The 576,716-nt window shown below is 37.3% G+C and overlaps 2 protein-coding genes across 2 annotated transcripts; both read right to left on the reverse strand.

Moving 5' to 3' along the window:
• Positions 1-6,502: 6,502 nt before the first annotated feature.
• On the reverse strand, positions 6,503-34,070 carry LOC150097053 (protein C10). The gene is made up of 3 exons (XM_090407846.1): positions 34,011-34,070; positions 24,962-25,138; positions 6,503-11,078 (listed from the first exon to the last, which is right to left on the reverse strand). Exons 1-3 carry the CDS (start codon positions 34,060-34,062, stop codon positions 10,948-10,950), a joined length of 360 nt encoding a protein of 119 aa, XP_090263972.1. The 5' UTR covers positions 34,063-34,070; the 3' UTR covers positions 6,503-10,947.
• Positions 34,071-110,122: 76,052 nt separating this feature from the next.
• On the reverse strand, positions 110,123-463,146 carry LOC150097054 (uncharacterized). Its single transcript, XM_090408116.1, has 18 exons — positions 463,016-463,146; positions 438,706-438,916; positions 410,462-410,599; positions 398,246-398,502; positions 333,600-333,841; positions 305,221-305,503; positions 289,208-289,372; positions 272,923-273,076; positions 238,832-239,105; positions 212,770-213,018; positions 193,056-193,183; positions 181,658-181,875; positions 174,533-174,662; positions 162,527-162,761; positions 152,023-152,143; positions 138,227-138,493; positions 126,060-126,267; positions 110,123-110,793 (listed from the first exon to the last, which is right to left on the reverse strand). The coding sequence occupies exons 1-18, from the start codon at positions 463,110-463,112 to the stop codon at positions 110,328-110,330; spliced, it is 3,843 nt and encodes a 1,280-aa protein (XP_090264242.1). The 5' UTR covers positions 463,113-463,146; the 3' UTR covers positions 110,123-110,327.
• Positions 463,147-576,716: the final 113,570 nt, after the last annotated feature.

The following is a 576,716-nucleotide window of genomic DNA, read 5'->3' on the forward strand; positions in this document are numbered from 1 at the left end:
ATGTCTGATATGACCTTACTTATTCCTCTTCTTCTTTTCATCATAAATTTGTTTATAGCAAGCAAATGCATTATGTACTTCTCTTTCTACTGATAAGTAGCATTCACCATTATTGCTCAATGTCTTAAGCCATTTTAAGAACATCGCAACTGCAGAGAACATTTTTGCAAAACCCTTCACTGTGAATTGTTTAACTACCTCTGTTTGTTTCTCTTTGCCCTCTTCCTTTTCTCATTCTTCCTCTTCTGCAACACGTTCTTCCTCCAGTTCGACCAATTCTTCGTTGGTCAGCTGTTCAGGGATACTTCCTATGAGTTGAATTATGTCGTCATTATTCACTTCGAGATTCAGGTTGTTTGCTAGGCCCACTATTTCTTACTTAATTTACAAAGGTCTTCATTTTTTTCAAAACTTCCAAAATTGTGCACAAACCTTTTTAATGTCTTTTTGCATATGCCACTCATACATTGAGAGATCACTTCATCCCAAACTACAGTAATATTTTTAATAGCATGATAAATAATGAATGCTTTCCAGAATTGCATGAGAGTCTGGTCATTTCCTTCATTAGCAGAAATGGCTTGTGATAAAGTTCTCCATAGATAATAAACCTTAAACACTACTAGAACTCTCTGAACTATCGGTTGGATCAATGAAGTAGTGTTTGGAGGGAGAAGCATGAAATTGAAGATCACCAATATAAGACATGACCTGGAACATTATCTAGAATTAATAAAATATTAAATTCTACATTTTCTTTCATACAATATCTTTCCATTTCACTCGCATAACAGTTGATTAAGGCATCCGCAAACAATTTTTAAGTCATCCACGATTTCTTATATCTCCGCTAAGGCAATTTCTTCTTATATCTCCGCTAAGGCAATCTTTTTTTACAATTTTCATTTTTGAAAATAGTTATTCATACAGATAAGTACTACCAACATTATTGGCAGTGAAATCTGGGCAATAAACAAAGAATAAAAAAACAAGTGAAATGAGATTTATGAGAAGAACTGCAAAATACACATTATTAGATCAAAAAAGGAATGAAGGCATTTTAAAAGAACTAAAAACAAAATCAATAGAAGAAAAACTAAACAATTATAAACAAAAATGGATTGAACATGTAAACCAAATGGCCAACACCCGACAGCCTAGACAAATGCTAAAATATAAGCCAATTGGAAAGAGAAGGCAGGATAGACCTTAAAAAAGGATATTAGATGGATAATGAGACTGGAACAGACCAATATGGTCTTATACCCGTAATTAGTGTTATGATGATGATAAGTACTACCAAATAAACTCATTATTTGTCTGGAATGGGTAGCCAACAATGGAAATTTATCAGTTGGAAAGTAAATCTTATAAAAGTCAAACATTTTGAAACTTATTTCTTAGTTTAGTGTTTGCTTTGCAAATCAATATGAAATTCTTTGGGAACCTTTTCAATGCCTATATTAAAGGATGATGAGAAAATATCAAAATTAGTTTCATTTTTGCATAAGCTTTTGAACAGTGAACTGAATTCTTGTAGTCTGTATTTCCTCTGCATGTTTTTTCATTTCAGATGGATTTTTTCTCAAAATTGAAAAATGAGCCATATTATTAGATTCCAATTGTCAATTCCAAATTTTTAGTTTATTTTCAAAGGCTTTTATTTTATCAAATAAAAGCCTTTGAAAATAAACTCTTTCATTTCATTAACAAGTTTGTTCTGTCCTTACATTTAATTCATTCAAATGTTGAGTAATGTCAATGCAAAATTGCATATCCAATTCTTGTCATTAAATTCTGGAAATGGGTTATGTTTCATCTCCAAGAATAACTGAATTTTGCTCTTCAAATCATATGCACACTTACGGATTGTGCCACGACTTAATCATCGAACCTCTGTGTTAAAAAGAATATTGCCATATTTGCTTTCCATATCTCTCAAAAATTCCTGATGATTCGGTCCTCAAAATCTAATAAAATTTACAATTTTAATGATCGGTGGAACAACATTGGACATTTTCAAAATTTTTACACTCAAATTTTTAGAATTTCTCTCTGCATTTTGGTGCAAAATGTAGTGAGAAATAATTATTTTGCAGTCTGTCAATCTTTTTATGTCTGGATAATAATCCTGACAGACCAACATTCATACTAGACATGGCTTGAGCTCCATCTGTTGTTATCCTAATAGAAAAGATCATTGGTATATTTAATTGATTAAGAAGTTTTCAATTCCCTGTATATATCCTTTACAGTAGTAGTATCTTTCAATGGAACTAAAGCTGCAAATTCTTCAGTGATGTTAAAACTAGAATTTGTTCCTCTCAAAAAGACAGGCAAGTTGTGCTGTATCACTAATATCACAACTTTCATCCAAAGCCCAATGAAATCTGTTTTAACTTAAAAATATGTACCTGCAAAATTTCATCAATTCTTCTTGTGATTGTAAACAAGCTGATTTTTGAAATTATATTTTCATCAGGGAAAGCGACATCTGCTACCACTAGTAAGCATTCTTTTACTATTTCTCCATCAGAGAATGATTTCATTCATTTTTGTCAAAATTTCACTAACAGTGTAGCTTGCATGAATTGCTGTTAATGAAGTAGCTCTAAATACATTTTGCAGTTGATTCACTTTGTTTTTGCAGAACTGTCCTTGCAAAGTGTCAGATTTTGAAGAATCTTTAGTTTTATAACGTCCTTTGATGTTATATTCCTTGAGAACAGATATCTTTTCACAACATATCAAGCATTGTACTTTATGCAAGTAAAAAAAAAAGTTGCATATCAGTCTTTCGTTCATCTGATGATTTTCATTCTCAACTTTGCATTTTCTAGATTTTGAACTCATTGATTTAACACAGGGTTCTCTTCGTAAAGACCCAATTTTTTAAAATAAAAAATTATATTACTGTTATAAATTTATAATTTGCTTAGGTTTTGAAAGAACTTGTATCAGTAAGTTCATTCAAGAATAATGCAACTACTTTCATATATCGTATAAAGTATACGACTGCTCATGCGGTACTGAAAATGTGAATGGCATAATCTTGGAAACTATGTGAGCAAATGTTTTTCACATGACCTCTTAATGCATGCTTTACATTGATACCACATTGTGCCTTTTGCTAAAATTTTTACACTGCAGCTAAATGAAGTGCAATGTTTCGGTGGCCCGCAGGTTAGTAGTTGGAGTGCTGCCTGTGGGCTGCTCATCATTGCATTATGGGATACTAAGGCAAGTAATGTGAAGTCATTAGCCTCTATGTTTCGGTGGCCCGCAGGTTAGTAGTTGGAGTGCTGCCTGTGGGCTGCTCATCGTTGCATTATGGGATACTAAGGCAAGTAATGTGAAGTCATTAGCCTCTATATACTAGATGCCCTGTCCTGAAAATTCTTCAGGTGTTTACACTTGGATAAAGGATTAAACCAAGAATATAATTTCTTGGCATCTTTAATCCTTTAAACCAAAAATCTATATTTTTGGTTTAAAGGATTAAACCAAAAATATAATTTCTTGGCATCTTTAAACTTGTCACCGACCTCTATGGAGAGGTCGGTGACAAGTTTTCTTTTCTTCAATTCCTTCCTTTTTAAATTATGGTCCAGTTAAATGACTGCAATCAGAAAATGGCTATACCAGCTCTCAAATACTAATTCTTGTAGAAAGTTTTTTTTTTTTTTTACTCTGTTATAAATTAAACTTGCTCTGGATCTAGCTCCAACTGGTAAGACCTCAAAAAAATTTAAAATAGTCTGGGCAGTGGCCCTTCTCGTAATGCATAACATTACATATGCCTGACAGGATGTATGCTTTGCAATATGGGATGATGATCAGCCTGTTTTCTACCCACTACAGGAGGGTTGAGTCTGCTTCTCCCATGGTGACTCAGTCCATCTTGGGAGAGTGTATATATACTTGGATGAATGGTATGAAGGTAGAAGACAAACATCCATGCCTAGGTGGGATTCGAACCTGCAGCCTCTTGGCTGGAGAGCAAATACACTAACCACTCGGCCAACCAGGCCGGCAATATGGGATACCAAGGCAATTAATGTGAATCATTAGCTTCCATATACGTGCAAGTAGCCTCTTCGCAAAGATATTTTGCATGCAAACTTTGTTTGCTTACACTTGAATAAAGGATTAAACAAGAATGTTTTTTTGGCAAGTTTAATTTACTCCTCCTCTTCCCATCTATGCTATTTATTTTCAAATTTAAAATATTAATATTTCAATAGAGTGCTAGTTCCTCATCATTAATACTAGTAGTGTAGTGCTAGTATTAATGATTGTAGTTGCTAGGAAATATTGATTGTGGAAGAAACATCCATTATATAATAAATTATGGAGACAGTTACTGCATTAGGGTAATAACTTCAATTTAATGCAAACCAAAATAATTACCTGACATTTCGACTTTTATACCTAGGTCATCTGGAATATACATATGTAGATCTACACACAGTTGGCCAAGTGTTAACACTACTGTCAGGGCAGGGAAAAACTTACAAAGCTAGAGTCCTGTTTTGCTAAAAAATGGTATTAATCATAGAGGTGAAATTATTGCAGGTTTGCTGAAGAACTTGAAACAGAAGTTAGTGGGCTGAATGTGAACCATTCATTTTCTTATAATTTTTAAGCCATCATTATTGCTTAGATTAGGATGGTTGATCAAAATTTCACAGGCTTCCTTAAATTTATGCTTATACCAAGTTTTTGTACAATGTAAGGAACTGGTTCTTTTCCAATCGGTTCAGTGTCATGTTAAGAGCATCACGATTATAAAGTCCAATTTGCTAAAATCAGTAAATCTGATGTGGTGGTTGTGTTATTTTTTACGGACTGGAATTGTGCATCCCTTTTCACTAATATAGGATGTTACAGGTGTAATGGATTCAGTATATCCCTTGGGCCTTGGTAGAGTTGAATATGTTTTTCAATTTTGTAAATGGTTTAAATGTAGCATTAAGGTTGTAATGGTATCTTTTTTTATTTAAATCTGATGTCCTTTGAATGTATGGATTGGCTATGGTTTTACTATTTCCTACTATTTAGGTGTAACTTTGTGAAGATAATTATTAGTTTTACTAAAATTAATAGTACATCTTCAGTAACAGTAATGGGAATGGAATATAAGCAAAACGTTCGGTGGATCACCTATTAAAATACAATTGTTACCGCATGCTAGGAAATAATAGAAATAACAAATTTAATCTATTAAGATAAATGGTTTTTTTTTTACATAAGATAAAAAGTCTCCCAGATCTTTGAGAGAGACATACAGTCATTTCTATTTAAATTCTGTCAGTATAAGAGTTTCACAACTTTCTTTGAATAAGTGTTCATATTTGAATCTGCATCTATGGAGGACAACTCCATTCATCCTCAACCATCTCTTTGGTACCGTTACATCGATGATGTTTTTGCTGTTTGGCCACACACTGAAGATGAACTATCCACTTTTCTGCAATGGATAAATAACCTTCACTGCATCCAATTCACTATGGAAAAAGAAAACTCTGGTACTTTACCATTTTTGGACATCCTCCTTACTAGAACGTTTTCTGGTACTTATCTACAAGCATCTTTCAAAAACCCACATTTACTGGCAGATACATTCACATAAAGTCTGTGCACCACATGTCTCAAAAATTTGGTATTCTTAAATCTCTAATTCATAGAGCACAAAGTTTGCTCTTCCCCAATAATCTTACAACAAGAACTTTTCATCATTAAAAAGTTAATGGAATCAAATGATTACAACTCCAATAATCCAACAGATACTTGACTTATGTTCCAAAACCTACAGTTTCTTCAACAGTTCTCAGAGTTCCTATTCTGTACGTTGCAGGAATCTCAGAACCTATAGGTAGAATTCTGAAAAAGTAACAATTGATTCCAACATATATTCCTATCAACAAAACTTCTTCATTACCACAAAGGATAAACTGTCTTCTCTATCTTTGGCTGGTGTTTACCAAATACCTTGCGAATGCGACTTCTCTTATTCTGGACAAACTTGCCGTTCTTTGGAAAAAAGAACATCAATATTATATTGATTATAACAAACCTCTGAAGTCTGGTCTGGTGCAGCACAGTATTGCCTCTACTCATAGTATCCAGTGGGATAAAGCAGTTCTCCATAGATGCAGATTCAAATATGAACGCTTATTCAAAGAAAGTTGTGAAACTATCTTACACTGACCAAATTTAAATAGAAATGACTGTCTCTCTCAAAGATCTGGTAGACTTATCTTATGTAAAAACCATCTATCTTAATAGATGGAATTTATTTCTATTATTTCCTAGCACGCAGTAACAATTGTATTTTAACAGGTGATCCACCGAAAGTTTTGATTATATTCCATTCCTATTACAGACACTGAAGATGTACTATTAATTTTAGTACGAAATATCTGTCAGTTTACTAATTAAAGATATCACTGTGATTTTTACGTGTTGATTTATTATTTAATAAGATAAAGAAACAGACCAATTAACAGCAAAATAGTTTTATTTCTCCAGTTACATATACATACCAGTTGGTTTATTTTCAAAACAGTACAGTTGATTTGTTATAATAAGCTTAAAATTCCTAACCAAAATAGACAAGATGCTTCATGTTGGAAGTTTAATGGAATATTTACAGCACTAGGAAAGGATTAAAACTTATTTTAATGCTTCCAATATTTCATCTCAGTCACTGAGACATCTTCAGGGATTACAAAAAAAATATTCAGATACGACTTTAGTCACCCATAAGTTTCACTTAGTATTGTGTTGTATTTGAGTGTGTTACAATAGTTTTTTTTTTTTTTTTTGTAATCCCTGAAGATGACTCAGTGACAGACAAAATATTGGAAGCATTAAAATTTTTTTAATCCTTTCCTAGTGTTATAAACATTCCATTAAACTTCTAACATGATGTCCTCACAGCACTTAAGCCTCAACACATGGATAGGCAAGATGCTATTGTAAAAGATTCACTATGGCAAACCATTCATATAGTCTTTAAAAGTCTGCTATAGCAGTCACCAATTGAAATTTCACTGTAACGGTAAAAAGGTTAAAGCAAGCATTGGTGGTGTTGTTTGCAATGTGCACTCTTATAGCAATCGAACAAACTTAAGACTGGCAAATATAAATATGTTATTACATATTCATGTAAAGCAAATCTAAAATGAAATTTTCATTTATACTTTTTTTTTTTAATGTCTAATATACACAACATTGCAAAGCCTTATTTAGCAAGCTAGGAAAACTAAGTCTATCTGGTGGACAATAAGTTGAATTTAATTTTGTTAACCTGCTAAAACAAGGTTTTAGCAGGTTAACAAAATTTTCCATCACCTAACCTCTCAGATCTGATTTCTGCTATGGAACATTCTGTTAATGGTAAATGCAAAGCCTAGTGTTACAGTGATGTCAATGTAGACAACTGGGACATTGTCTAAAATATTAAGAGTGCATAGCCATTAGAACACAAGATTATGACTTAGTTCTGCCCACACCATACAAAGCATTTTAAGGGCAGGGTTAACTCCATTATCAGGACTGAACAAATTATGAATATTATTTGCTGCAAATAAAATGTACTCACCCAAGACATATCTCAATTTTTTAATGATATGTTCGAATAAGTTAAGAGTTCCAAAAAGTAATTAATGGTGCTGTACATTGTTTGGAGAATATTTCCTTTGTATAGGAGCAATTCTTATTACTTGACTTGTCTTTAATGAAAGAGTTTAAAAAAAAATGTTTAAAAAGTTATTGAAAAATACTCTGTGTATGTCCAGTCTGCAGCCACTAGCCTACTGGCAATTGGACAAGCATATTTACCAAGCCCTCTCCATTATTACTGATGTTTTGAATGTATAGCATGTTAAGATAGATAATCTGAGCTATATAAGTCAAATTATGAAAAATGAAAACTTTTAAATAGCAAACTTCTTGCAATAACATTATGGGTAATTTAAACACCACCTCACTACAAAGGTAGACTAAAGCAAAGAACTGTTAAGTTGAAAATTTTAAAGATAATTGACTTTAGTAAATAAGAACTCAAACAAAAAAGCGATGTTCCAAATTCTTGATGCCTATTTTTAAACAGTGAAAGTTCAAACAATGTGCATAAGATTTAAACAGAATGTGGCTGAATATGTATTCATATGAGGCAGGTAAAAAAGAATCTTGTGTGTGGTAAAGTAGGAACTACACTCTGAAGTATTCTATATGTGAGGTATGGAATTCTATTTCTACTTTGTTGACTGTGCAAGTACACCAATAGCCAAACATTTTGAAAAAAAGATAACGTTAATTAGAAAAGTAATGAAGTTTAAGGTCTTAAATGTAGACAAATCAAAATATTCGGATGAGTTATGTATAAGAGAAAAAAAAAGTGTGTGTTTGAGGGACACCAGCATATAATTAAATTATTCAAAAAAGTTTTTTTTTTTTTTCTATAATTCTGATTTAACTAAATTGCTCAAGATACTGCAAAATTTGCAAAGGGTTTTTCTTCCATTGTAGTAATTAAACCTGACATATGCATACTCTGAAAATTCTGCATTTTTACAATGAAAGGCAAGATTTTTCTATACTCATAAATGATTAACATTTTTGCACTTGTTTCCTGAACAGTTTAGCAGCCTCCACAGCTCAGTCAGCTTTGACAATGTCCTTTAGTTGAAAATGACCAGGTTCAAATTCCATTTAGGATGTAGCTTTTCAAGTGAAGTTAAGTTAGCCAGTCTCATATGGGGAAATGGCAGGATTTCCTCCCTCCTGAAAACTTTCACCCCACAAACCTGCCAGAAGAACATATGCCAGTGACAGCAGTAATGCATTATGCAGATAGAATTAACTACACTACTAGAGCATTCATTAGATTTCAATAGATGAGTTACTTGGCTGTGACAAGCCGGTTAGCCTAACACAAGGGAAAATAGGATCTCTGTCATTCCAGATTTATGTACACTGTTAGAAAAAGTCTGGTTTCACTTTTTTTTTTAAAAAAAAAAGAAGTGTGTAACAGTCATTTTATATTAAATTAAATTTTCGTAAGTCTCACACAGTCTCATTTTAGATACTTGAAAACAATTGTGTGTCCAATGAGCAAATATGACTAGAGATAAAAACCTGATTGAGCAAGGGGAAAAAAATTAAAGTTTTAAGATTTCTTTCTCAAACATTTCTGATAAATTAATAGGATTTAAAGTCTGGCACAACCACAGAAGTTACAATTTTGTCACAACTGACAGAAGTATATGAACACTGGTACAGTTGGTACAGTATAGCTTTGGGTCCCTCTTTCACCTTTAGTTAATTTCTAAGTACATTTTGAAAAACATGATCTTCACACTGCAGTTTTTAAACCTTTTATCTAACTAAGACATGATATTTTCTTCATTTGGCCACATGGCTCTGATGTGTTAGATGCATTCTTTCTCCATTCAATGACTATGCTTTGGCCTTTCCAGGACTTTAACTTCCTAATGGTACTTTTTTTTTTTTTTTTTGTTCCTTTCTTATATTTTTCATGTATCTGTCTCTAAAATAATGCTTTAAAAAATTGAGTAAAAAGCCCATGACATTATACAAGAGTTACTCCTAAAGAAAAATACGCAAAATAGCCATAAAAATTAATATTAATTTAAAGTAGGATGGAAAATTTTCCAGAAATAATATTTATAGTATTCCTCTCCCTACAGTTCAGAGAAAACCAACTGGCATGGATATCTATCTATCTATCTATCTATATATATATATATATATATATGTTTACGAATTTTCTCATCATCCATTCTTCTAACAATATGTTATTATAAAGTGGTTAACAGCGCTTTAGAAAAAACAGCCAGGAACTAATTTATTTTTATTTTTTAAACCTTCAATGATTTAAAATCACACATCAAGCTGGCTGGCTGTCATATGGGCCAGCTTATTATGAGCAAACTAGAACGTCTGCCAGTATCACCTCTATCAGCAATTATGTTCTGATATCATTAAGGTCAAGCAGACCATGCACAGAATCATATGGGAAAGGGGGGGGGACTTAATGTGGTAAAGGTCTTGTGTGAAACATTCTTAGACCTCCTTCCCAACAATTAAGGCTGACTACTACTGCCTACACCCCTTCTAGAACTTTGTCTAATCACTTCCACTGTTTTTGTGTGTATGTCGCAATTTTTATATTTCATCACTGATGTCTTTTTGACAATGTCATCATTGTCAAAAAGACATTTAATTCATTCCTGGTGCTGTCTTCACTCCCTGAAACCAAAACAATTTCAACCAACAGTTAAGATAATTACGAAAGAATTAAATCTAAGTGGCATTTCAAATCTCTAACCTGTCCCTGGTTTTAATGTCACATGATTATCCTATTAGCATGCACACAATATAAATGAAAATTTTTCTGGAACACTAATCCCATGTAACTTAGAGGATGTAACTATTAACAGCTAACTCAACAAGCAATTCAGTTAACATGTTAACTGAATTGCTTGTTGAATTCACTTACCTGCACAATAACATAAAACACTACAATAAAATAGTCCATATATATTATACTAATGTAAGGTTAACATTAAACTGCCTGTACTAAACTTAACCAGTGAACAACTATTCATTATTTATGGAAATGAAGGTTTCAGATAATACAAACCATTTGGCACTAACACCAAATACTAAAAACTGCACATATATATTTTATAACTTGACCACACTTATCTAAGAAGTAATAAAGATACTAATGAACCAATGTTATAAATATACACAAGGCAATGAAAATAAATATTAAATGTACTACATGGGTCCCAGCATTTTACCTTAACAGGAATACACAACATAACTGTATATAGAGGATATTATGTTTCAAACATTGTACATGAGGCTATATATACAAAACATTTTGAAATACGTAGTACAGCAAAATGGTGTTCACGAGTTCTGAGGAGCAGAGGGAGGAATAACAGGTGGTATAAGGAAATCACGGACCTCACGTGACAGCTGGGCAATTTCTGGATTATCTCGTTCTAATGCCTTGACTGCCTTGGCAAACTGAATTAAGCCTATAATAATATTCATATTAAAATTAATGAGCTTAGAGCAAACAAAATTCATCTTATAGTGAAGAATGTTAATGTCTCAATGGTTTCCACTGAGGAATGTCAACATATATATAAGATACAGATACTAAAATTTTTCAATGAATCTAATATTAGTAATTTGAGTGTGTGTGTGTGTGTGTGCATGTGTGTGTTAAGTCTTGAATTTTTATTTTACATGCTGAAAACTTAAATGATTGGTACAAGGATCGACTATCAAGAATGGTTTCTGTTCGCAAAAGGAAAAAAAAAAAATTTTTTTTTGTGTGTGGAGTATTTTAATACAAAGCTAGGATTTATTAGTTGATAACGTTAATGGGACTAAAAGGGGGTCTGGAAAATACCAAGTAGATTACATTATCATAGTGTCTAGAAGTAATTTCAATAAGTGTAAACAACTGATGGAACTGATATTCTGTCCACTACTATTCAGAGCATGCTGAACTTTGCTGAAGTTAGTAATTGTTTGTTCACACTATGTTGGTGGAAAATATCTGCCTATCTGTGAGGTTTAAATGCCTGATGTAATGCCACTGTGATTACTTGGTGCTTTTGAGTATTCCAAAGCCTGGTAGCCTTGGCTGCACACCTTTTGGTCTGAGGCACCAGACAAGTGCAGAAATGAGTAGCTTCCTTGTGGCATAATCTGGACACCTTAAAAGGTGACTAACTGGCTCATTATGCTATTCCTCCCATCTCAGGCTAGCACCCCAGAATTTGTACGTTTCCTCGCTTGCAATAATCATGAAAATAACAGGTCTTACTCTGATTGGTTAGATCCAGGAAACCTGAAGATTGATTCTGATGTTCAGGACTTGTTTGACAAAGTGCCTGTCTCCCGTCCCTTCAACGTTTCTAAACACTGTAAATGTGCCTGCAAAAATTGTAATCAACTATTTTCTACTGGTATAAGTCAATGTTCCATCAGGTCGGCAATTTCGGACATTCATCATTTTATCTGCCCTGAATGTAATCGTGCCTTTACTTCTGCTGTTGGACTTGGAGTGCATCGAGGTGAACGCTGCTATCTGTGCTAAGTGCATTAAAGCATGCTGGAGTTCAGAGGAGGAGCGTATTCTTGCTGCGTATAAAGTTCATTTGGTGGCAGCAGGTGTTAGGAACTTAAATGAGGCTTTGACTGATGTGCTGCCTCATCGTACTTTTCATGCTATTAAAAGTCATCGAAGACTAGCAGGTTACAAACAGCTTGTTAATGACTTACAGAACTTTCTAGGAATGACGAGATGGGTAATATCTCCATACCTCCCACCCTGCCCTCTGTTCCTACTCAACATCAAGTTGATTTTCAACAACTAGATTTAGCAACAGAGGCTCTGATTTCCAAGTTAGCATCAGCTTTAGACCAACCTCTAGCAGAATATAATCATAAAACTTTAAAGCCATTATTTGTGCTCATCTTAATGGGCATGATATCACCAGAAAACTTCAGGATTATCTCCAAAATGTATTTTCTGAGCAGTAGGCATTGGCCACAACCACCAAGACATCCCCAGCCTTGAAGTCCACCTTCATGTGGGTGATTGAGGAAGACGGCTTATGCAGAAATGCAAGCCTTATATAAGAAGAATCGCGGGATGTGTGCAAAGACTATACTAGATGGGGCATCTTCACCTCTCTCTGAAGAGCAGCACAAAGATTTTGTAGTTTTGGAGTACTGTCTTCTCCACTCCACCACTGCATTTATCTGATCAAGACCCGCCTTGTGTGTTGGATCTGCTGAATCAGCCATTTATTCTCCCATATCACATGAAGAAATTGTATCAGCTTTACCCCCTCACCTAGTAATTCAGCTTCTGATCCTGATGGCTTTCCAGTGTCACATTTAGGGAAAGGTTCCCATTCAGATCCTTCAAGATATTCTGAACATTTTCCTATCAACTAACGTTATTCCACCTTCTTTACAGAACTCAAGAACTTTATTTATCGCAAAGAAGGATACCACTAGTAGAGCTGCAGATTTCAGGCCTATTACAGTTTCTTCTTCGATCTTATCATAAAGTGCTAGTCAAAAAAGACTGCAAAAGTATATCCAACATGATGTTCAGCAGAGAGCCTTTTTCCCTCAGGTGGAAATAATAGATATTCTCAGCACAGCCACCAGCAGGTGGCTGTGCTGAGAATATCTATTATTTCCACCCTACTTTCCGATTCCTGCCGATGTCTTAAGCCTTTTTTATGGCTTTCCTGGATCTTCAAAAAGCCTGATAGTGTTTCTTTTCCTGCTATTTTAAAAGCACTATCTATTGCAGGCTGTTCAGATTCTTTTCTTTCATATGTTTTAGGGTTATACTCTAATAATTCTCTAACTATTAATAGAGGGTTAGTGTGACCCTCTATCCCCTCTGTTGTTCAACTGCATCATTGACGAGTTTCTTCATTCTCTACCTAACCATATTGGTTACTCTCTTGATGCTTCTTTTAATGCTATGGCCTTAGTGGATGACTTTATTCTTGTGGCCTCCAGTAAGGTAAGCCTGCAGGAACTCCTTGACCAGACAAGTAGACTTCTTTCATGTTAGATCCTTTAGATACTACTGTTGCCTATTTTCATGCCAAGGTGAAGGACGGCAGACTTGTTATCCCTATGCTGGCTTATATCCCACGCCTACATTATAATAGAATTAAGAAATGTCCACTTCTCAAATCTGCATTTCATTGTCCCATTATCCAGGAAGACTTTCGCTGTACTACAGGGCGGACCAAGTATCAAGGTCAACTGATAAAGACCATTGGCAGAGCCTAAGAAATGGGCTACACAGCTATATAATATAATATAATACGACATTGGATATCTAATCACACCAAATAAGTTACATTTACTAACATTGAATTGACATTTATTTTCCTGTGTGCCCACAGTTCCAGCCTATTCAAATCGTTCTTCAAGCACTGCATATCACCCTCATTCCCGATTAACCTGCCTATCTTTGCATCATCAGCAAACATGTCGCTTGTCAAATCCTTCCAAATGCCATTAAAGTACAGATTGGTCCACTGTTGTTCAATCTGTACATTAATGTACAGATTGAACAACAGTGGACCAAAGATTAATCCTTGTGGTACACCACCGATAACTTCAATCTTGCAGACTCACATCCTCCCCACATACCACTTTTTGATATCTCTCAGTCAGCCATTTCCTTATTCATGCTAATATTTTATAATCCAATCCCATATTCCCCAATTAATGCAAGTCTTCTATGATGTATTCTATGACTTCTATTCTGTGTCAAAAGTCTTAGCAAATTCCAAAAGTATCATGGTGTTTCCATTCCAATTGTCCAACTCAATGGTAACATTATTATAGCAAGAATGTAAGCAAGTTGCTAAAACATGACCTTCCCTTAGTTAACTTGCAAAGTAGAGATTCTGTCAATCCATTTCTGAATGAGAGCCCTAAACAATTTTTTCAAAATCTTCACCATCACCACTAACAAGATACTGATTGGTCAATAGTTGGATACATCAGTCTTTGCACCACCCTTGTGCAATGGGATTACCATACATTCTTTCTACTACTGCAGAATCTTCTGTTCTGAGACTCAAATTATATACACTGCTCAAAGGAATAGCCAGTTCAGCTGAACACTCTTTTAGCCCATGCTGATATCTCATCAGTTCCTATTGCTGAATTCTTATTTAGTTTGTGAATGACTCATTTACTCACATGTAAACTGACACCCATTTTCCCATGCCCACATTCAGTATATACCTTCTCTTCATACACCAGTTTCTTCATCCAGTGAGGAGGTAGCAGCGAACTCAATGTTGCATACACAAGGTTGATAGCTTTTAGCAAAAAGAGCACTCATTAGTTGAACAACTCTTCTGCATCTGTTGCCCTCATACCATTTGCTTTCAGTAGAGCTGAAATATAATATAATATAATACGACATTGGATATCTAATCACACCAAATAAGTTACATTTACTAACATTGAATTGACATTTATTTTCCTGTGTGCCCACAGTTCCAGCCTATTCAAATCGTTCTTCAAGCACTGCATATCACCCTCATTCCCGATTAACCTGCCTATCTTTGCATCATCAGCAAACATGTCGCTTGTCAAATCCTTCCAAATGCCATTAAAGTACAGATTGGTCCACTGTTGTTCAATCTGTACATTAATGTACAGATTGAACAACAGTGGACCAAAGATTAATCCTTGTGGTACACCACCGATAACTTCAATCTTGCAGACTCACATCCTCCCCACATACCACTTTTTGATATCTCTCAGTCAGCCATTTCCTTATTCATGCTAATATTTTATAATCCAATCCCATATTCCCCAATTAATGCAAGTCTTCTATGATGTATTCTATGACTTCTATTCTGTGTCAAAAGTCTTAGCAAATTCCAAAAGTATCATGGTGTTTCCATTCCAATTGTCCAACTCAATGGTAACATTATTATAGCAAGAATGTAAGCAAGTTGCTAAAACATGACCTTCCCTTAGTTAACTTGCAAAGTAGAGATTCTGTCAATCCATTTCTGAATGAGAGCCCTAAACAATTTTTTCAAAATCTTCACCATCACCACTAACAAGATACTGATTGGTCAATAGTTGGATACATCAGTCTTTGCACCACCCTTGTGCAATGGGATTACCATACATTCTTTCTACTACTGCAGAATCTTCTGTTCTGAGACTCAAATTATATACACTGCTCAAAGGAATAGCCAGTTCAGCTGAACACTCTTTTAGCCCATGCTGATATCTCATCAGTTCCTATTGCTGAATTCTTATTTAGTTTGTGAATGACTCATTTACTCACATGTAAACTGACACCCATTTTCCCATGCCCACATTCAGTATATACCTTCTCTTCATACACCAGTTTCTTCATCCAGTGAGGAGGTAGCAGCGAACTCAATGTTGCATACACAAGGTTGATAGCTTTTAGCAAAAAGAGCACTCATTAGTTGAACAACTCTTCTGCATCTGTTGCCCTCATACCATTTGCTTTCAGTAGAGCTATTCTTTTACTTGAAACATAATGACAGATTTCTTTGCAGTTGTCTTTAGCTTGTATTTTCATACAACAGTTGTGACCCTTCTGGCCTGCTGCTTATAATTTTCATAACTGAAAATTACTATGCACATGGTATGCCTTTCACATCATCCTTTTCTTCTGAATATCTTGCTTGATAAGATCACGCATCCATTTCACTCCTACCCTATTTATTCTTCGAACTCTTGGGACACGTTCTGATATTGCATCATTTAAGTATCCTTTGCAAAATCCAAAAATATTGCAGAATATGCCTTTCCCTCATCAACCGCTCTTGTCACTTTATTATAAAAGGCAATCATATTACTAAAGAAAGAGCACCGCTTAACAAATCCATGTTGACTCTCACAGATAACAGTACTCTCATCTGCTCAATGCTGTATATGGTCTCTCAATTTCTCCAAGATCTTAACAACTACTGATGGAACACAAACTGGTCTATGATTTGACACTTCCAGTCTACTATTGCCCATATGCAATGGCACTTCAATCTTACCTTCCTTCCATTCCTTGGGTACCAGTCCTGTAGCAAAACTTTTATTGAAAAGCCAGATCAACAGAGCTGTCAGTTCTTTAGCACATTCTCTCAAAACCCATGGCAAAATTCCATCCAGAGTACTCAGTATTTGAAACACCCTCCTCTTGCACCTTTTTATCTCAAACCTGTTCTATCACTGAACAACTCTACTATGTCCTCTGCATCACTCTATTCCCATTTTTATCCCACAATGTCATTCTTCTACAATCAATTCTCCTCCTACTGGTCACATAGCTAAAAATTTCCCTAGGATTTTTTTTGGATCTTATTACTTTAAGAGATGTTATGCTCCTAAATAAATGCAGTACAAATCTTTAGGATTCCCTGACTAAATGGAATAACTGCTGTAATAAATTTAATATGAAAATCAGCAATAAAAAGACAATGTCAATGAAAATAAACATTCAAAACGAATTGCATTTTGAGTGGAGAACCTACAGAACAAGTAAAAATTTCAGCTACATAAGCACAATTTTTAGTGAAGATGGCAAATTAAATATGGAAATAGACAAAATTAATGAATTTTATTGATGAATCCCCCTCTGCCTCCATATGGGAGAGAGAGGTTTTTTTTTTTTTTATTCAATTGAAAACCACAATAAAGGTTCTTAATTTAAGTGACCATACTATCTTGAGATCACCTCTGCTCATCTCAGGTGGTATGGTTACTTAAACAGAATAGAAGAGGAAAAGTTAGCAAAACAAGCCCCTCCCCCCCCCCCACACACACAGGATGGCAGGAAAAAGGCCCATGGGAGTTCCAAGATCTAGGTGGATTGATACAGTAAGAAGTATCCTAAAAGAAAGAAATATAGGATATGAGATATTGGCGTCTTGATAAATAATGGGTTAATTTGGAGTAAAAAATTGTTCATATCCTGAACACCCTCAAATGGTACATATCAGGAATCTGATGAACATAGATTTCTCACACACTCATGCACTTATAAATGTGAGACTGGGCATCTCAAATTAAAGGGAGAGGCTGATGTTTAAATATGAAAGTGAATGACACCTTCCATTTAGTCTCAATTTAAACAATCAATTTTGGAAATTTTTATAAAATAGTTTGTTTGGTGTTGTTAATACTGTTAAAATAAGTTAAGAGTAACGTTCAACACCTAAGCTTGACTTGTCTATTAGAATTTTGGAAATTGTATTTACTTTTCTAGAAAGGTTGTTTTAAGAGACTGGTTTCTACTTGTACTTAGATTTGAGTTGTTTGATATTATAACCAAAGCAACTAAAACTGAGACATTGTATGATATTTGTTAATTGCGTGTGTTCTTCTGGTTTGTTTGCCTGTTTTATAAGGTGAAAAGCCAAAGTTACTGAAGAATGAAACCCTTCCACTCTGTATTAGACCATATCATGTTTCTACTTCTGCAATCAGGATGAATTGCATTAAATACCAGCTAGCATCTCTTCTTTCCAAGAAAGATGCTATAACTTCCATATTAGACTGACTAACGTAGCAAGTTTATTTTGCACTTGGTTAGACTATAATAAATTTAGTTTAATCTTTTCTCCAAGTGTAAGCAAATAAAGTTTGCACCTGAAAATGTCTTCAGGACTGAGGCAAGGTGGTACATCTGTTGACAACTCGTAGCAAAGGTGGACCAAGCTCTCATCACTCCTTGTCTCAGCATCTCCCATAATGCAAAGCACATCTCTCTGCGAACATGTATAATGCTATGCATTAAGCAACGGGCCACTACCCAGACCGCTTTTGACCTTTATTGAGGTCTCATCAGTGGGAGGCTGACCCAGAAGTGGTGATACTAAGGCAGAAGCAATGGAGAGGTCATATCTACCTATACGAGTTGCCAACCGGTGTACCACCTTATTATTAAATTACTCTGGATTTAGACAAAGATGTTGGAAGTTTATTTTACACTTGGATAAAGGATTAAACTAAATTTATTATAGACTGACTAATGTTTTACATCACTTTAGGCTGAATGCCTGCCAAACAGTGTTGAATGGCATTTTTTGTTCCCCAACTATCAGATTGTGGATTTTAGTCACATCATGATGTAGATGAATGTCACTGCAAACTATGAAACCCAACAGTCTTCCTTCTGCCAAGACCAGATGCTACTGTTTTTTTTTTGTTTTTTTTTGCAACATAACACAATATGTTGTGATTATTAGAACATATAGAAGGCTGCAGAAAAAACAGCAAGAATAACTTATAAGACATTCTTAAAATAAAGAATGAGCAAAAACTGATTTCAGATTGTGAAAGGGGTTGGGTGCAAGAAGAACACGTGTTAGTATTATAGTTGGCTGAGTGGTTAAGTGCATCTGTTCTCCAACCCAAATGGTTGTGGATTCCCATCCTACTGCAGGTATGAATGATTTTATGAATGTCATAAGGTGATAAATTTCATCACCCAATGTGAAACCACTACCCTGCTTATTAAAGGTCTGAAATGGCTTGAAAAACTTATGTTTACTCTCCATAGCAGGGCTTGCATATTATCTAATCCTCAGGGCTGTTCCTAGGAATTTTGTGCCCCATGCAATAGCATATTTTGCTACCTCTTCCCCCTAAAAAAAAAAACTGTTAATGACGTCTTAAAAGTCATGACGTTAAGATAAGATAAGCTTCAACATGTCTGATCATAAATTCTAAATAGTAGAATTAGCATGAAAAATGATCATAAACTATATATATTTTAACAGAGAGAGACAATTAACCCTTTAATGGTGGAAATTTATTCTGAAAATGTGCATCTGCATGGGTAATTAAAATCAAGCAAAGATGAGTATATACTCGTCAAATACAGAGTAAATGCACCTGCTGTAAATTTTAATTAAATTATAACAAAGTGGCAATTATTAAAAGTTAGTTTATTTCAAAAATCAATAATTTTATTGCTCCAAAATTCATCATCATCAAATTCCTACCATGTATCCTCAAGGGGTGTACAGGATATGATAGTACTACATGAAAAATTCACATCATTACTAACTTCCTATCTACAATTTTCCTCCAGATCAGTATGTTACTTGTCAAGACATGAATATTATCAGATCTTATATTTCTGTCGTCTAAGGCACTTTGTACCCTATCAAACCACCTATATCTTGGTCTTCCTGTGGGTCGTTTTCCTGCCAATCTGGGAGAGAACACTTGTTTTGCCAATCTTTCCTCATCCATTCTGTTTAAAGGACCATACCACCAGAGATTAGCTCTGCTAATGCATTCCTGGATGCTGACAATATCAAGTTCTTTCCTAATATCCTCATTTTTAATATGATATTGCCATTGATGCCATCTGTTCATGCCTCTAATCTTTCTCAGGACTCTCATATCTGCAGTCTCTAGTCTTTGGTCAAGTGTTTTACTTCCGACGCAGCTCTCAGATCCATAAGATAAAACTGGTTTGAAAACTGTCTTGTATACAGCTAATTCAGTGTTCCAACTAATTTCTCTCTTATTCCATCTGAATTTATTCAACTGACTGTCTTTCTCGATTCTGTTGTCGATATCCATATTTAATTTACCATCTTCACTAAAAATCGTGCCTAAGTAGCTGAAATGTTTTACTTGTTCCACGGGTTCTCCATTCACAATACAGTTGACATTTTCAACGATTCTGCCTATTTTCATTGTCTTTTTATTGCTGACCTTCATACCATATCTATTGCAACAGTTATTCAATTTAGTCAAGGAATCTTGCAGATTCGTAGTGGATTTATTTAGAAGTATAACATTGTCCGCATAAAGCAGAGAGCTGACATTAACATCTCCAATTTTGATATCATGTTTAATACCACTTTCCTTCATAATGTGATCCATATAGATAATGAATAACAGAAGGGATAATGTACATCCCTGTCTCACACCAGATTTAACATTAAACTATCTTCCTATACTTCCTTCAATTTTAACTGCTGACTTACAACTCAAATAAAGACTAAATATTGCTTGATATAATGCTCCATTGACACCATATAACTGTAGCATATTGAATAGCTTCTCTCTTGGCACCTTATCATATGCCTTTTCCAGATCTACAAAACTCAAATAGAGATCTTTGTTATATTCCCATGATTTTTCCACTATTTGTCATAAAGTGAAGATCTCATCCTGACAGCCTCTATTTGGCCTGAATCCAGCTTGTTCTTCACCAAGCTTTTCTTCTACAATTCTTCTCAACCGTTTCTCAAGTATACTTGCATAGATCTTGCCAGGAACACTCAGTAGGGAAATACCTCTGTAATTCTCACATTCAGTTTTATTTCCCTTTTTATACATGGGTATTATGAGAGCCCTACTCCAATCATCGGGAATAAGTCCCTTTGTCCAGGCCTTCTGAACTATGCAGTGCAGCCATGCAAGACTTTTATACCACCATACTTCAGCATTTCTGGTCGAATATCATCTACTCCTGCTGCCTTTCCACATTTTAAGCCTCTGATGGCTTTTTCTACTTCAAGTATGGATACGTATTCCTGACTGAATGCCTGTTGAGTGCTTTTTACCACTGTGCTATCACTGCTTGTTTCATTTAGCAATTTCTCGAAGCAATTACTCCATACTTCAAGGATATCTTTTTCTCCCATTTTCATGTCACCTTTATCATCTCTAACTCCTTTTACAGTACTCTTTCCTCCATTTCTAAGCTTCTTCCATAACCTCCAAAATATTTTGCCACCTTCTTGATATTTATTTTCTATGTTCTTGCCAAAGTCCTCCTATGACTTTTGTTTAGCTAGTTTTACATAGTGTTTAGCTTTCTTACATTTGTCTCTGTATTCTCTAAGAGCACAAGCTGCCTTATTTGCCAGGAACTTATATGCTTCCTTCTTTTCTTTCCTACAGGCTTGCCAGTGAATCTCCAATGTTTGGTTCCTGTTCTCAAACTCTTTAATTTTTTCTTCAATAATCTTTGTGTATTTTAGTCTACAGTTCACATCTGAGAGCTGCTCAATTGTTATTCGTTTTAAAACTTTCTTACATGTTATTCTTTTCAATATGAAGTTCAATTTTATCCTGCTCAAGTCTAAATAGTGATCACTTCCAATTTAAAATCCTCTGTACACTCTGGTGTCCTGCACTAGGGAGAAAACATCACTATCAACAATAACATAGTCAATGACACTATTCTTATTTCTTGCCTCTTCTCTCCATGTGAATTTGTGCACATTTTATGTTGGAACATGGTGTTAGTAACAACCAGTCCATGTCCTGAGCAGAAATCCAACAAATATTTGCCATTATTATTAGCTTTGCTCTTTTTTTCCAATTTTCCCAATATATTTTTGTATGTCTGACAATCATTTCCTACTCTGCTATTTAGATCAACACCTACCAACTATTGCTTTTTCATTGTGTCAGTTGCTTTCTCTAAAGCCTCAAAAAATTCTTCCACTTCTACCTTAGCAGAACCTTCTGTGGGACTATAGGCACAAATAAATCTCATTGTCCAGTTCCCCATTTTGATATTTGCCCACATCTCTCCACTTGGGACTGCCTGCCATTCAAGAAGATTAGCCTTGTATTTAGTATCTAATACTATGGCTACCCCTTCCTTTCCTTGATTGTTATTGCCTGAATATAACATTTTGTATTTATTGCTCAGAAAGATCTCACCAGTTTTTGTCTTTTTTGTTTCAGTCACCCCTATTATGTCGATCTGGTACTTATCTAATTCCTCAGCTAGCTCCATTTCTTTGCCATTCCTTCTTCTTATGTTGATAGTACCGATCTTTAACTCTGGTGATGTTGAGTTGGGGTGTGCTTTCAGATCTGTTCCAGTAGCTGACTTTTTGCTGTTCACCCTGGTTCCCTGGTAAAAACAACGGGGGCCTTGTTTAACCTGGTGACGCCCCAGCCGTCATAAAATTTTGTCATGTTGTACCATCATTTTATAATGTGGTTTAAGCCAATAAGGATTACAATTTGGTCGGCTAAATTCCAAATTGCCAGCCCATCCTCGTTCGTTCAGTATCCAGGTAGATACCGAACAGGGTGCACCACGAGAAGGTGAGGATTGGACATTAGGTCAGAAGCCCTGGTCGGTTCTCCGCATTCCTTTAAAAATGGAACTATTTTTTAGAAAATATCATTAGTTATCCTATCTTCTCTAAACAACAAATAAGATGGATATCATTTTTTTAAAAAATTATTTTAAAAATTGTCTTCTTATGTTGATAGTACCGATCTTTAACTCTGGTGATGTTGAGTTGGGGTGTTTTTTCAGATTTGTTCCAGTAGCTGACTTTTCGCTGTTCACCCTGGTTCCCTGGTGAAAACAACGGGGACGTTGTTTAACCAGGCGACGCCCCAGCCGGCATGAAATTTTGTCATGTTGTATCATCATTTTATAATTTGGTTTAAGCCAATAAGGATTACAATTTGGTCGGCTAAATTCTAAATTGCCAGCCCTATCTTCTCTAAACAACAAATAAGATCGGTATCATTTTTTTAAAAAAATTATAGAAATGAATATATACACACACAAAATAATGAAGAAAAAAAAAGCAATTATTCATTATGCAAAAATTCGTTGATCATTAGATTCCTTTATAATGATAAATATATTTTTTAATTTTTACTAAAATTTTAATTTTTGTCACAAAGGGTAATTTATTTTTTCACATGATGAGTATACTCATTATTTAACGAGAACGCCATTAAAGGGTTGAAAGAAAGAAAAAATAACGTATTACTATTAACTTACATGTAAGTAATGCTCATCACATCATATAGAATGAACTGCTAAATCACAAACAAGTAACTATGGTAAATATAATTTTTTTAGATTTTAGAACACGTGTCATGTCTTAACATAAGTTAAGTTACATTTTCACTGTTAAAATATTAACCTACTGTTTAAAACGAAACTTTTCTTGCTTTCATATTTGCAAAATCACAAATAAGGCCAGTGTAGTCTAATTTCTGACCTATTTAATGTTCAATTGAAATCATGGCAAGACCTTTAAATCGAGTTTCAGCCACTGTAGAATGTAAATAAATTTTAATAAGCTTTAGTTTTGAAAGACTGTGCTTGCCGCTTGGGAAAACATAATGTCAGCATTTAAAATATCATTGAAGATTACTTCAGGACCAGCTGCATTCCCTGTGCTCACCCTCAATGTAAAACACAAAAGGACAGTCATCACACTAATGTTAACACTGCACTGTGGACTGGTCAGATTCTCGCTTACAAATAAGAAACAATGGAAATCACACATGGAAGACAGAATAATGAACATTGTCATGTCATACAAAACTTCAAATTAATTCAATCATTCTGTATTCAATCATTTTATATATAATCTAATCTTGTAATTTTATATGGTTTTCATTAAGAATAAGTTACTGTACTTTCATTAAGCACTTCTGATAAATATGCATGTATTTTAACCTCAGGTCAAGGTCAATTCATGGCCAACAATGGAAGCAGAAATAAATGCAAGATAGGTGTTCTGCTATTATCATGTCATTTGATATTAACACTGACAGTGCAATATTAAATGTAACATAATACTACATTATTTTAAATTATGATTTAAAATAATGATTATGATTTAAAAATATACAGTACAATGAAGTTTTATTATGTAAAAATTTAACTAATGACATCCTGAAGTCTGGTTTCAACAGAGAAGGAACAAATGACTATTATTTATTTTTCATATAGTTTAGGCCAATTTTGCTGCCCTGTGCAAATACACGTGTTGCACCATTGGTAGAGCCGGCCCTGCTAATCCGCAGCCCTTTCATGGTACCTATAGGCACACAGCCTTTCATAGGTTCGATTCACATACATAAAAAAGCAAATCTGCAACAGCGTTTAAAAGTCCAGCAAGCACACTTGGCTTAGAAATAAATTAATTGCTGCTTGTGGTTAACAAAACCTAAGTAACCTCTCTTCTTCCTCCCCAATGCAACGATCATAATAAGCAAAGATGTTATCTTTTAAATTTTTACTAAAACCAAATTAGAATAATTTGGTCATTATGCCATATCAGACCCTATTTAACCCTGATCATAACTGTGATAAGAAATTCATTGTCTGTGAGCTACTATTACTACAGGCTTCTTCTACCATGCTGTGCAATTAATGTGAAAGTGAAATGCATATTTTGAAAAGGTATAAATATACCTACATAATATTAAGAACGTATTTATAATAAAGCAGCCAACAGGTGGCTAATTCTTAATTTTGTTATATCCTTCTTTCTTTCTCTCGATCTATGCAAAAATAATTTTATATTTTCAAAAAATTTTGACTAAGCACATACATATCACCTACCTTCCCCATCTCCTGGAAATCCGTGATTTTGAACTACCTCCATTTGAATCTGTGTTGCCACTGGAAATACTATCTGCATGTGCTTCAGCATGTCATTTCCAGCATTGTCTTTTGCTTCTTCTAATCGAGTGACATTTTCTTGTTGGGTATATGCAGCCAGTATATCCTTTAATATCACTGAAAAAGGAAATATATATAATTATCAATTACTGTATTCTGCAAGAAAGTACATTCATTTAAAATGTTTATTCAGTGAAATTACTAAATCAGGAAAACAATCAACAGCAAAACTTTTCTAAAAAAATACTGAATTCTAAATAAAATAAAGTTTCATATATCCATCACCCAAAGCAATTTGTAACATCAAGGCAAATAAGATGGGCAATGCTTCCTGAACTTTTACTCAAAGTGGAATAAAAAAGTTACCAAAGCCTTAATTACATCAGTACTCTTAAATATGAATGCCAGTCTGGTTGGCCAACTGGCGTTCATATTTAAGTTTTGGTTGTTGGTTGGAGCATATGAATGCCATATGAAGTCTGTAAATATAAAACTCAAAATATTTCATTTAGCAAGGAAAATTCTACAAATAAATAGAGAGAACAGCCATGGGTTCTTGATTTTTCCCTCTGGCTAATTTCTTCATGGAAATGTTTGAAGAGAAAGCTCTAAACTCTGAGCCATATGCTCCAACCAACAGGTTGTTGGTTGGAGCATATGAACGCCATATGAAGCATATTCAAATTGCAGGTTCAAATCCTACCATGGGTATGGATGTTTGCGATTGTATTTAGGTGGAAGATGAATTTCATCACCCGGTGTGAGACCACCATCCCGCTTATTGAAGGTCTGAAGTCCTCACACTCCCACATACTGACATTATGGTCCATAGTTTTGATGTCTTCTTTCTGTTCACCAATGTCCCACTCAAAGACACTTTTGACCTTATTCAAGCTGAATTCCCTCCTGATATTTCAGCATTGTTTAAGTTCACTATAAAACTCAAAATATTTCATTTAGCAAGGAAAATTCTACAAATAAATAGAGAGAACAGCCATGGGTTCTTGATTTTTCCCTCTGGCTAATTTCTTCATGGAAATGTTTGAAGAGAAAGCTCTAAACTCTGAGCCATATAGACCCACTGTTTGACTACCTTGCTGATGATGTGCTTTCAATTCAGCCACGTGGCTCAGATGCTCTCAACATACATATTTTTAACACATCTAAACAATCAACAGGATCTAACAATCCCAGGATCCAGTTCATATTAGAAAAGGAAATTAACAGTTTCCTCTTCGGAGATACTATAATTACACATTAACCTGATGGATCCCTTGTATTCTGTTTACAGAAAACCCACCCACATCAGTAGATACATTCACAAACAATCATTCCCCCTCTAACAATGAGATTATTAAAACTTTATATTAACAGAGCTAAATTAATTAGTTCAGATAACGGTGCACTCATTTTGTTCCCTGTTGACTATATTCACAAAACCTTCTTACCCAATGGCAAGAATTCCCATCATAACCAAAAAATATATAAGCTCCACATTCACACCTCCTCTCCCAAGAAAAGAGACCACAAGCTATAGTTATTCCATATATCGAAGACACATCTGAAAAACTAACAAAAATTCTAAAAACATACAACCTTTGAGCGACTTATACCAAATAAAAATTAACCATATAAAACGTTAACATTCGTTATCCACTCCAAAGACCAGCCACAGTCCATAGACCTGCCAAGTGTTTACCAGGTCCCTTGTAGTTGTAAACCATCCTATTATGGCCATAGCTAGGACAGCCAACATAAGAATTCTTGAACATAAGGACTATATAAATTTCCACCACTACAGCCATTCAGGATTTGCTGACCATGCTTTGGATGCCTGCCATAGAATGCACTGGAAGAAGGCCATTCTACTCCATTGCAGCAAATATAAATACTAAACTTTTCCTTGAATCTTCTTCTGCCTTAAGAAAGTAACAAATTTGGTTGCATGAAACTGTCCCAAATTTGGAAACTCTCATATGTACTTTAGCAAACAGCCAAGAATGCCCAATTTAGCCCCTAGGGGTGCTATTTAGGATTTTAGGCCTCTCTCAGTTGAGATGCTTCGGTGCCTGCATGCACATATCTTATATTTTGTTCCCTGATGATGGCAATTTGACTTTACTAAAATATTGAAAGTATTAATTAAATTTTAGTTAATATTAGTCTACATTGTAACTGTCTTAAAATATACAGTTATTAGTAAATTGCAATTTGATTATCAACATTAGATACAATGTACTGCCAAGGAATGCAATGTGAAACTGGACACTTCAAGTGTTATTTACCCTGGAATTAGTTCTAAAAACAATAAAAAAGCATGAAATCAGTCATGTTTTAAAAAACAGTAGTTGCTGTAATGTATTGTAAAATCTATCTGATTGAGAGTGTCCAATTACTACATCATTCTTTGAATGAGAAAACAAGAGCATTAAATTAATGATGCCCAGAAATTATATACTTGGTTTAATCCTTTATCCAAATGTAAGCAAATAAGTTTGCACTGGAAGTATCTTAAGGACTGGGGAAACTCGGGTAAAGGTGGTAGGACTTTACATCTCCTTGCAGACATGTATAATGTCTATGCATTAAAGGAAGGGTCACTACCCAGACCGGTTTCAACCTTTATTGAGATCTCATCAGTGGGAGCCAGATGCAGAGGGGATACCAAGGTTGAAGTAATGCAGAAGGCATATTTTTCCTATATGAGGTGCCGAAAGGTATCACACCTATTATTAAAATACTCTGGATTAGAGATAGTTGTTGAAAGTTTTATCCACTTGGCTATACTGTAAATTAAAGATGCCTAAAAATTATATACTTGGTTAAATCCTTTATCCAAGTGTAAGCAAACAAGTTTGTGCCTGAAGTATCTTCAGGACTGGGGCAACTTGTAGTAAAGGTAGCATGACTTCATACTTCAATTTCTTGGCATCTTTAATTTATAGTATAACCAAGTGGAAAAAACTTTCAAGAGCATCATTAGTGTCTCTACAGAAACAAAAAAAAAAGCTCATTTAGTAAGAAAAGACTGCTGTACTGCATGAAATGATTTTCAGTAAATTATTTTAAAAAGATCCTAAGAAAAGCTAAGCTAAAATTTTTCTTCCTGTTTTCATTACTATAGCAACTGAAAAAAAGGAAGAAAGGAATCATGTCAGTAGGTAAAATAATATTTGCTATCTGTTAGTTTATTTTCATTACAACAGATTATAACAGAATGTAAGAAAATAATTAATATTTATTAACTGATATGTTGCTGGTATTATATCCAGTATCTTCAGAGCACAAAAAACAGTGTCACAGTATATGAAGCAGTTTGGAATAACAGTGGGACTAGTTTAAAAAAAGAATTGTAACAAACAACACAAGGAACTAAAGTCCTTCCTTCCTGGAAAAAAAAGAGAAAACAAGTATTAATTAGATCTTAAAATTACTGTCTCCCAGACTTTTGGTCAATTTATACAGCCATACTTGAGATTTGGAGGAAGTTTTTGGAATCAACAGCAGCTTTAAAACAATCTCTCTCTCTAACTTATGGCTTCTGTGTAACACCATTTTTTTTTTACCATGTTTTTTACCATTTGATCCTGTGTGAAGGGAAATCCAAGGCATGGTGTGCTAGACCCGACTTGATAACGATAGTGCCAGATGTATTTTTTATGTTCATCAAGGCAGATGTCAACAGTTCTTCCTGTCTGTCTATATTGAAAGTTTAAAGTTGCATTATAGGAGATACTGAGACAGTAGTGTTGGTATCTTGCTCCACCTTTGCAATGAGTTGCCCTGATGTTGTACCACCTTACCCCAGTCCTGAAGATACTTTCAGGCACAAACTTTGTTTGCTCACACTTGGATAAATGATTAAACTAAATTTATTATGTCTGTCTATAGTATGCCAGGTCACAAGAACAAGGCACTTCATAAACTCCTGGATGTGATAAAGAAGAAAGTTTGTCCTTAAGTGAGCAGATTAGAGTTGCCAATTTGATATATGATTTAATTATGGTGCATAGCTGATATTTATTAAGTACCGTATTTGCCAGCATATAAGACACATCTCCTTTTTTGTACACATTTTTTTTAGGAAGAAAACTTTATCGCTGAATATAATAATGAATTTACAGTATTTGAAATATAAAGTAATAAATAAGTCTACTTTCAACAAATAAAATACCTAATCTAACTAAGAAAAGAGTACCCACCTTTTAATCTTCTTTGTCAAAACCCAGAAATTCATCTTAAGGGCTAAATGAATAGACACTTGAAACCGCTTCAAAATCAGAATCTGAGTCCTCATACAACAAATTGCCCTCTGTACCATCCAGTGCATTACTAATGCCACACGTCTTAAATGATTTAACGACTGTCTCAGTTTTCACAGCAACCCATGAAGCTTTGACCCACTCACAAACTTACAAAATGCTAGGCCTCTTCTTCCTGATGGCGTAACCTCAAAATCTGAAGACTGCATCCAGCTGTTCCACTTCTCCTTCAAAAATCCCTTAAATGGTCTATTAATACAGACATCTAAAGGTTGAAGCTAACTAATTAGACTTCCTGGAATTTCAGCTGAGTTTTCAATTCCTTGAGTTTATTTTTAACATCTTCTGTTCTGTGAGAATGAAACTGATCCCATACTAGCAGGGCACCTAGACCAAATTTTATCTATCCATAACTTCATTCCTCCTCCATCCATCGAGCTTTTTGCATACATATATACAAACATATAACGCAACTCCTTTAAGCAGTGTTTCTTTAGGTAGTGTCTTCCTTTAAAAATCAATAGTGGCAGCAATTTTGTCCAATCAGCACAGCAGGATAAACAACCATGTAGTGAGTTTTTTCATGTCCCAAAGTTTTAACAGTAACACCTTTTGTGCCCTTGGAATCTACAGTTTTGTTTGAGGGCACATCAAAAGTCAGCAGAACGTCATCCATGTTTCCTATTTGCGCAAGTTCAAAATTTTCTCGTTTCCTTGCGTTAATGATGAAATTCAATAATTTTTCCTACATATTCATCCGGCATCTTTTGTGATATTTTTATGTTAGTCCGCATATATAGCTGGTTTCTCTTCATGAATCTTGAACACCATGATGCTGATCCAGTAAAGTTGGCGATCCCTCTGTCAGTGGCTATCGCTTTCGCTTGATGAATAATCATTTTTGTAGATATTGAAAGTCCCGCTTTTCTGTGGTCTAAAATCCAAGTATTTGGTTCTGCCTCAAGTTCTGGCCATTTTGCAGTTCCACTTCATAGGTTATGTTTACTGTGAGTTGCTTTTTTTAGATCTTCTTCCTGATTCCACCAAGTTCTTAACATTTTTTCAGTTGAGGTGGCCCGAAATGCCTCTCTGCAGCCCTGTTTCCATGTTCTTTAGCATACGCAATCACACGTAGGTTGTATGTAATATTGCAAATTCTGACGTTTTTCAGCCATAATTTGCCAAGAAATTTAAAGAAAATTTAACGGAAGAAATTTATCACTGCTCACGACAACCACGATAACATGCACATCCACTGAACTCTGTGTAACTGGAATACTCTCACACACTGCAAGGAAGCAAGAAAGAAATCGCATAACTCAGAACAGAGAAAATTTCCAGAAATGAAAGTAATAAAAAAGTGAGTATCGGCATATAAGATGCACCCTGTTTTTCAGACCTATCGTCAAAGAAAAAAAGTGCGTCTTATACACTGACAAATACGGTACTCTAGATATCTCTTCAGATGTGCCTTCATTATATGGGATGATAAGGGTGTCATCCTTACAAGGACATCAGTAAACGTAAAGTCATGCACTTTGGTGTAATTAGATATCCAATGTCTTATTATATTGGTGGGACTATGCTCGAAGAAACTGATCAGGCTAGGGATCTTGTTGGAGTGTTACAAGATGGCAAGTTGAAGTTTAGGTGCCATGTATCAGAGATTGCAAATACAACTCAAAAGATAATTGCAATACTGAAATGAACTTTGATGAGAAAGGATAAGGATGTCATTTTGCATCTTTTTTACAAGGCCTTGATAAGACCTCATTTGAACTGTTGTGAGCAGGTCTGGTCTCCTGGTTTCTATTGCGATTCTGATACAGTGGAGATTGTTAAAAATGATATCAGGATTGTGGAATACTGATTAGGAAGACAGATTGAGAATTTGTAGACTGCAGACACTAGCAAACAGGAGATGGAGGAGTGATATGATTGAGACATACAAACTTCTGAAAGGGTCATACAGGATTTCAATTGATGGAAATTTCATTTTATGGAGGGTGGGAAAAGGACAAGAGAACATCATTGGAGGCTGAGAATGAATGCTGCTAATAAGGGGGGGGGGGAGAGCTAGACTTTTCTCTCATAATGTGGCAAGTTATTAGAATGAATTGCCATTGGATGTTGTGTGAATGTGTGCAAGCAGTGTGAATGAATTCAAGAACAAGTATGATAGCTGGCATGTGTAGTATGTGGCCTCTCTCGATGAGTCCCTGACTCCCTGGAAGTCTCTCTCTTAATAACAGTTTGTACAGGATGGTAACAGAAATCCCCTCCATTGCCTATCACACAAGACTACAGCACATACAAGACTACATTACCATCCCATACATTCAAGGCACATCTGAAAAGATATCTAGAGTGCTTGATAAATATCAGCTACGCACCATATTTAAACCATATGTCAAATTGGCAACTCTCATTCATTCACCCAAGAACAAAACTCTTCTTTATCATATCCAGCAGTTTACGAAGTGTCTTGTTCTTATGACATGGCTTACTATGGACAGACAGGAAGAATTGTTGACATATGCCTTGGTGAACATCATCATCAAATTCCTGCCATGTACCCACAAGGGGTGTACAGGTGAACTCGGTGAACATAAAAAATATATCCAGCACTATCATTATAGCAAGTCACATCTAGCAGGCCATGCTGTGGATACCCCTTCACACCGGATCAAATGGAAGAAAACAAAAGTGCTACACTGAAGTCATTATAAGTCAGAGAATCAAGCAGCTTTAAAACGCTCAAAATCTCAACAAGTATGAATGTATAAATTTACCAAAAATCTGGGAGGCAGTAATTTTAAGATCTAATTAATACTAGTTCTCTTTTTTCCCCAACATAGAAGGCATCAAATTAGGACTTTAGTTCCTTGTGTTGTCTGTTACAATTTCTTTAAACTAGTCCCACTGTCATGCCAAATTGTTTTGTGTACCGTGACCAGCTGTTCTTGTGCTCTGAAGATGCTGGGTATAATACCAGTGAAATATCAGCCAATAAGTGAATACATATTTTCTTATCATTCTGTGTTTTAATCAACACTGAAAACAAACTAACATTTACTGCCTTTCCATGCAATTAATTACTGCTTAAATGCCACATGCCTTATCGTAAACTAAGCTTCACAGCAACTCTAAAAATAAAATACATATAGTTGCAACACGAAATGGATATACAGACTGATGTCACCAGAATGAACCTGTGGTCTTGCTACTACCCTTCTAGTATCCCATTCAAGAAATGAGTATTGTAATGTTCTATGGAGAGACCATTATTTTAATATAGTTTTTCTTACTATAAAGAATTACTAAATAAAGTTTACTTAATTTTATGCTATAAAACCAAGATATTAAAATAATTCTTGTTTTTTTTAATTTTTTTTTTTAAGACACTTGTAGCTATGAGAAAGAAGTGATTATGTGTGATGAGAGCAGTGGACAGAAGGGACTGGAGAATATGTGGGGCAACAATATACTTGGTATTATCATTCATTCCACTTTTAGTCTGCTAGTTAACGATTTTCATTATTGCTGTTCAGGTAGCTTCATAGATTCTTAACTTATTATGAAAGGCCCACACTAAGCATTATTCAATATAATGCATACCACTTCTTAAAAGCATTCACTGCCTCTGCACTCACAACAAATCTAGCAATCCATATATATTTGTTCACCACACACACACACACCAGAGACAAACAAATATGTTATTTGCAATCTTAATAACCACACTTTTCCTCAGGATCCAGGGTTGATGTATCATTCTCCCTTCTATCACATTCTGAATTTTTTCTTTTTTCAGTATCTATCTTTATAAGAAAGATTCGCCAGGAAACTATGGCACAATCTGTATTTAAGAAAGATTTCCCAGGAAACTATGGCACAATCTGTATTAGGAAATATTCCATATTTTGTCATCTGTCTTCAGATCTTCTCTACTGCTTTTTTTTTTTTTAATTTCCCAAGAGCCCACGGTTATCAAATTTGTAAATATACAGATAGTCTAGATAGATAGGACCACAGAAGTCTTAAAAACAGAATAATACAATAAATCACTTTGAATGATAGGAGAAGCCACGGTTCTTAAGCCGATTTCGACTAATATCCTCTCGTAGTCACATTCCAGTTTCTCACACAGAGTGAATTGATTATTTAATTTGTACAGTAAAAAAAAAAAAAAAGGTTCAATGTTCACCTACAACTTCAAATTCTATCTTATCCATGCTTGTCTGTTTTTGACATCCAAGAGATCCTATGTACTATTTCGACCCCTTTCTCCAATTGGCAGATTTTAAATATTCTGTAATTAAAATTCTTTTATTTACCAACCCCATAAGCTTAAGCATATATAAAAGTTAGCTTATAACACTACTATGATACTAACACTTAAGTTACTGCGTGATATTGTTTTCCATATATTTACTGCAGTTCTACAGTTCCTAACAGAATTCAACTTATTTCATTTCCAAATTTATTTTTCAAGCATCGGCCATCCAATACGTATTATGGTTTCTGTCATTCTCAGTTTCACCCACAACCTAGGAAAGATTTTTTTCCCTGCTTCGGTCATTCATTATATATATTCATAAGAGCTTTCATCCTTTTTAATATGAACTCATTTCCTTGAAATATACCAATATGTAACACCATAAGGTCTACCTTAAAAAAATACATAACATACAGCTATATAATTCACTACAACAAACTATCCCAACCTTTCGCTTGATCAGCTGTCAAATTTCCACTTTGAGTGACAGGAGAAGCCATGGCTCTTAAGCCGATTTCGACTAGTGTCCTCTCGTAGTCACATTCCAGTTTCTCATATAGAGTGAATTGGTTATTTAATTTGTTAAATTAAAAAAAATAATAATAAAATAAATCTTCACCTACAACTTCAAATTCTATCGTAGTGTGTGGGGGGAAAATTATATATATAATTTTATATAATATATATTATTATTATTATTATTATTATTATTATTATTATTATTATTATTATTATTATTATTATTATCATTCGTGACACCTCCAAGGAGTCCGAAGACTCATCGCGGGAGGAGCGCATAGCCACTAGGCTAACCGTGGGGACTATATATATATATATATGTGTGTGTGTGTGTGTGTGTGTGTGTGTGTGTGTGTGTGTGTGTGTGTGTGTGTGTGTGTGTGTGTGTGTGTGTGGATAGATACACACAGACACACACACACACGCGCGCGTGCGCGCGCATACATGGTGGTTCAAAATTCCACGTACAAAAACTTTGAGGGGAGGTAGAGAACATTAAAATCAACCATATTCACATAGGAAGGCATTACCCGAGACGCCACCGGAAGGTACTAACAGGGACACAAAGATACAGAAATAACACAAGGCAGTAAGTAGTGTAAAAAACTTCATTAGGCGTAACTGAACAGTTCAATAGTAGTTGAATACATAATATGGTTTCACATCAGGCGCTCAAAGTTACGACCATTAGCAGTGATGCATGCCTGACACCGACGACGCATTTTCGAACATTCGAAGATTGCCGTACATGTTCGAAAATACCTGGAGTTTCCCAGATATTAGCAGCGGCGATGGCGATTCTAGCCACGAAGTCCATGTCAGAGGCAACAGGTGTTTCGTACACCATGGCTTTAAGGATCCCCCACAGAAAGAAATCAATGCTCGATAAATCAGGTGAGCGTGGGGGCCATGCGACGGGTCCCCACACCCAATCCATCGAGCCCCAAAGGACCTGTCCAAATACTGATGCACAGAAATGCCAAAATGGGCTGGAGCACCGTCGTGTTGGAACCGGTAGAACTTCTTCCAGAAAGGTCCGATACTTCTGGGAGTCCAGTCGTGGTGTGAACAGGTATGGGCTGACTAAACAGTCTGCGACGATACCTGCCCATATAATAATGGCGAAGCGTTGTTGTGCAGCATGTGATCGCACAGCGTGGGGTTCTCATGGGCCCACACATGAGCATTGTGGTGATTGAAGACCCCTTCTCGGGTAAATGAAGCTTTATCATTGAACAAAACACAAGTTGAAAAATCCGGATCTACAGCGCTTTTCTGCAGAAACAACTGCGCGAATTCCACACATCGAGGATAATCCTCAGCTATCAGTAACTGGACCCATTGCAGATGAAATGGATGTAAGGACTCAGAGTGCAAAACGCGCAATACACTGGATCGAGATACTCCTATAGCAGAGGCAATGGCATGTGTGCTTGTCTCTAGATTATTTTCCATCGCATGCAACACTTCTTCCATAAAGGGATTTCACGTCGATCGTGGCACCCACTATAATGCCTGCGATCCCTGAATGATCCATAGTCACAGAAATTCTGATGCAAATGCGCAAAAATTTGGTGATACGGTACACGTCTGTTTGGGTACCTTTCCGATACATTCGTACAGCGGCTCGTCCATTACCGTCAGCTAACCCGTAAACGAGGTGCATGTCTGCCATCTCAGCGTTCGTAAAACGACGCATGTTCTTTGTGCAACGTCGAAAGCTTGAATGAAGAAGCCCGAATTGCTCACCTGGAGCGCTGGCGAACAGCACCACCTATCACTTTTGGGTGACGTTTCCGATCATGCTTTCCTATGTGAATATGGTTGATTTTGATGTTCCCTACCTTCCCTCAAAATTTGTACATGGAATTTTGAACCACCCTATGTATTTGAGCCCTCATAATCAGGTCTCCCCCTAAACGGATGGAGGAGAAATGGGGGAGGGAAACCCCATGCGAATAAATTCCTTAAAGGAAGTTAGGCCATTAGCCCTAACTTTGGAGACCAGTGGGCAGTGAAGCTCTATCCTAAACCATCACAGAAAGTTGGCTCGACACTATCAGTGGTTTTTATTGGCATACGATAGGAGAGTATAGCAGAGAATTTATTTTTCAATTTCATGTTTATGGTTAGAGACCATGAAACTGTTGCCATTTCATGGTCTCTAACCATAATTTGACACTGTTTATTGTCTGAAATAATGTAAGTTCTATAGTCGATTTTGAGTTTATAAGATGAAAAACCCGAGTTTCCTGGACAAAATGACTCTTCCCCATGCCTACACAGGAACAGGTAGAAGAAAAAAATTGAAAGTCTTTCCAGTTGAGACTAGGATTAAAATGTATAAGTATTTCTTCAGGTTGCCTAGTGTATGGATGCGCACGTCATTTCCATAGATGGATACAAGCCATCCTCAAGGAGTTTGCATTACCAAATTCACTTTTCCTATTTCTGGACATATTTGAGTGTATAAATACGATGGTGGTCTGAAACGTTCTCGGTCTAACAATGAAAAATCGAATTTATAATTTCAAATTATTTTTCTTTTTCAACATAATCTCTCTTAAGACTAATACATTGATTCCAGCGATGTTTCAGCTGTTATCCCTTCCCTGTAGTGGTTTTCAGTAAGATCCGCAAAATACCCCTCTACAGCTGCAATCACCTCTTGATTCGAAGAAAAACGAGGAAGAGTTTTAGTTTTGGGAAGAGATAAAAATCAGAGGGAGCCAAAACTGGAGTGTTCCAACAATTCATAGTGCAGATCCCTTAATTTTCCCATTGCCAAAACACCTTTGTGGGCAGGTGCATTGTCATGATGAAAGATGATTTTTTTCTTCTGCAAAGAGAAAGTCTTGTCTAGTCTGGTTAAAAGATCGTAATAATATTCCCTAGTTATTGTCTTATCCTTTTCAAGATAATTAATAAACAAAATGCCTTAATCGTCCAAAAACACCGATGCCGTGACATTTCCTGATGGAACTGACTTTGTAATTTTTTGGCGCTGAACAACCGGCTTCGGTCCACCGTTTTGACTGCTGTTTGGATTTTGGTGTGTAATGGTGAATCGAAGTCCCATCGATAGTAATAAATCGACGCACAAAATCAGTTTTATTCTTATTAAAACGCTCGAAGCACTGTTCAGAGATTTTCATGCCAGTGCGTTTTTGATCTGCTGTGAGCAAGCGCGGCACCCATCTTTCGCAAAGGTTTGTCATTTGCAATTCTTCATGCAAAATATATCCTACACGTTTTTTTGAAATGCCTATAGTTTCAACACTTTCACGTACTTTGAATGCCATTCATCCAATACCATATCGTGCACTGGATCAGTGATTTCTGGTGTCGTTACACTTTTTTGGACGTCCTTCACGTGGATCATCTTCAAGGCTGGTACGGCCACGTTTAAACTCTGCAGCCCATTTTTTAATTGTCAAAAATGAAGGAAAGGGGGGGCCCATAAACTTTTATTAACTTCGAATGAATTTCGGTGTTGGCATTAAACCTTCTTTTACAAAGAATTTTATAACCGCATGATATTCAGTTTTATCCATTTCAAGGGATATAGACAACATTTTTACTTCAGACTGCTGTATAAAATAAACTACTTCATATAATGATTGTAATTTCACATGGATGGTTATGACAGTTGTACCAACTTCGAAAAAAAATCTTGCCGATATGTTGCCATCTATGGTCGAAGTCGCGAACGTTTCAGACCACCCTCGTATGTGCTGCACAGTAAATAATTTTACACTAAATTGACAATAGTCGAAGAGCGATGCTAGTAACCGCACTTTGCTTTAATGGTAAGTTTCCACTCTGCACCTGTGAAGTGAACCCTCCATAGCGACTCAAAATGACGTTTATTTAAAAAAAAACATGCAATATTTTGTGAGGCAAAGCGCAATCAATGAATATGCCATGCTGACTCACTTATCAGAAATTATACTTAATAATTAAATTGTTTTATACTTGGATGGATGTGTGATCTTAGTCAATGGGCCATCTCAGGTAGAAGAATATGCATCTTGATCGTCTTGGTTCTGTGAGCGCAGAAAGAAATCAAACTGATGAGTGTTACATGCTAGTAGTAAATGACTATGTTGGCCATTATGACTGGCATGCAAGTGAACAAGATGAATCACGTTAACGAATTCGTCTTACCGTATATTTTCATATGCCATTCATTACATGTCGACTGTTGAACCATCTTTTTCGAACGAATGAGTCATTTAAAGATACTGTGTTCTTTAAAAATTTACATAATAAATAAATAAATCATATGATGAATCTGACAACCAGAGTGACCATAATTCCTTTGAAATCAGAAGCCAGTGAACACAAACCCTAAACAACTCAAAATGTAGGAAATGCGAGCAGTCGTGTGGTCTAGTTGAGGCTAAATTCTGAAAATCTTTCCACAGACTTTTGGAGATAACCGAAGCAGGAGTGTCCTGAAGATTATTCAGCATGCATTCCTCTGCAACGTTTCAATTAGCGATTGAAATACTCCCTTTTTTTTTTTGTTATTGTTATTTTCTTTTCATTTTGATGGATTACAATAGAGACGTTTCAGGCTTGGCTTGTTCTGCAGAGCCCTCTGTGCATCCCACTGACGTTCAAATTTCTTTCTTGTGGGTTTTTAGCATCAAGTTAGCAAAGGTTGGTCGATTGGTAGATCCTCTGCTACTAATGACTCGCAAAAAAGTTAAGCAATGTTGAGCACGGTTAGTAGTTGGAAGGGATATTTTTCGATGCTTTTGACAGACTCTCCCTCGATGAGCCTTCGGACTCCCTGGAGGTGTCAATAATAATAATAATAATAATAATAATAAAAGTTCTGATGTATTCGACAAAGAATGTTCTTTCTGGTGTTGGGATAACTGTTACACTTAAGGGTTCCTGGCATATCTTACTGTCCGAGTCTAATGAAGAGGTTTAATGAAAAATCTTTACAAGAGAAAGAGAAGAGAAGAGAAGAGAGAGAGAGAGAGAGAGAGAGAGAGAGAGAGATTCGGGGATGGGAACATTGTCTTGTTGATAGACGAAAAGTTCTTCACCAAACTGTTATCTTAACGTTGGAAGGGCAGAATTGTTTAGAATGTACAGGTAACTCTCGTATAACGCGGATGTTAGATTCCATAGAAATGCCGCGTTATATAAATCGCGTTATGCGAGACTCAGATCACACAGAAAAAGTACGGTTAGGTTCCGAAGATTTTTTTTAAATTATATAAACAATGACATATTGAACAAAAATATAGTTTTATTTAATTCAGGTTATTCATGTAAGTTAAGAAAACATCATTGCACATAATGCATAAATGTTTTAGACAAAATAAAATAAAGCTCATATTTTAATCGTCATCACTGTCTTCAAAAATAACATATCGTAGATGTTCTTTATTTACGAGTGGCCGAACGTCTTCATCACTTGAAATTTCTTGGACATCATTTGTATAATTCTCATTGCATACCTTTAAACCCTTCTGGCATCTGTCGAGATGCATCATATGCAAATTCGACTGGTTTAGTTATCAAGAAGTCAGTATTAAGACCTTGCTTACTACTATGTTGAAATGTTTTATTAAATTCATAATATGGAGCTAAACAAATATCCAATTGTCTCGTGAATTTTCCGGAGTGCGTCACTGAGGGGTCATTATCCAAAAAATAGCTTCCTAAATTTCTTGCCAAGTTCAATCCTTCTGCTAATTTCTTTAAACGGAAACGGATTTATCACAATCAGAATCTTTGGCAGAACTTTCCCCGCCATTTTGTTGGCCGTCATCTATTAATTATACCAGTTCCTTCTCATTTAAATCTGTTTCCTCATCAATTAATTCACTAATTTCATTTCTAACCATATGGCAAAAGCCCTCTCCACCAAAAATATATTCGAGGTTTATTACACGACTTAGCTCGGCATCCACTGCAGGTACGAAATTTTGTTCCAGAACAGCGTCAGGCCATATATTTTTTTCAGTAAGCATTCAGTGTCAGGGGTTGTAATTCCTTAATGGACTGAGAAATAATTTTCACACAATTGAATATTGAAAACTCTTTCCACGCTTGAGGCAATATTAGGTTTGAATTTGATTCCATTTTTTCCTGTGTAGCTCAGTGGATGTGGCGTTTGCACACCACGGCGCTTGGCCGCACGAAGGAAGACTTGGTTTCGAGTCTAGTCGGCGACTAGAGGAAATTTTTCTAAGCCTTTCCTCGACCGGTTCCAGAGTTAGTCGATCTCTGGCACGGGCAAGCGGGTTTTTCCTCCAGAAACTCGGGTTTTTCGTCCCGTAAACTCAAGAAAATCGACCGTAGAACCCACATTATTTCAGACATTAAATATATTGTGTTAGGGTTAGGGACCACGAGATGGCGGCACATTTGAGCCGTCTCTCTTTACTGTGTACCGCTTAATTAGTGATAGCCTTGGGCCATCTATCTCTGATTGGTACCAGTGGAGATTGAACTGCCCACTCAGTCTCCAAAAGTTAGATAGGGCTAAATGGCCTCACGTACTCCCCGTATACGGGAATAAAAAGGCGTTAGCTGATTCCATTTTTTCCAAAATTAATTGTTATGTTCGTCGAATATGATATGACTTAAATGTTGATATTATTCCTCGGTCGAATGGTTGAATAGGTGAACTAGTATTAGGCGCAAAAAAAAAGTCATTTTAATATTCGGATGTCTTAAATTTGTGTGTAAAGTTTTACATCGGGTACAAAACATTTGATTCCTAATTTTCAAACATGCTAGCTGTAACCCATGCCTTTTCGCTGGCCAGCCAATAAACAGGTAGGGTGGACTTGTTGAGTCATTGCATAGGAAAATTTTAATTTTAGCTTCGAGAGAAATGGAGTTTCTTTTCAATGTTTTTTTTTTCTTTCTCCTTTCGTTGCAGTTTTAGTGGCCATAAAAAGAAGAAAAAAAAAGAGTATTTCCCTAGTATAAATTTGCTACTTATAACTACATTCGCGATACGGGCAGACACAAATTTAACGAAGATAAAATTTGATTTTTAAGTCGCGCTGTTAAAAATAAACGAAAAGATAAAGGGTTGCTACAATTTGTAGACTGTGTTATATCGACCGCTTTGTATAAGTACCGCATTATACGAGAGTTGCCTGTAATTATAGGCTTTACCGTTAAGCTTCACCATAATCAGAACTAGAGGATCCAGCCCGAACCATGAAAACTGCTCCCAGACCATATGGCTCCTCCAAACCCCACCGTTGACACAGCACATTCGGGCAAGTAGCGTTCTCCTAGCATCCGCCAGACCCAGACTGGTCCATCGGGCTGCCAGATGATGAGGCATGATTCATCGTTCCAGAGAACGCGTTTCCGTTGCTATTCAATGGCCGTGAGCTTTACACCATTTCACCCGATGTTCGGCATTGCCCTTGCTGATGGTAGGCTTGTGTGTGGCTATGGAAACCCATGTTCTTCAGCGCTCGACGAACCATTTGCTGGCGTTGCTTGTAGAGGCATTTAGAATGGCATATGTGCATAGTGTCTAATTGCATAGATTAACTAATGGCAATATACATGTATTTACTATTACTGTAAAATTCGTCGTCATCATCAATGATTCTAACAGACACTTGAGCGTCCAGGACCTTCCAAGTATCCTTGGATTTCATAATCATAATTCAAGGAAAAGGTGGTTCGACTTATGTCTAAAAGTATTCTTTTGTCTGTATATCGCGTGTGTTCTATTGGCCGGTTTGCCTGGTTGCGGACGGCTCACCTTCAGTTGAAAAGTCCTAATAATTGTTCTTCATGTCCAGGACAGGATTCGAATCCAGGTCTTTTAGCCAAAGGACTGCGTTGTTTTCCGATTGAGCTAAGGAGGCTGTTATTGTCACAAATTGATTAATAGGAAATGTAGCACCTAAATAATATGCAGTTAAATAACTAAATAATAATAAATAAAAAGTCATTTGAGGATTTCTTTATTTTTTTATTGTCAAGTAATCGTAAATATTTAAAAAAAAACAGCTAACGTCTTTTTATTTCCGTATAGGGAGTAGGTGAGGCCGTTTTTAGCTCTATCTAACTTTTTGGAAACTGAGTGGGCAATCTCCATTGGTACCCAATCAGAGATAGCTGGGCCAAGGCTTTTAAGCCTTGGCCCAGCTATCTGTGATTGGGTAAACTGATTAAGCGGCATGCAGTGAAGAGTGACGGCTGAACAAGTGCCGCATCTCGTGGTCCCTAACCCTAACACTCGTATTTAATGTCTGAAATAATTTGGGGTTCTACGGTCGATTTTCTTGCATTTACGGGACAAAAAACCCGAGTTTTCGGGGGAAAAAAACCCCGCTTGCCCGTGCCAGAGATCGACTAACTCGGGAACCGGTCGAAAAAAGGCTTAGAAAAATTTCCTCTAGTCGCCGACTAGACTCAAAATCAAGTCTTCCTTCGTGGGACCAGGCGCCGTGGTGTGCAAACGCCACATCCACTTAAAATTAATTACTATTGTAATTAATTTTAATGATTATATTATATATGTACCAATACGAATTCCTATTGCTACAGTTTATATTCACCTAGTCTTTGATAACTTTCATGGTGCACTTTAATCGTGCTTCAGTAGTCAGGTATAATCTCTCTAGCAATATGTTGGAACCCTTTAGGATGAAAACCGGATTTTTAACAAAGAACATTTTTATACAATATTATCACAGACAGAATTAGGGACACAATGCAATGACAGATGTTTGCCATATTCTCTTTAAAAAACGTTTGTAGAAATGAACTCAAATACCAGCAATAAGAATGAATGGATAACAACTGCCTAATGATTTCCAAAAGTTGGGACAGAATGTTTCGCCTTTAGGAAAGATAAAGGCGTTTGTGAATTTATTTGTTTGTTTATTGCTGTTTGAATTTCCAAAATGACTCTACGCTTTTGGTAATTAAGAAAAAAAAAATCTCTAATACCTTTTATTCTTCCAAGGGGAGTGGACATATTTGCTTCATCGTTTATGAATCTGGTAACTGGTGGGCAACTGGACTTCATCCTTAGTCATCACCAACAGCTGAGTTATCAGTGAAACTAATGGCATCAGGGCGTGAATAGAGTAGACATTTGCTGTGATCTTGCTTTCCTCCACTCTAATTTGTATTATCTGGTAGAATTAGCTCCACAGATCGATTTTTTTTATAAGTTGCAAGTTTAAAACCGGTGTTTCTGAGGAAACCAATTTGTTTACATCAAAAATTAAATAACTCGCGAACGATCTGAAAAAGTTCGACTGGTCGGCGATGGAAACTGAACCCGCAACTGTCTTTCATTTGGAGGTGGAGTTTAATGTAATCAGAAACCTTTCCATAAGGCTATACAAACAGTGCAGTTTTGTTTTATAAAACAATATCATTAAAGCATTATTTGTAAAATAACAATTTTTTTTGCAACAATGGCCAAGCAACAAACAACTTTTAAACCACTACCAATAAGTTGCTGTGGGTGAAGGGCAGAGATGGCTGAGCTACCAGAAGGTAGGCAAGATTTATGTGAAAAAATTCGCTCAGCCATCACCGCTCTTCTGAATCCTCAAAACAGTGAACAGACTCAAAATCATGTGAGACAAAATATCCGGGTCATTCTGGATTTATATTACAGATGGAAAGAGAAGAACAAAACAGACTTTAATGACAGAAAAAGTTCAGATAAATGGACCTTTGGATGGACTGTGGCTTATTCTATAGCTAAAGTATGTTTTTGGAAAAACATTGAAGATCCGAGACTTATAGTTGAAGTAATAGTATGTATGAAGGAAATTGATGGTTGCTCAAGACTCGTATTGCAGGAAAATGTCTATCCTAAAGAAATAACTGGATCTTGGAGGTGGCCTGGAAATGATGTTCCGAATAATAATACAGTGCGAGGGTCTCCGTTAGTCTATTTTCTACAAGTGGCAAAACAAGAAAGGCTGGTGTTTGATAACAGTAAGCGGTTTGTTGATTTTATATGCGACAGTGGTCATGTGTTTCATCCAGTGTGGAATAATCATCCTAACCTGTTTCTCCTAGTCCTAAGATACGGTGCTAAAGTAGTGTCACGTGATCTACGTAACTGGACAAACAACAGTGCACTTCATACTTCGAATTTTATCTTGTTCTGCTTTCAGAAACTGATGTGGAACACACCAGATGGTATTTCTGAAACGGATGAAAGTCTCATCCGAAACTTTCCAGATAAAATCAAGTCTCTTCAGTATATTCTCAGAGTTGTTCCCCAGTTATCATTTAGGTCACTACAACGTGTTATTGTGCATGAGTTGCTGAATTTGGGACACCTCAATATAGGCTTGATGAGTTTCTCTGCCCGACAGTTCCTCGATGCAACTCTGCCTTGGTTTCCCTTGTTAAAACAACGTTATCTGAACCCATCAGAACTCACCCATCTCTGTCGGTGCAAATTCAGAGATTATCTGAATGAAAGCTGGCAACTTCCAGATGCAATTGAAAGACTTAATGTCCCACTAAATCTTCGCAATTATCTGGATCTTCAGTCCGACGTCGTCGAATAGTGATCGGCTTATGAATGAGTAGTTCATTTAATTTTTAACAGCTTGATGTCATGTGTTTTGTCTTGAAATTTAATAATAGATGAATAAAAGGATTGAATCAACTGCTGCATTTTAATGGTAGGCAGATTTTATTTCTACATGATTAGTTCACATTTTCGCCTTGAGCTAAATCGAGACTAACCCTACACACATTTCTTTCTTCCTTATTTGTAACATTTTGAAAATTGGGTGACAGACGATCTCTATTTACCTTCGTCAGTGCCAGTAGAAAATTGCAAGAGAATACTGCAGATAGATGCTGCCATATCATGTTCCTAATACTAACTAATATTAATGTGCGACTACAGTAAATTTTTCTGAAAACTCGAGTTTCTTCTCAGGACAAAAGATCAACTAACTGCTCCTTAATTCCGAGAACAGTGGTATAGAAGAGAAATCTTAATATTAGCTTTTTTTTCATGTAGCTTCAGTAGTGATTATAATTTGAAACCCAGCACAAATCGAAGTTTTTTTTTAAGTGATTTCCACCCACCATAAAAGGTTAAAAAATCTGCTAACATCTTTTAACTCTATAGGAAGTAGGAAAGTTTAGACCTATCTATCTTTGAAAACCGTGGGAAAGGTGCAATCTCCACAATAGCCAAACAGAGATATCTGGTACACCACTATCACTAATTTTAAACGGCAGCCGATGGGATGTGTCGCCATCTTGTGGACTCTTACCCTAATACAATATATTATTCATCTGAAATTGTGTGGGTTCTATGGCCGATTTTCTTGATTTTATGGGACCAAAAATCTGAGTTTCCTGGAGAAAAAATTTAAATTTGCTTGCTAATGCCCGAGATCGACAAAATCTAGGGATCCAAATTAGAAAAAGTTTCTCTAGTCAGCAACTAGATTCAAACTGTTGAAAACGGCTTTCTTTGGGTGGCCTAATGCTATGGACGCAGATGCCACTTCTTTAGGCCTTCCATCATTGAAAACCTATAATACATTAGTACCGTAAGTTGGCTAAGGGGTGTTTATGATATTTATTATTTTTCCAAATAATTTTATTCATTTTTTAGATAATCCAGAAACTCTAGTCCAGAGACTAAACATGAAATTCTTCCAGCATTCTCTCCAGCATAAAAAAAAAATTTAAAAAAAAAGATTGACAGATGCGATTGCAGATTTACTGCTCTAGAAATAAGTGACTGTTATTGTACTTACAACATATTAGGAAGTCAATGTTAGTTGAATAAGTCCTCGTGGCCATAGCTTGGGGAGGATTAAGCCGGCTGGGGACCTCTGACGGTAAAATTTACAGTGCTCCTAAACATTTCTACATTTGGATAAGTTGACATTTCTCTTGCAGCCTGGTATACTTTGTGGTGGTATTGAATTTGTATTTATCTTCTTTTAAAAATAGTAGAAGTCCAGTCCATTATTAAAATGTCTAATATCTATATCGTTCTTATAGTCTCTTTTAAATTTTCTACATCGCTCAGGGTTTCTGGCGGTCGTCAGGTCCAACAGCCGCTTGATCCGCCTCTGGCCATAGCTGTAGCTTAAGTATAAGCCTTCCATCATTTGAAAATTTTCATAGCCTTTTTGTTTTCAGTTGGTTTCCGAGTTAGTCGATCTTTGGAACTGCAAGTGTGGTTTTCAACTCTCAAAAAAATCCATTTCGATTTAACTCAAAACAAGTCACTTTGCGCAATACCATTATTTAGCGTCATTTGATGATGTCATTGTTGACGTCAATGTTTTCGTCAACATTGACGAAAGGTGGAAGCTTGTTGCTTGCCAATGTCCAAAAAAAAAAAAAAAAAGTTAGGGCTAAAATAAAAGAAGTTCTGCAGACGTCTTTTATGGAATGAAAAGGCATGAGAAAATTTATTTTTTTTTTCTGAAATCAAAAGCAGACATGAGCCTGTGTAGCTCAGTGGATGTGGCATTTACACACCACGGCGCTTGGCCGCACGAAGGAAGACTTGGTTTGGAGTCTAGTCGGCGACTAGACGAAATTTTTCTAAGCCTTTTTTCGACCGGTTCCCTAGTTAGTCGATCACGGGCAAGCGGGTTTTTCGTCCTGTAAACTCAAAAAAATCGACCGTAGAACCCACATTATTTCAGACATTAAATATATTGTGTTAGGGTTAGGGACCACGAGATGGCGGCACATTTGAGCCGTCTCTCTCTTCACTGCATACCGCTTTAGCTGATTTTCTTTTTAAAGCAGACATTAAATAAAAATAAACATTCAGTTCTGAACCACAGCATAAACTTTGTTGGTATAGTTTATTTAGTTTTTGACATTTTTGTAATTAACACAGAAAATATGATAATTTTGATAATTATATCATAATATCGAAATATTCCACATTTTTTTGCTTTGTCCAATACATAACCTTTTTTTTTGGTAATGTGGTGTCATTGATTTTTGTTTCAAATGGCTGAGAGGTGGCAAGATAATTGCATCCATCAGTATTACTTTGGATTTAACGAAGACTACATAACAGCTTCCAGCGCATCTGCAGTCGAAACTGGTTTTCACGAAAAATAGGAATAAAACACTGTGGCTAGTGACCAACTTTTCCATACGAAATAAGATTTGACAAAGTGATCACATTTTTCTTTGATTTTCTTAGAGTACCGAAGTTTTTAGTAGGCAATAAATTATAAAGATTTTATGACCTTAATATTTATACCAAAGAAAAGTAATGCAGTGAACTGCACGGATGTTAGAACAATAAGCCTCATTTCCCATACATCAAAAATACTTATGAGAATCTTAACACGAAGAATTGCATCTAAGGTGGAAGAGTTTCTTGGAGAAGATCAGTTTGGTTTCAGGAAGGGTAGGGGAACAAGAGATGCGATTGGATTGTTAAGAATAGAAAGTGAAAGAAGTCTGGAAGTGAATAAAGAAGTTAATATCTCTTATACAGATTTTGAAAAAGCTTTTGACTTTGTAAAATGGAATAAGATGGCGGAAATAATGGAAAAGATTGGTATAGATCGGAAAGACAGAAGAATAATTATTTCACTGTATATGGGGCAAATTGCAATGGAGAGAGATATATATGGTACAACCGAACCAGGTATCATTGCACGAGGAGTATGACAAGGCTGTTCTCTGTCACCAATTTTGTTTAACATGTATTCCGAAGCAATGCTGAAAGAAGCACTGGAGAATTCGGAAGAAGGAATAAAGATTGGATGTAGATAGACAGATATTTGCAATACGATACGCAGATGACAAGGCATTATTATCAAACACTGAAATAGGACTACAATATCTGTTGAACAGATTATTGGAATCCTGTATCAGTTATGGAATGAAAATTAACAGAAGAAAAACAAAGCAATGAAAATAACAAGGAAAGAGGCAAATATGGATATCAGAATAAATGGGGAAAAATTGAATCAAGTTAAGACATTACATTTAAATATCCAAAAGAATAGCAATGGGAAGAGATGCCTTTAATAGAAAATGGAATTTATTCAGAATTAAAATGGACAGAAACCTAAAGAAAAGACTAATAAAATGTTCTGTGTGGAGTGTTGTCCTCTATGCAGCTGAACTTGGACATTGAAGAGAGAAGAAATTAAGATTTTGGAAAGCTTTGAGATGTGGATTTGGAGAAGGATGGAAAAAATCAAATAGACAGATAAAATAACTAATGAAGAGGTCTTAAAAAGAGTAGAAGAAGAAAGAAGCCTGTTAAATGGATAAAAAGAAGAAAGGGAAACTAGATTGGACATATTCTGAGAGGGAAGGGAATCATCAGAGATGCCATCGAAGGAAAAATAAATGGGAAAAGATCCAGAGGAAGAGTAAGGAAAACAATGCTAGATGACATGCTCAATGGAGACAGGTACACAACTTTGAATGAGATGACTCAGAACAGAAGAGAGTGGAAGGAAAGTTTTTGCTACTGAGAGAAGAACCTGCTCATTTGCAAAACACTTAAGAAGAAGAAGAAAGTATAAAATTGCAATTTGACTATATATGCAATTAAAATAAATATAAAATAAACTTCGAACTTCTTTTAGTTTCCCTAAGAAAGAAAGCAATCTTTCACTCCCAGTTTTTTGGAATGAGTAGGCAGTCAGTTCCACATCTCATCATCGCCAAGGCTGAGACCATTTCCATAGTATGATAGAAAATAGAAAAGTTGCAAACCCTAAGTAACTTTTTTGTATGTATATTGTGCATTCTTCTTGTAATTTTTCTAAGCTAAGCTAAGAGATTAAAAATCAGAGTTTCTGTTTCTTCCAGCAATAAAAAAAAACAACTTGCTTATGCTATATATCGAGCAACTTTGGATTTGGCTGAAAAAAAAATGGAAATTTTTGTAGACCTAGCAAAGTAGAAAGGTACCAAGAGATCACATTATCTCTCTAAATAGCCTCTCTTATTCAAAGTGTGAAATCTTCATAAGTTTCTGAAAGTGTTCACAGCGACACTGGATTCTGAGTCGCTTTGCTTGGTATGACTAAACTGGAATTCAGACCAGGGTACGAAGAACCTTTATAAGTTATCTTCCATTAAAGATGATTTTGAGGTGCAAAAGGGTTTCATCAATATCAGTAACCATGGGCTCACTGCCCGTTGGTGTCCGATGCTTCCTTTACTATCTTCTTCCATCTTTCTTTGTCCAGTGCACAATGTCGCAGTTTCTGTACATCCATTCCACACCAGTCCTTTATGTCAATCCATTCTCTGTATGGTATACCTCTTCTGTTTACACTATCCATAATACCAAACATGAATGTCTTTATCTTCCGGTTCTCACTCATTCAGCAGATTTGTCAAATAATTGCAGCTTCCGTTGTATAATCTTCTGCATGAGAGGATTCCAAATTTTTTTGATTATATCTTCCGATAGAGCTCTTCATTTGTAATTTTCTGTACCCATCCTATTAATAGAGTCATTCTGCAACATGTTCTTTCAAATTCTAAAAATTCTCTTTCTTGATTCTTATTTATTACCCATATTTCAAATCCGTACAGTACACCGCTGAAGATGCATGTTTCCAATACGCTTAGTTTTGTTTGCAGACTGATCACTTTACTTTTCCAGATGTTATCCATGGCCTTCAGGTTTGTTCTTCCCTTTGCAATCCTGATCTTTATTTCTTTTTTACAGTCCAAATCATATGTCACTTTACTTCCAAAATATGTGAATTGTTCTACATTTTCTACATCATTTCCATCCACTTATATGTTTTGTTTCATGTTCTTCTCACCAAATACCATTGTCTTTGTTTTTTAAAAACTCATAACAAGTCAAAATCTCTTTCCTTCTTCATTTAACAGTTTCAATGTTGCAGTTCTCCTTCGTCTTCTTCAATAATAGCAATGTCATCTGCAAATCACAGATTGTTAATTCTCATTCCATGTGCTGATATTCCTTTTGCATCTTACTTCTCTTTATCCATTGTTCTTTCTAAATGTGCGATGAAAATGCTTGGTGATATTGGGTCCCCTGTCTAATAGTACATCTGTTTGTTCTAAACCATTTCCCCAAATCATCACCTATTCTAACTGCTTCAACTGCACGCTTGTAAACATATTTTAATATAGCTGTTACTTTTCTATCAATTCCATAGGATTCTAGCACCGAGCACTTGCTCGTCTGCAAGGTATGCTTGCGATGGTGTTCTCAGTATTTCTGTCAATATCATCACCTTACCAAAGTGACTTGCGAAAGCAATTGTTCTATAATATTTACGTTCTAGCTTCTTTCCTTTCTTGTATAATATCGCTAATGTCGATTTCATCCACTCCTCTGGCATTTTTCCTTCTTTCGATACCGTATTACATAGTTGGAGCATTTCTGTAACCATACTTCCAAAACTACAACCACCATATTTAATCATTTCCCCAGTGATGTTATCATTACCAGGACTCTTGCTGTATTTTATCTGTCCTATTGCTTTTTCTAATCTCTTCTTAAAATAACCATATCATATTCATTACGTGGTGGTGATATCTGCTTCAATTCTACAGTCAGTTTCCCAACGATATCTAAATCTAGTTTTTTTCATATAACTGGGTACAGTATCTTGTCCACTTATATCTTTATTCATCAATGCTTTGCCATTTTCATCTTTATTTGTGGTCTGTTTTGGTTTTCACCCGCTATTAATGGTTCTAATCATTTTGTGCACCTCCATAGTTTTATGCTCTCCATAGTGCTGTTCTATATTGTTGCATTGGGCTTCTAACCATTTCATCTTATTCATTCTGACTGCTTTTTTTCACCTCATTACACCACTTTCTTCAATATTGCTCCTCTATTTGTTATGATGTATCCCTTTTTACCTTCAACATTCTTTTCTCACTTAAGTGTTTCTTGTTTAATGCAATTCTTCTTGATATTCTCTTCTTCTGGTACTGTTTCTTCAACTGCGTCTTCTATCGCCTTCATTATTTCTTTCACTCTTAGATTCGAATTTTTTTCTTTGTCCACACTTTTAGGTTTCTCTTCTAACACTGTTCTGCACCTTCTTCCTATTTCTGCTTCACTTATTCTTGCTGTATCTCTTCGTTTCTGATGATGGGGTTTATATTTTCTTTTTAATTTCAACTTGATGTTTACAATCACTAAATTATGATCCGAGTAGTCTATATCCGCTCCTTGAAAAGTTCGACACTACTGTACTGATGTTATCCATCTTCTTCTAATGGTAATCATATCGATCATGTTCTTGGTTTTTCCATCATTTGATCCCCACTTCCATTTTCTACACTCATTTTACTGGAATCTTGTGTTACAGATCATCATCTAGTGGTCCACAGCAAATTCTAACACTCTCTTACCTCGTTCATTTCTTTCTCCAAAACTATATTTTCCCATGACACTTTCCCAACCATTATTATTTATTCTGAATTTGTCATTCCAATCTCCTTCAATAATTAGTACATCTTGCTTTGGTATTGTTTGTATTGTCTCTGTCAGATCTTTGTAAAATAAGTCAATATCCTCATCTGTGCTGTCAGATGTGGGTGCATATATCTGGACTATTGATATGTTGAATGTCATTGCCTGAAATCTTGCTACTATAATTCGTTCATTGACTGGTTTGTAGCCTAACATTGCCTCCTAGTTCTTTTGTTAAGGAAGCCAACTCCTGCTTCGTGCTTGGTGTCATGACCTGACCATATTACTTCGAATCCATTTATCTCTCCTGATGATGTCCGTCGCATCTTCGCCAGTCCTAGTATATCACACCGATAGCTCGTCATTTCCTCGCGAAGTAATTCCAGTTTTCCTGACATCGAAATTGTCCATACATTCCATGTTCCTACTGATAACAATTCCGATTCCTTTCGGTATCACACTTTTCGATCCAACCCCGATCGCTCGATTGTATCGCGGATCTTGTTCATCCGGGCGACGCCCTAGCCGGCATGTTGTATCTGTTGATCGCATAGGCATCAGATAACAGTCGTGTTTTTTCCTTTTAAAAAAATTCACATTTTTAGGATGGCAAAAGGGTTTGCCATCCTAAAAATCTGATTTTTTTTCCATCACATTCAACACCCAAACAGACGTAGGAATGAACTGAGTAACGGTCTGACGGCAAACATCACCTTCACGCTGACACCGGAAACAGAGTAAAGTAGTAGTCTGAATCGGTGAAATTAGTTTGGTTACTCCAGACGTGGGTTGGCGACGGTGTAATTTGGTGAAGAATGTTTCCTTGGAACATATTTTCCCCTGACAAGTGGAGCCGTCTGAATTTCACAGCCAGAAAGAACCAAGTTGCCCATTGAAAGCTTCCTTCATGTAAACAGTTAATCTTTTTTTGGGGGGAGAGGGGAATGATATTACAACAACTGATATAACCAAAAGAAAGACCATATCTTAAAACCCGTTAACCCCATGTTTCATGAAATTGTAATAAATTGTTCTTTTTCTTTTAGGATATATAAGAAGACACGTCAGAAATTTGGAAAAAATTCGAACTTACCACAACTTATCAGCACCCTCATACATGCCACGAAACACAGATAGCCTTCTCAGTCATCAAGTCTGAACCAAATTTCGCAGAAGTAATTTAAGGTGCGGGACGCACAGAGCTAACCATCTTATCCTCGAGGCGGTCGCGGTTTCAAATCGTAACAGGCCGTGCCTAATAGAAGCGTGACGGGCCACTAGGCCTAATATATGCAGGAAGAGTTTAGGTGTAATTAGTAGTTTGTAAATGGCAACCACTAATGTTTCATCTAAAAAAAACTGAGGAACGTGATCGAGTCTGCATAAGTTAGTTTGGTGAAGTTTGATTGATGTTATGGTTGAAACAAGCAAGACTATAGGTGCTTGTGTCTGGAGAGTTGTGTATTCAGATATGCAATTTTGCAAATCACTGTTATACTATGCTAATATTAAACGGATTGTGACTCACCAATCTTCCGTCAATCGCTTACATCACCATTTCTTAAATTTTAAATAACTAGAGAGCAGTTTTTTCAGTATAATCTTTTTTCGACCCATGCATGTCTATACGTGCAGCTAGTGCAGCCATAAATACTGTTACAACTTGAACAGCAATCAGTAAATCATTTACAGCTTTTAGCACATACAAACCATAGGCATGACGTGCATAGCATCACTGTGTTCCAAATGTTGCCCTTTTTACCTTCACGCACGCCCGAAGTTTGTGAGGTCACGTATCAATGGCGGCAAGCACAACATTTAACTAAAATGCTGCCAATGCTCCCTTTAGATTCACCTTCAGGGCGGCGATCAAGGATGTCGTTTCTTCAGGCTACTCCCTCAAGCTCCGCCCAAAATTTGAAGTCGAACGGATTCAGATCGGGATTTCCAGACGGCAGTCATATGGTGATATGTGGTCAGGCACATTCACCTCCAACCACTGTTGTGTGGTCCTCGACTTTTATCCAGGGGCCGAGATTCGTTGCAATGTTCACTGCCTACCGTGAAACAAGGTGTTGTTCAGGCCGTACTACAGGTTCCAGCATGGTGTCTTGATACAACCCGGCAGAGGTTTTGATCCCTTTCTTGCAGAAATGCAACTTTGATCCCGATACGTCACCCCCTCCCCCACCAAATCATCATTAACGTGAAATGATGACTTCTGTGAAACCTGAATGCTATGGCACTTGCTGTGCAACCCTTCGGAGCATATATCCGATTGTTTTGGAGAAAACGATCTTCTCATCTATGAAGAGGATATCTGTGTCTGTTGTTCGCATACCGCTGGAGAAGTGCCTTTGATTTTATTGCCTTCTGTATCGAACTACTTACCGTTATAACGACACAGAAGATTGTGGTGTTAGGAAGTATCTAGTAGAACGACGATAGTTTCTCACCCCTAGCTTATCAGTTAGTACATGTGACATTCTCTGGGAAAAGTTCATATCTCGCGACATCACTTTCTGCTTCCTCGCAAGATTATGGCGGAGGCATGCCTTCATCCATGTTGTGTCCTAAAGCAGCGTGGTCGACCACGCTGCTATAACAACACAGAAGACGTATCCTATCAGATACGTCTTCTGTGTCGTTATAAAGCAGTTAATAGTCCGATCCACAAACATCCTACTGTTTTAAGCATGTTAAAAATAACAGGTGGCTGCATTCCAACCTTGCGAAGTGCTATTACCGCTATGCAGTTCTCATAATCTCCATACTGCATGTTAATCTGCACAGATAGACAACGCTCTATACTGATAAACATGCAAATGTTGGCTGTGCACAGAGCTACTGACGGAACCGGGCTCGCGCAATTCTGTGGGCAGCTTGGGGATATGCGGAAGTTGTAACAGTATTTATGGCAAGACTGTGTAGTTTGTCTATTCCATTTTAGTGACATAGAGCTTCCGTAGCCCAGTCGGCATAGACAAAGAAGCCCTGTGGTCGGAAAAACCTGGGTTCGATTTCCGTCTACGACTCGAGCAACCTTTGTTTGGTCTCTTTCGACTAAAGGTGGGTTAGTCGGTTTCATACAGAAGTAGAAGGTTTTTCACCCTGAAACTCGGGTTTTTTTGTCCCTCAGAACAGGCAAATCTGCCCCGTACAGTCATAAAAAATATTATTATTATTCATGACACCTCCAAGGAGTCTCAAGACTCATCGCGGGAGGACACTTACAATTGTCTCAACCACTACACCGAACCTATACTACGAATCATCTCCATCAATGCCATCTACCGCCCACCACAACTAGTATTTTTTGTCAGTAAATTGCGTGTGTTCCGAAGGGCCGATTTATGTTTATGCGGGATGAAAAACCAGAGTTTCCAAGAGAAAAACCCTGCTACCTTCTATATATACACCTAATCTCTCATTACGAAGGCTCAAACCCGCCCACTCCCAAAAGGGACGGGGAGAAAAGGGGAAAACCATACGAATAAATAAATTAATTAAAATGAAACGATCAGTTGTTAGCATGCCTGTCGTTTCAGCTTTTTATATATAAAGGAGTGTCCGTAGTTCGATTCCCGTCGGTGACGTGAGGAGCTGAAGGATCTTCCTCAGCCAGAGCCAAGTTAGCCAGTCTTGGGCTTGGACAGTAGGGTTTTTTCCCCAGTTTATTTCCTGGGGTTTTTCATCCGCAAAACAAGAAATAAACTTGCCTTGAGAACTCCACACTAAAGGACATAGGTTACACCGGAGCGTAGGGCCGATCAACTTATCCTGTGAACGGCTTGAGGTGAGATGATCAATAAACCCTCGACATCGCAAGGTAAAAGAGCGTGTAAAGAAGATGAGATGATATATATATATGTAGAAAGTTTTTTAACTTGGGTGTACTATGTTAAAGATACCAAGCACTTTTATAAACTTGGTTTTAATTCTTTTTCCCAAGTAAGCAAACAGACAAGTAATTCAAGTTTGCGCCTGCACGTAGTGCAAGTCTGAGGCAACTCGTGGTAAAGGTGGGGTAAGATCCTATCACTTTCCTTAGTATTTTCCCCTAATGCAAAGCACATCTCTCTTGTGGAGATGTATGATACTATGCATTGAAGACCGGTTTCGATCTTTATTGAGGTCTCATCAGTGGGAGCCAGACCATAAAGATGCCAAGGGTGAAGTAATGCAGATCTTATAAATTTTACCTAAACAAGTTGCAACAAGGTGTTTTTGACCTTATTAAATAAAAATCTTCGGATGAGAGTAAAATGTAGAAAGTAAGATGTAGAAAGAACGATATATATATATATATATATCGTTTTTAGCTCGATTTTCTCTATGGACAACTCATAAACCATATTTCAATTATTTTTTTTTTCTTATATAGAAATAGTCGGATCTTTAATATTAATATATTAAAATCCATATAATATTTATTATATTAAAGTTCCAACATTATTTCAAGGCTGAATCTATGTAGAAACTTCGGAAGTTTTGACACGTTGATCAGAGATCTTATGAGAATACAATCCTCGGTATTGGGTTACCTTAAATTGAAGAAGCAGATGTGCTACTTCAATTTACTAAAACAGGGCTGCCAGATTATTTAACTCTCTTAGCTCAGGCACAGTAGTAATGTAATATAGGTTTACATTTCGCATATCTCCCCCCCCACACACACACACATATATAAACACGGTATCTGCTTGTCTGTGCATGGATCATTCGGAAGACACCCTTTGGTTGAAAAGACCTGGGTTCGAGTCCCGTTTAGGACTCGAAGATCTTTTCTAAAAGTTTTTTCGCATGAAGAAGAGTTAGTCACTGCCACAATCTTAGTTGCGGCGTCGTAGTGTCAATCACATGTTAAAGCTCTGCCTGGAGACGGTGAGCAGCCATATTCCTTTCACTGCGTGAGAGTCGTTAGTTTCCTGTAGAAACGAGAGAGGGAGAGAAGAGGTGGGACTCAAGAACGCTTTGCATACATGAATGAGTTCTAATAAGAATAGAATAAGATTAATGTTGTAGCTTTTTTCGAAATATTTTTTATTTCAGCCCGCACGCAAAGAGTGACATCTTTCCCTGGAATATATTGTGTAGGAAGTTCTGCTTTACACTGTCGAATGCTTTTCCCGTATCCGCCGATACAATGGCGAGTGGGATTTCTTTGTTTGTCACGAGCGAATGAAATCTCGGAACAAAAATAAACAGTTCCATCGATCTGCCAGGCATCCCGTATACTTGAATAGCGATAAGCACATTTATGATGCTAGCTTTCATTCGGAAACAAATGGCTTTGGTAAACACGAAAACTTTATCGAAGCTGATAGTCATTGCTCTGTAAATACTGTAACGATTTTTTAAATACAAAAACAGTTCCAACATTATTGTAAGAGATAAATACTATAAACTTGTACATTACATGACATCTTAAGAAAACGCTGATGTTCACAAAGTACCGAACAGTTTCTCTCACATACACTAAATTTGATAGCTATCTTGCAAATAAATATCACCTTAAGATTTTTAAAAACATAATTTTAATACATTGGATTTAAATAAAAAATTTTAAAACACAGGTAAATTTTATAGAAAATAATAAATTTTAATTACCATAAATAAAGATTTAAGCTTAAATTACTATCTTCAAAAAATCAACACATGTACAGTTTTTGTGAACTGTTTGTTTACGACGTCGCCGCTAGTTTTGTGTTTTGATGTTTCGCTGTGAATTATAAATTGCTTATTTTTATTTTATAAATTGCATTCTAAAACTTTAACTTGAATCATAAATAGCTTATTTTTTATTTTATTGTTGCTAATGATGACAGATAATATTCAAAGTGAGGGTGCTGTTGTTTCCAGTGAATTCCCTTAAGCCAAGCTATTTGGAATAACTTTATCGTTTGCGTATCTGACGTAAATAAATGCTTTAAGTCATTTACACACATATGTGACTGCTCAAAAATGCCTTTAGCGTGGTTAAACCATTTATTTATTGATTTGATTGCTGTGCTGGAAGTAGGCTGATGTTTGGGAGGTCAAATGAATGATCTGAAAGGTCCGATCGAAGTGAAATTGCCGGTATATTCTGGTGTTATTGCATCTGCCTTGATGGTTCACATTCATTTTTATTGTGATTTTCTTTTTGGACTAATTAGGAGACTTTTTTTTTTTTTTAACTGTGGCAGCCTATCTATGCCTTCTGAGCTTTTAATTTGTATCGGCTTTGAAGTTTGTGTCTTCCTCAAGAATATCTTGGCATCTCTGATCCACAAAAATTGGTAATTTTTTTTCTGTTTTTGCTTTTCTTGCTTGGTACGACAGATTCTGGTTGAATGGTGTTAAATATTCGGATAGGAAGATTGGTGTCTTGTAATGCGTTCAAGACAACTACTGGTGAAGCAAAATGCAGATTTAGTTAATAGCCAAGACTACCTTTCTACTGTTATTATTGTTGTTGTTGTTGTTGTTGTATGACACCTCCAAGGAGTTCAAAGACTCATCGCAAGAGGGCAGTCTGCCGCCCAATACCACCAACAGCATTTATTGTGTGTAAATTGCGGGTGATTTGCCTGTCGCAGGATGAAAAAACCAGAGTTTGAGGGAGAAAAAACCTTGCTATCTTCACATGACATCGGCTAACTCACCATCAATTGAAAAAGCCCATGTAAAGATTCCTGATCAACACAAGAATCGAACTCAGTTATTTTCCAGTCGATGGGCGCAATTGCGCTACGGGGGAGCTATAATGTGATAAATAAATAAACATGAAATAAATCCGTTAACGTCTTTTGGTCCCTAAAGGGAATAGAAGAGGTGCAATATCCACTGGTAGCCAATCAGATAAGACTGGCCCAAGACTATCAGTAATTATAAACCACACCGATGAAGAGAGATCAAACAAGTGCTGTCATGGCGTGGTTACTATTGTGCAATGACAGTGGTGTCTGATCTAATGTGAGTTTCACGGTCGATTTTCTTGAGTTTTCAGGACGAAAAACAGGAGTTTCTGGAAGAAAAAGTCGCTTGCTATTGACAGAGATCAACTAACTCAGGAACCGATCGAAGAAAAGCTTAGAAAAAGTTCCTTTAGAAGGCGATTAGAATCGAACTTAGAATGATCCGTCTTCCTGCTGCCCAGCGCAATTGATGCAAACTGTCTTCCAATAGGGCCATACAGGTCTTATTGTTTTAATTTTACTAAACACAGTTTGTTTATATTTAAAAGTATCCCATAACGTTTGGCAAGAGCGTGTACATTAATCCAATGAACAGAATTCTGTAATCTCATTCATTTGCACCAATTAGAAATTGTTTAATTTTACTACCAATTTGAAAAAGACATAAGGCATCAAAGGACATCGTACATGTGAGGCAGATCAAAGACTCTGGAGGAAGGGTATTAAGGGGGAATGTGGATATAAGAAACAGATGGAGAATATACTTTGAGGGAGTTTTGAATGAAGAAAATGCAAGGACTCACAGAGAAGATGGGGAGCCTTATGAAGGGATGGTGCAGAACATTAGTAGAGTGGAAGTGAAGGAAGCCATAAAGAAGATGAAGAATGGAAAATTGGTGGGCCCTGACAGGATCCCAGTGGAGGCATGGAAGGCACTGGGGGAAGAAGGAATTGACCTGCAGTGGGACCCGTTAATAAAAATTTGTCATCAGGAAAATATACCCAAGGAATGGAGGAAAAAGTACTCTTTTCCCCACCTACAAGGGTAAAGGGGATGCACAAGACTGAAAGAATTACAGAGGAATAAAGTTGATGTCCCACACAATGAAAATCTTAGAAAGGGTTCTTGATGGAAGAATGAGGAAGGAGGTGGAGATAGCAAAGGAGCAATTTGATTTCATGCCTGGTCGATCGACGACAGATGCTATCTTTGGGGTACGACAGATAACGGAAAAGTTTCGAAAGAAGCAACGGGAGCTACATCTAGTATTTATTGATCTGGAGAAAGCATACGATAGAGTGCCAAGGCAAGAAGTCTGGAGGTGTTTGTGGGAGAAGAAGGTGCTGGAGAAATATGTCAGGTTGGTGCAGGAGATGTACAGAAATGTGAAAACAAGAGTTCAAACCTGCCTGGGAGAGACAGAAAGTTTTCCAATGACAATTGGCTTGCATCAAGGATCAGCATTAAGTCCGTTGCTGTTTAATATTGTGATGGAGGTGGTGACGGAGGAGGTGAGAGAAGACGCGCCTTGGACAATGTTGTATGTAGATGACATCGTGCTGTGTGCAGAATCAAGAGAAGAAGAGACAGCTGAACTGGACAGATGGAGGAAAGTACTGGAAGGGAGAGGTATGAGACTGAGCAGAAGCAAGACAAAGTATGTGTGTTGCAAAGTGGATGGCAGCCAGGAGACAGATCTGGAGCTGGAAGGAAATGTCATCGGGAAGGTCAGTCACTTTAAATACTTAGGTTCACCAATGAAAGAGGATCGTAAGACTGAGAAGGAAGTGGTATGCAGGATACAAGCAGGATGGAGGAACTGGAGAGAGAGAGAGAGAGAGAGATGGCTGGAGTGCTATGCGATAAGAGGGTGCCGATCATTCTAAAAGGCAAAATCTACAGGACAGTAGTGAGACCAGCTATGACGTATGCTTTGGAAACTGTGGCACCGAGGAAAAATAACATCAGCAGGATGGCGGTAGCAGAGATGAAAATGCTTAGGTGGATGTGCGGTGTGACCAGAAAGGATCATTTGAGAAATGACTACGTAAGGTGGAACGGCGAAAGTTATGAACTTAGGAGCAAAGATACAGGAGGCAAGGTTGAGATGGTTTGGTCATGTGATGAGGAGGGAGGAAGAGTATGTGAGAAGAAAGGTCATGCAGATGGATGTGCAGGAGAAGAGGAAGCGCGGGCGGCCAAAGAAGAGATGAAGGGAGATGGTGGAGGAGGACTTGAGGATGAAGAACTTGGATGTGGCTACAGCCCAAGACAGGAAGTTGTGGAGGAGACTCACTACAAACCGCGACTCTACTTAAGTGGGAAAAGCTGCAGAAGAAGAAGAAGAAGATATTTCAGTGTTTATTTTACTTCACTTTCAATTAAGTAACACCCGTTTTTCAAAAACACGTTTTGTATTTGTATGATTATATTAACAAGTAGACAGTTACCATGGCAGCACGCGCTTAGTATTGACAGAAAACAAAAAATTCGTTTGCTGTTGCTACGCACACGACATAAGCGAATGGCGCTGTTTGCAAGTTCAGTGATTACAATATTCACAGCACTTTTAATTAATAAGGTGTGGCTAAATAAGATTTTAAAAATGTTGCGTTCGTTTAAGGTGAGTCGAACAGAATTTTTCAAAACACAAGGATTAAAACATGTACTTTACGTACACATATTTTTATATTATATAGTAAAGCAGGTAACTGTGTACTGCATTTAAGGCTTACCTTAAATGACGTAAGTTCTTTATTATTCGTTATGTATCTGCATATATTAAATTGCAACGTCAATTGAAATCTTTGACACCTTGTACATATAGAATACGCTAAATATATTATTCATATCTTAACTAAACAGAAAAAAAATAGAAACCCAAATTATTTTTAATAACGTATCGTACAATTAACGGAGGGACATTTTGCGTGTGATGTAAAAGTTTCAAAAAGGAAATAAGTCGCTTACCAAGATAGTTGTTAATTTTCAATAAAGTCTGACTGCAGATCAAGATAATTACGAAGATTGGGAGCGAGTGGAAGGCTTTGAATCCCTTGAGGAAGTTGCCAGTTTTTATAGAGGCAACTTCGGATTCCGCATCTGCAGAGATGGGCGAGCTCAGATGGGTTAAGGTATCGTTGTTTCAATAAAGGAAGCCAAGGAACTGTGGCCTTAAGGAACTGGTTCGCAGAGAAATCCCAGATGTAAGTTTGCCACCGTTCGTGATTGATGACGCTCTGAAGAGATCCGAATGACAATTGCCGAAGGACGCGGAGCATGTTTCTCACTATTGCCACTCTTCTAGGGAAATCTACCACCAAATGGCACAACGGGAAATATCCGTTTAACATTTGGATGTCCAAATATGCTACAATAATGTCGGATTGATAGAGGTCCTCGTGGTACAACCATTTAAAGTGTTCCTCTCGACACCGATGCCATGTATATGCAAATCTCGCTCCGTATCTTGACAAAAGCAGCATCTGCTCGGGTGGGGTGTAGAAATACGGATCGTACATGTGAGTTTTTTGAGAGATGACGTCAACAAACCGCACACCGTTGTCAAAGACTAACTTCGTTGCGTTCGCTGCTCTTAGGAAATAGGCCAAGGGGGGTGTTCCTGGCAGCTCTGTTATCGGGATCGTCATGTCCTGGCCAAGCCCACAATTCGTGTATCTGAAATGGATAGACTTTCTCTTGTAAGCAAAGAGACATCAAACCGCATGTGGTTTCCTTCATGCAAGTTATAACTTCGGCTACGAGGTCCACGTCCTCGATGTTCTTCCAGAAACAGACTTTACTGAGAGCAGAAGCCACGTCCATCTTGAAATCCTCACACCTTCTGTTCCTCTCATTTATGAACTCACTCCTGACTGCTCCTTTCCACTTGTAATATAAATCCAATACATTTCGGATTTTGAATTCTGTGGGTTGGTATTCTGAAGTCTCAGTATGTTCTGGAGAAATCAGAAGGGAATTGATAGCTAAACGGACTTCCCCCAGTAAATTCTTTTTGTATGTTGGTAGCTGGGCCATGTGTGCAATGAATATGCATCTAGTGTTGCTCTGTTCGATTGAGCTTTATTTAGTAACGTTGAATTGTTGTAAATGAGAATACATTTCCAACAATAATTTTCTAGTAATAATGCGATTACTGCTATGTTTATCTTTTATAAGGTTTCAGCAGAAAGTGAGGTATAAAAATAGCAAAATATATCAACATATACAGACAAATAAAATCTCTAGAAGAAGATAATAGATATGGTACTGTATGAGTACTTCGAGTATTATATTTTTATGACACTTCTGCCCACACACAAAAAAAAATAAAATAAATAAAATAAAGTTATAAGCGTATAGAGCAGTGTTTCCCAAACTTTCAATACTCGTGTACAATTTCGAAATTTTAGTAAACCGCTATACCCAGGGCTATGCTTATTCACAAGCGCATGAGGCTCTAGCTTGGGCCCCCGAAAAATTAGAGCCGATTTAATGCCTCCAACAATGAGAAGGAGTTCCAACCACTCTAGCGCTTCTAACCCTGCCACCTCGGTAAAAAGTTAGTGTAAGTACGGCCCTGGGCGTACTCCTCCCCCCCCCACCTCTCAGGGAAAGGCAATTTCTTAACTGCACATAAATAAATAAAGTAAAATTTTTATAGATGAAATTTTATTTCTAAAATGTTTATAAATAAAAGGCTTGTGTAGCTCAATGGAAGTGGCTCTTACGTCCTCTGCGCTTGGTCGCTCGAAGTTAGACTTAGGTTCGAGTCTAGTCGCCGACTGGAGGAACATATTCTAAGCTTATCTTCGACCGGTTTCCGAGTTAGTCAATCACTGACAAGCGGGTTTTTTTCTCCCGGAAACTCGGGTTTTTCGTCCCATAAATTCAAGAACATCCACCGTAGTATACAAATTATTTTCAGACAGTAACCTATCCTGTTAGGGTTAGGTATCAAGAGATGGCAGCACTTGCTTGCCAGTCTTTTCGTCAGTGGCCTCCTATAATTAGTGATAGACATCGGCCAGCTGTCGCTGATTGGCTATTGGTGGAGATTGAACTGCCCACTCAGTCTCCAAAAGTTAGATAGGGTATAAAGGCCTCGCCTACTCCCTATAAGGGAATAAAAGACATTAGCTGATTTATTAATTTTATTTATTTATTAATTTATAAATAAAATTTTATTTTTAAAATATTTATAGATAAAACTTCATTTTTCAAATTTTCATAAATAAAATTTTATTTTTGATATTTTTATTAAAATTGACATCATTAATGGCATATATGTTTTAACAGTTTGTTCGATGTTGTCGATAACTGAATTGCATCTCCTATAACTATTTTGTGTTTGTTTGCTTTTAGTTTTCCCAGTTTTAATATATCTTTCTTCATCTTATCCTTCACCGAAATCATCAATCTCAATTCGCAAGCATTAACTAGTATTTTTCATTGTGCAAAATCATGATAATTCCTCAATGATAGTCTCAGTTATCTAAGAAAATCATGGTAGATATATACTTTTTTTTCTTTTATTTTTTTTAAATAGCTTGTATTTGTATCGGAATATCCCGATATTGCCAAAGTTTTAGTTTTCTTTATCTGCACTCTTATTTTATTTTTATCTAAAGAAAAGATGTACAGTCAGTTCACTACTTAGATAGGAGATACATTCTGCAAACGTCTCGTAACTCGAATTTAATTTTCGTATGTGCATGCGGTAGTGAGTCAATGTCTCTTAAAGGTTATTTTCTGTTAGTTTCATTCACAGAATTATTACATGTTCTAACCACGAACAGGATCACCTTCCTTGGAGATCTCAATGTTCAAAATTCAAATCAGTTTACCTTCTCTCTCATTTCAAGGATCGAGCAAGAGAAAATGTCGTGTACACTGGCGTCCAAAAACTAAGGACGAACTACATTTTTACTTATATGAAAAACATTTCATGACTACAACCAAATGTGTACATAAATTTATTGCTAGCATACTAATAAATTATATTTCACAAAAAATGCTTTTAGATTTGCAATTTGTTTAATAATGTTCAATTGTTGCAATTGTTATAAATTGCAAACGTATTGAAATTTAATTTAGATTAAATTGCAATACGTTTTGGCGAAAGTTACATTCCCAAGGACATAGTTAAGGAATTAATATCTATGCGGAGAGACATTTCAGTATGGAATATGTCCACTCCGAACTATTATGCTTCTTTCAGATCGTCGTACCTTGCTTTGCACCAAGTGATTCAGGATTTTTTGAGGCCCACTGGCTCACTTCTCCTTCAGAGCAACAATAAGGCCTTGTTTGTTTTCTGGAGGGGAATTTTGAGCAGCAATACATCTCCCTATTGCGTCCCAAGCGTGTTCTATTGGGATAAGATCTGGGAAGCATGCTGGTCGTTCGAAGAAGTATCTCCACTGCTCACGTACGATGTAGTATGGCATTGTCATCCATAGAAATGAATTCTTCGCCTACAGCACCACGGAACAATCGAACATGATATTAAAGAACTGCGCTGCAATATCATTCACCAGTCAAATCACTTTATCTAGCACTTGTAGCTTGGTGCGCACATTAAGAATAATGCCTCCCCACAGTATGATCCAGCACCACTCTTCTATCCCTTTCAAGAGCATTCTCCCAATGGTAAACAGCACAATTTTCACGCCAGATCAACTGTCGTCTAGAATCGGAGGTAAGTCTAAACGACTGTCATCTGTAAAGAGTACATTAGCCCTTTGGTATCTTGTCCCATTTTTATGGAGAAAACTTGCTCTACGATGAGCTGTAGATAAATGGATGCAGACTACAATCCTTCAGGCTTATTGACCTACTTATCACAGACGTCTTGCCGCAGTTTGTCGAGATATCGGCGTACCTGTGTTTGAATGGAACTGACTTGCAAGCTGACCTACCATAGTGCGTCGATTACGTTTTGCTGTTGTAACCAAAAAATTGTCTTCATGCTCCGTGGAAGAGCAAGGGCTACCTCTTAAGAAACATCTGGAACACATTCCATTGGTTTGAAACGCTGTCCACAGCCTGGATACAACGCTATGTGGGATTCCAAAATTTATGTTAATATCCGTGATTCTGCGACCTTCTTCAAACTTAAATTTTGGAATCCCACATAATCATGATAATTCCTCAATGATTGTCTCAGTTATCTAAGAAAATTATGGTCGATATATACTTTTTTTTTCTTTTATTTTTTTTAAATAGCTTGTATTTTTATCGGAATATCCCGATATTGCGAAAGTTTTAGTTTTCTTTATCTGCACTCTTATTTTATTTTTATCTAAAGAAAAGATGCACTGAAGGAATAATTCTTCCCCGCATGAAATCATCTACATGATGTCTTTACGACATTGCAAGACATCTAAATTTGTAACTTTATTCCTTAACGAAAAGAGATTCTTTCAAACAATTAGCCAAGCGGAGCCTTTTGCCTTTTATCCGTTCAGTGCTACCATATGACCCCTTGCTTGCAATTCGCAATTTTGAATGTGTACCCGCTATCCACACGCAAATCATCAGTTATACCAATTGCTACAAGCTGATTCCTCTGAATTTGCGATTGTAATATTCAAAAATATTATTCGTCCTTTGCTGTTGGACACCAGAGCATTTTCTGTTAGCAATGACCGAACACAGCTCATCTGTCTGCACTCCAAATAATACTCATCATCCTGCTAGCCATGAAAAAATTTGGACTAATTTTCTTTCCAGAGAATCCTGGTAAGATCTCATGTCTTGGTGCCTCAGATAACTTTCTCCACTTTTCCTATTCTACAAAGCGATCTTTATGGACCATCGACTACTGCAATGTTGTATTGGGAATTAACATGATTTCTTCTCTCTTTTTTATGGTCTAATTAGTTTATTTACTCTCCCAGCCCAAATTTGTAAAGAGCCATGAATGGCCTGCTACTTTGCATTTTATGACTGCAGTGAAATTATTAGTCTTCTGTCTTTCCGATCTCTACCGTCTTTTCCATTACTTCCACCATCTTATCCCATTTTACAAAGACAAAAGCTTTTTCAAAATCTATATAACAGATATTAACTTCTTTATTCACTTCCAGACTTCTTTCACTTACTATTCTTAACAGTCCAATCGCATCTCTTGTTCCCCTACCCTTCCTGAAACCAAACTGATCTTCTCCAAGCAATTCATCTACCTTTATACTATTAAAACAATATTGTTAGATTTTTTTATCGCTACAAAAATTCATTATAAAAATTACTGAGTACAGTTTTGATAAATGTGTTTGTTTGTTTGTTTGTTTGTTCGGGTGGAAGCATTTCTGCTGTCTCCTCGAAGCATATCTTGATCTTCTTTGCCGTTTCATGGTTGTGTTCAGTTTCAGCATCCATTGGGAGTCAGTTTACATTTAACTGTTTATATGTATGTGCTAGGAAACATTTATTATTATTATTATTATTATTATTATTATTATTATTATTATTATTATTATTATTATTATTATTATTATTATTATTATTATTATTATTATCTGAGACCTCCAGGGAGTGTCAAAAATTCATTGAGGGAAACTATATATAACTCATCAAAACCAACTGTCATACTTCCTCTTAAATTCATTCACACTACATGCACTCACAATCTCTAAAGGCAAACTATTCCATTCACTCACTGCTCTGTGAGAGAAAAATCTAGCACTCGTCCCTTTCTCGACGGCGAACAAACTTAACTTCCATGAATGCCCCAGTGTTCTCTCCCCACCTTCCATATAACGAAAATGTCATCAGACGATATCCTATATCACCCATTCTAAAGATTATAGACCTCAATCATATCGCTCCTCTTTATCCTGTTAACCAGAGTCTGTATTTCACATACTCACAATCTGTTCTCATAATCTAAATCCCATTATCCCGATATATATTTTGTAACTCTTCTTTGCACCCTTTTCACAGCGTCTCTACTCCCCTTGGAACCTGGGAGACCAAATCTGCGCACAATAATCCAGCTTAGGTCGTATCAAGGCCTTATAAAGAGACAAAATGAATTCTTCATCCTTAAACATCAAGGTTTGCTTCAACATCAGAATTATCATCTGAATTGTATTTGCAACTTTTGTTATGTGATGTCTGAACTTCAAATATCTATTCATCAATATGCCAAGATCCCTAGCTTCATCAGTTTCTTGTAGCATAACTCCGCTAATATAATATGTCGCTGGAAATCTCATGACGCCAAAATGCACAAACATACATTTACTAACATTAAACTAACAGCTATTTTCTTTTACCTAAATTTATGGTTTATTCAATCATTTTGTAAGTTCTGGATATCTGTGACATCCCTTATTGCACTGCCTATCTTCGCATCATCGGCAACCAATTGCACATCTGATGTTAGATCCTTCCAGATGTTATTAATATATAGGTCGAACAATAATGGTCCAAGGACCGAACCCTGAGACACCACTAGTCACTTTAAATCTGGAAGATTCACATCCACTTAGACCACTTTTTCATATCTGTCTGTCAACCATCCCTATCAAATGCCTTAGAAAAATCCAACATTATCATAGTGTATCCAATTCCTTTATCCAACTCGCTTTATCCAATGCTGTAACACTGTTATAAAATATGAGCAAATTGCTAAAACATGACCTTCCTTCAGTAAACCCATGCTGCTCCTTGCACAGTACAGCTTATTTATCTACCGATTTCTGAAGCGACTGCTTACCAACTTCTCTAAAATCTTCACTACCACACCAGAAATACTAATAGGTCGGTAGTTAGACTCATCAGTTTTTGCACCACCATGTATGTACAATGGAACTATTATGCATTTCTTCTATTCCTGTGGGATCATTTCTCAGCCGAGACTCAAGTTATACAAACGTGTGAAAGGCATAACCAATTCGGCTGAGCATTCCTTTAGCAAATGGACTGATATTCCATCTGTTCCTATAGACAAATTGTTATCCAGGTTATGCAATAGCTCTTCAACCTCATTTACATGAACTTCTAACTCTTCATCCAACGTAGCAGTAGCACTATGCACCATGCTACATACACGTGGTTGATATAGCTTAGCAAACTGAGCACTCATTAAATGATTTTTACTGAAGATGGTAAATTAAACATGGAAATGGACAACAGAATCAACAAAGTTGGCATGGTAGGAAGTCAATTGAATATATCTTTATGGAACAAGAGAGAAATTAGTCAAAACACTAAATTAGTTGCATAAAACACTGTGTTCAAGTCAATTTTAACTTATGGATCTGAGAGCTGGGATAGAAATGAAACACTTGACCAAAGACTAGAAACCATAGATATGAGAGTTCTGAGAATGATTAGGGGCGTGAAAAGGTGGTATCAGTGGCAATATCATATTAAAAGGATATTATGAAAAACCTTGACATTGTTAGCATCGAGGAATGCGTTAGGAAAGCTGGTCATAGGTGATATGGTCACTTAAACAGAATGGGCGAAGAATGATTAGCAAAACAAGTGTTCTCTGCCAGGTTGGCAGGAAAAAGACCCAGAGGAAGTCCAAGATATAGGTGGATTGATACAGTTAAACTTGCCTTAGAAGACAGAAATATAAGATCTGACAATGTCAGAATCTTGACAGGTAACAGACTGATTTGGAGGAAAATTGTAGATAGGAAGTTAGTAATGTTGTTAGTCTTTCATTTAGTACTATCATATCCTGTACACCCCTTGAGGGAAATGTCAGCAATTTCATCATGATGATGAAGCCTTAAAACAACACAAAATTTTTTTGTGAGATGATCATTGGAATACACGTGGAATTTTGAAAAGAGGAAAAAATTCGGTGAGGTACTGATTGGCTTACGCTCCTGCAGAAATAACTTTGTCCGATGCTTTAAACGCCATCTGAACATCTTGACCCTCACTGTGACTCGTTTTGCGCATTCAGTTACGCTGATAGAGGTTCTTATCAAATCGGACACAAACAGAAAAATTTTTCTTCGAAATTCTTCATAGACATCGTCTTTTATTTTTTTTATTTCACTTCCTGTTGCTAAACGACGTACAGCACTATCACCGATTATTGAGTTCCTTCTACTCTCTCGAGAGGAAGATTTTGGTGGGGTAGGAATCTTTACCACTCTTTCTTTCTTCTGAGGGGTTGTGCTTTCGTTCTTGTTTGTTTTTGCCATGGTAAAGAGATTGCGTACACTGAGATAAATTCAGCAAAAATTATATCCAGGACACTAGCATCAGTAAACTAAAACACACTAGGTATTGATCGATGGATATCGAAGTTATTCTTGAAATAAATTAGTGAAAGCAGCATTTTTAACTGAAACAATATCAAAAACAGTCCATTTGTTGCATCGAAATGATTCGAATTAAAGGTCATCACTATATTTTATTTCATAACAAGCTTTGTATTTTCCTTTGCATTTCGGTATTCAAACCACAAGTTTCAATACATAAACCTAGTTTATTAAAATAAACAATATAACCAGACAAGTTGTCGTGGGGCTTGCATCATCAGAAGGAAAATCTACAAAAAATTACACACACGCACACACACACACACGTTATCATAAGTTCAATCTTGGTATAAATTCTTATCGATGTTCTTTGTTTACTGTAATTTTTCTAATATCACCGAAATACTCGTGTTAAACTGTATTTTTTGTACTTTTCGTGTTTTTTTTTATTATTATTTTATTTATTTTTATGTGCATTTTACATTTCAATGCAACATTTTGTAATGGCTACTGAATACAATATTATTCACAAATCATTCGTTGGAAAATTTGAGTTTCACAGCAGTGCAGGGAGCAAGAATGCTACAGTTTGAATCTAAGGAGTGGATATGATTATTTCCAAGATTCTCTCGTTGAGTTGCAGAATTAAAACCCCGAGTTTCCCGTAGAAAACCGTACTCGCCTATGCAAGAGCTCAACTAAGTACGGAGCTGATCAAAGACGTTCCTCTTGTTGGGGACTACTATCGAACTTAGAATGGTCTGTCTTCCCCGTGGGAATGCAACTAATATTTCCACTGGGATATTGCCTGATATTGAAAAGGCTGATGAAATAAATGACTGATGAGAACATATTTTGAAAAGATTATATGAAAGATATTATAATATTATATTATATTATAGAAAGATATTATATGAAAAAAAAATATATATATATAATCAAGTACTGTCCGATCAGAGATTCGAGAACCTCGGCTGGCAATGTGCTAAAAAGAGCAATTCATGTTGAAGGAGAGAAAAAGGAATATGGAGATGTACGAATTCGTCACTAACTCGCGAAATCACCTGCTTTATACGTACATTTTTCCTGTTGTAAAAACTGTTGTACAAGCAAAATAGTTACCACTTTAAAAACTAGAATTTTCATAAAAGAAAAGCTAATCTTCCGATATAATAATAAACACTCATCTCACAAAACGCAGTGCATACCCTATTATCGGAATGGATTCGCCTTCTTCTGACATGCGCATAAGTGACGAGGAATCCTGCATGTGGTCGCACAGTAAAGCACACTATTGAGATCTTTAAATAGTTTTTGATAAACAACCACAATCAAGATCTTATTGCGAAATAAATTATAAAACCAATGAATAAAAATAATCCTATTGCGACCACTTAATGAGGAATAAATGAACCAAGCATTTTATAGCAAATTAACGTTACAAATACATGTCTAAGATTCTGAACCCAAGAAAAATCTGCAGCAGGTCAGTGTCAAAATGGCTTATTCATTTTTAAAAATGCTACCAATGTGCTAATGGAAAGAACGTTTTTTTCCTAGAAAATCTTCTAAAAATCAAAATAGATCACTCCTTTAAATAGTTTTATAATTGTAATTCAAAATCGCAGAACAATGAAAACTAAATCTATCAACAACACATTGTCGCATATGTTAATAAAAATTCAAAAACTAGTTGTTTACAGAAGAAGTAGTAGAGTATACAAATATACAACCTCACCCCTCATCAGGCCAAAACAAAAACAGAGCACGCTAGACAGTCTGATTCAAACTAAATAGTGAACTTTAACAGCACTAACTTAGCTGGATGTAGCCTGTGTCCTTTCCAAAGCAGTCCCACCAAACTCCAACATATCCAACAAGGAATATAAAGCTCTATAGGAAATGAAGAATAATAAAGAAATAGTTATCACCAAAGCGGATAAGGGAAACGCAACTGTAGTCCTTAACCAAAAGGACTACACAAGTAAGATGAATCCTCTTCTCTTAGATCGGGCTACTTACTTCCCCATCAATTACAATCCCACCGACTCTCAAATTAGAAAACTTCAAAGGCTCCTTAAGAGAGTCACTTCTTGGCCGGTAGAAGTTACCAACAGATTAAAGCCATTTAACTCTATACCCCCCCGTATTTATGGACTCCCAAAAATACATAAAGAAAATGTGCCATTACGTCCCATAGTGGATGGCATTGATTCCCCCACATACAAATTAGCTAAACATTTGGCCAAAGAGCTCACACACTATACTGGCAACACACCATCACACATAAAAAACTCAGCCCATTTCAAAGCCAGCATAGAAAACCTTACACTCCAACATACTGACATAATTGTCAGCTTTGACGTCTCCTATTTATTCACGAATGTCCCACTCAAGGAAACTCTAGAGCTACTCCAAGCTAAATTTTCTCCCGATATCTCAGCCTTATTTCAGTTCACAATGAACTCAGGCTATTTCGTTTGGCAAGGAAAATTCTACAAACAAATAGAGGGGACAGCCATGGGTTCACCACTCTCCCCACCCTTGGCCAATTTCTTTATGGAGACCTTTGAAGAAAAAGCCTTAGCCTATGCCCCACAAAAACAACCATATGGCTTCGCTACGTTGATGATGTGTTCGCTATTTGGCCACATGGCTCTGAAACACTTCTCTCCTTCTTAACACACTTAAACAACCAACACCCCAGAATCAAATTCACCCTGGAAAAAGAGGAAAAAAAACAGCCTCCCTTTCCTAGACACACTAGTCACCCGCCAGCCTAATGGAACCTTGGTTTTCTCAGTTTACAGAAAACCCACCCATACAGGCAGATACATTCACCAACAATCCCCCCCCCCCCTTACAACAATATGGAGTAGTGAAAACACTATACAACAGGGCTAAACTAATCTGTTCAAACGACTTGGCCCTAAACACTGAACTAAATCACATCCTCAACACTTTCTCAGCCAATGGCTACCCCCCCAAAAAAAGTCCAAAAAATATTAGAACCTACAAACCACAGATCCCCTTCCCCCCTCCACAACAAGGATTACTCTAAATCCATCACCATTCCCTACATCCGAGGCACCTCGGAAAAGATTACCAAAATCTTAAAAAAGCGTGACCTGACCTCCTGTTACAAACCTTACAGAAAATTGGCATCCCTTATCCGCTCCACTAAAGACCATCCACTTCCCCTAGACCTACCTGGTGTATACCAGGTCCCTTGCAGTTGTAATCTGTCTTACTTTGGCCAAACAGGCAGGACAGCGAATATCAGAATTTCTGAACACAAGGACTACATCCGGTTTCACAAGTACAGCCATTCTGGTCTTGTGGATCATGCTCTGGATACACGCCACAGAATAAGGTGGAAGAAAGCTACAGTAATACACCGTAGCAAATACAAATACGAAAGACTATTTATGGAATCAGCCTCAGCCCTAAGAAATTCTCCAAACCTCAACAAATTTGGTTGTATGCGACTGCCCCAAATTTGGGAGGCTTACATCAGTAGACCTTCAGCCCAACGGCCAAGAACACCTACTTAGCCCGCTAGAGGGCACCATCAGGACTTTTAGGAGAACAATAGCTTCATTCCCAGTTACTGTGTTTGTAGTGCCTACGTACACGTGCTTTTATTTTGTAATTTCCTTTAGAAAATGGCAATGTGACATTTCCGAAATATCGGGAAATATTTATTAAAGTATAATTTAATTTATATCCTTAACTACGTTGTTCGATTCCTTAAGTGTTTTAATAATGCAACACCCCCAATTTTTCTCGATCTATAAATATATTTATATTTGCTTGTAATAATTAATTTTAGCATCGACAATCCTATACAATTCACTAATTTTGTACAAAAAGTAATAAACATCCATCTCGTAGCACTTAAGAGGGCGCTATCAGCACTGTGTTTTCCACAGTGTCATATTGGTACGCACGCAAGCATATACACGTCATAGTGAGATGCGAGCTATTAGCGTAATGCAGCACTGTCTGTCACGCAGTTCCACTGTTGTTTATATGCAGTTTGCGCCATTAGTAGAGTGTTCGTAGTGCTTTTCGTGTTTACTCCGTCTCTTTAAAGATTTGGACATTACAATTAAAGACGTAACATTTTTTTTTTATCGTTTTTATTTTAGAACATTATTGGAGTTATGATAATGGATTTTATTTTTAAGTAATTTTGAATTATACCAAACTGTATAATTTTATCGATAATAAACAATATTTTTCATGTTTCATTTTTTTTTTTAATTTTTGATGAGAAGTGTTGAGTTCTAATTCCCGGATATATGTAATTAGTCTTGAAAGATGTTTCTTACTCAGATTTTCTTCTAACATGGCTTTGCATTCCTTACAGATTTCGAGTTGCAGTAAGTCAGTGTCGAACTTTTCTTTGGATTCAATTAAGAATCCATCATCAATAATTCTCATTTTTGTGACTCCGATTTTTATTTTTCTTGGATCGAGTTTAACATTTATATTTTAGTTTCTTCGCTATTTGACAAATAATTTATAGCAAATTTTCGCTTTGCGTTTGTTTTTATCTTGTTTTTAACAGCTAGTGAATACAACAGAGTTGGTTGATCGTAATAAGCCTGTTTCGTTGTGGTTCCTTCAATACTTGAATGCAGATAGTGTCCTTTTTTTTTAAATAATTTCCATAATTACCGCTAACTTTGGCAATGTTATCCAAAAAAATCAATGGTAATTTTCACATATTATCCTTCGTAGCATCCTATGCTGACCTTCCGTGAGTTTGCTGTGTGCTTCACTCCGGGTAGCACTTGCAGTACACTCCGTGGGTTTCCCTCTCAGTATGCCATCACTCCTTTTGACGTGGGATAGTCCAGTTTTTCAAGAAATTGCCGGAAACATAGAATGCAACAACGCCTTCTATGACAATGCCTCTTTCAAAGTCCGTCTGGCAGCCATTTCTTTCAGTCACAATTGTGATGACTTCGGACCATCGTGGTCCTCAACGTAATACTGTCTGCAAACACGTCACTCGTTACATGTGGTCAATGAGGGTGTCCGTTGACTTCCTTCCAAGCAGTTGAAATGGTGTACTTATTCCTTATTCTGGTACACCTTTACTAAGATTCCATTTCCTCCATGAGTGTTCAATGATCCATTTCAATGTTATCTTTTATCCAATGTTATTTAATGCCAGAGAATAGACTGAATGTTTGCTTTTAATGATTTTTACCTCCTAATAGTTTATTACTTGGACCTAAATTATAAATAAAGAAATAGTACTGTTAAATGATCCCACCATCCCGCCACGAATCACTTCATGTGCTGACGATTTCCATCTTCTCTCATCTCACCAACTTTCTCTCCATCCCTCAAATGTGTCGATGATTTACAGTTTGCTGCCACCGTTATCTTGTTAACTTGGTCGTTTCATTAGGACGTGGACCTAAAGTAAAAATATATAAACAATATTAGTATCCAATACTCCACCATCTCACCACCAATCACCTCATATTCTGATTTCCATCTTGTTCTCTCATCTCACCAATCTCCCTCTCCTCTCCTCAAATATAGATGATTCACAGTTTGTTTCCACCGTTGTCCGCCTTCCTGCGAACAAGTCTGAAACCAAACAATACACATATTCCCTACACTACGTGTAACCTCGTGCTTCAGCACAGGAAAATCTGAATATGCTGATGACGGTGACAGTTCAAGGAACCTAATTAGTTCGCTACTATTCCTCAAAACTGCACATTCGTTCGTGAAATATTTACAACGATACCAATGATAAGGGGGTCTTTTTATAGGAAACGAACGCGGCAATCTGATCATGACGTCACAATAAATTATTATATTGCATAATTTATCACTTTAATTATTACATTATGACGACACTGAACGCCTTTTTATTCCCGTATACGGGAGTAGGCGAGACCGTTTTTAGCCCTATCTAACTTTTGGAGACTGAGTGGGCAGTTCAATCTCCACTGGTACCAATCAGAGATAGATGGCCCGAGGCTATCACTAATTAAGCGGTATGCAGTGAAGAGAGACGGCTCAAATGTGCCGCCATCTCGTGGTCCCTATCCCTAACACAATATATTTAATGTCTGAAATAATGTGGGTTCTAAAGCCGATTTTCTTGAGTTTACGGGGCGAAAAATCCGCTTGCCCTTGCCAGAGATCGACTAACTCAGGAACCGGTCGAATAAAGGCTTAGAAAAATTTCTTCTAGTCGCCGACTAGACTGGAATCTAAGTCTTCCTTCGTGCGGCCAAGCGCCGTGGTGTGCAAATATCACATTCACTGAGCTACACAGGCTCCTCATTATATAGCCGGATTCTAATCTGTTTTTGTACTAAGGATGGCTTAAATATATTATTTATTATGCCATTTACTCAAAGTTTGCTATTTTGACAAATCTTGATATTTTGGTGTCTTTTTCTTCTTCGTATGATGAATCACATCCCAAGTATCTGAAAGTGTTTACTTGTCCTAGTCTTTTATTATCTATCACTATTTTACTTCGTACTGGGTTTTCTCCTTTGAACCATTTTTTGTTTTGTTTTTTCTTTAGATATTGTCGATTATATTGTTTCGAGATATCATTTAATGATTTTAATGATCTTTGTAAATCATCTTCTGATGTAGCTAACACTATTTGATGATCTACAAATAAAATAGTAGTGTATCTATCTTCATTTGAGGGGTCATTTTTATATCAAATGGGTTATGCTGCTTCCAGATTGTCATAATTTTATATATATAACTAACGCGCTATTGTTTGTTGCATGCGTGCTTGCAAGTTCTCGTGAACGCCAGAATTGAACAACTGCAGCATGGCTATTAGGGATGTTGTAACTCAAATTGCTGTTCAAATGTTCAGGATTAAGGAGGATTTCCATGGACTCCACGATTTTCCTTTCAAACTCGTCACTACAGCGAAAAATGTTTTCGGATTTATCCCAGCAAACTGAGCGACTCTGTTGATCGTCATGAGGGTTATTATAGAAATGAACATTACTGGATAGCGCAGATGCATGTGATCTTTTATAGGAGATGTCTCTCTTATGCTCCTCTATACTTAGTTCAATAGATTTGTATACACCTGGATATTTCAGATTGTGATGAATAGGCTTCGGTATCTTGAATATGTATTCAAGATACCAAGTAATACCGAAGTTAAAAAACTTTCTACATTATCTCTCATCCTGAGATTTTATTTATAAGGTCAAAGCAGCTTGTGGCCACTTGTTTAGGTAAAATTCATAATGAGCTCTGCATTACTTCAACTTTAGCATTTTCAGGTCTGGTTCCCACTGATGAGACCTCAATAAAGGTGGATAAAAAACCAAGTTAATATATATATATATATATATATATATATATATATATATATATATATATATATATATATATATATATATATATATATATATATATATATATATATATATAATATACAAAGAAAGTTTTTTAACTTGGGTATATTATGTATTCAAGATACCAAGTAATTTTATATAAACTTGGTTTTTAATCCTATTTCCACAAGTGAGCAAACAGACAAGTAAGTCAAGTTTGCGCCAGCATGCCATGGAAGTCTGAGGCAACTCGTGGTAAAGGTGGATTAAGAACCGATCACTTTCCTTAGTATTTTTCCCTTAATGTAAAGCTCATCCCCTAGCAGAGATGTATGATGCTATGCTTTAAAGGCAATGGTCACTACCCATACCGGTTTCCACCTTTATTGAGGTCTCATCAGTGGGAGTTTCGTCTTCGCACTATGGATGCAGTTTTTTTTAGGATTCAGGACGGATTACAAGAAGAGCTGCACATGGTCGACCTTTGGATACGTCAACCAGAATAGATCGGTATCGTTTTAACATGAAAGAATCCTGCAATGTCCTGTCACCAATAGTCGCTTGAGATTGCTTTAGCCAAAGGTGAAAACATTTCTACTAGGACCGTGTTAAGAAGGTTAAGTTCAAGTGGAATCCACGCAAGGAATTGAGTGGTGTGTATTCCGTTAACCACAAACCACCACAGAGATCATCGAAACTAGCGGAATTAACTTTGGAATACTGACAAATGGGGTTCAGTTCTCTTCTGTGATGAGTCCTTTTTTTATAGGAGAAAAACGCCTCCGTGTAAGACCAGCTAATTCACCATTTGATTTAAACACCTGATAAAGTTTCCCACGCCATAGAGGTGATTCGAATCCGGATCTTTCTAACAAAGGGTTCGTCTGTTGTCCACAAAGCATATCATATTCTGTAGTATTTAATTCTCGGTTGACTACACCTTTCTGACATGACTGAAATCGGTCACAGAACTAGGACCAAGAAATCAACATTTTACTATGAAGATTGAGAATAGCGGTGCTACATATAAAACTCTCATTCACTTAGTAACATTAACTTGTATTCAAAATATTAATTACTCTTCAGCAGGGTTTCTCAAAGTCATTAATCGCGTACCTTTGAGGCTGGACCTCACTGATCTCCTATCGTCCTAACGAAGAAATAATTTGGAAAATCATGTTATTAAAAACTGTCATGGTAATTTAATAATGATAATATAAACACTCAAAAAAGAGTAATAAACGAAAGTATAAAAGTAAACAAATATTGGACAAGATAAAGGGAAAGATTATTTACAATATGCATGTGCAGAAAAAAATGAAGATAATGCAACCAAACATAATAACTGTTCATGAAGTGATTTTTGTGCATGAAAGGAGACTTTTGAAGTAAACAAACATTTTAAAAAATAGAAAATCAGTTGGAATAGATAAGAGCAGGGCGAATGCTGGTCTTGAAATTTCCGCTTACTCTTGTTATCATTCAGGGAGTGAGAGGTGTGATTGAATTCTGATTAGCGGAATAATGAATTACTGACCATTTAAAACTATATATTTAGAAATTTATGCACATTTAATCATACAAATACAACATTTATTTTACAAATGATATTCTATCTTTTTCAATTTAGCTACTTGAATACCAATTCTACCTTACGGTTCTTCTTTATGAACTGGCCAATAAGATCGTCATAAAAAGTTGGTTGTAACTTAATTTTCCCATGCAATGCTTGGGAAAATTAAGTTACAACCACACTTGTAAAGGCTGGCTGAATCTCGCTGGCTAGAGCTACTTTGACTGCGTATGATCTGTGTTTAAGTGAAGGGAGCATGGACGTGCATGAAATCACAGTGCTGCAACGAGGACCTGGAAGCTCCTACAACCGAGCAAGCCAAAGTAGCTTTGACTAGACGAGCAGGCATCGATCTTCGATGCAATAATTGAGCTTTGCGTTGTGTATCGAAGGCCGATGCTTGCTCGTCTAGTCAAAGCTACCTTGGCTTGCTCGGTTGTAGGAGTTTCCAGGTCCTCGCTGCAGCACTGTGATTTCATGCGCCCGCATAGCCATTTCCGCTCCCTTCACGTCGTCTTAAACACAGGCCATACGCAGTCAAAGTAACTCTAGCCAGTGAGCTTCAGCCAGCCTTTACAAGTGTGGTTGTAACTTAATTTTCATGACGATGTTATTGACCCTTTCATAAAGAAGAACCGTAAGGTAGAATTCGTGTTCAAGTAGCTAAATTGAAAAAGATAGAATATCATTTGTAAAATAAATGTTGTATTTGTATGATTAAATGTACACAAATTTCTAAATATATAGTTTTAAATGCTCAGTAATTCATTATTTTGTGACGATCAGACTTCAATCACACCTCTCACTCCCTGAATGATAACAAGAACACAAGCTTAAAACGTCTTCGTCTACAAAAATAAAAGCCAAAATGGAATGCTTATAAATGCGTGCATTTATTAACATATAAATATTACTTCTTTCTCAAGTAATGAGCTTGCGCAGCAAGTATATATATAGTCAGCATTGAGAATTCGTCCCTGGATAAGAGATAGAATGAACTATTAAAATACGAAAAGTGACAATTAGGAAATTAATTAATCCGTATTCTAAATACAGTATTCAAGAAACATCAAATGAATGACGAAAGAGCCTTAAAATACCAATTTTTTGAAAAAGAAAAAAGCAAATAGGGAAATCTAGAGAAACTACAGAGGAATAAATTTTCTTTGCACATTAATTTTACGTACAAAATAATTGGAAATTTGATAGAATATAGTTAAATGACACAATAACCATACTATTACAGAATCTCTGTACACCAATATCGCATTGTTCCTTTCTTTCCAGATAAGAAGCAGTTTCTGGAAGAAATGAATTAAGAACTATTAGATATATGAAGAGCCAAAGGCTTCAATTCGGCGACATATGACTTGTTTAAGTTAAGGGATATTACATCCCATCTCATTTCTTAGGCGAATAAGAAACTCAAAAGAGTTTCATGCCAAATATAGAAATTATATAAAGTTCGGCGATTCCAAGCGTAAGCAAATACCCGGATAGTGCAGCAACTGACCCTTAAGGTAGTGCAAGCTGAGGCAACTCATATCAAAGGTGGAGCAAGCTCCGATCACTATTCTGGATATTTACCCATAATGTGAACTTAGCTCCTAGGAGCGGAGCTGTATTTCTGTTCTACATTATGCGAGAAGGTGATAATGTCGAACAGCCTATATTCGGCACGAAACTCTTTGAGTTTCTTATTCGGCTGAGAAACGATATGGGATGTATGTAATATCCCTTAACTTAAACAAATGAATTAAGAACTCTGTCCCTTTATCCGCGGCTCATCGTATTGCAAATGAAAAGACGGTTTCAAAAGTGCCTCATGGAACAAGCTGAAATGGGAAGATTGAACAGGGTTGATTTAGCATTGCACATATGCTAAGCCTAATCACGTCTCGATAAGTAAAGTACACATGAAAGTTCTCACAAACCAGAATCATCCTGTTCGTGCTCCTGCAAAATCCTCACTTTTGCTTCATTGAAGAAAATGTTACAGGACCACAAGTAGTTATTTCGTTTCCATTTCTTTACTCAGATAATGTACAACATTTGCTTGTGCACTTACTTTATACAATGTACCGATCCCTTTTTTATTACTTCCACCATCTTTACCACCAATGTTAAAAGTCAGATAGGGCTAAAAACGGTCTCGCCTACTCCCGTATACGGGAATAAAAAGGCGTTCAGTGTCGTCATAATGCAATAATTAAACTGATAAATTATGCAATATAATAATTTATTGTGACGTCATGATCAGATTGCCGCGTTCGTTTCCTATAAAAAGACCCCCTTATCATTGGTATCGTTGTAAATATTTCACGAACGAATGTGCAGTTTTGAGGAATAGTAGCGAACTAATTAGGTTCCTTGAACTGTCACCGTCATCAGCATATTCAGATTTTCCTGTGCTGAAGCACGAGGTTACACGTAGTGTAGGGAATATGTGTATTGTTTGGTTTCAGACTTGTTCGCAGGAAGGCGGACAACGGTGGAAACAAACTGTGAATCATCTATATTTGAGGAGAGGAGAGGGAGATTGGTGAGATGAGAGAACAAGATGGAAATCAGAATATGAGGTGATTGGTGGTGAGATGGTGGAGTATTGGATACTAATATTGTTTATATATTTTTACTTTAGGTCCACGTCCTAATGAAACGACCAAGTTAACAAGATAACGGTGGCAGCAAACTGTAAATCATCGACACATTTGAGGGATGGAGAGAAAGTTGGTGAGATGAGAGAAGATGGAAATCGTCAGCACATGAAGTGATTCGTGGCGGGATGGTGGGATCATTTAACAGTACTATTTCTTTATTTATAATTTAGGTCCAAGTAATAAACTATTAGGAGGTAAAAATCATTAAAAGCAAACATTCAGTCTATTCTCTGGCATTAAATATCATTGGATAAAAGATAACATTGAAATGGATCATTGAACACTGATGGAGGAAATGGAATCTTAGTAAAGGTGTACCAGAATAAGGAATAAGTACACCATTTCAACTGCTTGGAAGGAAGTCAACGGACACCCTCATCGACCACATGTAACGAGTGACGTGTTTGCAGACAGTATTACGTTGAGGACCACGATGGTCCGAAGTCATCACAATTGTGACTGAAAGAAATGGCTGCCAGACGGACTTTGAAAGAGGCATTGTCATAGAAGGCGTTGTTGCATTCTATGTTTCCGGCAATTTCTTGAAAAACTGGACTATCCCACGTCAAAAGGAGTGATGGCATACTGAGAGGGAAACCCACGGAGTGTACTGCAAGTGCTACCCGGAGTGAAGCACACAGCAAACTCACCGAAGGTCAGCGTAGGATGCTACGAAGGATAATATGTGAAAACTACCATTGATTTTTTTGGATAACATTGCCAAAGTTAGCGGTAATTATGGAAATTATTTAAAAAAAAGGACGCTAACTGCATTCAAGTATTAAAGGAACCACAACGAAACAGGCTTATTACGATCAACCAACTCTGTTGTATTCACTAGCTGTTAAAAACAAGATAAAAACAAACGCAAAGCGAAAATTTGCTATAAATTATTTGTCAAATAGCGAAGAAACTAAAATATAAATGTTAAACTCGATCCAAGAAAAATAAAAATCGGAGTCACAAAAATGAGAATTATTGATGATGGATTCTTAATTGAATCCAAAGAAAAGTTCGACACTGACTTACTGCAACTCGAAATCTGTAAGGAATGTAAAGACATGTTAGAAGAAAATCTGAGTAAGAAACATCTTTCAAGACTAATTACATATCTCCAGGAATTAGGACTCAACACCTCTCATCAAAAATTAAAAAAAAAAAAATTAAACATGAAAAAATATTGTTTATTATCGATAAACTTATACAGTTTAGTATAATTCAAAATTACTTAAAAATAAAATCCATTCCTGTAATTGTAATTAAAGAAATGGATTTACAATTTTCGGACATTACAATTAAATCCTTTAATTGTAATGACGGAGTAAACACGATAAGCACTACGAACACTCTACTACTGGCGCAAACTGCATCTAAACAACAGTGGAACTGCGCGACGGACAGTGCCGCATTACGCTAATAGCTCGCATCTCACTATGACGTGCGCATGCTTGCGCGCGTAGCAATATGGCACTGTGGTAAACACAGTGCTAAAATTAATTATTACAAGCAAATATAAATATATTTATATATCGAGAAAAATTGGGGGTGTTGCAGTTCCTCATTGCTTATGCACGAGCCGCCCCTGATTACTACATAAGACAGTATAAACAAAACTGGATAGAACATTAAAATCGAATGGACAAAAGCAGACTATCAAAAATATTATACAGATGTAAAATAAGCGATAAAAGAAGAATTGAAAGACCAAGAAAGTGATGGTGAGACCGGAACAGGCCACCTCGCCTAAAATCCATGTTAGGAAGAAGAAGATGTACTGAGAATTATAGACAATTATAGGCTTATCAAAATTCCCTGTACTCAATTAACTTTATAAATATACCCAGTGAAATCATATTTCCTGGTATGTTTGTGTTTATTATCTGATTGTATTAAAATATTTAGAAATTTTGAACGTTTGTCTTATATTATTCTTGCCATTATTGTAGCACATCATGCACATACATGTAGACTAATTGATTAATGCCAACCATCATAAATATTTCATACACTTTTGAAGCAAGGATATTTTTATGTATATTATAATCCATAAAAATATTTATAGATACTTATAAGTTCCAAGCAAAGTATGATAAATAAAGCACCAATGTTTGGCATGATGTTCAGCACCTCCCTCGATGACTCCATGGAGTAACCTGCCTGTTGTTAGTTGTTCATTTCATGAAGGCCAGTCTGCAATAATAAGTAAATTATTATATATTTCCTAAAGATCTACGTTCTGTCTCTCTAAGAAATAACATATTTCTGCTAATCTTGAAGTGTTCTTTTGCTAAGTTAGTGCTGTTAAAGTTCACTATTTAGTTTGAATCAGACTGTTTAGCGTGCTCTGTTTATGTTTTGGCCTGATGAGGGGTGAGGTTGTATATTTGTATACTCTACTACTTCTGTAAACTACTAGTTTTTGAATTTTTATTAACATATGCGACAATGTGTTGTTGATAGATTTAGTTTTCATTGTTCTGTGATTTTGAATTACAATTATAAAACTATTTAAAGGAGTGATCTATTTTGATTTTTAGATGATTTTCTAGGAAAAAAACGTTCTTTCCATTAGCACATTGGTAGCATTTTTAAAAATGAATAAGCCATTTTGACACTGACCTACTGCAGATTTTTCTTGGGTTCAGAATCTTAGACATGTATTTGTAACGTTAATTCGCTATAAAATGCTTGGTTCATTTATTCCTCATTAAGTGGTCGCAATAGGATTATTTTAATTCATTGGTTATAATTTATTTCGCAATAAGATCTTGATTGTGGTTGTTTAACAGAAATTATCTAAAGATCTCAATAGTGTGCTTTACTGTGCGACCACATGCAGGATCCCTCGTCACTTCTGCGCATGTCAGAAGAAGGCGAATCCATTCCGATAATAGGGTATGCACTGCGTTTCGTGAGATGAGTGTTTATTATTATATCGGATGATTAGCTTTTCTTTTATGAAAATTCTAGTTTTTAAAGTGGTAACTATTTTGCTTGTACAACAGTTTTTACAACAGGAAAAATGTACGTATAAAGCAGGTGATTTCGCGAGTTAGTGACGAATTCGTACATCTCCATATTCCTTTTTCTCTCCTTCAACATGAATTGCTCTTTTTAGCACATTGCCAGCCGAGGTTCTCGTATCTGTGATCGGACAGTACTTGATTATATATATATTTTTTTCATATAATATCTTTCTATAATATAATATAATATTATAATATCTTTCATATAATCTTTTCAAAATATGTTCTCATCAGTCATTTATTTCATCAGCCTTTTCAATATCAGGCAATATCCCAGTGGAAATATCAGTTGCATTCCCACAGGGAAGACAGACCATTCTAAGTTCGATTGTAGTCCCCAACCAGAGGAACGTCTTTGATCAGCTCCGTACTTAGTTGAGCTCTTGCATAGGCGAGTACGGTTTTCTACGGGAAACTCGGGGTTTTAATTCTGCAACTCAACGAGAGAATCTTGGAAATAATCATATCCGCTCCTTAGATTCAAACTGTAGCATTCTTGCTCCCTGCACTGCTGTGAAACTCAAATTTTCCCACGAATGATTTGTGAATAATATTGTATTCAGTAGCCATTACAAAATGTTGCATTGAAATGTAAAATGCACATAAAATAAATAAAATAATAACAAAAAACGAAAAGTACAAAAAATACAGTTTAACACGAATATTTCGGTGATATTAGAAAAATTACGCAGTAAACAAAGAACATCGATAAGAAATTATATCAAGATTGAATTTTTATATTGTTTATTTTAATAAACGAGCTTTATGTATTGAAACTTGTGGTTTGAATAACGAAATGTAAAGGAAAATACAAAGCTTGTTATGAAATAAAATATAGTGATGACCTTTAATTCGAATCATTTCGATGCAACAAATGGACTGTTCTTGATATTGTTTCAGTTAAAAATGCTGCTTTCATTAATTCATTTCAAGAATAACTTCGATATCCAACAATCAATACCTAGTGTGTTTTAGTTTACTGATGCTAGCGTCCTGGTTATAATTTTTGCTGAATTTATCTCGGTGTACGCACTCTCTTTACCACGGCAAAAACAAACAAGAACGAAAACACAACCTCTCAGAAGAAAGAAAGAGTGGTAAAGATTCCTACCCCACCAAAATCTTCCTCTCGAGAGAGTAGAAGGAACTCAATAATCGGTGATCGTGCTGTACGTCGTTTAGCAACAGGAAGTGAAATAAAAAAAAAAAAAATAATGGAAGACGATCTGTATGATGCATTTCGAAGAAAAATTTTTCTGTTTGTGTCAGATTTGATAAGAACCTCTATCAGCGTAACTGAATGCGCAAAACTAGTCACAATGAGGGTCGAAGTTGTTCAGATGGCGTTTAAAGCATCGGACAAAGTTATTTCTGCAGGAGCGTAAGCCAATCAGTACCTCACCGAATTCTTTCCTCTTTTCAAAATTCCACGTGTATTCCAATGATCATCTCACAAAAAAAATTTCTGTTGTTTTAAGACTTCATCATCATGATGAAATTGCTGACATTTCCCTCCAGGGGTGTACAGGATATGATAGTACTACATGAAAAAAAATTTACATCATTACTAACTTCCTATGTACAGTTTTCCTCCAAACCAGTCTGTTACCTTTCAAGATTCTGACATTGTCAGATCTTATATTTCTGTCTTCTAAGGCAAGTTTAACTGTATCAATCCACCTATATCTTGGACTTCCTCTGGGTCTTTTTCCTGCCAACCTGGCAGAGAACACTTGTTTGGCTAATCATTCTTCGCCCATTCTGTTTAAGTGACCATACCACCTATGACCAGCTTTCCTAACGCATTCCTCGATGCTAACAATGTCAAGGTTTTTCATAATATCCTTTTAATATGATATTGCCACTGATGCCACCTATTAACGCCCCCAATCATTCTCAGGACTCTCATATCGATGGTCTCTGGTCTTTTGTCAAGTGTTTCATTTCTATCCCAGCTCTCAGATCCATAAGTTAAAATTGACTTGAACACAGTGTTGTATGCAACTAATTTAGTGTTTTGACTAATTTCTCTCTTATTACATAAAGATTTATTCAGTTGACTTCCTACCATGCCAACTTTGTTGATTCTGTTGTCCATTTCCATGTTTAATTTACCATCTTCAGTAAAAATCATTTAATGAGTGCTCACTTTGCTAAGCTATATCAACCACGTGTATGTAGCATGGTGCATAGTGCTACTGCTACGTTGGATGAAGAGTTAGAGGTTCATGTAAATGAGACAGCAGAAATGCTTCCACCTGAACAAACAAACAAACACATTTATCAAAACTGTACTCAGTAATTTTTATAACGAATTTTTGTAGCGATAAAAAAATCTAACAATATTGTTTTAATAGTATAAAGGTAGATGAATTGCTTGGAGAAGATCAGTTTGGTTTCAGGAAGGGTAGGGGAACAAGAGATGCAATTGGACTGTTAAGAATAGTAAGTGAAAGAAGTCTGGAAGTGAATAAAGAAGTTAATATCTGTTATATAGATTTTGAAAAAGCTTTTGTCTTTGTAAAATGGGATAAGATGGTGGAAGTAATGGGAAAGACGGTAGAGATCGGAAAGACAGAAGACTAATAATCTCACAGCAGTCATAAAATTCAAAGCAGCAGGCCATTCATGGCTCTTAACATGAATACCAAAGACAAAATCCTTGCAATGCCTCACATCAGAAAAGCAACGCAAAACAAGAATACACGAAAAATACCCAACTGTAATAATAAGGTTATGCCTTTTATTCCCTTATTGGGAGTAAGTGAGGCCTTTTAACCCTATCTTGTTTTTGGAGACTTAGTATGCAGCCCAATCAGATAGCTGGTCCATGACTATCCCTAATTATGAGCGGCAACTGACGAAGAGAAGGGCAAACAAGTGCTGCCATCTCTTGGTACCCGACCATATCAGCATACATTATCAGGGCAAGGGTTTTTTTGGGAGAAAAAAACCTTGCCCCTGCTAATGCTTGACTGACTCTGGAACCCGTCGAAGATAGGCTTAGAAAAAAGTTCCTCCAGTTAGTGACTAGATTTCGACTATTAAGTCTATCTTCTGGCGGTCTAACGCAGAGGAAGAAGCTCCACTTCCACTGAGCTCTACAGGCCTTATAATAGTCATCTAAGAAATAGAAAAATCGACTGGAAACAACATGGCGTCCCCAGATTTGATAGATTGTTATTATTTTTATTATTGTTTTTTTATTATGTAAATTATGTATTACGTAATGTAAATATCACATGTAAACAAATGTAAGTAATGTATATAATAACTGTAAAAAATGTATGCAATGTAAAAAAAAAAAATTCTTTTAAATGTAAATCGTGAGTTTACACTGTATGTTTGTGAGAAGAAGGAAACATAATATTTAGATTGCATATGTGTAAATACTCTTGTATAATCACACCTTTTCAAACTTGAAAAAAAAAATAGTAAACCACAACATGTAATATTATACAACTTATGTAACTCTGAACAATATAATTGTAAATTATTATTATGATTGTTATATAAAAAAACTGTTTTCATCATTACTATTTAAATCTCATTATATGTAGCACAAAGTGCTGAACCTTGTAAAATAATATACTGAATAGATGATCATTGTACATATGTAAATATTTGAAAGAACAATAAAATAAAATATTATGGGACACCTCCAGGGGGTCCAAAGACTCATCAAGGGAGAGTGTGCAACAGCATTGAATGATTAACCCCTCCCAACTACTAACTTGCTTAACTTTTTGTGTGAGCCATTAGTAGCAGAGGCTCAACCAATCGACCAACCTTTGCTATACAACAACAACTCTGGAGGAAATATATAAGAAAGCTTAAAAGAAAATTAAAATTCGTTCAAAAAACATACGAAAAGCCTTGAGTAACACAAAACATAATCAGTATACATAAAAATGATATTTTAAGGAATCGATTAAAGTAATATCCAATTAAAGCAGCTTTAAAAACGAAATTTAGGTTAACAAGGAATCGTCTTATAACTCAGATAAAAAAAAAAAAAACTACTACAGCACAAAATGATATTCATGCGATTAATAATAAACACTAACGATATTATATATTATCTTAACGATATATTAAGATGCGACTCTTTCTAATGGCTAAAAGAATTTCTGATTGCATTTTAAAATTATATAATATGGTGAGCCATTTGTATATAAGTGCGTTCATAATAAATAAATGTAAATAAATAAATAAAACAAAATAAATAAAGAGATTACGAGGTTTGCTATATTTTGAAGCAGTTGTTTGGATGAATTTTTATTAGTGTTGTTGTTGTTATGATTTGCTGGAATTTGAAAGTGAAATTTAATTCTCGAGGCTGAAATTGCAATTAGCCACATAAGCTGCTTCTAAATTGCGGACAACCTCTTGCATTTCTGTATAATGCCCAACACAACCTTCCTACGTACAGGGTGACCATTATTAAAGAGGTGGTGTTCAGATCCCTGTAGTGAAAAATGAATTAGACGAAATTCAGTCACACTTGATGTAAGTATACTCTGGAACATTATTATTATTATTTAAAAAACCTCCATGGAGTCAAAGACTCATCGTGGGAGGTCCACTGTTATCCACACATTTTATCATACCTCACCTTAAATATATTCATTGTCTCTGTGCTCACCACACTCTGAGGCAATGCATTCCAATCACTAACCACTCTGCATGCAAAAAACCTGCTTCTCACTCCCTCCTTATACAGCTTCCAGGGATGACCTCTTGTTCTCTCCCTATCTTCACTCATTCTATGCAAAACCTCTCATTAATCTGGTAATAACCTCTAAACAGCTTATATGTCTAAATCATACCCCCCCCCTCCTCCTTCTATCCACCAATTTCTGCAAATTGCATTTTTCAATCTGTCTTCATACTCTACATTCCAGAGATTCCAGAGACCAGAAACCACCTTTGTCAATCGCCTCAGCACTTTTTCCAACGCATCTTAATGTTTTTGAAAACCAGGTGACCAGGTCTGTGCACAGTAATCCATATGTGGCCTGATCAAAGCCTTATACAATGGAACATCCTTACTTCTACAAGTCAGTGTCCTCCGCATGATTCCCATTATACGTTGTGTTGTCTTCACAAATTTAGTAACATGTCCCCGAAATTTTAGGTCCTCGTCTATAATCGCTCTCATATCTCTCATCTCCTCTACCTCTTCCAAGACCACCGATTGTGTACTTTACACCCCATCACTGCTTCCCAAATTTCAAAACCTTACACTTTGAAACATTGAATTGACATCCCCACTTATATACCCATTCAACCAGTGTATTCAAGTCCTCTTTGAAAGCTAGAGCATCCGCTCTACTCTAGATAGTCCTCCCCAACTTTGCATCTGCAAGCAACTGCATATCACCATTCAGACCTCTCCAAATATCACATATATACAAATTAAACAGCAATGGACCCAAAATTAAACGGCAATGGACCAAAAAAAAGACCCTTGAGGTACACCACTAGTAACTTTCCTCTTCTGGGATATCGCTCCTCCATAGACAACTCGCTGATACCTATCAGACAGCCAATCTCCAATCCAGCGAACTAATCTACTGTTCAGCCCCATCCGTTTCAATTTAATTACCAGCTTGTCGTGTGGCAATTTATCAAACGCATTTGCAAAATCTAAATATACCACTATATATGCAACACCCTTATCCAACGGATTTGTCACTTTATTATAAAAAGTAAGCAGATTGCTAAAGCACGATCTTCCTTTAATAAATCCATGCTGGCCGCCAAAGACTATTTTTCTGTTGTCAACCCAATTCTGAATCTTAGTCCTAACTAACTTCTCTAATACCTTGACCACAACTCCAGGCACACAGACTGGTCTATAATTCAAAGCCTTACTCTTATCACCTCCCTTATGAATTGGAACAATTTGACCCTTTTTCCTCTCTTTTGAAATTTGACCCAGTGGGAGACTCATGTTGAAAAGATATGCAAAAGCTGTTGTTAACTCTCTGGCACATTGCCTCAAAATACGTGGTGAAATAGCACCAAGTCCCACAGCCTTATTCACACCAACTCTATTCAATTCCTCATATACCTCCTGTTCACTTACTAACAATTCCTTCTCCTTCTTCTTTCCCACTGCTTTCAAGTTCTGCATACTTTTATATAAATATAAAAAATAAAATAAAAATATGGAGTTTTTATTTACAAACGATAGAAATAGTACAAAATTATGGCACCAGAGGACGTTTGGCGTTATAAGCGCGAGATATTTCATGATCTCACTGTTTTCATTGACGAGTTGGTGGATATAAGGAAGACTGAAATGGATTTGCATCATTCTCATAAGACTGAAGTGCTATGGATCTTATCTTACGTTGGTAGTCAAGCTTTACTATCAAAAATACTAATGCCACGTTTCGAGATTTCCGGCGTTTAAAGGATAGGAGAAAAGATTAAATGACAACAACAAACCTTAAAAAAATGATTATGAAAATAGCGGATCTTTAGCAGTGAGGTGAGAACGAGGGAGCAAACGGATTATTCCTCATATTGACGGAGTTGCAATTGAAGAGTGTACTTACTCCAAGTTTGGTTGAATTTCAACCAATATATTAATCTACAGGGCTCTGAACACCTCCTCTTTAATTATGGCCACTCTGTATATTGCCATACATTACAGGAACGAAACCCCGCAATTATGGGACCCACAGCAAAGTTGAGAAACCAAGGGTGTAATTAGCCTACTCATGAAGATAGTTCATGTACAAACTTGGATAAGAATTATAATTTTTTGTGAACTACATCAAGCTGAATTCTATTTCAGTAAATTTTGACTTTTATTAAATACTACATCCCCTGTATTTCATAACACAAATGTGAAAGGGAGGGGATTTGGTGTAAATTCTGATGCATTTGTCGAGAATTTCGCAATCTGAGAATTTTTTCATCTGAGCCTTTTCTGGAAGGATAAGATGAGAAAGCAGAAATCATGCCAGCATATAAATGAAAGAGGAATGTATACTATTTTTCAACATAATCTACAAATTTATTGTCTGTTTAGCTCAGTGAAAGCAGCACTTTCATCCTCTGCACTAGGCTGCCTGAAAATAGACTTAAACAATTTCCCATACAGATAGATGTGCAACATGGCATCCTATCACAACGCCAGTTTCAAACTCAGTTCTCTTCTCATATCTATTTCATCTGGACACAGTTGCACTGACTTGGGAGCATCGCATTTCTCTAATTTATACTGACTACAAACACGACTCATTACTGTGATGCAATCCAAGCAGTGTATGTAGATATGTTCTCTATTGGGCCTTGTGGTCCAGACACCTAGATTGTAATCCTTCCTCTGTCATCTCAATAGTCTACATCCAAGAATTTTGTGATGGAAAAGTAAAATAACAATAGTTTACTCTTCCTGGACACCTTAGCGATATGCCTTCTGAATGGTAACCAGATACATACAAAAACTTTCCCACTGCCATCCCTCTCAACATATGGTATTAAAACTCTTACCAATAGAGTCTACAATCTTTGTTCTTGCAGAATCCCTCTTTCAACAGAACTCAACCATATACACAACACCTTCCTATCCAATAGCTGCAGTGTTTACAGAATTAAAAAATAATCAACCCCACCCCTCCCAATCCTTTTAGAAGGATTTCAGAAATGTCATTGCCATTCCCTATGTCTGGGGTACATCAGAAAAAAAATAGCTAATCTTTAAAAAAAAAATACAACCTCTACATGTTTAATCCCCACCAGAAATGTTCTACCTTTATTTGTTCTACCAGAGATCAATACCCTCCTCTTTCAATGCCTGGAGTATATAAAGTATATACTCCAGGCATTGAAGTATATACTTTATATACTCCAGGCATTGAAAGAGGAGTATATATATTTCAATGGCTGGAGTATATAAAGTATTCTGTTCCTGCAAGTTGGCATACTTCAGACAGATACAAAGATCAGCCACCATCCATTTAGATGAACACAAAACTTACATCTGTAATCATGACTATACTCAACCTGGTCTTGTGGACCATGTATTGGATACCACTCACATCATCTTCTGGAAGAAAACTGCTCTGCTCCATCACAGTAAATTTAAACAAAGAGAAAGATTGTTTTTGGAATCTGCAGCAGCACTCAGAAATCAACCAAATTTAAGAAAATATATTTGTAAAATACTTCCCAAAATTTGGGAGACATTAATCATCAGAGATCCCAGTTTACTTCCTAGGTCACCTACAAATTCCCAAAGAAGGTGAACCACCTACAAGGCAGGTTCCAAAAGTTTCTGGCCTGACCAAAAATTCACACCAAATTTAAAATACCATGTGCATGACAGATAGCTCTATCTACGGTGAGATTAGTGTACCAGTTTCAACTCTCTACCTGCATCATTCAGTTGGAGGCACTCATTTCACTAATTTCATGCGTGGCTGTAATGTTAAAGATGGTTGTTATAGAAAGCACCAACCTTGCTGAGATTTCTTTGCACTTCAGCCATCTGTCATTGCACAGTTCCCCCTCAACAAGACAGATATGGAATGAGCTAAACAGTTTCACCTAGCAAAAGAGAGCATCAAAGATGATCCTCGTGATGGATGGTCGGCCTGTGGAAGTGATGACATGTCTGTCTTGTTGAGGAGGAATTGTGCAATGACAGATGGCTGAAGCCCAAAGAAATTTCAGCAAGGTTGGTGCAACCATCTTTCGCATCATTCCTGAGAGGATTCACAAGACAAAGGTCAGTGCAAGGTGTATACCCCAATTTCTCTCTTCAATCCAGAAGGAACATTGTGTGACCTATTCCTGGAAGTTTTTAGAACTTGGCCAAGGGAATCAGAGAGAGAAGTGCTGGAATCCATTGTCATCAGGGATGAAACCATGGTCCTTTATGATGATCCTCTTTCCAAAAAGGGAATCCATGGAGTGGCACAAACCAGAGAAAGCACCAAGAAAAGCCAAGGTAACTCAGTCCACCAAGATCATGGCAACAATCTTTTGGTATTGGCAGGGAATTCTGTTGATTGACTTCAAGGAAAGTAATACCATCGTGAATGCAGAACATTATGCTTCACTCCTGCACAAACTGCATGACACCATAAAGAAGAGATAAGAAACACTGAGTCATGGTGTCTGCTTCACAACAATGCTCCAGTCCATATGGCTATTGTTGCAAAGGCTGCAGCGAAGGACTGTGACTTCCAGGAGATTGAACACCCACCCTACATCACAGATCTAGCACCCAGTGACTACTATCTCTTCTCGATCTCTTCTCGAAACTGAAGGAAGACCTTCGAGGAAGAAAATTTGCAGATGACAGTGAGGTGAAAGATGCAGTTTTATGCCATTTTGCAGACAAAAGTACAGACTTTTCAAGGGCATAGAAATGTTAATTCAAAGATGTGAAAAGTGTTGAAGTAAAGGGAGATTATGGTGAAAAGTGATACAGTTGCTTTCTTTCTATCACTTCAAAAAGTTCCAGAAAGTTATGGAACCATTCTCATAGATGGTGCTTTAGACTCATGGCCACATGTTTCATTGAGTATTGTGTTGTCTTTGTGTGTGTGTTACAAGTGTTATTTGTACTCACAGAAGATGTCTCGGCGACTGAAATAAAAACATTTCAAAGCATTAATAGTTTTTAATCCTTTCTTAGAGTTAATACTCCATGAAACCTCTAATATGATATCATATGCCACCTTGAATTCTTTCAACGTTGTACTCTTTACTATTGACTTAGGCAATACATTTTATCCCGAAATATTTTTGCTCTCATGTTTACAACATTTTTTTCCCCACCACTCGCTGTGCTACACAATAAATGCCCACAGCTACCTATTACCTCCCCCCCCCCTTCCCAGAGTATCACTTTCTTATCCCATTCATGAATACTAGCATTAACCAACTTTTCAGTATCTCTACCCCTTCTGAGATACTGAACTGTTTGTAATTTTCTACTCCTATCATGAGACCTTTATGTTAGGTCCTTCCTAGTGCTGAGATTTAAATTAAACTGCCTGGATAGGATTCATTACCAGTTCTTTTGCACTTTCTTATAAGGACTGCGATATCTTGTCTAATTCCAGAGTTATATTTGCAACACAATTTTATAATATCCTAAGCACTTCCAGTTCATCTATCTGTATTTATTCTGTGTTTGGTCGTTGTGGTATCAGTCACTGCATCTTCATCTGATGCATCCTTGCAAAGTGCTCATTTAATAATCTATTTATTAAATGTTTTTATAAAGTGTCATCAGTAGTTGTTAAGATCTTGGAGAAAGTAGTGAGGGACCGTATACAGCATTGGGCAGATGAGGGTAATGTTATCTGTGAGAATCAACATGGATTTGTTAAAGGACGCGCTTGTTTTAGCAATATGCTAGCCTTTTATAATAAAGTTACAAGAACATTAGATGAGGGAAAGGCATATACTGCAATTTTCTTAGACTTGGCAAAGGCATTTGACAGGGTGCCACATGATAAGCTGATATTTAAGTTGCATCATGGATGTCAGATTGGTCAACTGGATTCAGGATTCGCTGTCTGATAGGTATCAGAGAGTTGTGTATGGTGGAGCAGTTTCCAGGAGGCAGAGGGTTACAAGTGGGGTCGCACAGAGCTCGGTACTAGGGCCTATATTGTTTAACCTTTATATCAATGACATAGCCAGTGGATTGCAGGGGGATATTCAGTTGTTTGCGGATGATGCGAAGCTGGGAAGGATTATTAGTAATAGTGCAGATGTGGTAGCCCTGCAAGAGGATTTAAATAAGCTAGATAGATAGGCAAATGAATGGGGATGTCAGTTTAATGCAGCAAAATGGAAGGTCTTGAGGTTTGGGAAACATCGATGGGATGCTGCATACTCTATGGGAGGAGTTATACTGGAGGAAGTAGGGGAGACAAGAGATCTGGGGTTGATGATTGATAGAAACCTGAAGTTTAGGGGACATATTGCAAAGGTGGTGAAGGTAACACAGAGGATTGCTGCAATTATGAGAAGGACACTGACCTGCAGAGATAAGAGGGTTATCATTCCGTTGTATAAGTCTCTGATCAGACCACACTTGGACTATTGTTCTCAGATTTGGTCCCTAGGATTTGAAGGGGATAAATTAACTGTGGAAAGGATACAAAGATGGATGACAAAGATGGTTTCAGGACTGTACAAGGATAGTTATGAGGATCGGCTGAGAAAATGTGGACTGCAGAGTTTGGTGGATAGAAGAAGGAGAGGTGATATGATTGAGACTTTTAAACTGTTGAGAGGTGGTTAACAGGGTTGACAGTGGGGAGTTCTTTCGCTTGGTTGAACAGCGGGAAGGAGTGATGACAAGAGGCCATCCCTGGAAGTTACGAAAGGAAACTGTGAGCAAGAGGGTAAGGAGTGGTTTCTTTGTGTGGAGGGTGGTTGAGCCATGGAATGCATTGCCTGATGGAGTGGTGGGAGCGAGAACGGTCAGTGAGTTTAAAGAGTGGTATGATAGATTTTGTGTTTCTCAACCACCTTTATCCTCTCGATGAGTCTTGACAGACTTTGTGTCTTAGGAAGGACCTCCCTTGATGAGTCTTTTGACTCCTTGGAGGCCTGAATAATAATAATAATAATAATAATTTCTTCTGCTACCTACAGTCTGCATCCATTCTTCCTTTTACTTTCTACACTGCAAAATAATTCTTTAGGATTTCCTTCAGCCATCTTGGCTAACTTCCTCTTAGGATCTGATTTTATCTTATGTACCATGCCGGCCATTCTTGCTACCTGTGTTTTATATAGGAACTTTGAGTAATCCAGAATACCATTTTGTTTTTGCAAGATAAAATGGAAACTGTTGAAGGAAAACTAAATCTCTGTGCTTTACCACAATGTTTTACCACATTTGCTGTTTACAAATTTTCTTTATCTGCAGTACATTTCTTTTTATTCAAAGATTTTCAAAAATACATTTTTGGTGGTAATATGGAATACTTTTTTTTTTCCCATCCAAAACAATGAGCTATATATGTTTTTATGAAGTAAAACTGACCAAAAAAAGTAAAAGAAAAAATTATTATTATTTGACACCTCCAGGAAGTCCAAAGACTCATCAAGGGAGAGTGTGCCAACAGCATGAAACGATTGGCTCCCTTTGAACTACTAACCACGCTCAAACTTACTTAACTGAGCCATTAGTAGCAGAGGCTCTACTCATTGACCAACCTTTGCCAGCTAACTGAACTCTACTTGAAAACTTTTTGGGTAATATGAAATTTCAATTATTCCATAATACCTGACATTGTGCATTTGGAAATTATGTGCAGTGTGGCCATGAACTAAGAGCCAAGAGAAACAAAAACTAATCGAAAATGAAATTCAGTCTTTGTTCTAAAGCATATGTAGAATACTGTAATGGATATATATATATATAAGGCTGTAAGGCTGTGGCTTCAAATTATAGGCCAATCTGTATATCTGCAGTTGTGGTGAAGATACTGGAGATTGTTGAGAAGTAGGATACAGAATTGGGTTGAAAATAGCAGTATTATTTATGGTTATCAGCATGGGGAGATAATGTTAGGGGAGATAATGTTTTACTAACTTTCTTATGTGCTATAACAAGTTGACAAATACCTTGGACAGGGTAGATGCACATACAGTGGTGTACTAGGATTTTGCAAAAGCTTTTGAGAGGCTCTCGCATGACAAACTATTAAATACATTGAATCACATGGGATTGGATAACAAACTTCTGAGTTGGATCAGTGACTGGCTGTCAGATAGGTATCAGAAAGTTGTATATGGGGATATGGTATTCCATAAGGGGAAGGTCACTAGTGGTATACCCCAGGTCAGTTTTGGGATCATTGTTGTTCAATTTGTATGTTACTGATATTGGAATGGATTTAACACTAGTGATATGCAGCTGTTTGCAGATGATTCAAAATTGGGAAGAACCAATGCAGAGTCAAGCAGATATGACCTTACAGGAGGACTTGAATAGATTGCATGAATGTTAAAGTAAGCGGAACTGTCAATTCAATGTTGCAAAGCATAAGGTTTTGAAATTTGGTAAGCAATAATGAGATGCAGAATATACACTTGGCAGGGAAACTTTAAAGGAGGTAGGGAAATGAGAGATCTGGGAGGTGGTGGACAAGGACCTGAAATTCAGGGGGCGCATTGCACAAGTTGCGAAGACATCACATTGGATAATGGCAATGATGCAGTGGACCCTGACAGAAATAGAGAGGTTATGATGCCATTGCATAAAGCCTTGATCAGGGTTCATATGGATTATTGTGTGCAGATCTGGTTGCCGGTTTTTCATGGTGACAAGGATATGTTGGAAAGGGTCCAGAGAAGATTCACAAAGGTGGTTAGTGGTCTTTGAAATGTGGAGTACGAGGACAGACTGAGAGAATGTAAATTGCAAAGCCTCGTGAATAAGAGGATGGGGGGGGGGTTGGATATGATTGAGACATATAAGCTAGTGAGGGGTTGTTTTTGGTTGACATGCAAGAGATTTTTCATAGAATTTCATAGGAAGGTCTGCAGCCCGATTCATTCCCTCAGTTGATCCTCATAACTGACACTGTACAGTCCTCAAACCATCTTTGTTATCTGCTTCTGTACCCTTTCTACAGTTAATTTATTCCCCTTCAAATCCTGGGAACCAAATTTGAGAACAATAGTCTAAGTATGGTATGATCAGGGTCTTATACAATGGAATGATAACTCTTTTATCTCTGTAGGTCAGCGTCCTTCTCAGTATTGCAGCAATCCTCTGGGTTACCTTTACCACATTTGCAATATGCTCCCTGAATTTCAGTTTTCTATCAATCATCACTCCCAGATTGCTTGTCTCCCCTACTTCCTCCAGTATAGCTCCTCCAATATGCATCCTCCCATCAATGGATCCCAAACTTCAAGACTTTACATTTTGCTGCATTAAACCGATACTCCCATTTATTTGCTCATCTGTCTAGTTTATTCAGATCTTCTTGCAGGTCTGCCATATCTGCACTAGTACCCTTCCCAGCTTCACATCATCTGCAAACAACTGAATATTCCCTTGAAATCCACTGACAATATCATTGATATAAAGGTTGAATAATACAGATCCCAGTACTGAGCCCTGTGGAACCCCCACTTGTAACTTTCTGCTTCCTTGATATTACCCCATCATATACAACTCTCTGATACCTATAAGATAGCCAATCCTGAATCCATTTGTCTAACCCAACATTTAAACCCATGTGCTGCAATTTAAATATCAGCTTATCATATGGCACTCTGTCAAACACCTTTGCAAAATACAAAAAAATGGCAGTATATATGCCTTTTCTTCATCAACTGTTCTTGTCACTTTATTATACATATTACTAAAGCAAGAGTGCCCCTTAACAAATCCATGTTGATTCTCACAGATAACATTACCCTCATCTTCCCAATAGTGTATATTATTATTATTATTATTATTATTATTATTATTATTATTCAGGCCTCCAAGGAGTCAAAAGACTCATCGAGGGAGGTCCTTCCTAAGACATAAAGTCTGTCAAGACTCATCGAGGGGAGGTCCCCCCCTGAGAAACTCAAAGTCTATCATACCACTCTTTAAACTCACTGACCGTTCTCGCTCCCACCACTCCATCAGGCAATGCATTCCACGGCTCAACCACCCCCCCACACAAAGAAACCACTCCTTACCCTCTTGCTCACAGTTTCCTTTCGTAATCTCTCACTAATTTCTCCAAGATCTTAACAACTACTGATGACACACAACCTGGCCTATAATTAGACACTTCCAGTCTGCTACCGCCCTTGTGCAGCGGCATTATCTTACCTTTCTTCCATTCCTTGAGTCAGGTCAATGGAGTTGTCAGTTCCTTAGCACATTCTCTCAAAACCCGTGGTGAAATACCATCTAGCCCTACAGCTTTACTGGTATCCAGAGTACTCAGTATTTGGAACACTCCTATTGCACCTCTAAACCCTGAACCTGCCTTATCCCTCTAGTATTAAAACTTTCTCCAGGACGAAATATTCCAATAAAGTGCTCATTGAACAACTCCGCTATGTCCTTTGCATCATGTGGACACTGACTTGTAGAAGTAAGGAAATTTTTTTTCCATTGTATAAGGCCTTGATTAGGCCACATATGGGTTGCTGTGCACAGATTTGGTTACCTGGTTTTCAAAGGATGAAGGTTTGTTGGAAAGGGTCCAAAGGCGGTCGATTGATTAACGTAGTTTCCGATCTCTGGTATGTTGAATATGAAGAAAGCTTGAGAAGATGCAATTTACAGAGTCTAGTGGATAGGAAGAAGAGGAGGTGATATGATACAGATGTAGAAGACAGTAAGGAGTTGTTGTAGGATCAACATTGAAGAGGTTTTTTATAAAATGGTGGGAGATCAGGGCAGAACAAGAGGTCATCTCTGGAAGCTGTATAAGGAGGGTGTGAGAAGCAGGTTTTTTTGCACGAAGAGTTGTGAATGATTGGAATGCCTTGCCCGAGAGTGTGGTTTCTGCAGAGAATTTGGATGTGTTTAAAGCAATGATGATCAATGATGAGCTGTGTGTATGACAAAGGACTTGCTAGATGCATCTTTGACTCGATGAGGTCTTAGGATAATAATAATAATTCTTTGATCATTCCTATTATCATATTCCTTCACTGCAAGAAAATCTGTACATGGTGACCTGCATTTCCCCCTGCCTAGCCTCCTCTAGTAGATCTAGTTTCCCTGATTCTGCAATTTCCATTAATTCAGTTTTCCTGATTCTGCAATTTCAAATGACACTCAACTTGGAATCCACTGTAAAACAGAATATCATAAATGCTTTCTTCCATCAAACATACACTCTCTACATCAACAAACTGCAGAACATTCCTCTGACTCAACCTATGTACTGATCACTCAATCTGCCAAAATTACCAGCTTTTTTATCTTTCTTTCTTTGCATTCAATTACCATCACTAAGATTTTTAGTCTTTGGTTCAGGAAATTTGATGATTTTATTAGTAACATTCCTTATCATGAGTAATACCATATAATACTGTTTTCTTTCTCTTTTTCACTTTTTTTTTCTCTGCAACATCATTCACCAGATACTTCTCCACTTGCTCAAGCTTGCACTTCATCCTGTAAAAAACTTCATCTAAACAAACTATCCCCTCTATCTTGCCATTCTCTTATCTTCTAGTTATTTTGTTTTTCTTTCTTCCCATTTGCTCTCCCATGATTTTCATTCACTTTTGTTCACTCCTTCAGCTGCATCCTTATCTGCACACTCTCTGACACCCAAATTTTGTGCTTTTTGTCAACATCTACCACTTGCTTTTGAGAGTTAAAGTTAGACCATGCATTATTAATGGATCTGGATTGGAGAAACTTGATGAGACTAAGGATTTAGAGGTGATGGTGAACACAGGTTTGAAGTTTAGAGGACATATTGCAAAAGTTGGCAAATAACTCAGAGGATTATTTGATTATTAAAGAACACATTGACAAATAGTGAGAGGGAGGTTATTATCCCTTTTTATAAGGTTATGATATGGCTGCATATTGACTACTGTGCATGGATATGGTCACCTGTGTATTTTGAGAATGAGGAGGTGGTTAATTAAGATCCAGACATGTGACCAAAGATGGTGACAGGTGTATGAAATGTTCCCTATGAGGATAGATTGAAGATGTGTGGGTTGCAAAGTTTAGATGAGGCAGAAGAGGAAATGTGATAGAAACTTATGTTACTAAAGGATTCTATATGACTGATGCAAAAGAAATTTTTTCAGTCTGTGATGAAGAGGGAGAGAATTAGGAATCAACTTTGGAAATTGTAGATGAGTGTGGAAAGCTAAGGTGATTAAATGTTTTGTCAGGAGAGTGGTAAATGATTGGAATGGATTGCCATAGTTAGCCATGAGCACCCTGACAGTGAATGAGTTTAAGGAAAGTTAAAACCACGCTAACCGTTATTAGGCAAATAACAGTTAGTGTGGGTCTCCATCAATTGAATCTATGGAAATACGTGTAATAATAATAAAAAATTTTGATGCATTCCATGCTTCCACCACTATTATTTTGGACAATTTCACTTTCTATCCGCTGACCTCTCACCCTCATTCAGAAATGCATCTTATTATTCACATCTTATGCACTCTTGCTTGAAAAACTTCTGTACACAATGAATAATACCATAGGGAATATTTTAATCATAATAAATTATATGTATGCAATTTGTAGATATTTAAAAAGATTACCATGAACCCATTTTATGAAACTATAACCTATGCATTTTAAATATTTGGTACATTTTATTTACAAAATATACATTTTTTTTACAAAATCATTTATTTTTGTATAAATATTAAATGGAGACTGACTAGCTTAATTTCATGTACATTTGATTAATAATAATTAAAGTTGAATAAAATATTCTCAAGATATATATATATATATATATATATATATATATATATATATATATATATATATATAGTGCTAATTTTGAACATTTTAAATTATATGTACCAGAATGTTTGAATCACGTATACTGAGTTGAATAGTAATTCTAAAAATTATTACACATACATCAGATATTTTCTCAGTATAGACAATAAGAATTTATTATTATTCAGGCCTCCATGGAGTCAAAAGACTCATCCTGGGAGGTCCTTCCTAAGAACATAAAGTCTGTCAAGATTCATCGAGGGGAGCCCTCCCCCCAAGAAACACAAAGTTTATAATACCGCTCCTTAAACTCATTGACCGTTCTCACTCTCACCACTCCATCAGGCAATGCATTCCACGGTTCAACCACCCTCCATGCAAAGAAACCACTCCTCACTCTCTTCTCACAGTTTCCTTTCGTAACTTCCAGGGATGGCCTCTTGTCATCACTCCTTCCCGCTGTTCAACCAAGCAAAAGAACTCCCCACTGTCAACCCTGTAACCACCTCTCAACAGTTTAAAAGTCTCAATCACATCACCTCTCCTTCTTCTATCCACCAAACTCTGCGGTCCACATTCCCTCAGCCGATTCTCATAACTCTCCTTGTATAGTCCTGAAACCATCTTTGTCATCCGTCTTTGTATCCTTTCCACAGTTAATTTAACCTCTTCAAGAACGTGGCGGTGAATTTGAGCTGTGCAGAAGAAAGTGATTTTTAATCGGTGAATAGTCCCCCCCCCCGTTTTTCTACGTTTTTGAGTGCTAAATTATATCTCTGAATACGAGTGTACTTCAGTAGTTGTTTTTTGGAAGTTAGTTGCTGTCGCGATATAATATATTTTGGTTACCGTCGGAATCAAATGCATAATGGTGGAAGACAAAACGAAGCTAAGTTTCCATTACTGTATTTAGTTATATTTCATTTTCTTTAGTGTACTTAAATGTTTTGCTTGTAATTGTTTGTACTTTTTTCATATTTATTTAACGGAATTTATTAATTGAACAATTAACGATTATGCTACTCGGCAGTAAGGAATGATGGCGGATTCAGCTGCCGTTGCAAGTGGCATATCGCCAAATCATAAGGGACTTTGTGGCATGCAGTACTTGCGGCATGTATGCGTCTCGGGAATTGGATATGTGGCATTTACACACCACCTTTTCTTTTGTTCATCAATAAAGCATTCAATTTTCTTATAGAATTGAGTTATTAATCTAGATCAGTGGTGACAAACCCATTGCACATGCGCCCAAAGTGGTGCCTATAAAATTTTTGGGCATGCAGAGATCATCCCGAAATTTTCAAAGTTTGAAACATCACTCCAGAAATCTAGCTTGAGTTGATCAAGCTAGATTTCTCTGTGCATGTCCATTTTTCTCTGCCAGGCACATAATAACATCCTACTATTTGGTAAACAGCGGTATTCTTACAGTGATCTAAAGTCCGAGTGGTGAGACAATATGAAATTTGTGATTAAATGCTTCAATATCATCTTTCTGAGGGTAAGATTTTGTAATTATATGGATACATATAATACTACTATTTCATTTATTTTGTTGATTCACTAAATAAAATATCCAGACCAGTTTCCATTTCTGTCTAGCCTTGCACAATACCCTGAATTATTACACTTCTCAAGGCATAAAAATGAGAAACAACTTATTGCTACAACTAATTGATTCAGTTTGAGTATTATTCAGTATTCGAATAATGGCATATGGCAATGGAGTTGCACAATTTCTTTTTGCTGTTTTTTTTTCTAATCTGGATTTTAAATAAATACAGGATGTCAGTGATAAATAAATATTTACTCCTTATCTGAATGTTGTGATCATATTTAGTCCTTCGCAAAAATTTAGCTTTATAACTATTCTTATTATTTATTATTATTCCATTTAGATTATCCTTTAATTCCCATAAATTCTCATAAATATTTAATAATAAATAAATAGAGAAAGAAAGAAAAAAAGAAAAATAATGGTATACTGTGCAAAATGGCATAATTTTGAGGATAATTTTTAAAAAGGTTTGGCCAATTTTGGCATGCACCCTTAAAATGGTTTGCCACCTCCAGTAGCATAGCTGGGGGGGGGGGGATATCCGCCCCGGGCTGCACTTTGAACCTTTTTGAACTTTTGCAGTTAATTCTAAAATACAGTCTCGAGAACTCATTTCCAAATATTGTAATACTGCTGCGAATTTCCTCACAATTGCTATAAGTGTTGCTAGTTGTGAGAGGAGTTTTTCTAAATAAAATTTGATTAAGAATTATCTACATTACTATGAAATAGACTTCGACAATGTCATTGATGATTTTGCTAACAGAAAAGCAAGAAAAATAACATTTTAGAATGTTGAAATTATAGTTTAACTTCAAAACTAAATATGGTGTTTTAATTTATTTCCCTATACATCGTTTTGATTTTTTGTAGTATTTTTGGTGTGTATTGAGAGGGGCGGCAACAGCTCTAGCTATGCTACTCGCCACCTCTGATGTAGATGATTGTTACTTGAAATTAATAACTTTATTTTTTACATAAAGTTACAATTAATTTAAGAGTAGAGATCACGATTTATGGATAAATTTAAAATGACAGGCATTCAAATGATAGCTGTCGTTTTCTTTAGGAGATGTTTCTTATTTTGTCAAAAGAACAGAGAAGACCAGGAGTGATTTGTAAGATTTGTAAGAACACGGTGTGTATTTGCCAGCCTAGTTGGCTGAGTGGTTAGCGTATCTTCTCTCCAGCCAAAAGGCTGCAGGTTCGAATCCTGCCGTGGGCATGGATGTCTGTGATTGTCTGTAAAAATAATAGTGGTGGTGGTGGGCAGTAGATAGCGTTGGTGTAGTTGCAGTTCATTGTAGCTGGTGTGTGGAGACAGAAAGTTGCAGAGTAGGTCCCTCCCTCAATGAGTATTTGGACTCCCTGGAGGTGTTACATAATAATAATAATAATAATTATATGACTGGATGATTTGAAGTGTAGGATAAAATTTGGGAATGTTTGTCATGAGTTGAAAAAATGGATGTGATGATAGGGATGTTTGATACAAATGATTCGAGAAACAGTACAAATTCAGAAAAAGATTTGTTAACAATTGTCTCTCCTTCTCAGTTTACCGCAAACCTACACACACACAGGCCAGTACATACACAAAACTTCTTATCACCACCCAACACAAAAACTAGGGGTAATAAGCACCCTTAAACACAGAGCTCAAACCATTTGTTCAAACAAACAAGATCTTAACCATGAATATGAGACCATCAAACATACCTTTATAAAAAATGGATACAGTGTAAAAACCATTCACAAGATCCTCCACAAAGATACCACTAATAACGAAAAAGATTTCAAGAATGCTATTGCTATACCATATGTTAGAGGCATTTCAGAAAAAATAGACAGAACACTACACAAATACAACATCAAAACCACCTTTAAACCCCCGACAAAATTAAGACACCTACTCAGTTCTTCCAAGGATCCCCTGCCACACTTAGCCCACCTAGGGGTTTACAAAATAGATTGCACATGTAACATACCATACATAGGGGAAACAGGGCGAACCATCCCAATCAGAAAGGATGAACACAACCGTCACATAAAATACCTCCATTTTGGAAAAACCGGCCTTTCTGACCATGCACTCCAAACACACCACAGAATTGACTGGAAAGGTACCAAGTCCCTACACCGCACCAAAACCTGGTTCGAGTGGAAATTCAAGGAAGCATGTGAAATGCTCAAACATGATCTGAATATGAATAAAAATGATGGTCTAACAATTCCAAGAATGTGGAGGACCCATCTACAACCTTCATACCAACCACGAAGAAAAATCTCAATACAAGACCTAGTGAAGTGTTTTTTTTTCCCCCCCCTTGAACATTCAATAGCAACTTGCACAAATCCAGAAGATAATCGTAATATAACTGTATAATTCCAGAAGAATCCTAGTACATGAGGACTTTAGCAGAGTTTATTTTATTTAATTTATTTATTTAATATTTTTTTCTCACTAGAGGGCAGGCTAAGAAAAAAGATTAGTTAACAACGTAGATGTAATTTACTTGTATAGAGTGCAACAGCATGTAGCTTGTTCTTATACTTCTGAATGTATCCTTCTGAAGATGACCTCAATACAGGGGTTGAAACGTAAAGTTATTATTTTATTATTAATCAGTAAAATAATCTTTTCAACATGTGTGTTTTGTTTCCCTAATTTAATAAATATGAATTTGTGTATTTTAGTCTACAGTTCACATCTGAGAGCTGTTCAACTTTAATTCGCTTTAAAACTTTCTTACATGTTATTCTTTTCAATATGAAATTCAATTTTATCCTGCTCAAGACTAAATAGTGATCACTTCCAATTTCAAATCCTCTGTATACTCTGGTGTCCTGCACAAGGGAGAAAACATCACTATCAACAATAACATAGTCAATGAGACTTTTCTTATTCCTTGCCTCTTCTCTCCATGTGAATTTATGCATATTTTTATGTTGGAACATGGTGTTAGTAATAACTATTCCATGTCCAGAGCAGAAACCCAACAAATATTTGCCATTATTATTAGCTTTGCTCTTTTCTCAAAATTTTCGCAAAATATTTTTGTATATCTGACAATCATTTCCTACTCTGCTATTTAGATCCCCAACAAGGACCAACTTTTCATTTTTCATTTTGTCAGATGCTTTCTCTAAATCCTCAAAAAATTCCTCCACTTTACTTTAGTAGAACCTTCTGTGGGACCATAGGCACAAATAAGTCTCATTGTCCACTTTCCCATTCTGATATTTGCCCACATCACTCTACTTGAGACTGCCTGCCATTCAAGAAGATTAGCCTCGTATTTAGTGTTGAATACTCTGGCTACTCCTTTTCCTTGATTGTCATTGTCTGAATATAACATTTTGTATTTATTGTTCAGAAAGATCTCACCAGTTTTTGTCTTTTTTTCTTTCAGTCACCCCTATTATGTCGATCTGGTACTTATCTAATTCCTCAGCTAGCTCCATTTCTTTGCCATTCAGGCTTCTTATGTTGATAGTACTGATCTTTAACTCTGGTGATGTTGAGTTGGGGTGTTTTTTCAGATTTATTCCAATAGCTGACTTTTCACCCTGGATCCCTGGTGAAAACAATGGGAGCCTTGTTTAACTGGGCGACACCCCAGCCGGCACGAAATTTTGTCATGTTGTACCATCATTTTGTATATTGGTTTAAGCCAATAAGAATACAATTTGGTCAGCTAAATCCCAAATTGCCAGCCCAACCTCGTTCGTTCAGTATCCAGGTAGATTCCCAACAGGATGCACCACGAGAAGGTGAGGATTGGACATCAGGTCAGAAGCCCTGGTTGGTTCTCCGCATTCCTTTAAAGGCTATGTGGAGGTCTCCTCTCAGTTATACAGCTTTGATCCTTAAGAGAAGGTTACATTTTGCAAGGTTTTAAAATTTTTAAAACAAAGATGGGATGCAGAATTTATGCTTTGTGTGAATATATTGTTGGAGGTAGAGGAAATAAGAGATCTGGGGGTGATAGTGGATAAGGATCTAAAATCGAGGGGAACACATCGCCAAAATTGTGAAGACAACACTAAAGCTTCTGGAATGATGCGGAGGACACTGACGTGTAAAAGTAGGGAGATTCTTGTTTCGTTGTATAAGGCTTTGATTAGGCCACACATGGACTATTATGCCCAGATTTGGTCACCTGGTTTTCAGAAGGATGAAGAGATGTTGGAAAAGGTCCAAAGGCGACTGGCTGAGGTAGTTTCTGACTTCTGGAATGTTGAGTATGAAGACAGATTGAAAAGATGTAATTTGCAGAGTCTGGTGGAGAGGAGGAAGAGGGGAGACCTACAAGTTGGTAAGGGCTTGTTATAAGATCAATGGTGGAGAAGTTCTACAGAGAATAGTGGGAGATCAGGGGAGAACCAGAGGTCATCCCTGGAAACTGTACAAAGAGGGTGTGAGTAGGGGAGTGAGAGGCAGGTTTTTTTCATGCAGAGTTGTGAATGATTGGAATGTCTTGCCTGAGAGTATGGTGTCTGCAAGGAGTTTGAGTGTGTTTAAGGCACGGAATGATGAGATGTGTGTAATAAAGGGACCTCATGGAGTCTTTGACTCCATGAGGCCTTGGGGTAATAATAATAATAATAATATCCAAAGCATTGTCTGTAAGGCCTGATATTGACCATAGTCATTGCTGCAGATGCATTTTTTATATTCTTCATTGCAGATGGTAGTTGATCTTCCTGTCTGTCTATAGCAGGCCAACTTGCAAGAACAGGGAACTCTATATACACCAGGAACAGAGAGAGGAGGGATTTAGTCCTCAGTGGAGTGGATGAACGTAGCTTGTTTCAAGTGGGACTTTTTGAAAGCTGTATAGAGGTTGTAATTTTTTAAGATTCTGGCTTTTTTTTATGAAGTGTCTCAGACATAAGAGATGATGATAGCATTACTAAATTCCTTCTGAAGAGAAGGTCAGGGATTAGGGATGAATTGATTATTTTTCTGGTACTTCAGGAACTGTAGCCATTAGATAAGAAGATGTGGTGTATCCTCATTGGAACAAAGGTTATAGTCTCTATTGGTTAGTGTTTTAATGATACCATACTGTTGAGAGAGTGTGTGGGGAGGGATGGGAAAGTTTGTGGATATATTGGTCTGTGTAAGTGAGTTTCCTATATACTGAAAAGGACAGGTTACTATTAGGTAGGCATATTACCAAGATGTCTAGAAAAGCTAGACTATTATTTATTTCTTTTTCTGTAGTAAATCAGAATCTCATCCCCACCAGATATACAATTTACCATAAACACACAAACCTAATTCTTTTCTAAGACCTAGAGTAGATGCTACGGATTCCCCCATGCCATAAATTAGCAAAACAATTAGCAAGATCTCTTACCCCCTCACTTCTCATGCCATATCCTAGATAAAAAATTATACTTAAATCTTCTGTTGAGAATTTAACATTAAATAACAGAGTTATTTTGGTTAGCATTGACATCACATCACTGTTCTCCAACATTCCCTTAAATAACACCTTATCACTTATACAAAATGTTTTCTCTCATACTGTACTCCCTGATGACGTCTCAATGACTGAGACAAATTATTGAAAGAATTAAATGTCATTTTTACTTCTTTTGCAGTGCTGTTTTACTCTATTAAGTCTCTAACATGACATGAGTTTCTCACAGCACTTAACACATGGAAACTTACTAATATCTATGAGAAAAGGGACTCCCAAGATGAGTCTGTGATACCATGGGTCTTAATAATAATAATAAATAATAATAATCTGAAAACCCTATTCTGGTGACCAAACATGGAACTTTTTCAAGTAACTTCAGGCCTCCATTAAGCAGGCAAAATATCAACTGGGTGATGAAATTTCTCCCACCTAAAATGTAAACTAACATAACCCTGACACGACAGTTATGGATATTGCAGATTAGTGTTAAATGGAAACTGTTTAATTTATCTTGATGTTTTACTATTTTTACATATTGCATGCATAATAAACTATACAGTGCTTTCATATTAAAAATTTAGGTTTGAAACCATTAAGTTACATAAATTGCAGAATTGGATAAAGATTTGGAAAATGATCAAGACTGGAAAATTGAATATGTGCAACACATAACACAATGTATACCAACCAAAGTTTTTCTGGCATTCCTTTTTGTGTGATTAAGAATGTTTACCGAACAACTGATATGTGCCACCAATAATCAGACCAGTGGTATTTTCACAATTAAATTTTCAATAAATAATACCAGCATACAAATAAATACAACAAGGAGATGACCCACTGAAGAAAAAAAAAACTTCAAAAATGTTAGCAAACAATTAGCCCTTCCCATGTGATGTATTTTTATATTTATTGCAGATTATCTCTGAGTGTTTGTAGAGTTGACTTTACCTAGTTGGTTCTTTCCTGTTTTATGCTCAGCACCACTATGGTGTCCTCCCACTCCCATCTTGTTGAATCTCAAAATCTGGCCTGCTTGGCCTAGGTAAAGCTGGATGCAAGTACAATATATTTTGTAAACTGCTAGGTATTTTTCGAATATTAGATAATATAAGCAGGTTTTTCAAGCTTTTGTATGGATTTAGGTGACTTTAATATACGAGTTCTGTAGGAATGATTTTGGATGAACTGCTTACATAAAAGAACGTTCTTTCTTCATTTCTTCACCTTACAGTCTGCACACAGTCGTATTTTAGTGCACTCAGTTTCTAATTTCTAGCTAGGATAGTGACTGGAAGTGGCATGCAGATAATAACATCCTATATGCTAGTGGATTTCCTATAAAGATACTTAATGAGATAAAAAAAAAGGAAGTTCTGCTCTATATCTAGAATAAGCTTTAATAATTTTGTTGTATATATCACTATATATTTGTTTGGTTTGTTCTATATTTTTTGCATCAAGTTTGTTTGCCTTGATACTATATCAGATGCCCCATTACATTACAGTGTAATGGGGCATCTGATATATAGATTATATTTTCTGAGTGAAAATTCTTGATGCATAACTTATTTTGAACGGTCTTACCTTCATGCATTTACAAACTGATATTTCATATCTAAAATGACAGACAAACATAGAAACATCAAAGAATGAATCGACTTTCAGATGTACACAAAATATACAAATATTCCAAAATCATGATAGATGAAACACAAAGAATGCAGGACAGTTGAGCTATAACTCTGGATAGAAACTTGAGTATGTTGAGTCACATTATGACAACAGCTTTTGAACTTGAGCACCATATACATAAGTAATATCCTGTTTTAGATTTAATAAGTGACAGCTCATAGTGATGAAATTTGATGATATAAGTCTTGGGAAGCATCACTACCATAGTCACTATCCCCACGAGCCATCTGAAGTTCAAGAGTCACATATTTCTCTTGCCCATTTTCCTGTAGTTGAACCTTTGATGATATAGGATGATGAGACACTTTCAGTCCACTTTCTATGCTGCTTATTGCACAAATAGTTTCTTTGTGGACTGGAAAAGCACTTATATTACTTTGGTCTACTGAATTATGACGTCGCATTCTAACTGGTGGTGTAGCTGAAGAAATTGATTGCATTCTGGGACGTTCACTAAGTGGTAGCTCAATTGAGTCAGTAGCTTCCACATCTACACTAGACATTGGCGTATCCAGACATGGTGCAATTAGTTCTGGATTTGCTGCAAGGATCTCCAGAATTTCATAGGCACTAGGACGATGCTCAGGATTTTTTGCCCAACATCTTAATAGCAGCGTTCTCCTAGAAAACAAAATGCAGATTATAATTTTCAGATTCAATGTAAAGCTGAGAATGCTAACAAAAATACTGTATCTCAAATATCAAAAGAACTCAATACTGTATCTCAAACATCAAATTATTCAGTTGAGTAAATCTTAATTCTCTATTTCCATATCCTTCATTAAGTAAAATATTAACTAGTAAATATATGATCTCACATCAGCTAACCTTACAGTCTTTTGAGGGCTGCTTAGTTCCAACTTTATTGTTAACCTGACTTTTTTTTCCTTTGATAATCTGCTTAAAGTAGCAGTTATGATGGTTTATAGCTAGGTGTAATTTCTGGCTATTAAAAAAATGGCTATTGCATATAATTTGCTAACATATTAATTTTTATTTATTAGTTGTATGAAAGACTGTTCTTATATTTGTATTTTTAAAAAAGCTAAAATGTTAAATGGTTTTGGATGACTTGAATCCATTTAGAGTTGAGACTATGACTAATACTGGTAACAGTTTTTCAGTGAGTTCAAAGCCATTAGATGTGAGGGAGTCTAAAAAGGATCAAATACATTTTTTCATCATTGCCAGCCAATCTATCCCTCTACCCCCACTGTGTATTTGGTATAATAAATTTAGTTTAATCCTTTATCCAAGTGTAAGCAAACAAGGTTTGCACCTGAAAATATCTTCAGGACTGAGATAAGGTGGTACGACACTGTATATATGACACTTTATAGGTAAATATGACCTCTCCTATTGCTTCTGCCTTGTATCACCACTTCTGTGTCTGCCTCCCACTGACACGACCTCAATAAAGGTTGAAACCGGTTTGGGTAGCCCTTACCTCAATGCATGGCATTATACATGTCTGCAAGGAGATGTGCTTTGCATTATGAGAGATACTGAGACAAGGAGTGATGAGAGCTTGGTCCACCTTTGCTGTGAGTTGCCAAAGTGTTGCACCACCTTACCTCAGCCCTGAAGATATTTTCTGGCATAAACTTTGTTTGCTTACACATGGATAAAGGATTAAACTAAATTTATTATAGTCTAACCAAGTGCAAAATAAACTTCCAACATGTGTATTTGGTGTTGTTATACATCAAATATACAATGGGGTAGAGAGATAGATTGACTGCCAATGATGAAGAAATGCATTGCCAAATAAAGAGCCATTAGATGTGGTGGGTGCCAAATGAGTAATCATAATGAGGGACTTTAATTATCCAAAAATTGATTGGGTAGCAGTAAAATCTCATGAGAAGAATGAAATTGAATGTATTGAGCTGATTGAAACAACCTCCTCAAACAGCATGTGACAGAAGGAACTCAAAGTCAAAAAAGTGTTAGATCTGATTACAGTGTCAGCAGGGGTTTTGGTTAAAGACACAACTATTCTTCCCCCAGTGAGCATGTGGACTCGCTTGGGATGGCTAAGTTTATGAATGTTCCATGGAAATTATGCCCATCTGAAGAGTATGCTAGGTTCTGTGCCATGGTATCGTATCAGTTGGTGAATAAGAAGGATATCGACAGTGCATGAGCGGCATTTAAAAAATACCAAAATGATGCAATATCAGAATGTGTTCCTAGAGTTTGAAGAATAAATAGAGTAGGAGTGAAATGGATGTGTAATTTTATTAAGCAAGAGATTTGTAACAAAAAGATGATGTGGGAGGAATACTCTATACATAAAGATGATGTCATTTATAAAAATTATAAGGAGTAGGCCAGAACAGTTGCAGTTATTGTATGGAAACAAAGTCAGACCATGAAAAGAAACTGGCTCTGCAAATTAATAATAACCCAAAAGAATTCTATCATTATGATGCAAGCAAAAAAAAGAATGAATGTGAAAGAATAATCCTACTGAATGCAGATGGTATGTGGGTGACAGATGTAAAAGAGATTGTTCAACTAATGAGTGCCCATTTTGCTAACGGCTATCACTCTGGTATTGACAACATTTTCATCACTGCTACCTATTCACTGAATGAAGAAACTTAAGTGTATGAGGATGAGGTAATACAGCTATTGCACAAATTAAATAAAAATTTGGTAAATAGACACTGATGGGATATCAGCACAGATGCTAAAAGAGAGTTCATCTGAACTGGTTATGACTTTGACCAAGCTATGCGATTTTTGAGTCTCAGAATGGAAAATTTCATAGGAGTGGAAAGAAAGATGGATAAAGAATTTTTAGACTGCAGACATTAGCAAACAGGAGAAGGAGGAATGATATGATTGGGACTTACAAACTTCTGAAAGGGTCATACAGGATATCAGTAAACGTAATTTTTCATCTCATGGAGTGTTGTGAAAGAAGAGAGGGCATCCTTGGAAGTTGAGAATGAATACTGTTAAGAAGTGTGGGGGGATGGGGGTAGAACTAGATTTTTCTCTCATAGATTGCATACTCGCATGCAAGTAGTGTGAATAAATCTGAGAACAGGTATGACAGCTGGTGCAGGTAATATGTGGCCTTTCTTGATGAGTTCCTGACACCCTAGAGGTCTCTTTTAATAATAATAATAATAATAATAATAATAATAATAATAATAATAATAATAATAATAAAGTAAGAGCATATTGTGGCAGATGAAGTATTATCACTCCCACTCAGCAGAAAGGCCCACAGTTCAAACTGAGGAACCCGAACCAACTCTATGCCATCCTCCCACTCACTAATTTATTATTATTATTATTATTATTAAACAAGACCTCATGGAGTCAAAGACTCATCTAGGAGGTCCTTTTATCTCACACACATCTCATCATACCGGGTCTTAAACACATTCAAACTCCTTGCAGACACCACACTCTCAGGCAAGGCATTCCAATCATTCACAACTCTGCACGAAAAAAACCTGCCTCTCACTCCCCTACTCACACCCTCTTTATACAGTTTCCAGGTATGACCTCTGGTTCTCCCCTGATCTCCCACTATTCTCTGTAGGACTTCTCCACCATTGATCCTATAACAACCCCTTACCAACTTGTAGGTCTCTATCATATCTCCCCTCTTCCTTCTCTCCACTAGACTCTGCAAATTACATCTTTTCAATCTTTCCTCATACTCGACATTCCAGAGGTCAGAAACTACCTTAGTCAGTCGCATTTGGACCCTTTCCAACATCTCTTCATCCTTCTGAAAACCAGGTGACCAAATCTGGGCACAATAGTCCATGTGTGGCCTAATCAAAGCCTTATACAATGGAACAAGAATCTCCCTACTTCTACACGTCAGTGTCCTCCTCATCATTCCCAGAAGTCTTTGTGTTGTCTTCACAATTTTGGCGATGTGTCCCCTAAATTTTAGATCCTTATCCACTATCACTCCCAGATCTCTTATTTCCCCTACCTCCAACAATATATTCTCACCAAGCATAAATTCTGCATCCCATCTTTGTTTTCCAAATTTTAAAACCTTACATTTTGCAACATTGAACTCGCATCCCCATTTGCTTGCCCAATCACTCAATTTATTCAAGTCTTCTTGCAAGGCCACAACATCTTCACTACTCTTTATGGTTCGTCCCAACTTTGCATCATCTGCAAACAACTGAATATCTCCATTCAAATCTTCGCCAATATCATTAATATACAAGTTAAATAGTAATGGCCCTAAAACAGATCCCTGAGGCACTCCACTAGTGACTTTCCTTTTCCTGGATATTGCACCATCATACACAAGTTGTTGATACCTATCAGATAGCCAGTCTCCAATCCAATGCACTAATCTAATATCCAACCCCATCTGCTCTAGTTTGACTGTCAACTTATCATGAGGTACTCTATCAAAAGCTTTTGCGAAATCCAAGTATATTACTGTGTATCCTTCTCCTCTGTCCAAGGAAGCAGTCACTTTATTGTAATAAGTAAGTAGATTACTAAAACACGACCTCCCTTTAGCAAATCCATGCTGTCCATCAAAGATTATACCATTGTTGTCAACCCAACTCTGGATCCTAGTTCTCACAAGCTTCTCCAACAACTTAACCACAACACCTGACACACAGATAGGCCTATAGTTTGATGCTTGAGTTCGATCACCTCCTTTATGAAGTGGCACAATCTTGCCCTCCTTCCACTCTTTAGGGACTTGACCAAGTGCAAGACTCGTATTAAAAAAATACGTCAAGGCAGGTGTCAACTCTCTGGCACATTCCTTCAGAATACGCGGTGATATATTATCAAGTCCCACAGGCTTATTTACATCTAGTTTACTCAACTCCCCAAACACCTCTTGCTCACTTACAGTCAGTCTCTCCTCCCCATCATCAACTGCTCTTAATCTCTACATGAAGTCACATTCACAAGATTGAAAGATCTTTATGAACTGCTCATTAAGTATCTCCACCACACATTCTGCAACAGCTGTCTTTATACCATTTCCTCCAATCAATGTCATCCTTCCATAATCATTCTTTCTTTTGCTGGCTACATATCGAAAGAACTCCCTAGGATTCTTTTTAGCTTCATTAGCTAACTGCTGTTCATACCTCTCTTTAGCTACTCTCACCAACCAAGTCACTCTCCTTGCCTGGTCTTTGTAGAACTCATGAAATTGGTTACTTCCACTTCTCTTATGCTGCCTGCACAATGCCCTTTTTCTCTGTATTGCATGCTTAATCTCTTTATTCATCCATCTCACACCTAACTTATTTAACCTTCTCACCCATGGTATACATTTAGACATTGCATCTACTAAATATTTTTTGAAAATCCCCCAAGCTGCATTGATCTCTTTTCCAGCTAACTCCTCATTCCATGCTACCCTTGCAAGCTGTCTCCTGAGCTCTTCATAATCACCCCCCCCCCCTTGTAGTTCCACATATACCCTTTTTTCACAGGGATCCTTGCACTGCTGGCAACCACCCAAGTAATCACCTCATGGTCACTTTCACCAATTGGTGGATGATTTGATACCTCATTGATAATTACATCCTCCGATGAGATGACCAAATCCAAGACCCTTAATTCTCTTGTGCCCTCTGTTACATACTGTCTGAGGTAGTTATCCCTTAAAAACTCAAGAAACTCATTTTCTTTACTTCCAGTTGCTATCTCTTCATTCCAGTCTATATTGCCATAATTAAAATCACCCATAATGATCACCCTTTTCTTATTTGCTTGGCTTATTTGACTATACATTTCATGGGGGGAGCCAGGGGTTGCACCAATGCTCAAAAGTGATGGAGAAGATCATCATCAACCAGCTTTTTTACTGCCTGGAGACCAATCAGTTAATTAGTGATTGCTAGTATGGATTTTGCCATTATTGTAGAACATTTTCCCTCCTCAAATCCAAAGAACAGGTTAAATACAAAAACTGATCAACAATTATCCAAAGATAAGGCTGACTGACCTCTTGGTATCAGTCTTTTCCTCCAACACTTGTTTAGACAACGAATGCAAATCATCTCCTACAATGCCACAAGCTGCTCACTGCATGCATCTTTCATCAGAAGGACATCAGAAAAATCCTCATCAGTCTTGACACTAATAACTCTCCTGTTCCAAATCATATTCCTCCAGTTATGCTCAAAACTAGTGCTCCAGAATCAACACTCATCCTGTATTACCCACATATCATATCTGGCATCTACTTATAAAAGTAGATGCTGAAAATTGTCATATCCAGCCTGTACCTAAAAAGAAAGATAAGTTAGCCATCCAATTATCATCCCATTGTTCTCACCTCAGCACTCTCAAAAGCAGTGGCGCACTCAGGATTTAATCTTGGAGGGGGCCAGCACTCAAGATTTAATCTTGAGTGGGGGCCTGAGTTGAGTAGACGATTTGAGAATACACATTATGCATTGCATACGAGCTATAATTGAGAATCTGCAGTGATTGCCAATACATGATACCCGTGATCTCCTCTGGCTCGGCTCGGGCAAACGAAGTACTGCTCGAGCACTACTTTGTTCGCCTTGCGTTCACAGCGCCCAGGATTCCCAAGAGCTATAGGGTATTCCCACCTTATGTGACCGCTAATTCATAAGTAGCATAGAAATAGAAGATACAACACAACTAAATTTAAAAAAAAAAAAAAAGAATTTTAATTAGGAAAACAGTTTTGGAATTTTTTCCAGTATTTTTTTCCTTTTTCTTTTGGGGGGAGCCAGGGGTTGCACCAATGCTCAAAAGTGATGGAGAAGATCATCATCAACCAGCTTTTTTACTGCCTGGAGACCAATCAGTTAATTAGTGATTGCTAGTATGGATTTTGCCATTATTGTAGAACAGAAGGACTTCACTAACCTTACCTACCTTTGGGCACAGGCCACAGAAAGAATTGGATGTTGTGAGTGCAAGTAGTGTAAATGAATTCAATTATAATTCAATTCAATTCAATTTAATTACCCAATCTATTGTACATTGCAATTTCCTTAAGCTATTTAGTAAGAATGTATAACCAATGTCTAAGCCTTTCCACAAGAATAAGGGGGTACTTGGTAATAATGAAAATTTAAGGAGGGGTACACAGATATCTGCAGTTTGAGAAACACTGCACTAGACCATAAATCTTTCATTCTTTGAAAGAATACATTTCACACATACTACTGGCCTGATTGGCTGAGTGGTTAGTGTATCCACTCTCTAGCAAAAAGGCTGGGGGTTCGCATGGATGTTTGTGATTGTCTGTGAAAATAGTAGTAGTCGGCAGTAGATAGCGTTGGTGTAAATGATGACAATGTTAGTTGCGGTTCAGTGTAGTTAGTGGATTGAGTGGTGGATACAGAGAGTTGTGGGTGGGTGCCATCCCTCGACAAGTCTTTGGATTCCTTAGAGGTGTCACATAATTTTTTTTTTTTTTAATTTGTTTTATTGTTCTTTCAAATATTTACTTATGTACAATGATCATCTATTCAGTATATTATTTTACAAGGTTCAGCACTTTGTGCTACATAGATTTAAATAGTAACGATGATAACAGTTTTTTTTTTTTATATAGCAATCATAATAATAATTTACAATTATATTGTTCAGAGTTACATAAGTTGTATAATATTACATGTTGTAGTTTACTATTTTTTTTTTTTCAAGTTTGAAAAGGTGTGATTATACAACAGTATTTACACATATACAATCTAAATATTATGTTTCCTTATTCTCACAAACATACAGTGTAAACTCATGATTTATATTTAAAAGAATTTTTTTTTTTTTTTACATTGCATACATTTGTTACAGTTATTATATACATTACATACATTTGTTTACATGTGATATTTACATTACGTACATTAGTTTACATATAATACATACATTACATACATTGGGTTTTCATGTGGTACATACATTACATGCATTTGGTTACATATGATACATCTTGGATGAGAACTAATTTCTTTGCTTTCATCCTCGAAGCTTATCTGAGGATATATGTAGAGATATGAGAATAATAATAATAATAATAATTGCAACTACAAGATCATTTCTACCACCCAAAATAATCATCTCTCTCTCTCTCTCTCTCTCTCTCTCTCTCTCTCTTTCTCTCTTTTTGCACCCTAACATCATCTCTAACATTCTTAGTTATTGCCCCATGGAAAACGAAATTTCTTACACTTTCCTCAAGCACTGCTCTTATAATGAAGTCTGTATACAAAACTCTTTATGCTTTCCCTCTTTCATTATTTATACAGGCATTTTCAACCATTCTATCTCATTTTTTTTTCTGTGAAGGACTCCGTGTAATTGCACCTCTTTCCTTACTAACTCACCATTTTACATCTTGCACCATTTATTTCATGCAGTCACTTATACAGCATTCACTCTCACTCAGTTCCTCCATTTGAATTCCAAAATACTCATTGGAATTTTCCCAGAATTTTTTCATCTCTCTCTCTCTCTCTCTCTATCTCTTCCCCCCCCCCTCCCTTTCCACTGTCATACTTCTATTCCTATTCCTCACATTTCTTGCACTCGTTTTCAAAACACTTTATACACACTTGCTCACTAGTTCATAAATCTTTCATTCTTTAAAAGAATACATCTCACATATACTGTAGTGAACAAAATCCTATATGTTATATTATTATCATACCTCCACGGAGTCTAGAGACTCATTGTGGGTCCCACTCTCTCAGACACATAGCTCATCATGCCATGACTTGAATGCATTCACTGTCTCTGCACTCGCCACACTTTCAGACACTGCATTCCAATCACCCACCATTCTCCATACAAAAAACATACTCCTCACTTCTTTGCTTATACAGCTTACAGGGATGGCCTCTCATTCTTCTGTTTCCAGCCATTCTGTGAAAAATCTCATCCACATTAATTGGGTAATTACCCCTTACCAACTTATATGCCTGCCCATGTCCCCCCCCCCGCACACACCTTCTTCTATCTACTAGGCTCTGCAATTTGCATTCACTTCGATCACACTGATTGAAGAGAATGCAATTCTCTTCAATTGTGTTAGAGTACTTCTTATCATATAGTGTTAGAATGCTTCTTATCATAGCAGCATTATGATGTGCAGTCTTTGTAACACTGTCAACCATCACTCCAAAATCTCGAATCTAATCCCCTTTGTGCAGTACAGCATCATCAATATAGTACACAGCCTTATATTTCTGCACTCCAAACTGCAACACTGTCCACTTATTAATATTAAAACTACGACACCACACCCTTATCCAAGTCTGTTCATATCTTCTTATAGGGATATGATGACATCAGCAGTGCTACTAATGATTTTTCCCAACTTTGCATCATCAGCAAACAAGGAAAAGATCCCCAGTCAGTCCACATGATATATCATTTATACAAGTTAAACAGCAAGGAGTGAAGAACAAAACTCTGAGATGTATCACTGGTTACCCTCCTTTTTTGAGACACTGCTACATCATACACAACTGGTACCATTCAGAGAGTCAATCTCCAATCCATCTAACTAATATACTATCTATTATGCTTTGCAGCTTGTACATCAACTTATGTGGTAATCTATCAAACACTTTTGCAAAGCCCAAGGATATCACTGTATATAATTCTCCCTTATCTAACACACTTGTTATCTTATCATAAAATGCAAGTAAATTGCTCTAACAAGACCTACCTTTACAAATCCATCCCGACCATCATAAAGAATGCTATGTCCATCAACTCAATTCTATCCCTAACTAACCTCCAATTCCTAACCAAATATGTTTGTACATCTTTTGTCTATCTAATCTCTATTCTACAATTCTAATATTTTAAATATTAGAATCTAATATTACAGTGCATGCAGCTATACTGCATATTATTATTGTAATTAACACCTGACCTCCAGTAAGGCAGAAGCTAATCATGGAAGGTATACACAAAATCATCCAAGCATGCCTTCAATTGATTCAATGAGTCTACATTCAGAATACATTCAGGCAATGCATTTCGCTCACCAAACACTCTCCTTGCAAAGAGCCTTCTCCTCAGTCTTCTGCTCACACTCTCCTTATACAGTTTCCAGTGATGGCCTCTTTTTCCATTCCCCCCCCCATTCTCCTATTCTATAAAAAATTTCTTCTATGTTAACCTGATAAAAACCACTGACTAATTTATAAGTCTCAATCATTTTCCAACCTCTCCTCCTATTCATGAGGCTTTGCAATTTACATTCTTCCAATCTGTCTTCATACTCCATATTCCAAAGACTGCTTACCACCTGCATAAATCTTCTCTGGATTGTTTTTAACATATCTTCATCAGTCAGCATGAAAATCAGGAAACCAAATCTGTGCACAATAATCCATACAAGGCCTGATCAAGGCTTTATAAAATGAAATTATAACCTCTTTATTTCTGACATCAAGGTCCTCCTCACCATTGCCATTATCCAATGTGACAACTTCACAAGGTGTACAATGTGGCCACTGAATTTCAGGTCTTTCTCCACCACTACCACCACCACCACTCCAAGATTTCTCATCTACTCTATCTCCTTTAAAGTTGTCCCACAATATGTATACTTTGCATCCCATCATTGCTCACCAAATTTCAAAACCTTACACTATGCAATATTCAGCTGATAGGTCTATTTACCCATTCATATAATCTATTCAATCATCCTATATGACTGTGACATCCTTTACTCTGCACTGATTTCACCAATTCTGCATCATCTGCAAGCAGGTGCATATCATTAATATACAAATTAAACAACAATGGTCCCCAATACACACTCCTGAGGCACACCATGATTTTCCTCTTTTGGGATACTGCACATCCCATATACAACTTTCTGATATCTATCTGACAGTCAGCTGCCAATCCAACTCATTAGTCTGTGATCCAATCCCATCCAATTCGGTTTATATAATAGCATGACATGTAGCAGTCTATCAAAAGCTTTTGCAAAATCTAAGTATACCACTCCTTTATTCATGACATTTGCCACCTTGTATAGTATATTAGTAAAACATGCTGTCTCTTTAACAAACTCATGCTGACATCCACAGAGAATATTTCTGTTATCAACCTCAATTTAAAGATTAAATTATTAAAGCCTATAAATTATCAGTTTATAGGCTAATCAACCAAATTATAGGCTAATCTGTATATCTGGAGTTGTGGTTAAGGTACTGGAGAGATTGGCAAGAACCTTAACCACAATTTAAGGTTCTTGCCAATAGGCTAATCTATATATCTGATGCCTCCAGTTATACAGATTAGACTATAATTTGCAGGCATAACCTTATCATCACCTTTATTCAGTGGTGATTAATTTTTCCTTCTTTCTACTCTGTTGGAACCTGTGCTGTTGTAAGACTCTTATTAAATAGACATGCCAATGCTACTGCCAATTCCTTTGAAAATTTCCTTAAGACATGTGGTAATATGCCATCAAATCCGATCGTCTTATTGACATCGAGCTTATTTATTTCCTTATATACTTCCTGCTCACTCACAATTACGCCATCCTCTCCTATGTCCTCTACACTTCAGTTTCTCATTATTTCACCCTGATGAGGATGAAACACCCTTGTAAATTATTCATCAAATACCTCAACTATTTTTCCACTAAAGACCAACCACTTCCCCTAGACCTAACTGGTGTATAGCAGGTCCCTTGCAGTTGCAAACTGTCTTACTTTGGCCAAACAGACAGGACAGCAAATATCAGAATTTCTGAACACAAGTACTACATCTGTTTTCACAAGTACAGCCATTCTAGTCTTGCAGATCATGCTCTGGATATACGCTACAGAATACGGTGGAAGAAAGCTACAGTAATACACCATAGCAAATACAAATTCGAAAGACTATTTATGGAATCAGTCTCAGCCCTAAGAAACTCTCCAAACTCAACAAATTTGGTTGTATGCGACTGCCCCAAATTTGGGAGGCTTACATCAGCAGACTTTAAGCCCAACGGCCAAGAACACCTACTTAGCCCGCTAGAGGGCACCATCAGGACTTTTAGGAGAACAATAGCTTCATTCTCAATTCTCAGTTACTGTGTTGTATTGCCTACGTGCACGTGCCTTTTTTTTTGTAAGTTCCTTTTGAAGATGGCAACATGACGTTGCCGAAATATTGGAAATATTTATTAAAGTATAATTTAATTTATATTCGTATCTACATTGTTCAATTCCTTAAGTGATTTAGTAACTACCAGGAGGTAATTTATTCCTACATGCTCCATTGCATTACAATGCTTATATTACATGTAGCTTACAAGTACTGATTAACATTTCTATTAATATTTTTGTATCAATTTTCATGTTTACATTTAGATTTTTATATATACATATATTAACCCTATACAGTATAATTCACATAATAAGAGTATTTATGTTAGATCACAGGGACTGGAAGTTGATTTTATTAGCAAATTTAATTAATTCTATGTAATACTTTTCGATAAGTCTCTGTCTTGACGCTGTCCACTTGTCTCCGGAAGTGATGACGTGTTGCATTAGTGGCATCCGGATGGAGTCCAATAGCTGACAGTCGTAAATATGTCAACAGTCTGTTGAAGGTGTGGACTGCAAATGCACAATGGTGATTCCAGGATATAGAATCTGTGTAAGTAGTGTCTTAGTTTTCCATGTCCCGTTAGTAGCGTGGTTAAACCTGGAGAAATGGAGTGTCTTTTCAGCCGGAGTCTGTTTCTGGTGCTAGGAAAAAATTCTTTTGCTGTTTATTCTCTTCTGCAAGTGTTTTTATTGCAGATTGCAAGAATTTCTGGTAACTTGTTTCTAGCTGTTCATTTCTAGCTGCTTCTTTAGCCAGCTGATCCGCTCTCTCGTTTCCTGCTATTCCAGTATGGGCTTTCACCTAGCAGAATTTGATTTCTCATCCCTCTAGAGTGAGATTTCGAACCAGATTTCTTCTCTGTTCTATCAATGCAATATGGTTGTTCTGGTTTTTTATGCCATCTATAGTGCTTCTACTATCACTGTAAACTGTTGCTGTCTTTTGCTGTGAGATGTTGAGTTCTAATTCCTGGAGATATGTGAGTGATTGACCTATGGCAAGTTGTTCTGCTTGGTTGTTGGAACAGAGAGAATGAAGTCTAGAACAGTGTTCTTGTATAATGGACTGTCTGTTGTATACATTGAGCGAACAACCGACGTTCCTTTCAGTTTTGCTTCCATCAGTGTATATTTGGAATTCGTCACTTTCAGAGCTTTCCTTCTCCTTAATATTTGTTTTTGTTGTTGGGTGAGGCCACTTACTGTAGTGAAGCAGACATTCATAACAATTTATGTGTGTGTGTGTGTGTGTGTGTGTGTCAGTTGTCCAATGTTAAAAAGAAGTCAGAAGAGCTAGCTAAAAAGCTGGGTCATGATGATTTTAAAGAACAGATAGTTGGTTGTCTTGATGGAAATGTAGGCATGACATTAAATTCAAGTTATATAAATTAAATGTTTAAATATAAAATATTTTCTTTGCTGTGTATTTTATTTCAATAGGATTACACTGAAGAGCAACAGGTCTCTGTTGATATTGACAAAGAGGAAAATTTAAGTATGCATATTTTGGCCGAGTAGTCAGTGTATCCACTCTCCAGCCAAAAGGCTACTGGTTCAAATCCTGCCGTGGGTATGGATGTTTGTGATTGTCTGTGAAAGTGCTAGTGGTGGTAGTCGGCGGTAGATGGCGTTGGTGTTAGATGATGAAGGTTGGGGTAGTAGTGAGACAAAGTGTTGTAGAGTTGATGCCCTCCCTCAATGAGTCTTTGAACTCTATGGAGGTGTAATGTAATAATAATATTAAAATTAATAATAAAATAATTTCATTGTTGTAATTAATAATCTGAATAAATGATTTATTTTCTCAGTGAAATGTTAGTGTGTCTTTTTATATCTTTTTAGTTATTAACATAGCATAATTGGGGCAACCACTTCGTTGGGTCAAAATGTTCTAGTCCTGATGTGTCCGATTTGACTGGAATTTACTGCACACACACACACACACTATTTGTGAGTGTGTGTACCTGGCTGTAATGCAAAATATATTTTTTGTTGTAGCAGACTGGAAGTGTTTAATTATAGGCCAGTTTGTGTCATCAGTAGTTAGTAAGATCTTGGAGAAAGTAGTGAGGGACCATATACAGCATTTATCAGTGAGAGTCAACATGGATTTGTGAAGGGGCGCTCTTGTTTTAGCAATATGCTAGCCTTTTATGATAAAGTTACAAGAGCATTAGATGAAGGAAAGGCATATACTGCCATTTTCCTAGACTTAGCAAAGGCATTTGACAGGGTGCCACATGATAAACTGATATTCAAGTTGCAGCATGGGTCTGGATGTCAGATTGGTCAACTGGATTCAGGATTGGCTGTCTAATAGTTATCAGAGAGTTGTGTATGGTGGAGCAAAACTAAAGAGGAAGAAGGTTACAGGTGGGGTTACACAGGGCTCAGTACTGGGACCTATATTGTTTAACCTTTATATCAATGACATTGTCCGTGGATTGCAAGTGGATATTCAATTGTTTGCGGATGATGCAAAGCTGGGAAGGGTTATTAGTAATAATGCAGATGTGGTAGCCCTGCAAGAGGATTTGAATAAGCTAGATAGATGGGCAAATGAATGGGGGGTGTCAGTTTAATGCAGCAAAATGTAAGGTATTGAGGTTTGGGACACATCGATGAAACGCTGCATACTCTATGGGAGGAGGTAAACTGGAGGAAGTAGGGAAGACAAGAGATCTGGGGGTTGATGATTAATAGAAACCTGAAATTTAGGGGACATATCGCAAAGGTAGTGAAGGTAACGCAGAGGATTGCTGCAATAATGAGAAGGACATTGACCTGCAGAGATGAAATGGTTATCATTCCATTGTATAAGACTCTGATCAGACCACACTTAGACCATTGTTCTCAGATCTGGTTCCCAGGATTTGAAGGGTATAAATTAAGTGTGGAAAGGGTACAAAGGCGGATAACAAAGATGGTGTCGGGACTGTACAATGTTAGTTATGAGGATCGGCTGAGGGAGTGTGGACTGCAGAGTTTGGTGGATAGAAGAAGGAGGGGTGATATGATTGAGACTTTTAAACTGTTGAGAGGTGGTTACAGGGTTGACAGTGGGGAGTTCTTTTGCTTGGTTGAACAGCGGGAAGGAGTCATGAGAAGGGGCCATCCCTGGAAGTTACGAAAGGAAACTGCGAGAAAGAGGGTGAGGAGTGGTTTCTTTGCATGGAGGGTGGATGAACCATGGAATGCATTGCCTGATGGAGTGGTGAGAGCGAGAGCGGTCAATGCATTTAAGGAGTGGTATGATAGACTTTGTGTTTCCCAGGAGGGACCTCCCTCGATGAGTCTTGATAGACGTGTGTTTCTTAGAAAGGACCTCCCACGATGAGTCTTTTGACTCCATGGAGGCCTGAATAATAATAACAATAATAATTGTAGTTAGCAGTCAGAAAGTTTGCAAAACACTGCTCTAGATTATACCTCTCTAAAAAGGTTTGGCTTAGATATATTGTTAGCATATTGGTAATAATAATAATAATAATAATTATGATTATTAGTAGTAGTATTAATTAATTAATATAATTAATTTGTTTCAATAGAAACCAAATTCTGAACCCTTCCTTCTGTCACCTAAAAAAATGAATACAAATGTGCATATTTCACCAATGAAAGCAAAAATCCATTTCTAGATACAAATTTCATATGCTCTGATTAACTATAATATGCCTTTTAGGCTACAAAGAGCCTAAAAAGCTTTGATTCAAGTTTTTAGGTTCTTTATGGTATATTCTAGACTTCTATGTAATTAGGGATCTGTAACTGAAATCATGATATAATGGATTTCATACTTACAGTTCATCTTTGGAGCCATCTGGCACTTGTAAAGTGTTATTATTTTTTACATATGATAAAACCTGGTTATTAGATAATGCTTGATAGGGATAACTTCCAAAAGTTATTATTTCATACAGTAAAATGCCATAACTCCAAACATCTGTTGCAGGAGTGAAAATTCCATCCCTAAGGCTTTCAGGTGCCATCCATCGCACGGGAAGCATTGCTAAAGAAGAAAGCTTGATTTTTACACACATAAAAGACTAAAGACTGAATTATACATCTTACAATATATTAAACTTACATGAAAATGCAATAAAATTGTTAAAGTGTGTCAATCATCATAATGTAGAGAACTTTTAATTTGCATTTCTGGTTTTTGTAATACTGCGTAATCACCTATTAGGTTCATCTTTGGTCAGTAGCTATCATAAGATCCAGAAAAATGACTTTGAATTACTCTGATGATTCTCATGCATGAATAGTGGTGCAGTATTTTTATTTGGTTTAAATGTGAAAGATGTATGTTTTTCATAATTTATGAAAGTTGGGTGTGTAGAGTTGATTTAGTGCTCCTAAAAGATAAGTAACTTTTTCATATTTTAGGATAACTTTAATATTAGGTTAACTTATTGCAGTTTTTGTTTTAAATGGGTATGTGATTGACTGAGCTATTTAGTTTGTAAGTAAAACTTGTCGGGGGATTTGAATTTGTGGGATTTTGTGCAGTGTAGTGTGTATGAAATGTATTCAGCAAGAAAATTAAAGGATATGTGGAAGGAAATTGAAATTGGAGAGAGAGAATGTGTGTGTATTAAATGGTTTAAAAAATGGTTCCACGCCCCACGTTGGGTGTGGAAATTTTTGGGACTCCCATGTGGTGGTTGGGATAACAATAGCACCAACGCAACTAATGCGAGTCGTAAGAAGCGACTAAAATGAATGCAGAGTTTTGAGAATTTTGCTCTCAGGTTTCCTCTGGAATTTTGCTCCCGGTGAGGGCGGCTTAGATTCCAGGGGGTTTGCCCTGGGAGAGCATTTTGAGTCTCCATTTTGATGTTGGAAAGGGTCCAAAGGAGACTGACTAAGGTGGTTTCTGACATCTGGAATGTCGAGTATGAGGAAAGATTGAGAAGATGTAATTTGCAGAGTCTGGTGGACAGGAGGAAGAAGGAAGATATGATAGAGACCTAGTAAGGGGTAAGGGGTTGTTAGGATCAATGTTGGAGAAGTTTTACAGAGAATAGTTGGGAGATCAGGGGAGAACCAGAGGTCATCCCTGGAAACTGTATAAAGAGGGTGTGAGTAGGGGAATGAGAGGCAGGTTTTTTTTCGTGCAGAGTTGTGAATGCCTTACCTGCGAATGTGGTGGCTGCAAAGAGTTTGAATGTGTTTAAAACACACACGGTAGTATGATGAGCTGTGTGTGATAAAAGGACCTCCCAGATGAGTCTTTGACTCCATGAGGTCTTGGGGTGGTAATAATAATAATAAAAGTGAGTGCCTATTAAATGATAAGAATGCAACAAATGTTAGTAGAGTGGACAGTGCTGACAGGTGGATTGAAAATAATGTTATTAATGTCGAACGTGTGGCCAAGAAAATAGAGGAGAATGAAATGGACATTAATAAAGAAATAGTACACTTGAATGCTATCCTTCACAGGACAAAATGCGAAAATAAAAAAATTGCAGAAGCAGCAAGAGCATGGCTGAAAAGAGAAAAAAAGAAGCAGGCAGTCTGAAGAAGTAATAAAGACCAAGTGAAAAAAAAAAAAAAAAGAAAAACAAGTTAAGGAGAAAATTATTTATGAAGACTCAATGATCAGGGGAGTGCTTCACGAAAGTGTGACAAAATCATGTTTCCATGGTGCTAAAATTCACAATATTAGTCACGCCACCTGGATGCAAAAAAGGTAAGTTGAAGGAAATGATTGTCTTCATTGGCACAAATGATTTGAGGAGACGAGGAGTAATCTATGAGGAAGGATCCTTAATAACCTAAACACAAACAATGCATCTAGTTCTGACAATATCCCAGCTATTTTGTCAAAAATTATAATACAGAACTGACAACTAAATCCTGTATGGCATCTTCAAAATCTATCCTATTCAACTGTTATCTAGTCTGCAATATGAAAACAGGACCACATCCAGTCCATCTCAAATAAAGGTGATAAAAGTCAACCAACAAACTAACATCCAATTGCTCTCACTTTTATCAAATAGTTATCTAATAAAGACATATCAACTAATCACTAGCCAGCATTACGGATTCCACCATTCGCGATCTACAACTGAACTTCTAGCTTTCACTCTCCCCCTCCCACAGCTGGACTCAAAACCATGAAAAAAATTAGAGAAAATCACCTGCTCGCCCTCAACATTTCAAAGGCATTCGATTGGGATTGGCACACAGGCATACTTGGCAAATTGCCATCCTATGGCCTGTTTTCCATACTCTGCAAATGGATCGCAAACTTTCTCACTAGTTGCTTACTTCGTGACATGGTGGACGGTTTCCTCTCCTCAGATTTGCCCACCAATGTAGGAGTTCCTCAGGGTTCCATTTCTTTCACTAACTCTATTCCTCTTGTAAATGACCTGCTCTTATAGACTTTCAATCTTATCAATAGCATTGCTGATGACATTACACTCCATTCCTCCTTTTCTTTTGACAATCCTTATAGTGCTAAGTATTAGAATCCTCAAGATCTACCACGACCAGTGGCCTGAACTCTGATCACCTAGATATATCCCAATGGGAAAAGAATAACATTGTATACTTTGGTGTCACCAACTCAGTCCTGTCTGATGTTTTTCAATAAAGAGCTCTCATCCCTCCACCAAACTTTCAGTAATCCTGAGATTTCAAAACATAATCAGATTTCCCTTCTTGGACTGACCTACACCTTCTATCTTTCCCGGCACATAGACATTTCAACTATGGTTTCTGCAGCAGCCATAAAGCTTGTGTACTATTTTTCACAACACACCACCTCACACCTTGTCAACTGCTAACTCTGTACAAATCCTAAATCTGACTAACCATGGAATAATGCTCCCATATTTGGGGGTGACGGACGAAAATCCTCTCTAAAATTGCACTATTCTATCGAAAAGACAATCCAGCAAATTAATGAGCCCCCCCCCCTCAAACACACAGACTTGCAGTTTCTGCCTTATGCCTCTTCTACAGATACTTTCATGGACAATGCTCTATTGAATTGGCCACTATTATTCCTTCACTTTAATCCCATATAGTCAGAAGAACAGCCTCTGCTAACTAATGTCTTTGTACAGTCACTCTTGAAACTTAACAAACCAACTTTACTGCCTCCTCTTTCATTCTATCTATTTCTGTTCTTTGGAACAGTCTCCCCTCTCTGCTTCCCCAAAGAATATAACTTTCAGATGTTCAATCGAAATGTGAACAGATTCCTCCATTCTTCTTTTCCTCTTGCCTACACAAGGCAAAATGTTATAGTTTTATTTAAATACAAAAGTAAAGTTTGAGACACGTGCGTGCTTCATGAATTTTTATAAATCAAATCTCTTGTGAGGAGATACTCTGTCATTTGTCAGCATACAGTACAGGAGGCCACATTGTGTGATTTTATTTTGTGCTGTAATGGACAAGGTTGGGAAGCACGATATGAATGAATCATTTCATAAATAAACTTCGAATGAAGCTTTTTCGATTGATCACTTTTAAAAGGTATACACAGATTTATTAAGAATTTGGGCATCTATTTTTCCTGCTTAAAAGTTGACCATGTATTGGTAGAATCTCACACATCACAGGGAATGAGAATATACCGGATCTCAATACTTACAGATTTAGAAGAAATCATTTAACTTGCTTAAATTCTTACCCAGTAGGGGTTTTTATGTGATCACTATGTCCCTTTAAGTTTGAAAAATGCTAAAATTACTTGTTATGTAACATACTCTGCTCGGAAAGAAGTCAGTGGATACCACCATGGGCAAGGTGCATTGTGCCATGTAACTTGCTTATATTCAGTATAAATTGAAGGAATGTTATGCTACCTGGTCACTGCAACTATTTCCGTGTGAAATGACTGTGTGAAAGGAACTGACAGAGCTTAAAGAGGCGTTGTGATAGGATGTCATATTGCAGGACTGTCTCTTCTGCAAATTATTGACAAATTGGGCCATCCCAGGTCAACAATCAATGATACCAAACTGAGATGGAAGTGCAGAGAGTCGACTGCAAGTGCTACCACAGTGGATAACCCACCACACTCACCGAACGTGACCGTAGCCTCTTTTTTGCATGCAATTCCTGTTTAATATTGTTTATCATCCACTTTACTACAAATTGTCCTCTTGTTCACTCATGGTATACAACTTACCATTTCTTCTTCTTCTTCTGCAGCTTCTCCCACTTAAGTGGGGTCACTGTTGATAATGAGTCTCCTCCACACGTTCCTGTCTTGGGCTGTCACCACATCCAAGTTCTTCATCCTCAAGTCCTCTTCTACCAGCTCCCTCTATCTCTTCTTTGGCCGCCCACGCTTCCTCATTCCTTGCGCATCCATCTGCATGACCCTTCTTCCCACATATTCGTCCTCCCTCCTCATCACATGACCAAACCATCTCAACCTTACCTCCTGAATTTTCGCTCCTAAGTTCAAACTTTCACTGTTCCCCTGACATAGTCATTTCTCAGACGATCCTTTCTGGTCACACTGCACATCCACCTAAGCATTCTCATCTCTGCTACTTCCATCCTGCTTATGTTATTTTTCCTCAGCGCCACAGTTTCTATAGCATATGTCATAGCTGGCCTCACTACTGTCCTATAGATTTTGCCTTTCAGATTGATCGGCACCCTCTCATTGCATAACACTCCAGCCATCTCCCTCCAGTTCCTCCAAACCACGTGTATCCTGCATCCCACTTCCTTCTCAGCTCCTCCATCTTCTTCCACTGTTGAACCTAAGTATCTAAAGTCTCTCACCTTCCTGATAACATTTCCTTCCAGCTCCAGATCTGTCTCCTGTCTGCCGCCCACTGTGCAACACATATACTCTGTCTTACTTCTGCTCAGTCTCATACCTCTCTCTTCCAGTACTTTTCTCCATCTTTCCAGTTTAGTTCCCGCTTCTTCTCTTGAATCTGCACATAACAAGATGTCATCTGCATACAACATTGTCCAAGGCACATCTTTTCTCACCTCCTCTGTTACCACCTCCATCACAATATTAAACAGAAATGGACTTAATGCTGACCCTTGATGCAAGCCAACTGTTACTTGAAAACTTTCTGTCTGTCCCAGACAGGTCCGAACACTTGTCTTCACATTTCTGTATATTTCCCGCACCAACCTGACATATTTCTCCAGAACCTTCTTCTCCCTCAGACACCTCCAGACTCTTGCTTTGCCACTCTATCATATGCTTTCTCCAGATCAATAAATGCCAGATGTAGCTACCATTGTTTCTCCCGATACTTTTCCGTCATCTGCCGTAACCCAAAGATAGCATCTGTTGTTGATCTACCAGGCATGAAGCCAAATTGTTCCTTTGCAATCTCCACCTCCTTCCACAATCTACCATCACGAACCCTTTCTAGGATTTTCATTGTGTGGGACATCAACTTTATTCCTCTAGGGTATAAAGGGTATATTTTTCTAGTGGCAAACTTTCATGAACAGGTCTTACAGCAGGTCAATTCCCTCTTCCCCCAGTGCCTTCCATGCCTCCACTGGAATTCTGTCAGGGCCCACCGATTTTCCATTCCTCATCCTCTTCATGACCTCTGTCACTTCCACTCTACTGATGTTCTGCACGATCCCCTCAGAAGGCTGCCCATATTCTCTGTGATTCCTTGCATTTTCCTTATTCAAAAGTCCCTCAAAGTATATTTTCCATCTGTTTCTTATGTCCACATCCCTCCATAATACTCTTCCTCCAGCGTCTTTGATCTGCCTCACATGTAAGATGTCCTTTGCTGCTTTATTTCTACATTTCACCAGTTGGTAAATTTTTCTGTTCTTCCTTTGTTTCTAATTGATCACACAGATCTTGATATGCCATGGCCTTCGCCTGTGCCACAACTCTCTTGGCTTCTTGCTTTCTCTCTCTGTACACCTCTCTGTCCTCTTCTTCTCTTGACTCATCCCACTTCTGCTTTGCCTTCCTCTTAGCTGTCACTGCCACTTGTACATTATTATTCCACCACCAACCCTCCTTCTGCTCTCTAATCTTTCCAGATGTCTCACAAAGCACCTCGATTGCACAGCCCAGGATTACTTTTGAATTATGTTTCCACCAATCTTGTACACTTTCCAGTCCATCTGAAATCCTCTCTAACACCTTCTCCCAAAAACGATTCCTCACACTCTTCTCTTTTAAGCGAAACCACTTAATTGTCTTCATCCCATGGCATCCAGAGGTTCTTATCTTCGATCTTATTTTAAAGTCTGCGCACAGCAGTCGGTGTTGCTGTGCTACTTGATCTGTTGGAATCTGTTACAACTTACTATTGCTGCTAACAAATATTATTTCATAATTTCCCATGCACTAATGATATCCCATCCTTCCAATTCCTCACTCCACGAAACTTCCCCAAGTTGACATCTTAGACTATTATAATCACCTGCCTTATAATTCCACATATGTTACCGTCTCTTTGATACTCCTGCATGTCTATTCATTTTTCAAGTCAAAACCATATGGTCAGTCTCTCCAACTGGTGGGAGAGATGTCATCTCAGTTATTATCAACTCTTCTGATGCTATAACCAAATCCAAAACTCTTGAACCTTTTGTTCCCTCTATTACATGTTGCCTAAGACATTTGTCCCTCAAGAACTAGAAATTCCATTCCCTTATTTGCTACATGCACCTTTCTCTCCCCAATTTATACTGCTGTAATTAAAATCTCCCATAACAATCATTCTTCTTGCATTTGCCAAACTCAACTGTCTAAACATTTCCTGGTCCCCACCCTCTGTGCTCCTGGGTCTGTAGCACCTCACTAAATATCCTGTCTTGCCCACCTCTACCTCACACCGTATGCTTTCAAATTCATTAGTGCCACTGCCTTTCAAAGTCTCCACTCTTAGAGGACATAGGTCGTCACTTATCATAAGCAGTACTCCACCACCATGCTTTCCCTTCCTATCCTGCCAAAAAATGCTGTACCCAGCAACTTCTATTCCTGTTATTATATCCTCTTCTGTCAACCGTGTCTCAGTGATCCCAATAATTTTTGGCCAGGCTGATGCTATCTGCGCCACCAAATCCTCTCCCTTATTCCGGATACTCTTGGCATTAGTATAAAGCCTATAAATGCCGTTGTTTCTATACCCAGCATTATCCCTTCTAGACTCCACTGGGCTCATTGTTAGCTGATTGTCCTCCTTCTCCCAAGTCACAAGAGGCTACCCCTGCTACCATCCTTCCTGTAACACATTGACTTGTTCAGAACAGCAATCTCTCTAGATGCCACGTCCTTCCTCTTTCAAATGTAAGCGGTCCTCTCTTGTCACACACATTTTAGCTATTATGTCATTCAATATTACTGCTAAAAAGAACACAAAAACAAAAGGCTGTAAAAAAAAAAACAGTTAAATATAATGATGGAATGAAAGAGTTAATGAAAGATGAGCGAGTGGCATTGTATGCCAACTCCATTATTAAAGGTGTGCTAGAGGATAGAATGCACAAGGTATGTTTCCAGGTGCTAAAATGAGTAGAATGATTGAGGCATTGGATTTGAGGCAGAAGCGAGCAAAAGAGTTAATAGTATTAATAGGTATGAATGATTTGAGAGAGGACAAAGAGTGTGTCAGAATGGATATCAAGAGGCTGCTTAGAAGGATAAAAGAGAATAGTGTGACAGGAAGGGTAGTTAGCATATTGCCTAGGTATGACAGTGGTGAAATGAGGCAGAGAGCAAGGATTATGAATGATATGCTGGCTGAAATGTGTGAGGAGATGGCAGTATAGTTTGTTAATGTGTGGAATGAGTTAGAGGGTCGAAGTGAGCTGTATGGGAGCGATGGACTGCATTTGAGTAGTTATGGTGTGAGTCGCTTGGAGAGACTGCTGCTGGAAAGTAGAGAAGTGAATAGAGAGAATGAATCAGATCGAGTGGGAAGTGATGTGGAAGAGTGGGAGAATAACACAGGAGAAATTGAAGAGGTGGTTATGAATGGGAAAATGAGTGGTATGAGTATAGAAAATGAGAAAATGGGTGTGCAAGAGGAGCAGGGAAACGGGGAGGCTCAGGGTGAACAGGGGGTACACAGCTTGAGAAAGGTGGATGCTCCAAGAGGAGGTGAGCATGTTTAGTGATGAAGAGGAAACAGTTGGAATTGAAAAGGGTTTTAAAATGAAGAAGCAGAAAGGGAAATGGCCCCAGTTGAACATGGAAAGATCACATCGAGGGAGTAGTAGTATCAGTGGAACTAGCTGTAGATCCAGAAATGAGCTATTGTGTTTGTATACAAATGGTAGAAGTATAAGAAACTAGGCAGATGAAATGGTTGCACTAATTGCGTCTGTTCACCCAAAGATTGTTGGAATAAGTGAGACATGGTTGGAAGAGGATGACATCCTTGCAGGAATAGAGATGGAAGGGTATTATGTGTTTTGCGAGGACAGAGGGGGTAAAAAGTGAGGGGGGGGTGCTATTGATGATAGAGAAAGAGTTATGTCCATATAAAGTGGAGATGCAAGAGGGAAATAGTGCCAGTGGTTTTGAGGCAGTGCAGTGTGAGATAGAGGTGAATGGAATCAAATACTTGGTGGGATGTTGTTATAGACCAGGTAATGTGGATGGTAATAATGCAATGTACAATCAAATTAGCCAAGTAAATAAGAAAAGGGTGATCATTATGGGTGATTTTAATTATGGCAATATAGACTGGAATGATGTGATAGCAACTGGAAGTAAAGAAAATGAGTTTCTTGAGTTTTTGAGGGATAATTACCTCAGACAGTATGTAACAGAGGGCACACGAGGATTGAGGGTCTTGGATTTGGTCATCTCATCAGAGGATGTAATTGTAAATGAGGTGTCAAATCATCCACCAATTGGTGAGAGTACCATGAGGTGATTACCTGGGTGGTTGCCAGCAGTGTGAGGACCTCTGTGAGAAAAGGGTATATGTGGAACTACAAGGGGGGGGGTTGATTATGAAGAGCTCAGGAGACAGCTTGCGGGTGTAGCGTGGAATGAGGAGTTGGCTGGAAAAGAGATCAATGCAGCTTGGGGGATTTTCAAAAACTGTTTAGTAGATGCGATGTCTAAATGTATTCCAAGGGTGAGAAGGTAAAATAAGGTGGGTGTGAGATGGATGAATAAACAGATTAAGCATGCGATACAGAGAAAAAGAGCATTATGGAGGCAGCATAAGAGAAGAGGAAATAACCAATTCCATGAGGTCTACAAAGACCAAACAAGGAAGGTGACTTGGTTGGTGAGGGTAGCTAAAGAGAGGTATGAACAGCAGTTGACTAATGAAGCCTAAAAGAATCTTAAGGAATTCTTTCGATATGTAGCCAGCAAAAGAAAGAATAATTATGGAAAGATGACATTGATTGGAGAAAATGGTATAAAGACAGCTGATGCAGAATCTGTGGTGGAGATACTTAATGAGCAGTTCATAAAGATCTTTCAATCTTGTGAATGTAACTTCATGGAGAGATTGAGAGCAGTTGATGATGGGGAGGAGAGATTGACTGTAAGTGAGCAAGAAGTGAGAAGTGTATGGGGATACCGAGCTATTTTAAACCTGGTTTTACTCCATTTCCCAAGTAAGCAAACAGACAAACAAGTCAAGTTTGCGCCTGCAAGTGTTGCAAGTCTAGCTGATTCTGCACATAGTGCAAGCCCAAGGCAACTCATGGTAAAAATAGAATAAGCTCTGATCACTAATCTTAATATTTACCCTTAATGTAAAGCACATCTCCTGGAGGAGATGTATGATGCTTTGTATTAAAAGCAAGGGGCCACTACCAAGACCGGTTTCGACCTTTGAGACCTCAATAAAGTCGAAACCGGTCTTGGTAGTGGCCCCTTGCTTTTAATACAAAGCATCATACATCTCCTCCAGGAGATGTGCTTTGCATTAAGGGTAAATATTAAGATTAGTGATCAGAGCTTATTCTATTTTTACCATGAGTTGCCTTGGTCTTGCACTACGTAAAGGATAAGCTAGACTTGCAACACTTGCAGGTGCAAACTTGACTTGTTTGTCTGTTTGCTTACTTGGGAAATGGAGTAAAACCAGGTTTAAAATAGCTTGGTATCTTTAACATTTATTATACCCAAGGTAAAATACTTTCTACAAGGTGTATGGGAAGTTGAGTAAACTAGATGTTAATAAAGCTGTGGGACCTGAAAATATATCACTACGTATTCTGAAAGAATGTGCCAGGGAGTAGACATCTGCCTTGACATATTTTTTTAATATGAGTCGTGCACTCGGTCAAGTTCCTAAGGAACAGGAAGGAGGACAAGATTGTGCCACTTCATAAAGGAGGTGATCGAACTGAAGCATCAAACTATAGGCCTATCTGTGTGTCAGGTGTTGTGGTTAAGTTGTTGGAGAAGCTTGTGAGAACTAGGATCCAGATTTGGGTTGATAACAATGGTATTATCTATGATGGACAGCATGGCTTTACATTCATAGTCATGTTTTAGTAATCTACTTACTTATTACAATAAAGTGACTGCTTCCTTGGACAGAGAAAAAGGATACACAGTAATATACTCGGATTTCGCAAAAGCTTTTGATAGAGTACCTGATGATAGGTTGACAGTCAAACTAGAGCAGATGGGGTTGGATATTAGATTGGTGCATTGGATTGGAGACTGGTTATCTGAAAGGTATCAACAAGTTGTGTATGGGGGAGTGATATCCAGGAAAAGGAAAGTCACTAGTGGAGTGCCTCAGGGGTCTGTTTTAGGGCCATTACTATTTAACTTGTATATTGATGATGTAGGTGAAGATTTGGATGGAGATAATCAATTGTTTGCATATGATGCAAAGTTGGGACGAACCATGAAGTGTAGTGAAGATGTTGTGGCCTTACAGGAAGACTTGAATAGATTGAGTGATTGGGCATGGAAATGGGGATGTGAGTTCAATGTTGCAAAATGTAAGGTTTTAAAATTTGGAAAACAAAGATGGGATGCAGAATTTATGCTTGGTGAGAATATATTGTTGGAGGTAGGGGAAATAAGAGATTTGGGGGTGATAGTGGATAAGGATCTAAAATTTAGGGGACACCGCCAAAATTGTGAAGACAACACAAAGGCTTCTGGGAATGACACAGAGGACACTGGCGTGTAGAAGTAGGGAGATTCTTGTTCCATTGTATAAGGCTTTGATTAGGCCACACATGGACTATTGTGCCCAGATTTGGTCACCAGGTTTTCAGAAGGATGAAGAGATGTTGGAAAGGGTCCAAAGGCGACTGACTAAGGTAGTTTCTGACCTCTAGAATGTCGAGTATGAGGAAAGATTGAGAAGATGTAATTTGCAGAGTGTGGTGGACAGGAGGAAGAGGGGGGAGATATGATAGAGTCCTACAAGTTGGTAAGGGGTTGTTATAGGATCAGTGCTGGAGACGTTTTACAGAGAATAGTGGGAGATCAGGGGAGAACCAGAGGTCATCCCTGGAAACTGTATAAAGAGGGTGTGAGTAGGGGAGTGAGAGGCAGGTTTTTTTTCGTGCAGAGTTGTGAATGATTGGAATGCCTTGCCTGAGAATGTGGTGTCTGCAAAGAGTTTGAATGTGTTTAAAACACGGTATGATGAGCTGTGTGTGTGATAAAAGGACTTCCCAGATGAGTCTTTGACTCCATGAAGTCTTGGTGTGGTAATAATAATAATAATAATAATAATAATAATCACACTTCTGATAACACAAAATCTGAAGCTTTTATTGAAATTAGAATAACAAATAATGATTTGTGTATTTCTAAAATACTGAAAATTATTTTAGTATTTTAAAATTTAAAAATACTAAATTCTTTAAAAATTTTTTTATAATTCAACAGGAAATAAAAAAAAAGAATTTTTCTAAAATGTTTTCTAGTATTTATGATGGTTGTAAGAGAAGCATTTATTACATACATTATCGATAAAACATACAGTGATATACAATTTAAAAGCTATTATGAACTTGCATATCTGTATTATTACCTTTTTTGTTAAATCTGTAGTAGTCTGAATCAAACATTGATCTGCACATTCCAAAATCAGCAATTTTCACTCTACGGGAAGCATTAACAAGACAATTTCGACATGCAAGATCACGATGAACATATTTTTCTGCTGTTAAATAGCTTAAACCTCGTGCAATATCCATAGCCATGTTTGTTAACTGCTTCTCTGATATCTCATCATAATTTTTACTTTCTGACTTATAGACTAAATCACGACGTCCAAGAAGATATGTCTTTAAGTCACCTGTAAAATGAAACAGGAAACTTTTAATGAGTTAAGAAATTCTTTTGATATTTAATCATTTTCATTTGATATTATAATCATTAATGTAACATTGCAGGAATAAAAGGATATTATAGATCTATCCTTATTTCATAGCCAAATACTGAAATTTGAAACTTAAATTTTCAAAAGCTTTGCCATCAGTGATGACTCTGTACCGTTCTACTTAAGACAGGAACGCTACATAGGAGCCAACATGTTTGCATTTAATTACAGTTGTGATCAAGGTTTCATTTATTATTTAATACAATTATTCATTATTTTAACACTTTGACCCTGTTATTAAGCGATGCCTTTATTTTTACCACCAGTCCTCCATTAAGTCAAGACTCATTGTAGGAGGTACACACTGTTATATACAAAGCCCATCGAACCATGCTTTAAACTCATTCAGTGTGTCTGCATTCACGACAAAGAATATGCTCCTTAAGTTCTTGCTCACATCCTCTTTATGCAGTTCCCAAGGAATGGCCCTTGTTCTACTCCCACTGTATGAAAAATTGCTTCCACATTAACCTATAAATGACCCCTGACTGACTTCACCATCTCCATCATAATCCTTCCTTTTTTCTATTAATGAATCTTTGCACATTGCATTTCCTCAATCTGTCTTCATATCCCACATTCCAAACAGCAGTTACCATCTTAGTCTTCTCTCTGGGCCCTTTTCAAACCCATCCTCATCACCACCAGGAAAAACCAGATGACCAAATCTCTACACAATAATCCATGTGAGGCTTGATCAAGGCCTTTTACAATGGAACCATAAGCTCATTATTTCTTCATGTTAAGGTCCTCTGCATCATTGCCATAATCAGATGTGATGACTTCACAACTTGTGAGATACGAGTTTCAAACGTTTTTCACTAAGTGTATACTTTGCATGACATTGTTGTCTACCAAATTTCAGAAACCTTACACTTTGCAACATTGAATTGAACAGTTCCATACTGTTGCTTACTCATATAATCTCTTCAAGTTGTCCTCCTCTGAGGCCACTTGATTCATCATCATTCTCCTCAGTTTTTATCATCTGCAAAGAGTTGTATGTCTACAGTTAAACCCATCCCAATATCATTAATATATGTTAAATATAAACGGCCCCAAAACAAACTCCTGCAACATACCACTAGTGACTTTCCGTTTTTGGGAAACTGCATTTCCATACACATTTATTGATAACTATCTGAGAGCCATTGCATATTCAACTCACTAATCTATCATCCAATCCCATCTGCTCCAATTTAGTTACTAACTTGTGATATGGCAATCCATCAATATCCTTTTGTAAAATCTAAGTATAGCATGGTATATGCATCTCCCTTGTCCAATATGTTTGCCACCTTGTTACAGTACATAAGTAAATTGGTAAAACATGACCTCCCTTTAACAAACTCATGCTGAAAAGCACTGCTATATCATGATGCTATGTAGTCTGAATCACATGATATCTAGTTTGAATCTTCGTATACCGCTTGCTTGCTCACTAGTGAGTCTTCTCTCATTTCATTCTCTATCCTTGAGCTTCCGATTTTACACGGAGGATGAAAAGCCCTGATGAACTGCTTACCAAATACCCCAACTACGTACTCTGCATCATATACCATCTACCACTTTCATCTACAGGAAGATTATTAAGATAATCTTCCTGTAGGAAGGCTTCTACGCTGGTTAAACATGATAACTAAATAACTTAAGGAATTGACAGCGTACACTAGAAATATAAATTAAATCAACTTTAATATATAGTTTCTGATATTTCGTCAACATCATGTTGCCATCTTCATGGGAACTTAAGATAAAGACACGTGCACGCAAGTACTACATAACAGCAAATGAGAAACAAAGCGAGGAAACTACCGTTTTCCTAAAGTCCTGATGGTGCACCCCTGGTGGGCTATATTAGGTGTTCTTGGCCTTTGGGCTGAAGTTCTTCTGATATATGTTTCCCAAATTTGGGGCAGTCTCATGCATCCAAATTTGTTAAGGTTTGGCATGTTCCTAAGGGCTGAGGCTAATTCCATGAATAGTCTTTCATATTTGAACTTGCTGCGGTGTATTACTGTGGCTTTCTTCCACCTTATTCTGTGGCGAGTATCCAGAGCATGGTCTGCAAGCCCAGAGTGGCTGTACTGGTGAAATCGGATGTAGTCCTTGTATTTTGAGATTCTGATATTTCCTCCAACTGCCTGCATTTTGCGCACATAAACTCTCCGCTCTCATTCACAATCCACATATCTAATTCCCGAGATGCACACATCCCGCATGTACTGCATGCCACAAAGTCCCTTATGATATTGCTTATAATTGAGTTCTTAAATGGTGGAGGACTTGGCGATACGTCACTTGTGACTGCTGCTGAATCCGCCATCATTCCTTACTGCCGAGTAGCGTAATCTTTAATAATTATTCATTTATTAAATTCCATTAAATAAATAAGAAAAAAAAAAGTACAACCAATTACAAGCAAAAAAACATTTAAGTACTAAATATAATTAAATAAAATACTAATGCCAGGAGTATCGGGAATAAGGGAGGGGAATTGGTGGCGCAGATAGCATCAGCCTGCCCAAAAATTATTGGGATCACCTGAGACGCAGTTGACAGAAGAGGATATAATAACAGGAATAGAAGTCACTGGGTACAGCATTTTTCGGCAGGATAGGAGGGGAAAGTGTGGTGGTGGAGTAATACTTATGATAAGTGATGACCTATGTCCTCTAAGAGTGGAGGCTTTGGAAGGAAGTGAGACAAATGATTTTGAGAGCGTATGGTGTGAGGTAGAGGTAGGCAAGACAGGATATTTAGTGGGTTGTTGCTACAGACCCAGGAGCACAGAGGATGGGGACCAAGAGATGTTTAGACAGCTAAGTTTAGCAAGTGCAAGAAGAATGATTGTTATGGGAGATTTTAACTACAGTAGTATAAATTGGAGAGAGAAAGATGCATGTAGCAATAGGGGAATGGAATTTCTAGAATTCTTGAGGGGCAAATGTCTTAGGCAACATGTAAGAGAGGGAACAAGAGGTTCAAGAGTTGGATTTGGTTATAGCATCAGAATAGTTGATAATAACTGAGTTGACATCTCTCCCACCAGTTGGAGAGAGTGACCATATGGTTTTGACTTGGAAAATGAATAGACATGAAGGAGTATCAAAGAGACAGAAACTTATGTGGAATTATAATGCAGGTGATTATAATAGTCTTAGACGTCAACTTTGGGAAGTTTCATGGAGGGAGGAATTGGAATGCCAGGATATCATTAGTGCGTGGGAAATTGTGAAAGAATATTTGTTAGCAGCAATGGTAAGTTGTAAACCACAAGTGAAGAAGAGGACACAATTTGGAGTAAAGTGGATGACAAACAATATTAAACAGGAATTGCATGCGAAAAAGAGGCTATAGAAGAGATATAAGGAGACAGGTGAAGAGAAGATGCGTGAAGAATATAAGACACGGGCCAGAAGAGTTACTAGTGTGGTAAGGAAAGCAAAACTGGAATATGAGAGGAGATTGGCCCTAAGATCCAAAGAAAATCCTAGGGAATTTTTTAGCTATGTGGCCAGTAGGAGGAGAAATGACTGTGGAAGAATGATATTGTGGGATAAAAATGGGAATAGAGTGACTGATGCAGAGGACATAGTGGAATTGTTCAATGAACACTTTATTGGAGTATTTCATCCTAGAGGAGTCAGTTTTAATGCTAGAGGGATAGGGCTGGTTCGAGGTTTAGAGGTACAGGAGGAGAGCGTGTTTCAGATACTGAGTACTCTGGATGTCAGTAAAGCTGTGGGACTGGATGGTAGTTCACCAACGAGTTTTGAGAGAATGTGCTAGGGAACTGACAGTGCCTTTAACCTGGCTTTTCGATGAAAGTCTGGCTTCTGCAAAGGTGCCCAGGGAATGGAAGGAAGGTAAGATAGTGCCATTGCATAAGGGTGGTAACAGACTGGAAGTGTCTAATTATAGGCCAGTCTGTGTGTCATCAGTAGTTGTTAAGATCTTGGAGAAAGTAGTGAGGGACTGTATACAGCATTGGACAGATGAGGGTTATGTTATCTGTGAGAGTCAACATGGATTTGTGAAAGGGTGCTCTTGTTTTAGCAATATGCTAGCCTTTTATAATAAAGTTACAAGAACATTAAATGAGGGAAAGGCATATACTGCAATTTTCTTAGACTTAGCAAAGGCATTTGACAGGGTACCACATGATAAGCTGATATTTAAGTTGCAGCACATGGGTATGGATGTCAGATTGGTCAACTGGATTCAGGATTGGCTGTCTGATAGGTATCAGAGAGTTGTGTATGGTGGAGCAGTTTCAAGGAGGCAGAGGGTTACAAGTGGTGTGTCACAGGGCTCAGTAGTAGGACCTATATTGTTTAACCTTTATATCAATGACATTGCCAGTGGATTGCAAGGGTATATTCAGTTGTTTGCGGATGATGCAAAGCTATGAAAGATTATTAGTAATAGTGCAGATGTGGTAGCCCTGCAAGAGGATTTAAATAAGCTAGATAGATGGGCAAATGAATGGGGGTGTCAATTTAATGCAGCAAAATGTAAGGTCTTGAGGTTTGGGAAACATCGGTGGGATGCTACATACTCTATGGGAGGAGTTATAATTGATGATTGATAGAAACCTGAAGTTTAGAGGCCATATTGCAAAGGTGGTGAAGGTAACACAGAGGATTGATGCAATTATGAGAAGGACACTGACCTGCAGAGATAAGAGGGTTATCATTCCGTTGTATAAGTCTCTGATCAGACCACACTTGGACTATTGTTCTCAGATTTGGTCCCCAGGATTTGAAGGGGATAAATTAACTGTGGAAAGGGTACAAAGGCAGATAACAAAGATGGTTTCAGGACTGTACAAGGATAGTTATGAGGATCGGCTGAGGGAATGTGGACTTCAGAGTTTGGTGAATAGAAGGAGAGGTGATATGATTGAGACTCTTAAACTGTTGAGAGGTGGTTACAGGGTTGACCTGGGGAGTTCTTTCGCTTGGTTGAACAGCGGGAAGGAGTGATGACAAGAGACCATTCCTGGAAGTTACGAAAGGAAACTGTGAGCAAGAGGGTAAGGAGTGGTTTCTTTGCGTGGAGAGTGGTTGAACCGTGGAATGCATTGCCTGATGGAGTGGTGGGAACGAGAACGGTCAATGAGTTTAAAGAGTGGTATGATAGACTTTGTGTGTCTTATGGGGGGTACCTCCCCTCGATGAGTCTTGACAGACTTTATGTTCTTAGGAAGGACCTCCCACGATGAGTCTTTTGACTCCATGGAGGCCTGAATAATAATAATAATAATAATAATAATATTTGTTGTCCTGCCTGTTTGGCCAAAGTAGGACAATTTACATCTGCAAGGGAACTGGTATACACCACCAGGTATATCTAGGGGAAGTGGTTGGTCTTTAGTGGAGTGGATAAGGGATGCCAATTTTCTATATGGTCTGTAACAAGAGATCAAGTCATGTTTTTTTAGGATTTTGTTGATTTTTTCCGAACTGCCTCTGATGTCGGGAATGGTGATGGATTTAGAGTAATTTTTTTTGTGAAGGGGGGGGAAGGGGTCGGTGGGTTGTGGATAACTGGTTTTAGTATTTTTTGGTTCTAGTAGTAAGACTTATACGTTGGTTAGACATAACTGGTAATTAATTTACGGAATTAACAACGCATATAAAGTATATTCATTAAAGATAACTTTAATGAATCACTTCTATATTTCGGCAATGTCACTTTGCCATCTTCAGGAACATAAAGATATGGTATTTGCACTAAGGAACTAACAAAGCAAATGAGGAAGAAAGTAAGAAACTAATTTTGTTCCTAAAGTCCTAATGGTGCCCTCTTGCAGGCTAATTTGGTAGTCTTGGCAGTTGGGATGAAGTTCTCATAATGAAAGTCTCCCAAATTTGGGGCAGTTTCATGCACCCAAATTTGTTGAGGTTAGGAACGTTTTTTAGAGCTGCTGAAGATTCTTTGAATAATCTTTCGTATTTAAACTTGCTGCGATGGATTATTTTTGTTTTCTTCCAACGAATTTTATGGTGGGTATCTGAGGCATGGTCTGCCAGCCCAGAGCGGCTGTACTGGTGAAACCGGATGTAGTCTTGGTGTTCTGAAATCCTGATATTTGTTGTTCTGCCTGTTTGGCCAAAGTAGGACAATTTGCAGCTGCAAGGGACCTGGTATACACCAGGTAGGTCTAGGGGAAGTGGTTGGTCTTTGGTAGAGCGGATAAGGGATGCCAACTTTTTATATGGTCTGTAACAGGAAGTAAGGTCATATTTTTTGAGGAAATTAGTTATTTTTTCAGAGGTGCCCTGGATGTAGGGGATAGTGATAGACTTGGTGTAGTCTTTATTGTGGAGGGGGGAGGGGGGTTGTGGTTTACAGGTTTTAGTATTTTTTGGATTTTTTGGGGGTTATAGCCATTGGCTAAGAAAGTGTTGAGGATGTGGTTTAGTTCCATAGTCAGGGCCTTGTCATCTGAGCAGATTAATTTTGCCCTGTTATATAGTGTTTTTATCACCCCATATTGTTGTGAGGGGGGGGGAATTGCTGGTGAATGTATCTGCCAGTGTGGGTGGGTTTTCTGTAAACAGAAAACCAAAGATCCATCAAGCTGGCAGGTGATTAAAGTGTCTAGGAAGGGGAGGGTGTTGTTTTCCTCTTTTTCTAAGGTGAACTGGACTCTGGGATGTTGGTTGTTTAAGTGTGTTAGGAAGGAGTGGAGTGTGTCTGAGCCGTGTGGCCAAATAGCAAACACATCATCCACATAACGAAGCCAAATAGTGGGTTTTTGTGGGGCGGAGTTTAAGGCTTTCTCTTCAAATGTCTCCATAAAGAAATTGGCCAAGGGTGGGGAAAGTGGTGAACCCATGGCTGTCCCCTCTATCTGTTTGTAGAACTTTCCTTGCCAAACGAAATAGCCTGAGTTCATTGTGAACTGAAATAGGGCTGAGATATCGGGAGGAAACTTGGCTTGGATGAGCTCAAGGGTTTCTTTGAGTGGGACATTAGTGAATAGGGAGGAGACATCAAAACTGACCATTATGTCAGTGTGTTGGAGTGTGAGGTTTTCTATACTGGCTTTAAAGTGGGCCGAGTTTTGTTATGTGTGATGGTGTGTTGCTAGTGTAGTGCGTGAGCGTTTTGGCTAAATGTTTGGCTAATTTTTGGCTAATTAGTGCCAAGACTACCAAATTAGCCCGCAAGAGGGCACCATTAGGACTTTAGGAACAAAATTAGTTTCTTACTTTCTTCCTCACTTGCTTTGTTAGTTCCTTAGTGCACATACCATATCTTTATGTTCCTGAAGATGGCAATGTGGCATTGCCGAAATATAGAAGTGATTCATTAAAGTTATCTTTAATTAATATACTTTATATGCGTTGTTAATTCCATAAATTAATTACCAGTTATGTCTAACCAACAACAAATATCAGGATTTCAGAACACCAAGACTACATCCGGTTTCACCAGTACAGCCGCTCTGGGCTGGCAGACCATGCCTCAGATACCCACCATAAAATTCGTTGGAAGAAAACAAAAATAATCCATCGCAGCAAGTTTAAATACGAAAGATTATTCAAAGAATCTTCAGCAGCTCTAAAAAACGTTCCTAACCTCAACAAATTTGGGTGCATGAAACTGCCCCAAATTTGGGAGACTTTCATTATGAGAACTTCATCCCAACTGCCAAGACTACCAAATTAGCCTGCAAGAGGGCACCATTAGGACTTTAGGAACAAAATTAGTTTCTTACTTTCTTCCTCATTTGCTTTGTTAGTTCCTTAGTGCACATACCATATCTTTATATTCCTGAAGATGGCAATGTGACATTGCTGAAATATAGAAGTGATTCATTAAAGTTATCTTTAATTAATATACTTTATATGCGTTGTTAATTCCGTAAATTAATTACCAGTTAAGTATTTTTTGGATTAGGTTTTTTGGGGGGAGTGGGGATAGCCATTGGCTGAGAAAGTGTTAAGGATGTGATTTAGTTCAGTAGTTAGGGCTTGGTTGTTTTAACAGATTAGTTTTGCCCTGTTGAATAGTGTCTTAATAACTCCATATTGTTGTGAGAAGGGGGGAGGGATTGTTGGTGAATGTATCTGCCTGTATGTGGTGGGTTTTCTATTAACTGAGAAAACCAAGGTTTCATGAGGTTGGCAGGTGACTGGTGTCTCTAGGAAGGGGGAGGCTATTGTTTTTTCTCTTTTTCCAGGGTGAACTTGATTCTAGGGTGTTGGAAGGAAATTTAGCTTGGATTAGCTCTAAGGTTTCTTTGAGGGGGGACATTTGTGAATAAGGAGGAGACATTAAAACTGACCATTATGTCATTATGCTGGAGTGTAAGGTTTTCTATACTGGCTTTGAAGCAGGCTGAGTTTTTTATGTGGGATGGTGTGTTGCCAGTATAGTGTGAGAGTGCTATGGCTAAATATTTAGCTAGTTTGTAAGTGGAGGAATCAATGCCATCCACTATGGGACGTAATGGCACATTTTCTTTATGCATTTTTGGGAGCCCATATATACAGGGGGTCTAGAGTTATATGGTTTTAGTCTGTTAGTAATCTCCACAGGCCAAGAAGTGACCTTCTTAAGGCGCCTATGGAGTTTTCTAATTTGTGAGTTGGTGGGATTGTATTCAATGGGGAGGTAAATAGCTCGATTTAATAGTAAAGCCTTACCTGTGTAGTCATTATGATTGAGTACCACAGTGGCATTCCCCTTATCCGCTTTGGTGATAACTATTTCTTTGTTTTTCTTCAATTCCTGTAGAGACTTGTATTCACTAATGGATATGTTGGTTTTTGGTGGTTTGGTTTTGCTTTTGTGAGAACACAGGCTACATCCAATCTAACATCGTTTGCGATGTGGTTTGGAAGGTGTCAAATCCCGCATTCAATCTGGATCATTAATTCCTCGGTCGGTAATTTCCTAGGAGTAATGGTGAAGTTGTGACTACGTGACAGAGCGTTGAGTGCTTCAGGCTTCAAGATGACTGAAGAAAGGTTAACTATAGTGTTGGTTTGTAGTTTTGGTTTGGACACCGAGTTCTTTAATTTATCAAACTTGTTGATATGTCAACTCCGTATTCATTCGAATTATTTGTTTTTGCTGTGCACGAGACATCATGTGGAATTGAACAAAGTTCGTGATTTAGCATATTTGAAAGCTCATTCTCTAGCACTAAAATAGCTCTGTTTATGTCAGCTAGGGAACCACACGTAGTGTTAATTTGCTCCAAAAGTAAAGCCTGGCTCGCCCAGTTGTAGATACGGAGAGCTTTTTGTAAAACGAAATGGTGCTTAAATTTTTCACAATTTGGGATTACCTGATTATCCCGGCAGCGTTTTAGGAAGACCAGACGATTCAGTTGTCTAGATAGCTTCAGCTTCAGTATAAGATAATCTTGCTTAAGATAATCTGCATCATCTGTTCCTTTCAAACAAATTGATTAAATATGCAGGCTTGTAAATATGTACTCAGATCAGGTAGCATATATTTTGTCAGGATAGGAAGGGAAAGCGTGGTGGTGGAGTACTGCTTATGATAAGTGACGACCTATGTCCTCTAAGAGTGGAGGCTTTGGAAGGAAGTGAGACAAATGATTTTGAGAGCGTATGGTGTGAGGTGGAGGTAGGCAAGACAGGATATTTAGTGGAGTGTTGCTACAGACCAAGGAGCACAGAGAGTGGGGCCCAGGAGATGTTGAGACAGTTAAGTTTGGCAAGTGCAAAAAGAATGATTGTTATGGGAGATTTTAGCTATAGCAGTATAAATTGGAGAGAGGAAGATGCATGCAGCAATAAGGGAATGGAATTTATAGAATTCTTGAGGGACAAATGTCTTAGGCAACATGTAAGAGGGAACAAGAGGTTCAAGAGTTTTGAATTTGGTTATAGAATCAGAAGAGTTGATAATAACTGGGATGACATCTCTCCCACCAGTTGGAGAGAGTGACAATATGGTTTTGACTTGGAAAATGAATAGACATGCAGGAGTATCAAAGAGACGGGAACGTATGTGGAATTATAAAGCAGGTGATTATAATAGTCTAAGACGTCAACGTGGGGAAGTTTCGTGGAGGGAGGAATTGGAAGAACGGGATATTGCTTGGGAAATTGTGAAGGAATATTTGTTAGCAGCAATGGTAAGCTGTATTCCATGAGTGAAGAAGAGGACACAATTTGGAGTAAAGTGGATGACAAAGAATATTAAACAGGAAATGCATGCGAAAAAGAGGCTATGGAAGAGATATAAGGAGACAGGTGAACAGAAGATGCATGAAGAATATAAGACACAGGCCAGGAAAATGATTAGTATGGTAGGGAAGGTGCAATAAATAGGATGCAACATGAAGAGTAGAGAAGATGTGGCCTTACAAGAAGATTTGAATAAAGTCTTCTTGTATAAATTGAGTGATTGGGAATGGGGATGTGAGTTCAATGTTGCAAAATGTAAGGTTTTAAAATGTGGAAAACAAAAATAGGATGTAGAATTTATGCTTGGTGAGGATATACTGTTAGAGGTGGAGGAAATAAGAGATCTGGAGTGATAGTTGATAAGGATCTGAAATTTAGGGGACACATAGCCAAAATTGTGAAGACAACATAAAGGCTTCTGGGAATGATGCAGAGGACACTGATTTGTAGAAGTAGGGAGATTCTTGTTCTGTTGTATAAGGCTTTGATTAGGCCACACATGGACTATTGTGCCCAGATTTGGTCCCCTGGTTTTAAGAAGGATGAAGAGATGTTGGAAAGGGTCCAGAGGCGAATGACAAAGGTAGTTTCTAACTTCTGGAATGTCGAGTATGAGGAAAGATTGAGAAGATGCAACTTGCAGAGTCTGGTGGACTGGAGGAAGAGAGAAGATATGAGAGAGATCTACAAGTTAGTAAAGGGTTGTTATAGGATCAATGCTGGAGAAGTTCTACAGAAAATGGTGGGAGATTGGGGTAGAACCAGAGGTCATCCCTGGAAACTGTATAAAGAGGGTGTGAGTAGGAGAGTGAAAGGAGGTTTTTTTCATGCAGAGTAGTGAATGATTGCAATGCCTTGCCTGAGAGTGTTGTGTCTGCAGAGAATTTGAGTATGTTTAAAGCATGGTATGATGAGCTGTGTGCATGAAAAAAGGACCTCCTAAATGAGTCTTTGACTCCATGAGGTCTCGGGGTAATAATAATAATAATAATCAATAGTTTATATACTTGTGACAGAAAGCTTTTAGGTCTCTAATTTTCTATCTTTTTCTTATTACCTTTTTGAACAAGAGTAAGATAAAATTATATACAGCTAATAAATAAAATTCATGAAAAAGCTAGTATACTTATAAATGAACACAGCAGCCCATTCCAAATAAATAATGGAATATGCTCAGGAGATACTATTTCACCCAAATTATTCCATGTAGTATTAGAATATGCCCCCTAGATTGGAGTAACAAAGGGATTAATATTAATGGTAAAAAACTAAATCATTTATGATATCTTGATGATATTATAGTTAACACAAACAAGAAAAGAAAACTAGAAGAAAATGATGAATGAATTAAACATAGTATGAAATATTGTAGGATTATACATAAACTATCGAAAAAAACTAAAATAATGACATATATCAAAGGAAACTAAATATGAGGAGAACAACTAGACAATAACATAATAGAGCAAGTACAAGAATACAAGAATATGTGTACCTTGGTAAACTTTTACATTAGGAAAAAGAAGCATATAAAGAGAATTCAGCTAGACTGGACAGCTTTTGGAAAACCAAAAAAATTCTTGTGCAGTAAAATTCTTTTTGCCAGTCTGGTTGGCCGAGTTGTTAGTGTATATGCTCTCCAGCCAAAAGGCTGCAGGTTCGAATCCTGCAGTGGGCATGAATGTTTCTGATTGTCTGTGAAAATACTAGTGGTGGTGGTGGTCAGTGGTAAATGGTGAAGGTAGTTGCAGTTGGTGGATTGGTGGAGATGGAGAGTTGTAGAGTAGGTGCCCTCCCTCGATGAGTCTTTGAACTCCCTGGAGGTGTTTATGTAATAATAACAATAATAATTTTCCGATTTTATTAATAATAATAATAAAATCGGAAAATATAGCCAAAGTTTTCAACTAATCCATCATTCCAGTTATGGCATTGGATCAGAGACATGGCCAGTAACCAAAAAAATATTGGATAAAATGAGATAAACTGAGCACAGAATAGAGAGAGCCATGTTAAATATCGAACTGCAAGACAAAATAAGGAATGAAGATAAAGAAAAGAAACAAAAGCATTGGACATACGGGAAGAGATTTTAAAATTAATATGGAGATGGACATGGATGAACAGCGATAGACGGATAAAGACAGAAATCACCCAGTGGCATCCATATGAAACAAGATGAAAATCTGGATGACCAGAAAGAAGAAGGAAGGATGATCTAGTGGAGATGGCTGGAGAATGTGGGCATGGCACCAGGAAGTCTTCAACAGACAAAGATGGAGGCAAATGGAGGAGGCCTTCTTCTTCTTGCGTTTGTCCTGCCTATGCAGGGTCTGCGACTTTTACACTACCCCAACTGGCCTATAACCACAAATGGTTATAAAAAGGGATAGAAGAAGTGCACAAATCTTATCACCTGATTTTAAAGGGATTTAACGAGAAAGTTATAGAAAAGGTACAAAGGCATATAACTATGATAATATCAGCTAGGGACAGATTTTGGAAATTTGTAGATAGGAGGAAGAGGGGAGATATGATAGAGAACTACATGTTAGTAAGGGTTGTTATAGGATCAGTGTTAGAGAGGTTCTACAGAAAACAGTGGGAGATCAGGAGAAAACCAGAGGTCATCCCTGCAAACTGTATAAAGAAGGTGTGAGCAGGGGAGTGAGAAGCAGGGTTTTTTTTGCATGCTGAGTTGCGAATGATTGGAATGCCTTGCCTGAGAGTATGGTGTCTGCAGAGAATTTGAGTGTGTTTAAAATGCAGTATGATGAGCATGTGTATGATACTTTGTATGATACCTAGATGAGTCTTTGACTCATGGAGTATTGGGTAATAATAATCATCATAATAATAATAAATCTAATTTACAAAGTTTGGTAAACGTGAGCTATGGAGAAAGAGTGACATGATTGAGACATAAGTTTTTGTTATGTTTAACCAATAAACTAGGCAGATTTTCTAAAGACCATAACAAAATGAAGAGGTAAGGAGAGGGAAGAACCCTGCAAACTGTGTGTAAGGGAATGAGAAAAAGAAAAAGAAGGATTTTTGGATGGAAAGTGCAAAGCATGAAATTGCTAGAGGATAGTATGCATGTGAATAGTAAATGATTTTAAGGTATAGTATGATTGACTTAGTAGGATATATGGTTAATTTCCAATAGTAAATTTCTTGACTCAATTGGAAGTTATAACCTAACTATAAAAACTTAACTAATGTAATTAAAATGTAAGCACTAACAAATGCGCAGTTACTTACCATATAACATGAATTCCATGATGTTATATATAGGTTCTCCCACTGTGCATACACCTACAAGCTCAACAATATTTTTATGATTAAACCTCTTCATCATTTCTGCTTCACTTAGAAAGTCAAGCTGAAAAAAAAAGAAAGCCCAGTTCAATTTTATATGAGTCATATTAAATATTAAATTAACATTTTGACACAGAATTTATATGTAAGAACTGCTGTAGAAGTTGTATTCTTGCAGTGCTTGTTTGTTTGAGTTTGTTTATAAAATTTTTAAACTTAAAGCAAGATATACTGACCTGCACTGAAATCTAGATAACTGAAGGTTTGTCTATGAATCTATGAATGAGTTAAATTTTTACTTTAGTTGTTTTTGAAATGTAAGGTGTACTACATGTATTAATTGGATTATGTCAATAAATTATGGATTTTTAACATGTTTGCTGCCAACTACGAGTATACTCATAGTTGGTATATGAGCCTCACAAGCCAAGTACGAATATACTCGTATGTCAGTTACCGCTGGCTATGAGATCACTTCTACTGACCTTGAAGAACGAAAGTGCTTGGCATGCATTAACAAACTATGCCCGAGGAGTGTGGCAGCGAACGTGTTAAAGCAGATGGAAGGAGTGTGTGTGTGTGTGTGAGAGAGAGAGAGAGAGAGAGAGACTTGAATGTGGGGGTTAATGGGCAGTAACATATCAGTGACTGATGGTGATAGCAGCGACAATGCAACAAGAAGAATGGGTGTTTGTCTGGTAGCGGGGAGAGAGAGAGAGAGAGAGAGAGGGATACTGTGAAAGAACAGCGGATGAGCAGTAAGAAAATTATGAAAAGCAAATGAGTGATCTGCTGAAAGAAACAATTAATGATGGCTTAAATGACATAAGCAATATGAGTATAGCAAAAGTTAGGAATAATGAATTTAGTACAAATTTGGTGAATGACATGGAAATGGACAGTAAGGCAGAGAAAAATGTGAAAGATGGTGGAATGGCAGAAGAATGAACGAAGAATGTCAAAGCTAGCATGAAAGATATGAACACAGGTGAGGATATTAAAAAAGAACTGGTAAGATTGAGGAATGAATTGAGGAATCTGCAGAGTGAGATAAGACATTTAGAGAAGAGATTGGTAGTTGAAGGTGTAAGAAGGAAGATAACAGCCTCAAGATGAGTAAAAAATGATTGCAGTGGAATAGTGGAAAGTATTATTGTGCTGTTTGAGGACTCTATGGTGAAAGATGTGAAAATGGAGCAGGCTTGAAAAGTATGTCTAAGAGGAGCAATGATAAGAAGAGTGGCCTCAGTCACTCTTCTTATCATTGTTCCTCTTAGACAATATGAGTATAGCATGTAAAAGAGAAGAAATGCAGAGGAGTTGACTGTGCTGGTTAGAACAAAATGATTAGTGAGAAAGTGTGGAGGTAAGACATAATTTGTGAGTGTTGTTAGAGAGACAAAGAGTGAAGCAAAAAAGTGATAGAGAAAGAATAGTGAGTGTGTTACCCAGGTAATAGTAGAGAGTTAAGGAGAAGTGCAATGATCATGAATGGCATGAGAGCTAGAATATGTAGGAAGGGAGAATTTGAGGTGGATGTACGGGATAAATTTGAAGCTAGGAGAGTGCTGTTTGCTGCAGATGGTCTGCAGTTGAGTGGCAGCAATAGTATGAAGCTGGGCAGATTGTTGATGAGAGGAGGAACGCATGCAGCCAGTCAAATAAATGAAACTATATGGTAGAGCTATGACTGTAAGATACCAGAAATGGAGTGAGATAATGCACGAAGTGCAGATAAAGGAAGACAAGATAAAAATGTAGAGATGGCCTAATTGAGACCAACCTAGTCAAATTGTTTGAATGATGAGATAGGGCATTGTGGGAAGGAAAGGGAGCAAGTGGAAAGTTACTGTGGAAAGCTTATACACAAGTGCAAGGAGTATTAGGAATAAAGGCACAGGGTTTTTGTAGCCTTGATACAGTCAGTCAGCCCACAAATAATTAGTGCCAGTGAGACATAGTTAGAGGACGATGTACTCACAGGAATGAATGTGATGATTATAACATTTTTTGAAAAGATAGAAAAGATAAAAGAGGAGGTGGAGTATTACTAATGATTTCAGTTGTGTCCTCTGAATGTGAAAACTGAAGAAAACAATAATGATAATGGCTCTGAGGCCATTTGGTGTGATGATGAGGATTTCACAAATTTTACTTTTTCTCTCTCTAAGGTTTTAATATTATGGCCACGTCTGGACTACTGTGAAGAAACTTGGTCTCACCCTGATTTCTTGTGAATAAAGAGGATAGAGAATTATAGACAGATAGTTGGCGAGGGTAGAGAATTATAGACAGAGGGTAACAGATACCAATGCTGTAGCCAATGAAGTTTTAACTGTGGCTCAGCTATTGCTGTTGTCACACCATGACCAGAGTTTATAGCTCAATAGCACCCCAACCATACATTTTTTTCTACAGATAATGAGGAAAATCAAAAGCATTCTTGCTTCACCTATTTTTTTTTTTTTTTATCGCTTGGTGGAATGTCAGGAAAGAGCAATGACAAGGAGCCAAGCTCTCATGATCATAGGTTAGGATGGGGACATACTGTATTGAAGACAGCTTCCTTTTGGAAGTTATTATTAAACATTATTAAACAAGACCTCATGGAGTCAAAGACTCATACAAAAGGAAGCTGTGAGAAAGAGGATGAGGAGTGGTTTCTTTGCATGGAGGGTGGCTGAATCATGGAATGCATTGCCTGAGAGAGAGTGGTTAGAGAAAGAACAGTCAATGAGTTCAAGGAGTGGTATGATAGACTTTGTGTTTCCTAAGATCCTCTGCCACTAAACTCAGGTGTTCTGGTGGGACTCCCAGACGTGTCTATCCAGCAAGTCCTTGGCCTTTCACGCGGCCTCCCACTCTCTGGCTTGGCAAAGAGGGCCTGCTGGGGGACCTTTCTTGTGGCATTCTGACCAGGTGCCTGTACCATCGTAACTGTGATCTCTCAACATGGAGAAGCAGCGGTTGAGTATTGAGGATTTCCCGAATTGCAGAGCTTCTGACTCTGTCGAGTCTTGTCAGCCCTGCAACCCCTCGAAGGAACCTCATTTCAGCTGCTTGGATTCATGTCTGCATTCTTTCAGTCATTACCCAGCTCTCATGATAGGTTAGGATGGGGACATACTGTATTGAAGACAGCCAGCTTTGCCTTCTGGCTTAACTCCCGCTTCAATACTACCAAATGGCCAAGCTCCCATAATATTGAGTTTGCTGAGCCAATTCGAGTATCTAGCTCTATGTCCCACTTTCCATCACTCGTGAATATGGACCCAAAGTATTAAAACTTATCCACATGCCTCGGTGGGACCCCACTCACATGTAGAGTGCACTGAGGTGGTTGTCTTGAGGCCACAAATGTTTCCATTTTGGTCACACTGATCTTCATCCTGGCTTCTGCATAAACAGCTACACACCTATCCAGGGTCTGCTGTAGGTCATCTGTGGAAGAGCTAAGCAGAACTAGGTCATCTGCAATAAGCAGCCGTCCAATGCTACATCTTCCAATTCTGACACACTCTCTGCCTCAGCTGTGCCTATCAATCCAGTCCATAAATATTATGAAAGGGAAGGGTGACAGAACACACCCTTGGCACAGACCAACAGAGACTGTGAATGGTTCAGACTTTGTGCTGTTTACCCTGACATAAAACTCTGGGAATTAATACAGGGACTTGATGGCAGCTAATAGTTGGCCATCCACTCCATACCCCTGTACTACTTGCCAAGAATGTCGCCCAGATATCCAAGCAGCCTGACACACTTGAGTCAGCCAGAGAACACTGTCTTGATTTAAGGCTTTTAGCATTTCAGGCCAAATTTCATCATCACCAGTAGCCCTGCCCGATTTTATTCTAAATGGACCTTTTCTGCTGTGAGACTACTCATTGTCCAGATCTGCACTTCTTGGATGTCCACAGCTGCTGTGCCACCTGGGTTAAGAAGGCTTTCAAAGTATACCCTCCATCTGTGGAGGATATCTTTCTTGGTTGTTAAAAGTGCACCATCAGAGGCTTTAATTGCCCTTGCTGTGCATGATTTCCTCCCTCAAAGGCAGTGGATGGTCTGCCAGAATACTTTGTTTGCATTTGCATAGGATGAGTCTAATCTTTCTCCAAAGGATTCCCGAGCCTTCTGCTTTACTGTCTTTATTGACTTAGCAGCAGTTTTTCGTGCCTCAGTATACCAGAAACGCATCTCAGGTGACCTGAACCTAAGCCATGTTAGATAGGCCTCCTTTTCTGCCCAGACAGCTTTTTGGACCTCTTGTTTCCACCAAGGGGTCCTTTTTCTCACTGCCCATTGCCATGCCAAGCCACTTTCTGCCACAACATGAGAGTGCATAAGCAGTGACAGCTGTTCTGAACAGCTCCCACTCCTCTTCAACATCTGCAGTATGTTTGGGAATCTCTTTGAACCTGGTGGAGATGTTATCTGCAAAATTTTTCCTCACAGCCTCATTTTCCAATGCTCCCATTTTATGTGGCTTAGGTCTACCAGCCTTGATGGTAGCATTTGGTTTCTGTAGCCGTAGAGTGTAAACAACAAGGTGGTGGTCAGTTGACAGTTCTGCCCCTCTCCTCTCATGAACGTCCAGCACTGAAGAAAAGATGTCTGCTGAAACTATAAAGAAGTCAATCAGAGACCTTTGTCCAAGTGTATCCCGTTCCAGGTATACTTATGGACTTCTCGGAAGAAGGTATCCATTCCTCCCAACCACACCGCCCCATGTCTGTTCATCTGTTCCATGTCTATCACCCTGAAAAAACAGCATCCACTTCCTCCAGGAAGGCAGAGTATTCTGACTCCAGATTAGGTGCATGGGCTTGCACCACAGCCAGGTTGTAATTTTTCATCTAGAGCCTTAACATACCTGTCCCCCCCAATGGGATCCCCCTTAGCAACACAGTATGACAGCCAGGGGCTTGTGAGTATCCCCACACCCACCTGAGCAGACATTGTTGAGTTCACACCAGAATAGTAGATCTTCCACCCCTCATCCAGGTTGACAGTTTCAGAGCCTCTCCTCTTGGTCAAAGGGAGCACGACTAAATCTAGTTGGTAGCACTTGGTCTCCTCGACCAGTTCCTTCTCCTTCCCTGTCAGAGAAAGACGTTCCAGTTGCCTAAAGCCATAGCCTTGTGCCGTTGCCTTACTGTCTTTTTGCAGAACCATTTCTTTGCGCTGCCCCTAAAATACCTCCCCAAACAGGAAGCAGGTCCATTGATGGAGTTTCCTCTAGCAGAGTGTTGAGGAATGGTGTCTAAAGGAGACTGTAACATATTTTTTGAATGAATCCCTCTGCCTAAAACCTGAATGTGTCCCTTGGTAACCCATGTGACGGACGATGCGGTATGACCATTGTATGATGACCTGACCATATTACAGTGTTTGGTAATGCCCTATTAGCACTACCGCCTTGGTTTGGGGATGCTCAGGTGTAATTATCAAAATGGTAATTAGTCTGGGGAGGCCTATGAGGTGGTGCTGAAGGTTTATTAGTTTGAATGTTTAGTTGATGGATTGAATCAGCAGATGTAAGTTACTAAAGAGATTTCATTAAGTAGATGCTGAAAAATATTTTCCAGTACAAGGGGTCTCTCTTGGAATTTGTGATTAAAAAGGGCAGAAGGATCAGACCTTTTTTGTCAGCCCGGAGAGTGATTAACATGGAGAGTGATTAACAAGTGGAATGGGCTGCAAGATGTAGCTGTAAGTGCTTTATCAGTTGATGAGTTTGAATAATGGAGGAATATAATGAATAACGAATGAATGAATATAAGAATATAATGAATAATGTATATAAATAATAGCATTTATACTGGACAAAACATTAGAGATATCTACCTAACAGCATGTTGGTTCTCCTCTAGCATGAATAATATCTTCAGGACTGGGGTAAGGTGTAACAACACCGGGCAACTCGTAGCAGAGGTGGACCAAGCTAACATCACTCCTATCTCAGTATCTCCCATAATGCAAAAAACATCTCCTTGCAAATATGTATGATGTTATGCATTAAGGGAAGGGCCACTATCCAGATTAGTTCTGACCTTTATTGAGGTCTCTTCAGTGGGATCCAGGCCCAGAAGCGGAGATACCAGGCAGAAGCAATGGCAAGGTTATCTTTACCTATAGGAGTTGCCAAAAGGGGTGCCACCTTTTTATTAAATTACTCTGGATTTAGAGAAAGATGTTGAAAGTTTATTTTTCACTAGCATAACATTACACATATCCGCAAGGAGATGTTTTTTTGCATTATGGGAGATACTGAGATAGGAGTGATGTTAGCTTGGTCCACTTTTGCTATGAGTTGCACGGTGTTGTACTACTTTACCCCAGTCCTGAAGATATTTTCAGGCGCAAACTTTGTTTGCTCACACTTGGATAAAGGATTAAACTAAATTTATTATAGTCTAACCAAGTGGGGAAAACCTTCCAACATCTTTCTCTAAATCCAGAGTAATTTAATAAAAAGGTGGCACACCTTTTGGCAACTTCTATAGGTAAAGATGACCTCGCCATTGCTTCTGCCTGGTATCTCCACTTCTGGGCCTGCTCCCACTGAAGAGACCTCAATAAAGGTCGAAATTAGTCTGGATAGTGGCCCTTCCCTTAATGCATAACATTATACATATCTGCAAGGAGATGGTTTTTGCATTATGAGAGATACGGAGATAGGAGTGATGTTAGCTTGGTCCACCTTTGCTACGAGTTGCCCGGTGTTGTACTACCTTACCCCAGTCCTGAAGATATTTTCAGGCACAAACTTTGTTTGCTCACACTTGGATAAAGGATTAAACTAAATTTATTATAGTCAAAAAAAAGCTTGAATGAAATTTGAATTCAACTTTGCATTCAAAATTATTAAAAGAAACAATAATAAGTATATCCATTATTTTATTGTCAGCATGCAAATAATTTGGCGTTTAAAAATTTATAGAAATTTAGAAGTAGTGATAGTAATTGAGAGTTTATAATGATATAACCTTTGGGATGATTGCTTTGATATTACATTACAACTAAAGAAATAATGATATTATGCTCAGAATCTGTATTGTACAGTTGACTCGCAGTATAGCAACATTGTTAAGGGCTGGTCAAAAATAGTTTGCTATAGTGAATTTCCTTCAGAAAGCATTGTGTTATTTGACTTTTTGGTAGGTTGCATGGTGTTTGCTATAAGGAGTCTACTGTATTAATGCTTTTTATTATTTATTATTAGTATTCAGGATCTCCACGGAGTCACAAAACTCATCGTAGGAGACCCATCTTAGATAGTAGCACAGTCTATCATTCCACTCCTCAAACTTATTCACTGTCTGTTCTCACCGCACTATCAGATAATGCATTCCACAGTTCAACCACCCTTCATGCAAAAAAACCCACTCCTCATCCTCTTGCTCACGACTTCCTTTTGCAACTTCTAGGGATGACTCCTGATCCTTGCCCCTTATTCTACCATGCAAAAGAACTCCTCAGAGTCACCTTGGTAACTGCCTCTCAACAGTCTCAATCATATCATCTTTCCTTCTTCTACCAAAATTTTCAGTCCACATTGTCCTTCTATCTATCCTAATAACTAATACTGTACAGTCCTGATATCACTTTTATTATCCAACTCTATACTCCTTCCAAGGTTAATTTATTCCTTGAAATCCTGGGGACCAAATCTGAGTCAAGTAGTACGTGATTTGATTGATCTACAATGGAATCATATTCTGTCTCTGATGGTCAGAATCCTTCTCAGTATTTGCAGAAATCCTCTGGGTTACCTTCATTACCTTTGCAATATGTTCCCTGAAATTCAGGTTTCTATTAATCATCGCCCCAAGATCTCTTGCCTCCTCCACTTCCTCCAGTGCAGTTTCTCCAACAGAATATGCCGCCTCCCATCGATATATCCAAAACTTCAAGACTTTATACATTTAGCTGAACTAAATTGAAATCCCCATTCGTTTTCCCATGTATCTAGCTTATTCAAATCCTCCTGAAAGGGCTACCATATCTACACTTATTAATAATCCTTCCCAACTTCACATCAGCTACAAACAACTGACTATCCTGCTGCAATCCATCGACAATGTCATTGATATAAAAGTTACACAAAACAGGTCCTAGTACTGAGCCCTGTGAGACCCCCCCCCCGTACACATTTGTAATCTTCTGCTTCCATGATGCCATTCACTCATATGCAACTCTCTAATAACTATCAGAAAGCCAATCTCGAATCCAATTCACTAACCTGACATCTAAACCCATGCGCAGTACCTTAAATATCAGATTATTATGTGGTGCCCTGTCAAATGCCTTTGTAAAATCCATAAAAAACAGCAGCATATACCTTTCTCTCATCAACCACTCTTGTTACCTTATTATGAAAGGCAATCAGATTACTAAAACAAGAGCTTTAACAAATCCAAGCTGAATCACTCAAATAACATTAGCCTCATCTATCCAATTCTGTATATGATCTCGCACTAATTTCCCTAAAATCTTAACAACTACTGATGAAATACAAACTAGTCTATAGTTTGACACTTCCATTCAATTACCATCCTTATGCAATGGGACTATCTTACCCTCCTTGCTCACCTTCCCCAAAGCCAGAATCTCACTGAAAAGCCAGCTCAACAGAGTTGCCAGTTCTTTAGTGCATTCCCTCAAAACTGTGGCAATATCGCATGCAGCCTCATTGCTTTATGGATACCCACAGTACTCAGTATTTGAAACAAACTCTCCTCTCACACTTCCAGACCTCAAACCTCCTCTATCCCTCTAGTTTTAAAAACCACTTCCTCAGGATGAAATACCCCAATAAAGTGCTCATTCTTTCTTTGTCTAAGAATGTCAGTCTTTCAGAATCATTCTTCTTCCTAATGGGGGGGGGGGTCAACACATAGAAAGAATTCCTTAGGATTCTTTTTGGATCTCAAGGACAATCTCTTTTAATATTTCAGTTTTGCCTTTGTTACCATATCAGTCACTGTCTGGGTTTGAGTCTTATATTCTTCATGCATCTGCTCTCCATCCCTCTCCTTGCATCTCATCCACACCCTCTTTTTCCACTTGCATTTCTGCTAATAAACATATCTCTAATTCCTATGCGCTGATGATATGTCGGCCCTCCAGTTCTTCCATCCATGGCAGAATTGGAAGGGTGAGATTAACAGCATGGATTCACACTACCTCTAAAGTCATTCATACCCACTATCACAATCATCTTATACACTCTTTCACTTCTCTTAATTGTCATAGTCACACCATCCATCATTACTCCAGCCAAATACTCTTCTCGCATTTTATCTTGCACTCCATGGATCATTGAATCTCCATATATCATACCTCTTACTACTCTGTTCCTTTTTTGCTTACCTGCATCCCTCACTCTCTCTCCTCTGACACTTTCACTTTCTCTTCTCCCTCTTACCTGTCTTCATGTCATGTCTCCATTCCTGGTTTCTGCACTGTCTCACCTTCCTCTCATTTCCTCTTTTTCCTGGGTTCTTCTATTCTCTCTCCTTCTATCATTCCCATAATTCTCTTTCACTCCTACTCTCATTCACTTCACATCCATTGTTTCCAGTCTCCACTTAACTCATTCCTCATATGTTCCACTTCTTTCAGTGCATCTATCTTTCTCTCCAAGAAACATACTCTCACTTGACGTTCATTCTCTTAACCAATATAAAAATTAGGGAGTGTAGTAAGTGTGGAAGATGTTCCACACTTACTACACTCCCTAATTTTTATATTTTTATTCACAATCTGCTCATCTTCCTCACACTTGATCACACTACTAGTTTCTCTTGGTTGGGATTCATTTGTTTCTGACATAATGCTACCTGTTAGTTCTTCCTATTTTCTACATTTTAAGCAGACATGCACTCCCCAGTCTCTCACCTGCCACATTTCTAACTGCTGGAATATAAACATGCTGCAAGCACTCCATACCACAAAATCCCATAGTATGCTGTGTAAAATGTACTCCTTAAATGGACTTGGCAATAATGTATCAGCTAACTGAATAGTGACTGATGCCATTATCCCTACACAAAGAACACTAACAAACTATACTAAAATAGTATGTTAAATTACAAATTCAACAAGTGCAAGCTATTCACAGACTATATGTTCTATCTAGCTTAGACTAAATGAACTATATGTTCTATCTAGCTTAGACTCCCTATAAATTTAAAGAAAAACTATAATAACTTATAATGGAAACTTATCTTTTTTTGCTGCCACCTTGTAACGAGTCCAAATATAACTTCTCCTTCTGACTTTCACTCTTTTGATTAAGGTTATCTTGACAGTTCATTTGATATTGAAGGAACTAGTCATTTCTTTGAAACAACTTTAATTTTTGATGTGTTATAAAAGAGAAAATTCATACATTCACACATGTAAAGATCTGAAAACTAATGCAAATGGAAAACTATCTTACCTTTTCTTCAACTGTAGCTCCAACTTTTAATGTCTTTACTGCTACTGAAATCCAACCAGTGTTTTCAATTAAAGCTTCTCCACCATATACCGTACCAAAAGCACCTTTTCCTAATTTTCGGTTAATCACAACATGATCTCTAGGTATTTCCCATTTATCTAAGTTGGGAATTGCACCAGCCATTAAGCCTAATTCTCTCATTCTTGCTTCAGTCATTTTTACGCGTTTTTCATATCTACAAAAAAAAAAAAAAAAAAAAAGAGAGAGAGTGACAGTCTATGAGATTTACTACATTTCGTTTTTTGTTCTTTACACATATTACATCTATGTACATGCAATTACATTTATTTGTATACATTTAAATGGTATACATTGAAAAATTAGCTCTGTGTTAAGATGAATACTTATAGAGTAATTCAATTACAGAGATACATATCAGAAAGAGTAAAGGATATGTTCTTCAAGTATGATCTTCAACATCCAAGTGATCCACTGATGTATTTTCTTCAATTTTGCAAACTGATCTCCAAACTTTACTTATCTGTCCACCATCACTCAAATAATCAGCCTTCTCCATTCTTGCAGTCCATTTTTATCAACATAATACACAGCTTATAATGGTTTAATCTCAAGGTGCATGCTTTAATGCTTGGCCATATTAAAATGACAACCATTATCCTTTGCCCAAACTGTCAATCTATTTAAATCAGCTTGTAGAATCTTTACAGAAGAATTATTGATTATTGTTCTTCCCAGTCGCAGCAAATATTTGGATATCCCCCCCCCCCTTCCAATCATTCTCTATATCATTAACGCACAAATTAAATAACAAGCACACTTCTGTTACCTGCCCTCTTTTTGATTCTGCTCAGCCATACACTATTCTCTAATGTCTATCCATCAGTCTTCCGTTGATCCATGTCACAAGCTATGCTCATATGATCCAGTTTATGTAATAGAGTTCTGTGTGATATCCTATCAAATGTCTTACAAAAAAAAAAAAAAAAAAAAAAAAGTCCAGGCAACTCTCTTTCCAATTCCTTGAGAATGCAGAGTTGGCATAGTTGAGATTCTAACAGAGCTCCATGCAGTAGAGTTCTAATTATCTTGCACCCTCTCATACAAGGACTGATACTTTATCCAATCACTCGGCAGCATTCATTGTGATCACAGAAGTGTCTAGCAGACCATCATTCATATTTTGAGACCTGAGAAACTTTATTCAGCCTCAGCATTTTTCTTAATCACTTTTCTCAAGCTCACTCACCAGAAGAGTGCTCACATACTTACTTGCTTCCCCCTTTCCCAAAAGCTCTAGTTTCTCTGATTTTGCACCTCCAGTCTTTCAATGAACAACACTTTCTCCAGAAAACAAACTCTAAATCCATTTGAGTGTTCATCCATCTTATATAAGCTCTTTTGTCAATCAAATCTACTCCATAAATGTACATGCTGCACACTGTTCCTTCTGTTCGACACACGACTTATACGTAAGTAGTGCCAATCTCTGAATTTGCTCTTATTGTACATTGGCAATTTCCAATCTGAATACACTCATTCACTCTTGTTTTTTGATTCTTGCAGTAATGCTTACATATCTGCTTGTATTCCATATTCGTTATCATTCAAATCATTCATACCCAATTCTTTTCAAAATTCAACCGTATCGAATCCTTGGAATTGCATATATAAATTAGCAGCAAGCAAGAACAAGACAACACCTATACTATCAACTATCAAGAAAACAGACAGCACCTACACTAAAAACTTAGCAGAAAATGTAGCTATTATGATAGAGAAGTTTATTCCCGATGACGATGAAACAACAGATGAAGAAATCCACAAAACTTGCAGACAAAGAATGGAAATAGATATAGACTCTCCTGATGACGTCTCATTTGCAACTAATGAAATTGAGTCAATATTAAGATCAATGGATCCAAGAAAAACTCCCGGAGCAGACGGAATAAACAGCGGCATACTCTGTACAGCATTTCTCAAATTCCCCGAATTTGTAACAACACTTCACAACAAATGCCTAAAAAGAGGACGATTTCCTTCAATATGGAAACACCCAAAAATTATACCTATAATCAAACGAGGAAAAGAAACATCAGACGAAATTAAAAATACAGACCAATCAGACTCATAAATGTTGCCGGTATGGTACTAGAAAAACTTCTAATAAACTGAATAATGCACCACGTCTACTCAAGAAACTTATTAAGCAGCAATCAATATGCATTCAGACCTCAGTCCAGCACAGTAGACACAATTATGGAAGTGAAACAGTTCACAGAACATAGTCTACAGCTAAAAAAAAAAAGACGTACTACTGATCTCACTCGATGTACAAGGAGCCTTTGATGCTGCTTGGCGGCCAGCCATGATCAATCAATTAATAGATTTAAAATACCCTAAAAAAAACTTACCCCAAAACACACTCCAACTCAACATCACCAGAGTTAAAGATTGGTACTATCAACATAAGAAGCCTGAATGGCAAACAAATGGAGCTAGTGGAGGAATTAGATAAGTACCACATCGACATAATAGGGGTGACTGAAACAAAAAAGACAAAAACTGGTGAGATCTTTCTGAGCAATAAATACAAAATGTTATATTCGGGCAATGACAATGAAGGAAAAGAAGGAGTAGCCTAGCATTCAACACAAAATACGAGGATCGTCTTCTTGAATGGCAGGCAGTGTGATGTGGGCAAATATCAGAATGGGGACCTGGACAATGAGACTTATTTGTGCCTGTTGTCCCACAGAAGGTTCTACAAAGGTAGAAGTGGAGGAATTTTTTGAGGCTCAAGAGAAAGCTACTGACACAATGAAAAAGAAAAAGTTGATCCTTGTTGGGGATCTAAATAGCAGAGTAGGAAGTGATTGTCAGACATACAAAATTGTTTTGGGAAAATTTGGAGAAAAGAGCAAAGCTAATAATAATGGCAAATACCTGTTGGATTTCTGCTCAGGACATAGACTGGTTATTACTAACACCATGTTCCAATATAAAAATGTGCACAAATTCACATGGAGAGAAGAGGCTAGGAATAAGAAAAGTCTCATTGACTATGTTATTGTTGATAGTGATGTTTTCTCCTTGGTGCAGGACACCAGAGTGTACAGAGGATTTGAAATTGGAAGTGATCACTATTTCGTCTTGAGCAGGATAAAATTGAATTTCATATTGAAAACAAGAAAAGAATAACGTAAGAAAGTTTTCATAAAACATTCTCATTTTCATATTACATAAAAGTTCAGCAGCTCTCAGATGTGAACTGTAGACTAAAATACACAAAGATTATTGAAGGAAAAATGAAAGCGTTTGAGAACAGGAACCAAATCTTGGAGATCCAGTGGCAAGCCTTGAAGAAAACCCTGATTGATTCAGCTAGAGAGGTATGTAGTGAAGTTGTTTGCAAGGATAAAAAAATTAGAACTCCATGGTGGACACAGGAAGTTAAAGAAGCAGTGAAGGAAAAGAAGAAAGCATATCAAAAGTTCCTGGCAAATAAGTCAGCTTATGGCAAGGATTGAAAAATTAGAACTCCATGGTGGACACAGGAAGTTAAAGAGGCAGTGAAGGAAAAGAAGAAAGCATATCAAAAGTTCCTGGCAAATAAGTCAGCTTGTGCTCTTAGAGAATACAGAGACAAATGTAAGAAAGCTAAACAGTGTGTAAAACTAGCTAAACAAAAGTTATGGGAGGACTTTGGCCAGAACATAGAAAATAAATATCAAGAAGGTGGCAAAATATTCTGGAGGTTGTTGAAGAAGCTTAGGAATGGAATAAAGAGTTCTGTAAAAGGAGTTAGAGATGATGAGGCATGCAGTCAGGAATACATATCCATACTTGAAGTAGAAAAAACCATCAAAGGCTTGAAATGTGGAAAGGTAGCAGGAGTTGATGATATTCGACCAGAAATGCTGAAGTATGGTGGTATAAAAGTCTTACAGTGGCTGCACTGCATAGTTCAGAATGCCTGGACAGAGGGACGAATTCCAGATGATTGGAGTAGAGCTCTCATAGCACCCATATATAAAAAGAGAAATAAAACGGAATGTGAGAATTACAGAGGTATATCCCTACTGAGTGTTCCTGGTAAGATATATGCAAGTATACTTGAGAAATGGTTGAGAAGAATTGTGAAAGACAAGCTTGGTGAAGAACAAGCTGGATTCAGGTCAAATAGAGACTGTCAGGATCAGATCTTCACTATACGAGAAATAGTAGAGAAATCATGGGAATATAACAAAGATCTGTATTTAAGTTTTGTCGATTTGGAAAAGGGATATGACAAGGTGCCAAGAGAGAAGCTATTCAATATGCTACAGTTATATGTTGTCAATGGGGCATTATATCAAGCAATACTTAGTCTTTATTTGAGTTGTAAGTCAGCAGTTAGAATTGAAGGAAGTACAGGAAGATGGTTTAATGTTAAATCTGGTGTGAGACAAGGATGTACATTATCCCCTCTGTTATTCATTATCTATATGGATCACATTATGAAGAAAAGTGTTATTAAACATGATATCAAAATTGGAGATGTTAATGACAGCTATTTGCTTAATGCGGATGATGTTATACTTCTAAATAAATCTGCTACAAGTCTGCAAGATTCTCTGACTAAATTGAATAACTGTTGTAATAGATATGGCATGAAGATCAGCAATAAAAAGACAAAGATAATGAAATAGGCAGAATCGTTGAAAATGTCAACTGCGTTGTGAATGGAGAACCTGTGAAATAAGTAAAATATTTCAGCTACTTAGCCATGATTTTTTGTGAAGATGGTAAATTAAATATGGAAATAGACAACAGAATCAATAAAGCTGGTATGGTAGGAAGTCAATTGAATAAATTCATGTGGAATAAGAGAGAAATTAGTTGGAACACTAAATTAGCTGTATACAAGACAGTGTTCAAACCAGTTTTAACTTATGGATCTGAGAGCTGGGTCAGAAGTAAAACACTTGACCAAAGACTAGAGACCGCAAATATGAGAGTCCTGAGAAAGATTAGAGGCGTGAACAGATGGCATCAATGGCAATATCATATTAAAAAAGAGAATATTAGGAAAGAACTTGACATTGTCAGCATCCAAGAATGTATTAGCAGAGCTAATCTCTGGTGGTATGGTCACTTAAACAGAATGGACGAGGAAAGATTAGCAAAACAAGTGTTCTCTGCCAAGTTGGCAGGAAAATGACCCAGAAGAAGACCAAGATATAGGTGGATTGATTCAGTACAAAATGCCTCATACAATAGAAATATAAGATCTGTTAACGTTGGAGTCTTGACAAGTAACAGAATGATTTGGAGGAAAATTGTAGATAGGAAGTTAGTAATGACGTAAATTTTTCATGTAATACTATCATATCCTGAACACCCTTGAGGGTACATGGCAGGAATTTGATGATGATGATAAAAACTTACTCAACCTTACAAAAAATTATTTTTCAGACAGAAGAGCAACCATATGTAAATTTTTCATGTAATACTATCATATCCTGAACACCCCTTGAGGGTACATGGCAGGAATTTGATGATGATGATAAAAACTTACTAAACCTTACAAAAAATTATTTTTCAGACAGAAGGGCAACCATGACACTAAAAATCACAACTGTAACGAAAAAAGTCAAACGAGGCTGTCCACAAGGTTCCTGCTATTGACCAGCTTTCTGGAACATCCAGTATGACTCGCTTTTAAGACTGCCTGTCACCACTGAAACAAAAGTCATAGCCTTCGCCGATGATGCGATGATAATGATTCCGGGATTCAACAGCTTACAGTTAGAAGTAACTGTAAGCTGTTGAAAACTGTAAGCGGTCGCTTGGTGTCGCACTGATTAGATCATCGGCTTGTCGAGAGCTCCTGAAAAGATTAGTAGTATTTTGTGTTAACATTAGATATTTTACTAGAATTTTAAGTAGTATTGTTTGCTTTTTGTTTCTTGGTGTGTCTGTGAAATTTTTGCGTGTTTTCTGTTATTTTAATTATTATTTTTAAGATAAGATAGCGTACACATGGCACCGATAAAGAAAAAAAATGGCGGCCAGGTCGCCATGTTTGTTTAAGAGTTTTGATGTAAACGAATTTATGCAATGTGCTGGCTGTGAGATGTATGCCTTGTGAAGAGCGGCGGGAATCTGGTTAGAAATTGATAGTGGAGTTAATATGTGCAGAAAGTGTAAAGAGAATGAGGATTTCAAGCGTGTTTCGTGTGTCGAGAGTGATATCGTTAACGATAGTCAGAATGTAGAAAATGGTGGTGTGCTAGAGAATTGCGTGGTAGTGCCAGATAGGTGAGAGAACGTCGCTGAAAGTGTAAATGAAGGTAGAAATACAGAAAGAATGGATGATTTGATCAATAATGAAAATGGTGAGATAAATGCGAGTAGCGAAATTGCCCGTTTGAATGGTGCGATACACAGAGCTAAAAGACAACTGGAGCGTATGGAAAAATGTGTGTTGAACGTACCGACAAATAACCCGCAGAAGTCTGTGACGGCAAATAATAGAATGTTCGTAAACGTCAATAAAATGAAGGAGCGAGTGCTGTATGGGGATTCGCCATTAAGAGGTGTAATAATTGAGAGTTTAACGAAGTCGTACCAGCCGGGTGCGAACATAAAGGACGTCAGCGAATCTATTCGACTGCAAAAACAGAGGGTGAAAGAGATGATAATCGTGGCAGGAACGAATGATTTGAAAGAGGACAAAATGGAAATGATAGAGGATGTGAGGGAGTTATTTGAGGTAGCAAAAGAGAAGAGTGAGAGAGTTAGGATGGTGAGTATCTTACCGCGGTATGACAGCGAAGTGTTTAGAAGGAGGGCCATAATTGCCAATGACCTTATGTGTGGGTTATGCATGAAGAATGGTGTGGAATTTGTGGATGTGTGGAATGAGTTCGATGGGCGAAAGGACTTGGGTTACATTTGAATGGAGTTGGTGTACGGAGACTTGAAAAAGTGTTGATGTATGATGTGGAAGTGGATGTACAGACTCAGGGAAATTAGATTTATTAAGAGGGGGGGGGGTAGATATGCAGACTTTAGGGAGGCAGTTGAGTGTATGAATGAGTATATTATGCCCGAGCGAGTACGAAAGACAACAAATCAGAATGGGATAGTTAGTATAAGGCATCAAAGTAGGGATAGGACAAATGGGCTTCTGCAATTCATGTACACTAATGGAGTATTAGGAACAAGAAGGGGGAGTTTTTGGCCATGGTTGGCACTTCCAGGCCCCAGGTTGTTGGTATTAGTGAAACATGGCTGACAGAAGATGATAACGCTAGTGGGATTGAATGCGACGGGTATAGCGTGTTCAGGAGTGACAGGGTGAATAAAAAGGGAGGAGGAGTGTTATTGATGATAGCTGATGAGCTGCAGCCAAGGAGTATAGAAGTTGAACTGCAGGATAGAGAAAAGAGCACATTTGAGGCTGTTTGGTGTGAGATAGAATCTAGCAGAACAAAATATACAATTGGGTGCTGCTATAGACCAGGTGATGGAATATATGGTGGGGATAGTATGCATAAGCAAATAGAAGAAATGAGTGGAAGGAGGGTAATTATTATGGGTGATTTCAATTATGGTAACATTGACTGGAAAGAGGAGTGGGCACATGGGAGGAAGGAATTGGATTATATGCGGTTATTAAGGGACAACTATCTATGGCAACATGTAGTGGAAAATACCAGGGGACAGAGAGTGCTGGACCTAGTAATTGCAACTGAGAATGTGGCTGTAACGAACATGACCATGTTGCCACCAATTGGTGAGAGTGACCATAAGGTCATGACTTGGGAGGTGGCTAAAGGAGTCGAATTTACAATTAAGACAGGGTACATGTGGAATTACTGGGCTGGTAAGTATGACAAGCTTAGGTGTGTGCTTGGCTCAATGCCATGGCATGTAAAACTGCAAGGGCTGGATGTTGATAGTGCATGGGAGGTGGTTAAGAACTGTTTGCAGGAGGCAATGGTTGACTGTATACCAAGAGTCCGAATAATAAATCAAGTAGGGGTTAAATGGATGAATAACACTATTAAGCTTGAGCTGCAAAAAAAGAAACAATTGTGGAGGGAATTTAAGGAGAAGGGTGACCATAAGGCCCAGGAACAGTATAAAGCTCAGGCCAGGATGGTAATAAGGGTGGTAAGAAAAGCAAAAGCAGATTCCGAAAGGAAATTGGCCACGCAGGCTAAAGAGAATCCCAAACAGTTTTTTCAATATGTTGCAAGTAAAAGGAAAAATGCTCATGGTAGAATGATCTTAAAAAATGCTGAGGGTAGGGAGGTAACCGAATCAGTCGATATTGTGGAATTACTGAGCGAGCACTTTGCAAGAGTATATCATCCAGGTGGTGACTTTGCAGGAATGGATGAACCAACAGCTTATACTGGAATTGTGATGAATGAAGTAGAGGTAACTAGTCTATTACAGAACCTCAATGTCAATACATCTGTGGGATTGGATGGTATACCAGCTCGTGTCGTACGTGAAGCGGCTAAAGAATTGTCAGTGCCCTTGACCATTTTGTTTAATTTGAGCCTCAGAACTGGGTCAGTCCCAAGGGGGTGGAAAGAGGGGAAAATAGTTCTGCTGCACAAAGGTGGTTCCAAGGCTGCGGTTGAAAATTACTGGCCAATCAGCATAACAGGAATCATTATCAAGGTCTTAGAGAAAATAGCCAAGAGGAAAATACAAGATTGGATAGAAGAAAATGGGATACTGTATCAGGGACAGCATGGTTTTGTGAAGGGTAGGTCATGCCTCAGTAACTTGCTCACGTATTATAACACAGTGACGGCTGAACTGGATAATGGTAATGGGTTTACAGTGATTCTACTGGACCTTGCTAAGGCCTTTGACAGGATACCACATGGAATTCTAATCAGTAAATTGCAGCATATGGGGATGGACATAGGGTTGGTGAGATGGATAGGAGGGTGGTTGATGGAGAGATATCAGAAAGTGGTTTACTCAGGAGTAGAGTTCACAAGACGGCCTGTGACTAGTGGTGTGCCACAAGGATCTGTTCTTGGACCACTGCTGTTTAATTTGTTCATAAATGATATAGGAAAGGATCTGAGAGGAACAGTTCATTTGTTTGCAGATGATGCGAAGTTGGGTAGGGCAATAGTGAATGCAGATGACATCAAAATTTTGCAGGATGATTTGGATAGATTGGAGGTCTGGGCTAAGGAGAATGGATGTCAATTTAATGTGGCAAAATGTAAGGTTATGCATTTTGGGGTGAAAACATTGGCGGCAGTTTACTGCATTGGTGGAACCATGCTCCAGGAAATTGATGAGGCACGAGATTTAGGAGTGTTGGTGGATAAGGAATTGAAATTTAGGGGACACATTGCAAAAGTGGCCAAATCAGCTCATCAAATCACTTGGTTGCTGAAGAATACATTGACAAGCAGGTTATTGTTCCTCTGTATCGAGCCTTGATAAGACCCCATCTCGACTACTGTGCTCAGATTTGGTCACCTAGGTTTCTTCTTGATGGGGAGGAGGTGGAGAGGATCCAGAGGTGAGTGACCAAGATGATAGCAGGTCTGTGGAATGAACCTTATGAGAACAGGTTGAGGATTTGTGGGTTGCAAAAATTGGTTGATAGGCGGAGGAGGGGAGATATGATTGAGACATTCAAATTACTGAAGGGTTTCTATAAAATTAATTCAGAAGATATTTTTGAGAACAGGGCTGGTTGTGGGAGGACTAGGAGACATCCATGGAAACTGGGCAAAAGTGTGGTTAGTAAAGGTGTTAGAGCTGGGTTCTTTACTTTTAGAGTAGTGAATGAGTGGAATGCGCTCCCTGAGTCTGTGGTGGATGCTGTGACAGTGAATGAGTTTAAGGCGAGGTATGATAGATACTGTATGAATGTCGAATAGTTGTGATGAATATGATTTGGGGCCTCCCTCGATGAGTCTAATGACTCCCTGGAGTTGCCCGTAATAATAGTAATAGTAATAATAATAGTAACGTCCAACAAAGAACTCTTTAAAATTGCAGAATGGGCACGTGAGAAAGAAAGTGACCTTCAATAGCACCAAGTCTAAAGTGATCCACATCTCACAAAAAAAATCAAAACAACCTGTAATAGTCTTCCTAAACGGAGAAGTTCTCGTGGTAGCCAGTGAGCTAAAATACCTAGGAGTAACAATAGAGGAAAAATTCACCTTCAATAAGCACATCTCATATGTTGCCAAAAAAAAGCTTACAAATAGTAAACCTTCTAGCTAAGTTGGCCAACAAGCGCTGAAAACGATATATAACGGTGTTATACAACCAATGATATCTTATGCTTCACCTGCCTGGAAACATTCACTAAAATCAAAGATAAACCGACAAAAACTAAACAGAGTTCAACGCCTTATAGCCATATGCATAATCAAAGGATACAGGACAATATCTTTTGAGGCAGCTTGTGTTATTGCAGGAACTGCAATAACACAATCTGCCTGAAAATACAAGAATTATCTCTTACATGTGAAGTCACTTCTGGAAGATATATCGAAAGTTACAAAATCGATCCAAATTAATACGAACGTCCGCTTCACTACAGTAAGTAGTCTCACCCAGCAAAGAAAACAAATATTAAGGAGAAGGAAAGCTCTGAAAGTGACGAATTCCAAATATACACTGACGGAAACAAAACCAGAAGGAACATCGGTTGTTCATTCACTGCATACAACAGACAGTCCATAATACAAAAATGCTGTTTTAGATTGCATACTCTCTGTTCCAACAACCAAGCCGAACGACTTGCCATAGTTCAGTCACTTACATATCTCCAGGAATTAGAACTCAACATCTCTCAGCAAAACACAGCAACAATCTACAGCGATAATAGAAGCACAATAGACTGCATTAAAAACCAGAACAACCATTTTGCATTGATAGAACAGACAAGAAATCTGGTTCGAAATCTCACTCTAGAGGGATGGGAAATCAATTTATGCTGGGTGAAAGCGCATACTGGAATAGCAGGAAACGAGAGAGCAGATCAATTGGCTAAAGAAGAAGCAGCTAGAAACGAACAGATAGAAACAAGTTACCAGAAATTCTCGAAATCTGCAATAAAACATTTACAGAAGAGAAAAGCCTGGACATGAGGGAAGAAGAATGGAAAACATCAAAAAACGAATCAACAACAAAAGAATTCTTTCCTAGCATCAGAAACAGACTCTGGCTGAAAAGAGACGCCATTTCTCCAGGTTTAACCACGCTACTAACGGGACACGGAAAACTAAGACACTACCTTCACAGATTCCATATCCTGGAATCACCATCCTGCATTTGCAGTCCACACCTTCAATAGACTGTTGACCACATACTTTACGACTGTCAGCTATTGGACTCCATGAGGATGTCCCTAATACAACACGTCATCACTTCCGGAGACAAGTGGACAGTGTCAAGACAGAGACTTATCGAAAACTATTACATAGAATTAATTAAATTTGCTAACAAAATCAATTTCCAGTCCCTGTGATCTAACATAAATACTGTTATTATGTGAATTATACTGTATAGTGATATTATATGTATATATAAAAATCTAAATGTAAATATGAAAATTGATACAAAACTATAAATAGAAATGTTAATCAGTGCTTGTAAGCTACATGTAATATAAGCATTGTAATGCAATGGAGCATGTAGGAATAAATTACCTCCTGGTAGGGTTACGGGTTACTATTGGGAGGAAAATGAAAACACACACACACACACACACGCACGCACACACACACACACAGTCAGTTTTGAATTTGTATTGTAATTTTAAAATTTCATAATGTTATCTCATTCCAATTTCTTGAAATGAGAGGAGAGGAGTATTTCCTCTTGTCTCTGGATCATACATTGCTATCAACCTGATTAAGTCATATTCTAGTAATTAATCAATAAAGGACAATTTATTCAAGTAAAAAGTTTATATTTATGCTTTCTGCATTAGCTTACCTTTTTTTGAAAATCAGAAATGTGATTAACATTAGTAAAATAAATACAGAGAAACCTATAAGATTTGAAATGAGTATGGCTGTTTCACAGCGCACACCTAAGGCTGCTCGAAATATCTCCAGCACACAATCTAAAATAAAATAAGAAAACAATTAAGGCATCCAAAAAATAAAATGTTAAAATAATAAAGCAGCATATGAAAATAACAATATTCATAATTATCAGCTGTTAATTAGGTTTCCCCTACAAAATAAGGAAACATTCTAATAAGTTCTGCATTTATCAAAGTTTCTTTTTGTTAACAAAACAATGTACAAAAAGAAGATAAACCTGTGCCTAACTGAATATCCTGCCCATGAAACATAAAAATATCTGTCTTCTTCTTCTTCTTAGCCCAGCAAGAGGATTTGAGTAAACTAGACAGATGGGTACATGAATGGCAATGTCAGTTTAATGCTAACTGTGGTCTGATCAGGATCTTATACAACGGAATGAAAACTGTTTTATCTCTGCAGGTCTGTGTCTTTCTCATTATTGCAGCAATCCTCTGTGTTACCTTCACCACCTTTGCAATATGTCCCCTAAATTTCAGGTTTCTATCAATCATCAACCCTAGATCTCTTGTCTCCTCTACTTCCTCCAGTATAGCTCCTCCAATAGAGGATGCAGCGTCCCATCGATGTTTCCTAAACCTCAAGACCTTACATTTTGCTGCATTAAACTGAAATCCCCATTCATTTGCCCATCTATATAGCTTATTCAAATCCTCTTGCATGGCTGCCGCATCTGCACTATTACTAATAATCCTCCCCAGCTTCACGTCATCTGCAAACAACTGAATATCCCCTTGCAATCCATTGACAATGTGATTGATATAAAGGTTAAACAATATAGGTCCCAGTACTGAGCTCTGTGGGACCCTACTTGTAACCCTCTGCTTCCTTGAAACTGCCCCGCCATACACAACTCTCTGATACCTATCGGACAGCCAATCCTGAATCCAGTTGACCAATCTGACATCCAGACCCATGTGCTGCAACTTAAATATCAGCTTATCATGTGGCATCCTCTCAAATGCCTTTGCTGCATCTAAGAAAATAGCAGTATATGCCTTTCCCTCATCTATTGTTCTTGTATATGCCTTTTCCTCATCTAATGTACTACTTTCTCTAAGATCTTACTAACTACTGATGACACACAAACTGGTCCATCCAGTTTGTGTGTCATCAGTATGTCATCAGTAATACCATCCAGTCCCACAGCTTTACTGACATCCAGAGTACTCAGTATTTGAAACACACTCTCCTCATGTACCTCTAAACCTTGAACCTGCCCTATCTCTCTAGCATTAAAACTGATTCTTCCAGGATGAAATACTCCAATAAAGTGTTCATTGACCAATTCAACTATGTCCTCTGCATCAGTCACTCTATTCCCATTTTTATCCCACAATATCATTCTTCCACAGTCATTTCTCCTTATACTGGCCACATATCTAAAAAATTCATATCAGAACATGCCAGATATTGATTTTTAGAGCAAATTTGAAGTTGCCTGTTAACAATAACAACCCCACTGGTCTTGCTTGAATAGTCTACTTGCATTTTAGGATAAGGTGATAAATGTGCTGGATAAGGAAGAGAAAAACTCATGTACAGTGATATTCTTGGACATCACAAAAAGCATTTGAAATAGTGTAGCACAGCAGATTGTTGACTTGAGATGGCCCAATTTGTCAATAAGTTGCCGACCAGATAGGCCTGCAACATGGCATCCTATCATAGTATCTCTTTCAAACTTTGTCAGTTCCCTTCTCACAGTGATTTCATCCAGACCCAGTTGCACTGACATGAGAGCATCATATGCCACCAATTGATACCAGATAGAAACACGTGATTCGTTACATGGCACAATATATACCTTACCAATGGGTGTGTCTATTGACTTCTTTCCAAACAGTGTATGTGGATGTAGAAACATGGCTTTGGCAAAGTACCAGAAAGCACAACTGCCATTTGGACATGAGGCAAGTTTGCAGGATTTGGGCCTTTTGAAGTCTGATTTGAATTTGTTGATGATTTCTTTACAGCTGTTGTGAACTATGATATAGTAGAGTCAATAGCTAGAATTTTGGTCTTGAGCCATTCATTATTATTATTATTATTATTATTATTATCATTATTATTATTATTACTCCAAGACCTCATGGAGTCAAACACTCATCTGGGATGTCCTTTTATCACACACACACACATCTCATCATACCGAGCCTTAAACACACTCAAACTCCTTGCAGACACCACACTCTCAAGCAAGGCATTCTAATCATTCACAACTCTGCATGAAAAAAACCTGCCTCTCACTCCCCTACTCACACCCTCTTTATACAGTTTCCAGGGATGACCTCTGGTTCTCCCCTGATCTGCCACTATTCTCTGTAGAACTTCTCCACCATTGATCTTATAACAACCCCTTACCAACTTCTAGGTCTCTGTCATATCTCCCCTCTTCTTCCTCTCCACCAGACTCTGCAAATTACATCTTCTCAATCTTTCCTCATACTCAACATTCCAGAGGTCAGAAACTACCTTAGTCAGTCGCCTTTGGACCCTTTCCAACATCTCTTCATCCTTCTGAAAACCAGGCGACCAAATCTGGGCACAATAGTCCATGTGTGGCCTAATCAAAGCCTTATACAACAGAACAAGAATCTCCCTACTTCTACATGTCAGTGTCCTCTGCATCATTCCCAGAAGTCTTTGTGTTGTCTTCACAATTTTGGCGATGTGTCCCCTAAATTTTAGATCCTTATCCACTATCACTCCCAGATCTCTTATTCCCTCTACTTCCAACAATATATTCTCACCAAGCATAAATTCTGCATCCCATCTTTGTTTTCCAAATTTTAAAACCTTACATTTTGCAACATTGAACTCACATCCCCATTTGCTTGCCCAATCACTCAATTTATTCAAGTCTTCTTGCAAGGCCACAACATCTTCATTACTCTTTATGGTTCGTCCCAACTTTGCATCATCTGCAAACAACTGAATATCTCCATCCAAATCTTTGCCAATATCATTAATATACAAGTTAAATAGTAATGGCCCTAAAACAGATCCCTGAGGCACTCCACTAGTGACTTTCCTTTTCCTGGATATTGCACCCCCATACACAACTTGTTGATACCTATCAGATAGCCAGTCTCCAATCCAATGCACTAATCTAATATCCAACCCCATCTGCTCTAGTTTGACTGTCAACTTATCATGAGGTACTCTATCAAAAGCTTTTGCGAAATTCAAGTATATTACTGTGTATCCTTCTCCTCTGTCCAAGGAAGCAGTCACTTGATTGTAATAAATAAGATTATATTCAAATCCATGCTGTCCATCAAAGATTATACCATTGTTGTCTACCCAACTCTGGATCCTAGTTCTCACAAGCTTCTCCAACAACTTAACCACAACACCTGACACACAGATAGGCCTATAGTTTGATGCTTCAGTTCGATCACCTCCTTTATGAAGTGGCACAACAATCTTGCCCTCCTTTCACACCTTAGGAACTTGACCAAGTGCAAGACTCGTATTAAAAAAATATGTCAAGGCAGGTGTCAACTCTCTGGCACTTTCCTTCAGAATACGCGATGATATATTATCAAGTCCCACAGCCTTATTTACATCTAGTTTACTCAACTCCCCAAACACCTCTTGCTCACTTACAGTCAGTCTCTCCTCCTATTCATCAACTGCTCTCAATCTCTCCATAAAGTCACATTCACAAGATTGAAAGATCTTTATGAACTGCTCATTAAGTATCCCCACCACACATTCTGCAACAGCTGTCTTTATACCATTTTCTCCAGTCAATGTCATTCTTCCATAATCATTCTTTCTTTTGCTGGCTACATATCGAAAGAACTCCCTAGGATTCTTTTTGGCTTCATTAGCTAACTGCTGTTCATACCTCTCGTTAGCTACTCTCATCACCCTCCCTGCCTGGTCTTTGTAGACCTCATGAAATTGGTTATTTCCACTTCTCTTATGCTGCCTTTATAATGCCCTTTTTTTCTGTATTGCATGCTTGGAATACATTTAGACATTACATCTACTAGATAGTTTTTGAAAATTCCCCAAGATGCATTGATCTCTTTTCCAGCTAACTTCTCATTCCATGCTACACCCGCAAGCTGTATCCTGAGCTCTTCATAATCCCCCCCCTTGTAATTCCACATATACCCTTTTCTCACAGGGTTGCCTCGCACTGCTGGCAATCACCCAGGTAATCACCTGGGTGATTGCCAGCAGTGCGTCACTCTGAATTCAGCAATTCAGCAATTGGTATTCAGCAATTGGTCACTCTCACCAATTGGTGGATGATTTGACACCTCATTTATAATTACATCTTCTGATGAGATGATCAAATCCAAGACCCTTAAGCCTCGTGTGCCCTCTGTTATATACTGTCTGAGGTAATTATCCCTCAAAAACTCATTTTCTTTACTTCCAGTTGCTATCCCATCATTCCAGTCTATATTGCCATAATTAAAATCACCCATAATGATCACCTTTTTCTTATTTGCTTGGCTAATTTGACTATACATTTCACTATCACCACCATCCACATTATCTGGTCTATAACAACATCCCACCAAGTATTTGATTCCATTCACCTCTATCTCACACCATACTGCCTCAAAACCACTGGCACTATTTCCGTCTTGCATCTCTACTTTGTATGGACATAACTCTTTCTCTATGATCAATAGCATTCCTTCTCCCTTTTTATCCCTTCTATCCTCATGAAACACATCATACCCTTCTATCTCTATTCCTGTCAGGATGTCATCCTCTTCCAACCATGTCTCACTTATTCCGACAATCTTTGGGTGAACAGACGCAATTAGTGCAACCATTTTATCTGCCTTGTTTCTTATACTTCTAGCATTGGTATACAAACACAATAGCTCATTTCTGGATCTACAGCTAGTTCCACTGATTATGCTGAGTTTTTTTCTTGTACTGCACTGGCACACCTTTTTTGAGAACCAAGGCTTGAATGGTAGCTAAAGATTTTGGATGGAATGAAGGATGAAGGCCTTTATTTTAGCTAGGAGATGCATATCATTGCCTGGTGTGAGATAACTGTGCTGCTTACTGGTCTGAACTGAATCCCCACACCATCACACTACCACCAGCAACATAAGTGGCCCCTTTCACATATATTAGAGGGATGATAATGTATCTCTGGATCATATCAGAACATGCCGGATATTGATTTGTAGAGCAAATTTGAAGTTGCCTGTTAACAATAACAACGCCACTGGTCTTGCATCTACTTGATGTGGAGCCTGGCCCATTTCAAGCATTCTCCCTTGTGGTATTAGGGATAGGGCCATACAGATTACTGGTCACCTAATATACAAATCACCATTGTGAAGCTCTCTGTGCACAGTGGAAGCAGATACCAATGTTCCTGTAGCTGATGTGAGGTCAGATCCTAGCTGATTCGGGATAGCACTTTGTTTCAGAAAACAGATAATTAGAGATATTGGTCATCCACTGCAGTCATAGCTCATGGCCTTCCTTCACTGCATCTTCAGGATTCTGTTTGTGACTGCTGAAATTGGTTTCACAGTTTGTGAACAATGGAATGACTCACAACTATCTGCTACATCCACTTGACTTTGGCCAGATTCTAATCTTATGAGAGCTCGCCACCTGAACTCATCAATTAAATGATGTTTTGCAGTCCTTAACAAGAATTCTGATATCACGAAATGTGTTGTTCTCACTCCAGACATGAAATGGAAAAATCACTCCAAACTGTCCACTTTTATGCCATGGCTCATTGGCATATACTGCTGATATATATATATATATATATACAGGGTGTTCGGGATAAATTTGACAGTTTCGTAAGGAAAAAGAAAATCTTCTTTGTATCTATTAAATTTAATGAATTGACAAAAAAACATTACAGGCAGAGTTAATTACAATACTATCAACAAGATTTACTCAAAATAACCACCATTAGCATCGATCACAGCTTCAATTCTGCTTCGGAACCTCGAACAAGCTGATGCTACAGTCTCCCTGGGAAGGGCCGCAACAACTGTTTTAATTTTATCCATTAACTGGGCTTTTGTATTACTGGAAGTGCGATTGGTGTCTTTTTCAACTGCGCCCCATACAAAATAATCCATGGGGTTAAGGTCTGGGGAGTTTGGAGGCCAAACATTTGGACTGGTGAAGTCGTAGAAATTTTCAGACAACCATTTTTGACTTTTCCCAGAGGTGTGGCAAGGGGCCGAATCCTGCTGCCATACATACAGCCTACCATTGGCTACCCTTGTTATCCAGGGCTTGACTACAGTTAGCAACTCCACGAACAAAGCCCGAATTCCAATGCCAGGGTTCTTCAACACCTGTTCCTGCAGATTTGCGAGGAATTCTGCTGTACGAACGCAATCAGATCGTCTGCTAGGGATCTTTCTTCTTGCTACATCCTCGTAGTCACCATTGCAAGTCTCTAGTTCATGCCTGATTGTTTTTACTGTATTCAGGGAGCATTGGGCAGCAGTCGTAATATCCTTATTTTGATGGCGGGCACGAATCATCATGATACAAGTTATTCTCTTCCATGATTCAGGTGGGTTCCAGCTATCCATCCTTTCTGACATCTTGTATATGAATGAAGAAGGGTCCAAACTTTTAAATGAAGAGAAGTGTGTGTTAATACATGTAACTTACGGAAAAATATAATTAATTATAAATATGTCAAATTTATCCCGAACACCCTGTATATATATATATATATATGCCAATAAGCCACAGCATAAAAGGCATATGCTGCTGATGGTGCTTCTCATTTGTATATGATAACCAGATTCAGAGTCAATTTTTACATGTGCAACATATCAAAAAAACATATCTTTCATATGTTTTTTCTTACCTCCCCTCATGCAGTTTGTCTCTTTGTTCTTTAATTTATGGAAACTAGTGTAATAAAGAACCTAAATGCCATGCAAATATGAGCAGATTCATGTGCTATACTGAACCATATTTTTGTATACAGATACAATATTTAATTTTAAACTGTTCCCTTAATAATGTTACTTACTTTTAGTTCCATCATTTGGTTTCTCATTCACCCAGTCAATGACAGATTCATTTAAATCAAGATGATGATTTCCAGAGATTCTGTATTCTCCAATTTTAGTGCTTAGATTATGACGCCAATGCCAAATTTCTACATCTGTCAGTCTGCCACAATCACCAAAATATATATCACCAGATACACCAGTAAAATTTGTGTTTTTTATATATTCTGCAAATTTCCTATAAAATAACAAGAAATGTCATGAAATTAGTAACATTAACTAAGTACTTAAATAAAAGCTTAAAGAAATAACAAAGTAAACATATATAGAAAGTTAATTTTGTGCAAAAAAACATACTTATTTGCATCACAGAAGATATCTTTTATTATTATTATTATTATTATTAAAACAAGACCTCATGGAGTCAAAGACTCATCTAGGAGGTCCTTTTATCTTACACACACATCTCATCATACCGTGTCTTAAACACATTCAAACTACTTGCAGACACCACGCTCTCAGGCAGGGCATTCCAATCACTCACAACTCTGCACGAAAAAAACCTGCCTCTCACTCCCTTACTCACACCCTCCTTATACAGTTTCCAGGGATGACCTCTGGTTCTCCCCTGATCTCCCACTATTCTCTGTAGAACTTCTCCACCATTGATCCTATAACAACCCCTTACCAACTTGTAGGTCTCTATCATATCTCCCCTCTTCCTTCTCTCCACGAGACTCTGCAAATTACATCTTTTCAATCTTTCCTCATACTCAACATTCCAGAGATCAGAAACTACCTTAGTCATTCACCTTTGGACCCTTTCCAACATCTCTTCATCCTTCTGAAAACCCGGTGACCAAATCTGGGCACAATAGTCCAAGTGTGGCCTAATCAAAGCCTTATACATTGGAACAAGTATCTCCCTACTTCTACATGTCAGCGTCCTCCACATCATTCCCAGAAGTCTTTGTGTTGTCTTCACAATTTTGGCAATGTGTCCCCTAAATTTTAGATCCTTATCTACTATCACCCCCAGATCTCTTATTTCCTCTACTTCCAACAATATATTCTCACCAAGCATAAATTCTGCATCCCATCTTTGTTTTCCAAATTTTAAAACCTTACATTTTGCAACATTGAACTCACATCCCCATTTGCTTGCCCAATCACTCAATTTATTCAAGTCTTCTTGCAAGGCCACAACATCTTCACTACTCTTTATGGTTCGTCCCAACTTTGCATCATCTGCAAACAACTGAATATCTCCATCCAAATCTTCACCGATATCATTAATATATAAGTTAAATAGTAATGGCCCTAAAACAGACCCCTGAGGCACTCCACTAGTGACTTTCCTTTTCCTGGATATCGCACCCCCATACACAACTTGTTGATACCTATCAGATAGCCAGCCTCGAATCCAATGCACTAATCTAATATCCAACCCCATCTGCTCTAGTTTGACTGTCAACTTATCATGAGGTACTCTATCAAAAGCTTTTGCGAAATCCAAGTATATTACTGTGTATCCTTCTCCTCTGTCCAAGGAAGCAGTCACTTTATTGTAATAAGTAAGTAGATTACTAAAACATGACCTCCCTTTAGCAAATCCATGCTGTCCATCAAAAATTATACCATTGTTGTCAACCCAACTCTGGATCCTAGTTCTCACAAGCTTCTCCAACAACTTAACCACAACACCTGACACACAGATAGGCCTATAGTTTGATGCTTGAGTTCGATCACCTCCTTTATGAAGTGGCACAATCTTGCCCTCCTTCCACTCTTTAGGAACTTGACCAAGTGCAAGACTCGTATTAAAAAAATATGTCAAGGCAGGTGTCAACTCTCTAGCACACTCCTTCAGAATACGTGGTGATATATTATCAAATCCCACAGCCTTATTTACATCTAGTTTACTCAACTCCCCAAACACCTCTTGCTCACTTACAGTCAGTCTCTCCTCCCCATCATCAACTGCTCTTAATCTCTCCATGAAGTCACATTCACAAGATTGAAAGATCTTTATGAATTGCTCATTAAGTATCTCCACAACACATTCTGCAACAGCTGTCTTTATACCATTTCCTCCAATCAATGTCATCCTTCCATAATCATTCTTTCTTTTGCTGGCTACATATCGAAAGAACTCCCTAGGATTCTTTTTGGCTTCATTAGCTAACTGCTGTTCATACCTCTCTTTAGCTACTCTCACCAACCAAGTCACCCTCCTTGCCTGGTCTTTGTAGACCTCATGAAATTGGTTACTTCCACTTCTCTTATGCTGTCTCCACAATGCCTTTTTTTTCTGTATTGCATGCTTAATCTCTTTATTCATCCATCTCACACCTACCTTATTTAACCTTCTCACCCATGGTATACATTTAGACATTGCATCTACTAAATAGTTTTTGAAAATCCCCCAAGCTGCATTGATCTCTTTTCCAGCTAACTCCTCATTCCATGCTACATCTGCAAGCTGTCTCCTGAGCTCTTCATAATCACCCCCCTTGTAGTTCCACATATACCCTTTTTTCACAGGGGTCCTTGCACTGCTGGCAACCACCCAGGTAATCACCTCATGGTCACTTTCACCAATTGGTGGATGATTTGATACCTCATTGATAATTATATCCTCCGATGAGATGACCAAATCCAAGACCCTTAATCCTCGTGTGCCCTCTGTTACATACTGTCTGAGGTAGTTATCCCTCAAAAACTCAAGAAACTCATTTTCTTTACTTCCAGTTGCTATCTCTTCATTCCAGTCTATATTGCCATAATTAAAATCACCCATAATGATCACCCTTTTCTTATTTGCTTGGCTTATTTGACTATACATTTCACTATCACCACCATCCACATTACCAGGTCTATAACAACATCCCACCAAGTATTTGATTCTATTCACCTCTATCTCACACCATACTGCCTCAAAACCACTGGCCCTATTTCCCTCTTGCATCTCTACCTTGTATGGACATAACTCTTTCTCTATCATCAATAGCACTCCCCCTCCCTTTTTATCCCTTCTATCCTCACGAAACACATCATACCTTTCCATCTCTATTCCTGTCAGGATGTCGTCCTCATCTAACCATGTCTCACTTATTCCGACAATCTCTGGGTGCACAGACGCAATTAGTGCAACAATTTCATCCGCCTTGTTTCTTATGCTTCTAGCATTGGTATACAAACACAACAACTCATTTCTGGATCTACAGCTAGTTCCACTGATACCAATCACTCGATGTGCTCTCTCCATGCTGAACTGGGGCCATTTCTCTTTCTGCTTCTTCATTTTAGAACCCTTTGCAACAACATCTGTTTCCTCTTGATCCCTGGTCCTTCCATTACTTTCCTGCCTACACATGCTCTCACCTCCTCTTGGAGTTTAAAAATATTTTTTCAGATTTTGCCAAATAATCCGAAAAACATGATCATTCACCTAAAATATACACTAGAAACTTGAAGTGGCCAACACTAACTAACATTCATACTCATTTATGTTTAATATCCTTTTTTTAAAAAATTAACCCAATGATATCAATGTGGAATATCTATAATGAATAAGTGTATATGAGTAAGTTTTCTCAGTTCTGTATAAAGTTCTTTATTTGTAGAAAGTTTTTCACCTGACGAGATAACTGATGAGAAGTCAACAGCCTCTATATAGAAGTAGTGTAGTCATGAAAATACTTCACATGCAAACCTTGTTGGCTTACTCTTGGATTGAGGAGTATAAAAGAATAATTTCTTGTCAAATATAATTTACGAGGGTGGTCTGAAAAGTTCTTGGCCTAACAATGAAAAAATGAATTTATAATTTCAAAATTATTTATATTTTTCAACATAATCTCCAATAAGACTAATACATTTATTCCAGCGATGCTCCAGTGTCATTATCCAATCACTGTAGTGGTTCTCAGTAAGAGAACCACTACAGTGATTGGATGCCCCTCTACAGCTGCAATCACCTCTTGATTCAAAGAAAATTGCTGACCAGTGAGAAAGAGTTTTAGTTCTGGGAAGAGATAGAGGTCAGAGAGAGCCATATCTGGGGGATAGGGTCGATGTTCCAACAATTCATAGTGCAGATCCCTTAATTTTCCCATTGCGAAAACATCTTTGTGGGCAGGTGCATTGTCCTGATGAAAGATGATTTTTTTTTCTTCTGCAAACCAGGTCTTTTCTCATGAATTTTTTTATCTAGTCTAGTTAAAAGATCGGAATGATATTTCCCGGTTATTGTTTTACCCTTTTCCAGATAACAAACAAAATGCCTTTAGCATCCCAAAACACTGATGCCATGACCTTTCCTGCTGATGGAACCGATGCTGTCTTCTTTGATGCTTCCGTCCACTGTTTTGACTGCTGTTTGGATTGTGGTGTGTAATGGTAAATCCAAGTCTCATCCATAGTAATAAATCGACATACAAAATCAGTTTTATTCTTTTTAAAATGCTCTAAGCACTGTTCAGAGATTTTTCATCCGAGTGTGTTTTTGATCTGCTGTGAGCAAGCGCTTGCACAAAGCTTTTTCATATGCAATTCTTCATGCAAAATACACGTTCTTTTGAAATGCCTATAGTCTCAGCAATTTCACTGCACTTTGACTCACCCGTCATCCAATACCATATCGTGCACTTGATCAATGATTTCTGGTGTTGTTACACTTTTTGGACGTCCTTTACATGGATCATCTTCAAGGCTGGTATGGCCAAGTTTAAACTTGGCAGCCCATTTCTTAATTGTTGAAAACGAAGGAGAAGAGTGCTCATAAACTTTTATGAACTTCAAATGAATTCTTTTGGTGTTAAACCTTCTTTTACAAAGAATTTTATAACTGAATGATACTCAATTTTATCCATTTCAAGGGATAATTGAATATCGTTCATTATCGATTTGACAACATGTTTGCTTCAGACAGCTGTATAAAACAAACTACTTGATAGAATGACTTGCAATTTCACATGGATGCTTATGACAGATGTACCAACTTAGAAAAAAAATCTCTTACCGATAGTGTTGCCATCTATGGTTGAGATCAAGAACCTTTCAGACCACCCTCGTACTTGTTCTTTAGTTGCACTTATTCCAATATATATCCATGAGTCAGTGTTATTTCTGGTCTTCAATAGTCACAAGATGCACATCAAGACACTCTTTAAAGACCATAATCATACCTTGCTTTGAATCACTCATCACTTACTCCAGCAACACATTCTTCTTTGTTCATTATTCACTAAACAAAAAATTCTACAGTGTCTAAGGATTACCTCTCATTCTGCCAACTATATTTAGTACCAATATTTCTAGTATATCTACCTGATTGGCTCCTCTCACTGTTGTTACATATAACTCTGATTATATCATTTCTTCTCCTCTTGTCTTCCACGCACCACAAATTATATTTCCTCAATTTGTCTTCTTTGTGATAAACATCCCACAATCCTAAGCCAGTCCTAGTTGCTTACATCTAGACTCCATTAATGTTGTTTATATTCAAATGACCAGATTTCTGAGCAGAAATTCCAATGTGGTCATGATGTTATCACCTCCTTATCTCTACTTATCACTATCATTCACATTATGACAACAATTTTCTAAGTGACATTTATAATTTTTGCAACTTCGATTCCCTGTCTTCACTCTCATCTCCTTTGACCAAAGTGCACACTTAAAAACAGTAAATTGGTAACAACAGTGTTGACATTCTCTTGTATAATAGCAACACATCAGAGTGCTCTACAATTGCTCTTCTCAATCTAATATTATATACAAACAACTAAATATCTCTGCTAAAATTGTGAACTATGTGATCAGTATGTAAAATAAACAACAGAATGCCAGAATAAAAATTTATGGTATTCTACTCGTTATCTTTTTCTTTCGAGAGATTACTTCCTTTCCCCGTACATTATGATGACTTCTATCAGCCCACTATCCTTATATCTAAGCTAACAATTTATTATCTATCACATTCACTTTCAACAATAGTTTACCATGTTATAGTGCCTGTATGCATCTCCTCTGTCCTCTGTCACACTATTATAAAATACAACTCATTTATGAAGACTAAGATCAAAGCAGCTGTTAGTCTCACCCTTATGGACTCCCCCTTATTCATTAATAAATGGGAGGAATCCAAATCCCCTTTTCTTGCCTTTCACTCTTCAAGGACTGTTGTTGAACAGCCAAGTTAAGAATGCTATTAGTTTGCACATTATTTTAACATGCATGGTGGTATCCTATCCAGTCCTGCAGTCTTATTAACACCATGCTTACTTAAAATTCCAACCATTTCACATTCATGTCACACCATGATCATCCAGCATGAAATGCATGTACAAAATACTCACGGAAACCAAAGTTTTCTACTATATCATTGGCTATCATCATTCATGTACATTACAGAAGCCAAAGTCGGTCTTTCATACCTATCATTTTAATTGCCAGCCGGCCAGATAACTTTTTTTAAATAATATCATTCCATACATTAGAGGTTTCAAAACCTATAGTAAATTGATGCTTTGTGCATGTGTATGTGTGCATGCACATATTCGGATGGGTAGGTGTGGGCAGTGCAGAATTGTAGACTGTAGGATTCCATAAGATTTTTCCCTGCTATCTCTATCAGTATGTCTATTTCTTCTTCTTCCTTGGTACATGTTGCTTTCTTGATCTACTTGTACTCCTTATGCAGTTGATGTGTCCTCTGCTTCACATCCACTTCATGACATCTGCTTTTTTTCTGCAGCTCCTGCACAATTTCATGACACACATCCATTTCTCCACTACTCTATTTATCCATTTAACTTTAAGAATATAGTCTGACATTGCCATTAGCAAATGACCTTGAACTAAGTTTCTATTCTTCAAACAATGTCAGGTCTTAGTAGGTTACCAATTCATTTCCTGAATATGTCATAGTAAGCAGCATTACACTTTTTTTTTCTTGAAATATTTCTCTACCTTTCATGTCAAAACTAGGTGATCACTCTTCCCAACTAGTCACACCATGATCATCCATTATCACCATATTGGATGTTACTAATAAATCCAATACCCATGTTCTCCATTTTACTTCCACTGCATGTTGTGTAAACTAATCGTCTCCCTAAGCAACTCAAGGAACTCATGCAATTTCCTGTTTCCAATCAATGCTTACAAAACTTTCACACATTATCAACTGCTTATCACTCACTAATCCAATCTACCTACATATTTCAGAACACCTAAATAGCTACACATCCCAGCATATAGCAATATCCTATTAAATAAGTGATGTTCTTGCTCACTACACTCTCACATTAAACCTCAAATCAATCCTCACTACTGTTTTGGTAATCCTCTACTTGAAAGGAATGCAACTCTTCTGAAAGATTCAACTCTTTTAAGATCATAAGTAATATCTCACTAAGACTCTCTATAAAAATGCTGTATATCCATCATATTTTATTCCCATTATTATATCGCCTTCTGTCACCTATCTGATAAAACCAATGCTTTGTAGATCAACTTACTAGATGAAAGCCATAAATTCTCCAAAGGTTCAGTTATATACATAAGAAAGGATTAGCATTCCATTTAAAGATTAAAGAATTACAATTCCATTTAAAAACCTTCATTAGTTTTGTATGCCTGATTTTAATGTAGCAATTTTTGTTGAATTGTATCCATTTCATTCTGTTGTCAGTGATGCTACAAGTTTGCTTTGATGACTTCTTATTTCCATTCCAATTAAAATTGTTTTGGCAAATATCACTATAATTGTCTCTATTCTGAACACACTTCCAATAATTCAGTCTGATTTTTCATTTACATCCAAATCTTGATTTGATGGTATCTACTGAAAAGCCATCACACTGTTGGAATGAATGCTGTTTCGATTTTTCTGTAATATCTATCATTATTTTTTGGGAGCTAAGTAAAATATATTTTCATTTGTGTTAGAAGTGATTAGGAGTTTGTAAAACATACATATTCTTGTGCTATATGTTTTTTAAGATTGCTGTACAATGTCATTTTGATGGCTATGAATTTAGACTTGAAAGACGAGCCCTGTGATTTATTTTACTTCAGTTCTGCTGTTTCCTCGTCATTTTTACTTCATCTTCAGAATTTTTTTTGTTGTTTAGAACTATCATTACAGATTTTTACTGTTTTTATTTATTATATGTATTTAATTTCCTCAGTAGTGATGCTTTTAGAAGTGCAGGATTTTGATAATTTAATGATAATTATTATATAGTTTTCATTTGGAGATTGGCATGATATTTCTGACAATACCAAGTTGGCTGTATAATATGTATCTTGATTGTTTGCTGCTGTTATGCGAGGAGGGTATACATATTTTTTATTCCTTCTTTATTCTTAACACCATGCTTACTTAAAATTCCAACCATTTCACATTAATATTAGATTGGTGCATTGGATTGGAGACTGGTTATCTGATAGGTATCAACAAGTTGGTGTATGGAGGAGCGATATCCAGGAAAAGGAAAGTTAGTAGTGGTGTGCTTCACTGGTCTGTTTTAGGGCTATTGCTGTTTAACTTGTATATTAATGATATTGGTGAAGATTTGGATGGAGATATTCAGTTGTTTGCAGATGATGCAAAGTTGGGACGAACCATGAAGAGTAGAGAAGATGTTATGGCCTTACAAGAAGACTTAAATAAATTGAGTGATTGGGAATGGCGATGTGAGTTCAATGTTGCAAAATGTAAGTTTTTAAAATTTGGAAAACAAAAAGGGGATGCAGAATTTATGCTTGGTGAGGATATATTGTCAGTGGTGGAGGAAATAAGAGATCTTGGGGTGATAGTGGATAAGGATAAGAAATTTAGGGGACACATAGCCAAAATCGTGAAGACAACACAAAGGCTTCTGGGAATGATGCTAGGACATTGACTTGTAGAAGTAGTGAGATTCTTCTTCCGTTGTATAAGGCTTTGATTATGCCACACATGGACTATTGTACCCAGATTTTTCTAACTTGGTTTTCACAAGGATGAAGAGATGTTGGAAAGGATCCCAGAGGTGAACTGACTAAGGTAGTTTCTAACCTCTGGAATGTCGAGTATGAGGAAAGATTGATAAGATGCAACTTGCAGAGTCTGGTGGACAGGAGGAAGAGGGGAGTATGATAGAGATCTACAAGTTAGTAAGGGGCTGTTATAGGATCCCAGAAGTCATTCCTGGAAACTGTATAAGAGGGTGTGAGTAGGGGAGTGAGAAGGAGGTTTTTTCAGGCAGAGTTGTGAATGATTGGAATGCCTTGCCTGTGAGTGTGGTGTCTGCAGAGAATTTGATTGTTTTAAGCATGGTATGATAGCTGTGTGCATCATAAAAGGATCTCCTAGATGAGTCTTTGACTCCATTGGGTCTTGGGTAATAATAATAATAATATCTTTTCCTGTTGTGTGCCCTTCCAATGGGCGACACAAGAGAGTAAGATATATAATTTCTCATATATCCTTCCTTCATAAACATATCTCACATAAAGTAACAACTGTGCCATGTTAGAAATATCAGTTATTTCATTTAAATTAATTGCAAACTTTTAGCTGCCCTTAAGCTTGGTAATAAGATGCTGGAATTGGTCATTAGTATCAGAAATTATTTTGGAAACAGTATCATTTGATAAAGGAATTTTATGAATTTCATCGCCATACTTTTTCTCATGAACTATTTCTGACATTTTAATAGCTGCAAGTAACATGAGATATTCTCCTATCATCTAGGGCTTTTGTAGTTTTTGCAATTAAACAAAAAAAGTAAGATACAAGTAAATACTGGCCTGGTTGGTAAGTGGTTAGCGTATCCACTCTCCAACCAAACGACTGTGGGTTCGAATCCTGCCATGTACATGGATGTTTGTGATTATCTGTGAAAAATACTAGTGGGGTAGATGGTGTTGGTTGTAGATGACGATGATAGTTGCAGTTTGTTGTAGTTGGTGGATTGTGAGATAGAGATAGATAATTGTAGAGTAGGTACCCTCCCTCGATGAATCTTTGGACTCTCTGGAGGTGTCACGTAATAAACAAACATTGTTTTTCTTTATTTGAAAATTTTAAAAGTAGTTAGAAATATTCCTTTAGTTTATTGCAGTATGCTGGATACTTGGTATTAAGATGTCATTTTGGTTTGGCTGGTTTCATGCTCTCTGCAGCCAATACTTCATTACAAATTAAGCAAAGCGGTTTTTCCATACCATCATGATTATTAGATTTAAATCCATATTTTTTTTTTTGTCACGTTAGGTGTACTACAGCCTGGCAGTGAAGACTCTGCCACGTTGTCATCAGTATTTTTACCTCTTCTGTCTAAATTTAGCCACTTATCCATAACCGAAAAATCTTTTTTTTTTTGGTTATGACGGTAGGAAAATATTAAAAGTCTTTATTTTCTGTAATTAAACTATTATGTTTCTGTAAGAGCAGAAAACTTTATTGTATGTTATGAATTTCAGTGTTTTTACTATACATACAGTCTTGAATCTGAGCTGAGGTGTTTCTGGCAGCGTTTGTTGGCATTGCATGGCTTGATGGCAGGCGCAATGCAAAAGTGTGCATGTTGTATGTTCAGAACCAAGACTGCAGTGAAGTTGTGTGATGAAACATGGGCAAGCGCTGCCAGAAACACCTCGAATTCATTACGCGTTTGATTTTGAATTAATTTTTGGTCGTTGTGCATTCAGAAACCTTTTACTGTTGCCAAATTTTTTGCGAACCCCACATTCAGTTATGCGACCCCATATGGGGTCATGACCCACAGATTTGATAAGAAGCTTTGGTGTAGATGATGGTGGTAGTAGCAGTTCAGTGTAGTTGGTGGATTAAGAGGTGGACACAGAGAGTGGTAGAGTAGGTACCATCCCTTAATGAATCTTTGGATTCATTGAAGGTGTCACAAAATAAAAATAATAACAATAATACATTTAACCTGACTCTTCCTTTTTCATTAGCTCTTGCCTAAGCATTTCTATTATAAAACTAATATTTGTGTAGGGCCTTGGAAGAGCTTAACTTTGAGCTAGGTTGTGTTTCAACTACAAATTTTAACTCCTCTATTTGCAATGCAGAGTGAATTGGCCATCATAAGTTCTAGATATCTTATTAGTATCAAGTAATAATAATAATTATGATCACTTAATAATGAAACTAATTCAGGCTCTGCAAAGATAAGAATGAAGATGTAAATTTTTCAAACTTTGATTGTAAATTTAAATGTACATAAAATCTATAGTGTCAAAAACACTAACAATAAATGCTTTTCTCATATATTAATGCACACATTAAAGTAATATTTTACATTATTAACATTGAAGTATTAATTATTTTATTTTATTTTTTTTGTTACTCGTCAAAACATAGTAAGATGTAAGATGGTACTATCAGACACTTACTTGGCTGTTTCTTGTTTATGCAGACTTGCATAATACGAGTAGCTTTCATTCAAAAGAGCATGTAGGGCGAAAGCATATACCCACACAGCATCATACACATAACCGCCGTATCTACTAAAAGTCATATTCTAGAATAAAAAATTCAATAATAAATATTTTATGTTAAACTAAAGAATAAAAAAACAATGTACAAGGTACTTGCAAACTGATTTTTTCCTATTTAATTATTTTTTATTATTAATTTAATTTTACTTATATAACTTTATATTTTATTTATTTAAGTTTAATTTTTGTTTAATGTGTAGTGATGTTTTAGAGATTTATTTTGAATTTCATTTTGTGATAGTTGTGATTTCATTATGATCTGTGATAAAATAGCAGTGAGAGAGAGAGAGATTGTTGTATTGGTCAGTGGCAAAGGCAAATAATGGTATGTTATCAAGAGTATAATATGTAAGTATGTGAGAATGTGGAAGATGTGTATGTGGAGATAATGAACAAAAGAAGTGAGTGAGTGAGTATAGATATGCAGGAAGTATGACATTCTAGTTCTCCGATTTCCTTAAATGACAACAGACAATGCGGGGTAAAAAACATTGAATAAATTTGAATATCCAGCTCACTAGTCTGTTATATGATCCCATTTGTTTTAATTAACTTGACTAGCTTGTCAAGTGGCAGTTTATCAAAGGCCTTTGAAAAATCCAAGTGCACCATCATATATGCATCTCCTTTACTGAGTGAATTTGTCACCTTGTTGTAATACATAAGCAGATTGCTGAAACATGACCTCCCTCTAACAAATTTATGTTGACTATCATAAAGAATACTGCTATTATTATTAATAGTAGTATTGCACAGGCACCTGCATGGAGTCCTAAGACTCATGATGGGAGACCAAAACTATCAACACAATATTTATTGTACCTTCCCTTGAAACCACTAACAGACAAAGCACTCACAACTGACTTCAGATGACCCATTCTATTCATTCACCATTCTCCAAGTGAAAAATCTAGTCCTCACACGTTTGCTAATCACACTCTTACCAAACTTCCAGGAATGACTTCTTGTGTTTCCTGCTAGAGTGGGAAAACTTTTCCTTTGTATTAATACTGTAAAATCCTTTAAGTAACCTAAAGTAAATCTTTAATAAAATCCTTTAATCCTTTAAATTCTATAAGTTACTTTATAGCCCTCCCCTCTGCTTTCCACCTGTCAACCAACTTTTGCAACATCCAGGTGTGGATGTGAATCTATCAAGGCTTTATAAAGAGAAACGATAACTCACTTATCTCTGCTTGTTAGTGATCTCGTGAGTTGACCTGGCTACTTTAGCAATATGCCCTCTAAACCTCAGCTATCTATCTATCTACTACTACTACTACCACCACCCAATCCCTGGCTTCATCAATTTCCAGGAGTACAGTTCCCTCAATGTGATACACAGCTTGTAATCTTTGTATTCCAAAATGCATAACTTCACTTTAAAACATTAAACTGGCATCCATGTTATAACAATGCTGCCATTCTATTAACATCATTCTGCAAGCTCTCTACATCTCCTTAATTAACTATTACCCTACCCAGCTTTACATCATCAACAAACAACTGAATATCTCCCTTCAAATTATTTTCTGTATATCATTTATGTGTGCATTAATAAACAGTAGTGGTTCCAAGCTCAGAGCCCTGTGGCTCACCACTAGTCACCTGCATATTCCCGGATATGCATCATCAACTTTACATCATAGCTTTACATCATCAACAAACAATTGAATATCTCCCTTCAAATTATTTCTTGTATCATTTATGTGCAAATTAAACAGTAGTGGTTCCAAGCTCAGAGCCCTGTCGCTCACCACTAGTCACCTGCATATTCCTGGATTCAGCTCTTCCATTTGGAAGCCCTGCTAGCTCAGTCGGTAGACCACGAGATTCTTAATCTCGGGGCATGGGCTCGAGCCCCACTTTGGGCAATTCCAATTTTTTTCTTGGATTTGATCATCTCATCAGAGGATGTAATTATAAATGAGGTGTCAAATCATCCACCTCATGGTGATTACCTGGGTGGTTACCAGCAGTGTGAGGACCTCTGTGAGAAAAGGGTATGTGTGGAGCTACAAAGGGAGTGATTATGAAGAGCTCAGAAGACAGCTTGTTGATGTAACATGGAATGAGGAGTTAGCTGGAAAAGAGATCAATGCAGCTTGGGGGATTTTCAAAAACTATCTAGTAGATGCAATGTCTAAATATATTCCAAGGGCGAGAAGGTTAAATAAAGTAGGTGTGAATGAATGGATGAAGCATGTAATACAGAGAAAGGGGGGCATTGTGGAGGCAGCATAAGGGAAGAGGAAATAACCAATTCCATGAGGTCTACAAAGACCAAGCAAGGAAGGTGACTTGGTTGGTGAGGGTAGCTAAAGAGAGGTATGAACAGCAGTAGGCTAATGAAGCCTAAAAGAATCCTAAGGAATTCTTTCGATATGTAGCCAGAAAAAGAAAGTATGATTATGGAAGGATGACATTCATTGGAGAAAATGGCATAAAGACAGCTGTTGCGGAATGTGTGGTGGAGATACTTAATGAACAGTTCATACAGGTCTTTCAATCTTGTGAATGTGACTTCATGGAGGGATTGAGAGCAGTTGATGATTGGGAGGAGAGACTAACTATAAGTGAGCAAGAGGTGTATGGGGAGTTGAGTAAACGAGATGTTAATAAGGCTGTGGGACTTGATAATATATCGCCACGTATTCTGAAGGAAAGTGACAAGGAGTTGACACCGGTGTTGACATATTTTTTTAATACAAGTCTTGCATTCGGTCAAGTTCCTAAGGAATGGAAGGAGGACAAGATTGTGTCACTTCATAAAGGAGGTGATTGAACTCAAGCATCAAACTATAGGCCTATATGTGTGTCAGGTGTTCTGGTTAAGTTGTTGGAGAAGTTTGTGAGAACTAGGATCCAGAGTTGGGTTGACAACAATGGTATCATCTTTGATGGACAGCATGGATTTGCTAAAGGGAGGTCATGTTTTAGTAATCTACTTACTTATTACAATCAAGTGACTGCTTCCTTGGACAGAGAAGGATACACAGTGATATACATGGATTTTGCAAAGGCTTTTGATACCTCATGATAAATTGATAGTCAAACTGGAGCGGATGGGGTTGGATATTAGATTGGTGCATTGGATTGGAGATTGGCTGTCTGATAGGTATCAACAAGTTGTGTATGGGGAGCGATGTCGAGGAAAAGGAAAGTCACTAGCGGAGTGCATCAAGGATCTGTTTTAGGGCCATTACTGTTTAACTTGTATGTTAATGATATAGGTGAAGATTTGGATGGAGATATTTAGTTGTTTGCAGATGATGCAAAGTTGGGACGAACCATGAAGAGTAGTGAGAATGTTGTGATCTTGCAGGAAGACTTGCATAAATTGAGTGATTGGGCATGGAAATAGGGATGTGAGTTCAATGTTGCAAAATGCAAGGTTTTAAAATTTGGAAAACAAAGATGGGATGCAGAATTTTTGCTTGGTGAGGATACATTGTTGGAGGTGGAAGAAATAAGAGATCTAGGGGTGATAGTGGATAAGGATCTGAAATTTATTGGACACATAGCCAAAATTGTGAAGACAACACAAAGGCTTCTGGGAAAGATGCGGAGGACACTGACGTGTAGAAGTAGGAAGATTCTTGTTCCGTTTTCCTATTTAGATAATTTCCTATTTTCCTATTTCCTATATAAGGCTTTGATTAGGCCACACATGGACTATTGTGCCCAAATTTGGTCACCTGGTTTTCAGAAGGATGAAGAGATGTTGGAAAGAGTCCAAAGGCGACTGACTAAGACAGTTTCTGACCTCTGGAATATCGAGTATGAGGAAAGATTGAGGAGATACAATTTGCAGAGTCTGGTGGACAGGAGGTAGAGGAGAGATATGATAGAGACTTACAAGTTAGTAAAGGGTTGTTATAGGATCAATGTTGGAGAAGTTCTACAGAAAATAGTGGGAGAACCAGAGGTCATCCTTGGAAACTGTATAAAGAAGGTGTGAGTAGGGGAGTGAGAAGCAGGTTTTTTTCATGCAGAGTTGTAAATGATTGGAATGCCTTGCCTGAGAGTGTGGTTTCTGCAAGGAGTTTGAATGTGTTCAAAGCATGGTATGATGAGCTGTGTGTGTGTGTGATAAAAGGATCTCCCAGATGAGTCTTTGACTCGATGAGGTCTTGGGTAATAATAATAATAATAATAATAATACTTTTTGGCAACTCTCCATTAGCCACTATTTCATCCATATCACCAGTTCCATATCAATTCCCATTTGTTGCAGTTTGCATAAGAAAGTTCCATGTGGTAACCTGTCAAACAACTTTGCAAAATTCAGTAGTATCATCATATAGTCATTCCCTTTATCCAACTCAACTGCTCCCCTATTATAAAAAGTTAGTAGATAACTAAGGCATGATAACCTTTCACAAAGCCACTGCTCCTCATAGAGTATCATATTATTACCCACCCATTCATGAATTCTCTTTCTGACCAACTTTTATCACCTCTCCTGTAATACTAATTAGTCTATAATTTGCTACCTCAGACTTAGATCCTCCTTTATGTAAAGGAATTATTTTCAACATTTATTTATTTATTATTTTTAAGAGCATATGCAGAGAAACTGGCAATGCCTTGTGAAAGGCATTGCCAGTTTCTCTGCACATGCTCTTAAAACGAGAGCTTATATCTCATTCAATCCCACAGCTGTTTTGTATTCAGATTCTGCAATATCTGAAGTACTTCCAATTCATAAACCTTTGTTCTCACATCAGTCCCTATTACTTCTGATAAAACAGTATCTTCACTTGGATGATATACTCTTGCAAAGGGGTCAGTCAGTAGTTCAACAATTTTGTCTGCCTCTGTCTACCTCTCTACCATCTGCACTCATTAAAGTTATCCTTCCCTTCCTCTTATCACTTGCCACATAATGAAAAGACTCTTTGGGATTTCCTTTTGCCTGCACAGCTACTTTCTTCTCATAATCTCATAAAAATTCTGTTCATAAGTTAGCTGGTCACCTTTCTCCTTATATTCATCCATCTAACACTCACCACATTTACCCTCCTCACCTTGGGTATACAGTGTGATATTGCTTCCTCCAGATACACCTTGACTATCCCTCATGCTCCTTGTTCATCCTTCCCGTTCAGATCTTTATGCCATGGTATTGCTTCAAGCTGCATCACAAGTGTATCATAATCACTTTCCTTGTACCTCTTCTTAATGGAATTTCCACATGTTTTGCTACCTTTCAAGTGAAGACCACATGATCACTTCCCCAAATGGAGGCAATGTATTCACCTTACGTGACATATCCAAGGAATCCAAAGACTCATTGAGGGACGGCACCTACTTTACAACTTTCTGTCTCCACCAACTACAACAAACCACATCATCCGCTGCCCATCACCACTAGTTTCCACAGACAATCACAAAAATCCATGCCCATGGCAGGATTCAAACCCGCAGCCTTTTTGGCTGGAGAGTGGATATGCTAACCATTTGGCCAAGTTATGGACTGGCCTACTGTTCTATAACTAAGATCCAACACTTTCATAGTTGTTCTCTCCATCACATTCTGCTTCAAGTAATTATCTCTCAGTAAATGTATAAATTCCATTTCCTTCCTACCATATGATTTTCCTCCTTCTAATATATCTCACCAAAGTTAAAGTATCTCATAATAATTATTCAACTTGCACTCATTGTACTAATTTGCTGATGCATATTGTACCTTCAATATGAATTCCTGGTATCCCCTGGCCTACAGTAGCAACAAATTTTATATTTTGTTGACTCAATTTCACACCAGAAAGACTCAAAAGAACTGTGATCTATATGACTGACTCCTACTCTTGTTGACTGCAGTGCATCTGCTATCATCAGCAGTACACACCTCCTGTTCTGTCTACTTTATCCTCCCTTAAAATACTAAGTCCATCACAGTCTATACTTGTAACTACATCATCTGCTATTAGCCAAGTCTTACTAATGCCCATAATGTTTGGCAAGGTTGCACTAACCAATGCCGAAAACTCGCTTCTAGCGAGTTTTCGGCATTCTATAAACTAGAAGCTTGATGCTTCTAGCTTATAGAAACTCTAGCATCCCCTTAGACCTTGAACCAACTTTGCATACTGAACTGACTACCCCATTCAATACAGTTGCTGGAGAGACCCGATTCTGCATTTTTTGTTCATTCACACACTCATTTTCTTCATGGGTGCCTTTGCACACTCACCTGCATCTTTCCTAATTTCTTTAGTTTTCCTGACGTTGTGCTCCCACATTCTAGTTAACAACGCTTTCTCTCTAGATATCTAACTCCAAAGGCATTTTATTTAGAGTTAGTCAGGAGAAGTGTAGTCCATCAGCATTGTACAAGTCTTTCTGTCCATCAAACTCAGGCCATAGGTCTAAACTCTACATCATTCCTTCTGCATAACCTGCATATTGATTCATTAGCTATCAGTGCCCTCTTTCTCAGTTTACCTCTATCATAGCATGGCAGCAGACTTACAAACTTCACCCTGTCTCTCTCTCTCTCTCTTTTTTTTTTTTTTTTTTGATTCTTCCAATAACTCTTTGACATCTTCCCTCATACAATACTTCTCACCTCTCACATCATTGGTCCCAGCCAAAACAATCAATTCTTTCGCTTTCTCATTCTACATTATTCATTTTTGCACCAAGAAAACAAGATTTTGTAGCACTTTCATGAAGTACTCCCCTCATCATAGAATCACTATAAAAAACTATCTTCTTACTCACTTTCTCATTTATTAAGGTGGTTAAGTCATCACATCAGATAACTGGAATGTTAAAAAGATCACTAACTTGTAAGAATAAGCAATTATTCTCCACTTTACAAGTCCTTGATAAGGCCATGTCCAGACTGCTCTTGCTCTTCTCATGGACTTTATGGAAACAGGAAGATAGTTGAAACGAGTAGAGGGTAAACCATGATGATATCTGGTTTATGGAACTGTGCATATAAGGAGAGATTAATGAAAATCTTCAGAGTTTGAGAAACATACAGAGGAGAGGAGATATTATTATTATTATTATTAACACCTGACCTCCATAGAGTCAAACAGATTCATCATAGAAGGTACACACTATTACACACAAAAGCCTGTTAAACCATGCTTTAAACTTATTTAATGTATCTGCATTCAGTGCAATGTCAGGCAATGCATTCTACTCACCAACAACTCCTCATGCAAAGAACCTACTCTTTACACACCTGTTCACACCTTCCTTATACATCTTCCAGGGAAGTCCCATTATTCTACCTCTTCCCCCATTCTATGAAAAATTTTTTCCACATTAACCTGATAACAACCCTTTACAAACTTAAATGTCTCAATCATATCCGCTTTCTTCCTCATATTCACGAGGCTATGAAAACTGCATTTCCTCAATCCGTCTTCAAAGCCAACATCATATTGATCTGTTACCACCTTAGTCAGTCTTCTCGAGACCATTTCTAATATATCTTCATTACCATGAAAACCAGGAGACCAAATCATTGCCATAATCTGATGTGATGACTTCACAACTTGTGCAATATGACCTCTGAACTTCCATCAGGCTTCAGTAAGTTGTGATCTTTTGTAAGGCCACAACATCTGCTTGATTCCTGATCACTCTCCCTAGTTTTGCATCATCTGCAAACAGTTGTATATCATGAGTTAAACCATAAGATCAGAAGACCTCTCCCAATATTATTAATATACAAATTAATTAACAGTGGTCCCAGGACAGACTCCCCTCCCTGTGGCACACCACTAGTGACTTTCCTCTTCTGGGATATTGCACCACCACCATAAACAACATGTTGATATCTATCTCAGAGCCAGTTGCCTATCCAACTCACTAATCTATCATCCAATCACATCTGCTTCAGTTTAGCTACCAATTTGTGGTGTGGCAATCTATCAAAAGACTTTGCAAAATCTAAGTATACCACTGTATATGCATCTCCCCTGTCCAATACATTCATTACTTTAGTTGGTAAAACATGACCTCCCCTTAACAAACCCATGTTGACAAGCATAAAGAATACCACTGTAATCAATGCATTTTTGTACTCTCATCAACCTCTACAATATATACCTTAACTACAACTCCAGATATTAGATTATAGATCAGCCTATAATTTGTAGTCTTAGTCTTATCACCACCTTTGTGAAGTGGAACAAATTTTACCTTAATTTTCACTCCTTTGAAACTTGTGTTGTTGAAAAACTCTTGTTAAACAGGTAGGCCAAGGCTGATGCTAACTGACTAGAATATTTCCTAAAGATACATGGTGATATTTCATCAAGTCCTATTGCCTTAATGACATCTAGCTTACTTAACTCCTCATATATCTCTTTCTTGCTCATCATTTAGTCTTCTCTCTTTTTATTCTCTACACTAGAGCTTTTGGTTTCACACTGAGGATGAAACAATGAATTATTATTATTATTATTATTATTATTATTCAGGCCTCCATGGAGTCAAAAGACTCATCGTGGGAGGTCCTTCCTAAGAACATAAAGTCTGTCAAGACTCATCGAGGGGAGGTCCCCCTTAAGAAACACAAAGTCTATCAAACCACTCCTTAAACTCATTGACCATTCTCGCCCTCACCACTTCATCAGGCAATGCATTCCACGGCTCTTACTGACATCCAGAGTACTCAGTATCTGAAACACACACTCCTCCTGTACCTCTAAACCTCGAACCAGCCCTATCCCTCTGGCATTAAAACTGACTCCTCTAGGATGAAATATTCCAATAAAGTGTTCATTGAACAATTCCACTATGTCCTCTGCATCAGTCACTCTATTTCCATTTTTATCCCACAATATCATTCTTCCACAGTCATTTCGCCTCCTACTGGCCACATAGCTAAAAAATTCCCTAGGATTTTCTTTGGATCTTAGGGCCAATCTCCTCTCATATTCCAGTTTCGCTTTCCTTACCACACTAGTCACTCTTCTCATTGCTCATTGCATACCTCAACAATATCTTTGAAGCAGTTGCCAATCTCCCACTTTCATCCATTAACATCATCTTGCCATAATCATTCTGCTTTCTACCTGTCCATATAAAAAAAAAATGTATAATAGACACACACAATATAGTAAAGGGATCCTATAGTATAGATACAAGTGAAATTTTTAATTCCTGAGGTGGGGATAGAACTGGAAGAGTCATCACTGGAAGATGAGTAGAAAAAGTTAGGAAGCATGTAAGGGCCAGGTTCTTCTCATGGCATATCATAAATATTATTATTATTATTATTATTATTCCTGATACCTCCAAGGAGTCCGAAGACTCATCGTGGGAGGACATCTACAATTCTCTCTACACCTAACCATGATATACATTCATGATATGTCATGCTGTGGTTGGGTTTTGCAAATGCATTTGCAATGCTCAAGGAAAGATATAACAGGTATTTAGGCTTTGTGTGACCCATAAAGGAGTCCTTCCTCAATGAGCCCTTAGATACTATGGATAAATCTGATGATGATGATGATAATGCAAATTAATAACATTAATTTGGCTACTAATGGGCTGGTAATGTGCAGTATATATCCTCTCCTAGTCAAGTCAACTCTGCCTTCTCAAGATGGACCATTTCACACCAGAGGGTGCTCCAGCATTATTAGCAAGCAGTTTTGATGTCAAAGAATATCATCCAAGTTGGAAGACACACCAATCACCAATTACACTCTTTTAGGTTAAACGAGCTTTAGTACCTGATGAAATCTTGCTTATTGTAGACATCTGGCTGATGCGATGTTTGATCCTCAGAGTAGGAGATCTAGATTCTGGTAAAGGCATGCCTAACATACTGTGGAGATCCAGAGATGTTTCCTTATCTTCTAGGATAGCAGTTAAGCAGTTCTACAGGCTGGCTGCCAGATATTATAAGACTGAACTTGGTGGTAATGCATTTGTATGGCTTCCTGACCAGCTGGCACATAATCCACTGCCATCTACACTGACATATCATGCAGGAAGGCCATGGAATGATATGTGGGGAGGAGGAGCAGCACTCTTGATTGATGCCATAATGGCATGGAGACTGGATGCTCTCTGTATGAATGGCATGTCTAAAGATTTATCTCCTTCTGCTGCATGTTCCTGTTCTTTTTTATTCTCTTCACCTCTAAAATACAATCACGACAATAAAATCAAAAAGATATAGTGTCACTGATGTTAAACAAAAAACATAACAAACCTCTCTTGAAAAATAAAAATAAAAAAAATTTAAAAACTCAGAAAACCTTACAAAAGATTGTTTTCATATTTATTTCACCAACATTCTTAGCATGAATACCAACTTAAATGATGGGCACCACCTACAGACGTCTTAAACCTAATCTGTTTCGACCAAACTTCAGACTACTGCCACAATAACCATAGTCTGTCTTGACTCTTCAAATTATACTTTGCATGATTCATTCTATTTCAAGTACTGTATAGTGCTTGTAATAGAATGATTGGCTGATTATAATTTCTTTGCCTTATTGTGCAACTGCTATCTCTACTCTTCTGAAAATCATTCTAACTTCTTTTAATCCTTAAATCCTAATTTCCTGAAATCCAACTACCTTAACTCTAGTCATCTTCTCTGGTAATTTTAATGTAAACAATTCCAACTGGCTCCCTTTTTTTTCCAGTTCCAATGAACAAACTCAAAGAGATTTTCTGAGCTAATTATGTAAGCAATGAATTAAACTGTTTGGACCAACTAGAATACTTGAAAATCCTATTACTCATTCAACACTTTGGATATTATCTTAAAAGGTATTTTTCTATGTATACTGTTGAAATTACCTGAATTTAGATCATAGCCTCATACAAGTTTCATCTCTGGAATGCCCTTCCTTCAAAAGTTATTCATAACCTCATATCATTTGGCACTACAACATTATTATTATTATTATTCAGGCCTCAATGGAGTCAAAAGACTCATCGCGGGAGGTCCTTTCTAGGAAACACAAAGTCTATCATACCACTCCTTGAAATCATTGACTAATCTCATCAACTCCAGATCTCACCACTCTATCAGGCAATCCATTCCACAGTTCAACTACTCTCCATGCAAAGAAACCACTCTTCACCCTCTTGCTCACAGCTTCCTTTCGTAACTTCCAGGATGGCCCCTTGTCATCACTTCTTCTTGCTGTTAAACCAAGCGATAGAAATCCCCATTTGTTATTTGTTATGTCAACCCTGTACCCGTCTCTCAACAGTTTAAAAGTCTCAATCATATCACCTCTCCTTCTTCTATCTACCAAATGCTGGCAGTCCACATTCCCTCAGTCAATCCTCATAGCTAACACTGTACAATCCTGGAACCATCTTTGTTATCTCTACCATTTCCACAGTTAATTTATCCGCTTCAAATCCTGGGGACCAAATTTATGAACAATAGTGTAACTTTAGTCTGATCACGGTCTTATACAACGGAATGATAACTCTTTTATCTCTGGAAGTCAGCGTCCTTCTCAGTATTGCAGCAATCCTCTGGTGTTACCTTCACTACCTTGGCAATATGTCCCATGAATTTCAGGTTTCTATCAATCATCAACCCCAGATCTCTTGTCTCCCCTACTACCTCCAGTATAGCTCCTCCGATAAAGTATGCAGTGATCCATCGATGTGTCCCAAACCTCAAAACCTTACATTTTGATGCATTAAACCGATAACCCCATTCATTTACCCATCTATCTAGTTTATTCAAATCCTCTTGCAGGGCTATCACATTGCACTATTACTAATAACCTTTCCCAGCTTCACATCCACAAACAACTGAATAATACCCTGCAATCCACTGACAATAACAGTGATATAAAGGTTAAACAATATAGGTCCCAGTATTGAGCCCTGTGGGACCCCACTTGTAACCTTCTGCCTCTTTGATATTGATCCACCATACACAACTCTCTGATGCCTATCGGACAGCCAATCCTGAAGCCAGTTGACCAACCTGACATCCAAATCCATGTGCTGCAAATTAAATATCAGCTTATCATGTGGCACCCTGTCAAATGGCTTTGCTAAATCTAAGAAAATGGCAGTATACAGGGTGTTCGGGATAAATTTGACATATTTATAATTAATTATATTTGTCCGTAAGTTACATGTATTAACACACACTTCTCTTCATTTAAAAGTTTGGACCCTTCTTCATTCATATACAAGATGTCAGAAAGGATGGATAGCTGGAACCCACCTGAATCATGGAAGAGAATAACTTGTATCATGATGATTCGTGCCCGCCATCAAAATAAGGATATTACGACTGCTGCCCAATGCTCCCTGAATACAGTAAAAACAATCAGGCATGAACTAGAGACTTGCAATGGTGACTACGAGGATGTAGCAAGAAGAAAGATCCCTAGCAGACGATCTGATTGCGTTCGTACAGCAGAATTCCTCGCAAATCTGCAGGAACAGGTGTTGAAGAACCCTGGCATTGGAATTCGGGCTTTGTTCGTGGAGTTGCTAACTGTAGTCAAGCCCTGGATAACAAGGGTAGCCAATGGTAGGCCGTATGTATGGCAGCAGGATTCGGCCCCTTGCCACACCTCTGGGAAAAGTCAAAAATGGTTGTCTGAAAATTTCTACGACTTCACCAGTCCAAATGTTTGGCCTCCAAACTCCCCAGACCTTAACCCCATGGATTATTTTGTATGGGGCGCAGTTGAAAAAGACACCAATCGCACTTCCAGTAATACAAAAGCCCAGTTAATGGATAAAATTAAAACAGTTTTTGCGGCCCTTCCCAGGGAGACTGTAGCATCAGCTTGTTCGAGGTTCCGAAGCAGAATTGAAGCTGTGATCGATGCTAATGGTGGTTATTTTGAGTAAATCTTGTTGAAAGTATTGTAATTAACTCTGCCTGTAATGTTTTTTTGTCAATTCATTAAATTTAATAGATACAAAGAAGATTTTCTTTTTCCTTACGAAACTGTCAAATCTATCCCGAACACCCTGTATGCCTTTCCCTCATCAATTGCTCTTGTAACTTTATTAAAAAAAAGCTAGCATATTACTAAAACAAAAGCACCCCATAACAAATCCATGTTGATTCTCAAAGATAAAATTACCCTCATCTGCCCAATGCTGCATACGGTCCTTCATTAATTTCTCCAAGATCTTAACAACTACTGATGACACACAAACTGGCATATAATTAGACACTTTTAATCTACTACAGACCTTATTCAATGGCACTGTCTTACCTTCTATCGATTCCCTGGGCACCTTTCCCGTAGCCAGACTTTCATCGTGAAGCCAGGTCACAGGAGCTGTCAGTTTTTAGCACAGTCTCTCCAAACTCATGGTGAAATACCATCCAGTCCCACAGCTTTAGTGACATCCAGAGTACTCAGTATTTGGAAAACACTCTATCCTCCTGCATCTCTAAATCTCGAACCTGCCCTATTGAACAATTCCACTATGTCTTCTGCATCAGTCACTCTATTCCCATTTTTATCCAACAATGCCATTCTTCCACAATCATTTCTCCTACTACTGGCCACATAACTAAAAAATTCCCTAGGATTTTCTTCAGATCGGCAGACCAATTTCTTCTCATATTCCAGTTTCGCCTTATTACCATGTTAGTCACTCTCCTGGCCTGTGTCTTATATTCTTTTTGCATCTCCTCTTTACCTGTCTCCTTATATCTCTTCCATAGCCTCTTTTTCATATGCAGTTCCTGTTTAATATTGTTTGTCATCCACTTTACACCAAATTGTGTTCTCTTCTTCACTTGTGGAACATAGTAGAAGTTACGAAAGGAAACTGTGAGCAAGAGGGTAAGGAGTGGATTCTTTGCATGGAGGATGGTTGAACCGTGGAATGCATTGCCTGATGGAGTGGTGGGAGTGAGAATGGTCAATGAGTTTAAAGAGTGGTATGATAGACTTTGTGTTTCTTAGTGGGGGGGGGGACCTCCCCTCGATGAGTCTTGACAGATTTTATGTTCTTAGGAAGGACCTCCTACGATGAGTCTTTTGACTCCATTGAGGCCTGAATAATAATAATAATAATAGCTTACTATTGCTGCTAACAAATATTCCTTCACAAATTCCCAAGCACTAATGATATCCTGGCCTTTCAATTCTTCCCTCCATGAAACTTCCTCAAGTTCATTTCGAAGACTATTATAATCACCTGCCTTATAATTCCACATATGTTTCTGTCTCTTTGATATTTTTTAATGTCTATTCATCTTCCAAGTCAAAACCACATGGTCACTCTCTCCAACTGGTGGGAGAGAGTGACCTGCTGATGCTATGACCAAACTCTTATGATGCTATGACCAAATCCAAAACTTGAACCTCTTGTTCCCTCTGTTACATGTTGCCTAAGACAATTGTCCCTCAAGAATTCTAGAAATTCCATTCCCTTATTTCTAAATGCATTTTCCTCTTTCCAACTTATACTGCTGTAGTAAAAATCTCCCATAACAACCATTCTTCTTTCACTTGCTAAGCTCGACTGCCTAAAGGTTCTCCTGTTCCCAATCCTCTGTGCTCCTTGGCTTGTAGCAACACCCCACTAAATATCCTATCTTGCCCACCTCTACCTCACACCATATGCTTTCAAAACCATTAGTGTCACTGCCTTCCAAAGCCTCCACTCTTATAGGACATAAGTCATCACTTATCATAAGCAGTACTCCTCCACCACGCTTTCCCTTTCTATCCTGTTAAAAAATGCTGTACCCTGCTACTTCTATTCCTGTTATTATATCCTCTTCTGTCAACCATGTCTCAGTGATCCCAATAATCTTTGGCCAGGGTGATGATATCAGCACCAACAATTCCTCTGCTTTATTCCAGATACTCTTGGCATTAGTATAAAGCATAAAAATGCTACCGTTTCTATACCTAGCATTATCCCCTCTAGACTGTACTAGGCTCAGTATTTACCTTATGTTGTCCCCCTTTCTCCGAAGCACCCATTCCCACAAGAGGCCACCCCTACTACTAGTATTCTAGTTTCCCTGCATTGACACACCGAGTCATTCAGAAAACAGCAATCTCTCCAGATGCCTACGTCCTTCCTCATTCAAATGCAAGTGGTCTCTTGCATACAATTCCTTTCTGTCCTCAAATGCTCTCCAAGCATCTACATATCTCTTCTGACACATTCTAGCTATTATTCTATTCAATATTACTGTCCTTCTGCTCAGCTCGTCACTATCATACCTAGGCAGCATGCACACTATCTTTCCTCTCTGTGTTTTCTTTCATACAACCTCAAGCAAGAATCTCATATCTCTCGCCACCTGATTTACATTGCCTCTCAAGTTCATTCGTTCCTACTATCACAATCGTCTCATCCACCCTTTCACCCTCTTAATTGCCATGGCCACTCTTTCTATCATTCCTCCAGGCAAACATTCCTTATGCATCCTATTTTGCACACCATGGATCATTGAGTCCCCATACATCACACCTTTTATCACCCTGTTCCTTGATCGCTCACCTGCATCCCTCACTCTCTCTCTCTAACACTTTCTCTCTGTGTTCCCCTACTTACCTGCCTTCTTGACATCACTCTATCCCTGGTTCCTGCGCTCCCTCGCATTTCATTCTCTCCTCTTCTATCATTCCCATAACTCTCTCTCATTTCCTCTCTTCTATTGTTCCTATTCTCTCCTCTTCTATCATTCCCATAACTCTCTCTCACTCCTACTCTGATTTGCCTTGCATTCATCTCTTCCATTCACCTAATCTCATCTCACTCCCGAGAATTCTGCCTGCTCTTTCAGCTCATCTCTCTCTGCAAGTCAGCAACTCTTGTTTGCCATTGATCCTCCCAATTGAGACCATCTCTGACAACTTCACAATCTTTCAACCTTTCCACACTCTCACTCTCGTTTCTTCATTCATATTTCTCTCGTTATTCTCGCCCTCTATCATACCACTCGTCTCTCTACGTGGAGAATCTCCCACCTCTGACTCAACGAGTTTATTTATAGTCTCAATGAGGTCAGTTATAGTCATCTCTAACTCACCAAGTTCTTCCCATTGTCTGCATTTTGGGCATATACATAATTCCCCTTCTCTCACCTGTCACATATACAACCGCCAGGATGCATACATTCCCCAAGTCCCACATGCCACAAAATTCCTTATCATGTCACGCAAAATGGAGTCCTTAAATGGGGGAGGAATTGGTGATACGCCATTTGCAATTGTAGCTGCCACTGCTACCATTATTCAAAATAGTGTCGAGGAACTACTACAACTGAAAGCTAAATAAATCGCCTCCAAGTTTTTTCTCCTCCTTTCCATGACCACACTACTATTTCTGTTCTACAAATGTTAATACTTGTTGTGACTGTGCAGCATAAATTATCCACATTGGAATGGTGGGGGGGGTATTCATTCCCCACTCAAAATTCTTGCCTAGTATCAAAGTAAGAGGCAATATATGCCAGGCTTTCCAAGGGGAGAAAAAATAGCACATTGTAAGTAGTCTGAGACAAAAACTCCATCTTATTATACTTAAGAAATTATACTCTTGTTTTAATCCTTTACCAAAGTTTAAGCAAACATGCAAAGAGGTTTGTATTGCTGCTGTAATAGTTTCACCTTTTCTGAGGTACTTGGTAAGGATCACATCATCCAAATCCTAAAAGACAATGGCAAGAACTTTCCCTGGTGACTTTTGGGTTTGGAACTTCAAAAGTGGGTCCCCAGATGTTTGAATGCTGACCAAAAGAGAGAATGCATGCTGCAATGTCAAGGGATTTGGGGCCATTTTGAGAAATCAAGTGCAAATATTTTGGCTCATATGTGACTGTTGATGAAATGTGGCTTCATCACTATGTCCCAGAGACCATATAACAGTCAATGGACCCACTTTGCTGAGAGGTTCTGCATGTTCACATGTTGGAGGATAATGACAGCAACTCTTTCTCTAGATATCTCCAGAGTCTTTTCAATGTTTTTGGCCGGTATTCATCTATTATCAAGGATCATGGCATGCACTGTATCAACATTTTCAGGTGCTGAGGAAAGTCTTCCTGACCTGGGGGAATCTCTTGTCTTAGGATGTCGAGTTTTAAACTTGATCACCCATCTGGCAACTGTTGGATGTTCTAAGGTATTAGTACCCAAAAGTCTCACACAAAATTTGGTGAATCTCAGCTGCAGACTTTTCTTACAGCATGAAAAATGTGATGATGGCTCACACCTCTGTGTCTTTGAATTTTTTTTCAAACCTCTGACATGGCTTCTTGTATATCCTAAAAGAATCATGAAACATGGGGATTGAAGGATTTTAAGATATGTTTGTTCTTTCTTGTGGTTATATCAGTTGCTTTAATATCATTTTTGTTCTACGTGTTTATCAGAACTTTTTTAGCCATCCCTCATAATATGCTTTGTAATCCAGCAGTAAAACTTTCTACAAAAATTTCAGCATCATAGATTGAAGCCTGAAACCCTTGTCCCTCACCTCTCTTTCACCCAGATGGCAGTATTGTAAGATCACCTAAAGATAAAACTTGATCTTTAGGTTATCTCACAATACTGCCATCTGCTATCCCATTAACTGTGCTAATGAGATAATTGGTTTGGTTTTTGATTTTTTGGATTTATAGCTGAAGCAATTGAGATTGTGAGGTCAGTGTATTGTGTCTGTTAATGCATATGTTAAAATGGCCAGTTTGCCTGTTGTTTTTATTATTATTATTATTAACATCTGATCTCTATGGAGTCAGAGACTCATTGTGGGATGTACACACTATTGTGCACAATGTTCATCCAACTGTGCTTTAAGCTGATTCAATGTGTCTACATTTGCAACACCCAGGAAATGCCTTCCACTAACCAACCACTCTCCATGCAAAGAACCTTCTCCTCACTCCTCTGCTCACACCCTCCTTATACAGTTCCAGCAATGGCATCTTGTTCTATTCCCCCCCTCTCCCATTCTATCAAAAATCTCTTCCATGTCAACCTGATAACAACCCCTGACTAGCTTATATATCTCAATCATATCCCCCCCCTTCCTCCTATTCATGAGGCTTTGTAACTTACATTCTCCCAATCTGTCCTTACACCTCTGTGTAAGGACAGATTGGGAGAATGTACCACTGACCACTGACCACCTTTGCCAACATATCCTCATCACTATGAAAACCCAGTGACCAAATCTGTGCAGAATAATCCATATGAAGCTTGATCAAGGCCTTACAATGGCATCATAACCTCTCTATTTCTGCATGTCAGGGTCCTCCACATCATTGCCATTATCCAATGTGAAGTCTTCACAACTTGTACGATGTGGCCCTTGAATTTCAGATCCTTGTCCACCAACACTCCTAGATCTCTCGTCTCCTCTACTTCCTTTAAAGTTTCCTCCACCAAGTGTATACTTCGCATCCAATAGTTGCTTATCAAATCTCAAACTTTACACTTTGCAACATTGAACTGACAGTGCCACTTATATGCCCATTCATGCAATCTTTCAAATCCTCCTCTAAGGGTATGACATCTGCTTGACTTTGCATTGTTTTCAATTTTGCATCATCTTCAGGCAGCTGTATATCATCAGTCAAACCCATCCTAATATCCTAATTTTAATCCTGTGGCTTCCTCTCTTTTTGAGAGAGTTGCAGCTGATTACTAGGGAAATAATGATGCAAGGTGGTTTCCCGTTGCCTTCCTTGCCGTAAGTATTTATGATACTGTAATACTTGTGTTCAAGGGGCCGGTTTGCCTGTTCTGGGGGACAAAAAACCTGAACTTCTAGGTGAAAAAAAACTCTACCTCTGTATGAGACCAGCTAACTCACCTTTCATTGAAAGAGACCAGATAAAGGTTTCCCCACATCATTGATGGGAATCAAAACCAGGTCTTTCCGATCAAAGGGCTTTGTCTATACTGACTAAGCTACAGAGACTCATCCAAATATCATTAATATTCAAATTGAACAATAGTGGTCCCAAACCTGACCCCTGCAGTACACCACTAGTGACCTTCCTATTTCGGAATATTGCATCCCCATATACAACTTTCTGATACCTATCTGACAGCCAATCACTGATCCAATTCAGAAGTCTGTTATCCAATCCCATCTATTTCAATTTATTTACCAGATAAAACACCCAAGTTTCCAGGAGGAAAAACTCTGCCACCTCTGTATGAGCAACAGCCTTTCACCATGAAATATTCTCTAAAAAAATACAACCTGTAGTTCTTCAAAAAGTAATATCAACATATTACATTTCTTGGCACTAATTTACCATAGGTTTTGTGTATTCTCATGTGTGAGAGTAATATTAACAACTAAGTCTTTCTACACATCTTAATATGTTATACAATTTGGCTGCCCTATAATGTTACAGGACAGCCATTTTTATGTTTTATGTTTATGGTGTTATGTGTTTTGCTTTGATAATGTCATGCTCTTATGGTTAAAAGATGAGCATTAATTATTATCAGAATAACTAATTACTATATTTGCATGTGTGTGTGTGTGTGTGGTTAAACTTAACATAACTAGTCATTTTTAAATCATACTATTTATATAGTTAATTACACTAACTGTTAATACTAATCTTAGATGTAACTAAAATAATAAAAAAATAAAATATGGAAAAATTCATTACCTGTTTCAAAGCCTCATTTTTAAATTTTTCTTTCCATTCCTTAACAGATACATTTTCCTGCATAATAATGTCATCCTTAGCATAAAACTTGGTTGCCAAACTGATATATCCCTCTACAGCATCAATCATTACATCTGTTGTACAATTTACAGTTTCATTTTGATTAGAATTATAATAATCTGTGTCATACCAATTCTCAGGAAACCAGAGTGGTAGAAACCATTGATAGCCTTCCTTTGCAGTCATTTTCTACATTAAAACAATGAATAAAATAAATAACAAATAAATAAAAAGTTGACATAAAAAATATATTTGATAATCTGGCATTTAAACTGCTAATTTCAGAAGTCAGCATTATCATTATTATGATTATTTGGGCCATTAGGTGGTGTAATGTGTGTGTAGACTTGATTTAGTGCTCCTGAAAGATAAATAACTTTTTTTTTGTATTTTAGTTAATAATATTAGGTTAACTTACTATAGCTTTTATTTTAAATGGGTGTGCAATTGTTTAATACAATTTCTTGGCATGGTACCAATTCATGGTAGAACAATGGCGACAATGACCACGTTGTCGAGTGATTTCAATTGCAGCATTTTCTGTAGTGCAGTGTGTGTGTAAAATGTATTCATCAAGAAAATTAAAGCACATGTGGAAGGAAATGGAAACTGGAAAGAGAGTGTGTATTAAATGTTTTAAAAGTGAGTGCTTATTGGGTGACGAGAACTAGCAAATATTAGAGTGGACAATACTGTTGGTAGGATGGAAAATGATGTTATTAATGTTGGATGTGCAGCTGATAAAATAGAGGAGAACGAAACTGACATAAATAAAGAATAGTGCCCTTGAATGTTATCCTTCATAAGACAAAGCATGAAATTGAAAAATTGCAGAAGCAGCAAGAACTTAGCAGGGCTTAGAAGAGAAAGAAAAAGGCATTCTGAAGTAGTAATAAAGACTGAGCAAACAAAAATGAAACTTAATGAAAGTGAAACAAAATTGTGTTTCCCAGGAGCATAAATTCACGATATTAGTCATGTAATCTGGATGCAAAAAGGTAAGTCAAAGGAATTGAATGTCTTGGTTAGCACAGATGATTTGAGAGACAAGAAGTATTCTATGAGGGAAGATGTAAAGGAGTTGCCAGAAGAGACTAAGTCTCCTGCCATGCTATGATAGAGACAAACTGGGAAGGAGGGCATTGCTAGCTAATGAGTCTATACATAGGTTGTGCAGAAAGAATGATGTAGGATTTTTGGATCTGTTGTCTGTGTTTGAGAGAAAGAAGGATTTGTGCAATGCTGATGGATTGCATCTAAATGGTTTTGGTGTTAGGTGTCTAGAGAGAGAGAGAGAGCTTTGATCATCAATCATGCTGAAGCATAAACTCAGGAAAACTTCAGCAATCGGGGTGTAAACAGGTGAGTTTGTGTGGGGGCACCCATCAAACAAGTGAGTGTTAGAATGACTACATGTGGAAAATAGTCTCTCAAGCAAAAATATTGAATATGGTAGTCAATCCATAATAATTCTTTGGGCTATTTTGTCAACTTTTGCTAACTTCTCTTTGAAATTCACTGTCCACCATCACTAGCTTAATCAATTTCCTGCAATCCAGTACCATCAAAGTGATAAAAAGGATTATTGTTATTATTATATTATCTCCATGGAGTCTGAAGAGTCATCATGGAAGACCACATGAATGTCACATGCAAAACTTATCATACCTCCCATTAAACTCATTCAATCTCGGGGCATTCACAAACGATTCTGGCAATTAGATTCGTTTACTACTCTCCAGACAAAAAATGATGTCTACACACTCTTCCACAACACTTCCACAGATGAGCCCTAGTTCTCTGACTATTTGTCATGTATTGAAAAATGATCTTTGCATCAATTTTATAAAACTGTTTAATATAGTTGGTTGTGGTTGGATCAGGAGGGCATCCTGACAGGAATAGAGATGGAAGGATATGATGCGTTTTGTTAAGATAGAAAGGGTAATAATGGAGAGGGTCCACCTAGTTAACCTAGTGCTGTGTGCTTCGTAACCATATGCCTGGGGAAGGAGTGTACTAGGTTTGATTCCTGTCGGAGACATGAGGAGCTGAAGAATTTTCCTCAGCCATAGCCAAGTTAGCCAGTCTTGGGCATGGACAGTAGGGTTTTCCCCCCAGTTTATCCTGTAATTTTTCATCCCGTAAAGCAGGCAAACCAGCCTTGAGAACTCAACACTACAGACATAGCATACACTGGGATGTAGGGCTGACCACCTTATCCTGTGAACGGTTTGAGGTCCGATGAGTCATAAACTCTCAACACCGCAGGGTAAAAGAGGGTAAAAGGAAGATGAGATGAGATAATGGAGAGGAAGTGCTATTGATGATAGATAAAGAGTTATATTTGTATTAGTGAGACAGAGTAGAGTGTCCTCCTGCGATGAGTCCTTTGACTTCCTGTTGGTGTCACATAATAATAATAATAATAATAATTATTATTATTATTATTAAGAGAGACCTTCAGGGAGTCAGAAACTCATTGAGTGAGGCCACATACCACACACACACACACCAGCTATCATACTTATTCTTGAATTCATTCACACTGCTTCCCTCACAACATCCAATGGCAATCCATTCCAATCAGACACCACCCTCTGAGAGAAAAATCTAGCCCTCACACACTTCTTGGCAGCCTTCATTCTCAGCTTCCAAGGATGCCCTCTCATCCTTTCCCCACCCTCCATAAATTGAAAAATTCCATCAATTGAAATCCAGTATGACCCTTTCAGAAGTTTGTAAGTCTCAATCTTATCATCCCTCTTTCTCCTGTTTGCTAGTGTCTGCAGTCTGCAAATTCTCAATCTGTCTTCATATCATAGTCAGCATTCCACAATCCTGATATCATTTTTAACACTTTCCTTTGTACTCTCTCTTCAGTATATCAGAATCACATCGGAAACCAGGAGACCAGACCTGAACACAATAGTCCAAGTGAAGTCTTATCAAGGCCTTGTAAAGAGGCAAAATAACATTCTTATCTTTACATGTGAATGTTCGTTTCAGTATTGCAATTATCTTTTGAGTTGTATTTGTGATTTTTGCCACATGGCCCCTAAACTTCAACTTCCTATCTATTAACACTCCAAGATCCCTAGCCTCATCAGTTTCTTCTAGCCTAATCCCACCAATATAATATGACACTGGATATCTAATCATGCCAAAGTGAATGACTTTATATTTACTGACATTGAACTGACACCCATTTTCCCATGCCCACTATTCCAGCGTATTCAAATCAATCTGCAAAGACTGCATATCAGCAGCATTCTTGATTACCCTATCTATCTTTGCATCATCAGCAAATAACTGTATGTCACTTGTCAAATCCTTCCCAATATCATTAATGTACAGATTGAATAACAGTGGACCAAGCACTGATCCTTGTGGTACACCACTTGTTATTTTTATTTTTATTTATTTTTATTAAAAGAAAAATTTTTTTTTATATTAATCTTTGTACTGGTTATGGGTAGTACTACCCTTACATCATGTCCAGACTTGATATAGGCCTTTACAAGTGTTTTACCCTATGCCTGTTCTAGTTATCGTTGTAGTCATTCTCTGGTGGCAATGCCATGCCACCAGTGTGCCCTGTAGGGGCCTCAAGGAAAGAACTTTTATATCCTTCAGCGTAAGCCCCAGCTGTTTTAAGTCCTTATAACTATCTGCACTCCATACGGCATGTAAAGAGATAGTGGCGCTGGTAAACCTAGGAGTTGCCCCATGCACTTGGTTATTTTTATAATAATTTACTTTATTATTATGGCTATAGGCTAGTGGGCACCCTGTTCCCACCACCTGGGCATCAACTACCCAAATGTCACCATCTCTTTTAATCACTAAGTCTGGCTTATGGAAACCCGCGGAGGTCCTATAATGTGGTTCCACCACAGTTTCCCTAATATTGTATAACCCAAACCCGTTTTCTCCAATTTATGCAGCAGTCTGCCATGCTGTATTCTGTCAAAAGCCTTAGCAAAATCCAAAAGTATCATGATGTATCCATTCCCTTTGTTTAGTTCAATGGTAACATTGTTATAGAATGTGAGCAAGTTGCTAAAACACGACCTTCCATTAGTAAACCCATGTTGTTCATTGCAAAGTAGATATTCACTGTCAACCCATTTCTGAATGCGGGCCCTAACCAATTTTTCCAAAATCTTCACCACCACTCCTGAGATACTAATTGGTCAATAGTTGGACACATCGGTCTTTGTACCACCCTTGTGCAATGGAATTACCATACATTCCTTCCATTCCTGCAGAATCTTCCTTGTTCTGAGACTCATATTAAACATCCTGGTCAAAGGAATGGCCAGTTCAGCTGAACACTATTTTAGTACATGTGCTGATATTCCATCAGTCCCTATTGATGAATTCTTATTCAGTTTGTGCAACAGCTCTAATACATTGGCCTCACACATCTGTGTTTCTTCATCTAGTGAAGAGGTAACAGTGAGCTCAATGTTGCATTCACCAGGTTTATAGCTTTTAATGAAATGGGCACTCATTAACCGAACAACCTTTTCTGCATCTGTAACCCTCATGCCATCTGGATTTAGAAGAGCTTTCATATTTATTCTTTCTTTTACTTGCAGCATATCGATGGAATTCTTGTGGGTTGTCTTTAGCACACAGAGCCAGTTTCTTTTCATAATCACACTTTGCTTTCCATACAACAGTTGTGACTATTCTAGCCTGCTGCTTATAACGTTCATAATGGACTCATCCTTATGCAAACGGTATTCCTTCCACATCATCCTTTTCTTACAAATCTCTTGCTTAATAAGATTACACATCCATTAGACTCCTACTCCAGTGCTTCCCAAACTTCTGGATGTCAGGGCCCCCTTTGCAAAAATTAAAATATTTCAATGCCCCCCTCGAAAAAAAATCGTAATAGAGAGATATATTATTATAATATTTATTGTATTTATATTCAATACAAAACATACACAGCGAATATTGCAAAAATCAAATGCATATATTACATTTTTTGCCTCTTACCGTTTGGTTCCGAAGACGATGCCGGCTTTCTGGTAAAATATGAAATACTGTCCTTTTTATTAGTCTGTTTCTGCTTCTTCTGATTGTTCGCAGGATTTTTTTTATTTTTTTATTTTTTATCAGCCACTTATCCATCTCAGGGTTAAAGTTTTTAATGTAGAATAGATCAAATAATATGGCACACTACAGACTGATAACATGAAATTAGTGAATATTACCTGAATAAGAGAATCCCCAAACCATGAACATTTTTCTCTTTTGTGACTTTTCTCCCTTTACGGTAATTAAGCCTAACGCGAAACAGACAGCAAAGGCAAGTTATTAAAACGTGCATATGATTGGTGCGGTATTAACAAAAGATCGCGCAACTAAAAGATAACAGAATAGCTGACAATTGAGTTGAAATGCTAACTCTCTTCAACCGAATTCCATATGTGAAACTGCCATAACATGCATTATATATATATATATATATATATATATATATTACTTAGTTTAACACTTTTACGAATTTTAACACGTTCGGTTGAATTTTATTGCTGCCTTGGGAAATCGAACTCACACACATCTAATTAATAACAATAGTTTTTAGTTAGATACTGTGTTTGCCCATGCAACATATAGTTTTGTTTCAGTCTATATAGCATAGTTTCTATATGAGGGGATATGTGATGATTCATTAATTAGTGTGTTTTTATCCCGGTTGTCTCTAATTGCACTAGTTGTTGAGAAATATATTACACAGACTGCTCATACCTTATTCACTGGCATAATTGGATTGAAAGTGATAGTGGCGAGAGAACGTGTAGAAAGTGTATGCAAAGTGAGAAGTCGAAGTATGTGTCAGGTTGTGAGACAGTTATGGTTGAAGAAAGCCAGAATGCGAGTGAAAATAGTGGCTCGATAAGGAATTGCGGTATACAAGATGGCAATGTGAGCGGTGATCTAAGAAAGATTGAGAGCAATTATACAGAAAGAGAAAATGGTTTGAATGATAAAAAAAATGAGGAATTATTTGTAGGAAGTGAGATCGCTAGGCTGCGCGCAGTGATACAAAATGCGCAGCGGCAATTAGAGCACCTGCAAAACTCTTTCCAGAGTGATTCGGCTAACGTAAATAAACAGCGTGGGAGAGTTTCCGAAATGAAGGAGAGAGTGTTGTATGGTGGCTCGTTATTAAGAGGAGTAATAGATGGGAGTGTAACTAAATCGTACTTACCGGGTGCGAAATTTAAGGATGTAAGTGAGAGCATTAGAGTGCAAAAACAGAGGGTGAAAGAATTAACAATTGTGGCGGGTACGAATGAATTGAAAGGTGATAAATTTTTTATGAGAGAGGACTTGAAAGTATTGTTAAAGGTAGTGAAAGAAAAGAGTGACAGAGTTAGAATGGTGAGTCTGTTACCGCGGTATGACAGAGAGGAGTTTAGATGGAGGGCCATAATCGCAAATGACATTATGCGCAGGTTATGCGGACGGTGTGGTGTGGAATTCGTGGACGTATGGAATGAGTTTGATGGGCGAAAGGACTTATACAAGATGGATGGCCTGCATTTGAATGGACTTGGTGTGCAGAGACTGGAAAAAGTGTTGCTGAATGAAGTGAAAATGGATGTGCAGAACCAGGGAAACTAGAACTACCAAGGAGGGGGGGAAGTGGATATCCAGACATCAGTGAGACAGTTGAGTGTAAAAATGTATATAATGTACCTGAGCCAGCAATAAGGACAAAAAATGGGAATGGGATATTTAGAATAACGCATCAAGATAGGGATGGGACAAAGGGAACACTGCAATTCATGTATACTAATGCCAGGAGTATTAGGAACAAGAAGGAAGAATTTTTGGCCTTGATTGGCTCTTCCTGGCCACAGGTTATTGGCATTAGTGAAACATGGCTGACGGAAGATGATATAGTTAGTGGGATAGAATGTGTAGGTTATAGTATGTTTAGGAGGGACAGAGAGAATAAAATTGGGGGAGGGGTGTTATTGATGAGAGCTGATGAACTGCAGCCAAGGAGATTTGAAGTATTGCAGGATAGTGAAAGGAGCTCATTTGAGGCTATTTGGTGTGAGATTGACACTGGCAGAATAAAATATACAGTTGGGTGCTGCTATAGACCAGGTGATGGAATAGATGGTGGAGATGGTATGCATAAACAAATTGATGAAATGAGTGGAAGGAGGGTAATTATTATGGGGGATTTCAACTATGGTAACATTGATTGGAAGGAGGAGAGGACACATGTGAGGAAGGAAATGGATTTTATTCAATTATTAAGGGATAACTATCTGAAACAGCATGTAATTGAAAATACTAAGGGTGTGAGAGTGCTTGACCTGGTAATAGTATCTAAGAATTTGACTGTAATGAATATGACCATGTTGCCACCTATTGGTGAGAGTGATCATAAGGTCTTGACCTGGGAGGTGGCTAAAGGTGTGAAATTTGTGATTAAGACAGGGTATATGTGGAATTACCGTGCTGGCAAGTATGACAAGCTTAGGAGATTGCTTGGATCAGTACCATGGCATGTACAACTGCAAGGGCTGGACGTCGATAGAGCATGGGAAGTGATCAAAGAGCATTTACATGGCTGATTGTATACCTAAGGTCCGAATAGTGAAACAAGGAGGGGTTAAATGGATGAATAACACCATTAAGCTTGAGCTGCAAAAAAAGAAACAACTATGGAGGGAATTTAAAGAAAGGGGTGACCTGCAGGCACACGAACGGTATAAAGTGCAGGCCAGAAATGTAACGAGTGTGGTAAAAACAGCAAAAGCCGATTATGAAAGGAAACTAGCTATGCAAGCAAAAGAGAATCCCAAACAGTTCTTTCAATATGCTGCAAACAAGAAAAAAACTGTACATGGCAAAATGATTTTAAGGAATGACGATGGTAAAGAGTTCACTGAACCAGTCGATATAGTGGAGTTACTGAGTGCGCACTTTGCAAAAGTATATCATCCAGGTGGTGACGTTGAAAAAATGAAGGAACCATTAGTTTATATGGGAATTGTGATGAATGAAGTGGAGGTGAATAGTCTATTACAGAACCTTAATTTGAATACATCTGTGGGATTGGATGGTATACCGGCACGGGTCTTGCATGAAGCGGCTAATGAATTATCAGTGCCCTTGACCATGTTGTTTAATCTGAGTCTCGGGTCTGGCTTAGTCCCGAAGGCGTGGAAAGAGGGGAAAATAGTTTCACTGCATAAAGGAGGATCCAAGACTATGGTTGCAAATTACCAACCGATCAGCATATCAGGAGTCGTTGTCAAGGTCTGAAAGAAAGTAGTCAAGGGAAAAATACAGGAATGGATTGATGAAAATGAGATACTGTACAGAGGACAGCATGGCTTTGTGAAGGGTAGATCATGCCTCAGTAACTTGCTCAAGTTTTATAACAAGGTGACGGCTGAACTGGATAAGGGAAATGGGTTTACAGTGATACTGCTGGACCTGGCAAAGGCGTTTGACAGGATACCACATGGAATTCTAATCCGTAAACTACAACATATGGGAATGGATATAGGGTTGGTGAGATGGATAGCTGGGTGGTTGATGGAGAGATATCAAAGAGTAGTTTATTCAGGAGTAGAGTCCAAAAAACGGCCTGTGACTAGTGGTGTGCCACAGGGTTCTGTTCTTGGACCACTGCTGTTTAATCTGTTCATTAACGATATAGGGAAGGGTCTAAGTGGGACAGTTCATTTGTTCGCTGATGATGCAAAGTTGGGTAGGGCGATAGTGAATGCAGAAGATGTCAAAGTCTTGCAAGATGACTTAGATAGATTGGAGTTCTGGACTAAGGAGAATGGATGTCAATTTAATGTGACAAAATGTAAGGTTATGCATTTCGGAGTGAAAAGATTAGCAGCAGTATACCACATTGGTGGAACTGTACTCCAAGAGATTGATGAGGCCAGGGACTTGGGAGTGTTGGTGGATAGGGAGATGAAGTTTAGGGGGCACATTGCGAAAATAGCTAAATCAGCTCATCAACTCACTTGGTTGTTGAAAAATACCTTGACGAGCAGAGAAAAACAAGTTATTGTACCTCTGTACCGAGCCCTGATAAGACTACTGTGCCCAGATTTGGTCACCTCGGTTCCTTCTTGATGGGGAGGAGGTTGAGAGGATCCAGAGGCGAGTGACTAAGATGATAGCAGGTCTATGGAATGAACCATATGAGAACAGGTTGAAGATTTGTGGGTTGCAGAAACTAGTTGATAGGCGGAAAAGGGGAGATATGATTGAGACATTCAAATTGCTAAAAGGATTCTATAGGATTAATTCAGATGATATTTTTGAGATCAGGACTGGTGGTGGGAGAACTAGGGGACACCCATGGAAGCTGGGCAAGAGCGTGGTTAGCAGGGGTGTTAGAGCTGGGTTCTTTACTTTTATAGTGGTAAATGAGTGGAATAAGCTGCCAGAGTCTGTTGTGGGTGCTATGACAGTGAGCGAGTTCAAGGCAAGGTATGATAGATACTGTGAGAATGTTGAACAGCTGTGTGAACATGATGTTTAGGGCCTCCCTCGATGAGTCTAAGGACTCCTGGAGTAGCCCGTAGTAATAATAATAATAATAATAATAATAATAATAAAAGTACTTGTTTTTATTGCCTCTGCAGTATAGTGGCTGTTAGGGAGGGGTGTTGTTTACCACTGCAAGCGATTTACTATTTCCCCACATGAACTTGTTTAAGCTTTTCTTCATGTGTGAAGTATATACGAAACTTTTATTGGTAACAGAAAACTAGCTTGGATGACAGTGATAATATAAAACGAGTTTTGATATGTATATAAAGTCAATATGAACAGTCCCTGATTATGAATGCGTGATGAAAGGGACAGGAAGATTTGGAGCTTCCCTGGAGAGCATTCGAAGTAAATACAATTAACCACTGCTTTGAAATGAAACATATGAATAAGCAATATTTACTAATATTCATTAAGCGCTAAAATATGCAGGAAGCAAAGTTTGTGAACCAACACCAATGTGTGAATTTTTCTATTAAAATATAAAAAATAACAAAAAAGAAATAATAAATAATAAAAGTTAAATACGTTTCTTTTAAAATAAAAAAAATCTACTTAGTCTTAAAACATTTTAAATTTGTTTTCATTATTTCACGGCCCCCCTCAACAAAACCTATGCCCCCCAAGGGGGCCGTGGCCCACAGTTTGGGAAGCGCTGTCCTACTCTATTTATTCTTTGAACTCTCAGAACACATTCTGATATTGCATCATTTAAGTATTGTTTAAATGCTTCCCATGTGCTGTCAATATTCTTTCCATCCAGCAACCGATCCCATTCCAATGAACTCAGTATACTCTTCAGTTGGCCATAATAATATTCATAAGGTAGAGATGCAAGAGGGAAATAGTGGCAGTGGTTATGAGGCAGTATGGTGTGAGACAGAGGTGAATAGAATGAAATACTTCAGATGTTGTCATAGACCTGGTAATATGGATGTAGTGACCATGAAATGTACAATCAACTTAGCCAAGCAAATAAGAAAAGGGTGATCATTATGGGTGATATAGATTGGGATGATGAGAAAGCAACTGGAAGTAAAGAAAATAAGTTTCTTGAGTTTTTGAGGAACAACTACCTCAGGCATTATACAACAGAGGGCATACGAGGATTGAGGGTCTTGGATTCGATTGTCTCATTAGAGGATGCTATTATAAATGAGGTGTCAAATCCCTTCAGTTGGTGAGAGTGACAATACAGTGATTACTTGGGTGGGTGCTAGCAGGGTGAGGACATCTGTGAGGAAGAGCATATATATGTGGAACTACAAAGCTGGTAATTATGAGAGAAGCACAGGAGACAGTTTGCAGGTGTAGCATGGAATCAGAAGTTGGCTGGAAAGGAGATAAATGCTGCTTGGGTGATATTCAAGAACCATTTAGTAGAAGCAATGTCTAAATGTATTCTAAGATTCAGAAGGATAAATAAGGTAGGTGCAAAATGGATGATGAAGATAAACATGTGATACAGAGGAAAACGGCATTATAGCGACAACATAAGAGCTCTGAAGTTATTTTTATATGTAGCGAGCATAAAAAAGAATGATTATGAAAGGATGATATTGATTAGAAAAAATAGTATACGAACATTTGCTGCAGAGGGTATAGTTGAAATATTTAATAAGAAGTTCATAAAGGTCTTTCATTCTTGTGGATGTGGCATCATGGAGAGTTTGAGAGCAGTGGATGATGAGTAGGAGAGACTGACTGTAAGTGAGCAAGAGGCGCATGGAGAATTGAGAAAACTTGATGTTAATACGACTGTGGGACTTGATGATATATCACTATGTATTTTGAATGAATGTAACAAGAAGTTGGCATCTGCCTTGACATATTTGTTTAATATGAGTCTTGTAGGTCAAGTTCCAAAGGAGTGGAAGGAAGGCACGATTGTGCTGCTTCATAAGGGAGATGACAGAACTCAAGCTTCAAGTTAGATTTAGAGGTGTATTAGTGTACCAGTTGTTGTGGTTAAAGTGATGGAGATGCTGGTGAGAACTAGGATCCAGAATTGGGTTGACAACAGTGGTATTATCTTTGATGTACAGCATTTATTTACTAAAGGGAGGTCATGTTTTAGTAATCTACTTATTTATTAGAATAAGATGATGGCTTCATTGGACAATGGAGACAGATACACAGTAGTATACTTAGACTTTGCAAAAGCTTTTGATAGATTCCTTATAATATAAGTTGATACTAGAGAAGTCAAATTAGAGGGAAGGAGTTGGATATTAGACTAGTACATTGTATTGGAGATTGGATATCTGATAAGTATCAGCAAATTGTATATGGGGCAACAATATCCAGGAAGAGGAAATTCAATAGTGATGCCTCAGGAGGCTGTTTTAGGGCCATTGCTGTTTAACCTGTAAGTTAATAATAACCTGAATGCAGATGATGCAAAGTTGGGATGAAGAGTACAGTACTATGTCCAATCTCCAATACAATGTTCTGACCTTACAAGAAGACTTGAATAGACTGTGAATGTCACAGGAGTGGGGATGCAAGTCCAATATTGCAAAATGTAGGGTTTTAAAATTTGGGAAACAAAGATGGGTTGTAGAATTTACACTTGGTGGGGATATATTGTTGGAGGTGGAGGAAATAAGAAATCTTGGGTTGATGGCAGATAAGGATCTAAAATTTAGAGGCCAATTGCCAAAATTGTGAGGACAACACAATGAATTCTGGGAATGATGCAGAGGATACAGATTTATTGAAGTAAGGATATCTTGTTTCATTGCATAAGGACTTCATTGGGCCACATATGTACTGCAGTGCACAGATTTAATCACCTGGTTTTTGAAAGGAAGAAGAGATGTTGGAAAGAGTCTAGAGGTGATTGACTAAGGTAGTTTCTGATTTTTGAAATGTTCAATATGAGAAAAGGTTGGGAAGACACAAATTACAGAGTCTAGTGGATAGGAGGAAAAGGGATAATTGTATGAGACATAGAGGTTGGTATGGGGTTGTTATAGGATCAATGTTAAAGAGGTTTTTCATAAAATGGTGGGAGATCAGGGAAGAATAAGAGGTCATTCATCCCTGGAAGCTATAAGGAGGGTATGAACAAGGGAGTGAGAAGTTTGTTTTTTTAATGCAGAGTTGTGAATGATTGGATTGCCTTGCCTGAGAATGTGGTACCTGCAGAGAATTTGAATTTATTGAAGGCAAGGTATGATGAGCTGTGTGTATGACAAAGGTACATCCTAGAAGAATCTTTCATATCATGAGGTCTTAGGATAATAATAATAATAATAATAATAATGATAATAATAATATCTTATAAGTGTCTATAAGGTTATGCATTTTGGGATGAAAAGATGTGTACGATATTGATGGAACTGTACTCTAAGAAATGAATGAAGCCAGGGATTGAGCAATGCTAGTGGATAGGGAATTAAAGTTTAGAGGACATATTGCAAAAGTGGCTAAAGCATTTCATTGGATTTCATTTCATTGGTTATGAAGAATACCCTGAAAAGCAGAGATAAGTAGGTTATTATTTGCAATTTGCAAATATTACAATATTACATATATTACAATTTGCTAGATGATTTAGATAGTTTGGAGGACTGGGCTAAGGAGAATAGATGTCAATTTAATGTGGCAAAGAGTAAGGTTTAGATACTGCTGCTAATCTTGGGGTGAAAAGATTAGAAGCAGTATATTACATTGGTGGAACCATTGGTGGAGTGTTGGTGGATAGGGAGTTGAAGTTTAGGGGCACATCGCAAAAGTGGCTAAATCAGCTCATCAAATCACTTGGATGCTGAAGAATACTTTGACGAACAGAGATAAGCAAGTTATTGTTCTTCTGTATCGAGCCTTGATAAGACCCATCTTGATTACTGTGCCCAGATCTGGTCACCTAGGTTTCTTCTTAATGGGGAGGAGGTTGAGAGAATCCAGAGGCGAGTGACCAAGATGATAGCAAGTCTATGGAATGAACCTTATGAGAACAGGTCGAAGATTTGTGGGTTGCAGAAATTGGTTGATAGGTGGAAAAGGCGTGATATGATTGAGACTTCAAATTACTGAAGGGTTTTATAAGATTAATTCAGAAGATATTTTTGAGAATAGGACTGGTGGTGGGAGGACTAGGGAGCAATACATGGAAGCTGGGCAAGAGTGTGGTTAGCAAGGATGTTAGAGCTAGGTTTTTTACTTGGAGAGTGGTGAATGAGTAGAATAAGCTGCCAGAGTCTGTTGTGGGTGCCATGACTGTGGATGAGTTCAAGGCGAGGTATGATAGATACTGTGAGAATGTCGAATAGTTGTTCTTGACATGATGTTAGGGCCTCCCTCGATGAATCTATGGACTCCTTGGAGTTGCCCGTAATAATATAATAATAATAATTATACCTTGTAATTAAAATGAAAAGCCAAATGGCTAGTTTTCTGGCAATTTAATAGATATTAAAGGGATAAAAATCCTATGTTGTTATATAGCCAGTAAGTGAAACTCAAGATCGAGAACTACGATCTATGAGTTTCAACGCCGAAAAACTATCGGCGAAGGCAATTCGAAGCAAAGGTGGAGCAAGATCCCTCACTATTCTTGATATTCTCTCATAATGTAAAACACAGCACCTAGGAGATGTAATACTGTCATTACATTATGAGGAGAGGTCACTACTCAGACCGGTTTCAACCTTTTTTGAGGTCTCATCAGTGAGTAGGTAGACCTAGAAAATATCAAAGGACGCAGGACGCAGGACATATGGTGCAGAGGGTGAAGCTTGATGCTTTTCATATTCCCTGTTATCTGTTTCGGGAGCAGTGATGGGAGAGATTTGTGAGCTATTTTAGCTCGCCCTGAGTGGGCAGAAGTGGCTATTCGTCGTTGGGTGTTAGGATGGCTTTCGGTCTTTTATGTTTCCAGTAGTCATTACCATCATAGTTTCCGGCTTGTTGTATCAGTTGGTTTGGATGGGTAGATGTCTTCGTAAAGAATTTTTCTGCTAGGGAGCGTAGTAATGGAGAGATGTAGGGGATATTTATGTCCCGGTGGATCTGGGCATTCCTGATGAACCATGGGGCGTCCAGAATCATTCGCAGGCATTTGTTCTGTAGTCTTTGTAGCTTGAGGATGTTTGTCTTGGAGGTATGGCTCCAGGCTGGGGAGGCGTATATGACTGTGGGACGGATCACTGTCTTGTACAGTAGTATTTTATTTGTTGAGTTTAGTTTGCTGTGTCTGTTGATCAAGGGGTATAGCTAGGCGATAACTTTTGAAGCTTTGGTGCATATGCTCTTGATGTGGCTGTTGAAGCATAATTGCTTATCGAGAAGTATTCCTAGGTATTTTGTTTCAGTTTTCCAGGGAATTTTAGAGTTGAACAAGGTGATGTCTCCTTTGGGGGATGCTCGTCTTCTTGTGAAGAGTATCGTTGTACTTTTCTGGGGGTTTAATTGTAGTCGCCAGTCTTTAAACCATTTTTCTAGATTCAGGATGGCGTCTTGTAGTTTTTTGGTGATGAGAAGTGGTTGACGAGATCTGGCCAGAATAGCCATGTCATCAGCATAAAGGGCGATGGTGGATGTGAGAGGATTTTGAGGGATGTCTGCCATATAGATGTTGAACAGAATCGGGGCTAGCAGTGATCCTTGAGGAACTCCAGCGAGGATTTTCCGTTGGGTTGAGACTGTTTCATTGATTTTGACTTGCATCCTCCTGTTGGAGAGGTATGATTTGATCAGGTGTATCATGTTTAGTGGAAGGTTGGCGATGATAAGTTTGTAGAGGAGGCCTTGGTGCCAGATCTTATCGAAGGCCTTTGAGATGTCTAGGAAGACAGCTCCAGTGTTGATTCCAATTGAATCCTCTGGTGATGTATTCTACCAGTCTATGGATTTGATGGGTGGTGCTGTGATTTTGATGGAAGCCGAATTGTTCTTCTGGAATGATATTTAATTGGTTGACATGATCTTGGAGTCTGATGAGGATGATTTTCTCAGCTATTTTCCCTAAATTGGATAGCAGGCTGATGGGACGATAATTTTCAGGTAGGTGTGGGTCTTTGCCTGGTTTGTGAATTGGGATGATGTCAGCTATTTTCCATGACTGGGGGAAGTGCTGCCATTTGAGGATGGAGTTTATGTTGTTTGCCAGATGTGCTATGGCTTTGCGTGGTAGTGCCTTGATGACTTGGTTAGTGATGCCGTGAGGACCTGGGGCTTTTTTTGATCTTGAGATGGTTGATGATGCCGGTTATTTCGGTAGGTGAGGTAGGCATTATAGGACTTGGATTGACATCGGGACGATTTACTGTGAACCTGACTTTACGATGGATCTTGTATACGTGGCTGATGTTTAGGTTATCATATGCAGGACTGCATTGTTTCTCTATGTTTCTTGCTATGGCTTCGGCTTTGTCAGCATCTGTGTATGCAAGGTGCTGTTCTGCTTGCATTTAGTGAAAAGAACTTACATACCTTCACTATACGAATGCCATAAAGGTGTGCTTATAGTTTTTCAGCATTGAAACTCATAGATCGTAGTTCTCGATCTTGAGTTTCGCTTACTGGCTATATAACAACATAGGATTTTTATCCCTTTAATATCTATTAAATTGCCAGAAAACTAGCCATTTGGCTTTTCATTTTAATTACAAAATATAAGCACACCTTTATGGCATTCATATAGTGAAGGTATGTAAGTTCTTTTCACTAAGCTTTGATATTTTCCAGGTCTACCTACTCACTGATGAGACCTCAAAAAAGGTTGAAACCGGTCTGGGTAGTGACCTCTCCTCATAATGTAATGACAGTATTACATCTCCTAGGAGCTGTGTTTTACATTATGAGAGAATATCAAGAATAGTGAGGGAGCTTGCTCCACCTTTGCTTCGAATTGCCTTCGCCGATAGTTTTTCGGCGTTGAAACTCATAGATCGTAGTTCTCGATCTTGAGTTTCACTTACTGGCTATATAACAACATAGGATTTTTATCCCTTTAATAATTATACCTCTTTATAGAGCCTTGGTAAGATCCCATGTTGACTACTGTGCACAGATCTGATCACCAGGGATTTTTTGGGGATGACGATGAGGAGGAGGTGGTGAATTTCTAGAGCCAAGTGACCAGAATGGTGATGAGTCTATGAAATGAACCTAGTGAGGACAGGTTAATGATTTGTGGGTTACAGAAATTAGTTGATAGAAAGGAAAAGGCACGATATGATTGAGATATACATATTACTGAAGGGCTTTTACAAGATTTATACACAGGAAAATTTTCAGAACTGATATGATTGGAGATAAAGGAGCAATACTTGGAAATCAAGCAAGAGTACAGTTATCAGGGGCAAGATTAGATTTTTTGCTTGAATGAGTGGTGAATGAATGGAAAAGGTGTTGTAAGAGCCTGTTGTGAGTGCCATGGCTGTGAATGAGTACAAAAGCAAAGTATGACAGATACTAGGCAAATGCTGGATAGTGGTTGGCATGATATTCAGGGACTCCCTCGATAAATCTAAAGACACCATGGAATTGCCCATAATAATAACCTTACATTTTAACAACATTAAATTGACAGTCATTATCCTTTGTCCAGAATCCCAGTTTATTTACATCATCCTGTGGAATATCCACATCACCATTATCAACTATTGTCCTCTCAGATTTACATCATCAGCAAGCCACTGATTCCCTCTCCCCAAATCATTCCCTATATTATTGATATACATATTAAAGAGGAGCAGCTTTAATACAGAATTGTTAGTAGCCCACTGGTCATTCTCGGGATTCCACTCCACAATATAATAAAGTGACAAGAGCAGTTGATGAGGGAAAGGCATATACTGCCATTTTCTTGGATTTAGCGAAGGCATTTGACAGGGTGCCACATGATAAGCTGATATTTAAGTTGCAGCACGTGGATTTAAATGTCGGGTTAGTCAAATGGATTCAGGATTGGCTGACTGATAGGTATCAGGGAGTTGTGTATGATGGGGCAATTTCAAGGAAGGAGAAGGTTACAAGTGGGGTTCCACAGGACTCAGTACTGGGACCTGTATTGTTCAATCTTAATATCAATGATATTGTCAATGGATTGCAAGGGGACATTCAGTTGTTTGCAGATGATGTGAAGTTGGGAAGGGTTATCAGTAATAGTGCAGATGTGGTCACCCTGCAAGAGGATTTGAATAAACTAGACAGGTGGGCGAATGAATGGGGGTTTCAGTTCAATGCAGCAAAATGTAAAGTCTTGAGGTTTGGGATTCATCAATGGGAGGATGCTCGATTGGAGGAGCTGTACTGGAGGAGGTAAGGGAGACAAGAGATCTGGGGTGATGATTGATAGAAAACGAAATTCAGGGAGCATATTGCAAAGGTTATGAGGGTAACTCAGAGGATTGCTGCAATACTGAGAAGGATGCTGACCTGCAAAGATAAAAGATTTAGCATTCCATTGTATAAGGCCCTGATCAGACCACACTTAGACTATTCAGATTTGGTCCCCAGGATTTGAAGGGGATAAATTGACTGTGGAAAGGGTACAGAGGCAGATAACAAAGATGGTTTCAGGACTCTGTACAATATGAGTTATGAGGATCGACTGAGGGAATGTGGACTGTAGAGTTTGGTGGATAGAAGAAGGAGAGATGACATGATCGAGATTTTTAAACTGTTGGTGGAACGGCGGGAAGGAGCGATGACAAAGGGCCATCCTTGGAAGTTACGAAAGGAGGCTGTGCGCAAGAGGGTGAAGAGTGGTTGAACCTTGGAATGCATTGCCTGAGAGAGTGGTTGGAGTGGGGACGGTTAATGTGTTCAAGGAGTGGTATGATAGACTTTGTATTTCCTAAAAACGACTTCCCACGATGATTCTTTTGACTCCATGGAGGCGTGGATAATAATAATAATAATGATATACTACTCACTTGTGACTGTCAGCAACCCTCTTCCCCTTATAAATGCTACTAGCTTCATATCCCTTCCCATTTGTTTCAACATTTGTGATAGTTTTTCATGCGGTATTCTCTCAAATGTCATGCCAAAGAACAGCTTTATCATGGTGTAGTCATTTCCTTTATCTAATTTCACTATCACTTTAGTATAAAATAAATAAATTACTAAGACAAGACTTACCCTTCACAAAGTCATGTTGCTGACTATAGAGTATCACATCCCTATCCACCCACTGTTGGATTTTTACCTTTAACCAAGTTTCCAATATTTTAACAACCACTCCTGATATATTACTTGGTCTGTAGTTTGCTACAGGGGTAGAAAGGGGGGTAAGTCTCATCTTACCCCTTTCCACTCCCTTGGACTCTTGGCAAGATGCTACTTCGATTGAGCAATTTCGTCAGAGGCAATGGCAATTCTTTTCAATATGCTGAATTTAGTACATTCAATATGCTGAATGTAGTCCCATTGATATTTTTCAATATGCTGAATACTTCCTATTCATTTATATGAATTTTGACATGCATTGCTATTACATCACCTGGATGTGACAGAGATGACAAAATTACAACCTGCATGCACCTTTGCTAAATGATCAATCAGCGACTCAACTATTTATTATTATTACTATTCCAAGACCCCATGGAGTCACAGATTCATCTAGGCAGTTCCTTTTATGATACACACAGCTCATCATACTGTGCCTTAAACACCTAATTCTCTGCACACACACACACATTAGGCTCTCAGCTCAACTCTCCATGTAAAAAGCCTGATTCTCACTCCATTGCTTACACCCTCCTTATATAACATCTAGAGATGACCAGTTGTTCTCCCCAAGTCTCCTACAATTTTATAAAAAATCTCCTCAACATTAATACTATAACAACTCCTAACATCCCATTTATCATATCACTCCTCTTATCCACTAGATTCTGTGCATTACATCTTTTCGACCTTTCTTAATAGTCAACATTCCAGAGATCAGAAACTATTTGGTCAATCACCTCAGGATTCTCTCCAACATCTCTTCATTTATTTGAAAACCAGGTGGTCAAATCTGTGCTCAGTAGTCCATATGTGGCCTAATCAGACCATTTATTTATTTATTAATAAATCTTCTCCCTTGTCCCTATTGGGGTGAGTTGAGCCCCCTCATGGGAGGTTAAGTATTTATGGCTGAAGATCTGTGTGTTCATGGGGCTGGTTTGCCTGCTTGCGGGATAAAAAACCCTGCTGTCCATGCCCAAGACCGGCTAACTTGGCTATGGCTGAGGAAGATCCTTAAGCTCCTCACGTCGGCGAAGGGAATCGAACCCAGGACACTCCTTCCCGAGGCATATGGTTGCGAAGCGCATAGCCACTAGGCTAGCCACGCGGACAATCAGACCATTATACAATGGAATCTGAATCTTCTTAATTCTACAAGTTGGTGCATCATTGCCAGAATTCATTGTGTTGTCCTTACAATTTTGGCAATATGTCCTCTAAATTTCAGATCCTTAGCCACCATCATCCCAAGATCTCTTATTTCCACTTCCAAAAATATATCCCCACCATTCTACATCCTATCTTTGCTTTTTAAATTTTAAAACCTTATATTTTGCAACATTGAACTGGTATCCCCACTTCTATGCCCATTTATCCAGTCTATTCAAGTCTTTTGTAAGGTGACAACATGTGCTCTACTCCTCATAGTTAGTCCTAACTTTGCATCATCTGAATATCTTTGCAAACAACTGAATATCCACATTCAAATCTTCCCCAATATCACACAGATTAAACAGTAATAACCCTAAAACAGACCCCTGAGGCACACTACTAGTGATTTTCCTTTTCTGGGTTATTGCTCCCTAATACAGCCAAGAGAGTCTAAGACAGAATTAGTGAGTTAAGCCAGTCAATATCTCAGATGTGGTGGTTAAGGTATTGGAGAATTTGGTAAAAGACAGAATTCAGGACTGGATGGAAAAGAATATGATAATTTACACCCTCTGTCCAAAAAGAAACCAAACTTTTGATAGAAAATAAAACACAGGCCAATTATAATTATTTAAATAATTTATTTCAATCAATATACTCTTCCTCAGCTTCAACAGCATTTGGCATGTCAATTAATTCGTTAAATGAGTTTTTTTATATCGGTTTTTGGGATACTGTTAAGGGTCGTGGTTACTGCCACTCGAACGTTTTCAATGTGTCGTATCACTTTCCTTTCATCGGCAAATGAAGTCGGGGGAAAGAGTAAGAAGTCACAGGGTGCTAAATCAGGTGAATACGGCAAGTGATCCAACACACAAACTTGGTTTTTGCTCAAAAACTGTCTCACAATGTTCGAACGATAAGATGGTGCATTATCGTGCAAAGTGACTAGCTGCCTGCGTCATGATATTCATGCCATACGCGACGAATTCTCACTATCAATCGCTTCAAAACTTCGAGATAAAACTCACCATTGACTGTTTAGTCAGGCAGAACGAATTCTTTGTCGATAGTATTCCTCATGGAACTCTGTGGAATAAATTGGAGAAAATGCAGATGGATATGAATCTGTTGGTTTGAATTAGAGGGTGGCTGATGGACAGATATCAAAGAATCGTTTATGTAGGAGTTGAGTTCAGGAGAAAGCAAGTGACTAGTGATGTGCTACAATGCTCAGTACATAGTTGCCTCAGTTCATTTGTACATGAATTATATAGGAAATGATTTGATAAGAAATATTCAGCTCTTTGCTGATGATGCAAAACTGGGAAGAGCAATATTCAGTGAACATGATTTAGAGATCCTGTAGATGACTTAAATAGACTGGCACTATGGACAAAAGTAAATGGCTTTCAGATTAATGTGGCTAAGTGTAAATTGATGCATTTTGGAAAGAAGAGATCATAATCTGTGTAAGAAATTGTGTAAGAGTGTTGTTGATGGAAATGAACTGTGAAAATTATGATTCCAGAAACTTTGGAGTGATTGTGGACAGGAAGTTGAAGTTTAGAGCACATATTGCAAAGGTAGCAAAACAGCACATCTAAATAGGTGGTTGTTGAAAATATACGCTGACAAGCGGGAAGAGGTTTTAATAAGTTCATGAATGGACTACTGTGAGCATGCAGATCTGGTCAACTTGATTCCATTTGGATGAAGAAGTGGTAGTGGAGAGGATCCGGAGGTGAGTGACAAAGATTGTAGTAGGTCTATAGAATGCTCCTTATGAGAATTCTTTGAATGTCTGTGGGCTTCAAAAACTAGCTGATAGACAAAAAAGAGGAGACATGATACATACACCGGCCACTGAATTAGAAACTTTGCAGAAATCAGTGGTTTCTGTATAGGCATGCAATTGCCATTATCAATCTTCTTCAATTCCCTGCTCATAGTTTGGTAAAATATGGGTTGGAAATCATCATTATCATGAACCATGGGCTCACTGCAGTTGATGTTTGATGCCTGTTTCACTATCTTCTTCCATCTTTCTTTGTCCAGTGCACAGTGTCGCAGTTTTTGTACACCCATTCCACACTAGTCTTTTATATCGTCTATCCATTCTCTGTATGGTCTACCTCTTCTGTTTAAACCATCCAAAATACCAAACATAAATGTCTTTATCTTCCAGTCCTCACTCATTCTACAGATGTGTCCAAATAATTGCAGCTTCCGTTTTATAATCTTCTGCATTAGATTCTGTTTTGGTTATATCTTCTGATAGAGCTCTTCATTGGTTATTTTCTGTACCCATCCTATTCTTAGAATCTTCCTCTAACAAGTTCTTTCAAATGCCAAAATTCTTTTTCTTGATTCCTTATTTATTGCCCACGTTTCAGATCTATACAGTACACCACTGAAGATGCATGTTTCCAGTACTCTTAGTTTTGTTTGCAGACTGATCACTTTACTTTTCCAGATGTTATCCATGGCCTTCAGATTTGTTCTTCCCATTGCAATCCTGATTTATTTCTTTTTTATAGTCCAAGTCACATGTCAGTTTACTTCCCAAATATGTGAATTGTTCTACACTTTCTATATCAGTTCCATCCACTTGTATCTTTTGTTATATGTTCTTCTCACCAAATACCATTGTCTTTGTTTTTTTTTTCCAAGTTCATAACAAGTCCAAATCTCTTCCCTTCCTCATTTAACAGTTTCAGTGTTTTTTTGTAGTTCTCTTTCTTCTTCTTCTATAATAACAATGTCATCTGCAAATCTCAGATTGTTAATTCTCATTCCGTGTACAGATATTCCTTTGGCATCTTCCTTTAAGTCCATTGCTCTTTCTAAATGTGCGATGAAAATGCTTGGTGATATTGGGTCTCCCTGTCTAGTAACTCTGCTTGTTTTAAACCATTTCCCCAAATCGTCACCTATTCTAATTGCTACAACTGCATTCTGATAAACATCTTTTAATATAGCTATTAGTTTTTTATCAATTCCATAGGATTCCAGAACTGCTAATGTCACTTTCTGGTCAATACTGCCAAATGTCTGAAAATCAACAAAGCAAGTATATATGTTTTTGTTTTTTCTCCTAGCTTTCTCTACTATTAACCTCATTGTTAAAATCTTTTGAATTGTAGTTCTATCCTTCCTAAATCCTGCTTGCTTGTCTGCGTCTGCAAGGTATGCTTCCAATTTGTGTTCTCAATCTTTCTGTCAATATGATCATCATCACTTTACCAAAGTGACTTATCAAGGCAATTGTTCCATAATTTTTACATTCTAGCTTATTTCCTTTCTTATATAATGTTACTAATATTGATTTCATCCACTCCTCTGGCATTTTTCCTTCTTTCCATACTATATTACATAGTTGGTGCACATTTCTGTAACCATACTTTCACCACCATATTTAATCATTTCTCCAGTAATTTCATCGTTACCAAGACTCTTGTTGTGTTTTAGCCGTCCCATTACTTTTTCTACCTCTCCTCTTAAAATGCCCATATCATGCTCATTACCTAGTGGTGATATCTGCTTCAATTCTTCAGTCAGTTTCCCAATGCTATCTGAATCTAGTTTTTCTTCATATAACTCACTACAGTATCTTGTCCACCGCTGTACAATTTTTTCTTTATTCATCAATAAAGAAAAAATTGTTCATCTTTAATTGAGGTCTGTTTTGGTTGTCACTTTCTATTAATGGTTCTGATCATTTTGTATACCTCCCTTATTTTATGCTCTCCATAGTACTCTTCTATATTGTTGCATTGGGCTTCTAACCATTTCATCTTATCCATTCTGACTGCTTTTTTTTTTCACCTCATTACACTTTCTTCTATATTGCTCTTCTATTTGTTCTGATGTATCCCTTCTTATCTTCAACATTCTTTTCTCCTGTACTAACTTCAGTGTTTCTTGTGTAATCCATTTTTTCTTGATCTTCTCTTCTTCTGGTACTGTTTCTTCAACTGCATCTTCTATCGCCTTCGTTACTCTTTTCACTCTTAAATTCGAGATTTTTCTTTCTCCACACTTTTAAGTTTCTCTTCTAACACTGTTCTGTACCTTCTTTCTATTTCTGCTTCACTTATTCGTGCTGTATCTCTTCTATTCTGATGCTGGGGTTTATATTTCTTTTTTAATTTCAACTTGATGTTTGTAATAACTAAACTATGGTCCGAGTCTATATCCGCTCCTTGAAAAGTTCGACATTGCTGTACTGATGTTATCCATCTTCTTTTAATCATAATCATATCAATCATGTTTTTGGTTTTCCCATCATTTGATTGCCACGTCCATTTTCTACACTCCTTTTGTTGGAATCTTGTGTTACAGATCATCATCTCGTGGTCCACAGTAAATTCTAACAATTTTTCACCTCGTTCATTTCTTTCTCTGAAACCATATTTTCCCATGACTCTTTCCCAACCATCATTATCTATTCCAACTTTGGCATTCCAATCTCCTTCAATAATTAGCACATCTTGCTTTGGTATTGTTTCTATTGTCTCTATCAGATCTTTGTAGAATAAGTCAATATCCTCATCTGTGCTGTCAGATGTGGGTATATATGGGTGTCATATATATGGACTATTGATATGTTGAATGGCTTCGCCTGAAATCTTGCTACTATGATTCGTTCAGTAACTGGTTTGCAGCCTAACAGTGCCTCTCGAGCTCTTTTGCTAAGAAGGAAGCCAACTCCTGCTTCATGCATGGTGTCATGTCCTGACCATATTACTTCGCATCCATTGATCTCTCCAGATGATGTCCATCTCATCTCTGCCAATCCTACTATATCCCACCGATACCTTTTCATTTCCTCATGAAATAGTTCTAATTTTCCTGACATCCAGAGTGTCCGCACATTGGCCTTTGTTAAATGCTTTGGTCAATTTCTACACACACACACACACACACAGGAAGTTCTGTTTGTTCATACAAGCCTTCTTGCATAACAAGATTACCATTATGTAAGAAGGCTCTTGACCTGACAGACCATTTTAGGACCACAATTATGCCTCTAAGACAAGCAATATGGATTATTTTTTGACTGATTAATCACCCGGGATATCTCACCTTTTGAGAAATCAGTCAGCTGTGCTGTTTTCAAAATCGTCGCTCCAGCCAGATGGACACCTATGATGAGCTCATCATCAAACTCTGGAAGGTCACTGTTTTTCATATTGTGATCAACACTATTGATGATTACTGATCAGCAGCATTCTTAAATAGTTGGTTCGAACACGTGGTGATGCACATGAACAAATATTTTGCATATATGCTGAGTAAATGTATACATACATACATCTGCATAATTCAGTAGCTGGTGTGTGTAGAAGCATAAAGTTATCAAAGAGATTTTATAGGATTGATAATGAAGACTTTTTTTTCAGTATGTACGAGGGGAAGGGTCTGAAAATTTCTGATAAACACCTAGAATGAAAATGTTTTTTCATATAAAAATGTTTCATAAAAAATTTTTTTTTTCATATAAAAAATCTTTTTTCAAAAATGTCTTTTCAGCAAATATCTTTTCTTTTAGGATGTATAAGAAGACATGAAATTAATTAATTTTTATTCTAGGTGTTTATTAGAAGTTTTCAGACCCTCTCATAGCAGGAAATGATAGAATGAAGAGTTACTCCCAGAAAGAGTGTTGCTACAAAAGGTGTTAGGACTAGATTTTTGCTTGGAGGGTGGTGGTTGGGTCAAATCAGTTACAAGAGTTGGTTGTCAATGCTTTGCCAGTAAATGAGTTCAAAGAGAGATATGATAATTATTGGGTGAATAATAGTTCATCTATGATAGTGGGTCTCCCACAATGCGCTCATGGACTAATCACAGTAGTATTGAGTGTAATAATAATATTTCACTCAATACTACTGTTTTTTGAAATGTTAAAATAAAAATATCAAAATTAAAGAAATCTTCAGTGTCACTAAAAAAAAAAAAAGAAAGAAAGAAAAAGGGGAACAGACAGTTATAGGTCAGCAAATGTGGCCTGTGATCAGTATGAATTTCTGAATTTTTGTTTAAGCAAATTCATATTCTAATTTGAAAACAAACTTAACAAGCTGATACATACTTTTTCATGTGCTTCACAAAGCAATATCCTTGCAGTAAAATCATAGAATTCTCCTATGATAATATGATAATCTTCTTTTTTTATTTCTTTCAAGTTATGACTCATATTATGCTTTCCCGATTCCCTAGGGAACTTTTGACTTAGAACATCAAAACCAGCATTCTGAAGTTCTCTCTGAAGGAAAGACACATATTCTGGATATTTCTGCCCATCTTCTGTCAAAGTGGCTACCCGTCTCCAATTTAATGCACGAAAAAGTTCCAGATAAACAGTGCTGAAATGATTTCATTGGAACATATAATTTGTTTATTAAAATTTATATAATTATTATTAATAATAAAAAGTTTCCATTACATCAAAATGTTCATCACAGAACATCAGATATATTTTGTATTTCAACTCATGTTTTTAAGTATTTAAAATTTAATTAATATGTTTTTGTTGCTGAAGAAATCTACATAAAGATTTATAGTCTAATGTATGTTTGATATAATATCATCTTATATGACTGAACCTTTTGGAATCACCTTCCTATACATCATTTTGACAGAGTGTAACAGGCAAGCTGGTTGCAATAAAGAGTGACTAATCACAGAAGCACTAACTAGGAAATAATTCATCTGATTATGGAAACAAAGCTGCTTACAGATAAATATCTTTCACAACATATGGTAGAAGCAACATGTAGGATGCAAATGATGGATTTAATCCCATGTGGTGATAACAGAAGATGTTATCATGATGGTACTAGGTTTGAAATCAATTACTGATGCATTGCTAGACTGAACTCCAAGAATTAGGAATGGGGAGAAAAATAGATACATCATGAAATCATGAAGGAGCTGTGGAGAATATACATGTGAGGAATAATAAATAACAGGGTATTCATACAAGGAGCAGGTTAGGAAAGTGATGAGTGTAGTGGAGAAGGAGATTTTGTCACATGAAAAGTCATTAGCATTAGAAAATCACAATCCTAAAGAATTCTACAGTTGTGTCTTGTAGAAGAAACAGTGAATATGGAAACTCATTTGTGTTGATAGTGATGACCAGTGCTTTTTTTCTGGCGGTACGTAACGGTATGCAGTACCGGAACCTTTTTTCTTAAGTTTTTAAAATTTTGCTATTTATTGACAGCAAAATGTATTATAAATATTCTGGTAGATGGTACTGTGTTCATGAATTGAATTTTCAGTTTTGATAAGTTGGTACCCTGCTTTCCTGTTTCATAGGTTGGTAAACAACTGGAAAAACAGGAAGTTGTGTTCATTTCCGATTGCTTCCAATATCAGTTTATCAGTTCTATATTCACTCTGCAACAGGCAGGTGTTCAAGTGAGTTTTGAATTAATCTAAGTTAAATCAGTGCAAATAATTGTTAATAATGAGTTAAATAAGTACTTACTTTATGCCAGTGAGTAAAAAAAGGAAGGCTGAAGAAGCAGAAATTGTTGAATCTACTTGTGATCCTGCAAAACAGAAAACTAGCACCGAAAATACACTTGGTGAAGAGGATCATGAAACCAAGACCAAAGATCCATGTGGTCAAAAGGAAGCAGATTCTGATAATGATTGGCTTGAATGTTGGACATTTTTGTAGAAAAATGACTTCTGCGAGAGAAATGAGTGGCTGTATGTCAAGAATAAAATGTTGGACTGTAAAGTGTGTCGTGATGTCAGAAGTCTTGCCATCAATAAACACATGGGAACAAAAATTTCAGCAGGGTGGGCACATGGTAAAATCAGTTATTTTGGAGAATCTCGCAAACAACAGTTAATGTCATTAAGAAAAAAGATTTACGATCATAAGGAGAGTGCAGCGCCCAAAGCGTGCCAAAAAAATAAAATCCGAAGCAAAAAACAAAACATTAGAGAAAGTTTTCCTAAATACTTTGTCTCATAATAAAGACATAACAGGAAAAGTGTTTCGAACCGCTTACAAAGTTGCGAGGAGAAATCAATCATTTAACAACTTTGAAGATGAAAAAAATTTACATGAACTTAATGGCCTAGACATGGAATATATTCTTCATTCTGCAAATGCTTGCATTAACATTGTGAGCCATATCGCAAATGAAATGAGAAAAACATTAAACACACTACCGGCCAAGATGCCTATAGACATCAAGGTTGTCATGGAAGTGAAGTGCATATTAAAATTGTAATACCATTGATATTACATTGAAATATATGATGGATACAAAGCATATGAGGATGCGTATTTGATCCATAATGGCCGGTAAGGTGGTTAACAGACAACAGAGTGAACTCAAATAACAAAATATCGTACTTATTGATGAATCGACAACTGTAAGTAACACAACAACATTGATTGTTATTGTTTGTGTAGTTATTCCTGAAGTTTTGGCTCCTGTGAGTCTTTTCCTAGATTTAATCGAATTATCAGATGTAACTGCTAGAGGAATTCTAAACTCTTTAATTAATCATCTTGCGTGTTTAGGATTATCTGAAGATTACTTAAAGGAGTATTTATTATCTGTAACCTGTGATGGTGCAGCCGTGTTGTTTGGTGTGCGTAATGATGTAAGGAAGCTAATGAAAGAGAAGTTTGCTAGTATTATTTTCTGGCATTGTGCTAGCCATCGCCTTGAATTGTCTGTTAGTGACACCGTGGGCAATGTGGCAAGAGTGAATCGCTTTAAGAGTTCATGGACAAACTTTATGTGACTTATCATGCTTCACCTAATAATGCTAGGGAACTACAGGAATGTGCAGCAACTCTAGAACTTCAACTTCTTACAATTAGCAGAATTTTAAACACTAGCTTTTGCACTGTTTCTGCAGTGTGGCAAGACTCTGAAGACCTCATCCATCACTTTCTGGAGGCAAAAGAAGACAGCAGAAGAAGCAAAATAGATCACTTTCTTTATGAGGGCCTTTTAAGAAATATAACGTCATGCGAGTTTGTTCTTGATTTGGGCCTTATGTGCAATGCTCCCCAAGAACTTAGTGAACTGTCTAGATTTACAAGAGAGAAATATTGACTTGTACAAAGCAGACAGGAAGATAAAAAAATGCAGTTCAACTTTTTGAAGAAAGAATTGAAAATCCTGGACCATACTACAGTATTTCTCATCAAAGTCAGAAGAACATTAAGTTCAAAGGGATTGAGCTTCACAAAAATGAAAGATGCAGCCTCCTGCAATAAGTTCATCTGCTTTCTATAAAAGTCTGAAAGAAGCTGTTGGGACACATCTGCTTGAAGGAGATGATGCTAATTTGCCTGAATGTGCTAAGATTTTAGATTCCAAGTATTGGCCAGAAAATCCTGGGAAGCATCTGACATTTGGTGAAGCTGAAATTAAAAAGTTAATAGGCAAATTTCGCTTAAATGAAAGCGAAGCAGTTCGTGGTTTCCATGAATATCTTCAAGAAAATCAAGTCCCAGGAATCCTACTTTCTCTAAAGCACACTTTGGGCACAACTGCAATATCATCCAGTGAATGTGAAAGAGGTTTCTTTCAGATGAATCTTATAGTAACTTCATCTAGGTCATCTCAGCTTGTACAGACAACTTCTGCACTCATGTTCATCAGGATAGTAGGACCTACTCTCACTCAGTTCAACCCTGGCAAATATGTGGACTCATGGCTGCTCCAAGGTCATCATTCTGCAGTTGATGCCAAAAGCAAGAAGAGATCTAGAGATGATGAGGGTATATCAGAGGATATGTTAAAAGTGTGGAAGTTGCTGCAATAACATCTTCATGGTGAGTACCGGCACCCTTTTTTTTCCAGAAAAAAGTCAGAAATTAGAGTAGTCAGAAATCTCTCCACCAGTTGGAGAGAGTGACCATATGGTTTTGACATGGAAAAGGAAAAGGAATAGACATGCAGGAGTATCAAAGAGACAGGAGCTTATGTGGAATTATAATGCAGGTGATTATAATAGTCTTAGACGTCAACTTCGGGAAGTCTCATGGAGGGAGGAATTGGAAGGCCGGGATATCACTAGTGCATGGGAAATTGTGAAAGAATATTTGTTAGCAGCAATGGTAAGTTGTATACCAAGAGTGAAGAAGGGAGGACACAATTTGGAGTAAAGTGGATGACAAACAATATTAAACAGGAATTGCATGCGAAAAAGAGGCTATGGAAGAGATATAAGGAGACAGGTGAAGAGAAGATGCATGAAGAATATAAGACACAAGCCAGAAGAGTGACTAGTGTGGTAAGGAAAGCGAAACTGGAATATGAGAGGAGATTGGCCTAAGATCCAAAGAAAATCCTAGGGAATGTTTTAGCTATGTGGCCAGTAGGAGGAGAAATGACTGTGGAAGAATGATATTGTGGGATAAAAATGGGAATAGAGTGACTGATGCAGAGGACAAAGTGGAATTGTTCAATGAATGAACACTTTATTGGAGTATTTCATTCTAGAGGAGTCAAGTTTAATGCTATAGGAATAGGGCTGGTTCGAGGTTTAGAGGTACAGGAGAAGGAGGAGAGTGTGTTTCAGATACTGAGTACTCTGGATGTCAGTAAAGCTGTGGGACTGGATGGTATTTCACCACGAGTTTTGAGAGAATGTGCTAGGGAACTGACAGTGCCTTTAACCTGGCTTTTCAATGAAAGTCTGACTTCAGCAAAGGTGCCCAGGGAATGGAAGGAAGATAAGATAGTGCCAATGCATAAGGATGGTAACAGAGTGGAAGTGTCTAATTATAGGCCAGTCTGTGTGTCATCAGTAGTTGTTAAGATCTTGGAGAAAGTAGTGAGGGACCATATACAGCATTGGGCAGAAGAGGGTAATGTGTTATCTGTAAGAGTCAACATGGATTTGTGAAAGGGCGCTCTTGTTTTAACAATATGCTAGCCTTTTATAATAAAGTTACAAGAACATTAGATGAGGGAAAGGCATATACTGCAATTTTCTTTGACTTAGCGAAGGCATTTGACAGGGTGCCACATGATAAGCTGATATTTAAGTTGCAGCACATGGGTCTGGATGTCAGATTGGTCAACTGGATTCAGGATTGGCTGTCTGACAGGTATCAGAGAGTTGTGTATGGTGGAGCAGTTTCAAGGAGGCAGAGGGTTACAAGTGAGGTCCCACAGGGCTCAGTACTAGGACCTACATTGTTTAACCTTTATATCAATGACATTGCCAGTGGATTGCAAGGGGATATTCAGTTGTTTGCAGATGATGCGAAGCTATGAAAGATTATTAGTAATAGTGCAGATGTGGTAGCCCTGCAAGAGGATTTAAATAAGCTAGATACATGGGCAAATGAATGGGGGGTGTCAGTTTAATGCAGCAAAATGTAAGGTCTTGAGGTTTGGGAAACATCGATGGGATGCTGCACACTCTATGGGAGGAGTTATACTGGAGGAAGTAGGGGGAGACAAGAGATCTGAGGTTGATGATTGATAGAAACCTGAAGTTTAGGGGACATATTGCAAAGGTGGTGAAGGTAACACAGAGGATTGCTGCAATTATGAGAAGGACACTGACTTGCAGAGATAAGAGGGTTATCATTCCGTTGTATAAGTCTCTGATCAGACCACACTTGGACTATTGTTCTCAGATTTGGTCCCCAGGATTTGAAGGGGATAAATTAACTGTGGAAAGGATACAAAGATGCATTTTTGGAAATTATGGAGACAACTACCGTGTTTGAATAAAAACTTTAGTTTACTATTACTAAAATTTTACAATTCGACGTTTCGACCTTTATGTTAAGGTCATCTTCTGGAGCGTACAAATATACACAGGAAACAAGCTATACCACAATCATACTGGTTCGTTAAAGACACTGACTAACCGCTACCACAATTGTTGGCCTGACCTCTGGTGGAAAAAAAAAAAAAAAAAAAAAAAAATTATACATCAGCGCTAAAGTCCTATTATTTGTGTTGTCTACTATATACATATATTAACATTATATTAACATCATTCCAGCCAGTTGGAGTGGAATGGTTTCTAATAATAGCAGATTGGCTAGAGTCCTGACTTGTGTTGAATCTTTCAAATTAGGTTGGCTGAATGTGTGCCATCCAGATCCTTGGAATTTTCATACCATCTTTGTTGTTAAAGGTCGAAACGTCGAATTGTAAAATTTTAGTAATAGTAAACTAAAGTTTTTATTCAAACACGGTAGTTGTCTCCATAATTTCCAAAAATGCATTTGGATCACCGTGCAAGCCTAAAAGAAAGGATACAAAGATGGTTTCAGGACTGCACAAGGATAGTTATGAGGATCGGCTGATTAAATGTGGACTGCAGAGTTTGGTGGATAGAAGAAGGAAAGGTGATATGATTGAAACTTTTAAACTGTTGAGAGGTGGTTACAGGGTTGACACTGGGGAGTTCTTTTGCTTGGTTGAACAGCGGGAAGGAGTGATGACAAGAGGCCATCCCTGGAAGTTACGAAAGGAAACTGTGAGCAAGAGGGTAGGGAGTGGTTTCTTTGCTTGGAGGATGGCTGAACCGTGGAATGCACTGCCTGATGGAGTGGTGGGAGCGAGAATGGTCAATGAGTTTAAAGAGTGGTATGATAAACTTTGTGTTTCTTGGGGGGGGGGGGGACCTACCCTCGATGAGTCTTGACAGACTTTATGTTCTTAGAAAGGACCTCCCACGATGAGTCTTTTGACTCCATGGAGGCCTGAATAATAATAATAATAATAATAATAATAATAATAATAATAATAATAATAATAATAAAGTTAAATTTTACTAAATGCAATATAATTACTATTAACCCCATCAAAATGAGTTTCCTGTATATCCAATTATGTATTTGTATAAATAAATAATCTATTAATTTTAGATTATTTAAATTTAGATTATAAGAACAAATTTTTATTCATATTCAGTGACAAATAAATTAAAGAAATACACGACTTAGATATAATATAATATAATAAAAACATAAATAAGTTCAGCATATTTTATAAATTTTTCTAGCTTTTTTATTTGCAAACACATCTATTATATCATCATAATTTAATGTTTTTGCAATATCTTTTTCAACTGATATTATAGACGTGTTTGTCAATTGCTCTTGTCCAAGAGAAGAATGAAGGTACGATTTTACAATTTTTAATTTGCTAAACGAACATTCACAGGAAGCTGTTGTTAATGGCATTGTTATGAAAATCCTTAATGGTATGTCTAGATTTGGATACGTGTTTTGTAATGAGAGTTCGTAATTTTTTTGCAAGATTTGAAAAGCATCCATATCACCTAAAATTTCAAAAACTTCCATGGCTTGATATTTGAAACTCTCAATTTCACATACAAATTCAGGAGAATCTAAGTCGCTATTATATTTCAATGGCAGGTCAGCTGCACATTGTTTGAGATCATCTAACTGCATAATTTTTAAAGCGTGTCCATTTAAAAAAACTGAAGTGTAAAGCAGTAAATCTATCATAGAGTAGTATGAGTATTAGATCTAAAACCTCACACATTTCTTTTTTTAGTAATACAATTCATTCATGGCAAACGAATCATCAGTAGCTTTCTCAACATGCACATTTTTTATTTTGCACCATCTCTTTTCTGGAATGTAAGTTTCACTATTTATTGTTTCGACTAAACTTTTGCCAAATTGTGAAGCGAATCGAAAAAATCATTTCAGCACTTAGAGCATTTAGAATTTCATTTTTTAGAGCTTTTAGCATTTTCGCAGCATTTTTGACTGTGGTTTTTTTCTTGTAAAAGTAAATTTACTTTATTTATCTTTCCTAATATTGTATCCCAAAATATTAATAGTGGAACAAAATTAAATTTTGTTAATAATTTTAGCAACCTTCAAGCATTTGTTACAGAGTCTACTGTAACTTGTCTTTGTCCATCACACATTTCATTAAGAAGTTATATTATTAAAGGCATTTGATTGGTAAGGCTTTTACCACGTTAGCTTTTGCGAACCACCTCATGTCACTTAAACCTTTAAGAAGAACAGATAATTTTTCCTTTAAAAGATCCCATCTACTACTAGAATTTACAAAAAAGTTAAACAATTGTTGAATTGTTCCAAAACATGATTTCCTATTAAATTAAGGCTGTGAGCAGTGCATGGAACACACCTCGCCATATTGTTTAAACGTAATATCCTAGCTTGTATCCCCTTGTATTTACCTGCCATATTTGCTCCATTATCATATGACAGTCCTCTTATATTTCTAATATTTAATCCATCTGATATAAACTTTTTTTCGATGTCATTTGCAAGTGCTTCACCAGTTTTTGCTTGTGTCGCAATAAAATCTATGAATGAATGCTACATTTATTCATGTTAGGATCACTGTTAACATAGTGCAAAATTTGAGTTATCTGTTCCTGGTGAGAAGTGTCAGGTGTGCTATCAAATAAAATAGAAAAATATTTTGCTTTTTGAATATTTGAAATAATATGCTGTCTAATTTTAGAAGCAACTATATTAATTATAACATTTTGTATTATAGGAGAGAAATAATTAACTTGATATTTCTTATGACTTTCAATATGTTGTGCAGTAATAGGATCGTAATGACTAATTAATTCTATCGTGTTCAAAAATTTTTCCACATTTGGGATGACCAATGTTTTCACACATCATTATGTTTTATGCAATGCAGAATGGCATCCAAAATAACTTTTAAAATATGCCTCCACTTTTCTTTTTCTTTTAAAATTGCTTCTTGTAATTTATGATCTATAAAACCACCTTTCTTAATTTTTGATACGAAAGTTTTCCATTCAACACAATTTTTTTGATGATATAATTGACGTGGCGGTGAATTTGAGCTGTGCAGAAGAAAGTGATTTTTAATCGGTGAATAGTCCGCTTTTCCCCCCGTTTTTCTATGTTTTTGAGTGCTAAATTGTTTCTCTGAATACGAGTGTACTTCAGTGGTTGTTTTTTGGAAGTTAGTTGCTGTCGCGATATAATATATTTTGGTACCGTCGGAATCGAACGCGTAACGGTGGAAGACAAAACGAAGCTAAGTTACTGTATTTAGTTATATTTCATTTTATTTAATTATATTTAGTACTTAAATGTTCTGATGTTTGTACTTTTTTTCCTCTTATTTATTAATTGAATAATTATTAAAGATTATGCTACTCGGCAGTAAGGAATGATGGTGAATTCAGCAGCAGTTGCAAGTGGCGTAACGCCAAGTCCTCTGCCATTTAAGAACTCAATTATTAGCAATATCATAAGGGACTTTGTGGCATGCAGTACTTGCGGCATGTATGCGTCTCGTGAATTACATATGTGGCTTGTTAAAGAGAGTGGAGAGCGTATGTGCGCAAAATGCAGGCAGTTGGAGGAAATAAGTACATTAGATATATCGATATCCGACTTTGTTGCTCCAGGAACGGGGAATGAATGTAGGAAGACAAGTAGTATGATAGCAGAGAATGAGAAAATAATAGTTGATAGTGTGGAAGGTGTGAGTGACTGTGGAAGTTTAGGAGATGGTTTTGTTTGGGAGAGTGAATTTAGATTAAGAGTGACTGACCTGCAGAGGGAGATAGATGAGTTGAAAGAGGAGGTGGAATGTCTTGTGAATGAGAGCAGAAGTATGAAAGATAAGATTAGGAGAATGGAAGAGATAAATGCAAGGCGAATCAGAGTAGGAGAGAGAGAGAATTTAGGGAGTATGAGTGAGAGGTATGGGGGTGCTAGAAGAGGAGAGAATGGAAACAGTAGAAGAGAGGGAATTAGAGAGAGGTATGGGAATGCTAGCAGACGAGCGGATGGAAACAGTAGGAGAGACGGAATGAGAGAGAGATATGGAAGTGCTAGAAGAGGAGAGAATGGAAACGGTAGGAGAGATGGAATGAGAGAGAGGTATGGGAATGCTAGAAGATGAGCGGATGGAAACAGTAGTAGGTGAGACAGAATGAGAGAGGGATATGGAAGTGCTAGAAGTGGAGAAAATGGAAACAGTAGGAGAGAGGGAATGAGAGAGATGTATGGGAGTGCTAGAAGAGGAGAGAATGGAAACAGTAGAAGAGAGAGGTATGGGAATGAAAGAAGAGGAGAGAATGGAAACAATAGGAGCGAGGGAATGGTAAGAGGTATAATGTATGGCGACTCAATGATCCGTGGTGTTCAAGATAGGATGCGTGAAGAGTGTTTGCCAGGAGGAACAATAGAAAGGGTGGCTATGGCAATTAAGAGAGGTGAAAGGGTGGATGAGATGATTGTGATGGTAGGAACGAATGACTTGAGTGGTAATGTAAGTCGGGCAGCGAGAGATATGAGATTTTTGCTTGAGACTGTACGGAAGAAGACAGAGAGAGGAAAAATAGCGTGCGTGTTGCCTAGGTATGATAATGATGAGCTGAGCAGAAGAGCAGTGATATTGAATGGCATAATAGCGAGAATGTGTGACAAGAGAGGACTGGTATATGTGGATGCCTGGAGTGTGTTTGAGGAAAGAGAGGAGTTGTATGCGAGAGACCGTTTACATTTGAATGAGGAAGGACGTAGGCATCTGGAGAGATTGCTGTTCTGAACGAGTCAGTGTGTCCCAGGGAGGATGATAGCAGGGGTGGCCTCTTGTGGGAATGGATACTTGGGAGAAGGGAGACAATGTCATGTAACACTGAGCCCAGTGGAGTCCAGAAGAGATAATGCTGGGTATAGAAACAATGGCATTTATATGCTGTATACTAATGCCAGGAGTATCCAGAATAAGGGAGAGGAATTGGTGGCACAGATAGCATCAGCCTGCCCAAAAATTATTGCGATCACTGAGACGTGGTTGACAGAAGGGGATATAACAACAGGAATAGAAGTCGCTGGGTATAGCATTTTTCGTCAGGATAGGAGGGGAAAGCGTGGTGGTGGGGTACTGCTTATGATAAGTGATGACCTATGTCCTCTAAGAGTGGAGAATTTGGAAGGAAGTGAGACAAATGATTTTGAGAGCGTATGGTGTGAGGTAGAGGTAGGCAAGACAGGATATTTAGTGGGGTGTTGCTACAGACCCAGGAGCACAGAGGATGGGGACCAGGAGATGTTTAGACAGCTAAGTTTGGCAAGTGCAAGAAGAATGATTGTTATGGGAGATTTTAACTACAGTAGTATAAATTGGAGAGAGGAAGATGCATGTAGCAATAGGGGAATGGAATTTCTAGAATTCTTGAGGGACAAATGTCTTAGGCAACATGTAACAGAGGGAACAAGAGGTTCAAAAATTTTGGATTTGGTTATAGCATCAGAAGAGTTGATAATAACTGAGTTGACGTCTCTCCCACCAGTTGGAGAGAGTGACCATATGGTGTTGACTTGAAAAATGAATAGACATGCAGGAGTATCAAAGAGATGGGAACTTATGTGGAATTATAAGGCAGGTGATTATAATAGTCTTAGACGTCAACTTCAGGAAGTTTCATGGAAGGAGGAATTGGAAGGCCAGGATATCACCAGTGCGTGGGAAATTGTGAAAGAATATTTGTTATCAGCAATGGTAAGTTGTATACCACGAGTGAAGAAGAGGACGCAATTTGGAGTAAAGTGGATGACAAACAATATTAAACAGGAATTGCATGCGAAAAAGAGGCTATGGAAGAGATATAAGGAGATAGGTGAAGAGATGCATGAGGAATATAAGACACAGGCCAGAAGAGTGACTAGTGTGGTAAGGAAAGCGAAACTGGAATATGAGAGGAGATTGGCCTAAGATCCAAAGAAAATCCCAGGGAATTTTTTAGCTATGTGGCCAGTAGGAGGAGAAATGACTGTGGAAGAATGATATTGTGGGATAAAAATGGGAATAGAGTGACTGATGCAGAGGACATAGTGGAATTGTTCAATGAACACTTTATTGGAGTATTTCATCCTAGAGGAGTCAGTTTTAATGCTAGAGGGATAGGACTGGTACGAGGTCTGGAGGTACAGGAGGAGAGTGTTTCAGATACTGAGTACTCTGGATGTCAGTAAAGCTGTGGGACTGGATGGTATTTCACCACGAGTTTTGAGAGAATGTGCTAGGGAATTGACAGTACCTTTAACGTGGCTTTTCAATGAAAGTCTGGCTTTGGCAAAGGTGCCCAGGGAATGGAAGGAAGGTGAGATAGTGCCATTGCATAAGGGTGGTAACAGACTGGAAGTGTCTAATTATAGGCCAGTCTGTGTGTCATCAGTAGTTGTTAAGATCTTGGAGAAAGTAGTGAGGGACCATGTACAGCATTGGGCAGATGAGGGTAATGTTATCTGTGAGAATCAACATGGATTTGTGAAAGGACGCTCTTGTTTTAGCAATATGCTAGCCTTTTATAATAAAGTTACAAGAACATTAGATGAGGGAAAGGCATATACTGCAATTTTCTTAGACTTGGCGAAGGCATTTGACAGGGTGCCACATGATAAGCTGATATTTAAGTTGCCGCACATGGGTCTGGATGTCAGATTGGTCAACTGGATTCAGGATTGGCTGACTGATAGGTATCAGAGAGTTGTGTATGGTGGAGCAGTTTCAAGGAGGCAGAGGGTTACAAGTGAGGTCCCACAGGGCTCAGTACTAGGACCTATATTGTATAACCTTTATATCAATGACATAGCCAGTGGATTGCAGGGGGATATTCAGTTGTTTGCAGATGATGCGAAGCTCAGAAGGATTATTAGTAATAGTGCAGATGTGGTAGCCCTGCAAGAGGATTTAAATAAGCTAGATAGATGGGCAAATGAATGGGGGTGTCAGTTTAATGCAGCAAAATGTAAGGTCTTGAGGTTTGGGAAACATCGATGGGATGCTGCACACTCTATGGGAGGAGTTATACTGGAGGAAGTAGGGGGAGACAAGAGATCTGAGGTTGATGATTGATAGAAACCTGAAGTTTAGGGGACATATTGCAAAGGTGGTGAAGGTAACACAGAGGATTGCTGCAATTATGAGAAGGACACTGACTTGCAGAGATAAGAGGGTTATCATTCCGTTGTATAAGTCTCTGATCAGACCACACTTGGACTATTGTTCTCAGATTTGGTCCCCAGGATTTGAAGGGGATAAATTAACTGTGGAAAGGATACAAAGACGGATGACAAAGATGGTTTCAGGACTGTACAAGGATAGTTATGAGGATCGGCTGAGAGAATGTGGACTGCAGAGTTTGGTGGATAGAAGAAGGAGAGGTGATATGATTGAGACTTTTAAACTGTTGAGAGGTGGTTACAGGGTTGACACTGGGGAGTTCTTTCGCTTGGTTGATCAGCGGGAAGGAGTGATGACAAGAGGCCATCCCTGGAAGTTACGAAAGGAAACTGTGAGCAAGAGGGTAAGGAGTGGTTTCTTTGTGTGGAGAGTGGTTGAGCCATGGAATGCATTGCCTGAGGAAGTGGTGGGAGCGAGAACGGTCAGTGAGTTTAAAGAGTGGTATGATGGACTTTGTGTTTCTCAGGGGGGGACCTCCCCTCAGTGAGTCTTGACAGACTTTATGTCTTAGGAAGGACCTCCCTCGATGAGTCTTTTGACTCCTTGGAGGCCTGAATAATAATAATAATAATAATAATAATAATAATAATAATAATAATGAATTTTCATGATGTGGTAACATAGGATTCAAATGCTGCCAGTCTCAAAACCCAACAGTGGTCCATACATTCTGATTTTTAACAAAAAGAATACATGGAAAACAGAATAGTGCATATTTTTGCTTGCAATATATCAACCAATTTCTGAGTACTTGTTCTCCATTTGACATGGTTTTTACAAACCATTTTTATCAAAATACCAATTTTCTGTATCAGAATAAATTGTAGGATCATTAAAATCTATTATTTTTGCATTATCAATATTTTCTAATTTAACATCCACCATATAATTAGCATTATTACATTGCTTCTCGATTTCCTGGTTTTGATGTTCAATTGTACTTTTCTCTTCTGTTTCAATTTCACATGAAACATGACTACTTGTAGAAGGCAGATTTAATTCAGTTGTTAAGCTTGAATGAACCAGAGGTGTAGATGATTTTTTGTTGCTGGCATCATTTACCTCATCATTTTTGGAATCACCACAAATGGTTGTTACGTCAGTATCAGTGGCTGATGCAGGGGAATCGTTGGTATTGGTGGATGAGGATGTAGAAGCTGCTCCACTTTTATAACTTATAACTGGTGCTGAAATTTTTATAACTTTTGGTGCTGGTTCTGTTGAAAATGTATTCTCTTTGGTGTCTTTCATTAAAATTCCAAATCTCCTTATATTGTTTGTTGCTTTCTTTACTTGCTCTTCCTTTTCTCTTTTCCTTTTGAGAAAAGCAGCTCCTGATAACTTTTTCTCTTTCAAATTACTGATCTAAATGACAATAAATTTCGTATTGATAAATTATTCATTTTATATTAATTATTAATTTTGAGTTAATTTATTTATTATTTTTAAGAGTTTTAAAAGTATAAAATCTTATTTAAAAAATCGATTTAAAACAGTTGCCTTCTACAGATTTTTACTATAAATAATTAATTTATACAATAATTTGAAAATTTGATAAAGGTAAACAATAATTATTGAGGGCAATGTAAGACGTAAAGTATGCTGCCCAACGAGCGATTTTGGCATTTCAGCAAAATGCGCCTCTAATTAATATGTTTATAATTTATAAACTACTTAATCTTTACAATTTTATTTGTCTATCAAAAATGCAAAAATAAGTACACAATTAAAATCAAAGTTACTTAAACACAGAATACACAATACACTCAATATGTTTCACATTAAAAATTGAAATGATGCTGAAAAAATGTAAGAAGTGCATATCACGCTGTTTCATCTATCCAAATCGAAAGCAGAATTTAAGAAAACGAACAGCGTAATATACACCTATATTTCAAAATAAATATTTGGATAGATCAGTGTTTCTGAAACTTTAGATATCTGTGTACACCTTCTTTAATTTTCATTATTACCAAGTACCTTATCAAAATAATAATAATAATAATAAATAAATAAAAATATATTTCATTGTAAATGTCTGATTGATTTGAATTTAGATGTACGTTGAAACAAAAAAAATATGATTTATTTTTAATAGAACAAAATTTACAAAGATACTGTACATTTTTACTTAATATAAATAATTTATCATCAATGAGAGGAGTGAAATTGCTTATTTCTATATCTGCTATGATTATATAGAGAAAACCTGTGGAGAATTCATGATGAAATTTAACACGTGTAAACCACAGTAGTAGGTTTTTTTTTATTACGTAAATATTTCGTCCTAGGTATCTTAGGACATCATCAGTACAGTATAACAATACTAGGAATGACACAAAGGATAGGGTGTGTATGCATGATGGAATCCAAATTGCGTGCAGTGGTGCGTTGTGGCCTGAACTTAAATTAAATTAAATTGAATTAAATTAGAATTAAATTACAATTATGTTATTTTTACACAATTTTGTATGACAATTTCCCATATACTTTAGGGATGACAAGAACATCATTGCAGTTTAGATTTGGTCTGTGAAGTAGGACTTCAGCACTTTCTTTATATAAGCATTCATATTTATATAAAGATCTGTAAGAGTTTTGTCTTTTCCCAGTGGATCTTGTGATTTGGGTTTTCAACTCCGTGTTGAGCGAGGCCTGATTTTTGCAGTTTGATGAGACGGATATGGTCTTGATGTTCTGAAATGCATTTAAAAACTGATCTGCCTGTCTGTCCATAATAAGAGAGTTTACAGGAGCATGGAACCACGTATACACCGAGTAGTAATATAGGTGAAAGTTTGTCTTTAGGCGAAGGTAACAAACTGTAGATCTGGTTGATAGGTTTGTAGGTGGCAGCAAGATTGTATTTCTTCATAGATGCCTTTGATATAAGGTATGGGAATCCTATGGGTTCTTGTCTAGGTTGATGTGCGGAGAAGTTGCTGATGATTTTTTGAGTTGTTTTGAGATTATATCCATTTAGAGAGACTGTGTTTTTGATTATTTCCAATTCTTGTTTTAGAGAATCCTCGGAGGAGCAAAATCTGTGTGCTCTGGTTACCAATGATTTAATGATGTCAAATTTTTGAGAGGGATGATGCGCAGAAGTATGGTGAATGTAGCGACAAAAAATGTCGGCTTTTATAAAAGGATGAAATATTTACGTAATAAAAAACCTACTACTGTGGTTCATGTGTGTTAATTTTAGTTATATCTGCTATATTGCTCTCTTTTGTGCGCTTCACAAATTCAGTCTTTAACCAATGATCCATACTTAAGAATTTGAAAGCTAAAAAAATTACCGTATTTACTCGAATATAACTCGCACTTTTTTCACAAAATTAAAGCTAAAAAACATGGCAAGATATATGTGGAGATTTTCGGAAACTAAAGTTTTCAGAAAAAAAAACGAAAATGGGTATGACTTACCAAGAAGCTTCTATTCTCCATCACTTCTGTCCTCGAGAGCAGTTTCCTTGTGTGCAAGTCAAAGTTATCTACCCAAATAGTTATCTTCTTTCCCATTATATCAATCAAAAATTACCAGTAATTTAAGACTTGAGATACGTAATGAACAATCCTTGACAAATTACTAATGAGAAGTGAAAGATATGTGCGATTGTAGGCCAGTAGAGAAAGAGCAGCAATTAAGAAGTGCATATGATTTTAACATGTTCATGATGGGGGTAGTGTCAAGCAAAACCATATGTTGCACCGGCAACATGTGGTTTTGTGGAGATGTGATTCATTAGTTAGTGTTTATATTCCCAGTTGTCTCTAATTGCACTATTTGTTGAGAAATATATTACACAGTCTGCAAATGTCTGTGAACCTTATTCAGTGATATGATAAAACTAATTGTTTTTCGTGTTTCTGCAGTATAGTTGCTGTTGTGGAGAGATTATTGTTTACTGCAGGGAGTGAGTTATCACTCCAATGTGAAAGTCGGGCAATAGTGACTTGCAATTTGAGTAGGAGAATTGATGCATAATATAATTTAACACACACACACACACACATATATATATTGTGATTATTCATTTTTACTCAGTAGAAAATATTATAAATTACTTTAAATGACTGATACCGAAAGATAAAGAGATGACATGGTTTATTTAAAAAGATACTACTAGGTTATTTTGTTGAATGGATCAACTTCTTCAGATATCACAATCAAAGAAATATACAAAAAATAACAGACTTAAAAATTGCATTAACAGTACTAGTACAAAAAGACAGTAGTACATTTTGAAAACAGTAATGGGAGCTTGAGTTCCAACTTGGGATGGGCAGTTCACACATTAGGAGGATAACGGAAGAATGTTTAGATTATCTATGTAAATGTTTAGGATTAGACGGGAATTTGGAGATACAAAATTCTACAAAATCATGAAATGCGAAAATACATTCATTAATAGTTAATGGTGAGATGGAACAATTTACATGAGACAAAAACGAGAACAATTGTAAAGAAATGTTATGTTCAAGTGGCTCAAGTCGTGATATTAGGCGGTGTTGTTGCCATCCAACTCGAGATACATTGGAACTCACTGGTGTTACCAAATGTAGCGGATATATAATAAATTTAGTTTAATCCTTTATCCAAGTGTGAGCAAACAAAGTTTGCGCCTGAAAGTATCTTCAGGACTGGGTTAAGGTGGTACAACACCAGGGCAACTCGTTGCAAAGGTGGAGCAAGTTACCAACACTCCTATCCACCTTTGCAATGAGTTGCCCTGGTATTGTACCACCTTAACCCAGTCTTGAAGATACTTTCAGGTGCAAACTTTGCTTGCTCACACTTGGATAAAGGATTAAACTAAATTTATTATACTCTAACCAAGTGAAAAATAAACTTTCAACAAATGTAGCAGAATTCCGCTGTGTTCCAGAATTTGTATGTCTAAAGCAGTGTATTGCCGAAATTTTTATATCTAGTTATTTATTTTTAATTTTTACATTTTTTAAGTTTTGTGCCCCCAAACCTACTTTTGCCCGTGGCGGGTGCCTCTTTTGCCACACTCTCGTTACGGCACTGCCCACAGGGCTCAGTACTGGGACCTATGATGTTTAACCTTTATATCAATGACAATGTCAGTGGATTGCAGGGGGATATTCAGTTGTTTGTTTGCAGATGATGTGAAGCTGGGAAGGGTTATAAGTAATAGTGCAGCTGTGGTAGTCCTGCAAGAGGATTTGAATAAGCTAGACAGATGGGCAAATGAATGGAGGTTTCGGTTTAATGCAGCAATATGTAAGGTCTTGAGGTTTGGAACATATCGATGGGATGCTGCATACTCTGTTGGAGGAGCTATAACGGAGGAAGTAGGGGAGACAAGAGATCTGGGGTTGATGATTGATAGAAACCTGAAATTCAAGGGACATATTGTAAAGGTGGTGAAGGTAACACAGAGGATTGCTGCAATAATGAGAAGGATGCTGACCTGCAGAGATGAAAGAGTCATCATTTGATATTTTAAGGCAGGGGTGGCCAAACTATGGCACATGCGCCATAAGTGGCACATCGCATGATTAGAAGTGGTGCACTGAACCTCAGAGAAAAATTTTTAAAAAATTTTCTATTTAAATTATTATTTAAATAGATTATTTTCTATTAAAATTTAAGTTCACAGGTCGTTATATTCTTAAAGAATCAGCCCATCATCCTTGTCAAAAAACAGGAATCATAAAATGTCTAATCAGAAGAGCCAAAACTAATTGTTCTACTTCTAATTTTCTACAGAAAGAACGTTCTACTATCCAACAACATGTGAAACTCAATGGTTTTTCCAAAAAGGGTACACAACATCCTCTCAATTCTTATATTCCACCACTAAACAACAAAGATTCAATACATCGAGTTCCAATTCCATACATCTCTGGGATTTCAGAACCGATCTCAAGAATTCTGAAGAAATATGAGTTAACAGCTAAGTATTCACCTATTAACAAATTATCTTCCCATTTTCCTTCTCCTAAAGACAAACACTCAACTATGTCTCTTCCTGGAGTTTAGCAAATTCCCTGCAACTGTGATCTCTCCTATTTTGGACAAACTGGATGCTCTCTTGAAAAAAGAATCCAAGAACATCAATCTTCCATTCATCACAACAAACTTGAAAAATCTGGATTGGCTCAGCACGAGATTGAAACTAACCACAACATCCTTTGGTGAAAAACTCACCTCTTACATAGATCCTGCTCTAAATTTGAACGTTTATTCAAAGAAAGCATAGAAGCATTACTCCATCGTCCTAACCTGAATCAGAATGACTGTATATCTGTATCGAAAATCTGGTAAGGTCTAATCAGGATAACTCATTAATTCATATTAATTTTATGTTATTTAATATTATTAATTAATATCTTTATTTCAATCATGTCTCTGCTTAATAATATTCCCTTTAATACTTAGTGATATAACCTCACGCGGCTTGTTCTATTTTTAATGATCTACTGTTAGTATTCCACGTTGTATTTTTTAAAACTGTTCTTGTAGTGCCACTGAAGATGGTCTGCAATTTTTAGACCGAAATATTTGGCTAATTAAATATCTTTCTGGAGTTTACATGCTTATATTATTCAAAAGAGTTATCATTCTCAGGGGGGGGGGACCTCCCCTCGATGAGTCTTGACAGACTTTATGTCTTAGGAAGGACCTCCCTCGATGAGTCTTTTGACTCCTTGGAGGCCTGAATAATAATAATAATAATAATTCCGTTGTATAAAACCCTGATCAGACCACACTTAGACTACTGTTCTCAGATTTGGTCTCCAGGATTTGAAGGGGATAAATTAACTGTGGAAAGGGTACAAAGGTGGATAATAAAGACAGTTTCAGGACTGTACAATGTTAGTTATGAGGATTGGCTGAGGGAATGTTGATTGCAGAGTTTGGCGGATAGAAGAAGGAGAAGTGATATGAATGAGACTTTTAAAATGTTGAAAGGTGGTTACAGGGTTGACACTGGGGAGTTGTTTCGCTTGGTTGAACAGTGCTGGAAGTTACAAGAGGAACAACTTTCCTCTTGTAACTTCCAGGGATGACAAGGGGCCATCCCTGGAAGTTACAAGAGGAAACTGTGAGCAATAGGATTTGGAGTGGTTTCTTTGCATGGAGGGTGGTTGAATCATGGAATGCATTGCCTGATAGAGTGGTGAGAGTGAGAACGGTCAATGAGTTTAAGGAGTTGTATGATAGAATTTGTGTTTCCTAGGAGGGACCTCCTGCGATGAGTCTTTTGACTCCTTGGAGGTCTAAAGGGAGAATCATATACAGTGATATTCTTAGATTTGCAGAAACGTTTGATAGATTACCAAATGATAAGTTGGTGTACAAGCTGCATTAGATGGGAATAGACAGTATATTAGTTAGATGGATCAGAGATTGGCTCTCTGAATGATACCAGCAGGTTGTGTAAACAGGGCCCCTGCTGTTTAACTTGTTTGTAAATGATACATCATGTGGATTGACTGGGAATCTTCAGTTATTTGCTGACGATGCAAAGTTGGGAAGAATTATAAGTAACACTACCAGTGCTCACTCCCTTCAGGAAAATTTTAATAGACTTTTTACTTAGACAAAAGAGTGGGATTATAGTTTTAATATCAATAATTATGTTGGAGGTTTAATGGATTTTTTACAACACTCAAAAAGAATTAAAATAGAATTTAATACTTCCTATATTTCGTCCTAGTCACTAGGACATCTACGGGTATTACAAAAACAATTAATGTAACATGCACACAAAAACTTACAATACTAAGCCCAACCACGTGGGTGACACTAAAGTCCTATCTAGGTGGAGCGCCCTCTAAAGGCGGTAGTAGGCGGCCTGGAATGTAAGGTGGGACCTCTGGTGATGAGTGTTTCCCAAATCTTTGGAGGCTTAATGCAACTGTATTTGTTAAGATTTGGTTGGTTTCTGAGAGCTGATGTTGCTTCTAAGAAAAGTCTCTCTTTCTTGAATTTGCTGTGGTGGAGCATGGTGGTTTTCTTACATGATACTCTGTGGGTGGTGTCCAAAACATGGTCAACCAAGCCTGAATGGTCATAGTTGTGTTTGAAGATGTAAGACTTGTGTTCCTCTAGACGGATGGATGCTGATCTGCCTGTCTGTCCAGCTTACAGGAACAGGGTACTTTGTAAACTCCAGGCAGAGAGAGAGGAGGGAGCTGATCTTTCGTAGAACGGATAAGGATAGCAAGTTTGCAGTAGGGCTTATATGCTGTGTGTAGGTTATACTTTTTTAGTATCTTGGCTATTTTTTCCAAAGTGCCTCGGATGTAGGGTATGGTGATGGCATTTTTAAAATCTTGTTGACGAGAGGGACGGGGAATGGGGGAGGAATTGATTATTTTTTTGATACTGTGTTCGCTGTAGCCATTGGAGAGGAAAGTTCTGTGTATGTGGTTAAGCTCAGTAGTGAGGGCGGTTCCACTGGAACAAAGATTGTGGGCTCTCTTGGTAAGGGTTTTAATGATGCCATATTGTTGTGAGGGGTGGTGGTGGGAGAGTTTGTGAATGTATCTGCCTGTGTGTGTGTGGGTTTTCTGTATACAGTGAAGGCAAGTGTATCATTAGGCAGGCGCGTGACTAAGGTGTCTAGGAAGGGTAAACAATTGTTCTTTTCCTTTTCCATAGTAAACTGGATTATTGAAAATAGCCTACATCCAAGATAATCACCTGCATTATAATTCCACATAAGTTTCCATCTCTTTGATACTCCTGCATGTCTATTCATTTTCCAAGTCAAAACCATATGGTCACTCTCTCCAACTGGTGGGAGAGATGTCATCTCAGTTATTATCAACTCTTCTGATGCTATAACCAAATCCAAAACTCTTGAACCCCTTGTTCCCTCTATTACATGTTGCCTAAGATATTTGTCCCTCAAGAATTCTAGAAATTCCATTCTCTTATTGCTATATGCATCTTCCTCTCCCCAGTTTATACTATTGTAGTTAAAATCTCCCATAACAATGAGTGTGTTGTTAAAAAGTTATCTGTAATCCCTGAAGATGTCTTAGTAACTGAGACGAAATATTGACAGCATTAAAATTAGTTTTAATTCTTTCCAGATGCTGAAATTATTCCATTAAACCTCCAACATGATGTCCTCACAGCACAGCCTCAACACACATATCCTTTCTTCATGGAAATCCCCACATAGTTGGCAACCACCAGATAATCACTTCATGATCACTCTCACCAACTGGAGGGAGAAGACCGTGACTTTCCCATATTTTTGCTAAACACATACAATCATTTCATTTTAAGATTATACATGAGGCATCAAATTTCCCTCCAGTTGGTGAGAGTGACCATGAAGTGATTATCTGGTGGCTGCCAACTATGTGAGGATTTCCATGAAGAAAGGATATGTGTGTTGAGGCTGTGCTGTGAGAAAATCATGTTGGAGGTTTAATGGAATAATTTCAGCACCTGGAAAGAATTAAAACTAATTTTAATGCTGTCAATATTTCGTCTCAGTTACTAAGACATCTTCAGGGATTACAGATAACTTTTATAACAACACACTCAAATACAATACAATACAGTACTAAGTGAAACACGTGGGTGACTTTAAAGTCTAATCTAGGTAGTGCACCCTGTATGGGTGTTTGTAGGTGGCCTAGGATGTAACGTGTAGCTCTGATAATTAATGTTTCATAAATTTTGGGAAGTTTTATGCAATTGTATTTATTTAAATTCAGTTGATTTCTGGGTGCTGCCGCAGATTCTAAAAACAGTCTTTCTTTTTTTAAATTTACTATGGTGGAGCATGGGGGTTTTACTCTGGAGATCCTGTGGGTTGTATCAAAAACATGGTCTGCAAGGCCAGATCATACCATAGTTGTGATTGCAGATGTATGATTTGTGTTCTTCTAAATGGATATTAAAACTCTAACAAATAGAGCCTACAAGCTTTGTTCCAATGGAACCTCCCGTTCAACCGAACTCAACCATGCACAACACCTTCCTTTCCAATGGCTACAGCGATTACAGAATTAAAAAAAGAATCAGTTCCTCCACCATTCCCTGGCCATCTCTTCAGAAGGACTTCAGAAATGCCATCACCATACCTTACATCCATGGCACATCAGAAAAAATAGTCAGGTCCTTAAAATAGTATAACCTCCACACAGCATCTAAGCTCCACTGTAAACTTACTATCCTTATCCATTCCAACAAAGATCAGTTCCCTCCTCTCTCTCAGTGTCAAGTATACAGAGTACTCTGGTCCTGCAAGCTGGCTTACTTTGGACAGACAGGCAGATCAGCAATCATCCGTTCAGTAAAACACAAATCATATATCTGCAATCATAACTATGGTCAATCTGACCTTGAAGACCATGTATTGGATACAACCCAAAGGATCTCGTGGAGAAAAACCACCATGCTCCACCATAGTAAATTCAAAAAAGAAATACTGCTTTTAAAATCTGCAAGGGCATGCAGAAATCAATCAAATTTAAATAAATGCAGTTGCAGAAAACTTTCCAAAATTTATGAAACAGTAATTAGCAGAGATCTCACATTACATCCTAGGTGACCTGCAAACACCCATAGAGGGCACACCACCTAGATAGGCCTTTAGAGTCACCCATGTGTTTCACTTAGTGTTGTATTGTATTGTATTTCAGTGTTTTGGTTACAAAAGTTATTTGTAATCCCTGAAGAAGTCTGAGTGACTAAGACGAAATATTGGAAACATTAAAATTAGTTTTAATCCTTTCCCAGTGCTGAAAATATTCCATTAAATCTCCAACATAAAGGGTATATGTAAAACTATAGGGCTGGTGATTATGAGAAGCATATGAGACAGCTTGCAGGTGCATTAAAGGAGGAGTTGGCTGGAAAGGAGATCAATGCTGCTTGGGTGATATTCAAGAACTATCTATTAGAAGCAATTTCTAAATGTATTCCAAAGATAAGAAGACTAATAAGGTAGGTGTGAAATAAAATTGAAGAGATTAAGCATGCAATACAGGTAAAAAAGGCATTATAGAGGCAACATAAAAGGAGTGGTAATAATCAGTTCCATGAAGAATATAAAGAATAGGTAAGAAGGCAAACTTGATTTGTAAGGGGTAGCAAAAGTTCAGTATGAGCAGCAGTTAGCTAATGAAAACAAACAAACAAACAAAAAAAAATCCTAAGGAAGTCTTTTGATATGTAGCAGCCAAAACAAGAATGATTATTGAAGTATGACATTGATTGGAGAAGATGGTACATGAACAACTGCTGAAGAGATTATAGTTGAGATATTTAATGAGCAGTTGTTGGATCCTACTTGTTCTTAATATGTTCCTTGGATCCGACATGATTACAATTACGATGTTCTTAACTAATTGATAAGTTGTGAGTTGATTTCTAATTCAAATATAGAAAAAATTTATATTTAAAGACTGCGCCACTCTATATCTGAATTAGTTCAAGAATTGAAGAAAAATCAACCTTCAACTATTTCTCCTTAAAATATATACTGGCCGAGTATATTTAACTTACTTAATTCACCCGCTTTGGTTTGAATATTTGATGAATGGTGCAGTAAAAGAGATTCAGGCAAAATACAACTTTTGATTAACAAAACCAAATATTTAATTCTATAATCACAAATTATACACTTAAGATCAAAATACTAAATAAGTTATTATAAATACTTCAGCCTTTCTGATACTACTGTCATACAAACTCAGACAATGGTGAATCTGTTATCTCTATAATACAGTCTTCTCACATTTCCTTAAGTTCCAAATACAACAAAAATTGCAGTAATACCTCTTCACAAACAAACTTTTAAATTTACATTTTGGAGAATGTGAAATAAGAAAGGGAAAATGGAAACAGTAGGAGAGAGGGAATGAGAGAGATGTATGGGAGTATTAGAAGAGAAGAGAATGGAAACAGTAGAAGAGAGAGGTATGAGAATGAAAGAAGAGGAGAGAATGGAAACATAGGAGCGAGGGAATGGTAAGAGGTATAATGTATGGCGACTCAATGATCCGTGGTGTTCAAGATAGGATGGGTGAGGAGTGTTTGCCAGGAGGAACAATAGAAAGGGTGGCTATGGCAATTAAGAGAGGTGAAAGGGTGGATGAGATGATTGTGATGGTAGGAACGAATGACTTGAGTAGTAATGTAAGTCGGGCAGCGAGATATATGAGATTTTTGCTTGAGACTGTATGGAAGAAGACAGAGAGAGGAAAAATAGTGTGCGTGTTGCCTAGGTATGATAATGATGAGCAGAGCAGAAGAGCGGTGATATTGAATGGCATAATAGCGAAAATGTGTGACAAGAGAGGACTGGTATATGTGGATGCTTGGAGTGCGTTTGAGGAGAGAGAGGAATTGTATGCAAGAGACCGTTTACATTTGAATGAGGAAGGACATAGGCATCTGGAGAGATTGCTGCTCTGAACGAGTCAGTGTGTCCCAGGGAGGATGATAGCAGGGGTGGCCTCTTGTGGGAATGGATACTTGGGAGAAGGGAGACAATGTCAGGTAACACTGAGCCCAGTGGAGTCTAGAAGGGATAATGCTGGGTATGGAAACAATAGCATTTATATGCTTTATACTAATGTCAGGAGTATCCGGAATAAGGGAGAGGAATTGGTGGCGCAGATAGCATCAGCCTGCCCAAAAATTATTGCGATCACTGAGACGTGGTTGACAGAAGGGGATATAACAACAGGAATAGAAGTCGCTGGGTATAGCATTTTTCGTCAGGATAGGAGGGGAAAACGTGGCGTGGGGTACTGCTTATGATAAGTGATGACCTATGTCCTCTAAGAGTGAAGAATTTGGAAGGAAGTGAGACAAATGATTTTGAGAGCATATGGTGTGAGGTAGAGGTAGGCAAGACAGGATATTTAGTGGGGTGTTGCTACAGACCCAGGAGCACAGAGGATGGGGACCAGGAGATGTTTAGACAGCTAAGTTTGGCAAGTGCAAGAAGAATGATTGTTATGGGAGATTTTAACTTCAGTAGTATAAATTGGAGAGAGGAAGATGCATGTAGCAATAGGGGAATGGAATTTCTAGAATTCTTGAGGGACAAATGTCTTAGGCAACATGTAACAGAGGAAACAAGAGGTTCAAAAGTTTTGGATTTGGTTATAGCATCAGAAGAGTTGATAATAACTGAGTTCACATCTCTCCCACCAGTTGGAGAGCATGACCATATGGTGTTGACTTGGAAAATGAATAGACATGCAGGAGTATCAAAGAGACGGGAACTTATGTGGAATTATAAGGCAGATGATTATAATAGTCTTAGACGTCAACTTCGGGAAGTTTCATGGAGGGAGGAATTGGAAGGCCGGGATATCACTAGTGCGTGGGAAATTGTGAAAGAATATTTGTTATCAGCAATGGTGAGTTGTATACCACGAGTGAAGAAGAGGACGCAATTTGGAGTAAAGTGGATGATAAACAATATTAAACAGGAATTGCATGCGAAAAAGAGGCTATGGAAGAGATATAAGGAGACAGGTGAAGAGATGCATGAGGAATATAAGACACAGGCCAGAAGAGTGAATTTTTTAGCTAGGGAATTTTTTAGCTACGTGGCCAGTAGGAGGAGAAATGACTGTGGAAGAATGATATTGTGGGATAAAAATGGGAATAGAGTGACTGATGCAGAGGAGATAGTGGAATTGTTCAATGAACACTTTATTGGAGTATTTCATCCTAGAGGAGTCAGTTTTAATGCTAGAGGGATAGGACTGGTTCGAGGTCTGGAGGTACAGGAGGAGAGTGTGTTTCAGATACTGTGTACCCTGGATGTCAGTAAAGCTGTGGGACTGGATGGTATTTCGCCACGAGTTTTGAGAGAATGTGCTAGGGAATTGACAGTGCCTTTAACGTGGCTTTTCAATGAAAGTCTAGCTTTGGCAAAGGTGCCCAGCGAATGGAAGAAAGGTAAGATAGTGCCATTTCATAAGGGTGGTAACAGACTGGAAGTGTCTAATTATAGGCCAGTCTGTGTGTCATCAGTAGTTGTTAAGATCTTGGAGAAAGTAGTGAGGGACCATATACAGCATTGGGCAGATGAGGGTAATGTTATCTGTGAAAATCAACATGGATTTGTGAAAGGACGCTCTTGTTTTAGCAATATGCTAGCCTTTTATAATAAAGTTACAAGAACATTAGATGAGGGAAAGGCATATACTGCAATTTTCTTTGACTTGGCGAAGGCATTTGACAGGGTGCCACATGATAAGCTGATGTTTAAGTTGCAGTACATGGGTCTGGATGTCAGATTGGTCAACTGGATTCAGGATTGGCTGTCTGATAGGTATCAGAGAGTTGTGTATGGTGGAGCAGTTTCCAGGAGGCAGAGAGTTACAAGTGGGGTCCCACAGGTCTCAGTACTAGGACCTATATTGTTTAACCTTTATATCAATGACATAGCCAGTGGATTGCAGGGGGATATTCAGTTGTTTGCGGATGATGCGAAGCTGGGAAGGATTATTAGTAATAGTGCAGATGTGGTAGCCCTGCAAGAGGATTTAAATAAGCTAGATAGATGAGCAAATGAATGGGGGTGTCAGTTTAATGCAGCAAAATTTAAGGTCTTGAGGATTGGGAAACATCGATGGGATGCTGCATACTCTATGGGAGGAGTTATACTGGAGGAAGTAGGGGAGACAAGAGATCTGGGGTTGATGATTGATAGAAACCTGAAGTTTAGGGGACATATTGCAAAGGTGGTGAAGGTAACACAGAGGTTTGCTGCTATTATGAGAAGGACACTGACCTGCAGGGATAAGAGGGTTATCATTCCATTGTATAAGTCTCTGATCAGACCACACTTGGACTATTGTTCTCAAATTTGGTCCCCAGGATTTGAAGGGGATAAATTAACTGTGGAAGGATACAAAGACGGACGACAAAGATGGTTTCAGGACTGTACAAGGATAGTTATGAGGATCAGCTGAGAGAATGGGGACTGTAGAGTTTAGTGGATAGAAGAAGGATATGTGTTATGATTGAGACTTTTAAACTGTTGAGAGGTGGTTACAGGGTTGACACTGGGGATTTCTTTTGCTTGGTTGAACAGCGGGAAGGAGTGATGACAAGAGGCCATCCCTGGAAGTTACGAAAGGAAACTGTGAGCAAGAGGGTAAGGAGTGGTTTCTTTGTGTGGAGCCGTGGAATGCATTGCCTGATGGAGTGGTGGGAGCAAGAATGGTCAGTGAGTTTAAAGAGTGGTATGATAGACTTTGTGTTTCTCAGGGGGGGGGACCTCCCTCGATGAGTCTTGACAGACTTTATGTCTTAGGACGGACCTCCCTCGATTAATCATTTGACTCCTTGGAGGCCTGAATAATAATAATAATAATAATAATAATAATAATAATAATAATAATTTTAGCTAACTTCCTCAATAGTTACTGTTAATATAAGGAAATTCTAGGATGAAACTCACACACTTCTCTGTATAGAAATATTAATGGTTGGAATAATCTTACCGATAATCATCTATCTTCATCTACTTATACATATACACTTTTTATAACTGTAAACACTTTAAACAGTAAACGGCACTCATTAAAATAATTCTTCTAAGTAATAACTGAATTAATCATCGGTCACAATACACATAAACGTTGTTGCATAAAGTACTACTGATCACTCATGAAATGGGGCAACACAATAATTCCTTAACTTTAGGTTTTATATGCACAGTTGTTCACTCTTCCGGCATTCAATTAATTCTTAAACACTACAATTCTAAACACAGCTATCGGTATACTTCAACTTTACAGCTCTACTATTTTTCAGTAACTTCGTGCTTTGCTTCAAGTTTCTGTGTGTCCTTGAAAGGTCGGCCCTGAAATTAAATCTCAATTCAAGTATTGCTAGTCTATTTAGTAGTCACTCAGCTGTCTTCCGTAGCTATAATTGTTATTCTACAACTGATTAGCTAACCGCCTCTCGACTAGTATACTTTATTAGCTGCTTGAGTGACTTGCCGATTCGCTATTATCGCACTGTGATTCCCGAATGCTCCGATTCCAACCTAATGCTAATTCTCTCTCTGTTTCCTTATTATTCTTATTTTCCACGTTCTTCCCTTTTTATATCCATCCTTCCCGCCTAAATTGTTCTCATGATCTAAAACTCTTTTCAATAAACTTTCTCCTCACGTGGTGGTCCAAAACTCGCACTCGCTTACTTACATGCATCTCCATGACAACAAAACAAAACATAATAAAATTGAGCTATTACATGACGTTAAACTTTCACAAACAGAAATAAATAGACAATATTTACATTTCAATAAATGAGCAGTTAAATTATCAAATACAAGTTCTTATAATATTAACATAATAATAATTAAAATAGCTTAATAATATTTAATACAGTCTTTTCATTATTAATACATATATCTTTGATTAAATAATTAAATATTAGACAAAATTAAGGTAGTTATATGAATATTAAATTGTAAAATAAGTTGTTTACATTAAATAATATTTACACAAGTCTTGCTTGGTATATGGTATATTATGTTAAATGTGAATGAAAAAAAAAAATATATACAAAACAATTTCATTCACAGTTTAACACAGTTCTTGCAGAATGAGCAGTTCATGAAGATCTTTCAACTTATTATTATTATTATTTTTTAATAATAATAAAAAGTTGAAAGATCTTCATGAACTGCTCATTAAATATCGCAACTATATCCTCTTCAGCAGTTGTTCATATACCATCTTCTCTAATCAATGTCATCCTTCAATAACCATTCTTTTTTTGGCTGCTACATATTGAAAGACTTCCCTAGGATTTTTTTTTGTAAATGTAAATTTACAAAAAACGATTTTTGTAAATGTGACATCATGGAGAGTTTGAGAATAGTGGATGATGAGGCTGAGAGGGTGACTGCATGTGCAGAAGAGGAATATGGAAAATTAGCCAAACTTGATATTAACAAGGCTGTGAGATTAATGATACAGGACTGTGTGTTTTAAAGGAATGTGTCAGGAAGTTGACATCTACCTGGATATATTCGTTTAATATGAGTCTAACATTGGGTCAAGATCCAAAGGAGTGGAAGGAAGGAAAGATTGCACTATTTCATAAAACAGGTGATGACAGAATTCAAGCATCAAATTATAGGCCTATCTGTGTGTCAGATGTTGTGATTAAAGTGTTGGAAAGGCAGGTGAGAATCAGGATTCAGAACTGGGTTGACAACAATGGTGTTATCTTTGATGGACAGCATGGACTTGCTCAAGGAAGATCATGTTTTAGTAATCTACTTACTTATCACAATAACGTGATGCTTCATTGGACAAGGGAGATGAATACGCAGTAGCATACTTAGAATTTGCAAAGACTTTTGATAGATTACCACATGATGACTTGACAGTCAAACTAAAGCATAAGGAATTGGATATTAGACTAGTGCATTAAATTGGAGATTGGCTATCTCATAGGTATCAGCAAGTTGCATATGCAGGAGCAATATCCCTGGAAAGTCTCTAGTGGTGTGTCTCAGGTGTCTGTTTTAGGGCTACTGCTGTTTAAACTGTATGTTGATGATATTGGGGAAGGACAAGCTATGAGGAGCAAATCAGATGTTGGCCTTACAAGAAGACTGCAATAGACCGAGTGAATGGGCAGATTAACGGTGATGCCATTTCAGTGTTATGAAATGTAAGATTTTAAAATTTGGGAACAAAGATGGGATGTAGAATTTATGCTTGGTGGGGATGTATTGTTCGAGATGGAGAAAATAATCTTGGAAAAAAGATCTTGGGTTGATGGTGGCTAAGGATCTAAAATTTAGAGGGACATTCCCAAAATTGTGAGGAAAACAATGAATTTTGGGAATGATGCTGAGGCTACTGACGTGTAGAAGTATGGAGATTCTGATTCCATTGTATAAGGCTCTGATTAGGCCAGTTGTGGACTAGTGTGCACAGATTTGGTCACCTGGTTTTCAAAAGGGTAAAGAGAAGTTTGAGAGAATCCAGAGGTGATTGTCCAAAATAGTTTCTGATTTCTGGAATGTTGAATATGAAGAAAGGTTGAGACATTGCAACTTGCAGAGTTTAGTGGATAGGAGGAGGTGGGTTGATATGACAGAAACATAAAGTTAGTAAGGGGTTGCTATAAGATTAATGTTGATAACATTTTCCATAAAATGGTGGAAGACTGAGGAAGAACAAGAGGTCATCCCTGGAAGATGTATAAGGTAGGTGTGAGCAAGTAAGAATCAGGTTTTTTGCATGGAGAGTTGTGAATGATTGGGATGCATTGCCTGAGAAAGTGGTGTCTGCAGAGAATTTGAATGTGTTTAAGCATAGTATGATGAGCTGTGTGTATCACAAAAGGAACCTCCTAGATGAGTCTATGACTCTATGGGCTCTTAGGATAATAATAACAACAATAATATTACATACCTGAATTGATGAGAATGGAAATCTTTCGAGACGAATATCGGTTTGTTAAGGGGAAATCACATAACATGTCTTTAGCAACTTGGTTACATTTTGTAATAGGGTGACTAGTGTATTCAATGGAGAAAATGTTATACAGTGATTTATTTGGATTTTGTTAAAGCATTTGAGTACCAAATGATAAACTAATGTTGAAATTGGGTGGGATGAGTTTGGATTACCATTTGGTAGCTTGATTATTATTATTATTATGTGACACCTCCAAGGAGTCCAAAGACTCATCGAGGGAGAGCACCTACTCTACAGCTCTCCGTCTCCACCACTGAATCCACCAACTACAGCGAATCACATCATCTACACCAATGCTATCTATTGCCCATGGTACAACAGATGGGATTCGAACCCACAGCCAACCAGGCCAGCAAGAAGGCTGGTTGACAAGCAGCATCCAGCAAGTTGCATATGGAGGTGAAGTGTCCCAAAAAAAAAAAGGAACGTGACATGTGGGGTGCCACAGGATTCTGTCCTAGGACCACTGTTGTTCACCTTTTATATCAATGATACAGTTCACAGTGTGAAAGTAGATATTTAGTTATTGTTTGCTGTTGAGGTTGAATTAGGAAGAGCAATCTCAGGAATTTCTGATGTGTTGTTACAAGCTGATTTGAATAGGTTGGTGCTTTGGGCTGATTTCATTCATTTCAATGTTGTTATGTAAAGTTATGCACCATGGCCAGAGAAGATGGAATGAAGTTTGCCAGATTGAAAGAACTTTGCTTCAAGATGTGGAGGAAGCAAGGAATCTGAGGATCTTGGTAAATAGGGAAATGAAGTTTCCCTATTCACCAAGGGGACTCATTGTTAAAGTTGTATGGATTACCCCAAAACATTTCTGCTATAATCTAAAAAATTCTGATATGTATGAATATGGAAGTAATAGTTCCTCTGTAAAAGGCATGTAATTAGCCCTTGTTTGAATTCTGTTCACAGATCTTGTCACCTTGCTATACTCATGTTAAGGAAACATTGGGGAGAGTGCAGAGGCAGATAACTAAGAATGTCTCAGGACTCAAGAATATTAAGCACGAGGGAATGTGGTCTTTAGGGCTTGGCAGATAGGAGGAGGAGGAGGAGGGGTGATATGATGGTGACATATAAGTTGGCTATAGGATGCTATCAAATAGATACAGGGGAGGGAATTATTGCACAGAATAATGGGTAATGCAAGAATGAGAAGTCATCTGGTAAATGGTACAAAAGAGTTTTTTTTTTTTTTATGTGGTTTCCACCCACAAAAGAGTATTAGTAAACCTATAGCACATTTGTACCATGAGTGGACTAAGGATTTTTTTTTCCATTTTTTTCTACAATTTTTTTATTTATTTTTAGATTTTTCCAGATATTCTGCTCTAGAGAGCACTGAACTTTTTCAAGCCACTTCAGGCCCCCCCCCCCCAATAAGAAGGGCAGTGGGTCTCACACTGAGCCAAGAAATGTGAGGAAAGAGGTTAAAAGGAGATTTTGTTTGGAAGGTTATGAAGAAGTGGAATGCATTACCCGAGTAGGTGGTGAGTACTCCAACGTGGAACATGTTCAAGGCAAGGTATGATAGATATTGTCATCTGTGAGTGTTTGACCTCCCACAATGAGTATTTAGACTCTGTGGAGGCTTGAAAGTAATACTGAAGTACTAATATTGGAAGTTTATTTTCCACTTGGTTAGACTATAATAAATTTAGTTTAATCCTTTATCCAAGCGTAAGCAAACAAAGTTTGCACCTGAAGTATCTTCAGGGCTGAGGCAACTGGTAGTAAAGGTGGACCAAGCTCTCGTTACTCCTTGTCTCAGTATCTCCCATAATGCAAAGCATATCTCCTTGCAGACATGTATAATGCTATGCATTATAGGGAAGGGCCACTACCAAAACCGGTTTCGACCTTTATTAGGTCTCGTCAGTAGGAGCCAGACTCAGAAGTGGTGATACTAAGGCAGAAATAATGGAGAGGTCATATTTACTTATAAGAGTTACCAAAAGGTGTACCACCTTATTATTAAATTACTATGGATTTAGAGAAAGATGTTGGAAGTTTATTTTCCACTTGGTTAGACTATAATAAATTTAGTTTACTCCTTTATCCAAGTGTAAGCAAACAAAGTTTGCACCTGAAGTATCTTCAGGACTGAGGCATAGCATTATACATGTCTGCAAGGAGATGTGCTTTGCGTTATGGGAGATACTGAGACAGGAGTGATCAGAGCTTGGGCCACCTTTACTACGAGTTGCCTCAGTCCTGAAGATACTTCAGGCACAAGCTTTGTTTGCTTACACTTGGATAATGGGTTAAACTAAATTTATTAAAGTACTAATACTAAAAATATGTATGCAGAAAATCTTTCGTTTACTATTTTAATTTTAAATTGAAACTGGGAAACTTGGAAAGACCATAGGAATAGAATGCTATACTGATCATTGCTATGTTAAATTTCCTTTAGAATAGTAATGAGACATTGAGGATTTGATGAAGATTTCTCATGGTCTGTTATAGGCTACTGCCTATAACAGACCATGTTATATAATGATATATAGTTATATAATGGTGCTATAATGAGAGATGATTGTGGCCAAGTTTAAAAATTCCTCATTATTTAGCACATGTCTTACTAGATATGTTATTATCATTTGATGAAAATTGCATGATGTGGTTTTAGATTATCTATGAAAAAAAAAAAGTAAACAAACTGATTTTAGGGTGGAAAAAATTTCTTACTTACCTAAAAATTTTGTTTCGTGGAATAGTTCGAAAAAAGTAACTATACTGTGAATGGTCATTCAGAATTGCACCTTCTGCACTATAGCTAATAATAATGGTGTTATAGTGTTTTGCTACTCCAGCAATGGGTTCTACAGTATCTGAACATGCAGGTCCTAAAAAAAAAAAAAAATGCTTGAGACAAAAACTTCTGAATCTTTTATCTTACTAAAAAGAAATACTGTATACTAAAAATTAACTGTGTTTCCCTCAATTAAAAATAAAAGCAGAACAAAGATATGGCCAGAAACAAGAAATGTACAATAAGGATTTGTACTTATGCCTTTGCTTTTTAATTTGTGCATGAGTGATATTGAGAATGACTCGAACAGAATATCTAGTTGTTTGCTGATGATGCTAAACTAGGAAAAGCAATTTTTAATGGAACTTGTGCCATTATATCATTTATTAGACACATATATTCAAAAGAATATAATAATTTTCTTACTACAAATATTTTAACCAGAAACTAATTGGTCATCGTCAGTACATCAGCATAATCACAAGATGAAGCTACAAGAAAGAAAGTTAATCCTATTTACAGAGTCGAGCCATGTGCCAGAAGCCACCTAGTGGGTGGTTACAATAAAATAAGATTACGATTAAAATCAAAGTTTAAAATTAAGTGATTTGAAATAAAATTTAATTAGATAATGAAATGACACAGCATTATATTAAACAAATTAAAGAAAAAAAAATATATATATAATAATTAAAATGGGGGGAGGAACACTATTGTATGCCATTTATGAGGATCAAACGCTCCCAAATCTTGGCAATATTTCTATTTAAATTTCAGTACTGTAGAAGTGCTTCAGCACTCTCTTTAAATAACTACTCAAACCTAAACCTGCATTGGTGATGTAAAAGGACCACAGGATATTGTGATCAGTGTCCACTCCATGTTGAGCAAGGCTAGATTTTTCTGTTTATTGTTGTTAATATATGATTGGTGTTCTTGTAGTCATTTTTCAACAGAACATCCTGTTTGTCCAAAGTATGAGCAGAGGCACTCATTTTGAACCTGTAAACATGAGGGAAAGAGAGAGAGAGAGAGAGAGAGAGAGAGAGATGGGGGGGGGGGGCTGATCTTTTGTGGATGGTAACCAAGAGGAGATTTTGTTAATAGGGGAAAAACTCTGAACCTGTATGGCAAGTTCCTATCCCATATATCACAGGCATCTCTGAGACGATTGCTAAGATTTTGTGAGCAGTGTGAGCAGCAAAAGAATGGAAGTACAAAATCAAGGAAATTATAACTGTTAAGTGAGGGAACCATATTTGAACAAGCAATCATAAGGTAAGAGTATGTGTGAAATAGGAGGGTCAAGAAATGATGAAATGTATTCATTTTGCTAAATTATGGAGACTACTATCATGTTAACGACAATTACTTTAATTTCCGGACATTTTGACCTTCATATTACAGTCATGATCTGAAGAAGTCTCCATAATTTATCCAAATTAATGCTGCTCACTTTGTGCATTAAAATTTATCAGGTCCCAAATCTGAATGAAGCAGTCAGATTTAAGTAATACCCCTGTTCTGTAATATTTTCTCTGTCCTTCCTGAGAACAGATCTGTAGCCAAGTAGTAATTAGCAAGAAGTCAGAAACAGAGTCATGGGAGGTAGTACATTTGACAGTAGGCTGATGTCATAGTCCAGTGTGCAAAGGAAGAGAGCTAGTGTCATGAATAAGAGAGTGGGTAATAGAAAGACATCTAAGATTAGTATATTTGGACAGGAAAAGGCAGGTGACCAATAGTGAGTAGTAAGGCTTTATTCTTGGGCCACTGCTTTTTTTATTTGCATATTAATGACAGTAAGAATGACTTGATGAGAGAGATAATCCATTTGTTTGTAGAAGATAATTGGGTAGGGCAATAGTTAATAAATGTGAAGGAGATCCTGCAGGAGATTAAATAGATTGATACTGTGGTTACTAGTTTAATGTGGCAACATGTAAGGTGAATAGAGTGAAAAAGTTCTTCTTCTTCAACCTTTTGGTTCTGTCCACTGCTGGACGAAGGTCTCCCCCATGATTTTCCAGAGCACTCAGTTTTCTGCCTCTCCCTCCTGCAATTTGTTCCAGTTCATCGCTCCACCTTCTTCTTGGTCTTACTCTTTGTCTTGCTCCATCCATTGGTCTCCACCCTGTTGTTTTTCTAGTCCATCTCCCATCACTGCATCTGGCAATATGGCCAGCCCATCTCCACTTAGCCTGTTTAATGTATTTTATGATATCCATGACACCTGTTTGAGATCTTATCCAGGTATTTGTCTTCCTATCTCTTAATGTTATTTTTAGTATACTTCTCTCCATGCAATGTTGTGTTGTTCTCAGTTTTTTGTTTAGGGCTTCTGTTAGTCCATGTTTCTCCTTCATATGTTAGGACAGGAAGTATGCACTGGTTAAAAGCTTTCCTTTTTAGACTCATAGGGATGTCACTTCTGAATAGGTCTCTCATTTTCCCATAAGCCTTCCCTCCAAGGTGAATTCTTCATTCAATCTCTTTTCTTTGGCAATCCTCAAAGGATAAAAATTGGCCCAAATATACATATAAAGTAACTCGAACTATTTCATGGTTTTCAACTTTGACAGTGCTATGGTTTATGTATATTTTCATCATTATTTTTGTTTTTTCTCTATTTATTTTTAATCCAATTACTCTGGAGGCTTCATTTAGCTGATTTATCATTTCTTCAGATCTTCAAGATTATCTGCTATTAGGACAATATCATCTTCAAATTTCAGATGATGTAGCCTTTCTCCATTTATGTTCATTCCTTTTGTTTCCAAATCAAGGCTTCTAAAGACTTCCTCTAGTGCAGCTGTAAATAATTTGGGAGATACGGTGTTAGCTTGCCAAATGCCTTTTTGAAAGATAGAATTTTAATCCTTTTTCCCAAGTAAGCAAACAGACAAGTAAGTCAAGTTTCACTTTTCACTGTTTTTATATAATTTAATTACAGAAGTTGCATTATTGTAAATATGTTTTAGTGTTTTAATATATGGTTTTTCAGTTCCCTGGGTTTCAACTGCTTTTAGTGTTGCGGATGTTTTAACTGAATCAAATTCTTTTTCATAGTGTATGTAGGCCAGACATAGGAGTTGATTATATTCAATTGATTTTTCGATGTGCTGTCTTAATGTGTGAACATGGTCCAAAGTATTGTAATTCTTTCTAAATCCAGCTTGTTCACAGGATTGCATTCCCTCTAGTTTAGATTTTATTCTATTATTTATAATTTTTGTGAAGACTTTATATATGGTGGGGAGTAGGCTTATAGGTCTGTAGTTTTTAATTTCTTCTTTATTCCCTTTTTAAAAATTAACATTAGAAGTGAATTGTTCCAATTTTTTGGAATTTTTCTCTGTTTTAGGCATTCATTAGAGAGTTTAGTCAGCTGTTTGATGGAATTGTGGATGACAGAAGTCTACCACAATTCCATCTTCTCTTCTGGTGCCTTTCCATCCCTCCCCCTTGCTGGATGAAGGCTTTTCCAAGATTACTCCAAACTGTCTGTTCATGACTCTCCTTTCCCCACGTCACTCCTGCAAAATCTGATGATGTCATCAATCCAATGTGATTTAGGTTAGTGTCATAGTTGTTTTTTTCTCTCATGGAATTCAATTCAGTATTTCTTTTGTCTATCATTGATCTTGTCTTTGAGCAATATGCCCAGTCCATTGCCACTTCAGATGTTTCACTCTTCCTGTGATGTTAGAGACTTTGGTTTAGTTTCTTATCCACATATTCTTTTTGTGATCCAGTCTTGTGATACCAAGCATACTTCTTTCCTAACTAAATTGTGTTGTTCTTAATTTCTGAATTTCCTTTGCCTTTAGTGTCCATGTTTCACAACCATATACCAATATAGGAAAAATACATTGGTTAAAAAAGGGTTTCTCTTCAGGCATAATGGTAATTGGCTTTTGAATATTGAATGTAATTTTCCAAATGCTTCACCCAAGCATCATTATTTCTGGTTTATCATAGCTATTGAACATAATTTGAATCTTCTTTAGGGTTATCCTTAGGCCAGCTGTTTTTGCTAGCAATTTGGATACATGGATACAAGTCTGTAATTCATGTGCAGTTGCAGTAAAGATAACTATGCCATCTGCATAACATAAATGGCTTAAATCCTTCCATTTATCTTCATACCTTTCCCTTCCCAATCAAGAAGTTTGAATATTTCTTCTACGCATGCTGTGAATAATTTTGGAGATTATTATTATTATTATTATTCAGGCCTCCATGGAGTCAAAAGACTCATCATGGGAGGTCCATTCTAAGAAACACAAGTCTATCAAGACTCACGGAAGGAGGTCCCTCCTAGGAAACACAAAGTCTATCATGCCACTCCTTAAACGAATTGACCGTTCTCGCACTCACCCCTCTATCGGGCAATGCATTCCATGGTTCGACCACCCTCCATGCAAAGAAACCACTCATCACCCTCTTTCTCACAGTTTCCTTTCTTAACTTCCAGGGATGGCCCCTTGTCATGACTCCTTCCCGCTATTCAACCAAGCGAAAGAACTTTCGAGTGACAATCCTGTAACCATCTCTCAACAGTTTAAAAGTCTCAATCATATCACCTCTCCTTCTTCTATCCACCAAACTCTGTAGTCCACACTCACTCAGGCGATCCTCATAACTAACATTGTTTATTAACCTTTCCACAGTTAATTTATCCCCTTCAAATCCTGGGGACCAGATCTGAGAACAATAGTCAAAGTGTGGTATGATCAAAGTCTTATACAACAGAATGATAACCCTTTTATTTCTGCAGGTCAGTGTTCTTCTGATTATTGCAGCAATGCTCTGTGTTACCTTCACTACCTTTGCAATATGTCCCCTAAATTTCAGGTTTCTATCAACCATCAACCTCAAATCTCTTGTCTCCCCTACTTCCTCCAGTTTAACTCCTATAGAGTATGCAGTGTCCCATCAATGTGTTCCAAACCTCAAGACCCTACATTTTGCTGCATTAAACTGAAATCCTCATTCATTTGCCCATCTATCTAGCTTATTCAAATCCTCTTGCAGGCTACCACATCTGCACTATTACTAATAATCCTTCCCAGCTTTGTCTCATCCGTAAACAACTGAATATCCCCTTGCAATCCACTGACAATGTCGTTGATATAAAGGTTAAACAATATAGGTCCCAGTACTGAGCTCTGTGGAACCCCACCTGTAACCTTCTGCCTCTTTGATATTGCTCCACCATACACAACTGTCTGATACCTATCGGACAGCCAATCCTGAATCCAGTTGAGTTGCAGCACATGGGTCTGGATGTCAGATAGGTCAACTGGATTCAGGATTGGCTGTCTGATAGGTATCAGAGAGTTGTGTATGGTGGAGCAATATCAGCTTATCACTTGGCACCCTGTCAAATGCGTTCTATGTCTAGGAAAATGGCAGTATATGCCTTTCCCTCATCTAATGCTCTTGTAACTTTATTATAAAAGGCTAGCATATTGCTAAAACTCTCAGAGATAACATTACCCTCATCTGCCCAATGCTGTATACGGTCCCTCACTACTTCCTCCGAGATCTTTCTAACTACTGATGACACACAGACTAGCCTATAATTAGACACTTCCAGTCTGCTACTGCCCTTATGCAATGGCATTATCTTACCTTCCTTCCGTTCCATGGGCACCTTTCCCGCAGTCAGACTTTCATTGAAAAGCCAGGTCAAAGGCACTGTCAGTTCCCTAGCAGATTCTCTCAAAACTCGGGGTGAAATACCATCCAGTCCCACAGCTTTACTGACATCCAGAGTACTCAGTATTTGGAACACACTCTCCTCCTGCACCTCTAAACCTCGAACCTGCCCTATCCCTCTTATGTAAACTCAAATTCAAATTGAGTATTCTCTAGTATCTAGTATCCTCTAGTATTCAAATTCAGATATTGTATCACTTTGTCTTATACCTCTCTGTATTTCCACAGTACAGATGTTTCCATTGAAATAAATCTTCTGGGGCATTGGTGTATGCTGATTTGATGGTCCTGATGTATGGCTCCTCCAGTTGTTGGTTTTGTAATGCTTTAAGTATTGCACAAGTTTTTACTGAATCAAAGGCATAATCAACAAAATCAAGACATAATGGTAGTGATATTTATTACGCAGTTTAATAATCTGCTGTACAACTTAAATATGGTCCAAGTGCACTACAACCACTTCAAAAGCTTGCCTGTTCTTTTGGTTGTGCTAGGTCTAGAATTGTACAAAGCCTATGAGCTAAGACTTTTTGTACACACTTTGTAAACCACTGATTGTAGACTGATTAGTCAGTAGTTCATCATGTCTTCTACCTCACCTTTTTTATGTATCAGAATTAGAGTAGCCTTCTTCATGTTCTTAGTACGTTATTTTTCTTCAGGCATAAAGTAAATATTTTACTAAGAGTTTATAGATCATTTCTCCACTTGCTTTTACAAGTTCAGCTATAACTTTATCCTCAACTGCAGCTTTTTCATTTTGCAAGCTTTGGATGTTCCACATAATTTCTTCTGGAAGAATCTATGGTACTTCATCTATTTCGTAGTTGTCTTCTTCTTCATTTAATTCATCATCCTGATATGACACTGAGTAAAATTCTTCAATTATTTTTTGCTATAGCATATCTATATCTGGTTATGATCCCATCTTGTAGTTTGACTGCAACCATCTGTTTATTGCTGTTCATCCATTGCTGTTTGACTTTTTTGAGATGATGGTTGTTTTCAGTTGTTTGTTGTATGAATTTACAATTGAATTATCATTTCTGATTCTTTAACGATACTTGTGACATAATGATTAGAAATATATACACGTTTACACAAGAATAATGTTTAATTTGCCAAATATTTCGGTCTGAATATTACAGACCATCTTCAGTGGCTACATAGGAATAGTTTTAAAAAACAATGTGGAATATGAACGATTGATCATTCACAAATAGAACGAGCCGCGTGATGTCATATCGCTAAGTATTAGAAGAGTAAACATTTTTAAAGTCATAATTAAAGATATTAATTCAGAAATTCATGTAATAATCTTAAATAACATTAGACTAATATAGGAAATTTACATTTAAAAAAAAATAAAAAAATTATACACTTATACACCTATTAACAAATTATCCATCTATTTTCCTTTATCTAAAGATAAACACTCAACCTTGTCTCTACCTGATGTGTATCAAGTTCCTTGTAACTGTAATCTTTCCTATTTTGGACAAACTGGATGTTCTATAGAAAAAAGAATTCAAGAGTATCAATCATCAATTCAACACAACAAACCCAAGAAATCTGGATTAGCTCAGCATTGATTAGAAACAAGCCACAACATCCTTTGGTCCAAGACTCTCCTCCTACACAGATGTCGCTACAAATTTGAATGTTTATTTAAAGAACGTGTGGAGGCCTTACTTCAATGTCCTAACTTGAATCATAATGACTGTATATCTATATCAAAAATTTGGGAACGTCTAATCAGGATAACACATTACTTTTTTTTATTTTTTTTTTAATTATGTAAATTTCCTATATTAGTCTAATGTTATTTAAGATTATTACATGAATTTCAAGATTAATATCTTTAATTATGACTTTAAAATGTTTACTCTTCTATTACTTAGTGATGTCATATATTGCTAAGTAATAGAAGAGTAAACATTCTTTTATTATTATTATTATTATTATACACCTCCAGGGAGTCCAAAGACTCATCGAGGGAGAGTGTGCCAACAGCATCGAACGATAGGTCCCCTTCTAACTACTAACCGCGCTCAAACTTACTTAACTGAGCCATTAGTAGCAGAGGCTCTACCAATCGACCAACCTTTGCCGGCGAGGTGATGTTATTTAATAATGTTATTTAAGATTATTACATGAATTTCTAAATTAATATCTTTAATTATGACTTTAAAAATGTTTACTTTTCTATTACTTAGCGATATATGACATCACGCGGCTCATTCTATTTGTGAATGATCAATTGTTCGTATTCCACCTTGTTTTTTAAAACTATTCTTATGACCACTGAAGATGGTCTGTAATATTTAGACCGAAATATTTGACAAATTAAACATTATTCTTGTGTAAACGTATATATATTTCTAATTTTATCATTTCTTCTGTCATAATTTTCTGATGGTTTAGCACAATTTGGTGTATTCAATTTCATTCTGTGGAATATTTGATTGTTTCATTTCTCTCTTTGTTTCTTCATAAGCTGTTTTGTTTTTTCAGAAATTTTGTCTTGTTTCTGTTCTATGGTACCAGCTATTTCGAGTGACATTGTAGAAGGTTGTGGATAATAATGTCATTACTTTCTGATGGATCAGAATTATTATTATTATTATTATTATTATTACAAGACCCCATGGATTCAAAGATTCATCTAGGAGGTCTTTTTATCATACACACATCTCATCATACCGTACTTTAAACACATTCAAATTCTCTGCAGACACCACACTCTCAGGCAAGGCATTCCAATCATTTACAACTCTGCATGAGAAAAAAACCTCCTTCTCACTCCCCTACTCACACCCTCTTTATACAGTTTCCAGGGATGACCTCTGTTTCTCCCCTGATCTCCCACTATTTTCTGAAGAACCTCTCCAGTGTTGGATTCTGATTATGTAGAGATTAGAGTAATTATTATTTGCTTCAGAATCCAACATGATCTTCCATCACAAAGGCTATACTTGTAAATAATATTTAATGTAAACAACTTATTTTACAATTTAATATTCACATAACTACTTTAATTTTGTCTAATATCTAATTATTTAATCAAAGATATATGTATTAATAGTGATAAGACTGTATTAAATATTATTAAGCAATTTTAATTATTATTATGTTAATATTATAAGAACTTGTATTTGATAATTTAACTGCGCATTTATTGAAATGTAAATATTGTCTATTTATTCCTGTTTGTAGAAGTTTAACGTTATGCAATAGCTCAATTTTATTATATTTTGTTTTGCTGTCATGGAAACGTATGTAAGTGAGCGAGCACGTTTTGGAACACCACGTGAGGTTTATTGAAAAGAGTTTTAGATAGAAATCACGTGAACAATTTAGGGGGAAAAACAGATATATAAGCGACGAACGCTAGAATTATTAATTAATTAGGAGATTAGAGATTTATTAGAGAGAGGTTGGCATTAGGTTGGAATCGGGCATTCGGCATTTGGGAATCACATTTACATTTTTTTTACATTTTACATTTACATTTTTACATTTTACATTTTAAAAAAAAATAAAAAATTATACACTTATCCACCTATTAACAAATTATCAACCCATTTTCCTTTATCTAAAGATAAACACTCAACCTTGCCTCTACCATTATCATTAATATACAAGTTAAACAGCAATGGCTCTAAAATAGATCCCTGAAACACTCCCCTAATAACTTTCCTTTTCCTGGATATCGCTCCCCCATACACAACTTGTTGATACCTATCAGATAGCCAGTCTCCAATCCAATGCCCCAAAATAATATCCAACTCCATCTGCTCTAGTTTGACTATCCACTTATCATGCAGTAATCTGTCAAAAGCCTTTGCGATTAAGTATATTATTGTGTATTACGGTGCGATTAAGTATATTACAGTAATATACTTAACCCACCAGTTAAGTATATTACTGTGTCTCCTTCTCCTCTGTCCATGGAAGCAGTCACTTTATTGTAATAAGTAAGTAGATTACTAAAACATGACCTTCCTTTAGCAAATCCATGCTGTCCATCAAAGATAATACCATTGTTGTCAACCCAATTCTGGATCTTAGTTCTCATAAGCTTCTCCATCAACTTAACTACAACACCTGACACACAGATAGGCCTACAGTTTGATGCTTGAGTTCTATCACCTCCTTTATGAAGCAGCACAATCTTGCCCTCCTTCCACTCCTTAGGAACTTGACCGAGTGCAGGACTCTTATTAAAAAAATGTGTCAAGGCCGGTGTCAACTCCCTGGCACATTCCTTTAGAATATGTTGTAATCTGTTATCAAGTCCCACAGCTTATTTACATGTAGTTTACTCAACTCCCCATACACCTCTTGCTCACTTACAGTCAGTCTCTCTTTCCCATCATCAACTGCTCTCAATCTTTCCATGAAGTCACATTCACAAGATTGAAAGACTTTTGTCATCTATAATAAGATGTTTAAATCTATTGTTTAGTTCATGTTAGGATACATCATTTTTAATGTTGAGTTTTTGTACATCTATGTTTTGCTTTGATCTTGGAAACATTTTTCTTCTTGGCAGTTTATTTGGATTTTAATACATACCATATAATGGTCACTTCCAATGTTGAGGGTGTTTATAACAGAGCAGTCTTGAAAGATATTTTTCTTATTGCTGAGGATAAAGTCAATTTCACTAGTTTTTCCATTTGGACTTTTCTATGTCAACTTCCTATGTGTTTTTTCATGAAAAAGGAATTCATGATGTACACTTTTTCTTTTTCTGCAAATTCTGTTAACCTTGCTCCTCTGTCATCTATCATGCGATATCCAAAATTTCCCATTGTCAATACCTATCAGATAGCCAGTCTCCAATCCAATGCACCAGTATAATACCAACACCCATCATCTCTAGTTTGACTATAAACTTAGCATTCAGTAATCTATCAAAAGCCTTTGCAATTCATCTGATTTTTATATACCAATTCTAGCATTACAATTCTGAAATGATGTTTGTTTTCCTTTATTGTAGAGTTGGGATACATCATGATAGAAGGCTTCAACTTTAACTGCCTGTTGCTGTAGGTGGTAACAATCTGGCCTCTGAGGAATGAGTGCCATTTTATTTCTATTATTATATATCTTAGAGATGGTGCATCATGATAGAAAGCTTCAATTTCTTTATCAGCATGACTTATTGTTGGTGCATAGACTTGGATGATCATAAGAGTGTATCTTTTTAAAAGATCCAAGGTCTAGTTTCCAATGGCAGCATGATCTGGTTACCTAGGGGATTCATAGCACCCTATGCCTTCATGTCTAACTGCCTGCTGCCTTAGGTGGTGGTAACAATCTGGTCTCTGAGGAATGAGGGGCATTTTATTTCTGTTATATATATGTTATATGTTATATTTTATTTCTGATATATATATATATATATATATATATATATATTTGGTAGTGCCCTGTGGTAAAAGCTATTCACTTGCTTTTTCCTGAATTAATTCTATTTCTTGTATACTACTCTTTCGTATCTGTCCATCATCAATCACCTTCTTATCCATATTACTAGTTTTATATCCAGCTTCATTTGCTCCAATATGTATAACATGCGCACATAACTTACGCAAGTAGTTATTATTATTATTACGGAGTATCTCCATGGAATCAGTAGACTCATTGCGGGAGACCCAAACTATCAAAACAATATCTATTATATCTCTTCTTGAACTCATTTACAGACGAAGAACTCACAATTGAGTCAGGCAATGCATTCCATTCATTCACCACCCTACAGACGAAAAACATTGTTCTCACACCTTTGCTAACCACACTTTTCTTAATTTCCAGGTATGACCTCTTGTTCTTCCATCACTATCACACAGCTGAAATATTTCCCCTGAATCAATCTTATAAAAGCCTTTTAGTAATTAAAATGTTTCTATAATATCCCCTCTTCTCCGTCTATCAACCAACCTCTGCAATCCACAAGCTCTCAATCTATCAATGTAGGGAGCATTTTTTTACATCACTCACCAACTTAGTCACTCTCCTCTGAACCCTCTCCACAACCTCCTCATCTCCAAGGAATCCAGGTGACCAGACTTCAACACAGTAATCCAAATGTGGACGTATCAACACCTTATAAAAAGGAATAATAGCCTCTTTATCTCTGGATGTTAGTGTGTTCTTCAATAACCAAGTAATCCTAGGTGCAATCTTGGACACCTTAGCAATGTGTCCTCTGAACGTCATTTCCCTATCCACCAACATCCCCAAGTCCCTAGCCTTATCAATCTCTTGGAATACAGTTCTATCAATGTAGTACACAGCTGGTAATCTTTTATTTCCAAAATGCATAACCTTACACTTTTCCACACTGAACTGACATCCATTACCTTTTGCCCAGTTTGCCAGCTTATTTAAATCATCCTAGAAACTCTCAACATCAGCTTGATTTTTTATTGCATTACCCAACTTTGCATCATCAGCAAACAACTGAATATCTCCCTTTAAGCCATTTCCTATATCACTTATGCACAAATTAAACAATAACGGCCCAAACACAGAAGTTCGAGGCATGCCACTGGTCACCTGCCTCATCCTGGACTCTGCTCCTCCATACACACCACTTTCTGGTATCTCCCCCTGAGCAATTCTCTTATCCATATCACCAGCTTAGTATCCATCCCCATCTGCTCCAATTTGAGCAACATTATTCCATGGGGTATCCTGCAAAAAGCCTTAGCAAAATCCAGAAGTATCACTGTGTAGCCATTTCCTTTGTCCAACTCAGATGTCATTCTATTATAAAAAGTTAATAAATTGCTAAGGCAGGATTGATCTTTAAATAAACCATGTTGACCCCTATAGAGTATCATATCCTGATCAACCCATTCTTGAATTTTGTCTTTAACCAACTTTTCCAATACTTTTACCACCACTGGTGGTAAAAGTATTGGTGATTGGTAAAAGTATATGGTGATTGGTCTGTAATTAACTACCTTTATGCAAAGGAACTACTTTGCCTCCCTTCCACTCCTTAGGGACTATACCAAAGTTCAAACTTAAAGTTAAATAACCAAGTAAGAGGCGTTGACATTTCCTTCACACATTCACGCGACACCCGAGCTGATGTTCCATCTAAACCTACAGCAGTGTTTGCATTTAAATTTTGCAATATACTAAGTACTTCTGATTTATTAACTTCAATTCTCAAATTATTATTGCTACAGGTACAGAGTAATCCTCACTTGGGTGATAGACTTTTGAAAAGTGATCACTCTGTAACTCTACTATTACATCTGAATTGGTCACCTCAATACCTGTTGAAAGTTTATTTTTCACTTGGTTAGAATATAATAAATTTAGTTTAATCCTTTATCCAAGTGTGAGCAAACAAAGTTTGCGCCTGAAAGTATCTTCAGGACTGGGGTAAGGTGGTGCAACACCAGGACGATTCCTTGCAAAGGTGGAGCAAGCTACTAACACTCCTATCTCAGTATCTCCCATAATGCAAAACACATCTCCTTGCAGATATGTCTAATGTCATGCATTAAGAGAAGGGCCACTACCCAGACTAGTTTCGACCTTTATTGAGGTTCTTCAGTGGGAGCTGAAGAGACCTCAATAAAGGTCGAAACTACCACCTTACCCCAGTCCTGAAGATACTTTCAGGCGCAAACTTTGTTTGCTCACACTTGGATAAAGGATTAAACTAAATTTATTATATTCTAACTAAGTGAAAAATAAACTCTCAACATCTTTCTCTAAATCCAGAGTAATTTATTAAAAAGGTGGCACACCATTTGGCAACTCCTATAGGTAGAGATGACCTTGCTAATGCTTCTGGCTGGTATCTCCACTTGGGCCTGGCTCCCACTGAAGAGACCTCAATAAAGGTCGAAACTAGTCTGGGTAGTGGCCCTTCCCTTAATGCATAACATTAGACATATCTGCAAGGAGATGTGTTTTGCATTATGGGAGATACTGAGATAGGAGTGTTAGTAGCTTGCTCCACCTTTGCAAGGAGTCGCCCTGGTGTTGCACCACCTTACCCCAGTCCTGAAGATACTTTCAGGCGCAAACCTTGTTTGCTCACACTTGGATAAAGGATTAAACTAAATTTATTATTATTATCACCTCAATACCATCAGCATCCACTAAAGTTATCCTTCCGAAGTCATTCTTCCTTTTACTTCCCACATAGCGGAAGAACTCTTTGGGATTCTCATAATCTCATTTAGCTTTCTTACTATGCTGGTAACCTTCCTAGCTTGAGCCTTGTACTGCTCATGGATGTACTGATTGCCTTTCTCCTTGTAAATTCTCCATAACATTTTCTTTTTTTGCAGATCAAGCTTGATACTACTACTACTCATCCATCTAATGCCTAGCTTGTTTGTCTTCCTGACTATGGGGACACATTCTGATATTGCCTTCCTCAGATACCCACTGATTTTATTCCATGCACTGCTAACATCTTTCCCCTGCAATATATTCTCCCATGGGACTGCTGTAAGCTGTAGTTACCCTGATAGTTGAGTCAAAGTGTGGTTACCAAAGACATGAGGAATAAATACTTTGCTTGGAGAGTGGTGAATGGGTAGGTTTGCCAAAGGTCACTGTGACTGGATTGCAATGAATGAGTTTAAGGAGGGTATGATAGGAATTGCATTGGTAAAAGGTTAGTTTGTATGTACCATAGTCCATCTGTTGATTTTTTGAAGATATCTGGATGATGATAATAATAATAATAATAGTAATTATTATTATTATTTCCTCGTGTTTCTTCTGTCTTCGGTCATTCTTGATATCTTGATACTGCTACATTGAGTAGATATCTCACTTCTCTTTGCAGGCACTCTATAGCACAGTAAAAAGGATATATTTCTAATGGTTTAGAGACCTGGATTTAAATTCAGTCTACGTTATAAAGAATATTTACTAAGACTTCTCAACTGAAGGCAGGTTAATTAGTCTTATATGGAGTGTGTGTGTGTGTGTGTGTGTGTGTGTGTGTGTGTGTGTGTGTGTGTGTGTGTGTGTGTGTGTGTGTGTGTGTGTGTGTGTGTGTGTGTGTGTGTGTGTGTGCGCGTGCGCGTGTGTGTGCGCGTGTGTGTGCGCGTGTGTGTGTGTGTGTGTGTGTGTGTGTGAAGACTTTTGTAGCCTCAGCAGTAATCCTTCTATCTTAATGCTGTCTCAGTTGTATCATCTTATCTCTATATTTGAATTCAAATAATAACGAAGTAACATAATATGATTTTTTTCTTGTGCCTTTTCTTCTCAGTTCAGCATCATAAGCTAATAATTGAGTTAGCATCCCCATTTCACCATTCTTCTCAATTTACCATTATGAGAAATCAGTGGGATGGCATATTACTTTATACTCTCTAACGACTAAAGATTTACATTTAATGAAAAAAAAAACAACTAAAATTTAAACACAGGTTTCTCTGATTAAGCAGTTCTGTAGGTAGTTTTTGGTTTCGAGACCACATATTAATATAAAGCGTTTATTAAAAATAAAGAAATTAAAAAAACCCAACAAGTTTCATGCATCATAATACTTACACCATCAGGGGTAATGGTACATAAAAGTTTTGCACAACAAGAGCATCAAACTATAGGCTATCAGTGTGTCAGGTGTTGTGGTTAAGTTGAGGAAGAAGCTTGTGAGAACTAGGATCCAGAATTGGGTTGACAACAATGGTATTATCTTTGATGAACAGCATGAATTTGCTAAAGGGAGGAGAAGGATACACAGTAATATACTTAGATTTTGCAAAGGCTTTTGATAGATTACCGCATGATAAGTTGATCAAACTAGAGCTGTTGGGGGGTTGTGAGAAGACTTAAATAAACTGAGTGATTGGGCATGGGAATGGGGATATGAGGTCAATGTTGCAAAATGTAAGGTTTTAAAATTTGGAAAACAAAAATGGGATGCAGAATTTATGCTTGGTGAGGATATATTTTCAGAGGTGGAGGAAATAAGAAATCTGGGGATGATTGTGGATAAGGATCTGAAATTTAGGGAATGCATAGCCAAAAGCTTTGTGTTGTGAAGACAACACAAAGGTTTCTGGGAATGATGCAGAGGACACTGACTTGTAAGGAGATTCTTGTTGCCATGTATAATGCTTTGATTAGACCACACATGGACTATTGTGCCCAGATTTGGATACCTAGTTTTTACAAGCTTCTCCAACACTTAACCAGAACACCTGACATACAGATAGGCCCTATAGTTTGATGCTTAGTTTTCGGTCTCAATACTGAAAACTACCTACAGAACAACTAAAATTACTACATTAGATTTCAAGGTTAAGCTTAAGTTTGAATAGAAACTCAAAATAAATAAATTTTGATGTTGTGATTATTTACTCTGAAGTCTGCTATGATATCCTGCATATTTTCATCAGATATCAGGTTTCACATTTTTCATCAATTTAAAACTGAAAATTTAATTTTCATAAGAATGTTAAATAATGATTTCAGTTCATGCATACATAGCCAAGGAGCTAACCTAAAATCCCAACCATATTTGAATAGTTAGCATTAGTTACATAGGAAATGAAGTGCACCAGAACATCAACAGAGAAGCAGTTGCCATCTGCTCGGGTAAGTTTCAGAGTGTAGTTTTTCAGGATAGAATCATTTCTATTCACATCATCCACTGCCATGTTAGCAGCTGAAAAAGAAGAAAACATTTTGATTCATTTTTCACATATCAGAGGAACACATGCAAATAGATAAATATATGAAAGAAATTTTTATAATTATACATTTGTGTAAAATTTCTAACAAACCTTTGATATGCAAAATTAATGACAAATAATTTTGGCATGTTCTGAACTTTCTTAAATGGACACTATTAGGAACACAGAGAAACTGGCAAGGGAGCCAGGGTGGACTGGGAGACACTGCATGAGGAGTGCATGCTGGATTTAGAAGTGAATATGTGAGTGGACAAGAAAGGATTGAGAAGGGTTGGGATATGGGGAGAGCATTTGGGTCTGGAAAGAGTTGTATATGATTGGTGGTGAAAGGGAAGAATGGCCGGTGGGAGGTATGCAGGATTACCACATGAGAAGTGGTAATCCTGCATAACTCCCACTGGCTATTATGTGAGCTATTATGTTTGTATATGAATGTCAGAGTTATCTGAAATAAGGTAAACAAAATTGTTGCATTGATTGAGTTCATTTGCCCCAAAATTGTCTGCATAAGTGAAACATGGTTGGATGAAGCATAGAGATGGAGAGATAAGATGTTACTCATGAAGACAGATAAGGCACACGCAAACATAGAGTGGGGGGGGAGTGCTGTTGATGGTAGAAGAGGAGATATCTCCAACCAAAGTACAGATGTTAGAGTCAAATAGTGCAATGGTCTTGAGGAAGTATGGTGTAAAGTAGAGGAGGAGGAGGATAGGCTGAAATATTTAGCTGAATTTTGAAATGAAATATTTTGGTCACAAAATTAAATGAAATATTTAGCTATGTGTTGCTATAGACCTGGTAATGTGGAGGGCATGTGAGAAGGAAATATATAGTCAAATTAGTCTAGCAAATAAGAAAAGGGTGATCATTATGGTTGATTTTAATTATAGAAATACAGACCGGAATGAGGACACGCACTACATGGGTGCAAAGATAATGAATTTCTAGAGTTTTTAAGAGACAACCGCCTTAGAGAGTAAGAGCACACAAAGGTCAATAATCTTAGATTTGATCATCTCATCAGAGGATGTTGTTATAAATGAGACATCAAGTCTTCCTCCAGTGGGTGAAAGGGACCATGAAATGAGTGGTAAAATGGTGGAACATATGGTGATTTTCAGTGGATTTGTTTAAGTTCCTATTGAGAAGTTAATGTATCTTCATTGTTGTGATTTTTAATTGAAGATTGGAGAGAAAGCTATTTTCCGTGTTTACAGAAATGACAGCTGTCAAGTAAAAATGAAGGAATGTTCCAAAATAGTTGTTTTCTGTTTCAATGCTGGAGCTTATGAGAAAAATTATTCAAGTTTTTAATGTCTGCTTTAAACAGAAACTCAATATGCTTTCAGAAAATATGTATGAGTTATTTTCTTGTATGATTGTGTGAAAGATTGTGGGCTCTCCAGAGCAAGATTAGCAAACCTGTTATATCTGTTTGAGTCTATGAGTAAAGTATGTTAACTTCTGCTTTTGTGTTTGATGTATTTAATAATGTAAGAAGGCTCAATGTTTTAATAATGAATGTGTATGTGAATAAGTAGAATGGTCATTAATATTTTAATATACAATTTTATTTCTATATTTTGTGTTTTTATATATATATATATATATATATATCATAGAAATACCATAAAAATGAAGCGTCAGTTTTGTCATCACACTTGGTCTTTTTAGCTGACCACAAGATGGTCTGTAAATGAGACATCAAGTTTTATGGGATAAACCATTGCTATGATACAACAGAAAAAAAATATGGGAATCTTTGGAAATAGCATTAGACCCTAAACAATTAAATATTAACGAAAGTATTAACTTGTTGGAAAACATCCTACCCTTGATTAATCAAGCACGTTCACATGAATGCATGAACATACAGAATGTTCAGAACAATTAGAAATAATTTTTAAAAAATAACGTGTCTCTTTTATATAACTGCATAACAGTTGTCACCTTTCTTAGTCCTCAGTTTTGTCCACTAGTTTCTTTCTTTATTATTATTATTATTATTACTCAACACCCCATGGAGTCAAAGACTCATCTTGAAGGTCCTTTTATCATACACACAGCTCAAAACACCGTGCTTTAAACACACTCAAATTCTCTGCAGACACCACTCTCAAGCAAAGCATTCTAATCATTCACAACTCTGCATGAAAAAAACCTGCTTCACATTTCCCTACTCACACCCTCTTTATACAGTTTCCAGGGATACCTCTAGTTCTTCCTGATCTCCCACTATTTTCTGTAGAACCTCTCCAGCATCGATCCTATAACAACCCTTTACTAACTCATAGGTGTCTATTATATCTCCCCTCTTCCTCCTCCTCCACCAGACTCTGCAAGTTGCATCTTCTCAATTTTTCCTCATACTCAATATTCCAGAGGTTAGAAACTACCTTAGTCAGTCACCTCTGGACATTTCTAACATCTCTTTGTCCTTCTGAAAACCAGATGACCAAATCTGGGCACAATAGTCCATGTGTGGCCTAGTCAAAGCCTAATACAATGGAAGATGTGATATGATATGAAGGGAGATATGATAGACACCTATGAGTTAGTAAGGGGTTGTGTTATAAGAAGAATCTCCCTGCTTCTACAAGTCAGTGTCCTCTGCATCATTCCCAGAAGCCTTTGTGTTGTCTTCACAATTTTGGCTATGTGACCCCTAAATTTCAGATCCTTATCCACTATCACCCCAAGATCTCTTATTTCCTTGACCTCCGACAATATATCCTCACCAAGCATAAATTCTGCATCCCATTTTTGTTTTCCAAATTTTAAAACCTTACATTTTGCAACACTGAACTCACATCCCCATTCCCAATCACTCAATTTATTCAAGTCTTCTTGTAAGGCCACAATATCTTCTCTACTCTTCATGGTTCATCCCAACTTTGCATCATCTGCAAACAACTGAATATCTCCATCCAAATCTGCACCAATATCATTAATATACAAGTTAAATAGTAATGGCTCTAGAACAGACCCCTGAGGCACTCCCCTAATAACTTTCCTTTTCCTGGATATCGCTCCCCCATACACAACTTGTTGATACCTATCAGACAGGTAGTCTCCAATCCAATGAACCAATCTAATATCCAACCCCATCCACTCTAGTTTGACTATCAACTTATATTATTATTATTATTATTATTATTATTATTATTATTCAGGCCTCCAAGGAGTCAAAAGACCCATCGAGGGAGGTCTTTCCTAAGACATAAAGTCTGTCAAGACTCTTCGAAGAGAGGTCCCCCCCCCCGAGAACACAAAGTCTATCATACCACTCTTTAAACTCACTGACCGTTCTCGCTCCCACCACTCCATCAGGCAATGCATTCCACGGCTCAACCACCCTCCACACAAAGAAATCACTCCTTACCCTCTTGCTCACAGTTTACTTTCGTAACTTCCAGGGATGGCCTCTTGTCATCACTCCTTCCCGCTGTTCAACCAAGTGAAAGAACTCCCCAGTGTCAACCTTGTAACCACCTCTCAACAGTTTAAAAGTCTCAATCATATCACCTCTCCTTCTTCTATCCACCAAACTCTGCAGTCCACATTCTCTCAGCCGATCCTCATAACTCTCCTTGTACAGTCCTGAAACTATCTTTGTCATCCGTCTTTGTATCCTTTCCACAGTTAATTTATCCCCTTCAAATCCTGGGGACCAAATCTAAGAACAATAGTCCAAGTGTGCTCTGATCAGAGACTTATACAATGGAATGATAACCCTCTTATCTCTGCAGGTCAGTGTCCTTCTCATAATAGCAGCAATCCTCTGTGTTACCTTCACCACCTTTGCAATATGTCCCCTAAACTTCAGGTTTCTATCAATCATCAACCCCAGATCTCTTGTCTCCCCTACTTCCTCCAGAATAACTCCTCCCATAGAGTATGCAGTGTCCCATCGATGTTTCCCAATCCTCAAGACCTTACATTTTGCTGCATTAAACTGACACCCCCATTCATTTGCCCATCTATCTAGCTTATTTAAATCCTCTTGCAGGGCTACCACATCTGCACTATTACTAATAATCCTTCCCAGCTTCGCATCATCTGCAAACAACTGAATATCCCCCTGCAATCCACTGGCTATGTCATTGATATAAAGGTTAAACAATATAGGTCCTAGTACCGAGCCCTGTGGGACCCCACTTGTAACCCTCTGCCTCCTGGAAACTGCTCCACCATACACAACTGTCTGATACCTATCAGACAGCCAATCCTGAATCCAGTTGACCAATCTGACATCCAGACCCATGTGATGCAACTTAAATATCAGCTTATCATGTTGCACCCTGTCAAATGCCTTCGCCAAGTCTAAGAAATTTGCAGTATATGCCTTTCCCTCATCTAATGTTCTTGTAACTTTATTATAAAAGGCTAGCACATTGCTAAAACAAGAGCGTCCTTTAACAAATCCATGTTGATTCTCACAGATAACATTACCTTCATCTGCCCAATGCTGTATACAGCCCCTCACTACTTTCTCCAAGATCTTAACAACTACTGATGACACACAGACTGGCCTATAATTAGACACTTCCAGTCTGTTACCACCCTTATGCAATGGCACTATCTTACCTTCCTTCCACTCCCTGGGCACCTTTGCCAAAGCTAGACTTTCATTGAAAAGCCACGTTAAAGGCACTGTCAATTCCCTAGCACATTCTCTCAAAACTCGTGGTGAAATAACGTCCAGTCCCACAGCTTTACTGACATCCAGAGTACTCAGTATCTGAAACACACTCTCCTCCTGTACCTCCTGATCTCGAACCAGTCCTATCCCTCTAGCATTAAAACTGACTCCTCTAGGATGAAATACTCCAATAAAGTGTTCATTGAACAATTCCACTATGTCCTCTGCATCAGTCACTCTATTCCCATTTATATCCCACAATATCATTCTTCCACAGTCATTTCTCCTCTTACTGGCCACATAGCTAAAAAATTCCCTAGGATTTTCTTTGGATCTTAGGGCCAATCTCCTCTCATATTCTAGTTTCGCTTTCCTTACCACACTAGTCACTCTTCTGGCCTGTGTTTTATATTCCTCATGCATCTCTTCACCTGTCTCCTTATATCTCTTCCATAGCCTCTTTTTCGCATGCAATTCCTCTTTAATATTGTTTGTCATCCACTTTACTCCAAATTGCGTCCTCTTCTTCACTCGTGGTTTACAACTTACCATTGCTGATAACAAATATTCTTTCACAATTTCCCATGCACTAGTGATATCCCGGCCTTCCAATTCCTCCCTCCATGAAACTTCCTGAAGTTGACGTCTAAGACTATTATAATCACCTGCCTTATAATTCCACATAAGTTCCCATCTCTTTGATACTCCTGCATGTCTATTCATTTTCCAAGTCAACACCATATGGTCACTCTCTCCAACTGGTGGGAGAGATGTCAACTCAGTTATTATCAACTCTTCTGATGCTATAACCAAATCCAAAACTTTTGAACCTCTTGTTCCCTCTGTTACATGTTGCCTAAGACATTTGTCCCTCAAGAATTCTAGAAATTCCATTCCCCTATTGCTACATGCATCTTCCTCTCTCCAATTTATACTACTGAAGTTAAAATCTCCCATAACAATCATTCTTCTTGCACTTGCCAAACTTAGCTGTCTAAACATCTCCTGGTCCCCATCCTCTGTGCTCCTGGGTCTGTAGCAACACCCCACTAATATCCTGTCTTGCCTACCTCTACCTCACACCATACGCTCTCAAAATCATTTGTCTCACTTCCTTCCAAATTCTCCACTCTTAGAGGACATAGGTCATCACTTATCATAAGCAGTACCCCACCACCACGCTTTCCCCTCCTATCCTGACGAAAAATGCTATACCCAGCGACTTCTATTCCTGTTGTTATATCCCCTTCTGTCAACCACGTCTCAGTGATGGCAATAATTTTTGGGCAGGCTGATGCTATCTGTGCCACCAATTCCTCTCCCTTATTCCGGATACTCCTGGCATTAGTATAAAGCATATAAATGCCATTGTTTCTATACCTAGCATTATCCCTTCTAAACTCCACTGGGCTCAGTGTTACCTGACATTGTCTCCCTTCTCCCAAGTATCCATTCCCACAAGAGGCCACCCCTGCTATCATCCTCCCTGCGACACACTGACTTGTTCAGAACAGCAATCTCTCAATATACCTGAAGAAACCCTGTGCAATTGTCATGAAACATCGTGTTACTAGGGAAATAAATGTTATCAACTTGTTCTGATGTTCTGCCTTACAAACTTTAATTAAGTATTCATGAACCAGCAAAGTTTACATACTTCTTTATATATATATATATATTAATACTTTGTTAATAAATTATATAAAAAAGAAAACTTAGTTTTTATATAAGTAGCGTGGTGAAACACCAAATACATAGGGTCTTGGGATAGATAGAACGTGTAAAGTTAGGAGAGAAGATTAGATGGCTTCATTAAATATTTACAAATATTACATTGCAAATATTACCAATTTTCACAAGTAATCAGGATTATGAATATAAAACAAAATTCTACAGACAGATCATCTATGAGCCAAATTACGGACAGCATGAAGAATTTTTAGAAAGATTTAGGTATTCCACTCCAAAAGTGAGCAGTATTCTGAGGATGGATGGATTTGGGATTTATACATAGTTAAGAGTTGGTTAGATGTAAAATAGCATTATTAAATAAAGAGAATGAGTAGGTTTTGGATGCTGAGGAAGACACAAGATATAATGTGTTTGCACCAGGAGAGACTATAGGTAAATGTTAGTCAAAACAGAGAGATCTGATCTTCTCTTGTGATTTGTGTATTACTGAGGGTAATGGAAGGTGAGCTGATCTTTTTTGCAAAAGAAGGGACAAGACTGTATTTTGGTGGCATTGAATACAATCAGATTGTCTTTGCCCCAATGAAGGATGATATGTAGATCAATTTTAAAGGCACTAGTTGTAGATGATTGTGATGCTTGGGATGTCTACACACTGCATGGTTTGTTAAACGAGTAGGATGAATGAAGAGTACCATCATCTGGAAAACTATGGATAGGATTAATGGTAATTAAGAGTAGGTTGTTTATGTATGGGACAAAGAGAATATGTTATAGGACAGAGCCCTGAGGTACTCCCACATTGGTGGTAAAGCTTGAAGAGAGGAAGCTATCAACCATGACATACAATAATGACTAAAGAGGAAGCTGGCAATTCATTTAACAGGCCTCATTGCTAGACATGGTCAAAACCTCTGAAAATGTCAAGAGCAATAGTCCAATTTTCTCATAACCTTTTCATGGCATGTGTCCAGTAAGCTATCGTGAATGATGGAATCCATACTGGTGGTCGCTGATTAACTGGCAATGAACTTGTGATTTTCTCAATTAATCTGGCAATGACTGAAATTATTTGTTAGTAGTTTGGCAGTGGACTTCTATCTCCCTTCTTTTTTAATAGGTGGATATGTGATTGCTTTCACACATTGGTCAAAACATACATTGGTACTTAACCTCATACATTGGTACTTAACCCAATGTATGAAGCTATGTATAATAGATTGTAGAGATATGGGAGTTAGTTAACAGGTGTTAACTAACTCCTATATCTCTACAGTTAACAGGTGTTAGCTCTGGAGCACAGTGTTTGAGAATAACTGGAGAGATGCCGCCAGGAGACTTTTTAGTGTCCAAGTTATTTAGTAATTTTCAGATGTCTTTTTTTTTTTTTTTTTGTCAAAAAAAAAAAAAACTACAGGAGACATATGTTGCTTAGATTCTAGTATGGCAAGAGGAAATTTCTTTTGATCATCAATGCAGGAGTTCAGTGGCAGCCGGTGAAAATTTTAAGCGGAGGGGGTGCTGCATATACAAAAAAAAATTATTTTTTCCTAATCAGTAACGAATTTATTAATAAATAAATTTACATATTAAAAATTGCTTTATTAAAAATATTTCATCCTTACCACAAACAAACACCAATAATAAAAATTTCGTATCAATAGCAATGACAAGCGCAAACAAATATCGGTGTTAGATTGCAGTGCATTTGTTTTGTGTAACGATAATTGAAAAAATATAATTCTTTTCATATTTTCAACAGTGACACTCGTCATAATTCAGCCTTGTATCTATAATAAATAAATAATTATATGTTATTTTAACAAAATAAAATAATATTGATGAAAAATAGTTCACCATGCACATGCACCAATAATAAATTTTTCATATCTCACAGAAATAACGTGCATATGGATACTAAAAATAAACTGCTGTTTGGGCAGTGTGGGAATGACGTAACGTGCAATGACAAGCACAAACGAATATCGGTGTTAGATTGCAGTGCATCTGTTTCGTAATCTAAATCGTTAATCGAACAATTCCAATTATTGACTATTCAATCACTGTCAAAACATAAGCTGTAACCTTTGACATGTTGTATTGCATTTATATAATGTTGTAAGCATTGTTATTATTTATAAACACAAACAAAATTAAAATTTTTCATTTTTTCCTTGGGGATGCTGCAGTGTTGCAGTGCTTATGTACGGGCCGCTACTGCAGGAGTTTAAGGAAAAGAGTGATACCAAGAAATCAGTTTCACTTCATCTTTGGGTGAAGTAAAAGTGGTGCCATCAGGATGAGAAAGAGAGAGAGAGTTGAAAGTGCAGATGAGCAGAAGTCACATCCAACAGCCTTAACAAGGGACCAGAAGGCACTGCTTCCGTTTGAACAGGAGACAAGTTTTCTGCTGTTTTCCTTTATGAAATCAGATTTAGATCTGCTGGTGACTGCTTATGCATTTGATGTGTGCTTTCTTATAGGCAGAATATGAAACTGGAGTTCTTGATGTGAACCACTTGCAGAAAGCTGAAATTTTTTCTTCAACTGCTTTAATACACTCTGTGTTGAACCAGAGCTTGGAAAGTCGATGAGGAGTTTGGGGAGAATGGGGGGGAACAGGCCTTCATTCCAGTGAGGACAATTTCTATGGCTTGTTTAGAGTAGGTATAATGGTCAGATGAGCTATAGCAATAGTCAGACCATGGAATGAAGAATAGAAGTTCCAAAAGTCATCCCATTTGGCACCTTTTTATTGCCAGAAGACACATTGTTGGGAGTAGTTTGAGGAAGGATATTCTGCGAGAGAGAGAGAGAGAGAGAGACCTCTATGGTACATTCAGAGGGAGAACTGGTTAAGGAGAGATTTGGAGTGTTGAGTGAGTAAGAGGTTGGAAGTCAGTTGGCATTATAGACATTGAGGTTGCATAGGAAGATGACCTCACTATTTGGATGACTGGATTGCAGATGGCTGAGTTTCATGGAGAGGAGTGTAAAGAGGTCTGAATAGTTATCAGAGTTTGGAGACCAGTAAATGAAGTAGATGAATATTATTCAATGAGGCAAAGAAACCTTTGAGCCAGAGGAGGTCAAAAAGCAAGGGATTCTAAATTAGCCACTCTCTAGCATGCAATGTCTGATCTCACAAACAAATAGAGGCCACTCTTCTGGCAAAAGGAATAGTGAAGTCTGTAATTTGGACAAAGAAGGTGGAGAGTAGTGGATGCAGATGCTGTTTGGGTTTCTGTCAAGAGTAAGAGGTCTGGTCTGGATTACATTACAAAGTGATGGTGAATATCATTTATGTTCATATTGATGGCATTGATGTTAGTAAAGTGGATGTGAAAATACATTCTTAATTATGAGATTATGGCATAGTTTGTATGTGGTGATTGGTTGCATTGTGTATTTTTTTCTGGAATTAGTTTGAGGGAGATTCCTTTTTTGTTCAGAGTATCGCTGTCATAGCGGAATATGCAACAGTGGGATTATGCATTAGTTGGCCAGGAAGCCTGCTGACTCATTGCTGACATGTTTGGGCCCATGCACTAACTAGCAGCTGGCCTGCAGCACCACATTTCTAATGATATGTGGAACGGTGATTATGACAAGCAGGAGACGACGTGCATCTGTATCATGGAATCAGAGTTTGGAGACCAGTAAATGAAGTAGATGAATATTATTCAATGAGGCAAAGAAACCTTTGAGCCAAAGGAGGTCAAAAAGCAAGGGATTCTAAATTAGCCACTCTCTAGAATGCAATGTCTGATCTCACAAACAAATAGAGGCCACTCTTCTGGCAAAAGGAATAGTGAAGTCTGTAATTTGGACAAAGAAGGTGGAGAGTAGTGGATGCAGATGCTGTTTGGATTTCTGTCAAGAGTAAGAGGTCTGGTCTGGATTACATTACAAAGTGATGGTGAATATCATTTATGTTCATATTGATGGCATTGATGTTAGTAAAGTGGATGTGAAAATACATTCTTAATTATGAGATTATGGCATAGCTTGTATGTGGTGATTGGTTGCATTGTGTATTTTTTTCTGGAATTAGTTTGAGGGAGATTCCTTTTTTGTTCAGAGTATCGCTGTCATAGCAGAATATGCGACAGTGGGATTATGCATTAGTTGGCCAGGAAGCCTGCTGACTCATTGCTGACATGTTTGGGCCCATGCACTAACTAGCAGCTGGCCTGCAGCACCACATTTCTAATTATATGTGGAACGGTGATTATAACAAGCAGGAGACGACTTGCATCTGTATCATGTAATAAGGAACTGGATGGTAAGCAGATCATTGCTGCCTGAGACCTACTTGGGAACTATCTGGCAGAGGCAATGTCTGAATATATTCTGAAGGTAAGGAGATCAAATAAGGTAGGTATGAAATGGATGAATGAAGTAGTAATGCATGCAATCTGGAAGAAGAAGTAAAAGGCATTATGGAGGCAGCACAAGATGAGTGGCAATAATTAGTTGCATAAGGAGTACAAGAAGACGGTGAGAAAGGTGACCCATTCAGTTGGGAGTAGCAAAACTGCAGTACAGCAGCAGTTTGACAGTATGAAAAAAAATTCCAGGGACTGTTTTTAATATGTAGCCAGAAAAAGAAGAAAGAATGATTATGGAAGTATGATATTGGTTAGTGAAAACAATAAAATGATAACCATGTGCAGAACTTTTGTGTATTGGGGGGGGGGGGGTTAGGCATTGATGGTGAGTGAGAAGGAGATATGAAGAATACAGTAAACTTGATATAGATAAGGATTGATAATATATTACTGCATAATTTGAGGGAAGATGTTTTAGGGAGTTAATAGCTTTGACATACTTGTTTAATATGTGTTTTACATTGGTCAACTTCCAAAAGAGGTGTAAAGAGGACAGAATTTTTCCTCTTCGTATAGGAGGTGATAAAACTAAGCCTTAGTCTTATGACTAAGCCTTAGTCATAAGACTAAGCCTTAGAATTATGATCCAATCTGTGTCAGGAGTTGCAGTTAAAGGATTAAAGAGATTAATGAGGACCAGGATTCATAATTGAGTTGTGAACAGCTCTTATCTTTGATGGATAGCATGAGTTTGCTAAAAGGTTTTAGCAATTTACTTATTTATTATAACTTATCAGGGATGTAGAATGGAAGGAGGAAATGGTGTATCTGAACAAAAAGAGTGAATATGTTGAATTTCTCAGGGCTCTTAAGTAGCATGTGACCAAAGCAGTTATTATTATCCTAAGACCCCACGGAGTTACACTCATCTAGGAGATCTGTTTTGTCATACTCACAGCTCATCATACTATGCCTTAAATACATTCAAATTCTCTGCAGACACCACATGCTCAGGAATTGCATTCCAATCATTCACAATTCAACATGCAAAAAACTAGCTTTTCACTCTCCTGCTCACACCCCTCCTTAAACAGCTTCTAGGGATGACTACTTGTTCTCCTCCAAATTCCCACCATTTTATGAAAAACCTCTTTAATGTTAATCCTATAACAACTCCTTACCAACTACTCTATCATATCACCCCCTCTTCCTCCTATCCACTAGACTGTAAATTGTATTGTCTCAACCTTTCTTTATATTCAAGAGATAAGAAACTATGATGGGGGGAGGGTGAAAAGTTCTGATAAATCTAGAACAAAAATTATATTAAAGCAACTGCTGTAACCACAAGAAAAAACATCTTAAAACCCTTTAATCCACATGTTTCATCAAACATGTGGATTAAAGGGTTTTATGTGGATTGTGGATCCACATACAACATGTGGATTGTAGTAGTTTGTTCTTTTTCTTTCATGTGTTATATCAGTTGCTTTAATATAATTTTTGTTCTAGGTGTTTATCAGAACTTTTCAGTACCCCACTCTTATTTTGGTTAATTGCCTCTGAACCCTCTCCAACATCTCTACATCCTTTTGAAAACCAGGTGACCAAAGCTGTGCACAGTAGTCTATATGTGGCCTAATCAGAGCCTTATACAACGGAATCAGAATCTCATTACAGTGTCCTCCAGATCATTGGCAGAATTCATGGTGTTGTCCTCACAATTTTGGAAATATTATATTATTATTATTATTATTATTATTACATGACACCTTCAGAGAGAGTCCATAGACTGATTGAGGGCAGGCACTTGCTCTACAACTCTCTGTCTCCACCACTCAATCCACCAACTACAACGAACCACAATTACACCAACAGCATCTACTACTCACCACCACCATCACCACTAGTATTTTTACAGACTATCCCAAACATCCATCCCCATGGCGAGATTCGAAACCACAGATTTTTGGCTGTAGAGTGGATACGCTAACCACTCGGCCAACCAGGAGAGCAAATATGTCCACTAAATTTTAGATCCTTATCCATCATTACCCCAAGATCTGTTATTTCCTCCACCTCGAACTATATAATCTCATTAAGAGTAAATTCTACATCCCATCATTGTTTTCCAAATTTTAAAATCGTACATTTTTCAACGCTGAACTGCCATCCCCACTCCCACGCTCATTCACCCAGTCTTCTTGTAAGGCCACAACATCTGATACTCCTCATAGTTTGTCCCAACTTTTCATCATCTGTAAACAACTGTATATTCCCATTCAAATCTTCTGCAATATCATTAACATACAGGTCAAACAACAATGGCCCTAAAACAAACCCCTGAAGCACACGACCATCAGAGACCTCTTCTGGGATATTGTTCCCCCATATACAACTTGTTGATGCCCATCAGAGAGCCAATCTCCGTTCCAATGCACTAGTCTAATATCCAACCCCATCCACTCTAGTCTGACTATCAACTTATCATGCTGTAATTTATCAAAACTTTTGCAAAGTCCAAGTATACTACTCTGTATAATATCTCACGTCCAATGCTGCTGTCAGCTTATTGTAATAAGTAAGTAGATTACTAAAACATGACCTCCCTTTAGCAAGGCTGTGCCATCCATCAAAGATAATACTATTGCTGATAATCCAAATCTAGATCCTGATTCTCACCAGCCTTTCCAACTCTTTAAACACAACACTGGACTTATAATTTGATGATTGGCTTATAATTTGATGCTTGAATTGTGTGACCTCCTTTATGAAGTGGTACAATATTGCCTTCCTTCCACTCCTTTGGAACTTGACCCAAAGTAAGCTGGTACATTTCTTCAAAATACATGGTGATATATCATCAAGTCCCACAGCCTTATTAGCATCAAGTTTGTTCAATTCCCCACATACCTTATGTCACTTACAATCAATCACTCCTCCTCGTTATCCACTGTCCTCAAGCTCTTCATGATGTCATGTTCAGAAGGATGAAAGATCGTTATGAATTGTTCATTAAATATCTGCAGCAGTGGTTCTTATACCGTTTTTTCTAATCAGTGCTATCCTACCATAATCATATTTTTGGTAGCGACATATTTAAAACACTCCCTAAACTTTTTTGCCTGCTCTTTGTATTCCTCATGGAACTGATTATTACCATTTATCTTATGTTGCCTCCATAATGCCTTTTTTTCCCCTCTGTATTTCATGCTTAATCTCTTAATTCATCCAGTTCACACCTACCTTATTTAACTTTCTGACCTTTGAAATACATTTAGACAGTGCATCTACTAACTAATAACTGAACTATTTCTTCTGCTTCTATCACTTTCCTACCATCAGCATTGAGTAAAGTTAGCTTTTCAGTTATTCTTTGTCTTATTTGCTACATAGCAAAAAACTCTTTTGGATTTACTTTGGTCTGCTTAACTAATTTTCTCTCCAAATGTGATTTAGCCTTCCTTACTATACTAGTTACTCTTCTTGCTTGTGACCGCTTTGTTGTTTATATTCTTTCCACACTGCTTTCTTTTTTTTTGCAGCTCCTGCTTTATATTGCTAGTCATTCACTTAATCCCAATTTGGTTTGTCCTCCTGACCCTGAGTATGCACTCTGATACTGTCTCACTCCAACAATCCTTGACTACTTCCCATGCGCTAATGACATTCATTCCATGTAGTTTCTTATGCCATCGCACTGCTCCAAGTTGCTTCCTAAGTTTGTCATAATTACCAGCCTTGTAATTCTGCATGAACCATTTCTTGACTGAAATTTCTAAATGTGGAACAACTGTCCAGGACAAGACTGCATGGGCAGTCTTGTCCTCATCAGAGGTAGAGAAAGAGAAAGAAAAACTAACAAAGAAGTTTTGTGTGAAATAAAACAGAGTTGAGTATTAAAGAAGACAATCACAGAAAGAAAGATGAAATTCGTTATTCACATATGGAGACATAATGAATGGATTATAAACATATTAGAAAGGAAGATACCACAGAAAAGAAGAAAGCATAGCTGAAATATACATTCTTCGAGGAGATGTTTAGATCAATGGGAAGATTTTATATAATACTAAAGAGGAAAGGCAGAAATAGGATGATCTGGATGAAGGAGCTCTCCATAGCGGACTGTTCCTTAGAATGATGAAGTTTCTTCCAAAATTTTGAGAATGGATAAACCATCTTTACAATAAGATTTGACATGCATTCATTTTAACAAATGTATATCTTGAAGATACTTCTATGTGCAGCAACTTAATATTGTTACAGAGGATCCCATGGCTAGCATCAACTTCATCACTAATCTCAACTTATTAAGCTTAATAAGAAAGTCACCCAAATTTTAATTGCTGTAATGATTTATTCATTCCTAAAATTTGTAAAATTGTGATTTGTAACTGCATTAATAACTCAATAGTGTTAGAGTTTTGAAATCTAATATATATGTGACTATATCTACATTTTCTTTTCATATGCACTTTCTTGAAATAAGACAAATTGAAAATACTGCTCTCATATTTGAACTGATGCAACAGAAAAGTCACTAAATATTCACACACACACACACACACACACACACACACACACACACACACACACACACACACACACACACACACACACACACACACACACACACACACACACACACACACACACACACACACACACACACACACACACACACAATTCAACCACTATCTCAAAAGTGATAGTGAGATAGTGGTTGGACAAACCACTATCTATTTCTACCTTATGTTTTTTTCATTGATATTTCTATCAGCACCATTCTATTAAATTTAACTATAATAACACAAGAAGCAGCTATCCAAATCCATTTACAATTCAACTGTTGATTCATTAATCCTTGCTAATCTTTCTCTTCTTTCATTTGATTTATCTCTATTCTCTGGAACAGCTTTCCTCGTGAATGCTTTCAAGGACTGGAACCTCCAGCTAATCAAAAAGAATATCAGTTAAATTCTTCTCTGTTAGCTCCAATCACACCAAGAACTAATGTGCTATAGGATTCTGCAACTTTTCCTATGTGTGGAACTGATATATGAAAAAAAAATGTTTTGTGATATTAATAGTAATAATAATAACAATATGAGATATATTAAAAATATCAGGTTTCAGGAAATATATTTACCAATTATTACTGAAGGCTGTTGCCAGTAAGATCCATTTACAGGAAAGATTCCACCAATAACAAGTTCATCTTTTTTGGATGAATCTGCAGGTAACCAGTCATGGGATTTGCCACGATTTATCTCTAACCAATCGCATGCTGCTCTTTCTGCTGTATAGCCTTTAGTTTTGGTTTGAACATAAAAGTTTTCTAACGACTCTTTGAAATGCTCCTCCTCAAAGGTAATATTCCGGATTAACTGATATAAGCCAGGTGCATTATCCTTAATTGTATGCCAGACTATCTGGAAACAGAATATTTACCAAATGTGTTAACAATAAAACCCTCTTGGAGTGAAAAGCATTATTATCTTAACGAAACATGATCCTCATTTATATTATTACTTATTTTGTGTGCACAACAAAACTTTTTTTAAATTATTTAAATAACATCCCACAAATGCATAAAAGTTATTTTTCGATAATTATTTTCGATAATTACTGTGCCATTAATAAAGGCACAGTAAATGAGTGGCTGTACAAAATTTGTTTTCCTGGAGGGAGGATAAGCAGTATGATTGACTTTGGATATGAGGTGTAAATATGAAAGAGAATTAGTGGCACTGTAGGCACAAATTATTCTGTTGGACAGAAGGAGAATGAGAGGATGGATATCAACAGATTATTGAGCCAAGTGAATACATGGGTTGAATCTGATGAGTGGAACTGTATGAAATTGCACTTGAATGGATTTAGTGTGACTCAAATGGAGACTATTGCTGCAAGTGAGAAGTGAGAATAATAACAAAACTGAATAAGAGGTCAGAGAGAATAAAAGCAACTAATGCAAAAAAAAAAAAAAAGTGGGATAGGTAAGACTGAAGAAATTCTTGTGAATGAAGAGAATAATGTGATGGATGAAAATGTAATGCAAGATGGACAGGGAAATGGGGGGAGTTAGTGTGAACTGGGATACACGGGACAACTTGGGATGCAAAGGGATATAAAAAGGGATATAAAGGGGATGTAGAAGGAATAGGTGGTGATAAAAATAGAAGGCCAAGGTCAGTTGTGGAGAAGTTGCAGATGAGTGGTATAGGTTGGACTAAATATAAATAAAAAAAAAGAATTCTTCTTCATCTTATGTCTCTACAACAGAAATCAAGCCTTGGCCTCTTGAATTCATTACCTTCATCCCTGCCTAGCCAAAACCATGCTTTTCAGTTTGAATATTGCAGTATGGTATTACTATATTGACTCAGAAATGAATTACTGTGTTTATTTATTATGGAAGAGCATTCGTAGCTCAGTCAGTATAGACTGAGCCCTTTGGTCGGAAAGACCTGGGTTCGATTCCTGTCCGTGATGTGAGGAACCTTTATCTGGTCTCTTTCGATTAAAGGTGAGTTAGCCGGTCTCATATGAAGGTAGGAGATTTTTCACCTGGAAACTCGGGTTTTTCATCCCCCAGAACAGGCAAACTGGCCCCGTGAACACACATGGATTACAGTCATGAATATATCCAAGCCATATGCAGGTCCCATGCCCAGATAAAATTGGGGGGTTGTGGAAAGCAATGGTGAACTACCCTGTAAAAATCTCACCAGGAATATTTTGTGGGGAATGCCTACAAAGTCACCTATGGGCAGAAACAACTGAAAGGGAAAAATCAGATCAGATTTATTATCAAAATTATCAAAAGAATTATCAAAAATAAGGGGGATGAAACTATTATACTAAGTAGTTCATTTGTCTAAAATAAATTGAATAAGTGAAACTCAGTTTGAATGAGGATGATACCCAGATGGGAACGGACATGGCAGGGTATGATGTTTTTTGGAATATAAGACATACAAGAAGAGATAGTAAAGTAACTATGCTCAAAGTGAAGACGCAAGAGGAAATCATCATGGGCTACACCTGCTTATTAGAGACTTGGTATCTAGAGCAGTGTTTTTTAATTATCTGACTTCTAGCTCACCCAAAGTCCTAATGCACTATAGATGTTTGTAACACTATTTGTGGACAGGATTCACAAAGAGAGAGAGAGAGAGAGGGATGGGTGGTCTTCGTGACTATAAAGCAGAGTACTAATAGATTTGGTGAAATTATTGAAAATATTGAAAATCGAAAATGAGAGGCTTATAATATGACATAATAGAAGTTGTGTTTCCAAACGAGCAAATTTCGATTTTTCAAGATTAATTTAATCAAAAATGCAGCTTTATATAATAAGAAGATAAGAAAAGAAAGGAAAAATGCAGCTATTTTCATATATATTAAGACATAACAGTAGTAAATAAAATATCCAGTACATATAAAATTAAAGCAGTTCTTTATTTTCAAGATTAATACATTGTAACCATATCTTAATCATATCCTTTTTAGAAGGCATATTGAGGTTAAGACTCATAGGAGGTTGAAGGCTGCTTTTACAAGAATCTCTCAATGGAAGCCTGACTTAGAATTTTCAACTTCTGACTATAGATATAGTTCCTTTTGGCTTTTAAGGATGTTTTTAATCTCCCTTTTCACTTTACAACTCCTCCTGACATCAGTCTTATGTTTTCAAAGAGAGCCATGATATCTATTAGCTTAAAAGCTTGAGACATGACCTTTGTTGTGAGAATTTTTTCATGCTCAACCTCCACAGAATTTAACTCAGATTCCAGTGACAGCCCATACATAAGCACTGCGACACTGCAGCACCCCCAAGGAAAAAATGAAAAATTTAAATTTTGTGTGTTTATAAATAATAACAATGCTTACAACATTATATAAATGCAATACAACATGTTAAAGGTTACAGCTTATGTTTAGAAATTGAATAGCACTGGCTAACAAAAAAAAAATTTTTTTCTGCTGATTATGACACTTGTTTTTTACTAATTTGGGTGTGCTGATTTCAAATATCAAACCCATTTTTCTCTATCACGTCAGGTTTTTCCTCTATAGCATTTTCTTTTTGCTAATTTGTAAGTTTTTGATAGTTTTAAGGAGGCAGTACTATTTAGAGGATCAAAAAAAATCGATCTTTTAATATTATTTTCTGAAAGTATGTACTTTTAAAAATCTGTTCCTAATTTTTTATCAAGAAATTCGAAAAATTCCTGAAGATATAGCCTATTATTCAAAGCGGTGCGCAGATCAGAATCGGAGCGCTCACGAAAGATTTCATCAAGACTTAAAAACTATGGAAGATCGGTACCAAGGAAGATGGGATTCTCACATGATGGCCGACTACTGTTGGAGTATTCAAAGGGATTGCCAAAACAGAACACACAGCAGAAATTGCTACAAACAAAAATTTATTCCCTGAAACTCATGTGTAAGTAAAATTGTTATTTTTTTATAAATATTCTTGTCATTTTTAATGAATATTGTTAAGTAGTTATGTATCTAATTATTGGCCTCTCTCGCATTCAAAGCGCCAGTACGTACCATTGCAGGTTCTTATGCATTTATTCTTTTACTAACAAGCGAGAGTGGTGAGCACTCCGATTCTGATCTGCGCACCGCTTTGAATAAAGGCTATATCTTTGGGAATTTTTTGAATTTCTTGATAAAAAGGTAGGAACAGATTTTTAAAAGAACATACTTTCAGAAAATAATATTAAAAAATCGATTTTTTTGATCCTCTAAATAGTACTGCCTCCTTAAAACTATCAAAAACTTACAAATTAGCAAAAAGAAAATGCCATAGAAGAAAAACCTGACGTGATAGAGAAAAATTAGTTTGATATTTGAAATCAGCGCACCCAAATTAGTAAAAAACAAGTCTCATATAAAAGTCAGCAAAAATTGTGTTGGACTGTGTAGTTAATAATTGGAATTGTTCGATTAACGCTTTAGATTGCGAAACAAATGCACTGCGATCTAACGCCAATATTCGTCTGCACTTATCACTGCACGTTATGTCATTCAGACACTACAAAAATGGCAGTGTATTTTTAGTATCCTTACGCATGCTATTTCTGTGAGATAAGAAACGTTTATTATTGGTGCATGTGCGTGGTGAACTATTTTTCATCAATATTATTTTATTTTGTTAAAATAACATATAATTATTTATTTATTATAGATATAAGGCTGAATTATGATGAGTGTCACTGTTGAAAATATGAAAAGAATTATATTTTTTCAATTATCGTCACACGAAACAAAAGCATTACGATCTAGCGCCGATATATGTTGCCGCTTGTCATTGCATGTTACGTCATTCAGACACTGCCCAAACGGCAGTGTATTTTTAGTATCCTTATGTACATTATTTCTGTGAGATATGAAACGTTTATTATTGGTGCGTGTGCATGGTGAACTATTTTTTGTCAATATTATTTTATTTTGACATATAAAAAAGTTCATGCATGGAAGTTTCCACAACTCTGGATAGAAAAAGTAGCAGCCATTGTGTACTGAAATGAAACCATGTATGTGCAAACATGAGGATAACGCATGTATAACACAAGTTGTCTGTATCTGGAGTTATGGTTCAGTTATTATTATTATTATTATTTCGGGCAACTCCAAGGAGTCGACAGACTCATCGAGGGATTCCCTAACATCATGTCAAGAACAACTATTCGACATTCACACAGTATCTATCATACCCCACCTTGAACTCATTCGTGGTCATACACCCACAACAGACTCTGGAAGCTTATTCCACTCATTCACCACTCTACAAGTAAAAAACCTAGTTCTAACACCTCCTGCTAACCATATTCTTGCCCAGCTTCCATGTATGGGCCCTAGTCCTCTCACCACCAGTCCTATTCTCAAAAATATCTTCTGGATTAATCCTATAGAAACCCTTCAGTAATTTGAATGTCTCAATCATATTACCCCTATTCCGCCTATCAACCAATTTTTGCAACCCACAAACCTTCAACCTGTTCTCATAAGGTTCATTCCACAGACCTACTATCATCTTGGTCACTCATCTCTGGATCCTCTCCATCTCCTTCCCATCAAGAAGAAGCCCTGGCACCCATATCTGGGCACAGTAGTCTAGATTGGGTCTTATCAAGGCTCGATATAGAGGAACAATAACTTGTTTGTCTCTGCTTGTTAAAGTATTTTTCAGCAACCAAGTGATTTGATGAGCTGATTTAGTCATTTTTGCAATGTGCCCCCCAAAACTTCAACTCCCTGTCCACCAACACTTCCAAATCCCTGGCCTCATCAATCTCCTGGAGTACGGTTCCACCAATGTGATATACTGCTACTAATCTTTTCACTCCAAAATGCATAACCTTACACTTTGCAACATTAAATTGACATCCATTTTCCCTAACCCAGTCCTCCAAACTATTCAAATCATCCTGCAAAATTTTGACATCCTGAGCACTCACAATTGCTTTACCCAACTTTGCATCATCAGCAAACAAGTGAACACTTCCTCTCAGATCCTTTCCTATATCATTAATGAACAAATTGAAAAGTAGTGGTCCAAGAACAGAACCCTGTGGCACACCACTAGTCACAAGCCGTCTTTTGGACTCCACTCCTGAATAAACCACTCTCTGGTATCTCTCCATCAACCACCCTCCTTTCCATCTCATCAACCCTATATCCTTCCCAATCTGCTCCAGTTTACTGATTAGAGTAACATGTGGTATCCTGTCAAAGGCCTTGGCAAAGTCCAGTAGAATCACTGTAAACCCATTACCCTTATCCAGTTCAGCCATCACTGTGTTATAAAACGTGAGCAAGTTACTGAGGCATGATCTACCCTTCACAAAACCATGTTGTCCCCCATACAGTATCCCATTTTCATCTATCCAATCCTGTATTCTTCTCTTGACTAATTTCTCCAAGACCTTGACAACGATTCCTGATATGCTAATCGAGCGGTAATTTACAGCAGCAGTCTTGGAACCTCCTTTATGCAGTGGAACTATTTTCCCCTCTTTCCACCCCCTCGGGACTAACCTAGACCCGAGACTCAAATTAAACAAAATGGTCAAGGGTACTGACAATTCTTTAGCCGCTTCACATACGACACAAGCTGGTATACCATCCAATCCCACAGATGTATTGACATTGAGGTTTTGCAATAGACTACTCACCTCCACTTCATTCACCACAATTCCCGTATAATCTAATGGTTCATTCATTTCTGCAATGTCACCACCTGGAAGATATATTCTTGCAAAGTGCTTGCTCAGTAATTCAACTATATCAACTGATTCGGTTACCTCCCTACCATCAGCATTCTTTAAAATCATTCTGCCATATACATTTTTTCTTTTACTTGCAACATATTTAGGATTCTCAAAAACTGTTTAGGATTTTCTTTAGCCTGCATAGCCAATGTTCTTTCGTAATCCTTTTTTTGCTTTTCTTACTACACTCGTTACCCTTCTGGCCTGCGCTTTATACCGTTCATATGCCTGTCGGTCACCTTTCTCCTTAAATTCCCTCCGTAGCTGTTTCTTTTTTTGCAGCTTAAGCTTAATGGTGTTATTCATCCATTTAACCCCTACTTGATTTATTATTCAGACTCTTAAGTATACCATTCTTAAGTATACCATATATCAAAGTCAACCATTGCTTCATGCAAGCACTTTTTAACCGCCTCCCATGCACTATCAACTTCTAGCCCTTGCAGTTGTACATTTGCCATTGGATTTTTGCAGAGGTTTGTGAGAGCTCAGATTCAAAAATGGGATAATAATAGCAGTATTCTCTGTGATTGTCAGCATGGCTTTCTTAAAGAGATGTAATGCTTTTTTTAACAGACTTACTTACTTCTTTCAACAACTTACAATACCAAGGTGATAAATGGACAAATATGTTGGACAAGGGAGATGCATAAGCATATACTTAAATTTTGTCGAGGATTTTGATAGATTGGTGCACAAAACAAGTTGGTAACTAAAATGGAGGAGATCCATTGGATACTAGATTAGTGAGTTGGATAAGTGACTATCTATCAGAGAGATCAGCAAGTTGTGTATTGGGGGGGGGGGGGGGTATCCTGAAGAGGAAAGTCACTGGTGGTGTGCTGCAGGGTGTTTAATGTGTATATTAATGATATATATGGGATGGGTGAATTCATTTAACTACCTAGGATGTATGATCACATATGAAAATGAAAAAGATATAAACGCAAAAATTGCAAAATATTTAAAAATAACAGGTGTAATTAACTCTATATTTAAACCAAACCTAGTTCAAAAACAAACCAGTCTAAAAGTATACAATACATTAGCCCTACCAGTCTTAATGTATGGAAGCGAAATCTGGACAATAAAACGAAAAGACAAACAAAGATTAACAACAGCAGAAATGAAGTTTATGAGAAAAACTGCAAAGTATACCCTATTTGATCACAAAAGAAACGAAGATATTATGAAAGAAGAATTAAACCAAGAACTAGTAATAGAAAAAATTAAAATATATAAACCTAAATGGATGGAAACGTTCAAAAAATGAAAACAGAAAGATTACCAAAACAAGCCTTAAAGGACAAGCCATTAGGAAAAAGAAAACCAGGACGTCCTCTTAAACGATTCAACGATGATTTCTAAGGCTGGAACAGGCCATGCTAGGCCTAAATCCTTGATATGTATGATGATGATGATGATGATGATGATGGGATGGGTTTAACTAAGTTTTAGGAGATAGTCTCAATTGGGAGAATGAATGGCAAACAAGAGTGGCTGAATTACAGAGACAGATGAGCTGAAAGACCAGGTGGAATGTCTGGGGAATGAGATGAGAAGTGTGAAGGATGAGAGTAGGCAAATGGAAGAGACAAATGTAAGGCGAATCAGAGGAGGAGTGAGAAAGAGTTATGGGAATGAGAGAAGAAGAGAGAATAGGAACAATAGTAGAGGAGATGGAATGAGAGAGGGTTGTATGAATGATAGAAGAGGTGAGAATAGGATAAGTGGAAGAGAGAGAATGAGTGTCAGATATGGGAATGATAGAAGAGGAAAGAATGGAAGCAGCAGGAGAGAGAGAGAGAGAATGAGAGGAATGCAAGGGAGCACAGGAACTAGGGATAGAGTGATGTCAGGAAGGCAGGTAAGTAGGGGAGAACAGAGAGAGTGAGGGATGCATTTGAGCAATCGAGGAATAGGGTGGAAAGAGGTGTAATGTATGGGGACACAATGATCTGTGGTGTTCAAGATAAGATGTGTGAGGAGCGTTTGCCAGGAGGAATTATAGAAAGAGTGGCTATGGCAGTTAAGAGAGGTGAAAGGGTGGATGAGATGATTGTGATGGTGAGAACAAATGACTCGAGTGGTGGTGTAAATAGGGCAGTGAGAGATATGAGATTCTTGCTTGATGTTGTACGAAAGAAGATACAGAGAGGAAAGACGGTTTGTGTGTGTGTGTTGCCTAGGTATGATAGTGACGAGCTGAGCAGAAGAGTGGTGATATTGAATGGCATAATAACGAGAATGTGTCAGAAGAGAGATTGGAATATGTGGATACTAAGAGTGTGTTTGAGAGCAGAGAGGAATTGTATGCGAGAAACCGCTTGCATTTGAATGAGGAAGGACGTAGGCATCTTGAGAGATTGCTGTTCTGAATGAGTCAGTGTGTCCCGGTGTGGGTGGTAGCAGAGGGTGGTTGCTTGTGGAATGGGTACTTGGGAGAAGGGGAACAACATCAGGTAATGCTGAGCCCAGTGGAGTCTGGAGGGGATAATGCTGGATATAGAAACAATGGCATTTTTATGCTTTATACTAATGCCAGGAGTATTCAGAATAAGGAAGAGGAATTGGTGGTACTGATAGCATCTGCCTGGCCAAAGATTGGGATCACCGATTTGGCCGATTGGGATCACCGATCCCAATCGGCCAAATTGGGATCGGTGATCCCAATTTGGCTAATTGGGATCACCGAAATGGGGTTGACAGAAGAGGATATAATAACAGGAATAGAAGTTGCTGGGTACAGCATTTTTCGGCAGGATAGGAAAAGGGAAAGCATTGGAGTACTGCTTATGATAAGTGGTGACCTATGTCCTCTAAGAGTGGAGGCTTTGGAAGGCTGTGACACTAATGATTTTGAAAGCATATAGTGTAAGGTGGAGGTGGGCAAGAAAGGATATTTAGTTGCTACAGACCAAGTAGCACAGAGATTGGGGATCAGGATATGTTGAGACAGTTGATCGTGGCAAGTGCAAGAAGAATGATTGTTATGGGAGATTTCAACTACAGCAGTATAAATTGGGGGGAGGAAGAGGCATGTAGCAATAGGGGAATGGAATTTCTAGAATTCTTGAGGGACAAACATCTTAGGCAACATGTAACAGAGGGAACAAGAGGTTAAAGAGTTTTGGATTTATTATAGCATCAGAAGAATTGATACTAACTGAGATGACATCTCTCCCATCAGTTGGACAGAGAGTGACCATATGGTTTTCACTTGGAAAACGAATAGACATGCAGGAGTATCAAAGAGAAAGGAATGTATGTGGAATTATAAAACAGGTGATTATAATAGTCTTAGACATCAACTTGGGGAAGTTTCGTGGAGGTAGGAATTGGAAGGCCAGGATATCATTAGTGCTTGGGAAATTGTGAAGGAATAGTTGTTAGTTAGCAGCAATGGTAAGCTGTATTCCACAAGTGAAGAAGAGGACACAATTTGGAGTAAAGTGGATGACAAACAATATTAAACAGGAACTGCATGTGAAAAAGAGGCTATGGAAGAGATATAAGGAGACAGGTGAAGAGAAGATGCAGAAGAATATAAGACACAGGCTAGGAGAGTGACTAGTATGGTAAGGAAGGCGAAACTGGAATATGAGAAAAGATTAGCCCTTAGATTCAAGGCAATCCAAGGGAATTTTTTAGCTATGTGGCCAGTAGGAGGAGAAATGACTGTGGAAGAATGATATTGTGAGATATAAATGGGAATAGAGCGACTGATACAGAGGATATAGTGGAATTGTTCAATGAACACTTTATTGGAGTATTTCATCCTGGAGGAGTCAATTTGAATACTAGAGGGAAAGGGCAGGTTCGAGGTTTATAAGTGCAGGAGGAGAGTGTATTCCACATACTGAGTACTCTGGATGTTAGTAAAGCTGTGGGATGGGACAGTATTTCACCACGAATTTTGAGAGAATGTGCTAAGGAACCAACGCTGCCTTTTACCTGCTTTCCAATGAAAGTCTGGCTGCTGGAAAGGTACCAATGGAATGGAAGGAAGGTAAGATAATGCCATTGCATAAGGGTGGTAACAGACTGGAAGTATCAAATTATAGGCCAGTTTGTGTGTCATCAGTAATTACTAAGATCTTGGAGAAAGTAGTGAGGGACCATATACAGCATTGGGCATATGATGGTAATGTTAGCTGTGAGAGTCAACATGGATTTGTGAAGCGGGCTCTTGTTTTAGCAATATGCTAGCCTTTTATGATAAAGTTACAAGAGCATTAGATGAGGGAAAGGCATATACTTCCATTTTCTTAGACTTAGCAAAGGCATTTGAAAGGGTGCCACACGATAAACTGATATTCAAGTTGCATCACATTGGTCTGGATGTCAGATTGGTCAACTGGATTCAGGATCAGCTGTCTGATAGGTATCAGAGAGTTGTGTTTGGTGGAGCAATATCAAAGAGGCAGAAGGTTAGAAGTGGCGTTCCACAGGACTCGGTACTGGGACCTATATTGTTTAACCTTTATATTAATGATATTGTCCGTGGATTGCAAGGGATATCCAGTTGTTTGCGGATGATGTGAAGCAGCGAAGGGTTATTAGTAATAGTGCAGATGTGGTAGCCCTGCGAGAGGATTTGAATAAGCTAGATAGATGGGCAAATAAATGGGGATGTCGGTTTAATGCAGCAAAATGGAAGGTTTTGAGGTTTGGGAAACATCGATGGGACACTGCATACTCTATGGAGGAGTTATACTGGAGGAAGTAGGGGATACAAGAGATCTGGGGCTGATGATTGATGGAAATCTGAAATTTAGGGGACATATTGCAAAGGTAGTGAAGGTAACGCAGAGGATTGCTGCAATAATGAGAAGGACATTGACCTGCAGAGATGAAATGGTTATCATTCCATTGTATAAGACTCTGATCAGACCACACTTAGACTATTGTTCTCAGATCTGCTCCCCAGGATTTGAAGGGGATAAATTAACTGTGGAAAGGGTACAAAGGCGGATAACAAAGATGGTTTCAGGACTGTACAATGTTAGTTATGAGGATCGGCTGAGGGAGTGTGGACTGCAGAGTTTGGTGGATAGAAGAAGAAAAGGTGATATGATCGAGACTTTTTAAACTGTTGAGAGGTGGTTACAGGGTTGACACTGGGGAGTTCTTTTGCTTGGTTGAACAGCAGGAAGGAGTCATGAGAAGGGCCATTCCTGGAAGTTTCGAAAGGAAACCGTGAGAAAGAGGGTAATGAGTGGTGTCTTGTATGGAGGGTGGTTGGACCATGGAATGCATTGCCTGATGGAATGGTGAGAGAGAACGGTCAATGTGTTTAAGGGGTGGTATGATAGACTTTGTGTTTCCTAGGAGGGACCCCCCCCGCGATGAGTCTTTTGTCTCCATGGAGGTCTGAATAATAATAATAATAAATGATACAAAGCAGCAATGAATGCTGAGGAATCGATGCATTTAAGGAATGGTATGATAGACTTTGTGTAACTAGGAGGGACCTCCCTCGATGAGTCTTGATTGACTTGTATTTCTTAGAAAGGACCTCCTGCGATGAGTCTTTGGGATCTATGGAGGCCTGAGTAATAATAATAAATAATAATAATAATAATAATAAATGATACAAAACAGCAATGAATGCTGAGGAATCAAGCAGATTAAAGGAGGACTTGAATAGATTGTATGAGTGGATAAGTGAATAGAACTATAAATTCAATGCTGCAAAGTGTAAGGCAGACCAAAATGTGATACAAAGTATACATTTAGTGGGGAAACTTTTAAAGAGGTTGAGAAGATAAGAGATCTGGAAGTGGTGGTGAACAAGGACCTGAAATTCAGAGGTCACATTGTACGAATTGTGAAGTTAGCATATCCGATTGTGGCAGTAGAGGACCTTAATGTGCAGAAATAAAGATGTTAGGTTTCACTGTATAAGACCTTGACTGGACTTCATATGGATTGTTGTGTGCAGACTTCATCATGTATTTTTCATGAAAAAAAAGAAAGGTTTGCAGATTTTGGAGAACATAGATTCTAATGAGGAAAGAATTGTAGCCACAAGGTAAGGAATAAAAAAACATTAGCTTGCTATGAAGAAATTTGTCGTGACAAGAAAAAGACATTATGCCATCAAACGAATCTATTAGATTTTATGAACCCATCGACATCGAAATAACTTTCTTTTTTTTTATGTGTGAAACACTACAATTATGATTATATTTCTTAAAAAATATAGGTGTTTTTGTAAACCTTTGGTCCCAATTAACTAATATTTTGTATGTTTGTATATATAAATTACATGCCAAATATTATTTTTTCCCGAGTTATGCGAATTTGACTCACGTGCTTTTTGTTGGTCCCACCTACTGCGTAACTTCGGGGTATGACTATATATATATAGTAAAACGCCTTCTTTACATTTTTCAGGGGACTCATGGAAAAAAGTGCAAATAGCAGGAAATGTAAAGAAAAAAAAAGGCTAAAAGATGACTTACTGCTGGTATATGAGTCTACATACTATTTACAAAATTTAATAACTGAAAATAAATGAATTTACAATGTACTTACATTTATCTATTTTAAAAAAATCTTTAATCATTGATTGTTTTTTCTTTTCTTTTCTTTTTTTTTTTTGACTTAGCGCCAGATTGCTTTGCATTGAGTTCAATGCTTGACCTGTTTTTTACTATCGTGTTCAAAGTGGACACGGAGAGTCCAAGATCTTATGCTAAATGCACACGTGTTCCGGCATGCCAATTTACACGTCGCAGAATTGTCATCTTTTCTTCTACCGAAATACATTTTCTGTCTTTTTTCTCCATGATTATCCATGTTTCAACATGGATAATCCACCACCGCAAAGCAACTTTCACATGCTAAATTACATTGCAGAAATTCTGCAATATCAATTCGTACTGTGATTGAAAAATCACGGTATCGCTCATTACTACAATACAGCAGCATGCGCGCAAGTCACCGTGATGGCGGAAACGAAACTACAGCCGAAAGCAATGCCACCCGAGAACAGAAATGCGCAGATTTCCACTAAAATCGATTCGAAAATCGGTATTGCCACCGAGAAAAGAAACGTAAATCATGGGAAATAATGTCCACATCAAGTTGTTAATGGCGGGAAAACAATACATCGTGAGAATAGGTCTTAAAAAACGTAAATTGCGGGAACATTAAAACGGGGTTTTACTGTATATATTTATATCTGATCCACACACAAAAGGCCACTAGACCCATAGCACATTAGTGTTGTGTATGCGTGGACAAGAGGAATAGAAGAATGTAGGAATCTGAGATGGACTGTAAAAGGGTGTTGGTTAGTAGTGGCTCTTGTTTCAATGATTTTGGAGGAAAGTGGAGGTATAATAATGACCAATTCAGCAGAGCTGAATGTTCATGAAAGTATAGGCAGAAACTGAACATCCATGAGAGTGGAATTGAAGACATATGTGAGAAAGGGATCATTAATTAACCGGATTGCCCTGTTCTGGATAAAATCAAGCAATTTTAAAAAGGATTTTAGCACACCATCCTAAATATGGGAGCAGTATTCCATGATTGGGAGGATTTGGGATTTGTATAGAGTTAGCAGCTGTGAAGAAGTGTCTTGTGCTAAAAAAGTACATCAAGTTTTTTGGTGGATGCAGAAGTTATAGTTGAAATGTGATTGTGCCAGGAAACATTGGAGGTGCAGGTCAGTACAAGAAGAGAAATCTGATTATCTTTTGATATCTCAGTATTACTGAAGGTAAGGGGAAGGGATGCGAGCTATTTCTTGAGGGAGAAATCTCCTTTATTCCGGATACTCCTGGCATTAGTATAAAGCATAAAAATTTAGCTGCTTCTATACCTATCATTATCTTCTCCAGAACTCACTGTTACCTGATGTCATTCCCTTTCACCCCCAAGAGGTTACCCCTGCTACCATCCATCCTGGGAATTCAAGTTTCCCTGCACACCAACTCGTTCAGAAAACAGCAATCTTTCCAGATGCCTACATCCTTCCTCATTCAAATACAAACAGTCTCTCACATACTGTTCCTTTCTGTCCTCAAATGCCCTCCAAGCATCCTAATATTCCAATCCTCTCTTCTGACACATTCTGGCTATTATGTTATTCATTATTACTGGTCTTTTGCTCAGCTTGTCACTATCATACCTGGGCAACACATACACAATCTTTCTTCTCTGCATTTTCTTTTGTACAACCTCAAGCGAGAATCTCAGATCTCTCACCACCCTATTTTCATTGCATCTCAAGTCATTCGTGCCTGCCATCACATTCGTCTCATCCACCCTTTCATCCCACTTAATTGCCATAGCCACACTCTCTATCTTCCTTCAGGCAAACACTCCTCTGTCATCCTATCTTGCACACCACAGATCATGAAGTCTCCATACATCACAGCTCTTACTACTCTGTTCCTTGATTGCTCACCTGCATCCCTCACTCTCTCTCTCTCTCTCCTCTAACTCTTTCACTTTGTGTTCCCCTACTTACCTGCAATCCTTGCATCACTCTATCCCTGGTTCCAGCACTCCCTCGCATTCTCATTCCCTCTCTCTTACTATTTCCATTCTCTCCTCTTCTACTGTTTCTATTCTCTCCTCTTCTATCATTCCCATTCCTCTCTCTCTCTCTCTCACTCCCTCTCTTCTACTGATATTCTCTCCTCTTCTATCATTTCCTGTCTTCTACTGTTTCTATTCTCTCCTCTCCTCTTCTATCATTCCCATAACTCTCTCTCTCTCGCTCCTACTCTGATTCACTTTGCATTCATCTCTCCCATTTGCCTAATCTCATCTTTCATACTTCTCATCTCATTCCCAAGACATTCCATCTCCTCTTTCAGCTCATCTTTCACTTTCTGCAAGTTAGCCACTCTTACTCGCCATTCATCCTCCAAATCAAGACCATCTCCAAAAACTTCACAATCGTTCAAGCCTTCCACACTCCTCACTCTTATTTTTTCATTCATATTTCGCTAATTATTCTCACCTTATATCACACTACTCGTATCTTGAAATTCTTTTGCTCCTGATGCAATGAGGTCAGTTATCTTGATATCTAAGTCACCAAATTTCTGCCATTGCCTACATTTTGTGGATATACACACTCCATCCTTCTCTCAACCTTCACATATCCAACTGCTAGTGGATGCTAGTCAAGTGTTTTATTTCTAAATTAGCTCTCAGATCGACAAGTTAAAATTGGTTTCGAACACTGTCTTGTACATAGCTGCAATAAATTTATATGTAATAAGAGAGAAATTAGTCCAAACACTAATTTCTCTCTTATTACATATAAATTTATTCAATTGACTTACTACCATTCTGACTTTGCTAATTCTGTTATCTGTTTTTCTGTTTAATTTTCCATTGACCGAGTGGAGCGTATTTGCTTTCCAGCCAAAAGGCTGTGAGTTCGAATCCCAACATTGGCATGGATGTTTTTGATTGTCTGTGAAAATACTAGTGGTGGTGAGCGGTAGATGGCATTGGTGTAGATGATGATGATGGTTTGTTGTAGTTGGTGTATTGTGAGTGGTGGAGACAGAGCTGTAGAGTAGGTACCCTCCCTCGATGAGTCTTTGGATTTCCTGAGGTGTCACGTAATAATAATAATAATTTAAATAGCTGAAATGTTTCCATTGTTATACAAATTTCCCATTCGGGAGATGCAGCTGATTGTTTTTAGTGTTCCTGCTTTTTTATTGCTGATTGTCATACCAAATTTATTAGAGCACTTATTCAGTTCAGTTACCAAATTTTGCATACTTGTGCTGGATTTATTTAAAAGTATAACACCATTTGCATAAAGTAAATAGATGAGATTATCATCTCCAAATTTGATATCAGAACTAATACTGCTTTCTTTCATAATGTGATCCATATAGATGATGAATGAGAGAGAGAGAGAGAGAGACTCTTGTTTTTTACCATCTTGTTTACTCTAATTCTTTACTCTTGTTTTTTGACATCAAAGCATCTTCCTGTACCTCCTTCAATAAATTAAAGATGCTAAGATGCTAATATATTATATCCTTGGTTGACCCCGTTATCCAAGTGTAAGCAAACAAAGTTTGTGTGTGAAGCAAATTCATGACTGGGCAACTCGTATATAGAGGCTAATGACTTCGCGTCACTTGCTTTAATATCCCATAATGTAAAGCACATGTGGCCTCATGCACGTTATAGGCGTAAAGAGCAATAATTCAAGTGAAGTCAATGTAAAGCACATAACCTTATATGGACATGTATATTGCTATGAATTATGGGAAGTGTCACTACCCAGACCAGTTGGAATTCAGCATTACTTCAACCTTCGTATCACTTCTGGGTCTGGCTCTCACTAATGAGACATCAATAAAGATTGAAACCTGTCTGGGTAGTGACCCTTCCAATAATTTGTAGCATTATATATGGGGGAGTGCTATTGATGATAGAGAAAGAGTTATGTCCATACAAGGTAGAGATGCAAGAGGGAAATAGGGCCAGTGGTTTTGAGGCAGTATGGTGTGAGATAGAGGTGAATAGAATCAAATACTTGGTGGGATGTTGTTATAGACCTGGTAATGTGGATGGTGGTGATAGTGAAATGTATAGTCAAATAAGTCAAGCAAATAAGAAAAGGGTGATCATTATGGGTGATTTTAATTATGGCAATATAGACTGGATTGAAGAGATAGCGACTGGAAGTAAAGAAAATGAGTTTCTTGAGTTTTTGAGGGATAACTACCTCAGACAGTATGTAACAGAGGGCACACGAGGATTAAGGGTCTTGGATTTGGTCATCTCATCGGAGGATGTAATTATAAATGAGGTGTCAAATCATCCACCAATTGGTGAAAGTGACCATGAGGTGATTACCTGGGTGGTTGCCAGCAGTGCAAGGACCCCTGTGAAAAAAGGGTCACTTTCACCAATTGGTGAAAGTGACCATGAGGTGATTACCTGGGTGGTTGCCAGCAGTGCAAGGACCCCTGTGAAAAAAGGGTATATGTGGAACTACAAGGGGGGTGATTATGAAGAGCTCAGGAGACAGCTTGCAGATGTAGCATGGAATGAGGAGTTAGCTGGAAAAGAGATCAATGCAGCTTGGGGGATTTTCAAAAACTATTTAGTAGATGCAATGTCTAAATGTATACCACGGGTGAGAAGGTTAAATAAGGTAGGTGTGAGGTGGATGAATAAAGAGATTAAGCATGCAATACAGAAAAAAAAGGCATTGTGGAGACAGCATAAGAGAAGTGGAAGTAACCAATTTCATGAGGTCTACAAAGACCAGGCAAGGAGGGTGACTTGGTTGGTGAGAGTAGCTAAAGAGAGGTATGAACAGCAGTTAGCTAATGAAGCCAAAAAGAATCCTAGGGAGTTCTTTCGATATGTAGCCAGCAAAAGAAAGAATGATTATGGAAGGATGACATTGATTGGAGGAAATGGTATAAAGACAGCTGTTGCAGAATGTGTTGTGGAGATACTTAATGAGCAATTCATAAAGATCTTTCAATCTTGTGAATGTGACTTCATGGAGAGATTAAGAGCAGTTGATGATGGGGAGGAGAGACTGACTGTAAGTGAGCAAGAGGTGTTTGGGGAGTTGAGTAAACTAGATGTAAATAAGGCTGTGGGACTTGATAATATATCACCACGTATTCTGAAGGAGTGTGCCAGAGAGTTGACACCTGCCTTGACATATTTTTTTAATACGAGTCTTGCACTTGGTCAAGTTCCTAAAGAGTGGAAGGAGGGCAAGATTGTGCCACTTCATAAAGGAGGTGATCGAACTCAAGCATCAAACTATAGGCCTATCTGTGTGTCAGGTGTTGTGGTTAAGTTGTTGGAGAAGCTTGTGAGAACTAGGATCCAGAGTTGGGTTGACAACAATGGTATAATCTTTGATGGACAGCATGGATTTCCTAAAGGGAGGTCATGTTTTAGTAATCTACTTACTTATTACAATAAAGTGACTGCTTCCTTGGACAGAGGAGAAGGATACACAGTAATATACTTGGATTTCGCAAAGGCTTTTGATAGAGTACCTCATGATAAGTTGACAGTCAAACTAGAGCAGATGGGGTTGGATATTAGATTAGTGCACTGGATTGGAGACTGGCTATCTGATAGGTATCAACAAGTTGCGTATGGGGGTGCAATATCCAGGAAAAGGAAAGTCACTAGTGGAGTGCCTCAGGGGTCTGTTTTAGGGCCATTACTATTTAACTTATATATTAATGATATTGGTGAAGATTTGGATGGAGATATTCAGTTGTTTGCAGATGATGCAAAGTTGGGACGAACCATAAAGAGTAGTGAAGATGTTGTGACCTTGCAAGAAGACTTGAATAAATTGAGTGATTGGGCAAGCAAATGGGGATGTGAGTTTAATGTTGCAAAATGTAAAGTTTTAAAATTTGGAAAACAAAGATGGGATGCAGAATTTATGCTTGGTGAGAATATATTGTTGGAAGTAGAGGAAATAAGAGATCTGGGGGTGATAGTGGATAAGGATCTAAAATTTAGGGGACACATCGCCAAAATTGTGAAGACAACACAAAGACTTCTGGGAATGATGCGGAGGACACTGACATGTAGAAGTAGGGAGATACTTGTTCCAATGTATAAGGCTTTGATTAGGCCACACTTGGACTATTGTGCCCAGATTTGGTCACCGGGTTTTCAGAAGGATGAAGAGATGTTGGAAAGGGTCCAAAGGCGACTGACTAAGGTAGTTTCTGACCTCTGGAATGTTGAATATGAGGAAAGATTGAAAAGATGTAATTTGCAGAGTCTTGTGGAGAGAAGGAAGAGGGGAGATATGATAGAGACCTACAAGTTGGTAAGGGGTTGTTATAGGATCAATGGTGGAGAAGTTCTACAGAGAATAGTGGGAGATCAGGGGAGAACCAGGGGTCATCCCTGGAAACTGTATAAGGAGGGTGTGAGTAAGGGAGTGAGAGGCAGGTTTTTTTCGTGCAGAGTTGTGAGTGATTGGAATGCCTTGCCTGAGAGCGTGGTGTCTGCAAGTAGTTTGAATGTGTTTAAGACACGGTATGATGAGATGTGTGTGTAAGATAAAAGGACCTCCTAGATGAGTCTTTGACTCCATGAGGTCTTGTTTAATAATAATAATAATAATAATTATATATGACCGTAAGGATATGTGCTTTACATTATGGGATACTAAGGCAAGAGATGTAAAGTCATTAGCCTCTATATACGAGTTCCCCAGTCCTGAAGTTACTTCATATGCAAACTTTGACTTTGTTTGCTTACACTTGGTTAAAGGTTTAAATGAATATACTTTCTCGGCATAAATTAAAGGTACCAAGAAATTATATACTTGGTTTAATCCTTGATCCAAGTGTAAGCAAATAAGTTTGTACATGAACTATTTTCAGGACTGGGGCAACTCATATAAAGAAGCTAAGAATTCACATTACTTGCCTTAGTATTCCATAATCCAAAGCACATCTCCTTGCAGACATGTATAATGCTATGCATTATGGGAAGGGTCAGTACCCATACTGGTTTCGACCTTTATTGAGAGGTCTCATCAGTGGAAGCCACACCCAGAGGTGATACTAAGATTGAAGTAATGCAAAAGTCATATTTTCATATACGAGTAGCCAAAGGTGTCACACCTTTTGGCTACTCATAACTTGCCTTAGTAACCTTCCAACAACTTTTGTTGGAAGGTTACTAAGGCAAGTGATGTGGTCTTAGCTTCTTTATACGCGTTGCCTCAGTCCTGAAAATAGTTCAGGTGCATACTTGTTTGCTTACACTTGGATAAAGGTTTAAGCCAAGTAAATAATTTCTTGGTATCTTTAATTTATAGCATAATCGAGTTGTAAAACTTTCAACAACTTTCTCTAATCCAGAGTATTTTAATCATAAGGTGTGCGACACCTTTTGGCTAATCATATATGAAAATATGACTTCTGCATTACCTCAACCTTAGTATCACCTCTGGCTCTCGCTTATATATGCTTTAGCATATATAAGTGGGAGTCATTGGGCAAGCTCCACCCTGTTATTGAGTGGAACCACCACTCAGTAAAATGATCCTTCAGATCGCTCGCACTTTATTATTATTATTATTATTATTCAGGTCTCCATGGAGTCAAAAGACTCATCGCAGGAGGTCCTTCCTAAGAACATAAAGTCTGTCAAGACCCCCCCCCCTAAGAAACACAAAGTCTATCATACCACTCTTTAAACTCATTGACCGTTCTCGCTCCCACCACTCCATCAGGCAATGCATTCCACGGTTCAACCACCCTCCATGCAAAGAAACCACTCCTTACCCTCTTGCTCACAGTTTCCTTTCGTAACTTCCAGGGATGGCCTCTTGTCATCACTCCTTCCCACTGTTCAACCAAGCGAAAGAACTCCCCAGTGTCAACCCTGTAACCACCTCTCAACAGTTTAAAAGTTTCAATCATATCACCTCTCCTTCTTCTATCCACCAAACTCTGCAGTCCACATTCCCTCAGCCAATTCTCATAACTATCCTTGTACAGCTCTCTGTAGAGATCACTCTAAACTTGCTGAGTTTAGAGTGATCTGGGGGATTGCCTGGGCTTTTGGAGACCTCTCTTCCCTCATTTAGTAATACCGGTCTGGATAGTGACTCTTCCCATAATGCATAGCATTATACATGTCTGCAAGGAGATGTGCTTTGCATGATGGGATACTAAGGCAAGTAATGTGAAGTCTTAGCTTCTTTATACGAGCTGCCCCAATCCTGAAAATAGTTCACGTGCTAACTTGTTTGCTTATACTTGGATAAAGGGTTAAACCAAGTATATAATTTCTTGGTATCTTTAATTTATAGCATAACCAAGTGGAAAAACTTCCAACAAATTTCTTGTCATATTTAAGTTATATATATTATAATCAAGTGGGATAACTTTCAATATGTACTTCCTTGAATTCTAACTGCAAGTTAGAATTCAAGGAAGTACATAACTGCAAGTTAGAATTACAACTCAAATGTAGGTTATGAGAGCCTGTGTAGCTCAGTGGATGTGGCGTTTGCACACCACAGTACTTGACCGCACAAAGGAAGACTTGCTTTCGAATCTAGTCGCTGATTAGATTCGAAAGCCTAAGCCTTCGGTCGAAAAAAGACTTTTTCTCAGCCTTTTTTCAACCAATTCCCGAGTTAGTAGATCTCTGGCACAGGCGAGTGTGTTTTTTTTTCTCCTGGAAACTCGTGTTTTTTGTCCCGTAAAACTCAAGAAAAACGACCATAAAACCCACATTATTTTAGATATTAAATATATTGTGTTGGGGTCAGGGACCAAGAGTTGGCAGCACTTGTTGAGCCATCTCTCTTCACTGCGTACTGCTTAATCAGTGATAGCCTTGGGCCAGCTATCTCTGATTGAGTACTAGTGGAGATTGAACTGACCACTCAGTCTCTAAAAGTTAGATAAGGATAAAATGGCCTCGCCTACTCCCTATACGGGAATACAAAGGCATTAGCTGATTTATTAGTTTTTTTTTTATGTAGGTTATGTATTGTTCAATATAATGTCTGATTTACTCCTACAAAACTTAAATAGAGATCCTTGCTATATTCTCATGATTTCTCAACTATGATATTTCTCTTAAAATGAAAATCTAATCTTCTCAACTCCTGTTTGGCCTAAGCCAAGTTTGCTCTCTCCATGTTTCCCTGCCACAATTTTCTCATGATTTCTCAACCATTTGTCTTAAAATGAAAATTTAACCCCAGCAACTCCTGTTTTGCCTTAACCAAGTTTGCTCTCTCTCTCTCCAAGTTTCCCTTCTACATTTTCTTAAGTATGTTTAGAAATCTTGCCAGAAATATTCAGAAGAAAAATTCCTCTGAAATTTTCACATTCAGTCTTATTTCCCTTTTTAGAGATAGTAATAGGACAGCTCTGTGCTAACCATCTGCACTGCATAATTCGAGATTCCATCTGGAATCTGGAATTATGCAGGGCAGCCAGTATAAAACTCTTATATATCTCCAGTACTACTTAAGCATTTCTGGTTGAATATCTTCTACTCCAGTTTTTCCATATTTCAGGTTTTTGATGGTGTTTATTACCTCATGTTGTTGAAATGTACTACTGATTGGAGAATGTTTTATTGGGTTGTTTGAGGATTAATGCTGGATAACTGGGAAAAACATTTTTTTTTCACATTTCATGTCTGTAGATGCCGCATGGTCACTGCCGTACCTCACACGGTTTTGGCAGTGATGTCTTCTGCTAGAGTAAGTGATAGGATCACAGATTCCCTTTTCACACAGATATAAAAGATATCTGTGTGAAATCACACACAGATATAAAAGATATCTGTGTGTGATACAAACTCTATAAAAGAGTTTGTAGGACAACCACCAACATCCATGCCCACGGTGGGATTCAAACCCGCAACCTCTTGGCTGGAGAGTGGACACGCTAATCACTCGGCCAACCAGGCCAGCTTTATAGCCTTTTAAGGAATGCAGAGAACTGGGCCTTCTGACCTAATGTCAAATCATACCTTCTCATGCACCCTGTTAGTAAGTATCTGCTAGGATACCAAACAAATGCTGATGGTTGGAAATTTGGATTTAGCTGACCAAAAAACTGTATTCTTATTGGCTTAAACCAAAATAATAATGACGGCACAATATGATGGAATTTATTGAAAACATAATATTCAAAATATTGTTTTGGAAATGTTTCAGTCACTGGCCTTGATAACTAAAATATCTGTACTTTAACCACCAAAGGCATAAAGCACAATGAAACTGGTGGAATCCTCCACCAGTGAAGGAATATTTATTAGCAGCAATAGTAAGTTGTATACCGCAGGTGAATAATAGAACACAATTTTGTGTAAAGTGGATGACGAACAATATCAACTGGGAATTGAAGGTGAAAAAGAGGTTGTGGAAGAGATATAAGGAGAGGGGTGGGGAGTAGATGCATCAAGCATATAAGACTCAGGCCAGGAGAGTGACGTGGAATATGAGAAGAGATTGGCTCTGAGATCCAAAGAAAATCCTAAGGAATTCTTTCGTTATGTGGCGAGTAGGAGCAGAATCCCTCGATGAGTCTTTGGACTCCTGGAGGTGTCAAAATAATAATAATAATAAATGACTGTGAAAGAATGATATTAGAATAAAAAGCCAAAAGGCTAGTTTTCTGGCAATTGAATAGATATTAAATGGATAAGAATCCTATATTTTTATATAGCCAGTAAGTGAAACTCAAGATTGCCTTCGCCGATAGTTTTTCGGCATTGAAACTCATAGATCGTAGTTATCGATCTTGAGTTTCACTTACTGGCTATATAAAAATATAGGATTCTTATCCATTTAATATCTATTCAATTGCCAGAAAACTAGCCTTTTGGCTTTTTATTCTAATTACATAATACAAGCACACCTTTATGGCATTCGTATAGTGAAGGTATGTAAGTTCTTTTCACTAAGTTTTGATATTTTCTAGGTCTACCTACTCACTGATGAGACCTCAAAAAGGGTTGAAACCGATCTGGGTAGTGACCTCCCCTCATAATGTAATGACAGTATTACATCTCCTAGGAGCTGTGTCTTACATTATGAGAGAATATCAAGAATAGTGAGGGAGCTTGCTCCACCTTTGCTTCGAATTGCCTTCGCCGATAGTTTTTCGGCATTGAAACTCATAGATCGTAGTTATCGATCTTGAGTTTCACTTACTGGCTATATAAAAATATAGGATTCTTATCCATTTAAAAGAATGATATTGTTGGATAAAAATGGGAATATAGTGACTGATGCAAAGCAATACAGACTGATGCAAAACAATACTGATACATAGTGGAATTATTCAATGAACACCTTATTGGAATATTTTATCATGGAGAAGTAGGTTTTAATACTATAGGGATGAGGCAGTTTTGAGATTTAGAAGTGCAAGAAGAAAGTGTGTTTCAAATATTGAGTACTCTGGATGTCAATAAAGCAGTGGGACTGGATAGGGTTTCATCATGGGTTTTGCAATGATGTGCTAAAGAACTGACAACTGTGTTGACCTGGCTTTTCAATGAAAGTCTGGGTGGGAGCAGACTGGAAGTGTCAAACTACAGACCAGTTTGTATTTAATCAGTAGTTATTAAGATTTTGGAGAAATTAGTGAGGGATCATTTACAGCAGTGGGCAGATGGGGTAATGTTGTCTGTGAGAGTCAGCATGGATTTCTTAAGGAGCACTCTTGTTTTGGTAATCTGATTGATTTGTATAATAAAGTGACAAGAGCAGTTGATGAAGGGGAAAGGCATATACTGCCATTTCTTTTAAATTTTACAAAGGCACTTACAGGGTGCCACATGATAAGCTAATCTTTAAGTTGCAGAATATGTGTTTAGATGTCAGGTTAGTGAATTGGATTTGAGATTGGCTATCTGATAGGTATCAGACAGCTGTATATGATGGAATGGTATCAAGAAAGCAAGTTACAAGTGGAGGTCCCACACGGCTCAGTACGGGGACCTATATTGTTTAACCTTTATATCAATGGCATTATCAATGGATTGCAGGGGAATATTCAGTTGTTTGCATATGATGATTTAGCTGAGAAGGGTTATTTAGTAATAGGAGTAATGTAGATGTGATAGCCTTGCAAGAGGATTTGAATAACCTGGACAGATATTGGTAAATGAATAGTGGGGTTCACTTTAATTCATCTCAATGTCAAGTCTTGAAGTTTGGGATACATTGATGAGAAGTTGCATACTCTGTTGGAGGAACTAGACTGGAGGAAGTGGGGAAGCAAGGGATCTTGATGATTGATAGAAACCTGAAATTCAGGGAACATATTGCAAAGATGATGAAGGTAACCCAGAGGATTGCTGCAATACTGAGAAGTACGATGACCAGCTGATATAAAAGAGTTGTCTCTCCATAGTACAAAGCCCTGATCAGACCACATACCTGGACTATTTGTGCTCAAATTTGGATTTGAAGGGGGATAATTAACCATAGAAAAAGAGCAGAGGAAGATAACAAAGATGCTATCAGGACTGTACAATGTTAGTGGAGGATAGGCTGAGGGAATGTGGAATGCAAAGTTCGATGCATAGAAGAGAGATGATGTGATTGAAATGTTTGAATTGCTAAGGGGTAATTACAGGGTTGACACTGAGTAGTTTTTTCATTTGGTGGAGCAAGAGGAAGGAAAGAGGACAAGGGGCCATCCCTGGATAGTTGCAAAAGGAAGTTGTGAGTAAGAAGTTAAGGAGTGGTGATTGAACCATAGAATACATGGCCTGCTCGAATGGTGAGAGCATGAACGGTCAATAGTTTCAAGGACTGGTTTGATTGGCTTTGTTCTCTAGGGTAGGCTTCCCATGATGAGTCTTGTGGCTCCATGGAGGTCTTGAATCATCATCATCGTAATAATAATAGACCAATTAATGAACACACAGAGCAAGAAGGAGTCCAAGAAAACAGTTTTGGTAATACTTAAGTGATATTATTTTCAAGATGAGAATCATGTGCTAATCTCAGGTGGTATGGTCACTTAAACAGAATGGGCAAGGAAAGATTAGTCAAACAAGTGTTCTCTGCCAGGTTGGCAGAAAAAAGACCCAGAGGAAGACCAAGATATAAGTGGATTGATACGGTAAAAAGTACCTTAGAAGATAGATATATAAATATAAGATCTGACAATGTTGTAGCTTTGACAGGTGACAGATTGCTTTGGCAGAAAATTGTAGGTAGGAAGTTCGTAATGATGTAAATTTTTCATGTAGTACTATCATATCCTGTACACCCCTTGAGAGTAAATGTCAGGAATTTGATGATGATGAATCATGTGCCACTGACATTTACCATTCGGCACATAACAGAACAACTTATCTCACAGTGATTTAATATACTTTAATTCCATGAGTTGTTGTTATATGCATATTTCTGCATGTGCATGTGTTTGCATATATATATATATATATATATATATATATATATTCTGTAATGTCTCACACACACACACACACACACATATTCATTTTTACTCGGTTGGAATATTATGACAAAGCTTTAATGACTGATACCAAGAGAAAAAAAGATGACATGGTATATTTGAAAAGATACTACTAGTTTACTAGTTTCGTTGAATTGATCAACATCTTCAGGTATCACAATCAAAGAAATATATAAAGAATTACAGAGACTTAAAATTGCAATAACAGAACAAGTACAAAAAAGACAGTAGCGTGTTTGAAAACAAAAAGCGACTTGAGTTCCAAACAAACGTATACTATGCGCTGTCGCGAGTGCGCCAATACTGAACAGAGGCAACGTGTGCATCAGAGAGATTGAAACTTAGGCTGTTATTGATATGAATCTAGAGAAATTTCTCTAGACAATCTTTCTCTCGAGTTCATCATAGCACACATGGATGTTAGAATACGTTTGTTTGGAACTCAAGCTCGCTTTTCGTTTTCAAACATACTACCGTCTTTTTTATACTTGTTTTGTTATTACAATTTTAAGTCTCTGTAATTCTTTATATATTTCTTTGATTGTGATACCTGAAGATGTTGATCAATTCAATGAAACTAGTAAACCAGTAGTATCTTTTCAAATATACCATGTCATCTTTTTTTCTCTCAGTATCAGTCATTAAAGTCATTAAGACTGTGCATTAAGGGTAAATATTAAGAATAGTGATCAGAGCTTATTCTACTGTTACCATGAGTTGCCTTGACTTGCACTACTTTGAGGGTCAGCTAGACTCGCAATACATGCAGGCACAAACTTGACTTGTTTGTCTGTTTGCTTACTTGGGAAATGGAGTAAAACCAGGTTTAAAATAGCTTGGTATCTTTAACATTTATTATACCCAAGGTAAAATACTTTCCACACACACACACACACACACACACACACACACACACACACACACACACACACACACACACACACACACACACACACACACACACACATATATATATTTTCCCAATTGATACCAGCAGGTGAACTCTGATACCAGGTATGTCCAGCTTTGGTGTTGATCACCTCCTGCATCTTTTCAGGAAAGCTTTCCACCCATGTGCAGCAGACATCAGGTGGAATTTGTCTCTAATCCTTCCATCATAGCAGCACTGAGTTTCAGCAACAGATCATATGGATCATTGAAGTTTGGGATACATCGATGGGAAGCTGCATACTCTGTTGGAGGAACTAGACTGGAGGAAGTGAACCTAAATCACTGCTCCAATTCATCCCACACATGTTTGATAGGGTTGAGGTCAGGACTCTGTGCAGGCCAAGGCAATCATTTAACACCCAATTCTTCATACCATTCCATAATAGCTGCAACTTTGTGGCATCGGGCATTGTCATCTTGATAGTAACACAGGTCCGTTCCATAAAAACTCCACAGTGTAGGCAGCACCTGATTATCCAGAATATCAAGGTACAGAGCTGCCTTCATGGAACCATGGACAATGACCAGTGGTCCCACTCAAAACCAGTTGAATGCACCCACACCATTACTCCTCCACCACCAAACTTTACTGTAGGTACAACACTGTGATAACAGGCATTCACCAGGCTGCTTCCGCAACCATGTCCTGCCATCAGATTGGAAACAGGTAACCCTTGATTCATCACTCCAGAGTACCATTTTCCAATGATCAAGTACCATTTTGTTTGGCTCATGTGTTCCACTGCTATTCTGAGAAAACCCAGTAAATGGAGTTCTTTTTGTACAGTAATAGTGCTCACCATGGTGTTACTGGTGCTTTTGAACTCGTCATGGATGGTCTGTGCCAATTCTAGCCGGTTTTCGTATGCCACCCATTTTAACATCCTACTGTCAGTGTCAGTCCTAAAAATGACTACAGTTGCTCTGGGCATTTTCCTGCACTAGTGACGGCAGAATGTTTAGATTTGTTGATCACATCGCCCAACCATTGATTTTGGATGCTCCCGTTGAACAGCAATGACACATATGGACATGCCACCAATGTAACAGCCCATGATGACACCTCCCTCGAAGTAACTGAGTTCACATTGTCTTGCCACGATGAAATACTGCTTCCTACTATTTGTACATTGGTTTTTATGTTATTAACAAACCTGGAATGTTCCATAACTTCAAATAACTGGCATATCTGGACAATTATTGGTAGATTGTGTGTATGTGTGTATATATATATATATCCTATTCATACCTCGCTAAACTACGATGATGATTCACTGTAATAATAATTAAATTTAGATCATTACCTTTTCTAGCTGTGTGGCTCCAAATTCACAATAACTGTTATTGCTGCCTTCACAATGTGGAAATAAGACCCCAATATAATCTTCTGAATGTAACTCATTAGGAGTTCTATAAAAGAACACCGTGTAAATTTTTTTCATAGTCAAGTCTTTGACTTTCTCATGTAGATTTGGTCCTATAAATGCCACACATACTAGCAGTTTCAGATTATCTATTTGGCTCTTTAACAGATCAATTGTGGATTCTAAACAAAAAGTATAAATTTAAATAAACTTGAGTAATATAATGCATATATTGAACATTACATTTCTTTAAATTTAATTTTAAATTCAAAAGTTCAAATAAATTATGAAATTAAACACCTAATAATATAAGTGTGAGTATCTACTGTAGCCATATTATTAGGTTGTTTCACAGTCCAGACTTCAAAGGAGACTAGAAACTTAGTACAGTAGTTCATCACTATAAATACATATTATGTGAATAACACCCAAGAAAGACTACTAACAAGTACATTTGTATTTATTATTATAATTAACAACAGTTATTCATGGAGTTAAAAGACTTTTTATGGGAGGTGCACATTGGTATACACAAAGCTCATTAATTATTATTATTATTATTATTATTAAGAGAAACCTCCAGGGAGTCAGAGACTCACTGAGGGAGGTCACATACTATGTGCATGCTATTATTATTATTATTATTATTAAACAAGACCTCATGGAGTCAAAGACTCATCTAGGAGGTCCTTTTATCTCACACACATCTCATCATACCGGGTCTTAAACACATTCAAACTCCTTGCAGACACCACACTCTCAGGCAAGGCATTCCAATCATTCACAACTCTGCACGAAAAAAACCTGCCTCTCACTCCCCTACTCACACCCTCTTTATACAGTTTCCAGGCATGACCTCTGGTTCTCCCCTGATCTCCCACTATTCGCTGTAGAACTTCTCCACCATTGATCCTATAGCAACCCCTTACCAACTTGTAGGTCTCTATCATATCTCCCCTCTTCCTTCTCTCCACTAGTCTCTGCAAATTACATCTTTTCAATCTTTCCTCATACTCGACATTCCAGAGGTCAGAAACTACCTTAGTCAGTCGCCTTTGGACCCTTTCCAACATCTCTTCATCCTTCTGAAAACCAGGTGACCAAATCTGGGCACAATAGTCCATGTGTGGCCTAATCAAAGCCTTATAAAATGGAACAAGAATCTCCCTACTTCTACACGTCAGTGTCCTCCTCATCATTCCCAGAAGTCTTTGTGTTGTCTTCACAATTTTGGCGATGTGACCCCTAAATTTTAGATCCTTATCCACTATCACTCCCAGATCTCTTATTTCCTCTACTTCCAACAATATATTCTCACCAAGCATAAATTCTGCATCCCATCTTTGTTTTCCAAATTTTAAAACCTTACATTTTGCAACATTGAACTCACATCCCCATTTGCTTGCTCAATCACTCAATTTATTCAAGTCTTCTTGCAAGGCCACAACATCTTCACTACTCTTTATGGTTCGTCCCAACTTTGCATCATCTGCAAACAACTGAATATCTCCATCCAAATCTTCGCCAATATCATTAATATACAAGTTAAATAGTAATGGCCCTAAAACAGATCCCTGAGGCACTCCACTAGTGACTTTCCTTTTCCTGGATATTGCACCCCCATACACAACTTGTTGATACCTATCAGATAGCCAGTCTCCAATCCAATGCACTAATCTAATATCCAACCCCATCTGCTCTAGTTTGACTGTCAACTTATCATGAGGTACTCTATCAAAAGCTTTTGCGAAATCCAAGTATATTACTGTGTATCCTTCTCCTCTGTCCAAGGAAGCAGTCACTTTATTGTAATAAGTAAGTAGATTACTAAAACACGACCTCCCTTTAGCAAATCCATGCTGTCCATCAAAGATTATACCATTGTTGTCGACCCAACTCTGCTATCATAATTATTCTTGAATTCATTCACATTGCATAGCACTCACAACATCCAATGGCAATCCATTACAATCATGCACCACCCTATGAGAGAAAAATCTAGCCCTCATTCTTAGCGGCATTTATTCTCCGCTTCCAAGGATGCCCTCTTGTCCTTTCCCCACCCTCCATAAATTGAAAAATTCCACCAACTGAAATACTGTATGACCCTTTCAGAGGTTTGTAAGTGTCAATCATATCTCCCCCTCTTTCTCCTGTCTGCTAGTGTCTGTAGTCTACAAATTCTCACTATGTCTTCATAACTAGTATTATTCCACAATCCTGATATCATTTTTAACACTCTCCTTTACTCTCTCCACCATGTCAAAATCACAACAGAAACCAGGAGACCAGACCTGCGCATAATAGTCCAAGTGAGGTCTTATCAAGGCCTTGTAAAGAGGCAAAATGATATCCTTATCTTTATGTGTAAACATTCATTTCAGCATTATAATTATTTTTTAGTTGTATTTGCAATCTTTGTTACATGGCCCCTGAACTTCAACTTCCTATCTACTAACACTCCAAGATCACTAGCCTCATCAGTTTCTTCCAGCATAATCCCACCAACATAATATAATATTGGATATCTAATCAGGCCAAAGTGAATGACTTTACATTTACAGACATTGAAGTGACATCCATTTTCCCATGGCCACAGTTCCAGCCTATTCAAATCATTCTGCAAGTACTGCAATCAGCAGCATTCCTGATTACCCTACCTATCTTTGCATCATTAGCAAATAGCTGCATATTGCTTGTCAAATTGTACTAATGTACCATAACAAGGTTGATAAAACATGCCCTCCGTTTAGCAAATGCATCCTGATAATCACAGAGAATACCATTTTTATCAACCTACTTCTGTATCCAAGTTCTCAACAATCTCTCCAACAGATCATGGCCTTAGCCACCTTCTCCTCCACTGCAAAGTGAAACAATTTTACCTTCCTTCCTTTGGGACTTGTGCTATTGAAAGACTCTTGTTAAGTAACATGGAGATATCCTTTCTTTTAGGCTTGCACGGCTTGCAAGAAAGGATTCAGATCATCCATGGAAATGATACCCACAAGTGCTGCAATCGCTATGGTAAACTAAAGATTCGTATTTCTCTCCTGATCAATCGGCTGGCCTTTTTAAAAAGATGCAGAGACAATAACCTCATTCCGATCTGCATCAGGCTAAAAAAGAAATTTACGTCCGCTAAGGCACTCCGTATCTATGACCGCAACCGCACAGAAAAAGCAATGCTTAGAGAACAGATCCAAACAGCCTGCCAAAACCTAGCTACAACACAAAATCTGGTTTCTAAATTACAATCAGAACTATCGAACTATGTTAATCCAGACATTCTACAAATATTTGAAAGAATTACTGACAATTCGGCCAAGCATACCCTGGAAAAGAATAAAGAAAAACTCAAGAAAAAATTCCACAGGTTGAAACAATGGCAAAATATGGCGGCCAACCACAGGAATCCACCCAATCAGAGGACTTCCTCCCCGAGAAACAACAATGAACAACAAACAAGGGAGACAAGGAGTGACCAACCACCGACAAGCAAGAACCATGTGATTAACCTATCAAGCCACACCCTGAACAACGCCGAACTCACGCTGCTGAATAAAGGACTGAACTACGCAATAGCACCTAAAAAGGTAAACAAATTGGATTTTATCTACCACATTGAAAGAGGCATCAGATCCCTTCCTAACAACATAGCAGATAAACTACGACTAGAAACCAGTAATGTCCTAAATACCAAGAAAACCATACAGAACAACCTGACTAAAACAGAATTAGCAGCAATTAAATCATTAAAAGCCAAACAAAACATAATAATAACGAAAGCGGATAAAGGCAGTGCCAATGTTGTCCTTGACAGGTCAACATACATACTGCAAATGAACCAACTAGTAGCCGATAACAACACATATAAAATGGTAAATTATAACCCAACAAAAAGAATAAAGGATAAAACAGAAAAACTACTAAAGTCCGTCACTTCTTGGCCACCAGACACAGTTAAAAAACTCAAACCCCACTACGCCTGCCCCCCCAGAATATATGGGGTTCCAAAAATACACAAACAAAATGTGCCCCTTCGACCAATAGTGGAAGGAATAGACAGTCCCAATTACCACCTAGCCAAGAAATTAGCGGCAACACTCAAGGAGTTGGTAGGTCATTCCCCCTCCTACATAAAAAACACACAACACTTTATAAACAAAATCAAAAACATAACACTCGACAAAGACGACTTATTAGTCAGTTTAAACGTTTCTGCCCTTTTCACTAATGTCCCCATCAATGACACAATTCTCCTACTACAGAACAAATTTCCGCCCGACATTACGGCCCTCTTTGCCCACATACTAAAGTCCGGTTACTTCGTGTGGCAAAACAAATTCTACCTACAAAAGGAAGGTACACCCATGGGCTCACCATTATCACCCCCCAATCGCGAACTTCTACATGGAAACCTTTGAGCAAAGGGCTCTTGATTCCGCCACGCTTCGACCAACAATCTGGCTCAGATACGTTGATGACGTGTTTGCGATCTGGCCGCACGGGCGACAAATGCTAAACACATTCTTCAGCCACCTAAACAAACGACACGAACACATACAATTTGCCATTGAAATCGAAAACCAAAATTCGCTCCCGTTCCTAGACACACTAGTTACACGTCTTCCTTCAGGCAGTCTATCCTTCACGGTCTACTGAAAACCGACACACACGGGCCAATACATACATGCGAATTCATACCACCACCCAGCACAAAAATATGGATTCATTAACACCCTTAAAAACAGAGCCACAACTATTTGCTCTAACCAGCAAGCCCTGAAACAAGAACTAAAAATCATTAGTGACACATTCATAAATAATGGCTATAACAAAAATACTGTCAATAAAATACTCTATAAAACCACAAATCTAGATTACTCTATAAAATCTAGATTACAGTAAAACCATAGCCATCCCATACATTAAAGAGTTATCAGAAAAAATCAACAGAATCCTACAACATTATAACCTCAATGACACCTTTAAACCACCCACTAAACTTAAAACCATATTCAGCTCCTCTAAGGATCCTCTCCTCCCATTAGCACATCCTGGAGTCTATTGCATCCGCTGCACCTGTAACTTACCGTACATTGGTGAAACAGGATGGACAATCCCTATACGCAAGAAAGAACACATTAGACACATTAAATATAACCATTATGGTGAAGCAGGCCTCTCAGACCACGCACTTAACACCTTACACCAAATCAACTGGAAAAGCACCTGCTCCTTACACCGCACAAAAACATGGTATGAAAGAAAATTTAGAGAATCCTGCAAAATCCTGATAAACCACCCAAATATCAACAATAAAGATGGTATGAAAATTCCAAGGATCTGGATGGCACACATTCAGACAACCTAATATGAAAGATTCAACATAAGTCAGGACTCTAGCCAATCCGCTAGTATTAGAAACCGTTCCACTCCAACTGGCTGGAATGATGTTAATATATGTATATAGTAGACAACACAAATAATAGGACTCTAGCATTGATGTATAATTTTTTTTTTTTTTAATTTTTTTTAAATTTTTTTTTTAATTTTTTTTTTCTTTTTTTTTTTCACCAGAGGTCAGGACAACAATTGTGGTAGCAGTTGGTCAGTGTCTTTAACGAACCAGTCTGATTGTAGCATAGCTTGTTTCTTGTGTATATTTGTACGCTCCAGAAGATGACCTTGACATAAAGGTCGAAACATCGAATTGTAAATTTTAGAAATATTAAACTAAAGTTTTTATTCAAACACGGTAGTTGTCTCCATAATTTCCAAACATGGAGATATCATCAAGTTCCACTGCCTTATTGACATCAAGCCTACTTACTCTTTATACACCTCTTCCACCAGTAAGTCTTCTCCAATTTCCTTTACACTCAAGTTTCTTCTTATTTAACACTGATGAAGATGATACAGTCCAACAAACTGCTTGCTGAATACCTTGATTATGTCCTCTGCAGCAGTCACCAATTTATCATTTTCATCAATTCACCTCATTCTTCTCTTTACTTGCCACATATTGAAAAATCACCTAGGATTTTTTTTTGTCCTGATTTGCTAATTTCTGCTCATACTGACCCTTGCTGTGTTTACTGACTGTGTCACCTTCCTGGCCTGCCCTTTATACTCTTTGCGCAACTGATTATTGCTGTTATTAATCTTGAGCCCCCTGCAGTTCCTTCTTCTTCTGGCTTTCATGCTTAATCCTATCATTCATCCATTTGACACCTGCTCCTTATTCAGTTTTTTGACTTTTGGAATGCAATGGTTTGGTTATGGTTTATAGTTTATTTGGCACAAAAACTACAAAGGTCATACTGTACCATACTAAGGGTTACAACATTAGCATTTACAGAAAATTGTAAACAATATGTTTCTACAAGAATCTAGTTTCACAAAGCAGTATCTCTAGGTAAACAGAACTGCTGCAGAGGGCACAGCAGCACACAAAGTCAGAGGTAATTACAGTAGTGCAAAAATAGTTAACAATATAAGTCAATACATAAGATATGAAACATTAAGCCAAGGAATGCAGTATCTACATATATAATAATTATTATTATTATTATTAATCAGGCCTCTATGGGGTCAAAAGAATCATCGTTCTAAGAAACACAAGTCTATCAATACTCATCAAGGGAGGTCCCTCCTAGGAAACACAAAGTCTATCATACCACTCCTTAAATGCATTGACCATTCTCGCTCTCACCACTCCATCAGGCAATACATTCCATGTTTCAACCACCCTCCATGCAAAGAAACCACTCACCCTCTTATTCAAAGTTTCTTTTTGTAACTTCCAGGGATGGCCCCTTGTTATGACTCCTTCCTGCTGTTCAACCAGGCAAAAGAACTCCCCAGTATCAACACTGTAATCATCTCTCAACAGTTTAAAAGACTCAATCATATCACCCCTCCTTCTTCTATCCGCCAAACTCTGCAGTCCACACTCCCTCAGCCGATCCTCATAACTAACATTCTACAGTCCCAACACCATCTTTGCTATCCACCTTTGTATCCTTTCCAAGGATACAAAGTTTCCAAGGTCACCAGGATTTGAAGGGGTTAATTTAACCCCTTCAAATCCTGGTGATCATATCTGAGAACAATAGTCTAAGTTGTATATGAATGGTTATCACTCAGTTGTATAAGAGTCTGATCAGAGTCTTATACAACTGAATGATAACCATTTTATCTCTGCAGGTCAGTGTCCTTCTCATTATTGCAGCAATATTCTGTGTTATCTTCGCTACCTTTGCAATATGTCCCCTAAATTTCAGGTTTCTATCAATCATCAACCCCAGATCTCTTGTCTCCCCTACTTCCTCCAGTATAACTCCTTCATAGAGTATGCAGTGTCCCATCGATGTTTCCCAAACATCAAGACCTTTCATTCTGCTGCATTAAACTGAAACCCCCATTCATTTGCCCATCTATCTAGCTTATTCAAATCCTCTTGCAGGGCTACCACATCTGCACTATTACTAATAACCCTTCCCAGCTTCGCATCATCCACAAACAACTGAATATCTCTTGCAATCCACGGACAATATCATTGATATAAAGGTTAAACAATATAGGTCCTAGTACCGAGTCCTGTGGAACGCCACTTCTAACCTTCTGCCTTTATGATATTGCTCCACCAAACACAACTCTCTGATACCTATCGGACAGCCAATCCTGAATCCAGTTGACCAATCTGACATCCAGACCCATGTGCTGCAACTTGAATATAAGCCTATCCTGTGGTACCCTGTCAAATGCCTTTGCTAAGTCTAGGAAAATGGCAGTACATGCCTTTCCCTCATCTAATGCTCTTGTAACTTTAAAGGCTAGCATATTGCTAAAACAAGAGTGTCCCTTCACAAATCCATTTGACTCTCACTGATAACATTACCCTCATCTGACCAATGCTGTATATGATCCCTCACTACTTTCTCCAAGATTTTACTAACTACTGATGACACACAAACTGGCCTATAATTAGATACTTCCAGTCTGCTACTGCCCTTATGCAATGGCACTATCTTACCTTCCTTCCATTCCATGGGCACCTTTCCCGCAGCCAGACTTTCATTGAAAAGCCAGGTCAAGGGCACTGTCAGTTCTTTAGCACATTCTCTCAAAACTCATGATAAAATACCATCCAGTCCCACAGCTTTACTAACATCAAGAGTACTCAGTATCTGAAACACACTCTCCTCCTGTACCTCTAAACCTCGAACCAGCCCTATCCCTCTAGCATTAAAACTGACTCTTCTAGGATGAAATACTCCAATAAAGTGTTCATTGAACAATTCCACTATGTCCTCTGCATCAGTCACTCTATTCCCATTTTTATCCCACAATATCATTCTTCCACAGTCATTTCTCCTCTTACTGGCCACATAGCTAAAAAATTTCCTTGGATTGCCTTGAATCTAAGGGCTAATCTTTTCTCATATTCCAGTTTCGCCTTCCTTACCATACTAGTCACTCTCCTAGCCTGTGTCTTATATTCTTCTGCATCTTCTCTTCACCTGTCTCCTTATATCTCTTCCATAGCCTCTTTTTCGCATGCAATTCCTGTTTAATATTGTTTGTCATCCACTTTACTCCAAATTGTGTCCTCTTATTCACTTGTGGAATACAGCTTACTATTGCTGCTAACAACTATTCCTTCACAATTTCCCAAGCATTAATGATATCCCAGCCTTTCAATTCCTCCCTCCACAAATCTTCCCCAAATTGACATCTTAGACTATTATAATTACCTGCTTTATAATTCCACATACATTCCTTTCTCTATGATACTCCTGCATATCTATTCATTTTTCAAGTCAAAACCATATGGTCACCCTCTCCAACTGGTGGGAGAAATGTCATCTCAGTTATTATCAGCTCTTCTGATGCTATAACCAAATCCAAAATTCTTTAACCTCTTGTTCCCTCTGTTACATGTTGCCTAATATGTTTGTCCCTCAAGAATTCTAGAAATTCCATTCCCGTATTGCTACATGCATCTTCCTCTCCCCAATTTATACTGCTGTAGTTAAAATCTCCCATAACAATCGTTCTTCTTGCACTCAACTCTCTCAACATCTCCTCGTCCCCATCCTCTGTGCTCTTTGGTCTGTAGCAACACCCCACTAAATATCTTCTCTTGCTCACCTCAACCTCACACCATATGCTTTCAAAATCATTAATGTCACAGCCTTCCAAAGCCTCCACTCTTAGAGGATATAGGTCGTCACTTATCATAAGCAGTACTCCACCACCACGCTTTCCCTTTCCCTATCCTGCCGAAAAATGCTGTACCCAGCAACTTCTATTCCTGTTATTATATTCTCTTCTGTCAACCACGTCTATGTGATCCCAATAATCTCTGGCTAGGCTGATGCTATCAGTGCCACCAGTTCCTCTCCCTTATCCCGTATACTCCTGGCATTGGTATAAAGGATAAAATATGTAAAATTATAATTGATGGCTTTATAGTAGTATAAAAATAGGCAAAAAGGGATTATTATACAATATGCATGGATGAAAATTAAATTTAGCAATGCAGTATAAACAGAATTTAGCAATGCATATAAACAGAATTACTAGAAAGTACACAAATAGGTAAGAGGTCCTACAGCACTACATGATTATTCAAAAAATAAAGTAGTAAATAAGATGCATACACAAAATGTATGTTAAGTGATGCAAAATTACTGCAGAGATTTCAGTAGTACATAAATAGATAACTATAGATTAACATATTTATATACAAAACAAGTCAAGGAAAGCAGTGTCTACATCTAGTAAGATTACAACAAACATTATTATACTAATACTTAAAGAGTCAGAAAGGAATTATTATACAGCATTGATGCATAAAATTTAAGTTTAGCATTATGGTATTTACATATTAACAAAATTACAGCAGGGTAATACAAATATACAAGATCAAGGCCTATGGTAATACATAATTGGTGAGATTTAACCTAATGAATAATATGTATGTATGTATAAAAGTTAAGTTAAGCAAAAAAGTATTTACACATAAACAAATTTATAATCAAATGTGTTTGTACAAATTAATTCTTTTTAAAAAATTAAAAACATCATGCAATTTGCCTGAGTCTACTAGCATTTCCCTGAGTGTATATGGCCTTAGTTAGATAGGTGAAAATTTCATTCCGCTCTCGTGTAAATTTTTGACAATCTACCAGAATATAATGAATAGTGAGATGTGTGTTGCATTTTTCACATATGGGAGGGTCATCAGCTCTCAGTAAATGAGAATGCGTAAGATGACTGTGACCTATGCGAAGCCTAGCAAGGACAGTCTCCTCCCTTCTCTTTGTACGTTGACTAGAATGCCAGTGTTTAATTTCAGGTTTAATGTTATATAATTTTTTTGTTGATGCTTCTTGCCATGTTAACTCCCACTGAGCAATTTGCTTTGATCTTATAAGTTGTCTGTAGTCTGCATATGGAACTGTCAAACAGTATGTGTCAACATTTATACTAACAGCTTGCACAGTTTCTTTAATAAACATACCAAAAGGATGTATAGCAGTTTGATGTGTGTGTGTGATATTGAGCTTCCCAATGCAGAGAGAAGATACTATTCCGTGTGAGGTGATCTGGGAGAGATTTTATTTTTAGGACATAATTAAGAGACAACTGTTTCCGTCGAAGTGATAGAGCCAGTTCATTTGCTTCAACATAGAGACGTTGAGTGGGTGAGGTGCGAAAGGCACCAGTAGCTATCCGTATAACCTGATGATGGATGGAATCCAATCATCGTAGGTTACTCTGTCTTGCCAAACTATAGACTTGGGACCCAGAATCCAGCTTTGAACGTATAAGTGCACGATAAAGATGGAGCAATGAAGCTCGATCAGCACCCCACTCAGTAGAGGACAGAGTGTGAAGGAGGTTCAAAGTTATTTTCACTTTTCTCTTAGTTGACGAATGTGTGTTAGGAATGTGAGTTTTCTGTCAAAGATGAGTCCCAAGACCTTGGTTTCTGTAGCTACTGGAATAACAGTATGTCCCATTCCTAGTTCAGAATCTGGGTGATGAATGCATTTTCAACATGTGTATACAGACACTTTTTTCTGTTGAAAACCTAAACCCATTATTAAGAGCCCACAGAGAGACATAATCAATTGCTTGCTAAAGCTGTCTTTCAATTACCCTCATGCTACGTGAGTGACAGTAAATTGTAAAGTCATCAACATATAGAGCATTGTCTACAGTGGGAGGAAGCTGTTCAATGATTGAGTTAATTTTAATAGCAAAAAGGGTTACACTTAAGACATAGCCTTTGGGAACACCTTGTTATTGATGATATGGTCGAGATAGCATACTTCCCACTCTGACTTAGAAAGTTTGCCTGGACAGAAAGTTTTTAATAAATATAGGGAGGTGTCCTTTGAGACCTAGGTTATAGAGGTATTTTAATATGCCATATCTCCAGGCTGTGTCATAAGTTTTTTCCATGTCAAAAAAAACTGAGACAAGATGTTCTCGCTTCAGAAATGCATCTCTTATACAAGTTTCTAACCGAACTAAATGGTCTAAAGTTGATCGATGTCTATGGAAACCACAATGTGTATTGGAGAGAAGACTGTTGTTTTCTAAATACCAGAGAAGTCTGGCATTAACCATTTTTCTCTAGTATCTTACAAAGACAGCTGGTCAGAGCAATGGGTCGATAATTATTTGCTTGTGTTGGATCTTTTCCTGGTTTTGGGATAGCAATGACAATTGACTTATGCCAAGAATTTGGAAACTCTTCCTCTGCAAGTATTCTATTGTATAATAAGAGAAGAAGATCCATAGAAGATGATGGTAGATGTTTTATCATTTCATAATGGATGTCATCAGGTCCTACTGCGCTTGGGTGAGATTGTAGGAGAGCTCTTTTTAGTTCCTCCTTGACAAATGGCTGAAGAATGTTGGCAGAAAAATTAAGCCTTTGTTTCTCTTGCTGCTCTTTCAGTATTAAAAATTCCTGAGAATATGAAGCTGTTGCTAAGATTTTAGCAAATGTTTCTCCCAAAGTAACTGCAATAGCTTTGGGATCAGCATGAACACTTCCATTATAGTCTAAGGTGGACAAACAGTGTAACTGCAATAGCTTTGGGATCAGCATGAACACTTCCATTATAGTCTAAGGTGGACAAACAGTGTATACTATATTATTATTATTATTCCGGGCAACTCCAAGGAGTCGACAGACTCATCGAGGGAGTCCCTAACATCATGTCAAGAACAACTATTCGACATTCACACAGTATCTATCATACCTTGCCTTGAACTCATTCATGGTCATAGCATCCACAACAGACTCTGGAAGCTTATTCCACTCATTCACTACTCTCCAAGTAAAAAACCTATCTCTAACACCCTTGTCAACCACGCTCTTGCCCAGCTTCCATTCATGGCCCCTAGTCCTCCCACTACTAGTCATATTTTCAAAAATATCTTCTGGATCAATCTTATAGAAACCCTTCAGTAATTTGAATGTCTCAATCATATCACCCCTCCTTCGCCTATCAACCAATTTCTGCAACCCACAAATCTTCAACCTATTCTCATAAGGTTCATTCCACAGACCTGCTATCATCTTGGTCACTCGTCTCAGGATCCTCTCCACTTCCTCCCCATCAATAAGAATATATCTGTCTTTCATTTTCCGAATTTTATCCCATACAATTTTTGGACTGGTCGTTTAATTAATTGATGTAGTAAATTGAATCCATGATTGTTTTTGACTCTGATGTCTTACATAACATGCTTTAGCTCAAGCACGCTTGAAAGTTATTAAATTTGATGTGGTGGGGTATCTATGAAATATGCTGCATGCTCTGTGTTGATCTTTTTTGGCTGCTGACATTCTCGGTTCCACCAAGGCTTTGGATAGACTGGAAATCAAGATGATTTTGGGATGGAGATTGTTGCTGCCTGGACAATGCATTCTGTTATATATTTTACAGCTTCGTCGATAGGTGTTTGATTGATAGTATCAGCATTAAATTTTGCAAGATGAGAGAAAGTGTTCCAGTCAGCCTGGTCCATTTTCCATATAGGTATCCATGTGGGTGAACATGATTCCTGTGAAGACATTGTACAAAGAACAGGAAAGTGATCACTTCCATATATGTTCTCTTCAACGTCCCACATGAGCAGTGGAAGAATGAAAGAGGAATTGCAGAATATGAGCAGGTAGGCATATGGAAGAAAGTATTGAGTTTATTATTTAGAAGGGAAAGGTTATTATTATCAAGAATTTTTTCAATGATTCAACCTCGTCTATTAGTGTTGGCACTACCCCATAGAGTATTGTGACCGATAAAGTCACCCATCAAGAGAATGGATTCAGGCAGTTGCGAGATAAGGTCATCAAGATCAATTTCATTTAACTCAGCATTTGGTGGTAAATAAATTGAACATACTATAATAAGAAATCCCACAAAGAAGTGAATTGCTACTGCTTCCAGAGAAGTATTAAGTTGGACCTGATGGAAAGGAATATGACTGCCCACTAGGATAGCTACTCCTTCACGAGCAGGACCATCTCCAGTTCTATCCTTACGTACAATAGTAAAATTCCTAAAGGTATGGTCCTCATTGGGTCTTAAGTAAGTTTCCTGTAGACAGAAACAGAAAGGTTTGTGTTTCTACAACAACATCTTGATATCGTCAATATTCTGGCGGATCCCACGACAGTTCCATTGTAAAAATTTTCCTATTGTTTTGATTTTATTGACTTCTCTGGTTTTCGAGAGGTTGAGGGCTTACCTTTGTCAGATTTATATTTATCCACTGTTTTAGGGAAGTATGATTGGCAAGTGTCCATCTCTTCCTCTGGTAGAGTGTTCAAAACATCAAATGTGTTAGGGTCATTTAGTATGTTTAGTTTGCTTTCAGTAGGTATCGAGGTATCCATTTTTTCTGTGCGAGTGTCTGGTGGTTTATCTTTAAGTGAAGTCTCCACCATAATTTTTTTGACAGGTGAGTTTTCATCGAATAGGACCATTTTTGAAGTTGTCTCTGGAGTAAGGCCATAGGTCTTGTGATTAATGCGCTCAACAGAGAAGCACTTGCGATCGTAAAGTTCAGGTATGGTGAAATTATCAAATGGTGGAATAGACATACATGTTGGAGTTGCTGTTGGAACTTTTTTAATTGTTACTTTTTCAGCATAACAGGATCGTAGAACAGGTGTAATGGTGGCCAGCTTTCTTTTTGCATCCTGATATGTTATATTTTGTTCCGTTTTAATTTTTTGTATCTCTTTTTCATCTTTCCATTTCTGACATGCATGAGAGTATGCTAGATGATCTCCCTGACAGTTGACACATTTGGCTTTTTTGTACAGCAAGATTTGTTATCATGTTCTTTACTACCACATCGAGCAAAGGTAGTAGAACCATGACAGGCAGTTTGGACATGTGTATATCTTTGACATTTAAAGCATCTCAGCAGGTATGGTATATACATTCTAACAGGACAGCTGGGATATCCTGCTTTTACAGATGCCGGAGGCCTAGGTGTATCAAAGGTAAGGATGATGTTCTTGGTTGAGACCAGGCGACCATCCCTGCGTATCAGGATGCGCCTCACACCCGTCACTCCTTGATCTTTAAGCTCTGAACATATCTCCTCATCAGGAACATCAAGGAGATTCCATTCTGATATCACTCCTCTACTGGAATTGAGTGTTCTGTGAGGTGTTACTGCAATTTGTATTCCACCCATTGTCGTTGCGCTCAGTAATTTCTCGGAATGTTGTTTGCACATTGTTTCCACGAGGATATCACCAGAACATAATTTCTGACAGTTTTGGGAGGTCCTGCTAGTCCTTCTAAACCTTTTTGGATAAAGAAAGGTGACATTTTCCCAATTGGTTTTTCACCTGTTGCATGAATGATTAAAAAGGTACATTTCACCTTTTTAATCATCACTAACATAAAGGTACATGGTACATTTATGTTAGTATCCAATATCTTTTGTTTCTTACTTCTGTTTCCATATGCTGTGTCTATATTATCAGCACTTGGTTGGGACTTTGTTAGGGACCCTGAAACATTTGAGGATGAAGAATTCATATTTAAGGAATTTTTAATTCGGCGGCAGAGCTTCCCATCCACCATGGAGCCACACATTGACACCCACTACCCTGTAAGCAAAGACTGCACTCAGGAGTGGAACGCCAGGGCTACCCTGGACACTATACTGGTACTGCAGCAGGTCTAGGATCCTGACCTGGGACCATGGGGTGAGAGACTTACTGCAACACTGTTGACCCTTGCAGGCAAGCCCACTAGCAGATTGATCCTGGCTGGGCCATCCAGGACCACCCGTCTTGCTGAAGCAGGGGCCAAAGTAGTGCAAGACTACCAGGATCCCCCTTTCCGGATGTCCATGGGTCGCACCACATGGCAAACACGGCAGTAGGGTGTTGGATCCCAGTGATGATGGTCTGGAAAAATGATAGTGAAAAAGACTCACGAGAAGTAGAGCAAAGAATATGGGAAGAAAAGCAAAGAAAAAGAGGAAGAATGAAAAGGGCCAGTACCATCACTGGGAGGTTCCCTACACCACGAATGGAATTATCTTTGATGGACAGCATGGATTTGCTAAAGGCAGGTCATGATTTAGTAATCTACTTACTTATTACAATAAAGTAACGGCTTCCTTAGACAAAGGAGAGGGATACACAGTAATATACTTATAAAATACACAGTGGAAACTAATGAAAAGGTGCAGGAGAATAGAATGAAAGAAAAAAGAGTAACAGAGGTGATGAGTGATTCCAAGATAGCAGTATATGCAGATTCCATTGTTAGAGGATTAGTTAATGAGCGTGTCAATAAGGTCTGCTATTCAGGAGAGAAAACAAGTAGGATAATTCAGCCGTTGGACATGAGGAAGAAACAAGTAAGAGTTAGTGCTAGACGCGTGAAAGATAACAGTGTAGTGGGAAAGGGTGTCAATGTGTTTACGAGGTATGACAATGATGAGGTGAGATGGAGAGAGTAGGATAATTCAGCCGTTGGACATGAGGAAGAAACAAGTAAGAGTTAGTGCTAGACGCGTGAAAGATAACAGTGTAGTGGGAAAGGGTGTCAATGTGTTTACGAGGTATGACAATGATGTGGTGAGATGGAGAGATGGAATCATAAATGGTATGCTAGCGGAGCTGTGTCAGAATAAGGGAGTAAAGTTTGTGAATGTGTAGTATGTGTTTGAGGTAAGAATAAAATTATACAGGCATGATGAGTTGCATTTGAATGGCTTTGGAGTTAGTGCACTGGAGAAAGTGTTGCTAGATGGAAGCACAGAGTGTGGAAGTACAGTGTGTGATGCATAGAAGAGATAAGTTGAGATGTAGCAGATATATGTAGTAAGTGGTGATAAAGGTGATTGGCAGGTGTGGTGAAGAAACCATAACCAACAATTAGCTTGGATAGGACTGGTTATAGACCAAAAATGAATTACTGTGTTTGTTTACAAATGCCAGAAATATCAGAAATATGGGAGATGAAATAGATTCATTGATTGAGTTTATTCACCCCAAAATCACTGGAATAAGTGAAACATGGTTGAATGAAGATGATATTGTAACGGAAATAGAAATGGAAGGATAGAGTATTTTTCATGAAGATAGAAAGAACAAGAAGGGAGGGGAGTGCTGCTGATGATAGCATGGTAATTATATCCACATGTTAGGCATGAAAGAGGGAAATAGGGCAAATGGTTATGAGGCAGTATAGTGTAATGTGGATGTTTGACAGAAAGACAAATTTAGTTGGATGCTGCTATACACCTCGAAATGTGGAGGGTGATGATGAAGAAATGTATAAAAAACCTGGATTAGTGAACAAAGGAAGGGTAATTATTATGGATGATTTTAATTATGGCAGTATAGATTGGAATGAAAAAATAGCATTTGGGAATAAAGAAAATTTCTTGAGTTCCGTGTTATAAAGCAGTCTTATTTTACCACACCCACACCCCCACACACACCTCCTGTTTATTTATACTAGTGGAATACCATTTGCATTTACTCTGTAAATGAATGCCAACATCATATTCTGCCAATCTCTAGAGATAAACAATTCTATACCCTTTAATTAACAAAGAGTCAAGTTCTGCACTTCCTGGAAGCACAAAAGTTAATCAGTGATCACCAGAAGGATTCTCCACAGTTGTTTCTGAGAAATTGAGAGGGCGCTAGTGAGCCAAGCGCTGCGGACGTGATTTGAAGAGCTCCTGATTCAGATAAGTTTTACTAGGAATAATTAAGTATATATGCGTAATAGTTTGAGTAAGAGCAGATGTAAACGTTGTATGCTACCGGTATTATTAGTGTCGGGGATTTTTCTTGCCAAAACTAATTTACGAAATCGTTATTATTAGACCTAGTAGCCTGCAGAGAGAGAAAAAAAAAAAAAAATGGCGGAGGCATTGTCATTCCATGATTTTAATTTAGATTTCAGTCGTTTCGTTAAGTGTGAGGTCTGTTACATGTATTCCTTCGATTACATAAATGATTTGTGGATGTTTAGTGTGGATGGAAGAAGGGTGTGTGCGAAGTGTGACCTGAATGAGGAACTGATGAATGCAAATATGAAACTGATGACAGAAAGTGTTAGTACCAATTGTGTCGCGAGTGCACGTGTGAAAGAGCAGGAAAGTGAGAAAGAGAGGTGAAAAAATGTTAAAAAATCAGGAAAAAAGAAAAAGAGCGATTTGAAAACCATAACAGATGTTAAAAGGGACGAAAGTGAGGTGGAAAGAAACGAAATTGAGAGAACGAATGAAAGTAGAAATGGCGTGATGCAGAAATCGCAAGTGAAAACAATCAAAAGAATAAATGATAGTGAAAAAAGAATGAATGATGCAGAAAGTTGTACGCATGTTGGACCGAAAGTACTGAAACAAAGAAAGATGAATGACAGTAAAAGTGAGAAGAATGATAGCGAAAGTTGGACACATGTTAGTCCGAAAGTACGGAAACAAAGAAAGATAAATGAGAGTGAAAGTGAGAAGAATGATAGTGAAAGTTGGACGTATGTTGGACCGAAAGTATGGAAACAAAGAAGGAAGACTGAGAGGGAAAGTGAGAAGAGGGGGGTCAAGAATTAGAAAGTCAGAAAGATTTAATGAGAGAGAGAATGTGTTGCGAGATTCGGAAAGTGAACTGGATTAGATGAGGCAAGAAATGAAATGGATGCAGAATGAAATTAAGAGAATTCAGGTCAAAACTATTAAAATAAATCATGATGGCATGAAAGAGTTAACAAAAGATGAGCGAGTGGCGTTGTATGGCGACTCCATTATTAAAGGTGTGCTAGAGGATAAAATGCACAAGGTATGTTTTCCAGGAGGTAAAATGAGTAGAGTGATTGAGGCATTGGATATGAGGTGGGAGTGAGCAAAAGAGTTAATTGTATTAATTGGTACAAATGATTTGAGAGAGAACAAAGAGCATGTCAAAATGAATGTCAGGAGACTGCTTGGAAAGATAAAAGAGAATAGTGTGACAGGAAGGGTAGTCAGTGTGTTGCCTAGGTATGATTGTAATGAAATGAGGCGGAGAGCAAGGATTATGAATGATATTCTGGTTGAAATGTGTGAAAAGAGTACAGTTTGTTAATGTGTGGAATGAGTTTGAGGGATGAAGTGAGCTGTATGGGAGCGATGGACTGCATTTGAGTGGTTATGGTGTGAGTCGCTTGGAGAGACTGCTGCTGGAAGGTACAGAAGTGAATAGAGAGAATGAATCAGATCGAGAGGGGGAGCGATGTGGAAGAGCAGGAGAGTAAGACAGGAGAGATTGAAGAAGCGGAAATGAATGGGGAGGTGAGTGGTATGAGTATAGAAAAATGAGAGAATGGGTGTGCAAGAGGAGCAGGGAAATGGGGAGGCTCAGGGTGAACAGGGGCACACAGCGTGAGAAGGGTGGATGCTCCAAGAGGAGGTGAGAGCATGTGTAGGCAGGAAAGAAATGGGATGACCAGGGATCAAGAGGAAACAGATGGAATTGCAAAGGGTTCTGAAATGAAGAAGCAGAAAGGGAAATTGCTCCAGTCAGGCATGGAGAGATCACATCGAGTGAGTGGTATCAGTGGAACTAGCTGTAGATCCAGAAATGAGCTGTTGTGTTTGTATACCAATGCTAGAAGTATAAGAAACAAGGTGGAAGAAATGGTTGCACTAATTGTGTCTGTGCACCCAAAGATTGTCAGAATAAGTGAAACATGGTTAGATGAGGACAACATCCTGACAGGAATAGAGATGGCAAGGTATGATGTGTTTCGTGAGGACAGAAGGAGTAAAAAGGGAGGGGGAGTGCTATTGAAATAGAGCAAGAGTTATGTCCATACAAGGTAGAGATGCAAGAGGGAAATAGGGCCAGTGGTTTTGAGGCAGTATGGTGTGAAATAGAGGTGATTAGAATCAAATACTTGATGGGATGCTGTTATAGACCTGGTAATGTGGATGGTGGTGATAATGAAATGTATAGTCAAATAAGCCAAGCAAATAAGAAAAGGGTGATCATTATGGGTGATTTTAATTATGGCAATATAGAGTGGAATGAAGAGATAGCAACTGGAAGTAAAGAAAATGAGTTTCTTGAGTTTTTGAGGGATAACTACCTCAGACAGTATGTAACAGAGGACACACGAGGATTAAGAGTCTTGGATTTGGTCATCTCATCGGAGGATGTAATTATAAATGAGGTGTCAAATCATCTATCAATTGGTGAAAGTGACCATGAGGTGATTACCTAGGTGGTTGCCAGCAGTGCAAGGACCCCTGTGAAAAAAGGGTATATGTTGAACTACAAGGTGGGGGGGGGGTGATTATGAAGAGCTCAGGAGACAGCTTGCAGGTGTAGCATGGAATGAAGAGTTAGCTGGAAAAGAGATCAATGAAGCTTGGGGGATTTTCAAAAATTATTTAGTGGATGAATGTCTAAATGTATACCATGGGTGAGAAGGTTAAATAAGGTAGGTGTGAGATGGATGAATAAAGAGATTAAGCATGCGATACAGAGAAAACGGGCATTGTGGAGGCAGCTTAAGAGAAGTGGAAGTAACCAATTTCATGAGGTCTACAAAGACCAGGCAAGGAGGGTGACTTGGTTGGTGAGAGCAGCTAAAGAGAGGTATGAACAGCAGTTAGCTAATGAAGCCAAAAAGAATCCTAGGGAGTTCTTTCGATATGTAGCCAGCAAAAGAAAGAATGATTATGGAAGGATGACATTGATTGGAGGAAATGGTATAAAGACAGCTGATGCAGAATGTGTTGTGGAGATACTTAATGAGCAGTTCATAAAGATCTTTCAATCTTGTGAATGTGACTTCATGGAGAGATTGAGAGCAGTTGATGATGGGGAGGAGAGACTGACTCTAAGTAAGCAAGAGGTGTATGGGGAGTTGAGTAAACTAGATATAAATAAGGCTGTGGGACTTGATAATATATCACCGCATATTCTGAAGGAATGTGCCAGAGAGTTGACACCTGCCTTGACATATTTTTTTAATACGAGTCTTGCACTTGGTCAAGTTCCTAAAGAGTGGAAGGAGGGCAAGATTGTGCCACTTCATAAAGGAAGTGATCGAACTCAAGCATCAAACTATAGGCCTATCTCTGTGTCAGGTGTTTTTAAGTTGTTGGAGAAGCTTGTGAGAACTAGGATCCAGAGTTGGGTTGACAAGAATGGTATAATCTTTGATGGACAGCATGGATTTGCTAAATGGAGGTCATGTTTTAATAAATTTGTTGTCACTTTGTTGTAATAAATTACTTATTACAACAAAGTGACTGCTTCCTTAGACAGAGGAGAAGAATACACAGTAATATACTTGGATTTCATAAAAGCTTTTGATAGAGTACCTCATGATAAGTTGACAGTCAAACTAGAGCAGATGGGGTTGGATATTACATTAGTGCATTGGATTGGAGACTGGCTATCTGATAGGTATCAACAAGTTGTATATGGGGGTGTGATATCCAGGAAAAGGAAAGTCACTAGTGGAGTGCCTCAGGGGTCGTTTTAGGGCCATTACTATTTAACTTGTATATTAATGATATTGGCGAAGATTTGGATGGAGATATTTAGTTTTTGCAGATGATGCAAAGTTGGGACGAACCATAAAGAGTAGTGAAGATGTTGTGGCCTTGCAAGAAGACTTGAATAAATTGAGCTATTGGGCAAGCAAATGCGGATGTGAGTTCAATGTTGCAAAATGTAAGGTTTTAAAATTTGGAAAACAAAGATGGGATGCAGAATTTATGCTTGGTGAGAATATATTGTTGGAAGTAGAGGAAATAAGAGATCTGGGGGTGATAGTGGATAATGATCTAAAATTTATGGGACACATCGCCAAAATTGTGAAGACAACACAAAGACTTCTGGGAATGATGCAGAGGACACTGACGTGTACAAGTAGGGAGATTCTTGTTCCATTGTATAAGGCTCTGATTAGGCCACACATGGACTATTGTGCCCAGATTTGGTCACCGGGTTTTCAGAAGGATGAAGAGATGTTGGAAAGGGTCCAAAGGTGACTGACTAAGGTAGTTTCTGACCTTCTAGAATGTTGAGTATGAGGAAAGATTGAGAAGATGCAATTTACAGAGTCTAGTGGAGAGAAGGAAGAGGGGAGATATGATAGAGACCTACAAGTTGGTAAAGGGTTGTTATAAGATCAATGGTGGAGAAGTTCTACAGAGAATAGTTGTAGATCAGGGGAGAACCAGAGGTCATCCCTGGAAACTCTATAAAGAGGGTGTGAGTAGGGGAGTGAGAGGCAGGTTTTTTTCATGCAGAGTTGTGAATGATTGGAATGCCTTGCCTGAGAGTCTGCAAGGAGTTTGAGTGTGTTTAAGACACGGTATGATGAGATGTGCGTGTGATAAAAGGACCTCCCAGATGAGTCTTTCACTCCATGAGGTCTTGTTTAATAATAATAATAATAATAATAATAATAAAATTGTTTCACTTATGTGATCTCCCCCCCTCAATTGCTGTGGAATAGTTGTAAGAGAAGGTGTGATTGTAGACGTTTTATCTTTTAATGGATGTCTTCAGTCCCAACTTCACTGGGATGAGAGAGTAACTGTTCTCGCTTTAGTTCCTCCTTAACAAATGACTATGGCTCTGACCCATTTGTAGGGGAAAAAAAAGTGATTTATCATGTTTTTTTTTTTTTTTTCAATATTAAAAATTTTGGGAAATTATGAAAACTCAAGTAGCAAGTAAAGGAGGGCACATGAGGATCGATAGTTTTGGATCTGATCATACCATCAGAGGATGTTTGTGAGTATGGTTTCACACTTTCATCCAGTTGGTGATAGTGATCATTAAGTGATCACCTGGTTTCTGGTTAGCCATATGCAGACTTCTGTGAAGAAAGGATATATGTGTAATTATAAGGCTGGTGATTATGACAAGCTTACGAGACATCTTGGAATTAGAGCATGGAACAAGGAGTCAAGCAGTAAGAAAATAAATGCTGCATGGGAACTGAAATACACAACAGCATGAATATGTGAATGTATTCCAAAGGCAAAAAAGGCTGAATAAGGTAATTGTGAAATCTGGAAGAAGAAGGTACTTTGGAGGCAGTACAAGAAGAATAATGATAATAATGGATTTTAATGGATTTGGTGTGCGGAGACTTGAAAAGGTGTTGTCGAATGTGGTGGAAGTGAAGTTACAGAACCAGGGAAACTAGAGTTATTAAGGGCGGGGGTAAATTTGCAGATTTTAGGGAGACAGTTGAGTGTATGAATGTGTGTAATATGCCCAAGCGAGTAGGAAAGTCCATGAATCAGAAAGGAATAGTTAGTATAAGGCATCAAAATAGGGATGGGACAAATCGGCTTCTTCAATTCATGTATAGAAATGCCAGAAGTATTAGGAACAAGAGGGAAGAATTTTTGGCCTTGGTTAGCACTTCCAGACCACAGGTTATTGGCATTAGTGAAACATGGCTGACAGAGGATGACACAGCTAGTTGGATTGAATGTGAGGGGTATAATTGTGTTCAGGAGTGACAGGGAGAATAAAATGGGGGGGAGGAGTGTTACTGATGATAGCTGATGAGCTACAGCCAAGAAGAATAGAAGTGGAACTGCAGAATAGAGAAAAGAGCATATTTGAGGCTATTTGGTGTGAGATTGAAATTAGCAGAACTAAATATACAGTTGGGTGCTGCTGTAGACCAGGTGATGGAATAGATGGTGGAGATAATATGCATAAGCAAATAGAAGAAATGAATGGAAGGAGGGTAATTATTATGGGAGATTTCAACTATGGTAACACTGATTGAAAGGAGGAGAGGACACATGGGAGGAAGGAATTGGATTTTATGCAGTTATTAAGGGATAACTATCTGCGACAGCATGTAATGGATAATACTAGGGCTCAGAGAGTGCTTGACCTGGAAATTGACTTGAGAATTTTACAACGAATATGACCATGTTGCCACCAATTGGTGAGAGTGATCACAGGGCCTTGACTTGGGAGGTGGCTAAAGGTGTGGAATTTACAATTAAGACAGGGTTCATGCTGAATTATCGGGCTGGTAAATATGACAAGCTTAGGAGTTTGATTGGTTCAGTGCCATGGCATGTACAACTGCAAGGGCTAGAAGTTGATAGTGCATGGGAGGCGATTAAGAAGTGTTTGCATGAAGCAATGGCTGACTGTATACCTAGAGTCCGAATAATAAATCAAGTAGGGGTTAAATGGATGAATAACACCATTAAGCTTGAGCTGCAAAAAAAGAAAGAACTATGGAGGGAATTTAAGGAAGGTGACCTGCAGGCACATGAACGGTATAAAGTGCAAGCCAGAAGGGTAACAAGTGTGGTAAGAAAAGCAAAAAAGGATTATGAAAGAACATGGCCATGCAGGCTAAAGAGAATCCTAAACAGTTTTTTCGATGTGTTGCAAGTAAAAGAAAAAATGTATATGGCAGAATGATTTTAAAGAATGCCGATGGTAGGGAGGTAACCGAATCAGCTGATATAGTTGAATTACTGAGCTGGTGACATTGCAGAAATGAATGAACCAATAGATTATATGGGAATTGTGGTGAATGAAGTTGAGGTGAGTAGTCTATTGCAAAACCTCAATGTCAATACATCTGTCGGATTAGATGGTATACCAGCTCATGTCGTACGTGAAGCAGCTAAAGAATTGTCTGTACCTTGACCATTTTGTTTAATTTGAGTCATGGGTCTGGGTTAGTCCTGAGGGGGTGGAAAGAGGGGAAAATAGTTCCACTCCATAAAGGAGGTTCCAAGACTGCTGTTGCAAATTACCGACCGATTAGCATATCACGAATTGTTGTCAAGGTCTGGGAGAAATTAGTCAAGAGAAGAATACAGGACTAGATAGATGAAAATGGGATACTGTACGGGGGACAACATGGTTTTGTGAAGGGTAGATCATGCCTGAGTAACTTGCTCAAGTTTTATAACACAGTGACGGCTGAACTGGATAAGGGTAATGAGTTTACAGTGATTCTACTGGACTTTGCCAAAGCCTTTGACAGGATACCACATGGAACTCTAATCAGTAAACTGAAGCAGATGGGGATGGATATAGGGTTGGTGAGATGGATAGGAGGGTGGTTGATGGAGAGATACCAGAGAGTGGTTTATTCAGGAGTGGAGTCCAAAAGACGGCTTGTGACTAGTGGTGTGCCACAGGGTTCTGTTCTTGGACCACTACTTTTCAATTTGTTCATTAATGATATAGGAAAGGATCTGAGAGGAAGTGTTCACTTGTTTGCTGATGATGCAAAGTTGTTGAAAGTTTACTTTTCACTTGGTTAGAGTATAATAAATTTAGTTTAATCCTTTATCCAAGTGTGAGCAAACAAAGTTTGCGCCTGAAAGTATCTTCAGGACTGGGGTAAGGTGGTACAACACCAGGGCAACTCATTGCAAAGGTGGAGCAAGCTACCAACACTCCTGTCTCAGTATCTCCTATAATGCAAAACACATCTCCTTGCGGATATGTCTATTGTTTATTGTTATGCATTAAGGGAAGGGCCACTACCCAGACTAGTTTCGACCTTTATTTAGGTCTATTCAGAGATGACCTGCGAATGCTTCTGCCTGGTATCTCAGCTTGGGCCTGGCTCCCACTGAAGAGACCTCAATAAAGGTCGAAACTAGTCTGGGTAGTGGTCCTTCCCTTAATGCATAACAATAGACATATCTGCAAGGAGATGTGTTTTGCATTATAGGAGATACTGAGACAGGAGTGTTGGTATCTTGCTCCACCTTTGCAACGAGTTGCCCTGGTGTTGTACCACCTTACCCCAGTCCTGAAGATACTTTCAGGCGCAAACTTTGTTTGCTCACACTTCGATAAAGGATTAAACTAAATTTATTATAGATGCAAAGTTGGGTACAGCAATTGTGAGTGCACAGGATGTCAAAATTTTGCAGTATGATTTGGATAGTTTGGAGGACTAGGCTAGGGAAAATGGATATCAATTTAATGTGGCAAAGTGTAAGGTTATGCATTTTGGAGTGAAAAGATTAGCAGCAGTATATCACATTGGTGGAACTGTACTCCAGGAGATTGATGAGGCCAGGGATTTGGGAGTGTTGGTGGATAGGGAGTTGAACTTTAGGGGGCAGATTGCAAAAGTGGCCAAAACAGCTCATCAAATCACTTGGTTGCTGAAAAATACTTTAACATGCAGAGACAAACAAGTTATTGTTCTTCTATATTGAGCCTTGATAAGACCCCATCTAGACTACTGTGCCCAGATATGGGCACCAGGGTTTCTTCTTGATGGGGAGAAAGTGGAGAGGATCCACAGACAAGTGACCAAGATGATAGCAGGTCTGTGGAATGAGCCTTATGAGAACAGGTTGAAGATTTGTGGGTTGTAAAAATTGGTTGATAGGCAGAAAAGGGGTGATATGATTCAGACATTCAAATTACTGAAGGGTTTCTATATGATTAATCCAGAAGATATTTTTGAGAATAGGATTGGTGGTGGGAGGACTAGGGGCCATACATGGATGCTGGGCAAGAGTGTGGTTAGCAAGCTTGTTAGAACTAGGTTTTTTACTTGGAGAGTGGTGAATGAGTGGAATAAGCTGCCAGAGTCTGTTGTGGATGCTATGACTGTGAATGAGTTCAAGGCGAGGTATGATAGATACTGTGTGAATGTCGAATAGTTGCTCTTGACATAATGTTAGGGCCTCCCTCGATGAGTCTGTTGACTCCTTGGAGTTGCCTGAGATAATAATAATAATAATAATAATAATAATAATAATAATCAGTTACAAGAAGATTATAAAGAACAAGCCAGGAGAATGACTCAGTCAGTAAGGAAAACAAAAGATGCAGTATGAGCAGAAATTGGCAAATCAGGTGAAGAAAAACCTAGAGAGTTTTTTTAGATATGTATCAAGAAGAAGGAAGAATGATCATGGTAAGACGACAATAATGGATGAAAAAGGTAAAATGGTAGAATATTGCAGAAGATATTGTTGAAGTATTCAGTGATCAATTTATAATGGTGTTTCATTCTGATCAGGGTGGAATCATGAGGAACTTAAGTGTAAAGGATATAGGAGAGGATGCTTTAATTGTGAGTGAGCAGGAGATATTTGAGGAAAGAAATAAAAATAACCTTGATGTCAATAAGAAGATAGGATTTAATGACATATCACCACACATCTTAAGGGAATGCTCCTGGAAATTCTCAGTAGTATTTGCATGCCTGTTTAATAAGTCTTACAAATGCACAGGTTCCATGGGAGTAGAAGGAGGATAAAATTGTTGAACTGCATAAAGTTCCACTGCACTTCCTCCTATTCATGAGCAAAGCTTCATGAATAGGAGGAAGAGGGAAGATATTATGGAGACATATAAGCTAGTCAGGTTGTTGTCAGGTGCATGGAAGAGATTTTTCATAGAATGGGAAAGGGGTGGGGTAGAACAAGAGGCCTTGCTGGAAACTGTATAAAGAGAGTGTGAGCAGAGAGGTGAGGAGTAAGTTCTTTGCATGGAGAGTGGTTGGTGATTGGAATGTACTGCCTGAGTGCATTGAGAATGTAGACACACTGAATCAATTTAAGGCATGATTGGGTGAGCATTGTATGCAATAATGTGTATCTCTCATGATGAGTCTCTGACTGTATAGTGGTCAAATGATAATAATAATAATAATAAATTATATATGATCTTCACACTGCACAATGAGCAGATTTTGTTTGTAATGCAATTATATTTTGTTCAAGGCAATCTTCAAAACTCGTAAAACAATGTCAGTAACAAACTCCCAAAGCTCCATAATCACGTAGTTATACTAAGCTATTTCTATCAATACTTTATAAAGTACATAACATGTTTCATAGAATGTACCAAAGACACTGCAATGAAACCTACTGATCTACTTGCAAGCCTAGACATCATTAATCTGTTCACCAATGTTCCAAGGGAAACCATACAATTACTGCAGGACCTGTATTATGTATTATTATTTATAATGCATGTATGTAATGCATGTATTATTATTTATTGTTGTTAATATTATTATTATTATTATTTTATTTATATGGGCACTCCATGGAGTCAAAAGATGCTTTGCAGGAGACCCACACTAGCTATTAGCACATACATTTCCTTAAAACTATTCACTGCTGGGGCATTCACCACTCTCAGAGAAAAGAACATATTCTGCACACCCTTACTTGCTATACTCTTAAGACTGCTTCCAAGTGTGACCCCTTGTTTTCCCCTTGTTCCCAATGTATTGAAAAATTTCTTCTGTGTCAATCTTATAGTATTGCTTTAGGAACTATTAAGTTTCTATCATATTCCCTCTCCTCCACCTGTCAACTAAACTCTGCAATCCACATACTCTATCCTCATAGGGATAGATAGTAGATAGTATCCTTTGGATATTAGATATTACTTCTCTCTGAATCTTCTCCACCACTTCCCGATCCCGAAGAAACACAGGTAACCAAATCTGTGCACAGTAGTACATGTGGCTGAATCATAGCAGCCTTACTGACATGTAAATATAGGGAAATATAGTTTCCCTATATTTACATGTCAGTGTGTTCTTTACATCCAAGTAATACTCTGAGCTACTGAGATATGTCCACTGAATTTCAAATCTCTATATGCCACCCCCCCACACACACCAAATCCCTAGCTTTATCAATTTCCTGTAAACTAGCACCATCAATATGATGCAAAGTGTGTAATCTTTTCATCCTGAAGTGCATTACCTTACATTTTATAACACTGAATTGACAACCACCTCTGGTAATCTATTCCATTCATTCATCATCTTCAAGAAAAGAACATATTTTGCACACTCTTACTTGCTATACTCTTAGACTTCTTCCATTGAATTGAACATTGAATTCACATCAATGCTTTGAACGAAACTTTTACCTCCAAAATTTTACCTTCCACTGCAGTGGAAGCTAAGCTTAAACAAATTAACAACAGTGAATAAGCAGCATCACCTGAATTACTAGGCATGGAAAATTCATTCCATCCTTTCTTTTATTTATAGAAGCAAAATGATGGCATCTGATGATATTCTTAGAATCGATATTGCATTCTTCAGCTAGTTTGTTGATGTCCTCTTTTAATGATTTCTTTTAATAGTGGATAAGCTACTCTAAACTTGTGCTCCCCCATCTCATCGTTATTATGAGTGTTTTAATTAATCATCAAACGGAAACCTTAACAGTGAGTACTGAGGAGCGGAATACTTCTGCATAACCTGTAAGTACTTATAGTGCATTAAATCAGCTACCTTTCCAATTCTAAATCAGCCATGTCTTATGCCCACTATGCATACCATACATTCAATGTTTTCAATACAGCAAAGATGGCGGCAACAAAAGCCATTGGTGAACAAGCACCCCGTGTCTCGTCAGCACAGTGCCTTCAATTGCCACTGACAAACCTATTACGTGTGGTACCTGCAAAATTGGTGTCACAGAGAGAAAAAAAAAGGTATATTCTGTGAGTTCTGTTGCTGCTGGCTGCATGCTTCCTGTGCCAAAATAGATGAATGTGTGCAAAAGCTATTTATCAAACTTTTTCTGTTTGCTGTGCCTCCCTTCAGTTAAATGTCAAAAGTTAAATGTCAACAGACAGCACATCAATGCTTTGAATGAAACTTTTACCTCCAAAATATGTGCAGTGGAAGCTAAGCTTGAACAACTGGACAACAAGCACAATGGATGCTCACCTTTGCCCACGAATGAACTCCGCGACCTAATCACATTGCACAATAAATGACTTGATGGAGACCAAAAACAAAATATTCAATGCCGTTATTTTGAACTTTCCAATGGAAAACGGAAAATTATTAAAAGAGGACATAACAAACTAGCTGAAGAATGCAACATCAATTCTAAGAATATCATCAGATGCCATCATTTTGGGTCTATAAATAAAATAAAGTGACTTGCAACAAGCCAACAAGCACATCAAAACTAATAACAGCAATCAACAACAAGTTCAAAGACACTTGTCCCCAATCGCGCATACATGCTCAAGAAGAATTAACATTTGCACAAAGGGAACAAGACGCCAGCTTTAAAGACAACTCGAAGAAAAATGTGAAAATGGTGACAACAGTTAGATCATTGACTGCAGACAAGTTAAACTGGTACAAAAACCAAGTGATGCCACTAGCAGCCAGAATGGAAACCAGTATGCAGGCACTACATAGGAAATGTGCAATACCCTAGTGGTCAAACATATGACTCACAAAACCCTACATATCCACTTCACCAACATCCATGGACCAAACTCCAACCTATTAAGGTTGCAGTAATTGGACACTATTAAGAGTCCACTACCACCTTCAGTCTACAAAACCCCACCTACTCTTTATGGTAGAAACTCAAATCTCATCCCTCCCCCCACAGCACTATTTATCTCAATCTTCCAAACTAAACATTCTTTAACTCCTTTTGACCCAAGCTCTGTGCATACATCTGCTCTGACATACCTTGCCAGAGAGTACCTAGAATAACCAAACTTTGTTGACATTCTTTGTATGAAAATATCCCTTTCCAACTCAGTCAAATTCATTTGCTGTCTCTATTGTTCCCCCAATGCAACCAATCACTCTGAGCTCTTTAATTTCCTCTCCTTAAAAACTGATTTTCTCCAATCCCACTTTTCCAACAGTGAAATTATCCTCCTAGGAGATTTTAAGGTCCACAACACCAGCTGGCTTTCCTTCTCCAGTTGTATAGATCTTGCAGGCAAAGATGCTGAAACATTTATCATCACTAACGATCTTAGACAACTTGCTCAGATGCCAACCAGAATACCAGATAACCCAAACCACTCCCCAAACACCCTAGATCTCTTCCTCACCAATGACCTCTCCAAATACACAGTGAAAGTAGTAAGCCCCCCCCTGTATAATTCTGACCACAATCTAGTGCTCATCTCCTTCCCCATGCAACAACTCTTATACGGACACTCCCATACAAGAGTAGTTTGGCATTATAACAGTGCCAAGTGGGATAGCCTCTGCAACTTCTATGACACATTCCCATGGTTGAACTATTGCTTCCGGCCTCCTAACCCAAACACATGCACTAAACTTATTACCAAAGCAGTTGCGAATTCTCCATGCTTGCTACGCAAGCTCATTAATTGAGAAAGAAGTAATATTTATTTGTTAATAAATGCATGCATTTATCAGCATTCCATTTAGGCTTTTATTTTTGTAGACAGAAGACGTCTTAAGCTTGTGCAGCAATAATTGAGCTTTGCGTTGTGTATCGAAGGCAGACTAGAGGAGCTTCCAGGTCCTCACAGCAGCACTGTGATTTCATGTGCACGCATAACCATTTCATGTCATCTCACTCTGTTGCTTAAAACACAGGCTATATGCAGTCAACGTAGCTCTAGCAGTGAGCTTCAGCCAGCCTTTACAAGTGTGCGTGTTGCTTGGGAAAATTAAGTTATAACCAACTTTTTATGATGATGTTATTGACCAGTTCATAAAGAAGAACTGTAGGGTAGAATTTGTATTTGAGTAGCTAAATTGAAAAAGATAGAATATCATTTGTAAAATAAATGTTTGTATTTATATCATTAAATGTACATAAATTTCTAAATATATATAGTTTTAAATGGTCAGTAATTCATTATTCTGCAAATCAGACTTCAATCAGTTTTCAACCACCTCTCACTCCCTGAATGATAACAAGAGCAAGCATGAATTTCAAGACCAGCATTCACCCTGTACCAAAGTAATCCTCACTGCCATGGAAACATATTTTCTAAGAGAGACACCTTATCTCTCTTAGAAAACGTTTTTCCCTCTGACATCTTCGATCTCTTTTCCTTTGCCATTAACTCTGGGTATTTCTCTTGGAACAACAAAATCTACAAGCAGATAGAGGGAACTGTCATGGGTTCCCCCCCTCTCCCCCCCTGCCAATTTCTATATGGAAGATTTCGAAAAACGAGCCATAGACTCAGCCCCACTCAAACCTTCTATCTGGCTAAGATATGTAGATGATGTGTTCTCTATTTGGCCTCATGGCCCAGACACGTTAGACTCCTTCCTCAGTCATCTGAATAGTCTACATCCAAGAATCCAGTTCACTATGGAAAAGGAAAAGAACAATTGTTTACCCTTCCTAAACACCTTAGTCACACGCCTACCTAATGATACACTTACCTTCACCGTATACAGAAAACCCACACACACAGGCAGATACATTCACAAACTCTCCCACCACCACCCCTCTCAACAATATGGCATTATTAAAACTCTTACCAAGAGAGCCCACAATCTTTGTTCCAGTGGAACCGCCCTCACTACTGAGCTTAACCACATACACAGCACTTTCCTCTCCAATGGCTACAGCGATCACAGTATCAAAAAAATAATCAACTCCTCCCCCATTCCCCGTCCTTCTCATCAACAAGATTTTAAAAATGCCATCACCATACCCTACATCCGTGGCACATCCGAAAAAATAGCCAAGATACTAAAACAGTACAACCTACACACAGCATATAAGCCCCACCGCAAACTTGCTACCCTTATCCGTTCTACGAAAGATCAGCTCCCTCCTCTCTCTCTGCCTGGAGTTTACAAAGTACCCTGTTCCTGTAAGCTGGACAGACAGGCAGATCAGCATCCATCCGTCTAGAGGAACACAAGTCTTACATCTTCAAACACAACTATGGCCATTCAGGCTTGGCTGACCATGTTTTGGACACCACCCACAGGGTATCATGGAAGAAAACCACCATGCTCCACCACAGCAAATTCAAGAAAGAGAGACTTTTCTTAGAAGCAGCAGCAGCAGCTCTCAAAAACCAACCAAATCTCAACAAATACGGTTGCAGTAGAAAGTATTTTTAACTTGGGTATAGTTATGTTAAAGATACCAAGTAATTTTAAACCTGGTTTTACTCCATTTTTTCCAAGTAAGCAAACAGACAAAATGTCAAGTTTGTGCTTGCAATTTATGGAAGACTAGCTGATCCCACAGGTAGTGCAAGACCAAGGCAACTCGTGGTAGAAGTGGAGCAAGCTCTGATCACTAATCTTAATATTTACCCTTAATGCCAAAACACATCTCCAAGAAGGGGATGTATGATGTATACATCATACATCCCCTTCCACAAGGTTCTGTCCTCTTATCAACCCTCTTCCTGCTATATATCAACGACATACTTCAGTTGACCTCCAACCCAATACACAGTTTTGCAGACAACAACACATTACACTTCTCGCTTTCATTTGATAAACATTACCCTAAACAACTCACCTCAACCTACAGAACATTAACCACCACCACCACCATCCTCAATTCCAATCTCCAAACCATCCTACAATGGGGTTTGGATAATGTCATCAATTTCAATGCTAATAAAACCAAGTTCTATCCTATTTCCCATAAAAAATAATCATTTTTTCCCAGTATCCTTTTTGATGATACCCAAATTTTCAAACAGTTTGAGGTCTCTCTTCTTGGAATTACCTTCACATCAAACCTCTCCTAGCATAAACACATCATAACCATTGCATCCTCAGCTTGAAGAAAACTAGGATTTCTCTTTCGCTGAAGACGTTACTTCACCCATAAACAGATGTTAGCATTATACAAATCACAAATCCACCCAGATACTGAATACTGCTCCTACATATGGGATCCCTAAAAGTTCCCCCAAAATGCTTGATTCAATATAGAGGAGAGCAATAAGACTTATTAATGACCCATCTCTTACCAACTCTCTCCCCACCCCTTTTGCACAGATATTTGGGTTCTGCAATATATATTATTATTATTATTATTACCCCAAGACCTCATGGAGTCAAAGACTCATCTGGGAGGTCCTTTTATCACACACACAGCTCATCATACCATGCCTTGAACACATTCAAACTCCTTGCAGACACCACACAGGTGAGGCATTCCAATCATTATTTACAACTCTGCATGGAAAAAACCTGCCCCTCACTCCCCTACTCACACCTTCTTTATACAGTTTACAGGGAGGAATGATATAATCACGTAATCACAAGAAAGATATTTATTTAACCAAATATTTCGGTCTGGAAATAGCAGACCATCGTCGGTGGTATTACAAGAACAGTTTAAAAAATATACAAGCTAGAATACTAACAATAGATCGTTGAAATTAGAACATGCCGCGTGATGTTATATCACTAAGTATGAAACGAAATATTTTGAAGTAGAAACATGATTGAATTTGCTATTAAAAAAAAAAAAAAAAAAAAAAAAAAAAAAAAAAAAAAAAATTAATGAGTAATCTTGATTAGGCTTTCCCAGATTTTTGATATAGATATGCAGTCATTACGATTCAGGTTGGGATGATGGAGCAAGGCCTCCACGCTTTCCTTGAACAAACGTTCGAACCTATAACGGGATCTATGTAAGAGGCGCGTTTTGGACCAAAGGATGCTGTGGTCAGTTTCAATCCCGTGTTGAGCCAGACCAGACTTTTCAGGTTTATTGTGAAGAATGGATGATTGATGTTCTTGGATTCTTTTTTCAAGAGAGCGTCCAGTCTGTCCAAAGTAAGAGAGATCACAGTTGCAAGGAATTTGATAAACTCCAGGAAGAGATAAAGTTGAGCGTTTGTCTTTAGGAGAAGGAAAATGAGAAGACAATTTGTTAATAGGAGAATACGTAGCTGTTAAATCATATTTCTTCAAAATTCTTGCGATAGGTTCTGAAATACCGGAGATATAAGGAATAGGTACTCGACGTATTGAATCTTTGTTGTTTTGTGGAGGATTATAAGATGTAAGAAGACGTTGAATACTTTTTTCAGAAAAGCCATTGAGTTTCATGTGTTGCTGGATAGTAGAAAGTTCTTTCTGTAGATAATCAAAAGTAGAACAATTAGTTTTGGCTCTTTTGATGAGACATTTTATAATTCCTGTTTTATGACATGGATGATGGGCTGATTCTTTCAGAATATAACGACCTGTGAATGTTGGTTTCCTGTATACTGTAGTTGTAAGAATATTTGAAGATGATCGGATGAGGAGAACGTCTAAAAAAGATAACTGGTTGTTTTCTTCTAATTCCATAGTAAACTTTATGCGATGATGTAAGGAATTAATACTGTTTAAAAAGGAAGATAAAGTGTTTTTACTGTGAGGCCAAATAGCAAATATGTCATCTATATATCTTACCCAAAAAGATGGTAGAGGGAAACTAGATGTGAAGAGGACTTTTTCTAAATGTTCCAAATAAAAGTTGGCTAAAGCTGGAGAAAGAGGACTTCCCATGGCTGTTCCTTCTACTTGGCTATAAAATTTGTTTTGACATATGAAATAACCAGAATGTATAACGAAATCGAATAGTTTTATAATATCTTGAGGAAAGATGTCAGCAAGTAGTTTTAAAGTTTCCTTAAGAGGTACATTGGTGTATAAAGATTCTATATCAAAACTAACCATAAGATCTGTAGGTTGTAATGAGACATCTTTTAATTTTTCTAAGAAATCTGAGGAGTTTTTTAAAAAAGAACTCGAGTTGCCAATGTAAGATTTCAGTAATTTAGCTAGATATTTGGATATACGGTAAGTAGGAGAATCAATGCAATCTACTATTGGACGAAGAGGATAGTCAATCTTATGGATTTTTGGAAGGCCATAAAATCTAGGAGGTCTTGCAAAATGAGTTTTAAGTCTTTCAATTGTGTCTTTATCCAAACTGATGACTTCATCAAGGAGAGAATTTAATTTCTTTAGTTGTCTGTTGGTTGGATTATAATCAATTTCTTGATATGTGGAGCGATCTCGAAGCAAAAGAGAAAGTTTTCTTCTGTAATTTACTGAGTCCATAACTACTGTTGCTTTTCCCTTGTCAGCTTTAGTGATAATGAGGTGATTATTTTTTCTCAAGGACTGTAAAGATTTCATTTCAGAAGGAGATATGTTAGAAGGAGGAAGTTTAGCCTTAAGTAGAGAAGAAGCGACTTCTAGGCGAAGAGCATTAGCTTTATCGCTGGTTAGATGATTAAGATTCCTTTCAATGTTAACTAGGAAATCTAGATATGGTATTTTATTTGGAACAATAGAAAAATCATGTCCTTTTGAAAGGATGAGGGTTTCGCTTTTAGTCAAAGGACGTCCGGATATGAGGCTCTTTCGTCTAAACAATCCAAGCCATTCATAACTCCAGATAATTGGATTGTAAATATATCTCTGATCGAAGGTAGAGTTGCTACTGCAGTTCTAGCTAGTTCTTCTGATCCTATTACCAACCCAAATACTAGTTATCCATCTTGCTTGTGCTTTATGCTACTCATGGACATGCTGATCACCTTGTTTGCTTATATTTCTTCTGCAGTGCTTTCTTTTTTTTTTTTGCAGCTCCTACTTTATATTGTTACTCATCCGTTTAATCTCTACTTAAATTGAAATGCTCTTCACCCCCAACATTATCTTTTAATTTTGCTGTCCATACTAGTTACTTTCTCTGAAAGGGTACCTTATAGAAACAGATAGAAGGTACTTCTGTGGACTCTCTTCTTGTCTCCCCTCTGGCCAATTTCTATATGGAACATTTTGGAAAAAAAATGTTCTTGATACTACCACTCTCAAACTTTCTGTTTGGTTAAGATATTATTGTTTGACACCTCCAGGGAGTCCAAGGACTCATCGAGGGAGGGCACCTGCTCTACAACTCCGTCTCCACCATTCAATCACCAATATCACAACTACACCAATGCCATCTACCACCAACCACCACTAGTATTCCACAGACAATTCTGTGGAATATGATGTGGTCATATTCCACAGAATATGCCCACAGCGGAATAGAAACTTGCAGCCTTTTGGCTGGAGAGTGGATACGCTATCCACTTGGCCAACAAGGCAGGCATTAAGATATATTAATGATGTGTTCTATATTTGGCAACATAGCTCAGACTCATTAGACTCTTTCCTCCTCCTCCAACTCAACAATCAACACCCTAGAATCCAGTTCACTGTTGAACTGGATTCTAGGGTGTTTCCTAGTGCATGTCAAATGGAAACAAAGGGTTCCATTTGGCATACACTAATCACATGTCTGCCAAATGGAACCCTTTGTTTCTCAGTTTCCCACCATCTTTCCCAACTTTCCCACCATCCCCCTTCTCAGCAATATGGGTCATCAAAACCCTTGTCAATAGAGTCTCCAATCTTTGTTCCACCTCAAGCTTCCCTTACAGCTGAAACTTGCTATTATTTGCCAAACTTCCTGTTAAATGGTTAGGATGACAAAAAAAATCAAAAAATGATCTGCCCCTTCCATCCTCTCATACCGCTCTCAACATAAAGACTACAGTAATGCCATTACTATTCCCCATATATGGGGCACTTCAGAAAAAATAGCAAGAACTTTGAAAAAATATAATGTCTGTACAGCTTTCCAACTGCATTTATAGCTGGCTTCCCTTAGGATCTGCTTCCTTCCCTTTCTATTCCAGGTGTTTAAAGCTTTAAAGGTAAAATATGATAACGTGTTCTTGCACATTATCATATTATTATTATTATTATGGGTATCTCCATGGAGTCAGTAGACTCATCGCAGCAGACCCAAACTAGCAAAACAATATCTGTCATATCTCTTCTTGAATTCATTTACAGATGAAGAGCTCACAACTAAGTCAGGCAATGAATTCCACTCATTCACCACTTCCAGGCAAAACACCTTATTCTCACACCCTTGTTAACCACGCTCTTCTTTAATTTCCAGGGATAACCTCTTGTTCTTCCATCACTATCACACAGCTGAAACATTTCTCCTGTATCAATCGTATTATTGTCAGACTGGGAGATCTGCTAACATTGGCCTAGAAGAACACAAAGAATACACCTGTCACTACAACTATGGTCAATCAGGTCTAGCAGACCATGCCTTGGATACCTTACACAGAATCAGATGGAAGAAAACTACCATGCTCCATTGCAGCAAATACAAACTTGAAAGACTCTTTTTATAATCTACAGCAGGCTTTAAAAACCAGCCTAATCTTAATATATATGGTTGCATTAAACCTCCCAAAATTTGGTAAACTTTAATTCTTAGGCCTCCTGCCCAACATCTAAGGCTAGCCATCAGCACCCATAGAGAGAACCCCTTGGAGGACTTTAGTCTTTAATTATTTTACCTCATTTCTTCTGTTTATTGTTTCTTGTGTGTTTTTGTGTGTGTTATTAGAATTTTAACATGAGTTCCTGATGATATCTCTGTGACTGAGACAAAATATTGACATCGATTAAAACTACTGCTCAATTATTTCTCTTCGGGCTGTAAATTATTCCATTAATGTGCAATATGAAACCAGTATCTAAGCCTAAACACTAGAATCATAGGGCAATCTGAATTAGGTTGATAATAGTAGTATTTTCTGTAATAATCAGCATGGGGTTGTTAAAGGAATGGCATATTATAGTAATTTACTTATGTACTACATGTACAACAGGATGGCAAATAGATTGGTAAAGGGATAAGCATATTTACACTTTGCAATAGCATTTCATAGTGCTTCATGTTGGTAATCCAACTGGAATTCGTGCATGCATGCATGCAGTTAAATAATAGATTAGTGACGTGGATAGATGATTGGTTTGCAGATAGGTATCAACAAGTAGTGTGGGTGAACATATCACAACAGCCTAATTGGCTACTCTCATCCACTCACCCAAGGATAGCATCTCTTCCTTATCACATCCAAGAGTCTACGAAGTACCCTGTTCATGTGATCAAGCTTACTACGGCCAAACAGGAAGAACTGTGGACATCTGCCTCAGAGAACATAGAAAATACATCTGATACTATCGCTATGCCAAGTATCTAAAGACCATGCTTTCGATACCCTTGCACACAGGATCAACTGGAAAAAAAAAACTAAACTACTGCACAGAAGCATTTACAAGTCAGAGACATTGTTCCTGGAATCAACAGAAGCCTTGAAACAAACCTCAACAAGTATGGCTGTATAAGTTTGCTTAAGATTTGGGAGACAGTCATCTTAAGACATAATAACTAATACCTGTTATTATTATTATTATCATTCAGGCTTCCATGGAATCAAAAGACTCATCGTGGGAGGTCCCTCTTAGTAAACACAAAGTTAATCATACCACTCCTTAAACTCACTGACCACTCTCACTCTCACCACTCCATCAGGCAATGCATTCCATGGTTCAAACACCCTCCATGCAAAGAAACCACTCCTCACCCTCTTGCTCACAGTTTCCTTTCGTAACTTCCAGGGATGGTCTCTTGTCATCACTCCTTCCCACTGTTCAACCAAGCAAAAGAACTCCCCAATGTCAACCTTGTAACCACCTCTCAACAGTTTAAAAGTCTCAATCATATCACTTCTCCTTCTTCTATCCAGCAAACTCTGCAGTCCATATTCCCTCAGCCGATCTCATAACTAACATTGTACAGTCCTGAAACCATCTTTCTTACCTGCCTTTGTACCCTGTCCACAGTTAATTTATCCCCTTCAAATCCTGGAGACCAAATCTGAGAACAATAGTCCAAGTGTGGTCTGATCAGGGTCTTATACAACAGAATGATAACTGTTTTATCTCTGCAGGTCAGTGTCCATCTCATTATTACAGCAATCCTCTGTTGCCTTCACCACCTTTGCAATATGTCCCCTAAATTTCAGGTTTCTATCAAATATCAACCCCAGATCTCTTGTCTCCCCTATTTTCTCCAGTTTTAACTCTTCCCATAGAGTAGTAGCGTCCCATCAATGTGTCCCAAACCTCAAGATCTTACATTTTGCTGTATCATTAAACAGATACCCCCATTCATTTGCCCATCGGTCTAGCTTATTCAAATCCTCTTGGAGGGCTACCACATCTGCAGGGTCACATCAAGGGTTTTTGCTGCCCGGGTGCAAACTTTTATCAGCCACCCCTAATATATAATCCAAATTAGATATTAGCTACGTAAAATGCTGCACTATCAATGTTGCCGCCTGGGTGTGATACACCCTCGGATTGGCGCAGCCCCACACATCTGCACTATTACTAATAACCCTTCCCAGCATCACATCATCTGCAAACAACTGACTATTCCCTTGCAATCCACTGACAATGTCATTTATATAAAGATTAAACAGTGTAGGTCCCAGTACTGAGCCCTGTGGGACCCCACTTGTAACCCCCTGCCTCCTTGAAACTGCCCCACCATACACAACCACTCTGATACCTATTGGAGTCCAGTTGACCAACCTGACATCCAGAGCCATGTGTTGCGAACTTAAATATCAGCTTATTCATGTGGCACCCTGTCAAATGCCTTTGCTAAGTCCAAGAAAATGGCAGAATATGCCTTTCCCTCATCTACTGCTCTTGTAACTTTATTATAAAAGGCTAGCATATTACTAAAACAAGAGCATCCCCTTCACAAATCCATGTTGACTCTCACAGATAACATTACCCTCATCTTCCCAATGCTGTATATGGTCCCTCACTAATTTCTCCAAGATCTTGGAGAAATTAGTGAGGAAATTAGAGAAATTTCTCCAAGATGCAGAGTATATATTTAGTGGGGAAATTCTGAGAGTGGAGCAAATGAAAGATCTGGGAGTGGTAGAGGATAGAAACCTAAAGTTTAGAGGTTGCATTGCTAAAATTGTGAGGATATGACAATGGATTATGGTAATGATGAGGAGGACCTAGACATAGAGAAACAAAATATTACAGTTTTACTGTAAAAGGACTTGATCAGAGCCACAGCTCTGATCAAGGCCTTATTCAATCTTCTGGATTTTCTTCGAGATGTCTCCTTAAAATCCAGGCAACCAGATCTGCACATTGAATAAGGAGATGCTGGGTTTCTGGAATATGATGTGATGTGAAGATGGATTGAGGGAATGTCATTTACAGATCCTCATGAATAGCAAGAATTGTGGAATGTGATTAAGATATAAGTAGGTGAGAGGTTGATATCAGGAAGCTGTATACAAAGCATCTGAAAGGCAGATTTTTTTAGATGGATAGAGAATAGTTTACATGCGGAATGCATCCTCTTTTTCCACCTGTTTTCCTCCATTCTACAAGAAATAAGCTCCTGCTATGAGTTGTTTTGACTCCATGAAGATATAATGTTACATTTCATGGTCAGCCATGGAATTTAACTGGAAATGACTGGTGATGTTTCAAAGACCACAATCCAATGTGCCTTCCTCTGTATTGACATCTGAATTAGGTGCCCATTCAAACTATCCATGATTATGACAAGCTTTGACGATTCTATAATTGGCATCTTAAATACAGCATCAAACCATTCAAGACTGGAAAGGATAAAGTGAAAATCTAGGGGGGGGGGATCATGTTTTCCCTTGAAATTTCTTGTATCCTGATACCTGATCAGCTACAATGGATAGGTATTTTTTTTTATTCATATTGGCTGATTAGGTATATATTTTTCATGGTGATGGTCTTTCCAGATGCCACAGTTATGCTCCAGCTGGATAATGTCACAGTACTATTATCATTATTATTCAAGAGTGGTTCATCACACACAACAGTGACTTTTAGATTTTATTACAGTTGCCAAATTCTCCAGATGTGAATCCAATAGAATATCTCTGAGATTACATGGATCAACAGCTCAAATATTTGAATCCTCCACCCAGAACACTAACATATCTATGGGAAGCAACTATGGTTGATGACATGACACAACACACATGTCATACTGGCAGCTCTGACAACAAGGGGGAGGAGTATCTACAAACTATTAGAATGTGGTCATAATATGCAGTAACAAGCACAGGAAACAGCTTGAGACTGTTGAAAAAACAGCTGAAACATGGAATGAGGAGCTGGGTGGAAAGGAGATTAATGCTGCTTGGAGATATTCAAGAACTATCTTGCAGAATCAATATCTAAATGTATTCCAAGGATCAGAAGGTTAAATGAGGTAGGAGTGAAATGAATGAAGGAAGAAATTAAGCATGCAATACAGAGAAGGAAGGCAAGTGGTAATAATCAGTTCCATGAAGACAAAGGCAAGGAGGGTGACTTGGTTGGTAAGGGTGCAAAAGTTCAGTATGAGCAACAGTTAGCTAAAGAAGCAAAAGAAAAAGAATGATTATTAATATTATTCAGGCCTCCATCGAGTCAAAAGAGTGGGAGGTCCTTCCTAAGAAACACAAAGTCTATCAAGACTCATTGAGGGGAGGTTCCCAAACACAAAGTCTATCGTGTCACTCCTTAAACTCATTGACCGCTCTCACCACTCCATCAGGCAATGCATTCCATGGTTCAACCACCCTCCATGCAAAGAAACCACTCCTCACCCTCTTGCTCATGGTTTCCTTTCGTAACTTCCAGGGATGGCCTCTTGTTATGGTAGCATGAACAATGATTGCAGAAAATGGTATAAGGATAACTGCTACAGGGGATAAAGTTAAGATATTTAATTAATGAGCAGTTCATAAAGATTTTTCACCCTTGGGAATGGACATCATGGAGAGTTTGAGGAGAAGCAACTGACTGTTCATGAACAAGAGGTATATGGGGAAATTGGAGCAAACTTGATGTTAATAAGGCTGGATTTGATGATATATCACCACACATTTTAAAGGAATGTGCCGGGGAGTTTATATCTGCCTTGACATATTTGTTTAATATGAGTCTTACACTGAGTCCAGTTACAAAGGTGTGGAAGGAAGGGAAAATTTTACCACTTCATAAGGGAGATGACAGAACCCAAGCATAAAATTAAAGGTCAATCTGTGTGTCTGGTGCAGTGGTTAAAGTGTTGAAAAGGCTGGTGAGATGAGATGAAATATAGAATTGGGTTGGCAATAGTGCTTTCTCTTTGATAGACAGCATGCATTTGCTAAATGGAGGATATGTTTTAGTAATCTACTTACTTATTACAAGAAGGTGACAGTTAAATAGGATGGGGGGATATAGTTACATAGTAGTATACTTAGATTTTGCAAAGGCTTTTGATAGATTACTATATGATAAGTTCGTAGTCAACTAGAGCAGATGGGGGTTGGATATTAGACTAGCATTGGATTACAGACTGGCTGTCTGATAGATGTCAGCAAGTTATATACGAGGGTGGTCTGAAAAGTTCTCGGCATCGACCATAGATGGCAACACTATTGACAAGATTTATTCTTCTAAATTTGTACATCTCTCATAAGCATCCATGTGAAATTGCAAGTCATTCTATCAAGTAGTTTGTTTTATACAGCTGTCATATAGGGATCTGAAGCAAAAGTGTTGTACGTATCCCTTGAAATGGATAACATCGAGTATCGTGCAATTATAAAATTCTTTGTACAAGAAGGTTTAACGGCAAAAGAAATTCATTCAAAGTTCATAAAAGTTTATGGGCATTCTTCTTTTAGGTTTTTAACAATTAAGAAATGGGCTGTTGAGTTTAAACATAACTTTGAAGTCGAACAGTGATTTGGGATGCTAAAGGCATTTTGTTTATTAATTATCTTGAAAAGGGTAAAACAATAACAGGGGAATATTATTCTGATCTTTTAACGAGACTAGACGAAAATGATCCATGTGAAGGATATCCAAAAAGTGTAACAACACCTGAAATCATTGATCAAGTGTACGACATGGTATTGGATGACCAGCAAATCAAAGTGCGTGAATTTGCTGAGACTATAGGCATTTCAAAAGAACGGCTATGATATATTTTGCATAAAGAATTTTACACGAAAAAGCTTTGTGCAAGATGGGTGCCACGCTCGCTCACAGCAGATCAAAAACACACTCGCATAAAAATCTCTGAACAGTGCTTGGAGTGTTTTAACAAGAATAAAACTGATTTTGTGCATTGGTTTATTACTATGGATGAGACTTGGATTCACCATTACCCACCACAATCCAAACAGCAGTCAGTGGACAGAAGCCAGTTTTCAGCACCAATAAACACAAAATCTGAAAAGTATTTTACCTTGGGTATAACATATGTTAAAGATACCAAGGTTTTAATCTTGGTATCTTTAACATATGTTATACCCTAGTTTAATCCTTTTTATGTTAATAAAAAGGATTAAAACCTTGGTTTTAATCCTTTTTCCCAAGTAAGCAAACAGACAAGTAAGTCAAGTTTGTGCCTGAGCTTGGTTCAAGACTTATGGTGGTGGTGGTGCAACACCAAGGCACCTCTTGGTGGTTCAACACCAAGGCAACTCGTGGTAAAGATGGATTAAGTTCTGATCACTTTCCTTAGTATTTCCCATAAATGTAAAACACATCTCCTAGGAGATGTATGATGTTTTACATTATGGGTGTGGGGGGGGTCACTACCCAGACCGGTTTCAACCTTTATTGAGATCTCCTCAGTGAATAGGCAGACCCTGAAATGCCAAGGTATAATTAAGTAATACAGAGCTTATCAATTTAACCTATTCAAGTTGCCACAAGGTGCTTTGACCTTATTAATTAAGAATCTCCAGATGAGAGAAAAATGTGAAAAGTATTTTGCCTTGGGTGTAATATATGTTAAAAATACCAAGTAATTTTATGACCTTGGTTTTAATGCTTTTTCCCAAGTAAGCAAACAGACAAGTAAGTCAAGTTAGGAGATGTCATGTATGATGTAAGTCTAGGAGATGTCATGTATGATGTAAGTCTAGGAGATGTCATGTGTATGATGACATCTCCTAGGAGATGTGTTTTACATTTATGGGAAATACTAAGGAAAGTGATCAGAACTTAATCCATCTTTACCACGAGTCGCCTTGGTGTTGCACCACAACCATAAGTCTTGAACCACATTCAAATGCAAACTTGATTTACTTGTCTGTTTGCTTACTTGGGAAAAAGGATTAAAACCAAGGTTACAAAATTACTTGGTATCTTTAACATATATTATACCCAAGGTAAAATGCTTTTCACATCTTTCTCTCATCAGGAGATTCTTAATTAATAAAGTCAAAGCACCTAATTTGAATGAAGAAGATGTCAAAATCTTGCAGGAAGACTTGGATAGATTGGAGTTCTGGGCTAAGGAGAATGACATCCATTCTCCTTATCCATCCTTAATGCATAACCTCACATTTTGTCAATTTAATGTGACAAAATGTGAGGTTATGCATTTTGGGGTGAAAAGATTAGCAGCAGTATACCACATTGGTGGAACTGTACTCCATGAGATTGATGAGGGCAGGGACTTGGGAGTGTTGGTGGATAGGGAGATGAAGTTTAGGGGGTACATTGCAAAAGTGGCTAAATCAGATCATCAAATCACTTGGTTGTTGAAAAATACTTTGACGAGCGGAGACAAGCAAGTTATTGTACCTCTGTACCGAGCCTTGATAAGACCTCATCTCGACTACTGTGCCCAGATTTGGTCACCGAGGTTTCTTCTTGATGGGGAGGAGGTGGAAAGGATCCAGAGACGAGTGACCAAGATGATAGCAGGTCTATGGAATGAACCTTATGAGAACAGGTTGAAGATTTGGGTTGTAGAAATTAGTTGATAGGCAGAAAAGGGGAGATATGATTGAGACATTCAAATTGCTAAAGGGTTTCTATAGGATTAATTCAGAGGATATATTTGAGATCAGGACTGATGGTGGGAGAACTAGGAGACATCTATGGAAGTTGGGCAAGAGTGTGGTTAGCAAGGGTGTTAGAGCTGGGTTCTTTACTTTTAGAGTGTTAAATGAGTGGAATAAACTGCCAGATTCTGTTGTGGGTGCTATGACGGTGACTGAGTTCAAGGTAAGGTATGATAGATACTGTGAGAATGTCGAATAGTTGTGTGGACATGATGTTTAGGGCCTCCCTCAATGAGTCTAAGGACTCCCTGGAGTCGCCCGTAATAATAATAATAATAATAATAATAACAATAATAAAAGCACGCTGTGGCAACTTGCATAGGTGAAATTGATAAGCTCTGTATTACTTAAATCTTGGCATTTCAGGGTCTGCCTACTCACTGATGAGACCTCAATAATGATTGAAACCAGTCTGGGTAGTGACCCCCCCCCACCCATAATGTATAACATCATACATCTCCTAGGAGATGTGTTTTACATTTATGGGAAATACTAAGGAAAGTTATCAGAACTTAATCCATCTTTACCATGAGTTGCCTTGGTGTTGCACCACCACCATAAGCTTGAACCACATTCAGGTGCAAATTTGACTTACTTGTCTGTTTGCTTACTTGGGAAAAATTATTAAAACCAAGGTTATAAAATTACTTGGTATCTTTAACACAAATGAAGACAAAAGTTGGTTCCATCAGCAGAAAGGGTCATGGCATCGGTGTTTTGGGATGCTTTTCAAGATAATTGTTTATTAATTATCTTGAAAAGGATAAAACAATAACTGGGGATTATTATTCTGATCTTTTAACCAGATTAGACGAAAATATTCATGAGAAAAGCCTGGCTGGCTGAGTGGTTAGGCATATCCGCTCTCCAGCCAAAAGGCTGTGGGTTCGACTCTCGCCATGGGCATGGATGTTTGTGATTGTCTGTGAAAATACTGTTAAAATAAATAAAGTGGTTGTCAGCAGTAGATGGCATTGGTGTTGTTGCAGTTCATTGAAGTTGGTGGATTGAGTGGTGGAGACAGAATTGTAGAGTAGATTCCCACCCTTGATGAGTCTTTGGACTCCCTGGAGGTGTCATGTAATAATAATAATAAAAGACCTGGTTTGCAGAAGAAAAAATCATTTTTCATCAGGACAATGTACCTGCCCACAAAAGTGTTTTGGCAATGGGAAAATTAAGGGATCAGCACCAAGAATTGTTGGAACATTCAGCCTGTTCCTCAAATTTGGCTCCTCTGACTTCTATCTCTTCCCAAAACTAAAATTCTTCCTCGCTAGACAGCATTTTTCTTCGAATCAAGAGATGATTGCAGCTGTAGAGGGGTATTTTGCAGATCTTACTGAGAACCACTACAGGGACAGGATAATGGTACTGGAGCATCGCTGGAATAAATATATTAGTCTTAAGGGAGATTATGTTGAAAAATAAAAATAATTTTGAAATTATAAATTTGTTTTTTTTTTCATTCTTAGGCTGAGAACTTTTCACACCGCCCTAATATCTCAGAAGAGGAAAGTCACTGGTGATGTGCCTTAGGAGTCTGTATTTAGGGCCATTGCTCTTTATCTTTTATGCTAATGATACTAGAGAAGATTTGAGTGGGAATATTCATTTGTTTGCAGATGATGCAAAGTTAAAAAAAAATTATGAGGAGTAGAACAGATATTGCGGCCTTAGAATAAAACTTGAATAGGCTGAGTGAATGGGTATAGGAGTTGGGATAACAGTTCAATGTTGCAAAATGTAAGGTTTTAAAATTTGGAAAACAAATATGAAAAGTAGAATTTAGTCTTGGTGAAAATATATGTTGGAGGTGGAGGAAATAATTGTGGATAAGAATCTTCGTGGATGAGGATCTAAAATTGCCAGCCTGGTTAGCCAAGTGGTTAGTGCATCTACTCTCCAGCCAAAAGCTGCAGGTTCAAATTCTGCCATGGGCATGGATGTTTGTGATTGTCTATGAAAATACTAGTGGTGGTAATGGTTGGTGGTAGATGGCATTGATGTAGCTGCTGTTTGTTGTAGTTGGTGAAGACAGAGAGTTGTAGAGTAGGTGCCCTCCCTTGATGAGTCTTTGGACTCCCTGGAAGTGTCATGTAATAATAATAATAAATTTAGAGGACATATTGCCAAAATTATGAGGGCAACACACTGAATTCAGATAATGATGCAGAGGACACTGACTTGTAGAAGTAAGGAGATTCTAGTTCCATTGTGGATAAGATACAAAGCTCTGATTAAGCTACATATGGACTACTGTACAAAGATTTAGTCACCTGGTTTTCAAAAGTATAAAAAGATATTGGTAAGGGTCCAGAGGCAATTGCTAAGTTAGTTTCTGGTCTCTGGAATGCTGAATATAAAGAAAGATTGGGAAGATGCAAGTTACAGAGTCTATGGATAGGTGGAAGAGGGGTGATATGATAGATGTAAGGGATTGTAAGTTGGTAAGTGGTTGTTATAGGATTAACACTGAAGAAGTTTTTCATAAAATGGTAGGAGATGGGAGGCAAAACAAGAGATCCTCTCTGGAAGCTGTATATCAAAGGTGTAAGCAAGGGGATGAGAAACAGGTTTTTTGCATGGTGAGTTGGGGAGTCCATGACTGGAATGCAATGCCTGAGTGTAGTGTCTGAAGAGAATTTGAATATGTGTATGACAAAGGAATGTCATGGGATCTTAGGATACTACTACTACTAATAATATTTTGACTGCAATATGTAGTTGCATGAGTAAATTTTCATCTGAATGAAATGTCCACACTCATAAACATCTCTGCATGCCATGGTATGTAATGTGGTTCTTGAGCAAGTGTTTCTTTGGACAAATGCAAAATGCATCATTATCATAATCATTATTATTATTTTGTTATTATTATTATGTGACACCTCCAAGGAGTCCAAAGACTCATTGAGGGAGGGTCCTCCTCTATAACTTTCCATCTCCACCACTCAATCCATCAACTACAGAGAACTACAAGTATCACCACCATCATCATCATCATCTACACCAACACCATCTACTTCCCACCATCAGCAATAGTATTTTCATAGACAATCACAAACATCCATGCCATGGCAGTATTCGAACCTGCAGCCTTTTGGCTGGAGAGAGCGGATACACTAACCACTCAGCCAACCAGGCCATCAATTTCATTATATGTACATCAATTGGTGTTGAGGCTACTATGGCAGCAATAAATGATTATATTTAGGTTATTATTGATCTCATATCAATAATTTCCATCGAAGTTAGTCGATCACTTGGCAGTACTCCAATATTGTCATTCTGTATTTAATATTTCATTCTTCTAAGGCACTTTGGATTGAATCAATCCATCTAGACCTCAGTTTTCCACTGGCTCTTTTTCCAGCTATCTTGGCATCAAATACTGTTTTGCTAACCTTTCTTCTCCCATTCTCTTTAAGTTACCATCTTAGATTAGCCATGCTCATGCATTCTTGAATGCAAACAGTGTTAAATCACTAGCTAATGTCTCCATTGTTAGTATGATTCTGCCATTGATGCCATCTGTTTAGGCCTCTAATTTTTCTAAGAACTTATATCTAAGAATTTATAACTCATATCTGTGGTCTCTAACCTTCAATCAAGTGCTTCATTTTATAAACAATCTTTGCATGCCATGGTATGTAATGTGGTACTTAAGCAATTCAACTCTCAAATCCATAACTTAAAACTAGTTTGAATACTGTCTTTGTATACAGCTGGTTTAGTGTTTTGGCTATTTTTTCTCTTATTACATATACATTTATTTATTCAATTAGCTCCACATGATACCACTCTTCTTATTCTGTTGCCTATTTTCAGATTTAATTTGCCATCTTCACTAAACACTGTGCCTAAATAGCTGAAATATTTTACTTGTTCTATAAGATCTCCATTCAGAATGCAATCGAAGTTTTTTATGGTCCTGCCCATTTTCATAGATTTGTTGTTTTTATTGCTAATTTTCATCCAAATTTTTTTATTCACTGTAGTTAGAGAATAATGAAGACTTGCACTGGATGTGTTTAGGTGTAGAACATTATTATTATTATTATTATGGGTATCTCCATGGAGTCAGTAGACTCATTTCGGGAGACCCAAACTAGCAAAACAATATCTGTCATATCTCTTCTTGAATTCATTTACAGATGAAGAGCTCACAACTAAGTCAGGCAATGAATTCCACTCATTCACCACCCTCCAGGCAAAAAACCTTGTTCTGACACCTTTGTTAACCACACTCTTCTTTAATTTCCAGGGATGACCTCTTGTTCTTCCATCACTATCACACAGCTGAAACATTTCCCATGCATCAATCCTATAAAAACCTTTCAGTAATTTAAATGTTTCTATCATATCCCCTCTTCTTCACCTATCAACCAATCTCTGCAATCCACAAGCTCTCAATGTACATAATTTGCATAAAGCAAATTTTTTTTATTTTATTCATGTGGGGTTCTCCCATTCCTCAGCCGCCCCTTAGGACTGGTTGAACCCTCCTAATGAGGGATTAAGTATGCATTTTTTTTAACGTAGCAGTGTGTGTGTTCACGAGGCCGGTTTGCCTATTCTGAGGGATGAAAAACCCGAGTTTCTAGGAGAAAAAACCCTCTACCTCCATAGGAGACCGGCTAACTCACTTTTTGTCAAAAGAGACCAGATAAAGATTCCTCACGTTATGGACAGGAATTGAACCCAGGTCGTTCCAACCAAAGGGCAACTATATACCAACTGAGGTATGGAGGCTCTATAAAGCAAATAACTACCATATATTTTTGCGTAAAATGCGATCCACGTATAATGCGAACTAGAAATTTTGTTTGCAAACTAGCCCTAAAATGTCATGTCCACGTATAATGCGATCTGTTAATCTTGTTCCCTAACATTATAAATAAAACAATACGAATTAATGAAAGAAATATTTATTTTAAAACAAAATGTCAAAGTCCTTTAAATTCTTCTTCATCTTTTGAGTCATCAAACATTTCATTTATAAATTCATCTGTAGGCATTGCATCATTGTCATCATGCTCTCCATTTTGTTGTGCATCATCCTTGCTTTCAATGACGTCACCTTCGGATCCATCCATCTATTGAAGTACTTATTCCACATTTAAGAAATGAGCATTGAAACATTTCAGATGGTATGGAATCCCAAGCTTCTTTATTTAAAGAAGCCGTTTAAAGTGATCTTTAAACGGCTTAATCAAGCTGACATCAAGCAGCTGCAAAACAGAAGTTAGTCTACCCGGTATGACTGCTAGGTCTGTATACGTAGCTCATGCTTTCTTTTTGCTTGCCTCCGTTAAATGTGCCCGGAACATATCCCAGACTAGCATGTTTTGTTGATGTAACAAGCTACCTGTATGTATGTTTCATACTTGATCCAGCCATAATTGTACACCTTCTTCATCCATCCAACCTTTCTGATTGGCGCGAACAAAGACACCTGGTGGAAATTTCATATGCTTCGGAATTGTCTTCCTTTTAAATATCACTGTCGGCTTTAATTTGGTCCATCTGCCATGCATGCTAGAACAATGGTAATGCGTTTTTTCATGTCCCGCTGTTTTTATGAGGACATTCTTTTCACAACTGAGTTTACTGTTTTGATTCCCAGGCATATCAAAGTGCATGGGCATCTCATCCATACTGCCTATTTGGGAAAGTTCATATCCGTGACACTTCCATAATTTTATGATAAATTTATGGAAAGACTGCACTTTTTCTTCAAGCTGCTTTGGTAACTTCTTCGCAATTTTTGTTCAGTGTCGTAATGTTAAAAAAGATGAAATACCTGGTGTGTCCTTGAATTTACCATTCTTGAGTTGTAGAACTCGAAAATGAATTGCATTTCTTGTTATTGTAATGCCATCTTGTTGTTGCGTCAAAATCCATTCATTTAGCTCTTCTTCGAGTTCTGGAAAGGATGTTACATCTCCACGACGGGCACGTTTTGTTTTGGGGATTTTTTCAAGACTCTTTTTGCTTACCTCAAAGTCTAATATTACTCTCTACTACACCAAATTCTCTCATAGCAACACTGTTATTATGTTCTTCTGCATACTGCACGACATGCAATTTAAATCCTGTTTCAAAAGATGAATGTTTACATTTCTGTTGGCTCATTTTCAGGCTAGGTTTGTTTAACGAATAATATTTAAAATGAACTGTGGTTAAACCAATATAATTGTGCTAATATCCTGCCAAGGGGCAGGATATTAGCACTACTTACATTACTGGCTTTATGCGCAGATACGATGCACGCTCGGTCGCCGAATGGGTCAAGTAGATTTGGTTGCATAGGCATTAGGTAGTATATGTTGTGTGCAAATCCAATAAGATGTTATATTTTTTAAGATGCACATATAATGTGAACCCCTAACTTTAGACCATAAATTTTAACCACAAATTTTTCGCATTATACATGATAATATACGGTAAGTTTGATATCCAGAATTCTAATATCAGGTTTAATGCTACTTTCTTTCATAATGTGATCCATATAGATGTGCATACTTGTCTTACACCAGATTTTACATCAAACTATCCTCCTTTATTTCCTTCAGTTCTAACTGTTGACTTACAAATTAAATATAGACTATGTATTTGTCCTGTATAATGTTCCATTTATCCTATATGATTGTAGTGTTTAGAAAATTTTTTCTCAGCCTCTTGTAGAATGCCTTTCCCAGCTTTACAAAATTTAGTACATATCCTTTTTATATTCACATGATTTAACAACTTGTTCTTAACAACCTCATTTTGGCTGAATCAAGCTCGTTATTCTAGTATTTCTTGCATAATTTTTCTCAGCCTCTTTTCAAGTATGCTTGCATAAATCCTACTTGGAACACTTAATAGAAGAATTCCTCTGAAATTTTTCACATTCAGCTTTATTCCCTTTTTTAAAGATAGTAACTATGAGCTCTACTCTAGTCATCTGGAATTCACTCATCTGACCAGGGATTCTGAAATATGCAGTTTAGCTGCAAACCTTTTATTATTATTACGGGTATCTCCATGGAGTCAATAGACTCATTGCAGGAGACCCAAAGTAGCAAAACAATGTCTATCATATCTCTTCTTGAATTCATTAACAGATGAAGAATTCACAACTGAGTCAGGCAATGAATTCCACTCATTTACCACCCTCCAGGCAAAAACCTTGTTCTGATACCCTTGTTAACCACACTTTTCCATAATTTCCAGAGATGACTTCTTATTCTTCCATCACTATCACAAAGCTGAAACATTTCTCCTGCATCAATCTTATAAAAACCTTTTTAGTAATTTAAATGTTTCTATCATATCCACTCTTCTCTGCCTATCAACCAATCTCTGCAACCCACAAGCTCTCAATCGATCAATGTAGAGAGCATTTTTTACATCACTCACCAACTTAGTCACTCTGCTCTGAACCCTCTCCACAACTTCCTTATCTCCAAGGGATCCAGGTGATCAGACCTGAGCACAGTAATCCAAATGTGGAAATATCAAAGCTTTATAAAGAGGAATAATAACCTCTTTATCTCTGGATGTTAGCATATTCCTCAATAGCCATGTAATTCTATGTGTAATCTTAGACACCTTAGCAACGTGTCCTCTGAACTTCATCTCCCTATCCACCAACACCGCTAAGTCCCTGGCTTCATCAATCACTTGGAGTACTGTTCCATCAATGTAGTACACAGCTGGTAATCTTTTAATCCCAAAATGCATTACTTTACACTTTTCCACATTGAACTGACATCTATTACCTTTCGCCCATTTTGCCAGCTTATTTAAATCATCCTGCAAACTCTCAACATCAGCTTGATTTTTTATTATGGTACTCAACTTTGCATCATCAGCAAACAACTGAATATCTCCCCTCAAGCCATTTCCTATATCATTTATGTACACATTAAACAACAATGGCCCAAGCACACAGCCCTGAGGCATACCACTGGTCACCTGCCTCATCCTGAACTCTGCTCCTCCATATACCACCTTCTGGTATCTCTCCCTGAGCCATTCTGCTATTTATATCACCAGCTTGGTATCCATCCCCCATCTTCTCCAATTTGTGCAACAGTGTTCCATGGGGTATCCTGTCAAAAGCTTTAGAAAATTCAGAAGCACCACTGTGTAGCTATTTCCTTTGTCAAACTAAGATGTCATTCTATTATAAAAAGTTAATAAATTATTATTATTATTATTATTATTTCAGGCTACTCCAGGGAGTCCTTAGACTCATCGAGGGAGGCCCTAAACATCGTGTCCACACAACTATTCGACATTCTCACAGTATCTATCATACCTTGCCTTGAACTCGCTCACTGTCATAGCACCCACAACAGACTCTGGCAGCTTATCCCACTCATTTACTACTCTAAAAGTAAAAAACCCAGCTCTAACACCCCTGCTAACCACACTCTTGCTCAGCTTCCATAGGTGTCCCCTAGTTCTCCCACCACCAGTCCTGATCTCGAAAATATCCTCTGAATTAATCTTATAGAATCCTTTTAGCAATTTGAATATCTCAATCATATCTCCCCTTTTTCACCTATCAACTAATTTCTGCAACCCACAAATCTTCAACCTGTTCTCATAAGGTTCATTCCATAGACCTGCTATCATCTTGGTCACTCGTCTCTGGATCCTCTCCACCTCCTCCCCATCAAGAAGGAACCGAGGTGACCAAATCTGGGCACAGTAGTCGAGATGAGGTCTTATCAGGGTTCGGTGCAGAGGTACAATAACTTGCTTGTCTCTGCTCGTCAAGGTATTTTTCAACAACCAAGTGAGTTGATGAGCTGATTTAGCTACTTTTGAAATGTGCCCCCTAAACTTCATCTCCCTATCCACCAACACTCCCAAGTCCCTGGCCTCATCAATCTCTTGGAGTACAGTTCCACCAATGTGGTATACTGCTGCCAATCTTTTCACCCCAAAATGCATAATCTTACATTTTGTCATATTAAATTGACATCCATTCTCCATAGCCCAGAACTCCAATCTATCTAAGTCATCCTGCAAGACTTTGGCATTTTCTGCATTCACTATCGCCCTACCCAACTTTGCATCATCAGCAAACAAATGGACTGTTCCACTTAGGTCCTTCCCTATATCGTTAATGAACAGATTAAACAGCAGTGGTCCAAGAACAGAACATTGCGGCAAACCTCTAGTCACAGGCCATCTTTTGGACTCTACTCCTGAATAAACTACTCTTTGATATCTCTCCATCAACCACCCACCTATCCATCTCACCAACCCTATATCCATTCCCATATGTTGTAGTTTACGGATTAGAATTCCATTAGAATTCCTGTCAAACGCTTTTGCCAGGTACCGCAGTATCACTGTATACCCATTTCCCTTATCCAGTTCTTCCGTCACCTTGTTATAAAATTTGAGCAAGTTACTGAGGCATGATCTACCCTTCACAAAGCCATGCTGTCCCCTGTACAGTATCTCATTTTCATTAATCCATTCCTTTGAATACTTTCTCCAAGACCTTGACAACGACTTCTGATATGCTGATCGGTTGGTAATTTGCCACCATAGTCTTGGATCCTCCTTTATGCAATGAAACTATTTTCCCCTCTTTCCACGCCTTCGGGACTAAACCAGACCCGAGACTCAGATTAAACATCATGGTCAAGGGCACTGATAATTCTTTAGCCGCTTCACGCAAGGCCCGTGCCGGTATACCATCCAATCCCACAGATGTATTCACATTAAGGTTCTGTAATAGATTATTCACCTCCACTTCATTCATCACAATTCCCATATAAACTAATGGTTCCTTCATTTTTTCAATGTCACCACCTGGATGATATAATTTTGCAAAGTGTGCGCTCAGTAACTCCACTATATCGACTGGTTCAGTGACCTCCTTACTATCGTCATTCTTTAAAATCATTTTGCCATGTACAGTTTTTTTCTTGCTTGCAGCATATTGAAAGAACTGTTTGGGATTCTCTTTTGCTTGCATAGCTAGTTTCCTTTCATAATCGGCTTTTGCTGTTTTTACCACACTCATTACCCTTCTGGCCTGCACTTTATACCGTTCGTGTGCCTGCAGGTCACTCCTTTCTTTAAATTCCCTCCACAGTTGTTTCTTTTTTTGCAGCTCAAGCTTAATGGTGTTATTCATCCATTTAACCCCTACTTGTTTCACTATTCGGACCCTAGGTATACAATCAGCCATAACCTCCTGTAAATGCTCCTTGACCACTTCCCATGCTCTGTCGACGTCCAGCCCTTGCAGTTGTACATGCCATGGCACTGATCCAAGCAATCTCCTAAGCTTGTCAAACTTGCCAGCATGGTAATTCCACATATACCCTGTCTTAATCAAAAATTCCACACCCCTTTAGCCACCTCCCAGGTCAAGACCTTATGATCACTCTCACCAATGGGTGGCAACATGGTCATATTCATTACAGTCAAATTGTGAGATGCTATTACCAGGTCAAGCGCTCTCACACCCCTAGTATTTTCAATTACATGCTTTCTCAGATAGTTATCCCTTAATAATTGAATCAAATCCATTTCCTTTCTCACATGTGTCCTCTCCTCTTTCCAATCAATGTTACCATAGTTGAAGTCCCCCCATAATAATTACCCTCCTTCCACTCATTTCATCAATTTTTTAATGCATACTACTCCACCATCTATTCCATCACCTGGTCTATAGCAACAACCAACTGTATATTTTATTCTGCCAGTCTCAATCTCACACCAAATAGCCTCAAATGAGCTCCTTTCACTATCCTGCAATACAACTTCATTTCTCCTTGGCTGCAGTTCATCAGCTATCATCAATAACACTCCTCCCCCCATTTTATTCTCTCTGTCCCTCCTAAACACACTATAACCTACACATTCTATCCCACTAACTATATCATCTTCTGTCAGCCATGTTTCACCAATGCCAATTGCTAAGGCAGGATCGACCTTTAATAAAACTATGCTGGCACCTATAGAGTATCATATCCTGATCCACCCATTCTTGAATTTTGTCTTTAGCCAACTTTTCCAATACTTTTACCACCACTCCTGAGATGGTGATTGGTCTGTAATTAACTACAGAAGTTTTAAAGCCACCTTTATGCAAAGGAACTACTTTGCCTTCCTTCCTTCCACTCCCTAGGGAACATACCAGAGTTCAAACTTAAGTTAAATAACGAAGTAAGAGGCATAGACAATTCATTTGCACATTCATGCAACACCCAAGCTGATACTCCATCTAAACCTACTGCAGTGTTTGCATTTAAATTTTGCAATATACTAAGTACCTCTGATTTCTTAACTTCAATTCTCACATTAGTTATTGCTACGGGTACAGAGATATCCTTACTTGGATGATATACTTTTGAAAAGTGATCACTCAGTAATTCTACTGTTACATCTGGATTACTCACCTCAATACCATCAGCACCATCTAAAGTTATCCTTCCAAAGTCATTCTTCCTTTTACTTGCCACATAGCAGAAGTACTCTTTGGGATTATCCTTGATCTCCTTCGCTAAGGTTTTCTCATAATCTGATTTAGCTTTTCTTACTATGCTGGTAACCTTCCTAGCTTGATCCTTCTACTGCTCATGGGTGTACTGATCGCCTTTCTCCTTGTAAATTCTTCATAACATTTTCTTTTTTTGCAGATCAAGTTTGATGCTACTACTCATCCATCTAATGCCTACCTTGTTTGTCTTCCTGACCATGGGGCACAATCTGATATTGCCTTCCTCAGATACCTGCTGATTTTATCCCATGCACTGCTAACATCTTTCCCCTGCAATATGTTTTGCCATGGGATGGCTGCAAGCTCACTCCAAAGCTTGTTATAACTGCCTAACCTGTAGTTCCATATATACCCCTTCTTAATAGAAAAATCCACAAATTTGACAACCTCCCAAGTCCCACGTGATCGTTCTCACCAATTGAAGATGTATGAATTCCATTTCCTTTTTGCTTGGTGTGGAATGGGTGTACAAAAACTGCAACACTGTGCACTGGACAAAGAAAGGTGGAAGAAGATAGTGAAACAGGCATCAGACATCAACAGGCAGTGAGCCCATGGTTTGTGATGATGATGATAATAATCACCAATCCTGCACTCATTGCACTAATTTGCTGATGCATGAATTCGATCCCTCCTCCGTGCCCCCTCACCTATAGTAGCAACCAACTGTACATTTGGTTGCATTGGTCACTATTTCACATCAGACTGCCTCAAATGAACTCTCATTTACATGTCTATCTTCTTGATATACTACTTTCTTTCTTTGTCTGCAACTCATCAGCTATCATCAACAGTATTCCTCCCCTGTTCTATCTTCTCTATCCTCCCTGAAAATACTGTACCCATCACATTCAATTCCAGTGACCACATCTGCTGACAGCCAAGTTTCACTAATGCCTACAATTTATATCTTCATATTTGAATTTCTTGTTGAATATCATCTACTCCAGCTGGTTTTCTACATTACAAGTTTTTTTTTAGCTCCTATTTGCATTCTCCTTGAAAATTTTCTACTACTGTTTTGTCACTACTTGTTTCATTTAACAGTCTTCCAATATAATTAAACTAGAATTGAGGATATCTCTATCTTAATTTTTCATCTCACCTTTATCATCTTTGATTCCTTTTACAGTACTTTTTACCCCATTTTTAAACTTTTTCAATAGCTACCAGAACATTTTGCCATAAATATCAAGAAGTTGGCAAAATTTTTGTTTACCTACATTTCGCATAGCTTTACCCACTTACATTTTCTCTGTATTCTTTTAGGGCATCTGTTGACTTATTTTCTAGCAACTTTCAGCATGCATTCTTCTTTTCCAGGACTGCTTCTTTAACTTCTTGTGTCCACCATGGTGTTCTTATTTTTCTATCCTTGCAGTCAATTTCACCAAATGCCTCTTTAGCTAAATCAATGAGTCTTTTCTTCAGAGTTTGCCACTGAAATTCAAAGTTTGGTTCCTGTTTCTGAACTGTTTCATTTTTTCTTCAATAATGTTGCTATAGTTGAGTTTGCAGCATACCTTCACTGTAAACTGCTGTTCAACTTTAATTCTTTTTAAAACTTATTTACATACTGTTCTTTTCGATGTCATATTTATTTTTATCCTAGCGGGAAGGAGTGATAACAAGAGGCCATCCCTGGAAGGTACGAAAGGAAACTGTTTACAAGAGGGTGAGGAGTGGTTTCTTTGCATGGAGGGTGGTTGAACCATGGAATGCATTGCCTGATGGAGTGGTGAGAGCAAGAACGGTCAATGAGTTTAGGAGTGGTGTGAGAGACTTTGTGTTTCTCAGGGGGGAACCTCTCCCTCGATAAGTCTTGATAGACTTTGTTTCTTAGGAAGGACCTCCCAAGATGAATCTTTTGATTGCATGGAGGCCTGAATAATAATAATAATAATAATAATAATAATAATAATAATAATAATAATAATTAAAGCTAAGTAATGGTTGCTTCCATTTTCAGATTCTCTATAAACTCCTGTATCCTGAACCAACATGAAGATATCATATCAACAATAATGCAATCAATGAGGCTTTTCTTATTTCTTGTGTCATCTTTTCATATGAACTTGTGCTTTCATATTTCACTAACAATGAATTTAGAAATGAGCCATCCTGCCCTGAAAATAAAAATATATTTAAACTGAAGACCAATCCTAAAATGATCTTTTTCAATATGAACTTTATGTTGGAACATGGTGTTAATGACTAGTCCATATCTTGAGCAGAAATCCAGCAGATACTTACCACTATTATTAATGTTGCCCGTTTCTCCAAATTTTCCCAAATTTTTTCTATATGCATAATGGGATTCACTTCCTATTCTTCTGTTTAGTTTACCAACATGGACCACTTTTTCTTTTCTTTATATCAGCTGCCTGCTCTAATTACTTGAAAAACTCCTCTTCTTCTTCCGTAGGAGAAGAGAATCTGCTGCAAGACTAGAGGTACAAATAAATTTCATTGTTCATGAGGCGCTAGTGGGTCAAGCGGTACAGACGTGTTTTGAAGAGCTCCTGATTCAGATAAGTTTTACTAGGAATAATTAAGTATATATGCGTAATTGTTTAAGTAAGAGCGGCTGTAAACGTTGTACGCTACCGATATTATTAGTGTGGGTTTTTTTTTCTTGCTTAAACTAAATACGAAATCATTAATATTAGACTTAGTAACCTGCAGAGAAAAAAAAAAATGGCGGCGGCATTGTCATTCCATGATTTTAATTTGGATTTCAGTCGTTTCGTTAAGTGTGAGGTCTGTTATATGTATTCCTTCGATTACATAAATGATTTGTGGATGTTTAGTGCGGATGGAAGAAGGGTGTGTGAAAAATGTGACCTGAATGAGGAATTGATGAATGCGAATATGAAGTTGATGACAGAAAGTGCTAGTACCGATTGTGTCGCGAGTGCACGTTTGAAAGAGAAGGATGGTGAGCAAGACAGGCAAAAAAAATGTTAAAAAATCAGGAAAAAAGAAAAAGAGCGATTTGACAACCATAACGGATGTTAAAAGGGACGAAAGTGAGGCGGAAAGAAACGAAATTGAGAGAACGAATGAAAGTAGAAATGGCGTCATGCAGAAATTGCAAGTAAAAAAAATCGAAAGAATGAATGATAGCGAAAAAAGAATGACTGATGGCGAAAGTTGGACGCATGTTGGAACGAAAGTACTGAACCAAAGAAAGATGAATGACAGTAAAAGTGAGAAGAATGATAGCGAAAGTTGGACGCATGTTAGTCCAAAAGTACGGAAACAAAGAAAGATATGTGAGAGTGAAAGTGAGAAGAATGATAGTGAAAGTTGGACGTATGTTGGACCGAAAGTACAGAAACAAAGAAGGTTGAATGAGAGGGAAAGTGAGAAGAGGGGGGCGAGAGTTGGAAAGATTTAATGATAGAGAGAATGTGTCGCGAGGTTCGGAAGGTGAATTGGATTGGATGAAGCAAGAAATGAAATGGATGCGGAATGAAATTAAGAGAATTCAGGTCAAAACTATTAAAATAAATCATGATGGCATGAAAGAGTTAACAAAAGATGAGCGAGTGGCGTTGTATGGCGACTCCATTATTAAAGTTGTGCTAGAGGATAAAATGCACAAAGTATGTTTTCCAGGCAGTAAAATTAGTAGAGTGATTGAGGCATTGAATATGAGGTGGGAACGAGCAAAAGAGTTAATTGTATTAATTGGTACAAATGATTTGAGAGAGAACAAAGAGCATGTCAAAATGAATGTCAGGAGACTGCTTGGAAAGATAAAGGAGAATAGTGTGACAGGAAGGGTAGTCAGTGTGTTGCCTAGGTATGATTGTGGTGAAATGAGGCGGAGAGCAAGGATTATGAATGATATTCTGGCTGAAATATGTGAGGAGATGGGAGTACAGTTTGTTAATGTGTGGAATGAGTTTGAGGGACGAAGTGAGCTGTATGGGAGCGATGGACTGCATTTGAGTGGTTATGGTGTGAGTCGCTTGGAGAGACTGCTGCTGGAAAGTGGAGAAGTGAATAGAGAGAATGAATCAGATCGAGAGGGGAGTGATGTGGAAGAGCAGGAGAGTAACAGCAGATATTGAAGAAGTGGAAATGAATGGGGAAGTGAGTGGTATGAGTATAGAAAATAAAATATAGAAAAGAAATGGTTGCACTAATTGTGTCTGTGCACCCAGAGATGGTCGGAATAAGTGAGACATGGTTGGAAGAGGACGACATCCTGACAGGAATAGAGATGGAGCATATGATGTGTTTTGTGAGGATAGAAGGGGTAAAAAGGGAGGGGGAGTGCTATTGATGATAGAGAAAGAGTTATGTCCATACAAGGTAGAGATGCAAGAGGGAAATAGGGCCAGTGGTTTTGAGGCAGTATGGTATGAGATAGAGGTGAATAGAATCAAATTCTTGGTGGGATGTTGTTATAGACCTGGTAATGTGGATGGTGGTGATAGTGAAATGTATAGTCAAATAAGCCAAGCAAATAAGAAAAGGGTGATCATTATGGGTGATTTTAATTATGGCAATAGAGACTGGAATGAAGAGATAGCAACTGGAAGTAAAGAAAATGAGTTTCTTGAGTTTTTGAGGGATAACTACCTCAGACAGTATGTAACAGAGGGCACAAGAGGATTAAGGGTCTTGGATTTGGTCATCTCATCGGAGGATGTAATTATCAATGAGGTATCAAATCATCCACCAATTGGTGAAAGTGACCATGAGGTGATTACTTGTGTAGTTGCCAGCAGTGCAAGGACACCTGTGAAAAAAAGGTATATGTGGAACTACAAGGGGGGTGATTATGAAGAGCTCAGGAGACAGCTTGCAAGGGTAGCATGGAATGAGGAGTTAGCTGGAAAAGAGATCAATGCAGCTTGGGGGATTTTCAAAAAATATTTAGTAGATGCAATGTCTAAATGTATACCATGGGTGAGAAGGTTAAATAAGGTAGGTGTGAGATGGATGAATAAAGAGATTAAGCATGCAATACAGAGAAAAAGGGCATTGTGGAGGCAGCATAAGAGAAGTGGAAGTAACCAATTTCATGAGGTCTACAAAGACTAGGCAAGGAATGTGACTTGGTTGGTGAGAGCAGCTAAAGAGAGGTATGAACAGCAGTTAGCTAATGAAGCTAAAAAGAATCCTAGGGAGTTCTTTCGATATGTAGCCAGCAAAAGAAAGAATGATTATGGAAGGATGACATTGATTGGATGAAATGGTATAAAGACAGCTGTTGCAGAATGTGTGCTGGAGATACTTAATGAGCAGTTCATAAAGATCTTTCAATCTTGTGAATGTGACTTCATGGAGAGATTAAGAGCAGTGGATGATGGGGAGGAGACACTGACTGTAAGTGAGCAAGAGGTGTTTGGGGAGTTGAGTAAACTAGATGTAAATAAGGCTGTGGGACTTGATAATATATCACCGCGTATTCTGAAGGAATGTGCCAGAGAGTTGACACCTGCCTTGACATATTTTTTTAATACGAGTCTTGCACTCGGTCAAGTCTCTAAAGAGTGGAAGGAGGGCAAGATTGTGCCACTTCATACAGGAGGTGATCGAACTCAAGCATCAAACTATAGGCCTATCTGTGTGTCAGGTGTTGTGGTTAATTGTTGGAGAAGCTTGTGAGAACTAGGATCCAGAGTTGGGTTAACAACAATGGTATAATCTTTGATGGACAGCATGGATTTGCTAAAGGGAGGTCATGTTTTAGTAATCTACTTACTTATTACAATAAAGTGACTGCTTCCTTGGACAGAGGAGAAGGATACACAGTAATATACTTGGATTTCGCAAAAGCTTTTGATAGAGTACCTCATGATAAGTTGACAGTCAAACTAGAGCAGATGGAGTTGGATATTAGATTAGTGCATTGGATTGGAGACTGGCTATCTGATAGGTATCAACAAGTTGTGTATAGGGGTGCAATATCCAGGAAAAGGAAAGTCACTAGTGGAGTGCCTCAGGGATCTGTTTTAGGACCATTACTATTTAACTTGTATATTAATGATATTGGCGAAGATTTGGATGGAGATATTCAGTTGTTTGCAGATGATGCAAAGTTGGGACGAACCATAAAGAGTAGTGAAGATGTTGTGGCCTTGCAAGAAGACTTGAATAAATTGAGTGATTGGGCAAGCAAATGGGGATGTGAGTTCAATGTTGCAAAATGTAAGGTTTTAAAATTTGGAAAACAAAGATGGGATGCAGAATTTATGCTTGGTGAGAATATATTGTTGGAAGTAGAGGAAATAAGAGATCTTGGGGTGATAGTGGATAAGGATCTAAAATTTAGGGGACACATCGCCAAAATTGTGAAGACAACACAAAGACTTCTGGGAATGATGCGGAGGACATTGACGTGTAGAAGTAGGGAGATTCTTGTTCCATTGTATAAGGCTTTGATTAGGCACACATGGACTATTGTGCCCAGATTTGGTCACCTGGTTTTCAGAAGGATGAAGAGATGTTGGAAAGGGTCCAAAGGCGACTGACTAAGGTATTTTCTGACCTCTGGAATGTCGAGTATGAGGAAAGATTGAAAAGATGTAATTTGCAGAGTCTAGTGGAGAGAAGGTAGAGGGGAGATATGATAGAGACCTACAATTTGGTAAGGGGTTGTTATAGGATCAATGGTGGAGAAGTTCTACAGAGAATAGTGGGAGATCAGGGGAGAACCAGAGGTCATCCCTGGAAACTGTATAAAGATAGTGTGAGTAGGGGAGTGAGAGGCAGGTTTTTTTCGTGCAGAGTTGTGAGTGATTGGAATGCCTTGCCTGAGAGTGTGGTGTCTGCAAGGAGTTTGAATGTGTTTAAGACGTGGTATGACGAGATGTGTGTGAGATAAAAGGACCTCCTAGATGAGTCTTTGACTCCATGAGATCTTGTTTAATAATAATAATAATAATTTCCTCATTTTGAAGTTTGCCCACATAACTCTACTCGCCTTCCAATCAAAAAGTTTATCTTCATGTTTGGTGTAGAATATTACCACTGCTCATTCCTTTCCTTGATCATTATTGTCCAAATACAACATCCTATACTTATTATTTAGTAAGATCACACTTGTTTTTGTCTTCTTTGTTTCACTGATGCTAATTATGTCTGCATGCTTTTTTTCCAGTTCTTCTGCAAGTTCAATTTCCTCTCCATTAATATTCCATATAGTGATGGTTCCTATTTTCATTTCTTCTCCTTCTAGCTGGTGAGCTTAATTTTGTTCCAGTAGCTGACTTTCATTGTCATCCTGGTTCTCTGATGAAAACTGGTTGGCCAAGTGGTTAGTGTATCCATTCTCCAGCCAAAAGGCTGCAGGTTCAAATCCTGCCGTGTACATGGGTGTTTGTGATTGTCGGTGAAAATACTAGTGATGGTGGTTGACAGTAGATGGCGTTGGTGTAGATGATGAGGTTTTCTGTAGTTGATGAATTGAATGGTGGAGACAAAGAGTTGTAGAGTAGGTACCCTCCCTCAATGAGTCTTTGGACTCCTTGGAGGTGTCATGTAATGACGATAATAATAATAATGATAATCCTCAATGAATCTTTGAACTCCTTGAAGGTGTCATGTAATAATGATAATAATAAAATAGCAGGGTCTTATTTAACCAGGCAATGTCTCAGCTGGCATCATCATATTGCACCATCATACGTATTTCTTTTTTATATATATATAACGAAACCTGTGGTGAATTCATCACTAAAAACACACATACTAACCACAGTGATAACTTTTAATATGTATTAAAAGTTATCACTGTGGTTAGTAAGTGTATTTTTAGTGATATATGTATATCTGGTTTAAGCTAATAGAGAGTACAGTTTGATTAACCAAGTCCCAAATTGCTGACCATCATTGTTTGTTCAGCACCCAGTGAATACCTAATAATGCCTATACTAATCTTGCTCATAAACATTTTTAAGAAACAGAAATTTAATTTACCCAGTGAATTAACTGAATGCTTACCTGGATAATCTGCTAACAATAAAGCACATGAGGAATTAGGCTTACACTGTTCAGGAATATAAATACCATTATCACATTCATTTTCACAATAATATTTCCTATTGTTTGAATTACGAAGCATATCTTCTGTAATGTAAGTTGATACGTTAAATAAGGTTGCAATCTCTGGTTTATGAAATGCTCTCCAATGGTCAGCTATGGTACCGTTTTTCTTCCATATTTCACCAACAACGAATTCAGAAATGAGCCATCCTGACCTGAAAATAAAAATATATTTAAACTAAAGACCAATCTTAAAATTATCTTTTTCAATACTATATTATCATTCTTACATATAGCATTCTTACATATCTTCACATAGTTCCCTAACTTATTGTGAAAGATCCATCACAACCATATATTTTCCTATCAGCCCTTCCCTTAAAAACAGTACTCGCTAACCTTTTTGAGTTAAGGACTGAACTTCAATGGAAGTACAGTCCCTAACTCAAAACCTAACTTCAGTGTGATGGGCTATAACATTCATATCACAACTAGGGTAGAGGGTTGTAATCTGATGAAAATTATTATTATTATTATTATTACGGGTATCTCCATGGAGTCAGTAGACTCATTGCGTGAGAGCCAAACTAGCAAAACAATACCTGTCATTTAAGTATAAATAAAGAGCTAATAAGCTTCATTTTGGCAATGAAAACATTACTTAAATTAAGGGGATATTAAATCTCACATAGTTTTAAAACCAAATAAGAAACTCAAAGATTGGAATCAGAGAGTTTCTTGCCAAATATAGTAAACTATAAAGTATCGGCGACACTAGCATTAGCCAATGCAAGTGATCCTAGTACATAGTACAATACCGGACGACTCGTTGCAGAGGTGGGGGAAGTTCAGATCGCTATTCTTAGGTATTTTCCATAATGTAAAAACACATTTCCTAGGAAATGTATGCTGTTATTACATTATGGAGGGAGGTCACTACCCAGACCGGCATCAGCCTTTTTTGAGGCTTCATCAGTGAGTAGCTACACCTAATACCAAAGTGAAGCCGAAATGAAGCTTATTAGCTCTTTATTTATACTTAAGTAACTTAATGGTTGCACCTGTTTGGAAAACTCGTTCGCAGAGTATATAAGTTCTTTTCGCTATACACTTTGGTATTAGGTCTAGCTACTCACTGATGAAGCCTCAAAAAAGGCTGAAACCGGTCTGGGTAGTGACTTCCCTCCATAATGTAATAACAGCATACATTTCCTAGGAAATGTGTTTTTACATTATGGAAAATACCTAAGAATAGCGATCTGAACTTCCCCCACTTTTGCAACGAGTCGTCCGGTATTGTACTACATACTAGGATCACTTGCATTGGCTAACGCTAGTGTCGCCAATACTTTATAGTTTACTATATTCGGCAAGAAACTCTCTGATTCCAATCTTTGAGTTTCTTATTCGGTTTTAAAACTATGTGGGATTTAATATCCCCTTAATTTAAGTAATACCTGTCATATCTCTTCTGGAATTCATTTACAGATGAAGAGCTCACAACTAAGTCAGGCAATGAATTCCACTCATTCACCACCCTCCAGGCAAAAAAACTTGTTTTGACACCCTTGTTAACCACACTCTTCTTTAATTTCCAGGGATGACCTCTTGTTCTTCCATCACTATCGCACAGCTGAAACATTTCCCCTGCATTAATTCTATAAAAATCTTTCAGTAATTTAAATGTTTCTATCATATCCCCTCTTCTTCGCCTATCAACCAATCTCTGCAATCCACAAGCTCTCAATCTATCAATGTAGGGAGCATTTTTTACATCACTCACCAACTTGGTCACTCTTCTCTGAACCCTCTCCACAACCTCCTCATCTCTAAGGAATCCAGGTGACCTGAGCACAGTAATCCAAATGTGGAAGTATCAACACTTTATAAAGGGGAATAATAACCTCTTTGTCGCTGGATGTCAGTGTATTCCTCAACAACCAAGTAATCCTATGTGCAGTCTTGGACACCTTAGCAATGTGTCCTCTGAACTTCATCTCCCTATCTACCAACACCCCTAAGTTCCTAGCCTCATCAATCTCTTGGAGTACTGTTCCATCAATGTAGTACACAGCTGGTAATCTTTTAATCCCAAAATGCATGACTTTACACTTTTTCACATTGAACTGACATCCATTTTCTTTTGCCCATTCTACCAGCTTATTTAAATCATCCTGAAACTTTGAACATCAGCTTGATTTTTTATTGCGCTACTCAACTTTGCATCATTAGTAAACAACTGAATATCTCCACTCAAGCCATTTCCTATATCATTTATATACAAATTAAACAATAATGGCCCAAGCACACAGCCCTGAGGCACACCACTGGTCACCTGCCTCATTCTGGACTCGGCTCTCCTCCATACACCACCTTATGGTATCTCTCCCTGAGCCATTCTTCTATCCATATCACCAATTTAGTATCCATTTCCATCTGCTCCAATTTGCGTAACAGTGTTCCATGGGGTATCCTGTCAAAAGCCTTCGCAAAATCCAGAAGTACCACTGTGTAGCCAGTTGCTTTGTCCAACTCAGATGTCATTCTATTATGAAAAGTTAATAGATTGCTAAGGCAGGATCTACCTTTATCAAAACCATGTTGGCCTCTATAGTGTATCATATCCTGATCCACCCTTTCTTGAATTTTGTCTTTAACCAACTTTTCCAATACCTTTACCACTACTCCTGAGATGGTGATTGGTCTGTAATTAACTACCGCAGTTTTAGAGCCACCCTTATGCAAAGGATCCACTTTGCCCAACTTCCACTTCCCAGTTACCAAACCAGAGTTCAAACTTAAATAAAATATCCAAGTAAGAGGGGTTGACAATTCATTTGCACATTCACGCAACACCCGAGCTGATATTCCATCTAAGCATACAGCATTGTTTGCAATTAAATTTTGAAATATGTTAAATCCCTCTGATTCTTTAGCTTCAATTCTCACATTAGTTATTGCTATAGGTATAGAGATATCCTCACTTGGGTGATAGACTTTTGAAAAGTGATCACTCAGTAAAATTACATATAAAACACATACAGATGAATTTATGGACACAAAACCATGCAAACTACTGACAATGTCATTGATATAAAGGATAACAATATAGGTCCTGTGCACTGAGCCCTGTGGGACCCCACTTGTAACCCTCTGCTTCCTTGAAACTGCTCCACCATACGCAACTCTCTGATACCTATCTGGCAGCCAATCCTGAATCCAGTTGACCAATCTGACATCCAGACCCATCTGATGCAACTTAAATATCAGCTTATCATGTGGCACCCTGTCAAATGCCTTTGCTAAGTCTAAAAAAATGGCAGTATATGCCTTTCCCTCATCTAATGCTCTTGTAACATTATCATAAAAGGCTAGCATATTGCTAAAACAAGAGCGTCCCTTCACAAATCCATATTGACTCTCACAGATACATTACCCTCATCAACCCAATGCTGTATACAGTCCTTCAATACTTTCTCCAAGATCTTACTAACTACTGATGACACACAAACTGGTCTATAATTAGACACTTCCAGTTTGCTACCGCCCTTATGCAATGGTAAGTTGCATAAGGGCGGTAGCACTTATCGTAACACTATCTTACCTTCCTTCCAATCCATGGGCACCTTTCCAGTAGCCAGACTTTCATTGAAAAGCCAGGTCAAAGACACTGTCAGTTCCCTAGCACATTCTCTCAAAACTCGTGGTGAAATACCATCCAGTCCCACAGCTTTACTGACATCCAGAATATACAGTATTTGAAACACACTCTCCTCCTGTACCTCTAAACTTTGAACCTACCCTATCCCTCTAGCATTAAAACTGACTCCTCCAGGATGAAATACTCCAATAAAGTGGTCATTGAACTATTCTAATATGTCCTCTGCATCAGTCACTCTATTCCCATTTTTATCTCACAATATCATTCTTCCACAGTCATTTCTCTCTCTATTGGCCATATCTCTAAAAAATTCCCTAGGGTTTTCTTTGGATCTTAGGGCTAATCTCCTCTCATATTCCAGTTTCGTCTTCACCATACTACTCACTCTTCTGGCCTGTGTCTTATACTCTTCATGCATCTTCTCTTCTCCTGTCTCCTTATATAAATTTCACAGCCTCTTTGTCGCATGCAATTCCTGTTTAATATTATTTGTAATCTACTTTTCTCCAAATTGTGTCCTCTTCTTCACTCGTGGTATACAACTTACTATTGCTGCTAACAAATATTCTTTCATAATTTCCTACACACTAATGATATCTCGGCCTTCCAATTCCTCCCTCCATGAAACTTCCCCAAGTTGACTCCTTAGACTATTATAATCACCTGCCTTATAATTCCACATATGTTCTCGTCTCTGTAACTCCTGCATGTCTATTCATTTTTCAAGTCAAAACCATATGGTCACTCTCTCGAACTGGTGGGAGAGATGTCATCTCAGTTATTATCAACTCTTCTGATGCTATAACCAAATCCCAAACTCTTGAACCTCTTGTTCCCTCTATTACATGTTGTCTAAGACATTTGTCCTTCAAGAATTCTAGAAATTCCATTCCCCTATTGCTACATGCATCTTCCTCTCCTCAGTTTATACTACTGTAGTTAAAATCTCCCATAACAATCATTCTTCTTGCACTTGCCAAACTCAACTGTCTAAACATTTCCTGGTCCCAACCCTCTGTACTCCTGGGTCTGTAGCAACACCCCGCTAAATATCCTGTCTTTCCCACCTCTACCTCACACCATATGCTTTCAAAATCATTAGTGTTATTGCCTTCCAAAGTCTCCACTCTTAGAGGACATAGGTCGTCACTTATCATAAGCAGTACTCCACCACCACGCTTTCCCTTCCTATCCTGCCGAAAAATGCTGTACCCAGCGACTTCTATTCCTGTTATTATATCCTCTTCTGTCAACCGTGTCTCAGGTGATCCCAATAATTTTTGGGCAGGCTGATGCTATCTGTGCCACCAATTCCTCCCCTTTATTCCAGATACTCCTGGCATTAGTAGCATATAAATGCCGTTGTTTCTATACCCAGCATTATCCCCTCTAGACTCCACCGAGCTCAGTGGTGCCTGATGTCGTCCCTCTTCTCCCAAGTAACCATTCCCACAAGCGGCTACCCTTGCTACCATCCTCCCTGAGACACACTGACTTTTTCAGAACAGCAATCTCTCCAGATGCCTGCATCCTTCCTCATTCAAATGTAAGTGGTCTCTTGCATACAATTCCTCTCTGTCCTCAAACGCACTCCAAGCATCCACATATTTCAGTCCTCTCTTATCACACATTCTAGCTATTATGTCATTCAATATTACCGCCTCTTCTGTTCAGTTCGTCATTATCATACCTAGGCAACACACACACTATCTTTCCTCTCTGTGTCTTCTTTCGTACCACCTCAAGCAAGAATCTCATATCTCTCGCTGCCCTATTTACACCACCACTCAAGTCATTTGTTCCCACCATCATAATGATCTCATCCACCCTTTCACCTCTCTTAACTACCAAAACCACCCTTTCTATTGTTCCTCCTGGCAAACACTCCTCGTGCATCCTATCTTGAACACCACGGAATTGAGTTTTCATACATCATACCTCTTACCATTCCCTCTCTCCTATTGTTTCCATTTTCTCCTATTGTTTCCATTTTCTCCTCTTCTTTCATTCCCATACCTCTCTCTCATTCACTCTCTCCTACTATTTTCATTTTCTCCTCTTCTAGCACTCCCATACCTCTCTCTCATAGTATAATAATCTGAACTGTACAAATCCAGAAGAATCTTAGTACAGGAGGACTTTTGCCGAGTTTATTGTAATTATTTATTTATTTATTATTTATTTTTATTTAGTTATTTATTTAATTTTTTTTAATTATTATTATTTTTTTTTTATCAATAGAGGTCTAGCTAAGAAAAAGATTAATCAGCAGCATCGATTTAATTTATCTTTATAGAGTGCAAGAGCATCCTGCACTCTATAAACTTGGTATCGTATACACATGTATCTTTCTGATGATGACTTCAATACAGTAGTCTAAACGTCGAGTGTTATCTGATTAATAATAAGTGAAATAATCATTTCAACATGTGTTTTGTGTCCCTAAATTTGTAAATATGAATGCTGATCACCGTGTAACCTTAAAAGAAAGACACACACACACACACACACACACACACACACACACACACACACACACACACACACACACACACACACACACACACACACAGTCGGGTCTCTTTTTATGTGGTAGATACGTGTCACAGAAAACCGCATATAAAAAATCGCACAAAAAAGGCCTAACTTACGTTGAAAAATTAGGAATACGTTCGACAATTTTCTAAAAATGCATAAAACCGAAGCAATGAATTAAAATAAACCTAAAATCGCAAAAAAAAGTTTATGAAAATTCAGGAAAACAAGAAATGTCTAAGTTTGTTTTAAAGCTTTATTCATTTAATTTTTATTGAAAAGTAACAATTTTTATTTTAACATTTTGTCATCAGAATTATCATCACTATTAGACAATATTCGGCAACGTTTGTGAACTGGTGCAAAATCACTTTCATCACCAGAAGAGATAGTCAACGCATCAGATCTGTATGTACCAGGCAATGGTTCTTCACAAACAGAATTAGCTTCACCCTTGTTCTGTACTGATTTTTTTCATCTGACACTGTAATCAGTGATTAAACTTTGCGATGATGATTTCACTAATTTTTTATACATCTCGCGATATCCAGACATACAGTTCTTCAGCTCACGTTGGAATTTAACGGCTCGTTCAGAATCTATGTCATTAACAAGAAAATGATTTTCCAACTTATTGCACAGTTCTAGACCTTCTCAAATTATATTTGCAGTGAGGGGGATAGGTTTTTCTTCCGCTTCGCTATCGTTTTCTGGATCTTCGACGATATCTAAAGTTAATCGATATCCAATAATATCATCGTCACTTAAGGCATTATCCACAAGCAATTCATCTACATCGTTCTGACTAAATGTATCAAAACCTTCTTCACCAATTTCATGTGCCAAAGCAATGATTTCAGCTGATAATGTAGATGTTTGCATGGTTGCACTGTTTGCAACACATCCAGGCCAAGCCTCTTTCCAGGAGGCATTTAAAGTTTGTAGTCTTATTTCAGTGATAGCAGATGCAACATGACTTAAACAGTCCAAAAATAGAAAATTTTTTCCAAACATCAGTTACTCTTAATGATTCATTTTCTAGTTTATCCAATATAAATTGAAAAGCGTCCTTAACGTGATATTTTTTAAAAGTAGCAATTATGCCTTGATCTAATGGCTGAATAATGCTTGTTGTATTGGGTGGAAAAAACACTACCTGCACATTTGGATGTTCTAAATGCAGATGACTTGGTCTATTGTCAACAATTAATAAAATTTTAAACTCATGAGCTTTTTGCTTCATATATGTTTCCACTTCTGGTACAAAGCAATTATTGAACCATTCAGTAAATACAGAGTTGTTACCCAGGCCTTTGTGTTAACTATCCAATGTACCGGCAGCTGTTTTAGATCTTTGCCTTTCAGAGCATGTGGTCTTAGAAATCGATTTACTAGGAGAGGTTTCAACATTCAATCTTCTGATGCTTGCTACAAAGTAACAACATTTCTCGATCTTTGCTTGCTTTAACCCACTTGCTTTTATCTCAGACTTTGCGATGTAAGTTTGACTAGGCATTTTCTTCCAAAACAATCCTGTTTCGTCAGCGTTCAACATTTGATCGGGACAATATCCACCATCTTCAATAATTTTGGCTAAGTTCTGAAAATTTTTGGCTGCTTCTTCATCTGCTGCTGCAACCTCGTCTGTAATCTTCACGTTACGAAATGCATTCCTTTTTAAAAATCCGGTTAACCATCCTTTGATAGTCGAAAATTTTTTATCAGTCTGGGAAGTGGAAGTAGACAGCTCCAATTATTTTATCTGTTCATAAAACAGAAGAGTTTTTTGTTTAATTAAATAACCACTTATAGGAATTCTTCTTTGAGTTAATTCTTCAATCCAAATTATGAGTGCTCATTCCGTGTTTTCTACTAAAGCATCTCTTGAGTATGATGATAATTTAGCACTTAGTTTTGTGTCAGAAATGATAGATTTTTTTTATTGTGACTTCATTTTTTTAATTGCTCTTATGGTAGATTCGCCTAAATTAAAATATTTACCAATTGCCATAGATCCCTCTCCTTTTGATAAGGAGAGGGATCGCAATAAAATCGCAATTTTCATTTCCAAAGAAATTACTTTTCTTTGGTGCTTTTTTTTCTCCATTGGGCCAAATTTAATTAATTATTAATTAATAACTAATGATCAATTATTAATTAATAATAAAAAATCAGCTCAATTAACAATTAATTAATACAGTACAAAATAACCAAGGTGTTTCATGAAAATTTTAGGATTTGTGAAGTGTTCCATCATAGGAAAAGTTTGGGAAAAGCTGGATTACCCTATTATCAGAATGGATTCTCTTTCTGTTGACATGCGTAGAAGTGTCGAAAGGTCTTGTATCTGTGGGCGTACTATACATAAGTTTTGAAGTTATGCACCGCATAACTTCAAATCCTCATAATAAAAAAATTCTGCATAAAAAGAGACCTGAGTGTATGTGTGTGTGTGCGTGTGTGTATATATATATATATATTCTTGGAATCATGAAATTACTTTATGGAAAGATGTTAAAATTTACACTAACTGCATGCTGCTATTGTGTTAAATATACTAAATATAAATAATTATTTATTATACTAGGATTATGGAACTCATACTCATTGGTGTAATATACCTTTAATTACAATTAAAATTACCCAAGATTCCACTTTCTTTTCTTATATAAGTTATCTAATCCCAAATCATATATCCTCAAATCATATATACACAAACATGGACACATATACACCATTGGGACAAGTCGAAAAGGAGTGGAAGGAGGGCAAATTTCCTTCACTTCACACAGGAGGTGATCAAACCCAGCTTTGAATGACAAACTAATCCATGTGTCTGGTGTTGTGGTTAAGTTGTTAGAGAGGCTACTTAGGGCCAGGATCCAGAAATGGATTGATTACAGCAGCATTCTCTGTGATTGTCAGCATGGATTTTTAGAGGAGGATCATTTTCAGCAATCTGCTTATCCATTGCAACAAGAGATACAGTAGTATATCTAAATTTTCCAAAGGGTTTGATATATTATCCCATAACAAGTTGGAAATTAAACTGGAGTGGGTGGGATTAGATAACAGGTCAATATGTGTGAGACTGTGTTTGAGAGATATCATCAATAAGCTGTGTATAGGGGAAAGGGATAATCACTAATGACATACCCAAGGATCAATTTAGTAGAAATTTTAAATGGCCTATTCAGTTCTATTCAGACAATACCAAGTTGGGAAAAAGTATGAGGGGAATAGTGCAGATGTATTTTACAAGATAGCTTGAATAAACTGTGTGAGAGGACAAATGAGTGGATGTGCCTTTAATTTTTTCTCATCTTCCTTATATCATTTTCCTTATACCCTCTTTTACCTTGCGGTGTCGAGGGTCCATCGATCATCGGACCTCACTCCGTTTACAGGATAAGGTGGTCAGCCTTATTCCCCAGTGTATCCTTTGGCATATAGTGTTGAGTTCTCAAGGCCAGTTTGCCTGCTTTGCGGGATGAAAACCCTAGAATAAACTGGGGAAAAAACCCTGCTGTCCATGCCCAAGACTGGCTAACTTGGCTATGGCTGAGGAAGATCCTTCAGCTCCTCACGTCACCGACGGGAATCGAACCTAGGACACTCCTTCTCCAGGCATATGGTTGCGAAGCGCCTAGCCACTAGGCTAACTCTGCGGACCTTTAATTTTTTTTAACTTTAAAATTTTAAAGTTTTAAAATTTGCAAAGCAAAGATTGGATACAGAGTGCATAAATAATCAAAATGTCCTTCAGGAGATAAAGTACATGAGAGATCTAATGTTGATGGTGGACGAGGACTTTAAATTTTGGGGACATTGTGTGATGACATTATTATTACTATTATTATTATTATTATTATTATAGCTCTATCTCTTAACTATCTCTTTAAAAAAATCCTAGCTTTCACCTAATCACTTGCCAAAACATGGCACTGTTGTGTTAATGTTCTGAGTGCCAAATCGATATTTAAAAAAATAATAATACTGTAATAAAGAAAAAGATTAGCATTTCTTCCTGCTGGCTTGGTTGGCAGAGTGGTTAGCGTATCCGCTCTCCTGCCAAAAGGATGCGGGTTCGAATCCCACCGTGAGTATGGATGTTTGTAAACAATACTAGTGGTAGTAGTGGTGGTCGGCGGTAGATGGCGTTGGTATAGATGATGAATGTAGTTGAGTAGTGGTGACGGAGAGTTGTAGAGTAGGTGCCCTCCCTCGATGAGTCCTTGGACTCTCTGGAGGTGCTATGTAATAATAATAATAATAATTATTATTATTCAGGCCTCCATGGAGTCAAAACTCTTAGTGGGAGGTCCTTCCTAGGAAACATAGTCTATCATACCACTCCTTGAACTCATTAATCATTCTTGCTCTCACTACTCTATGAGGCAATGCATTCCATGGTTCAACCACTCTCCATGCAAAGATGCTAGTCCTCACCCTCTTGATCACAGCTTCCTTTCATAACTTCCAGGGATGGCCCCTTTTCATTATTCCTTCCCACTGTTCCATCAAGCGAAAGAACTGCCCATTGTCAACCCTGTAACTACCTCTCAACAAAAAAAAACAAGCTCTATCTCTTAACTATCTCTTTAAAAAAAATCCTGGCTTTCACCTAATCACTTTCCAAAACATGGCACTGTTGTGTTACGTGTTCTGAGTGCAAAATCGATATTTAAAAATAATAATAATAAAGAAAAGATTAGCATTTCTTCCAATTTGATCAGTAGAACTGTAAAAGGGATGACTAGTTTTCAATATCAAAAGACCTTCAACATCTGCAGTACCAAACTCGAAGTACCAAAAGATAACCTCACTGTTTAGACCATAGAAAATCGACCTAGAGAGTTAAATAATCAAATGTTAGAGTGGTTTTTCAAATTTGCATATAAAGTGGTATACTGAGATTTTGCAAAAGCTTCTGATAGACTGCCAAATGACAAGCTGTTAAATAAATTGAAATGGATGGGATTGGATAACAGACTTCTCAGTTTGATTGGTGAATGGCTATCAGATAGGTGTCAGAAAGTTGTATATGGGGTAGAGTATCCCAAAAGAGGAAGGTCACAATTGGTATGCTGCAAGGATCAATTTTGGGACCATTGTTGTTCAATTTCTATATTAATGATACTGGGATAACTGATGATATGCAGCTGTCTGCAGATGATGCAAAATTGGGAAAACAATGCAAAGCCAAGCTGTTGTCATGGCCTTGCAGCAGGACTTGAATAGATTGTAAGAATGGGCAGGTAAGTGGAACCATCAGTTCAATGTTGTAAAGTGTAAGGTTTTGAAATTTGATAAGCAATGATGAGATGCAAAGTAGGGAAACTTTAAAACAGGTAGAGGAGATGAGAGATCTGGGAGTGGTGGTGGACAAAAACCTAAACTTGAAGGGGGGGAGCCACATTGACAAGTTGTGAAGATGCCACATTGGATAATAGAAATGATGTAAAGAACCTTGATATGCAGAAATAAAGAGATTATGATGCCAGTGTATAAGGCCTTGATCAGGCCTCATATGGACTATTGTGCACAGATGTGGTTGCCAGGTTCTCATGGTGACAATATGTTGGAAAGTGTCCAGAGAAGATTCAAAAACAAAAAAGGTGGGCAAAGACCTTTGGAATGCAGAGTACGAGGACAGACTCAGAGAATGTACGTTTCAAAGCCTTGTGAATAGGAGGCTGAGCTAGTCAGGAGTTGTTATCAGGTTGACCTGAAAGAGAATTTTCATAGAATGGGAGAGGGAGTAGAACAAGAGGCCACTCCCTGGAAACTGTATAATGGGGGTATGAGCAGAGGAGCGAGGAGAAGGTTCTTTACATGGCAAGTGGTAGATGAGAGCATTGCCTAACTCAACTCACTATCCCAGAAGGAGAATAAATGAGGAATTATGGCAATTATTCTATACAGACATTTTCTGATCCTATGGTGAAGCAGTAATAAAATTATACTAAAGATTTTACCTGCCAACTGGACCAAGAAGACCAGCATCTATAATTCGTCCCGTGTTAACCCAATCACCTAGATCAAAACGAGGGCCTCTCCACACCTCTAAGTTTATCATTACTTCTGGTATAAAAGAACTGTCTTCTGGACAATCCCTAAATCATGAAACAAAATAGTAATAATGAAAACCATAATTATTATAAACTACCTAATCATAATTCTATGTATTTATCATAAATTACGATTTAACAGATAATAAAACTATGTTGTATAGTATATATTTTAGTATATTACTATATATGTATAAACTTCAACTGCTTCCTGAATGGAGAACTTATAGGTAAAACATTTTAGCTATTTAAGCACAATTTTTAGTGAAGATAGCAAATTAAAAAATATGACTTATTGTTAAATTGACCATAGATTTTTAATTCGTACGTATGTTCGTACAATATTGCCTACCGGTTTCACTAGTAACTGACTAGCTTTCTCAAGGCTTGCACAGTACAAAAAAAAAAAAAAAAGATAAATGCAAAAAAGGTTTAAGAATACAAAAAACATTAGTACCTGTTAGGTAGCTAAGGTAGCACATTCGTGTGACATGTCTGTATGAATTGTGACTTTCTACTCAGTATCATGAACACGCATTACATGCAAATGCGTAATATGATTATTCACGTACTGTAGATCTGTTGAACTCAGGGAATTAATTAGATTTTTCCAAGTATTGTTCAGTATGGCCCCTTGATTTCTGTTTAGGTTGTTGCCTGTACGTAGCACTACTGCTGCTTCTTTAAATAACCGATGTCTGTAATCTTTGTCTATGTAGGGCATAGATCTGTTATTCCAGTCTATAGTGTGGTTCGAAGTTGAAAAGTGATGTGCTAATCTGGACGTAATCATTCTGTTGTGATTTACATCGCCAACATGTTCTTTCTGTCTTATTTCCAAGCTTCTCGAAGTTTGTCCAATGTAGGAAAGACCGCACGTGCATGGAATATTATATACACCTGGATATTTATAAAATGGAACACTGTCTTTAGGAGATCTTAGAATGTGTCTGATGCTAGTAGTTGGTTTAAATACAACCCTAATGTTATGAGCCTTTAACAATCTCGCAATTTTGGTGGAAATTGAACCCATAAAGGGGAGGACTGCTGTTGAAATTTGCTGGGAGACTGTTCTTTCTTGTTGGTTATCTTTGTATAGAAATTTGTTGATGATGTTTCAAGGATAACATTTTGTGATAGTGTTATAGCGATTTGGGACAGTTCTGTTTGAACTTCTTCATCGTCGGAGATAAAGTTTCTGGCTCGATTTCTCAACATGTGAATGATGCTCTGTTTATGTACCCTATGATGGTTTGAAGAGTAGTGTAGATATCATCCAGTGTCCATAGGTTTTTTGAAAATGGACAATTTGAAATTGTTACCTTGTCTTTTAACTAGTATGTCCAAGAAGTGTAGCTGTTCATTGTTTTCTACTTCTAGAGTAAATTTGATTTTATTGTGGAGTGAGTTGATTCTATTGACAAACATATGTAGGTTTTCCATGTTGTCCTGCCATATGATAAAGATATCATCTATGGTGGTGACAGAGAGCTGTCCATGTTATGGGCCTTTAACAATCGCGCAATTTTGGTGGAAACTGAGCACATAAAGGGGATGATGGCTGCTGAAATTTGCTGGGAGACTGTGCCTTCGAATTGTTCGTAAAACTTATTGTTAACTTTGAAGAAATTTGATGGTAAGCAATGCTTGAACATCTTTGTAATATCAGCAGGAAAGAGATCTTTGATAATGTTAATGACTTCTTCTACTGGTACATTCGTGAATAAGGATACTACGTCTAGACTGGCCGTTGTGTCTGTTTGTATTATTATTATTATTATTATTATTATTATTAAACAAGACCTCATGGAGTCAAAGACTCATCTAGGAGGTCCTTTTATCTCACACACATCTCATCATACCGGGTCTTAAACACATTCAAACTCCTTGCAGACACCACACTCTCAGGCAAGGCATTCCAATCATTCACAACTCTGCACGAAAAAAACCTGCCTCTCACTCCCCTACTCACACCCTCTTTATACAGTTTCCAGGCATGACCTCTGGTTCTCCCCTGATCTCCCACTATTCTCTGTAGAACTTCTCCACCATTGATCCTATAACAACCCCTTACCAACTTGTAGGTCTCTATCATATCTCCCCTCTTCCTTCTCTCCACTAGACTCTGCAAATTACATCTTTTCAATCTTTCCTCATACTCGACATTCCAGAGGTCAGAAACTACCTTAGTCAGTCGCCTTTGGACCCTTTCCAACATCTCTTCATCCTTCTGAAAACCAGGTGACCAAATCTGGGCACAATAGTCCATGTGTGGCCTAATCAAAGCCTTATACAATGGAACAAGAATCTCCCTACTTCTACACGTCAGTGTCCTCCTCATCATTCCCAGAAGTCTTTGTGTTGTCTTCACAATTTTGGCGATGTGACCCCTAAATTTTAGATCCTTATCCACTATCACTCCCAGATCTCTTATTTCCTCTACTTCCAACAATATATTCTCACCAAGCATAAATTCTGCATCCCATCTTTGTTTTCCAAATTTTAAAACCTTACATTTTGCAACATTGAACTCACATCCCCATTTGCTTGCCCAATCACTCAATTTATTCAAGTCTTCTTGCAAGACCACAACATCTTCACTACTCTTTATGGTTCGTCCCAACTTTGCATCATCTGCAAACAACTGAATATCTCCATCCAAATCTTTGCCAATATCATTAATATACAAGTTAAATAGTAATGGCCCTAAAATAGATCCCTGAGGCACTCCACTAGTGACTTTCCTTTTCCTGGATATTGCACCCCCATACGCAACTTGTTGATACCTATCAGATAGCCAGTCTCCAATCCAATGCACTAATCTAATATCCAACCCCCATCTGCTCTAGTTTGACTGTCAACTTATCATGAGGTACTCTATCAAAAGCTTTTGCAAAATCCAAATATATTACTGTGTATCCTTCTCCTCTGTCCAAGGAAGCAGTCACTTTATTGTAATAAGTAAGTAGATTACTAAAACACGACCTCCCTTTAGCAAATCCATGCTGTCCATCAAAGATTATACCATTGTTGTCAACCCAACTCTGGATCCTAGTTCTCACAAGCTTCTCCAACAACTTAACCACAACACCTGACACACAGATAGGCCTATAGTTTGATGCTTGAGTTCGATCACCTCCTTTATGAAGTGGCACAATCTTGCCCTCCTTCCACTCTTTAGGGATTTGACCAAGTGCAAGACTCGTATTAAAAAAATATGTCAAGGCAGGTGTCAACTCTCTGGCACATTCCTTCAGATTATCTTCACGTTGTTGAGTTTGTCAACAAAGTGTTGAGAATTTTTTATGTAGGATTCTGTTTGTCTAATTTTCTCTTAAGTAAGTTCGCTAGGAGCTTAGCCAATAGATAAGTGGGGGAGGACCTGCCATCCACAATCGGACGAAGTGGCACTTCTTCCTTATGCACTTTAGGCGCTGCATACAGTCTAGGAGTAATGAGATGTGAGGATTTAGGCTTTCTTTTTAGTTCTTCAGGCCAAGTATTCATGTTACAGATCATGTTATGGATCTTTCTCTCATTATGGTTCTTCATGGTAGGATCTTTGTTGAGGATTTTGTACGTGGAACTGTCTGATAGTAAGTCGTTTATCTTCTTGAAATAGTCTTTTGAGTTTAGGATGATAGTGGCATTCCCCTATTCCGGTTTATTTATTATTATTTCTCTGTTCTTACTCAAGTTCCGAATAGCTTTCCTATCATATGGAGTAGTATTCAGTTTTGGTTGTTTTGCTGTTGCTAGGATGATCGTGCTTTGGAATCTAATATCGTTGGCTATAAGTTGTGGTAGCGGGTAGAGACTTTTTTCAATTCCACACATAAAGTCCATTTTAGGAACATAATTTGGAGTGATTGAAAAGTTAAAACCTTTCTTTAGGATATCTGATTCATTTAAGTATAAAGAGCTAAATAAGCTTCATTTCGGCAATGAAAACATTACTTAAATTAAGGGGATATTAAATCCCACATAGTTTTATAACCGAATAAGAAACTCAAAGATTGGAATCAGAGAGTTTCTTGCCGAATATAGTAAACTATAAAGTATCGGCGACACTAGCGTTAGCCAATGCAAGTGATCCTAGTACGTAGTACAATACTAGGGCAACTCGTTGCAAAGGTGGAGGAAGTTCAGATAGCTATTCTTAGGTATTTTCCGTAATGTAAAAACACATTTCCAAGGAAATGTATGCTGTTATTACATTATGGAGGAAGGTCACTACCCAGACTGGTTTCAGCCTTTTTTGAGGCTTCATCAGTGAGTAGCTAGACCTAATACCAAAGTGTATAGCGAAAAGAACTTATGTACTCTGCGAACGAGTTTTCCAAACAGGTGCAACCATTAAGTTACTTAAGTATAAAAAGCTAAATAAGCTTCATTTCGGTAATGAAAACATTACTTAAATTAAGGGGATATTAAATCCCACATAGTTTTAAAACCGAATAAGAAACTCAAACCTTGCATTGCATTGGCTAACGCTAGTGTCGCTGATACTTAATAGTTTACTATATTCTGCAAGAAACTCTCTGATTCTAATCTTTGAGTTTCTTATTTGGTGAACTTATGACACACATGTCAGCACTGACACATTTGAGGGTTTCAGGTGACACACCTTGGATGTTGAAAGATATTGGTATTCTTATGAAAAAACTGCGATATATCGTGTAAGATTGCTCTCAGTTAAGACGAAGGTAGGCTTCGGACATTGAAAGAATTATATTTTATAGTTAGCGTATTTCTATATTATTTTGTAGTTAGCCTATTTGTATTTTGTATTTAATTTTGTAGTTAGTTTATTTCTATTATATTTTGTAACTTGTCTATAAATAACGAGCGTTTTAAGTTTACGTTTTCTTTCTTAATCATTATAATTTCTGCATAGTCATATGATATAAAAACTTATTATCATTATTATATGATACAAACTTATAAAACTTATTATCAATATTATGTGATACAAACTTATAAATATGTGCTTTATATATTATAAACTTAAAGTTTTCATTTGACTTTTGTGTGAAATTCGTTCATGCATGCATTCCAAGTCTCTCGACTGAGTAATACAAGTTCTAAACATATTTAAAACCACTTTAACAGAAAATATAATTCGTAGCATTAAATATTGAATTTATCTGAGTAAATAATGAAAACATTTTTATAGTTGTAATAAATTCAGTAAATGTTGTTAAATAATGCAAATAGTAACAACTTACAATGAGATGCAACAAAACCTACTAAATAGCTGCTATTTAGTAGCATGATAGAGACTAAAACGTAACAATGTTGCTACGAACGTACCAGTAATAAATCTGGCAACCCTGCTGAAAGAAGTAGTGGTAGTCTTGCATGGTATGCCACATAAGTAATTTAAGTTACTGGTGTATAATTCATTTCCAGTAATTGTTATTTCTTATTAATTATTACTGCTTAATTACTGTTGTATATAATTGTGCTCTTTTTTAATTTGTGAACCCTTTTACAATGGCAGCTAGCACTAATAAAAAACTAAAATTATCACAGAAAGGAAGTGGATGAAATTTCCAAGATGCCTGGACTGAACAATATGATGTTATTGATAGAGGCAATAAAGTTCTCTGTAAATAGTGTGGTGAGCTATCTGTGAGTAGAACTTGGAATATAAGAAGACATTTTGAAACTAAGCACAAACTGCTCCTAGAAAAAACTTTTGAAGAACGCAAAGAATACATTTCGCAACATCAAAAACTGGCAGAATCACAATCAGAGGCTTTAATTAAATTTCTTTCGTATTTCAACAGTATTTTACATGCTGCTGTTGAACATGGGAAACCACTTGGTGATGGTGATTATATTAAAGAAGCTTTCGTAAAGTGTGCACCATTTTTATTTGAAGATTTTCATAATAAGGAAGTTATTGTAAAGCGCACGAAAGAGTTACCATAAGTAGTAATAAGAGTTATATCAATGAATGCTAGTATAGAAAATCAATTACAACAAGACTTGAACTCATGCCATTGTTTTTCCATTTGTCTTGACGAAACTACAGAATATTACGTCATCAGCTCGACTGGCTATTATTGCAAGGTCTGTTCGCGGTGATTCTATGCACGAGGAATTGATAAAGTTAGAAAATTTACCTCAAAACATGACAGGTAAAGACATATGCAACTGCGTTGTTAACGTGTTCTGTGAAAAACAGATAGATTTATCAAAAATATTTTCGATTACAACTGATGGCGTGTCTAATATGGTTGGTCATAATGTCAGTTTTATCAAACAATTTACAGAATATGTTGGTTATCCCCTGGTTTGTTTCCATTGTATTATACATCAGGAGACACTGTGTGCGAAATCATGCTTAAAGGATTTGGATGATGTGAGGAGAATTGTGACAAAGGTAACTAATTTTATTGCTGTTAGGGCTTTAAACAAACAAGAATTTAATTCACTTTTAAGCGAAGTTGAATAAGTGTACAATGGTCTATTAATGTACAATAATATTCGATGGTTGAGTCGTGCCCAAGTACTTGAACGGTTTGTTGAATGTTTAAATGTAATTAAATTATATTTAAATACAAATGGCATGGAGCACGAATTTTCCAGTTGAACGATTCCGCTTGGCTCAATAAGCTGATGTTTTTCACAGATTTTTCATTGCACCTGAATGAATTTAATATACAATTGCAAGGTTTCAGAAAATCCGTCGATGTTATGTTTGGCACGATCAAGAACTTTGAGAATAACTCAAAATATTTCAACGTGATTTAGAAAGTGACAATTTTAAGTATTGCTCAAGAGGGAAATTTTTTTTAACGACATCAGCCCCAAAAATGTGAACAACATATCAACCAATTTATCGAAGTCTAAAGTCAGTAACTGAGCAGTTATCTTCTAGATTTGAGCAATTTTGAATGTTGGAACAAACAATCCAATTCATAAAGTATCCTGATGAAACATAATTCATGGATCTTAAATTAGATGGCTTTGAGTGGTTGGATTTAAAAGATCTAGAAATGCAACTAGCCGACTTCCAGTGTAATCCTATCTGGAAAAGAAAGTTTATTGCTCTTAGAAATGAATCAGAAGAACTTGAGCGGTAACGTCTGCATGATACCTCGTGTAAAATTTCAGACTGTGAAATTCTAAGCATGTGGAATAGACTTCCCGAAAACTTTCATGCTCTTAAAATCTTTGCTAAAGCTATTCTAATAATTTTCTCTTCTACATACTCTTGTGAAACTCTATTTTCTGCCTTAAATAATATCAAATCGAAAGGGAGAAATAGATTGAGCAATGATTTGAGTACTGCCTGTATAGCATTAATAGCATTAAAATGTACACACTATAGTGTGTACATTTTAATGCTATTTTCTATTGTTGCTGAGTACTGGTAGCAACTTTCTACCAGTACTCAGCAACAGAAAAGTCATTAAATGTAACGTAAGTTTGTAATTTCACTTTATAAAATTAATTGTATAATATGAATTCAAAGATTTTATATCAATGTCCTATTAAATAAATAGCCTAATATGATATGTATAAGTCACCATCTATGATTATGTAGTTAAATTTATAATGCATGTATGCAAGTGGCACATCAACAATGTTAATATTTAAAAAAAATAGATATTTGATACACCTGGGTAAAAAGGTTCACCATCACTGTCCTAGACTGTATGGGGAACCTAAAGTGCATGAGGAAGAAGTGCCACTTCATCCGATTGTGGATGGCAGGTCCTCCCCACTTACCCATTGGCTAAGCACTAAGCGAACTTACTTAAGGGAAAAATTAGACAAACAGAATCCTACATAAAAAATTCTCAACACTTTGTTGACCAACTCAAAAACGTGAAGATAACACAAACAGACATAATGGCCAGTCTAGACGTAGTATCCTTATTCACAAATGTACCAGTAGAAGAAGTCATGAACATTATCAAAGATCTCTTTCTTGCTGATATTACAAAGATGACCAAGCATTGCCTACAATCAAATTTCTTCAAAGTTAACAACAAGGTATACAAACAATTAGAAGGCCTAGCCATGGGCAGCCCTCTGTCACCACCATGTGCAGACCTTTTCATGGAGAAATTTGAAAATGAAATCTTCACCAACATTATTCCTAAACCTTCAATATGGTGGAGATATGTAGATGATATCTTCATCATATGGTAGGACAACATGGAAAACCTTCATATGTTTGTCAATAGAATCAACTCACTCCACAATAAAATCAAATTTACTCTAGAAGTAGAAAACAATCAATAGCTACACTTCTTGGACATACTAGTTAAAAGACAAGGTAACAATTACAATTTCAAATTGTCCATTTTCAAAAAACCTATGGACACTGGATGATATCTACACTACTCTTCAAACCATCATAGGGTACATAAACAGAGCATCATCCACATGTTGAGAAATCGAGCCAGAAACTTTATCTCCGACGATGAAGAAGTTCAAACAGAACTGTCCCAAATCGCTATAACACTATCACAAAATGTTATCCTTGAAACATCATCAACAAATTTCTATACAAAGATAACCAACAAGAAAGAACAGTCTCCCAGCAAATTTCAACAGCAGTCCTCCCCTTTATGGGTTCAATTTTCACCAAAATTGTGGGATTGTTAAAGGCCCATAACATTAGGGTTGTATTTAAACTAACTACTAGCATCAGATACATTCTAAGATCTCCTAAAGACAATGTTCCATTTTATAAATATCCAGGTGTCTATAATATTCCATGCAAGTACGGTCTCTCCTACATTGGACAAACTTCGAGAAGCTTGGAAATAAGACAGAAAGAACATGTTGGCGATGTAAATCACAACAGAACGATCACCTCCAGATTACCACATCACTTTTCAACTTCGAACCACACTATAGACTGGAATAACAGATCTATGACCTATGTAGACGAAGATTACAGACATTGGTTATTTAAAGAAGCAGCAGTAGTGCTACGTACAGGCAGCAACCTAAACAGAAATCAAGGGACCATACTGAACAATACTTGGAAAAATCTAATTAATTCCCTCAGTTCAACAGATCTACAGTACGTGAATAATCGTATTACGCGTTTGCATGTAACACATGTTCATGATACTGAGTAGAATGTCACAATTCATACAGACATGTCACGCGAACGTGTTACCATAGCTACCTAACAGATACTAACGTTTTTGTATTCTTAAACCTTTTTTGCATTTATAATTTTTTTTTTTTTTTTGTATTGTGCAAGCCTTGAGAAAGCTAGTCAGTTACTAGCGAAACTGGTATGCGATGTTGTACGAACATACGTACGAATTAAAAATCTATGGTCAGTTTAACAATAAGTCTTATATTTTTTAACATTTTATGACCAAAAATATGTATAATTTAAATAGCAAATTAAATTTGGTAATTATCAAAGCTGGTATAGTAGGAGTGTCAACTGAATAAACTTATATGGAATAAGAGAAAAATTAGTCAAAACACTAACCTAGCTGTATACAAGACAGTGTTTAAACCACCTTATGGATCTAAGAGCTGGGTTAGAAATAAAACCCTTGATCAAAGCCTGGAGACAGCAGTTATGAGAGTTCTAAGAAAGATTGAGGAATGAACAAATGGCATCAATGGCAGTATCATATTAAAAATGAGAACAGTATGAAAGAATTTGGCACTGTTAGTATTCAGAAATGTGTTAATTATTATACTGTTTCGATATGCAATTTGATATGCAAACTTTGACATGCTGTCATGACCTCTAAACATTCAATAAATTTGTTAGAAGTTTTACTGACATTTTTATTTATTATATAGAAGTCATATGAAAGAATGCCTTATAGAAAAAAAACTAATCAAAAATAAACTGTACTCTAGTGTATACATTAATATAAGTGTATACACTGTACTGGCATAATAGCCAGTACAGTGATTAATATCATATAGTGAGAAACTGCATAAGTTACTTTTTTTTTAATGTAAGGTTATTTCACACAGAAGTTATTTTACCTATGGTATACTAGTAATGTGGATGAATAGAAAGTTGAGCAGAAATAAGAAACTTGTTAACACTGGATTTACAGAGCTACAGATTGTATGGTTTTAGGAAATATTCAGGCAGCAATGCTAGTATAGAGATAGAAACAGAGAGAATAAACAAAGGAAATAAAAATAGACTGTTATTATTATTATTATTATTCAGGCCTCCATGGAGTCAAGAGACTCATTGTGGGAGGTCCTTCCTAGGAAACACAAAGTCTATCATATCACTACTTGAACTCATTGACCATTCTTTCTTTCACCACTCTATCAGGCAATGCATTCCACAGTTCAACCACTCTCCACACAAAGAAACCACTCCTCACCCTCTTGCTCACAGCTTCCTTTCGTAACTTCCAGGGATGGTACCTTGTCATTGCTCCTTCCTGCTGTTCCACCAAACGAAAGAACTCTGCCTTTTTTCTCTGTATTACATGTGCTTAATCTCTTCCTTCATCGATTTCACATCTACCCTATTTAACCTTCTGACCCTTGTAATACATTTCATTGCTTCTACTAGATAGTTTTTGAATATCCTCCAAGCTGCACTGAGATCTTTTCCAGCTAACTCCTCATTCTATGCTACATCAGCAAGCTGTCTCTGTCTCCTGAGCTCCTCATAATCACCAGCCTTGTAGTTCCACATATACCCTTTTTTTCACAGAGGTCCTTACACTGCTGGCAACCATCCAGGTAATGACTTCATGGACACTATCAATTGGAAGGTGATTTGACACCTCATTTATAATTATTATAATTTATTTAATTACATCCTCTGATGAGATGATCAAATCCAACACCCTCAATCCTTGTGTGCCCTCTGTTACATACTGTCTGAGGTAGTTGTCCCTCTGATCTTTCATCAGAAAAAAAGGCATTGGACAATTCTTCACAACTTGGATACCAACTCATTCCTGATTATGTGAGAGAAAAATCTAGCTCTTATCCCTTTCTTAACTGTACACAAACTTAACTTCCATGGATACCATCTTGTCCTTTCCCCACCTTCCATATAATGAAAAATGTTATCATCCAATATTCTATAATGCCTTCTCCAAAGTTTACAGACCTCTATCATATCATCCCTCTTTCTTCTGTCTACCAGAGTCTGTGATCCATACTCTCAATCTATCTTCATAATCTACATTCTATAATCCCAATATCATTTTTGGAACTCTTCTTTGCTACTTTAAAAAAAAAAAAGCTTGTTTATCCCTCTGGAAAGCAGGAAACCAAATCTGCACACAGTAGTCCAGGTTTGGTCATATCAAAGCCTTGTAAAGAGGCAAAATGACTTACATATTCTTATATGTCAATGTTCCTTTCAACATTTTTTGGAATTACAAAGCAGGTGATTTTGACAAGCTGAGGAGTCAGCTTTCAGCAGTGTCATGGCATAAGAATTGGAGTGGAGAGATGCATGGCACATGGTGCATGAGTGATGCATAGGAGGTGGTTAAGGGGTGTTTGAAGAAATCAATATCAGAATGTATATCCAGAATTAGAAGGATAAATCAGGTAGGAGGTAGATGGATGAATAATTTCGTTAAGCAGGAGTTGCACACAAAGAGAAGATTATAAAGAAAAAGTGATCAACATGCCTGTGAACACTATAAGGCACAAGTAAGAAGAGTGACCTGTATGGAAAGGAAGACCAAGGATAATTATGAGAGAAAGCTAGGTGATGAGGTGAAAAGAAATCCTAAAAAGTCCTTTTGCTATGTTGCAAGTAAAAGGAGAAATGATTATGGAAGGATGACTTTAAAAAGTGCTGATGACGGGGAGGTAACAGAACTAAACCAAATAGTTGAATTGCTGAGTAAGCATAGAGAACAGAGGTTGAAGAAATGGAGGTACTTAAAATATTGTAGAACCTCAATATGAATATAGTAATAGGATTAGAAGGCATATCAGCCCAGGTATTATAAAAATGTGCAAGGGAATTATCAGCTTTTCTGACTAAGCTACTTAATTTAAGCCTCAATACTGAGAAAGTGTTAATGGAGAAGAAAGTGGAATAGTCCCACTGCATAAAGGACAGAAGTAGCAAATTATAGGCCAATCAGCAATGCTGGAGTGGTATTTAAGGTATTGGAAAAATTGGTGCACAACATTATTCAGGACTGGATGGATGGATAGGAATATGATACTCTATAAGGGGCAACATGTTTTTTGGCTTTCTTAATAAAGTGACAATGGAGTTAGATAAGGGAAATTGCTATTCAATAATATTGCTAGACATCGCAAAAGTATTTGACAAGATTCCATATAGAACTGTGTTTATAAATTTGAGAAAATGGGGATGAACACGAATCTGAATGGACTAGAGGATGGCCAATGGAAAGATATCAAAGAGTGGTTTAGAGGAGCTGAGTCCAGGAGAAAGTAAGCTACCATTGGTGTACCATACAGCTCAGTACTTGGTCCTCTGTTGTTTAATTTGTATATCAGTGATATAGGAAATGATTTAAGAGAAAATATTCAGTTGTTTGCTGATGATGCTAAACTGTGAAGATCAATGGTAAATGAAAGTAATGCAATGATCCTGCGGGAAGACTTAAACAGACTAACAATATGGGCAAATTTAAATGACTGCCAGTTTAATGTGGCGAAGTGTAAGGTAATGCACTTTGAGAAGAGATTACTAGCTATATACCATATTGGAAGTTTTTCCAGTTGGTTATACTATAAATTACAGATGCCAAGAAATTATATTCTTGGTTTAATCCTTTATCCAAGTGTAAGCAAACAAAGTTTGCACCTAAAGTAACTTCATGACAGGACAACTTGTATATAGAGACTAATGACTTCACACCACTTCCCTTAGTATCCCATAATGCAAAGAATATATATCCTTACAGACATGTATAATGCTATGCATTATGGAAAGGGTCACTACCTAAACTGGTTTCGATCTTTATTGAGGTCTCATCAGTGGGAGCCAGGGAGCCAGGCTCAGAAGTGATACCAAAGTTGAACTAATGCAGAAGTCATATTTCCATATACAAGTAGCCAAAAGGTGTCACCCCTTATTACTAAAATATTCTGGATTAGAGACAGATGTTGGAAGTTTTTCCACTTGGTTATACTATAAATTACAGATGAGTCTCTCTCCCACTGATGAGACCTTAATAAAGGTCAAAACAGGTCTGGGTAGTGACCCCTCTCATAATGCATAGTCCCTTCTCATAATACATGTCCATAAGGGTATGTGCTTTGCATTAATGAGATACTAAGGCAGGTGATGTGAAGTCATTAGTTACTATATATGAGTTACCTTGTCCTAAAGTTACTTCAGGTGCAAACTTTGTTTGCTTACACTTGGATAAAGGATTAAATCAATAATATAATTTCTTGGAATCTGTAATTTAAAGCAGTATACTATATTGATGGAAATGAACTGCAGGAAACTGCTAAGGCAAGGGACTTGGGAGTGATTGTGGAAAGGGAGTTGAGGTTTAGAGGGACTTGTGAAGGAGCTCATGTTTAGAGAGAATTGTGGAGAGGGAGTTGAGGTTTAGAAGGAATATTGTGAAGTTAACCAAAACAGCACATCAGTTTATGTAGAAGAACATGCTAACAAGCAAGGATAAAGAGGTTATTGTTTCCCCTATATAAGGCTTCAATAAAGCAGCATGTGGACTATTGCCCACAGATCTGGATTCTGTACGGATGAGGAGAATTGAAGAGGATCCAGAGGCAAGTGGCAAAGATTGTTGCAGGTCTATAGAATGAATCCTATAAGATTGGACTGAATGTCTGTGGGCTTTAAAAACTAGCTGATGGGAAAACAGGAGGAGACATGATAGAAGCATATAAGTTATTGAAGGGGTTATATAAGATTGACAGTGAAGAATTTGTTTTCAGTACATGGTAAGAAGGGAGAGAATGAGGAGTCACTAGTGGAAGCTGTGTAAGAGTGTGGTCAGCAAGAATGAAGGACAAGATTATTTGGCTGGAGAGTAGTAAATGTGTGGAAAGGTTTGCCAGAAATGGTTCTGAGTACTTCATAAGTGAATGAATTTAAGAAGAGCTATGACAGGTATTGTGTGAATAATGGCTAGTCTGTGAATAATAAATTTTCCATAATGAGACTTCTGACTCAATAGAGATAGCTGTATAATAATAATAATAATAATAATAATAATAATAATAATAATAATAATAATAATAATAATAATAACATTGCATTTATTCTCTGAGTAGTATTTGCAATTTTTCTTGCATCCTCGGAACTCTAACTTTCTATCCACCATACTCCAAGATCTCTAGCTTTGTCAGCTGCTCCAAGCATAATCATATCAATATAATATGCTGTTGGATGTTGCATCATATCAAAGTAAACTAATGTCCAAAATGTAATGAAAACTGTTTCTGAAGATTACAACCACAAATTGAGATGAATCAGCTTGTCGCAATTTGTATAACTGAGGATTCCAAGTAGAAAGCAGGTACACATTCAAAGTTTCGAATTTGGTTCAAAAGGGTTCACATACTAGCACTCAACAGAATAAAAGGCAAAAGGATGTGCTAAGCAAACTGTGTTTGAAGGAAGCTCTTTTGTGAAGGAATAAAGTTGCAAACTTGGATGTCTTGTAATATCTCAAAGACATCATCTAGATGATTTCACACAGGGAGGAATTATTGGATGAAGAAGGCCACAGAATTACTGATATGCCAAAGAATTTGGAATCTCACACAGTATTGTATTCAGCATTGGGCAGCATTTCAAACCAATGGAACTTGTTTCAGATGTTTGCTATGCGTTCACCCTTGCTCTACCACATTGCATGAAGTCAGATTTTTGGTTATAACAGCTAAACATAATAGACACAACATGTCAAGTCAACTTGCAAGTCTGCTCCATTCAAGCACAGGTATGTAGTTATCTTGACAACCTGTGGTAAGATGTCTGAGACAAGAAGCCTATATGTCCAAAGGCTTGTGGTCTGCATCACTTTAGACACAAGTCTAAAGACACAGCTCATCATAGAGCACATTTTTCAGTAGTGTTGTATCCATAAAAAATTTATACAACTGGACAAGACACCAATGGGATAATGTACTTTTTACAGATGAGAGTTGTTTCAGTCTTTCCTTCAATTCTAGACAACATTTGATATGGCATAAAAGTGGTACTAGTTACTATCATGAGAATGTTCTTGAAAGAGATGGATACGGTAGTCATGGTGTGTAGAGGGATTATGCTTAATGAACATATTGAGCTACAAGTGTTAATAGAAAGAACTATGGCTGGTGAATGATATTGAAACGAAGTTCTTCAATATCATGTTCATTTGTTCCCTGGTGCTGTATGCGAAGAATTCATTTTTATGGATGACAATGAACACCACATTGTACATGAGCAGTGGAGATACTTCAGAAGAGCATAGATATAAATCAAATTTAGTGACCAGCATGCTCTCCGGATCTCAACCCCATAGAATATGTTTAGAACACAACAGGGAGACAAACGGATGCTCGAAATTTCCCTCCAGAAAACAAACAAGGCCTTATCTTGATCTGAAGGAGGAGTGGACCAAGTTGCCTCAAGAACTCCTGAATCAAGAAATCTGATTTTAATTATGGCAATATAGACTGGAATGATGAGATGGCAACACTGGAAGTAAAGAAAATGAGTTTTTGAGGATAACTACCTCAGACAGTATGTAACAGAGGGCACACGAGGATTAAGGGTCTTGGATTTGTCATCTCATCAGAGGATGTAATTATAAATGACGTGTCAAATCATCCACCAATTGGTGAGAGTGACCATGAGGTGATTACCTGGGTGGTTGCCAGCAGTGCGAGGACCCCTGTGAGAAAAGGGTATATGTGGAACTACAAGGAGGGGTGATTATGAAGAGCTCAGGAGACAGCTTGAGGGTGTAGAGTGGAATGAGGAGTTAGCTGGAAAAGAGATCAATGCAGCTTGAGGGATTTTCAAAAACTATTAAGATGCAATGTCTAAATGTATTCCAAGGGTGAGAAGGTTAAATAAGGTAGGTGTGAGATGGATGAATAAAGAGAAAAAGAGATTAAGCATGCAATACAGAGAAAAAGGGCATTGTGGAGGCAGCATAAGAGAAGTGGAAATAACCAATTTCATGAAGTCTACAAAGACCAGGCGAGGAGGGTGACTTGGTTGGTGAGAGTAGCTAAAGAAAGGTATGAACAGCAGTTAGCTAATGAAGCCAAAAAGAATTCTAGGGAGTTCTTTTGATATGTAGCCAGCTAAAGAAAGAATGATTATGGAAGAATGACATTGACTAGAGAAAATAGTATAAAGACAGCTGTTGCAGAATGTGTGGTGGAGATACTTAATGAGCAGTTCATAAAGATCTTTCAATCTTGTGAATGTGACTTAATGGAGAGATTGAGAGCAGTTGATGATGGGGAGGAGAGACTGACTGTAAGTGAGCAAGAGGTGTTTGGGGAGTTGAGTAAACTAGATGTAAATAAGGCTGTGCGACTTGATAATATATCATCGCGTATTCTGAAGGAAAGTGCCAGAGAGTTGACACCTGCCTTGACATATTTTTTTAATACGAGTCTTGCACTTGGTCAAGTTCCTAAGGTGTGAAAGGAGGGCAAGACTGTGCCACTTCATAAAGGAGGTGATCGAACTGAAGCATCAAACTATAGGCCTAGCTGTGTGTCAAGTGTTGTGGTTAATTGTTGGAGAAGCTTGTGAAAACTAGGATCCAGAGTGGGTTGACAACAATGGTATAATCTTAGATGGACAGCATGTATTTGTTAAAGGGAGGTCATGTTTTAGTAATCTACTTATTACAATAAAGTGACTGCTTCCTTGGACAGAGGAGAAGGACACACAGTAATATATTTGGATTTCACAAAAGCTTTTGATAGAGTACCTCATGATAAGTTGACAGTCAAACTAGAGCAGATGGGGTTGGATACTAGATTAGTGCATTGGATTGGAGACTGGCTATCTGATAGGTATCAACAAGTTGTGTATGGGGGTGCGAGATCCAGGAAAAGGAAAGTCACTAGTGGAGTGCCTCAGGGGTCTGTTTTAGGGTCATTACTATTTAACTTGTATATTAATGATATTGGCGAAAATTTGGATGGAGATAATCTGTTGTTTGCAGATGATGCAAAGTTGGGACAAACCATAAAGAGTAGTGAAGATCTTGTGGCCTTGCAAGAAGACTTAAATAGATTGAGTGATTGGGCACGGAAATGGGGATGCGAGTTCAATGTTGCAAAATGTAAGGTTTTAAAATTTGGAAAACAAAGATGGGATGCAGAATTTATGCTTGGTGAGAATTTGTTGGAGGTAGAGGAAATAAGAGATCTGGGGGTGATAGTGGATAAGGATCTAAAATTGAGGGGACACATTGCCAAAATTGTGAAGACAACACAAAAGCTTCTGGGAATGATGCAGAAGATTTGTCCTGATTTGTAGAAGTAGGGAGATTCTTGTTCCGTTGTATAAGGCTTTGATTAGGCCACACATGGACTGTTGTGCCCAGATTTGGTCACTTTTCAGAAGGAAGAAGAGATGTTGGAAAGGGTCCAAAGGAGACTGACTAAGGTAGTTTCTGACCTCTGGAATATCGAGTATGAGGAAAGATTGAGAAGATGTAATTTGCAGAGTCTGGTGGAGAGGAGGAAGAGGGGGAGATATGATAGAGACCTACAAGTTGGTAAGGGGTTGTTATAGGATCAATGCTGGAGACGGTTTACAGAGAATAGTTGTAGATCAGGGGAGAACCAGAGGTCATCCCTGGAAACTGTATAAAGAGGGTGTGAGTAGGGGAGTGAGAAACAGGTTTTTTCGTGTAGAGTTGTGAATGATTGGAATGCCTTGTCCGAGAGTGTGGTGTCTGCAATGAGTTTGAGTGTGTTTAAGACATGGTATGACGAGATGTGTGTGTTAAAAGGACCTCCCAGATGAGTCTTTGACTCCATGAAGTCTTGGGGTAATAATAATAATAATAATAATCACTTGATGCTAAGCATGGTACGATGTTGTGAGAGTTGCATTGCAGTTCGTGGTAGACATATTCTATACTAAAATGTCACATAATTTCTAGTAAGCACTGTACATTAATTCCTAAATTTTTAGGAAATTTGTAACTTTTGACAAAAACATATTGCAATTTAATTTGTACAAAATTGATAACACATTTTTTGTGTAATATAATTTATTAGTATGCTGACAATAAATTTATGTCCACATTTGGCTGTAGTCATGAAAACCTTTTCATACAAAAGTAAATATGTAGTTTGTTCTTAACTTTTGGACACCATTGTACATAACTTTACCCTTACTAATATTGAATTGACAACCATTAATGTTTGTCCACATGTCAAGAAACCTCTATTCAAATCGCCCTGCAAATGCTGTATATCTGTAGCATATACTTCTGATACTAATACTGATCGCTCTGTCTATCTTGTATTATCAGCAAGAATTGAAGATCTCTTGTCAAGTCCTTTCCAATTGTTTGCTGATGATACAGATTAAATAACAATGGTCTAAGGACTGATGCTTGGAGCATACTACTCATTACCTCAAATCTAGCTGATTCATATCCCCCCCCCCCATATACCACTTTCTGATACCTGCCTCTCAGCTACCCACTTATCCATGCCAATAGTCTATATTTCAATTCCATATTCTCTACTCTTACTATATTATTATTATTATTTTTTATTATTATTATTATTCAGGCCTCCATGGAGTCAAAAGACTCGTCGCAGGAGGTCCTCCCTAAGAAACACAAAGTCCATCAAGACTCATCGAGGGAGGGCCTTCCTAGGAAACACAAAGTCTATCATACCACTCCTTAAACTCATTGACCGTTCTCGCTCTCACCACTCTATCAGGCAATACATTCCATGGTTCAACTACACTCCATGCAAAGAAACCACTCCTCACCCTCTTGCAAACAGTTTCCTTTCATAACTCCCAGGGATGGCCCCTTGTCATGACTCCTTCCCGCTGTTCAACCAAGCAAAAGAACTCACCAGTGTCAACCCTGTAACCACCTCTCAACAGTTTAAAAGTCTTAATCATATCACCTCTCCTTCTTCTATCCACCAAACTCTGCAACCCACACTCCATCAACCAATCCTCATAAATAACATTGTACAGTCTTGAAACCATCTTTGTTATCTGCCTCTGTACCCTTTCCACAGTTAATTTAATCCCTTCAAATCCTGGTGACCAGATCTGAGAACAACAGTCTAAGTGTGGTCTGATCAGAGTCTTATACAATGGAATGATAACATTTTTATCTCCACAGGTCAATGTCCTTCTCATTATTGCAGCAATCCTCTGTGTTACCTTCATAATATGTCCCCTAAATTTCAGGTTTCTATCAATCATCAACCCCCAGATCTCTTGTCTCCCTTACTTCCTCCAGTTTAACTCCTCCCATAGAGTATGCAGTGTCCCATCGATGTTTCCCAAACCTCAAGACCTTACATTTTGCTGCATTAAACTGAGACCCCCATTCATTTGCCCATCTATCTAGCTTATTCAAATCCTCTTGCAGGGCTATCATATCTGCACTATTACTAATAACCCTTCCCAGCTTTGCCTCATCTGCAAACAACTGAATATCCCCTTGCAATCCATGGACAATGTCATTGATATAAAGGTTAAACAATATAGGTCCTAGTACTGAGCCCTGTGGAATCCCTCTTGTAACCGTCTGTCTCTTTGATATTGCCCCACCATACACAACTCTGATACCTATTGGACAGCCAATACTGAATCCAGTTGATCAATCTGACAGCCTAGTTTATCCGATATTCTCTATTATGCAACAGCCTTTCATGTGGCATCTTATCAGATGTGGTATCCTATCCTTAAGAAAGTCCAACAGTATCATAGTGTATCCATTCCCTTTATTCAACTCAGGCATAATATAATTATAATATAAAATGTTCCTTGCAAAATATATCTTGTTTGTCTACCCATTTCTGTAAGTGAGTTCTCACCAACTTCTCTTAAAACTTTAGTTACCTCAGAGATAATGATAAGTTGACAGTACACACATCAGTTTTTTCATCACCCTTCTTTAATGGGATTATCACACATTCTTTTCTTTCCTGCATGATCTTTCCTAAGCTAAGACTGAAATTCAATGCAAATATGTAAAGGAGGATGTTTGCAAAAAAAACAAGAAAAGACTGAAGAAAAATGTGGACATTTGGGAATAATTTAGGACTAAAATGTGTTCAAGCAATTCTTATGAACTCTTGCTTGAAGTGGTTTGGATATCTAATTGAATGAATTTAGAAAGAATGCATGAAATGAAATTTGAACTAGAAAAGATCTAGAAAAACAGAAATTTGAACTAGCGCAGTGTTCATGAAGGAAGAATTTAGGAGGATAGGAAGAAATGGAGTGATTTCATCCACCTGACCTGATAGTTTCTGTTAGAACAGTTGTTGCTAAAGGAGAAGATGTTGAGGGTATAGCCATTTTGACTGAACATTCCTTTAGCATCTGTCCCATTTATCCTACATGTTCCAGTTGCTGAATTCTTACCCAGGTTATGCAACAACTATGTTACATAATCCATATGCTTCTGATATAAGAATACTATTCACATTCAGTAAAATTATTCTTCTGCATTCATACTTTCTTTTACTTGCACAATAATGATAAAATCTTTTGATTTTCCTTTACCTAGCCAGCTAATTTCTTTTCATACTCCAACTTAGCTTTCCATACAATACTCATAACTTTTCTGAGTTCAGCTTCATATATATATATATATATATATATATATATATTCATTTTTCTAAATTAACTGACTTAAAACCCGAGAATTATAACACAGTGACATTTATTTGAAAAAACGCAACATGTTTCGTCAAGAACGACTTCATCAGGCGATAAGAACATAGAAAGATATTAAAAGACACTGAAATTAACATTGACACACTCTAAAGCTATACAATTATAAAGCCATAATATTCGACTGTAAATTACAGTTATTATGAGCTTGAACTACAGTCCGAGTTAAAGTTCTATTGTTGTACACCTGTGCGTGTGTGGAATCACGTGATCTCCAGTATCTAATAGTAGAGTCGAAAGAGTCAGGCAAATGATAGCTAAGATTGTTATTCATGTGAAAAGGGTCCAAGGTGATTTCTTTTGACTCGACAATGCGGCGCTCTACTTCATCATGGCAGATGTGTAGGTTTGAAGTTGATGTCCAGTTTATTTCATGTTGGTGGCTTTCGTTGTTCGTGTTTATTGAAAACAGGACATGGCTTGACAGAGCAGTTGCGCTGGTTCTTTTATAAGCAATGTCTCGCTGGTGCTCTTCGAGACATAGTAAGATAGATTTCTCTGTCTGCCCATAGTAAGGCTTTCCGCATTCACAAGTGACCTTGTATACACCTGGGAATTGTAGAAGGTTGTGAGGTTGTTTATAGTTGTTGAAGCGTGATCTTATTTTTGGCATAGTCGAGAAGCACGTTTTTATGTTAAACTTCTTTAGAATTCTACTCAGCTTTTTGGATAGTGTACTGATATATGGCAAGACGATATGACCTTTGGAGTCGTCCTCTGTCTCTACGTTGCTACGTTGACAGTGGGATAATTGGTTGTTAATATTTTTTAGAGAGTAGCCATTGTTTTTAAAGGTCCATTTAAGATGTTGTAGTTCCTTTTTCAGTTCTTGACATGACTCATAACAAAACACTTATTCCCCTCCAAACAGCTCACAAAATAATGGGAATAGCAAAGGTAGAGCTACAATCTTCCACTAAGCTGAGAGCGAGGTTATCCATCCCTTGTTTCCCCATTGATGTCACCCATGACATAATAATCTTACCAGAGATACCCAATGACACCAGCAATCAAGTCATATTGGGACTAGACTTCTTAAAGTCAAACCAGTTCGCCTGCGACTTTGGGAACCAATCAATATCTCTGTGTAGAAAGACCCACCACCCCAAAACCAACCCCTGCAAAACATCGCTCGAAAACAAGTCACTTGAGACCAATTTGATATCTGCTAAGGAGTTTGAAGAAGAACAGATCACTTACAAGGAGAAGATGATGAGCAAATCCACAAGTGGCTCCACTTTACTGAGGGAATAAGCACCCTCACCTGTACTAATGCCATAGAACACGCTGTTCAAATAACCTCGACCTCACCTGTACACATAAAACAATACCAAATCCCCCTCAAACACGCAAACAAATTAGAAAAGCTCATGGAAGAATATGAGAAGGCAGGTGTAATTGAGAAGTCTGTTTCCCGTTGGAACAGCCCATTCATACTGGTCGAGAAAGCAAACGGTGATTTAAGATTTGTTCTTGATCTAAGGGAAGTGAACAAAGTCACGAAACCCATTGATTTCCCAGTGTGTACTATAGAAGAGCTACTGTTTGGCCTAGAAGGGGCAAAGGTCTTCTTAAAACTTGACCTGAATTCTGGGTACTACCAGATTCCCCTCAGGAAGGAAGACAGACAATATTTCGCCTTCACCACGAAGTGGCAGAAATACCAACTCTGTCGGCTTCCCCAAGGGGCCCAAAACTCGGCTATGAGCTTCCAATGCCTCATGAATGGTGTGCTGGTGGGACTTTTGGGCAAAGGCATCCTATGCTTCCAAGACAACCTACTGATATATTCCACCACCATGGAAGAGCACACTGAGATCCTACTAAACGTACTAAACAGATTGGACAAGGCCAAGCTGTCTCTAAAATGCTCAAAATGCTTTTTTTCTTGACAAGGTAGAATACCTCGGACACGTGATCACCGGGGACAGGATAGCACCTTCATATAACAATGTGAATGCCATTTTAGATGTAAAACCCCCCACCACAATCAGGCAGGTTAGGCGGTATCTAGAGATGGTAAATTTTTACCGAAAATTCATTCCCCAATGCTCTGAGATAATGATGCCAATAGTGAGCCTAACCAGGAAGGGAACCAAGTTTGCCTGGAAGATAGAGCAGCAAGAAGCATTCCATGCACTAAACAAGGCACTGACCACTGCCCCTGTCCTCATTCATCCAAAACTTGGGGAAACCTTCTATCTTGCCGCTGATGCATCCAAAGATGCTATTGGAGCCATGCTTGAGCAAAAGGAACGGGATTCTTTCAAATCTGTTGCGTTTGTTAGCAGGAAACTATCCCCTTCGGAAAAAAATTACTCCATCATTGAGAGGGAGGCTTTGGCCATCGTGTACAGCCTCAGGAAATTCCACCACCTTTTGTGGGTAAAACATCGTCCTCAGATCCGATCACAAGCCTCTGTCCTTCATGTCATCCATGAAGGATAAAAATCAGAGAATAGTGCACTTTGCTTTGGAAATGCAGGAGTACAGAAGGGAGGTCAGCTACATACCAGGAAAGGCTAACGTAGTAGCCGATTACCTATCCCGATCACTAACACCCCAGCATGGTGAGAATTATAGCCACATCAATGTAAACACCCAACGGATTGGGGTCATCCAGGAATATCAGAGAAGGGAAGCACCCGAGAAGCGATGTCAGACCTTGGAGAAATTTGACATCATTCAGGCACAGAAGGCTGACCCGGTATGGGGACCAGTTTACAAGAAATTGCTAAGTGAAGGAGGTAACTACCAGGAAGGGGGAACCGGTGACAACATATTCATTGATAATGACGGTCTCCTAATATCTAGACGAGGCGTCACCGGGAAATGGAAGGAGAAAATAGTTGTGCCCGAAGCGATGATCCCTGGGGTGCTGCACACACTCCATGATAATAAATTAGCAGGGCACCAGGGAGTGCACAGAACTTTAAGGAGGGTGACGGATAGGTATCTCTGGAAGGGAATGAGATGCGACATGGAGGCATATGTCCTCTCTTGTAACATCTGTCAAAGGAAAGCCCCAATCACTGGTAAGGCCCCTATTCAGCCGTTCCCTCTACCCTCACGCCCTTTCCAGGCCGTGGCAATGGATATTGTAGAGCCACTCCCCACCATGTCAAGAGGGAATAGATACATCCTGGTTGTCATAGACATGTTTTCCAGGTTCCCTGAGGCTGTAGCCATGAAGGATCAAATGGCCAAGACTGTAGCAGACATGCTATTTGAAATGATCTTCTCAAGATATGGGACACCTGAGACCCTACTGTCAGATCAGGGCACTAACTTCACAGCCGAGATGATCCTACAGCTGTGCAGCTCACTGGGAATAAAAAAGATCTTTACCACACCCTATCACCCCCAAGCGAATGGTAGGTGTGAGAGAATAAACCGCACTCTGAAACTCACCCTAGCAAAGCTAGCAGAAGAACAGATATCAGAGTGGGATGCTCAGTTACCTCACACCCTCTTCGCATGCAGGACTGCACTTCACTCAGCTACCAGGGAAGCGCCTGCCGTAATACTCTACGGGTTTGAGCCCCTCTTCCCAAGTGACTTCAGGAGCTCCAGGGCAGAAACAGGCTTTCCCGATACAGATGAATATCTAAACAACCTCATGGACAACAAGCTAGCATATAAATCAGTAGCAGAAACCAGTGAAGGGTGCTCTCTCCGTGCAAGATTATACGCGAACAAGCTCAGGAAAACCAAAGACTTGAAGGAAGGAAGCTTGGTTCTAATGGACCAAGGTTTTCAGAGAAAGGGAAAAGGGGGAAGTTCGGTAAGAACGCAGTTGGACCGTTTGAGATAATTGAAAGAATAACCCCTGTAACCTTCAGAGTCAAAGAAACCAGCCCTCGTGGTAAGACCACCATTGTACATGCTGATCGCCTCAAACCATATAAAACTAGGCCAGCAAGACTAGTCTGTTTTGTGACTCCTTAGAGAGGGTCTTAGGAAATGCAAGAAACGTAAGGGGTCAGAACAGACATGGGTCCAGGGAAAACTCCCGTCCAAACTCGTCCTGCAGCAAGGTGCGACCAAAAGAAGACGGAGATCACAAAACAAGGAAGGAGGAATTCCCCCAAGACGAGTACCCCCTTTCTTCATAAGACATAGGGAAGCCCCAGATATTACTAGTGGAAATAACACTGATCGGGGGGTTCATGATGGATTTTCTGAGCAGATGAACAGCCGGCACACAGATACATGCTTAGAAGTAGGCAAGGAAGCCAACCCTTTCCCAGAGAAAAGAGAGGATGTTGCTAAAAGGAAATTTTGTCATAACTCAGTTAAGAAAAAATTTTAATTAAAGGGGGGGGGGGCCTTTGTTGTGTCGGAAAAAGTGATGAGTCATCCCTTTTTCCCACCCAACATTAAGTTACCTCAAAAGCCAGGGATAAGGACATGCTTATGCCTCCTGATGGGAAATGTACCGAATAATGTCCCAGGAAAATATAAATAACCAGATGTGTAAATTCTAAACAGTGTTAAGTTAGCCCATGAGTTTATTAAGATAGTAACTGTGAATGAATTAAAGTAGAAAGTCATGTAGTATTAACAAATAAATATATATAAGCTAAGTACGAGTTTAAGGCATGTAAAGACAGTTCGTAGCCACCGCGTCCAATCGGCTGCCGCCGTATGTGTGACGACACCGCCGAGTGAGGGCGCTGTTCCGAAGTATAAAAGTTTCAGCGGGAGTTCGAACCGCTCTCTTATCTCTTATTGCTTGTGTCTCGTCTCCGAGGTTCGTCGGCACCAAGTTTCCCATAGGAGAGTTATGTAGAGCTTGCCACCACGTGTAGCAAGGATCTCCCCTTGCTATGCATGTTACATCGGTTAAAGCTGCAACTACAATGTGTTCAAACACATAAGGAGAAAGAGCCGCTGATGAAATCCACGTCAGCGTACAAATCTGTGTATGAGTGCTTTCGGTTCGTGTAGAACAAAGGAACAAAGCCCGCCATCAGAGGAGGTACAGTGAACAGATCAGAATACCTAGTCAAAGCAAGAACGGTAAGTGAAGATTTTCTTATATTAATGTAGGATTAAACTATCCGTGGAATAAAGAAACAGAAGTTAAGAACACACGCTATTTACGTGTTGAGCCATAGGAACAGTCTGCAATTTGGACACTTCTGTCTACTGTTAAGAAGAAAACATATTAGGCTCCAGCCAAACAGGAGGCCGAGCTCAGGACTGTTTAAGTGATTTAAGAAAAGTAATGTCATATGATCAGAAAGTAGTTAAGTGTTAACAGATATTTTGGGGGAGAGAATTAAGCAGAAATAAGTACTATTGTCCTAGAGAATTACATGTCAGATTTATTGAATTGTCTAGTGTTTATATGTAATGTTTCATGTATGATATTATCAGGTAACTTAATTGTGAGAGTCTGAGGATAGATATATGTACAGAAGTGAGGAATTTATGCCCAGTAAGAGATCATAGTACAGAAGTTTAAATGTGTTTAATTAAGTAAGGGGGAACCCAGACTCTTTTAAGGTTAAGAATTTAAATAACATGTATACTTGTCTTTGTGAAATAATAAATGTGTTTCTTTTTATATAATCAATTGAGTTTGTCATATCTTCTGCAGATTTGAATTACCGTTTGGAAAATTTCGTACCTTGCATTTAAAGGGGAAACCAATAGTGATATGAGAATAGGGACCATGACTGCATATATCTTGATCCCTACAATTTTCTTTAAGTATTTTAGATAGTGTATCAGAATTTAGTTGCCGGCTGGCGCAGTCTTTAATCTATACAAATTTGTCGGCAATCGAAGTCTGATAGCAAGAGATACAAAACCTTAAAGTTAAAGAAAGTAATGACAATTAAAGATATACAGAATAGTCAGCCACCCCCACATAAATGGGGATATAACACTATGTACAGCACCAACGATATAGTACACAGCCTTAAATCAAACAATCCTGTATTCTATTCTGAACCAATCTCCCCAACATCTTGACAACAACCACAGTTATACAGACTGGTCTATATTCGGAAACCTATCCTTGAACCATGCCTATGGAGTGGTACTATTTTGCCTTCTTTCTGCTCCTTAGGAATACTACCCACTGCAAGACTTTCTATCTATCCTGATGCATTGCTTTCAGTGGTAATCTCTTGTTTTGCCAGGTTTTGGGTGTTATCTTTATGCTTGTGATCATGCTAGGGTGATCAAAGACAAAATATTGGCATAATAATTTAATGAAATTTAGTTAATCATTTTACCTAGACATTTATTTCTTCCAACAGAATTATGAGTAATTTGCTGGATATTTTTAACAAATATTATTATTATGATTCATGCCTCCATGGAGTCAAAAGACTCATCATGGGAGGTCTATCAGGCAATTCATTGCATGATTCAGCCATCCTCCATGCAAAGAAACCATTCGTTACCCTCTTGCTCACAGTTTCCTTTCATAACTTCCAGGGATGGCCCCTTGTCCTCCCCCCCCCTCCCCCTGTGTCAACCCTATAACTATCTCTCAACAGTTTAAAAGTCTTAATCATATCACCTCTCCTTCTTCTATCTACCAAACTCTGCAGTTCATATTCCCTCATCTGATCCTCATAGCCAATATTGTATAGTCCTGAAACTATCTTTGTTATCTGTCTCTGTACCCTTTTGAAAGTTAATTTATCCCCTTCAAATCCTGGGGATCAAATTTGAGAACGTAGTCCAAGTGTGGTCTGATCAGGGCGTTATACAATGGAATGACAACTCTACAGGACAGTGTCCTCGGTATATAATGTTAAAAACTTAGCTGATTTTTTAAGTCTCAAATGCAAGAGCAGTTTTTCTCAAACACATAATTAAAAAAGATCATATTTTAATTATAGTCTGTTTTGATGATGATGATTTATCCCTTCAGTCGTTTCTGACTATAGGTAACTTTGTAGGCTTGCCCACAAAGTGTTCCTGGTGAGATTTTTACAGAGTAGTTCACCACTGCTCCCCACCCCCAACCCAATCTTATCTGGGTTGGGACTGGCATATGACTGGGATGTATTCATGACTGGTATCCATGTGTGTTCACATTGCCAGTTTGCCTGTTCTGGGGGATGTTTGTTTTAATTGGATAGTTTGTTTTAATTGATGCAAATGGTGAAAACACTATAGCAATCCTGTACACATTGTATTATGGGTCAGACAACAGAGATAGCAGGTAACAAGATATAGATAAATGAGATATTACTGTATTAAATCTTAATCCTCAAGGAAGAGAGGAAAAATTTTAATAAGTACACGTAAGTTGACAACTTACTTAGGTGACTCACATCCTGAAAGTCGATATAAATTTTTTTCGATTCCTGTTTCTTTAAAGCTACGAAGTATGATGCCAACATATCCAAGATTTTCCTCTGCAATAATTTTAAAGATATGAGAGACTAACTGATGAGATGCTCTCTCACTTACTTCAACAGTGATGTTCTGTTCCTTACCATTCACAAAGAAACGTTTCTGGATTCCTGGTTCTGCGAGAAAAAAAAAAAAAAAAAAACATACATACATATTTATATATATAAGTTTTAAAAATGAGACTTTTTCTGGTTATGAGACCATCGGTAGTTTATTAATATAATCCTGCCTACAAGTTTCGCTAGCGACTGTCTAGCTTTGTCAAGGCTAAACAGTACACCCCAAAAAAATTGAGAGAATACAGAAACGTTGCTAATTGTTAGGCAGTTAAGTTTGAAACTATGCATGACAATGCGTGCATGTGTTGAGAAGCTTCAGTCAGTATCATGGATACGTGTTGTATGCACACTTACATGATCTTACATGTTACATTTCGCAAACTAAGTTGAGTTGATTAAGTTTTTCCATATATCTTTCAGTATGGCACCCTGATTTATGTTGAGGTTGTTACTGGTTCTTAATACCACTGCCACTTCCTTGAAAATTCTGTAACCGTAATCATCATTGAAATTTTCAAGGAAGAAGTGGCATATAATCCTGCCTACTAGTGAAACTAGTAGGCAGGATTATATTAATAAAGCACCGATGGTCTCTTAACCACAACAAGTCTCATTTTTAAGTATTTTATTACCAAATATGTATAATTATATAAGTTCTGTTTGTATTCCATAGATGCAAAGTTACAATTTCATGATATATTTAATTTAATGTGCAGTTTAGATACTAGAAATGCAGAATTTCTAGAAATATCAGAAATACACTACATTCCTGCAATAAGTAATAAATAAAAAAATTACATGGAAAAATACATGAAAAATAAATGATCAAGAACAAAGTAAGTTAATGGTACCACAACAATGAAAACAACAGGAATTTCTAAACATTATCATTATCATTATATTAACTCAGAGGAGCTCATATATTAGCAATTCACTTAAATAAAACAGCAAGGTGAATAGTATATGTCTTTTAACTGGTGATAACTGATTCATATTCAGTTGATAATTGATTCATCTCATGGCATGTGAAACTGCAAGGCTAGACGATGACAGTGCATGGGAAGGGGTAATGGAGTGTTTCAGAGAAGTAATGGCAGACTGCATACTAAACAAATCGAACAGAAGCCAAGTGGATAAATATTATCATTAAGCTGGAGCTACAAAAAAAAAAAAAAAATGTGGAGGGAATTCAAGGAGAATGGTGACCAGCAAGAACATGAGCAGTACAAAGCACATACCATAAGGGTAACTAGTGTGGTAAGAAAGGCAAAAGCAGAATATGAAAGTAAATTAGCAGTGAAGGCCAAAGATAATCCCAAACTGTTCTTTAGATATATTGCAAGTAAAACGAAAAATGTATATGGCATTTATGGAATTTAAGGAATGCCAATGGTGGGGAGGTAATTGAGTCAGCTGAAATAGTAAAATTATGAAGTGAACACTTTGCAAGAGAATATCATACAATAGGAGATATTGCAGTAATGAGAGAGGCAAAGACTTATATGGTAACTGAGGTAAATGAACTGGAAGTGCACAGCACATTACAGAAACTTGATGTAAATACAGCTATGAGATAAGATGGTATACCAACTCAAGAGTTTACGTAAAGTTGCTAGGGAATTGTTGGTGCCTCTGACTACATTATTATTATTATTATTATTATTATTCAGGCCTCCATGGAGTCAAAAGACTCAGGGTGGGAGGTCCCTCCCAGGAAACACAAAGTTGATCAAGACTCATTGTGGGAGGTTCCTCCTAGGAAACACAAAGTCTATCATACCAATCCTTAAACTCATTGACCATTCTTACTCTAACCACTCTATCAGGCCATGCATTTCATGGTTCTACCACCTTCCATGCAAAGAAACCACTCCTCATCCTCTTGCTCACAGTTTCCTTTAATAACTTCCAGGGATAGCCCCTTGTCATCACTCCTTCCCGCTGTTCAACCAAGCGAAAGAACTCCCCAGTGTCAACCCTGTAACCATCTCTCAACAGTTTAAAAGTCTCAATCATGTCACCTCTCCTTCTTCTTCTATCCGCCAAACTCTGTAGTCCACATCCCTCCGCGATCCTCATAACTAACATTGTACAGTCCTGAAACCATCTTTGTTATCTACCTTTGTAACCTTTGCACAGTTAATTTATCCCCTTCAAATCCTGGGGACCAAATCTGAAAACAATAATCGGATCCCACTTGTAACCCTTTGCCTCCTTGAAACTGCCCCACCATACACAACTCTTTGATACCTATCAGACAGCCAATCCTGAATCCAGTTGACCAATCTGACATCCAGACCCATGTGTGTCTTATCAGGGTCTAATACAACAGAATGATAACTCTTTTATCTCTGCAGGTCAACGTCCTTATCATTATTGCAGCAATCCCCTGTGTTACCTTCACCACTTTTGCAAAATGTCCCCTAAATTTCAGTTTTCTATCAATCATCAACCCCAGATCTCTTGTCTCCCCTACTTCCTCCAGTATAGCTCCTCCAAAAAAGTATGGAGCATCCCAAATCTCAAGACCTTACATTTTGCTGCATTAAACTGAAACCCCCCATTCATTTGCCCATCTATCTGGCTTACTCAAATCCCCCTGCAGGACCAATATCCGCACTCTTACTAATAACCATTTCCAGCTTCACATCATCTACAAACAGCTGAATATTCCCCTGCAATCCACTGACAATGTCATTGATATAAAGGTTAAACAATATAGGTCCCAGTACTGAGCCCTGTGGGACCCCACTTGTAACCCTCTGCCTCCTTAAAACTGCCCCACCATACACAACTCTCTGATACCTATCAGACAACCAATCCTGAATCCAGCTGACCAATCTGACATAAATTTCAGCTGATGATGTGGCATCCTGTCAAATGCCTTCGCTAAATGCAAGAAAAATGGCAGTATATGGCTTTCCCTCATGTAACTTGTAACTTTATTATAAAAGGCTAGCATATTACTAAAACAAGATCATCCCTTCACAAACCCATGTTGACTCTCACAGATAACATTACCCTCATCTGCCCAATGCTGTATACGGTCCCTCACTAATTTCTCCAAGATCTTAATAACTACTGATGACACACAAACTGGCTATAATTAGACACTTCCAGTCTGCTTCCACCCTTATGCAATGGCACTATCTTACATTCCTTCCATTCCCTGGGCATCTTTCCCATCATTGTTTACTCTAAGTCTCAGCTCTGGGTTAGTTACAAGGGGGTAAGGGCAAAATAGTTCCATTGCATAAAGGAGGCACCAAGACTGATGTAGAAAATTACCAAACCAATCAGCATATCAGGAGTTGTGAAGATTATTATTATTATTATTATGGGAAACTCCAGTGTCCTTAGACTCATCGAGGGAAGCCAAAACCCTAAACATCATGTCAAGAACTATTCAGCATTTGTATAATATCTATCATATTTTGCTTTGAACTCATTCACAGTCATGGCACCCATAACAAACTCTGGCAGCTTATTCCACTCATTCACCACCAAGTAAAAAACCTAGTTCTAACACCCTTGCTAACTACACTCTCGCTCAGTTTCCATAGATGGCCTCTAGTTCTCCCACAACCTCACCTGTTCTAAAAAATGTCCACTGAATTAATCTTGTAAAACTCCCTCAGTAATTTGAATGTCTCAATCATATCATCCCTTTTCCCCTTCAACAAGTTTCTATAAACCACAAATCTTCAAACTGTTCTCCTAGGGTTCATTCCATCGATCTGATATGCTGATTGGTTTAGTAATTTTCTACCATTTTGATCACTCACCTCTGGATCCTCTCTACCTCCTCCCCAATACCGAGAAACCCTGGTACCCAAATCTGCACACAGTAGTCAAGATTGGGTCTTATCAAAGCTCAATAAAGAGGAATAATAACCTGCTTGTCTCTGGTCGTCAAAGTGTTCTTCAGTAACCAAGTGATCTGATGAGTTGCTTTAGCCACTTGTGCTATGTGCCCCCTAAACTTTAACTCCCTATCCACTCACACTCCCAAGTCTCTGGCTTCATCAGTTTCCTGGAGTACAGTTCCACCAATGTGGTGTACTGCTAATAATCTTTTCACTCCAAAATGAACATAACACTTTGCCACATTAAACTGACATCCATTCTCCTTAGCCCAGTCTGCCAATCTATCCAAATTATCCTGCAAAATTTTGACATCATGTGTATTAACTATTGCTCTACCAAACTTTGCATCATCAGCAAATAACTGAACAATTCCTCTCAGATTCTTTCCTATATCATTAATAAACAAATTAAATAGTAATCATCCAAGAACAGAACCTTGTGGCACACCACTAGTCACAGGCCTTCTTTTGGACTCTATTCCTGAATAAAGTGCTCCCTGATATCTCTCCATCAACCACTCTCCTATCCATCTCACCAACCCTATATCCATCTCCATGTGCTGCAGTATACTTATTAGGATTCCATGTCAAAGGCCTTTGCAAAGTCCAGAAGTATCACTTATCCAACTTATCACTTATCCAATTCAGCTGTCACTGTATTACAAAATGTGAGCAAGTTACAGAGGCATGATCTACCCTTCACAAAACCATGCTATCCTCCATACAGTATCCTATTTTCATCCATCTATTCCTATATTTTGCTTTTGAACAACTTCTCCAATACTTTGACATTGACTCCTGATATGCTGATCAGTTGGTAATTTGCTACAGCAGTCTTGGAGCCTCCTTTATGCAATGGAACTATTTTTTCCTCTTTCCACCCCCTTGAGACTAACACAGAGCTGAGACTTAGATTAAACAATTATAGTCAAGGACACTGACAATTCCTTTTGCTTCATGTAAGATTCGAGCTGGTATATCATTCAATCTCACAGATGTATTCACATTAAGGCTCTGCAATATGCTATTCACCTCCATTTCATTCACCTCAGTTCTCGTATAAGCTATCAGTTCCCTCATTCCTGCAATATCACTGCCTGGATGATATACTCTTGCAGTAGTGTTCACTTAGTAATTCTACTATTTTCACTGATTTGGTTACTTTCCCACCATCGGCATTCCTTAAAATCATTCTGCCATATACATTTTTTCTTTTACCTGCAGAATATCGAAAGAACTGTTTGGGATTCTCTTTAGCCTGTGTTACTAACTTCCTTTCATAATCTGCTTTTGTTTTTCTTGCCACACTAGTTACCCTTCTGCCTGTGCCTTGTACTCTTTGTGTGCCTGCAGGTCACCTTTTTCCTTAAATTCCCTCCATAATTGTTTCTTTTTTTGCAGCTCTAGCTTAATGGTGTTATTCATCCATTTAACTCCCACGATTTCCTCTCCTGACTATAAGTATGATCAGCATTATCTCTCTCAAACACTCCTATACCACTTCTCATGCCCTATCAACCCTTGCAGTTTTACAAGCCATGGCACTAATCCAAGCAATCTCCTTAGCTTGTCATACTTATCAGCCTAGTAATTCCATATATACCTTGTCTTAACTGAAAATTCCACACATTTAGCCACCTCCCAGGTCAAGACCATATGATCACTCTCACCAGTTGGTGGCAATGTGGTCATATTCATTATAGACAAATTCCATAATGAATATGTTTGAGCACACTCAAACTTCTATATTCTAATACAAGATGTCTCAGGTGATTATCTCTTAGTAACTGCATAAAATCCATTTTCTTCTGCCCTCCAATCAATGTTACCATAGTCGAAATCCCCATAATAATAATCTGTCCTCTGAGTCTATTTTCCGATGCATACTATCTCCATCATCTTTTCCATCCCCTGGTCTATAGCAGCACCCAACTGTATATTTTGTTTTGCTGGCCTCAATCTCATGCCAGATAGCCTCAAATGTGCCATTTTCACTGTCCTGCAGTCAAACTTCTACTCTGTTTGGTTGTTATCAATAAATTGGCTATCATGAATAACACCTCCCCCATTCTTTTCTCTCTATCCTTCCTGAACACACACCAGTAGCGCACTCAGGATTTAATCTTGGAGGGGACCGAGCGCTCAGGATTTAACCTTTGGGGGGGGGGCGAGTTGAGTAGACGTTTTGCGAATACACACTACACATCGCATACGACCTATAACTGAGCATCTGCAGTGATCACTAATTCATAAGTAGCACACAACATAAATTAAAAAAATGAATTTTAATTAGGAAAAGATTTTTGGAAATTTTTCTAGTGTTTTTTCCTTTTCTTTGGGGGGTGCCTGGGCCCCTTCCCCCCCTCTGGGTGCGCCACTGACACACACTATACCCCTTCACATTCTATCCCTCTAACTATATCATCTTCCGTTAGCCATGTCTCACTAATGCCAATAACCTTTGGCCAGGATGAGCCAACCAAGGACAAAAATTCCTCCTCTTGTTCTGAATGCTCCTGGCATTAGTGTACATAAAATGCAAAACCCTCTAGGCCCACTCCTATCTTGATACCTTACACTAACTATCCAATTCTGGTTTGTTACCATTGGTACTAACTCAGGCATATTATATACTTCTTACACTAAACTGCCTCACTGACGTCTGCATATCCACTCAACAGCTTCCCCCCCACACACACCTAAAAGCTCTAGTTTCCCTGATTCTGCACATCTATTTTCACTTCATTCAACAACACTTTTTCCAGTCTCCAAACACCAAATGCATTCAGATGCAAACCATCTCTCTTGTAGTCCTTTTGCCCATCAAACTCACTCCACACATCCACAAACTCTACACCACTCCTCTTGCATAACCAATGCATTGAGTTATTTGCTATTATGGCCCTACTTCTCAGCTCTGCTGTGTCGTACCATGGCAACAGACTTACTATCTTAACTCTCTCATTCTTTTATTTTGCTACTTCCATTAATTCTTTCAAGTCCTCTCTCATGCCATACTTTTCTCCATTTAAATTTCGTTCTGGCCACTACAATCATTTCTTTCACCCTATGCTTTGTGCTCTAATAGCCTCACTAACATCGTTAATTTTCATGCCAGGAAAGCATGATTTTGTCAAATTCTCATCGATCACATCTTTTACGATTGTATTGCCATATAATACTCACTCCTTAATTTTTCTTTTTCTCCTGATCGTGCCCTCATTTTTCTTATCTTGCACTTCTTTCTTTTTATTATTAGTTGATCCACTCGGTAGACATTTTTGCAATCGATAATGGTGAAGTTGGTCAAAAGCAAAATACAAGCATGGATAGGCAGAAATGGTGATACTGTATAGGGGACAACATGGTTTTGTGAAGGGTAAGTCATGCCTCAGTAACTTGCTCACATTTTATAATATGATGAAAGCTGAGCTGGATAAAAGTAATGGGTTTACAGTGATACTGCTGGACTTTACAAAAGCCTTTGACAGGATACCACATGGAAATCTAATAATAAGCTGCAGTATATGGGGATGGATATATGGTTGGTGAGGTGGATAAGAGGGTGGTTGGTGGAGAAATATCAGAGGGTAATCTATTCAGGAGTAGAATCCAGAAGAAGGTATGTGGCATGCCACAAGGCTCTGTTCTTGGGCAGCAACTGTTTAATTTGTACATTAATGATATAGGAAGGGATCCAGGAGGAACTGTTCAGTTGTTTGCCAATGGTGCAAAATTGAGTAGAGCAATAGTTAATACAGATCATGTTAAAATTTTTCCGGATGATTTGGATAGACTGACAGTCTGGGCAAAGGAGAATGGATCTGTTTAATGTGGCAAAGTGTAAGGTTATGCATTTTGGAGTGAAAAGATTACCAGTTGTATACTACATTGAAGGAACTGTACTCCAAGAAATTGACAAAGCTAGAGAATTGGGAGTGTTGGTGGATAGGGAGATGAAGTTTAAAGAGCACACAACAAAAGTGGCTAAAGCAGCTCATTGGATTACTTGGTTATTGAAGAATACTTTGATGAGCAAAGACAAGCAAGCCATTATTCCTCTTTATCAAGCCTTGATAAGAAACAATCTTGACTAGTCAGTTCTGGTCACCTCAGTTTCTTGGTGAGGAAGAGGTGGAGAGGATCCAGAGGTGAGTGACAAAGATGGTAGCAGGTCTATGGAATGAATCTTATGAGAACAGGTTGGGGTTACAGAAATTGGTTGATAGGTAGAAAAATGGTGATATGATTGAGACATACAAATCACTGAAGGATTTTTACAAGATTAATACCGAGGAAGTTTTTCAGAACAGGTCTGATAGTGGGAGAATTCTAATTGTAATTCTAGGGCCCATCCTTGGAAACTGAGCAAGAGTGTAATTAGCAAAGGTGTTACAATTAGATTTATTTTCTTGGAGAGTGGTGAATGAGTGGAATAAATTGCTGGTCTGTTGGGGGGTGCCGTGATTGTGAATGAGTTCAAAGCAAAGAATAATAGATACTTTGCAAATGTTGGGACATGATATTTAGGGCTTTCATCAATGAGTCTAAGGACTCCATGGAGTAGCCTGTAATAATAATAATAATAATAATAATAACAAGTTTGAGTAAAACTCATCAACTGACAAAGCACTTACAGCTGCATCTGGCAACCCATTCCACTTGTTAATCACTCGCCATGCAAAAATATCTTATTAATTTTAAGATTAGATTTAATTATTAATCACAACTTCCAAGAGAGATCTCTTGTACCAGAAAATATTTTCCGCATCTACTTAATACTTATATCTGTTAATTTACATCCATTAATTAAATTTTGTGATCCACAAACCTTCAGACTCTCCTCCTAGACCTTTCCGACTAATTACCATTGGTTGCTTGCCTCTGAATCCTTTTCTTTATCCACAAGAAATCATGGTGAGACCAAATTTCTTCCCAGAATGCCAGATTTGGCCATAATATTAAAATCTTATAAAGAGAAAAAATGAAATTTGTGCTAACCTCAACATCACACCAAATGGTCTCAAAGCCATTATCGTTATGGCTTTCTTCAGTTCCCACCGAGAGGACGCAACTGCTCTGAAATCATACAAAGTATGGGGAGGGGGTGAGTCTGCAAGATTTAAGGTAACAAGTGGTGTACCACAAGGATCAGTGCTTAGTTCACTGTTATTCAATCTGTACATTAATGCTATTGGGAAGGATTTGACAAGTGATATTCAGCTGTTTGCTGATGATGCAAAGATAGGCAGGGTAATCAAGAATACTGCTGATATGCAGTACTTGCAGAATGATTTGAATAGGCTGGAATTATGGGCATGGGAAGATGGATGTCAAAGGGATCTTGGAGTGTTAGTAGATGGGAAATTGAAGTTCAGGGACCATGTGGCAAAGATTGCAATTACAACTCAAAAGATAATAGCAATGCTGATGCAAAGGTTCACATGTAAAGATAAGGATGTCATTTTGCTTCTTTACAAGGCCTTTTTAAGACTTCACTTGGACTATTGTGCGGAGGTCTGATCTCCTGGTTTCTGGTGTGATTCTGATATATTTGAGAGACACAAAGGAGAGTGTTAAAAATGATATCAGGATTGGAATACTGATTATGAAGACAGATTGAGAATTTGTAGACTGCAGACACTAGTAAACAGGAGAAAGAGGGGGTGATGTGATTGAGACTTATAAACTTCTGAAAGGGTCATACAGGATTTCAATTGATGGGATTTTTCAATTTATGGAAGGTGGGGAAAGGACAAGAGAGCATCCTTGGAAGCTGAGAATGAATACTGCTAAGGGGTGAGGGCTAGATTTTTTTCTCAGAGGGTGGTGAGTCTCTGATTTCCTGGAGATCTGTCTTAATAATAATAATAATAATAATAATAATAATAATCATGTCTCACTAGCGATAATTATTTGTGGGCTGACTAACTATGTCAAGGCTACAAACTCTGTGCCCTTGTTCCTAATACTCCTTACACTGGCATATAACTTCCTACAGTAACTTTCCACTTGCTTCCTTCCCTTCTCACAATGCCTTATCTCATTGTTCAAATAATTTGACTTGGTTGGTCCCACTAAGGTCATCCATGCATCCTTATCTTGTCTTCTTTTATACACACTTTGTCCATTATCTCACTCCATTTCTGGTATCGGACATTCACAATGCTACCATATAGTTTCATTTCCCTGACTGACTACATGCCTTCCTCCTGTTAAATCTGCCCATCTTCACACTACTGCTCCAACTCAAATGTAGACCATCTGAAGCAAACAGCTCTCTCAGCTTCAAATTTATCCCATACATCCACAAACTCAAGTCCTCTCTTACTGTTAGCTAGAATGTCCCCTGCACATTCTAGCTATCCTGCCATTCATGATTTTTGCACTCTCCTTAGCTCTCTACTACTGTACCTAGGCAACACACTCACAGGTCTTCCTCTTGTTCTATGTTCTGATTACTATAGTAATCAGAACATAGAACATAGAATGGGATAAAGCCATTCATGTCCTATTTAGAAGAAAACCTTCTGATCACAATGTATAAAAGAGGATAATGAAGTAATCCACTCACAGCTCCCTCAGTAGGAACCAAAGATTGATTTTGAAAGGCATGTGAGAGTCATTAATACAACCACTGATACACACAAGACACAGAATGTCCTATGCCTTATTTTCTCTTATCTGTTAATAGTATAGCTGAGATTTGCTTCATTTATGTTGTTTTCTTTGTAGATATATACTATTATGATGAAATAACCTCTGGTCCAAGCATGGAATGACTACAACCCAGGACATACTTGGGCTGGAGTCTGGGTGCTAACTGTATAGGAGTTATTGGAAGTTTTTTCACTTAGTTATACTATAAATTAAAGATACCAAGAAATTATATACACTCAGGTGTCTTTTTATGCAGATCTTTTTTATGTGGATCTTTTTTACGTGGATTTGAAGTTATGCAGTGCACACCCACAGATACGAGACTTTTGACACTTTTGTGCATGTCAGAAGAAGGAGAATCCATTCTGATAATAGAGTAATCCAGCGTTTACCAAACTTTTCCCACAACGGAAACACTTCACAAATCCTGAAATTTTCATGGAACACCTTGGTTAGTTTGTAATATATTCATTAATAATTAATTTATTTGAGCTGATTTTTTATTATTAATTAATAATTGATCATTAATTATTAATTATTAATTAATTAAATTGGGCCCAATGGAGGAAAAAAAAGCACCAAAGAAATTTATTTTCTTTGGAAATGAAAATTGTAATTTTAGATCACTTAGCAAAAGGAGAGGGATCTACGGTGATTGGTAAACATTTTAATTTAGGCAAATCTACTATAAGAACAATTAAAAAGAACGAAGTCGCAATAAGAAAATCTGTCATTTCTGGAATAAAACTAAGTGCCAAATTATCATGGTACTCAAGAGATGCTTTATTAGAAAACTCGGAACGAGTGCTCGTAATTTGGATCAAAGAATTAACTCAAAGAAGAATTCCTATAAGTGGTTATTTAATTAAACAAAAAGCTCTTCGATTTTTATGAACAGATGAAGCAATTGGAGCCATCTACTTCTGCTTCCCAGGCTGATAAAGAATTTTGGGCTAGCAAAGGATGGTAAACCAGGTTTTTAAAAAGGAATGCACTTCATAATGTGAAGATTACAGGCAAGGTTGCAGCAGCAGATGAAGAAGCAGCCAAAAATTTTCAAGAGAAGTTAGCCAAAATTATTGAAGATGGTGGATATTGTCCCGATCAAGTGTTTAACGCCTGAAGAAACAGGATTGTTTTGGAAGAAAATGCCTAGTTGTACTTACATCGCAAAGTCTGAGGAAAAAGCAAGTGGGTTAAAGGCAAGCAAAGATTGAGTAACATTGTTATTTTGTAGCAATGCATCAGGAGATCAAATGTTGAAACCGCTCCTAGTAAATCGATTTCTAAGACCACGTGCTCTAAAAGGCAAAGATCTAAAACAGCTGCTGATACATTGGATGGCTAATACAAAGGCCTGGGTAACAACTGCTGTATTTACTGAATGGTTCAATAATTGCTTTGTACCAAAAGTGGAAACATATATGAAGCAAAAAGCTCATGATTTTAAAGTTTTATTACTTGTTGACAATGCACCGAGTCATTCGCATTTAGAATATCCAAATGTGCAGGTAGTGTTTTTTCCACTCAATACAACAAGCATTATTCAGCCATTAGATCAAGGCATAATTGCTACTTTTAAAAAATATTACGTTAAGCACACTTTTAAATTTATGTTGGATAAACTAGAAAATGAATCATTAACAGTAACTGATGTTTGGAAAATATTTCCTATTTTGGACTGTCTAATCATGTTGCATCTGCTATCACTGAAATACAACCACAAATTTTAAATGCTTACTAGAAAGCAGGTTGGCCTGGATGTATTGCAAACAGTGCAACCATGCAAACATCTACATTATCAGATGAAATCATTACATTGGCACATGAAATTGGTGGAGAAGGTTTTGATACACTTAGCCAGAACGATGTAGACAAATTGCTTGTGGATAATGTTCCACGATATCTAAAGTTATCATCGAAGACGATAACTTTAGATATCGTCGAAGATCCAGAAAACAATAGTAAAGCGGAAGAAAAAAATTTGCTGTCTCTCTCACTGCAAATATAATTCGAGAAGGTCTTGAACTGTGCAATAAATTGGAAAATAATTTTCTTGTTAATGACAGAAATTTGGAACGAGCCTTTAAATTCCAACGTGAGCTGAATAACTGTATGTCTGGATATCATGAGCTGTATAAAAAATTAGTGAAATCATCATCGCAAAGTTTAATCACTGATTACATTGTCAGAAGTAAAAAATCAGTACAGAACGAGGGTGAAGCTAATTCTGTTTGTGAAGAATCATTGCCTTTACCATACAGATCTGATGCTTTGACTATCCCTTCTGGTGATGAAAGTGATTTTGCACCAGTTTGCAAACGTTGCCGAATATTGTCTAATAGTGATGATAATTCTGATGACAAAATGTTAAAAAAAAAAAAAAATTACTTTTCAATAAAATTAAGTGAATAAAGCTTTAAAACAAACCTAGACATTCTTATTTTCCTGAATTTTCATAAACTTTTTTCATGAGATTTTAGGTTTATTTAAATTCATTGCTTCGGTTTTATGGGGTTTTAGAAAATTATGGAATGTATCCCTGATTTTTCAAAAGTTTCGGCCTTTTTTGTGCAATTTTTTATATGCAGTTTTCTGTGGAACGTATCTACCCCATATAAAGAGACCCAACTGTACTTGGTTTAATACGTTACCCAAATGTAAGCAAACAAAGTTTGCGCCCCGCAGTATTTTCAGGACTGCGGCAACTCGTATAAGGAAGCTGACTTCACATACTAAGGCAAGTGATGTGAAGTCTTAGCTTCCTTATACGAGTTACCACAGTCCTGAAAATACTACAGGCGCAAACTTTGTTTGCTTAGACTTGGATAAAGGATTAAACCAAGTATATAATTTCTTGGTATCTTTAATTTATAGTATAACCAAGTGAAAAAACTTCCAACAACTTTCTCTAATCCACAGTAATTTAATAATAAAGTGTGACACCTTTTGGCAACTCATATATGAAAATATGACTTCTACATTACTTCAATCTTTGTATCACTCTGGGTCTGGCTCCCACTGAAGAGACCTCTTTGCTGTGAAGTTCCACAGTTGGGTATGGACAACAATATTTTGTTTCATAACTTGATGAAGTTCCAGGAGTACCCTAACAGGAGAGATCTTGCTTGAAGAATTGCATATGGGCACCTTCCAGTCAATGCCATTAAATGGAGGTACTTTAACATTGGAGATCCAATCTGTTATTGAATGGAAACAGTGGAACATGCATTCTACAGTTGCCCTCTTGCCCTGTGTATTTGGAACAGATTATGTAATTCCATAACTTTACTTTATGGAATTAAGTAAATACTTTACATTCTATTACTTATAATAGAACAGGTTCTTTTTTTTGCTGTACACCTGTCAACAATGGGAAGAGAATTTTGAGTTTTATAATTAATGAATTAAAATATCATTTATGGAAGGTTAGAAAGAAACATGGATTTGAAAACCAGCAATATTATTATTATTATTATTATTATTATTATTCAGGCCTCCAAGGAGTCAAAAGACTCATCGAGGGAGGTCCTTCCTAAGACATAAAGTCTGTCAAGACTCACTGAGGGGAGGTCCCCCCCCCTGAGAAACACAAAGTCTATCATACCACTCTTTAAACTCACTGACCGTTCTCGCTCCCACCACTCCATCAGGCAATGCATTCCACGGCTCAACCACCCTCCACACAAAGAAACCACTCCTTACCCTCTTGCTCACAGTTTCCTTTCGTAACTTCCAGGGATGGCCTCTTGTCATCACTCCTTCCCGCTGATCAACCAAGCGAAAGAACTCCCCAGTGTCAACCCTGTAACCACCTCTCAACAGTTTAAAAGTCTCAATCATATCACCTCTCCTTCTTCTATCCACCAAACTCTGCAGTCCACATTCTCTCAGCCGATCCTCATAACTATCCTTGTACAGTCCTGAAACCATCTTTGTCATCCGTCTTTGTATCCTTTCCACAGTTAATTTATCCCCTTCAAATCCTGGGGACCAAATCTGAGAACAATAGTCCAAGTGTGGTCTGATCAGAGACTTATACAATGGAATGATAACCCTCTTATCTCTGCAGGTCAGTCTCATAATAGCAGCAATCCTCTGTGTTACCTTCACCACCTTTGCAATATGTCCCCTAAACTTCAGGTTTCTATCAATCATCAACCCCAATCAATCATCAACCCCAATATGACATACAAATGCTTTGTGATACTGTATTGTGTTTTTATATTTAGAAAGAAGCATTCTAGGGGATATTATATTTATGACTAGATGGTGTAGACTAGTGCTTCCCAAACTTATGGATGTAAAGGCCCCCTTTAGAAAAATTAAAATATTTCATGGCTCACATAGAAAAAAAAATTCTTAATACAGACATAAATTATTATAGTATTTATATTCAATACAAAACATACACAGCGAATATTGCAAAAATCAAATGCAAATATTACATTTTTAGCATCTTACCTACACATTTGACATGGCACATTATCTTATATTTTTATAATGTTATTGTACATTTGCAGTACAAATGTTAAATTTGTTTTCATTACTTCATGGCCCCTTCAACAAAACTAACGGCCCCCAGTTTGGGAAGCGCTGGTGTATCCCACCCACATTATGCAATATTCACCAGGGGGAGATAAAATTCTGTCTATTCTTGCTGAGAGGTTTTTTAAATAGTTCCATCCTCTTAATTCAATGTGGCCTTATAGCCAATTGCAGGGATGACTGGAGAGCAATCCCAGGCAGAGAAGGCCAACCCCAGGCAATTACCGATATGAGGCTAACCACTTGGGTATTAGTCATTTTTGCGCTTTAGTTTCAATTAGTCTTTTGGTTGTTCATCTATATGAGATTAGAGAAAAAGGAAAACTGATAGCCTTTGGTATATGATGATAATAAAAGAGCTGAGGCCTTTTCTCTATCTCTCATGCTATCTATCTGTCTTCCTTTTTCCTAATACTATCAGACTCTCTTGCACCCCTATACTAACTACTCTAGGCCTTTCAAAAGGACGTAACTCGAACGGACTTAAGTCGACGGATGACTGTGTATGTATGTGTATATATATATATATATATATATGTGATATTTATTGTGTGAATAATGGTTAGTGTGTCAATGTAGGGTCTCTTGCAATCAGTCTTCTGACTCCATGGAGACACCATAATAATAATAATAATAATAATAATAATATATATGATAATATATAATATATATATATATATTATATATATATATATATATATATATATATATATATATATATATATATATATATATATATATATATATATATATATATATATATATATATATATCATCATTATCATCAACCATGTTCAATCATCCACTGCTGGATGAAGGTCTTTCCAAGATTTCTCCACTTGGTCTTGTCCTGGACTGCTTGTTGCCATGCCACTCCAATGTGGCATGGTAACAAGTATTTTATAGGGTCTTTTATAAGTCTTTTATAGTGTCTTGGTGATCCAGTTTATTATTTTTGTATTCCATCATTGGTCAGATCTATAAAAGTGGCCTGCCAATTTCCCATTTAGGGTTTTCACACAGATAGTGATGTCTTCCATTTTTTATCATATCTCTTATCCATGTATTCCATTTCTTATTGCATCTTATCCATGTATACATATATATATATATATATATATGCCAGGCTGGACGAGTGGTTACCGTATCCGCTCTCCAGCCAAAGGGCTGTGAGTTCGAATCCCGCCGTCGGCATGGATGTTTGTGATTGTCTGTGGAAATAGTAGTGGTGGTGATCAGCGGTAGATGGCGTTGTGTAGTTACAGTCAGTTGGTAGACTGAGTGGTGGAGACAGAGTTGTAGAGCGAGGTGCCCTCCCTCGATAAGTCTTTGGGCTCCCTGGAGGTGTCATCTAATAATAGACTCATCAAGAGCCTGTGTAGCTCAGTGGATGTGACGTTTGCCAACCACGGTGCTTGGCCGCACGAAGGAAGACTTAGTTTCGAGTCTAGTCGGCGACTAGAGGAAATTTTTCTAAGCCTTTTTTCGACCGGTTCCTGAGTTAGTCGATCTCTGGCACGGGCAAGCAGGTTTTTCCTATCGGAAACTCGGGTTTTTCATCCTGTAAACTCAAGAAAATCGACCATAGAACCCACATTATTTCAGACATTAAATATATTGTGTTAGGGTTAGGGACCACGAGATGGCGGCACATTTGAGCCGTCTCTCTTCACTGAGTACCGCTTAATTAGTGATAGCCTTGGGCCATCTATCTCTGATTGGTACCAGTGGAGATTGAACTGCCCACTCAGTCTCCAAAAAGTTAGATAGGGCTAAATGGCCTCGCCTACTCCCCGTATACGGGAATAAAAAGGCGTTAGCTGATTTTAAAAAAATATATATATATATACGAATTCATTTTTACTCGGTTGGAATATTATGATAAAGCTTTAATGACTGTTAGCGAGAGATAAAAAGATGACAAGATATATTTAAAAAAAGATACTACTAGTTTACTAGTTTCGTTGAATAGATCAAAATCCTCAGGTATCACAATCAAAGAAATATATAAAAAAATTACAGAGACTTAAACTTGTAATAACAGAACAAGTATAAAAAGACAGTAGCGTGTTTGAAAAACAAATGCGAGTATGAGTTCCAACAAACGTATACTACGCGCTGTCGTGAGTGCGCCAGTACTGAACAGAAGAAACGTGAGCATCAGAGAGATTGTAACTCAAGCTGTTGTTGATATGAGAGGAATCTAGAGAAATTTCCCTAGATTCGACAATCTTTCTTTCGAGTTCATCGTAGCACACATGGATGTTAGAAGTTTGAGTCCAGTTTACAATGTGTTGGCGGCCTTCGTCTGAGTTAGCTGAAAAGAGAACGTGGCTAGAGAGAGCGCTAGCTCTAGTCCTGTTATAGGAGATATCTCTACGGTGTTCATCCAAACGTAGAAGGATGGATTTAGCAGTCTGTCCATAGTATGGCTTTCCGCAATCACACAAAATCTTGTATGATTGCGGAAAGCTTGTACACAAAATCACTCCTGGAAACTGAGTAGGAAGATGTTTCTGTTTATGTTTGCTAAGTAATGAACGAAGTTTTGGAAGCGTAGTGAAGCACGTTTTGAAGTTGAATTTCTTGAGAATCTTGGCCAGTTTTGGTGAAAGAGAGCTGATGTAGGGCAAGGAGATGAAGGCTCTTGGGGAAGAGGGATCTTCAGAAGTAGTTGAGTGCCTGGGGGAAAGAAATTTGTCAATTTCCTTTAGAGAGAAACCATTGTTAATAAACGTTTTTTTAAGAAAACGGAGTTCATTTTCCATTTCTGTTTCTTCTGTAAGTAATGATTTGGCTCGGTGAGCTAAAGTGGAAATAATACCACATTTTTGTGGGGGATAGTGATGGGAGGAAGCATGAAGGTATCTGTCAGTATGAGTAGGCTTTCTAAAAATTGAGATTTTAATGCTCTCAGCACATCTGGTAAGTTTGAGGTCTAAAAATGCTTGACCTAGTAATTACATCTGAGGATTTGGCTGTAACAAATATGACCACATTGCCACCAATCGGTGAGAGTGATCATAGGGTCTTAACTTGGGAGGTGGCTAAAGGTGTAGAATTTTCAATTAAGACAGGGTACATGTGGAATTATCGGGCTGGAAAGTATGACAAGCTTAGGAGTTTGATTGGAGTGCCATGGCATGTACAACTGCAAGGACTAGAAGTTGATAGTGCATAGGAGGTAGTTAAGAAGTGCTTGCATGAAGCAATGGCTGACTGTATACCTAGAGTCCGAATAATAAATCAAGTAGGGGTTAAATGGATGAATAACACCATTAAGCTTGAGTTGTAAAAAAAGAAACAACTATGGAGGGAATTTAAGGAGAAGGGTGACCGGCAGGCACATGAACGGTATAAAGCGCAGGCCAGAAGGGTGACGAGTGTGGTAAGAAAAGCAAAAAAGGATTACGAAAGAACATTGGCCATGCAGGCTAAAGAGAATCCTAAACAGTTTTTTAGATATGTAGCAAGTAAAAGGAAAAATGTACATGGCAGATTGATTTTAAAGAATGCCGATGGTAGGGAGGTAACTGAATCAGTTGAGATAGTTGAGTTACTGAGTGAGCACTTTGCAAAAGTATATCATCCAGGTGGTGACATTGCAGAAACGAATAAACCAGTAGATTATACGGGAATTGTGGTTAATGAAGTGGAGGTGAGTAGTCTATTGCATAACCTCAATGTCAATACATCTGTGGGATTGGATGGTATACCAGCTCGTGTTGTACGAGAAGCAGCTAAAGAATTGTCAGTACCCTTGACCATTTTGTTTAATTTGAGTCTCGGGTCTGGGTTAGTCCCGAGCGGGTGGAAAGAGGGGAAAATAGTTCCACTGCATAAAGGTGGTTCCAAGACTGCTGTTGTAAATTACCGACCGATTAGCATATCAGGAATCATTGTCAAGGTCTTAGAGAAAATAGTCAAGAGGAAAATACAAGATTGGATAGAAGAAAATGGGATACTGTATCGGGGACAGCATGGTTTTGTGAAGGGTAGGTCATGCCTCAGTAACTTGCTCACGTATTATAACACAGTGACGGCTGAACTGGATAAGGGTAATGGGTTTACGGTGATTCTACTGGACCTTGCCAAGGCCTTTGACAGGATTCCACATGGAATTCTAATCAGTAAATTGCAGCATATGGGAATGGACATAGGGTTGGTGAGATGGATAGGAGGGTGGTTGACGGAGAGATATCAGAGAGTGGTTTACTTGGGAGTAGAGTCCACAAGACGGCCTGTGACTAGTGGTGTGCCACAAGGATCTGTTCTTGGACCACTGCTGTTTAATTTGTTCATAAATGATATAGGAAATGATCTGAGAGGAACAGTTCATTTGTTTGCGGATGATGCGAAGTTGGGTAGGGCAATAGTGAATGCAGATGACGTCAAAATTTTGCAGGATGATTTGGATAGATTGGAGGTCTGGGCTAAGGAGAATGGATGTCAGTTTAATGTGGCAAAATGTAAGGTTATGCATTTTGGGGTGAAAAGATTGGCGGCAGTTTACTGCATTGGTGGAACCGTGCTCCAGGAAATTGATGAGGCACGAGATTTAGGAGTGTTGGTAGATAAGGAATTGAAATTTAGGGGACACATTGCAAAAGTGACAGCTCATCAAATCACTTGGTTGCTGAAGAATACGATGACAAGCAGAGACAAGCAGGTTATTGTTCCTCTGTATCGAGCCTTGATAAGACCCCATCTAGACTACTGTGCTCAGATTTGGTCACCTAGGTTTCTTCTTGATGGGGAGGAGGTGGAGAGGATCCAGAGGCGAGTGACCAAGATGATAGCAGGTCTGTGGAATGAACCGTATGAGAACAGGTTGAGGATTTGTGGGTTGCAAAAATTGGTTGATAGGCGGAGGAGGGGAGATATGATTGAGACATTCAAATTACTGAAGGGTTTCTATAAAATTAATTCAGAAGATATTTTTGAGAACAGGGCTGGTTGTGGGAGGACTAGGGGACATCCATGGAAACTGGGCAAAAGTGTGGTTAGTAAAGGTGTTAGAGCTGGGTTCTTTACTTTTAGAGTAGTGAATGAGTGGAATGCGCTCCCTGAGTCTGTGGTGGATGCTGTGACAGTGAATGAGTTTAAGGCGAGGTATGATAGATACTGTATGAATGTCAAATAGTTGTGATGAATATGATTTGGGGCCTCCCTCGATGAGTCAAATGACTCCCTGGAGTTGCCCGTAATAATAGTAATAATAATAGTAATAAAAAGGGAAGGCAGTCATCTGATTCTAGTTCGAAGGTTAAAGAGATTTTTTCATGGCACTTGTTTAGGTGGTCTAAAAATAAATAGAGGTTATTGACACTGTCTTCCAAGATGAGGAAAATATCAATATAGCGGTACCAGACTTTTGGTTTTAAGTGAAGGGAGTTAATAGCTTTTTCTTCAAAATCGTTGAGAAATATATCCGCAAGAATCGGAGAGAGAGTGGGCTGCCCATAGCCAGACCTCAGTTTTGTAAGTAGATCTTGTTATCATATTTGAAGTATCCTGACTTTATGCAATGGGAGAGAAGAGCAAAGAGTATTTTTGATAATTTGTTCTTGAGAAGATCGAGGACTTCTTGAGCAGGCATTTGTAAAGAGAGAAACAATATCAAAACTGGCATTAAATCTGTTTTTTTAAGTTTGATGTCCTTGATTTTAGAGACAAAATCTGCAGGGTAATCCTTTATCCCCTGTACTCACAAATATTTACTTAGAGGATTTTGAAACCAAGGCTATCTCTTCCTTTATTTTAACACCTAAAGTTTCGAAACATTATGTGGATGATGTCTTCATTGTTTGGAGCCATGGACATGAATCCCTTATGGTTTTCCTCGAACATCTCAATAGCCGACATCAAAGTATTAAGTTTACTGCTGAGCTTGAAACGGATAATTCCTTGCTTTTTCTTGATGTCAAACTCACTCGCTCTTCTGGTAAACTAAAAATATCGATATATAGAAAGCCCACACATACCAACAGATATCTGCACAGTCAGTCTCATCATTTCCCTCCTCATAAGCTTGGAATAATTTCCACCTTGGGACATAGAGCCCGTTCTCTTCTTGATGACCCAAATGAACTGCTTACAGAAATAAACCATCTGAAAACTTCTTTCGAAGTTAATGGATATTCCAAGAAAATCATTGACAAATTCCTTCTTAATCCTCCCAGACATCACTCAGAAGAAACAAATAGATTCAAAGGCAATATATCTATTCCTTACATAAGTAGTTTCACACAAATTAGCAAAAGTTCTAAGAAAATACAATATCAGAACCTTGTTCACTCCACTTCCAAAGATCCGTTCCTTAATTAGCCACCCAAAACCTTGTCATCATCAACTCAAATACCCTAGTGTATATAAAATATTATGTGACTGCGATATTCCTTATTTCGGGCAGACAGACAAATCTGTAGAAATGCGTATGGAAGAACGCATGAGAGACATTACCTACAAGACACAGCGAGCGAGTGCATTATCAAGTCATATCCTTTTCTTGGCTAATCCTAATGATGATAACCAAAGTCACAAAGTCTGCTGGGAAAAATCTACTAACATCTTAAGATTTCTTGTGATAATGATATATGAAAAGTAGAGATAAGGAGGTGATTGTACCACTGTAGTGGCACTGGTCAAACTGCATATAGATTACTATGTGGAAGTTTTACCTAATTTCCATTGTGATTGGGAAACTTTGAAGTGGGGTGCAGAAACTATTGACTAAGGCAATATAAGAACTCTGGATAGTCAGAAAAGAGGTGATATGCTTGAGACACTTAGGTTCATCAGAAGCCTTTACAGGATTATTAGAGAAGGGAATATGTGTGAAATGAAATATGAGAGTAGTGGTGGGAGGCCATTCCTAGAAGTTGTGTAAAGGTGTGGTGAAGAGGAGTATATTATACATATTGAGAATGGTAGATGAGTAGAATGCATTGCCAAAATGTATTGTGAACTAGTGTGAATGAGTTAAAAACTTAATATGATAAGTTTCTCACTGAATGAGATCTCTGATCACTTAGCAGAGAGCATATGAGTCTGACTCCATGAAAGTTTGTTACAATGTGATAATAATCATCAAGGAGAGATATAATCAATCTAGATATAATCATGATCATTATATGAGAGAATTCTGACAGTGACTAAATGACAATAGGAGTGCTTGGCTAGAAAGCAAATGGGACACAATTGTGATTCGCAGATGCAAAGATCAATAGTGTTGGTGAAGCTATATAGTGTTGATGAGCTGATTCTCATAACTAGTAGTTATGAGGATCAGCTGAGGGAATGTGGACTGCAGAGTTTGGTGGATAGAAGAAGCAGAGGTGATATGATTGAGACATTTAAACTGTTGAGAGGTAGTTACAGGGTTGACACTGGGAAGTTCTTTCGCTTTGTTGTTATGAAAGGAAACTGTGAGCAAGAGGGTGAGGAGTGGTTTCTCATGGAGGGGTGGTTGAACCATGGAATGCATTGCCTGATAGAGTGGTGAGAACGAGAACAGTCAATGAGTTTAAGGAGTGGCATGATAAACTTTGTGTTTCCTAGGAGGGACCTCCCACGATAAGTCTTGATAGACTTTGTATTTCTTAGGAAGGACCTCCCGTGATGAGTCTTTTGACTCCATGGAGGCTTGAATAATAATAATAATAATAATAAAATATCTGTACTCTCATTAAAGTCTATTACTGTAGTTATCATGTAATTTGTTGTTTACGTAAGAGGAAGAATGACTTCAGTAGAAAAAGTTTGACATGTGCATGGTAGAAATGTGACTGAAGCAGGCAAAATAAATGAATTATTGAGTGATTTCTTTGCATGAATGTATCATCCAGATGGAGATATTGGAATAACAAGTGTGGGAAGGGACTGATGTGCAAATAGAAGTAGATGAACTGGAGGTGTATAGGATGTTGCAGACCCCTGATGTGAATACAGCTATAGGATCAGTTAGTATATAAGCTCATATATTATGAGAATGTGTTAGGATGAAATTGTTTTATTTCATCCTAACACCTTGTCATGACTCCTTCTCACTGTTCAATCAAGCAAAAGAACTCCCCAGTCAACCCTGTAATCACCTCTCAACAGTTTAAAAGTCTCAATCATATCATCTCTCCTTCTTCCATCCACCAAACTCTGTAGTCCACACTCTCTCAGCCGATCCTCATAACTAAGATTGTACAGTCCTGACACCATCTTTGTTATCCGCCTTTGTACCCTTTCCACAGTTAATTTATCCCCTTCAAATCCTGGGGACCAGATATGAGAACAATAGTATAAGTGTGGTCTGATCAGTCTTATACAACGGAATGATAACCATTTTATCTCTACAGGTCAGTGTCCTTCTCATTATTGCAGCAATCCTCTGCATTACCTTCACTACTTTTGCAATATGTCCCCTAAATTTCAGATTTCTATCAATCATCAACCCTAGATCTCTTGTCTCCCCTACGTCCTCCAGTTTAACTCCTCCCATAGAGTATGCAGCATCCCATCGATGTGTCCCAAACCTCAAGACCTTGCATTTTGCTGCATTAAACTGATACCCCCATTCATTTGCCCATCTGTCTAGCTTATTCAAATCCTCTTGCAGGGCTACCACATCTTCGCATCATCCGCAAATAACCGAATATCCTCTTGCAATCCACGGACAATGTCATTGATATAAAGGTTAAACAATATAGGTCCCAGATTTCATAAACTGGAAAATCCATAATTTTTCACAAATCAATCAAAAATTATGTTCCCTGATCCCACTCTTTTTCATTCAGACACAATCTGGAAATTACTACTGCTGCAGCAACCAAGGTACCACAGACTCATTATCAGACAGGGAATGTTCTTTCAGCAATGACTGCAGGATGAAATGCTACGAAATGTTATAGATTAATAATTAAACTCATTTATATATGTTTCCTGTTGCTACTTAATATCTGATATTCTATATATAGCTCTGCATAGTGATTAATAATTGAAAGCAAAGTGGTTAATTAGATTCTAATTCACTGATAAAGTGTATCAGTTGTAAAATTTTCAAAAATTAGCATTACAAAATATCATATCTTACCTCCAGAACCGAAGCATATACCTTTTGCAAGGATTATACCTCTTTCACATATAATCAAGACCAATAATGTTGCATTAAACCAGTTAGTATTCTTCATATTAATTCATGCCATGATACACAAGATCTTCTGTATTAAAAAACAGAGGATAATCAGCATCAGAGAAGGAGAATAGAGAGTATTATTATTATGATGTATATTTATAAGTGGTAAATATATAATTTCTTAAATAAATATACCAAACATATAACTGGTTGCTGCTATGCATTGGCAAATTAGCATGATGAGTGCAGGTCGAGTAATTATATTTGGAGGTTTTGTCTATGAGGACATATACTGTGAGAAGGAATGATCACTGGGAAGGAAGGAAATGAAATTTATACAGCTGCTGAGAGCTAATCACCCAAGACAGCATGTAATGGAGGGGACATGAGGTTCAAGAGTACTGAATCTGGAATTTCACAGTAACCAAGTAATGCTGCCTCTACTCGGGGAGCTAAACAGGTTGTTTTGACCTCAGAGATTTTCAGAAATGTAGAAATTTCTGTCAAGAAGGGACATATGTGGAATTAGAGATCATGTGATTATGACAAGCTGAGTAGTCAGTTTTCAGCATAAGATGTTAGAGTTGAGTGATGGTACATGGGAGATGGTCAAGGGGTCTTTGGAAAACAACCAGTATCAGAACCATATACACACAGTAAGAAGGATAATTCAAGTAGGAGTTAAATAGGTGAATATAATCATTTAACAGAGGGCTGCAAACAAAGAAATAGTTGTGGAGGGAATATAAAGAAAAGATGATCAGCATGACCATGAGCAGTACAATACACAGGCAAGAAGGGTGACATGTATAGTGAGGAAGGTAAAAGCTAATTATGTAAGAAGACTAAATGATGAAGCCAAAAGAAATCCTAAAAAGCTCTTTTACTATGTGACAAGTAAAAGGTAGGGTGACTTTAAAAATTGCTGATGGTGGGGAGATAACAGAAGCAAACCAAATGGTTCAATTACTGAGTGATTATTTTGCAAAGGCATACCATCTAGGTGGTAATATAGTAATGCCAGATATGACATTGACTGATGGGAGAATAGAGGTTGAAGAAAAAAGAGGTACTTAGAATATTGTAGAACCTCAGTAAAAAACAGCCATATGATTAAAAGTCATATTAGATCATGTATTATAAGAATGTGCAAGGGTATTATCAGCTCCTATGATGAAGAAGCTGTTTAAAGTTTTTTACCTTGGGTTTATTATATATTAAAGATACCAAGAAATTCTATACTTGGTTTCAATCCATTACCCAAGAAAGCAAAACAAGGTTTTGCATGTGAAACATATTCACATCTGAGCTACTTGTATATAGAGGATAAGGACTTCACATCACTTGCCTTAGTATGTATCCCATAATGCAAAACATATTTTTGTGCAGAGTTGTGAATGATTGGAATGCCTTGCCTGAGAATGTGGTGTCTGCAAAGAGTTTGAATGTGTTTAAAACACGGCTCATCAATATGATGAGCCGTGTTTTATCACACACACAGCTTTATCACACACATGAGTGTGATAAAGTGATAAACACATTTGAATGTGTTTAAAACACGGCTCATCAATATGATGAGCCGTGTTTTATCACACACACAGCTCATCAATATGATGAGCTGTGTGTGTAATAAAAGGATCTTCCAGATGAGTCTTTGACTCCATGAGGTCTTGGGGTGGTAATAATAATAATAATATCCACTTTCAGACAAATATAATATGCTACGCATATAGGGAAGGGCCACTATGCAGACCAGTTTCACTATATCAGTGAAGTCTCCAAAAACTCAAGCAATCCCCCAGATCACTCTAACTCACTAAATGCAAGCAACCCAAAGCATAACTTAGCGGTGGTTGCACTCAATGACAAACCTATCCTGCCAGAGAGCGGAACCGTCAGTAGTGGCTCTACCCCATGGCAGGCTCTCCCTTCTGAAAAAAAACATATCAGTGAGAGCCAGACATATATATCTCATATACAAGTAGTTGAAAGGTGCTCAACCTTATTAATTAAAATCTCTGGTGAAGGTTTTTTTTACCTTGGGTTTATTACACATTAAAGATACCACCAAGAAATTATATACTTGGTTTTAAAAAACTATCAACATCTTTCTCTCATCCAGATATTTTTATTAATAAACAAGAGCACCTTTTAACTACTTGTATATGAGATATATATGACTTCTGCATTACTTTGACCTTGATATCTCTCCAAAGTCTGGCTCTCAATGATGAAACCTCGATAAAGGTCAAAACCAGTCTGGGTAGGGCCCTTCCCATTATTATTATTCAGGCCTCCATGAAGTCAAAAGACTCATTGTGGGAGGTCGTTCGTAGGAAACACAAAGTGTATCATACCACTCGTTGACCGTTCTTGCTCTGACCACTCTCTCATGCAATATATTCCACGGTTCAATCACCCTCCACACAAAGAAACCACTCCTTACCCTCTTGCTCACAGCCGCTTTTTGTAACTTCCAGGGATGGTCCCCTTGTCACTGCCATTCCACCGAGTGAAAGAACTCCCCAATGTCTACCCTGTAATTGCCTCTCAACAGTTTAAAAGTCTCGATCATATCACCTCTCCTTCTTCTATCCACCAAACTCTGCAGTCCACATTTCCTCAGCCGATCCTCATAACTAACATTGTACAGTCCTGAAACCAACTTTGTCATCTGCCTTTGTATCCTTTCCACAGTTAATTTATCTCCTTCAAATCCTGGGGACCAAATCTGAAAACAATAGTCTAAGTTGGTCTGATCAGGGTCTTATACAACGGAATGATAACTCTTTTATCTCTGCAGGTCAGCATCCTTCTCAGTATTGCAGCAATCCTCTGGGTTACCTTCACCACCTTTGCAATATGTTCCCTGAATTTCATTTTTTTATCAATCATTACCCCCAGATCTCTTGTCTCCCCTACTTCCTCCAGTATAGCTCCTCTAATCAAGTGTGCATCCCCCCATCGATGGATCTCAAACTTCAAAACTACATTTTGCTACATTAAACCGACATCCCCCATTCATTTTCCCATCTGTCTTGTTTATTCAAATCCTCTTGCAGGGCTGCCACATCTGCACTATTACTGATAACCCTTCCCAGCTTCACATCATCTGCAAACAACTGAATGTCCCTTTGCAATCCATTGACAATATCATTGATATAAAGGTTGAACAATACAGGTCCCAGTACTGAGCCCTGTGGAATCCACTTGTAACCTTCTGCTTCCTTGATATTGCCCCACCATACACAACTCTCTGATACCTATCAGACAGCCAATCCTGAACTATTTGACTAACCCAACATATAAACCCATGTGCTGCAACCTAAATATCAGCTTATCATGTGGCATCCTATCAAACAGCTTTGCAAAATCCAAAAAAAATGGCAGTATATGCCTTTCCCTCATCAACTGCTCTTGTCACTTTATTATAAAAGGCAATCATATTACTAAAGCAAGAGCACCCCTAAAAAATCAATGTTGATTCTCACAGATAACATTAGCTTTATCTCTGCCCAATGCTGAATATAGTCCCTCACTAATTTCTCCACGAGCTTAACAAATACTGATGACACACAAACTGGCCAATAATTAGACACTTCCAGTCTGCTACCGCCCTTGTGCAGTGGCACTATTTACCTTCCTTCCATTCCTTGAATAATACCTTTCCTGCAGCTAGCCTTTTATTGAAGAGCCAGGTCAATGGAACTGACAGTTCTTGAGCACATTCTCTCAAACCCATGGTGAAATCCCATTCAGTCCCACGGCTTTACTGATATCCAGATTACTCAGTATTTGGAACACACTCTCCTTTTGCAACTCTAAACTCTGAACCTGCCCTATCCCTCTAATATTGAACCTTCTCCAGGATGAAATATCCAATAAAGTGCTCATTGAACAACTCCACTATGTACTTTGCATCAGTCACTCTATTCTCATTTTTATCTCGTAATGTCATTCTTCCACAATCATTTCTCCACCTACTGGCCACATAGCTAAAACATTCTCTAGGATTTTCTTTGGATGTTAGTGCCAATCTCTTCTCATATTCCAGTTTTGCCTTGCTCAGCATACTGGTCACTCTCCTGGTCTGCATCTTATATTCTTCGTGTATCTACCCTCCACCCCTCTCCTTATACCTCTTCCATAATCTCTTTTTCAACTGCAGTTTCTGTTTGATATTGTTTGTCATCCACTTTACACCAAATTGTGTCCTCTTCTTCACTTGTGGAATAAAGCTTACTACTGCTGCTAACAAATATTCCTTCACAATTTCCCAAATACTCATGATATCCTGGCCTTCCAATTCCACCATCCATGGAACTGCCCCAAGATGATATCTAAGACTATTATAATCACCTGGCTTATAATTCCACATATGTTCCCATCTCTTTGATACTCCTGCATGTCTATTCATCTTCCAAGTGAAAACCACATGGTCGCTCTCTCCAACTGGAGGTAGAGATGTCATCTCAGTTATTATCAGCTCTTCTGATGCTATGACCAAATCTAAAACTCTTGAACCTCTTGTTCCCTCTATTACATGTTGCTTAAGACATTTGTCCCTCAAGAATTCTAGAAATTTAATCCCCTTATTACTAAATGCATTTTCCTTTTCCCAGCATATACTGTTGTAGTTAAAATCTCCCATAACAATCATTCTTTTTGCACTTTCCAAGCTCAACTGCCTAAACATCTCCTGCTCCCCATCCTCTGTGCTTACTGGTTTGTAGCAACATCCCACTAAATATACTATCTTAGCCACTTCTACCTCTCACACCATATACTTTCAAAACCATTAGTGCCACTGCCTTCCAAAGCCTCCGCTCTTAGAGGACATATGTCATCACATCATAAGCAGTACTCCACCACCACGTTTTCCTTTCCTATCCTGCCAAAAAATGCTGTAACCTCATGACTTATTTTTTAATGATATTAACAACACCAAACAATTTTATCAAAGAGATGTTTTATTAACTGCTTATATTTCGCTTATACAATTGCAATGGACAAAAGATCTAAAGTCACTATTTTTTGCACCCTCTAACGAAAAAAAAAAAAAAAAAAAAAAACTATGCAGGAGTTTCTCTTAGGATATCAGTCTCCCAAATTTTTGGCAAATTAATGCAACCATATTTGTTAAGGTTGGAAGAATTCTTCAAAGCCATGCAGACTCAAAAAGCAATATGCCACATAATCAAATAACTGCTCTAAAAATTTATATAACAATAAAAATATTATTATTACTAAAGCCGATAAAGGAAATGCAACAGTTATCATGAATCAAGAAGAGTATAACAGAAAAATGCAAGATCTCCAATGATGGTTCCACGTATCAAATTATACATTGAGACCCCATTATGTCTCAAAGGAAAAAATTCAGAAAATTACTGAAAAAATTGATGGCCAAAGAAATCATCAGGAAAATTAAACCAATTAAACCACCCCATATTTATGGATTACCAAAAATCCACAAAACTAATATCCCTCCCTATGCCCCATAGTCACTAGAATAGATAGTCCCACATATAAACTGGCCCAGCATGTAGCCAAATCACTTGCTCCCTTTACTAGCAACTCCTCTACTTTTGTAAAAAATTCAGTCCATTTCAAAACACTAGTTAAAAATCTTATCCTAAAAAATCCAGACATAATGGTTAGTTTTGATGTCACCTCTTTATTTACTAATGTACCACTTATAGGCACTCTTGATTTAACCAAGTCTAAATTTCCCCCTGATATTTTTGAATTATTTAAATTTACTATGAATGCAGGTTACTTTATATGGGGAGGAAAATTCTACAAACAGATTAATGGTACTGCTATGGTCCCCCCCTCTCCCCCCATTAGCAAATTTTTACATGGAACACTATTATTTTTTAATTCCTGTAGGGCTTTGAATTCTTCTTTAGAAAGGTTGCATTTTGGAGGTTTAGCTTTAGTGAGAACACTGGCTGATACTGTTGGCAATATGGTTGGGAAGGTTGCAGATATTACGTTCTAATTGAATCATTATTTCTTCAGAAGGGATTTTTTCTTTTTTTTTTTTCTAAAGAAGAATTCAAAGCTCTACAGGAATTAAAAAATAACAGTAAAATAATAATTACTAAAGCAGATAAGGGAAATGTCACTGTAGTTCTAAACAAACCCGACTACACAGATAAGCTTTCCTCCTTGCTATTAGGATCTACTTACCTCCCTATAGAATATGATCCCACCAGCTCCCAAATCAGAACACTCCATAGGCTCCTTAAGAAGGTTACTTCTTGGCCTGTGGAAATTACTAATAAACAAAAATCTTTTAACTCTAGACCCCCCCCGATTCTTTCTCCTCTCCTTGCTCCTTTCCCCTGATGCTATTAGAGTATTCGAGAGCTAGGGTTGAATCTTTCCTATCTTGCTAAGTCATTTTATGCAGCCACCAAAGGAGGGCAAGCTAGCCTTAATAGGTGCCAGTCCCAAGCCAGGATAAATGGTGAGGGTTGATGTCAGGAAGGGTATCCGGTCGTAAAACTTCACTGCCAGCTATGATTGAATGAGTCAAAGAGAAAATGATATAAGGGCTAGGGCATACCCCTTAAGCAATGCGCAGTCACATTGCGCTACAGCTGCGAGAAGTGGACGAGGGCTACCGCATCAAGGGCGGGTGCAGTTAAAGAAGCAAGCCCGGCAGGTGGAGAGGATGTTGCAAGTGGGAACACTGAATGATGGAAGCATGACTGGAAGGGGAAGAGAGGTGGCAGACATGATAAGAAAGAGGAAGTTGGACATTTTATGTGTGCAGGAGACAAGGTGGAAGGGGGGAAAGGCAAGGAACTGGGAGATGGATATAAATTGTTCTACTCTGGAGCGAATAACGAGAGAAGAAATGGTATAGGAATTGTGGTATGTGGCAGAATGAAGGGAGAAGTACTGGAAGTGGGTAGAAGGAACGACATGATCATGGGAATGAAATTGAGTCTTGGAGAAGAGTGGGTGGTCGTATTATGTGTATATGCCTTGCAAGTTGGCTGTACAGCAGAGGAGAAAGATGAGTTCTGGAACGTGTTAGATGAAGAAATGAGATGGAAGAAAATGAGATGGTGATTGTCGGAGGAGACTTGAACGGACACATAGAGTGACAGAATAGAGACTGCGAAAGGGTGCATGGTGGTCACAGAGCGGGAATGATAAACCAGGAAGGAGAGAGGGTTGTGGACTTTGTAGTAGCGTTTGATCTGGCAATTGTGAACTCGTTTTTCTACGAGAGGGAAGAACATTTGATAATATTTAGGAGTGGTAACAACAGTTCACAAATTGATTACATTTTGACTAGAAGAAAACATCTTAAGGTTGTGCCAAATTATAAAGTAATTCCAACAGATCAAGTGGCACGGCAACACTGACTGCTGTGTGCAGACTTTAAAATAAGATCGAAGATAAGAACCTCTGGAAGCCATGGGATGAAGACAATTAAGTGGTTTCGCTTAAAAGAAGAGAGTGTGAGGAATCGTTTTAGGGAGAGGGTGTTAGAGAGGATTTCAGATGGACTGGAAAGTGTACAAGATTGGTGGAAACATAATTCAAAAGTAATCCTGAGCTGTGCAATCGAGGTGCTTGGTGCGACATCTGGTAAGATTAGAGAGCAGAAGGAGGGTTGGTGTTGGAATAATAATGTACAAGTGGCAGTGACAGCTAAGAGGAAGGCAAAGCAGAAGTGGGATGAGTCAAGAGTGGAAGAGGACAGAGAGAGAAAGCAAGAAGCCAAGAGAGTTGTGGCACAGGCAAAGGCCATGGCATATCAAGATCTCTATGATCAATTAGAAACAAAGGAAGGACAGAGAAAAATTTACCAACTAGTGAAATGTAGAAATAAAGCAGCAAAGGACATCTCACATGTGAAGCAGATCAAAGACACTGAAGGAAGAGTATTATGGAGGGATGTGGACATAAGAAACAGATGGAGAATATACTTTGAAGGACTTTTGAACGAGGAAAATGCAAGGACTCACAGAGAAGATGGGCAGCCTTCTGAGGGGATGGTGCAGAACATCAGTAGAGTGGAAGTGACGGAGGCCATGAAAAGGATGAGGAATTGAAAATCGTTGGGCCCCAACAAGATTCCAGTGGAGGCATGGAAGGCACTGGGGGAAGAGGGAATTGACCTGCTGTGGGACCTGTTCATGAAAGTTTGCCAACAGGAAAATATACCCGAGGAATGGAGGGAGAGTACTCTTGTCCCTATCTACAAGGGTAAAGGGGATGCACAAGACTGTAAAAATTACAGAGGAATAAAGTTGATGTCCCACACAATGAAAATCCTAGAAAGGGTTCTTGATGGAAGACTGAGGAAGGAGGTGGAGATTGCAAAGGAACAATTTGTCTTCATACCTGGTAGATCAACAACAGATGCTATCTTTGGGTTACGGCAGATGATGGAAAAGTTTCGAGAGAAACAATGGGAGTTACATCTGGCATTTATTGGTCTGGAGAAAGCATACGATAGAGTGCCAAGACAAGAAGTCTGGAGGTGTATGAGGGAGAAGAAGTTTCTGGAGAAATATGTCAGGTTGGTGCGGGAGATGTACAGAAATGAGAAGGCAAGTGTTTGGACCTGTCTAGGACAGACAGAAAGTTTTCAGGAAACAGTTGGCTTGCATCAAGGGTCAGCATTAAGTCCGTTTCTGTTTAATATTGTGATGGAGGTGGTGACGGAGGAGGTGAAAGAAGATGCACCTTGGACAATGTTGTATGCAGATGACATCTTGCTGTGCACAGATTCAAGAGAAGAAGCAGGAATTAAACTGGAAAGATGGAGAAAAGTATTGGAAGAGAGAGGTATGAGACTGAGCAGAAGTAAGACAGAGTATATGTGTTGCACAGTGGGCAGGAGACAGATCTAGAGCTGGAAGGAAATGTCATCAGGAATGTGAGGGACTTTATATACTTAGGTTCAACAGTGGAAGAAGATGGAGGAGCTGAGAAGGAAGTGGGATGCAGGATACAAGCGGGTTGGAGAAACTGGAGGGAGATCGCTGGAATGTTATGCAATAAGAGGGTGCCGATCAATCTGAAAGGCAAAATCTATAGGACAGTAGTGAGGCCAGCTATGACGTATGCAATAGAAACTGTGGCCCTGAGGAAAAATAACATCAGCAGGATGGAAGTAGCTGAGATGAGAATGCTTAGGTGGATGTGCGGTGTCACCAGAAAGGAACGTCTGAGAAATGACTATGTGAGGGGAACAGTGAAAGTTACAAACTTAGGAGCGAAGATACAGGAGGCAAGGTTGAGTTGGTTTGGTCATATGATGAGGAGGGAGGATGAATATCTGGGAAGAAGGGTTCATGCAGATGGATGTGCAAGGAAGGAGGAAGTGTGGGTGGTCAAAGAAGAGATGGAGGGAGCTGGTAGAAGAGGACTTGAGGATGAAGAACTTGGATGTGGTGACAGCCCAAGACAGGAGGATGTGGAGGAGACTCATCATCAACAGTGACCCCACTTAAGTGGGAGAAGCTGCAGAAGAAGAAGAAGTTAATATAATAATATACCTTGTTCTTTCCTTAAAAATAACAGTTATGTATCACCAATGTATAAGCTTATCTACAAGAAAGAGATATAATTGAAAGGGAGATGGTAAATCCCGTTTTATTTTATAGCCGGGTACGAAACTCGGATCGAAGTCCTAGAGTTTCAAAAAAATTATGAAACTCTAGGACTTCGATGGATTTCGATCCGAGTTTCATACCCAGCTATAAAATAAAACGAGATTTACCATCTCCCTTTCAATTAACTTATGTAGCCGGTAAAACATAGTAATAAAAAGAGATATAATACTAGAACTATTATTGATGAAGTATTAGAGGAAGTGAAGCAAAAAATAGTTGCAGTTGCAGCTAAAATAAGAAGATACAGTGCACGCATTGAATAGTACAAGCAAAATTTGATGTCTCGTGCAAATTAGCACCAGTTTCACAAGAAAATTGATTGCTGCAGGAATGATAACCTTAAAGAAAATATAAATAACAGAGACAAAGAAAATATATTTCAGTTTTGGAAAAACCTATGGGACAACCCTAAGAGGCACAATAACAAGGTAAAGTGGATTGAACAAATTTCAAACAAATCTCAAGAATGAAAAATGGACCAATTGAAAATAACAACTGAAATGGTTCAAAAGCAAGCTAAAAAAAATAAAAAATTGATCAACACCCGGGAAGGATGAATTACATCGCTATTGGTTGAAATATCTAACATGCTTACACGAAAGACTTGCTAACCAATTTTATGATGTTTTAGAATGAAAAAGCAAAGAAGAGTGGCTCACAGCAGGGAAAACGTTTTTTTGATCATAAAGGATAAAGAAAAATGTCAAAAACAGGAAAACTTCTGACCAATAACCTGCCTGCCAACAACTTTTAAGCTACTCACAGACATACTAGCTGATAAAATATACAGCTATCTTAAAGCAAATTCTCTTTACCCAATTGAACAAAAAGGTAACAACAAAAACTAAACAGGCCCAAAAGACCAATTGCTGATTGATAAAACGATTTTGAAAAATTGCAAACGTAGAAAAACGCTTGGATAGATTATAAAAAAGTGTTTGATTCAGTGCCTCATAGTTCGATTCTAAAATGCACAGAACTATTCGGTATTAGCGAAAATGTACAAAAATGTTTGCAATCCAGCATGAAAAACTGGAAAACAACATTGATTATGAATAGAGAAGAAATTGGAGAGGTAAACATAAAAAGGGATATCTTTCAAGGAGACTCATTATCTTCTCTATTGTTTATATTGTCACTGATCCCCTTAACTAGAATTTTAAATAAAACTACTCATGGTTATAAAACTGTGCAAAAGAGTGCAAAGATATCTCACCTTTTATACATGGACGATCTGAAGTTGTATGCAAAATCATTTTTGCATACAACTTCAGATCGTCCATGCAATCCAGAATGAACTTCAGATCGTCCATTGCAATCCAGAATGAACTCAGATCATTGCTTAACCCTGTGCACATATTCAGTCAAGATATATCAACGGATTTTGGCTTAGACAAATGTGCAATTGATGGGATAACAAGAAGAAAGGTTGGAGATCTGAATGAAATTGAGCTGCTCAATGGTGAAATAATCAAGTCAATAAAATTCGAAGACAGCTACAAAATTTGGGAATTTTAGAAGCATCACAAATTCTGCACAATAAGATCAAAGAAAGAACTAGAGCAGAATACATAATATGCTTAAGAAAACTCCTTAAGTCAATGCTTATTGCTGGAAATTTGATAAAAGCAATTAATATCTGGGCCACACACCTGTTCTGAGATATTCAGCAGACATTGTTGAATGGACCCAGCTAGAGATGGAAGATTTAGACCGAAAATCTCGAAAATTAATGACAATGCACCATGCCCTGAATCCTCATAGTGACATTGATAGGCTCTATCTATCGCGCAAAAAAGCAGTCAGAGGATTATTACAAGTGAAGCAAGTTATTGAAGAAGAAAAACGAAATTTGATTGATTATCTGCAGCAAACAACGGAAAAATATCTAATAGAGGTAAGGAAAGAGGGTTTATTTAAACCCATGGAGACAAAATTGGAATACAAAACCAACCAAGTAAAAGTGAGAACTGAAAGATGGAAAAATAAGGCATTGCATGGAAAATACATTCATAGCATAGAGGAGAGCGCTGAGCAACTTGACCTGGCAATGGTTGAGAAATAGAGCACTAAAGTTGGAAGTTAGGCAAAGTGGTTCCTTTGCATAAGGGTGGCTCTAAAACTGCGGTAGTTAATTACAGACCAATCACTATCTCAGGAGTAGTGGTAAAAGTATTGGAAAAGTTGGGTAAAGACAAAATTCAAGAATGGGTGGATCAGGATATAATACTCTATAGAGGCCAACATGGTTTTGTTAAAGGTAGATCCTGCCTTAGCAATCTATTAACTTTTCATAATAGAATGATATCTGAGTTGGACAAAGGAACTGGCTACACAGTGGTACTTCTGGATTTTGCTAAGGCTTTTGACAGGATACTCCATGGAACACTGTTATGCAAATTGAAGCAGATGAGAATGGATACTAAATTGGTGATATGGATAGGAGAATAGCTCAGGGAGAGATACCATAAGGTGGTGTATGGAGGAGAGCCGAGTCCAGAATGAGGCAGGTGACCAGTAGTGTGCCTCAGGGCTGTGTGCTTGGGCCATTGTTGTTTAATTTGTATATAAATGATATAGGAAATGGCTTGAGCAGAGATATTCAGTTGTTTGCTAATGATGCAAAGTTGAGTAGCGCAATAAAAAATCAAGCTGATGTTCAAAGTTTGCAGGATGATTTAAATAAGCTGGTAGAATGGGCAAAAGAAAATGGATGTCAGTTCAATGTGAAAAAGTGTAAAGTCATGCATTTTGGGATTAAAAGATTACCAGCTGTGTACTACATTGATGGAACAGTACTCCAAGAGATTGATGAGGCTAGGAACTTAGGGGTGTTGGTAGATAGGGAGATGAAGTTCAGAGGACACATTGCTAAGGTGTCCAAGACTGCACATAGGATCACTTGGTTGTTGAGGAACACACTGACATCCAGCGACAAAGAGGTTATTATTCCCCTTTATAAAGCGTTGATACTTCCACATTTGGATTACTGTGCTCAAGTCACCTGGATTCCTTGGAGATGAGGAGGTTGTGGAGACGGTTCAGAGAAGAGTGACCAAGTTGGTGAGTGATGTAAAAAATGCTCTCTCTACATTGATAGATTGAGAGCTTGTGGATTGCAGAGGTTGGTTGATGGAGAAGAGGGGATATGATAGAAACATTTAAATTACTGAAAGGTTTTTATAAGATTGATGCAGGGGAAATGTTTCAGCTGTGTGATAGTGATGGAAGAACAAGAGGTCATCCCTGGAAATTAAAGAAGAGTGTGGTTAACAAGGGTGTCAGAACAAGGTTTTTTGCCTGGAGGGTGGTGAATGAGTGGAATTCATTGCCTGACTTAGTTGTGAGCTCTTCGTCTGTAAATGAATTCAAGAAGAGATATGACAGATATTGTTTTGCTAGTTTGGGTCTCCCGCGATGAGTCTACTGACTCCATGGAGATACCCGTAATAATAATAATAAGAAGAAAGAAAGAAACAGAATCAGTAATTATTGCAGCACAAGAACAGGCCATTAAAACCGACGTTATGAAGGCAAAAATATAAAAAAATTCAAGAAGATAGTAAATGTAGATTGTGCAAAGAAAAGGAAGAAAAGGTAGACCACATTATAAGTGGATGCAGCAAAATCGCACAAATTAAGTACTGTAGAAGGCATGATGTGAGAAGCATGATCCACTGGCATTTATGTAAGAAGTATGGGTTTAAATTATCTAGACTATTGGAAGCATAAAGTTCACCAGAAAGTGACTGAGAATGAAAAAGGTAAAATACTCTGGGATTTCAAAATCCAGACTGACAAAAGTTTGGAATGTAATACACCCGATATCACAGTAGTTGAAAAAAGTGAAAACAAAGGTGTTCAGTTTATCGAAATATCAGTACCAGGAGATAGTCGGATTGACGACAAAGAAATAAAGAAAATGAAAAAAAATACAAAGTATCGCTATTTAAAAATCGAAGTTGAACGAATCTGGCAGAAGAAAACGAAAGTTGTTCCCATAATAATAGGTGCTTTAGGTGCCATCCCTAAAACATTGAGAGAACATTTAGAATCACTCGAGTTAGATGGATTAAAAATTGGGCAGCTGCAAAAGGCCACTTTGTTCGGCACAGCTTTCATTTTCAGAAAGGATTTCCACAACTCATAGGCCCTTGGGTAGGGCTCAAATTAGTGGAATATAACCAGCCTTTTCTTAAGACTGAGGAAGCAAATCAAGCTTTGGTGAATATTATATATATATATATATATATATATATATATATATATATATATATATATATATATATATATATATATATATATATATATATATATATATATAATTATTAACTGACTTAAACACAGAGAAAAAATACAAGAGATTTAATATGGTTTCACTTCACTACCAGTTTCATCAGAAATGCCAACTTTGTCAGGTGGATACCATGGAGAAAACAACATCTTAAAAATATATTGCACTTGAAACAAAAAACAGAGTTTAGAACAAAAAGTAGTTGTGTTTGAAATTGAATTCGAGCATTAGTTCTGGCGTGAAGCACTGTGCGTGTAAATGGTATCATGAGTGCGCCAAAATTGGATTATAGCGCTATGTGAATCGGGCAGGCTGTAACTGAGACTGCTGTTTAGATGGGTAGGGTTGAAAGCTATTTCTTTGGATTCCAAGATACATCATTCTAATTCATTGGAGCATTTATGGATATTTGAAGTTGAGTTCCAGTCTATTTGATTTTGTCGTCCTTCAACATTGGTGTTGGCCGAGAATAAAACATGGCTGGATAGGGGTACTAGCACAGATCTGTTATAAGAAATGTCACGATTCAATTTCTTCTGGGTGGAGAGAGAGAGAGAGAGAGATTTTCTGTCTGGCCATAATTTGTCTTGCTGTAACTGCAAATGATTTTGTATACTCCTGGGAACTGAAGAAGGTTGTGTTTTACTTTAGGTTGACTGAGGCAAGATCGGAGTTTTGGAAAGGGAGAGAAATATGTTTTAACATTAAATTTCTTCAGGATTTTTGCCGGTTTAGGAGAAAGAGAACGTATGTACAGTAAGGAGATGTAGGCTGTTGGGTTTGAGTTATCTTCATTACTATGTTGAATACGTACACTAAGCCGATTATAGATATTTTTGGGAGAGTAACAAGGATCTTGCCCAATGAGCTAGTGTAGAAATAATTCCTAATTTCTGACGGGGGGGGGGGGGGGTGAGACAAAATATGTAGGTATCTATCGGTGTGTGTTGGCTTTCTAAAGATAGAAATGTTAAACACCATTAACTTCTGGTTCGGATGTGAAGTTTATATTTTGATGAAAATTGTTTAAATGTCCCAGAAACGTTTGTAAGTTTGCTAGCCCGTGCTCCCAAATCAGTAAAATGTCGTCCACGTAACATAGCCAGATTTTGGGTTTCAGTGTCGCTGAGGAAATGGTCTTTTCTCACAGGAAAATCCACGCCATCCACGCACACAAAACATGAAATTTGGATACTCATCCACACCCTTAATAAAAAAATAAATAAATACAGTAATATATATATAAAATCCTTACCAAGCAGCATTATTGTGAAGTACTAAAGCTTCCATCATAAGATCAGATCTCAAATGTTTCCTTTCCCAATTCCACAGGTTTTAGTGTGGCCAATAACAAATGTTTTTTAGATTCATATTTTGTTAACAGTTCAATAAATATAATATCTGATCCAAATAATGTTAAACTGCTGAGAGAAAGAAACAGTGACCTGAATTAATCAAAATTCAATGTGTGGTGTCACGTAATTGTAGAGAATTGTAAAACTTGGCGTGATAAAAGCATAATAAACTTTTCATAAGTGCATCCCACATACTATAACTGTTTTATTTCTCCTTCAAAGCATTAGTTAAGGATTCAAAGCATTAGTTAAGGATTGTGTGGTGCAATATATTGCACCAGTGGCCGCCAACGATTAGTCTTGTTTCTCTAATAATCATAACCAGTTTTCTCTAATGTCACAGAAATACTGTAATTTGATTTTACAAAATGCTCCCAGTTTTGCTCATTAATGGACTTTGTATATAGAGAGAGTTGTACCTGAGATTGTTGTGAATGCGAAGATGGTGAATATATTTAAGGCACAATATGATGAACCGTGTGTGTGTGTGTGTGTGTGTGTGTGTGTGTGTGTGAGCGAGATAGTGGGCATTCCATGATGAGTCTTTTGACTCCACGGTGGTCTGTTAATAACAAGCTACATCGAGTTCCATATTATTGTCGGTAGATCACTCATAGTTCAAATTACATGGTAAAGATGTTCTGATTATGATAAACGACACTGCAATTATCTGCATTCAAATTGGTATCATTATTGCCAATTACTTCTTGAAGCAATAATTATAAGTAGCCAACCTTTTAAAGGGAAAACTATGATGTCAGTTTACTCTATTCTGCGACATTTTCAGATCAGTAGACTGAAAACTGTTATCATTTATTAATAATAATAAATTCAGAGTACAATGAAAATATTAATTATAATTATTTTATCATGATCCTGCACACGAAAGGTCGTAAGATCTCTAACACAACATTAGTATGTGTGGATATACGATACTTCTCTGGAAGGTTCACGCTCTTCTACAGTGATATTTCTCGACTTATAACTAATTCAAATATGGAAATATATGATCCAGCCTAATGGATTTGGTCATTGAATCATCTAAAAGAAGATTATAAAGTGTTCTACTAGAAAAGAAAAATTCTCATTTCGGTCTGTTATTTTAATGTAAAAAAAAAAAAGACAAAAAACTGAAATAATAAAAACATTGATGATTAGTCTAACAGATAAGCTTAGGTGTTGATGGTTATTCATGACTTATTTTTCACGGTATTAACAACACCACAAACACTTTTATCAACAAAGATGTTTTATTAACGCTTATATTTCGCTGATTTTCAACTCAGCATCATCAGAGCACAACACATGTGTGTTGTGCTCTGATGATGCTGAGTTGAAAATCAGCGAAATATAAGCGTTAATAAAACATCTTTGTTGATAAAAGTGTTTGTGGTGTTGTTAATACCGTGAAAAATAAGTCATGAATTGATGATTAGTGTTTAGAGATTTCAAAGCTCTTTGTATGCTTCTAGAGCAACAATTTAGTCAAAACGAAAGCGTTGCATTTATTAGGACTGTGTTTAAAAGTACTTGCGCAAAAAATAATTCTTTGTTCCATGTTCAAAAGCTATGTAGAAGTTTAGTGAATCCAAACAGTTATTCACTTACTGCTATTTCACATAACATTGGAATTAATGAGGCAATTTCTTAGGCATTAAGCAAGAATATATTTTTTATTACAAGTTTCAAAATATTTTGGATTTTAATCTAAAAGAAAAGGCATTTTGTATGGCCAAAATAGTGTGGGTTCGACGGTCGATTTTCTTGAGTTTACTAGACGAAAAACCCTACTTTCCAGGAGAAAAAACTCGCATCCCCGTGCCAGAGATCGACTAACTCGGGAACCAGTTGGAAAAAGGATTAAAATAAACTTCTTCTAGTTGGTGACTAGATTTGAATCCAAGTCTCCCTTCGTGCAGTCAAGTACCATGAAGTGCAAACATCACTTCCACTGAGCTACTCAGGATTTATTATTTTATTTTATTTATTAATATATTTATTAGTAATTCACAGAACAGAACTGTGTATCGTTGTTTGCATCTATAGCTCTAGGTCACCCGAAGAAAGCCCGTTCAAAGTTCGATTCCACTTGCAAATACAGGCACTTTTCCTATACCTTTTTTTGATGGTTTCCGATTGAGTCGATCTCTGGCATAGACAAAAAAGTTTGTTTGTTTTTTTCACAAAACTCAGGTATTTAATCACACAATTCAAGAAAATCTATGATAGATCACACACTTTCAAAAAATTATATATAGTGTTAAGGTTAGGAAACACGAGATTACGGCAGTTGCCTCTCTGTCTTTCCTGGATGCTGTTGAAAATCATTGATAGTCTTGGGCCACCCGGCATGTATTTGGTTACATCTGTTTCCAAACGTAGTGCTAAATGACCTCAACTACTCCATTTGAGGAATAAAAGACGTTAGCAGATTTATTAATATTATTTCTAGATTCGATTAACAGAGTTCTCAGTCAAAGAATGACAAGGAATATAAAATGGCATAATGAAATCTTTGACTGGCAAATTAGTCCAAATTATATCCAAAGGCCTGGGAATTGAATAGATATCGCCATAGAACATGAGCTGTCCCTAAATGTGCCGTTTTATGGAGTTGAGACGTTGTTATATCTGGAAAGCTCAACTTTTCCAAATGTTTCATAAATGCTTTTGGTATTGATCTTATGACAACTGGAATGACTTTTTCATTCACTTTTTTTTTTCAGTTTTTCATGCACTTTTTTTCTGCTCTATTGTCCTCTTGTATTGCTGCATCAATAAATCACACACTGTTGTTCAACCACAGTGATGTCGGGCATATGTCAAGAAGTCTATCTGGCTGAATTTTACAAGTTCCATAATATCCTTTTCCTTTTTCAATACTTTTCCAACTGTGTGTTCCCTGGGTTTTACAAGTTGGAAAACCTTCTTTCCCACACAAGCTTCTCTGAATAATTTTTTTGTACTTGGTGATGCCTTTGTTGATTGTCTGCGAGTGCAATCTTACGGCAAGAACTAATCAGATGGTCCACTGTCTCTTCTTCATCTCTGCACCGTGGCATTTGTTATTGTTACGGATTTTTTAGTCTTTGCCTTTATTGCATTCATTTCTGATGCTTGTTTTCGAGCAACACATACATCAGACCTTCATTTTCTTTCTTGATGTTACTCTGCTGAATCCATTGCCCAGTTAAACGATTGCCAACTTTCCCTTCAATATTGTTCAAATATCGACTATGGTGCTTTATTTTTCCAACCTTTTGATCTTTTTTGACATTTCTTTCTCCTTGTACTGTTACATTTACTACGTTTCCTTAAGTGTAAGTGTCATTCGTTTCTGTGCTTTCTTTGATGTAATCATTTGATGCACCCTTTTCTTCATCTATTGTTTGCTTGACTTGTAAAAGACCATGTTTTTGCACTTTTCCTGGCTATGTATAACCGATCCACATCATTACATGCGTGCAATGGATTACTCACTATGAATGATTTTGATAATAATAAAATCGGCTTCCGTGCAGAGAATTATCTGTGTTGTGTATCTGATTACAGGGATGGCCTGTGTATCGATTGCTGTTACCGTTTATCTCCACTCAGTATGGACTTTACAACTACTTTTGTAACGCTTTTCAGATATTCATTTTTTTTTTTTTTTTTTTTTTTTTTTTTTTTTTTTACTTCTGAGCTTAAACTATTGTCTGCATCAAGAATTACTAGGTATTTATAGGATTTATTCTCGGAAGTTTTAAAATTTCCTTCCATCTGCAAGTAATTCCTTTGCTGCGTGTTATTTTCCCTCGAACTATGGAGAGAGCGTTATGCATTTTCAAGATAAAATTCCATACAAATGTGTTCACCGAAAATTCGAATCTATTGAGTAGCATTTCTAGCACGAAATTGCTAGAAATCGAATTTTTTTATTTTATTTGTGTAGTCCCCCCCCCGTTCCTCTAACGCTCCTTAGAACTGGTTGAACCCTCCTAATGAGGGATTAAGTATGCATTTTTTTTAACGTAGCAGTGTGTGTGTTCACGAGGCCGGTTTGCCTGTTCTGAGGGACGAAAAACCCGAGTTTCTGGAGAAAAAACCCTCGAACCTCCGTATGAGACCGGCTAACTCGCCTTTAATCGAAAGAGACCAGATAAAGGTTCCTCAAGTCATGGACGGGAATCGACCAGATCTTTCCGACCAGAGGGCTTCGTCTATACCGAATGAGCTAAGGAGGCTCTATAGAAATCTAGTGAATAACATAAATATTGTTGGCAAACAAATTATTGGCGGTAATTACTTGGAAAAGATCCTTTTTCTTTTCTTTTTTTCTAAATCAGAATTGTCCTGCCGGTTGTCATCCACTTTTCATTCGAGTTTGTTTGCACAGGCTGTTAAATTGTTGAGCCAGTTGAGCATAAGTAATTGGCAAGTTTTGAGTCAAAATTCATGCAGTTAATCTTTACCTGCTGTGTGCTCTAGTTCTTCAATTACTTTGTTTGCCTTTGCATAATTTGAGGTGTAAGTGTGTTTCGTCTGTGATCAGGCGTTCAACTAATGCCGTTAGTTCTGACTGAATGTTTTGCCTGTATTGATTTATTCATATTCTATTTATTCTAAAGAATTGCGGCCACAATTCTTTGTTTTAATTCCTCTTATACTTCAGTTATCGATTTTGTTTCAAGGTTGTATCGCTTTGCAAGCCTATTCGTGATCTTTTTCTGTTTAACTTTCCCTTGTTTAAGTTGTTCACATCTGTTCGAAGTTTGTTTATTTTTGATTCTAAACGTAATTTCCATTTTGGGGATGTCTCTTTTTTTGGTTTATTCATCTGTTTTATTGTATAGCCAAGGTCTAACTTTTGGAGTTAGCAAGCGACTCATGAGAGAGACGGTAGATGACCCACATCTGATGTCATACGTTCTCTTAAACTCATTTACAGTAGATACACTTTCCACTTAAACTGGCAAATGTTTCCACTCACCGCTCTATGACATAAAAATCTAGTTTTCACAGCTTTCTTGACCGCACACCAACCTAACCTTCACGGATGCCCTATTGCCTCCCCCCACTCTATCTTCCATTTAACGAAAAATTACATCAGTTAACAAGATATCACACCCATTCAGAAGTTTAGACATTTATCGTATCGCTTTCTTCTATTTACCAGTGTCTTCAGTTGATCTATTTTTAACCTGTCATCCCAATCTAGATTTCATACTCCTGATACCATCCGTGTTCTTTGCACCTATTCCACAGCTTCTTTATCCGCTGCGAAGACAGGGGACACAATCGGCTCACAATAGTGTAGTGTGATCGTATTAAAGACTTTGTAAAGAGGAAAAATAACTTTCTTTTTCATCCTTACATGTCAGTATCATATTAATATCGCAATTATCCTCCGAGTTGTATTTGCAATTTTTTGTAATATGACCTTTGAACTTCAGTTTCATATAGTTCACCCACCATTTCTAGATCCCTTCTTGGCTTGGTGCCAAGAATAGTCGATTCATGCTGAAGGGGAGAAAGAAATGAAGGATGTACGAATTGGTCGCCAACATGCGAAATCACGTGCTTTCTTGTCTGTCGCTGTACTAGTACTAGCTTGATTTTTGTTGTCCTCTTTTTGCATTATTTTTTTATTATTAATTTGCATGATGGATCCAATACAGTCCACAAGTTCTATTGTTACAGGTTTCAGTAGCGCTTGCAAAAGAATATTGAATAATGTGCTGGCATTCTGCGAAAAAGAATCGTCAGAAGGCCGTCTTCTTGTTCCCAAGTCATAAAAGACTTCTTTCTCAAGTCATAAAACGTGCAAGTGCAATTGCGGGTATCGGGGTCGACTGTTAAAAGAATTCGTAAGGAATCAAAAGGTAAAGGTAAGCCAAAATTTAAATCTCCTAAAAAAAGCGCCAGAGAAAGAAAACCATCGAAACCGTAGCTTTGAATGATTTTGATGGAGACGTTATAAGAAGAGCTATTCACGAATTTTACGTGGTCGAGAAAAGAGTGCCAACTGTTCCGAAATTGATTCCTGTGCTTAAAGAAAAAATTAATTTTCCTTGGAAAAGAGAAACTTTAAGGAAAATACTTCATAAAATCGGATTTTGTTCTAAAAAGTCACAGAATAAAAGGAAACTTACCATGGAGCGAAGTGACATTGTTTTATGTAGAACGCAGTATTTGCACGTATTAACACTCTACGTACATTTTTCCAACTGTTATACAAGCAAAATAGTTACACTTTAAAAACAGCAATGTTCGTAAAAGAAAAGCTAAATTTTCCGACTGTTTATTATTACATCCCAGAAGACAGACTGATTACCCTATTATCGGAATGGATTCTCCTTTTTCTGACATGCTCAGAAGTGTCGAGGGACCTCAAATCGGTGGGCGAACTATTATTATTATTATTATTATTATTATTATTATTATTTTCGGGTTACTCCAGGAGTCCTTAGAAGCATCGAGGGAGGCCCTAAACATCATATCCACACAACTATACGCCATTCTCACAGTATCTATCACACCTTGCCTTGAACTCGCTCACTGTCATAGCACCCACAACAGACTCTGGCAGCTTATTCCACTCATTTACCACTCTAAAAGTAAAGAACCCAGCTCTAACACCTCTGCTAACCACACTCTTGCTCAGCTTCCATAGGTGTCCCCTAGTTCTCCCACCACCAGTCCTGATCTCAAAAATATCCTCTGAATTAATCTTATAGAATCCTTTTAGCAATTTGAATGTCTCAATCATATCTCCCCTTTTCCGCCTATCAACCATTTTCTGCAACCGACAAATCTTCAACCTTTTCTCATATGGTTCATTCCATAGACCTGCTATCATCTTAGTCACTCGCCTCTGGATCCTCTCCACCTCTTCCCCATCAAGAAGGAACCGAGGTGACGAAATCTGGGCACAGTAGTCAAGATGAGGTCTTATCAAGGCTCGGTACAGAGGTACAATAACTTGCTTGTCTCTGCTCGTTAAGGTATTTTTCAACAACCAAGTGAGTTGATGAGCTGATTTGGCTACTTTCGCAATGTGCCCCCTAAACTTTATCCTATATCCACCATAACTCCAAGATCTCTACTCTCATCAGTTTCTTGTAACATAATTCCACCAGCATAATATGGTGTCGGAAATCTCATCATGATAAGTGCATAATGTTACACTTAATAACATTGAATTGATAGCCATTATCACTTGCCCACCTTTTCAAGTTATACAAATCATTCCGTAACCACTTTATATCAGTAGCATTCCTGAATGCCCTGCCTAGCTTTGTATTAGCAACAAACAATCAAACATCTACGGTAAGGTCCTTGCCAATATCATTAATGTATAGATTGAGCCACAATGGTCCAAAGACTGATGTCTTAGACAGACCATTGGTCACCTTAAATCTGTCATATTGACACACACACACACACACACACACACACACACACACACACACACACACACACACACACACACACACACACACACACACACACACACACACACACACACACACACATCATATCCCACTTTCTGATACCTATCTATCAAACATGTGCACTTATTCAAGTCAATAGTCTATATTCCAATCCTATATTCTCCAGTTTATTCAACAACCTTGCATGTCCTTTCAACAACCTTCATATCAAATCGAATAGTATCATAGTGTATCACATGATCTTTTTCAATAAACCATGATGTTCCTTGCAAAGTAGAGCTTCCCTGTGAACCCATTTCTGTATGTGATTTCTTACAAACTTCGCTAAAGCCTTCACCACTCCAGATTTAACTGATAGGTCAGTAGTCTGACGCATCGGTTTTGAACCACCATTGCACAACGGAACTATCATACATTCTTTCCATTATTGTAGGATCTTTCCTGACTGAGCTGAGACTTAGGGTATATACAAACATGTCAAACCCCCACCATTGACGTATATAAATGATCAGCCTGTATTTCTACTCAGTGCAGGGTGAAGGCCTCTCCCATTGTGGGAGGTTTGGGTCTACTACTCCCATGGTAACCCAGTCCATATTGCAAGAGTGGACAATGACAAACATCCATGCCTACACAGGATTCGAACACACACAGCCTCTTGGCTGGAGAGCGTGTGCATATATATATATATATATATATATATATATATATATATACTCAAGAAAATCGACCGTAGAACCCACATTATTTCAGACATAAATATATTGTGTTAGGGTTAGAGACCACGAGATGGCGGCACATTTGAGCCGTCTCTCTTCACTGCGTACCGCTTAATTAGTGATAGCCTTGGGCCATCTGTCTCTGATTGGGTGCCAGTGGAGATTGAACTGCCCACTCAGTCTCCAAAAGTTAGATAGGGCTAAATGGCCTCGCCTACTCCCGTATATACGGGAATAAAAAAGGCGTTAGCTGATTTATTATTTTTTTTTATGTATATATAAAAACCAGGTTTAAAGTTGCTTGGTATCCTTTACATATATATATATATATATATATATATATATATATATATATATATATACTTTACTATACTAAACTATAACGTATAACCTTTCTAAACTTATTTTAGTAATTTAGAATCTAATCTATTTACTGAATGTTTTTGACCAAAACCATGACTCTCATATGAGCACAGCGATTTTAGAGTTCTTTTTTTGCGTGTATGACTTTACACAAGTATTATACAATAGATATGTCAAATTTACACACGAGACTTATTAACTGATTCGCCTATAAAATAAGCCTGGCGTGTACGTACTTGACATTTCTATTGTGTACTGTTTGTGCCTACAAGCCCAAAAGGAGCCCCCAAACCGCAGTGCTCATATGAGGAGCGTGGTAGTCTTTATCAGTTAAACAGTCAGTATACAGACTAAATTCTAAATTTATAAAATAAATAATATCTGATCTTAGATTGCAATAAATTTATATCGTTCATTTCTGCTGTGTGCATTTGGTATAAGTCTCAGAAGTTTTCTTATGAAGAAAACTACGAAACTGCTTCGCTAAAAAAGTGTCTATCAGAAAAACACATGATTAATAAACAACAGGATATAATTGTATTTCATAATTCATTTTTAAATTACAAGAGATTGCAATTTTGGATTACAATGAATTCACTTGTTCTTGACAGTGGCGAATTCTCCATGCTTGCTACGGAAGCTCATTAATTGAGAAAGAAGTAATATTTATTTGTTAATAAATGCATGCATTTATAAGCATTTCATTTAGGCTTTTATTTTTGTAGACAGAAGACGTTTTAAGCTTGCGCAGTAATAATTGAGTTTTGCGTTTTGTATCGAAGGCCGACGTTAGTCAAGCTACCTTGGCTTGCTCGGTTGTGGGAGCATCCAGGTCCTCGCTTCAGCACTGTGATTTCATGCGCGAGCATAGCCATTTCCGGTCCCTCCACGTCATCTCACCCTGTTGTTTAAACACGGGCCATACGCAGTCAAAGTAGCTCTAGCCAGTGAGCTTCAGTCAGCCTTTACAAGTGTGCGTGTTGCTTGGGAAAATTAAGTTACAACCAACTTTTTATGACAATGTTATTGACCCTTTCATAAAGAAGAACCGTAGGGTAGAATTTGTATTCAAGTAGCTAAATTAGAATATCATTTGTAAAATAAATGTTGTATTTGGATGATTAAATGTACATAAATTTCTAAATATATAGTTTTAAATGGTCAGTAATTCATTATTCGACTAATCAGACTTCAATCACACCTCTCACTACCTGAATGATAACAAGAGCAAGTGTGAATTTCAAGACCAGCATTCGTCCCTGGTTCTTAATAATCTGACTTTCTCTCCTCACACGCACGCACGCACGCACGCACGCACGCACGCACGCACACACACACACACACACACACACACACACACACACACACACACACACACACACACACACACACACACACACACACACACACACACACACACACACACACACACACACACACACAAAGAGGTTGAAACGGTCAGTACATTAATATCTGGAAACCATCTCTACAGACCAAGCACAATACTTTTTCAAGCAACTTGAGACTTCGAGTGAGCAAGATAGTAGCGTCGCACTGGTAAATGAAAATTAACTACCGCCTAACATTCAGATTATTATAAGAGAATGTAAGACTCACTAACTTTATTTAAAGATAATTTACAATTCAGTAATGAGACATCAAAAATAAAGGGAAAAAACTGACTAAATCTAAAATAACCTGTAATAACTAAAGCATAAAAAAGAAGAATTACATTTTTTTATTATTTCGATATTTTTCAGAAAATTTTTATTTAAGCCATTTTACAGACTGCTTCATTATTTTTTTAAATATCGGTAGGGGGTGTTTACTGTATCTTTGCATTTACAGTGGCATTCATTCCTTACCTGTATAACTTAAAAATGCAAACCTTTTTATGATCTATTTAACAAGAAATTTTACGATGTTGCAAGTGGCCTGTGTGAAGAGACGCATACTGGCACTGTTAAAAATATCAATCGTCCTTCAACACGTGGCCAAGTAATAATATCTTAGAGTATTAGCGGAGTGAAGCGAAAACAAGAGTGTGGGAGATATGTAAAAATTCCAGTAAATACGAGCTGTCGCACCCAAACAGGAAGAAAACAAGAAGATAATTATAGAAACCCTATTCCTTTCCTCTTCCTGTCTTTTGACGTGGGATAGGATTTCTCATTCTTGTCAGGAGATCAGTGAAGAAGATAAATAGAGTGAATTGACCTTCACTTCTTTAACTGTGAAAGGGAACAGTCTTTTGTGCGAAATATAAACACGAGACACCAAAGATAAATTACCTATCGCCACATAAATGATATAAGTAAACATAGTTTAATAGGGTAAGTGCAAAACTGTGATTGGAACAGAAAATACCAATTAAAGAACCTATAGCGTTTCGACTTAGCAATAAATTTTATTAAAGAAAAACAACTAATACCCGTTTGTTTGCTTACGTGATGTAGAAGATGATCTGCCTAGAATATATTATAATCTTCGTCCTAGCATGATGTAGCACTTAAAAATACAAACTCCACAGTGTCCAAAGCTGTTTTATACAAACATATTTGCCTTTCATTATCACTTTTGATTGTGCATTCTGCTGACGTGACAATATTTTAAAGTTATTGGTTTTCCCGTCATCGACAGTTGAAAATTAAAAGCAACATGTGACTATTGCGAAGATTTCGTTATTTAAATAGTGAAACACCAAGATGACTAAGTTTCCAAAATGCAAACATTGCTGCTTGTCTGTTGAAGGAGCCATTAAAAAATAAAATAAAACAAAAGATGCGTGTATTACATTCACATCCCCTCCTTTTATTGGCTCAGTAATTAAGTTCTGTATTATGTGATGATGTGGAATATTATGAAGAAAAGTAACATTGACTATAAGGACAGAAGAGTAATCAAAGATATATGTAAAACAAATGGGATATATAAGAACAAATAATAAGGAAGAACCCGTACATATTAGATGTGTGAGTAAGACAAGGGTGCATATTATCACCCTTGCTCTTCAACATATATATTGAAAATGCCATCAGAGAAGTTAAAGAAAACACAAGCAGCGGCATAAGATTGATGGAGAGGAAATATTTTGCCTCAGATTTGCAGATGATATTGCATTCATAGCAAACAGCAGAAGATTAAAAAAGTTAATCAAAACAACAAATGAAATGTTTAATAAATACAACGCGAAAATAAATGTTGAAGAAAACGAAATTATACTGGCAAGCAAGAAACCAAAGATCATAAGTAAGGAAAATTAAATTAATAGGGAAAGATCAAAAGAAGACAGAATAGGCATAGCAAAAAACCAATTCCGTAAAATGAAAAGGTATTAAAAGGAAACTTAAGTCTACAACTAAGGAAAAAACTTCTAAAAACTTATATATGGAGTATTGCCCTTTATGGCAGAGAAACATGGACAATGGGAACAGGAGATGTTAGAAGACTGGATGCATTTGAAATGTGATGTTGGAGACGAATGCAGAAGATAAAATGGACTGACAAAAAATCTAATGAAGAAGTGCTTAAGGAAGTAAATGAACCCAGAACACTGATAAAGACATTAATAACAAGAAGAGACAGATGGATTGGACATATCTTACGAAATGAAAGTCTGACTAGAAGAATAATGAAAGGCAAAATCAAAGGAAAAAGAGAAAGAAGAAGACCAAGGAAAATATACTTTGATCAAATAAAACAAAGCACGGACTAAAAACATACTATGAAATAAAGAGGAAGCAAACAGAAGAGAAGAATGGTGAAAGGAAATGCTGCTGGGCTACCAGTCATAAGACTGACGACGAATAACGTATCTAGCGAATTTGGTGAAGCAAAAATGCTTTTCATATTCCCCTTTGTCTGTAAAGGAAGAACTTTGAATGGAGTGTTTATGAGCTATAAGCTCGCCCAGTGAGGGCAGTGAGATAAGCTGTGTTCAGCTAGATGCAAGATTCACTTGGGCCTTTTATATTTATAGCGTTCCGCTTCATTATATTCTGAAGCTTCCTTGATCAACGGGTTTGGGTGGTTGCTTGTCTTGGTAAAAAACTTCTCAGCTTGTCATCTCTTCCCTTCTCAGCTAGGAGAAGGGAAGAGATGTAAGGAATGTTGACTTCTCTATGGATCTGAAATTATCTAATAAACCAAGGGACATCTAGAATCATCCTCAGGCACTTATTCTCTAATCTGTGTAGTTTTTGAATATTTGTATTCGCGGTGTGGCTCCATGCGGGGGATGCGTAAGTGATGACTAGTCTTATTACCATCTTGTAAATTATTAATTTTGTTTGTGTATCCAGTTTGCTTTTTCTGTTGATCACAGAGTACAGCTGTGCTATTACTTTGGATGTCTTCGAGGCAATGTGTCTTATATGATTGCTGAATAGGTTTTTTTTTTTTTTATCAAGAATCACTCCAAGATATTTGACGTCAGTCTGCCATGTCTTAACTCCCAAAAGATGAATGTTCTCCATACTATGGATTTTCTTTCTAGAAAACACTATGGTTGAGCTCTTTTGGGGGGTTTACTTGGATGCCCCCAGTCTGCTAGCCATTTTTCTAGAATATGTATACTGCTTTGAAGTCTTCTAGTTTTGGGCTCGTTTTGGGCTCAGAGATCTTGCCATTAATGCAGTATCATCTGCATATAATATAATGCAGTGAATGTTCTCGGGTTCAGAGGGATGTCTGCCACATAGATTGAGAACAGGAGAGGGGACAGAAGATAGCCCTGAGGTATGCCTGCCTCTGGACGAAACCGTTTCGCCGACCCCCACCTGCATATGTCTGTCTTTCAGGTATGAGCAGATTATATTTAACTTGATTGGCAAGTTAAATTTTATGAGTTTGTAAAGAAGGCCTTGATGCCATACTTTGCCAAACGCCTTCTCAGCATCGATGAAGATGGCAACTGTATGGAGATTCCAATTATAGCCTTTTGTGATGATCTCCACTAGCCGGTGAATATGTTGAACTGTGCTATGGGCCTTGCTGGAACCAAACTGCTCGTTGGGCAAATTTCCTAACTTATCTGTTTCTGCTTGAAGCCTTGTGAGGATCACTTTCTCTGTCACCTCTCCAAAGCTGGACAACAGGCTGATAGGTCTGTAGCTTTCGGAAGTTGAGGGTTTTTTCCTGGCTTCTTCAATGGCATGATGGTGGCTGTCTTCCACGCAGTGGGAAAATGCTGGTATCTAAAAATGGCATTGGTAATGTTGACGAGATGGACTATGGCCTTTCTTGGAAGTAGTTTTATTATTCGGTTGGTTATGCCATCTGGGCCTGGAGCCTTTTTACTGTGTAGATAAGTTAAGACATTTATTATTTCTGCCGGAGTAGTGGGAGTGATATGTTCTGAATAATCAATATGCTGTCGTAAAGTTGTCCTAACATGACGGCGAATCGTGTATATAAGGTTAATATTTAGATTTGCATAACATGGATTGCACTGTGATTCAAGGTTATCTATTAGTGCTTCAGCTTTCTCTTTATCTGTATGACCAATCCCTGAATAATCAATATGCTGTCGTAAAGTTGTCCTAACATGACGGTGAATCGTGTATATAAGGTTAATATTTAGATTTGCATAACATGGATTGCACTGTGATTCAAGGTTATTTATTAGTGCTTCAGCTTTCTCTTTATCTGTATGACCAATCCCTGAATAATCAATATGCTGTCGTAAAGTTGTCCTAACATGACGGTGAATCGTGTATATAAGGTTAATATTTATATTTGCATAACATGGATTGCACTGTGATTCAAGGTTATCTATTAGTGCTTCAGCTTTCTCTTTATCTGTATGACCAATCCCTTTCTTGGTTTCTATGAGGGTATGAGTTGCTTTTTGGTGCTGATGGCTCTTAAGAATTTCCAGACGGAGTGATCTTCAGCATTGATGTTAGCCAATTTAGCTTACCATTGATGGCTTCTGTGTTTTTGAAGAGCTTCACGAACTTGTCTGTTTAGGTTGATCGGTATTGTTTTGTCTTGGGGGACTCTTGTATTAAGGAATCACTTTTTGGCTCTGTTTTTTGCCCTAATTAGGTCCATGCTTTTGGGATATGGTTGGTTGGGCAGAAGACAGTGGTTTGCTTGAGTGATTCTATTACTTTCTGAATTTGGATGGTTAAGTTATTTACTGCTGAATCTATCACTTGTTTTTTACTGATGTTGGGCACTGGACCAATATAATCTGGAAGAACCTTGGCTAACTTGTCCCATGGTATGAATATGTGCAGGGGAGAGAACTGATCTGATGAACCTAGATTAAGCACTATGGGACTGTGGTCAGAAGATAATTCGTTGACTGATTCCAATTTGAATTGGTATCTTAAATTTTTAAAGATGACAATGTCCAGCACATCAGAGCCACCTGAAGAGCTGAAATGGGTGGGCTCGGTAGGGCCGGCTACTACAACAGTTGAGCATTGCATAGTTGAAAAGTGTGTGGCCTTTGGTGTTAATTGAAGAGCTGTATCAAGCTGTATGATTTGAATTGAGGTCTCCTGCTATTATTATGGAGTCATTTGATCCGAGTATGGAGTCCAGATCTGTTGTCAGCACAGGAATGCTTGGAGGATTATAAGCAGCATAGATCTTGAAACTGCCAGCGTTGCGGGTATGCACCTCCAAGCCGGTCACCTCCATGTTTACGGTTTGGGTATTGTATTATGATTTAGGTAACTCTTGATATATATATATATATATATATATATATATATATATATGGCTGTGCATCCACCTCTTGCACCAAGTCTATCATTTCTGTACATAATGTAGCCACGGATTCTAGGGTTATTAGCTGGTCTTAGGTGTGTTTCACCAATCAAGATGAGCACTGAGACGAGTCGCAAATTCTTGAAGTTCCAGGATCTTGTTTATCAAATCATTTGCATTTCATGTTACTATCATGAGTGACTTTGGTTTGAATTTTTTACTCATGACAGATGGCTGTTATAATGGTTTGAGTGTCTTGCAAGAATCTCTTTCTGGAAGATGGTTGAAGGGATTGTTTTGCTGAATTACTGCAGCATGGTCCAAGCGAAGCAGTTAAAACTGATGTTAGGGGTTGGAGCTTGCTTGCTCGAGAGATGTAGGAATCTTAGTTCGTGCAGCCTCGGCATATGTTTTGGTCGTGGTTGTGGATCGTGTTCCTTCCTGTGTGGTTGAAGGTGAGGTGTTTTGGACTGGGGAGTGACCTACTTGGTTGCTTATGGCATCGTTGCGAGGAGGGGCAAGATTGACTCTTGCTCACCCTCGATTTTTTGTATTGAAAAGGCATCCCTTGTAGTTGGCAGGGTGAGGTCCTCTGCAGTTATCACAACAGGCAGGAGTAGATCGTAGCTTGGTGCAGGTGTCCCTCGCCGCACTTCAAGCACCTGTAGGCCACCTTAATAATTTTGGGGCGTGCCCGAACCTTTAGCACCTATGACACTGTCCTGTTGATGCTTTCTTCCTGAGCGGCTCGGTTGATATTTTGAGTCCGCATACAACTGTCAGTTCATAGATTTGCTTTTCTGTATTGCTCATTTCTACCAGAACCAAAGGAATTGGTCCTTTATCTGACCTGAGCATCCTGCTCACTTTAACTGGGGACAGGCCCTGTCTGGAGAGGTCAGTGATCACATCTTCAGGGGTGATACCTTTGGCAACCCCACGAAGAACCACCTTCAGGTTCTTTTTTCTGGGTAAAGCAAAGGTGTTGTATGGGAGATTTGCATTGTCGATAAATCTAGTCATTTATCTATAGTCAGTGACTGTGGCAGATTGAATTTTAACTCCTTCATCAGAGTTTTTGGCCCATGAGAATGTGATATTTTGTTCCCTGAGGGCTGAAGAGACAGGAATCCATTTTTCTTTATCCCTTAAGATGACTGGTGGTACCTTTTCTTTAGGTACATAAGATTGCATCTCACTAATGAATTCGTCACTTATGTCATTCATTTTGTCTTCTTTGACTGCTGAGAGGGGGGGGGGGGATGTATCAAAAAAGCTTAACTTTTCCCGGCCAGTTGTCACTCAGCGGCTTTCCCAGTTCTGAGGAATTCCTTGTACACCTCCTCAAATATGGCCTCATTCAGAGGTTTTGCCTTGATAATAATAAGTGAAAAATGTGTCAAGACAGATAGAGAAAGAATAAAGATTACTCAGGTGTCCCGAGCAAATTACAGATAATCCTGTGAACTTTAGAGGGTCCACTGGCAAATCCCGTAGACACACAGGTGTCTACCAGCAGAACAATATATTATAGTTTAGTATGCCTAAAAACAGGGAAAAGGAGTGTCAAGAACTCACTTGGCCACAGAGTGAAAACCTACCTCCCTAAAATACCATACATCCACCGCTAGTCCTCACAGCGGGTGGGGCCTACACGGTCATCAAAGCTTGTGCATTTTTCATGCAAGAGGGGGAGACAGTAGGTTTCAAACTGTGTTAACTCCAGTGCAATGTGAGTTTCCAGAAAAATCTTATATAAAATTCAATCAGATACAGCCTAAAATAACACGTCCGATCACATCAAAAGTGAATCCTTTACAACACAATGACTACTCACTTTTTTTTCATTATTCTGTCATAAGACTGATGCAATAGAAGAAGAATACATATATTATTAAATATAAGTAAATAAGCCTAATTACATAAAACAAAACCATCCCAATATAAGTAAGCATAAAGCATGTAATAAATTTTAATAACAAAAATGTGTATTCATCATTTAATATTCTATATTATGTATTTATGTAATACACTGATGAATAAATTATATGAAACAGTGTATATTGTCATAAATGATTATTTTTTTCAAGAGGAAGTTTGCTTGCTTTATATAGGTGGCGTAACTTTATTCGTCTGCTTACGCCGTAAGCAGATGAGTAAAGTTAAGTCTTACGCTAATAAGCATATTTCTAGGAATTTAAAAAATAAAAAAAAGTAGATCGATATTACACACATTTGCACACATCCAGATTTTCCCCACAATGTTCAGATAATAATCCATTAGTGTACCTTGTCTGTTCTTCAGATTAACAAACAATTGATTAAACAACCCGCATGATATCGTAGAAGATAATCAAATCACAAGGTATTCTATCGATTGTGTAAACAGTGGCGTACCCTTGAGACAAGGACAAATGGAAATTTATTAAAGCTTATAGTTTTAATGAACTTTTGCACAGCAACTTTCCTTCATTGTGTGCAGTATTACAAAAACGAAAACATAAAATTTCGATGTAGCTTATAATGTGTGTAAAAGTAGACATTTTTAATACTGCCAATTTGTTATAAACAAATTAACACTATTAGTAAAATTTGAGTAACAGAAGGGGATGTAATCCAAGTTGTAAACAATATTTTTTAATACTAACTTTAAAAGAAAAAAGAAATATAACTGTATAAATTATTAGGAAAAACGTTTAAATTCCATTCAGATATCATTTTCAACTTGTATATTTCTTATTTTATTATATTATATTATATTATATTATATTATATTATATTATATTATATTATATTATTTCATCAAATTCGCTAATATTCGTGTTGCAGTTCTTTTAACTCAATAAGTGAAAATTATTGCACTGATACTTTTTTTTTAAAAAAAATAAAACTTATTGCATTGATATTTTAATTTAACTTACTGTGTTCATTACGTTAAGGCTGTTTTTGCAGAATAGTCTGCGATGAAACAGCAAATATTGCTTTCAGCCGGGATAATGTGAAATCCGAAAAAACTGCATACAGAGTCTTACACCTGCTTTAAATTTTAATAACTAAAGATATACAAATAACCGAAGTATTTCGTAAAAAGTATATGAAAGTTCATATCTTAATTTTTTTATATATAATAATTTCATCCATGTAAATCAGATTTTTCCTTTTTGGTATTTATTTTATGAATTTCTCACAGTATAATATAGGCCCTTTCTTCTTTGAAGATTCAACAGTTAATAGACGAAGTTATCTTGCCATACTGCAGAATTTCTTCATCTCCGAATTGCCGGGATTAAATCTTTCGATCAACACCAATTTCCAGCAAGATGGAGGAGCACTCTGTCTGTCATTATTGCTTTGAATGTGCAATTAAATTAAGCTTTCCCGAACAAATGGATCGGTACTGGAGGATCAATTGCTTGGCTACAGCGTTCGCCTGATGATTTTTTTTTTTTTGGGGGGGGGGGAGGGAAGGCATGTCAAAACGCTTGCCACTCATCAAAATATCGTTCTTTGGATGAGCTCCATATCAGAATAACAAACGTAATTCAAGCAATATCAGTGCACCAATTATTATGCACTGTATTTACGAAGTTTGAGAATCGGGGTGAAAGTTATATCAACAATGATAGCAGGCATGTTGAGGTATGGCAATTAAAAACTGCATTACGAATATAACTTTAAAACTTAAATTTTCATATAATTTTTAATAAATAGTTCCATCACCCGGTTTCTAAACGGGATCATAAAACCCCGGTTTAGGGTTTTATGACATTCAGTAGCTAGTTATCCTAACCATGCCATTAATTTTTTTTTAAATCTCTCTCTCTCTCTCTCTCTTACACACACACACACGCGCGCGCGCGCGCGCGCGCAATAGTGCCACCACACATATTATGTATAATACTCAAGTTTTTCACTTTCATGTCCTTTATTGTCTGTTGTATACAGTACTTAGAAAGAAGGCAACGAACATCCCCGTGGACAAGGTGCATCGTGCCACGTAACTCGTTACATGGCACGTAGCCGTCATAAATTGGAGGAATATGATGCTCCCAAGTGAGTGGAACTGTGTTCCGGTGAAATGGCTGCCAGAAGGGAACTGACGGAGTTTGAAAGTGGCATTGTGATAGGATGCTATGTTGCAGGCCTATCTGTTCGGCAAATTGTTTTCAAATTGGGTCATCCCATGCAGGGCCGCCCCATGCAGTAGCATATTTTGCCGCCCCTTCTCCCTTATTTTTCGTATAGTTTATGCCAACTTTGGCATAAACTATACGAAAAAACTTGTCCCCCCAAAAAACGTCGCCCAGTGCAAATGCACGCCGTCTTGCGCCGTCGGTAGAGCCGGCCCTGATCCCATGTCAAGAATTAGTGATACCATAGTGAGATGGAAGCGCAGGGAGTGAACAAGTGGACGACTCACCACACTCACTGAACGTACCTTAGGGTGCCGCGAAGGATAATATGTAAAAATTACCATTCGTCGGTCAACGCGTTGAATGCGGAGTTCTGGATACAACGACTTGAACACGAATATGCATAAAAACATTCAGAATCGAAGCTCTCAACCTGGATTTCCAAGGTAGGACCAAGAATGCAAGCCCAACATTACTCGAACCAACATGCTGGGTCGTCTTCAGTGGTGCAAAGAGCATGTACGGCTGGACGCGGAAGTTTGTTGTGGAGCAAGGAATCACGCTGCACCTTCTACCAAGCAGATGGACTAGTGTGGGTGTGGTGGATGCCAGGTGAACGTTTCTTACTAGCGTGCGGGACCCCCAACTATGAAATCTGTAGGTGACGTGAGGGTGTGGGCCTCTTTTGGCTGGTTTGGCCTCGGACCTCTATGGTGACACGAACGTTGAACTCCGAGAGGTAGTTGAGTAGTCTTCATAATGCGCTGCTTCCTACTTTGTGGTGTTTCTACTGAACTCAAAACTCGGAAAGACACGGTGTGTCTCTCTCTCTCGGCAAGATACGGTGTCATAAGGTTGCTCTTCTGTGTGGTTTGCGGAAATGAACATGAACATCCCCACACCTCACTGGCCTCTACAGAGCCCTGATTAAATCTACTGAACACCTGTGGGATGAACTGACGCGACAGATGAGGTCAAGGGACGTCCGGCTCACAATAGTCCAGGACCTCATTAAATGCCTACGGGAAGAATGGTCCAAAATTCCCATCGATGGGTATCGTACGCTTGTGAGAAGTATGCCCAGCAGGATTGCTGTAGTCATTGCAGCAAAAGGTGGGTGCCATGGCTGTTTGTTGACTTCTCTCCGAGCAGTATATATTGGCCAATATAAGAATTTGTGTTGGAGAGAATGCCAAGTAATATTCAAATAACAACTCACTTGAATTTGCTGAGTGGAACTAAGGCATTGCTTATTGTGCAAAATGCAATACATATTACTTACAGCATCTCTCTTTCTTTGTGACATTTATTCATGACTGCCAGATTCATTTAAACTAAACGGACGTTTTGCTTGAGATATATTAATTGTTAAACTGTAAGTGTAAAATTAAGGTCCACAAATTGCGAGCCGTAAAATTGAAATCTCTTATTTGCAAATCAAGCCAAACTATTGAGATATTTCACGTGCCTACTCATGTATCGCCTGTTGTAACCCAAAGTTTCAACTTGCAAGTCTGACCTGAAAAAAAGTCGAGTTATTGCCTCTTTGAGAGCCAGAAGTACTGTTCTACTAAATACGGACGACTTCACTTCCGGAACATTTTGTGGTGAAATATAATTTTCACTTAAAAGATAACAGCATTAGAAGCATTCTCATTATACAAATATTCCAGGATTTAATTACGCTAAGCTAATCATTGTCGTGAGCTGTGAAAATAAGCTTAGAAACAATGACATATCACAGTTGCACACCTAATTAAGGTGCTGGAAGAATAAGATGTACTACAATATTTAATTAGTACCGATTTTAAGTTTTGTGTTTCTAATTACTTAAGTATTTATAAATACTTAAGTATTTCTCGCACACTTCAAGTGTTTCAAGTAATCGCCGTAATTACGGCTTATTCAATGATGCTCATTTTTCTTGCTTCATGACTGAAACGAAAACCGGAACTGGAGCATGCGTGGAGTGAAACGAACACTATAATATTGCTGACATGAGGGGATTTTTAGAACTTGATAGCGTATATTTATGAAGTCTTTCATATAGAAAGAAAACGTTTAAAAGTTATCAATTGTTATGTTACGAGAAATTAATTTAATTACTACGAAAAACAGTCTTTTATATAGAAAGAAAAATAAAGTTCTGAACTTTAAAGGCGATAAAACGACTGAAGAAAGTGAAAATGGTTTACTTTATGACATTTAGAGAAAACCGGAAAATAAAATTGCGAATGTTTTTGCGATTCTTTCAAAGGGAGCGCTGTAGTATTATTAAGAATTTCAGATTCAGAAGTTTTATTTTCGGCTCTCTGGAAATAAAACTTCTTTAACAAATTCATTGGCAGCCACTCATGATCAAATAACTTGACAGTGAATGAAATAATGTTTAAAATGAAAAGAAAAAAAAAGTGCAAAGTATATGAATAAAATAATATATTTTGAACGCTTTCAAGAACGAGGCTGAAAATTCATCACCACTTGTCGCTGATAACTCGTCTGTGCCGAGTGGACGAGTGCATTTCCTGCATATGTATAATATTACAATGTAACTCAATTTTTTTACATGTTTAAGTGCTCCTAAATGAGGCATTCCACAAATGTGTAGGCGGTTTAATTAAATATCAGTTGCCAGTCAGCTGTACATAAACTGTGACTTGAAATTGAAGTTGATATCATAATTTTGTATTCTGCACAGTTTTAAGCATACATATATCATTCCTACCTATTAATTTTTTTTTTAGATTGGAAATTGTGAATTTATACCCAACATTTAATACAAAAATAAAGCATATAATACTATTTAATCCTCAAAGGAGTAAATAGAACTGCTTTAACTCTAGCTAACTTTTTGAAGATAGTTTGACATCCAGTATGGCATGAATATCGAGACTTTTAGACGGTAGACGCCTACCAGATCGATTAATTCGGGAACCTTTCTAAGCCAAAAAAAAAAAAAAAAGGCTTAGAAAAGTTTCTCTAGTTTTTAAATGGAATCAAACATATGATGATTTTTCTTTGACCGGCCTAGAGTTATGGATGTACATGCCATTTCCTGCAACATATTGTGATAATCACTGAGAGCCTCCGTAGTTCGACAATGCCCTTTGAAATGAAAGAGGCTTGGTTCGAATCCTAGCTAGGAAGCAAAGAATTTTTATCAGGTTTTCAGGTGAGTTTGGCTTAAACGGGAGTTGAAGGGTTTCTCGGTGATTTTTGATGCTTCAGGGAGGGAGAGAGAGAGTATGGCAGACAAAGGTCGCCATCTCGTATTTCTAGCCCAAGCACTCCTTTTGTTGTATGAAATATATGAATAGAAAAAAATTAAAAACTCAAGTTTTCTAGAGAAAAAAACAGGAAACTGTGATTTTTTTCCCCCACAAGCTAGGTAAATTGGCCAGAATTAGTGTAATTTATAGACAGCACACAAACTAGATAGAATTAAATTAAAATTAGGTTCCAGACCACAGTCGTATAGCGAATCACTCTTCTCCCCTTTTCTCCCACTTGTAGATGGTTGTAATGATTTTATAATGTCTTTAAGAAGTTATGTGTGTGTGTAAAACATTTATTCATATGAGATACGCAAACGAAAAATATAAACCATCAAAATATAACTTTCACAACCGGAAAGTTATTCCGAAAAGCTTAGCTTCAGGAAAAACACCAATCAATTCGATCATCATTCTACACGATTAAAAGTTTTTCTATTTCAGCAATAAGATTGTCACGTACGGATATTTGTAGATTACCTAGCGTAGCACTTTCTGTTTTACTTAGATCATTATCTTTGTTTTAACAACTGTGACAACGCTAGTACGAGGTAAGTTTAGCCTGCGGTTTCTCAAAGTGTTCGATACACCATCGTCACTAAATTTAATCATTTTAATCTTAGCATTCAATGTAATAGGTTTAAGCGTCTTCCTTTCATTGGAGGAACAGATTCTTTACTTTGAATTTTATCTGCTTTTATTAACAACAATAAAATAATAGTTATAAATAGTTTATAATTCACAGCAAAACTATAAGTAGCTAGCAACGACGTCAAAGCGACTTTACGAATACTGCGCATCTTTTGCTTCGCTGGAGCCTCATGTTGTTAAAACCATCGTATGAGTGAAAACGGGCATTGGTCATAATTCTAAAGCATCACATGAGCGAGTCGTTATAAAGGCAAGAGTCGTAAAGTGGGGTATTACTATAAGAGCCAAACAGATAAACCATTTCACCCCCGTATGAAACCGTCTAATTCATCTTCAATTAAAAAGCGTGATCAAAATTCTTCGTTTCCTACACGAGAACAAAACAAGAGATAATAATAATAATAATCCCATCTTCTCATTCGTATTCAATGGTCTGTCATGGCGAAGTAACTTGTCAACTGAAACCTACTTACTGTTTATTACAGGGCGATTAATTCTATCTCGTTTGTGTGCTGTCTATAAATTGCACACTAATTCTGGCCGATTTGTTTAGCTTGTGGAAAGAAAAATGTTTCCTGGTTTTTCTCCAGAAAACTTGAGTTTTTAACCAGTCATCTCACTAAAATATATCTTTGAACTCACGCTATTTCATACAACAAAGTTAGGGCTAGGAACAAGAGATGGCGACAGTTGTCTGCCATACTCTCTCTCCCCCTGAAGCATCGAAAATCATCGATAGTCATGGGATCAGCTATTAGTTACTGTTATGAGATAAATCCGTGTATCGAATTCCAAGTCAGTTAGGCCTAAAAGAGCTTTGCTTACACACTTTAAGGAATAAAACGAGCATAAGGATTTAAAAAATACCACACACGCGCGCGCGCGCGAATTTCCTCACAGGCCTCTGCCAATCGTGCAAGCCGTCGATGAAAGTCGCAGAAGTAAACAACGAGGATATTGGAAGTATTCGGCATTTTGTTTATGTATGTTTTATTTCCTGCTTTATAGCTATTATTTCCTCTACAGAACATACGCAAATAAGAATTCCACGTATCCTGCGTGATGAACACCAACAAGGCATTCCTGCTATTATACGAAGCATTTAAGAATACAGTACTGAATGTTCATAGATCTTTCTTATTCAACACGTACAAATAATCCAAGTTGAGTATTGTAACACAACATAGCATCACAGGTAACTAAGCCCATGATGTCATCAGTAGAAATAAATAATAAAAAATAAATCAGCTAACGCCTTTTATTCCCTTATAGGGAGAGGCGAGGCCTTTTAACCCTATCTAGCTTTTGGAGACTGAGTGGGCAGTTCAATCTCCACCAGTAGCCAATCAGAGATAGCTGGCCCATGTCTATCACTAATTATAGCAGCCACCGATGAAGAGGCTGGCAAACAAGTGCTGCCATCTCTTGGTACCTATATACTTAAAAGTACTTGCGTTTCCTTAAATTCATGGAAACGCTCTCTAATATCTAAAAGACGTTGGATATTAGAGATAACTGCTGAAGTAGTTATTTAATTTATTTTTTCACGCCTCAGAAAACAGGTTTGCACCTATTTATTGTGACAACCGGCTGTCTTGTATAACGCGAAATGTAATCATTAGAACTTCACTTGCTACATCCTGTTTTACATAAGAAATGAATTATTCTAAGTAAATGGTGAAGTGTGACGAGCTTGTCATTCAGTGGCGAATTCTCCATGCTTGCTATGCATGCTGTGGAAGCTCATTAATTGAGAAAGAAGTAATATTTATTTGTTAATAAATGCAAGCATTTATAAGCATTCCATTTAGGCTGTTGTTTTTGTAGACAGAAGACGTTTTAAGCTTGCGCGGCAATAATTGAGTTTTGTATTGTGTATCGCAGGCCGACGCTAGTCAAGCTACCTTGGCTTGCTCGGTTGTGGGCGCTTCCAGGTCCTCGCTTCAGCACTGTGATTTCCGCTCCCTCCACGTCATCTCACCCTGTTGCCTAAACACGGGTCATATGCAGTCAAAGTAGCTCTAGCCAGTGAGCTTCAGCCGGCCTTTACAAGTGCGAATGTTGCTTGGGAAAATTAAGTTACAACTAACTTTTTATGACGATGTTATTGACCAGTTCATAAAGAATCGTAGAGTAGAATTTGTATTCAAGTAGCTAAATTGAAAAAAGATAGAATATCATTTGCAAAATAAATGTTGTATTTGTATGATTAAATGTACATACATTTCTAAATACAGTAAAACCCCGTTTTTACGTTCCCGCAATTTACGTTTTCCTGCCATTTACGTCATTTTCCGTTGGTCCCGTCTTAAGGCCTATTCTTACGATATATTGTTTTCCCACCATTAACAACTTGATGTGGATGTTATTTCCCGTGATTTGCGTTTTTTTTTCTCGGTGGAAATACTGATTTTCGAATCGATTTCTGCGGAAATCTGCGCATTTCTGTTCCCAGATGGCGTTGCTTTCGGCTGTAATTTCGCTTCCGCCATTACGGTGACCTGCACGCTTGCAGCAGTAATGTAGTCATGAGCGATACCGTGATTTTTCAATCACAGTACGAATTGATATTGCAGAATTTCTGCTACGTAATTGAGCGTGTGATAGTTGCTTTCAAGTTGCGTGTAGATTGGCATGCTGGAACACGTGTGCATTTTTAGCAAAAGATCTTGGACTCTCCGTGTCCACTTTGAACACGATAGTAAAAAAAAAAGCATTGAACTCAATGCAAAGCAATCTGGCACTATGGCAAAAAAAAACAAAAAAAAAACAAAAAAAAACACGAAAACATATTGAACCTCAAACTCCTTAACACTCCCTGCATTCATCACATATTCTGATAATATATTCCAGTAACAATTCTCCATGTAAAATATCTACTACTCACGCTTATCTTCATCCCACCTTCACACAACTTCCAAGGATGACTTCTTGTTCTTCTGAACTCAACTCAACTCACGCTATTTGTTGATCCGATCTATATTAATCTTCCCCACCACCTTAAACTTCTTTGCCATATCACCTCTTTTCTGCCTTCCACCAAACTGCAATTTACATTCCTTTAGTCTCTCTCTCTAACAATTATTCACAAACTTTTTTTCTGAGTCCTGATATTGCTTTCATCACTCATCTCTGGAGCTTTCCCAATGTATCCACATCACAATGAAAACTAGGTGATCAAATATGAGCACCATAATCCATGTGTGGTCTGATGTTTTAAAAAACAGTAAAACCACTCCTTAAGTCTACTTGTCACTAATGCTATTTATCACAACAGCAATGTAATGAATGTGCAGTCTTTGCAACACTTGAAATGTTTTCCTACTAAACCTCAGTCCACTATGAATCATCACTCCATATTTATCATCTTATTCACTACAACAGCAGGACATTGCGCCTTTCGATTGCAAACGATGTGAGTTTGATTCATCTCGACGAGAGGAATGGTGGCTTTTTCAATTGAAATGTGAGTTAGCCGATCACATAGAGGTAACAGTTTTCTCCCGAAAACTCAGATTTTTATCCCGCATATAGACAAATCGGCCATGAGAACACAAGCAATTTGTAGACAAAAATAATATTTTTATTGGTAGTAAGCATAGATGGCGTTGTATGTAGCTGGAGAATTAAGTAACGGAGACGGAAATTTATAATAGAATTGAGAGTATAATTCCCTCCTGCGATGAGTCCAAGGACTCCTGGGAAATGTCACATAAGAATATAATAATAATATAAAGTCGGAGAAACCATTTCCAAAGTCAGTAACGCAATGACATACTCACGAAAATCTGAATAGTAATAAGTTAGTATTCTTTTTACAGTTAAGTATCATATCACTATATAAACGACTGCGGTGTTGTATCAAGTAACATAAAATATAATGCAGCTATTATTATGTACTCATATTTGACCGATACCATTATAGGTAATACCGTCAATATGCTTTCTTTAAGCACGAATCTTCGACCCATGCTTTCTAGTTATTTTTACTAATTGTAAAGATATTCTGTATGGAGGGGGTAAAGGGGAATGGAGACAGAGAATATTGCAATTAAAAGGACTGTTCTCCCAAAAGGAGGACGGTTGTATTCTCTTTAACTGTGAAAAGAAAAAATAGGAGAATAGGACTGACAATATTCTTTTCTACATGCAAGTCAACTACCTTTAACCTTTAGCACTAGGACTGACTGATATAATAAGAATGCTTTATTTAATATCTGAAAGCAATGATAACCTTCTCATTTATCGCTTCTATAATTAGTTCGCAGAAAGACTGGCACAGAATTATACCCACCTCATTTTTTATGTAAAAAAACAAATAATAATAATAATAATATTCTAACACCTTTTAACATGTTCATTGCCAATCACGCGATATCGCGCGATGCGAGTTCTCACCAAACGGCCGATCACGCGTTATCGCGTTGACATCGCTAACTAAATAAAAAAATAAAAAAAATTTGGCCACCACACGAAATTCCAATTTTCAGCTTGGCAATGAAAGTGTTAATTCTCCAAAAGGAATTCTGTTGTTCGGAGACGAGTATATTTTGAAAAGTGGCGCTGTCATCGCGAAACAAAACGGAAAAAGAAAAAAAAAGAAATTAATTATTATAGTCGAAAGAATTCAGCGGTTATCGACTATTGGGCTTGTTTTCCAAGAGGATAAAGAGCCAGGATCTGAGAGGTAGAATGTACATATCTCGGGAGGGAGGGGGGGGGGGGGAATACCCACTCAATATTACAATTTTGCATAAGAAAAAAATATACTTTTTCCAACAATTTGTGACAAGTAAGCAGTCTCAGTTGTGATAATTATAACCGTCGAGGCAAATTTGTAAACAAAACCTGAATAGCTAAATGGATATTTTTACCTTAAATTTTCAATTATTTTAAACTTCTTTATAGTTATTTTTGTTTCGGTTTCATTTTGAAATCAAATTTAACGGGCAAGTCAATTTGAAAGGGCGAAGTGAAAATGTTAAATCTAGCACAAGAGGATAAAAATTTAAAACTGTTGAGACACATTAATATAAAACACATCAGTTAAAGAAAAAAATCAGAAAATAATAAAATATCACATTTGAAATCATTTTCAACTGGAAGAAAGACGGTATATTTGCGACCTTCAATTGGAAAAGGCCTGAGTTCAATTCTCGTTGTGATGAGAGGAATATTTATATGCTTTTTCAGCTGAAAGGTGAGTTAGCCGATCTCATACGGATAGAGCAGGTTTTTTTACGCCCGGAACCTCGGATTTTTCATCCCGCGTACTGGAAAATCGGCCATGAGAACACGCAATTTGAAGAAATCAAAATATACTGTTAGTGGTGGTAACGGGGGATAGATGGCGTTGGTAGTAGTTGTGTGTAGTGGGAGAGTTAAGTAGTAGGGATGACGGGAGAGTGTGCAGCGGAGAGGAGTAGAGGGCCCTCTCTCGAAGACTCCCCGAACTCTTAGGAGGTGTCACGTAATAATGATAATAATAATAAATCATCTGAGTTAAATTTTAAATCTGAATTCAAGAATGGGTGGATTGGAATGGGATATTCCAATCGAGGGCAGCACGGCTTTTTGAAGGGTAGATCATGCTTCAGTAACTTACTCATTTTTTTATAATAAAGTGACAGCTGAGTTGGATAAAGGTAATGGCTACACGGTCATACTGCTGGACTTCGCAAAAGCTGACAGGATACCGCATGGAATCCTGATATATAAATTACATGAAATGCGTATGGATATGAAGCGGGTGATGTGGATGAGAGGGTGGTTTTTGGGGAGATATCAAACAGCAATTTATACTGGTGCTGAGTCCTATGATTAATGCGTGACACAGGGATCTGTACTTGGGTCATTACTATTTGTTCATTAATAATATAGGAAACGATCGGAGGGGAATATCCCGTTGTCTGTAGATGGTGCAAAATTTGGTAGGGTAGAACAGTAGTCAATAAAGTTAATGTTGATATTTTATAGGACGATTACAGGGGCAAAGAAGAATGGATGCCAATTCAATGTGGCAAAGTGTAAAGATTGAAGGCTTTGTACCACATTGATGAAACTGTACTCCAGGAAATCAATGAAGCCAGGGATTTGAGAGTATTGGTGTATAGAGAGTTGGAGTTAAGAAGGCATTTGCAAAAGTGGTTAAAACAGTTCATAGGATTACTCCGTTATTGAAGAACGCTCTAGCATGCAGAGATAAGTAGGTTATTTATTACTCTTTATAAGGCCTCATCTAGATTACTGAGCACAGATTTAGTCGCCTGGGTTTCTTGGAATGTAGTTGAGGTGAAGCAGATTCAGGGCGAGTGACCATGATGGTGGCAGGTCTATGTGATTCTCCACATAAGGGATTGAAGATTTGCGGGTTACAGAGGATCGCTGATCCGCGGATAAGGATCGAATATGATAGAGACATAAATTGCTCAGGGAGGTTTTACAGGATTGGTGTGGAGGAAATATTTCGGTACATGAATAATATGAGGAAAACTAGAGGTCATCTTTGAAATAATAGTGTGGTTAGCAAGGGAGTGAAAACTAGATTTTTTTATTATTTTTCTTTTTGGAGAGTGGTGCATGAGTGAAACAGATTACTAGAGTTGCGTGTGCTTCGTCGGTGAATAATTTCAAGGACAAAATATGACAGATTTTATACAGGTAATAATAACTGAAAATTATTAATTTTGAAATTTTCCTCTCGCGATTAGTCTGCGGATTCTGTGAAGGTGCCCACATGTAATAATAATTATTATTATTACCAAGGGTAATTTGTAAATCTGCAAATTGCATCTGTTCCTTAAGTTTAGATATCATGGCAGGACAAAATTACTCGAGAAATAAAAACTTCTAATAAATATTACTCTGGAAGTCCACAAGTTTTTGATTTTCCCATTACATCCAAAACATGTCTGCCTGGTTCGGCCATTGGGTGATGTACCCGCTCTCCAACCAACAGGCTGCGGGTTCGAATTCCGTCGTGCTCATGGATGTTTGTGATTGTCTTTAGGTAGGAGATGAATTTCATCGGCCAGTGCGAGACTACCGCCCAGCTTATTGGAGGCTTGAAGTGCTATGTTTGGTCTATAGAGCAGAAGTCCGGGACTATGTAAAAAGTAAACTGAACATACAAATATATAATTGATAAAAGGATAAAACTTTCCTTAGCGCACTCATGGTGGATAATGTACTGTGAGTTTGCAAATAACATTTCGTATATGGGAGCAACATTTAAAAAAAAAAGAAAATGGAAACGAAAACGAAAACCTCAAAAGTTGAAATCGCATCGAGTTCACACAACATTTTTCATTCCTTTTCATCATCTTATCAAAATACTCACAGAATGTTTTTCGCGATTAATGCTATACAGCTGTTAATACATCGCTGTAATGTTGTCATTTAAGATTATGTGGAGGAAGCAATGAAACGATTGTTCTTTCAAAAGTCCTATGTTCGTAGGATGGTGGCTTTTGCATGGGAGAAGGTGAGGGATTCTGTTTCCAAAGACGGAATCCCTCACCTTCCGTCTTCAACACGTAATTCCATTCGGTGAGTTTTTCATCTGATATACGAGTCAGTCGATTATTTTAAAATTAAAAAAAAATAATAATAAAATCAGTAGGCGAGGCCATTTAGCCCTAACTAACTTTTGGAGACGGAGTGGGCAGTTCAATGTTCACTGGTTCCCAATCAGAGATAGATGGCCCAAGGCTATCATCACTAACTAAGCGGTACACAATGAAGAGAGACGACTCAACACGTGCCTCCATCTCGTGGTCCCTTACCCTAACACAATCTATTTAATGTCTCAAATAATGTGGGTTCTACGGTCGATTTTCTTGATTTTACGGGACGAAAAACTCGAGTTTCTGGGAGAAAAAACCCGCTTACCCATACCAGAGATCGACTAACTCGGGAACCGGTCGAAAAAAGGCTTACAAAAATTTCCTCTAGTCGCCAACTAGACTCGAAACCAAGTATTCCTTAGTGCGGTCAAGCGGTCTGGTGTGCAAACGCCACATCCACTGAGTTACGCAGGCTCCCATTTTAAAATTAACTAATTAATTTTTTTAATATGTATTATTTTTATTGATTGATTAATTCATTTTTATATAGGGATTACGGTTGTTTATTGATTTCATGATTTCTCATAATAATACAATTAGGAAAGGCCTGTGTAACTCAGTGGAAGTGGTGCTTGCACCCTCTGCACGTGGGCGCTCGAAATTAGACTTAGGTTCAAGTCTAATCGCCGACTGGAGGAACTTTTTCTAAGTCTTTCTTCGACCAGTTCCCGAGTCGAAAATCCAGGAAACTCGGGATTTTCGACCAGTAAACTGAAGAAAATCGACCGTAGTACCCACATTATTTACAGTGACATATTCTGTTAGGGTTCTAGACTGCAACAAAAGGAAAATCGACCGTGAGATGCGGTGATTAATACCCTTGGAGGGTAATTGGATGGCGATGCTGTAGCCAAAGAAGTTCTAACTGAGGCTCGGCTATTGCTGTTACCCTCCTGCCATGATCAGAGCTTTAATAGCTCAATAACCTTATCCCTACACTGTCCTCTACAGATAACGGGGAAAATGAAAAGCATTCTTGCTTCGCCCCTTTAAGCGAGTCCTTATAAGGACAATTTTATTTCTATTTATACAATTAGGAAAAAACAACAACAGAACTCAATATATAGTCCACAGCTATCTTCGAATTACTCGTATACATAGCATACCGCTCTCCAGACAAGATATGATTGTCTTCATGTGAAAGAATTTTATCACCCAGTGTGAGAATGCTCTTCGCTTACTGGAGGCCTGAAATATCTTGAAAACATATTCTATGTTGAGTCTCTACAGCAGGGTTTCTGGATTATGTGAAAAAGAAATATATACGCTAACGCTATTTATTCTACACAGGGAATACGTGAGGTTATTTAGCCCTAACTAACTTTAGAAGACTAGTGAGTAGCTAGTTTCTGCCTGTTGTCAATCACAGAATAGCTGAAAACAGAATATATATAATAAATGAAATCCACAGTTTATTTAATTTTCGTATACTCTTTTTTATTTCACAGCTAAACATTTTTTATTTTCATTATGTCCTGCGTAAAGCAACTGGAAGAACGACCAAGCATTGCGCTCTTCGAGTGAAAAAAACCTTAGTTCGATTCTCCTCGTGACGAGAGGGATCTGTATATGGGCTTTTTCAATTCCAGATGAGTTAGACAATCTCACACGGTGGTGGTGGTAGCAGGGTTTTTTCCCTACCGGAGACTCAGGTGTTACTTCTTATAGGAACCGGCCACTGTATACACTCAGTTTACAGACAAAAAAATACCATTAAGTGGCGGTAGATGGCGTTGTCTGTAGTTGATTGTTCTGGCGTAGTGTTAGATAGTGATGCTGTTGCATATGAAAGTAAAAAACAGTATAAATGGTGTAGAGTAGAGTGTTCTCTTGCGATGAGGTCTTGAAGATGCACATAATAATGTTCACCAATAATAATGTTCACCCACCCACCCACCCACCCACCCACATATATATATATATATATATATGTTGGTTTTAATTTTGCAAGAAAATAAGTACAAAAATTAAACTCCAACTTTACCTAATAATTTCTATGTACTCCTCTGTTTTTAGTAAGTTCGCTAATTCGCTTAAGCACGAACACTACCAACATAGAACACCTTTTTCTTATTCCAGTATCTCGAAACCATACTTTTCTAATCTAATGGATTGTATCAGTAGCGCACTCTTCAGTGGCGGGGGGGGGGAGTTGAGTAGACGATTTGAGAATACACACTACGCATCGCATACAGGGTCGCCCCTAGGAATTTTGCCACCCCTTTTCCCTTATTATTCGTATAGTTTATGCCAACTTTGCCGCCCCCCCCCAAAAAAAATTGACGCCCCGTGCAAATGCACGTCTTGCACCGTCGGTAGAGTCGGCCCTGATCGCATACAACCTATGACTGAGCATCTGCAATGATCACTAATTCAAAAGTAGTATAGAAAGAGAAGACACGACATAAATTAAAGAAAAAAAATAATTTTAATTAGGAAAAGATTTTGGAAAATTTTCTAGTGTTTTTTTTTGGGGGGGGCCCCTTTTCTCCCAGGCGTGCCATTGGATTGCATTACGTTCTCCTTTGTATCACAATTTAATATTTCAAGTCTCTATTTTCCCTATAGCGAACAAATTTTCTATTGGCTTAGTCATAAGAGTTTCCTGACCAGTGAAGCAACTGGAGGTTGAGATTTTTGAGGAACTCTTTTACTTTTTTTTGAAGTGTGGAATGGAAAGAGATCGTGTTGTAAGACGAGTTCTTTTTCTTTCTGGATCTGTGGAACTACTCTTTTCTCCATTATTTTTATGCACTGGCACTTTTTAACATACCGCCAACAGGCACAAGCGATCCTGTACTGTCATGTGTAAAACAACCCCAAAACATTTTTTTCTTTTCTAGCTCCTAAACACCTAGGTCTTTAGGAGCTTGAAGTTTGGCAGGAGAAGTCGCCTCAGTCGCTTATATGCGAACATAGGACAAAGCTCTCCCTCCTTGGACAAAGACATGGTTCTCATCTGACAATATGACCTTCTTCCACTCCTCAACCGTCCAATCTTTGTACACTTTCTGCCACTGGAGCCTCTTTTTCTGCATAGCCCTTCGTCAACTGTTGTTTCTTTTTCTGATCTGTGAGTAGCCCTCCCTGCTTCCAACAATCTTCGATGGACTGTCATGACAGAAACATTAATCCCACTAGCTTCCAAGTCTCTAAGTCTACAGGAGACAATCTTAGATTCATATTGCTTTTCCTAACTAGTAAACGATTTTGAGTAAGTGGAGCTTTTCTTTTTCGCACACATTTTCCTGTTTTGTATGAGAAAAGGTATGTCTCCGTAGGCCTCTTTAAAATCGCATTAATAGTACCCAAATCAAAACATCACTAATTGGAAATTTGTCTTTGAGCCGTGGATGTGTGCTGAAAAAGCGTAAGCATTTTTTAATGCTTTTTTGGAGATCTATCCAATTTATGGCTATACAAATTGAATAAAACACTAAGAATGTCAACTTGTTTACACTATTAAACGCGCAACACTATTAATAAACATCATAGAGACAGCTAAAACAGTTAAAACACGCAGCACTGAACCAAAACAGTGAACTAAACCTAAAACCGAAAATAGTAAACAAAAACCAACCCAAAAACTTAACGAAAATTGGGCTTGTTTGGATTAATTTGTTGGCCATATATACATTATCTACTTATAATTGTCCGGACACTTTAGCAATTTACAATTGATAACAGCAGGCGAACCCCAATATCGGGTATGTCCACCTTTGGCTTTGATCACCTCCTGCACCCTTTGAGGGAGGTTTTCCACCAATGTGCAGCAGACATCAGGTGGAATTTGTCTCCATTCTTCCAAAGCAACACTGAGCTCAACGACAGATCGAGGACGCGCTGCTCTGGACCTCAATCTCCGCTCCAATTCGTCTGCCAGGTGTTCGATGGGGTTGAGATCAGAACTCTGCGCAGGCTACGGCAGTCGTTTAAGAGCCAACTCTTCATACCATTCCATAACAGCTGCAGCTTTGTGGCATGGGGAGTTGTCTTGAAAGTAACACGGGTCCGTTCCATAAAAACTGTCTATCTAGAATATCAAGGTACCTTCATGGAACCACAAACAACGACCAGTGGTCCCATCCCAAACCAGCTGAATGTACCCCACACCATTACTCCTCCACCATCAAACTTCACTGTGTGTACAACACTCTGTTGTTACAAGTGTTTACTAGGCTTGTTACCACATATCACTCTGCCATCAGATTAGAAACAGGTAAACCTTGATTCAGAGTACCGTTTTCCACTGGTCAATTGTCCAGTTCGCACCTCTTTGTACCAGGCCAGAGAAGCTGCCTTGTTCGTTGTTGTGATGTTCGGCTTGTGTACCATTGCTCTTCCACGGAAACTCAGTAAATGGCGTTCTTTTCGTACAGGATTAGTGTTCACCATGGTGTTACTGGCACTCATCACCGGTGGTCTGTGCCGATTATGGCCGGTTTTTGTGTGCCACCGTTTTTAACACCCTTCTGTCCCTGTCAGTCATTTTCGGCAGCCGCCCTGGGTGTTTTCCTGCACTTGTGATGCCAGAAAGTTTCCATTTGTTGATCACATTGCCAACGGTTGATTTTGGATGTTGACCGGTAATGGCACGTATGGACATGCCACCAATATGACAGACCATGATGACACCTCTCTTGAAGTCACTGAGTTTACGTCGTGTTGCCATACCACCTGTATTCAACCGCTATGATGAAATGCTGCTTCCTACTATCTGTACACATTTTTTATGTTATTAAAAACCTGGAATATTCCATAACTTCAAATAACAGTGGTGTCCAGACAATTATTGGTAGATAGTGTATATAAGAAAAAAGTATTTCTAAAATTTATTACTTGAATAAAAATTGCAATACGCTTAATTTTTTTAAAAGAAATTCAGACTATAAATATCACTTATACAAATGAAATAAAATAATAACGAATGTTATTATTTTTATAAACGTGAATGTTACGTTTTTAATATATGAATATTTTATGAATTAAACGTTATTTTTTACAAATATTTTCAAAACACATTGTGGCGCCATCTTACGTCAGGTTGCGGTCAGCGATCGAGCCCTACAAGAAAATTAAAAGACAATTGATTCAAAAAAGGCTGAGAACTGTTTCGGAATTACAATAGTACACGCAACTCGAATTTCGCAAGGGAAGGGGAGGAAAAATATTTTGCAAAAAACATTTAATCAAATTCTTCATTTTTTCTTTGTTATCGATTTCAGATAATCTTCGACATTATGTTTAAGATAAGGTTAATCAAATAATGATAATGGCTTCAAATTTGCTGCACTTCTTTGAGCCATAGGCAAAGTTACTTGTGGAATAAGTTTTTCATTTCTGAATTACAATCGTTTCTCTGTGTGTTCAATTCAAGATCTTTCAAGGAACGGTACCCCCCCCCCCCACCCTGCAGCACATGCGCTACTCAACGCATGCAATTGGGTTACATAATAACACAAGCAACAGTGCAGCTCATTGGGGACTGCCACATCTGCTTTGATTGACTCGTTTATTACCTATTTAAGCCAATAATAAACAAAGTAGTTGTGTAGCCATATTAAAAAAGACAATTCCGCTTTTAATCATTAGTCAAACAATCTCAACGTTTCATGTTTTTATTTTTACAGATTTTATGTAAACGTCACCAGATTTTCACAGCATTAGACATTTACTGTTGTGTTTATACGCAGCGTATTGTGTATAAATACGTTATCAAACCGTTGCTAAAATATCGTCGTCTGTTATTTTATTATCAAATACCGTATTTATTTGTATATTTCATTGACTTCCAGTAGTAAATAAAAAAACTAAATAAAGCGGAAACGACAAGAGACAGTAATATATATATATATATATATATATATATATATATATATATATATATATATATATTTGATTACTGCTGTTATTATATTTGATTACAGCAACTGAACTTAGCTTGTTATTATCATTTGCAACATAAAATTTATGTTTCGCTTTGAATTCTAAATTGAGTGATAGTAGGGGGCATTATATGCATACGGAAGGACAGGCAGACGGACAAAATGTATTTAAAATTTTACAAAATTTCAAATTTTGGTAAAATCCATCTTTTATTTATTGGCATCTTTCCAACGAACAGCGAACACATGCACTGATCACCATGCTGTAAACTAGCGCGTTTTTTTTTATTTTTTATTTCATCAATCAAAACAAGACAACTAACCAGAACACACGTGGTTAACAGCCACTACACTGGCCTCATAGTGGGCCACAGAACCATAATGCCGTTACATCTAGTCAATAATACACAAACGCCACTGTTTAGAGCACCAATTATCGGCAATCATATTAATAACCTTTAAAATGTCATAATTTAATTAGTGATGTTTATAAGGGTTCTTTGTCCATGATTTAGCAGCTTTTGGTTTTTGTTTTTACCAATTTCTGATGATCTGGCTTTATCATGAAATAAATAAATAATAATAAAAAGTCATGAAAGTGCAAACATATTCACTGTTGACAATTATAGTGCACTCGATGTGCTAGGACTAAAATACAAATCACCTGACTTTTCTTTGAAGAATAAAAAGCAGTATAAAATATTATTTCAAACTTATATTTTACGCATGTTACTAATATCGCCTCCCCCACCACCTTCTTTCATACAGAAGTGACCATTTTATTAATTTTGTAAGACCGCCCATTGACAAGCGAAATATATCCTTTACATACACCTGGAAAAACTAAAATTGCCATCCATAACACAGACATGATTAAAAAACTTGACTATAGATTTATTATTATTGTTTAAAAAAGAAAAAATACTTTACTTATAAAAATATACCAGCAGTTGTTATTAAAAATAAATTAATTAATTTCTTGAGATATAGCTTTTTTTGCGCATTATTTTATGTTTCGTTACGTCAGGAACTAATTTATTTTGCTGGTGATAGTTATTTCGTATATTACATAAAGTTAATTATGAGACTTTATTGGGGCATAGGCCCATATCTGTAATAAATAAAAATATATATACTTATATATTATAAAAATAGATCTATATTTTATTTTGTTGATATATTTTTCTAGGAAGCATGGAAATTTATTTTGAACGGCAGCCAAATATTCAGGTGCGGGCCTTGCGAGCAGCCTACTTCTCATGTAGACACTAAAATTAGTGTTACCAGTATATTAATGAAATTTTAAGTTAAAGCAAGGGTAATGACCATGTGGCTAAACATCCACCAGCGAATAAATCACGCCTATCGTCTATTGAAAAATCAATAATATAATTTCAAGGTTATCACAGATGGCGTTATTAACAAATGCATTTTAAACATATTAAAGCAGGAAATAGCTATGAATAATTAGGCTCAATGTTAGGAATAAATCGTCTGACAATACATTATAACATTCTTACTTGTTCAACTCACTATAAGCTGTCATCGAGTAGCAGAAACTTCACGTTGAATATCCACTCAGATTTTTTTTTTTTTTACTTGTGTCGAAAAATCACTTCATGTTGCTTCGTACTCAAACACATGAGATGTTATGACAGAGAGAATGAGAACGAATAAGCAAAGTTAGATGCAATCACAACAGTGACTCCCGCGTAACTCTGTCTAGGCTTAGCTTCCCACCGATCAACACGATACTAACAACCGCTTGTGATGCAATATCGTTAAACTCTTCTGAAGCGTTTTTCCGGCACAGGTTATCTTCGTGACGTACTACACAGCGTGACGTAAGACTATACAGAGTAACACACTTGACAAATGCTCGGTTGTGATTTGATGCTATCAGGAGTTCTATCTTTTATAAAAGACGATTATAAAACCGTCATTTTCATGACCCTACTCTAATCACAAATAAACTGAAATATTTTTATTTCAACTTCTTATTTAAAAGAAGGGATAATAAATATCCAACATTGTTTTATAGCAAAACAATTTTTGTCTTTAAGACACTTAAAAAGTTTCGACATAACAGTTGCTTCAATATTGCACTACATAAAAGAGGCGAACTCGCCAAGAGTCCATGGCAGCATGTTTACGTTTTTATTATCGCTTTTGATTATGGTTTTTTCACTAGCCTGACAACTGTTTCGGATGGTTGGCTCTCATCAGAAAGTCAACACTTACAGAAAAAATGCATCTTTCAAAAATAGGATTCCATGGCATTGAAAAGAGGTATAGGAATATAGGAATATATATATATATATATATATATATGGTTCTTTTGCAGCAGAAAATGTTTCTTTAACATATATATGTTAAAGATACCAAGCTATTTTAAACCTGGTTTTACTCCATTTCCCAAGTAAACAAACAGACAAACAACTCAAGTTTGCGCCTGCAAAAGTGTTGCAAGTCTAGCTGATCCTGCACGTAGTGCAAGACCAAGGCAACTCATGGTAAAAGTAGAATAAGCTCTGATCACTAATCTTAATATTTACCCTTAATGCAAAGCACATCTCCTGGAGGAGATGTATGATGCTTTGTATTAAAGGCAAGGGGGCCACTACCCAGACCGGTTTCGACTTTTATTTTTTCGACCATATATATATATATATATATATATATATATATATAAAGTTTTTTTTACCTTTGGTATATTATACGTTAAAGATACCAAGGAATTTTATAAACTTGGTTTTAATTCTTTTTCCCAAGTAAGCAAACAAGCAGGTAAGTCAAGTTTGCGCCTGAAGTACTTTTAGGTCTGAGGCAACTCGTGGTAAAGGTGGTATAACCTCTGTCCGTAAGGATATATCCTTTGTATTATGGGATACTTAGGCAAGTGATCAGAGCTTATGCCACCTTTACCATGAGTTACCTCAGACCTGAAGATACTTCAGGTGCAAACTTGGTTTACCTGCTCGTTTGTTTGCTTGGGAAAAAAAGGATTGAAACCAAGTTTATAAAATTTCTTGGTATCTTTAACACACACACACACACACACACACACACACACACACACACACACACACACACACACACACACACACACACACACACACACATATATATACGAGGGTAGTCTGAAAAGTTCTCGGTCTAACAATGAAAGAACGAATTTATAATTTCAAAATTATTTTTATGTTTCAACATAATCTCCCTTATGACTAATACATTTATTCCAGCGATGATCCAGCGCTCTTATCCTGTTCCTATAGTGGTTCTCAGTAAGATCTGCAAAATACCCCTCTACAGCTGCAATTACCTCTTGAGTCGAAGAAAAACGCTGACCAGCGAGGAAGAGTTTTAGTTTTGGGAAGAGATGGAAGTCAGAAGGAGCCAAATCTGGGGAATAGGGTGGGTGTTCCAACAATTCAGAGTGCAGATCCCTTAATTTCCCATTGCCAAGAGGTGCATTGTTAGGACAATGCACCTTTGTTAGCAGGTGCATTGTCTGATGAAAGATAATTTTTTTCTTCTGCAAACCTGGTGTTTTGTCACGGATTTTTTCGTCTAGTCTGGTTAAAATATCGAAATAATATTTCCCGTTTATTGTTTTACCCTCTTCAAGATAATTAATAATTAATAAGCAAAATACCTTTAGCATCCCAAAACCAATGCCAAGACCTTTCCTGCTAATGGAACCGACTCTGTCTTCTTTGGCGCTGAACAACCGACTTCTGTCCACTGTTTTGACTGCTGCTTGGATTCTGATGTAATGGTGAATCCAAGTCTCATCCATAGTAATAAATCGACGCACAAAATCGGTTTTATTCTTGTTAAAACGCTCCAAGCACGGTTCAGAAATTTTAATTCGAGTGAGTTTTCGATCTGCTGTGAGCAAGCGCAGCACCCATCTTGCCCAAAGCTTTTCCATTTGGAATTCTTCATGCAAAATATATCCTACACGTTCTTTTGAAATGCCTATAGTCTCCGAAATTCCACGCACTTTGACTCGCCGGTCATCCAATACCATATCGTGCACTTGATCAATGATTTCTGGTGTTGTCAGGGGCGCGCCAGCCATATGTGCAATGTGTGCGACGCACACAGGCGCCGGGATAGTAAAGTCGCCAAAGAGCAGGAAATACTTTAAAAAAAACGTTTTTTAAAAGGGATTTTTTTATTGGAGGGGGGTAGGGATGCCAACTAAAGTTTTGCACACAGGCGCCGGACACTACTGGCGCACCCCTGGGTGTTGTTACACTTCTCGGCAGCCCATTTATTAATTGTCGAAAACGAAGGAGAAGAGGGCCCATAAACGTTTATGAACTTCGAATGAATTTCTTTTGGTGTGAAACCTTCTTTTAAAAGAATTTTATAACCTCACGATACTCAATTTTATCCATTTCAAGGGAATATAGACACCGCTTTTGCTTCAGACAGCTGTATAAAACAAACTACTTATGACAGATGTACCAACTTGGAAAAAAAAATGTCGTGTTGATAGTGTTGCGATCTGTAATCGAAGCAGAAAACTTTGCAGACCACCTCGTGTATATATATATATATATGTACTGAGGTTGATTTACTCGGTTGTGAAACATTTTTTTTCGTATTTTTTGGATTTACGACGAAGCAACTAAGTGTAAGAGGGCAGTGTATTATGGCTGGCCAGTTTGCCTGTTTTGCGGGATGAAAAACACGGGTTTCCAGGAGGTAAATGAAACCCCAAACCAAAAAAGTTACGTTTTTTTCACACATAAAATTTACATGGTGTAATTTATGAAATTAATTTGAAACCTAATAACTGAATGAAAATAACTACCAATTGAAACTATATTGCAAAGCAACAAGAGATGTGGAATTCCATATTAACTCTCTTTTATTGTTTTATTTTATAGATCTGTTTAGTGCTATGGAAATGGCGTTGTATCCAGAGCTCTAGGCCACCTGAAGAAAGAGCATTTTAAGTTCGATTCTAATCGCTGAGTAGAGAAGCTTTTTCTAAGAATTTTATTCAGAGTTACTCGATCTCTGGCACATGCAAGAAAGATTTTTTCCAGAAACTTGAGTTTTATCTCGCTACTCAAGTAAATCGACCATAGATTCCACTCTGTTTCATACAATAATATATACTGCGTTAGGGTTAGAGATCACGAGATGGCGGCAGTTGTACGCCATGTTCTCTTCATTGTATGACTTTTAAAATCATTGATAGTTTGTACCACCTGACTGGTTATGAGTGGAACTGACTTCCCTCAGTATCCAGAAGTTAGAGAGGACTAACACAGCTTTGCCTGCTCCCTTTAGGAATAAAAACGCATTAGTAGATATTTTAAGGATTTTATTTTATTTTATTTTTCTGCAGAATAAACTTAGAAACTAACCTATACAGTCAAAAATGGAGACGTGTGTTTTAAAAATATAGTTATAATTTAGGAACGATTCGATTTACGAAACTTCATCAAAATCACTGAAGTAGTTTTTCAGACGACAGCGGTTGTCACTTATATCCTGTTCATAATTTCATTGTGAACAAGAGAGATTATACAAACTAGAAACTAGATGCCTGTATCATAATTGGAAAACATTTTTCACTCAAGCAAAGTAAATTATAATTCACAGAGAATTATATTCTTGACTAATTCTTTACTGAAGTGTAAGCATTTTCTTTTGAAGTTTAATAATAATAATAATAATAATTAATTTTTATTTTTTTTATTGTTCTTTCAAATATTTACAAATGTACGATGATTGTGTATTCAGTATAATTATTTTACAAGCTTCAGTACTTTGTGCTACACATAATGAGATTTAATTAGTAATGATGATAACATAGCTTTTTTTTAAAAATAACAATCACAGTAATAATTTACAATTATTTTGTTCACAGTTACATAAGTATTACAATATTACATATTGTAGTTTACTATTTTTTTTCAAGTTTGATAAGGTGTGATTATACAATAGTATTTACACATGTGCAATCAAAGTATTATATTTCCTAATTCTCACAAACATAGAGTGTAAACGAATGATTTATATATATATATATATTTTTTATAACATTGAATACATTTGTTACAGTTTTTACATACATTACATACATATGATTACATATGAAACATTACATACTTTGGTTTACATGTGATACGTACATTACATGCACTTGGTTACATATGATACATCTTGGATGAGAACTAATTTCTCTGCTTTCATCCTCGAAGCTTATATGCAAGCTTATCTGAGGATGACACCAGTTGGTTATTATGAATTTTTTTTTTTTTTTGCTGTGTTGGGAAGCTGCGAAATCTGTGTTTGAGAAATTCGCGCGAGCGCACGCACGCACACACACACGCACGCACGCACACACACACACACACACACACACACACACACACACACACACACACACACACACACACACACACACACACACACACACACACACACACACACACACACACACACACACACACACACACACACACTTGGAATGTATTGATGCGTCGCTGAACTGGAAGCCTGAACGAATATGTTGAGTTTCATTAAGTTGGTATGGTATTTTGGGTGCATGTTTCTTGTTCATAGTATGTCCTTAGAGGACATACTTCAGGCTATTGTGGTTTGTAAGGTTTCTGTATTCAAAAGGTAATTTGTTTATCATGTATGGGATGTAGAAGCTTCCAGTGGCCTTTCCGTAGTGATTATTGTATTTATATGTGATATAATTAGTTGTCTGAGATCTTGTTATATGATATGTATTTCTGACTGTCCTGTAGTTGGCATCGAAATAATGTTTTAGCAAAGCTGCATAGTGACATAAATGTTTTGCTGTCATATTTTGTGTTCTGACATTGCAATGTATATAAGTTCGTTATTTTCTCTTTGTTCCGAAAAGATCAGTTTTATCATTTTGTACTGTAGCGACATTAATCTATTTAATTTGTAGGGTGCACCGAAAGCATACGTTGTTATAGCGTATCTTAGTATATTTTGGCATAGTGCTTTGTATATTAGTGTTTTTTGGCGTATGGGAACTATGTCTTTTAACCTCTAGTGTTTGCTACTTATTGTTCGGAGTTTGTTGTGTAGATGGTTTATGTGGCTATTCCAGTTCATATCTGCATCGAAGTAAATTCCAAGGTATCGTATTGTTTCAACCTGAGTGATTGTAGTGGTTTTGTTGTTGTGTGTGTTTTTTATGTTGGAAAGTGGATGTTGGATGGTTATATATTTGTTATCAACTGATCGAGTCAGTGGATTTCTGAACATCATTAATTTTGTCTTATCTGAGTTTAGGTGTATGGAGTTTTTCGTGAGCCAGTCTATGATCAGAATTATGTCATGTTGCATATTTGTTTGGGCTATGCTTGCGTTATTATGAATGGATATTATTGCTGTATCGTCTGCGTATTGGAATATCTTACCTTTGAGTAATAGCTGATTAATATCGTGCGTGTAAATGTTGAATAGATTTGGGGAGAGTACAGCTCCCTGTGGTACTCCACAAGTTACTGGTAGCTCTCTGCTTCGGTTTGACCAATAAGTGTGATATGCATTCTATTTTGAAGGTAGTTTGTAAACCATCTGTGGTTTACAAACTACCTTCAAAATACCTGCAGAGCCGTCTATTCCAACATGCCTCAGCTTTTCTAACAAGGCTCCTTGTGTAAGTGTATCAAATGCTTTAGTTAGATCAATAAAGACTACCATGGCAATTTTGTTTTTGTCTAAGGCGGTATTAATTACGTTTGTAAAGTCTTCCAAGAGAGAGATGGTCCCTTATTTTTCTGAAAACCATATTGTGTTTTGGGGATAATATGAAAGGTCTCTGTGTATGCTGTGAGTTTCTTCAGTACGATCCTCTCCATAATTTGATTGATAATTGGTAATGTTGCTCTGGGTCTGTAATTGCTGATTAAACTTCTTTTTCCATGTTTGTATATAGGTGTGATTATGGTGGTCTTGAGGATACTTGGTATCTGTCCTGTTTTAAATATTTTGTTTATTAATTTTAGTAGGGTAGGATCTAAGCTAGTTGCATATTACTTGATATCCTTAGGTCTTATACCATCAATTCCTGGGCCTTTGTTTAGTTTGATTTGATGTATTGCAGAGAGAAGTTCTGCTTCTTTTATGGTTGGGAACCATGATGTCTGTTTTGATTGTGGTCCAAGTGGAGTATCACGTTTTGTGATTGGGGGAATATTTCTGTGCAGTTCTTGGATGGAAACGGCAAAGTATTGGTTAAAGTCATTTGCTAGTTGTTGGATACGTTTTGCGTCTTTCATGAAGCTGTGTTTTACGGTTTCGGAGGCGGAGGTGTTGGGAGCACATTCTAGTATCTCATTGATCAGGTGCCAGGTTTGTTTCATGTTGTTTTGTGCAGAGTTTAATTTGTCTCTGTAGCAGTTTCTTTTTGCATTTCTTATTTGTGTTGTAAGGCGATTCCTTGTTATCCTATATTCAGTTTTTAAAGCTGTGTTATTTGGATATCGCTTTATTTTCATAAAGCGTCCTTTCTGTGTATTTCTAGGATTATGTTTTGTGTTATCCAAGAATTTTGGGTTGTTTTTGAGTGAATTCTGACTTTCTTTGCAGCTTTCTTGTATATTTCCTCCAGTGTGAGTTTAATGCTGTTGTATAAGATACCTGCTGAATCTGATGCCATGTGTTCCCAGTTGGTTTTTCTTATTTTGTGGTTGACTACTTCTTCGTCTATTATTGTTTTGTGTTCCTTTTCTTCTGTGAGGCGTTGCATGGATATTGTCTTAGTGTGCAGGTTTAGAGCCGTGAAGTAATGATCTGCTACTTTCCACTTTATGACTGATGCAGTGTAACTGTTTGGTGGTGCTCGGACGTTTATGTGATCTAGGCAGGAAGCAGCGATAATATTTCTGAATATTTCTTCTCTAGTACATGATGTTATTGTTGGTATTAGATTATACATGGATAGCGTGTCTAGGTATTGAACAGTGTTGTTCTGGTTTTCATTTGCAATATTTATGTTTATGTCGCCAATTATCATTAGGTATTCGGTTGAGCATATTTCTTGGCGTGAAAGCCAGCAATTAAGTTCGTGCAAGAATTTTATCATGTTTAAGTTTGGTGGCCTGTAAACAGCATTTAGTATTATGGGATGCCGTCTATTTGTTGTATTAGTGATTTCGAGGCAAAGAGTTTCAGCATGCTCAAATTGATAGGCAGTTTCTTTTGTTATTAATTTATGTTCGATAAATATTAATATTCCACTTCATCTTTTTGTTTGGCGGCATGATCTATGTTGTTGGAAGCCTGGAATTTGGAAAGCAGTCGCTTTGTCATTAGTTATAGATATTTCTGTTAGGACCAATATATCAATAATACCGGTGTAATTCCTCAGATAAGCCTGTAACAATAACCAATGTTTTCGGGTGCTTCTGATGTTAATATGCAAGATTGAGAGACCTCTCGCTTGCACCGTGTGTTGTTTCCATGCATCAAGCGAGTCGAAAGTACGATTGCTGTTGTATTCAGGTATGAATACATCTATCTGATGGTTCACATTAATTTTTGTTGTGTTGAGGTCTTCTTTTTGAACTAAATTGGGGTATTTCACTCTGGCAGCCTATCTATGTCTTCCGAGCTTTTTATTTGTATAGACTTTGAAGTTTGCGACTTTCTCAAGAGTATCTTGCCGTCTTTGATCCACAAAAAGTGATAATTTTTTTCTGTTTTTGCTTTTCTTGCCTGATACATCAGAATCTGATTGAAAGGTGTTAAATACTCAGACAGAAAGAGTGGTGTATTGTCTTGCGTTGCGTTTAAGTCCTTGACTACTGGTTTTTTCAGTCTGCTGGCTTTTATGAGATTGTCTCTTGTAGCCTCACTTGTCAGACGAACTACGACTGGTGCGGGACGTGGCGAGCCTTGTTTTTTGCTCTTCCTGTGAATCCGATTTATGGTCTGAATATCATCATGCTGTAGGGGGATATCAATTGCATGACCTAACTTTATAACTACGTCTCTGAGATTTTCTGTGGATTCACTTTCTGGAAGATCGTTTATGACAAGGTCTTCTTTATGTTGTTGATTTAAAAGTTCGAATTGTAGTTTTAAATTCTTGACGGAGTTCGGATGCGTCTTTTATCAATTTGTGTTGCCTGTCAGTTAGTACGTTAATGCTGGTTTTAATGTCTTTTACCGTTTGTAAGACTTCTTCGACTTTTGAATTATTAAATTTAACAAACTCTTCATATTCGCTATTTTTTTGTTATTTGTTTATTCTGTTTATCAAATAGTTCTTGGACAAGATCTACTAAGCTGGCTTTTATAGTTTCTAAACTTTTTTCTAGTAATAAATTTACGGAATTCAAATTATAAGACTCACCGGTATTTTGTTGTCTGTCAGTTCAACGTCCGATTCTGCCTCCGGCGTAATCAGTTGCGCCGTGGGTGACGGCGTTTCTTTGTTCTCTCTGCAGTTTAAGCGTTTCCAATCCTCTCGTTTGGCATTGGATTTGTGTTGCCATGTTGTTTCTGAGGTTCCGGAACATGTAAAGTGAAGATTCCTAAGGCATTTCCTGCAGGTTATATGACTTCCGTCGGACAGTAATTCCTTCAGGCACTTGTTGCACTCAGGACCGGCCTTCTCTAAAGGGGCCCCGGGTGCAAGAAAACTTTTGGGGCCCTAAAATATTTTTCAAAGGTAAAAATTAAAGAATTCGAAATAAACGTATTGTAAAACCTTTTACTTGCAAATGATTTTGGCACAGGAAAACAAAAAAAGAAATATTCGAAATATAACAGGTTAACATAACGTTTACTGAACACAAAACACGAATATAATAGAGAAACACAGAGATATTATTATTACTGGGGGCACTAAAATCCTGTCGATGAAATCCCTTTAGTTATAAGCAAAATTAGAAGAAGAAAAAAATAAAATAAAAAATACATTTCCGCAAATGTGTACCGACTGTGCCCACTCGATCGTGGGGTCCGGGTGCATTGCACCCACTGAATCCCCGAGATGGCCGTCCCTGGTTGCACTTCATGACTCACCTTTCTTCCCTTGGACAACTGTAAAGATGGCGACGCCCATTGTTCTATGCTCGTTAGTGACCACAGTGAACTCTGCTCAATTTTCAGCACACTCAGATTTTGGATTCGACTTGGATTCCATTTCGATGAATTGTATATCATTGTCTTCAGCGTGACAAGCAGTTACTTTATGACACTTTTAAATTAAAAAGTTAGAACCACATTAAAACATTAAATAATAATAATAAAAAAATAATAATAATTTTTTTTAATTTTTTAATTTTTTTTATTTTTATTGTTCTTTCAAATATTTACATATATACAATGGTCATTCAGTATATTATTTTACAAGGTTCAGCACTTTGTGCTACATATAATGAGATTTAAATAGTAATGATGATAACAGTTTTTTTATATAATAATAATAATAATAATAATAATAATAATAATAATAATAATAATAATAATAATTATTATTATTATTATTATTATTATTATTATTATTATTAATTATATTATTAATAATAATATTAATAATAAAATATTAATTAAATAAATATTATTCAAAATTCAAAAAATATTAATTTAATAAAAATATTAATAATTATATTAATAATAAAAATATTATTAAAAAATGATTATTATTATTTTTTTTTATTGTTCTTTCAAATATTTACATATGTATAATGATCATCTATTCAGTATATTATTTTACAAGGTCAATCAGCACTTTGTGCTACATATAATGAGATTTAAATAGTAATGATGATAACAGTTTTTATATAATAATAATAATAATAATAATAATAATAATAATAATAATAATTATTATTATTATTATTATTATTATTATTATTATTATTATTATTATTATTATTACTATTATTATTATTATTAATTATATTATTAATAATAATATTAATAATAATCATCATCATCAAATTCCTGCCATGTACCCTCAAGGGGTGTACAGGATATGACAGTACTACATAAAAAAATTACATCATTACTAACTTCCTATCTACAATTTTCCTCCAAATCAGTTTGTTACTTGTCAAGACTCCAACATTATCAGATCTTATATTTCTATCGTCTAAGGCACTTTGTACAGTATCAATCCACCTATATCTTGGTCTTCCTCTGGGTCGTTTTCTTGCCAACCTGGCAGAGAACACTTGTTTTGCTAATCTTTCCTCTCCCATTCTATTTAAGTGACCATACCACCTGAGATTAGCTGTGCTAACGCATTCCTGGATGCTGACAATGTCAAGTTCTTTCCTAATATCCTTGTTTTTAATATGATATTGCCATTGATGCCATCTGTTCACGCCTCTAATCTTTCTCAGGATTCTCATATCTGCGGTCTCTAGTCTTTTGTCAAGTGTTTTACTTCTGACCCAGCTCCCAGATCCATAAGTTAAAACTGGTTTGAAAACTGTCTTGTACACAGCTAATTTAGTGTTCCGACTAATTTCTTTCTTATTCCATATGAATTTATTCAATTGACTTCCCACCATACCAGCTTTGCTGATTCTGTTGTCTATTTCTATATTTAATTTACCATCTTCAGTAAAAATCGTGCCTAAGTAGCTGAAATGTTTTACTTGTTCCACAGGTTCTCCATTCACAACACAGTTGACATTTTCAATGATTCTGCCTATTTTCATTGTCTTTGTCTTTTTATTGCTGACTTTCATTCCATATCTATTACAACAGCTATTCAATTTAGTCAGAGAATCTTGCAGACTTATAGCGGATTTATTTAGAAGTATAACATCATCCGCATAAAGCAAAGAGCTGACATTAACATCTCCAATTTTGATATCAGGTTTAATACCACATTCCTTCATAATGTGATCCATATAGATAATGAATAACAGAGGGGATAATATACATCCTTGTCTGACACCAGATTTAACATTAAACCATCTTCCTGTACTTCCTTCAATTCTAACTGCTGACTTACAACTCAAATAAAGACTAAGTATTGCTTGATATAATGCCCCATTGACACCATATGCAGCATATTGAATAGCTTCTCTCTTGGCACCTTGTCATATGCCTTTTCCAAATCGACAAAACTTAAATATAGATCTTTGTTGTATTCCCATGCTTTCTCGATTATTTGTCGTAAAGTGAAGATCTGATCCTGACAGCCTCTATTTGGCCTGAATCCAGCTTGTTCTTCACTAAGGTTTTCTTCCACAATTCTTCTCAACCGTTTCTCAAGTATACTTGCATAGATCTTGCCAGGAACACTCAGTAGGGAAATACTTCTGTAATTCTCACATTCAGTTTTATTCCCTTTTTTATATATGGGTACTATGAGAGCTCTACTCCAATCATCGGGAATTCGTCCCTCTGTCCAGGCTTTCTGAACTATGCAGTGCAGCCACTGTAAGACTCTTATACCACCATACTTCAGCATTTTTGGTCGAATATCATCTACTCCTGCTGCCTTTCCACATTTCAAGCCTTTGATGGCTTTTTCTACTTCAAGTATGGATATGTATTCTTGACTGCATGCCTGGTCAGTGTTTTTTTTACCACTGTGCTGTCATCACTGCTTGTTTCATTTAGCAGTTGTTCAAAGTAATTACTCCATACTTCAAGGATATCTTTTTCTCCTGTTTTCATGTCACCGTTATCATCTCTAACTCCTTTTACAGCACTCTTTCCTCCATTCCTAAGCTTCTTCAACAACCTCCAGAATATTTTGCCACCTTCTTGATATTTATTTTCTATATTCTTGCCAAAGTCCTCCATGACTTTTGTTTAGCTAGTTTTACACACTGTTTAGCTAGCTAAACAAAAGTCATGGGAGGACTTTGGCAAGAATATAGAAAATAAATATCAAGAAGGTGGCAAAATATTCTGGAGGTTGTTGAAGAAGCTTAGGAATGGAGGAAAGAGTGCTGTAAAAGGAGTTAGAGATGATAAAGGTGACATGAAAACAGGAGAAAAAGATATCCTTGAAGTATGGAATATTAATAATAAAATATTAATTCAATAAATATTATTCAAAATTCAAAAAATATTAATTTAATAAAAATATTAATAATTATATTAATAATAAAAAAAAAAAAAAAAAATAATAATAATAATTATTATTATTATTATTATCTTTTTTTTTATTGTTCTTTCAAATATTTACATATGTACAATGATCATCTATTCAGTATATTATTTTACAAGGTTCAGCACTTTGTGCTACATATAATGAGATTTAAATAGTAATGATGATAACAGTTTTTTTTTATATAACAATCATAATAATAATTTACAATTATATTGTTCAGAGTTACATAAGTTGTATAATATTACATGTTGTGGTTTACTATTTTTTTTTTTTCAAGTTTGAAAAGGTGTGATTATACAACAGTATTTTCACATATGCAATCTAAATATTATGTTTCCTTCTTCTCACAAACATACAGTGTAAACTCACGATTTACATTTAAAAGAATTTTTTTTTTTTACATTGCATACATTTGTTACAGTTATTATATGCATTACTTACATTTGTTTACATGTGATATTTACATTACGTACATTGGTTTACATATAGTACATACATTGGTTTTCTTGTGATACGTACATTTCATGCATTTGGTTACATATGATACATCTTGGATGAGAACTAATTTTTTTTCCTTTCATCCTCGAAGCTTAAATGTAAGCTTATCTGAGGATGACACCAGTTGGTTATTATGTATTTTATTTTTTTTTTGCTGTGTTAGGATGCTACGGAATCTATGATTGAGAAATTCGCGCGCGCGCACTCACACGCACACGCACGCGCGCTCACCCCCCCCCCCACAATAAATCGGAATGTACTGATGCATCACTGAACTGGAAGCCTGAGCGAATATATTGTGTTTCATTAAGTTTGTATGGTATTTTGGGTGCGGGTTTCTTGTTCATAGTATGTCCTTAGCGCTCTTTTCAGGCTAATGTAAATGTAAATATTTGAAAGAAGAATAAAAAAAATTATTATTATTATTTTTATTAATTATTTATATATTAATTAATTACAAAATTAACAATAATTTATTAATAATTTATTATTAATAAATTAACTTGCCTCACTCATCTACAAGTAATCATAAGCAAATGCAGAAATTTGTATGTGTAATCACTCTTTCTCAAACTTAAAAAAATATATAATAAAATAAAATAAAAAAATAAAAATTATACAAAAAATTCTGTATAATCTTCATTGTTAATATTAGAACATGTGTTGTAAATACATAATATAAAGGCAAAAAGAGTATTATTAATTATTCATATATTAATTAATTATAAAATTTATTAAATCCACTGACTCGACCAGTTGATAACAAATATATAACAATCAAACATCCACTTTCTTTCTAACATAAAAAACACACAGAACAGCAAAACCACTACAATCACTTAGGTTGAAACAATACGTTACCTTGGAATTTACTTCGACGTAGATATGAACTGGAATAGCCACATAAACCATTTACACAACAAACTCCAAACAATAACTAGTAAACTCTACAAGTTAAAAGACATAGTTCCCACACGCCTAAAAACACTAATATACAAAGCACTATGCCAAAATATACTAAGATACGCTATAACAACGTATGCTTTCTGTGCACCCTACAAATTAAATAGATTAATGTCGCTACAGTACAAAATGACAAAACTAATCTTTTGGCAACAAAGAGAAAATCACGACCTTATAAACATTGCAATGTCAGAACACAAAATACTGACAGCAAAACATTTATGTCACTATGCAGCCTTGCTAAAACATTATTTCGATGCCAAAGACAGGACAGTCAGAAATACATACCATATAACAAGATCTCAGACAACTAATTATATCACATATAAATACAATAATCACCACGGAAAAGCCACTCGAAGCTTCTACATCCCAGACTTGATAAACAAATTACCTTTTGAATACAGAAACCTTACAAACTAGAATAGCCTGAAAAGAGCTCTAAGCACATACTATGAACAAGAAACACGCACCCAAAATACCATACAAACGTAATGAAACACAATATATTCGTTCAGGCTTCCAGTTCAGCGATGCATCAATACATTCCAAGTTTGTGTATGTGTGTGCGTGTGTGCGTGCGTGGGCGCGAATTTCTCAATCATAGATTTCGTAGCTTCCCAACACAGCCAAAAAACCAATCAGTAATAACCAACTGGTGTCATCCTCAGATAAGCTTACATATAAGCTTCGAGGATGAAAGCAGAGAAATTAGTTCTCATCCAAGATGTATCATATGTAACTAAGTGCATGTAATGTACGTATCACATGTAAACCAAAGTATGTAATGTATGTATTATATGTAAACAAATGCATGTAATGTAAGTATCATATGTAAACAAATGTAAGTAATGTATCATATGTATGTAATGTATGTAATAACTGTAACAAAAGTATGCAATATAGAGTGATTATATCCATTGATATTGAGTGATTATATCCATTGATATACAGAGTGTAAAATTGCAAAGAAACATCTGTAATGATCATCATTATGAATATTATAATAATATACGTTGTAAACAGTTATTGTTATTATTATTATTTAAAAAACTTTATGTACGAGAAAGCAGTTGTTATGCATAATTATGTTCATATAATGTATGTAATTTATTTGAGAAATAAAAAAAAATGTTAAAAATTATTATTATACTATTATACTATTATTACTATTATACACAAAACGATATGAAACAAACCTGGCATCTGATCAGTGAGATGCTAGATTGTGTTCCCAACACCACCACCTCCGAAACCATAAAACACAGCTTCATGAAAGACACAAAATCTATCTAAGAACTAGCAAATGACTTTAACCAATACTTTGCAGACTCCATCCAAGAACTGCACAGAAATATTCCCTCAATCACAAAACGTGACCCTCCACTTGGACCACAATCAAAACAGACATTATGGTTCCCAACCATAAAAGAAGCAGAACTTCTCTCTGCAATATTCCAACATGCCAATATTCCATCAAATCAAACCAAACCAAACAAAGGCCCAGGAATTGATGGTGTAAGACCTAAAGATATAAAGCAACATGCAACTAGTTTAAGCCCTATCCTACTAAAATTAATAAATAAAATATTTAAAACAGGACAGATACCAAGTATGCTAAAGACCGCAATAATTACACCCATATACAAACAAGGAAAAAGAAATTTAATCAGCAATTACAGACCCATAGCAACATTACCAATTATCAATCAAATTATGGAGCGGATCATACTGAAGAAACTCGCAGCATACACTGAGATCTTTAATATTATCCCCAAAGCACAATATGGTTTTCAGAAAAATAAGGGAACAACATCTCTCTTGGAAGACTTTACAAACGTAATTAATACCGCCTTAGACAAAAACAAAATTTTCATGGTAGTCTTTATAGATCTAACTAAGGCATGTTGGAATAGACGGGTGGTTTACAAACTACCTTCAAAATAGAATGTATATCACACGTATCGGGTCAAACCGAAGCAGAGAGCTACCAGTAACTTGTGGAGTACCACAGGAAGCTGTACTCTCCCCAACTCTATTCAACATTTACACGCACGATATTAATCAGTTACCACTCAAAGGTAAGATATTCCAATTCGCAGACGATACAGCGATAATATCCATCCACAATTACGCAAGCATAGCCCAAACAAATATGCAACATGATATAAATCTGATCATAGACTGGCTCACGAAAAACTCCATACACCTAAACTCCGAAAAGACAAAATTAATGATATTCAGAAATACACTGACTCGACCAGTTGATTATTATTATTATTATTATTATTATTATTATTATTATTATTATTATTATTATTATTATTATTATTATTATTATTATTACTACTACTACTACTACTACTACTACTACTACTACTACTACACAGGGAGCGCTGTGTAGGCATACAAACAATTTTTTTATAGTTTAATGTGGTTCCAACTCCTGTTTTAAGTTGAAGGTATTCCCAAGTAACCCTACTTATCACGTCGAAGACAGTGATATAAAATTCAACGAGATCGGCTAAGAAGAAACCAAATTTTGAAGTGTTGAAAAGGGAACAGAGAGGACCGTGGTCAACAACGAGCGAAGAACAAATTACGTCGCCATGTTTACAATCACGCCAATATGCATAAGGGAAGAAAGTATGTAATATCGTCCAACGGAAAAAATATAACTTGTACGAAATGCAGTAGGATTCTACACTTAAAATGTGCCGGCTTTTCAGAAACAACCGGGCAACTTAAATGTAAATCCGATGTAACACGCGAAGAATGAAAGTGCCTACTCTGTTGGAAGAACAAAGAAACGCACCTAAAGCAGCCACCTACGACGCAGCCGATTATACCGGAGGCAAAATCAGACGACGAACTGAACAGACAGAAAAATGCAGGTGAGTCCTATAATTTCAATTATTTAAATATACTAATAGGAAACGGTCTAGAGACCATAAAAGCCAGCTTAGTAGACCTTGTGCAAGAACCCTTTAATAAACAGAACGAACAAATAACAAAAAAATCTAGCGAATATGAAGATTTGGTAAAACATAATAATTTAGCAGTTATAGAAGTGTTGCAAACAGTAAAAGACATTAAAATGAGCATTAACACACTAAATGACAGGCAACACGTTTTGATGAAAGAAACATCCGAACTCCGTTAAGAACTTCATTCTCTAAAACTACAATCCTGTCCTGTCAGGTGTCTTTTCCCTCCAGGAGATTGACTACCATGTGTCTCCACCATGTCCTATTCTGCGCATCTCTGCTGCATTCCTCATATGAGAGATAGGTCCAGTCTTCTATATTTTTTATCCATTCCAGTCTTTGTCTTCCTCTCTTTCTCTTTCCCTCAACAGTTCCTTCGAGAAGTGTCCTTTGTAGGCAGTTATGTCTCAGAATATGTCCAAAATATCTGACTTTTCTCTTTTAAATTTCTTTCATCAGGCTCCTGTTGACGCCTGCCATCTCTAGTACCTCTTCATTTGTCTTTTTTTCTTTTCATGATATTCTCATAATACGAAAAAAACTACAATACGAACGTTTAAATCAGCAACAACATAAAGAAGATCTTGTCATAAAAGGTCTTCCTGAAACTGCACCTACAGAAAACTTCGGAGACGTGGTTTTAAAATTAGGCCATGTACGTGTAATTGGTATCCCCCTACAGCTTAACGACATTCAGACCGTAAATCGGATTCCTAGGAAGAGCAAAAACCAAGGCTTGCCACGACCTGCACCAGTCATAATTCATCTTACGAGCAAGTCCACAAAAGACAATCTCATAAAAGTCAGCAGGCAGAAAAAACCAGTTGCCAAGGAGTTGAACGCACAGCAAGACAATACGCCAATCTTCCTATCCGAATATTTAACACCACTCCACCAGAATCTGTTTTACCAAACAAGAAAAGCAAAAATGGAAAAAAATTACCAATTTTTGTGGACCAGAGATGCCAAGATATTCATAAGGAAGCCACAAACTTCAAAGCTGATATAAATTAAATGCTCAGAAGACAAAACAACACAACAAAAACAATAATAGGTTAAGGGGATAAAAATCCCTTATTGTTTTTCAGCCAGTAAGCGAAACTACGATCAAGAACGTTTCATGCCGACGAATTGTCGGCGAATCCAAGCGTAAATGACCACTTGGTAGTGCCACACCACGGCAACTTGTTGCAAAGGTGGAGCAAGTTCCCTCAGTATTCTTGATATTTTCTCATAATGTAAAACACACAGCTCTTAGGAGATGTAGTACTGTTTTACATTATGAGGAGAGGTCACTACCCAGACCGGTTTCAACCTCTTTTGAGGTCTCGTCAGTGAGTAGCTAGACCTAGAATATCAGGGTTTAAGTGAAAAGAACTTACATACTTTTGCTGTACGATTGCCAGAACGGTGTGTCTATACTATAATATACCATATTCTAACTATGATGAAAAGCCAAACGACTATTTTTTCTGGCGAGGTTGATAAGTTAAGGGGATAAAAATGGTGATGAGACCTCAAAAAAGGTTGAAACCGGTCTGGGTAGTGACCTCTCCTCATAATGTAAAGCAGTACTACATCTCCTAGGAGCTGTGTGTTTTTACATTATGAGAAAATATCAAGAATAGTGAGGGATCTTGCTCCACCTTTGCAACGAGTTGCCGTGGTGTGGCACTACCAAGTGGTCATTTACGCTTGGATTCGCCGACAGTTCATCGGCATGAAACGTTCAGATCGTAGTTTCGCTTACTGGCTGAAAAACAATAAGGGATTTTTATCCCCTTAACTTATCAACCTCGCCAGAAAAAAATAGCCGTTTGGCTTTTCATCATAGTTAGAAAAACAATAATAGTTATTATTTATTTATATATTTATATAAATTATTTATTATTGATAGTAAGCCGTAATTTTAGTGGCGCTTCATAAATATAATTTTAAGAAATATTCTACTTAAATGCATAAACATAAACTATAATTTTTTACTTATTAATGAATTATTTTTATTAATAATAATACACTTATATTACTACAGATTAATAATATGTTATTGTTTTCTGTGTTAAAATGCATGATACACAGAACCTATTTTTATAACGGTTTTCCCACACTCTCTCTCAGTTGAAAGGTAAACAAACAAGCGAATGCGTCATGTCCGGTAAATAATTGCAAATAATGCTGACTGGTAAGAATTGGTTATAAATATAAGACTATAAAATGCTTTCTTGTAAAATCAGATGTCTTTTATTGTAGCGAATGTAAAGGAAATGGGGTGTCATGTTTACATTTACATGTAATATTCGTAGCATATTTCTTAAGAGTGACTTGGGTTTTTTCCCTGATCGAAATAAATCCTATCTGAAAAATCAGCAAATAACGCCAACAGCCTGGTTGTTGAAAAATAATAAACCATTGCGTGAGTGCGTGTGTGTGTGCGCGCGCGTGTGTTCATCCCACGCAAATTGGTCGAAAAGTAAAAATATTATTCATTAAGCTAACTGGCCCAGAAAATCTATATCAATGAGGTTTCGATTTATAGCTTATGGTTTTAAGTGGAGATGTTATTTAGTTAAATTAGCATTAACCTTAATAATATTATTTTATTGAAGAATTAAACAATATTAATAATAATATTGTCTAATTCTTCAATAAAATCACCGGACGCCTATCTCCTCAAATAAGTATCTATTATATCTGACTTTTATGCAATGTTGATGCACTCATCAATCTCTTTGGCAATGTATTCTACATGTGGGGAAAAGAAGGCAAAAATGTATTCGATAAGAAATCTTTCTTAGCAAATTGTATCATGATCACATAATCTCATCTGTCCTACCTGCCAACCTATTCCGTATCTGTATTCATAGCCAATGTTCCTGTCACCATCTCAATTAATTATCTCTCGACCGACGATTTGTCCTCTTTCTAAGTCGGGAAAGTCTCCCGTTTTCCGATGTTTTAACACGGATTTTCACTCAGTACAATCAGTATTTCACTTGAGAACTGCAGAATGTAAACGAAACAAAACAAAACAAGAATATTCAGGGCTTCCACCACAAGTTTTTTTCAATGTAGCCAACACACACAAAAAAAATTCTCATTTTAAATATCTTGGTGTCTCCATTATTTTGTGCAACCCTATACACACCAATCAGAAAGAAGCCATCGGACACTATAGTGTGAGGAACAACAGTCATGGCGCCCACCTTAATAAGATGCAGGACCTCCTTTAGTTGCACTGACTGCAGCAATCCTATGGGACATACTTTCCACAAGTGTAGGATAGCAGTCAATGGGAATTTTGGACCATTCTTCCTCTAGGCATGTAAAGAGGCCTTGAACTGTTGTGGAGCCGACGTCCCTTGACCCCACTCGACGTTCCGGTTGATTCCAAGGATGTTTAATAGGGTTGAGATCGGGGCTCTCTCGAGGCCAGGCAATTATTGTGACGTTGTGGTTTCAACAAACCATTCGGTTACAGCAGCAGCAGCCTTAGGACACGGTGCTTGTTGAGAGCAACTGTGGTCAGTTCTGTAGAAATGGCACAAAGTAGGAAGCATTGTATTGTCCGGAATGCTCGGATACCTCTCGGACTTCGTGGGACCCGAAACAGAACTCCGAGTCCAAACCAGGAAAAACACGACCATACCATCACGGTGATCTGGGGGCTTGTATATTGCGGTCCTACCATGAAAGCACATGTTGTGAGCAGCGTCAGTTCTGAATGTTTTTGTGCAGATTCGTGTTCTAGTCAATGTCCAGAACTTCGCATTCAACGTGTCGGCCGACGAACGGCGGTTTTTACACATTATTCTTCGTAGCACCCTACGATAAGTTCTGTCAGTGTGCTATCGTCCACTGCGGTAGCGCTTGTAGTTGACTCCCTGAACTTCTATTGCAGTACGCTCTCACTGATTGTGACCTGAGATGGCCCAGTTTGTCAAACTGATAGTGCTGCAAAATGGCATCCTATTAAAACGCCTCTTTCTAACTCTGTCGGTTCCCTTCTGGCAGCCATTTCACCCTGACACAGTTTCACTAACTTGGGAGCATCATATTCCTCCAATTTATACTGGCTACAAACACATGACTCGTTAGATGGCACGATGTACCTTTCCCACGTGGTACCCTTTAACTTCTTTTCAAGTATTGTACGTGTGTATGTGTATTTGATATTAGAAATCGTTGCCAAGTAACTTATTAAGGCGTAAGCATCTATTTTTCGATAACAGAAAAAATCCTAGCTACCGGTCAAAGGACAAACATTGATGTCTTGTTTTTATTTGTTTAACAGCACTTCTGCGTTTTGTTAGCAGAGTCCCTGTGCAATAAAAATAAGCGATGATACAGTAAATTAAAAACAGAAAGTGATTGATTTTGGCTTTATTTTAAAATAAAACACTATGTTATTTATAATTTTAATGCAATCCCCTAAGGTATAAAGAATCAAGAATGCTTTGTTAGTAGAAAATTTACATATAAGGCTAATCATCATTCGTTACAGGTTAAAATAGATCAAAAGACTAGTATTTAAGATATTTTAGATGCATTAATTTTGTGGAAAATTATATAACAGAAAATTGTTGCGAAATTATGGAAGGTGGCGCTTTATGATTAAAGTTGTTTCATTCTGTCATATTATTATTAGTCGTTTGGTTTCAATATTAACTTTCTCAATCGATATATTTCTTGGCTTTAATTTAAAAATAAAGAATGAATGATGAAAATATGAGCTTATTCACGAGTACTTTTTATTATAAAAATAAGAATACATTTTAAATACCGTAAAGAATAAGTGTAGCTCTTAAAACAAAACAAAACAAAAAAAAAAAAAAACAGTTACTTTTGCTTTTCTGATATCAGATTCATGGTCGAATGGGTTTGTTTTTTTCTAAAATCGCAAACAGTGACCGGTCACTACTCTAAATTTCCCAAATTCTCATCATAACCAAGCAATCTTGTCTATCAATCTGTTTACTTATTTATTCGACGCTCTCCTGCTGAGGTCTTAATCTACATTCTAATAGGTGTTTGACTCATTTAAAATACTGTTTTGTTCTGATTAGTCAAATTATCTAAAAGAGGGGAACTATGATGTTCACAAATCGGTCTGCACAGCTACGAAGCAATATTTCATATATGATGCAAATTCCCAATCAATACGACTGTATAAAGAATGTTGTTTATCATATTATTACATTGCTGCATAAGACATGATAAGATAAATATTTCCACTATATCTCTAAATACTAGTTTAAAGTCAAAACAGTATAGGAGTTAACAGAAGCCACCTGACATCTTTCACTCCACTTGTATGCAAAACTAATGATGCGTGATATTACGCCACTCGTTGAGCGAAAATCCAGGATTTGGAAATTTCCTTCACGAGAATGACATTGCAGTATAATTCGCTCTGAGTTCAGTTTCTTATCGCCCATTGGGCGCTTTTAGTATGCCTTTTTCTCATTTACAAGTACAATATACATTATCTTTTACACATTTTCTTCAGCAAACATTATTATTATTACGTGTCACTTCCAAGTAGTATAAGGACTCATCGCAGGAGGGCACTCCGCTCTGCATAACTCGTCCTGTACACTACATTAAACCTCTACCTCCACAATGTCACTGTTCACCATCGCTTCAATCGAGTGCAGTTTTTGCAGAGTGCTAGACGAAGGACAACAAGAATATTAGCTCGAAGGAAACAACTGTCTCGTTCCTAACTGGTATTATACGGAAACGTAATGCGTGTTTTGCATTCGATTTTTCTCATTTGCTTTTAGAATTGCTTATCACCGATATTGTTAGATTTTAAAAATTGTAAGTTGCTCAGTTTTGGTAAAAATTGTAGTGATGATGCAAAATGCTATATAGAATCCATCAAACCAGGGTAGCAGAATAATGTACACATAATAATAGATTTTTACGAATCTAAACTAACTTTAACTTAGCTTTCTACGAATTCATCTAAAATGTGTAGTGTGGACGCTTTTCTACATGCAATTATTTCCAGTAAAATGCCATTTGTTTCTTTGAAAGTGAAATACGGACAAAAGAAGCATAATTTATATTTCGTGCCCTAAATGAAAGGCCGGGGTTCAAGATTTCGCTCCCCTTCACAAATTTAAAATAAATAAATAAAATAAAACCCATCATTATTCCGAGAATAATTGAAAAAAAAAATTTTCTGAACTGTATTCAAATCCCCACTTTTTTCATCCAAGATGGGTCCATAATATCCATTTCAGGAAAAAATATTGCTGTTGCAATAAAATACTTAAAGATTCGATTTGGCTTCATGGATAATTTCCAGAGCAAAGAGATATAATTACGGACAGCACAATTTTTGTTTGGTATAAAACGTGTGTTTTCAAGACATAACACAGACAAACTAACATTTAGAAGTAAAAATAAGTTAGATACATCATGTTATCGTTGCGCAAAATGTCATCTATCACGATGAGCGTTCTTTTCTCTCTCCACACACACACACACACACACACACACACACACACACACACACACACACACACACACACACACACACACACACACACACACACACACACACACACACACACACACACACACACACACACACACACACACACACACACGTGATAACCCAATTTTTTGCTGACAGGAAAACACAAAGGGGGTTCATCAGCCGCTGCTCGCGTTGTTTAACCACATGGTGTTTTGAAAGAAGTACGACTCACACATACAAGTGGGCTTACAGTAATGCAGATTGATGGAAACCACTTCGCCAGATTCAAAAACGATACTATGTCTTGATTCGATTATGTGTAAACTTGCTGAGAAGATATTTATATGTTTTCTGTCAACAAGCCCTTCTGTAAAGCTCTAAAGTGGTTCTGTCACCACCATACACAGTTAATGATAAGTGTTTATGGGATTTTGTTCATTTTAGAATGACTGTTTCTTTCGCAGGTTTTGTTTGCTAGTACTCATAGAAACAACTGCAATTGGTAACCATAAATGTAATCTTAGAGCACATTTTACTAGCACATCAAAATGCACCATTTTCAGGGGCACCAGGTTCGCTCGAAGCTGTAGATTCCATTTTTAACAAGGAAAATGATAAACACTTAGGCCATTATTGATATATATCGCTAAGTTACTCTTAGAGTACGTTTTCGGTTTGTATCAATTATTTTGTAAATAAATAAATATCAAGTCTGGAATATTAATTTGATAGTAAGCACAAGATGAATAAATAAAAAGAGTAAAACTGAATTAAGGGCAAAATGCATATAGTGAACATATAAGTGATGAAGTGCACATTTTAATTATTTATTTAATTAATCCATATATATATACTAATAACCTTTCTGGGTAGAAACTATATTTAAAAAAAAAAGTAAGCAATTTTCGGCTAAATAAACAATTTCAATATCTACACTTATACCGTAAATATGAAGTTGTATCTTCATTTTCCTAAGTAATTAATAGTATTCATATTTTGAAATCAAGGAATATATATATATGTTTCTAATTTTATTTTATATAAATGGTCATCCATTTATATTTTAATTTATTTTTTGATAATTTTAGATCTAACACCCTTGTCTCATCATGCGATATTCAATCCTGCCCCATCCGCCATAGCACATGTCACATTTTTCCATATATGACTAACATATTCAAATATGTCACATTCTTAGGTGGGTTTACAAGAAAGCAGTAAGGAATTCGGCATATCTTCCCTTTCGTCAGCATGAAACTTTTCCACAGTAACAGCCTCCGTAGATGATGCTATAACAACGTTACCCTCTCATAGAAAACATCGAAGTTCAAAACTCGTCTTGGATATGAAGAATCTTTACAATGGCTTTTCAACTGAATGTGAGTTAATCGGTCTGAAACGGTGGTGGAAGATTTTCTTCCCAAAACAGGTCATGCTGGACAAAGAAAACACGCAGTTTGCAGACACAAATTACATTACACAGATCGCATCATTCTGGTTTCATAAGATGGTGACATACCTGCTACTTTGGGTTTCCTATCATGCTGGCAGGTATGTCAAACCATACCCAATGGATGGGGTGGTTAATGCTTATTCCCATGTTATCACCATATCTGTAAACTGCGTGTGTTCTTAGGGACGGTTTGCCTATTTTGCGAGAAAAATCTAACGAAAGTTTTAAACCATGTCTTTTGGCAATTATCGATGACTTCCGTTAGGGGTGCAGGTCAAACGTTTTACATTAACAGTTTAAATTGAAGTAGTTCGGACTAGGTAGTTGGAACTCAGCTAAATTTCAGAATAATTTGCATCTTAAATTGCAACAAGCCACACCGATAGATGCATACACAGTTTCACCACCTGTGCGTGCATATATTCATGTCTACCCGTGTTTTTATCACAAGTTGTGAACGGATGTGCAGATTATACGCGCCATGATAACATGCTTACATTTTAGTAGCGTGTTTGGTTATCAACGAATCGTGAAGTACAGTCTAATAATAATTATTAATATTAAAGTATTTAATTCGTATCAATATTTATATTTTGTATTTCTTAAACCTTGTAATATGGATCATTGGTTCGAAACGGGATGTTTAAAACGTGCAATGGAAATGTCAGTGAAATAAAAATGATTGTGATAATAACTATGATTAAGATGTGATTATCGATTCTTTGAACAAAAAGATAATATCTTATATCAACCACAGTATACACACAATTTGAGTTCTTGGAGATGGTGTTAATCATTGAATATTCATTATAATTACACATTGGAATAATTAATCTATTACATAATAGTGACGTTTCGATTCCGCCTTCCAGCGCCCTCTTTTTACGGCATCAATACGTCAGTTAATTTTTATTTTTAATTCTAAATCAACAACACAACACTTATCGGATCACTGACCAGAAATCAAATCCTTCAAATATAAGTTTGAAAACACTTTGATTGTTTATTTCAAATACTCTGTCTTCAGACATGTCTAAAGGCAATCAGACTTCTCTTGAATGTGACCTTAAGATGACATTACTTTCGCTTCGATTTAGTTTACCAATGTTAAAACGATTTAATACGAACGTTGAGATTGAAGATCAGACACGGTTTCATAACCGTTTCTACACTAAATCTGTCTACAGAAGGGCATGGATTTACAAATTTTTATCAAGGTTCCAATTGTGAGAAAGAAATCTGACAACTATTTTAATGTGTTTAAATCCCTGGTTCTGAATTCAAAGGGGAAAATTCATTCCTTTAATAAGTTAACAAGGCGCTTAAAGAAGTTAAATCTAAAAACCAAAAAATATTCCTGTAACATTTTTTTTTAAATTTCTGATAGGGTGCAGGCAGAACTCGTCAGTTCTAACTAACCTTTGGAAGAGAAGCATGCAACTCATCCCTGTCCTCCACGCTTTCAGTGAAATGAATGAAGCTAAGGCGTTTCCTTGCCAAATAAGGAATGCCCTTATTTCCAATCTTTTCCAGTTTATGTAGGTTGGAACACCAGTAATTGGTGTTCATATTATTTGTTCATATTATTGGTGTTCATATTATTTCATATAATCCAACAATTAACTGTTAGTGTACGCTACACCGTAAAATAGGTGAGGGCTGAGCGATCTAGCTAGAATAGCGGTGTCGTCGGCATAAAGAGCCGTAGTAGTTGTTTTTGGGTTGAGAGGAATATCTGCCATGTAAGTTGTGAAAAGTATTGGGGCCAGAAGAGAACCTTGAGGTACTCCCGCCAGGATTTTGCGCCTTGAAGAAACAATTCCGTTGAGTTTTACTTGCATGTATCTTTCATTGATATATGAATATATGAGTTTCACTAGTTTAATTGGGATATTGTTTTCAATTAGTTTGAAGATAAGGCCTTGATGCCAGACCTTATCAAAGGCCTTGGCAACATCCAAAAATACAGCAGCAGTATGAATGTGCCAGTTAAAGCCATGAGTGATATGTTCTGTTAGCCGGTGAATTTGTTGCACCGTGTTGTGAGCTTTGCGAAACCCAAATTGCTCATTTGGGATTATTTTCTGTTGGTCCACTGCTGATTGTAGTCTTGACAGGATGACCTTTTCTATTACTTTGCCAAGACAGGAAAGAAGACTGATGGGCCTGTAGCTTTGGGGAAGTTGTGGGTTATTACCAGGTTTTTTCAGAGGTATAATGTCCGCGATTTTCCAATCAGAGGGAAAGTATTGGAATCTTAAAATGGAATTGGTAATATTAACTAGATGAATTATGGCTTTCCGTGGGAGTAGCTTTATTATTCTATTGGTAATGCCGTCACACACACACACACACACACACACACACACACACACACACACACACACACACACACACACACACACACACACACACACACACACAATGTGTGTATATATATATATATAATATATATACAATATATATATATATATATATATATTAAATTAAGTTAAAAATACCAAGCAATTTTAAACCTGGTTTTACTCCATTTTTCCCAAGTAAGCAAACAGACAAAAATGTCAAGTTTGCGCCTGCAAGTGATGCAAGACTAGCTGATCCTACAGGTAGTGCAAGACCAAGGCAACTCGTCTTAGAGGTGGAACAAGCTCCGATCACTAATCTTAATATTTACCCTTAATGCCAAAACACATCTCCATGAAGGGGATGTATGATGTTTTGTATTAAAGGCAAGGGGCCACTACCCAGACCGGTTTCGACCTTTATTGAGGTCTCATCAGTGGGAGCTAGGCTAGAAATTCCAAGATTTAGTAATACAGAGCTTGTAAGTAATGATTTTTACATGAATCAGATAATATAAAATAAAATTTTTAATTGATATAAGCTGGTGTTATAATCAGTTAAATACAAGGAATTTTTTTATTATCATTTAATTATTTAACTCTGTACTTTTGGTGCATTTGTTTAGTCTCAAATTCGAAACTTTCGCTGTGTGATAATTAGACAAACAACTAGGTCAGCGAACAATTGAAACTTCACAAAAAGAAATACGCCAATGAAAAATAATATTACGGGCGTTACCCTCATATTTGACCTCTAAATATACCAGGATTGTAATGAGCTGTATCTAGCTATAATTCACAACTGTCGTTCTTTTAATGATTATGGATAATAAATAGCTTTTTTTGAAACACACTTTAGGATATTAGCAATTCATTAAGACTTTTGCAAATTATCTTGGTCGAATATGAAACTGATTTAAATAGAGGGCGCTGATACAATTTTTTTTATTTGTGGTTGTTAGAAGATACCTATATCTGCTAAATTTTCTTTCGGTCCGTACGTTTCAAATGCGCAGTTTAAACTGGTAAAGTAAAAAGGTAAAAGGCAAAAACATCTAATTTATCTTTTAGCAAGTAATGCAATACTGTAAAGCTGGTCTGATGAATTTTTAAATCAAAATCTTGAATTGTGTCTAAATACATTTTAGCACAGCAGTTTTCCTTTATAGAATTTACGCCGTTCTTCAGACAAGTATTTGAGGAATTCTTAAATTTTTATTTATCACTGCACTTTCCGTTTTCAACACTCGCTGTGTGTCGTTGAACTTCAAGGTCATGAAGTCGAAATTTGGATTTCATCATCGTCTTGTTGATTATTCCTACTTGTCTGAGAATCTTTTCCACAAATATACGGACTTTCTCCACCTGTCGGTAAATAACTATTCTGGTAGCCCCGGTCTAAGTTGTTTTTGTTTATTTTACTTGAAAGGATTTCCTACTACTTGACAGGGCGAGACAAGATTGAAAAAAAAAAAATTTTTTTTTTTTTGCATAATGGTTGCTGTTACGGGATATTTTTGAACACTAGCTTTCAGATTTTTCCATGAATTTACGACTGAAAAAAAAATAATAAAACAAACTGCATCTCTTTTATGATATAATTTTTTCTGAAAAGCCCTGTACTATGACACAAGGAAAAACATGACATGATAAAACTATCAGATTAGATTCTATAGTGCCTTTCCATAGTAACGAAACGATAACCTTATTGCTAAGATCCCTATTGATAATGATATCGATTTGCTGTCGTCTATTGCTGGTGAAAATGCAATATTTAGATGACAGCGTGTTTTCTGATTGTAGTAAGTTACTCTATCGAAACAGGCTTTAAAGATCGATATCTGTTAAATACATTTTAATACATAAATTTGAAAGTTCTAGTGCCTTTCGATGACAGAATGCTTTTATTTATTTTTTTAAGCAGAAAGTAAAGAACCTGAATAAATCCATTTCAGCGTATCGTAGAAAGGGTGAGGGATTTTCCTCTCGGAAATTTGGGTTTTTCATAAAAGCAGACATAAAATAAATAGTAACAAAATGCAAATACTAATAAAAATAATCATGCCGGCCTATTTTTAGTTGCCATTCACAAAATTTTCAAAATATTTCATGTACTAAATATGTTAAAGCAAAGAAAACAATTTTCTTGAGCACCCTATAGAAACATGCCAAACATTTAAATACAGAATTATTTGGTGTACATTACAAATGCACAAATAGATTTTTCAGGGTTTATAAATCTCAGTATATATATGCATACAAAACGCAATAAAAGGAAAATGACATTCATTGGATGGGTAGAAGCAATTCCCGTTACCTTGACTGTTTACCAGTGGTTTGTGAGATTGGTCTCACCTTTTGAGGGCTGTTAGTTTCGCTTGTATGCAGGTATGGGTATTATTCTCATTGACATCATTGGGTCCTCTCATTCCCACTAAACCCACATGGATCGCTAATTCTAGGTTGCTAACAATCTCCAGAAATCCGCAGATATATTTCGAAGACTTGTGCAAATTTTGGCTTATGAGTGAACGCCAGTACATTAGCGTGTTGAGCGTTCCTTTGACTGAGATTAGTGCTTATACCCCTCTTGGCACTGACTCTACTACACCACGGAAGGCGCCCTGTGGTATCCTTGATACTATTCGTTTATCCTGGAATGTTAGCCACTGAATTCAGGAAGTCGTTATAGGTTCGTATAGATTGACTACATCTATCGCTATAGATCTACTCGATATCTACTCGATATCCACCAGTTCCTGAGTTCATCGCTCTTTGGAGCAGGTCAGCAATGTTTTCTCCCAGGTACTCAGAATTTTAACACCACAGCTAAGGAAAATCGACTGTAATAATAGAAATCATATTATTTCAGACGACACTATGAGTTAGGCATTGTCGATTTAGTATCGCTAACGTGAAACACCAACTGTCTGCTGTACCTCGATACCTTTAAAATCACTGATAGCTATGAGCTCCACATCAGCGAAGGCAAAAGTAGAATCCAGCTTCCTGGAAGACCGAAAAATAAACTTTCTCAATTTAAGATTATGTCGAAGAAACTTATCTTTTAGTCGGTTCACAACTGAAGGTAATGAAAAATATTACACAGGGGTGGTATCAAAAATTTCAAGTGGGTATGTTACCTTGAGATCTGGAACAGTATTTTTATTTTTATTTATTTATTTATTTTATTTATTTTATTTTATTTTGTAGTTTGTATGATACTGTACTGTAGGATTTTGTTTTGGTCTGCATTATTATATTTTTCTTGTAAGATGTTTTTGTAGTGCGTTATTTATTTATGTCTCCGATTTACGAAAGGCTTCTATCAACCTACAAGACATTCATACCACAGGTAGATAAGGACTTTTTCATTTTTTATTAATTTTATTTATTTATATGTTTTCATTTACTTTTTACATAATCCAGAAACGCTGCACTGTTTTCAAGCAACTTTTCAAGCCTCCAATCCCCGTTTTTTCTGTGATGGATTATTATACTGTTATGATATGATACATTTCAAGGAATGTATAGTATTTTTAGTATAGTCGAAAAATATTCCACAGGAAGGCAATGGCAAACCACCCTGTACCTTGCCAAGAACATTCTATGAACATGCCAAAAATGAGAAAGTACGATATGGTGCTGGATGGTAAGACCCCCGGGCCTGAAGGCATTCAACATGCAACTGGAGAAGAACAGAGGACTTCCACAAGTAGAACTAATTTTTATGATGTGTCTAGGTAAAACCGGGAAGGAAGCTTGGTCACGGATGTTGCTGGTTGGAAAACGGAAGCTCCCTGTTTCACAAGAAACCACAGGATTGGAACTTGGAATGTTAGTAGTATGAATCATGGTAAGCTGGAAATAATAAAGATGGAAGTGAAGCGCAAGAAGCTGGATATATTGGGAATAAGTGAACTTAAATGAACAGGAATGGGCCATTTTCAGCCAGGGGACTATATGGGACAATATGGACTATACTATATTACTCAGGACATGAGACAAGTCATATAAATGGAGTATCTTCTTACTCAGGAAAAAGATTTCTAGGTATGTATTAGGTTATAATCCAGTGAGTGACAGAATCATTTCTCTCAGAGTGAGTGGACATCCAATGAACATGACCATCGTTCAGGTTTATGCACCCACTACAAAGGCACCGGAAAAAGACATTGAAGAATTTTATGGCAAGTTACAAGAAGTGATAGATGCAAACACCAAAGCGTCATTTATGGCTATTATCAAATATTGGAAGAATACAAAAGTGAGGAGAGACTGAGGAACAATGAATAACAGGTCATTTTGTTTAGGTATTCGTAACACTGCAGGGAAGAGACTAGTTGAGTTTTGTGCAGAGAATTCTTTGTTTTTTGCTAACATCAGGGGTGAAATCTCCATGCTTTGCTATGCTTGCTGCGCAAGCTTATTAATTGAGAAAGAAATAATATTTATATGTTAATAAATGCATGCATTTATAAGCATTCCATTTAGGCTTTTGTTTTTGTAGACAGAAGACGTCTTAAGCTTGCGCGGCAATAATTGAGCTTTGCGTTGTGTATCGAAGGCCGATGCTTGCTCGTCTAGTCAAAGCTCCCTTGGCTTGTTCGGTTGTAGGAGCTTCCAGGTCCTCGCAGCAGCACTGTGATTTCATGTGCGTGCATAGCCATTTCACGTCGTCTCACTCTGTTGCTTAAACACAGGCCATACGCAGTCAACGTAGCTGCCAGTGAGCTTCAGCCAGCCTTTACAAGTGTGCGTGTTGCTTGGGAAAATTAAGTTGCAAACAACTTTTTATGACGATGTTATTGACCAGTTCATAAAGAAGAACCGTAGAGTAGAATTTGTATTCAAGTAGGTCAGCTAAATTGAAAAATATAGAATATCATTTGTAAAATAAATGTTGTATTTGTTTGATTAAATGTACATAAATTTCTAAATATATAGTTTTAAATGGTGAGTAATTCATTATTCCGCTAATCTGACTTCAATCACACCTCTCGCTCCCTGAATGATAACAAGAGCAAGCGTGAATTTCAAGACAGCATTTCCCCCTGGCTAACATTTGCGTTAAATAGCACAAAAGAAGATTGTACACGTGGATATCACCTGATGGACAATACAGAAATCAAATTTACTATATACTTGGACAATGAAGATGGAGAAGTGCAATTCAGTCTGTCAAGACTTTTTCCAGGTGCAGACCGTGGAACAGATCATGAGTTATTAGTGGCTACGATACATGAGAAATTACGGAAACTGAAAACAACACAAATGTCGATCAGATATGATCTTGGAAACATACCAGCTGAATACAATATTAGTATACAGAACAGATTCAACACACTCAATTTGTGTAAAAAAGAACAAGATGAACTATGGGAAGAGATTAAAGATATAATTAAAACAGAAGCAAAAAAGAATATTCCAACAGTTTGTAAGAAGAAGTTTAAATGGCTGCCAGAAGATGCCTTCAAAACTGTTCAGGAAAGGAGGAAAATGAAGGCCACAGGAAATTGGCAGAAAGTACGGCATTTGAATGCAGTGAGTCAACGACAAGCCAGAAGAGAAGAGGAAAAATACTTTAACCAGGAATGCCAACAAATAGAAGACCAAAACAAGAAAGGAAAAACAAGAGATCTTTTCAAAGATCAAAGAACTAACAGGGAAGTTTAGTGTCAAGGTGACAATATTGAAAAGTAAACGCAAAGGATATTTTACAGAAGCTGCAGACATTAAAGATGGAAAGATTATACAGAAGCCCTATACAGAAAGGACTCCAAAATTACTGAGAAATTTGAAGAGAAGGATTATACACAGGAACCAGTACCAGTGGAGAGTGAAGTGAAGTGAGCACTGCAACAGCTATCCAGTAAGAAGGCACCAGGAAGAAATGGAATACCTATTGAGCTGCGTAAAGCCCTGGGAGAAGCTGACAGCTCTATGTCAGCGAATTTGGATCACAACTACATGGTCTAGGAAATGAAAAAATCTGTTTATATACCTTTATTGAAGAAAGGAGATGCAAGAGAGTGCGAAACTTACAGAACTATAGCACTAATTTCTCACCCAAGTAAAGTCTTAATTAAGATCATTCAGAAAAGACTGGGACCATTCATGAAGAGAGAAATGCCAGATGAACAGGGAGGATTTCGAAAAGGCAGAGGAACAAAAGATCAAATCACCAATGTGAGATGAATAATAGAAAGAACACATGAATATAAAAAGAATGTCTACCTTTTGTTTCCTTGACTACAGCAAGGCTTTTGACTCTGTAGATCATGTGAAACTGTGGAATGTGTTAAGAACAGTGGGAGTCCCAGAGCATTTCATTATCCTTCTGAGGAATCTTTATTATGAGCAATAAGCTACTGTCCGAACAGATCTTAGAGAAACTGAGTATTTCACTATGGGTAATGCGTGTTTTAACACGTTCATTGCCAATCACGCCATATCACGCGACGCTAGTTCTCACCAAACGGCCGATCACGCGTTATCGCGTGGACGCCGTTAACTAAATAAAATTAAAAAAAATTGGCTACCACACGAAATTCCAATTTTCAGCTTGGCAATGAAAGTGTTAATGCCTGTTCTTGAGCTGCTAGAATAAATCCTTCTGTTTCTTTTTTAATATATCCATATTATAGCCATTGCCGCGTTCTTGTTCACTTCAATTTTGTCCTCAGTATCTCGAAGGGGTGCGATAAGGATGTATTTTATCTCTGTACCTGTTTAACTTGTACAGCTAATACATTTTAAGAATGGTAGGGCTAGAGAAGTCTTCAGTTGGAATTAAAATTGGTGGAAGAAATATTAATAATTTGAGGTATGCAGATGATACCACCTTGCTGGCAGAAAGCAAAGAAGATTTGGAGGAACTTATTATGAACGTTAAAGAAGAAAGTGCTAAATATGGTCTTAAATGTAACCTCAAAAAGACAAAAGTTATGGCAACATGTGAACTTAATAATTTTGAAGTAGATGGGGAGAAAATGGAAGCAGTTAACAAGCGTGTGCTTCTAGGATCCCGAATTGATCAAGATGGTTATTGTACTGAAGAAGTTAGAAGAAGATTATTACTCGGAATGAAAGTAATGACAAATTTAGGCAAGATCTTTAAGATAAAGTTATTAGCCTCGCAAAAAAAATCAGAATCGTGAAAGCAATGGTATTTCGTGTGGTACTGTATGGATGTGAAAGTTGGACCCTGAGAAAGAGTGAAAGAAGGAAGATAGATGCATTTGAATTATGGGTGTTTGGAGATGCTTACTAAGAATACCATGGACTGCAAAGCAAACCAATAAATCCGTGATAGACAGAATAAAGCCAGATTGCTCTTTCAAAACTCTGATCATCAAGCAAACATTGTCATACTTTGGACATATTATGCGAGCAAATGACAGTCTGGAGAAGAAGATGATGCTTGCTAAAGTTGATGGAAGCAGGAGAAGAGGAAGACCAAGAATTAGATGGGTGGATGGAGTTAAAGAAGCAACTGAAATGTGCCTGGAAATTCTGAAAGATATGGTCGGGGACAGATCAGCATATAGAGTGTATTTCGTAGGATCACCAGGAGTCGAAAACGACTTGATGGAACATAACAACAACAATATATTTTTAGAATTTTAGGAAAAATATATCAAAATTTATAAAATTTTGAACTCAAATTGTTGGTAAGTTATAAGTTCCATTATTAAATACAAAATTAATGACGGAAAACTCACTTAAAATTTTTTTTGAATAGTATAGTTTTCGCCTTTGTGTCACAGGCATCTTCAGTACATTTTAAGCTCAAATTAAACAACAACTGACAATTCCAAAAAGCGCCACCTAAGTAGCTGGTGTAAGATAACTAAAAAGGTCAATAAATTTACTTTAAAAAAATCAATACAATAAAAAGTTAGGAAAGATTAGCTGATTTGTAAAGTACTATCTCACATAAAGGGGATAGACGTAAGCCGTCGGATCTGTTTAAGTTAGGAGAATGAAGTAAAGGTTCACATGTTTCTTTATAAAGGCGTTCCATGAGCAACGACTTTTGTGAAGGACTCTTGTCTTTTTCCAATGAACTCTATGTCCAGTGAAGATGGCATGTTCTGCAAGTCCAGACTGTTCATGTTCAAGGTATTGAATATAAGACTGGTGTTCTTCTAGTCGAATAGAGACAGATCTTCCTTTTTTTTTTTTTTGTTAGGAAATTTATTGACCTTATTAGTTATGTTACATTAGCTACTTAGGTGGCACTTTTTGGAATTGTCAGTTATTGTTTAATTTGAGCTTAATATGTACTTAAGATGCCTGTGACACACAGGCGAAAATTATACTATTAAATAATCTTTTTAAGTGAGTTTTTCTGTTATTAATATTAATTTTGTATTTATATGCATGCTCACGGTATTCCACTATTAAAAGTTCCATTATTATTCTTTAGATTAAAAATGTATCAGTTAAACTTAAAAAATCTTATATACAATAATAAGCTCAGTTGCATATTAATAATATACATTGTCATATTCTTCTTCAAACGTTGAACATTTTTTTTTTAATAGTTAAGACAGAAATACAAGTATTGAGTCTATACATTCAAGGATCTGGAAATATTTTCTAAGCTTTTTAAACAGTGACTGTGTTAGCTGGTGTCACGAGGTGATATTGAAAATTTTTCTTCAACCAAACAAACAGCAGCCAATAAAGCGTACATTCGACAGATGAGGCAGGTTATGGTGTTGTTGCCTGGAGTAAGAATAATTGTTTCTAAATCTCATTTTTACTTATGGTTTTGTAAATTAAATTATTATGTTTTTTTTAATTGAGTGTTTATAAATCTTTCTTTTTACTTATTAAATTTTCAAAGGAATGCTGGCATCTGCAACAAAGACTTGATATACTGCAACTTAAAACGACTCAATTCAACTCTCGGCATATTATACTAAAACTTGCAATAGTAATAATAACATAACAACTTAATGGCATGTCAATACTAAAATGGCTATACAAAATATAAATCTTTGATTCTGATCAGTCAGTCATTAAGGTAAAGAGATAAGTGTTTATTATTGTTGTTCTTGTAATTATTACTTTATTCACATAATTGATACACAGCCAAAACAAGCTATTATATAAATATAAATTTGACTGGTGATACAGAACAATTCAGATTCCCCCCAAGAATCTAAGAATAGTCCGTCAGGTAGCGTTGTAAAATATGGGCTGTTCAAAGTAATGCTGTTTTTGTAGGTCATATGAGGTCACTTCGTTGATGTTTAATCGCTGTAAATAGTTGGATAGCTTCTTTGAAATTGCACCAAGTGCACCGATAACTCTTGGGATGACTCTGGTGTGTTTAAGCCACACTCGGCCAACTTCGATTGCCAGATCTCGATGTTTTGTAATTTTTTCCAGTTCTTTCTTGATAATGTTGTTATCACTGGGTACTGCGATATCAATAATCCAAACTTGTCGATGTTCGATAATTGTAATGTCAGGTCTATTGTGTTCCAAAAGTTTGTATTCTAAAGTCCTAGAGAATTTTTGCTGTTTCGTTTTCCAATACAGTCTCTATTTTGTGCTGCCACCAGTTATCAGAAGTAGGAAAGGCATATTTTTTCATAACATGCCAATGAGTTATTTTGGCGAATTGATCATGGTGGTATTTATAGTCAGTTTGAGCTATTTTGCTGCAGGCACTGATTTGATGTTCTACAGTCTCATCTTTCTGATCGCATAATCTGCATTTGCTGTTATTATTGACGTTTAAAATTTTAAAATAGATTAAACACAATTAGAGCAAGAATTCATTGCTCTAATTGTGTTTAATCTATTTAGTTTTGTTTTAACAATATTTCTAATTCTTTTGGTGTATTCTGCTGCTGCTTGTTGTTTAACGTTCAAGTGAAGAATATCACTGGCTTCTAATATTCCTAGGTATTTATAGAGTTCGTTAACTGAAATTGCTTTTATATATTTCTCTTGACCAAAATTAAAACTGCTATTGTCATTAATTTTTTCTCGTTTAATAGATAAAATTGCGCATTTATCTAAACCAGTGGCGGCTCGTGGCTTGTAATCGTGGGAGTGCTGCAACTTTCGAAATATACATACACACTGCAAGTACAGCGTATATGTTTGGATAAAATATCAAAATTATGGTGAAAATTAAAAAAAAATTAAACATGAAAAAATATTGTGTGTTATCGATAAAAGTATACAATTAACTATAATTAAAAATAAAATCGATTTCTTTAATTGTAATTAAAGGAATGGATTTACAATTTTGGGATATTACAATTAAATCCATTAATTGTAATGTCCAAATATTTAAAGAGAAGGAGTAAACACGATAATCACTACGAACACTCTACTACTGGCGCAAACTGTATACAAACCACAATGGAACTGCCCTCCATTCTTGTTTATATGCTATGGATTTTTATTATTTTTTATACAAAATAAGAGAATCGTATAGGATTGTTGGTGATCAAATTAAATATTACAAGCAAATATAAATAAATTAATAAATATATTTATACATCAAGAAAAATTGGGCGTGCTGCAGTTTCGCAGTGCCTATGCACGAGCCGCCTCTGATCTAAACCAAATTCCATTTTCATATCCTGGCTGAAAAGACTTTTTACTGTGTTCAGTAAAAAGTCTATTTGCTGTGCCGATTTTCCATATAACTTCAAGTCATCCATATACAACAGATTGGAAATTTTAATATTGTACGTAGGAATTTCATATCCAAGTTTTGTTTTGTTCAAAATGGTTGATAAAGGTATCAAAGAAATGTTGAAGAGTAATAGTGACAAGGAATAACCTTGAAAAATTCCACGTTTAATGCTAATATCTCCGAATAGTTCATTATTGACTATTAAAGTTGTTTTCCATAATTTCATAGCAGCAGTCAGAAACGAACATATGTTTTTGCTAATTCCAAATATTTGTAGTGATTTTTAGCGACGAGGATGGGATGTTGTTATTATTATTATTTTTTTTTTTTTAATTTTTATTATTATTATTATGCTGACAATTTGAAGCGCATTCTAATTTTGCTGTATTGCTAATTTAAAGCTTATCGTAGTAAACCCTCACATACAAAATATAATCAAGTGTTTACTACCACGTAAATGGATACCGTCGCAAATAACCAAGGCCTAATACTCTCTGATGTATTTATGTCACAATGGGCTCCTTTGATAGGCGCTTAAAGAAGAGCTTTGATGTACCACAAAGAGGCAAATACAACACACCAGAAAGGTTAACTTCCTTTATTTCCAAGGCACGTGATCTTCGTCTGTCGCCATGGAGACGGTCGGACAGCAACGTAACAACGCATGCTCTAATAACAAATTAATTCTAAAATGAATTTATCGGCAAAATAAAAACGATACATTCTGCAGAAATAACTGTAATTGTGGTAATGATTATGGTTTAGTTTACTTGCTGTGTTTATGAAGGAATACTTCCAGCCCGTGTCATTTCCCTTTACCATTAAGTGATTTGTTTTTCCATAGACAGATTAATCTGTTTTTTACGGCTCCTGTTATGTAATTAATAGGACGGACCTTGAATAGCGGATTTCCCTCCTGGCAGATGAATTAGGACAGACAGCAAATTAAAGCGGATGCAAAACACTATACAATAAAAGTACAGTGAAACCTCCATGTACAATAATTAACTAATACATCGACGATGACAATGTTGCATATAACTGTGCTTTTATGAAGTCTGTGATTCGAATTCTAACATAAGCCTGTTTGAATCCAGTATTTGTATGATTTTTCTTGTTTTGTGATAAAATTCATAAATGTTTATAAATAATTTCTTTTAAATCATAACGAGAATGGGTTTAATCTTCAAGCATTACACATAGTCAATCTTGATTGACTATGTGTAATGGATATGTCTCAATAGAGCAGACTTGTCCATCAATGATTTTAAGATAGTGGAGATACGTTTTTAAAATTTCCCTTCTTGGAAAGTTCTATATAACTGAGTACCTTCGGGAACTAGTCCGCAGGCGAACATCATGATTACAAAAGCTACTTAGTTGATGTGCAAAAATTAATAGCCTCTTTAACTGTCACCTGCATGATTGATCGAAGGCGTATGGGAGCGTCTATTTTTATGAGAAACTCAATGTTTCTTTCTCTGTTCGTGCACTATTTATTGTAGCTCTTTTTTGTTTGTGTGTAGATCACGTGTACAACAAAAGAGGTTAAACCACTCCGTGTTCTTTTGTATTAGATATTGTGTTTCATGTCTCAGTATCAAAGAGAATAAATGCTATTATTTAGCAAGCCCAGTGCGCCTTCTACACGTTTGCTAGCAAATTGTTCATTGTATATTAAAATGATTATTATTATCGTAACAACTCCCTGTTACACTTGTCGGTTTAATCACATGATTTTTTATTAAATTACATAATAATAATTTACAATAATTGTAAATATTTTTCTATATATTAAGTTACAGTATTTCTTTGTTATTTTTTATGTCAATGAAAATTTCGCATTATTTTCACACATGGTGGCCTCTTCATGTTATGTATCCATAGCAACAAATGTAAACTAAAGTTGCCTTGAAATCATTAACAGTGATCATGAAATATTATTTACACTTCACCGACTTAGGAATGAGATTTTGAAATGTTAAATAAGATTTATATTTTCAAATGTAAATCTCGGTGTCGTACTGTATGACTTAAAATGCATTTCTTGTGCTCAAATATGCATATAAAATATAATAATAATATGGCAGTGATTTATTAAACATTTACTGATTATTATATTTTAATTTTGCTATTTTTCTACTGATAAAACAGCTACATAATCATAAAAATAAATAGTTCTTTTTGAGTTTAGGACTATTTTTCTTAATTCTAGGGTCCTATCGAAACGGCGAACAGTCCAATCGATGTAAAAGTAACCATGGGAATATTCTTAATATCGAAGACAAATATCAGAAGGGGTAGGGAAATATTTGGAGATTATTAAAAATGGTTAGAAACGAAGGAAGGAATAATATAGAAGGAAACGTATAAAATAAAAATAATATAAATACCAAAAATAAGAATCTAGATGTCTGAATGTACTCATCAGTCTAAATATTATGACCATCTATCTAGTGGTGGACTACGCTTCCTTTGGCGGAGATAACCGCTTCCATCTTTCATGGTATTGAATCATCTAGACCATGGAAGGTGTCATGGGGTACTATGGACCAACTAGACAAAGTAACGTCCCTGACCTCAACGACCGAGCAAGACACTGGTGTAGACAGCCTGATGTTGCATTCTACACAACTCCAAAAATGTTCGATGAGATTTCAATCAGTAAATTAGGAAGTCAGAGGATCCGATGGAATGCTTGGATATATTCTTTGAGCTATGCATACGCAATGCGAGCCTTGTGACACTGGGCGTTGTCTTTGTAGAAGAGTCCAGATCCTTCGAGAGACATTGTCACAATGTGGAGCATTTTAGGATCAGAACCAATTATTGTTTTGGTCAAAGTTATCGAGCATGATCCAATGAAAACAAGAATTAAAGTTCAAAGTGCGTTCTGGGATGAGAAGACAGTAATGTGAATGGAGAACAGTCCCTCGTTGTCTGGCCAATCAATTACTGGTCTTTTTCTGGCCAATCGTGCAGTCTGGATGGCCAGAAACAGGCTGGACTGCCACAATGTTTTGGCTCCCAAATGTAACTATCTTGCAAACTTTAAATGAAGTGGCCGAGAACAAGCTGGTATAGAAATATCTAGAAGAAATGCGTACATGAACAAATCAGTACAAATCATCATCTTAAATGTTCAGGTTGCTTTGCATAGTTCAGGTTGCTGATGGTGTTTGGTCTGTAGTTTAGATGATGTTTAGCCAGTATTCATCATTTTAGTATCTAAAATGATGAATACTATTCATCATTTTATTCTAAATTGATGAATATGATGAATACATCATATTCATCATTTTATTCATCATTTTAGTATCTAAAATGATGAATACTGGCCAGTATGCAATGATTCTGAAAAATACATCTTCATACACCTACCGGTCACTGAATTAGAAACTTTTTATTTAATATCGTGTTGGACCTCCATTAACCCAAATTACTCCAAATATGCGGTTTGGCACAGAGTCCACTATGTGTCGGATTGATTCTTAATGTACAACATACTGTGCGTTCAGCAGACAGTCCTTTAACTGGTTCAGATTTGACGGAAGAGGACGACTTGGCTTCCGGATCTGTCTTTCTAACATGTCCCACACATTCTCAGTAGGGTTCAAATCCAGGCTTAGTGACGGCCAGAAAAGATGGTGGAGGTTGCTGTCATGTTCGCTGAATCACTTCTGAACAATTCTCAGTTCTTGAGCGATTGAAAGTAGCATTGTAGGTCATAAAACAACCGTCGTGTGATGGATAAAAAGTCAACATTGCAGGATGGACTTGATCGGCAACAATGTTCACGTATTCCTTAGAGCAGCGCTTCCCAAACTGTGGGGCGCGGCCCCCTTGGGGGACGTAGGTTTTGTTGAGGGGGGACCGTGAAATAATGAAAACAAATTTAAAATATTTTAAGACTAAGTAGTTTTTTTATTTTAAAAGAAACGCATTTAACTTTTATTATTTATTATTTCTCCTTTGTTATTTTTTATATTTTAATGGAAAAAATTCACACATTGGTGTTGGTTCACAAACTTTGCTTCCTGCGTATTTCGGCGCTAAATGAATATTAGTAAATATTGCTTATTCATATGTTTCATTTCAAACCAGTGGTTAATTGTATTTACTTCGAATGCTCTCCAGGGAAGCTCCAAATCTTCCTGTCCCTTTCATCACGCGTTCGTAATCAGGGACTGTCGATATTGACTTCATATACATATCAAAACTCGCTTTATATTATCACTCTCATCCGAGCTAGTTTTCTGTTGCCAATAAAAATTTCGCATATACTTCACTCATAAAAAAAAACTTAAACAAGTTCATGTTGGGAGATAGTAACTCCCTTGCAGTGGTAAACAACACGCCCTCCTTAACAGTCACTATACTGCAGAGGCAATAAAAACAAGTACTTTTATTATGCCGGTGAATAAGGTATGAGCAGTCTGTGTAATATATTTCTCAACAAATAGTGCAATTAGAGACAACTGGGATAAAAACACACTAATTAATGAATCACATGTCCCCTCATACAGAAACTATGCTGTATAGACTGAAACAAAACCATATGTTGCATGGACAGACACAGAGTCTAACTAAAAACTATTGTTATTAATTAGACGTGTCTGAGTTCGATTTCCCAAAGCAGCAATAAAATTCAACCGAACTTGTTAAAATTCGTAAAAGTGTTAAAATTAAGTAATATATCTATATATATAATGAATGTTATGGCAGTTTCGCATATGGAATTCGGTTGAAGAGAGTTAGCATTTCAACTCAATTGTCAGCTATGCTTTTATCTTTCGGTTGCGCGATCTTTTGTTAATACCGCACCAATCATATGCACGTTTTAATAACCTGCCTTTGCTGTCTGTTTCGCGTTAGGCTTACCGTAAAGGGAGAAAAGTCACAAAGGAGAAAAATGTTCCTGGTCCGGTGATTCCCTTATTCAGGTAATATTCACTAATTTCATGTTATCAGTCTGTGGTGTGCCAGTATCGGTAAGTGGTGATATTATTTGATCGATTCTACGTTAAAAAATTTAACCCTGAGATGGATAAGTGGCTGATAAAAAATAAAAAAAAATTCTCGCGAACAATCAGAAGAAGCAGAAACAGACTCAAAAAAAAAAAAAAAAAGGACAGTATTTCATATTTTACCAGAACAGCCCGCATCGTCTTCAGAACCAAACGGTAAGAGGCAAAAAATGTAATATTTGCATTTGATTTTTGCAATATTCGCTGTGCATGTTTTGTATTGAATATAAATACAATAAATATTATAATAATATATCTCTCTATTACGATTTTATTTCGAGGGGGGCCGTGAAATATTTTAATTTTTGCAAAGGGGGCCCTGACATCCAGAAGTTTGGGAAGCACTGCCTTAGAGGACACCCGGCTCTCCAGCTATATCAGAGGACGCGTTCCTTACAAAACATGAACTGTGTTTTGTAAGTACGTGAGACCAACCATTCCACCACCTGCAGAACTTGAGCTGATTTACAAGTCAATCTGGGTTATTGCTTTATAGAGCTCCGCCAAACTCTCTGTTTACCATTCTGGACAGAAGAAGGTATAACGTGACTTGCCGGGGCATATGACTTTTTTCAGTCTTCCAGTATCCAGTCACGGTGTTCCTGACACCACTGAGGACGAACTTTTCGGTTCTTCGCAGAAATCAGTGGTTTCCGTATAGGCATGCGACTGCCAATACCGATCGTTTTCAATTCCTTGCGCGTAGTTCGGTGACATGGATCGGGAACAGCCTTCATTAAATGCTTCGGTCACCTGCTGCACAGTGAAAATCTGTTTGTCCGTACAAGCCTTCTCAGAAGATCTCGGTCTTAGGACCACCGTTACTCCTCTTAGACATACAATGTGGATTATTTCCTCACTGATTAAACACTAGGAATATCTCGCCTTTGAAAAACCAGTCAGTTCTGCTGTTTTCAAGATCGTAGCGCAAGCCAGACTGTCACCTACAATCAGCCGTTCATCGAACTCCGAAAGATCCTTTTGTTTTTTTCATTATGATCAACACTATTGAAGATTCAGTGTTCTTAAACAGTTGCCTAGTTCACGTGGCAACGCGCGTGATTAAGTATTTTGCATACACACTGCGTTAAGTGACGTTTACGTACACCTACATAAAGATTTCTAGTTCAGTGGCAGGGATGTGTGTATATATATCGAAGTTTCACAGAACACACTCGTATTTCTTTCCATAGAACAGCAACCTGATGTTATTGCGAGCATTTTTCGATAAATAAAATAGAAATAAAATAAACTTTGTATTTATAAAAATTAAATTTTCAATGAAATAATAAAATAAAATGATATAAACTGCTTTCATTTTAAAGCCATGACATTAAATATAAAATAATAAAATAGTATATATGCAGTAGTTTTATTTTATTTATGTTTATGATAATAAAATAAAAGAAATATACTGAAAAAAATCTAAAAAAATTACAAACTCTAAAAAAATTTTTTTAAAAAATTATATATAAAGCAAAATGTAAAGAATTAAAGCATTTTATGTATAAATCGAAATATAAATTATAATATATTTCGCTATAAATTATATTGTAAATTAAATATAAAAATGAAGTAATAAATAAATTATTCAAATTAAAAAAAAATATAAAATAGAAAAAAACAACTAAACTAATATATGAGTTATCATATATTGTTATTATTATTATTATTATTATTATTATTATGCAGGAAGCACGGACAAAACACAAAATATTCAAGGTGAAACACTTACGCCACTACACAGTCATGTTAAAAGACTACTACAGCCCAACATATAGAGTAACCAGAACAACATATCAAATAACAAGACCACAGTCAACAAACTACATAACATATAAGTACAACAATCACCACGGCAAAGCCACCCGAAACTTCTACGTACCTGACATGATAAACAAACTGCCGTTCGACAACAGAAACCTAGGAACATACAGAGAGCTGAAACAGGCACTATATAAATATTATAGCGAGAATGAAAATTAGAGCAATTCCTGTCTCTCTCTCCCCCACCACACACACACACACACACACACACACACACACACACACACACACACACACACACACACACACACACACACACACACACACACACACACACACACACACACACACACACAAACCTATGACAACAATCCCCCCTCTCAAAAACTATCACTACAAGAACACAAAGAAACAAACACACCATGTCTAAATCCAACCCTATTTGCACAAATATAAAAAAAATAAATAAATAAATAAAAGTTAAACTGTAATAGCAGTCGAAGTCTTTCAAGCACGTACCAACAAACAGTAAAATCAACACCTGGCTTGTCACTAGTATAGGAACACAACCATGAAACCACCACCCTCTGTCATCTATTATCTTCCTCAGATAAGCTCTGCTAAGCTTCGAGGAAGAAAATTACTAACTTGCAAGAATCTGTTATACACACTTGTAATGCGTTATGAATATTATATATATATAATTACTACAGCAACTATGTATGCAATTCATCTGAGACATAAAAAAAAAGAAAAGAAAAAGAAAAAATTATTACTATTATACTCAAGATAACTATTGTATATATGTATGTGTAAATATTTTAGCAGTGAACAAAAATATTATTTATTTAAAAAAAAAATTATTATAATTTAAAAATATTAATAACTCGCCAGTATTTGTTATTCACAATTGTAATGTATTATAAATATTATGTATATATATATATACATATATATACGTGTAAATAAAACTATTGTTGTATCTATGTATGTAATTTATCTGAGACAATAAAAAAAATATTATTATTATAATTTTTATAATATTATTTTTAATAATATTATATTTTAATATTATTTAAAAAAATAAAAAAAAATTGCCATGTTGTTTTTGAGATTATTATTATTATTAGACGGCCCCTCCAAATATTCATATTCTACACTATCGGTAATCTACGCAGTACAGACATCCCAAATGTATTTCTGTAGTTAATCGTGTGTGTCTTTCTGGTAGGTTTGATTATTTCGCGTATGGATTGAACTCGGGTTTCAGTCATAAGTAAGATGAAATACTTTACTAACATATTTTTATAGAAAAAAAGAGAATTAAGTGGGAAAATTGATGTTTTATTCTTTTTTGTCAACTTAATTTTATTCCTGTGACTTCAAGATTGCTAGTTATTGAGCGAAAAACCATAACAACAAATATTAACGAACAGCGAATAAAAAGTATAGCGAAAAACTCAATTAGCAGTCGAATCTTTCTGATTGTCGACTTGCAAATTATAATCAAATTCTAATATAAAGATCTAGTTAAAAGTAAATATTTAATTAAATTTTATAACTATTAACATCAATTTGGTTTTATTTCCGAAATAAATGTTCTAATCTGCATACAGTAATTGTGAAAACAAATAAAAATAATATATAAAAATTTACGATAAGCTTCTTGCTTATTTTTGAATATGGATGGTTGAGTCAATATTCAAACCCTGGGAGGGTAATGGATCAATGCTGTAGCCAATGAAGTTCTAACTGAGGCTCGGCTATTGCTGTTACTCTCCTGTCATGATCAGAGCTTTAATAGCTCAATAACACCTTATCCGTACACTTTCCTCTACAGATAACGGGGAAGATGAAAAGCATTTTTGCTTTGCCCCTTTAAGCCAGTCCTTATAAGGATTCAATACCAGAATTATTAGCAGAAATTAAATAAAAAAATAAGTTAAACTATTAATATAAAACGTAAACTTAATTTAAAGAATAGAATAAATAAATCTACGAATTTACTAACGTGATATAAGGGGATGGACGAAAATAAAAACATAAAATCCAGCAATGCTTCAAGACGTCGCACGAGGGAAATAAGTTGGTAAATTAATCCCTAGGAAATGTTTTCTAATGTACCACTTTGGGTTAGCAATTAGACCATGACAACAACCCAGTAACACAAATTGTCAGCATCATTCGTACACAGTGGATCCGGATCGTTATCCACGTAAGTCACATTTACAAAAAAAAAAAAAAAAAGAGTAAATAAAAGGAAAAAAAAAACTTTATATATAAGCCAAGTTAGTCGTGTTTGGGGAATTAAGAGAAAGCGCAGGTCACCAGTGCTCCATTTCTAGAACACGGTAAGTGGAATCGTTTTTGAATGAATCCATTGTGTGCGTTGGCAAACAACAGCGGAGTACACATTGTTCGCATTTAAACGACAATCGAGAAAGATGACTTCTAGAAGAACTTAGAAGAGATAACGTATGTCAGGAACTCACATTACGTTACGTTGAAATAAAAAGAAACGCTAATATTTACACTAGTTTGCCGAGCATGATGGTTTCAGTTTCACTGCAGCAGCTGAATAAGCCTTTTTTTTAGCTGTTGGAGAAATAAAAATATAAGATTTATCACTATTAATTACTGATTAAAAATAAAATAGAGGCTTAGAAGGGCTAAGAATAGCCCCGTAACAGGCCGCTAGACTTAATACGCGAAGGGAAGAAGTAAAAATAAAATATTGATTTTTTTTTCTTTCACGGAATAATAAACAATTTGTCTATTTTTTTATTCCTGATTTTATTTATTTTGTATGTTTAAATTCAAAAAAAAAAAAAAAAAAAAAAAAAAATCCAGCTCATCCCCTTCGGTATTAGATATCCAATGTCGTATTATATTGGTGGGATTATACTTGAAGAAACTGATGAGGCTAGGGATCTTGGAGTGTTAATAGATAGGAAGTTGATGTTTAGGGATCATGTGGCAAAGATTGCAAATACAACTGCATTTGCAATCTTTGCAATGCTCAAACGAACGTTCATATGTAAAGATAAGGATGTTATTTTGCCTCTTTACAAGGCCTTGATAAGACCTCACTTGGACTATTGTGCGCAGGTCTGGTCTCCTGGTTTCCGTTGTGATTCTGATATATTGGAGAGACACAAAGGAGAGTGTTTAAAATGATATCAGGATTGTGGAATACTGATTATGAAGACAGATTGAGAATTTGTAGACTGCAAACACCAGCAAACAGGAGAAAGACGGGTGATATGATTGAGACTTACAAACTTCTTAAAGGGTCATACAGGATTTCAATTGATGGAATTTTTCAATTTATGGAGGGTGGGGAAAGGAAGGGCGTTGGAAGCTGAGAATGAAGGCTGTGTGGGCTAGATTTTTCTCTCATAGGGTGGTGTGTTATTGGAATGGATTGCCATTGGATGTAGTGAGTGCAAGCAGTGTGAATGAATTCAAGAATAAGAATGATAGCCTGGTGTGTGTGTGTGTGTGTGTGTGTGTGTGTGTGTGTGTTCACGGGCCGGTTTGCCTGTTCTGAGGGACGAAAACCCTCTACCTTCTTATGAGATTAGTTAACTCACCTTTAGTCGAAAGAGACCAGACAAAGCTTCTTAACGTCATAGACAGGAATCCATCCCAGGTCTAGTTATTGGCTACAATAGGTTATTCCTAACTACATTGTCTTCTAGGCAGGCTTGCCTGTGTTTCAAGATAAAAAACTTGTTTTTCCGGGATTTAAAAACCCTGAGTTAATGAGAGTTAGCGAGGGGAGACTGCTAACTCACCAGCATAATTCAAAATCCCTGATACTTCGCACGCACGCACACACGCACGCACACACACACACACACACACACACACATGTATGATTATTATTTGTCAGTGCTTCTCTCGTTTATAAGGGGGGGGGGGCAACGCAGATGAACTACGAAACATGAGCGCAGTGAACCCTATATAATTATCAGTGTTCAGCGCCCTCTCATTAATTACAATTAGCGCAAATTCATTTAGCTAATTATCAAGGCATAATAGCGATCTGACACCTTGGTGAATTCTGTCCTCTTGTATGGCTGTGAGGCCTGGCCTTTATTGAAGGAAGATGAGAGGAGACGCCTGTCTTTCGGAATGAAAACTTACAGAAGGCTTTTGAGAATTTCCTAATACCGCTAATGAAACCAATGAAAATGTCCGAAAACTGATTGACTCAATAAATGGGAGAAAAAGGGAGAAAAAAATATTCTGATGGTCATCAGAAGTAGACAGGTGAAAGGGTTCGGACATGCGGAGAGGGCTAATGGCATTCCAAAGCAAGCAGTAGAAGGAATCGTTCCGGGACCAAGGGTTAGGGCCCGACCTCGATTAAAATGGACTGATAACATCAAAAAATGGACAAATTCCTCCCTTTCTCAACTGACACCAAGAACAGGAAACTGAGATGATTGGAGGAGACTAACAAAGAGTATCACCTACCAGCCATGAATGACCCAACGGTTCATTTAGGACTATGGGAGAAGAAGAAGAAGAAGAGCGATCTTATTTTTTTGTAAAAAAAAAAAAAAGTTTAAAACTAGTGTACAGATGAGCTATTTAGGTATTTTGTTTTGTAAAAATCTGTCATGTGACTGGTCAGGGAATTTGTATTATTTTTCGTTGTTCATGGTCATTACACTTATTATTATTCTTTTTTTTTTTCCCCTTAATCAAATTATCATAATTTTAAGTTGTGGTGAAGGCATACTGTTGACATGCATCGTATTAATTAGTGTTGTTACAAAGACATACTTTTCAAGTTCTATATACATACATATATATATATATATATATATATATATATATATATATATATATATATATATATATATATATATATATATATATATATATATATATTGCTTATTGCGCTGTGGGTGATATTTAGAGATAAGAATCGTGACAATATGTGTTTGAAAATTTCTGGGGAACATATGTCTCTCTGTGTGTTTTCGTTTGGCTATGGAATTGTGGGCGATGTTTTTCAGATAAGATATCTTGGAATTTTCCCAGGGTGATACACATCGGTCATTATCGTCATGTTTTGCGTTTGGTTGTCTCTAGATGGGTGTACTAATTTTCCAATACATTTTGGTTATTTCTTTCCTATAAAAGGGTGGGAATTCTTAGGGTAGAGTCGTGATGGCGGCTGTGATTAGGTTTTTCTGAATAATTTAATTATATACTGATGTCCCTCAAACACAAACTTTTTTTTTCTTCTATAGATGGCTGTACTAATTTTCCAATACATTTAGGGGTATTTCTTTCCTGTTAAAAGGTGGGAATTCTTAGAGTAGAGTCTAGTGGTGGCTGTGTTTCAAGTTTTTCTGAATAATTTAATTATATGCAGGTGTCCTCACACACACACACACACACACACACACACACACACACACACACACACACACACACACACACACACACACACACACACACACACACACACACACACACACACACACACACACACACACACACACACACACAGGGAAGACCTCTGTCACCCTCTTGACAACACCTTTTCACTACCACCACCTAATGCTATTTTTTCCCTCATCCCAACAATTTTGCATATATGAGTGAGAGAAATAGTCACATGGTCTAATATAAAAAACACTGTTGAGGATAAAATACTTAACATAATAAGGACAAATAATATAGCATACCCTTCAAGCCACAGAGATAAGATTTGCCCTGTGATGTCTCAAAGTAAGATAATCTCACATCAACATCATATCCAACAGCATGTCGAAACATGTCCGTGAATCATCTGTGTGAAAGTTTCATTTTGGAAGGAATGGTCAGGGTTAAGGGTCAGGTAAACAGCACTATAAGGAAAAACAAACGAGTCACGTGTCTTTGCAGTTAAGGCAATTCGTTCATCCCGTGCAGCTATCGTATTGTGTTGTGGTGATTGGTATCGAGGAAAGTAAAGTAAAATAATAGGCGAGCCACAAGAATCATTGAAATTTTCTTTGTTCAGGAAAATAGCACGAGACAAAACTCTTCACTTAGCACTAAAAGGATGGAAACCGATTATTATTTTAGAAGACACATACATTGTGATGTATTTATCCAGGACCACTTGGGAAAAGTTATGCAGGATGTGTCTGATATCCTCGGCTACTTGCAAAGAAGAGTTGACTACGAAATGGATCTCGGTGAGTGTTATATTCTGAAATGCCAAGATGGGGAACTAATACTTGATGATACAGGAGCTGATGGAAGTAAAGTTTTTTCTATTAGTTGTGAAGAAGCTGAGAGATTTTCACCAAAAATGTACGACATTGATAACCTCAGCCCCTAACTCCCATCACCCCTGTTCTCCCCCTCTCTCTTCCAGAAAATGTCTGCTGAGGCTAGTGGAGATGAGCAAGCTCATCATTTGTGGATATCTTTTAGTGATGTCACCTACAACTGATACTGATGACTTTTTAGGGAAAAAAATAAAAAAACGCGTTTTTTTATTTTTTATAAAATAAAATCCACGTTCATCCACTGCAGCTGCTGTTTTGTGTTGTGATATTTTGTGTTTGTTAATGTAAAAATAATGGGTAAGCCACAAAATTTTCTAATTGTTTAGAATTTTGTAACAGAAAGGTAACATAAAATATGCGATCAGAGCTAATAATCAGTGAAATAATAATAATAATAATAATAATAATAATAATAATAATAATAATAATAATAATAATAATAAATAACTATTTATTTGTGGTGTCATATGAAATAATCTAAGAAGAATGAGAAAAAAACGATTATGAAAAATCGACAGTGGGTGAAAAATACGAATTTTCAGTTATCATTGGGATAATTGATTGCCAATTTGTGGGACACTGGTCAAAAGTGTCCCATGACATGATTCCTTATCCACTAATATATCTCCCTTTTTCATTCAAAACAGTATGCCACTTATTTACAAATAACAAATGACGTCACTTATATTCATCTGATAGCAACACACACCCATGACACGATTCCTTATCTTATCTTGATCTTGATCTGGTCACTAGTGCCCGACCAATCACAGCACGAATCCTTATCTCTACCATCACCCATAATTCCATACGCGAACCAAAACACAAGAACTCACAAGAACTCACGTCACTGACGCATATGCCCCCAGGGCAATTCCAAACATTCCAGTCTCATGACGTCACATCTACAAGGACGTCATCATCTCAACCACCAATCACGTCACGATTCCTTATCTTATCTTGATCTGGCCACTAGCGATCACCCTACTACTTACATTCGTAAAGAGAGTACGAATTTACAAAATGGCTTTAATATATTGTTAAAACTCACTCTTAAGGTTTAGAAAATCAATTATTTCAATAAGAGAATCCCTTATAATAGTTGTTTTTATTTTCTGCATGGATTGCTTTACTACTCGAAGCAAGTTCGTTTTAAACTTGGTAAATTAATGTCACGTTTACGTCATCAGTAATTGTGGTTTGAAAACCTCACGAAACCTTTTCAGTAAAAGCAAACAGTTAAACACGATCAACCCAATCATATACAGTGGAACGCTGTTTCAATCTTCGATTACAATCCAATGACAGTTCTGTTTACAAATCTGTTCACAATTGCACGAACTAGACAACGATACTCGCACAGTCAGGAAGAGCAGCAGTTACAAGCGGCCAATTTTATTGTATCTTACATCCGGGTACAATCGCATCCTCATGTTGCTTAAAATCATTCAAGGAATCGATCACTTAAATTCGGTAGCTCCCTCTTGGTGCAACCTATTCAGAAAAATATTTCTTAAAATCGATGGCAAAGTTCTAGTGTCTGATTGTTTATTCTAGAGATTTTCCATGGCAACTGAGAAGTAACTGGTGGAAATGAACTTTGAAAAACTGCACTAATATGATATTCATTACGTTCGTTTTGAATTCATTAATTACAGGTTTACTGAACTCTCTGACAGCATTCTGCAAATTCACTCCGACAATGCATTTCTCACTGTTCTCCAAGCAAAACAAAAAACAAAAAAAAAAACCACTTTTCTGTCTAAAAGACCTTCATACAACTTTTAGTGATGGTCTGCTATTCCCTCAGTCTTCTACCGTTATTGTAATTATGCCACCTCACTATGTTATATCTGCCAAGCTTTATAAATCATATTCTTTGAATATTTCTTCATATCCAAACACGCTTGTGATATAAATTTAATTAACCCGTTTTAGACGTTTTGTAGTTCTCTTGTCATCCATATATATACACATACCGGCAGTGGCTTCTCGTGGCTTGAAATCGTAGGGGACCTGCAACTTTCGAAATATACATGCACACGGTAAGTACAGTGTGTACGTGTTTGGATAAAATAATAAAATTATGGTGAAAATTAAAAAAAAAAATTAAACATGAAAAAATATTGTTTATTATCGATAAAATTATACAGTTTGGTATAATTCAAAATTACTTAAAAATAAAATCCTTTATTTTTGTTCCCCCAATAATGTTCTAAAATAAAAACTGTAACAAATGTTATGTCTTTAATTGTAATGTCCAAATATTTAAAGAGACGGAGTAAACACGATAAGCACTACAAACACTCTACTACTGGCGCAAACTGCATATAAAAGTGGAACTGCGCGACGGACAGTGCCGCATTCGCTAATAGCTTGCATCTCACTATGACGTGCATATGCTTGCGCGCGTAGCAATATGGCACTGGGGTAAACACAGTGCTGCTAACGTCCTCCTAAGTGCCACGAGATGGATTTTTATTATTTTTTATACAAAATAAGAGAATTGTATAGGATTGTTGATGATCAAATTAAATATTACAAGCAAATATAAATAAATTAATAAATATATTTATATATCGAGAAAAATTGGGAGTGCTGCAGTTCCACAGTGTCTATGCACGAGCCGCCCCTGCATACCGGCCACTGAATTAGAAACTTTTATTTTCCGTATAGGCATGCAACTGCTAATACCGAACCTCTTTAATTCCTTGCGCATACTGCGGGGAGATATTGAGTCAGGAACCACATTTATTAAACGCTTCAGTTAATTGCTGCAAGTAGAAAGTTATTTGTCCATACAAGATTTCTCAGACGACGGCGATCTCGATCTTGGCAGACTGCCCGGACCCTATTTTACGCCTCTTAGACAAGTATATTCCCCCCCCCCCCTGATTAAACACCCAGGATATCTCACCTTTTGAGAAACCGGTCATCTCTACTGTTTTCAAAATCGTGGCTCCAGCCAGTCGAGCTCCCACGATAAGTTCTACCGATCAGCAGCATTCTTCAACAGTTACCTAACACACTTAGTGACCAAGTATTTTGCATATCCGCTGCGTAAGTACATCTTCATAAAGATTTGTAATTCAGTTACTGGTAGGTGTACAATTAGCAAGTCAGTATTCCAGTATTGCCATGTATGACTTGGTCAATGCATCGTGAACTAGCGCTATCACTTTCTCAATGAGCCTCCTTATCTTTGTCTGGATTGGAATTCCATTTGCGATGCAAAGAACCTATACATGGGCGTTTTTTAATTTTTTTTTTATTAAAGGTGAATTAGCCGTCTCATGCGGAAGGATGTTTCCTATAGGGAAATCGGTTTTTCATCCCACAACCAGTCAAAATCGGCCAGCAGAACAGACAAAAATATATATTACGAATGACTAGCCACATTATCCGAAAATTATGGTTACTAAAGCCAGTCTGTGCAGGTAGGGATTAAGGGCCTGTAAGTACCGAGAATTATTATTTTATCATGGTGACAGCCATCTAATAATTCTCACAACCTTTGCAATGTGTGTCGTCAAGCTTTAAAAACATTTCTTTCTTTGGCTGTTCACAATTTTCAGATTTTTCCATCTCCTGGAGGTTTCACTAGTTTAGTTCACTGTATCGTCTACGAAACCTTATATTTACATTTAAAAATATTTATTTACATTTAAAAACATTTTAGGTCTGACCCGTAATACTTCATCAACTTTCGGAAACCTTTAGCATTTTGTGATGGACAAAATAAGGTTTCCAATAATTTACCGAACATGAGAAAGATTGAAGGTCAGGTTTCAGTATAATAAAAAATAAAAGGATTTGCTTCCACACAATTAATAAATTTGCAATTTAGTTCACAATTTTAATATTTTCCTTATATTTTATAGTATATTATAGTTACTAAGGTATTATATTCTCCTTCATTATTTTTGAATGATTTTCAACTAGAAAAATATATTCAATAACAAATGTTAATCAATAAGCGTGGTTAGTTGAGAATTGAATTTACTAAACCATGCAATATTCAAATACACGGTTTAGTAGATGCACACTTGAGTAGTTCTTCAACCTTTACTGTAGAAGGAATCCCTCGAAAATATAGGGATAATTTGGCAAATTTGTCATCATGCATTTAATGGCTTCCTGAACCCATAGTTCACATAAGCTTGCCTTAGAATAACTTTAATGTTGGCCTCATGACATCGCAATATATATACGCAAATATATTTTCGTAATCAAATCCAAGATTAAATGTCTTGTTATATAACAAATTATATAAAATAATTACGCAAATTCTTATAGCAACTGGATGGTAGTTAAAGTAAAAACCTTTTTTTAAAGACTTAAACTAATTTGGTTTTCCCTTTCCAACACCAAATTTGTTTTTATCTTTTTCAGTTTAATCTTCGCAATACAAGCGTCGAGTTAAAGTACTTATTCGTGTTGAAAATTGGTTTCATTAAGAAATATGTTGTAGCTATTTTTTGCCTAGACTTATGGTAAAATGAGTGCAGTGTAATTACATGCAAATTTGGTAAAGGCTTCTCGAAACTTCCATGTGAACAGCTCTGTAATGTTAGAAATGACGCCACACAGAAATAGATAGGAAGATCTTTTTCACAAACAAAAAAAAAAAACGCTATTTATAACGAAGCCTGTCTAAAATTACCTTAAGATCCACTCATTTAATATGATGCATTACGTTAACGACCATGCTTCGTTAGTTAAATTGGCCAAAGTGTCACGTCACGACCATAACGTGATCCTAATTATGATGCAAGTTATACAACAACGAGTTTGTTTAAGTTGTATGAATATTTTCAATATAAGATTATCATTGACAATTGCATATCTAATGAACTGATAAAATTAGTAAAAGAAATTGTATATTTTAATAAACTATTATTTAAAATAAATAAACATTTTTTTCAGAAATCATTTAAAAAATAAAGTAAAATTTAGTAACATTCAAAATAGCAGTGACACCAATTTATTATGAAATAACATTCGATATTTAAATAAATAATGATACATTTGTAGAAAATATTATTATTATTATTATTATTATTATTATTATTATTATTATTATTATTACGTGATACCTCCAGGGAGTCCAAAGACTCATCGTGGGAGGGCACACCACTCTACTTCGCTAAATACATCTCGCTACTTATTTCTCCAACTTCGACACTACTATCATCAACGCCATCTATCGCCCATCATCACTAACAACAATATTTTTGTCTCTAAATTGCGTGTGTTCTGAAGGCCGATTTGTCTGTAGGCGGGATGAAAAACCCCAGTTTCCGGGAGAAAAAACCCTGCTACCAGCGTATGAGAGCGGCTAACCCACCTTCAGCTGAAAAAGCCTATATAAAGAGGCGCTTGGCCACACGAAGGAAGACTTGGTTTCGAGTCTAGTCGGCGACTAGAGGAAATTTTTCTAAACCTTTTTTCGACCGGTTCCCGAGTTAGTCGATCTCTGGCAAGGGCAAGCAGATTTTTCCTCCCGGAAACTCGGGTTTTTCGTCCTGTAAACTCAAGAAAATCGACCGTAGAACCCACATTATTTCAGACATTAAATATATTGTCTTAGGGTTAGGGACCACGAGATGGCGGCACATTTGAGCCGTCTCTCTTCACTGAGTACCGCTTAATTAGTGATAGCCTTGGGCCATCCATCTCTGATTGGTTCCAGTGGAGATTGAACTGCCCACTCAGTCTCCAAAAAGTTAGATAGGGATAAATGGCCTCGCCTACTCCCCGTATACGGGAATAAAAAGGCGTTAGCTGGTTTTTTTTTTTTTTTTTAAGATTCCCCTCGTCACGACGAGAATCGAACTCAGATCTTTTCCAATCGAAGAGCACAATGTCCCGCTATTCTTCCAATTGCGCTACGGCGACTGGAAGAATTTATGTAGAACAATAATCACATTAAAATATCGCATTTTATGGCAAGTGTTTACTGTATCCTTATTAATTGTCGATAACGATGTGAATTATCATTAATAATAATAGGCTTCTTATACAGGTAATAATTAATAATAAGAATAATTAGCTGTATTTGATGATAATTTTAGTTATTATTAACTGGCCTATGGAACTTTGCATAGAAAAACAGATCTGAAGAAGCCCTTCAAATTTTTAGGAAGAAAAGAAGAGAGGACATACAAGCATTCATAAGAGGAATCGTAAAGTGTAGATACAAAGGTAATTTTGCAGCTCCTAGCAGATGGAGGGTAGAACAAGAATCATCCTGGAAGCTAAGAACGGATGTGATTAGGAGACATGTGAGGACCAGGTTATTTTTATGGCTTGTGGTAGGTGAATGGAATAATCAATCAGTGGACACGTGATAAATGTGCACCTGAAAGTGCGCGAAAATCAAATGATACAATAATCGCTCTGTATCAGTTAAATACGCCTTTGTTTTATTTTATTTTATTTTATTTTTTTACTAGACCTATTACTGCTTGACTTTGAATAGATATTTAAAAATCTGCCTGAAGAACAAATAAATAAAAATGCATAGTAAAAGTTAACAGTGAGAATTCCAGTAACAACCATTGTATTAAGGAACCTACATCTACGTAGAATCCATATATTGCTAACCCTCAATCAATTTCATCCCAGCAACCCTCTTCCTTCCTCTTTTTATTGCTACAAACTAGACAAAGCAACCCTCGCAGTTTGTAGAGCAGATTCCAGCAATCTTAACGAAGGATAAGCAAACTGCAAAATCCAACTGTATTTTGATGGAAAAAAAAATCCTATAAGGTTTCGAAAATATACTGTCAGATAAAAACAGTGGCTCTATCAGTAGCTCAAAGTTGGAGATTACAGCTATAATACCCTGATTACGTATCATCTCGAGGAGTCGATAATATGATATGACATTTATAACTTATCTCCCAACACTGTTTAGCAGACAAATTCCGTTTAAAGTAGTATTATGTTGTAGTTTTCTGTTTTAAATTCTCTATTATAACTGATACTATGTGATTATAGACTTTTCTTTCAATACCTTATTTAAATTTTAAAGTAAAGTAGCTTGTTATTGCTGAGTAGTAGTGATATTTATAATACTATGTAGTAGTGTTTTAGGGGAATATTGCTATTTTTCTTTTTTTCTAAAATATTTCGGCAATTAAGAGCTATAATGCTCATACGTATATATTTAGGATATAAGTGTGTTCGCTACTAGTCGTTTGCCGTATTGTTCGTTTTAAAACTGAAATAAACTAAAATTGAGATCGATCGAAACGTTTAGGTTAGGTGGCGCGTGCGCAGCATGTGTAAGCTAGTTTTAAGTATAGTCTTCTTTAAATCGAAAATATGTTATTTTACAATCGTGTACTTTTCAATTAGATGCTTCGATGAAGTTTACATGTGTATATTTTTTGTGGTGAGGATTTTTGGTTTGTATTTGTTAAAGCAGAGTTGTATAAGTATCGAATCGTTATTGTTAAGCCTAACTCGCTATCTCTGGTCGTTTATATGATAACAATATACAAATGTGCTTAATGAATTTATATAGTTGTTAACAATTTTGACAGCTATGAATGGGGGTACTTTTTTTTTCTTTTTTCTTTTTTTTTTGTTATGCAATGGAATAATCATTAAGCCAATATGGTAGCTGTATATGAGCGGTTGCATTCAGGTGAAGAGCTTGTTGATACAATTTTGGCTCATGTAGTCCATTTTTTCAAACTTTATATCTGGAAAATCTATTATTGTAATTATGAAAGATATAGGATATGAGGATTGAAAAGTGGTTATAGATTTTATGTATCGTAGTGAAGTCAGTGTATCCTGTGATCAGTTACCTTTTGAAAACTTTAGAACTTTTGAAAATTGCTGAAACACTTAAGGTGAACGCTCTTGCACAAATGATTGGCGTTAATTGGCAGGACTGCAAAGATAATGAAATTTTGTTAGCTGTCAAGGAACCAGATTCATTCATTTGTCTTATCCCGCTGATGACTTCAGTGGCATCGCTGACAACTTTTTTATTAAGTGGTTTTCGTTGAGCTTGGGTTGCCTTCACTCCGATCTGCTCTTTAACCGGATGCTAAGGCTGTATAAGAGACTACGTTTGGTAGTGAAAACTTTCTGGTTGAGTCCTCAAATTCGAGAGGTTATACAACATTGTCCCCCCAGGATGATTGGAAGACATCCGATTGTGTACAAGTAAAGGAAGGTTATCAGTACATGATCATCAAATTCTGGTATCCATTCTTTAGCAAATCTGTACCAGTCATTTCTCCACCCGGTTTTGATGATGCTGCTTTGGATAATTCGCTAACATTTGAGTAAAGATCTCATCTTCGAAATTTCATTAAAATTTGTCGGCCAGAAAGGAGTTATACGAATGATTAAAACCTGCGTATTTTACTAACAATTCTTTGGTGTGGTATTCCTACTCATTAGTTAAAAATCAGCTAACGCCTTTTTTTTTTTTTTATTCCCGTATACGGGGAGTAGGCGAGGCCATTTAGCCCTATCTAACTTTTGGAGACTGAGTGGGCAGTTCAATCTCCACTGGTACCAATCAGAGATAGATGGCCCAAGGCTATCACTAATTAAGCGGTACTCAGTGAAGAGAGACGGCTCAAATGTGCCGCCATCTCGTAGTCCCTAACCCTAACAGAATATATTTAATGTCTGAAATAATGTGGGTTCTACGGTCGATTTTCTTGAGTTTACAGGACGAAAAACCCGAGTTTCCGGGAGGAAAAACCTGCTTGCCCGTGCCAGAGATCGACTAACTCGGGAACCGGTCGAAAAAAGGCTTAGAAAAATTTCCTCTAGTCGCCGACTAGACTCGAAACCAAGTCTTCCTTCTTGCGGCCAAGCGCCGTGGTTGGCAAACGCCACATCCACTGAGCTACACATTAGTTACTCATTAGTTAATGAGTTAAATTTAATGCTTTGTGAATGACACACACACACACACACACACACACACA

Source organism: Typopeltis vanoorti, chromosome 18, assembly GCF_054136105.1.
Source record: "Typopeltis vanoorti isolate ZY-2024b chromosome 18, IOZ_Tvanoo_1.0, whole genome shotgun sequence".
In the NCBI taxonomy this organism is placed as follows: Eukaryota; Metazoa; Arthropoda; class Arachnida; order Uropygi; family Thelyphonidae; genus Typopeltis; species Typopeltis vanoorti.

What these genes read in the sequence shown, in the direction of transcription:
- LOC150097053 (XM_090407846.1), bottom strand. Translation starts at nt 34,062, where the DNA reads ATGGCTTCTCCTGTCACTCAAAGTGGAAATTTGACAGCTGATCAAGCG. An exon ending in GACAGCTGATCAAGCGAAAG is followed by an intron (nt 25,139 to 34,010) that starts GTTGGGATAGTT and finishes TTCCTTTTTCAG; the next exon opens with TGATATTAAAGGATATACTG. An exon ending in ATTTCCAGGAGATGGGGAAG is followed by an intron (nt 11,079 to 24,961) that starts GTAGGTGATATG and finishes ATATTATTATAG; the next exon opens with GCTTAATTCAGTTTGCCAAG.
- LOC150097054 (XM_090408116.1), bottom strand. Translation starts at nt 463,112, where the DNA reads ATGAAGAATACTAACTGGTTTAATGCAACATTATTGGTCTTGATTATA. An exon ending in TCAGGATGTGAGTCACCTAA is followed by an intron (nt 410,600 to 438,705) that starts GTAAGTTGTCAA and finishes TTCATGATTTAG; the next exon opens with GGATTGTCCAGAAGACAGTT. An exon ending in TTTGTGAAGCACATGAAAAA is followed by an intron (nt 213,019 to 238,831) that starts GTATGTATCAGC and finishes GTTTTAATGTAG; the next exon opens with AAAATGACTGCAAAGGAAGG.